We start from the raw sequence: 576,716 nt of genomic DNA on the forward strand, positions 1-576,716 counted from the left end.
GTCCATTGCTCGTGATAACCAGGGATGGAGTAGACAAAGCACTAGGCCCCCCTTGTTACGAGCTTCAAATTGGCTTGCTCAGGAAGGTTTCATGTTGGAGGGGTTGGGGGGGCAGTCTCACCAATGGCCATCTGCTGATTGACAGTCTTACCTCTGTTCTGGTAAGCAAGTGATGCTCTTTCTTGCTAGGTCCAGGTCTATGGCAGCGATAACATCACCACCACTTAATTCTCCTTTTTAATCTTTTCCATGCATATATTTCATAGCACTCTCAAAAAGAAGGTAAATAGCTATTCACGTTGCAGAGAAAGGAAACCATGGATGCGTCACTTTGTAGCTAATGGCAGAACTAGGAGCAAAATTAAAGTATTGCTGAAACCCAAGGCAGGGATTTGTCCAAGAGACACCGCCATGTAATGTCAAACATGAAAAAAAATCCTTGTCCAACATGCAATGAACACACTCCTTATGTCAGCTAAGTGAAATTTTTGAGTAACAATAACAAGTCATAATATTGCTCCCTCTTTAAAAATGTATACTATTTTCTTCTCCTGCCTTCAATCTTAGCTACTGTGGCACTGGCAAGCTGTAGCTCCCTACAGTAGTCTAGCTTGGCTTCAATGCAGTTTTTCCTAATGTCCCCAAGGCTCAACCAGCTATTGCTTCTAAACCAATGTGTCAAAGGCAGTTACATGTCAGATAGGTTTCTTCTTGTCTTGCAATTAATGCATTTTTTATAAAGCCCAGGCTCCAGTTTCCTTTCATGTTACAGGGAGGATATCCTTTTCCTGTTAAGCTGCAGAAGGATTTTTCCCCCAAAGCAATGATCTCTTGTGTCCTGTAAATAGGTTAGATGAACATATTATCTAAAGGACCTGGCATTAGTCACTGAAGCTTTCATTGTAGCACATGTGGAGAAGCTAATTACTTTGCCAGAGCTTATATAGCTGTTTCAACTGTGTGAAATGGTAGCCCTACAATAATATTTGCTATTTACTCTGCAGAAACACTGGACTGGAAGAGTCATCAAGTCCAGTTCCCTGTGATCTCAGGAGGCCGTGTAATAAAGCAAAGATAAGATGTGCTGTGGATTGGTTTTCATTACTGTCACACTCGCACTTGTCATGTTTCTGTAAATGCATTTTTACATTTACCACCACAGATAATTTCACGTTGTCTTTTACTTTTAAAACTTAAAACCAAGCAAAATCACACTGAGATGATTTGAGAAGCACAGTGCATGGCCAGTCAGCAAAATTAATCCCATATTTGGTTGTTTGCAAGATTTGTTCTATCAGGGTGGATGAGCATTAATCGTATGAAGTAGAAAACTCATTTGGAGCCAATGTTAGGTTTTTTAAAATCAGCTGGAGAAGAGGCAAATTGAGTTAATTATATGAATGCGTTACAACTAAAAGTGACTTAGCCGACGCATGTAGACGACACAAATGTGTACCGGGTTTCACTACTCGATGCAGCCTCTGAGGTCTAGAACAGAATGACCAGCAGGACCTTTGCTAGCTACTGCTCCTTGGTGCTGCTCCTGTAAAATGGATAAGGTATAGTTGGTTGCTCCTCTACTTCAACAGACCCTTGTAACTGACTGAGGAACATGTTTTATGCAGGAAATATTTTCTAAGGCTAAACCACAGTGGATGTGGTGTGATAGCAAGTTACCAAGGCATATGTGGTGCAGCTACTTTACCATATGAATGCTGGTTTGTCCTTCCTCTGTGGTGTTTCCATAGAAGCAGAGCTTAACCTTTTATGTGAAGATTATAAAAACACCTAATTCAATTAAAATTAGACTTCAAGCATATCAGTACTTACTGCTCAAGAGTTATTATGAGATTTGATATCGCCGTTGTTCCGATTGGCAGGCAGAATAGTTTAAATCTCAGGCAGTCCGGAAAATCTTTTTGTTGGTTAACTTACAGACCCCCCACCCCACCACACCCCCCATGCAAATGCCACTTCTCTTCCACAAGGTTGTTAGAATATGAATTAAAACCTTTTTGTTAACAGGTAACCCTATCTGAAATAGGCGTCAAGTACACAACACAGGAAACGCATGCTCAGTTACTGTTATTTATTGTGGGTTTTTCTTTTCTGAACTGACAAAGAGGGTTTCCCAGAGATCCGTAACACGACACAATGTTATACACCATTTCACAACTAGTCCCTTGTTGTTTTATTAAGAACATAGTCATTTAAAAATATCTAAATATTTACATATTAATAAAACATATATACAGAAGATTGAGACGTTTTACCTAAATATGGAATGATTTTTTCTCTCTAATAAACCCTATAAAAAGATTTCCGAAGAAAGTCTGAACAGTAGTCACAGTAAGTAAACACAAATGCAATCTCAAAATTTACAAAATGCTGATTCTGCCGTGTTAGCATTCTGCTCTGGCCTGGACCAACTCGCCGCATGGACCTTGTGGCTCCCTGCCACTCTCCCCGGAGCACAGGGATTACAAGGCGTAGGGGAAGTGGCCACACCAGACTTTGAAGGAAATGCTCTTTTAAGGTCTGCAGTGCACATTCAATATATTCCACAGTTTTACAGAGAACATTGTTGCCTTTAACAATACATTTTTAAATAGGTGGGGAATGCTTGACGGTCTCATTTTCAAAAGGTGCCGAGAGAACCTGCAGCTCCTGAAGGCTTCAGTGTTATTTGTGGGCATTCAGGATGTCTGATGCTCAGGCCTGTTTGTCAATGAATGTTCAGAAGAAATAGTTCCTTGAGAGAAGCCGCCAAAAAAACTTAAAATATTTTGGAAAAAAAAAAATCCCACTTCCTGTAATAGCACTTCAGTTAAAAACAACCATAAAAAGGCCAAACGGTTTCAAGGAGAAAGCTTCATGATAGGCCTCAAATATATGAAGGAAAACAAAATAGTGGCAAAAGCTTCAGCAAGCTGTCTGCTGAGTTCCAGGAAATGCATTGTCTTAGTTAATTGGCCAGGGATCAATATAGTCTGCCGGGTAAGAACCTTCCTATAGGTTTTCCCCCTATCTTTTTTAAAGTGAATTTAGTGCTAGTGAAAGATGGAGAGTTATAGGCTGCCCTGACGACGACATGAGCTATTGCCTCCTCCCTCACCTGAAGGAACCACTTCTCTCTCTGAGAAGGTAGTTCAATCTCTGGCTTGATTCGCTCATCCTAACTGCTGAGACTGTCAACAGAGTGCCAGTCTGGATGGAGGTTTTCATAGGTGGCCTCTGGTTTGCAAGAGCTGTGGTTCTCAAACCATGGTCTGTGACCCAGCAGAGGGTGGTGGTCCCTTTCCTGGTGGTCTGCAAAATAAAACATTTTGAGATCCTTACAGTGAGGGATTTGGAGAGGCTGGGGGGAAGGTGGGGAGAGAAGGGTCTTCTGAAATAGTCTGCAAAATGAAACTGCTTGGCAAGCTGCCTCACTCGGCTCTGGGCTTGGGAGTGTCACAAATGCCTTGTAAATATCACCGCGGTAGGAAATGGACATTATCATCTTGCACTCTGCTTTCACCTCCATATGGCTACATTCATTAACTGCCTCCTACGCTAGATGGTGTACGACTGGAAGTTTGTACCATTTGTCTTCAGAGAAACAGCACTCAGAATTGAAAAGTGGGTCTTCAGAACCAAAAGGACTAACCAATTTGCCTAACCAACCACTTCTATTAGCTTCCTTGACCCATGAAGAAGAGAGACGCCATCGTAACTCCCTTGGGTGGGAAGACAGTCATCCATCTGTGTTCTTTCGCTTCTGTATAATTTAAGATGCAATATGCTCAGCATGCATACAATCATGGAGGAAAATCAAAGGCAAGGGAATTCATCCAGCAGCAGTGGATACCATACTAGTTAGGAATATACTTCATACTGAGCAACTCATTTCTAGTTAAGATGCAAAAAAAAAAAAAAAAAAAAAAGTCTTGAAACAATTTGGTGCCTTTATTGTTCCATGTCACGTAGCAAGTATGTGAAACAACTCGGACTCGAAGAGAGAACAGCACAGGACATCCACACCTCGCAGCAGACTGAAACGCTCACACCCATCTTGCAGGAACGCCATTCAAACTGAAGGATGTTTGTGTCTGCTAATGAAGCACTGACGTAGGAAGTAAAATTTAAGCAGAAAAGTCTGCTTTTGTGTCTATCAGGTTATCTGTTGGGGTCTCAAAAATGTTACCTGAAGAAAGAGAGGATTAAAAGAAATTAGAGGGCAGGGGAGAAAAAAAGAACCAACCGAATTAGTTCAGTCATTTCCCAAAATTGTGTTAGAAATTAATCTAGTTGAGTTAGGAGTTAAAGGCTCACACACATTATCTATGGGGCTGGAAAAGTGCTGGTGTGCATGTTTAGGTGGCCATTGTTGGGTATCACTTAGAGCAGTTTAGTTGTCTAAAAAGCAAATAAAAAGAGCCTATTATATAGAGAGTTTTTGAATAGAGGTCTGGATAGCAAAATGCAGAACACATGAATTCAGAGGCAAACGGCTGCATTAGAATATCGTACAAACTGCACTACAATGCTTGCTGCTTTGAAGTTACACAGTTCTAAAGAGGGGAACAAAGCACCGCATGAATTTTAAGCCTACAGTATGTACTTTGGGCCGTCCTTTCGAAAACTTGAAAAATCCCGTTACTCTAAATGCATATATGGCAGAATAAAAACCAAAGATAAGTTGTATGATTATATCCCATCTTTTTTTAAACCACTTTAAGAATTTTTTTCCCCAAACAGAACAATGGAAGATGGACAGAAGAATTACAACTATAGAAGTAAGAACACAGGGCACATAGAAGACAGACATCAATCAGTGTAAGAGGCAAATACAACCAGATGAAAAGGGAAGACTAGTACAATCATGCACTGAAAGGATAAAGATTTATATTACAATAAAGGATTTATATTTAAGGTTTCGAAGAGGGTTTTTCTTTTTTTTTTTTAGGTATCATTTTCTTCATATTGTATTCGGAAAGAAAAGAAGGCAACCCATATAGAATTGGCATATTGCTGTTTCCTTATCATCTGTTTCTTTACCAAGAAGAGATTGTTCTCATCTTTTCACAAAGCCGTATCACTCCAGGACCCATGGACTGGGATTTTGCTGTTCTGCTCCCCTTAGTGGTCTCAAATTCTTTCACATCCTGAAATTCACCCTATTTTGAGGAGCTATGCAAACTCTTCAGCACTGCTTAAGCCCAAAGCCCAGGGCTTAAGGAAGACCCTCTAGTGGTCCTGGCTTGTATACATCCTTAGTGTGTAATATTTAAGCTGAAGATACACAAATTCTACTTATGGAACTGGAATGAATTTGTTTCTGCATTGGGTGTACCAGGAAAAGGCTTTATTCGTCACAAAATTCAGCTGTTCAGTGTAAACCGTATGTCAAGGTGAGAAGACTTCTGTCATGACTGCTATTTCCCCCAAGTACTAAAAGTCTGAAGGAGAGCCACATCCACTTAGCTCAGTGTTTAGCCAGCATCTCTGAATCTTCCGAGTCTAATCAGCGTCACTGAAATACAGTACTAACCACCGCAACTGGCTGCTCCGCAATAATTAGCTGGGGCTGCTAGTCCTTTCTCACTATAGGTCTAGCTAGTATGAGTTTTTGCAAAGCCTCAGATAGATGGTTGCCTGAGTATTTTCTTTGGGACTTTAATGGACAAAGTTTGAAATAAAAGCAAAATTTTGATCGGTTTAATTTCAACAGATGCAATTCTTCCAGCTCAGTTTAATGGCCCCATAACTAATTATATTTTATAAACCCAAAGAGCATAATTAACATCAAAGTGGCTTTCAAGCTGTGGCATGGATCTGGGCTCTTAAATAGTGAAACAGCAGAATATTCATTTTCTTGGGTTAAGGATTTAAACTTATGAAAACAATAAAATCTCTGGATGCTGCCTTAGTGGTACAGAGTCCAGGATCAGCCATGGCTCGCAGCTGTAAGGTCTAAGCCTCTCTGTGTACTGAAATTCCTCACTCTGTCACAAAATAACCAGATTTATCCTATATATGTTATAGGATAACATATATTCTCCATATCTCTATTGATATATCTATCTATCTATATATATATAGCCATCTATATCCATCTATAAATATGTTGCTATGCATACAGAATGACTTGAGAGAGATTTGTCTCTACAGACACATTAAAGATATTGGAGATTTCCATTTTTACAATAACACTTCCTATTAGTTGACCATTGTTCTGGACTTGTATGTGTTTTAACTTGGTTCAATTCTTGAATACCAAAGTTACAAGCACACTCTATATACACACCATAAAGAAACCAAGCAGCACTCCATCTGTTTCCCATGACAGATCCTGCAAAACTCCCTTCAGGGAATCCCAATCAATATGGCCAAAGGTTTTTTCCTACATTAAGGAGCACTTACATATTAGTGTTGTCATTGTTTTGGATTAACTATTTGTCTTAAGAGAATTCCTAGAGATCCCAAAAGAGACCAAGACCCTAATGTACCAGGGACCCCACTGTAGTAGGAGAGAGATTTTTTTCCTAACGCTCTTGCAATCTAAAAAGGGACAAGATGCCCGATCAGATTACACCAAAGTCTCGTCTTGAATGAACTGCCACTTAGATCATTGAGTGAAACCAGTCATGGGAAGAAGAGATCTAATCTGTAGGTAAAGACTGTTGTAAAAGTTATTTTCCATCTGCTTTAAAAGAATCCCCTATGGAAGACATCTGTGTTTTGGCTCTTTTCTATAAAACTGCTGTCTTTACACTGCCTGTATATCACTTAAAAATTATTTGCTCCAAAGAATGGTGTAATATTAGCTATTAGTACATTCTATAAAGGGGTGCCTGTATGTACATGACAATGGATGTGAATCAGATGCTTGGCTTAATGTCTGGGCAGTTCATTTGCCCCCTCAAAACTGAACAATAAAATGAGTATTGAAGGCTTTTACCGCCACATCCTTTCAAAGGCAACAGGGTGAAATACACACCACAAGATGAATAGTAAAACTGAGAAATGTGTGCATTCAATATGTTGAACAGTGCATGCACACATCCAAAAACATGGCCCAGAAGGTTTATATAAAAGAGGAGAGGACTCCCCAGCCAGATGTGCCATTTCCTCGCATCATATTCATTTTTAGCACGACCATCAAGTGAGAAGTAGACGCTAATGCAATAACTCTGGACCTGACTACAAATCCAAGAACAATGATAACACTGCAAGACATCACCAACATTTATTAGGGTTCCCCGCCACCAGAATTGCTTCCATCCCTGATAAAGGCAACAAACAGGATGTCAATTGGAAGAAACCTCTGAGTCCAGAGTTTCCTGCATCTATCATCACAATAGCACCACGAAACATTCAGCTGCTTGCCAAGAAAACAGCACAGCAACTCCTGTCACAGTTTGCTCCCAGCCCCCACTGGGCCAAAGCCAGAACAAGACTGTAGCTGCCTGTCCTTGCAACTGCTTCCCTGATCCTACTCCTTAGTAACTGCACGTGCTCCAACATCAGGATTTCAATCAACACGGCTCCACCGCTGGCACCTGGTGCTCCAACCCATAGCATTACAGCAACGATGACACATGAAGTCCCTTTTGTAAGAGGGACTGAGAGGACATGGGACAAATGCCACTCTCATGACCACTGAGCATGTGAGGGTGCCACCACAATACCATGGGGAGTTGCAGCCACCGTACTGCCCAGATGTCATATACAGGCTACCAGTCAATGGCCAATACTTGGTCTACAAAGGTTTTACATATAATCTCTAATTAATCCTTTAATTCAGTAACATTAATTATATTGGACTGGTCCGAGGGGAAAAAACCATCTACCCAAAAGCCTAAGTATTTGATGATTCAAGATTTCCCTTCATTTTTCTTGGCTCTAGCAATATTAAGCTACATCGTGGCAAAATTCTAAGTCGTAAATAAATCATGAGCAGGGATCTGGGTTTTTTGTTTGCTGCAGCAAAATGCAGATTTTGGTTTTTAAAGGAGAAAAACCCGGGAAACCGCAGGTTTCTCTTTGCAGGCTGGCATGGTTTCAGCCTGCATGAGGCTGCCTGGGTCTGGGGGGAGCAGGACGCAGGGGCCGCCATGTGCATGTGCACACACACACACATGCATGTGGCAGCCACGCAGTGGGGTTAGCAGATCCCTTGGCTTCCTCCAGGTAAGTCTATGGCAAGGGGACTCACAGATGCACATACCCCCCGCAACAGATTTCTGCACCCACAACAGACCATGAGGCTGCAGCCTGGCTGGACCAGCTCCAGGCAGGAGCTGCCTGTCCAGCCCAGTGGGCAGGACCTGGAACAGGAGGTAACGCTGGGATGCCAAGGTCAGGCACTCCCTGCTCGCCTGGCAGCAGCGGGGGGCACACCTCCACCCTGCTGCCATGCCTCACTTTGGTGGCTATGGCAGCATGGCACTCCCTCCAGCACCAGGTCTTATCCATTGGGCTGGCCACACTACAGACCCACGCCCCGCTGTGGGCACAGAAATCTAGGGAGGCACACGTACCCCCCCCGACACGTCAGTCAGCAGTGAAGGGCATTGGCAAGGCGGGGGGGCTGCAGGTTGGGAGTGAGGGGCTCCAGAAGAGCTAGACACGGCGGGGGAGAGAATTTTGGATTTTTAAACAGAGAAAACCAGGACTCCTGACCATGACGTGTAGTCAAGAATTCTTTAACAGGAAAAAAAAAAAGCTAGGGATGTTGGATGCCCAAATAATGAGATCCCAATCTGAACAGAATGGCCACATTTTCAGGGGACTGGTGGCTCAGTGCTGTCTAGCAATCTGGCTCGTGCAACACGGTTCAAGTTTTACCTTCAAAATCATGAAAAAATCTTGGCCTATTTACTTGCATTTCAGCATATGGAAATCACCTTCATTTTCTGGCCTAAATCCTGGCATCTCATTGCTGTTTGCCATTAAAGAACTGTTACGCTTTGAGTTGGGGGAGGCTGAGTTTCCTCAAGGAGTGGGGTAAAGCAATCTTTACTTATCAGATAAAGGGCTTTGCAATCCTTTTGTAAACCCAAGATATGCTAGTTGATAGTACACCTACGCACAATTGAAAAAAAATAGTACAATGCAAATTGCTATGCCTGTCCTTGCAACTAAATGTGTCAAGCATATTGACAATGCACAGAAAATATTGTGTATGAGCACAGGTCTCTATCTGGAGTCAGATAGGTCATCCTCTGGCCTGCCTAGCTCAGCTGTTACTCTGAAAACTGTGTTTTTATGAATATGAAATAAAGAGAAAAATTGTGAGATTCTGGGACATTATATCTAATGTGAAAATTATCTTTTTTTCCCCCTTCTGAGTGTATGTAGGGCATTCAAAACTCAGATAGCTGGGCCCAGCATGCAATTACCACACAGTGTATGCCATACCAGGATTATTGAAAATGGCTTCTGTGCCATAAATAAATAAATAAAAATATTGCAAGCTGATAAAAATTTTAATGCATTTTACCTGTTTGTAGTAGAGAAATGTCCGGTTTCTCATCACAGTCAGTTGCCTCAGCTGATTACAAATATAAGGAAGAAATCTCATTATTTTTGCTGAATATTGGAATACGATTAAAAAGTGCATTGTAAAATGATTTTGCATTTTCTATCTACTTTCCTCGGTGGCAATTTGCTGGCATCCAGTTAAATAGTTACTGTTTGAAGAAAAAGGTCATATAATAACAATGCAAACTTAGGGAAGGGAGTTTGGTTATTAATATGTAGTGGTGTTGGGCAATACACTACTCCCCTGGAAAACCCAGAAAGTCCTGCTGATACAGGAAGCTGAGAATCAAGTTGCAAATTTGACATAAGAAATGCCATCTATCAGCTCCGATACAGAGTTGCAAATACTGTAATACATCTAAAGGCAGAGGGGTAAGCAGCTAGAGAGATTTACAAAAGCACCAGCCTTGAATAAAGCATCTAATGGCTATTAGGTGCATGACTCACTCAAATGCTCACTTATCTATACCTTTAGGCACCTTAAAGGCCAGATTTAAGAGCATTTAGGTGCTGAAACATGCATTCAGACACCTCATGGGATTTTCAAAAGCACCCGAGTGAGTTAGGAAACAACCTAACTCTTGTTAGATGCCTAACTCACTGCTCTCATAAATCCCACTAGGTGTTCGCTGCATCTTTGGGTACTTAAATATATTTCTAAATCTGTCTCTTAGCTGTTGGTTTATGTCCCAAAGCATGAAGATTAACAAGGTTGATTGAAATCTCACTACTGTCAATAACTTTTTCCAGCAACAGCAGCAGTGCATTTTTATTCCATCTAATGTACCTATGGATGATCTTGTTATCTCTATAATCCTTAAATCTTACTTGAACCCGTCTAAGATTTTAGCATCTATTGGAAATAAGTTTCACAGTAACAATGTGTTGTAGGAAAAAAAGTAGTTTCTTTTATCAGCTTTCCATTTGTTGCCTTTCGGATTCAGTGAACACTTCCTGGTTGAGGCAAGAGAGATAGTTAGCCATGCCACAGTCCATTTCATAGCATCTGAGGAAGCAGGCTGCTGCCTGCAAAACCTTGTGCCTCTCTGAACCAGTTAATCTCTAAGGTGCCACCCTGCTCTGCCTTCTGTCTTATTATTAGGAAGCAAATAAGAGCTTCAAATTACCTTCTTTGTGTTATTATGCTGCATGCCATCCTTTATTTTATTTTATATATACATATACATTTTGTTTATAAATAAGCCAATATACATCAGTGTATTATATGCATCTAAAATATACACATTTTCCTTTTATAAACATACATTATACTTTTTATATATATATATTTAGAGACTACCATGATCGTAAAGGAACAGAAAATTCCCATTAGGTTGGGCCCTGACTTTGTAGGCAAAGCAATATGGACTGGGAAACTGAATTCAGCTAATGCTTTTAATTGGGCCCCTTGTGCTGATCACCTTTCTCAGGGCCCTGAGTGCAAGGGTTTCTTGCTGTTGTGTGTGTGAGCCGACTCTCCTGTCCTACTTCTTGGCAGAATGTGGAGCTCCAGAGTAGAAACAAATGGTGCTCAGTCAAAACAGCTCAGCTGAGAAAAAGTCCTATCATTTGGGAGGCAGGGATGACTCAATACACAGGTAATAGGATACGCAGCTTTTTATCTCTAGGCTACTAGTTCAAATCCAGGCTCAACTGGCAGTAATGGAAAGGCATTACTACTTGGTGAGCGAGGTAGGAGATAAAGCTGTGAAATGAATAGGTTCATGGAAACCCTGGTAACAAACCTGGCTGGTATAATAATCCAGGCCAGTTCCTAGGGGACAAGTGCCCAGGTTACAAACAAAATAAGGAGCACATTTCCTGAGTGGTATCTTTGCTGGAAGTCTCAGTGATGACGCTTGCACCAACAACTGAGATTAGCAGACCCTTTCATTCTCTACTCATGGCCACCCCAAGCTGAAACCAATGCCAACTGTAGGATGGGAGGACAGAGAGAAATGGACAGTACCACTGCTGTACGCATCTGGTCGCCAAAGAAGGGACTTGAATCTCCAGTTACCAAGGTTATTAAGTATTACTTTTCACAGATACATAGTTTGTAAAGGGCTGGAAGGGACCTCGCAAGATCATCGGGTCCAGCTCCCTGCACCAGGCAGGAAAGACAACTAGGGTGAGGTGACCCCAGCAAGATGACCATCCAGTCTCCTCTTGAAGATTTCCAGGGTAGGTGATTGCACCACCTCTGGAGGGAGCTTATCCCACAGTCTGGACATCTTGACTGAAGAAGTTTTTCCTAGTGCTAAGCCTGAAACGGTCTTCCAGAAGTCTGCGGCCTTTACTCCTGGTTTTCCCCAAGGGTGCCCTAGTGAACAGTTGTTTGCTGAGCCTTTGATGTAGTTCCCTGATATAGCGGTAAGCTGCTACCAGGTCCCCTCTCAGCCTTCTCTCTTCCAGGCTGAAGAGTACCAAGTCCCTCAGCCTTTCCTTGTATGGCTTCCCATGCAAGTCTCTGATCATACCAGTTGCTCTTCTCTATCATACGGGGGGGCCCTTCTCCTTGTCTTTTTAAAACCAGGACCCTCTCAGAATTGCCCCAAGATGGCAGATTTCAGTGGAGTCCATAGACGATGTCTCAGATCATCTAAGTTGGGGCTGCACATCCAGACAAGGTCAAGCTCACAAACTACAAGATGTCCGTACGCTGAGGCAGCTCATCATCTTTCCACATTCCATTCCTGACAGGAAAGCACGGTCTGCCTCCAATGACGCACCCATACGACTGTCGGCCAAATCTAACTTGTCTTGACTTCAATGGGCCAACGTGCATGACAAGACTAGCAGGAATCATTTCCATTGCGGGAATTCTGAAGCTCTTTTGTATCCTCTGCTTAGAAAGTGTTTGGCAACTCTTGTAAACAGTCCTCCAGCCATTTCCTTCAGACTTTTTCCATGTGAGCTCACGTTACTTCTCAACAGGCATACTTGGTAAATGTGCATCTTCTCTTTTGCTGCTTGGACAGAATCACATGTGCACGCAGAGCTGGAGACATCAGTAGAGAATCCATTTTCGTGCTGCTCTCTCCGTTACCCTTAAATTGAGGCGAGATGCTGCCCAGAAACAATATGCTCCTGGGACTTCCAACCCATGCGCTATCTAACCTCGTGCCTGCTGCTAACACACTAATCTGAATCTGCTCTCTTGCAAGACACAGCTGCCTTGTGCATGAATTGCTCTATGAAGAGAGGACTGTGGAAATTAGAGGGCTGAGGAAGAGGACTAAAATGCACAGAAACAGAAGGGGGAAAACACCCCAAGAAACAAAGAGAAAAATGGGGTGAAGGATGGAGTAATTTCAACACTAGGGCGGGAGCAAAGGAACATTCCAGGAAGGATTTATAGGAGATTTTCTCTCCCCACCCTCAGTATTTTCCATTTTAATGAGATGTTTATTTTAAACAATGGTATAATGATGCAACAACTCTCATCCTGTCACACGACTACTAAAAGCCAATCGTATCTGAAAAGCTGGAGGACAATTTGTAGGACTGCTGTATTTTCCTTGATTATGCATGGCATTCAAAGGCTTTCGAGTTATGTACAGCATAATCAGTTGTCATGAAGAGCTTACTCCCTTTGTGCTTTTGAAGTGGTAGTCAGACTGTACCTGCATCCCTACCCTGGCCTTAAACAACAAGCTGCCATTAAAGAATAAGGGCTCACTTCTTCAAGACATGAGAAGGAAAAGAGGGCTTTTTAGTACACAAATTATCCGTGGCACCAGCCCCAAGGTATATCATAGGAAACGAAGTGGAATATTTAGGAGAACAGTTTGGCTATGGAGATGGTGGCAACAGCTAATATCTTGATGAGATTAGCCCTCTTTTGATCCATATGCCAGTGGCTGGTCTCTATCAGATACCTACCCAGATTCATCTTTGTAGCATGGAGAAACCTCAGTGTGGGGAGCTGTTCCTATTCAGAGCAGCAGTAAATTACAATACAGTGGACATGGCTATTGATACTGCTTGAATAGGGGAGTATATGATGCATTTGCTTTCTCTCACCTTCATTTCCCTCTTTCCTGGCCACACAGCAGCTGTGGTCTCAGCTAATGCATTTTGGAGAAGACAGAGTTGGCAATGGGATGTTATGTCCCAGAGCACGCAGCACACGTGGGTTTGTTTTTTTTGTGGCTGTCCTGATTATGTGGCCTGGGACCAATCGCTAAGGCTGAGGACTATCATCATTCTATTTAATTTTAATTATAACATCTGTTTGTAACGTTAACCTCACAGGCCTTCTTCCCTTTGTGACAGCCAACTTGTGAAATTTTGAAAGACTGAACAAGGCCAATAAAAATTTAATGGTAGTGACAGCTTTATTCTCAGATCTAACAAATGAAAACAAAAAAACAAACCCCAAGTCTCAGATCTAAGGCAATAATCTAAAATGAACTGAGAAAAAACCAAAAGTGTAATAAAAATATTTCTAGTTAGGAAGAAATATTGTAGCTGCTACAAAACAAGTGAAATTCTATTTGGATTAGGATAACAACCTTTCAAAACCAACACAGGGGAATGATTTTCTAGATAGCAGGGTTTTTTTAAAAAGGGGGGTTTGTTGATTAGCTTTTCCCATCAGAGGCTGCTCTGTACCTCATTCTAGGAGATGAGCCAAATATGATAAATAAGGTGGCAGCTGGACAGCATCTACGATCTACTGATCATAATATTTAATTTGAAAATGCATACTAGGGTAAGGACTAAAGAAAGCAGCACAAAAAGCAGATCCGCCCAATCCATTTGCTGGAATTTTTGGAAACTGGTACTACTACAGAAGACTGGGGGAATACAGTGGGGTTTACACTTCATTAGACTATCAAATAATATTTTGGAGGATTCACCACAGAGGCTTACTTGTGAACGTAGCCTATCATTGTGTGAACATAGCTGTCTACCCTGGATTGAAAAAGCCAGGAAGGAGGTAGACTCAACAACTCAAGGGGTTACTTGCAGAATCTAGTGTCATATTATATATGTACACACACACACATATAAAAATCAACAGTCCCTTGCAATCAAAGAAGATTGTCTTCCATGGTTGCTTTATCTGTGGGTCTGAAGATCGCCGACAAGGCCAATCTGGGATCAACAGACTTGGCTGCGATGGGCACATGTTTCCATGCAGGGTGGGTGGCTTGGATTCCTGATTTGGTTGGCAAGACGCTGTTTCTGCTGCTCCCGCTCTCCTGCCTCCTGTTGTCCCTGTAAGGTTTCAAAGTACTAAAATCCTTGCAGTGGACTCTTCCTCCATTTGGGGCAGTCCTGGGTGCCAGTCTTCGCCAAGCTGATGTCAATGTTGCATTTTTTAAAGTTGGCCTTGAGGATATCCTTGAAGTGCTTTCTCTGCCCTCCTCTTGAGCATATACCTTGACTAAGCTTGGAGAATAAAAATTGCTTCAGGAGTCTGGAATCAGACATCTGGATAAGCTGGCCGGCCCAGCAAAGTTGATATCAGATGATCAATCATCATCTCAATGCTCATGGTGTTTGCTTGCAAGAGGATGCTAATGTGGGTATGTGTCCTCCCACTGGTTCAAAGGATCTTCTGCAGGCAAAGTCGACGGTACTTCTCCAGAAACTTGGGGTGACTCCTGTACGTTGTCCACATCTCAGCTCTGTACAATGGAGATCCGTACAGTGGGGATCACAACTGCTTGATAAACCATAAGCTTGGTTTAGGATCCGCTGTCATGATTTCAACCACCTATTTCCTCAGGCATCCGAAAGGTGTGCTTGCACTTTTCAGGCAATGTTGGATTTCTTTATCGATGTCAGCCTTCTGCAAGAGGCGGCTTCTGAGGTACAGGAAATACTCAATGTTCTCCAGAATCTCACCATAAGTCTAAATCTGATGAAGATGGGCCCTGCTCATTAAAAGCTTGTTGATGGAAGATGTTGGTCTTCTGGATGTTAAGCATCAGACCCATTTTCTTGTATGCTTCGGTAAAGATGCTGACGATTGCCTGAAGGTCTGCTTTACCCCTTGTGGAGCAGCAATTCAAATCCAATTCAGTAACAACTAAAAAACTCCTTGATGGTCTTTATCTATGCAAGACTTTTAGTTACATTTCTGCACCGACTGATTTTGTTAAATCAATGAAACCCACTACAGTGGAGATGTTTTTATTGGTTTAACCGAGCCTTAAATCAGTTCAGTTTAAGACATTTAACAAACAGGATCCCCAGGCACCCTGGGCTGGATCCATAGAAGGACTTGCATCCTTAAATCCAAACTGCTGTTCATCTAAACCCCTGCTAATGATAAGGAAGCCTACGTTTCAGGCAGTAAATGTAGCTGCACGCAGAGAATGAAAGGTATGAACAAACAGCAGCAGGGTACAAGGGAACTGGGACCTGCTGCTGGTTCACTGCTTCATGGCAACCATCTGTATCCCTGCTCTTACTCCTTTTCACTTTAGTGAAAACCTAGCTGTGGTCATTCATTCCTCAATAAAATAAGACGAGGCAACTAAGATTTAGCTTCAACTTACTGTAAGGCTGGGAGAAGGCACACAGCACAGCTAACACAGTAAGGCTAGAAACACACGTCAACTCATGTTACATTTGCGCTGCCATAAAAATTATGGCAGGACAAATGGTGAGCAAGTAGACATCCCTACCCTTTGCTGTGCCATGTCAGAGGCCACAACAGAAGGTAGTGTAAAATAGTGCCGCTTTGTTCCAGCAGGTGCTTGTTGGCTCCCTGGTGGGAGAGTGTCGGGAACCTGGAGCTGCCTGGTCTCTCCAACCACCCAAGGCAGGTGCTTTAGGAGCTCGAGGGGTCCGACCCTGGGAATTCCTGTGCAGGACTGGGCTCCTCAAGCCCTGGGAACACTGGCCCAGCTTTCTGTGCTTAGAGATGCATCCTGGGGAATCTTGGGTTGCCTCTCTGTAAGCGGAGAAGTCAGGAATCACCACTTACAGAGACCTGCCCTGGGATCTCCAAGGGCACATCTCTGTAGGCAGAGAAAGCCCATGCGTTTCCAAGAATGGAGGCATGGGACCCCATGCCTCCATGCTAGGACCTGCATGGACCCATGCCTCCATGCTAGGACCTGCATGGACCCATGCCTCCATGTTGGGACCCACACCCGGTTTTGTGCCAATCTGCGCTTCACGTGAAAGCACACATCCTGGCAAAGAGGTGCAGAATGGCATAGGACCTTCTCCAGCAAATGCTCTAAGCTAGAGGATATTCTTGTGCAGGAGGGAACACCTTTCATCTCTCTTGTTTAAACTGTTCTGCTTTGTTATGGAATTAATAAGCATTCATTGGACCGCAGAGAGGGGATATTTGGCCTGTTCCTTGCTGAGAAACAGGATGTATCAGCTTGTGCAGAACTTCTTTCTACTGCGGCTAGACTGCTTTGGGTACCTGAGGTAGCCCAGGTACCTTTGCAGTCTGCAGTGCATACTTCTAGTATGGGATGGTAGGGGCACTTCCTTGGGAGACGGATGTGATTTAAAGCCCCTTCCGTAAGTGGAGGGATTTGAAGCCTGGCCTGTAACATCCCACAGATTCTCTAACCAGGAAGTTTTGTTTATACCGCAGGGCTATATGTCTTGGCTAGGATGGACCCAAGCATGCCCTGCCCACCTATGCATACGCCATATCCAGAAGTACGCCAGTCAGGCTACTCCAAGCTCATGTCCAGCAGCCACTCTTAAGCATGCTAGAGACTAAAGGTTTGACAGAAACCTCAGAGCACACCCCGATCAGCTTCTCCAGTGAACTTCTGGGTTTAGAGTGTGCTTAAAGATGGAAGTGGATGTGGGGTGATCAGGTCCATCCTGGCCAGGACATGTCCTCATCCCAACATAGATAATCCCTGAGCTATTGCATGAAAACGAGGAAGGGCACCACCTCCGCCTTCCCATCTTTTGCAAGACCTGACTTAATCGCCTCATTCCTGGAGAGGATTCATAGCTAGGAACAGGAAGGACAAGGTATAAGTCATACCTCACCCCTCTGCATTTTCTACTCATTAACTTGAGAGCCTCGTATTCAGTTTCTGTGGATTCTACTCTTAGGATCCTAACTCTTCCCACACAATGCATGGGAAGCGGCTTTTGTGCTCGACTTAGGGGTGTGGAGTTGATGAGGTGACAGGTTGCCTAACAGGTGCAACCAAGGAGAGCAGTGATACTTATGTCCTTTTGCAGATCTACTCCCTGATATTTAGACCCAATCTACAGAGTTTAAGTACCACTTTAAACCTTTCATCGTAGAGGTATGATTCTATGCCAGTTAAATCATACAAGTCCCTAAGCTGAGCATGGGCTAGTATTTAGTGGTCTATAAAAATTGTGGTTAGACACCAATTTTTGCAAGTTGGTTGTGGCATAAAGAGCAAATTTCACAGAAATTTCATAGATGTGCTCCAGCAGCCACACCCCCGGTGCCGAGGCCTTGGTGGGTTGGAGGGACAAGGGGGCAGCCACCATCTTTTCTGCTGCCTTTTGTGCCATCCTGTCAACTGGTGCCTTCCACTCTGGGCAGGCTGCAAGGCTGGGCTACAGAAGCAGTGAGGACTCTGGATTCCCACTGGGGGGTAGCATTTTATTTTTATTAAGACTTTTTCACTGATTTCATGGACAATCCCGGATTTCACAGTTTCTGTGAGATCTGCAACCCAGAATTTAAGTAGACCCCTAATAAAATTAGAAGGGTGCCTTATGCCAGCTATTACTCATTCTCGTACATTTATACTAGTAGTTACAGTGCTGTATTGTTCTAACTATACCTACTTCTAAGCCATTTGAGTGAAGCCACTACTAAAGAGTGGGTAAAACAAGCTATGTTGATTTAAGAGCGTTTATGCACAAAGTTACATTAATTTACCTACATCAGTTTAAACATATGCCTTTAGTTAAACTGGTTCAAGTAAGTGCTCAGACCAGATCTCAACAGAGGTTCACATGATAATAGATTCTGCCACTATCAGAATCTATTGCCTTTTGTACCCAGTTACAGACAAAAAGCTGCACTGTCCCTTAGGACATCCAACTGGAAGAGACTTCTTGAATCGTCAAGTCCAGTCACCTGCATCTTGAGATGACTCCTCCAGCATGAGGAAGGCTTGTACTAACACCCGTGGCTCCCCTGTACTATTTAAGTTATGAATTTCAGTCTCTATGCCCATCAAGCAGGTGTCAGAAGCATCACTTTCATCATGCTAATTTTATAGAGAATTAGTTTCAAGAACAGAATGCAGCATTTTTAAAGCTGAAAAAATAGTAACATGCCACAGCTTTGCTTCGAGTTCTCTTTTGTAATATATTATGCAAGAAAGATCATTACATAGTTTTGTGGTGACATCATAACTGGTGTGAAGTAAATAATAAGGAACAAAGCAACCAGACACAGGGGAAAAAATCCTGGCATTACTGAAATCAGTGGGAGTTTTGCCACTGTCCTGGAACAGGGCCTGGACTTCCCAGAGAAAACCTAGCCCTCTTCTCAGTTCTCCCTGAATCAACTTTAATGACTTCACCTTTGTTGATTCAGTGGTTCCTCTTGATTTACAATGCCAGGCCTGATCTTCTTGCAATTTTTTATCTTAGAACTAGTATGCGTCAATTTGGGGTGTGTTTTTATATGAACAGTACAGCCTGAAGTATGAACGCAGTTGTATTGGTATGAATGTGCTCTATATCAGGGTGAAGTTACATGTTACACTTAGACCATACTAAATCTGTGGAACGTTAAGTGGTGTTAAAGTTGAATGTGCTGTGAGCAGTCGCATGCTGAGGGTTAATGCTGTTCCTTGCCTGCACAGCTCTGACTTGCCACTAGAGGGTTGGTGAGCAGGGGTGTGGCTAGAAGCAATGCATTGTGGGATGTTGTAGGACTGTAAATTGCTTGTTTTATCCCCATAGAGCAGATTGAAGTTACCCTAATGAGCTAGGTGCCCTGACTTACACCACTTCAGGTGAAGGCTAGCTTCAAGATGCTCAGAGAGCACTTATCACAAGTTAAAAAGCTTTAATCTGCAGATGCTCATATTTTAGGTGCCCCCAGTATGGTCTAAGTGCAACCTGTAAAGTCAACCTCAGTAAAAATGTATTAGTTTGAAACAATATGACAAAGATTTTTTTACTGCAATATCAGTAGCATGAACTATTTAGAAAATGGGACTGTAGAGTCTCTATGTATTTCTTTCCATTGCCCAACCACATGCTGACTGGATGGGTTTACTTCTCTGGAAGGGAAGAGATGCATGCTGTAATTCCTGACATACAACATGCTTGCCCCTTCCCTCCCCCCAGGCCTACCCCCAAATTGGGGATGTATGTTTTAAGTGGGGAAGCTGTTTTCTTCACTGAAAAAGCAGCACATCAGGCAACACTGTGCATGCCATGCAACTGCTAAGATGGCCACCACTTGTCTCCACTCAGCAAATTGAAATAAATTTTGTGTCAACCATGTCATAGCTATAGCTATTGGCTGAGCGGTGTAGCTTGTGTCAAAAGCAGCAAAAGAGCTGCTAGTTGTATCTTGATGATGCCTGTTATGTTAAAACAACGCTTTATTTAAAGGAACTTATATAAAGAACTACTTGCAGTAAATAAGTAACAATATCATTCTGGCCTTTGCAAGGGTCTGGAACTTAACCTTGTGTGACAAAGTAAGTCCTCCTGGGAACAGTGTGTCCAGGATGACTTACTCTATGCAAGTCAACCATGACCCTGGACAATACTTTTCCTTCCTACATTTTGCTTTCTAAAAACAAAGCATGAGTTTCATTTGGGGGCGCGTTATATGTGAGAACATACGGTACCATGCCACGGAAATATGCCTTTCTATTTAGAAGGCATATTATTGCTAAGGCTGAGATGCAGCCTTCTCTAGTTAGATTCTCCAATACTGAGGAAAGTGCAGAAATGGGAGTGGCTGCTGCAAGCCCTTCGGTAGAAGCAAAAGTGTGAAGGCAGCAATATAATTGCAGCTTTATTGTGTGATGTTATTTACCATCTTAGAAGGCATCCAGGAAAGCAACCAAAGAAGGCTGCAAGACTAAGCTAAGTTGTCCTGGGTCAGGAGAGTTCTCTCTCCAAATGGTGTTCTGCAGAGCTCCCAAAAATCTCTGTGTTACTCTCTTGCCCCATGGCATCTCTTCATGTCCTCAAAGCCCAACACCTCATTACCATTCTGGCCAGGACAGCTGCATAGCTTTTCAAAGCCTCTATAAAGGCCAGGATGGAGCTCTGCACTTGGCAATGCTACAACAACCTGACAAGAAACGCTACAAAGATTTGGTATCTTCCCATTCAAGAAAACCCTTGGACAGGCAGAGTTAGCTGGGGTTCTATGGAGCTCCCCTGCCTTTTTTTTTAGACAGGAATTATTTTATGCTACTGAACAATCTATGTGATAGGAAAGGACCTTAACTTTTGAAGAGTGATGTCAATGCCTAAGCCAGTGTTTCTGCCAGCTCTCTGGACTGAGAACACTGGTTTGGTGGTGCTGGCACCATTTGTTTGTTCCCCATGGTCTATCACACACCCTTTAGCCAGACAGGCTTTTGGCCTTTGGAATGCTCTGTGGAATTTGTTGTTTAAATGGCTATGTAATTATTAAAGAATAACTCCAATTTGGCTCAGAAACACTATCTTCTGCATTGCGGGTTTGAACACCTGGGTTCAATGCTTCATTATGGTCCTTGTTGTCTTAACAGCGCACATAATCACAGTAAGGGTCAGGACAGTGAGAAGATTAAAGAACAAACAAGCAAGAGGAGCCAGCTAAGACTGGCAGCTGTAGTGCAACATGATTAAGGGCTCAAGACACCTGTCAGAGTGGTACAAATGATGTACCACCAATAAGAAGGATCAGGGGCTATAAGAAACGAGTGGGAAACACTTTAAGGAGAGTCAAGAAGGGGAGGGGTGACAGAACCCACATAGGCAGAAAGTCCCCAGGAGGAAAGGGAGCATTGTACTTAGAAAGGAGAGTAGCAAGTTTATGAAATCACTGCACACACTTCAGGAGTGGGATATTGTTTTCCAGCCCCTGGAAGTTCTGCCATTCAGTTTATGCACCATTATTTGCAACTGGACTGAGAGCACATGGGTAGAGCGCTGAACCTATATGCCCTGAACAGAGGGATCAGAGTCTAATAGTACATCTTCCCAGTAGTATTTAGCTAAGTAACTGGCACCTAGGCCTGAGCAAACCCACATGTCTGAATCCTCCCTGCTATTTCATTCATTTGTGTGTGTTCCTTGGAAGTCTGGGGACATATCCCAGGGTTCTTTTTTTCCTGCAGTAAACTGGGATACTCTACAATTATCTCCCAATGAATTGTGGGAGAACTTTTGGACACCAGAGGCAATTGTGGGCAGGTACTGGAGGACTGCAGCACCTACCACAAAGTGGGTGGAGGGACCCGAGGGAAATCAGTCCCTGAAGTTTGGCCCAGCTAGGGCTATAGACCAAATACAAAGCAATGCTGAACTCAGGAGAGAAGGTTATATGTGTAAGTGGGGAGGGACTACAGGCAACACTGGAGTTAGCTCTGCAGCGAAGATATCTACCAACACTGTTACCATTCAAAACACAACTGAACACCATTTTTCACATTCCAGCAGAAACATGCCAAAAGCTTAAAGGCCTAGTTCCAGAGATCCTGAGTACTTGCAACTCCAGTTCAAGTAACTGGGAAAAAGGTATACTCAGCATCTTTTATGGATGCTCAAGCTCTGTGACTTCAGTCTTACAGTAACATGAGATTTCTTACATTTTCCTGCTTACCTGAGCCTCTTTTTAATCGCCGTCTTGCCAGTTTAATCTGATCCTGCAGAATCTGTACCCAGTCTCTGGGCCCAGGAAGTTTATCCACATGGTTAGCAGTGCAGTATTTTTCTGTGAAGACTAAAATAAAAAGGTATGATCTTTTAAAAATGTGCCACAAAATTGAGACGAATGGGGGGAAAAAACTGGAAGAGGAAGATTTAAAACTAAGCACCAACGAAAACTAACATTCAAGCGGTCAATTCTATAAAAGCAAGGCCAGACTCTAATCCAAGGTTATTGCTGAAATATCATTTGTGCTGAGATCCTGTACTGAACTGTATTAAAAACCTAGGAGAGAGATGTAGAAATAATGTGTACACCTCATATCATTTGTTCATATACACAGTTATCTTTCTGCATATGAAGTAGTTGTGTTAAGCCTCCAGATGCGGTGGACACTTGTAAATGCCTGCCTCCCATATTTGTACAGTATGTATATAGAACTGAAGGCTTCCTTATGGCCATTCTGTTCTCAGGACCCCATTTGGCAGGCTGCAAGCAAAAAAAAAGTGATGCACAGAAATCCTGATACTGCAGAAGTCTTGAACTCTCTGTTGGCATTTATCATACTGGCAACCAAGATGGCACTGACAGATTCCATAAACACATATGGAAAAACACTGCTTTCAAGTGTCCACGTCAGTTAGGTCCAAATTTAGATTTTGCAAAGTGAGTTTTTATACAGCTTAAACTTAGGAGACATTTACAAAAAAATGCTTTCAGTTCCACTAGGGAAAATAATCCTTGGTGCAGCTCTAACTTTGCTAAGTTGAAGATACAAAGGGAGAGCAACTATAAGACAAAAACAAAACTCCTGTAGTTGATTTTTATGGTTCAAGTGAGCAAAATGCAAAAAGAACTTAAGAAAAAGTATTACTATTATTAATACTGCTGGTGTGGCTAGAGATGTTGGTCAGAACCTGGAACCCTGACATGGTCCTCCGTCCACAGAGGTTACAATACAGAAAGACAAGTAATGCATGAAGTGTATGGGGGGCACACAACATAAGCTACATTATAATGTAGTAATATAAGTTACAGGGACATGGCAGCTGTGTGGCCAAGGCACCTTTCAATATGCCTTTGATAGGCAAGAGTTCCAAGCCTTGATGCAAACTTGTGGCAAAAACTGCCCCCAGCTGATGTAGCTGCAAATGGATATCTGCTCTTTCAGGCTGGGGAGTCAAAGGCAGCTGGAAGTGAACACTGGCCAGATCAGGTCATAGCATGCTGCTGGCTTCGGGAAGTTATGCTTTAACCATGCCAGTATGAAGAGCAATTTAGGCTTGGTTGGACCCTGACTGAGCAATAAATACATGTTAAAAAAATTAATAGAATAAAGGATCAGACAGAGAACATTTTCCCCAAATTTCTTCATTTTTAAATGTTAAATGCTATTAAGCAACATGTGTTTGTTTCTGCAGGACAAAGGCTTTACAGTACAATCTGATCTCCCAGGGCAAAAGGGCCAGTCCAGATGGACTCCCATGAGGTCAGGTCCACTGTTTCAATTGCATGGATTCCAGCCTCTTTGGGGCAGGAACAGCATTTTGTTTTGGGTCTATACATTGTCCAGTATAGCAAGGTCCCAGTCTAGGACTCCTATATCACCACTGTAATACAAATAAAAAGCTGCTGACTCGGGTGATGGCCCTGATGTGAAAGATGACAACGTATTTTGAAACAGAAATTACATGCTTCCGTTCTGCTTGAAAAAAACACAAACAAAAAACCCCAACGATAGTAGGTGGTAACAGTTTCCCTTACTATACCTGCCCTAACTCTGGTACCAATTTTTGACATTTTATAACTGAATTTGTAAACAATATTCTCCAGCCTTTTTGCTGCATGGAAGATTGACATGAACAACAGGGAAAATAACTGCATAGGAGAAATGGAGAAGCTGGCTCTATACCAAATACTACTGAATACACTAAGTAGAAAGAATTTCTCCTGGTCTAATCGCTCTCAGTTATAGGAATCTTACATATTACTTGTTATTATGGTAGCTAAAATATTTTGAGACAGAAGGGCAATTTTCAAAAATCAACAGTGTCTCCTTTAAGTTCTCCTGCTAATTTTGTCAATGAATGTAGCCTTTTCTTTGTTTCTGTATCCATGTCATGGAACAGAACGAAAAGCACCACTGAAGACTATCTGGGAGCTTGGTAGAGGAATGTCTTAATGAAATAATGCAAACAACATGATGTTGTTCTGGTGGAGATTTCATACTGGCTCAGTCATCGCTTGGAATAAATGAAACCACAGTGTCTTACAGCATGGTTCTTCAGAAGGGAAAAAAGTGCTATTGGAGCCAGGCTCAGTAAAGTCCCACAGTGCGTCAGTCCTTGGCATCTTGTTGCATTAGCCTTTAGGAAAGGGCTCCCCTGTCAAGCGTGACAGGGATTATGCTATAAATGTAATAAAGACAATTTGCGTATCATAGCAGTGCCTAGCAGTGCCACCACACAAATGTGTTTGTTGGCATCTCTATGCTAAACCCTATTTTTGAGGAATTTTTAACTCAAGCGTTTCAATTTGCATTGAAAAAACACAGTCATCTTTTGCTTAACCGCTTGGAAACACTTCTCTTTCTATAAAGGGCAAGTTTTTTATTTAAATTGTACTGTCCCACAGTCGTTTCCCTATTGCCTTCTGTTCCCATCACTGCATTCAACTCTCATGTTAAAACGTTCCTACTGTCTGTAGTTTATAACCAGCTCACTATGCAAAGATTTTTGGTCTTCTGTATGCAAGGCACCATGTAAAGATAAATTTGTTATGCATGGCCCTCTGGACCAGAATTCAACACCCTGTATGACAGATCATACATTTATCTAGCAATGGGCCTTTCAGTATTAATAGACTAATCATGGCACTGGGTCAAAAGAGCCAGCATGGTGTGACCAGAGGTACTGGGTCAATTAACATTACATAAGAATTGCTATACCTAATCAGACACTGGTTCCTCTAGTCCCACATTCTGTCTCTGAGAGGGCAGTACCTAATTTTTCAGGGAATAGGCAATTATATAATAATCTTTTTTTGTTCTCTTAACATGTGCAAATAGAAAACAGAAACCTGACTACAATTACCATTAGGGTCAATACCAGGGCTTCCATAAGCAATATAAACCAAGAACCAGACATGAGCCACATATTCATAATGCCCAGGTTAGATTATGGCAATGAATACCATGGAATTAAATTTATAGTCTGAAAAAGCTCTAGCTAGTACAAAACACAGCAGCAATTCAAAGGTCTCTGTCGTGTTGTTTCAAACTCTTCATAGGGGTGGATCATAACTTTCTTTAACAGATATGTTCCACAGGGACTTTAAAATCATAGATCTAGGGGAAGAACTCATAGTGACAGAAATTTCATGGGAGCTAGACCTAGACTATGAAACTCATTCTCACAAGAGGAAGAAAAACAAAGTAGACATAGTCCTCTGAGCTAGATATAAAACTTTACTCTCCACTACGATATTCCCCACTCACCCACGCAACAACTATTCACAGAGCAGATATGACAATTGGACAGGACAAGCTCCTCCTCAGCACCGTATCAATGCATCTCAACCCTGAAAGCCCATATACTGCACTCATGACCCTCTAACTTCTTGAGATAGCATCTTTCAGTGGGGAAATATATTCCTCCTGCTATACTGTTTGCTTAAGGGTGTCCCCTGATCAGACCAGCATTGGTTACACTCTGGTCCTGTTTTCAAGCTTTTCTCCACTTCCTTGTTCATTATGAAGATTTGTTTCTAAATGAGAAACAAAATTCTGATCCCATCACCTCATCTCAGAGGCTGGGGAACTTAAGCATAAATGTATCGTTTCATCTGGCCCTGAGGGGACCAATTAAAAAAAAATCAGGGAAATGAAATAAAAATAAGAACGTACATTTTTACTATCCATTTTAGACAAATTTTAACAAACACAGGCACTGATGATTCAAGTAAGTTCTCAACTACAGGCACATTTAAAATACAACATAGAAATCTACCTTTTATTGCACCCACGATGTTTTGGTCTAATCCTTTTCGATTGTCATTGAGTCCTCTTTTCCTCTTCCCATTGGGTAAAGAGTTAGCCAAAGTCTTGTCGTCAAAAAATGCACAGACCAGCTTTCTGAACAGTAAACTTCCTGAGCGTGTATAGTTTGACAATATAGAGTCCAGCTGAGATTTGGGCATAAAGACATCAAAGCCTTCAGCAAGCTGCACTTCTGGCTACCAAGAGAAGACAGATATTTTAATTAAAATAGTGTTCACATATGTTATTTTATTTTGGACATGTGCTTCCAGTGAGACGTCACTGTCACTTCAATTATCACATCTATGAGTCCCTTCCAGGAGTCACAACAACAACCTGTCCTATTGAAATGAAAGTAAATTGATGAATTAGCGCATTGAAAAGCAAATCAAATAATTATACACATTGTCAGGGCTACCTGCCATTATAGGTACTCAACACCAACTACACTTCTATTCACACAAAAAAATATAACGCAAGGGGAGATAATACTGTGCAATATCTAATTACAGCTGGTGGTGACCGTCCATTTATACAATGCCATTTACATAAAAGGCCAAATGGCCTTTCTAAATGGGGTTTATATATCTCTTCCGCGGTTTTGATTCAATCCTGTGAGCCCAGGAAGTGCAATTTATACCTGAAGAGACAAAACACTCTTGGGGTACCACAGCAGAGATGGACCTCCCCAAGACCAGGAGGGCACATGCAATGGGAAAGATGGTTAAGGTCCATCCAAGGCGCTACAAGACTAGCAGTGAAAAAACAGTCCATGTGACTAAAGGCAGAAGAAACAGACTCAGCAATATTTCTTATATCTAGTGCCTTCTGTCCCCTGCTATCATGCATCCTGAGTGCATCTTGAGAACAAGATGACATTAAATTAGCAGCTTACTTTAGCACAAAGAAACTGGTAAATCATACAGCCAGTGACAGAAAAAAAATGGGGTAGTGGGAATCACTATTCTTTATTTGCGTAAAACCTTTTATCTGGATTTACTTTAAGGACTTTTAGGGCCAAAATTTTCCAAAAGGTGTCCAAAAAAGGCCTCTGTACTGAGATTTTGGGAGGGCACCTGTCCACTACAACTGAGAGCTATACATGAACAAAGTGTACTTGATTCTTGTATATTTTATATCTTGTACGTTTACACCCTCAACAGTGACCTTGGTTTTTAAACTGAAAAATATCCACTTGCAAATAATGGGAGTGCATTTTCAAAGATTCCTGAAGTCCTGGAAGCAAATTCCCTCCTCAGCTTGTAACAACCTGCAACTTCACTGAGGATGAGGGGTCTGTCAGTCTGAGTAGGATTCAACCGTGTAATTTTTCTTCTGTGACTTTCTAAGCAGGAGGCCAACCTGACTCACAGAAAGCAGAATATTTTCTAAGTCACATGCATCATTAGGTAAACATACTGTACAAGACAAGTGAAAGTGGAGATTCCTTTGCAAAACTGGTATCATCATAAAGGTATTAAACTGCATCAAAACATAAGCTTATCTTGACAAGCATTTTCACATGGCGAAACTCTGACTTTTGCCAACATGGTCAAAATTATTCTACTAGACCTTTCAAAGTCATGGTGTAATCCTTTTAATATGCATTAACATTAACTATCCTGATGACTGTCAAAAACTTTTTCAAGTGCAAAAAAGATGGGCATAATTTTACAACAATTTAGTCAGAACAGTGTGTGATTGTCAAGGTGTGACTAACTGATGTGGAGTAGTACTTATTACTTTGTTACTTTGGCTTGCAGAATCCCTGTGATGGACCTGGGACATAAACACGTTCTGCTAACTTTTCTGTGAATTCTCTCTGAAATCCACCTGTGCATCAATTGGAAAACAGTCAATGTTACTTTAGTTTAGGCTTTCTTTGTTTTTAATAAGAGAATCATTTTGTAATCTCAGCCATATCATTTAAAGGTAAAATGCTGATTTATTCCTGCTTGCTTTTAGTGGCAAATTACTCTTCAATCAAAGACAATCAGTACTTAATTGAGGTTTCATGGACAACTTTGAATGTGATTTATCAAATGGTATAGTTCCTATTAGCAGATAATAATCAGGGTATAAAGAACCAGTGGGAAAACTATTCATGTAAAGCGTAACATAAATAAGATCCAAATTCTGACACTTTTGTTGTGATAAAATGAATAGGCAGAAAATTAGATTTAATCCCCAACATTTCAGTAGGTTGTATTGATTAGAAATGCAAAGCCATTACCAAGTTTACACCAATCAGTGATACTATATCAAAGAAGAACAAAGATTAACTAGAAGCAAGAGAATGTGATATTTAAATAAAGAGCTTAGCTCAGTGGTCCGCAACGTTTTGAAGCTGTGAACTGTAATGACCCAGCTCAGGTCAGAGGTTGGCAGGTACTAGGACCCAGCCACAATCCCCACTGTGACACAGGAGAAGCCCCTACCCCATTACTGGAGATGAGATGAAGCCAGGGAGCAGCTGACACTCCAGCCCCTGAAAGAACTGCTAGGGGCAGAGGGTCATTTAATAAAACACAATTTAATAAGCTGCAGTGAGTGACAGGCTTGGGGCAGTAGAGTGTCAGGTGACTCGAGGCAAAACTTATAAAGCCAGGGCCTGACCTAGAAAGGCAGTCTGGCCATCGGATCTGCAGGAGGCAGAGCTCCAGGGAAGAGCCAGTTTGGACTGCCTACAGAGGAAGGATCCTATGCCCCAGGGGGGTTGGAAGAAACCCCAAACCCCGAGCAGCAAAAGAAAAGTGCCTGGAGCCTTTGTGTTAGTGCTAGTGCTAGTGCTTAACCCCAAGAGCAGAATCTTTTGTTGTGGAAGCGGATGTTCTCGCTTCTGGTTTGTGTTCACATTGGAGGACAAAGTGTGAAGAGGTCACACTGGGATGCCTGAGGGGCGCACTGTGGTTTAGCCACCAGAGATGCCCAACGGGCATGTGGGTGCTTTCAGTCCCACCAGGGGCCGGAGCTCGAGATGCCGACAGGTGGAGTTGGAAGGAGCCAAAAGGGAGAGGAAAAGCTCTGAGCACTCCAAGAGAAAGTAGCCACTACTACTTCTTGGGCTGGAGAAGAGGACTTAGCCAGAAAAACTGAAGGCCCTAACAGCTCGGGAGACTAGAAAAGCACAGGTGGGCCAGAATGGGTAATGAGGCAGGGTTCAGGCCGTGGCCAGAAAAGGCACTTTTGCTGCCCCAAGGCAGGGCCATGTTACAAGTCCAGGTCTGCAAAGCAGATTCAGTGGTTCCATGGGCTGGATCGGGCTCATATCAATGGATGCAGCAAACAGATAATGGAGAAATAGGGCTGGGAGACACCTCCAGAGGTCTAGTCTGACCTGAGGCAGGATCATCTCTAGTCCAAACTAAGATGCACAGCTTGATTCCAATTATATGAATCCAGAACTACCATGAAACCAATGGAGTTACTAATTTCTCTGCAAATCTGAACTAATTCCTTTGGGGTCAGAGGTATAATGCAGGGTTTGTAAAGTTGCATTGAGATCACTTATTAGTAGGGGTGTCAATCACAGTTAACACATGCGATTAATGCGTTAATTGGTTCTTGCATTAGCTTTTTTAACGCGTTAATCGCACATGTGGCTTTGGAGTCCACGCCTGGGCTCCGCTCCATGGCTGACACTGCCTCCGTGCCACCCAGCGGGGCAATGGCGGTAGTGCAGGAGCCACTGCAGAGGGAACACGACATGCAGACAGACACACAGGAGTAGCCACAGCATGCACGTGGCCAGGAATGCAGCCTGGTGGTGTGCAGATCAGCACCCTGCAGTAAGCCTGTTAAGGGAAGGGGGTGGGGGGAAGATCGAGACCCCCACAGCGAGGAAGAGAGTGGGGCAGGGCTGGGGTGAATGGGACCTGGAGCTGGTTATGCAATGGAGCTGCGGGCAACTCCTCCTGGGGCACAGGGGGGGCACAGCTCCCTGCCACTGAGTGCACTGCTAGGGGAGGCATGCCACCCCAATTTGTGTGCAGGGCAGAGGTGGGCTCTGTGCCCTGCTACCTTTGGCCTTGATCTGCTCTCCCGTCCCTTCCCTCCCCCGACACCTCTTCCCTCCACAGATTTACCTGCTGGGCACTGTGTCTATCCCTCACTCCCAAGCCACAGCCTGCCCCAGGCCTGGTGCTGCCCTTTATTCCCGACACACAGTACCCTGAATCCTGTCAGGGCATGCGGGCAGCTTTCCCCTCCAGGCTCCAAACAGCACACCCACACATGCCCCACACTTTCATAAATTCCCCCCACACATCTCACCCCCACCCAAAGTACATGCATAATTTTGAGTTCTTCTGTGCATAATTTTGAGTTTTTAGCTGTGCAATTAAAATTGTGATAAATTGCAACTCAATTTTTTAATTGCACAACTAGTCATGATCAAATTTTTAAATCATTTGACAGCCCTACTTATTAGCCAAATAGATGAGGTGGAAATAATACTGGCATTGGTTTGTATTGATATGGACCAGCACAGACACACGGACAACTTGTACAGTTTTCCAAGAAGATTTCTATAATGTAAGGAATTTCCTTTTAGCTTCCCTGGGCGTTCAGACCCTCTGGTCATAAATGCAACAGAAATGCTCATGAATAAAGACAGAAGAAAAAGATAAAACAGTGCTATCATTCAATTTTGAAAAAAGAAATGACTTTGTTTAGTAAGTTCCAGCATTGTTTTCACTGTTCTTTTCACTTAAAAAGCTCAACTGTTTTCTTTTGAATAACAAAACAAATGTTTACATTACAAAATAAAATTAATCTCCTTTTATCCTCTAAGACGGCAGGGGTTCTCTTACTGTAACCATATTGAACTAACAAGTGGGTTTCAAGAGTGAAGGGCTTGGCAAGGCTAAGATAGCCTTACCAAGGCTATTCAATTTATGCATGCAAAAATCACACCTGCAAAGAATTGCTTTGACAGTGAACTGATCACAAAACTGGCATGAACAAAACACCCCCACAAAAATTGGGGATTAAATTTCACTGTAATTTAACCCCTGACACTGCCCAAAAAAATGGAGGTCAACTTTGAAAAGCCACAAGCAAATAGTTTAATAAACTTGAAGTGCACATTTAGGGGAGGTTCCTATTGTATCCAACACTTTCCCCAGAATACTGCAACAGAAGAACCCCTGAAAAGAATTCAGCTAGTTACTATATCATTACACAGATTCTGTGACATGACACTGTAATCTAATTAGTGGTGTAGCTTGCATCTATATAACTGAATTATCATGACTGCTCTTTTTTATTATTAGTTGGCACTTCCAGAAACGTACAACATTATCTACAGAATTCTTTTCATTTATGCTCATTGATACAGAATCTAATTATGCTCTTCAAGCTCACACTACTTAGGAAATTGGAAACTGCCTTTGCAAGATTAAAATATATATATTAAAGAAATAAATGATTAGTTTATTCATTAGTGAACTTTTTGATCACCATCCACCTGGTGATTAAACAAAGCAGATCAACCACTACTATGGACACAAGCTAGACACTCCATTATACTCACAAGCAGGAAAAAGAAAAGCAGGCCAAATGCAGCCTTTCCATGGCCTTGTCACGTATTCTAATAGCTGCTAACTTTGGCCCTGATCCTGCAACTAGATCTGCTTGGGCAGACCCCTGCCTTATATGAAGCCCTGCAGACTTGAACAGCGGGATCAAAGCCTTTATCTGAAAACTACAGGGATGCAAATTAAATACTCCAATCCAGCAGACTTACTCACAGGAAGTTTATGCATGAAGTAATCCCATTGAAGCCAATAGGACTATTCGGGCATAAAATTAAGTACATAAATCAGTCTTTGGGGGATCAGGGCTAAGGTGTGGATTAGTCCAAAAAACCTAAGGGGGTAAATTCCATACATTCAGGGCTCCTAGGCCCACCTTGGCTCCTAGCAGCATGGCAGACAGAGACCAGGTTATTTTGCAGGGTTAAAAATAACAATGAACCCAAGCTTTAGAGAGCACCTGCAGATGGGTAAGGAAAAAGAAGATAAGGCATTTGAAACAGCACACCTCTTTCACAACTCTCTGATCACATCCAAATCCCTGTTTATTTGTTTAAGAGAAGCGGGAAAAGTACGGCCCCTGGTAGGCTTATGCATTCCTCCCCAGTATAAGTGGTATTTTATGCACCTCAAATATCAACTTACATCTGAGGAAGGTGATTCAAGAATGATACCAAATCCTGAAACAGGGGTCTCTGGTTTGAGAGCGGGTTCAGCTGCATGCAGACTGGATTTTTCAGAGTTGGTCGACAGTTTCTTTTCATTCTCTACAGTGCTGGACTTCTTATTCACAGTAACTGGTTCAAAAGTCTTTTGGGGCAATTTTTTCTTCTTATTTCTCTTCCTTGATATTGTTGCCTTCTGTGCACAGATCAGGGGAACGGGAGGCTGCTGTCTATTTTGGGTTCCAACTGGCGGGAAACAAAAGCTGTGAATATATTTATGGACATAAACTCTGCCCCACAGATGCACACAAATTCAGGTTAAAACTAAATTATTGATTTGCTGTGCTCCCAGACAAATAGCAAACAGACCTATAAATTGTGGTAAGAAACATTTTAAAATCAAATCTGGATAATTTCTTCATTAAAACGAGGACATCATCAAACTCCTTTGTAAAACACGCTGAATCTATGATGAAAAATGCAATAGAAAAGCTGGGAATTATTAATGACCAATGAGGGTGAGGGGAGGAGGGGGGAGATGTTTGTGGCATAAGTACTTAAGCAATGATTACAGTTGTGTTGCATTGTATGTCCTTCCACATGACCAAAAATTGCTGTGTCTCTGAACATCTTTTACTGACATAAATAAAATACCACTAATTGCATTAGCACCAAATTTAGCCACCATGATAATTAGTTGAACGAGAACATGTAAAAGTCCTGTGCTATCAAGGAGTGAAAATAGCATTGAATATTTCTAGAAAACAGTAAGCTGAGCTTGATGCCTGTTTTGGTTTTTTGTACAGTGGCAGCCAGGCTTTTTGCAGGGTTAGGTTCCTTAATGCCCTGCAAAGAGGAGGGTTTGTGAGCTAGCTGGAGATATATGCAGATGCAGCAAATGGCTCAGGTGTTCCAGCTATTTGCTATGGCTTTTATTTCAGAGGTAATGTTTCTCTGATCAGCAGCCTGGGACCATTGATGAGCTCCAGCTGATTGGAGAAGAGCTGCCCATTGAAGTATATGCCACAGCAAACAGCTCATCCTTAACTTGGACAACCTGCTGTGAACCACCTGGGTACAAATGATCCAAGTTCTGCTGTACACAGAAACGCACAATTCACATGCTACACCTGAAGCCTGATGACTTATTTCTTATTTATATCATTTTAATATTGAACATTTGCACGGCACTGTGAAAAAATCCAGCTATACTTTAGTAATTAAGGACCTGATCCCGTAATCAGGTTGATGGGTGAGTCCTTCCTTAGGTATCAGATTTCAGGATCAGGACCAGAAACAAATGCTAAATGACTTTCCTTTTGTCCACATGCGAGTGAAATTTTTATGGAAAACTCCACGGCACTGAGTGAACAACAAACTGCTCTTATTTACAAGGCTTCTTCAAAAGAAGTAACACACTGTAGTGTTATTTACTTAATAGATTTCGATGATTTTTCATTTCTGGCAAGAACATAAAGGGCTGCGAGTTCCAGTTTGATTTTTTCACTAGAAAGGTGCTTAAGTAGCATTATGCTTACACATATAGGTTTGTACATAGGGTGCTAATTTTTAACAAACGTGCCAAACAGGTTCTTCCTTTGCATCTGCTCTTGCTACACCCCACAAAAACTATTTCCCAGGGCTTTTTATAAAGACACCTATTCATTTTCAGGTAATTTACATCCTTCAAATCCAGAAGGCAAAGAGAAATGTATCTGCTATTCTGGATGCCAAGTTTTAATGAGAAAGGTTCAGTCCTGCATCACTTATTCACAAGTCATCTTTACTCATGTAAGTAATCCCGCAGAAATCAATGCAACTCGTTTGAAGGATTACTCATCAAGGTAGGGGCTGTAGAATCAGGTTTTACCATTCTTTTGCAACATCTTTAGTCATATTGATTAATCTTATAATGCTTGTATGAGTGTTCCTTTAGATCACATTATTTCATGAATGATATTGTAAGGCATAAACACCCTTGCTACCCTTTCCACTTCTACCATAGGTCAATTAAGGTAGTGATTAAGCACTGGAACAGGGCACTAAGGGCATTTTTACACATGCAAGTGTCTGGCGCTGTGACACTTACACTTGTGAAAGCAGCAAAATGCATGTCAGTGCTGAGAAAATGGCAGCGGTATGCTTTTGAACTATAACGTTTTGGAGATGCTTTAGTTCAAAAGCACACCGCTGCCATTTTCTGCGTGCTGATGCGCATTTCGCCACTTATACAACTGCATATGGCACAGCACAATGAGCATCGGAGCATGTGCAGAGCAGGCTCTATTAATCGAGTCTGTTCAGAAGTGGCGGTGTGTTGCCAAATGAAAAGGTATGTGTAGAAATGCCCTTAAAAATGTGGTGGAATCTCCATCCCTAGAAATTTTCAAGAGCAGGCTGGATAGATATTTGGATTTGATAGTTTAGTCAGGGCCACGCTGCCTTGAGCAGGGGGCTGGATTAGATGACCTTGTGAGATCCCTTCCAACCCTGTTTTAAGGATTTCTAGGATTTCTTATACTCCCCCACAATTCTAATTGGGAGCTGCTGTCCAGCAAAGGAACTCCAGGATTTCCATTTTGTGCTGATCTGAGTCAAATGACACTCTCTCTGTGCCTCTCTTTTCCCGCGAGTAAAATGGAAATATGAACACTCAGTTTGCAAAACACAGTTCTTTGGACAGATAGTGCTATACAAGTCTCAAATGTGTTGCTGAGGTTGCTAAGTTCCAGGATAAAAGGAGTTGGGTGAAAACAAGTAAGACAGCAGAGAAATCCTACTTTGAATGAACATGGCAAGATAATACAGAAGGGGATGGATTAATGATCCATTCATTTTTCCAACGTAAGGATTTACAGGCCCCTATTATCACATATCTGAGCACTTCAATATCCTTAATATATTTCAATTCACATTACACCTGCAAAATAGAGAGGTGCTCTGATCCCTGTTGTACATGGGAAACTGAGACACATTAGGTGCTGGGAGTCAAATTTTCCCACAACAACTAAATTGCAATCATAGAAACATAGAAGTCGAGTCGGAAGGGACCTTGTAGATCTTCAAGTCTGACCCCCTGCCTGGGCAGGAGAAAAAATTGGGCTCAAATGATTCCAGCGAGGTAGGCATCAAGCCTCCTCTTAAAGACCCCCAGGGTAGGAGCCAGCACCGCTTCCCTTGGAAGTTGCTTCCAGATCCTAGCCGCCCTGACTGTGAAGTAGTTCTTACGGACGTCTAATCTAAACCTCCTCTCCAACAACTTGTGGCCGTTATTCCTTGTTATGCCAGGGTGTGCTAGGGAAAACAAGGTCTCTCCCAAACCCTTCTGGTCCCCCCATGTGAGTTTCTAGACAGTCACCAGGTCCCCCCGCAGCCTTTGCTTGTGGAGGCTGAACAGGTTTAGGTCCCGCAGTCTCTCACTGTAGGGTCTACCCTGTAGTCCCTGGATCATGCGGGTGGCCCTCCTCTGGACCCTCTCCATGTTGTCCACATCCCTGCTGAAGTGGGGCGCCCAGAACTGGACGCAGTACTCCAGCTGTGGCCTGACTAGGGTTGCATAGAGGGGAGGATCACCTCCTTGGCCCTGCCTGAGATGCACCTGTGGATGCACAATAAGGTCCGGTTAGCCCTGCCAACCATGACCTTGCATTGTTGGCCCATGTTCATCTTGGAGTCAATAAAGACTCCAAGATCCCTTTCTGCCTCTGTGCTCTCAAGAAGGGAGTTTCCCATCTTATAAGTGTGCTGCTGGTTCCTACTGCCCAAGTGCAGCACCCTGCACTTGTCAGTATTGAAACGCATCCTGTTTTTGTTAGCCCACCCCTGTAACCTATCCAGGTCTTGCTGCAGTCTTTCCCTCCCTACTGGCATGCTCACCTCACCCCAAATTTTGGTACCATCAGGAAATTTAAACAGGTTGCTTTTCACCCCAACGTCCAAATCGCTGATAAAGAGATTGAACAGCGCGGGCCCAAGGACCAAGCCCGGGGGGACTCCACTGCCCACTTCTCCCCCTGGTCGAATATGACCCGTCCACCACCACCCTGAGTACGACCCTTCAGCCAATCTGCAATCCATCTGACTGTGTAGACATCAATGCCACAGTCACCCAATTTTTTTTTTTAAATGAAATGGACTGCAATCAATCTACACAAGGAACTTGCTCAGGTATGCTCAGATAGCTCCTTTCTGACCAGATGCAAGCTCTCAGCATGACTGTCTCTCTTTCCTACCCAGTCTTTTGTAATTAAATCACTCCAGTTGTACAGCCTGCTCTCTGCATGTCCTTTCATAGTGTCTGATGAAGCAACCTGTTGCTCATGAAAGCTTATGTATCCCTGTTTCAGTTACCCTGCCTTCTGCCAAAGCACCTTCTGAAAATTTCATCCCAAGTAACCTGCCTAAAGAACAGGGAACTGAAAACTGGTGTTCCAAGTCCCAGCCTAGTCCAGTAAGCACTGGATCTCTCTTCCAGATGAAAACATTGCCTAAAGACATTAGGCTTGATTTAACACTTAGTGTGCAAGAGGCTGATCATTGTACCTGCTTGAATCTGCATTAACTTCCTCATGGTTTTGAGCTCCTGGAGAATGGCCTGCAAGGTTGACTGACAGTTACAAGTGCAGCAGTTTGGTCCTACTGATGAATTCACCCCTGGAATTTCCCCTAAGAAAGAAAGAAAATAAAAGGAGGATAAAATAAAAAAAAAATCTCGACAGGATTTTGAAGACAGCAACATACACTATCAAAAAATTGAATCCAACGAAAGCAAACCAATAATTTTCAATACATTCATTTTTGAGAGGAGGGGGCCACTGGGTTTTATCCAATTACCAGTGTAAATGCTGACATGCTGTTGGGAACATGATGTTACATGGGCTGGTGAAGACTGCATGGAAGTGGGAATACAATGTACTCTCACAGCAGGGCTCTCTATTGTCAGGTTAGTTCATCTCAGATAACAATAGCACCAAACCTCATTATAAACATACTCACTTTATCATGCACAAAAAACCCGTCTCCTAGAACAGCCTTACAAAGAATGGGTAGCTGTCTGTATAATAAAGGTTTATATTAAGCCTTAAATGAGGGCCTCCGATTTCTAAAATTGCTTGAATGCTACACATGTTGCTTTACAAAGTGAAGAACTGAGAGTGGAAATAAGATTCTCAGTTCAGAGACACACAGGAACCAACGGAGGAAAAGAATCATCAACAAGAGAGCTGGGAGAGTCTGCTCTACCAGAGCAGAGTCATTTTCTGTGGTGTTTTCTCTAGTGCCAAGTTCCAGATGGGACTTTCACAACTCCTCTGTGGAGATTAGAGAACAGCCCAATAGACCACTGGCCAGAACACCTTACTAATGGGTCATGCTAATTTTCCTTTCTGCAGTTTAATCCCATTACTCCTAGTTGCTTCCTATTGCACCATCCTTAGTACTATCTCAGCCTCCACGGTCTTTACATCTCCTACCCAGCAGTTTAGCTCAGAGGGCAGGTCCAGATCTCTGCTGGCTGGACCTTGTGCAGCAGAATCTAAGGTTTGTTTTAAAAGAATCATCTTTCAGCTCCTTAAAGCTGCAAAAGAAACCTTCCAAAAGATAAACTGAATATAACTTGCTGTGGTGGTACTTGCCTGAATGGCAGTTAACGCTGAAGACTATGATGAGGATTTAAATCAGTAGCGATTTTACAGCTCAACAAAGCAAGGAAAGGGACAGTCATTCTGAAGCTGTCCACAACTAAATACAAGTCATCTCATTTTGGTGTCATAAGTGGACTGACCTTGGGGGAGCACCATCACTTATGTTCTCCAGCTTGACTAGCAGACACCTATGGCGGCTTTCATGGTTGCTTAGCCAAAGCATATATAATTCATTCAGTTTTCTTTCTTAGTTTCCAACATCCTCCATTATTTGTATGGTTCGTCTCTGACACCTTTCACTCCACCTCCACTATGTTAACAACTTTATAGTTCTGGTTTGTACCACATCCCGAGCTTGTGTCAATAGGAAAAGCTCCCCAAATCTCGCTGTGTCTCCAAATCCATGCAACTCCCTTCTTGATATGGTACATCAGGTATTGAGCCCAACCTACGACTGTCTGCTTTGGGCAATGTTCCCCAGAGACCAGATTTAAGAAAAAAGTGGTCACAATCCTTCCAGAAGCCACTCACTTGTAAAGCAAAGAGACTGCTCACAGAGGATTGCTCAGACCTTCTTAGTGATATCTGTTGACTGTCTTACATATAAAGAACCTGACATTTAAAATGAATATATTTAGAGATCTGCTGTTAACACTGCATTGAGGTAAACAGGGTAGGTCCCATCTTTGAGGGCTCCTGTTTCAGGCTTTCTGAGAACTAAGAAAAAAACTACTGCACCAGCTCCATTTGCTTTGTAACACACTGGCAATCTCAGATTAAAACAAGAACAAGTTAGTGACTCAGGATGATTTTGCCCGACTTGGTCACATACTTTGTCCGCTGCCTGTTCAGACTGAGTGCTGTTTTAGGGGAATGGGGACAGAAACCATCCTTTATGTTCTCAGTGGTCCATAAAGTGCTTAGCATGCTGTTAGAGCTGTACAAACAATGCTTGGAGAAGATTTTTATTTGTCGGCTTGTGGCAGATTACTCAGAGTCCCTGAACTTAGTTCTGCCAATACCCTTCACCTGAGCATTCATTTAGACTAGACCTCTCTACAGTAGATTAGGTTCAAGGCAACTTCCAACTGTTCATGTGCTTTGTAAGAAAAAATTCAGTGGCAACAGCACAGCTACCTGCCCTTTAGTGAGGCAAGCAGCTGTCTTGGATGCCAACAAAAATAGAAGACAGTTATATGAATAACTACAATTAAAGAAAACAATGAAAAATCCCTTTCACCCCACCCCCTGGGCTTCCTCAATGCTGCTTGCCTACTCTCTGTCTGTCTTCTTTGAATAATAAGCTCTTTGGGACAGGCCTGGCTTTATTTTGTCTCTTGTACAGCTTCCAGGTTGTTGCTGGGGCTTAACAAATAATAAATAAGAATATTTGAAAGAGACTTTTTTCAGATTCTACATTCTGGTGAATGGCATATAAAAACTTTGACAAAGCAAATTCTGTCAGTAAATACCTGTTCATCTTCCCTCTTACAATACAATGCATTCCTAATGAAGGCATGCAGGCATTGAGGCCCCTGACTGAAAACCAAAGGGTCTATTTTCCCATTGAGGCATGAGGGATTTACATTATAATCCCCATTAGCATTGATAGAAATTACCCATGTAAATCTACCGTATGTACTGTAAATGGGAAAAGAGACCACCAATATTTCAAATCAAAGCAGGGTTCTACTGATTTCATACATATTCATAAAGATTTTTTATTTTACTTCCATCCTCCCTCTTCTGATCGGTTACACCAGTGTCAGAAACATCATGGAGAATGTTCTCAATCATTGTTCTAGGCACTATCTTTATCATTTTTAGAGGACAAAAGAAACCTTTTTCAACTTAGTATAAATCAATTTTTAATTTTAAAAAGAGAAGCGACTTTTTAGGTTTATGGAGGATCTTTAAAGAGCCATCTCCCTCTACTTTGGAGGCAAGCCAACATGTGAATTTGATACTGGCTTGTATGACTGATAGAGACGACACAAATACATCGTTTGGTTGCTCTCTTTGCATGATCAGCAGATACTCCAGGACAGTTCTTCCTGCAAATGGATCTGCTGATAATAAATCACATTGGTGTTAGATTTCTACAACAACAAATTTATTCTTGAAAAGCATGCAAGTGCAATCCACCAAAATTAATCTCAGCAGAACCAAAAACCTATTCCAATGGGACACCGCTTTCACATTCTCTAAAGAACACTGAGAAATAAAAACCAAAAATATTGATATTGCACCACTGACCTCTGGGGAACTACTTATGTTCATGCTGGATGGGGATGCTACATCAGTCCCCTGTCCACAGATTCTACTGAAATTAATGGGGCACTCAACAAGCACAGACGCCCGTGTGCCGTCCTGCCCAGTTTGCAGCGTTGGTACATCGAAGTCAGATCTGAGCAAAGGTCCTATGGATTTTGGGGATGCAGTCAGGTCCTTCTTATTTGCAAACCTTATATTCCCTTCCTTCCTTTGTAATAATTCCTGTGTTTCTTTTTTCTTCATCTCCTCCTCCTTTCCTTTTCTGCCCCTTTTTCCATACTGTCTTCCATACTTGACCATCGCATTGCGCTGCATGTCCACCCTCCACCCATTCAAATCCCTCTTTTAAACGTACTCTTTCTATGAGGCTTATGAGCACCAAGACCAGGTCTATGCTACACAGTTTGCCAGCATAACTACATTGGCTAGGGGGGCATAAAGATCGCACTCCTTTGGCTGATGCAGCTTTGCTGGCAAAACCCCTGGTGTGCACAAAGCTATGTTGATAGAAGGAGCTTTTGTCCATTTTGTCATTCATGGAGGTTGCATAACTATGGTTGAAGAAAAGTCCATCTTGTCAAGACATAGCATGTCTTCACAAGGGGATGGCTCCAACATAGCTATGCAGTCATAGCTACAGTAGCAGAGGCTCCATAGTGTAGACAAGCCATAAGTCACTGCAGAGTTAACAACATCTGTCACACTTTAATATATTAAAACAAACTGAACTAGGAGAGCTACAAAATGAGACCCACTGCCACGTCAGCCTCTGGGGCTCCCAGTTTATTTGGTTCCAATCATTGCCTATATAGGGATAGAGTAAGCCCTGCGAAGACTGAAGCTGAAGACTGTCAGTTTTTCAGTGCGGAGAGTAATTCCTCTTGTACAGCTCAGGGAATCATTTTTCATCATTTATAACAGATGCAACTCTTGTGCATCTTTAAATAAGGACACAGCAGACAGCACTGTATGGCAATTAATAATAAATTGCAGTTGGCTCCAGAGATATCTGGTAATTCTTCTGGATGTAAACTCATGTTTATAATGTTGATACACAAAACCTCTGCAACTGAGGCACCTTTTTCAAGATTCAGGTTGAATGAGAAGGGAAGCTTTCTGAGAGAGATTGAACAGACTGTGGAAGAGTCTACCAAGAAAGGAAGTGAAAGCTCCACTGCTTGGGTCATCTATAGCACTAGGAGGAAAACACACTTAAAAGCACTGAACATCTAGTGTAAGGAACAATAATACACTGGAAGGTGATGGGCTACATGTTTTAATACATGTTAAACATTGCTGAATTCCATCATATTTTATTTTAAATAGTCCCATATAAAAAAATGCCTAAGGTTAAACTGGAACTTTATACCCTAAGCTGATTACTAGCCAGATTCTGCATCCTTACACCAAGAAGGGTCTTGCTCTGCAAGCAGTTCTGCTGTTGGTTCTACTGTTCTATCAAGAATGACATGGTGTGACACAATCTGGCCCTTACCTAGCTATGAATTCAGTAACAATGGCAGGACCCGATTTAATCAATACAGAAATAAAACCTATATAACAGAATATTATCAATTATGCCCCGTCATTAGGAGACCACTTTAAAGGCTCAGAAATGCAAGAGCAGAATGCTCCATGCCCACACTCCCAGGTTTTCAGAGTGATAACTATACATTCATTTTGTAAACTATGAACAATACGCAATTTTAATGCAATATTACTATAATTATCTGAACAAAGGTAGATATTTACTAGAGTAAAAAATAATGCCATGTGGAGTAACTAACAGTGATCGTACCATTGGATCCCACGGTTCTCGTTTGATTTTGGAAGGTTTTAGACCGAGTTCCATACTGCCCTGAAAAATGGCTGGCTTGGGGTGATAATTCATTCCATGCACCACTCTGAGAAGGATGGAGGCTCGCCTGGGACTCTGCAGGGGGGTTCAGGCGCTGGGCCCAGGCTAAGTCTAAATCCTGGGGTTCTTCCTTCAGTTTTTCTCCTTCTTTGCCAACGCGCTGATAGATTCTTCCAGCGCTGTCATTCAGTAATCTTCTCATCCCTGTAATTTGTTTTTTAATTTCCCGGCTTTCATCTCCTAATGAAAACAGAGCCACAGTTATCACTGTAAATTAGCAAAAACGGTAATGGGGAGAGATTAGTGATTTTAGATGCCAATAAGAGTTTCTAGCTGCTGGAGTAAAATAAATAAATAAGTAAAAGACATGGCTGAGTGGCAGTTATCATCTCCTGTGCCATGCGTTAGTACAGAAATGGCTGAGATAGCTCTGGGTTAAGAGACCTGCTGGCTTGCCTAATGCTGCTTCTAAAGCTCTTATGTTTAAGAAATGCATTTCTTTTCCTGAAGGAAATAACAATGGCTCCCGCAGCCTCAAATAAACTGTCCTTTTAAGACACCAAACCTACTTCAGCACTGACATAAATGGGAATTTTGTCTCAGTACAGCAAGCAAGATCAGACCCTAAACATATCAGCAGGACATCTGCTCAGGGGCAGACCCTCCTCTTCCCCCCAAAATCAATAACATAACTCCCATTGACTTTAATGGAAGCAACATCAGTTCTTTAGTCCCTAGAATTTAACAATAATAGCATACACAGAAGTAAAATTTAAAAAAGCAGCTAATATCTCTGCAGTCTTGTGGAACCTAACTGCTGGAAGCCTTCAAACGCAAATTATGAAAGCAAAAAGAAAATATGTACAAGAAAAATGTAACTGTTTCAAATACATTCAGCACATTTAAATAATAACGATTACATACTTTAATGCTCTTGGCACCATTTAGGTATTAATTTTATGTATGAAACTGCTGATTGCACAATGAATATATATGTTTTGGGCAGATAGTAGCTATTTTGCTCGTTAAAGCATGCATTACATTTCACTGGTAATAAGGAAATGTTCATAACCACTTCTGAAATAAGCAGCTTCTATTTTTTACTGGTAATAGAAAAATCAAACATCTTAAGCAAGAAGGATAATGAAGATCAAGACATGGATAGAATCAACCCTCCTTTTATATTATATTCAAGGCAGGGCTACTCAGTATAATCTTTTCTTTGAAAAATATTTCAATTTACATTCTAACCCCCCTCCCCCACAATAAAAAACATTTTTTTTTATAGAGGTAACTGTACAAAAGAGCTGGTGTAAAGAAATGAACAATAGCTCCAATTCAGCAAGGTATGGGAGCATGAGCCTGGCTTCAAAGAGGCAGTCAGTCTCATTGATTTCACTGAGTTTATCTGCGCGTCTTAGATACCTTGCCGAACCAAGGTCATTAACATTACTACTGCTTTAAAAAAACCAAACAAAAACATAATATGGGTCATGGTTCAACCTCTTGGAGCACATTGCCTAGGGCCCACAATAAAGGAGGCCAGATTTGTTCCTGCTGGACATAAAACTAGTGAAAGGCCAGCTACCTGATCTACTGAATCATTTGACCCTGGGCCAACTCTACCTTCAGTTGAGGTTGTTCCAATTGGCTCCAACTCACTGGCAGGGTAGCTTGCAAGAAAGCTCTCTAATCTGGGTAGGATTTGCCGATCCACTAGAAGGATACTAAAGCACTATTGCTACTATAGCAATAAAGAGAAGGCAGGGTGTTTTGTGCAAGATTTCACTCTCATGAACTTCTTTATATGAAATGTAATATGAAATATAAATGTATGCTGGAAGAAGTATTAGAAGCACTTAGAAAACTTATCCATTTTAATTTTATGCTTTTAGGAGCCAATTTAGAAAGTTGGCAAGTGTTCTCAATTCTTGGCTTCCACAGAAGTTGACAGTCCTCCTCACACCATTGGCTTGCTTCTACGTAGGTACTTAGATAGTAACTCTGGGACACGAACCATGATTTTTATTATAAGTTTGTATGATGCGTAACAAAAGGAAGTTCTGGTCCATGTTTTGGTTCCTATTCACTTCCACAATAGAAATAAGCAGAAATATTAATATTAGGGGTGTACCAATAAAGAATTTTTGGGCCGATACTGATGGCTGATTATTAGCGAGGCATTCTGGCCGATACCGATCTGATTGCCAATATGCCACCTGGCAGCTTGGAGAACAGAGTCTGGCTGATAAGTCTGTTGTGGGGGAGGAAGGGACATGTGGGGGCGCAGGTCCAGGCCATCGTGGTGAGGGAGAGAGTGGGGCTGGGGCAGGTGCTACCCAGCCAGGGTGGGGCAAAGGACAGAGCTGTGAGCAGCTCGCGAGGGAGGTGGGGTGAGGGGGCCAGCTCCTACCACTACACACATCCCTGGGGGAGGTATGGGAGGGCACATGCCTCCTGGATCTGTGCATGGGGCGAAGGTGGGCTGGGACCAGCGGTAGTGCTGGGCTCTTCCTGACGAAGGGGCTGGGCCAGGTCTAGGCTTGGGGTGGGCAGAGGGTCTAGGCTTGGGGTGGGTAGAGGCACTGGGGAGGATACAGAGAATTTTGGGGTGGCTATAGCTCCTCCCATTTCCCCCACTCCCAGTGCTACCGTCACCACCTGCCCCAAGCGCAGCTGCAGCCCAGACCAGCCCTACCTGCCAGGAAGAACCTGGTGCTGCTCCCAGCCCCAGCCTGCCCTCACCCCGCACACAGATCCGGAGGGCACATGCCCCCCATGACTCCCCTGGAGGAGCTGTGGGAGCCCCCTCCCCATGTCCCCCATGATCTGCTCATGGCTCTGTCCCGCACCCTGCCTCACCCCTTCCCTCACTGTGGGAGCCTGGAGCTACACCCCTTGTGCCCCTTCCCCCACAACAGACTTGCCAGCCAGACGCTGCTCTCTGAGCTGCCAGGCCAGCTGCATGCATGCTATGGCTGCGCTTATGCATGAGGCATTTATCAGCAAGACTGGCAATATCAGACCAAAAAAGCCGATTGCCAATGTCAATTTTCCTTTTATTGGTGCCGATATGACATGGACTGACGTACTGATGCACCTCTAATTAATATGCCTATATCAGGGGGCTTAACCTCCAGCCTGCGGGCAAATATGGCCTGTAGAGCCTTGGAATCTGGCCCATGGGTTCCCTATAGGTTGGGAAATTTGGTGGCAGAAGAGCAGTAGCAGTACTGCCATCCCTTCCTGCTGCCAAAATCCTTAGCTCCATACGGAGGGACAGAGCTGGGCCATACCGCCTTCCCTCTGCATGGCTGGGTTGGGGCTGGGCTGTGTTCCCTTCCCCGCACTGCAGGGCCAGGTCACACCCTCTTCCCTCCACTCAGTCAGGTTGGGGTTGGGCCACAACTCCTGCCCCCTCACCCTGCGCAGCTGGTTCAGGCCAGGCCATGCCCCCTCCTCTCCACCTTGCCAGGAAACCATGCCCCCTTCCTCCTACAGGGATGGGCCATACCAGCTCCCCCTGCAGAGCCAAGCTGTGGCCAGCCCAGGCCCCTTCCTCCACGTGGCTGGATTAGGGTTAGGCTGTCCCTCCCCTCCCCCTTTACATGGCCGAAAGGGGTCCTGCCACGTCTGGCCCACATTGGGATCAGGCAGTGCCCATCTGACCCTCCCTCCAGCCAAAAAGGTTGACCACCACTGGCTTATATCATCCAGCACTATGGATAAAACAATATGCTTTATTACAATTTCTGAATTTAGTATACACGTTTATTAAATGCTAAGGGAGGAGAGGGAGAGGAGACAAACCGGAACTGAGTGAATATTAAGGGCCTCACACATTTCCCACAACTGGCTGCAGTGGCTGCTATCTTGCCCAGCCCTGGTGACTGGCTAGGATAGTTTCTATTACCTTGGTAGTTTTTGCTGGGCCTTAAAAGTTGACAAATCCTCAAAACAGGAAATAGGGAAGTTAAATCTAACTCTGCTTCCTAGTACACATAAATTTCAATGAGTCTTTAATGAGGTGGTCAAATACTATTACTAACTCTTTAATATGCACATATAACATCTTGTATTTTATTTCCTCGCATCTTTATATACTTCTGTGCATTTCAGTCACCACAATCCAGAGGCTCTTCAATGACTGCAGCTAGCTGCACACTGGCACACCTCTGCACTAAATAGCACATTGCTGCTCTTGGACTGACTCTCACTGCAGGAGCCTTTCCGTTTTTAAATAGTTCTCAAGCCTAAGGCCTAGAGTCTGGATGAATACATGTGTTGTGGCTCCCTTGACCTATTCAGGATTTGGAGAATCCCAGCTTCCTTTGACAAATATAAGTTGCTAGCTGTATCACCTGCCAAGATATGCTTATAAAGTGTAACTGGTGATAATGTCTCACCAAATGTCCTGAAGTAATGCCTCAGTGGTATAAACTCCTTACCCACATTTGTCTGATTTGAGTATTGGCTTTTCAACCTGCTGCTAACACTTAATTACTAATGTTAATGGCTCCACTACTCATCCTACTAGTGAATAAAAATCAGGTAGCAACTGGGAGTAAAACCCAAGGGGCTGTGAACTGGGAGCTGCTGCAGGGAAGCAAACAGAGAAGAACAAAAAAGAAAGAAACATGAAGAAGGGGGAAACCTCAGAAAGGAAGACAGAGTGGTGAGAAAGCAAGAATAGATGTAGTGGGGCCTCGAGAGGCAGGCTCTCTCATCGAGTCCTCAATAAGATACCAAAATAAATAAATACAATACAAAATGCCCTGTTGATCTCTGGGAAAATCCCCAGTCAACAGTGGGGAGAGAGGCACTCTAGACTAAGGGGAGAAACTCCAAAAAAACATATACTATAATTAAACAGAGATTTTGACCCTCTCCTCCACGTGTGTTTCACACTCCAGTTTAGGCTATATATATATTTCCATAATTTTCTTGGTAGACACAGCAGAGGGGAGCTGTGGAATTAGAAGTGCCTCTAAATAGTAAGTTATACAGCATATTGTATTACCTTCACTGATGTGAAATAGTGCCTTATTCTACAAGCAGTCACTTTGATTTCACCGAAACCAAAAGTTCCTTTCTGTATAAAGTGCTATTCAACATGAAGGAAGGCAGCAAAATCGGGCCCTATTTTTAGATGTTAGAAGCTGTTTCTCAGAGATATATTCATAGCAGAAATGCATCAACAGAACATTATTTGTATTATTTCTTGCTAGACTATCTTATGCAAGTATAACTAATTTGTAACTTTCACGTGGCCTGACCTCAAGCTGCCTTAGTGAAGTTCAGATATGTTTTTTTCAGAGCATTAGATGCAGTCCCTCTAAACTAATGGTAAACTGTTTCCTTAATGAGCAAGCATTCCTGTACAGAACTCGAAGCACCACAGTTATTAAAATATTTCAAACGAAAGCAACTTAAATTTATTAAAACCAAATTCTCTTATTAGTAGTAAATGCTTGCGTGTTTTAGAAGCATTTATAAATAACTTATGTTAAACAATTTTGATAACTCGTTCACTCAGTTCTGAACTCCTAGCTGGGAGAGCATGTTTCCACTACTTTTTTTTCCTTCTTATGCTTCATCTGTGTGTAGTATATTGTATAAATATAGGTCATGTTGTGATTTTATAGCGATAAGCCTAATAGACTTTCTATTGGAAAAATGGAGAGAACTACAAAATGCCCAGGGTTGTTCAAAAATGACATAATAGTGTTTAAGAAACAATATGAGCTTTGGGGCTCCTATGTACTCCCACAATAAGTAGACATAAATAAGCAGACAAAGATACACAAGTGGGCACAGCTAAGGTTGCATCTTCACCCTTCATTTTGCCATTGCTAAAATAACCTAAAACTTGCTTAGCACAGATTATATATTTAATTTTCAATTTTTTTAAATAGCTAAATTAAAACTAACAACTTTTTGTGGCTTCAAAAACTTGCAGGGTTACAAAAAGTTGTAACAGAGCAAACAGGTTATGAATCTAGAACATAAGAGGCTATGTTGCCTGTCTGTATTGAACTGCATACTTCACTTAGTGCCTGTATTGAGGGCAGCTGAACCCAGCTTCTGTATTGGGAGAATATGGAGGATGGATTCAGGGCACTTCAAGGGACTGGGGAATGTGAGGCTCATAATGAAAGACTTCTGTAAGTGCACGGCATCCTTTCTTAGAGTGTGTCTGCAGTACATATATAATGCAGCATCATATAGGGATATCCACAGAGTGGCCCAGAATTAGCTCACCCAGGCAGAACACTATGTAAATACAACCCAAAATACTTCACTTAGTGCTAGTTTGAGTATGCCTGCACAGCACTTCACTGCCCCATGCAGACTAGGTCTGCCAACGTGGAAGTATTTGATTCGGGTAGTGATTCAATTCGGAGATTTGGATCACAGTCCTGAATCGATTCGGCCAAATCAGCTTTGGAAGATTCAGCAGTGATTTTGAGAGATTCAGTGATTTGGATTGGCTGGAGAGAGGCCGGCTGTAGGTTCTCCCACAGCTCCTCTGGCTGTGCTTGCCTCTTCCCAGGTGGGGGGAGTCACAGGAGAAGCCCCCATGGGGCTGCTGGGGCTGAGCGGTGCTGGGCTCCAGGTGACTGCTGGAGCTACCCTAGCTCCCAGGCAACGTGCAGCACCCTGCTGAGCCATGCTACACCTGTGCCATGGGGCAGCTGCCGTGCAGGTACCAAGCAGAGGGGGTGAGATGCCCACTGCCCCATGCTGCGCAGGGGGGGCTCCGCCATGAGCCCTCAGTGGCCCCCAATCACTGCTACTAGAGCTGGTGAGTGAGGGGCTTTTTTTTTTTTTTTTTTTTTTTTTTTTTTAAGTGCTGGGAGGCTGGGGTGGGCAGGGCAGCCGGATTCCTAGATTCCTAGAGTCAGAAGGGACCTCAGTGGGCCATCTAGTCTGACCCCCTGCCCATAGCAGGCAAGAAAAGAGTCACCAACCCTGGGGTTATCAGATCCCAGCCAGGTGCCTGTCCAGTCTCCTCTTCAAGACCCCCAAGGATGCGGTGAGCACCACCTCCCTTGCGAGCCCATTCCAGATTCTGGCAACCCTTACTATGAAGAACTTTCTCCTAATGTCCAGTTTAAACCTTCTCTCTAGTAGCTTATGGCCATTGTTCCTTGTCATTCCAGGGGGTGCCCTGGTGAACAGCTCGTTGCCTATTTCATGTTGCTCTCCCCTTATGAATTTGTACGCCGCCACAAGGTCCCCTCTCAGCCTTCTCTTGGAGAGTCTGAAGAGGTTAAGGGCCCTTAGCCGTTCCTCGTAGGGCCGTCCCTGCAGGCCTCTAATCAGGCGAGTGGCTCTTCTTTGGACCCTCTCCAGGTTGTCCGCATCTCACTTGAACCACAGTGCCCAGAACTGGACACAGTACCCCAGCTGTGGTCTAACCAGTGCCACATAGAGGGTGAGAATCATTTCCCTGGGCCTGTCTGTGAACCATTGGGCTTCTTCCACAGTTCCTCCGACTGCACCTGCCTCTGCCCTGGCAGGGGGAGCCACAGGAGCTCTACACAGCTGCCACTTGCCCAGCCGGTGTGAAGGGAGGGTGGGGGCGCTGCAGGCATGGTTCACTCCAAGCAGCAGCAAGACATAGCCCCCGCTCCCACGGCTGCCGCACCTACGTCAGCACTTGGAGCAGGGCCTCTGTTCTGTCACTGCTTGCCAGCTGGTGCAGCAGGCATGGGATGTGGGCACAGCAGTGCTGGGAGTGGGGGCTATGCCCTGCTGCCACCTGCCCCCTTCCACCTGGAGCCACATCTGCATCCCGCCCCTCTGCCCCAACTGGGCAAGTGGCAGCAGAGCAGAGCCCCCACTCCCAGTGTTGCTGCACCCGCATCCCGCACTCTCCTGCCCCCTTCCCTGAGTAACGTACCCCCCCACCAGGCTGGGCAGCTTGTCCCAGTCCCAATCCCTCCCTCCCCCACGCCCCTTCCCTCTTCTCTTCCCCAACCCCAACAGACTTACTGGCTGGAGGCAGCTGTCAGCTGCCTGCTTAGCCTATGGCTGAATCTCCAAATCAGCCAAATTTTTTCCAAATCGATCTGAAGCATCTGAATCGATTCAGAGCTTTTACTTGGTCTCCCGATTTGATTCAGATACAGAGATTTGGTCCCCGAATCAGGCCAAATCTCCTCCGAACCAAATCAGCTACTGAAGCTTCGCAAAGTCCTAATGTAGGCATGCCCTTAGCTGACCGCGAATGAGCCAACGACACTCTCTTGTGTTGGTGCTATGATTTGCAAACACCTACCCAGAAGAAAAGGAATTCCTTACCAGAACAAACCTCTGCACCCCTTGATAAGGACCAATCACATGCCAAACCCCAGCTTCCAAACTTCAGTCATTTTTGCTGCAGTCATTGTCTTGAGCCTCATCAAACAATAAGTTTTACATCACAAGTATATATGAAGGCCAGTAAGGAAAGACAGAAATACGAGAGAATCTCATATTTTTCTGCCCTGTGCACATTTCCCTTGATCAAAGAACTTTCAAGTTGAAAAAAATAGTAGCATAGGACCTCATGTCATGGGTTGAGTCTAGTCTCCTACCATTGCTGACATCACATCATATAATCCTTTCACAAACTTACTGTGCTCCACTTTTAAAGTAATGAGATCTTTTGCCTCCATTATTTTGATTGGACGGCTGTCTGAGTCTCTCACTACAGATAGTTATATACCCATTTGTTCTTGTGCCAATACTGTTCACTAGCTCAAATAGTTCTTTTCCCTCCCTGATGTTTACCCCTCTGACATACTTATTGGCAGCAACCAAATCCCCTCTAGTGTCTTTGTTTTGCTAGATTAAAAAAGCCAAGCTCTTTTCATCTCCTTCTGCAAGATGGACTCTCTATTCTCCTCCTCATCCTAATAGCACTTCTCTGCACCTGCTCCATTTTGAGTTCATTTTCCTTGAACATGGGTGACCAGAATTGTACGCTATTTTCCAGGTGAGGTCTCACCAGTGTCTTGTACAATGATAATTCTGTATAATGATATTACTGGAATTACTTTGGCTGATGCAAATGAGATCTGAGGATGTCTTTTTTCATGGTTCAGTATGGCAGCTCAGAGCCACTCTGTGATCAACTAGCACACCAAGTTCCTTCTCTTCCTCAGTTCTTTCCATTGACGAGTTTCCATGTTATAGCAGAATTTTTTGCTACTGAACTCTAAAAACATGACCTGGCATTGTGTGTCACTGAATTTGATTTCATTTCTATCATACCAGTCTTCCAGAACATCTACTTCACAGAATCATAGAAAAGAAAATTCTTTACTAATGATAACCTGATCCTCCTCTGTACTGACAATGCCACCTAGCATTGCATCATCAACAGATTTCACATGCACATTCATATTCCTTGGTGTCAGGACCATTAATAGATTTTTTAAAAGAAGGTCAGTCTGAAGGCCAATATCTGATCACTCCATTAATAACCACATGATGTCTCCTTTCATCACTACAAACTCCCATTGCCCCTTACCCAGTTCTTTACCACCTTGCAGTTCCTCTACTAATCCCAGTCTTCTCCATATTTATTAAAGATTTCCCATTGGATGCTCCATCAAACACTTTATTCAAGTCTTGACAGATAGGATTGCTCTGCTCCGATTAATTCTTGAATTTCTGAGCACAACTAGGAAGTTGACCTTTTTTTTGTAGTTTATTTGAGATTAGCTGTTTCACTGTGTAGCCAAATTAGTTACATACACATGAGGTAGCACACTACTGTATAGCTGGGGCCAGAAATAGACCCTGTGGGGCCAGATCCTAATCCAGTTATTAGGCATTTATATGCAATCCTATTCCATGCTGTTTGAATCCCTGAAAAACTGTTAAAAGATGGATGGGTTCTTCTCCTGGCTAGGTTTTTTTTTGACTCATCAAGCTTAAGACTAGAATGAAGGCAAATAACAAAAGTAGGAGCTTTAATTTTTTTTGAGAGAGAAAGAGAGAGAAAAATCAAGCTGGGTATAACAGGATCACACCTGGAGACTCAGACTCCTAAGAGCCACTTAGGTGCCTCATCCAAGTAGTATTTCCAGCCCTGAGGCCCCAATCCTACAAACATGGGCGGCACCTTGTATGTCCACGTGGAATCCCTGTGAAGTGGATGAAGGTGCAGCAGATGCAAGCATCCATTTGAGCAATTTGGAGAATCAAGGCCACAGGGTCAGATCCCTCACTGGCAGGCAGAGATGGGGGAGTTGGCTTTTGACTTCAAAGGAAAGTCAGGCTGAAGCTGACTGACCCTGAAGTAACTTAGCAAGAAACAAATTCAAAAACACAACCCCTTCTGCATGCGCTCGATACAAAATTTTTCAAGATTGTAACTCAGATCAAACACATCTTCCTCTGCAGCAGGACTACTGCACTTTCATACCATACTGCAACTGCTAAATACAGCCGGAGGTTTCAGGCCAGAGCTGTTCAATAAATAGCATCACATGATTGTTTTAAAACAAAAAGTGTATTTCAATCACATGCCCCAAATATGTTTTACTTGAAACAAAAACCAATCAGCTGTGGCAGAGACCAAGCAGAGTAAACCTTGACCTAAAAGACGAATGTTTTGCAAAGAAATGACTATTTGAAAGCTCAGCTACATAAAGGAAACCTTCCTGCAATCTCAACTTTAGCTGCTACAAAAATCATGTCTAGGATATCATTCTATTAAAATTAACAAGAAACTTCCTAGACTTACGTTGAGTCAACTTTCTCTCTATGAATAAATTGTGAAAGATATTATTCCTGGAACAGAATAAATTCTTGGAATTATTGAGTAACTTATGCGCTATTCCCCTGTTCCAAGAACGCATTACTTATTTTATCATGACAAAGTAAAGTTATTAATCTGCTGACTTCCATTTCAACAATGTGAAATGTTGTAAAATGCACAGACACCTGCATTACAGTACATTTCAGTTCCACTTTATATCAGTCATAAACATCTCTGTTTTGGACATCTCTTCAAAACAAATGCACCTAGCCTACTTACTGTATGTAGCATTCAATTTTATGAAACTATAAAAGTTCTTCACTGTTAATTACACAGACAAATGTCTCATCACACATTTGGTTACCAGGATAATATAATTAGTTTTCTACATTAACCTTTCAAACACAGAGCTAGAATTTCAAGTTGAAAGCATTGTAAAGACATTGTCTTATATTATATGTTCATATCTTTGTGAAGATAATAAAATACAATAGACAGAAGAACACACTCTTAAAAAGCCACTGTGGCTCTACAAGACAGTGCCGGCTGTACAATCTCCTGACAAACTTGCACTCTCGTTTCTGGGGTAGAATAAAAGTGCTGTCACTATTCGCTAAGGGCTATGGGGCTTTACTAGTTCAAACATCACACAAACAGCCTGACGCTGACAAGCCTTGCTCATGGAAATTCAATGGGGCTGCTTGTCTGAGAAAAGGCATGCAGAATCAGGCTCAGAGACACTGTATTCACTTTCAGTTAATCTCCTACTGATACCTCCTGAAACACTTTGCCAGGCTTCAGTGGGAGCTGGATCAGGCCCTTAGTGAGGTGATGTCTTGAGCATCCGAAATTCCTGAATTCCATGGATTAAAGCCACACAGAGCTAGATCCATACAGGCAATATGCTGCCTGGCACCAAAACAGGAATTCACAGCCCTGAATTAGGCACTTATGTTGTCTGTGTGGTGCAGCAGAAGAAGTAGGTACCTATGGGCATGTCCATACTGGCTCCTGGCTGCTCTCAAGGCTGCCAACAGCTTGACAGCAGAGGTGGAAGGTACTCTCAGGGCATCCTCACTGCCTCAGTTCCAGGTTTGGATCATGCAGAGAGGGAGCTCATGGGTAGGGATAGGATTCAAAGCTCTGGCTCTTCTCCTGGGGTTAGATGTCTGCTCTCTTTCGTTCGCACCACGGTGCTGCACTATCCAGAATGAGGGAAAGGCGTGACTCAATTCTCTTCTACGCAAGGGAATACTTAATATTAAATAGTGAAGTGCTTGGTGGGATGTAATCAGCCTCAATCATAAAGCTAAAGAATGATGCTCCATCACCCTCCCCCTTCCTCTGGCCAAACAAACTGCTAATTATCCAAGGAAAAGGGGATCATCATTAACAAGAGGGATCAGGAGTACCACCATCAGAACAGCCTGCATCAGAACAGCCTGCATCCTGCTGGTTAGGGCACTCTCCTGGGAGATGAGAAATGTGGATTCAAAACTTCCTAAAAGAGGACATCCCAGCAGAGCTCTCTAACCACTGAGCTACTGAATGAAAGGGAAGTTGGTGCCACATCCTCCTCCTCTGGAGTTTGTGTGGAATCAATTTCCCGGATGAGCCCTGAGAATACCTACAAGGTTAAGACCCTCAGGAGACCAAGGCTAAGGAATCCTGAAGGGACTTTAGCAAGTAATAGTGGTGCCAAGCATCTGGACACCTGAGTCCAAGGTGTGCCAGAGCATGCCCAGAGGGAGAACTCCAGGTGCTTGGAGAATCGTTACTGCTCTTGGCCTAGGTGTCTACAAAGTTTAGGTGGCAACTAAGCAGGGGTCTTGAGAAACAGAACTTTGGATTTAGGCACCAATAGTGAGAAGCAGGACAAACTTAGGCACCTAAATCCTTTTTGTGCATCTAGCCCCCAGTCCTTTTATAGAGATGCTCAGCGTCTCTCCAATCAGATCTGAGATAAGAGAGGAGCAGGGCTGAGAATGGAAAGGGGGAAAACAGTAAGAAAGCTAAAGATGACAGTGAATAAGCAGCCATGAAAAATGATGAGCAGCTCAGTGACAATCAGTCCTATCAAGCTGTAGTTAGGAAGGCTATATATTACTTCTCTTTCTTTACACATTTTTGATTGTTGGTTTAATTTAATTTTGCTATGGCAGGATTAGCAGGCAGGCTACAGAGGTGAAAGGACATTACATTAAGACAGCACATTAATCCCCTATCCCACCCAAGGCAGAAGCAAAAACCAAACAAATAGCAGCTTCCTGGAAATTGAATTTCTGTTATCCAGATGTCAAAGATGTAATACCCCAATTACACAAACTATTGCCAGTGAAGCATGCCAGCAAATATGCAATGTAAATGGGGTGAGCAGAGAGCTGCAAAACTGCACAGTCAGCATCTGGCTCTGTGAGTGAGTGATAATTAGCACTGTGTGTAGACACTAATAAACATTTATGTCTGAAATTACAACTTTTAGCAGTGTTAATAAAGGATATATTGGCAATTCACAGAATAAAAAGGTCTTGGAAAGAACGTCAGATTAAACAATGGCAGACACTTCCTGCGCTTGCAGACATTTTTTACCACTCCCAAATTGCAAATGGCCACGCTGGGTTGCTCAGAAATTAATCAATGCAAGAACATACCTAAAAAAATGGGTTGTGTTTCTTTGGTCTCCCCGTTAACATCACTGCTGTAGTCAGAGATCTTGTATACCTCATGGTGGTAATCTGGAATGAAAAACGATAAAAAAAAAAATTAGAATGCAAGCGATCTGGAAAAAATGAACCCGCATACACGGCCACAATTTTACTGTGTAATTTATCAATATATCTGCAGTTTATTCTATGTTCATCAAATTAACCACAGAAAATGTGCTCTGTATCAGCACCTCCTAAAAAACTTTGCTCACACTGAAGAGACTCGACTGAAATATTTCACAGATTTTAGGGAACAGCTATGCCTGGCCTAAATTACTGTGTTCATTTTCACAGCAAATTATCCCACCAGATGCCAATTATCTGGCTTCTTGCTTTACAGATGGAAAGCAAATTTATAATGTAAATGAAAACTTTACCTTTTCAAAAGCCAAGGGAAACTTCAAACTTTACCTCTTAACAAAATTAGTGGTACACACCGGGGGAGATGTTGCTAGGTCTGTGGACTAATCCTGCATCACTGATGTTTTTTGGCTATTTAATTCCTAAGTGCAAAATGCATGGGTATATAGCCATAGAAATTGATCTTACTAAAAAGATACTGCCATCACCAAATGTTTAATATCTGAGTGGTTGGGCCTGCAGATGCCCTGGCCCCATGCTGAACAGGCTGCACATCCCTGGGCCACATGCTGTATATGCTGCATGCTGTGCTGCAGGAGACCTACTGCTGTACCTCACTAGCACCCTGCAATGTGGAATGGCCCCCACCCCCTACTGCACTGTGTAGGGTCCCCAGGTCCTCTGAAGTCACTTGGCAGAGGACCCTCTCAGCCCCTGTCCCACTCCCAGGGGTAGAGGAAAGAAGTGGAAGCTAGAGGAGGGAGGGGGAAAACACAACTCCAGCAGCAGCAGGAGGAAAGCAGTGGGAAGGGCAGCGCCTGAACCACTGCAGGTTAACTTCTTGGGGGCCACATACAGCCACAGGCCGCCTGATGGACAGCCCTAATTTAATATACAAAAAGTTGCAGTTCTACTACTATTCATTTTCCATTTCAAATAAAGTAAAACTTGGATGCTGAGGTCTCAGCTCTGATTGCAGGTGTGCATTTGTTAAAAGCAACTCTCTCATTTGCAAACACCTAAGGAGAGAGGAGTAATTATGGCAGGAAATACTGGGAGACAGCCCTCCTGGAGTCTATTTCTGGCTCTGCTACTGATACACTCCATGACCTTGGGCAAGTCACTTGGGACCAGGCAGTATTAAGCACTAAGCAGCTCTTTTGACATGCTGGATGTTTTTAGCTCCTTGTTTTTATAATGGAAATGCAGGGAGCTCAGCATCTCAGAGGACAAGGTCCTTTAATTCCCTACATCTCAGTGTTTCTCTTTGTGGACTGGGTTTTATCAAACTTACCTGCCTCGTAAAGGTGTTATGGAAATTAATTAATGCAAAGAAAAGTGCTTTGAGCTACTCAGATAAAAGGCACAACAGAAGTGAAGAGTATTATGTGCAGTTGCTCCTTTCATGAGAAACACACCTGCAACCCTGACAAAATAATCATGTCCAGAATTTAAAGACCCTCTGTATTAAATCTTTCTTATTACGCATTGTTATTTATGTGTAAAGCACTAGGCATAAAAGAAAGGAAAAACAAAAGATGTGATCCCAGCAGTGCATCAGAAGAAAAATAACATCAATACAGGCGAGAAAGAGAGGGAGAGAAGTGACTATAGGGAAGGATGACTTCTGTGGATATAAAGCAAATTTAAGGGGAATAGTGACTAGTCACACTTAATGAGCGTTTGTTTACTTGAAAGATTTTTGGATGGGGTGTGCTGGAGAAGTAAAGACTAACAAGGCTGTATGACATACAGAGCCAAACCCCAGACTTTCTAAGTTGCTTTTCCAGAATAAGAAACCCTACAGAATTTACCAGAGTCTTGTTCTCCAGTCATTAAATTCTATTTGTTTATTTTTTCTCCTGTTGATGCAGATTGGGTAAAAGTGTGTATCAGTACCTGGACAGTAGGGACTGGCAGATTAACAAGGTTTAAATTATATGTTGTCTCCAGCAAAAATGATACTGTTCACTTTTGGTTCTTAGCTACTCTGTTAAAGTTACTGCATTTTGCTCCAGAGGTGGCTACATCTCAATAAAAGAATAAAGTGATCTCTACATGCACAGTTGCTATGATCAGGCTGGTAAAGTGCTTTGAGATTCTTTGAGAAGAAACAGGAGAACAATGACAATAGTTTATATATCTTTAAATAAATACAGCACAGGGCTTCCTCTTCAGTCCCCTTCTGCCTCAGATGTCACAGTCCAGGGCCTGTGAAATCCATATCAATTTCACAACAGTAAACATTAAACTGTGACATTACTGAGTGACTCAACCAGGAGGCATAGGCTGATTACAAGGGAGACAACAATCATATATATAATTATCTTGGTAATCAACTCTGATAGAAAAGGAAAAATACTAAAAGTACATGAGAATGTAATCTTACTGTACTATAAAACACGGTTTTTATCTTCTTGACTCTCTGAGAATCCAAATACATTTCCTTCAGAAATTGCATTTGGCACAGCTGGTCTCTACATTTCTACAAGCAGAAGATTTCCAAGACAACCCAAGCACAACTACGAATTTACGACCGAACATTAGTTTATCTAGAATTAAACGACGGTTAACGTAGTATTAGCCAAATTCTTAACTTACATTACAGTGAGCCTGTTAAAACTATCTGTCAAATATCTATTTGTCTTTAATTATTTAGGTTATTCTACACTTTTCACAAGTTCCCTGAGCTTGGAAATAAAAATACACTAATCAGTTTCACTTTTGTTTCTCATCAGTTTCACTTTCAAATCCTCATGCTGCTCTAAGCACAGTTCTTCAACCTTGGGGTCACAAGCAATGCAGGAACAGGTTTATTGCTTGAAAAATAAATGTAGTCCTTGGCATTTAATATCCCTTCCAGCCCTACTTCTCTATGATCCTTCGTGCATTTCTACTTGTTGTAGCTCGGCAAGTGCTTCTTTGCACAAGCTTGTATTCACCCAGCTGAACAAAAACCAAATCTACACGTTCACCATGCAAACGTTCCACTGTTACGTTACACATTTACTCATATCTATATATCCCTATAGAGATATATAGATATATATAAAATCTATCTTTTAAAATTTCACGATTTCCTCAAGTGAGATGATTTTCGTTTTAGACCCGCCTTTCTTACACTTGTTCCCGCATAACCTGCGGCAAACCTCCCTCCCCCCTTCTTCATCTTGACACAGGAGTTGTGAACCTCTGGCATTTCTTTTCAGAAAGTGTGACATGACACCAAAGAGACTCTGCCTTCAACTTGGCATGCAGGACACATCCAGCATTTCATGGAGATATTTCAGTTCGATACTTTACAAGATCTCCAGCCGGATCAAGGAGGGGGAAAAACGTCTCCAGCGGCTGCGGTGGCAAGAAACAAACCCCCCCCCACCCAACCCAGGTCCACCTGTTTAAACCACCCAGGCAACCTCCGATTTTTGACAAGGACTGGAAGACGGAGGTGTATTTCTCTGACATGAATCAGGAGGAGGGGTGTGTGGGGCGGGGGGGAAGACAAAATTAAAAAATAAAAATAAAATTAAAAAAAAAAGGCAACCCCCCCTTACCCCCAAATCCAACAAGTCCCACGCCAGCCAGGCCCCCTCCCTCTGTCCTCAAATTAAACGAGTGGCGTGGATGTGAAACCTCTCTCCCAGCCAGGCGTGGAGGTGCGCAGCGGCCACAAGAAAGCGCCCGTGCCCCGATGCAAGAGATAATAATATTAAAAAGGGGGGGAGGGAGACCCTTGTCATTCCCCCCCTTTTTTGAATGGTTCAAGGGGGGGTCAAATTGAACCCCCTCTTTTTTGGGGGGGCAATGAAATGAAACCCAACTTTATCCTGTACAAGAACTGCCCCTACATTTGAAACCAGCCCAATCGTGGGGAGAGTTGGGGGGGGGACCACACAGACAGCCTCTGCCCTAATTTGGGGGGTCCTAATTGGGGTGGGGGGAACATAACCACCCCCCGCCTGGCCGCACTTTACCTTGGTTGATCAGTTTGAAGCTCTGGGATTTCCTGCTTCTCTTCCTCTCCGTGAACTCCATGGTGCGCGCAGGCAGGAGCGGGAGCAGCAGCGGGAGCAGGGGGAGGAGAGGAAGGAGGAAGGGGGAGGCTGGAGCAGCTCCGCGGCGGCCGCCAGAGCCGGCTCCGGGCGGGCGGGCGAGGGGCGTGGGGCCAGCCGTGCCCCGCCCCGCCCCGCGCCCCAAACTTTGCCCGGGGACGCGGCGGCGGCGATGGCGGCCCACGGCCCGCTGCCACCTGCTGGGCGCCGCGCTCCCCGCCCGGCCGCGCCGGGGGCCCTGAGGGGGGCGCGGGGGCAGCGCCATCTTGTGCCCCCCGCGCGGGCCCTCGGCGCCGCCGCCGCCGGCCGCCATCTCGCCGGGACCCGCCACACGCGACCGCGGCAGGAGGCACGAGGGGCCCGGGTGGGGAAGGCAGGCGCTGCTCGGCGGCGGGGGCCCGCCCGCACCGACCTGGGGAGGGGCAGGGACCCGCATGGCCGCGGCGGGGCCGGCCGGGAAGGAAGAGCGCCGGGGCAAGAGTCCCCAGGTACCCCGACACGGCCCCGCTTCACCCCGGTATCTTATCCCGGGGGAAAGGTGCCGGGTTATCCTCTAGTAAAGGTGCAGGGTTATTCCAGGTAAAGTTGCTCTCTTATGTTATCCCCAGTAAAGGTGTCGGGTGATGTTAATCTGAGGTAAAGGTACCCAATTATCCCAGGGGAAATAAAGGTGCTCTGTTAACCTGGGGTAAGGATACTCAGTTAACCTGGAGTAAAGGTGCCCAATTATATTATCTCAGGGTAAAGGTACCCGGTTATGTTAATCTGGGGTAAAGATGCCTAGTTATCCTCTAGTAAAGGTATGGGTTATTCCAGATAAAGGTGCCCAGTTATGTTAATCTGAGGTAAAGGTATCCAGTCAATCTGAGGTAAAGGTGGCTGGTTATGTTATCCTGGGGTAGAGGTGCCTGATTATCCCCTGGTAAAGGTACCAGTTTATTCCAGGTAATGTTGCCCTGGCATAAAGGTGCCCCCAGTTATTCCCAGGGTAGAGGTACCAGGTTATTCCAGGGTAAAGGTCTCCAATTGGTCTGGGGTACAGGTGCCTCATTATCCCCTGGCAAAGGTACCGGGTTATTTGAAGGAAAAGGTGCCCTGTTATGTTATTCCAGAGTAAACGTCCCTAGTTAATCGGGGGTAAAGGTGTCCAGTTACAGGTGGGGTACAGGTACCTGGTTATGTTTTCCCAGGGTAAAGGTGCCCTGGTTCTGCCCAAGGTAAAGGTACCCAGTTAGCCTGGGGTAAGGCTGCCCCAGGCTGGGAGCTTGTGTTCCCTTCCTTGTTTGTAAAGCCCATTAAATAAGCAAAGAGGAGGAGCTATGGACATGTAAACTGTTTTGTATCCATCCTACCAAGTTGTTGTGCTTACTTACCACTTTAGGAGTGTCTTCCTAGAGAGAAGTGGTTAACTGGACTACTCTGGAGTCAGTGTAGATATGCCCATGTACAGACTAACTGAATACCATGTATATCTAGAGAGAGAGAGAGTACAAACTTTCACAATCCAGAGTTCACTTCCTGATGCTCAGCTCTTCACCTAGTACAGCTTTTTTATGCCGACAGCCCCCGTTTCTGAGTTTGGTTTTCCCTGAAACTGCAGGCTGAAAGTATTTCCCTCTGATTGCTTATCATGTGTACAAGGGTGTGCCCATTTCAGTCACCCCCAAAGTTAATCTCTGCCTGTCAGAGGTCACAAAGTAAAATTGGAGAAGTTTGGCAGGCGCCTCTGCAAACTGAGGGCACAAAGTTTCACACAGTTTCCCTTGATGTGGCTGCTCAAAGGAAAGTGCCTTCCTCAAAAAAGGTGCGACAGGAAGGACAACCTAAGATTTACATCATCTGAACACAGCTGAAGTGAATGCTTTAATTTAGTCACCAGCTTACACCTTCACCTCTGCTAGGGCTTTACTGTACTTGATATCCTGTGCTGCCTGCTACACAGAATGAGCTCATTTCACCCCTGGTGCAACTTCACTGCAATCAGTACATCAAGAATACTTTTGTGAGAAAGTGCACTGCATGCAGGGACCACAATCCTGGATTCAGACAACTTAAAACTCAGGCCAAATCAAAATCTTTTGTCTCGGCCCTGCTGCAAGTCCCTAAATGGGCACAAAACATGCCTGCAGGTATTTAAAGAGAGGGTTAAACACCCTGACCGTCCACTGACGTCCATAGTTCAGTACTGCAGGTCATGCACTGGCTAGGAAGAATGAGGTGAATGTAAGACAAAGAAAACAGACTGAATATTACCATTATTTATTTGTATCACAGCTGTGTATAGAAACTTCAGCTGGACCAGATCCATGTGGCACTAGGTACTACACAAACAAAAAGTAGAAACCAGTCCTGGCACCAAATAGTGTTGTCAAAAAATAAGCCTATAGGTGAGATTCATCGAGTTCTAGAATAGCTCCCTTCTAAGGGGCCTGGACAGGGATGTTTTAAATTAAGTTCCTTAGTGGACAGCTGCTTTTGGAAATTTTCTAAACTTCAGTGTAATACTTTATAAAAGAAAACTGGGCTAACAGGCTCGCTCAGATCCTGCATTATGTATTTTGGGTGTGGATGCTGAAACAGTCGAGGCAGGTACATAGAAGATCACAGGTCTTCCCAAGCCTAGATAATCCACTGGCTTTAATCTAGCATGGCTACATTTCCATAGGTAATAGCACACAAGGGAGTGATATAGCCATTACTACTACTGTCTGCTAAATTAAATGGTCACAATTAATCCCCAACATAACTTCAGTGAAGCCAGGCCTTAAACTCCACTGCTCCGTTGTTTTAAGTTTGCTTGTGCCCATCAGGGTCTAATCCCTACTGATTTTTCTCTGCCAACTTGACTTAAAAGTCTTAAAACATCTTTGGGACTGTTATGCTTTGTGCTCATCTTTAATGGGACAATAGGAGAATTTAATAAAGCATAAGGCCTTCATTCACTGCTGTTCAGCTCACATGATAGGCGCAACTCAACACTGACCTAAGGAATGTGCTATAGACCAAAAAAAGATCTTTTCTGTTTTTCCTGCCATTCTCTGTCTTGTATTAGACAGTTTTGTAAAACACTCTGATTCACAATTTGTGAAGAGAGACTCATGAGACAAAATGGAATTGGTGTCTGTCTTTCCTTTTAATTCTTTCTCTTCAGGTTTTATTTATTTTTTCTTAAAGGGACACTGTCAATTGTGGAAATTACATATCTGTACAAAGATTGAGTGCGCTCTGTGATTGTAAGTAACATCTACGATTGCTGCAGTAAGAGTTAGCGAAAAACTATTTTTTTTTCTATTGCTCAGTGGGCCTAAATTGTGCATTTGACAGAACTACAGTTATGATTATTTTCAGCAGTTTCCTGGGTATACCAAGAGCCTGATTCTGCAAAACCCCACAGGAGAAAACTTCCTCATGTGAGTAAACCCCATGTGTTTTTCGACCCAGACACCTAAACCCTGATCCTGCAATCTGATCTGTACGGGCGTGAATTAGAAACTAGGACAAGATGACAGATTGACAGTCCTTTAGGTCAAAGTCCTCTAATTATCTACAGAGCAGGTATGATATCGGTCACTGCAGAGCCTACATTCCATCACACACCGCCAAGGCACCTCAGCCATGACCTAAGGGAATATCTTTCTCAAGGGATTGTTCAGTTTCCAAGTACACTTAGACCTGGAAGTATCTTTTGGGACACTGGTATTTTTATTCTGTAGATGCCTAGAATGGGACTCAGAACAACGATAGCGCATTTGTGTCAAAGTCAAAATGTTCATTATTCGTCCCTTGCCCCACCTTATTCAGGAGCTGCATTTCAGTGATGGGCAACTGACAGTAGTTAAACAAACTTGATCCAATGGCCAGAAAACTTTTTATTTCACCATTTAATTTGGTTAGTCTCAGAGCCCCTCAAGATATTAAATGCTGAGAAAGTATAGTTCAACTCTGAAAATTATGAATCATTATAAATCAACTCAGAAAATTATGAAATTTTTGATTACTTGTTTAATTAAAATATTCTTTAAATAATTTGGTTTTTTTATGACATTAATTTAATTAAATAAGATTTATCTAGTAAAAACCTCCAAGTAATTGGAGGGGTCGTCGTGCATTATAAGATCAGGGCCTCCTTTTTAGTTATCCTTTTATGTCCTAAGTTCCTCTTCCTTCAGAATCATTGTGTCCAGTGCCAGCTGTTAATTCTTTAGGGGCTCTTTTATTCTATGTAAAGCACGAAGTTTATTTTAAGGTACCATATTAATATTAAATAATACTTTCTGCATCAGGATGTTCTAGACACTTCAGTTTTTCCTTGCTTCAAGGCTTAACCTACCAATAGGTGTGTTCAGCTAATTAAAATGTTTTAATTAGCTGTGTGAAAGCTATTATTATAAATGTAGACTAGTTGAGGGCAAGCAAAAGGGAAAAGAATGCCAGGGCTCAGAAGTGCTGAGTCTCTTCAGCCCTCTAATCTGAAAACAACATATTTAACAAAGCTTTGAGTTAAAAACCTCAACACTTGGTATGAAGTATTAGATTCCCATATGCCAGGCAACCTGCACGAGGCCAGTGTAAGCAGGAAATGGCTGTCAGCATTAACAGTGTGATGATTGCTGCTCATCTTGGAGATGGGAGAGGTTTAATGTGTACAAGAGAGCAGGAGAAGGCTGAAGAGGCAGATGAGAGTGTGAGGAGATGCATAGGTCACTAGTGAGTGGGTTAGCATTTTCAGCTATTTATGTTTCATTGGCTATATTTGAGGGCTGTACATCCATAGTAACACGTTTTTCTCTGAGGGTTTACAGTCAACATTTTTAGTCATAAAACCTATATATGAAAAGCACATTTTTAAATATGCAGTCCTTTTTCTGACTCTTCAACTTGTCAAGAGCTCTAATGCCATATTTTCCTCTCTCATTGAGAAGCATCCTTTTGTTGGAGCTTAACATTAGCACAGGTGAAGTGAGCCACGGGCACTGCTTCTGCCACAGGCCAGGCAGCAAGTCTCACCCAGGCTGACAGTCTGGCTCCAAGCATCTGGTCCCTAGCCATGCAGGGTCTCAGGGTGGGTGTGTCCCACCCATGGCATGCCACCGAGTCACTGGGAGTGAGCACCGCATCTGCCATGCGGCTGGGCAGCAGCCCTTCTGGCACAATTGCTGCTGTCTTTGTTGACTACTGGGAGCAGGGTGGGTTACTGGCTTTTGCAGGCTTGGCTAGTGCTCCCAGGCTACCCTGGTGGTGCTGTGGATCACTAACCAAGCTTACAAAGCCTATGGGACAGTGGTGGAATCACCAGAAATTTGACCAGCATACAGAAGGTATTTAAAGTACTGTAAAATACAGTGCTTCAAATTTAATACCTCATTTAACAAGGATTAAATTAAGGTGCTGTAAAGCCATACACTTCTGTTAAGTCACTGCAATAAAGCACATGAAATGGTGAAAAAAGCAACTTCTGTACATGCCTATTGACTTCAGGATGCCATAAAGAAGTTTGAAGACCGTAAATTCTGCAGTAACTTGTTTTTGGACCCTGTCTAGATAGAACTGTTGACTTCTTAAACTTATTAACTCTGTATACATCCATGTTAGATCCCCCTTTTGAAAGTAAGGCTGGGCTTTGGCTCCCTGCTGTCTTTTTAGCTCATTCTTAGAATAAGATTTGAAGATGATGTGGCAAAAGACTAATGACAGAGGGCTGCTTAATGACTGTCTTTTCAAATGGTCCATCCTTAAAAAGATGGTTGCTACCGAGGGAAGCCAGAATTCCAAATCTGAACTTCAGTGGGGATCATAGCAAAGACACAGGTCAACTGGTAGGGATATATGATCACCTGATGTATCTGTTAGGGATCTAGCTTGCTAAAATGGATGAAAGCTAATAAAAAAGTGTGCTTTACACCAGTCATTTTAGAAAAAGGCTTACCTGAAGAGGGAGACAGAGAGACACTTGCACATCCATACACTTAGGTTATCTTCTCTCTCTCTCTCTCTCCCCCCCCCCATGTTTCAGAGGAGAAGCAGAAATCATAAGTTGCAGGAAAAATATCATGGACTCCTTAAAACACTCTGGCCTAAACCCACAGCAGAGGCATATTTAGACACTTTTGTGCCTGGGCAGTGGTGGCACATAGGGCAGTGTCAGTGGCTGTGCTGCTGGTGGCAGTGATGGTGGTTGGGTCAACAATGCAATGGCTGTAATTTTTGCACCCCCATATGGTCCCCCCCCATTACATCACTGGCCCACAGAATGGGCCAGGATTGTGAGGCAAATGAGGCAGTACAAATGAGGCATGTGGGTTTATTATTTTGTCTGGCTCTATGCATCTTCTGTTATCCAAAGGGAAGACTAATTGTATTTAGAAACTTTGGCAAACCCTGCCTGCTTGTTGCTTTGCTATCATGGACCCTTAGAGAGGCAGTCTTAAAAGCCTGAGTGCAATTCTGGGAGAGCATGTACTTAAGCTGTTGGAGACTTTTAATGGACAGACAGAAGTGACAATGTTTGCCTGATCTGGTCCCTAATAGTGCTCTTCAGCTATGACCAAGCACAAGTGCATGGCTTCAGAGTGGTTTAAAAGGGCCCGATCCTATGACAGTTGCATGAGGGTTCAGGTGAAGACTCTCCAAAACAGAGCCCGTTCAGTAACATGTGTCTGTGTGTGCCAAAAGCAGAACCAGGCTGACACAGCTCACCCGTGCTCCCAGTGTTGTCTTCAGAATGGAGGGAGAAAGGGAATGGAGGAAGTTTGGTTTGGAGGGGTTTAAGCTGGCGCTGAAGGATGGGGTGAGTGGACTGGAGCCTCCCCCCCACCTTATTCCTAACCAAGGTATCAGGCCTGAGGGGGGTCCACCCAACCCACCCTTCAGCACTGGCTGGGCAGACCCCAGAACAAGCTCCCTCTGCTCCCTTTCCCCCTTCCCATTCTGAAAACTGTGCCAAGGCTGGGAGGAGGGAAGGGAATTGCTAAGGGAGAGTGGCTACAGTTTTGCAGCCACTTTAAACAGCAGTGAACATCTGCTGGGCCTGGGGGATCCTTGTAACTCATGGGGTTTCCTGTGAAGCGCTATGAGTTACAGTGGGGAGCTGTTCTTCTGTCTGTGCCTTTAAGGACAGTATGGGCCAGGGTCAGGTACAAGGCAGTTGGGTGCCAGAGTCTCTTATCTGTGAAGTAGTAATGGATAGAGTCATCATTACAGCCTATTCAAGTCAAAGAAAGCTTAAGAGAACATGGGGTCCAGTGTCTCAGGACCCAAATGCAGTGGCTTGGTGAGTGCCCAGCTAGGGGGAGTTCTCTCACGGTTGTCTGATTTCCCCAGCAGTCCCTTCAGCTGCTTTTTCTCAAACACGAGGAGAAGAGAGTGTGACCATTGGTAGTAATCAATCACTGAAGCTACAGTTAGAAAAATAATCAGCTGTAGGAGCAATGACATTTAGCAATGCTTGCAAGCTCCCATAGGTTGCTGGATAAAGATCCCCACACAACAGCCATATTTGTGCAAGTCCTGACGTAGGCTACTGTTGGGGGCATTACCTTACATTGTGTCTCCCCGCCTACTTGACCCTATTGTTGCTTCCTGCAGGGATCTGTTCTCTGCTTCTGGATCCTGTTTTTGATTCTCCTGTATTTCTCCAGCTGCACATTAGTGAATGCAATTGCACTAATATCAATGGGAGTTTGAAAACTAAAAGTAATGTGTGCTTTAGTATACTACTAATCCACTTATTTGGATCCTCTTACTGCTCCTCTGGGCTGCCCTGATTCCTTCTATCAGCCCACCCAGCTGTTCTGATCTGCTCTCAACTTCCACTGCTGCTCTGTTAGCATCCCTGTCAGTGCACAAGGCTGCTGCCTTGACTCCCTCAATCCTTATTCCCAATGAGAGGCTCTGTACTAAATTATAATCCTCATGGCATGGAGCACAGATGTGAACAAAAATACATTCATGAAAAAGTTGCAGTGGTGCCTGTCAGAAGTTGTATTTCCTAAGTATTTTCAAGTGGTGCTTAATACAGTATCTAGCCCACTGGAATGGTTTAAGCTTCATCCATGCCACCTGCCTGTTTACCAGAGTTTTAAAAAAAAATCCAAGCTCGCCCCCACTGACAGAGTGCATCCGAAACAAATACTCAGAAATGCCTCTTTAAGATAAAGACTGTGAATTTAATATCTTGGTCAGGCCAGTGACTGACAAGCCTGGGGAATGATGCCCTCATTCATCTAGGGGATGTCTACCAGAGCACTTTCATTGCAGTGGCTCTGCCTTGATTTACCTTTTGGGAGGAGCAGGAAGTCTAGTCTCACCAAAACAATCAGTCCGTAACCTTCCTGCGGAGGTAGCCAATAACGTTGTCATCTGAGACTGGGTTTTTTTGCGAGATAGATCTAGTGGGAAACAAGTCAACACCTTCTGATAGTGATAATTTGGTAGCAGCTTTCAATGATTATCATCCCAGGGATTAAATAAACCAGTGATTTTGATCTTTGAACCAATGATAAAGGTAGTGACCCATCCACAACTATTTCATTTCAAGACTCAATAAAAGGTATATAGAAGAATAGAAGAAAGCCTACTAAGAGATATCACATCTACCCAAAGAACCTTGCCTACTAAAAGAGATTTTTTTAATGTTTGATTTGGTATTTGGTATATTCAGTTTATTCAGCTAAAGTCCACTTAACTTCCAAATCAGTGTTTATATATAAGCCAAAGCTTCATTTCCCCCCCGAAGATATGCAGATCTACCAGGCTACTTTCTTTCTCCAAGCAGGAAAAGCATTAAGAGCATGTAGAGCATGCCCCTTTAGTGCTCAGTCTGGACACCTGGCTCAATAGCCAACTCCCAGCATCTTGGAGGAGCGATTACTTGGATGGCCCCTGGGATGGAGCATGCTCAGATGCTGAGTGAGGATAATAATACTCGGCCCAGGCCCATGCAGGAAATATGAGGAGGGGAACATGTTCAGGGCAGATAGAATCTTCCGAGAGCTGAACTTAAACTTGAAAGAGTTCTACTGTGCATGTCTAAACAGATTATTTGGAGGGTTTCTTCAGATTCTTCACAAAGAGATACTTCAATAGGCACATCCCTGACATCAGGGTGACTTCCCTGTCAAATTTCAACAAATTGATCTACAGTCTCGCAGTTTCAGAGTCTTAACAAACAATTTTTTTTAACATGGACAAACCAATGTACCCTGTTCTTGAAATGGCTGGATAATTTTAGCTGAAACTTTAAAAAAATAACCTAAAGTAAATCTAGAGTGTGGGAAATTTCAGTCAAAACAGTTAATGATTACCCTGAATACAGGTTCTTATAAAGCAAAGCTTGCGTAATCATAACTCCCGGATGATAATACCAGAATCTGCAATAAATTACTGTAGGTACATGAGAGAGGGTTTGATGCCTCCCCCCTGCTCTCCCCCGTGATGAACTGAAGTACCATGTGAATAAACGGATGTAAACAGGAACATAACATTTTGGGGGGGTTAGCAATCTAATACCCACCAAAATGTAAGTATTACTTTAATAAATAAAAGAAACGAAGAGAAGCTTATTTTGTTAGAAGTGGGCAAATTTGTTGGGGTACATACTGATCTCATTTAACGACTATTTTTTTTCAAATATGAGTAAAAAGAACAATTTGCAAATCTGATAAAGTTTCAAACTCTGCCTGTAACATCTGTAAGCTGTGAATCAGCAGTGTTATCCTTGTATCCATGTGGAATCAAACACTGGTTGAACTGTGAATGTCTCAACTTTTACCTCTAAAGAGAGCAGTGAAATTATACTTACTGATCTCAGTGATTGTTCTGATATTCAATTACTGATTTTCTGTAGATGAGTAATCAGTTGTGGAAGGAATTGGAATCAAGCACTTTCATTTCTATGAAAGTTGGGGCTGTATCAAGATTTTGGATGAACCTCATAGAACAAAGTGCAATTTATGGGAGATTGGCCCCCTCTTGTTGAAATGCCTGATCCTTGCAGAGTTTTGGATGGATTCTACCACATTTAGGACTCTTCAGCCTTGTTCAGTACAAAAGAGGAAGTTATAGCTTGCCATTTGAATTGCTACACTGCCAAAGCAGCTCTCATTTCAGTTTCTTAATACATTGTTTGCAACCTCCCAAATAGCACAGAATGAAAGGTAGTTCTCAGAAACTGAAGCCTACACTTCTGCTTTCTGTTGGACAGATGTCATGGATACCTGATGATGTACTTACCACTTTGTATTTTACGTCCTGAAATAAAGCTTCTCACTTGAGCAGTTTTTAATTAATTTTGTGATTTTTGTAAACAGTTTCAAGTATATCTCTTAGGATGATAGTCTTAGTGGCATCCTTGCATGCTCAATTCAGAGTAGGCCCATAGCAATGAGTGTAAGTAGCTCTTGCTTCCTTCTGTTACAATCTGATTGCTTCATGTGATACTAAGTCTGCTGCATTATTGGCAACCAACTTAGCATTGTCTGTGACAGTTGTTTATCCTCAGGTTTAGTTACAATAGTATATACTGCCATGTTTTGACTTGAATGGCTAGCCAAAAATCAGGCTCTTAGAGTTTGTTCCAAGCAGCAAGAAAAACTGGTAATAGAGTCGGGTATTTCTTTGCAACTGGGGTTGTTTATAACACACAAAGTCCTGTTTCTCTAAACACAGGAGGAATCAAACATCAGGAGATACTTTCCTTATTTACAAACCTAAGCCTCTCTTAGCCAGTCACTGACCCAAATACTCTTCTCTTATGGCTGTGCTATCACTACTTCGATGGCTGTGCCTGCCTTTCTGCTTCTTCTGTCCCCTTCTGTGAGGCTTCTGCTATTTGTCTTTTCCTACCCTAATACCCAACTTGAAATCATTTCCAGCAAAACCCTTCTGACTGGGTATTCCTAAGGGATTCCCTATGTACCTTTGCTTTGGGCAGTGACATGTGGTTTGCATATCCCTACTATTTTATAGAGGACTAACTAGCACTTTCTTACAGCTATCTTAAATAAAGGATAGCAGTTTCACTAGCCAACTTAGTGATGTTTTGTTCAACCCACAACATCTGTAGTTATTCATATCATTATCTCAACCAGTGGATAAGCTACATTGTCAGTCCGGTGAACTCTTCATGAACATAGCGTCATCATCCACATATCACAACCAGGGAGGCACTTGCTTTTTGTGGACCACGTGTTTCATTTGTCATAATTGCATATCATTTTCCAGAAGCCTTCTTGAAAATATCTGCTTTGATTTGAGAAGTCAGGATTTCCATTATTGTAACTGGATTTTGAGAATTTGTCTTTGCTTTTTGAAATATCAGGATTATATTCTGCCAGCAGGCAAAATAGACAAGTAAAGTATAGTCAACTTCTTCTCTTGAGGGCATGTTTTCAGCTTGCTGAGTGTAAGGCCTTACTGTTCAAGTCTCTGTGTGGTAAGGTGACATATTCTGACTGTCATTTTTATTAGGATCTCCCTGTTTTCTCATTTATTCTCAGAGTATTAAGAACCAGCAACATATCTGTAGGGACTGGTTATGTATTTTGCATTAAGGAGTCATTGGATAACATGCATGAGTTGCATTGGAGCAAGGCCCAGAACCTGAGATAACACCTCTGAAGGGAAGTGTCCCTGTCACAAGGCTATGAAGTCATGATTTGCTTACCTTCATTCCTACCCCGTTAATGTTGCATTCCTTTCTCCTGAGTGGCCCACTTTCTACAAGAGGGAGAGAGCATGTGTTCAACCCAAGCTTAGCTATAGCCTAGGATAATGGAAAATGTGAGAACTGGTTCTGAATTTCTCTGGCTGTGGTGGGAATTAAACTCAGGTCTCCCACCTCCCGGGCAACTGCTATAACCAGTAGATTCTTATATACAAGGTGACTGCCATTAGGTGTGGTTTTGAGTCAGAGAAACTCTTGGTGCAGTGATTTGTGCTAATCTCATTGCTCTTGATATATATTATGGGTGGTCTGAATATGACAACCTGACTCGGCCTCTCTGGGTAATTAGGTGCAGGAACGGCTGGTGAGATCTAGGTACCCACATGCTCAGCCCAGACAAGATGGCAGCAGTTCCAGGCATGCAGTAGCAGAATTTTAGGAGCCGACCTAACTAAAGTCAGAGTTGGTAACCTACAGCTCACAGGCTGGATCTCTTTTGTAAAATAATTTTATCTGGCCCACAAAGATCGGGTGTAAGTAGCAATCCAGCGATGATGAAAGCAGTAGGAGCAGGAAGTGAGTCAGAAGCAATGGAGGGAAGTTAGCAAAGGAAACAGGTGGCAACCCACCTTTGGAGCTTTTAGCTGCTGACAAAAGATCGTTGACCCCTGACTTAAGTATTAAAAACATAAGCATCTTTGGGTTTCAGGCACCTGAGTGGTTGGATATATGTTTTGTGGATTGCTCACTTGGACTTATGTGCCTAACCTCCTCTGTAGGCACCTACATTCAATTTTGGATCTGACCCTATATTCTTTGTAGGCCAGTATTCTTTCCTGCCATGGCAGGGGGTCGGACTAGATGATACCTTCAAGTCAGCCGGCCCTGACAATCTGCACCCCAGGGTACTCAAGGAGCTGGTGAGCGTCATAGCCGAGTCCCTGGCACGGATCTTTGAAAACTCCTGGCACTCTGGTGTAGTGCCCGAAGACTGGAAGAAGGCCAACGTGGTGCCGATCTTCAAGAAAGGGAGGAGAGTGGATCCGGCTAACTACAGGCCCATTAGCCTGACTTCTATCCTGGGGAAGATCTTAGAAAAGTTTATTAAGGAGGCCATCCTTGAGGGACTGGCCCAGGCTAACATCCTAAGGGACAGCCAGCACGGGTTTGTTGCGGGTAGGTCTTGTTTGACCAATCTCATTTCCTTCTACAACCAGGTGACCTATCACCTGGACGAGGGAGAAGAGATTGATGTCATATATCTTGACTTCAAAAAAGGTTTTGATCTGGTATCCCATGATCACCTTCTGGCCAAACTGGCCGGTTGTGGCCTTGGCTCCACCACGATCCGCTGGCTGGGAAATTGGCTGCGTGGTCAGACCCAGAGGGTTGTAATTGGTGGCAGTCACTCATCGTGGTGCTCTGTGACCAGTGGGGTCCCTCAAGGCTCTGTCCTGGGACCCATACTGTTCAACATCTTCATTAACGATGTGGACATTGGAGTCAGGAGTGGACTGGCCAAGTTCGCCGATGACACCAAACTTTGGGGCAAAGCATCCACGCCAGAAGATAGGCGGGTGATCCAGGCTGACCTGGACAAGCTCAGCAAATGGGCAGACGAGAACCTCATGGTGTTTAACACCGATAAATGCAAGGTTCTCCACACTGGGAGGAAAAACCTGCAGCATCCTTATAGGCTCGGCAGTGCTACGTTGGATAGCACTACAGAAGAAAGAGACTTGGGAGTCATCATTGACCACAAGATGAACATGAGCCTGCAATGTGATGCTGCGGCTAGTAAAGCGACCAAAATGCTGGCTTGCATCCATAGATGCTTCTCGAGCAAATCCTGGGACGTCATTCTCCTCTTGTACTCGGCCTTGGTGAGGCCGCAGCTAGAGGACTGCGTCCAGTTTTGGGCTCCATAATTCAAAAAGGATGTGGAGAAGCTTGAGAGAGTCCAGAGGAGAGCCACGCGCATGATCAGAGGTCAGGAAAACAGATCTTACGATGACAGGCTGAGAGCCATGGGACTCTTTAGCCTGGAAAAGCGCAGGCTCAGGGGTGACCTGGTGGCCACCTATAAGTTTATCGGGGTGACCACCAGGATCTGGGGGAACGTTTGTTCACCAGAACACCCCAAGGGATGACTAGGTTGAACGGTCACAAACTCCTGCAAGACCATTTCAGGCTGGACATAAGGAAGAATTTCTTTACTGTCCAAGCCCCCAAGGTCTGGAGCAGTCTGCCAGCGGAGGTGGTTCAAGCACCTACATTGAACACCTTCAAGAGTAAATCGGATGCTTATCTTGCTGGGATCCTCTGACCCCAGCTGACTTCCTGCCCTTTGGGCGGGGGGCTGGACTTGATGATCTCCCGAGGTCCCTTCCAGCCCTGATGTCTATGAAATCTATGAAATCTGCTCAGGTCCCTTTTCACCCTAGAACTATGAAACTATGATAGAAGCAGAGAGCAGTCTACACTTGATCATTTTATTACATTGGAAAATATTTCCTTTTATTTTTTGTTTATGGCTTTTGCTCTTACTACCAGCCTCCAACAAAGAAAGAAAACAAGGAGGAAGATGGCAGAGGGACCTGTCATCTGAGCTCTCCTTTGCAGGAAACTATCTTTGCTGTGGCTTGAGCCAGTTGGGACTGGCTGTTATATTCTGCAGAGGTTCCTGTTAAGAGTGCTGATCACTGAGAACTATGATGCTAAATGAAACTGGCATCTGTCCGATGAAACCAAGACAATGTCCTGTGTGGTAATATGGAGTATTTCAAAGTCCCACCAGATGAGTCAACTGGAGAGGACAACTGGAGCAAACTCACCCAGTGGCAGGCTGTCAGAAAGTAGCCTCGCGTCTGACAACAGCTGATTCAGAGGCAGCTGATATTTTTAAGTTTTCAGCTAAACTTGGCAGGGGAAGTCAGCTATGAAGCTATTCTTTGGAAATATGAGGAGAGCTGCGCTCCACAAAAAAATGACACGCCTGACATGTTTCTAACCAGAAAATAAACATGGAAGTCTAGAAGGATTCCTGTATGAGCTGAGATGGAAAAACCAGCATTGCATTTGTGAGGGGAAGGAGTTATTTGGGTCCTGAGAAGAGACCAGAGGCATGTCTTGTAGTCTCCTGAGAGCACCTCTAAGAATTGTAGCCCTGCCTTACCCCTTTCAGCTCCACATTCACCAGCGCTGAAAATGCCGTGGTGAGGCTATCCCATGGGCTGCCCCTGCCACTGCTCTTTGAGGGCTGTGCCACTGGCATGCTTGAAAGCGACACCTGGGGGTGCTCTCAGGGCAGCTTCCTGTCTCACCTCCAGAAGCAGGTGAGTAAAAATGTGAGGAAGAGGATTTGGCATACTGTAGGTATTACAGGTAACAAAACACTTGGATTGGTGGAAGATCTAAAATTGACTGTTGACAAAGTGCCGAGCAAAGGCGGTCACCCAGTCCAAACAGGGTGGACAGTATAGAGAGTTTGTTCTTGAAGCAGGATAAGGAGGTAAAAGAGGATGATTGTGGATGAACTCAATTTGTCTGTAGGTAGGAGAAAACTATCCACCAGAGGAATGAATGTTACTTTCATAGCATGTCCGAACCTGAAGACTTGACTGAAAAGCACTGAGGTGACGAGTAGAGACGGGGTGTTGGAAACAACACGGCTGGGATCGGTGTTTTAAATCACTTCAGGAATTTGGGGAGGGGGTTGATTTTTTTTCCCATAGCAAGTCAAACATCATGACATGCTGATTGGGGTTCAAAAGGGTTTCACGAGTGAATTCAGGATTGTGAAGATGAGGCTATTCTGGGAACACCAGTGTGGTCCTGAAAGACAGACCCATGGAACATGCTGTGTTGCCCCAAAGGGGACACAGCCGTAGGGGGGCAATTCCCCTGGTGCCGAGGTGCCCGCACCAGTTCTGGGCAGCAGCCTGGCATGGCTGGTTTGCTGTATTGATCCAGCCCTGGTGACTGGGCTCGCAATGACCCTTGGCCTCCAGATGCTCGGTCCCCAGCCCCAAAGGGTTGTGGGGCCCAGGAAAGGGTGTAGGGTCTGCACTCTGCCCCTGGCTCGTTGCATGGACAGAAGCTGCTCGGGGGACTGAGGCTGATGGAGCCTGCAGCCAAGGTGTATTCCCAGGGGGGGTGCTAACACCCCACCTCGTGGCACTAGCAGGGACCGGCGCATACGCACACCCGCGGGCGGCGTGGCGGTACAGTGCCGCGGGGGAAGTCAGGGGGCGCTGCAGGAATCGCGCTCAGGCACCGTCACCACTTCCTTCCTCCCATCCTGGGTGCTGCCTGCCCGGAAGTGACGCGAGATTGTTTTCCTGCGTCTCTTCCGGCGGCGGCTGCGCGAGACCGGGGTTATGGACATCCTGCGGGCAGAGATCCTCCGCAAGCGGCGGCTGCTGGAGGAGAAGGAGCTGGTCGGGGTGAGACGGGCTGAGCGGGCAGGGGGGAACGGAGCCCCGCCGCTCTGCGTATGCGCCGCGGGGCCCCTCAGCGCGTGGCGGCGGCTTTAAGTCGAGGGAGCGGGTCCTACGTCACAGAGTGGGCTCCCGCACCCCTCCCTGGGAACGAGTCCGGAGCGGTGCTGTCGAGGGGTATCGTAATTACCACCCTGGTCCCACGTACCACTAGTAGTGGTAAAGGTGGTCGCCATGAACGATCGTTTCTTGAGACAATGGATGCAGCAAGTGCAAAACCCAAGTCATAGTTTCATAGTTAGTAGGGTCGGACCTGAGCAGATCATCAAGTACGACCCCCTGCCGGCCCATGTTCATGTTGGCATCAGCGATGACTCCAAGATCCTTTTCTGCCTCTGCACTGATGAGAAAGGAGTTCCCCAGCCTGTAGCTCTGCTGCTGGCTTTTCCTCCCCAGGTGCAGCACCTTGCACTTGTCAGTGTTGAAACCCATCCTGTTCTCATCTGCCCACCCCTGTAACCTGTCCAGGCCTAGTTGTAGCCTGTCTCTCCCTTCTGGTGGGCCCACTTCTCCCCACATCTTAGTGTTATTTGCTCTTAGGGAGTTCTAGATGGCTCATGGGTTGGCTTCAGCCCTTTTCCAGGGCTGCTGGTCTCAGAATAGGAAAAAATGCTTCAACTTTGACCTCGTTCTCGCTGGCTCACTGGTAGCTTACATGGAGCACTAGAAAGTCAATAAGAAGACTTATTTGCATGCTTATTAGCATGCTTACTTGCATACTTTGTTCAGCGTACGGCAGTTTTTCAGCAAATACGATGATAATTTTGAGCTTCCAATACGATAATTTCACATTTAAGACCTGGTGATGCTGATCCAGAGCTTTTGTTTTAAAGCATCCAGAGGCTCGGAGCGATTGGTGCCTGTATGGTACTCACCACCCATGTGTGCATCCAAGATGAGCCCCCCTCCCCTCTCATCGTGGAAGGAGAGAGGAAGCCCTTAGTCTTGAATTAGTCTCTCTCCTTCCTGTGTCCAGTTCTGGGCCCCCAGTGCAGGAAGGATGTGGACAAATTGCCCCCCAGTGCAGTGAAAATGGTTTGGGGGCTGGAGACCATTACTTATGAGGAGGGAAATGGGCGTGCATAATCTGCAGAAGGAAAGACTGAGGGGGAATTTAATAGCAGCCTTCAGCTCCCTGAAGGGGGGTTGCAGGGAGGATGGAGCTGGACTGTTCTCAATGGGTGGCAGATAACAGAACAAGGAGCAATGGTCTCAAGTTGCAGCAAGGGAAGTTTAGGTTAGATATTAGGAAGAATTTTCTCATTAGGAGGGTAGTAAAACACTGGAACAGGTTACCCAGAGGGGTGGTGGAAGCTCCATCTTTGGGGGTTTTCAAAACCCAGCTAGACAAAGTTTTGGCTGAGATGGTGTAGTTGAGGATGGTCCTGTTTTGAGCAAGGGGTTGGACTAGATGTGACCTCCTAAGATCCCTTCCAATCCTAATTTTCTATGATTTTATGGATTTGAGCATGAGGCGAGGAGGGGGCAGGCAGTCACTCTGGCCACAGCCCAGCCTCACATTTGGCATCAAAGTCAGAGCCCCAGCCACTGGCTGGCCTTGCCTCTTCTGCTGCCCAAGCCACTCCCCCCCCGCCACCTCTTATAACAAATACTTACATTTGCCATTTGTAGCATCTAATTATGGGGGTGGGGGGGTGTCTTCAATTTGAAGTCATCTTAGATTCGGGTAAATGCAGTACTTACTAACCAACCAGTTTGGAGGAAATGTGTTGCAGCATTACCTTGAACTTGTAGCTGGTGTGCACTGAGGAGCCCTTTGACATGTTTTCTTCTCCCTGCAAGCAGACCTAAGGAAAGATGCAGGCTTTGAGGTCCAGGTGGATAGACTGGATAGACATTGGAATCAAGTTGTGTAAAGTATTAACAGGTTTCCTCCCTTCCAGGAAAACAAAAAGCACTTCAAGCGCAGCGAGCTAGTTAAGAAGGAGGAAGAGGCGTACTTGCAGAGATGTGGCTACAAGGTACTGGGATCATTCTTTTAGTGATTTGGATGTTCACTTTGTAGTCTAGATGTTAATATCAACATTGCAAGCATTGTTAATGATAACTGTTGTTCTTTGTTCAATTTGTCAATGTTATACATTAGCCTGTAAGTGAGAAGCCTTCTGGAGAGGTATGCGTTTCCAAAAACATCTTTAATGCAGGAAAAGACATGCATGATATCTAGCTACTTAAGTTTATGTTCTGGTTTGGCTTTTTGTGGAAAGCATGAAGTGGCTTGGGATTAAAGCTTGTTCTTTTTTTCTTTTTTAAATTGTGCTTTTAGGCACGAACACTGGATCTGACATAGCCACCTCCCTGTATTTAAAAAAAGAAAGAACAACAAAGAGCATGTTCAAGGTTTTCCAGTCAAAATATTTCAGAGGAATCGGCACAAAATGGGTGTTTGTTTAAAAAAACAACAACTTGCCATCATGTTTAGTATCAGCATTGATAATTGTTTTGCTTGGCCTCTAAAGATCCAGTGCTTGATGGAGTGCAGCACAGCGTTTGTTTTCTTTTAGACAAAAATACTAGAAAACAGTGAAACTCTGGATTTTGCATTTTGAAACAAATGAGTGATCTGGAAGGCTTTTTTTCTACTTTGGCAGCATCAGGGAAGTAGTTGGGAACTGCTGGAATATTGTTTAGTTTCAAGGGTTGATGTGTGTTTTTGTATATACAGAAGTACTTGATCTGAAATTGAAAGGAAAACCTTTAATGGTTTGTTTAATGTTCGTTAGGCAGAAAAAGCCATACTTTTGGTTGTATTTTACCTAGTTAGTTAGCCAATCCAAAAATTTGATTAGATGTGTTTGTAAGGCATTTAGATCTTTTTAGATATCAACATAGAAATACCTCCTATGAAGACACCCAGTGTATGTGTATTGGAAAGTGTTCTGAGAATTCAGCTGTGACTTTTCAGAGCAGAAATTAATATTCAGTCAGAAATTAATATTCAATCAGGTTTTTTAGTAGAGGTGCACCGATACATCTGTCCCATATCGTATTGGCACTGATAAAAGGAAAATTGAAGTTATCAGAAATTGGCTTTTTTTGGCTGATAATATTCCTGATAAATGCCACATGCATGTTCACAGCTGCAGTGCAGCATGCAGGTGGCCAGGAGCGCAGCCTGGCATCATGGAGAGCAGTGTCTGGCTGGTAAATCTGTTGTAGGAGGAAAGAAGGGGCGTGGAGGGGGCAGACTGAGGCCCCTGTGGTAAGAGAGGGAGTGGGACTGGCGCTGCACAGCTGGGGCAGGGCATGGGACGGAGCTGTGGCTCATGTAGGGGGCGGGGGCAGGTCCCACTGCTGCACGTACCCCAGGAGGGCATGGGGTGCGTGTTTCCCCCGGATCTGTGTGCAGGGTGAGGGTGGGCTGCAGCCGCAGGCTGGGGCCAGGGGCAGCATTGGGCTCTTTCTGGCGGCGGGGGTTGGGTCGGGGCTATGCTTGGGGGCGGGTGGTGGCAGTGGTAGGAGGGGGGCTATGCAGTGGACTACAGATTTGTCATAACCCTCCTCCCAGCACTGCCACCACCCACCCCAAGTGCAGCCCTGGCCTAACCCCCTGCCAGGAAGACCTTGAAGCTGCCCTTGTCCCGCTCACAGATCTGGGGGGCACATGCCCCCCATGCCTTCCCTGGCAGGAGCTGCCCCCTCCCTCCACACCCTGCCAGATGAGCCATGGCTCCATCCCACATCTTGCCCTGGCTGTGTAGCTCCTGCCCCAGACCCACTCCCTGCCTCACCACGGGGGGCCTGGATCTGCCCCCCACTCTCCTTCTCCCCAACGGACTTACCAGCTGGATGCTGCTCTTCATGCTGCTGGGCTGCATATCGGCAATTGAATCGGTATACTGCTCGTTAAAAATCAGCCATTGGTATCGGCCCCAAAAATCTCCATCAGTGCACCCCTATTTTTTTACCAGTCTGAAGACACTCAAAAATTGTGTCAGTCTGGTGTTTCTAGCATAATTTCTGTCACTTGGAGTAAAAAGGACCCATACTCATCAAAGGGTAAATGAGGTTTCTTTTAGGTTTTTGGTATCTGTGTATTAATGTTTAACTTTCCTGGGTGATTTGAATTCAGTTTAGTACATTTCAGGCTTTTTGCTGAGATACAGAAAGTTAGATGTGGGTTTAGACAAAAAAGCTACATGGGGACAAAATACCTCTTTTTGCTACAGGAATCCTTTTGAATTAAAATGTGATCTCAGGAGAGATTTTTATGTGAGTTTTTTAGTTGAATTGGTGCTTCTTTAGAGCCTCCCAGATTTCTGCATTTGAGCTTTGATTAATAAAATGAAAGGCAGGAAGCTGGCTGGTATTTTTTTTTTTTTTTTTAAAACAAAGGCGCTTTTGCTTTGCTTAGACTGCCTTAATAATACATATTATGTCTCTTGCTTGTAACGAGAAAGCACTGAAGCACAAATAACCATGGCAAAGATACTGCTTGTAACTTTGACTCCAGCTGACAGAATGGCTCAAATCTTTCCTCAGAGTTGCTGTCCTACTTTATTGTTTTAAAAAATGATTAGAAGGTTGAAAGAAATTCTGACATTGAAGGGGAGGTGTTTCCCATCTAACCTACTTCCTCTCTTACCTTTAGTAGGTAGGTTTCTTTTGTCCCTTGAAATGATGAAAGTCATGTTTCTCTATTTAGATGTCAATCACTGACTTGATCCTGTCTTCCTTGCTTGCCCTGAACTCCCACTGAAGTGGGTGGGTATTTCAATTCAAGTTTAACCCCTGTATATTTTAATGTAGTATGAAAAACAGACTTGTGCCTGGTCCAGTAGCTGGAGCCACATGGATATATCCTTATGTCCAGACACAGAGCCCTTGATTGCGGACTGGGATATCGGCCTGAGAGAATGTTGAAACTGGTTTTCTGATATAAGCTGTCCTCCAAGCTTGTGTTTTAGAAATAGAAACTGAATCTGGCTTTTGTTGCATTCCTTGACTCTGCATATAGTGTAACACTCTTTAGAATGAAATTGAATTATTACTTTTAAAAACTAATAAGGCATCTAGCAAATTTCTATGCTGCTCACTTTCTTGTGTGAATTATTTTCCTGTTTGACTTAGAACTGCCAGCATCAGCCTATTCACCCAATTCTCCTTTGTTTTTAATAACCCTCCATGACAAAGTGTTACACCTGGGCTTATAAAGGGAGATGCACTTACAAGCATATTTTTAACTTTGGGCAAAAGAGAGGTTCCTGTGCTATGAAAACATCAAGCTGTACCAGGAAGAAGAAGTTCCACTTGATTTGGAGACTTTCCTTCCCGATCGAGGGGAACTGTTACTGTCATGCTACTCTTATAATGAGGGCATGAAGGTGGTATGTTTTTTGCAATGAACTGTAGTCTTTTGTCAAATTCTTCTTCAAAAAGCATTCCCCATATAAGCTGTTTTGCTGTTTGTGTTCACAGTCAACTGAATGTCTTTGTATTGCCTTCCAGATCTATTGTTTTCCCCATTCCTTAAAAGTATTTAGGAAACCCTGGTATTTGTAATAAAATTATTCCTTCCTCTGGAAATGCATACACTGGCATACAATTTTAGCTGTGGCATTGTTTCTAGAATTGAGGTGGCACTTGGAGACCTGTGTTTAGACAGGACTGATTGTTCTGTATAGTTGCACTATGGGAAGCAGTCTTTGCTCCAGAGAGTTTCCAGCCTAATGCTCTTAAATTTATAGGTTTATTTGCCTCGGCTTGCTGTAATAAATATTGTTACCGTGTAGGTACAGCAGACAGAAGAGGAAGAGAAACCATTGACTTCATCCAACCCAGTATTGGAGCTAGAGCTGGCTGAAGAAAAGTTACCCATGACTCTTTCCAGACAAGAGGTAAAATCAGATATCGCCAACTAACCAGCCTGGGTTTACAAGAAACCATCTGAATTTTTCCATTAGAGATACTTTCTAGTGCTCCAGAGCCTTTTCTGCCAGGTTGTGTCTATCGTCCTGCGAAGTACTTATTTGCGGTATTTATGTTTACCATATAGGTTGTGTTTGTCACCTGAGAGACTTCATTAGCCGAGTTAGTCTGAAGTCAAGTAGAAAGCAGGGTAGATTTGTACCTTTATATATCTCTATTTGGGTTAGTTTATAGCGCAAGTTTTTATGAGCTGAAACTCCATCAGATGCCATGGAAGGATGTGGTACTCTGCTTTCTCCCTGGCCTTTCACAGCATCTTATGAAGTGAATTTTGGCTTACAAAAGCTTGTGCTATATACTTATAATCTATCTACTGTGGCTAGTCTGCAAGGTGAAAATCTACCCTGCCTTCTTTATGTTACTTGCCAAGATGGTTGATTTCTGATTTTGCAAAATGAGAGTGCTAGGCAACAAATTGTCTGGGACCATTCAGATGGAAAGAACCCTTTTTTCTAATGGTTTACATTAAATTGCTGAATGCATTCACTTCTAGAGTTTGATTACTCTTTGAGATTAATCTAAAACTGTGAATCTTTGATAATGGGATAGGGAGCTGCATTCTCCTCCCTCTCTTTCCCGCCCCCATTCTGAATTTTCAGCTTGTTTGCCTGTGACCCTGGGCCAAGGCCAATTTTAAAATTCTTCTTAGATTCTTGGAAGGGACATAGCTGCAGTTACTGCTTTGCTCTCTCAATGTTTTAAGGGGACAAGTCCTTATGAGAGCATTTTAGTTAGTGAAATAAAAGCCTTTTCCTTAAGCTGAAATCAGGATGTTGAGAATGAAGAATAAATTTACTAACACCTCCAACACAGAAGTATGAAAATTCATGCTTAGGATACCCTCAGCAGGCTGGCAGAGCTAACAGAACCAGAGCCCTTATCCTTTGCAGGACTCCATTAAAAAAAAAAAAAAAAAGAAAGGTGAACTACTAGCTTTTGGTTTCAAAGCTGCATGCCACATCTCCAGCATAAACTGGGATGCCTTGTTCTTGTGCCTCGTAGGTCTACATGTAGAAGTGCCATAACTTCCCCTTGGAGGTTTTTAAGTGTCAGCAGCATGGATGTGTCATATTCACTTTTGATTCTGCAATGACTGCAAGTTAAGGGTTTACCCCAAGTATGGGAAACACAGAGAACCATGTAACTAAATGGAAAACTCTAACTCTTCTGCTGCTTCTTGTTTAGTTAGTCCACTGCACTAAAAATGGTGGCAGTGTCCAGTCTGGAGATGTGAGTTCTGTTCTTGGCTCTGACCAAGTTTAGGTATATTGTCTAATTTTTTTCCCCAGTTTTGCCTATTTTTTACAATAAATGAATGCTGTATTTATATACTGAGACTTAATATTTGCAAGAGCCCTAAGATCCTTAGAAGAGGAGCTTTTGTAAGTCTGTCTTCCAATCAGGTCATTCCGGCTTTTAACCTAGACACCCAATCTACTCAGCCCATACTTACATTCATGCACAAATGGTTTTTTTTTGCCTTAGACAGTAGGTAAGTATCTTGACACTTAGAAAATGTCATCATTTTCATCCATTAGGATCTTGCAAAACTCCAGAGTAATTTAGAATTTCAAGTTTTATTCAGAGTGCAATCCCCCTGACTTTTGGGTCACTTTGGTGCTTGGAAAATACTGCCATCATGTGAAAATGTTGCAGGAACATACTACTGGAAACAGTTTCCCTGGCTGCTGAGTTGAGCCCCTTGTGTCTTCTGGCAACCATTTCTCCAAAGATGCCTAAAAATCACCACTTCAAACCCTCACATAAAAGTACAAAGCACAACACTAGAAATAGGAACATCTCACAACACACCATAGGCAGGGGATAGTTAGTGGGGGTCAAATATCAAGAATTAACAAAACCAGTTGAATCATCCCTGAGAGTCAAAAAAAGATCACTCTGAAAATAGATACCTACTTTTTTTAAGCAGGGCAGATGCATGCTGTTTCAAAAACAAGTTGGTAAGAGGAAGTTAAGCCACATCAGGGATGCCTGAGATTTTAAAGAAAATTTGGATTGGAATTATTTCAGCTGAAATGACCCTTAACTGAAATACTGTGGGAATGTCTTATTTAGATCAGAAAGTGTCTGGAACATTTTGCTGCTGCTGTTTCGACTACCACTGCCTCTCCCCCCCAGTTTGCTTATTATAGACTATGTAAATAAACTGTCCTGCATTTATTTTGCCTCCTACTAGTTTGTGTTAGAGAACACTTTGACTCCTTGCAGGTGATTAGAAGATTGAGGGAGAGAGGTGAACCTGTCAGATTGTTTGGAGAAACAGATTATGATGCATTCCAGCGTTTGAGGAAGATAGAAATTCTTGCGCCTGAAGTTAACAAGGTAACACTGGCAAATGAATGTTTAACAGTGAGAGCAGTATGTATGTAATTAGTTTTGTCCTAATGTTTACTATTCCTGTGGATTGTCATTTAAAAAAGGTATAGAACAATGAAAAATACTTTTCATTCTCCACATGTAGATTTTTTGAGTGTGCCTTTTACTCTCCCTATACTACAGCTGTCCAACTTTTTAATGGCTGTGGGCCATTTTCCCCCCATTTTTCAACCAAAAATGACTCCTGGCCTGGCATTTTTTATAACAGACCTGTTAACTGAATATTAGATATCATCATCTAAGTAAGAAGACATGATTTTGTTTATCTCCCCACCCCCTATGTTTGCACTTTACACAACAAAACAAGAAAGCTGGATTTTATTCCTTCTTACTTATTATAAACAATATTATTGGAAAATTGTTTCAAGCCAGTCCTAATCGCCAAGTGCTCTACAAACTATGGGAGATGGGCAGTTCTAAACCTGTTTCTTTTGCACAGCTTCTGTGTCTTTTCTCCTCTGTTTGCTGGCCTAAAGTAGGATAAACAAGATTAAAGAGGTGATACAGTTCTGGCGAGCTGAGGCCTGACTCTGCCAAGGTCAGGTAGAACTGCTATTAGCGTCACTGGAAGTGGAATCAGGCCTGAGGACAGGAAATAAAATAATTTACACTACTTTTAGCATGCATTTGAGCCCATTGCAGTTGAGCTATATTTGGGAAGGTTTAATAGTTAGTGTGGGTCAAACATCCAAAACTGATGAAAGCAGCTGAATCATTCCTGAGAGTCAAAAAAGATCACTCAGAAAATACATACCCACCTCTTTTGAAGTGATAGGAGTGCATGAACTTGGCTTAGGGTTAGGAGTGACAGACTGAATTCTAGCTTTCTGTGTAATTTAAAAGCCTGTCACAGTAGTTCCATTCCTTAGAGAAATTTGTGCCTATTGACAAGCTGTCTTCTTTTGATTATAAAAATTTAGTACCAGATTGTAACCATATGTAATATTACATATTTTTTCATGCACAGTTGAAAGTAGGTGAAGTTAAATTCTCTTTAACTGCAATTTAAATAAAACATTCAGTTTTGTTTAAAAAGAAGAACAATATTTATACATGCTAAAGGGAAACAGCATGGATGTTTAGAGCTGTTTTAAATAAAGAAAGCATGGTTGCTTTATTAGTTCAGGGCAGATGGGAAGACTTGATGAAGCCCAACAGACAATGCATTTCTTCCATTAGAATTACTATTAAGGTACTGTGCTGACTACACTGAAAGCTAATTCAGTCCCTATAGCTTTTTAGCTGAAAAAGGCAGAAAAGGTGCTAGTTGCTGTGTTTTTAAGTTTCAGTTCAGTGGACTCTTGTGTATCCGCTTAACTTTAAGTAGATGAGTAATCTCAGTTCATGTGTCTAGAAGATTTGCCCTTTGAATTCACTTTGACTTTACAGCCCCCCTTCTTAAAGTTAAGAAGTTATGCAAGTCCTCAGAATTCAGCCCTTACTGTACAAAAGTAAAAAGTTTCCTGGCATTATCCAAAGCAATAGGATTATGATTATATGGTAACTATTTCTCCTTTCTCTCTCAGGGATTGAGAAATGACCTGAAGGCGGCTTTGGATAAGATTGATCAACAGTACCTGAATGAAATTGTAGGTGGTCAAGAAGCAGGAGAAGATGACTCGCAGAATGATCTGAAAGTCCATGAAGAAAACACTACTATTGAAGAATTGGAGGTATATAATATGCTAATCTAACTCTCTCTCTCAGGGTGTCCAGTGCCATATGGAAACTTCATGGCTGGGTTTAGATAAGGTGTCTACTCAGGCTATCTTATCGAAGGATGGGCAGAAACAGGCTGCAAACACTAACAGTATGGTTAAGCCTCTTTGCAACCAGTTCATGCAGAAGTCTTGTTGAGACAGAGATGATCAGTTTCCTCATGTAGACGGGCCTTACAAACACTGGGTCTTTATAAGAAGTATAAAAGTAGCATTTGTAGTGTGTACGTGTCAACAGACTGCTGCACTATTAGGGCGCGTCCAGATGAGTGCAAATGCCTTTTGCAGTATCCCAAATCAGTTTGAGATGCTGTAAGAAGCACTCTGGGAACAAAAAAATGTTCCCTGTGCTGCATATTTGCAGCACAGGGTCAAAATTTTATACCTGGAGATTCAGGTATCAAAAAAATACCCTGGGGGGAAAAAAGAGCAGGGCACAGTCCCAGATCATGTCCTGAGGCAACCAGAGGCTTGCGTCCTCCACAGAGATGCACTGGCAGCCAGTCAGAGCATCTCTATGGCTGGTTCTTGCCCTGGGGCTGAAGCACGCTGCCTGCTTATGCAGGACAGACAGTTGTGCAGGCTGCAGTGACCTGGACCTGGGCTCCATTCCAGGTAAGGAGGGGTGGGGCGACTACTGGGGGTGCAGGGGACCATTGGGGGGCAGCTCAGGGGGGGTGGGTCCCCCGCCTGGCCCCAGCCCCCCTGCCTGCCTCCCTGCCTGGGCCCAGCCACCCCCACAAACCCCTTACCCACGTACGTGGCCCTGTGGGTAAGGAGTGAGGGGACTGGGATGAGGGACAGGCTGTGGGTTGAGAGGCAGAGGCAGGGCACTGGCATATCAGTGCTGCTCAGCACTGCACATCCTGATGAGTGAAGGGGGTAGGGTCAGCTCTGACTTTTCTATGACAAAAAAGCCAAAAGTAAATGCCAAAGTGTATAGATATTTAGAATGTATTTTATTACAATGATAGAGACACTGGTAGGTTTCCAAATTGCTTTAAACTTGTAAATGTAGCAATAAAACATTGCCCAATGGATCTCTATATATATAGCAGTGTTTCATTTTAATAGTGGAAGAACGCTATTTTGGGTGTTTGAATGCGAGAATTTGGGTTTCTTATCAGAGAATTTGCAATTTTTAAACAGGGAACACCAGGATCTCTGCTAGTGAGACAAGTGGCGAGACCCGGACAGACGACCCTGTCCAGGGCCAGCACTGGGGACCCAGCTGGAGAGGCAGACGAGGTGGCTGACCTGTTGGCCATTTGGGGCCAAGAGGACACACTTGGACAATTCAAAGTGGGCCACTGCAAGGAGCACATCTTTTGGGTGATAGCTGCCCAAATGGCAGAGCGGGGGTCTGGCAGGGGCGCAGCCATGGGGCCACAGGTCCAAGGGAGTGGATGCTGTTGCAGGTGGCAGCAGGTCACAGCTAGGCAGCATCCCCCACTGCCAGACTGCTGCAGTGGGTAGAGGGGACAGGGCTCATTCCAGGTTGGGGCTGCTTCAGCAGTCCAGTTGGCACAAGGGGTAGTGTCCCTAGATACCAAGTGGCTAGGCTTCAGAAGCTCCTGAGGACAAGCAGTCCTGAGCTGCTCACCAGAGCAGGTTTTTATACTGCTGGGGCTGGCACAGGGCAGGTTTTTAAAGTGCTGGGGCCAGCACAGGTGCTGGCTCCAGGCTCTAGCTTCCCCTGGCTGCAGATCCAGGTGGAGCTGAGCAGGGTTATTGTGCCCCAAGTGGTGCAACTTTCCCTGTCCCAAAGTACATGTCCAGGCATGTGCCCTGAGGCAGAAATCCCTGGCTCAAATTTGTGCCACTTCTGTTTGAGCTGCTGCAAGCGCACATGCCTGCATGTGTGGATGCTCCCTTAGAGGGTTATCTTGGAGCTGACTATACAAAGGTTCCCTGTCCAAGTAAACAGAAATGTGAAACTCTGAACAGAGAATTTAAATAGCATAAATCATGGCATAACATTAATAAAGTCACTCTGAGCTGATTTGTTAGAGGTTTTAAAATACTGAATGCAAATCATAACCATCAATGTCCAGCAGTTGTGGGCTCAGCATCTTTGCCTGTCATGCCTATTATTTAGTAAGTGAGAATGCTTTTACGTTAGAAATCTCAGATAAGTCAGATTTAAGAAATCTGCAGCTGGTTCTTTATTGCCCACAAGCAGTAGATTCATGAATGTCAGAAGCCTGCACAGTGTTATTGGCTGTTTTTTTGGCAGAAACAAGTAACTGGAAGATGTGGAAGGAAAACATACTGACAGCTTTTCTCTTCTTTCAGGCTTTGGGAGAGTCCTTGGGAAAAGGGGATGACCATAAAGACATGGACATCATAACCAAATTCTTAAAGGTAAAGAGGTTTAATTTGGTGGGATGATTCTGTTTCAGCAGTAGCAAAGAGTATGATTTAGTGACTGTAATAAAAATAATTAAAAACAAGAGGTTCTGGTTGTGACTGTTCTGCCTTGGTATGTGTAGGGATAGATTTTTTTTTTTTTTTAAAGACATCAAGACCCTATTTAGCCAGTCTTTATTTAGGTAGCTAGATTTTTCAGAAGGGCTCAACACCTCCTACTGGACAGAGTGAGGAACTGGTAGATGCATAACATTTTTGAAAACTTGGTTCTGCTTTTTCATGCTTATTTAACACATTTTTGGTAAATCTTTTCCTATGACACTTAAGTTAGACTGGATTAAGAGAGCTTAAGCAAGCTGTGACAGCTCTGTACAAATCAGTCTGTCCTGGTCTGTCTGAGCCTGGAAGGTCTGTCAGGCCTGTCAGCCGCGGCTAGCAGCACCTAGTGTGATGTGATTAGTATTTGTGCTTGGCCAACTTTTGCTCCTTATCTTAAATGCACAGGTACCCATTTACCTTGGATTGTGTGCAAGTGCACTGCAGCACAAGAGACGTGGAAACTAATGTTGTGGAACTGTAGTGCAAGAATGTTTTTTGGGCTCTGATCTGAAAGGAGTGTTGTGTGGTGGTTAGCTGAAATAATGCTGAAACTTTTCCTTTTGTCTCCCACCAATGTCTCTGCTTTTGTTTCTTTGTCTTGGCTTGCCTGTTAGTTCCAGCAGTGACGTCCAATCTTGGCATTTCCTAAGTTGCCTCCTTCTGCTTCGTGGTACCTTCTTCTGTGCCATCCCCTATGCCTGGCACAACTTTATGATCCTTGTATGCCATGTTTTAATTCAATTCCCTCCTGAAAACCACCTTTTTGAGTTTTGTCCAGACATTTTCCTCATTTTTTTTTACAGTTATGCGTGCACTTTGTGAGTCTAGCCACGAGGTGGCAGTGTATCATTAATGTTCCTTCCCTTTGCAGTTTCTTCTTGGAGTTTGGGCCAAGGAGCTGAACGCCAGGGAGGATTATGTCAAACGTGGTGTGCAGGGGAAACTGAGCAGTGCCACTCAAAAGCAGACAGAATCCTACCTCCGACCCCTCTTCAGAAAACTACGGAAAAGGGTGAAGGATTTTTAAAATGCTGCTATTCAGCAAGACTTACAGAACATTCAGTGGTTACATGCTGTTTCTCATCTAAGAAAATGTTACCTCCTTTGTGCACATGGGGAAAAGGAATTAGGGAGACCAAGATTTGCTCAGGCTTATCCAATCACACAATTGAGAAGAAAACCCAATAGACTGCCTGGTTCTCCTTTCTGTGCCCTAATCACTGAGTTGTATCATCTACTTCAAATAACTGTCCATTGCCTGCACAATTGTCATTTTATGCATCACAAGTTCAGTGGACTGGTGAGGTGGTAAAGAATTTGTGGCTTGTTTCCAGCCTGCCGCTGACTTACTGGGACCTTGGGCATGTCACTTAAGCTTCCCAGGCCTGAGTCACCTTGTCTGCACAAGACTTTTATTTAGATGTATCTGTGTTCTTTAGCATGCTTTGAGATCTGTATGTGCTGAGCTCTTCTACGGTATGAGGACTTTCAAGAGCTATGTGTTGTTCATAAGTAAAACTGATGTGTCTTCTCTTACAGACTCTTCCTGCAGACATCAAAGAATCAATAACAGATATTATTAAATTCATGTTGCAACGGGAGTATGTGAAGGTATGTTTGTTTAAAAGCCTCCAAAGTGTTGAAACTATCTTGTATTAATTAGATTGAGTATATAGTGTGAAGGCTTTAGGTCCTCAGAGGGAACGTAGTTAGGGTTAGACATAACAGCTGTTCAGACAAAATTGACATCAGCCTCTGGTTAGACACCAGGCAGAGGGAGGTGGGGAATTCACTGTATAGTTCCTGGAACTGAATGGCGGGCTTCCAGGTTTTGGATTGATATTTGTTTCTCAGCAAGAGAGCTGCCTGGAAAGTCTTGGATTTGGATGTGGCTACTGAAGAGGGATAAATCTTGCCTTGCTTACAATCTGAGAGTGTCATGGGCTGCAGGTGCATAATCAGAATTAGCAAGATTGAAGATGCATTTTTTACATTTTTTGGGTAAAAAATGCACCTAGAGGAGGCAACTGGAATTATTTGGTGCCCCAAGACAGTGACAGTTATACATTTTACATGAAGCATACTATAACCACCTTCAGAAATATCTTGAATGCTGAAACCGTTTCTAGGCGAGCATGGGTGGCAAGGGAAACTGAGCCTTGTAATTCCCCCTCCAATTTTTTTTTCCCCAAGACTTGTGAGGACTTGGAATAATGTGCCTAGTGAGCAAGCCTGATTTTGTTTTTAGGAACGTAGTGTGCCCTAAGGCAAGTTTAATTCAAACCAGTTTGAAGTCAGGCTAAGACGTTTCTGAATTACAATCTGTCTATTCTAAGTGTTCCCCTAAGAAAGCAACTGGCATGTGGCAAATGTGGGTGGATCAGCTGCGCCTGTCTGTTCTGCAGGTGCTTGATTTTATACTTAGATTGGCTTGGTGCCTTTGAATATGCACTTGGAAGGTTTTCTGAGGCTTGTGGACCTGACACTTTTGAAGATGCTTCCATCCCTTCTACCCAGTTCCCTATCTTAATTCTTGACAAGATTTTACATTCCTCAGTTGCTGATAACTTGTGTGCTTTCTGCTCTGTGCAACAAGATGTGTATTTTTAGTGCTGTACGCTTGAAATCTCCAGAAAATGGTGAAAGATAGTTGCGTTGGTAACATGGAGCTCATGTAAGCTGGGAAATGACAAAATCTGTCTCCTGTAAACCAAAATGAACCCTTTAATGACTGACTGCTTTATGATCACAGGCAATTCCAACCCCCTTCTCCCCCCTGACTCACCACATTCAGTAATTGGATATTTAGTGTTTCTTGAAATATCTCCATGTGTTGTGAGTGGCTACAGGTGTCCTTAAAGTATACCGTCCCTACCTGGCCTCCAGGCAGAGCAGGGTTTTGCTTCTCATTTCCTGCAGTCCCGTGTCCTTTCCAGCAGGCAGAGGGCAAGCCAAACTTGGGGACGTCTGAGCCCCAAGCTTCCGGGCTTGGGCCTGCACGTAGGATGCCCGCCAAAGGATTTGGAAGCATCTGAAGCCCCATGCGGGGGTGGAGGATCTTTGCTGGTAATAGGGCCACATTTGGTTCTTGGATGACTCAGATTTAGAATCAATTTGGCTGATTTGACATGGGACACACAAAATTTTCCTTAATTTTTTTTTTTTTTTAAATCCTCAGCATCTAGGCAGCCCATCAGGCAGTGGAGTAATTGGTAGCAGTAACAGGCTGTGGGCCAATCACTTCAGCTTGTACTTCACCAGTAGTTTTACAGCTGCTTGCTGACAGCAGAGCGGAGAGACTTCAGGCCCTGGAAGGCAGGATGCTGTAGTTGTTCTGGATCCTGACCTCCTGCCCTGCCCCATGTTTCTCCCTGTCCTTTCCTGACCCTTCTGCTTTCCAGTGCTTTCTCATCTTCTCCATGCTGCCAGGGTCCCAGGAGGCATGGGGCAAGATGGAGAGTGTGGAGGGGAATGTCTTTACTCTATTCTTCCACCCCTTGTCACGACTCCTAGATGCCTGGGGTGGGGGAGATAATAGGATGAGTTCGACACAGTCTCCACAGACCTGGCTTGGGGCCCGCTCATGCAGATGAGCTCTTTGGAGACCAGTCTTGGCTGAGTATTCAGGAACTTGAATTTTTGTAGAGACTTCTATCTTGGCAAGGTTTGGGTACATTTCCAGGGGACTGGCAAAAGGCACATCCCTAATGCCAGGGTAGGCCTCCCTCCCATTTCAGGTCTCTGCTGAAAAGTTGGGAGTTACTGCAGCTTCTAGGTGTCAGAGTTTGAGACTCTTTTCTGAACGGACACAGTGTTTTCTCCCATCTATTTTTTTTTCTCCTTCATCAGCTGTTTTGGCTAAAACTTGCAAAACAGTTCAGCCAAAGGTAAGAAGACTTCGGCTGGAATTGCTGAAGTTCAGCACAATTATAAATAATCAAAATGGCAGCTTAATTGTGGGAAGTGTTGGGTGCACCACCAGTAAGTGGTACAACCATCATATCCTGGAACGTGAAGCAAGCACAGCTCTGTTCCCCCTAGCACCTGGAGTTTTGAGCTCAAAGTCCAGGGGCTTCTAACTTGGTCAGTCAAGGCTCCTGCTTTTAGATCTGCCAGTACCAGGTTCAGTCATCATGGCTGATAACCTGCCCATAGGTGTTGAGTTTAAATGCAGCCCACCCTTGTAGAGAGCGGCAAAGGAGCTGTCTGTCTTTTTGTTGGAAGACAACTTCACACAGCTGGCTTATTTCTTCAAACACTGTCTAGGCTCCATGTGTGTGTGAGGGCAATCTCAGCCATGTGGAAGCTGTCTTGAGCCCACCATTCAGTTGCTTTGGTAGTGGGCTTCTGGTCCAGTCATTCCTCCTCCCCCCCCCCCTTTTTTTTTCTCCTTATTTTCCCTCAAAATGTCCAGAGAGCTTCTAAAAAAATAAGGAAATTTGTTAGCAGAAAGTTAAAGTCAGCATTAAAGGATTGTATAGTCAAAATGATCTCCAGAAACTTGACTTTCTGGTCAGTGTTACATTTTGTTACCTGGGATTCTCCTTCCCTCCTATATATAATCAAAGCATTAAATTCATGCTTGTCACTGACTTCAGGAGTCAAATGCAAGATCATTTAGATTGTAAAATAGATTTCAAAAAATGATTCTTCATTTCAGGGAGAGAGCTTGATATGTGTGTGTTGATCAGAGCCAACCCAAGCAGGCCCTGATCCCATGTGCCCCAGACATAAAGAAGGCAGCTGGGGCGGGTGGGTAGCAAGTGGCCGGATCCGAAGCTGGTAGCAGTGGTGCGGAGTTGCTGTGGCCACTCCGCCTGGGGCGGTCGTCCCAATGTGCCCCTCCCTAGGGATGGCCCTGTGTTGGTCATTATGGGAAGTGAACTCTGGGAGCCCTTTACTTTCTGATATCATCTTTCCTAACTATTTATAATTCTTGTTTCTTCAGGCGAATGATGCCTACCTTCAGATGGCCATTGGGAATGCACCTTGGCCCATTGGAGTCACCATGGTTGGCATCCATGCCCGAACTGGCCGTGAAAAGATTTTCTCTAAACATGTGGCCCATGTCCTGAATGATGAGACTCAGAGGAAATACATTCAGGTGAGGTGCTGAGTGTTAGGCTCTGGAGTCCCGAGACTTGACTTTCAAAGTTAGAATAGTGCAGCTTTATAAGTATGAATGATGTGGTTAAAAGAAGTGCTAGATATGGGCTGTTGCCTTCTGGCTGGGACCCAAGATAGTATCAGTTTAATAACCAATGCTTCCTGGACCTGTGAGCACTCTTCTGCTCTGGTTTAGAGATAGTCAAATAGTTCTTATTACCAGGGTCCTGTATCAGGGCTAAAATAACTACAAACACATGTTTTGTTCTCCTGGGTTCCATCATTTCCTAACCCATTGCCTTACCATCACGTCTTGCACAGAGTTTATGGGCCTCTTGTTGAATTGACTTAACAGTGAAGTAAGGTGTTTCCAGCTTGGCCCTGTACTTCTCCAGCTAGCCAGATGTGGTGACCCTTAAAGGGACATTTTGCATGTACTCACAATTGCAGTTTCAGAGGGAGACCACTTTATAAAAATGTCCCAAACTTATATAAATGTTTAAAAGAATGAAGTGTAAGAATTGTTCTTATTTCTTATTTTTTCTTGGAGGCTGTGTGAAACTGTGTAAAGAGCCATGCTTCTGGGTCTCTTCTCAAATACCTCAGATCAAATGTCTTTGGGTAACTGCCATCCTGCCAACCTGCGTTTGCTAAACTGAAAGGCTCACCAGCCTAAAATCTCCCAGTTAGGAGTCTCTGCATAACTGTATGCAGTCTTCCTTTGTCTCGCTGTGGGTAGGAGGCTCAGATCTGAGCTGCTCAAACTTGTAGTTAACCATATGGCCATATGTCGAGCTAGCCTCAAGCATGTGTGTTCCTTCTCTCTGCTGTAAACACTCAGAGCCTTCTGTAACCAGCACTGTTTGAATTTGGGTTATGAAATATTAGCATTGTCCAGGCCAACAATATCAGGAGCATGTTTGTTTATTTATTTGATTTCTTTGCGGCCCTCCCCAAAAAGGCTCAAGGAGGGTTACAATATAACAAAATAACTTAAAAACAGAATGAAATATTAAAATCAGAAGGTACAACAAAACAACCCTTGGACTTCCAACCCCTCCACCCCACTGCTCCCACTCTGACCAAGGAGAGCCACTCCGAACTCCCAGTCAATGCCTCCATACAATAAAATATTTTCTTTCCATATTCCCTCCCATCCCTACCTACTCCATTCCCATGCCTCACACCCAGGGGAGCCACCTGCCCATCACCACTTTACTGTCCCTCTCAAGCTCGTACTTCCCTTTCTCATGGCAGGTGTGGCTGTCTTTCACAGCCACCCATTCTCTCTTCTGCCCTTCTATCCCCAAAGAAACACTTCATTTTAGTTATAACAAGAACTACAATAACTCTTGTCCCTACCTGTGCACATGTGCCAGAAGTCCAGAGTTACAGCATCCCTAATGGGCGATGCCTAGTACATTTTCTAGATTCACCACTTAACCTCAAAGAGAGCGAAAGTCATCCAGCCTCTGGGCTACTTGGGCCAGGTCGTGCCTCCTTTATTACAAAAAATATTTTGTCGTGATTTGTTTGTGTAGTGTACAATGCATAATAACTCAAAAATAATGTCATAGTCTTGTATAGCGTGTGTGTGGTGGGGGGCCTTGTGTGGGAGTGTTTGCGTGTGTGTGTGTGGGGTGGGGGGTGTGAGAGGGTGTATATGTGGGTGGGTTGTGGCGTTTGTGACTTCCCCTATGGTGTGCAGCTTCTGCCAGCAGCAGGCAGAGGCGCTTGTGGTGCTTGGTGCCCGGTGCAGGCGCTGTCACCTAGCACTTGGTTCTGGCCAGGCCGCCTCTATCGTGGTGCTCTCCGCCGTTCACATACAACTTCCCACACTCACCTGGCATGGGAGGGAAGCTCTACACGCTGGAGCCAGCTGCCTTTCTTGCCTCCTGCCATGCAGGTCCTGGGGCTCCCCTCCACTTCCAGTGCTGGTCTGGGACCTGTGTGGCAGGAAGCCTCGAAGGCAGTCGGCTCCAGTGCATGAAGCTTCCCTCCTGTGCTGTGCAAGTGCGAGGAGCTGCACGTGTGCTTAGTGGAGCCCCTGCAATAGAGTTGGCCAAGCTGGACTGTGCTTCTCACTGTGATATGCAGTGCTGGCTGGATCTGTGCCCTGGGAGATGGCACATGCACTGGGTATGAGCATCCCTGCCTGTTGCTGCTGCTGCCACTGCCTGAAGAGGCTGCATGCTGTAGGAGGAGTGTTTGCGGGGTGGAAGGGTCCCCACACCCATCCACCCTGCCCACCTGAGCTCTGGTGCTGGTGCCCGCCTGGGTATGGGTTCCATGCCGCGACCAGCCACAGCCCCACACCCTGTGCTCCCTTCCGGCTACAGCTCCCCCTCCCTCTACTGCCTCCCTACCTGCTGCCTGGAGTAAGTGGGATGCTGCGGGAACCAAGTAGGTCCCCAGGAGGCTACAGCAGTGGCAGCAGCAGCCCTACCTGGAAGCTGCTGCTGGCTGAGTCAGGCCTTTCCATCCCCAAAGGTGGGAGCGAGGCATGGTAGGGTATGTTGGCAAGGGGTATGTATACATGGGCAGAAGGGCTGGCAGGGAACAATTCATTGGTAAGCCTGGTGGGCTGGATGAAAATGCCTGGAGGGCTGGATCTGTCCTGTGGGCCATATTTTGCCCACCGTTGCTCTACAATGTGTGATCCACTATCTTTGTGTGATTCCAGAGTATCACTATTGAGTTGTTTAGGCTGTGAGGGCATTTATACACATCATTTTTTGTCCCGTGACACCCCGGAGATCTGCTGCTTCGGAACGGACTTGATTTATCTGTCCACATGCGATCTGCTCTGCACGCAAACTGAAGTGAACAATGTGCAGAAAATGGTGGTGGTGCACTTTTTGAATTAAAGCATCTCCAATGTGTTTTAGTTCAAAAGCGTGCTGCCGCCACTTTCTCAGCACCGATGCGCATTTTGCCGCTTATACAGCTGCAAGCATCATAGCGCCAGGCACTTTTCACAGCGCCAGGTGCTGCGGTGCTTGCATGTGTGAAAATGCCCTGAGTGCTAGTGGTCTGATTAAAGTGATGAGAAAAGTGCAACTCTTCACTGGAAGCCTGATACTGATTTTTGTAAGGTTTTTCTAGTTTTCAAACCTAGACTTTTTGGCACCGTGCCCGTGCAGGAGACCCATGAGATGACTGATGCAGCTTTTCATTTTACAACTGCGTTTAATGTAGTATAGAGTATCAATGATGAACAGGACACGTTATAAATTTCCTTCCCTTTTAATAATCAGCTGTTTAAAATAATTTTTAACCTGATGTTGTGTCTCCTGTGATGGGGGGCCCACTGTTTTCCCATGGACAGTTTCTAGTATAATAGATGTGATGTTTTCCTATGAAGGTAGAGGGGCTAATTTTGCAAGTTCTCTCATGCTCCTTTCCCACTTCAGAAGCATACAGCTACTCATTCTTTATACCACTTGTACAAAACCATGGATCTTTTGAAACGTACTTAACTTAAAAATCATTATAGTGGTTTCTCTCACTTCCGCTCAGGAATCGGAAGTAACCATCAAATCATTGTTTGTTTGGTGGCTGCAGACTTCTGACAGAAATGTCCTTATTTTATTAACTTTCTAGGGGTTGAAGAGGCTCATGACCATTTGCCAGAAACACTTCCCAACAGACCCATCGAAATGTGTGGAGTACAACGCGTTGTGAGGCCCTTTCACATCCAAGGTGTAAATCACTTTCTGCTCCTGATCCAGATCCAGAGAGTGATGAAGAGAACAACACGTTTTTGCTTGAATACCAACCAGAAACTCTGGGTGGGCCTTGGGCAAAAGCATAAAGTAGGGCTTTGTCTTCTCTTTGATTTTTTTTCACCAGCCACATCTACTTACATTTCTTAAGGACTGTGTACTTTACACTTGGCAGATCCAGGACACACAGGGCTTTTTTGGGTGGTTGCATGGGGAGGGGGGGAGCACGAGATGGCTTTCCTTGTTTTTATTTTAACCAGTTATTCAGGAAAGCATACCAGGCTGAACTTAATTTCTCTTTTCCCATAATTCAGATGCTTAGATGATTGACAGCAATGAGGTGGGTTTTTTTGGACTCTTTCCTATTGGAGACTGGTGTGGGCAGATGATTAGAAGGAAACAGTTGAAGCTGAATCCTAGTTATTTCTGTAAATATGAATATTTTAATGTGTAATCTTCATGTGGTATTTATCAGTAAAAGTTTATTTTTCTCAGCAGAAAAATGCATCCAAGCTGGGTGAAAAGAGGGTTTGATCTTGGATACATCTGACTTTTTTTTTTTTTTTGGTAATGAAGCTTTTAATAGAAACCTTGTGAGCTTTGAGGTAAATAATCTTTCAGCTCCTTAAGTTTTCAAATTGTGTTGGTACATCTGGAGGAGATTGCAGTCTGCTAGGCATTGCAGTTAGAATAACCAGACCTCCCAGGACTAGGTACAGTGTTTTTAACAGCCACTGCTTTTTTACCATCCTTCATCCTGACTCAAGACCAATGAGGAAGCAGCCAGAATGATATACCTTCGTGTTCATATAGGATGCAAAAGGTGGGATGCTGCATGTTTGTTGAAGGTCTAAACTTGCACAGACTTCGATTGGCAGTCTGAGATGCATGATTATCCAGATAGTGACCCCAGCATTGCCAGGACTGGGACAGGCTTCTCCCCCAGTTGTCTTAGATGGGTGTCCTGGAGAGCAATCGAACCCTGACCCCTCTACAGTGGCTTCTGAATTATTGCCAGTGACAGCGGGGTTTTTATGGTTAAGGATGACTGCCCCTTTAGAAGCTGGAGTGAGACTGCTAACCCATGTGAACCAGACCTGCAAAAAGCCATGATATGATTTCTGGTCACTGCAGACGGGGGCTGGGTTCAAACCTGTGCTTTAAAACTAAGAGTCTCTATATCCCATTACCAGTCCTGTGGCCTGTCAGGTTTTCTGAACAGTAAAAGTTCAATGTTACAGATTTATCAGTGCTGAAACCCCATGGAGAAACAACATTGTTTAAGAATCCGAGCTGAAATTATTCTTGAAGAACGGAGGTAAGGTTGGGTTTCACTGAGCGCTTGTTTGAGCTCTGATCCTCATGGTGAAGGCAACGGGAGAAAGAGGGCTTTGTCCCAACACTGCTGTCACCTAACGTCTCTGTGCTTTGGGGCAGATGGAGGCACTGATATTTTGCATTCAGGTCTATTCTTAGAAAACTCAACAGCATGTCTGTCTCGGGAAATCTCAGGGCTCTGGGTTTTTACTATGTTTTTGGATATAGTAATTCTTCAGCCTGAAGTTTCTGAACCCGAGGGAAAACAGCTAGAGCTTAGGCAGTTTAGAAGTAATAAAAAAGAAGATCTTGTGAAAATCTCAAAGCAGACCTTGGGGAAAGGGCTTTAGAGAATAGCTTGGGCTTTGCTGGGAGGAGTTGGGGAGATGTTAGCAGAGCTGTCCTTGGAAGACTGTTAGTAATGACAGTCTGGTGTATGCACATGTAACACATGCTCGCACTCTCTCACTCTTACATACACACACACACACACACACACACAGGTTTTAGTGCAACAGCCAGTGTTTACAAGGCCACAACTCTGTCCACCCCCTAGGCCTCCTCCCTCGGATTCCTGTTCCGTTTCTAACTTTTTACCTTAACCTTTGTGTTGAATAATTCCCTGAATTATAACTCCCTGAATCATTTAGGAACATTATTGTCTCCGGTTTAGAAGAACTATATTTTCCCCTGAAAGGTGCAGTAAGTAAATAGCCATGAAGTGATTTAAGAAGGATTGTTGTATTTGCTTTGGTGGGAACCAGTTTCCTTCAGGGGTTTCCGGTGCCATTGGATAGACCTTCCCTCCTACTCAGGAACTACCAGGGTTGTTTTAATGTCGACATGGGTAATAGTCTGAATGGAGATATTCCTATTGCGGGGATGTGAATTCTGGATGTGAATGTTTCTTTACTCTAATCATATTTAAGCAACAGTGTAATTTAAGCAATGTGTCTCCTTGCTGAGAGTCCCAAAAATGCAGCCTTCGCAGTCAAATGTATCCCATGACAGAATAACTTTATCCCCCAGCAATTTCTGGAATGGCCTTGTATTGGGAGCCCAGAAACTGAAAAATACTTTCTCACGGCATATTTATGTAAGAGTTTCCAGCTGTCCCGAGTGTGAGCGCCAGCTTCAGTCCCTGGAGTGTCACTAGGAGAATGCTGTTATGGCAACTGCTTTTCATCAGTTTTGAGGCTCTCTGCAGCTGGATGGACCCACATGACTAGACCGTGTTCAAATAGTTAAACAGTATCCGTTAAAAAACAAACAGCCCAAGAGCCTGGTTTAAATAGCATAGTGGTTTTCGGAGCGGGTGGGAGTGCCCAGCTGGCCTTGGATTGCAGTCTGCAGTTTGTGAAGGCAAGATGTTGCAGCTCGAGTGTTGGGCGTTGACCTCTAGGTTTTGACAGATGAGCATTTCTTTTTCATCTTCCTGTTTGTTCATGAAGTTATCAGAAAGCCACTTGTGCACAATTCTGAATTATGACTTCTGGGTGCCTTACGAGCAGGGATCCTGGTTTTCTGTGATTTGAAAAAAAAAAAAAAAAATCCCCAATTTTTCGATTAAAAAAAAGTTACCCCAATCCACATTTTTCCATGATTAAAATGAAACGCCACTAATATATAGATATATGTATAGTGGAGTTTGATTTTGATCATGGAAAAATGTCGATGTGAGGTTACTTTTTCTAATCCAAAAATTGGGGATTTTTTTTAAATCAGAGAAAACCAGGACACCTGCTTATGAGAAGGCTGGTGTTGTGGCCTAGGCGCTGTGCTGGGCTTCAGGAGAACTTGGTACAGCTCCTGCTCTTCTATGGTCTTCCATGATTCTGCCTCCATTGCCCATCTAAAATCTTGTTCTCCTGTTCCCGATGTCTTGTCTCTTTAGATTGTGACCTCTTCCTTCAGAACAGGGCCCCTGCTGCTCTGGGTTTAGAGAGTGTGTACCCCAGTTCCCGTCTCATCTCCATTGAGTTTTCTGGGCACTTACTGTTTCTACTTTTGTATAAAAATGAATTCTTACCAAATGACCTGTGTGAAAAGTTAACCCACTAAAGCTTGCTGACTGGGTCCTTTGATCTATCCAAGGCATCTGGAGTAGGAGGCACTGCGGTATCTGCCTGTGGAATTGAGATACATGATGGTTTAAGTACCATTTTGATTGTTTCCAAATGTTATTGCCAGCTTCTGCTGGGTGTAGGTATGCACTGGGGCACAGCTGTACTCTTCCTTCTCCGAGGGTCTCTTTCACTGTGTGTCCTGCATTGATACAGTGGGGCCCCGCAGCAGTTTCTCTTTATCTTTTCAGCATCAGGTTATGCATCTGTCTCATTTTTTCCCCCCTTCAGCTTTGCAGTCTCCTGCTGCCAGGGTGATAATTCATGCCTCATTTTTTCCCAGCTGGTGGTAACTTTGCCCTCTGAATTCAAACATGCAACAATCCTTCTGTCATGCCTCATCTCACTAGTCCTGACATGAGGTTTGCTCATTAATCCATTCATTAATACTTTTACCTTGCGCTGCAGCTCTTGCTGCTCAGGCTCCTTGGATCCTTGTCTGTCCTTATGCCACCTCCCAGGCCTTTCTTCATGGGGTTGAGCAGCCTAACTTCCCCGGCTCCAGCTCTCCAGCCCTTTCATGAGACAGCTTCTCCATCTGCACTTACCTAGCGCTCGACCTAGAGAGCCCTGCTTTAAATTCTGGTGCCTCATCCATGTTGCTAGTCTAAGAATATGGTTTTATGGTCCTGCACCCTGTCACACGATTGAGCCATTACCACCCACGAGGCCCTAAGGCAACATTTCTCAGTATACCTTAGTTTGAGGCTATACCTGATGGGCCAGGACACGCTCAGTTGTGGTCCCCTCTGATTGCAATGAGAAAGGAACGGCTAGTTGATATTTAGACACAAAAAAACTACTTGGCCCATGCTGAAGTGCCTTAAAATGTAGGCTTCTAACCAAATTAGTGCAATTATGTCCTCCCCATAGTATTTGAAATTCACAATGCTTTAAACCAAAAAGTTTCCAAGAGCTGAAAAAAAGGGCTCAGGTTTTCAAGCTTTTCTCTTTAGCCCCAGGGCTAGAAACTTTTTAAATGAAAGCTGAGACTCTTGCATAATTTTAGGACTCTGGGAGCTCCAGTGTGCCCATTTACGTGACAAAATGTTGCAGCAGATTTCACGTTTTCATGCTTTGGAAATGTTGAGTCAGTTGAGAAAACGAATTGGTGCACAGCAGTGGCTTTGTTACCTCATCTTCCTGTCCTGAAGCAGCATCTCTGGAATAATTCTTCCTGTTCAGAGAGCTTTGCCTAAAAGGAGTCAAGCTTGTCTGTATATTATTCCTCATGGACTTAATAATGTACAGTCATTGAATAACTGTGCTCCCTGTTATTGCAGGAGATGAAGTTAGAACCATAATCAGGGATCATAATCAGGGATTTTTGAGGCCAGGAGGCAGCAAAGATTCAGTTTCACTGAGTAACGTGGTACACACAACGGTGTGCATAAATTGCATCCAAAAATGCCATCCTTGGGTGGCTCATCAAAGACTCGCAGTTTTTACCTTTGCAGAAGTATCGCTGGTGATATCAGTGAGAATGGGGATGACTTGGGATTTGCAGTTGCTCTTTATTGGGTATTGAAGCATATTACTATATGCACATAAACTCTGTTTCCTGTGCGTAGACTAACCTGTACTGACAGTTCTTGCGGGTAGACAAATGTACGTGTTGAGCACTTCAAAAGGGGAAGGGGAGTGTGCTGTTCAGGAGTGCACAGCCCAAGTTTTGCTGTCTCTATTCTGTGTGCGTGAGCCTGTAGCTAAATCCCTCCCAACTTTGACCTGGGAGGGGAAGGGGATTGGATCAAGTGGAAGTGATTTTGCTACGTGCGTATTGCTGCAGACTTGGAATGAACGTCCAGTTGCACCCTCCCAGCTTGTATCTGTATTCTGTGGTAGCAATGCCATTGTTACGTCTGTCTGCTACCCTTGTTGCATGAAGGGCTTGTATTAGCATATCAGTAAGCCATGCCAAAATGGAAGCGTTGAAGGAAAAATGTTGACACAAACTTATTTCTGTACCAGGCTTGTCCAGAGGGCATGGCCAAAATAGACAGGACTGCCATTGTGGTGGGTGCTGTACAGACACAAAGGCTGGCCCAGTCTTTGCCCTAAATAACTTAGTTTTAGATTTCAGGCAGCTCAGTTTTAATGTCATTGAAGATCTAGTTAGATCTTAACTGCCAGACCAGCACTGTAGTGGTAAGACACAGTGCTGTGTTTGGGCTATTGTATGACAAGAAAAAGTGAGAGAGACTCTCCTTAAAAAACTGCTGGAAAGGGGAGGTGTAGTGGATGGCGTTTGGGCTTCCCTTACCCTGAGGAGAAGCTGCTCGTAAGCAAGAATCCCTTATTGAGCCCTTCACCGATGGCTGAATCCCCGGCTAGTTTCTTATTGCTCTGTTTGAAGGCAAATTATTACAATTACTGTTGTTAGGATTTTTAGATTTGAGTCTGTCTCTTCCTGCCTGTACCTTGGATGACACCTGCCAGGAGTTCGATGGTATTAGCTATAGCAAGAAAGTTCTTTGAGGTCTTCCTTTTGAGTGCGTGAAAGTGCAAAGTCACTCAAATCTTCCCATAGTTATGCTAGTGCAGAGCTGCTATGTGGAGCATTACAGTATATGCTGTCCGTAGTTTCTTTTGCACTGTGCCTGGGCTGTTTCAGACCCAGGGAGCTTGCATGCTACAGTAAAAGTGGCCACCAAATGTGGTGTCACTGGGAAGTAGCGCCCAGCAGTATATGGACATTATAGACCAATTGGTTCATAGAGCACTTAAGCTTCAGGATTTGGTAGTGAAAAGTAGGGGACTTGGTGTATGTTGACTAACGCATGTTGATTTGTAGTGCTTCTGGAGTGGCTGGAAAAATACTTAAAGCTGGGAGCGGGTGAAGGAGGCAGCAGAAACCTCAGCAGAGTTCATGGAGTGTGTGGGAGTGGCAACGGACTTGCAAGTCACAGTGATTGTTTATTTTCATTTGTACGTAGCCTCCAGGGTGCTTCTGAGTATGGTCCCTTCCCCATCCCCCTGATCTGGGCTTGTTGGCCCACAATAAGACCTTTTGTTTTCCCAGTGCAGCAACACCTGCAGGTAGTGAATGTGGCAGGGCTTCCCAGGAATCCCTCTTTATTTTCCGTTCCATCTGGGCAGCTGCTACCTGCCAGTAGTAACACCCTCCTTTATTGGCTCCCAAGGCTGGTTAATGGAATATATGATTTCATTCTTGTTTCAGCAGATGTCTGCAGAGGAGGTGCTCATATCAATTGGATTTATACACGTGTGGTTGCAAGGCCTGGGCCCAGCTTGGAGATTCTTGCAGCTGTGGTAGTGACTGCGTTAGGGATCAGCAACCCTTTGCATGCGTGCCAGAGCATAGCACCCAAGGCCATTTTCCTTGGCACGACATAGCCAACCCAGGCTCTGGGCCATAGAGTTTGGGCTGTGACTGGGAGGCTGCAAGCAGCCTGGGCTCCGTGGCAGGCAGCAGCTGCCCAGAGCCTGGGCTGGTTGCAAACAGCTGCACCGGGCTCTGCAGCAGCAGCTGCGTGCATGCTTTGTGGTGCCTGGCAGTGGAGGGGTCGGGGGTGCCCTGGCTTCTCCCCTGCCTGGACAAGCATGTGCAGCTGCTGCCAGCAATGAGGATCGGGCCCCAAGTGACTCCCTCACTTCTGGCATGCCAAGCTGAGGCATGGCTGAAGACTGGAGTGTTTTTGGCACTAGCCAAAAACATTGCCAGCACCTGGTTTAGATGGTGGAAAAAACGAATGCTGGCATTTTGTAGTTGATATTTAGCAGTGTCAGTAGTCAGTAACCAAGACAGCGTAGAAAGGGAGCAGATACCGTTGGCAAACAACCCTGAAATGTGGCCAGAAGCCGTCTCTGAAAGGTGCTGGACAGAAAATAGTTGGCGGAAGGTAAGCAGCAAGGGCATTTTTTTCAAGGGACAGTGTGCTGGACTCCGTGAGAGTTAACATGAGCATAAAAGGGAAGTCTCCGCTGAGCTGGCATTCGGCCTAGCTCCCCTGACTCTGGCAGGCGGCAGCTGCAGCTTTCTTGGACTCCGAATCACAGTCTTGCCAACAGTCATCTTCAAAAAGGAAAGTTTAGCAGAAGTGAACTCTGTTTGCTGGGAACTAGCTAGTACCCTTGGACCCTGTCACAGACTCATTGATTTGTTTTATTCTGCAGATTAAAATGAAATATTTTTGCCATCATGTCCTAGATAGTGAGGAGTTACATTTAAGGAAACAGTCAGAGACAGCCCACGGACAACCTTAGGACAGGTCAGGACAGATGGGCAAAAGATCAGGCAGAGCCTGATATTTTTTCCTTCGTGGGTGCTCAGCATTTCCAAGTTGCCTCAAACACAGGTCCTTTTTGGCAATCGTGGCCACAGTCTGGATGTAACTAGACCAAACCAACGTCCTGGTACAGCTGAGCATTGTTCCCAATGGACCCTCTGCCCACATCTAAAACAGCCATGGCAAGATTTCATTTTGAAAATGCTTTAATAAGGAAGTGTTGACAACACCATTTTGCAAAATGTAGAGGTAACTATACAAATTCTTAATACAAAAAGAATAAATTAAAAGCAGATCTTTTTTTAATTCTGCAACTTTTTCTACAACATACATATTTTTCTTCCTTGATTACAGTTGAACAGAATCCAGTAAAATCATTTTACATGCTCTAAAGTTGGTTTTAGGAGAGACCTAATTTTTTCTTTTTTTCTTTTTTTTTTTTTTAAACTAGAGAGTCCATTTTACACAACTTGTAATAAAACTATTGACATTAATATATATGTAAAACTTTACATCTAGTTAACTAAGCAGTAACTGGTCATCTGATAGCACCTGAATGGGGTTTGCTATGTCCAGAACTAAAACTAATACAGAGTGAAAACAGATTTGAACTTTTCAACATTTTTAACACTCGACTGCATATAATATCATTTAAAAATAAACCCTGCCTCACAACATGGGGTGGTGTCTGAGAAAACACCACACTTCTGGCTAAACAGAGGGAGCTTCATACATGTAGACTAAGAATGCAATAGTGGCTTTATTTCAGAATGGGGAGGGCTTCCTTTAAAAAAAAGGTAATGAGGGGCCAATAAATTGGTAGTCAAGTGCTTGTATACAATAACTGTTTTCCCCCTCTACGTTATACTTAAACATGTTAATCGCACCTGATTAACATCGTATGTACATTTTGTGTATAACTGAATTGAGCTAAACAGTAAAACCTGTTTTACTTAATCTGTCTTTACTACCAGACTGGCTCACGTGTGCCTTGATTTGCAAAAACAGAAAAGCGGAACACGAAGCAAAACCCAGTCCGTTTATTTGCCTCTCCTTGGGCCTGTTTGCATTGCAGGCAAACCACATACATTTTTTTTTTTTTTTTTGCAATTTCAATCCCAACATAATGAACTTGAGGGCTGCCACCCTATTTGTTTCCCTGCTACACAACTGCGGGCCTGTTCTGATTCTGGAGCAATTAATTTTTATTAGAGTAGTGCCCGAGGTCCCGTTGTACTGCTGTTCTTGACTCTTTTTAATGAAAAAGGCTATAGAGGGGGAAAGAAAGTACTTGGAGAAAGAAATAAAAACATGCTCAGAGCCTTTCAAATTTGTGGGCTAAATGCAGTGTCGGTGATTAATTTGGGCCTTTTAAATCTTTGGAAAGATTAGTTATCAGCAAATGACACTACCATTACCATTACTAATTGGCACTATCCCCTCTCAAAAGTAATTGGGAGGAGGCAATAATTCCCTTATTAGCAATCCACATTTACAGAGCGGGAAAGACAAAACCATATGATGCAATGCCCTTTCAGAGAATGGGGACTACCTTGTGCTGTCAGTTCTGCCTAGCACTTGGTTAGCAATACGCATGATTATTTTCAAACATGGTTTTATTTCCAAGTGTAATGATTCTAGCTTTCTGCAGACTGTGGGTTTGGAAAGATTAATGCATGCTTCAGGGGTGGGTTTTTTCTAAAATTTGCAGTGTTAAAATGTCAGTTTATGGAGAAGTAATTTTCATGGTTAGAGCGTGGAAATTAGATCTGTGGCTTGTTCCTGGCCCCGCCATTGAATGCCTATGAGATGCCGAGCCAAGTCACTTAACCTCTTGGTGCCTGTTTCCCCTCATCTTCAAATCCCACTGCCCACTCCAAACCCTACAGTGACTCGCTGGCATGGATTCACTCTGAGTAGTCAAATAAGCATGATTAACTTTGCAGGGAAAAGCATTAATGATAATGGCTTGTGTTCATAAAAGCCCATTATGGTTCCAGGTCTGCTTATGCAGCAGTCCAGTCATTTGATCGTTTCATACAGCACAATTTTCTGGCACTACTGTTGCAAAAAGGTGTGGCAGCTCCAAGTTGGGGTGTCTAAATTTCTTGCCCTCCTTGTCTGGTAGACTCTATTGTTATTCTTAAAACACATGCACACATACACTCGTACACACTCACACTATGTTTTTATTTTTTTAAGCTAAAGCTACCTTCAGTCTCTGCTTTTCACACCATAACCCCCTCCAGCCGTTTTTTGTTAATGCCTTTCCCATAGGAAATCATCGTCATCTGCACTCACGAGTTGAGAGACGGGGTCAGGAGCCCCACTCCCACCTAGTGGCAATAAAAACAGCATAGCACCGTAGTGAAGACTAGATGTGCCAGCTTCAACACCCACCTAGATTGTGCACGTGTTCATTACAAAAGTGTCTTTGAGGCCTTTGTAGTTCAATGGCTTGACCTGTATAAAGCATTGCTCAAAAGTCTGTGTAAACTTGCAGCTCCTTCCATCGCTCATTCTCATGCATTTTTCCTTTTGGTATCGGTAAACGGCTCTACTTTGTGTGGAACGTGGAAGAGTTAGTAACGTATAGCTTGGATTTCTTCTGGTCCCTTCTTGTAATTGGAAAATGTTGCCTAGTCTGCTTGTTGCTACACACTAGTACTGGGGCCCTCCCGTAATGGCGGACCGGCTCCTCTCGGACAGTGATACGTTGGTGACGAGCCCTTTGCTACACTGGCGCTAGTGAATGAAACCAGCTGAACAGTTATGTGACTGCAGCTTTATGTCAAAGCAGGCTGTGCTTCCTTTTGATTTCATGTTAACCACTTTGTGCATAAATCTGCTATAATTGATTGGTTGGGTCTAGTCCAATAATGGCTTTTGGCAATTTGTCACCTTCCTTATCAAATTATTAACCCAAAAAACAAAAATAGCTGTGTCTGTGGTAGTCTGTGCCAGCTAAGAGCAGCAGTACTTGCCTCTGCTTTAGTTCGTAGCCTGGTCAACCTTCTTGTCTGTCCTGTTTAATAGTAGCTTCTCAAGATTGCATTAGCAATCCCAGCCCACCCTCCAGTGTGTCTTCATCACATTGGGGTATGCCAAGTTTTTGGCAGGGCTTGAAGGAAGATTAAAACCATTTCCAAATAGCAAACTGCTGCGTCTGGAAATGGGCTTAAATGAGAGAGATTTTTGTGGCAAGAAACTGCTAAGCATGCTTGACTTTATGCCTTTTTGGGGGGGATCTTTGGCAGCACAGAACTGGATGTGATATTCTGACATGTCTGCGAAGGGACAAGCTTTTCTTTACAGTTCTTCAGAGAAGAAATACTTTAGGAGTAAGAGATTGACTTGGCAAATGTCTCCCCAACTTTTCTACTGATGCTGTGTTGGCATCAGCTCATGGGTTGGAGAAATCCTACTCTTTATACCTGCCACAGAACACTAGGCTGGTGCCTAGACTTTGAAAGGTTTTCATGATTTGTTTAAATTAATCACTACCTGGCTGACTAGTGTAGTTATTCATGTGTCACCTATGCCCTTTGGGGCTGCAGGAGGCATCTACTAGTCCGTGGCAATCTGGTTGGAAATACTCAGATCTGTTGCTTGTTGTGGGGTCGGTGGTTGGTAGTGTTATCCTTGATCATGGTTTCGAGAAAAGTGCTTAGAGTTGAAGCTGGTGCCGGGTGACAGTGCATCTGGGTAAGGCAAATGAAGAGGCAGTGAGGTGATCTCAAAATGGCATTGATGTGATCAGATTGAGGTCAGGGGTTCACACTAGAGTCCCAGGCTTGGCTTTTTCCTGTCCATACCACTGGACGTCAGCTAATTCTGGATAGAGGGGAGCATCCAGGAAGCAGCTATCGTTGTAACTCCTACAGGAGAAAAGGAGATTTTGCATTAGAAAGAGTGTCGCAGCAGGCATTCCTAGATTGAGCTGCAGACACAAAACACCAGGCAACAGGGATGGGTAGGAGATGAGGTGTTGTGCGTTGAGTGGCACCATGGGGGTCTGCAGGTACTCGCAGAGTAGTCCCCACATCCAGGACCCAAGCAGCCAGGCCCTTCCAGAAGACCTTGCTTTTACTTGGGTAATAGTAGCTGAACAGCGATCTTTCTCTGTTAGTTTAGCGTAGGCTCATTTCCCAAGAGGAAACTGAACTCCAATGACAGCTTTAGACCCCTTCTTAGGAGGTACGTGTCATGGCATCAAAACTGATGACCTTCAACAAAAGCCCATGATCAGTAATGCACTCACTCACAGGTGCTTCTGGCACAGCCAGGGGACGAAGGACATGGGCTTTATCCAGTGCATGTAGCTTACTGCTTTATGCAAGGATGAATGGGGCAGCTACAGCAAGAAGCCCTTTTTCTCCACTTTAACTGCATTCAACCTCCTGTGTTTATGCAGGCGGATGGGATATGCACATATGAACACACACCTCCTCTTGCCTTGCATCATCCCAGCAGCAATATTGCGGAGGTTTCTCACTGGTGATTCCCCTCCCCACCTCCAAGCCAGAGGGGCTGGCTGTTGACTTGAGGGAAAATAAATGCTGCTGATTCCATGTCCGATTTGACAGGGAGCAAGAAACTTTTTGTTGGGATACTTTCTAAACAAGGAAGTCATGGTAACGAGTTGACAAGGGTGTGCCAGGAACGGCTGTCAGGACTTCCTGCTGGCTTGCTTTCTCATATCAGTGACCTTATGAATAGGAGGCCTACACTAGCGTGTAGGATAAGGACACCTGCACCCTGCAAGGACTCTGCCGTTTTGGCAACGGGAGGATGTTCTGATGGAGCGGGCTGCTGTGACATGCTGGGGATGGTAAGGGTCTTTCTAGGACATACAGGGGTTGCCTTTTTGGAAAGACATCACGGCGTGTTTCTGCTTAGGTAGAGAGCACCGTGTCTGGGGTACACCTACCTGGTGTGAGGAAATGCTGCTTGAGGCACTGATTGCACTAAATCGCCTGGTGTGACATGCCCAGGTTCAAGTGTGTGACTGGCTGTACAGGGAAGCACCTATCCCATAGTGCCCAACACTTTTGCTGGGTACAGGGACTTGTGAGCAGCTTCCAGCTCTCGGATCCTGCATTGCAGTTGCCTCTAAGCTCATCCCCGAGAACTCAGTGGCTGTGATGCTTGTGGCTGTGTCCTCTGTTAGGGAGGCTCAGATTTGAGGGCCAGGAAGCCCCAGGGCTGAAGCAGCGTAGCATTTCTGGTCTTCTCTCTCTATTTTGCTTGCTGCTTTAGTTAAGCCCCAAGGCAGCAGCTGTCTGTCTAAGGTAAAACCAAGCAGCTCAGCTGCATTTTAAGAGCCTCCTGTTTCCAAACCCCTTGCTACAACGCACGAGTTTACGGGTTAATTATATATTTGGGCTCAAAACAAGCAGCATATTCCACTTTGTCAAACTGTAGAGTAACGGACTGGAGTTTCACAGCTACTGCAGTTTTTTCTGGGCCAATTTCCATTCCCCGTGAGCCAGGGCAGGACTGTTCCTATCCATCTGTGTGCTTGGCCCTATTACTGTAGTGGTCAGAATGCCTCTCCACTCGCAGTTTTATCTTCCCCGCCCCACTGTGAGGTCAGAAAATATCATCCCCATGGTACAGATGGTGAGGGGGAGCACAAGGGATTTTCCCAGGGTCCTGCAAGAAGCATGCAGCTACACCTGGAAATGTATCCAGGCCTCCTGCAGTCTACTCCCAAAAGTATGAGGAACTGCTTTTGCTCCCCATTTTGGTTCAGGTCTTTGCTTAGACTGCTTTGAAACTGTCTGGCAGTGAGGCATCTCTTGCTCCCTTTAGTGCTCTGTGCTTACTTGAGCCCAGCCTGGCCACTTGCATTGCAAAGCAAGCAGGCATGAGGCCTTTAAACAAGAGGAACTACAAATGTGCTGAATGGGTGAGAGAGAGCTGCAAAATGAAGCTCACATGTAAATGCTTTCAGCTGGCTCTTGTAGGAGCTGAACAAAACCTTGCTCTCAGACAAAGGCCCACGCAGCTCAAGTGGTTGCTCCGTACAGACAGGAGGGCGTCGAAATTATTTGCACTGTATTTGCAGAATGCAAGCAACAGGGCAGAAGGATGAAAGAACAAAACATTCCCTTACTATACCTCTATTCATCAGTACTTTGGTGAGTTGGAGACTGAGACTCATCCATAGTGGGTGAGTTGTCTGTTGCTTCTCTGAACAAAGGAGAGCAAAAAAAGAGGAGGAAAGAGCAGAGAGGAAATGTTAAGGAGAAGAAGTGAAACAAGCATTGTTAAAAGCTTATTAATACAGTGGGAAAACAAATTGGTGAATCATGAGACAAAAGAGTTAGTGACAAGGAAGCATGTCAGGCAGAATTTTAAATCTTGGATTCATGCCACAAAGTAACAAGATGGCCAAGTTTTCATTAGGCACCCAATAATAAACCAGACCTGCTTCTTGGAGACTTGGATTTTTTCCCAAGCATGAAACCAGTCACAAATTTATCTCCCATTACTTTTTTGTACAGAGTCTCCTTAAATGATAACAATTAAAGTCAGTCTGTTTCCACTAGCTGTGGATTTCTGCTATCCTGATGTGAAAGCCAGGGAGCAGTTCTGTTGAGTGGCAGATGCTGAGTCCTCAAGTTGTTGGCTGCCTTCAAAACAGAAAACTTCTCAATTGGTTTCAGATCAGTCTTACTAGGAGAGAGAGGGATAAAGCCAGATGGTGATAGAGGTTGAGGCAGAGTCAAAACTAAGACCTCAAATGGTGGCAATCTCAGCTGTCTGGCAAAATGGCAGAAGTTTCGGGTATTACAATGTTTTGTGTACCTCAAATTATAGACTGATTTCTAGTTTTGGACTGGGACCTCAAATATAACGGGTGAGTTTGGATCCCAGGAATTCATATTTGAGCATTTAGAAGTGCAAAGGGATTTATTTCAGGAGCCTGAGGTCCTATTCTTTCTCCCCCTTGTTCCCATCTGTTTCAAGGTCTAGTCTTAGCTTAGACGCTCCAGTGGAGACCAAGTGTAGTGACCAACTTTTCCTTACTCTTTTAAAACCGAAGAGCAGTCTAATCTATATAGGAGAAGGGAAGGACTATGAGGCCCACCAATGTCTGTCTCCTACAGTAACTGCTGGATAAGCTCCCCGGTTTGTAGTGGACTGCTAGAGCCGTGGTTCCCAACCTTTTTTTTACTGTGGGACAGGGCACACAAAGCTGGCCTCCCGGTGCTCCTCACCACCCGGCTTCAACCCTGGAAGCTCAGCTGTGACTCCAGAAGCCACTAGCCTGGGTGGACAGATGGCGGTCCAAGCAGGGGGGCTGGTGCCATGACCCAGCAGCCAGCCTGCCGCGGCTGGGTACCAGGCTGCGTCCCAGTGTTTGGGAACCTATGTGCTGTAGGATGATTAACCTTCCCTAGGGTAGCGGTTCTAAAGTGGGGGGCAGGAAGTCTCTTCTTGTAGTTTCACAGAATCATGTACTGGCAGCATACAGGGAAACGGGAGGTTGGGTGGATCTAGGAAAGGATCTTTGCTTCACACCACCAGACAAGTGAACAGAATGAAGATCCTGCAGGATGTGCGCCCTGGGGAAGCTTTCGTCCTCACCCCCAGGTACTGGAGTTACAATAGTTAAGCTTCCAACTGTACGTGTACCATGTCTGAGTAGCTGTCCCAGGGGCTTGGGTGACCAGGGGGATGTTTATAAAGACAATTTGGCTGTGTAAGGTGATGCGGACCATCTGTCTCCCACCATTCATCTGGTACCAGAGAAAGCAAAGCAGGTGACATGAAGATGCACCTGCCAGCACTAGATAAAAAGAGCGCTCTCTACACTGCTAGATTTGGACTAAAGCGAGAACAGGGAATAGAAGACCTCTCCCTGCAGACGAGGTGCTGAGTATCTGATGGTGTTCCCTTGTCTTATGCGTTCATCCTCTTTCTCAAGCGTCCTCCCCCTGCCCTCAGGAAAAGGCCTGGTTCCCGAAGAGACTTTCTGCCTCAGAGGTCTTATTTCTTTGGGAGTCTTTCCTTGAAGGGACGAGATCTGGGACATGGAGGGATGTTACCTCTCCAGGCCCTGAGACTCACCCGGTCTGCCATGCCAGGATGTGGTGGGGGCTGCTTGGTGGCGTAGCTGCTAGTTCACTAGATGGTGTGGAGCTCCTCTGGCTGTGAGGTAAGGCAGCTGAAAAACAAGGAAGATGGGGGGTGGGGGGGAATAACCAGTTAGATGAGGGCAGGGGGGTCAAGGTATTTCAGCTCTGACAGCCCAGACGAGCTGCAACCCAGTGGGGAGTCAGTGCAGCACATGTAGCTGTGGCTGTCTGCACAGGTTGGCAGATGCTCCCTAAGCAGCGAGTGAACAGCTAGCTCAGCACTGCAAGCATGCGCTCGTGGCTCTGCCTTCATGTGGGTAGGAAAATATTGTCCTGCCCCAGTCTCCAGCTGTGTGTCTCATAGGCCAAAGGTCCTTCCATGAGAGGCTCACCTTCTCAGCAGGTGAAAGTGAACCAGTTTGTCCTGTTGCTGGTACCGCAGTTTGCAGCCAGCACGGGTAATTCTTAGGGGCAAAGCTAGCAGTGCAGGTGGCACAAGCATCTCAGGGGCCATGTGTGAAATCCTGTGCTAGCAGCAGGCAGGGCTTCTGGCAGGGAGCTTCCAAACTCTAGAGTTCAGGCATTTGTCATAAGATTCATTCACATTAGACCACAGTGAAATCATAAATGTAGGACCAGAAGAGAGATGATCTTAATGAGGACTTCTGTATGTGAATACTGTAATAGCACTAATTTTGTGGGGCATGTCTCCTACAGGGATCTATGGGGGTGGAGGGGAACCCCATTTTATGATCATTGTGTCCTAAAGCTGAGCGCTGTGCAACACTTTTCCCAAGAGCATAATCGTTGAAGGACACTGAAGTTCAAAAGATGTTGATCTGCCTTGGCTGTACAGTCCCATTGTTTCTCACAAGCCCCCTCCTACAAGCTGCTGTTCTTACCTAAAGTGCAAAGTCTGATTTGTTCTGTCTTAACAAATGGCCCTATGGGTCAGCATCATCTTTTCTTCGTATTCTAGCAGCTGGCTATTAGAGGACTAGACCTATACTGCCCTTGGATCATGAGGTGTCATGATCACTGAAAGCAACTAAATTATGTTCTACAATTTTAGTGAAGTACAGCCTTAAGTAAGTCTCTCAGGAACTCGCAGGGACAGTATTTTTAACTAGTGCTTTCTTCTGAGTGTCCTGTCTAAAACTAATGGGTTTGCAAAACTGGTCTCAATATCTATCTCGGTAGGAAAGCTCCTTAAATTTCAGCTATTTCCTGTTAAGGCAGAAATGTCCTAAGAAAGTCTGAATTTCCTAACTAATGGAGGGGGAAAAATTTGCAGAAAAGAGTGGCAAAAGTACCTAACGCATTAAGGCAGGGGTTTTCAATCTTTTTTTAATAAGTGTACCCTTGGGGTGGGGTAGCAGGTGGCCAGATGTGGGGAAGAAGGGGTGGCGAGTGGTGGCTGTGCAGCGCTGGTCCTGAGAGGCAGCAGCACGGGGTGGTGGTGCTCTGTCCCCACCTACCCCTGCATACCTTCTGGGACCATACGTGTACATCTAGTTCACAACCCCTGCACTTACAGGCTCCTAGGTAATGGAAATAAATCAACCAACAATTGGTAATGGAATAGTGCACCTTTCATCATCATATTGCCAACTCCAATCTGGCCCCAAGTCGGTAGTGATAGAAAATGATGGGCTGATATCTATTCAGTGGTTTGTGTGAAATGACTGCAGTGGCCTTGATTCAGTTAGTGGTATGCAAGTATTGATTTTTTTTAAAAGCACCATCATGATTAATTGGCATGCACAACAGTGACCTCTTCTGAGATGCACGCAACTGAATGGGCCCTGGAAACAGAACCCCTGGAAGGGAGATCTGCATGTCAAGGCTGAAGCACGTGGCTGTAGACAGGGTGAGGGTGGCCGGCTACGATCCTGCCCATGATGTACGTGTTCATTGACTTCCATCAGCCTTTCAATCCGACCCACTGGTGTGGGTGAGGAACGGTTGGGTAAACCTTATCTTAGTTCGTATGTCACTGAAACTAGTCAACAGAGGGCTTGATGCCAAGTAGCGATTTAATATTAAACTACTGAATAGTGTCTCAGGCAAACTTTGCTCGATTGCTAATTTAGTGTTTGTAGGTTTGTTTCCACCATTATCTGACAGTGACGCTACAGAAGAGCCCAGTGACCCCAGATAAGAGGACCCACAGTAGCCATGCTGCTCATTAACCACAGCATCTGATTTTAGATGTCTTGCAAGATTTCCCCCAGGGTCAGCAAGCATCTCTAGTAGTTTGTGATTCAGTCAGGACAAAGATCTTGCCTTCCAGACGTTACCCAAATCTTTTTAGTAGGACCATCTGCTCCTTGTTAAAGAACTGTCTTATAATTCTGCACCAGATGTTCAAATCACTGCTTCATTATGAACTTAAAATCTCTTACTCCCTAGTAGATTTAGTTGGAAGGTGACATCCTTCTGAATTTGGTAGCTTTCTATGTTGTGAATTTGTCATGGTGACCAACTTGGTGTCCTAGGACCAGTGTGTTCCTGCTGATGGGATTTTCTCTGGCACCTCTTTAGAGGTCTGATCCAAAGTCTAATGGAGCCTAGGGAAAAACTTCCACCGACTTCAGTGGGCTCTTGATCAGACCTGAGTGTTTTTTTCTAGCTTTTTGTAAAATTATTTCTTCAGAGAGCTGCAATAGAGGAATCCTCCCCAAATGAGTGTCTGGGGTAAAATACAACTGGCCAGCCTGGAGGATTGGGTATGCAGTGTGCTGTACCCACACAAGGACAGGGAAAGCAGTCTGGTCTGATGCCGGTCATAGATTACCAGCTATTGCCCCACCAGTAATGCAGTCCAACCAGTGCAAAAACTCCTGACCTGGCTCTTACCTGATGTTGCTTTACACATCTGAGGCATCCTCGTTACCCTGCTGTGCGCCACAAAGGTGCTTTGAGAAGATGTGCTGTACTGGGAGCTGCTGTCTGAGGATGTGGAGCTCGTGTGTGACAGGCGGCTGTGGTCCTTGTGGGAGGCTGTGGACCGTTGGTACCACAGCCGGAGTTCATCTGACACGGCAGTCCTGCCCGAGCCCTTCTCATGGCCCTCTCTGCCCAGAGACGGAGTCCTTATGATCTGAGACCGGGAAGGGGTCAGTCTCACCGAGTCCACTTCGTCCGCATGCCAGTTCTCCTTAAACATCCCCCCCGCCGTGTACGAGTTGGACGTTTTGAATTGTGCTTTCACACTGTAGTGCCCCTCCTGGTCATTCTCCAGGCTCCGCACCACCACCGGCGTGGAGCTGCCCTCGATGTACAGGGGGTACTCTTTGATCCTGTACTGAGAGGACGGCTGGCTCTGGCTGTTCAGGTAGACCCCATGGTGGCCTGTTCCATTCCTGGCAGCCAGGTTGGGCATGCTCCCTGAATTCGAAGAGACTAAGTTCCCCGCTGACTTGTGTCGCTGCCTCTGCCGCTCTCTGGCTTTCGAGGGGGAGTCCTCTGCCAGCGTGGAGTAGTTTGGGTTCATCTGGGCAGGGTAGTAGTGCTCAGAGCTGGAATGGCTGGTGCAGGAGGAACAGTCATCCATGGGGTCGGAGCCATTACTGCTACGAGTCCTTGGGGTGTAGAAATCGGGGCTCCCCGTCTCGTTCTCTGAGCCAAGGAGTTTGCCTTGCGACTCCAAGCTGGAGCTCCTGTGTCTAAAGTGCTGAGCTAGGCTGTGCAGTCGGGTAGGGCTGATGTCTACTGACCTGTGGGGACCAGGAAGATAGTTAGCACTTGAGTCGGCTGCATGGATGGGAGCTGCTGGGTGGCCTCTGAGCATTTTATGCCACAGCAGCATGCTGATCCAGTCAGACACGCACAGATGATGTCTGAGAGCTGCCAAGTACCTTCTGTTCCCACCAACGCCAACAGGAGCTGTGGCTGCTTGGCACTGGCCAGGATGGCGGGGGACACGGTGCAGGAGGGTGTTCCTGGGAAGCATGAAATACCCTTCTCTTTGCCCCAAGGTAGAGGAATGATAGTGGGGAATGTGGGTTAGACCTCACTGAGTGCTTATGGGGTTGCAGCCTGTGGGGGTGGGTTGAAAAAGCAACCCAGCCCCTTCCATCACCCAGATGTGAGGCTTTCGGGCTACCAAGCCCCTTCACAACCTTTGGAGCTGGCATGGCTACTCCACTAGCCATCTCCTTGGGAAAAGCCCTGTCATGAAAGTGCTGCCTGACATGGTCACATGTGCAGGTCAGAGACCAGCTCCTTCAGCATCCTCCTGTCTCCAGAGACCCCCCCAAGTTTAACGAATGCTGCCCATTATTAAAGCCACCCCCGTGGAGCACCTAGGTGTTTTTGCTTGTCTCTCCAGTGGTTTAAGTTTGCAAAAATGTCATGGTGTGAATGTCCTTGGGCAAGCACCCAGAACTGGCTTGTGTCTAAGGACACGGATTCACATCCAAATCTGGGTGGTCTTTGTTCATACCAGACAGGCTTGCCCAGTGTTTAGAGAGCATCAGTCATCCATTCACAGAGCAGCAATGGTGCCATGTGACCAGTCACACAGCACAAATGACAAATAGCCAAGGTCAGGGCAAATAGTTCATGAATGAGCCACAGGCTGAAATATGTTTGCTCAAATGCCCCCTTGCTGTTCAAGGCTGGTTCTCAAGTGCAAGTCAGGTGAAATTTCCCACACCACAGACTAGCTGTTTGCTCAGCAATCCTATGAACAAATGACATAGCACACAAGGCACTTCTATCCTAAAGCCCTTTGCAGACTTAGCCCAGGCCCTTATATGGAGCTCACTTGTATTGGGTATTTGTACACATGCATGCACTGCAGCACCGGGCACTTTTAAAAGCACCTGGTTTGTATAAATGGTGAAATGCATGTCAGCGCTGAGAAAATGGCAGCAGCATACTTTTGAACTAAAACACATCAATGGTGTTTTAGTTCAAAAGTGCACCGCTGCCATTTTCTGTGCACTGACGCGGCAGCGGCATTTTGCCATTTATACCAACATACGCGATGCAGCACTGGGCATGCCAGCTTGCGTGCGTGCTCCCCTGAGTTGATTAACTGAGTCTGCTCCGACATGCTGGATTTCTGTTGCGTAGAAGCAGGCAAAGATACATGTATAAATACCCATAGTTTCTTCACTAAGGCAGCTCCATTGGTATCGGTGGAGTTGCTCATTAATGTAAGTGAGATCAGAACCAGTCCCTGGAGGAGGGATTGCCAAAACTGCTTGCAGCTGGCTCAGCCCTGTCCCCTCCTGCCCCCCAGGTGACTAGGAGTTTACCAGGACAGCAGAACAGGGCCAGCATTAGGCTGTTGTGGAAACCCTACCGGCACTGACTACCACCCCCTCAACATCGCTCCCTCAAGCTGCCATCTTAATTCATCCTGCTGTTCCCACGACCATTTTATTTGACCTGCCTCTTGCTTGGTCACTTGTGCCAGGTTTTCTCACCACCCCCCCCGCTTACACCCCCCCCACCTCACAGTCTGCTGCAGTGAGGGAGGAATTGTTTTGCTTCAGCTTCAGCTGGATTAATGCTTCATCTTGAATTCAACATTAATAACAGCATTAATAACAGCTCGTCATGCCAGCAAGGGCTCAGGAATCTTGCAAAGCCTAGAACCGTGTTCAAGGCTTCATCCAAAGGACCGGTGAGTTTGATCTCAAGTGAGTGCGGGGTCTATAGCCTGATTCTGTCTCGAGGACGGCACTTCAGCTGAGACTTGCACACTGACTTAAGCACTTGCCTGAATTGGGTCCTTCACCTTTGCAATGTGAAAGCAAAGCAAAAGACAACACCCTGGCACCCAGGGAGGGTGGTGAGCTGCTCTGGCAGCAGGACAGACTTACCGTGTGGAGTGGACATAGTGTGGACTGCGTACCCGTAGATCTGGCGTCGATGGCATGCTGGACTGGGAGTTCCAGTGCGGGAGGCTCCTGATGGGGCTGTTCTGCAGGGAGCTGCTCCCTCCAGCCTCTGCGCAGCTCCCTGTGCTGGGGAACCGCTTATGACTGCTGCAAAGCAAACAAGGCATTTCACTCTTATGCTCTCCACCAAGAAGCCCAGTGTCCGTGGGCCAAATTCCTCTCTCTTACATGTGTGTGAGCCCACTGACGTGGACTGAGTTTCACGTGTGCAACTGTCACGTGTGCAACAATGGTGTCACATGCCTTTTTACAGCAGCCCCGGTTCAAGTGCAAGCCCCGCTCAAGTGACACGGATGCAGCAGCCATTTCTGAGAGACTCTGTCTTCTTTCCTTTCAGACAGCTTTTTGCAGTAACAGTAAGCTACCCACCAGCAGCTTGATTATGCCTGTTTGTGCCTGTTCTGCATGGCAAAATTATCCACTAGAACAATTGCATATAATTTGGGGAACTGATGACTTTGCTGTGCCATTTGGGAAGAGTTTTCATGATGAAGTCCTAGGCTACAGACCACTGCTCTTTCCCCCGGTGTTCCCAGCAAGAGTCCACATTACTGTTCCAGCCAGGCACCTCTGGGAATGAGGACCATTCTCACGGCCAGCAGTGGCCAAATGTCTGACTCACCTGGAATGACCATGCGAGGAACGTTTTTTGACCTTCTCGTAGGGTTCGTCCAGGGACGACTCACTCCACATCTTGGGCTTGATTGGGGACTTGTCATAGTCGTTCCGGTGGTAGTGCATTTGTCGGAGCCCCTCCAGGGACTGCGGAGGAGGTGGTCTGTTATGCAGGGGTGGCCGGGGAGGGAGTCCTTTGTGAGGTGACTGTAAAGGGGATATGGTGCTGGTAACCTGAGAATCCTCTGCAAAGAGAAACCAGCATACTTAGGCACCACATCCTTCTTCCAAGGTGCTTTCTCTCACCCACCAATGGACACAGTGCCTCAGAGTCTTCTCTCTCACTAGGCACTCTCCCTGAGTGTCACTCCTATCTCCTTTCCCTGCTTGATCTGCTTCCCCACTTCTTTCTGCTCCTTGCCCCATCTGCTACTGCATTGCCTGCCCTCTCCCTCGTGTGCCACACACAGATTGCCTGTGTGAGAGAGAGGCCCTGGCCCACCAAGGAGGATTCCTAGTGGTTGTGGATTTGCTCCAATACATATGGACCTCTTCCCTACAGAATTCATGCTTAAATCTACTGGGGGGGGCACTTAAAGGGGTTTTGATAAAGGGTACTTATTGCTTGGAACTGTGTGCTCCAAAAAGCTCAGGTTGGCATGTCCCATGGGAGGATTTCCTCCACCTTCCTCATCATGTATCCTTAACTTTCCACTACTAGGTTTCTAGAGTATGTATGGACAACATACCATCCTCAAGAACGAGGGCATCTGAGAGGGAGCTGTCCTCACTGGCAATGTTTCCTTCTAGGAGAAGAAATATAGGGCCATTACTGTTGCAGTAATGAACTTTGAATCGCCATGTGATTTCCCCCACAGAACATTAAAGCAGAGGCATCTGCCTCCACTTCCCCAAGAAGCAATAAGATTTCTCTTAGTACAGGCCAACTTCCTCGGTCCAAACACCCATGAGAGACCCCTTGACTTTGGGCTTACACAAGTGGCGTGTGTTTTCACAGTGGCATTCCTTAGTGTCAGGCCACTGAGTGCCCTGTGCAGCAGCAGAACAGCTACCCAGTTCTTGTGCCAGAGCTCTTCTGACCTGCATTTCATTCTCTCTCTCACACACACACACTGCATGCCTGTGTGCACTGACAGTGAATGGAGAGGAACTCCTGCAGTGTACCTGCAGCCCAGTCGAGGACATGAACAGAGAGGGTGTTAATCTCAGCTCTGTTTATAAGTACAAAAAGAAGGGAAAAGGGCAAAATGAACAAAAGAAAAAGGCCTATTCTTTTAAGCCTATGAAGGAGGTCAATGGAAACCTTTTTTAAAAAAGCATGTAAATGTTAATTAAGTGTCTTCAGAAGACTATTCTAACAAATGCAATGACAAGAGCCGTCATGATTCCTTCATTTTATCTAACGAACCCAATCTCCTTTACTAATATTCATACCTCTAGTGCAGGTATTACCATACCATTTTACAGGTGAGTAAGCTAAGTACTCAGAGGACTTGGTCACACAGCACAGAATTTACCCTTGTTCTGTGAGACACCTCACCACTTGTGTGCTGCTGGAGTCCCATGTCAGCCTGCCAGACACCCATGCCAGCCTGGACAAGCAAGAATTGGTGCAATATAAACCCCTGTGGTCCATGATTTCTCCCTATATAAAGAGGTCTCTGAGGGGGAGAAATGCAATACATAGCAGAGGTTAGAGCAGGACTATGGCCCTTGTGACCCCTGGGCTCTATTCCTAGCTCCAGCTCACTGGGTGCAATTCAGTCAAGGTGAAGGTATCAGGGTGTATGTGTTACTGCATGCTGTGTGGTTCTGAATACAGCTCTGGTGTGCAAACACTAGGCCCCCACAAGCCCTACTTACCATCTATGATCAGGGAGGCTCTCTGCGTTGGCTTTTTCCCAGATTTGATACGATACTCATTGATGGCATTTTCAATCTCCTGCAGTTTCTTCAGTGCATTCAGGTAAGAGGTTTTCCTTTGCTTCTTCAGCTTTTTGCTGACATTGGGGTCACTGGCTAGGCGTCGGGCAGCCTCGGTGATCTGGGACTGGATTGCAAATTCCCTCTCCAGACGCTCCAGCTCAGCTTCCTGTCAAACAGGCAACAGATTTCAACTCTCATGATTTCAAAGTGTCAGAGGACAGATCCTTTGCCTGGTTCCAGGGCCAAACACCATTGGCTTTAACAGACTTAGGTTGCTTTCCACCAGCTGAGGATGGAATCAGTGCCGATGATTCACTCTAACAATGATTCGATCTAACTACATGTCCTCACTGCCAGACTGACCACAACTGGACTACTGAACTTGCTCATGGCTTCACAACTATTACTCGTATGTGTAAGGGATCACGTGCACATGGATGCATGATGTAACCTTTATGGCGTGTGTGTGTTGGCTAGAGGCACAATGTTGTCTCACACGCACTATTTGCCATGTGTCTCAGTGGTGTAATGACTGTACCCCAACCTTTCTGTGTCACCCTTAGCGCTGGACTCAATGACAGCCCATTGCAATGTTGAGTGTCCATGCAACACCACGACATGTCAGTGAAACACTGCTGATAGGACTTTTACTGTGTCTGTACAGAATGAAGAGGTTGCATTTGTCCCAGGTGCAGGCTCACTGCAATCCGGGGATGACTCTCATCCAGCACAATTACTGTGCTGTGATGCATCACAAGACTGAGCCATTAACAGGAGTTGTGCAAAATGTCAGCATGTGAAAAAATTTTCCTGAAAGGTTTTGTCTAGGCTAGAAGGTTGGAAAATCACCCCCACACAGGATTTATAGACTTGGGGCCAGGCTCTTAGAAGGTAGAAACTGCCATAGATCCATTATCTTTAGCTCCACGTCAGTCAGTGGAGCTATATCAATCCAACACCCGCAGAGAATCTGATCCTGCATCTTTTGCCTGTGTAGATAGGGATGCAATTTTCTGAGATGTCTAAAACTCTTAAGCACTCAAATCCCATTAGTTCTTTTAGAACCAAAGTGAAATGGCAGGTTTGCTATTAATACCCTATAAAGGGAGACTCTAATGAAGTATAAAGTAAAAAAACCCAAACCCCAAACCTCTATTCTTTTCTTTCATAAACTGCCAGGACACAGAATATTTATTCACTGAATATTCACTGAAACGCTCCCGCTATTCAAACCCCCTCTCTCAACCTACTAGCACACATACATACAAGGCAAGCTGATGCGGGATGAATTAATCCCTGCTCAGACTGGGATGACTGCGAAGTTTTCATTTGGGGCATTTTGGCATAAAAATCCCCCTTGTGTCAGTGGTGAGTCAGCACCGTTTTAAGGCTCTAATTACAGTTCCCCTTACATTGCTGCAGATTGAATGCCTGCTTTTTTTTTTGAAGGCGAGTTTTGCTTTGAAGATCCCATGACCTCTGTCAACACTAAACTTATTAAAAGTGGAGGAAACACAATGGCGTTATAAGGCCGAGAACCCGTTCTGCTTCCTTCTCTCACAACTCTCACAGCAGCCAGCGATGGAGGATTAAGGACAGCGGTAAGCATGATTAGAAAAGAAGACAATTATGTTCCAGCCTCACCATCTTTGCTCAGACAAAAATCCCACTGAAGGGGCTGAGATCTGGCGTGAACTGGCCGTTCCAAGTTTAGCGTATTCATTTTTATGACACCCGTAAACCCTTAAACAACCACCTTCACTTGCCTTTCCTCATTAATGACTTTTTTTTCCACCCCCAACATGATGCCTTAACAAATACTGCCTGGGAGCACCAGCACTCCCAACCATTTGCCTGTGCTGCAGGCTCGTTGGTGTTTTTTTGTTCAAGCCCCAGGTCCTGGAATCATGTGATGACATTTAGGTTTAAAGGACATTTCTAGCCCTCAGGATTGAGGCTTGAAAATGCAAATCTCAAAGGCTCAAAAAGGCTTTGGCAAGCAAAGCAGGCAAGCAGAGTTCAAAAGAGGTATTATTATTACTTCAAAGTCTGGGGAGGCCTGTGCTATCATTGTGAGGGCTGGCAATACTGTGTCACCACGATGCACACCAGCCAGTGCCCCCCTCTTAACAGGGAAATGAGATCTGGGAGCTGGGAGATCAGATGATAACGAGCTTTTAGGAGTCGCTGGGCAAGACTGCACTTTCCTTCTCAAAGCTCAGTTCCAAGCGGCAAAGTAATGAATATTTTAGGTCAATGGCATCCCTCTCGCTGGCTCCTTCGGGAACAAAACTGAAGAGCTCAAACTGCTTATTTTTTCAGCAGAAGGAAAATGCCAAAATAAAAAATGATGAGCAGTTAATTCTCCAGTCAAACCAAGCCTCCCTGCACCCTCATGCCAAGGTCTCTCCTGTCATAAAATGAAAGGAAACTTAACACTCCCCTATACACAAATGTCTTGAGACAAATAAGTCTCTGCAGACAATGGCTTTTCTGTGAATCCCAGTCCTGCCTTCCAGCTGCTCTGGGCCTGTTTTCACAGCCATGGTTCAGGGCACTGACCCAACCCATTGCAGGGGCGAGAGCGCAGAGCAAACACTCCCCGCGAGCTTAGAAAAACAAGTCAGGCTCCCTGCGGGAAAACCAAGTTCTCCTTTGGGTGGGAAGGGGTCTGTCCTGCAAGCACACACTGACTTGGAGGAATGAGTCCGAGATGTGCAGAAAGGGTTTGAAAGGAAATGGCTTCAGTGCTGCGTGAGACTCATTGCAGAAAGGGAGAAAGAAAGAGCCGAGATTGGGTTGTACAGCTGGCTCAAAAGACTAGTGCGGGGTTTCCCAAATTTTTGATACCTGGGGCACACTTTCTTTCTGGAATAAAATTGGGTGCACACGTGTCTCTTACACCCGGAGAGATGCATATGCGCACAGATACGACTTAGGCAGCGGTGCCCAGCCTTTTGGCCCGATCCAGTCATGCGGGGCCAGCGCAGCCACAACCCAATCCCACTGCACTGGGCCAATGTGGCTGGAGCCCAATCCACCACAGCAGGCTTGGAAATTTTGTGCGGCAGCCACAGCTTCCCAGCCACCAAATTTCCAGAGCCCCCTGGGCCAGATGGCTCTGTAGGCTGGATTTGATATTGAAAAAGTATCATTTTTCCACCACTCCTGTGTAATCACTCTACCCAGTGATTCCCAAAGGGTGTGCTGCAGCTAGAGACAGGGATGGAGACACACAACTACTGTTACTCACAGGAGTAAGCTCTACTGCCCCAGTGATGCTAGCTGGCAAGGGCTGATTGTGCTATTTGCAGGACCAGGGCCATAACTAACATACTCAAGGCTACACGCACTCTCTGTGTCAAAGCCAGTGACTCCTGGCTCTGGCCTGTACCCTGACTCCCCTCCCCTCTCTGCTTCCACGTATAAACAAAGACAAGGCCTTTTGAACAGTAAATTCATTTAAAAAAGAAGAAGAGAAAAGCTGGAGCCATATGTCAAGGGCTGCCCTGGGTGTACAAGAGCCGGACAGCTGAGACCAGAATGGAAGGCAGATCCTCACCTCTCCCTTTGGCAGGATTTTCTGTTCATCCAGTTTAAAGGCAGTCCCTATTCTTCTCCGTACGATGGGTGGTTCCTCCCCTGGGTCGAGGGGGTACTCTCTGGGCAACTTTCCTGTGAGCTCCTGCAAACATAAAATGCCATGAGTGAAGCTGGGAAGTTTCCAAATCAAACCCATCCCGGCTCTAGCTCTAGATTGGAACGATACTCAGAGAAGCGAAGGTAGAAAAAACAAGTGCCCCAGGGTCTCAGGCTTACAGCCTCTCCATCACTCAGATGTGCTTTGCTGATAAATACAGAGAGGGTTCTCTTAACTGTCAGCCCTGCAAGCTCAGGCCAGGATCTGACTGTCAGCTGGGTGCTTCTGGGCTATCTGACCATCAGCAGCAATAAAGATACTCAAGATGATGACCTGCCTGCGTCGGGTTTCTGGAAGGACCATCCCCCAGGGAGTCTGCCTGAGCTAGGATACACTCCAGCTCACAGTCTTTCAGCTGTCCTGTCTCTGGGCACCAGGGAGTAAAAGGTGTTCAAACCTTATCTTTGAAAGGGAGTCAGCAGGTTGGACTGTGAATTCCCACCGGGAAAAAGGAATGGCCACTTTTACCATCATTTTTCTCATTGTAACTGCGCTATAAACTACTGCAACCTGGTGTGTGATCTGTCTGAGATGAATGCAGTGAAAGGGGCTGTTTCCAGAGGTGCCCGATACCTCATTACCTGTTTCAGCAATCTTATGAATTGAAATCCCTGCCAAACACCGAGTGATGTCATGCACAGTTTGGATGCGACACCAGGCGATGCCGTGTTGGCGCAAAAGGGCCATTTGCAAACCAAGAGATGCGTGGTGGAATATATTTGAAGCATAGAAAGGAGCGAGTGCCAATATTGCCACTAACGCGGCGGTTTTTTTGGTATGCATAATACATCCCTACTGATCTGAATTAAAGGCATGCAAATGCTTACACAGAAATGCAAGCGCATTGCTACAAGGAACAACTCGGCGTCTTGGGTTGAAAAGTCTCTGTGCTGAGGACAAAAGGCTTTTGTATTCTGTAACACCAGCCTTGAGAGGATCCAGCTGGCAAAAAACCCTAAATCATCTTAATCCCATATAACAGTGGCCGACCTTAATGTGCAGTGTAGAGCTGAGGCTCTCTGCCACCCTCTTCCCCCCCAACAGCTCTCCCTCCCCCACCCGCTTCTTGTTTCTTTCTACTGTTTTCAGGTCACTGGGAAATGAGGCCATGGCCTTTTCAATTCTTATCTTCAGCAGTTCCCAGCACAATGAGTTTCTAACCCCCACACCGCACAATTCCCATTTTCAAGATGCATTGTGAAAACATCCCCTGGGGAGGTCGTTTCAGCCCCTCTTCGGTAACACGTTTACTCTACAGCACAAAATAGCTGGCTATAAATAATGGATCAAGGTACAGGTCCCCATGGGCTGTACTTTGGAGTAAGGGGCACAATCACTTTATAACCCAGAGTTTAACATGAAGTGGAGCAGTGAGTAAAGAGTTAACATCGGTACGGGCTTCTTTCACAATCCCCAGGATTCTGGGAGAACATAAATGCAGATGACTACACTGCCACCCTCCATGGAAAAGTCCTGGCAGGCACGATCCTGAAATTTAATTTGCATTAATAAGTAACAGAGGCAGTAGCGGGCTTGGGGTAACTTGATGCCCCTGTCCTTAATGTGTTGGGCCAAGCCGGCTGGATTATGCCCATACCGTAACCCCTCTGTCTTGTTCCCATGAAGCAATTCCCAACCCAAACCCATGGCCAGGCAGGACCATCTGAGAGGAAACATCTCAAAGAGCCAGTGAAATGCTTTACTATGTTCTATGGATGAGCCAAGCTAAATTGCTGCCACTCCTACTCGAGTCATCCTGCTAAAGCCACGTGAGATGTCTCGTGTGACAAAGGACGGCTTCTGTGAGTAGGGGTTGTGGGATCAGGCCCTCAGAGACTTCCTCTAATGTTTTTTCTTGCATCTCTTCACAGGTATTAAAGTTACAGCCAAGGGTAAATCAAGGGTAAGAAGAGTTTAAAAACTGCACAGTGCCATTTTCCCATGCCTTTCTTAAAAAAAAAAAAAAAAAAAAAGTGATATCCACAGTTACTATAAATAATCTCCAAAAAGTCCCAGCACCCCTCTTTGGAGCCAATGATTTTTGTTAAACTCAGAATCCCCCAGCATCCCAGGATGTTTTGCATCTCTCCCACAATTCCCACCCCCCTTCACAGGGTGGGCAGGCTACTCTTGGCTCAAGCTGTCTGCTTCAGCCACCCAGGGAAGATGCTCTAGTGCCCCCCAGCTTCTCGCCTGGGCCACTGCAGGCATGCGGCTGCATTTCTGGAATCAAAAGTGAATGTCTGTTCATTTGCTTATCGGTTCAATCTGTGCAGCTTAGACCAACCTGTGAAGATTGAACTGATTCAGTCTCAGGCTTTTTGACTCTCTCTACTTAGCCTTCCAGACTTGGGAAACAGCATGGACAGGTGTGTATGTGAGTGATCCAAGTGTAAGGTACATGTGAACTGCTGCTAGTATTTATGATGTCTCCAGGCACACTTGCAGCACAGATCTTACTTTTTCCAAGAGTTGAAATGGATTTATGTCTACACTGCTCTGGTTTAAATCAACCCAAACAATAATTAAGCAGACAAGTGCAAAGTACAATAGGACCTCATCACGTGGCACTTAGTTTCTCCCATGCTACCTGGGCCAGAGGAGTCAGTTTCTCTTGACGGGGTTTACTATCACATTAACATGCTTTTCTCCTGTGACAGAGGGACCCTACCCCATGTTTCTTATATTAAATACTGCACAGTGAAGGAATGCAGCCAGTGGGCTGCATCCCCCGAGACATCCCACACCACATACTATACTCTAAGGGTTTCTACTCTGTGTCAGCCCGTAGAATTGCACCAGGTATTAGACAGTACAGATCTGTTATGAAATATCCTGGAGATGCAAGAGGATGCTAGGGAATGGGCAGGGGAAGGAATGTGCCCAAGGCCACTTCAGCACTAGGGAACAAGAGTGCATTAGCCTTGTACACACCTTTCCCCCCTGGTGTAGACAAAGCCAAAGGGACATACACCAGACTAGCTAAGGTCTCAAGTCCAGTCCCATGGACATCCTATTTCGGAGGCTGTCCAATGCATCTGCAACTCCTAATGATTTTGGTGGGACTGAGCATGCTCAGCATTGCCCTCAGGATCAGGCCTTCTGGGTGCTCAATTAGCTTGCAGTCATGCCATCTTCTATATATGCTGGGCTTTGGGGCAGTGCAATATATAGCGATTCTGCACTGAAATGTTGGGGGAGAAGGGGTGGTCAATGCAAGGTGCTTTGTAAGAGATGCCTACGGAAAGCTTTGCTCCTTCCCCCTTGGCTTGGTAAATGGGGGCATGAGCACAACACAAGCAACACAATTTTCCGGGGTCATGAGACTGCCATTGCCTACCGCTTCTCGGAGACACAGCTTCTTGAGCTCCTCCAGTCGCTGGCGTAGTGTCTCTTCCAGCGCTTCCTGCCTGGATTTCAAGGCAGCCAGCATGTCCTTCTTGGCAGACTGAGAGCTATCCGACTCTTGGGAACCTATCAATAAACAATGATTTCACTAGGCCTCAAGGCCAGCTGACAGCAAAACACACATTTGGAGCATTAATGAAGTTCACCAAAGCCTGTGCTTTGGATGCAGTCTTTCCAACAAGGAATCAGACTATGAAGCAAAGCAGGTGTTACACAGACCCGTTTGTTTATGGCAAGTTCTTAAGGCTTAAGCGAACAGAACAAGGTTAGACATCCCAGCACACAAAGGCATTTGTAGTTCTCTATTATATAAATAAAAGCAAGCTGGTTACTTTTTTTTTTCTTGAAGCTACTTTTGAAAATGCTACATGCAGTTCTCAGGAAAGCTCCCAGCAATGAACAGCACCAAAGATGCATCGTCACGGATGGAGACCAGCAAAGGCTATTCCAGTCATCCAGTTGGACTTCCTACACAGAACTGCATCCAGTGGTGCCTGCAGCTATCCCAAAAACTTGTGGTTAACTCTGGAGGCAAGGAGGATTCTTTTTTTTTCAGTGATATCTTTTATTGGTTTTGAACTACCCTATGATGACAAAAACCACCACGATACAGTTACCAAAGTTTCATAGATTTCATAGACATCAGGGCTGGAAGGGACCTCGGGAGATCCTCGAGTCCAGCCCCCTGCCAAGTTAGATTTGCATAAAGCATGTATAACCCTTCTCCACCCATAAAGAGGTGGCTAGTGGTTTTTATAGCAGTAGTTGTTCCTTAGGGATAGGTAAGGCAAGATATTCAAAACTGGGTGCTTAAATAAGTAGCTTGATTTTCAAGGTGCCAAGCACCTTGTAGCTCTTGCTGAAGTTAGTACCCTTATGCTGGTGTAAATTTGGAACCAAACAGCATCCGAACATGGCCTGGGGTTTGCTACTTTATTTCTTTCAAGAAACATATCGACCAATTTCTAATTCACCTGCAGTTCTGAATGACCCACACAGCACTGTCCAAAGGCTCCATGCTCAAGGGCGGTGTGATGTTGGTCAGGTGCTTGATTGCTGAGCCCTCACCCTCTGAAAATCAAGGCTCCCTAAGTCACTTTAGGGATTGTCTAGCTAGGGAACCCTGTGCAAATGTAAAGCGCACCAACTCCTCTTGAGGAACTCCCTGTGTGGGCACTCTTAGCAAATGCATTTGCTGTGAATGAAGCTGCCTCGGATCAAGAGCGTCCACATGGAGTTAGCACAGAAGAGTGAAGTCTGCACCGTAACAGGTCACACCTGACCTGACCGCACACTGAATTCCCCATGTAGACAAGCCCTTATGTTGAACAATGCTTTCAAACATGCTCCTGCATGCTCCACAGGGCTGAATCATCCCCCCACAATACCTATTTTTCATAACAGTGGCTCCACAGCCTTTGTCAAGCAAGGGATTATGGGTTCAGGCTCACGTTGGCCACATTGTCAGATGTTCAGAGGTGCCTTCAGCAGGTCAACCTTGTGTGGGCAAGGACCTGCAGATGCACTCCAGTAGGTGCAGCTGGAGTTTGCCAAAAGCTCTGCTGAGGTTGTTCCAGGTGAACCTGGGGGGCAAAAGTCTGGTTTGCACCAATCCCAGGTGAAATCCACACTTTCAGCTACATTTTGTTTTGAGTTTCTTTGCTTCTACTTTCCTCTAAGACATTTAAAGGTGGACTGAAAGAAACAGTCTCTGAAGAAACCAACCCAACTAGCCCAAGGGGAGCACGTACCTCAATACACCTTTCCCATCACTACTATGATGCTTGCCCAGTCAACTAACATTCACTTGATCTGTCAGTAACTCTCTCATTTGTCCCATGCATACAACTACTTCAGTCAGTGGGATGTGCTGGGATTGCAAAAATAGTACTAAATTCTCCAAAAGATGAGTTAGATTCTGGGAGAGAAAGCTGCTTTACAGAGCATCCTCCCCAAAAGTCAGGTGAGCTTATGTGGTACCATACCTATTTACTTGCCCTGAAGTCAAGAATGCCAACTGATTGCTCTTGGCTCTTCTTATGCCTGTATGCCTGCCCCAGAATAACACATGTTCACCCCAAGCAAGGCATTTCACTACAAGAATGTAAGAGGTTTTTCTCTAGAAGAATTTCCATGTTGCATTTCATGTGCAGGATACATCCCCCCAGTCTCTCTCTTAAAACAACTACAGAAAGCACTTACTGGTGGCGGGTGAACTGCTGAACTCTACGGCTCCAACCCTGATGAACTACTAACCATCAACAAGCTGTTCATGACTCTCTTACCCCCTCCTATGATAATCTGTTCCTTACCTTTTGCTCTTCTGGTAACTTCACGCATGTCTTTTTTCTTTTTGTTTTCCTCTTTCACTCCGCTCCATTCCCCACCCCACGACAAAAATCCAGTTTATTTTTAAATGCTATTAATATCCATACCACCTATCAGCCATAGCAGCTAGACAGGCACTTCCGTTGCAACAGTAAAAAAAACACATATATTTTAAGTACTACACCCAAGAGCTGGATGCTTTCATTGACATGCTCAATTATGGGTGTGTCTGCCATAAGGGAATGGACTATTTGTAGCACAGCTCATCAAACTGACCTGTCTTCATCACAACAGCTCATTGCGTTTCCACTGGCTGTGCTAGATCTGTGCAAGAGCCACATTAGCCCTGCTTGAGACCCTTTCATTTGAAACGACTAGTTGGCACCCAATCCCATCTCTCAGTTCCTGGCATAGATCCTAGAAGCAAAGCGCTCTGATTCATGGCGATGAGGGATAAGCAAGGGGAGGACTAGCAGAACCTTTTCAGCTTGTCTGATGTCCTGCTGGCACTAAACCGGTTCAGTTACCAGTTCAGACACTAAACCAGTTATTCCAACTGGGCCCTCACGTGGCAAAGGTCTCTAATACAAGTTTTATCTGACTGTTCGGGGTCCTTCATGCACAAACTGATGAAGCCAGGCCTGATGACCACTTGGGCATTTTGCAGAACGTATCTATTTCTGCAGTCTTTCGGAGAGGGCCGGGGTGGGGGTTTGGTCTGTGCTCTCCTGGGGGAACCCTCTATTTTTTTTAAAATGCAAGGTTGGATTCTTTATGTGTGCTCTCAGATGCTGTGGGTCTGAATTGCTCCTCAACCAGGCTGGTACAAATCAGGACTGAACTCTATGAAAGTCAACCAAGACACGGTACTGCAAGACACCTGTAAGGGAGAGCAGAAGCGAGCTCCACACTATGGTAAGCCTAGCACGTCGAAGGGAGGCTCTCTGCATACCAGTAACACAAATCCATCCTCTAGCACATCCGTGACCACAGCCTCAGTGTTTGACTGAACTCTAAACAACCCGAATGAAATCCAAACACATCAGGAGAGCACATCAACAAATGCTGAACGAAAATTAAACCAACCGGGCAGACTGTCCAGAAGCAATCAGCTATACTGAGGGCCACAAACTGCACTGAGTCTGGGGTCCACCCAGGTCATCTGAGAAAGAGAATGCATAAAATCCTACCACTCTGACCAGCAGAAAGGGCTTCCTATCAGCTTTTCCTACCCCTGAGGGATATATCCCTATATTTCATTTCCTGCCCCTGCTACTAGCATTATTAGGTCTGCAAACACCTACATGATTCACAAGATAAATCCAGAGCTTTCAAATAGGAATTCAGAGCATCAGAAATATTCTGCCCTGCTGAGGTCTTTCTGAACTTTCTGCATGCAGCAGAAGAATTGCTCTAGTATCTTTCTGTACTAGACATGGCATTTTCCCATATTGCCCATTTTCCCTTGATTTTTCCCATATTGAATTCACATAGAAGTCCACATTTTCCTATGTGGTTTTTGAACCACCCGAAGGAACGTAATAGAAAATGATATGGGTTGTTTCCAAGCCTTTGAAGACTTGGGAGGGTGGGGGGTTGACTGAATGTTGTAGGTTACAGCCATTTCTTCAGGAATTTTTCAAGGCACTAAATTCAGCAGGTCCAACATGAAGCAATATTAAGCATGGTGCAGCCTCGCTGATGTATGCACAGTATTTCACAGAATTGGAGATAAAGTTTATGCGTCACCCTGTTGCTTGAATCCCTGTGAAATCCCACATGCCATTCCTCCTAAGTGTACAGTCTGGGGCATAAGTCCCAGCCTGCCAAACACCCACTGGCTTCCAAACTGGCTCCTGTTATGCTACTTTGCCTTACACCCATTTGAGGTCCAGCCACTGTTGTCAGCTCTCCAGGTGATTTCCTGGGAGTGGGAATGAGAACTGTGACATCTAGGACGAGGATGTGATTCTTTCTGGCCAGGTGACAGCCACCTTATAATTTATACCACTGTTTCTATCACTGCTGACCTTTTCCTAAAGGACTTATGGACCTGATTCTGCCCTCTCCAATGCTGGTGCAAGACAAGAAAATCTCCAGTGAAATCAAGAATTATACACTGATATAAAGCCAGCACAAGGCACGGGAGTGTCATGATGATCCAATTGAATCTGACAACCAAGGTAGCTCAACAGGTCCATAGCAGACTTCCCAGGCCTGTCTCCAAGCCAGTACAGCCTGCTGGCTCCTTATTTTTGGAGCTGGATTGTCTATACTAATGACTTTAATTTGCATTTCAGGGGGGGTCTAGAGACCCCTAAGGCTACATCCCACCTGTCTGCTTGTGCTGGATAGTGTAAAAACATACAGGAAGAAATAGTTCCTGCCCTGTAGACAGCCTGGAGAGTCAAAGAAAGCTGAAGGGAGGAAAAAGGAGTTTAATATAAGATAAAGTGGTTTACTGAATATTATGCTTTATTAAAATAATTAAGTACTTTAATGTAAAGCTAATGAAGGTTGGTAAATATTCATATTCATTCCCTACGTTTTTTTGCGGTGGGGATGGAAGCAGTGTGTAATTGTAGCAACTTATTCTCTCCATTAAACACATCTGAGCCTAGGAGTGGACTGAGACTAAAGGTGGGTGGGGAGGAGAGTTAATAGGAAAGACAAAGGGAAGGGATGGGAAGATGGAGGGCAAGTGGAGTGAGTCTGCAGTTGAATGAGGTGGGGGGCGGGGGGAGGCAGACAGTGAATCAGTGGAAAGGAAAGAATAAGCAGAGTGAAAAAACACTGGGACAGGCCACAGCCATCCTCCAGCTGTGTCCAGCTGTGCAATTCAGAGGGCTCTTTGAGATGTTCTCTCGTGCGCCCAATGCCATCAGCAAAACACTTTCTAACCGTGGTGACTCCTCACGCTGAATCCTGCTGCCTACCTGCTGGCTCAAGCCTCCTGGACCTGATCAGGGTCTCATCAAGACCCATGAGGAGTACAGCTCCTGTACATGCCTGGGGTGGTACATGCCTGGGGATGCTGTGAGTCAGCACAACAGGATGTCGGCACAACAGCACGGAGTGACCACAAACAGCCCGAATCTCCCAGCTGTGACTAACAGATAGGATATCCTCTCCAGCCATGGCCAGACTGCCACTCAAGCCCTTTCCATCATCCATCTGGAGCTGTTCAGTGTAGGATGTGCACAGATATCCTGCAAGGGTGACTGGTCAGCATTAGTCACTTTGTTCATTGGCCTTTACAGAAACTGGACAAGTCACTGTTTATCAGCTAAATAAACTCCCAGCGTGGTGTGAGGGGAAGATCGCCGTGATGGATGTCTTCAGGGGATGGGACGGGGGTTGCCTGCCTGGGACGGACGCCTCCATCCGTAAGCCCGAGGCATTTTCATATGTAAACAGGCCTATTTACAGGAAAGCTACCAAGTGCAGAGGGGAGGCAAACGTGGCTGGGCATGTGAAGGGAAAGGTTGGGGTGGGAAGTTACTTATGTGTGCAAAGATAAAGCATAATTTTGTTTCTTACAGACAAGTCCTCAGTCAGATGAAATGACTTCTATGGGCAGGTGGGATTCTGGGGTCAGGCCCAAAGGCAGGGATGGCACTTCATGGCCAGGGAGATCTGGGCTGCCCTGCAAGGCTCTTAGAGCCAAGACAGGCAGGAATCAAAGCCCTGCATTTGAACATCAGGGACCTCGTTTCATCTCATTTATGTGGCTGCATCTTCACGGAGATGAATGATACGGGATCGCAGCTGGCCCTCCCTGCTCTCTCCAGGACTCAGATAAAACTCCAGATCCGAACAGTCCTACATGGGGGGATCAAAACCCGGATCAGCCACCATCCCGAAGTTTGGGTGAGCAGATCCAGCACAGAACCCTTCAAAGCCGGGTTTGGGGCACAGCATTCAGCTCTGGGCAGTGACCTGTCAGGGATGCCAGCTGAGGCCCTTTTCTAGGCAAACGGCTCGCTAAGATTTGGACGAGAGATGCAAATGGGAACGGCAGGCATCCAGCTTACCACTTTGTGCCAGAGACATGGAAAGGAGGAGTGTGGTCTAGAGGATGAGGCAATGGAGACAGCATGAGGAGACCTGGGCTCCCTCCCTGACTTGTGGCACGACCTGTCAAAGCCCTGCCCTATGACTCTGTGACCCCTCCTATGCAGGCATCTTAACTGAGTTGTACCCAGTCAGGAGAGGAAGGCATTGTCCGGCCACGGTGGGTTTTGGTGGTCCCAGAAAATGGTGGCTGAAGCTCCTGCCCCTACATACTACAGGCTTGCTCCCCTCCTTTGTCTGTGCTGTCTATGGAGGTTGTGGGCTCATTATCTCTCACCATGTGTATATGGTCTCCAGTCTGCACTGGGCCTGCCAGACCCTCCCAAAATGACCGCTACTAATTGTTTCCAGTTGCATGTGGTATCTCCACAAAACCAGATGAGACTTGGTACTTTTGAGTGCGCTCTGCACCACACGGTTTGGGTTAATGCATCCTAGGGGCAGAGATGGGAAAAGGAAAGACAAGAAGAAACTCCGAGGAGAAAAGGAGGGCGGAAAAATATTGAGAGAGCGGCAGTGATAAACAGAACGGTTTTTAATTTCCCCCTCTGGATTTCGGGTAACTCCCTGTATTTACAGCCTGGAAAGTTACAGCGGCCTCGCTCCCTCCCACTCTCTCAAGACATATGCTGCATGGCTTGGCGACAACACGCTGTTGTTATGAGTGTGCATATTTTTCAGCACAATAGGAGGAAATGCAAAAGCTTGGAGGGAGTCCCAGGGATGTGCCTAGCAATGAGATGGGAGGAGGGAAGCTGACCCTCCAGGCCTGCTGCACTCCTGGCTCAAGCCAATTTGCATTAAGCAACGTTTGGGGGCTTTCGGCAGCGCCAGGGATGCCACAGCAATAATGTCACCGTGGTCTAAAGAAACTCCTCAGCCAGATGGTTCACAGGATTTCTTCTCAAAAAGCAAGGTCTAGCTCCAGTGAGCTCACGGGGTCCCCCTGGTTCGAACGCAGAATCAGGCCCGCTACATTCCTCAGGGCGCGGGGAGCTGGCGTGTACCAGAGACACAGGATTACCAGCTCGCGGCATTCACAAATGCGAGACTGCTGCCCACAAGGTTGGGATCTCAGGGGAAGTATTTCCTGGGCTCCTTTGTGTTGTTAACTTTCAGGAGTGGGAGAGCTGGAGAAAAAGCCAACAAAGAGCCCCAACAACCTGACACCAACGGAGCGAGGCCTCAGACGCTGCCACTGCTTGAGCGACACACGGCACAAACAGCGGATTGTGTGCGGGGTCCGGAGGGACGTAAGCAGCAGAAAGGCATCTCTGTTCACCGCTAGGCTGGGAGTTCCTGAACAAGCTGCTCCGCAGCTCCCCACGCTTTCACAACTTAACTCTTTCTTGAACGCTCCCGAAGCAAAAGGAAGTGGAGTTGGAAACTAGGCACAAAGGAGGTACAGATGCCGACCTTGTAGGCCAGTACTGCCTAGCTCAGTGGTTCTCAAGCTTTTTTGCACCAAGACCCATTTATAAGCATCAGTGGCCAGACCCGACCTAGCGCCTTTCACCCCTGACCCACTGCCCCCAGGCCTCCAGTGCGTGGGGTGGGGAGGGGGTGTAGGGCAGGGGGCCCCAAGCAGCCCCTTCCAGGCTGGACCTCTGCCAGCCTGCCCGGGAGAACTGGTGGTTTCCCACTTTTTTCTCCTCTAAAGAAGAATCAATGTTTAAAGTTTGTTGATCCATTTTTTAAAGTTTGCTCACGACTGCTTTGTATGTTTATAGATTCGTAGATTGTAAGGCCGGCAGGGATGAGCAATATTCTTTCCATGGAGAGGGGGATAATCTGATGGACAAACTGGGTGCATCTACATAGACTGTAAGGCTGGAAGGGACCTCAGAAAATCATCAAGTCCAGCCCCCTGTACCAGGCAGGGAAGGTGACTAGGGGTCAGGTGACCCCAGCAGGGCGACTGTCCAGTCTCCTCTTGAAGATATCCAGGGTAGGCGATCGCACCACCTCTGGAGGGAGCTTTTTCCACAGCCTGGACACCCTGACTGTGAAGAAGTTTTTCCTAATGTTGATCTAATGAATCGATCTTCCAGGAGTTTGTGGCCATTAGTCCTAGTTTTTCCCCTCAGGTGCCCTGGTGAACAGTTGCTCACCGAGCCCTTGATGTGCTCCCCTAGTGTAGCAGTAAGCTGTTACCAAGTCCCCTCTCAGCCGTCTTTTCTTCAGACTGAAGAGTCCCAGATCCCACAACCTTTCCTCGTATGGCTTGTTGTACAAGACTCTGATCATACATGTGACTCTTCTTTGGACTCTCTCAAGCCTGTCCACGTCCCTGTTAAAGTGTGGTGCCCAGAACTGGACGCAGCACTCCAGCATGCAACCACTTTTGGGTTGCGGCGCACAGGTTGAGAAACATGGGCCTGGCTGATTCCAAGCATGAATTTGGATTCAGCTGTGTGCAGCCTGGGTCTTATTAAAGGGTACACTTTCCCCTAATTATGAGATTTTTCTCCCACGTCGAACATTACCATTATTGTGGGTTTGATGGATCAAAGTAACATCCCCCATGCTTCACAGAAACAACACGTTGGGCGCATCTACCTAAGCACATTTACTCTGCAGTAACTGAAACTACTGCACAGTATGGGCATACTCTCCACATGCACATCCGTACTGCGCAGTAAATATGGCGGCTTATGCTGACTTGAGCATAAATTTTGAGCAGGTATCAAATTTACGCTCAATTAGTTATTGCACAGTAATGCATGTGTAGACACCTTACTGAGCAATAACACTGTGTGTTAAAACACACAGCGTTAATGTGCTTTAATGCCTGCATGTATAGATGCTGGCCTATTCCCGTTTACTGCATAGTAATTTACTGCTCAGTAAATTTAAGCCAGTGTAAATGCACATGTAAAAAATGAAGGGAGCTGTTGGTCATGAAAATGTAGGTATCCATGGTTTGTCTATAAGGCACACCTGTACCCTGCCTTCCATAAAAGAACAGAACATAAAACTGTGCTGCTGGTGATTTTTTTCCTTTGAGGAGCTCAAAACCTTTGGCAAACCACTCATCCTCACATCACTCCTACAAGAGACCTTTAGCACCATTTTACAGATGACAAAGCTGAGGCACAGGGAGGGCGAAAGACTCTCCAGGTCACACAGGCAGGAAAGGGGTGAACAAGGGCCAGAACCCAAGCTCTTGACTTCAAGTCTCCTGCTGTTTTTCTTGACAGCAATCCCTCTTCCATTTCTTTTGTAGTTCTTGATTACTGGAGCATTTAAAGGAGCTACACTCACCCCTGAAGCCTAGAAAATGCTGAACTTTTTCACAGAGCATCTAACCATTTTTCACAACCCCCCAAACTGGCTAAATGCAAGGCACCAAGCAGCTTCTAGGTGAAAGGAACCTGGAAACTCACTTATTTGGGGGTTGGGTGACTAGATGGGCAGGGCTGTAGATAAAAATAGAGCCTGACTTCCAGCAACCACTAACAGAGAGGCAGGGCACAGCAGTACTATTTACCTACAGATTATGTCTCTGCAGTGCTGAAAGACATCTTTAATCCTCCAGCCTGAGCTTCCCTAATGAGCCACACACAAGCTTATTTCCTCCCTGCTTCCAGTGGCTGGGTTGGATGGACAGAAGCAGCTGTTTAGGGTGGGAGCAGGCTGGGCGGAAGCAGGGAGGTGGGTAGGAGCTGGTGCTGGAGGTGCAGGGAGAGGAGACAGGTCAGGCCATAGCAGAGAGCTGGGAAGATTGGAGAGGATATCTCCAGGGAGAGAAAGGAAATGAACTGTGAGGATGGGGGTGCCGGTAAGATTGTTGTTTTTTTTTAATAAGGATGCTGGGGAGATGAAAGACGAATCATCACATGCACAGACACAGAGCAGAGCTGACAGAAAGTATCTTGTGGCTGTCAGCTTCATTGCTGAAATGCCCGTCATTGTAGCAGCTGGTAGCTTTTTCACACTGTCCTCATTACATCCTTCCTCCCCTCTCTGACAGTTCCTGGAAAGGACTTACCTGATGACAAGAGGCTCCCACTGCTCCCACTGATAATTTTGCCTTTGCTCCCCATGTTGGCTAGTTTCGAGGTCTTCAGTGTTCCAGTTTCCGTCAGGTCAATCGCAATCTCGCTTAGGCTTCTTGCAGCATGGATCTTGGACTGGAAATGGACACAGAACACTATTATACAGTCTGATATTTCTGCAAGGTTCACAGAAGCAAAGACTCCTTTCAGTGCAGCAGAAAACAGGACCTCCAAAGCTAACTCAGCTTCTTCTGCAAGCAAGCTGGCTCTCAAATACCCGCATTTTTAACATTGAGAATCTGGGGCCAAGTTGGCATTGCTCCTTCTTGTTGGTTAGTTTCTCTGCATTGCCAGGGACTCTTTCCCCTTGAACAAAGGACCTATATCCCTACAATCTGCATGTTAAGAGATACAGTAAGAAACCATGAAAAAAAATGCTAGCATAGTTTGACATCCTTACTGAAGAGGCTGAGCACGTCTACGCTGTGGACGTAGTCTTTCTAGACTTCAGCAAGGCCTTTGACACCGTCTCCCACCCCACCCTCATTAAAAAACTAAGCGACTGTGGCATTGATGCCTACACAGTCAGATGGATTGCAGATTGGCTCGAGGGTTGTACTCAGAGGGGGGGCGTGGACGGGCCATATTCAACTGGGGGGAAGTGGGCAGCGGGGTTCCCCAGGGCTCGGTCCTGGGGCCTGCGCTGTTCAATTTCTTCATCAGTGATTTGGACGACGGCGTGAAAAGCAACCTGTTTAAATTCGCTGATGATACCAAAACTTGGGGTGAGGCGAGCGCGCTAGTAGGGAGGGAAAGATTGCAGCAAGATCTGGATAGGTTACAGGGGTGGGCTGACATAAACAGGGTGCGTTTCAATACTGACAAGTGCAAGGTGCTGCACTTGGGCGGTAGAAACCAGCAGCACACTTATGAGATGGGAAACTCCCTTCTTGAGAGCACAGAGGCAGAAAGGGATCTTGGAGTCATTATTGACTCCACGATGAACATGGGCCGACAATGTGAGATCATGGCTGACAGGGTTAACCGCACCTTGTCGTGCATCCTCAGGTGCACTCAAGTAGAGCCAAGGAGGTGATCCTCCTCCTCTATGCAACACTGGTCAGGCCACAGCTGGAGTACTGCGTCCAGTTCTGTGCGCCCCATTTCAGGAGGGATGTGGACACCATTGAGAGGGTCCAGAGGAGGCCACTCGCATGATCTGGGGGCAACAGGGCAGCCCCTACAATGAGAGACTGCGGGACCTGAACCTGTTCAGCCTTCACAAGAGAAGGCCGAGGGGGGACCTGGTGACAGTCTATAAACTCACTAGGGGGGACCAGAAGGGTTTGGGGGAGACACTGTTTCCCCTAGCACACCCTGGCATGACAAGGAACAATGGACACAAATTATTGGAGAGGAGGTTTAGATTAGACATCCATAAGAACTACTTCACAGTCAGGGCGGCTAGGATCTGGAAGCAACTTCCAAGGGAAGTGGTGCTGGCTCCTACCCTGGGGGTCTTTAAGAAGAGGTTTGATGCCTACCTGGCTGGACTTATTTGAGTCCAGTTTTGGTTTTTTTGTTTTTTTCTTCTCCCGCTCAGGCGGGGGTTTGGACTTGAAGATCTACAAGGTCCCTTCCGACCCCACTTCTATGATTCTTTGAAAGGGCACAAGATTCATTTTACAGGCTGCATTTGACTGTGAACCTGGATCTGACTGAGCATCGAGGTTCAGCTATAGTTTCTACATGTAGCTTTGGAATAACTTGTAGGAAGATGTTGCCTCATCATGTACCTACTAAGAACAGAGACCTTCACTTGGTCAGCCTGTAGAAAGCTTCACTGCAGAAAACAGCCTAGGCAACTGATCCTGTGATTGCCTGCGCAGAACCTGATTTTCACGGCAACCATGAGCTCAAGTTTTGTCACTCAAGTTGCCCCACTTGAGTTGGCTTAGCCACTCCAGCTGCACAGAGCGCTTGGATTAGCAGGTGATGAGTTTGTGCTAACTCAAGTTGAAGACAACGGCTGCACTCCTTCCCCTGCCCCCACTGCATTACTATTTCAGAGGTCAGCTCTGTTTCAACCCTCGTCCTGCACGACCAGTGTTTCCAAGTTTAACTCAAGCTAGAAATACACGTGTGTGGATGGGACCGGTTCTCAACCTAGTTCGATTCAAGGCACCTCTCGGAAAATGCCAGCTCTTGGCTTTCACTCATTTCTTGAGTACAGAAAAATACTAGAAAGGCAAAAATCTAGAACTCTCTGTTCAGAAATGATACCTTTCATTAGACCAACTATAATAAAAGGTATCATTTCTGAGCCAAGAGTTCTAGATTTTTGCATTTCTTTTTGTCTCAGACCAACATGGCTACCAAATACATCCCTGAAAAATATTAGAGCAATTTTTCTGTTTCAAAGAACTAAGACAGACCAGAACAGGTCAGAATGTTTTTGACACTCTGGATTTCTATTTGAAATCTCTGGGTTTACCCTTTGAATCATGTGCAGGTGTTTGCACACCTAACAGTGCAAATATTGCATGGCACCCTTAAAACAGCACCTAATTGAGAATCACTGTCACTGCCATTGGGTGCTGTTTGCCATGCATAGCCCTAGTCTCCACACTGACTTAGAGGAAGCACTTCCAGAAAGAGATGGTTTATCAGGTCTCTCTGCTGCTGACAGTGATGCCAACTGGTACATGGTTTTTTGTGCTTCAGACAGTGGTCCACTGGGAGCAGGATTCACACCCCGGCTCATTCCATGTAGGCCACTGCCCAGCAAGTGACAAGGTCTGGGCTGGATTTGTACTGGCAGCACAGCAGTGAGAGGCTAGGTTATATCCCACTAACACTCCCCCAGGGCATTCAATACCCCCACCCTCCCGAAGTATTTTACAGCCATCATTGCACAGATCTGCCAAGTCTCTTTTGTTTGGGGGGAAACTCACTCATTTGGGCTTAATTTCAAAGCAGTTCTTAAAGTCCCTGAGCCAAATGGATCCCTAGCGCCATTCCTGTGAGGTCGGACGTCTTACAGAACGCCCCCAGTGACCCCAGGAACAGACCGACATCAGGGATCGATTTGGTCTTTTCGCCTGGGATGAAGGGTTTTGTGCTGCACGTGTTTCACTGGGGCCATCCCCAGTTTGCCTACTCATTTTCTGGCAATCTCACACATTTAAGCTCTCAACATCTGAGGAGCCCAGCCTTTGAGGCCTGGGAAATTCCTGCTACCAGCAAGCTCTCAAAGGTAAACATCTGACTGACTCGATGTGGGCACCACTGCACGGAGCTGGCGCTCAGCCTTGCTGCATTTATCGGCTTGGTACAGAAAAAGAGAAGGGAAATGGACACGCATTTTGCACTCTGAAGAGATTGTTCAGAGAGCTGGAAGTCTTGGAAGTGTCCGTCTTCTACTGTAATGCAGGACCAGAGACAAACGAACAACAGGGTTGCAAGGTTTTGGGGTCTCATCATGCCACGATGTCCCGTCATGCATAGAATTTGGAAGAAAAACCCTGGTTTAATTTTGGTGCAAAAATGGTCTAAATCAATAAAGATTGGGATTTGACTAAATCAAGCAACATGTAAAGGCAGAGCCAGGCAAAATATCCCAGCCAAATTGGAAAATAAGGTCTTGGCTGGTCTCAGGTTTTGTTCTGAAAGGCGAATTCAAGCCTAGTGTTGTGCCATATCCCACTGCATCTAATCAAAATCACTGCAACCAGCATGGGCCCAGACTGGAGCAATTCAGTGTTTTTTTGTTTTTTTTCTTGGCAAACCCAGCCACAAAACCTGGGAGTCCCTAAATTTTTCTTGGATGTTAAAGGGCACAGACAGATGAGAAGGTGAATCTCAGAGTGAAATGTAAAGGGGTACAAACCCATGCCACTTGAAAGGGGAAAGGCGTTTGCAGAAACGCCTGAGAACTGAATCCACCAAGTTTCTCACAACTCCACCTGGGAACGCTCATTGCTGGCTTTAAAAACCAAGCCCGTGTTGGCATAACACTGATGTGATCAGCTGGATTAATGCAGCAGATCCCTGAAACTTAAGCTAGGACAGAAGAACTTGATGAAGCTTGGCTGTTAAAGACAGAGATGACAGATGAAAGCCCCACTCTTCAAAGTGAAAAAAAAAATTAAAACATATTTGTGTGCACCCACTTCAAAGTGTTAGCAGGAAGCCTGGGAATACCCTAACAAAGCATCTTGATGTGGATGCAAACAAGCCTGAGTTACTCATGATGGCTGGGGGGGAGGTGTGAAGAGGCCATCAGATACACAGTCATTGCGTGAAACCCAATCTGCTGTCTACAAAAGCTGGGAAGTTCCTGGCACCCTCTCACCCAGGAAAGGGGGATATCCTTCTGTTTGGGTGTCAGTTTGTGGACTAAACACCTTGAAACCTTGCAGGCTCTAGTGCCCCAGCTTGCAAACAGGTCTGGCCTTATTCGAAGCTGGTCCTAGGGAGATGGAAACAGTACAAGTGCTTAGAGAGTCCTGGCTTCAGCCAGTGCTGGAAGTGGGGGAAACAGATGGCAGACAAGAAGATAGCAGATACCTGGAATCTCACTGGAAGTAGGAGCTCAGCATACAGAGGACAAGATGGGAAGGAGGAAGAACCCCCCACTAGCCAAGATTTGCATCACTCACATTTCATTATGCCAGGGATACTCATATTTAAATGGGTACTGTTACCTAAAGAAAAGAAATCGCTCTTTTCTATTAAATGTTTCTCCCAGCTACTGTGTGGACTATATGTAGCACTGATGCTATTTTTGAGGTGGCTTCCTTTGAGTACAGGCAGATACGGGCCGGCTCTCTATAAGGGCGCTTAGCTTCCCAATGTCTGTGCGAGTCTTTCAAACAGTGAGAGAGGACTGGAAAACAATTAACCCCTAACAGGTCCCCCAGGAAAACAGGCTTGTAAAACTCATCAAGTTGGCAGGGAAGCGTCTGTCAGCTCAGAGCTGGGGGGCAGAATTTAAAACTACTGCAAACACATTTGTAGGAAACTGTCCTGACTTTATGATGACCTGAGCTAGGACATGTGCAGGAACAGATTGTGTTCACTTGCGAACTTTAGCCATTGTATCTTGGTCAAAACTTAGCCAGATTTTTCCCAGCCCCCAGTCCTCACCTGATAGGCATTTGAGGGAACCAAAGCCCCTTGAACTCCCAAAAGTCAACGCACCTTTCTAACTTGTAGAATTCCTTGCCTCAGGATGCTGTGGAGGCCACAAACATAACCAGGTGCAAAAAGGGGTCAGACAAATGTATGGAGGTCCATCAAGATTGCAACCGCAGGCTGAAGCCATCTCTTGTGCCTGTAACTGCTTGTGACTGGGAGGGCCGGACCAGGGATGGGTCACCCTATACATGCCCTTTGTCTTACACTCTTTTCTAAAGCAACCACCATTGCCACTGCCAGAGACAGGATATGAACTGGATGGACATTTGGTCTAATCCAGTATGACAGCGCTTAAGCTCTTAAGGCAATGTGTTAGGAGCATAAGAGCAAAGGCAGTCCCAGAGCCACTCTTTGGACGAGGGAGTGATGCGGGAGTGGGAGCCGTGGAGGACACACTCTCCTAACGCGATTCTTACCTTACTCTGCTTCCTGTCCAGGTAGAACTGATGCTGGCTAATGGCCATAGCCCAAATAGACTTGATGAGTGCAGGGCAGGCGTACCATGTATGCACAGCAATGCCACTGTGCCCAAATGTCCTCCTGGTCACAGATGCCCTAGAGAAGAGGAAAGCAGAAGCCATGGTTATGCTGCCGTTTCTTCTGACTGGTTGTTTTAACTTCTCTCTGTATAAACAGCACCGTCCATGGCAGAATAAAACCAAGAACCAAGCGGATAAAGCCGCTCCCTTTATTGCTCAGCAGCTAAATTAATTGAGCCTTTGTTTTAAATAACCCATACACTTGAAACCTGGGAACCTGACCAGAGCCGTCTTGCAGAAGCAGCGGGCTCTGCTGGGCAGGGGTCTGAATGGATTCGGGACTCCTGGACCCTCTTCCTAGCTCGGACACCGATACATTGTGGGTCCCTGAGAAGTCACTTAGGACAATGCTTTTTAAATGATACATGAATATCGCATGCCTCAACTTTTAGGTGCCCAACATGAAGCACCTTCACCTAAGTGACTAGATGACCTTGTGAGGTCCCTTCCAGCCCTACTTTCCTGTGATCCTAAGTTTTCAGAAGTATTGAATCCCCACAACTCCCAGTGGCCGAATATCAGGGCCCAGGTGACACGAGTTAGGCAACCAAGATCCAAGGAACCCAAAATCAATGACGGCTTTAGGAAACATAGGCCTCATTCTTTCTGTGCCTCAGTTTTCCCCCATCTGTCAAATGCATATGGCAACATTTCTCTACCTATCTCACAGAGGAGTTGTGAGGGTCAGCAAATGACTATCCCATGCTCTGGAGCTGCAAAGGGCTGTAGGGATGCTGAATATTATTATCTATTAACAAACAAGAAAAACAAGCCTTTTTTGCTGCGGTGTCCTCAGTTATTAGTACTGTCTGCACTTTCACCACAGTACAGACCCGTCGTCTGGCTATTTCTCCTTTGAATCTAAGTCTGCCACGACTTCCTTGAGAACCAGTGGCCCCTACATGTCGTTGCCATATAAGTATTGGAAAGGACTTTCCAGCATTGTTACTAGCCCATCTCTACTGTCCCTTTGCCTGGATATAAAGCTGGATCAGATTGCATTGAGTCACTGCTCTGTAAAGACCAGCACGATACCTTATGCTGCAGAGAAAGACTAAAAAACAACTCATCTTGCCACATAAAGATTTTCCCAGCTAGATACTGCCTGGGAGTGTGAGAACACAGATCATGCAGAAACACGATACAAACTGACCCGGCCTTTCACACGGGGATCATAAAGCATTCCCTTGACAGGGATTGCTAGGGAGTACAGCAGCACCATACCCAAGGGTGAGCAAGACTTGCCTTCCCCAGTGCCCAGAGGCGACCAGCTTCCATTCTGAAGGACCGGTTCGTCCACTGGTCTGTTTGAACCCCCTCCTTTCCAGTGTCCTTTACCTACAGCTTGAACTGGTTTTTTCTCTGCTTGCCTTTCAAGCCTGTACCTGTGGGTATACAAAAGCCCCCTGATTTCTTCCTTTGGGGGTAGCTGGAAGCTGAAGAAATTGGTGTGAAAAAAGGCAAATCGCTGTGGAAAGTTAGAAATAAGCCAAGAGCGGTTACAGAGACAAAGAAAGAAAGCGTTACCCTGCCGATCTAGACCTGAAGCTGCCAGCCCAGCCTTGGCTCATGAAAGCCGTGCAGCAACTGACCTTTTCTACTTTACATTTTTGTTACAGAACCAAACTGGAAGTCCTGAACAAAACAGGATTAAATGTTTTCCAGATTAGAACATGGATCAATAGGGCCATGGCCATTGTTAATAGTTACTGGAAGGTAATGAGTGGGGAAGTAGAAGCCAAATGAGCAAGAGAGAAAACGTGATGCCAGAGCCAGATGAAAGGCCAAGACAGTCAGCGTCACGGTTCAGTTTTATCCTTTAATCAGCTGCCCCAGCCTGTCCATACTGGGAGGCACAGAACTGAAGCCTCCTTCCATGCCCAGGTACGTGGTGCAATCACCTACCTTGGACATCTTCAAGAGGAGACTGGATGTTCACCTTGCTGGGGTCATCTGACCCCCAGTTATCTTTCTTACTTGGAACTGATGCTCTTCTGAGGTCCTTCCAGCCCTACAGTCTATGTAGGTGTACCCAGTTTCTCCATCAGATTATCCCCATCTCCATGGAAAGAATATTGCTCATCCCTGCTTTGCTATGAAACTGGGATGGCTATGAGTTCCCAACAGTGCCCACAAAACCTGCCCATAACTCATAGATCGGAAGGGACCTCAACAGATCATTATGTCCAACCGCCAAACTAAGGGGGGTTATTTTCCTGCTCTACTCAGCACTGCTGAGGTCACTCCTGGAGTGACCATTGCTCCTGGGGCACTTTGGTAAATGATTGTTGTTGGCCAAGCTCCTGATATATTTATAAGCTGCCACCAAATCCTGCTAAACTTTTCTTTAGGCTGAACAGTCCCATATCTGCCAGCCTTTCTTCATATGGCTTGCTCCTCAGGCCTCTGATCATATAGAAGCTTAGGACTAGAAGGGACTGCATAAAGATCATCAGGTCTAGCCCCTGATAAAGCAGCTGACTGACCCAGGTGTGACTTGAACCCACAATCTGCAGCTCCAGAGGCTTTATCCATTGAGCCACTGGGCCTCCTTGAGAGCAACAGTCTCTAGAGCTGAGGGCCCCTTCTCTAGTGTTAGCAGCTTTCCACCAAAGTGCTTTGACCCAGACGCTGCGAGTTAGGCCAGTTCCAAACAGCCAGCCCAGCCTGGTGAATCAGGTCCCATTCAACGAGGCACATCACCGTGTGCTAAAGCAGGGGAGCAGTTCTGTGCCAGGCAAATGTCAGCACTTGCTCTGAATTCCTGGGAACTTTCCTCCAGTGTGGGAACCCACTATGAGCTCTCATTTCAAAGTCCGATCCAGAAGGTATTATCACACAAAGAAGTAAAAGACCTGCTCGTGATACAAAGCCCAGGGCCGAGGTAGGGCCGGAGTCCAGGCTGGCTGACCCCCTGCCCTTCCCTCCATGCTTTAACCACTAAGCCACGTGCTCTCTGCCTTAGCCCACTGCCTGTGTGCGGGTGAGCTGATTCAGACTCTGGTGCGCGTTTCCTCCGAAGGAATGCCGAGAGCGCACGGCTGGCTTCCCTCCCCGCCCCGCAGACTTCAGTCCAACCCCCTTGGCCAGGAGACTAGAATCTGAAGTATGTTCCCACATCCAGGTCTCCCACTTGACATCGCAATGCGGGTTATTGTTTTACACTAGGAGTGGCTGCTTGATTCAGGGTGCTAGAACCAAATGCTGACTGTCTGGTTATTATAGTCAACAAAGCTCTAATCTGTGCAGCAAGGAAGGAAAATAAAAATCATTCCTAGAGTCAAATGCTTTGTCTGCAGGGAACTTGGCATTTATTCAGACAAATGGGGTGGCAGGGTTGAGAACACGGAGTCCTCTCACATCAGTAATTCATGCCGCCTAAATTTTGATTACAAGTGGTTTCAGAGAAGAGGGGTTTTGCTCGGCACAGATATAAAGGGTGGCCGTAATTTTCTACATGCACATTTAATAACACCTTGACCTCTCATAGCTCCTTGCCTGTCTTCTTAGGTAGTTCTTTCAGCTCCACTTAAATGACACGTTCCACCTTCATGCCTAATGTGTTCGTTCCCCTTTGCTGCGTGCGCTGCTAAAGCACTGATTGCTGACTTAAGAGGGAGCAGGGGAGGAGCAGCACATACTGCCCTTGCTCATGTGCTTAAAATAAAGCGTGTGCTTAATGACTTTGCCGAACTGGAGTGGGCAGCTGGAGCTGTGGCACAGCAGGGGCTGGCACATACATAGATTTGGTACAGCTTTAACTATATTTAGAGAAAGAAATTTGTACCAATTTAAATTGCTTTATGTTGGCCTGACTGTATCCACCCCAGGGGCTGCACCGGTGTAGGAAATGGGTACAAAAGGTGTATGCAGACCAGCACTAGCAGATGCACACACATTAGTACATGGGTGGGTGCAGCACAACGCAGTGATCTTTGCTGCAACATGAAACAGGATTGCAGGATAATCATCAGCGAGAACACACTGTGGCAGACAAATCTGTGCAGGGAAAAAAGAAAGCTTGTTTGCTTCTCCCAATGTTGCTCAGGCTGGGTGCAACCTGCCCGGACCAGTAACGTGCTGAATTTAATGGGAGATACTTGTGCAGCAATGTATAACACAATTAGTGCCTTTCCACTGATCTCAAAGGACTTTGGATCAGGATCAACATGGGTAATAGATGACAAAATTTAGTTCAAAGTGACTGAGAGTGTTACAGTCATTTTAACTTACTGTCTCCTAGAGTAAGAAACAAAGAAACCCCTACTGGTATTTTGTCAAGGAATAGTGTGGTTAGCTCCAGCTCTCACTTACGCTGGCATAACTGCAGTAACACCATTACCTTTGCTGAAATTACTCCAGATTTACCGGAGTAAAACTCCAGACACTAGACGGTCTCTAAAGTGCAAGTACCCAAAGGATCTCTAGGACTATAAAGAGTCTCCTGTTAGCATGGATGCTGCCAATAAGGTTGCCCAAAGGGAATAAAAGGCAGAGAGTAGGGCAGGGTGTGACCTTAGAGACTTACCAGTTCAGAAATGCACAAGTTCGTGACTGCTCTCTGTTACAGCGTTAGTCTATATAAGGCACAACCTTGCCCTGCCTTCTGCCTGACTTCAGACTAACAGTTAAACTATCTGTCTCTATGCCGAAAGGCACAAAAGGAATCTGCAATGTTTGAAAGCAATTTTCCAGAGAGTGTTAGCTGGGTGGTGGGTCACAAAGGGAAGAGGAAAAAAAAAAGTCATAGAAAATGGGTAGGGGGAGAGGGGAGGGAGGGAGAATAATGCTGACCTAAATATGAAGCACATGCTGAAAACAGCCATAGAAATTGCACATGCTGCCATACTTAGTGGCACAAAAAGCACCATACACAGCAGTCTAGTCAAGGCTCAGATATCCTTCAATTCATTCAAGATCCTACTAAAATATTTGCTGCCCATTACAGTCATCAGCAAGAGGAATCTCACTCCACCCTGCCTCTCCTAACCGCCCGGAGCAGGCATTCATCTGAATTACACTCGCTGCGCGAGGCAGCCCAGATCAGGCAGGCTGCGTTATCCATCGGCATGTGGCCGGCTTACCTGCGTGGGTCATGAACTTCCACAGAAAACTTCTTCTCTCTGAAGTACAGGTTCTCCAGCTGCCTCCATTGGAAGATCTGAAGGAAACAGAGCTGGGTTAAAATGCCAAGTTCATGGCAGCGGGTTTGACTCTGTTAAATCCTGTAGCTTCCTTAGCACGCAAGCAGATCCTGCGTTTGTTCCTCTGCTACCTCTTGCTAGTAGACTCAGGCATGAATAAGAAATCTAGCCAAGCGCACAGGGCTGTGGGTGTGGATTTCCCTCCAGCCTTTTTTTTTTTTTTAACTCCTCTTATAAGAAACAAAACAGGTCCTTTCAGAGTGGTTCCCCTTTGTTCATTTTTCTCCTACTGCTCCTGGCTTTGCAGATTTTTCCCTCCAAGTCCCCAAGCAGGGGAGGGAGGGAGGGAGGGGGGTAAAACCGCCTTCAGAAGTGAGCAGTAGCCATCTGCGAGTAGTGCTGAACTGAGCTTCCTCCTCTTGGAGTGCTGAAATGGGAAGGCGTTCAAATTCCCCCGTCTCCCATAGGGACTCCACTTCCTGCCCACTAATGTGTACGAGCCTCTGCCTGGCTCTTAGTGCTTGAAGCCCCCGTGGAGGGCGGAGGCTGCTGTGACCCTCGATCAGGGCAGGCAACATGAGATAGTAATAATGCAGGCTGCCTGCTCCTTGTGGGACTGCAGACAAAGCGAAGCAAAGAGTTTTCTTTCAGATGCAGCCAAGGCTCATCCACATCCCAGGCAGGAGCAGAACGTGGAGCGGGACTGGCTGCAGGGAGCTTGTATTTGACCCTTTTCCCTTTAGGATTTCTCCGCTTTAACCTATGGATTGATTGCTTAAAAAAACCAGGCTGTCAGGAGTGAAGGCAGTTTGTCTGGTTAATCAAGTCTGGAGCAGGGAGAGCTTATTCTGCTGTGCAAAAAGCCTAACATCAAGGTAGGAAAAGGCTCTTTATGAAGACAGCTACGTTCGCTCTTTGGCATGCCTAACTCTTAAAAAAAAAAAAAAGATTAAACAAGATATAAACGTGCCAACCCACAAAGCCACCGAAAGAAAAATCAGGATTCGTTTCTTTTTATCCGGAAAGATTGAGCATTTGGCACACATTTGAGCCCCTCACGCTTGCGTGGCTGAGGTTTTTCCTCAGACTGGCATGCTTTCACACTGACAAAACCTAAAGGAGCCGAGGTAATAACACTGCGGGCCAGATTCCCGGCTCAAGTAAATTAGCATCGCTCCACTGAAATCCCATACATTCTTATGAGCTTTCATATGTCACTCCCTTAGGGCTTGAACAATAACCACAGCTCACAATATATTATATTTACCATGGCAGTGCCTGGGCGCTAAACACGAGTAAGTTCTGCTGGGCTAGGCCCTGAATAAACACAGAATAAATACCTAGTTCTCACCCATCAATAGCTGTCAAAGCATGTCACAAAGGAAGTCACTATCATGGTCCTAATTTAATCGGGGAAACTGAGGCACAGAAAGGGAAGAGGCTCGGTTAGGGTCACCCAGCAGGCCACTAACCAGGTTAGAGCAGAACGCCAGTCTCCTGACTCCCACGCCGGTGCTCTGGCCGCTAGGCCGCACCGAATAAGACAAGAGTCCCTGATGAAAGCGCTTACAAGCAAATAGATGTGACGGAGGATAAGGGTACAGTTTACAAGCAGAATGAACTATGGGACAGCTGCGAACACCCTGGCAGTCCCACAGCATCTGGTGTGCATTACCGTGAAGAACTGCTTTTGTATAAAGATCAGCTGACTTGCCCCAACTCACACAGTGAGTCAGTGGATGGGCCAAGCCCTGAACCCAAGAGTCCTGACTTTTAAGCTACTTGGCCAGCTGATGAGTAACACGCTGTCCTATTTGAGGAAAGGCAGCACTCACAAGGAGCTGGGATTACTTGAGCTTCTGTCATTGTTTTATGAGTTATGACTGCCGAACTGCAAGGCGGCCAAGCCCCGTAACCAGAGCCGGCCTCTGGGCAAACCTGTATCTTGGCCCCCTCTCCCCCCCTGCAAGTCAGTGGCACTGCTGCAGGCACAGGGTGATGGGCAGGGGTGCAGGGCGCAGTCCGGCGGGGAGGCAGAGTAGCATGGTGGGCCAGACAGGCGGGCACTGCCCAAACCAGCTCCTTCATGATTATCTGCTGCAGGTGGGGAGGGACCGGGGGGCAGGCTGGGGTGGCACTGCTCCTCCTGCCTGGGGCTGGGTGGGGAGTTAGCGTGGCTGCTCACCCGTGTGTGCATGCATGTGTGTGGCACCCCTCCCCGACCACAGTGCCCTGGGCAGTCACCCACGTCGCCCCACCCCGTAACCATCATATCTCTGCTTCCCACCAGCATCGCCAGGCTCTGCCCTGTCTAACAGAAGCAGCTTCAGCTGAGTTCCTCTCCTTTTCTAAGGAAGAAGCGGTTTGTGAGATAAGCCCCTGTAAATATGGATGGACCGGAGAGCGGTGACTGCATTAAATCGAATAGGTGTGTTCTCGGAAGACAAGTCTGAAGGACAAAGCTATCTACAGAGCACACCCAAGTCTTCTTGCTTCACAGCACAGCAGCAGCCCTGGAATGCAAAACAGGCCAGATGTGCGTGTTGGGAAAGTTTTCAAGCAAGAGATTTATTTTTCCCTCAGTGTGGTGGGCGTAGGGAAGCAGGGGGAGGACAGAGAACACAACACCCATCCCTGGTGACCTTCTGGCTTACAATCACCCTGTCCAGATACAACTCCAGATGCCTGGAGTAGCTGCAGTAGAGCAGACGCAGCACAACACAAGCTGTTTAGCTACACTGTGCTCTGCAGCTCTCCACGTGGGGCAACTGAGGCAGGCAAAAGAAATAGTAGTCTAGATTTTACCATGCTTCGGTCAAGGGGAGAGGCTTATTTCCCTGTGGAAAAATTAAACTGTTGCTCAGACTATCTGGAGAGAAACTAGCCACATTTCTCATCATTACAAGGACCTACAAAAGATGTGGGGGCGCAGAGATATTTACACCCTCGTACACAGAAGAAAGGTAGATTTGGGATTAAAAGAGTCTGCCAGGGTTTAGCGGAGCTGAGTTCAAGTGTAACCTCTGCCACAGACTTTTTGTGTGAATTCTCCTAAGAAGGTGGCTTCCAAAGACACAAATAGCAATTAGGTGCCTAACCACCTCTGACAGTCAGCAGAAGCTGACCAGGAACAGGAGATCTTTGAAGACCTCTCTCTCTGAGTTTCAAGTTGCCCGTCTATAAGATGGGGCCAGTAGCAATCTCTTTCCCCAGACAGCGTGGCAGCTATGTTTGTGAATGTCTGCAAGACCCACACACAGTACAGTTCTGGGGGACATGGAAGTGCCTACCAGCCCATGCTCTTAAAATATCAATTTTCAGGATGTTTCTCCAGGTTGCTTATTGCAGCTAAACTACAGACCCCTTCCATGGTGCAAATGGAGCCGCACACCCTCGCCCGAGAGTCTGGCAGCAACCCTTCTATACAGTTATAAGAGCAGCACAGCTAGGATGGAGAGGGTCTTCATCACCCAGCTTGCCTGCCTCGAACAGTACAGGACTGTCCCCCGTGATCTGTTCCCTCGGGGCTCAAGGCCTCATACCTCTCACGGTAATCTCTGCACTTTTTTCTCTCTGGTCTATTTGCTATGGCTTGCCTGTCTAGAATCGGTGGAGGAAGGGAATGATAGCAACATCACAGTCTGATTTTTCAGGTTGATTGTTCATATCAGTCGTCTCCTGAACTTATCGACTGGCCTCGTTTTCCTTTGCCTTCTTAAGATGCAGCTGCCCACTTACGCCGCCCAGGGCTGATCTGACAGGTCTTGCCCTTCCCACAAGGAATTCAATACATAATATATTAACCCCCAGGAAAAAGTATCCGCTTTCCTGCTAGCTGATCATATAGCCTGGAATGGCTAATTTCTCCCTTCAATCAGACCTCCTAGTATAACCTCGCTGTTCCCTTCACTGGTTCTCTAACTTATCAGGTTGCGTACAGTTTCAAATCGATGTCGTTAATTCAGTGACAGATGCCCAGCAAGACCCTTTAATGGAGAGCGTAATTTTTTCCCCATCATGACTCTTTTAAGCATAAAGTTTTCACAAGGGAAGAAAAGAAACTGCCACGTGTTTAATTAGCCATGTAGAAATTCAGTGATAGCTGGCCTATTTTTTCACCAAGTATGAGCTGATACATTGATTTCAATAACGTATTTCCCTGATTGGATTATGATATACTGTGATTCGTTTTGGCTCATCTATATGTTCCAGTTTGGGGTTTGGTCCACAGGATATTGAATCTGTCCTTAATTTTTTTAAATGGATTGACTGATCTCTAGGGTTGAAGCCACTGTCCACGCAGTGCTGGCATCATCCAGACCACCCCATCAATATGGCTCAAGAGGGGGCCTGTTTTAAGCACGAGGAAAGAGTTCAGTTTCAAGAGTTCATTCGCCTCCTTGAGATTGCTCCTGAAGGTGTCAATTAGTGGCAGTTGTGGTAGTGATGGGAGGTTTCTGTGATGTGGACGCTTTGTCTGTGGGGATCTACTCTGATGGCGCTAATTCCTTTTGCACAATGTAGTATCAAGCAGCCTTCAGCTGGGAACAATTTTTTGTGACAGCCATGCTGGACAGGATGTAATGAGATCATTTAGGCTTCTAATGGGTACTTCAAGACTGGCTGTTCAGCACAGCTGCACATTTATGTGGTTTACAGTAAAAGAAGGAAAAAGCAGTGAATAAAAAGAAAAATAATATATACATCCCATACACCCCTGACATATACCCTGGGGTCTTTGGCTCATCCTGCCATGAAAATCAGCAATCATGCCATCAGACCGAATTTGCAAGATCACCGGGAACCAGGCTAACATTTAAGAACCAGCCGGTTTCACATTAGGCAGCCGGTGAAGCCCACCCAGTCACCGAGGCGGGTGTGATGGTTATAGTGGAGAGACGCTGGTGCTAGAAATGTTATATGCTCATCTGCAAGGTTGGCAGGTGGGAGAAGGAGCCGAGTGGAGGATGAGGAGGTGGACGAAGGGTTGTACAGTGTGGGGTATAGAGTCCTGGACCAAAGGGTGGAGTTTTGAATAAGTCAGAAGTGCAAGGTTACAGCGTGCAAAGAACGCCAGGGGCTCGTGATGTGGAAGTAGGGTTGGTTTTGTGTATAAACCATGAGAGCCAGCTGGGTTTTATTTCAGGCCCTGCCACAGATTTCCTCCGTGATTTCTGAGCTAAACATAAAGAGCCAAGTTTTTAGGGTGTTGTGCACATGTGGCAAAACATGAGTGCATGCATTCGCTTGCAGTGGGCACGCTATTTGTTATGACACTCCACATGGTGCTAGAAGGACAGGGGGCCACTGCGTGTGCACACATTTAGTTACTAGGAACGTACTGGTACACACGCAGTCATCTGGACCTTCATTGCTTTGTGCTTGCTTCCTCATCTGTAACCTGCAACTAATAATACCCTGTATCTCCTCCATAATATGCAGTCAGGCTGACTTCCAAAGGACTAGATGTCTTACCCCACCCTTCTCCCTTTTTGCTGCACGCAGAGAGCAACAGGAGAGGAAACTTCTGGCACACCCTCTTCTAGGCTAGGGACAGATGTTCAAAAAGCTTGAGTCTGAATTGATACAACCTTTGCAGGTTAGTCTAACGTGGCTAGGCTGAACTGGTTGGAAACTGGACAGACATTCTCTCTGAGAAAATTCAGGTGCATGCCTGCAGTGGCTCAGGATAGAAGCCAGGGAGTGCTAGAGCAGCTCTCCCCTTGCACAGAGTTGAGCTGAGGGGTGCGTGGCCAGGCCCCAGAAGGACTTTCTTATTAGGGAGGTCTGCCTGCACCATCCCAAGCTTTTCCCCGCTGGCTGCTCAAGGGGTGGAAGAGTTGTCAACCCCCAGCCCCTTGCTAACACTCTGAGGCAAGGGGTGCGTGTGTGCAATGCATGCATCTGTTGATGATACGGAGCATTTCAGTCTCCCTCCCTGCTTGTCAGACTGTCTGAAGCAAGCTGACAGGTGAGCAAGGTAGCCCAGAGCTGATAAGAGTCTTTATCACCTAATTTTCAAAACAATAGCCACTCTCCCATTACTTCAAACTCATCTTAAACAGCTAACCAGGGTGACCTGTTGATTAGCTCCAAAAGCCCTGTTCTGTCTGCCTGCCTGTCCCAATGAAATTGGAGAGACACACACACAGACACCTCTCAGCATTAGCTAGCACATCACGTGCCTAGGGCCCATGAGGCTGAGGTCTGGGGCTGTGGGAGATGGGAGGGAGGGAGGAGGGGGATTTCCTGCTTGAGCAGTGAGTAGGGAGGAGGGTTAGGGCAGGGGGAAGCCAGCAGACCCTGCTGTGTCTGCAGTCTCTGCCAGAGCCTTATACAGAACTAGCTAGCATACCACACGTTGGCTATGGTCTGTGCTGTGGGAGAGGGGAGGAAGGGATCTATGCCTAAGCAGCAAGCGGTGAGGGGAGGAAGAGGGGGGCACAGGGAAGCTAGCAGACCCTGCTGTGTCTGTAAGTCTGTGCCGGAGGAGCTCTGCCCAGGGAGCAGAGGGGAGGGGCCAGCCCTGAGAGCATGCTGGGATGCTGGGGGTGTCCGGCTTATCTTAAACTGGCAAGGGGTTTGGGACAGACATTGCATGAACCAGTTTGACCCAAATCAGTTAAGTCTGATACTATATTCAACCAGATTTATGCAAACCAGTTTCAGCCTTTTCAAACTGTTTTATGTACACTAAACATCTATTGTGTTATAGGTTTAAATCAGTTTCTGATCACTTAAACTGGTTTATGTGTAATGTCTGTCCCTACCCCTAGGGAATCCTTCCACCACCCAGCGTCTCCAGGGATGAAGAACCATCAGATGTTTCCTGTGCTTTACACCTTGCAGCTCCCACAATAGAGGAGTGTATTAGGACATGGCAATACTGGTGGTTGGTACATTTTGGCAGTCCCTCACTGGATTATGGTCCCTGGGAAATGCAGCCAGCTGGTGCAGTTTAAAGTACCTCCCAGGCTGCTCTAACTTGTACCCAGTGCAACCTAGGGAATGAAGGAGCAGTAGGGAGTTCCCTGAAAACTCCTTGTCCCTGTTGTGCCCAGGTCAAACTGAATATTGCAGAGAATCAAGCCTCAACAGTTGCAAAGCTTATTGTGATCCTTTCTGATGGACCATGATGCACAGCATTCATTATTTTACTACCATAGCTATTAATAATATGATTTAGATGCCAAGACACTATGGATTCTGGATGGCATGACCACTGTACTCAGTAAAGAGACATATGACACTTTTCACTGCTAGCAAATTCCTTTTCCTAACTTCTCTGGTGGCTGAAATCCTAATGCCGGAGGAGAATATTATTTCCTTCAAACGCACGGACTGTTGTATATCTTTACTGCCAAATGAAAGGGATCCAACAGCAACTCAGATGCTCTGGGAGTTTTCTCTGATTCACAGGGGATTTAAAACTGATTTTTGAAACATTTGTAACACCTTGATTAAACCCACTCAGTTCTGTCACTGGCTGGAGAACAAGTCCTGCCTGACACAGAGCAGCAGACTGATGCAATGGAGTTACTTTTGTGTGACTCCTTCAATTTAGCTGGAAGCTTCATACAGTTTCACAAAAAACTCCTTGGAAGTCCAATTCCTTCCACTGCGGGAATTGCTGGGGAAGTCAATGGCTTGAATTATGCAGAAGGCTAGGGTAGAAGTGACCAAGTTATCCTTTTTGGCTTTAAAATCTACCAACAAAACCTTGGCTCCCATGGAGTCAGTGGGACCAAGATGACAAGCTATGAATAAGTACAGGTTTCCCTCGCTTTATGAGGGTTCTGTATGTGCAAATTCGCTTTTATGCCATGAGCCTTTTTATATCAAAATTTGTTATATGCAAGGTAAATTCACTCTTATGTGATTGGCATAGATGCGCTTCCCCCTCCCTCAAGCAGTTAAGTCTGTGGGGGGAGGGGAAAGGGCCATGGGGCTGGGGCTCCTCTCACCCTGCCTAAGCTTCTCTGGGAGTAGCTGATGCCAGCTGCCTGCAGCTGCTGGGCTGTGCTGCACCCCGACTCCCCGGGGCTCCGCTTCTCCCCACTCACCCCAGCCCCTGGGCTGCGCCGTGCTATGGTGCAGGTAGGTGGTGTCAGCTGCTCCTGGGGCTGCTGCACCAGAGGCTGGGGTGAGCAGGGTCAAACGGAGGTCCAGGGGGCATGGGGCACGGCACAGCTTGTCCCTGCTCACCTCAGCTGCTGGTGCAGTGGCCCCAGGAGCAGCCAACACCACCTGCCTGTACTATGGCATGGTGCAGCCCAGGGGCTGGTGTGAGTGGGGACAAGTGGAGCCCCAGAGGGCTCGGGGTGCAGCCCAGCAGCTGCAGGCAGCTGGTATCTGCCATTCCCAGGGCCACTGCAGCAGGGCCTGGGGTGACTGCAATGGGAATGGCGGATGCCAGCTGCAGAGGAAACTGTCAATGGGTGCGTGGGGCGGGGGGAGGCACGGGTCTTGCTGCTGTGCTGGGCTCTTCTTGGGGGGGCGTGTGCCCCCAGATCTGCACGCAGGATGAGAGCAGGCTGCTGCCCACCACGAGCTCCAGGAAGAGCCTAATGCCGCCGCCAGCCCCAGGCTGCAGCAGCAACCTGCTGTCCCCCCTGCTACACGCACCCCAGGGGCCTGCACCCCGCGGGAAGAGCCCAGCGCTTCTGCTGTACTGCAGCCCTCCTGGGGTGCGTGTAGCAGCAACAGCCATGCCCCCCCCACCCCACGCCCTGCACCCACTGACAGTTTCCTCCACTTTAGTCCCCACTGAAGCCCCAGGAGCGGCCAACGCCACCTGCCTGCAGCCATGGGGCGGTGCCGTGCCCCTCCTCCCACCCCTTCCCTAGCCCCAGCCTCACTCCCTCCTTACCTCACCGCCATGGGAACGTATCCCTATTTGTTACCTTATAAACTGGGTTCCCTTTATGTGAATTCGATTTATGCGCAGATTTCCAGGAATGCATGTACAGCATAAAGCGAGGAAAATCTGTATTCTGTCTTGTGTTGCATCACTCACACAAACAGTCTTTTTCAAGCTATGAGTGAGAGTAAACTGGGAAGAATTTGGATCCAAACTCCTTCTCTGGTAGCTTTACCAGGATTGGCTTTTACCAGAATATTTTTTTTATATAATATTTTCTGTGTGACATAATTTAGAAGAAGAAAATACTTCACTGAGTAATTGCTCAGAGGCCTTTCCCCTTTATCCCTGAAATGTAAAAGACCCGTTGTTAACTGGACCTTTAAGTTGTCTGTCAGTAATCCTTGCTTAATATCTCTCTGCTTTTGACCTTCAGGCTCTGGGTCTCTTCTTTTGCCAAGTAGACAAACATAGCTTTGTCCAACTTGTGATCCTTTTTGCTTTCTGCATTTTTCAAGAGACCACATTATCTCAACAACATTTTTGGCCTGATCAAATAAAAGTTGTGTTTGAATTTATATAACCAGCACTGTATGCTCACTCCTATTGTGGAGAGGCAATTCCTTATTACATTTTAAAGGGTTTCTTTGGCTCAGAGTAAAAGCATCAGATCACAGAGAAAAGAGCAGTTATTTTGTCAAAACATTATTTTTACATGTAATGAAGCCCAGCAATTTTAGCCAGTGTGGCACGGGGGTAGTGAGCTCTCTGGACTAGGTACTGGCGGTGCATAGCACAATGGGGATCTGATCACTAACCACGGACTTGAAGTGTTGCTAAGATATCAATATATAATGTGTTGCCAAATATCAATATATAATGTCTTGATGTGACAGTGATGGGCATGCCTGGAGAGAGAGGTCATTCTTTTCTCTAATCCTTATATCTCTGACTCACCTATTCTTAATCTCTTAAAACTGAAGCAAATTATAGCTCCTATGAATTCTCATCCTCTCCTATTGAAATAAAAAAGAAACAAACCAACATAGTTATACTTTAGGGGCCTCATTTCAGAGCTGATGAAGACTTGAAGCTCCCACTGGCTTTATCTAGAGAAAGGGATGCTCAGCACTCTCACTCTCAAGGCCTTGCGAACTGTGAGCTGTATGTGGGCAGAGGAGAGGATCACAAATTGTCTGCCCAGCTTTGTGAGTACTAGTGCAGGTTGTAATCTTTATGCCAGCTCCAGCTCACAAATGCCCAATTTGTTTCACCATGCTTTGCTTGAGGTTACTACTATGCACCAGTTGGCTGCTGTGTTTACCCATTCAGCCTTGGATCAAGCATGTGAATATGGTCCTCTCCACCAGCGGGATGACACACAGACTTAATGTAAGCCTTGGTCTTAAGCTCTTCACTGGGACAGGAGGTCACAGAACTGTACTGCTCTGCTCCATGTGAAAGCATATTCCTGCAGAAAGTTGCATGAAGAGTCTTGGGGAGTGAATCCCCTGGAGACTTTCATCAAGAGAACGGGTGCACAGCAGAGCCAGCAGCAATGCCAGACCCCTCACTGCCAGAAAAAAATGGCTCTCTTGATGCCCCAGAATAATCCCAATTCTCAACCTTTTCAGACAGACTCAAGGCATCCCTCCAAAAATGGTAGCTCTTAATTTTCACTCATTTTTCGACTACTGAAAAATACTAGCGTGATTCTTCTGCTGCAAAGAGCTCAGAAAGACCACAACAGTCAGAATGCTTTTAACACTAATGGCTTCCTATTTGAAATCTCTGTGTCTATCTTGTGAATGATGTTTGCACACCTGCCTGGGCAAATATTGTACAGCACTCACAGGTATCTTGAAAAGGGTCTGGTTGAGAATCACGACCCCAGGTTGAGAGTAACTTCAGGAGTGCCTTGTGTTCAGAAAGTTTGGCTGTGCGGTTGCCTATCCCATGGTCATTTTGTGTCTGGCACACCCGTATTCATGCCCTCTTCCTTAGTCTAGCTATGGATTAATGCACTTTACCTTTATTTATCTGGTTAAGAGCAATCCTAGTGCAGGACAGCTTCGAGCAAACCTGAGGTAAGAGTGGTGGATGGCAATCCATTAACAAGTGTCAACTAATTTTGGCCTAGTCGTGACAAATGGCAAATGCGTATGTGGAACTAACTCTGACTGGGACTCTGCCACAGGGTCAGAAAAGATAGCTTTGCTTCTGAATAACTATTCTTGAGGGATTTCTGACTGACCCAGATGCTGGAAGTCCTGAATCTCTCAAGACAAAAACCCAGTCTCATGAGATTTCAAGCTCTGCTTGGGCCAGGAGTCATTCTGCCCTGGCTTACTTGTCTCTCATGTATCATGGTCTTGTATAAATGACTTCAGTAAGGGCAGTTCTGGCACTGCAGTTGCTACTAAATGACCTATGATAAGTGGCTTGCAGGGTCCCTCATATGATTTGGCGTGGACTAAAGGCTTAAACACTTTCCACGGGCTGTGTGACAAGGTGGAATAATCTGGCAAGGACAACCTCACTTACGTCTTGTGTCTTCTCTCCATCGCTCCAGGTTTAAAATAAAGAAAAAAGACTGCTGTTCTGTAAGATGCAAAACCTTTCAGAGCCTGAAGGGCAGACCACCTGACGGCCAAGCCCACAATCCAAAATGCAGAAAGGATCAGCAGCGGGACGATTTAAGTGCATCTAAACACTAGAAGTCAGCAGGTAGCCTTTCACTAAGAGCTAATCGCAATGCATAATTTACTAGAGTAATGCCACAGAGACTCTGCTGGCCTTTTAAAGCAGTATTTCCTGGAAATGCTTTGTTTCCCCCAGATCACTTGTACACTAGAGATCTTTAATGTTTTCTTGTAATACAAAAATGTTTACAATAGTCACAGGAAATGCTGCCATTCCTGGAAGATGCCAAGCACCCCATGAGGCCATGTCCAATTTCTGATATAAGCTGATGCTGGTTTTACCATAGGGCTCTCCAATGAAGGGTCCCCAGATCTCTCCAAGCCCCTTGCCACAGGCACCCTCACCCCACAGGCAGTGGACGCTGGGGGAAGGGGCTTTAGCAGCAGCAAAAAGCAAAGTGGGGAGCAGCAGCTGGACCAGGATATGGCGGGGGGCACCGCTTAACTCATCGGGGGCTGAATGTGCCCCACGGGCCACCAATTAGATAGCCCTGCTTTAAAGGAAGGTCTGTGCCCTCCAAATACATATATTCAGTACTATACCGTCAAGGCATTTTATATATACTGTACCTGGGGGGTACCCATCTCCTGAAAACACTGCCTTCCTCACCCTCTCGAACAGGAGGCTGAAGCCCAAAGGTTTAGATCCCCTCCCAAAAATCCTACTTTTCCTTTACTATGTATGCACTTTTGTAAACTCAGATGATCCTGGCAGCTACATAAATGTTGAATATCTTTTCAATCTCTCTCAGCTTCTGACCTCAGTGGCACCACGCGGCAATGAGTCTCAGCTCCAGACACACACCTCGTGTATCCCGCACACGATCTATCCACTTTGATACCTGCTGCCTTTCAATTCACTAACTGGCGTCTAGTTCTTGTGTGATGGGACAATGAACTGAAGCTCCTGGTCCACCTTCTCTGCACCATTCGTTAGTCTGCATATTTTTCTCCGTCTTTTTTATGTTGTGTTTGTTTATGTTGCTGGCCTGTCATTCCTTCACCACAGGAAAATCAAGGTTTACCACATAGCCACAGCAATTACCGACTTGACAACGCTTCCCTATGCCCTAAAATGAAGTGCTTCTCTATTTCTGCTACAGTAAAGAAGCTCTTAATTAGGTTATTTCTCCTCTGTCTAAACAGCCCATTTTTCCTGTGGAGTTAGAGCTCTCACTTTGCTCCTTGCTGTCTGGATAAGGCCCCGAGGTCACACAGCAAGGTCTCTCTTCCCGAACACAGTTTGGGTGTGGATTACTTGCAAAAGGACAGCAGAGTGCGGTACTTCTCTGCTCAGCCTTGACAGTTCTGGGACACGCAGGACCACCGATTTTATCTTTGCTAGATACCGCTACACACTAAGGCTAGGGACAGAAGCTGCACATAAACTAGCTTCAGTGATCAGAAACTGGTTTAAACCTGCAACAGAACAGAATCTCAGTGCACATACACCAGTTTCAAAATGAAACTGGTTTAAGATAAACCCGGTTGAATGTAGTATCAGGCTTACATGATTTGGGTCAAACCAGTTTATGCAACTTCTGTCCCAGACCCCTTCCTGGTTTAAGTTAAATCACAGTCCCCCAGCATCCCAGCATGCTTTGCAGCCCTGGGCTGGGCTGTCTGCTCAAGAAAGTAGGGCTGGCCCTGCCCCACTGGTCCCTAGCTGGAGCAGTGAGGGCTGGCTGACAAGGGGAATGGGGGCAAGCGTAGATAGGGATGCAACCAAGTCTGCAAGCAGGGGGGCACTGTGCCCCCAGACAAATTCCGGCTGGAGTCTGGGGCCAGGAATGGGGGTTACACACCCCTTCACCTGCTCAAATTTCCTGCAGGCTACAACTGGACTACAAATCCCAGAGGCACCTGGAAGCAGGAAGAGGAAGTGATGAGCAACCCTGCAGAGTCCCGCTGCTGCGATTGTACACTGCAAATCCCAGAGACCTCAGGGGCAGCAAGAAGATTAAGTGAACACATAGCCCATGCTAGCTACATGCCAGAGAGCCATGATCTAGCGCCCCCCCAGCTTCTGGCCTGAGTTACTGCAGGCATGTGGCTGCATTTCCTGAATCAAAGGTAAATGTCTGTTTACTTCTGTTTCATAGTTGGTAGGGTCGGAAGGGACCTGAGCAGATCATCGAGTCCGACCCCCTGCCGTGGGCAGGAAAGAGTACTGGGGTCAGATGACCCCAGCAAGGTGTTCATCCAGCCTCCTCTTAAAGACCCCCAGGGTAGGAGCCAGCACCACTTCTCTTGGAAGTTGGTTCCAGACCCTAGCCGCCCTGACCGTGAAGTAGCACCTCCTGATGTCTAGCTTAAATCTCCCCTCTGCCAGCTTGTGACTGTTATTGCTGGTCACTCCTGGCAGTGCTCAGGGGAACAGGGACTCCCCCAATGCCTGATCCCCCCCAACTAGTTTGTAACAGGCCACTAGATCCCCCCCCTCAGCCTTCTCTTGTGGAGGCTGAACAGGTTCAGGTCCCGTAGCCTCTCCTCGTAGGGCCTGCCCTGCTGTCCCCTGATCATGCAAGTGGCCTCCTCTGCACCCTCTCCATGCTGTCCACATCACTCAATTTAATCTGTGCTATTTAGACTAACCTGCAAAGTCTGAATTGATTCAGCCTTGGGCTTTTTGACTGTCTGTACCTAGCCTGAGGGCTGGATTCTGTTTTCAATCAAACTGATGGAAATGGAGAGTAAGTTCAGCACATTTACTTTGGGTTTATATCAATCCTGATGATAACTGAATTTGGCCATCAGTGGTGGAAATCCAGCAGAATTCATAGAGTTTTGTGAACACCCTATGCCAGGTTATGGCAGTATCTCAGCTAAATATCTTTTTACTTAATATCCTAAGCTTATCAGGCAAATCTAAAATACCACTGTCCCCTGCTCAGCTGGAGCGAGGGGACACAGAATACATACCTCTCCTTCAAGCCCATCCTATTTCCAGCTAGCAGCTAAAAGATCCCCGTGTCTGTTTATAGGCCATATGGAAACACTTTGGCTGACTTTGTTAATCATTTGCTCTTCAGCCTGGAGTTAATTGTTTACTAAAACTATTAAACTGTGTGTATTGAAGGATGCCTTTGGGCTCTTAAAACAGTGGAAATATTTCATTAGAACAACAGAGCCTTGCCTATAGCTACTACAGCTACTCAAGCATGCACTATTCATTATCATTTAGCCATGGGCTATGCCACTTGTGCCTGATCGAATGCTGCTGGGAGGGCTTGGAACATACCGCAGAGCTGTCATTGCAAGACTGGGTACAATCCAGACCGGCCACTCACAGACATTGTAGTACTCAATGGCCTGGTCATTTCTGTGCTCTCCATATTCTCACTGCCAGGCAACGTCAGCAAAATGCCAGTCAAAGACTCTTCCCTCATAATTCACGGGAAACGCCGCAGCTCCGCAGCAGTGATCTACCCTAGCTGAACATCAGGCCCAACATAATTTGGTGGTAGTGTCATCATGGATTCAGAAAAAATAAGAGCTACTCGAATCCCTGGAGAATGGGCAGAGCTAGTGAAGCAATGGAAAACCTTGCTCCCCTCTATCAGCAGAGAAGGGCCTCAGAACCCAAAACTTCAGAACCCAAAATGTCAAAAACGGGTTGGGATTCTGGGAACCGTGGGGACTCGAATCCTCCGTTTAAATGTGGAACAGATGCTGCACCAGCATCCCTACTGAAAGCTTCCCCAGACGCAAGACCACTCTCTCAATGCATCTTTGCCCAGAGGGACAACCAGAAGGAGGGATGACCTTTGCATGCAGATTATGCCTATCACGGCAAGTCCACTGATGATTTGTTTGCTGTAAATTTCTGGCCATGACGAATATACTGAGGCCATCGGTTGCATTTATCAGACTGGTGACTAGTTGGCCAGATGGTCATTTTCAGCCAATGCAAGCCGGGCCTGGATGTGACCAGGTAACAGGCAGAAGGAAACAGTCACAACCGATTGCCCATCCTCTGAGCTAGCCATTGGCCTCAAGCAGAGAAGAAAAGCAGAGGAGGAAGGGGTATGAAAGCTCTGTTAGTCTGGATTTCCCTGTGAAATGAAAAGTAATCAGGATGGGTATAAAAAAGCAAGCATCTCACTGCTTATAGCTTGAGAGTCCATTAACGGCTATGTCAGTATTTAATAGTCCGCCATGACCACCATAATTTGGCCAGACACCAATCTCGGTTGCAACACTAATGATGATGACGGAGTTACCCTAGATTTAAAAGGGAATGAGTGAGAGTAGGATCTGGCCCCTGGTCTTCCTGAAGTTTCCCCTCTGAGTTCAGCAGACTTGCTGACAAACCTACTTAGGATCCCACAGACAAACAACCGACGTACTCAAAAGCTGGTTTTCACTGAATGCTAATGGAACCACTTGCGATAGGCTCTGCCAGTCAGTGTGGGTTACAGTTTTACTTGGGAATACAATAACTATGAAAAACTATCTGGGGTGACATAATAGGAAAACATTACAATTCCTCTTATAAGACAAGCGAGGTTTTTATAATGCATTTAATATACATTTCTTGGTTTTAGTTGGTTCCTTGCCATACTTTTCTGCCTGTTCACATTCCAGGGAGATTTTTTTTTCCATTGTAATTTTTCAATTTGTTCTTGGGCAAGGTGCCCAAACTAAATAATAAAGATTAGCACAGCCATAGACTGTAGCCCTTCCTACACCAAACTCTGCTTTGTGTTTACAGCTTTACTAAAGAAAGTTCTCAATGCTTTTTTTAAAAATCCCTCTATGCACATGAAAGGCTTGAGGCAGCCTCTGGTGGCATAAAGAGATGAATCAGATCCTGCAGGTGGCATGGTGATGGGTGCAGCACAAAACCGAAAACCTGCACCTCAGTGACGGCTCAGGTTGCTCCAACCAGAGTCCTACCACCTGTGCAGGACAGGCAGCCTTTACCTGTAGAGCGTAAATAGCCTTCAGGATCTACAATGCATTCCCAAATGCCCTGTGCATGCTTTTTCCAGTCCATTCGGGGCAGTCTTCTACCAATGGCCAGGTTTGCAAGACCTATGCAACATAGCAATGCTTAATCAGCCCACCTTGATTCTTCAGGTAGTCTCTGGGTTATGCTGGTGGAAACCATGGATTAATTCTAGCTTGGAGACTAGACATCCAATGATTTTTGATCAATCCCACTAATCCACAACGTTTTCCCATGTTGTATACACAAGACTGCACCATTTTGTTGGTCTTCATTGATTTCTTGCAAAATTGCCAGTTTGCTAAGGTAAAAACTGATTCCCAGTGCAAACACTATTAAATTAAAATTCTCAGCCAATGTTTGATGCCTGCTTGGAGAAAAGGCTGGGAGAGTCATACAACTGAGTGATTCGCTTTGCTGAAGTAGAACTAAACGGCAGGTGGGACGGTGTCCATGGTGGTTTTGGGGGCCTCTCAGGTGGAGGGAGCAGGGAGAAAGGGAAGACTACATGAAGGAAGAAGAGACCTCCATACAGAGGCTGAGGAGAAAGGAGACCTGACTCTTCCAAAGGAGCCGGTGCACTCACTCAAGAGCAGTCAGTGGGACTGATCTTGATTCTTCAGCTTCTCTCCCGCTTCGTTCACCCACCGCAGCAACCCTTCTGACCAGAGAAGCAAGAACCCCCAAAGTTTCCCAGGGCCTGAATCCGGTCCTGGCAAGCTGGCTGTTGCAGAGCATTATTTGCCCTCGAGGAACCACTTCTGCAGCTGAGCCCAACTTTTGGAGGTGGATTCTATGGCAATGTGTGTGAGTGGGTGCAAATCCGTATCATAGAAGAGATGCAAAGTACCTATTGCCTGCGTGAGCGCCCTGCGGGTTAACAATTTCCCCTACCTAATGCAGCTCATCTGTACTTGTATCTAGGCTGATGTAAATATGTTGTGTAAACACCTTCCCAGCAGATAGAAAGCCTCATTTAACCAATGCATCTCTCACATTCTGATTTCTGCAGCAGAAAAGCAGAAGTCTCAAGTTTTCTATCTTTCAGTAGGCACCTCCTTCCAGTTTATCATAAAAGAAACTTGTGATCATCAACCAGCAGTCAATTTGCACATGAGAAGAGGAGAAAGTTGGATTCTGCTGAAACATGTCCACAGAAGGAAAACAATGAGTAATCAGGACAGCCAGCTGGCAAAGAATCAATGTATTGAGAAATATGGCAATTTAGCACAGGTATTTGCATCTGCAGATGTGCTGTGCCGTGTTCTGGACAGCCTGGCTCTGTATTCCCATGTGGAAGCCAGCCTGAAGCCTGTTGCTTCCCTCCTGATGTCTTCATGGTTGCCCAGGTATGACAAATACTGTTGGCTGGTTTTCCCTGCCAGTCTGAGACTGAGTGCTGGAAGCTGTTTAGTTTTCCATCAGGGGCAGGGATGACTGAGAAAGGCAGGTGCATAACCACAGAAAATTTGAGTCTACCTGACAAAACGAGCTCAGCCGATCAACACATTTGCTCCAGAAGAAATTCCAGGATGCTGAAGCCAATGTTATAGAAACCTCTTGGCCCTATTCACCAAAGTGACTCATAGTTTTAGGAACCCATATTTTTTGGGCATCTACCCTGAAAGGCTTTTGGGAGACCTGATATTTCAAAGTGCTGAGTACATGGTTTCAGCAAACCAGGCTTCAAAGGAGGATCAAGTTGAGTAATTTCAGTGGAGACCCAGAATAGGGTGGCACTGGAAACACAGGCTGAGCTTGTGCTTTAGAATAATCGACAGGCATACTCAGGAATTTTTCATCATAAAGCTCCTAAACAGGATGGAGATGGAGGAGAAATGTCCCTGCCTTTCGTTAGGAAGCTTTTCTGTCCTGAGTCCTTTTCTAGCATCTGATGAAACAGGTTGTCACCTCCAATAGCTCATAATTCTTTGAACCAGGTAGTCTGTAAGGTGCCATCCTGCCCTGCCTTCTACCTATCCTGGATTGACTGGTATCAGCCTTTGAGCCATTAATATATCAGCATATCAAATTAATGTTTCTCTCCCCTCAAAATTTGCTGTTTGGGGCTTTTTTGAGTAAGGAGGAGAAGAACTGCGCTTATCTGCATGTCAGCCCATTTCTCTTCTCTGATCTGATCTCTGATCAGTTCCTTCTCAGCATCTGGTAAAGTTAATGCTTATGAAAACTTATGCATTGCTGATTCAGTTAAACTATAAGGTGTGAATATACCCTGCCTTCTGCCTAATCATTTATAGCCTGGGCTATTGAGCTTTGACTCAAGCTCTTAGAGTGCTATCATCACTTCCTACTGATGATAATAAAAGCTGAAGGTGCTGAGCATATTGTAGGATCAGGTCTTCAATTCTTACTTCTTGAACCTTTTGCAGGATTGGGCCATGAACCAGATGACTGTGGGATTCAAAGCAGCATTTATGACACAATTTTTCACCGCACTGCAGCACTTTAATAAATCAGGGGCTACTTCAGGCTGTCAGCTTCCTCAGGCAGCCTTGGGAGATACACCTCCCACCTCCCATATCATCCTTGTAAATCAGTGATGGGAATCAGTGCCAGCGTTCAACCGCCTTTCGAACATCAGAACAATGCATAACACAAGTGGTGAGAAAAGGGTCAAATGGCACAGCGAAGTACACACTTACCTTTCTTGGTTTCACTTTGTCATGGTAGTCGTACTGAAAGATCCCCTTGTAGCTAAGTCCCAACCACCAAGGAATTCCCTGCTTGTCCTAGGAGATAAAGTAGAAGGAATAATATTGTATGAAAGGGGAAGATCCTTACTGATTCCCTAGTCCATTATTCAGGGGCAGGGATCATCCCCGACCATGGATACTGCTAAATTATCTCTGTGAGGTCCTCATATCCTCAAATGGAGTATGCCTGGCTTTTGTCATAAAGCTACTAAAAGTATCCCTATGGAAGCACAGCCCTTAGTTCCTATAGTAATGGCTCATCCTCTCCCTTTCCCCACCCCTTGCGCAAATTAGTCTCAACTTTATTCCCTCTGGCCTCGGAGATTGGAGACCGGTGAAAGAGAATAGCCCAGCTGACTTGAATTATGCTGGAGAACTTTGACATAAATCTACAAAACACCGCATTAATGTGAGGCGAAGGCTACCAAGTGATAAGGTCTGACAGGCCCAGACCCCAAAGACTTTGCAGTAAAGCCATTTTATGGAGTAATGGATGACATCTGATATGAGCCTCTTTGTGATGTAGGTAATTGGAACCCTCCGTGAAATTATATCCGGTTCGTTAATGTGCCAGAGAAGGGCAGGTTAAAAAATAGCACCAAAAACAATGCAAATCCAGCCAAAAGATGGAAGAGGTCTAAACTGGCTGTCACTTCTACACTCTGCATACAGGTTTGATCCAAAGCCCCAGGACCTGTGAGCTGCTCTGCTGAACGTGTCTGAGCTCTTACATCTTACGGGGACCGGACCTGCAGGGTCTGACCCAACACCCACTACGGGTAATATTAGCTACATGCTTAATGATAACTTGAAGAGTGCCCTGGGACAACTTCTGGGAGCAAGTGCTTGCAGATTTGGGTGCCAGAGCCCAATTGATCAGTCCTTTCCTATTTCATGGAAGTCAATGGAAGCTGTGTGACCTGTCCTATGAGAAAGGATGGGAAAACCACTTTCTCTCTCTCCAAACATAGCCCACAGAGTCCTACAATAGGACTTCCGGCTTCTCTTTTCTTTATATAGAAGGAAAAGATCAGAAAAGCCATCCTTGTGATTTTTATCATCCTATACTATTCTTTTTACAGTGTCATAAGTGGGAAAGACATTTTGCAGAGAGACATGAAAAATGCCCCTGTACATACAAAAACCTACTAGTACAGATAGAGAAAGATAAAAGATATCAAAACACCACCAGCAATGAATAGGGGGAAATGCTTTGGGGAAAGCAACTCTAGTTTCCTTTCTGTGTTTATTGATTTCACCAGTTAAAAAAAAGACAACAACTCTCCATCCTTGGTCAAGCAGCAAAGAGGTAATGGATCAGCCCCAGGGAATAACCATCAGCCCCAGGGAAGGCCCCTAGTGATTAAGTGCAGGAAGCTGCCATCTATAAGGTGCCAATAATGGCAGGTCCTTGAGTCACTCCTAGCAAGCTGCTCATATGGCAACAAGAGGGCAAAATCCAGGTATCCCAAAACTATCAGACCCTGCCACTGGCACTTCACTTTGGCACCACTAGTTCCTGTTGCTGCTTGCAGGCTGACTGCAGTCACTCCAGCATTGTGGAGGGGATGCTGGAATTTTATCTTGAAGAACAGGATTTTCCTTTACTGAACTGTATTTACTAAACAGGCACTGCAGAGTTGAAACAAGTTTGTCTTAACAAAGGAAGTGGAGCAGGACTTTTAGTGAAGTGTATTGTACATGGAGCCTAAGGTTTTTGTTTTGCCACTATTGTCAGTTTAATTCGATAATTGGCTTTTTTCAGTGGCACGTACCTTCACTGCATAATAATGGACTCCATACGTCGGGAGGGACTCTACAATGCTCATGTAACTGCAGAACGAAACAAAAGAGACAGGCACATGTCTGAGAAGCAGAATGGAGTGTATACATTCTCCTGAAAAAGCCCATGCTTTAAAAAAAAGTTACTAGACGGGAGACGGTTATGCAGAATTTCCAGCCCTCTACAGAATATCACAGAGCAAATACAGACTCCCGGCATTTGCATTTCTCACTTACTTTACAATTGCTTGGCCCCTTGTCTGTCCATTCAGCTTCTTGTAATGCTCAATGACTCTGTCCTCACTGGAAAGGGAGAAACAGAATTGTTTTATTTTTCATTGCAGCTTGCTAATCAGGGAAGATTGCAATAGCTCTGCAGACATTTTTGTTAAGTATGGCTACCAGCCCAGGGAACTGGTTGGGGGTGCTGGGCAGAGATTTTAAATAATTTCAGAAATACAAGAATGAACCAGAAAATAAAAATGGATTTCAAAGAAAGTTTCCTGGAAGATTTGAGTTTTACAATGGGGAATGAGGATCCGTTGCTTCAGATTTTCTCCTTTGTGCCTCAGTTTCCTGATGATAACTCTCCTGAATAAGTGCAATGAGGCTACCTGCACCCAGTGCCTTGAGATACCTGGTTTTTATTTTGCCTTGGTTCTTGTAATCATCTTGCAGAACCAAAGGGCCCTTTGGGTCACCCAGGCTGCTGAAGCGAATGAGGAGCACGCCTCACTGCTTCAGCACAGAGGCACAAAACCCTCTGTTCATCTTTACTGAAGCATTCTGGAGACTTCTTATTAACAATGCACCATTGCCTAGTATTTGCAGAGCTTCTGAGGCTAGCCCCAGCTACAGAGTAAGAATAAGAGTGAGAAAGAGAGAGAACGAGCCTTGCGACTCCAGCCTTGAACAGCCTCCTCCTCCCTTCTTTGCTGATGCTCGTATGGATATTGAGACAGCAGAACCACCGCACACTGTGAATTCCAGCACAGGGGATCCAGCAGGGGTAATTATGGGCTGGGGTTTGTGTATCACTTCCATGGGTCTCCTTTAATTTCAGCCAAACTTCTGCTGATTTGCACCTATATACCTGAGGGCAGACTCCAAGCCTGCTTTTCTTCTCACACTAGATTTATACTGGTGTAACTCCAATGGGTCTGATCTACACCGATGCAAATTAGGAGCAATGCCCATGAAGTCAGCTGAATTACACTGGTATAATACTGATGTGACTGGAGTGTCGGGCCCTCAGATATGCACTCAAATGTCCTAGCCATTGTGCCTTTACACTGAGGATGAGGTATCTTTGCTGTGCCTTCAGGAGGCACAACACAGAAAACTCCAGCACGGTGGGAAGGAAGGTGATGGCGACTTTACACCACTTTGGTACCCTCCAAACCTGAGCTACAGAGGACTCTAGAAGAGGTCAGACAGTGCTGGGGGCACCTCTCTACGGGCTGTAACACTGGATGCCTGTACATGTGCTCAGAGGTGCATGGTGGGGAGGTTAGAGAGGTTCCCGAGGAGCTGCTCTAATTAAAACGCCTCACCGTCACATGTATTAAGCCCCAAGACATTTAAAAATGGCCATGAGGCACTTTATCTAAACCACATTCAGTGAGGCCCAGAACGAAAGCCAGTCAGAAGGGCACACACACAGAGAGCACACGGCCTGCCTGGAACCATCACCCCCGTTCAATAAGGTCTAGATAACGAGTCCTGTGGCCATTTAGAAATGTGACAGCGCGGCCACGCTGGAGCGTTCTAATTAGAACGTGGAGCACACTCGATTAATTGAGTCTGCTCTGATGCACTCTAATTAGAAAGCCAACGAGCATGTGCATAGGCAACCATTGTGTAGAAGCTTTGCAGAGCTCCATCCTAAAGCCCTCTCAGCACACTCCTTCAACGGTGCAGAAATCAGCCAAACTAACTTCAAAAAGTTGCTAGGTCGGTCTTCTGAAGTCATCGGAAGCGTCCCTAGATAACTGAATAGGTATGACATATCAGAGACTGATACAGGACCCTTACTGCAGGCACTCTGTCACTAGGAACCCCCCCAAAAGTTGTTCTATCTAGGGACAAAAGCTCCAAGTTGGTGACGTTGGCCCCTGGTTGTGGCGAAGCAGCCGTCTGGCTGAGGGACTCTTTTGTCAGGAGGAAGAGAAGCCTGGCGGGTTTTCTCTGCTGCTGCAGAGAAGGCCAGAGCAAGCTGGGGTGGGGTAGGAAGGCTGATGAGCTCATCTCAGATGCTTCAAGACCCCCGGGGCCTTGATTGGAAATCATCGCAGATCATGTCGCACAGCAACAGTTCTGCTTACATAAGACTGCCTTCCAGCTTCTGTCTTCCCAGTCCCGTTTCTGTTAGCCTGCCACAGACCGTTGCAAAGGAGCTCACCTGGCCCTGCTGTTTAGAGCTCAGCTAAAGGCCGTTCACAATCTCGTCTGCGACACACAATGAGGGGCTGTGCGGAGAGCGCCGTGACATAGACGGGAGATTATGTATGCAGGTGGGGGAATCAGACATTTGAACCGAGGAGGTCCTCTGTTCATGCAAAAGCACCGTAATAATGCAAAGGAAAGGAGGAAAAGCAAGGCCGGGGCAGGGTCAATCTCAAGCAGAATGGTTGTCAGAGTTTAGTAGGCAACTGCCAGCTGTTCTCTAGCATTCCTGCCATGTGTTATGTGCGAGTAACTGCCTCCCTCATTCACTCCCTTGGGATCAACGTCCCCCGCTAATCCTGCCAAAATAACAAAAGTTGTCAGCGAGCCAACGTGTGCTGCCGGGAGGTCTTCCAGCAGGGTGCAACCTACTGTCCAGGGTGCCATTCTGCTCGGGGGCTGCGTCCATGGGGAAACGAATATGACAGCTCTCCTGACAAATAGCACCCAATCATTTGCACATTCAGTAAATGAAACATAAGCAAATCCTATCACCCAGAAGCTGGATCCCCAAGGGCAGGTGGCTTCCCCAAAGCCCGCAGAGGCTGTACATATGCATCTATGGCCTTTGGTACATAACAGTCGCAAGCGAGATTAACTTGTGGAACAAGAACTGAATGACATGACTGCACAAATGCTGGAAGGTCTCTAGACAACACTGTTCCTAGCAATAAAGAAGGACAGAGAGGACGTACAGTCCTTTAACATGACTTCATAGCCGGTTATTATATGGGAGCCTGATTCACTTCTGTCTCCGGCATCGCAGAAGCCCGTGTGAGAGCAGAACCAGGCCCCAGAGGTTGTTCTTTGCTCTGGTTCTGGTTCTTCGTAGTTTTTTGATGAGATGAATCCCTGGCATTAGCTCTGTACAGCACAATACCAGCGAGGAACAGCTCTCTCTCCCTGTATCCTGTCCCGTAAGCACCTGCGCGCTGTCTGTTTTTGTTACAAACTCTTAAAATCGATAAAATAATTACACTTTTCTGACACTGCTTCCTTTGGGCTGCGAAAGCTAGTCAAAAGTACAGCTCCCTCAAAGGAAAGCCAAGTCTTTAGAAAGCTGCCTTCTGGGGAGATGTGGTCCAGTGGACAAAGCACTGGGCTAGAGCTCAGGAGAAAGGTATTTTCACTTCTGGGTCTGCCACTGACCTGCTGTGGGACTTCCCTTCAGTGCCCTGTGCCTCAGTTTCCCCACCAGTAAGATGAGGAAAATGATATACTTACCTTCCCTTGAAAAATACATTTGAAATATGTATGAGAGCTAGCTCTGTAACCCTCCTTTCTGGAGGTCTCACGCACTGCTGTTAAATCATCTACCCTGGATTATCAGTGACACTGTGAAAGCCCACTGCCTTGCAGGCCTCCTTTCACACAACAGATTTGTTTCCTGCTCTCTCTTTCCTGCTGCCACATGCAAGAAATCGTCAGACACAGAGGTCAGGTTGCTGTCTCCTGTGTCAGTCCATGCACGGGGGGTCACCGTGACACGTGCCAATAAAAACAAGCACAATAATTCACTGGGCAGGATGAGAATTAGCAGAGCTTACAGACATTCTGGTTTATCATTTCAGCTGTTGCTCTTCAGGCTGCTATGGGGCTAACTCTTCCTGACAGCTGAGCGAGTGGCAGGGCATCGTCTGGGGCCACCTGCTGACCTGACCATCATGGCACGGACTCCAGATTGCCTCCGCGTCAGCGATGTCAGCTCGTCTCGTAATACATGATGGCTGTAGAGGGCACTCAATGGATCATTAGTGCCTGGAAATCATATGGAGCTGACATGCTACTGCCCGCCTGTCAACTCGTACACATCCATGTGAATGCTGCTAAACCTGTATGTGAATGATAGTCTACAGGCAAGGATTGTTATAAAGCTCTTATGAATGTGAGGACTGAGAACAGGCTCTGGTAGTAGCAGCTGGTAGAGCTAGTAGGCAGACAAATCTCCAGGATTTCGAAAGGGCATGGAGCCAGACTGAGTTCCCGCGATAAGGACCAGATATTCAGATGGATTCAGCCTGCGTTGTTCTGAGTGGCTGCCCATAGGTCTCTGGGCCTTACCGAGAGCTGAGCTCTTCTGATGTTGTGGCCCAGAGCTCCTTCATCTCTGCTGGCATGTTATGCATTTCATAGCCGTCCTGAGACTTGTTAGCATGGAGCCAACAACATGGGCTTTTACTTACGGGTTACTACAGGTAACACCATATGCTAAAGGGCAGTCCTTCCCTGCTGTAAACATAGCAGTGTTTTCGAGAGCTCTGGGCCTCATCGGGTGAGCACGGCAATCGCCTAAATCATGCAAGAGAATAGACTTTCAAAGGCCTATTGTTGCCTGCAAGGGGACTTATGGGACTTATCTTTGTGTCTGTATGCACAAGGCGCAATGCAGACGTAAGATCTGGATCAGCGTGGAAGTGGTGTTCTGCACTGCATTTAAAGAAAACCTAACTTGAAGTTTGAGGCTTAAGTTTTAAGGGGGGATTCTCAAAGGGGCTGAGGAAGGGAGCTGGGAACACATCTCCCATTGAAAGCCAGAGGATGTTGGCAAACTGACAGCCTGGGGTGCTCCTGAATATCCCACCTAGGCAATCCAACCTTCACTTTGCTCCTTGAATTTTCCTTGGGTATTTGTTGGGTGTGTGTGGGCAGAGGCACACATTAGCTCCCGGTTTAGGAGCTACTTATTTAAGATACAATAGAAACAGTCAGAAAACCAAAGCCAGGTGGAGCAAAACTTTTTCTGTTTCCTATTCATTTTGCATTTTGCATTTGTGTTTCAATCTTGCGGAATATGTACCAGAGGCATCCCGTGCAGACACAGCGCCTGGGCCAGTCCTCTCTCACCCTTTCCCACCAGGCAGCCAGCGGTCTGGGAAGTGTGTCTCACGCAGTGCACCGCATTCTGGGAATTGTAGTTCTCTAGAGCAGGAGTGGTGTTTCCTGCTCCAGGGCGGAAACTTTTCAGCCTATTCTTTTGCTGCTGAAGCCCATGTAGGGAAGGCAAAAGTTGATGATTGCAGTGGCAAAAAAGGGGGCCAACTTCCCCTCTTAGCAGCAGTGAGGTCTGCTGCCACCATGAAATTACAATTCCTAAAATTATGCCCCATGATACACGCTGCCCTTGCTGCTGCAATGTACAGCTGGGAAGTGCAAGCAGAGAGGGGAATGGGAGAGCGAGGCACCCCTCCCTTGGGCCACGTCTCCCTCTTGCCCACTCCACGTTATGCTGCTGGTACCTACCTTTAGGGCCAAATTAGGACATGGGCATGGCAGGCCTGCATTCAGGGCCCTGTTTCTGGAGTTGGAAGGTGGGACCAGAATCTCAGCTTTCATTTAAAGCCACCACCATCCCTCTAGCCATCACAGACTAACAGAAAGGCTTGCAAATGTGACATGTGAGTGAAGAAAGCCTGAAACAGCAGCTCGGAGCAGGGGATTTTCTCTGATTATTCTGAAGTCTGCCATATTACTCAAAGGAGGGGAGCCAGGGCCACAGTGCCGTCTAAGGGAAAGGGCACTGGAGGGAGTGCCCCTCCTTCCAGCCACTCTCCCAGTCCCCTATCTGCTTGCACTTCCCACTTGCACACTGCGGCAACATGGGCAATGTGTGCCGTGGGGCGCAAGTCATTCTGGGAATCCTAGTTTGGTAGTATGGCAGGATATGAGGCCACAAGGGCTTATGCTGGTGGTGCCTAGAGTCCTAGATGGCCTTAATTCAGCTCTGGCTATGAAAACCTCTTCAGAACTCAACACGCTGGTGTCTAGACCCGTAGTCCACCTTCTGTTCGCTAGGCAGTGCTCGCAGGAAGAAGAACATGTACCTTTGTGATTATATCCCATGCCAGGGGAGGAGTGAAAAGACATCCAAAATGATTTGCATGCGAGAATTTCCATTCTTGCTGAGTACATATGCAAATACATCATTATATATGGATGAAGGATAAAAAGGATCAAATAAGACTGCACAGCCGATGAACATGCATACACCAAAATATCCTTGCGGCGCTGGAAAATCACGCCCCATCATTTTGTGCTAACAAGAAAGAACCAGAGCATGAACCGGAAGACAAACAGAAGACTAAAGTGTGAAATTGCCTTACGCTGCATAACCAGAGCAAGATGCAAAGAAGCAGAGGCAGCGTATAAGGACTGAGAAGACAATTAGAGCTTTAAACATCCTTCCATGGAGATCATTTAAAGTCTACTCAGTGTTTCAGGGAAGTGGCTTCGGGCCCGAGTCATTATTCACCTCTTTCCAGTGTTAAAACTAAAAGTATTTGGGGGCGTAGGACAAACTTTTCTGAAAAATAATAAGGTCTGAATGTAATAAAAGTTGGGCAAGAGCTTGGAGTCACAAGGGCGCTGCGGGGCTAAGGTCACTTGGTTATGGGAAGCAATGAACTTTCTGACCTGGGGCCTGAACCTGCAGCTCTCAGTGGTCTGTCCTTACCCATGAATGACTTGCATGAACTTAATCAGGTTCATGGGGGAAAAGTGCTTTTTGGGAACAGCTGTAAATAAAATAGTATTTGAAGCAGATTCTCTGGCCTGGGTTGCCCGGCTCCATTTAAGATCCAAACCAAGGGAGTATGCGTATAAGGAAACCGGTCATCATGCCACGGCTCTGCAGTCTCTGCTCTTACACTGATCATGGTAGGGGCTTGTCAAGATCCACGGGAGCTCAGGGTCTGGCATGGCACAGTCTGGCCATGGGAAAAGGCAAAGCGTGTGTAAGTGGGGCTGGGCTGAGATGGAAGGCACTGGGCCTTATTTTGAAGAGGAGACCAAGAAAGCAGACGGCTCTCCCTCTCTGCCTTGTAAAAGGCAGTGCCTGCTAGGCATTCTCCCCTCTATTTTTATCATAAAGGCTTAGTTCATTGTGAGAGTATGGAGAGGGAGAGAAACATGGGGGGTCTGTACATGCCACTGCCTCCAATGCTGAGCTACAGCCCCGGTTTCTAAACCTCTCTTGATGAGCTGAAAATGCCTGTAGAGATTAAGCATCCCCTGGTGCTGCACCAGTTACAGCTGACTCTGGAGATGAAGCCTGGCTCAGAAAAATGGAGAGATCTCCCGCAGGGGAAGAGAGATCAGAAACCTCAAAATGGAAACCGTATTCCCTGCCATCATCAAATTACCAGGCTGCAGAAATTAAAGGAGCAGATAAGAAGACTGCACTCCCCTTCCTCCCTTCCCCCCTGCTGCTTGGAGCCTAATGCTTTAAAGACAGACATGAAAGGGTCACCAACAGAAAGGCAAATCAGAGCATCTCAGTATTAACCCAGGGCTTTCCCCCAAACTAATTCTCCTGTTTGCACAGATGAAAAGGAGGGGAGGAGCAGACAGAGGGGAAAGGATTCAGGGGGCAGGCTGACTTCAACTGAGATGCTGCATCTGCTGCGAGGCGCAAACAGATCATGTTTCCAAAGCAACAGAAAGAAGGATGAACAAACAATGCAACTCATAGCACCCGGAGACTGCTTGATGTAGTCCAAGCGTTGTACAGATCCCTGCTCTGAACCTATGAATACCCACAGGCCAAGATAAGAGGAGAGCCAGGCCCTTGGGCTTTGGGGATCCCATACAGAGATCAATTAGTTCATGCTCAGGAAGTAATCGTTTACCCATATGAGCAGTTCCAGAGCCTGTGTCTTCCCCATCCTGCATGGTGCATGCCTGCTTATAATCCGGTAAAAACAGAGCACAGTGGGCGTAAGATGCTGCTGTTGCAACCTGATCAAATGCCATAACCGCTTTCCACCACTGCAAATGGCTTCAAGAAGGCTCAAGACAGCAGCAAACCAGGCGCATGGACTTGAGTAGGATTTCTCTGGGTGAGTCAGGTGAACAGCTTGGGACACTGACCTCCCAGTGGGTCAGGCACCCATTTAACAGAGGGGGAAACTGAGGTACAGAGCGGCAAACCCAACTTCACAAACATCACCCAGCAAGTCACTGGCCAAGTCAGGAGCTCCTGGACTGTGGTCCTGTTCTCACATTGTTAGACAGGGTTGGCTCACAGCGGAGGTGAGGATTAGAAGCATCTATACAGAGAAATAGCTTACCAGTAAGCCAAGGATGGATGCTCCTTCAGTGCTGGTGTTGGGAGAGCTGGAAGCTTCTTTAATTCGCTCCTTACAATTTCATTGCTGAAAAAGAGAGAGAGAGAGTTCAAAGAGGGGATCAAGCTACAGGAACACAGCCACAATATTTAATATGACCCTACCCAGCTGGCTGGCTGCTCTGGCTCTGCATCTGTTCCTCTTTAGCGAAGTGCACTGGGGTTTCCTTTCTTCCCCGTATTTATTTATCTTAAAGCCATGTAGTAACTTTTCCCTCCATTATCACAATCGGAGGGGAGCTCTCCAGATGGCTGCATTTATTCCTTTCAGTGCATTGTCTCAGGATGTAGAAACCGCAACGTTACCATTTCACGGAGCAGCTCTGTGGGTAGATTCGTATGGACAGAAGAGCACGGGAGGGAGGAAAAGAGGGCTACGATTGCACAAGGCACCTTTGTTTAAACAGTCCTGGCCTGATGCAAAATGCAGCATATGTGCCCCCCAATCCATTCAGGTCTATGTCCTGAATGGATCCAGCCATCTAGGAGCATATGCCTGGATCCCCCAGCCCTCTCACTGCTTTACATAAACGTGCTGACCTCTGTCGGCTTTTTGCCCCCCGTTCTCCAACTCTTCTAAGACCTGACTGCTCCAATGGCTAGGGTCCTTCTAATTTCTAGTCTAAATATTTGTGGCCAGATTATCCACACTGGCTCTTGTGGCAAAACCGTCCATTAATTTAAATAGTTTTCCTTCCCTGGCGCTTACCCCCCTGGATATATTCAAAGGCAGCAATTATCTCACTGCTGGAGGTTTGGTCCTGTCCCCCTCCATCGACCAGTGACCTCCCATGATAGCTATGTTACGCTGATCGGCGGAGGGGAGACTCAGGGCAGTGGAATAGCTGTAGGCGCACCTATGCTCCTGCCTCCCTCCCCAAGCACAGAAGTACATTTTAGAAGTAACACTGCTTCTTCCAAGAGCTGGGAAGGAAAACAGAAAAAGAGGGAATTGCTTGTTTTATTTGTATATACTTAGGCAAACATCCAGTTCCACCTTTCAGTGGGGAGGTGACATGGGCTTGGCTAACTCTACCTGCAGAAGTGACATTTCAGGGCATTAACATGGGTTTTAGATGCTACTCCCCCCAGGCAGGGGCATCAGTCTGGGTTGCAAACAGGAGGTGGGGAATCTCTCCCCTTGCATCTCAATAGTTCGAGTACCTGCCCGGAGAGCAAAGAGACCCAAGTTCAAAGTTCCCTTCACCCAGAGGGAATCTGAACCTGTATTTCCTGCTTTCCAGCAAAAGGCTCTAACCACCAGGTCCTGGCCCCACTTGGTTCACTGGATATCCAGCAGGGGAAGATACTTAAAGCTAGAGGGCCTCAAGCCCTGTGGCTTTGCAAGCTGGGCACTGAGAGGGAGCTCTGTGCCCGAGTTTCTGGCTCGGGCTCCAATAGAGTTTCTGCATTTTGCTTGGACAGGATGAATAGACAGCAATGTTTGTTGCTTGCTGTATTTGCAACAAATAGGTTAGTCTCCTGCTCCCAGATACCCACCTAAGCACCATTTTTGACATGTGAAAAGCTAGAAAAAGCTACACAATATAATTTCTCCAAGAAACAGCCAACCTCCACCTGACATGTCACTGGTGCTTAGGTTGGTCCCAGAGAAAAAAGAATTGTTTCAGTTCTGCCATCAACACCGAGCAGTCTGAGATGTTTCCGTGATGTGCCTGGGAAAAAAGGAAGTTCCAAAATCAGACTTTGTGAGGCCAAAGAGATGCCAGATATGACAAGTGTGGTGTGACTCACTGTCCTTGAGGGACTGGGAAAATCCCAGAAGCAGCAGTGGTAGCCTGTGAAAGCACATACAGACCCCAGCTTGCTGCCAATGGCACGGTGACCACGGTGGTTGCACTCATGCCCACGCTGGATCCAGACCGTGAGCAGCCCTGCAGTCTGGGTTTAGCCCAGGCCTCTAGGTGAGTCTGACATCTTGAATGAAAAGACTGAATAACAATATGAAGCTAGATTATGAACGTCCATGCAGAGGTCAGCTAACCACCTTGAAGGCAGGCGGGGCAGATACTACTGACTGACTAGCCTGGGCATTAGAAAGTTCCTAATCTTGACTCTTTTATGAACTTTAGCAAGTCAATTAACCTTTCCACCTCAACTTCCTCATCTATACATTGGTGGTATCACCCACCTCCCTCTGGGTGACATTGTGAGAGTGTTTGATGTTTGCCAGTTGCTTTGCAGGCGGACCATGATAAATAGCCGTAATCTATTTTAAGCAAGGTTGCATGTGCCATTGGGTTGCAGCAGATGCAGAAGCTTTTTGGAGTAGCTACGGTCAGCTGCAACTGTAACTGCTGCCCAAAGCTCCAAATTCTTAGTGACCTAATAATTAATGACATTGAATAAAAGGGAGGCAATGAGAAAAGGGAGGTCCTTGTATAAGAAGGTGCTATCGTGCATGCAGTATTTTACAACTGCCCATGTTATGGTGTAATATGAAATGATGCAGGTTAGCTCTTGTAATCCTTTAATGAGTCCTAATTGCTCAAATGCCGTTTCATTACGCAGAATGAACACTCAACATATAATTGTGGAAGATCACAATCTGCAGGAACATCTATATTATTTTCAAATGTTACTTAGGGGTAAATTAGTACGCTCCCTTCCCCCCTCCAGTTCCTTGGGAGTATTTTGCTGGGGGATACTCTTGTGATCTCCTCTAAAAGCATAAGGTTTCCTGACTCAAAAAGCCTAACAAAGGCTGACTGTTTGGGGAGTGGTTTAAAAGCGCTGTCTACATGGTGTTTCGTTACCCAAACCTGGAGACAAAAGTTTTATGGAAGATTTCAGGTTTAGTACCATCACTATAGTTTAAGGTCTAAAGCCCTGATCTTGCAACATTAAAACAAAAGCCATTTTGAGCTTTTTAACTGATTTTAATCAGCATTGGATCAGGCCCTTAATCTACCAGGATTAAATTAAGGGAAACATCCCAGCAACACTAGCAATATGCTCTGATCTTCCAAGAAAGCAGTTCAAAAGGAACCTGGTACTTTCCAGCATCTTACTTAGGGTTTGTCTTTATCAAGGCAGCGGTATGTCGCTGCGAGGATGGGTCTGAGCATGTCCTGCCCTGAGTCTGCTGACACACTACAGAATTCAAAGTTTGCCTATGACGCTGCTCCGGGCCTGTCCTCAATGCCTCCTCTCAAGCCCTTGGTGTCCTGCTGGTTTGAGAAGGGGTACAAGTGGGTTCATGGGGGAACTTGGGGCTCTGGAGTTAATCAGCAGACTCGAGAGAGCGCAAGACAAGTTTAGACCCATTTTCCAAAAGACCAGCTGCCAGTACAGTATACACAAGTCCTTAGAGCAGGGGTGGGCAAAATGCGGCCCACGGGCCGGATGCGGCCCGCCCGGCCATTCTGTCCAGCCCTCAGGGCCCCTAAAATTTTAGAAAATTGATATTTATCTTCCCTGGGCTGCCTGTCATGTGGCCCTTAATGTCTTGCCAAAACTCAGTAAGCAGCCCTCTGCCCGAAATAACTGCCCGCCCCTGCCTTAGAGGCTCTGGATGAGAAGCAGCCTATACAAGTGAAGGCTGGGACAATGCAAGCAGGCTGAAAGAATTAGGGACCTCATTCTGCATCATGAAAGTTTTGCCTCTGACTCCAAGACCTGAAAGATCATAATAAAATAGAGCTGGAACGGACCTCAAGAGGATCAAGTCTTAAGTGTCCCACTCCCACTGAAGATGACCGGATCCCGGGGCACCTGATTCCTACAGGCTTCTGTGCAAGTCCCTGCTTAAATTAATCCTTATTTCAGTCCAACAACCAAATCCTTTGGGTGCTCTCTGAAAGAAGGGGGAAAAGCAATTTCCTCTAATAAAAATGCTAGTGTCTTTTTATTTTTAAACTTCACTGAGTGATACATCACCAATTATTCTCCCAAAATTGAGGTGAGGGCATTAGAAAATCCTTGAAACCCAGCAAAGAGTAGCAGGGATAATTCCATATGAGGAACCATTCAGGGAAATTATACAGCAAAGTTTCTATTGACTTCAAGGGTCCTGGTAATGGCTGTGCAGCTCTGCTTGGAAGGCAGTGGTTTGGGGCAGGCCACTGACATCAAACGTTGGGTTATGCTGTTTTAGTCTAGCTGTCCCAAACACCCCATGAGCCCCACGGGGTTTCTTATGTGCTTGCAGGTAGGATTCATACTTGATGTGTATGGCTGTGTGTTACCATCCCATAAGCAAAGGTGAAGTGCACAGCCAAGTAGAGCTTGAACTCTAAAGGCATTTTTAAGTGTGCTCCCAATATGGCACCGGGCGCTTTTAATTAGAGAGATGCACAAATTAGAAGTGCCAACACATCACATGCATCAGTGGCGCAGTGCGTCCACGTGCTGAGAAGATGGCAGTGGTGCGCTTTGAACTAAAGCACATAGAGCATGTTTTAGTTCAGCGTGCAAAGCCACCATTTTCTCAGAGCGGAGGTGCGCTGGGCCTCTGATACACGTGACACAAGGTTGCCAGACTGCATCAACTTACATGCTCCAGCAGACTCGGTTCATTGACTCTGCTCTGACACGCTGGATTTCCAGCGCATCGGAACAGGTTTAAATGCCCAAAGACTCCGAGCAGAAGTGAGTTTGAGGGACAGAAATGCACTTCAACTTTGCCCATTGACAGGGACAGGTAAGGGCTAGGCAGGTGAAGAGGATATCCTTACCATTGTAAGTTGGCTGCACCTTTTTGTAGGGGGTGCACTGCCACGCTCAGGGGGTGCACGTGCACCCGGGTGCACTCCTTACATGTCGCCAGTGCTCTAGTGCCTCCCAGCTTCTAGCCTGAGCTGCTGCAGGTATGTGCCTGCATTTTCTCAGTCCAGAGGGGATGTCTGTATGGTTATAAACTGGTTTAGCCTAGCCAGGTTAGACTAACCTGCAAAGACTGAATTGATTTGGGATCAGGCTTTTTGATTGTCTGTCCCTAGCCCTAAAAAGAAAGACTGGAAGGGACCTCAGGAGGTCATCTCGTCCAACTGCTTGCTCAAAGCAAGATCTTCCCTAACTAAATGTAAGAACATATGCTTGAAATGGCTCTGTTCCTTAGTTTGGAAGCAACAGGAAGCGTACAATGAAGGCGACTATTCATGCCAAACACATGACAAGTCATTTTCCCCATGAGCTGGGGTAGAAACATCCAGCCTGGGAGATCTGTTGATTGATGCAGTTAGAAGGGCAGAAAGATGCCACCTGTATTTTCTAAGATCAGCACTGATTTTTATGACTTGATCCCACCCTGCAAGTAGGTTTGACAAACCCCAAATCACTTGCAGAACCAATGGCCCCTCGACACCTTGTTGAGATGGTGCAGTGATGTTTTGAGGTCACCTGCTTGTTACTGCGATGTGCTGATGCCATGTGGCAGTAACAAATGCCCCAGGTGACGTGAGCCCACACTTACAATCGGCAGAGGCAGCAGTTCTGCAACAAGCACTCCAAGGGGAAAGCGCTCAGCATTAGAGCTAAGCAGGTGCTCAGGCACTGGGCTGCACTGGAGCTAGAGACCAACAGTCTCCCCGGGCTGTAAATCTGGCACTGTGTTTTTACACAATGCATCTGCTGACAACTTTTGCCTGGACTCCAAACATGTGCCGCTGAGGTTTCTTTTTGCTGCAGAAACAAACTTGAATCAAGCACAAGTTCAAAAGTGCAGCCTTAACAAAATGTATGCTCTCACACACAATTTATAATCATCACATCACAGCAGCAAAGACAGAAAGCAACTGCAAAGCTTCTCTGCTTCAGAGAACAGCAAATACTAGAAGGAACAGCTTTTTAGCAATGATAAGCCTTGAACACTGGATAGTAGCAGCCGACTTCGATCCTGGCATAAAACGGTGCAACTCCTATTGTCTGTATATGAAGTTAGTCTTGCTAGCACCATGCTGTATTTATCTCTAATATTTTGCTGGAGAAATCAAAACTGCTAGAGTTTGGCTGCCCCTTAGGAGAGGAAGCTGACTTCAATGCAGTGGGACTGCACTCAATATGGAGACCCTCTTTAGTAAATGCCAAGTGCTCAGGAAAGGTGATGGACTGAAAAACATCTCACCATGGAACAGACAGAGCGAGGGCAGCAAGAACTGCAAACTTCTCCAGTCCTGTCCCTGCACCTTGCTACATGCCTCAGAGAGCATGTGGGTTAGTCTCTAAGACCATAAGGCAGGTATAAATAGGTCTATAAGCACAATGCAATGCCATACCCACATGCTAGCTCCGGTCCAGGACCAGTACAGCCCTGTCAACATGACATAGCCTGGGCTAATGAGCAGGGCAGAGCTAATTACCCCAAGCAGAAAGCCATGCTGAAAGAGCTATATTGCTTCTCATTCTGGAGCTAGCTCAGGTTATCTTTACGTGATGCTGTGCTGTATGGTGCTATGTAGACACATGCTATACTCTGAAAGTGTCATTGAAGCTGCCAGTTATAATGGTAGGAAGATCTGGGAGGATCATAATCCCATGGACATTCAGAAATTGTCAAGCAGCGAAGACCATCATTAGCTAACTGCAATGGGTGCACCTTAGGGAAGCATGGCCTGGTGGACAGAGCACTGGATCAGGAGTCCTACGTCCTACTTCCAGCCCTGGCCTGCTGGATGATTTTAGGCAAATTGCTTCACCTCTCAGTGCCTTGTGTTTCCTACCTATAAAATAGGGATAAAGGGATTGCTCTCCCCTGGAACAGATTGACAGGTGACAAGTGCTATCTATATAAACTCTGAGTACTATTATTAATTGCTTCTTCCACTCTAACATGGGAAAAACTATTTGTGGTACTTGTGCTGGCATTTTTTAGGATGTCAAAACCCACCTGCAAAGCTCATACCAAACTTTCCCATGTTAATTATAACTCTGGACCCCTGAACCATCTAGCCCTGTCTACCCTTGAATGATCTGTCTACTCTCCCCTTTCCTTAACTTTATTCAGGCCTCCCCTGTCCATATATTTTATGTCCAAGTTGATCTACGGGACCTTGAAAGGCAGCAGCCATAAAACGCACATTATGGAAGGTGTGTATTATCTCGTAGTTTGACTGCATTGGTAAAGGTTGTTTTAACTGCTTTGCTGGACTTAGCATTGTGTTATAAACCAGCCTGCATGCGCAAACAGCTGAATATTTCTCAGGGGCACTCAGCTAACCAGCCTGGCTGATAACGAAGCTACTCTGAATGGTTAAGAAACAAAGCAAGATTGGGCTTGTGTCTCTTTGCCCCAAACATGTCAGGGTTTTTTTGCAAGTCAGTTTGGGCACGGAAAAATAATAGGAAAGAACCAGAGCTTCCTTTTATTGAATGTAACCTTGCAACATCACTACCTTCCAGATATCTGCACGGGACATTTGTTACTGTTAAACCATAATTACATTTCAGTGTTGGTTAAAACCCTACACTCCCAGACCTGGAGAAGGGAGTCTTCTATCTGGTCTTCTGTGTATTCATTACCTGCTATGGCACCCGAGAGATTCCCTGTATCATGCACCAGCGAACCTCAACCTTGACTAGAGGGACCATCACAAGGAGCTGAAAAGACAGATCGGCCCGCTTACCTATCCATTCACTGGTTTATCGTCTTGGACTAACTGCAAGGGAGATGGTGGTTCTCCAGTTAAATCTGGCCCAGGTTTAACTAAAGTAACACATGTTACATGTGCATTTTTAACACAGGCCTGCTCCTACTGAGTATCAGAGTGAGGACACCCATGAACTCTACATGGACCCCACATGATAATGACCGTAGGTCTCCACTGATCTATCTCTGATCTACCCTGCTGACTTTAAAATGTTGTATGGTCCATTAATGGAGCAAGCTAGCCTTGCCACTCCCTTGAACAATATAACATTCCTCAATGCCAGGTTCAAGGGCTGTCAAAACTTGAGGTGCCACCAAACCGTAGCACCCAAGCTCAAAGCCTGCCTCTGAAAAACCTGGGCCTGAGTTCAAACCGGAAGGCCAGCCAGTGACAGATTTTTAACATCACCTCTTGTTGGATGTGTGTTATTACAACAGTGATTGTCGAGTCATTTCCTTAGTAATTTCCTTCTGCATACTACTCCATTTCCTGAACTTCACAAGCACATCAAGACATGCAGGAACAATGTAATCACAAACAATGCTGTTTTCCATATGGGGTCCAGTCAAAGTCTGTATCTGGGGGATAAATGAGTTCAGGAAACATCATGTCTAGGCTAGCGACACCATGAAGTATTCCCATTGCTGTGCAGTTATAAGTGGAGCCACATTGCTCCTCTAGTGCACGCAGTTGACTCCATTTTTAGAACAAATCATGCCACAGAAAGAACTGCAAACCAGCTCACCTTGAGAAGTCTCCTTTCGCTTCCTGCAAAATGATGGGAAAAATATTTATCATTAAAATCCACACATGTAAATCAATGTGCAATCTTTAATGTTCAAGGTTCAAGCATTTCCTAATGGAGTTCACTGGTATTTTCAGTAGCAGACCTTTAAATGAAGTCGGGGTGCTGTACATATTACAGCAGAGAATATTCAACGGGGCTAGAACTTGAGCAGACTCCCCTCTCCTATCATAGGTGCTAGTGAATTAGCCAGCGTGCTCTTTCCACTGTGTGCTACACCAGGCCATCAGCACCGTGTTAGGGTCATGCAGTGCTAGAAGATGCCTGCAGTCTAAGTGATTTAAGGTCATTGAAAACCCCTTGACACTTGATTCCAGCCTGAGGATGGATTTTGCATTCCTGCCTCTACTTCCTGATGGATGCAGTGTTCTCCTCACATTTCTGTCCTTTTGACCTAAGTGTTTGTAATATATACACTGTAAACTAACTTGCATCTGGTCAGTGCTGGAGCTTCTTAATCCAGTGTCGTTCTTAATTTGCCTTATGTCCACACACAAAACCTTATAGTCTAAGCACGGTGGTGTTTTAATCTTGAGCTACCCGGCTATAGACTCAGCTGGGGCTACAAGCTACAGTGTGGGTACTGCATGCACTTGGGTGATAACGTATCCACTTTGCTGTGCAGCCTCTCACCGGGGTTGTAATAATTATACCTGGCTACACAGAGGAAAGGAAGGATCTGTCTCGACTGATTTCATTAAGGCATACTTCCAGCTAGCACTATCCTGGCCACTGGCAGGGATATCTGAGAACCGTGGCTCTTGGGCAAAGTATGTGAAGATTGGAAGAGGGCCAATGTGGTGCCTATCTTCAAGAAAGGGAGGAAAGAAGATCCGGGAAACTACAGGCCCATCAGTTTGACCTCAATCCCTGAGAAGATCTTGGAAAAAAGGATCAAAGAAACCATTCTTGACAGGCTAATAGAAGGCAACATCCTAAGGGACAGCCAGCACAGGTTTGTTGTGGGTAGGTCTTGCCTGACCAATCTCATTCCTGATGTATCACCTGGACAAAAGGGAAGAGGTTGATATCATATATTTGGACTTAAAAAAAGCCTTTGACCTGGTGTCCCATGATGTCTTCCTGGAAAAAATTGGGCAACTATGGCCTCGACTACATTACAGTCCAAGGGCTGGGGAACTGGCTCTGAGGTCGGACCCAGAGATGGAACCGAGTGAAGGTGGCGCTCAGTGACCAGTGGTGTCCCCCAAGGCTCTGTTCTCGGACCTGTCCTCTTCAGTGTCTTTATAAATGACCTGGGCTCTGGTGTCAGAAGTGGGCTGGCCAAGTTTGCTGACAACACCAAACTTTGGGGAAGAGTGCCCACATTTGAGGATAGGTTGGTGATCCAGGCTGACCTCGACAGGCTTGCAAGGCAGGCAGATGAAAACCTGATGGCATTCAATATGGAGAAATGCAAGGTGCTCCACCTCAGCGGGGGTGGAAAACCCCACACCACACTTATAGGCTTGGCAGTGCTACATTCACTAGCATCACGGCCAAAAGAGACTTGGGGGTCATGACTGACCACAAGATGAATATGAGCCATCAATGCGATACCCCAGCTAGTACTGCATCCGGTTCTGGGCACCACAATTCAGGAAGGACGTGGAGAAGCTTGAGAGAGTCCAGAGGAGAGCCAAACACTTGATCAGAGGGCAAGAGAACAGGTCTGATGAAAAACGGCTGCGAGCTATGGGACTCTTCAGCCTGGAGAAGCGCAAGCTCAGGGGTGACTTGGTGGCAACCTATAAGTACGTAAGGGGCGTGCATCAGGATCTGAGGGAACGCCTGTTCACCAGAGCACCCCAGGGGATGACAAGGTCCAATGGTCACAAATTCCTGCAAGACCATTTTAGTCTGGACATAAGGCAGAAGTGCTTTACTGTCAAACCCCCAAGGCCTAGAATAGACTGCCTCCAGAGGTGGTGCAAGCACCTACTCTAGACACTTTAAAGAAACCTTTGGATGCTTATCATGCTGGGATCCTTTGACCCTAGCTGACTTCCTGCCCCTTGGGCAGGGGGCTGGACCCGATGATCTTATGAGGTCCCTTCCAGCCCTAATGTCTATGAAATCTATGAAACTACTGCCTCAATATGTATGCCATCCTGGGCACATCTACACAAGCCATTAACACACAGCAATTTACTGTGGAGCTCACTGCTTTGCAGTTCATTGTTCCCAGAAAGTTCCTGGGTGCACTGTTTACAGAGGTACCCGAACCACAGCACATTGAGCTGGGTTTCAGTAGCCCCAGGTGGCAGGAGGCCTGGGGGTCAGCCTGCCAGCCTGGGGCTGCTCCAGCCAGGCCCAATGTGCTATGGAGGGGGTGGCTGGGGCACAAGGGTGCTTCAGTGCAGGGCTAGCCGGCAAGCAGCCTCCACACTGAAGCACCCTTGTGCCCCAGCCAGCTGGCTCAGTGTCTACACGTGTGCTGCTGCTCACGGAAAAAATCTGCAACAGGGTAGGGCTTGTATTTACAAGTCCTACCTTGCTGCTGAGTTTATTAGTTTTGTGCGCCCTAATAGGGGCAAACCTGCAGATGCTGAGACATTTACTGCACAGTTAATTAGGCAACTGTACAGTAAACATCTCATGTAGATGTGCTCCCTGTGTTTGTCTGAGATGGTCAAGAGTTAAGACCACAGCAATCAGGGGTTACAGTGGCCTATTTGACTTTGGCTTGCATATATATGTCACTGATTGCTTCAGGTATTCATTAGGATGTACAGGCAATAGGTTAATATCACTACTGCTAATTTCTACAATGAGTTTACTGTTTGATGTGTATTCACCCCGCAGGCCAATATGCAATTATTGCAATGTGCTTTTAATTGTTCTCTCTCTCTCTCTCCTGTTATATAATGAAGGTTGAAACCCCTTTGCACTAATTGCTTCTGTACGATGAAAAGCCCTATAGAAGTGCAATGTCTATTTATTAACACCTTCTGATGAAATGGCTTAGCTGTTTCACATGGATCCTTTAGGATTGTAGACTCATGGTTGACTGGGAAAAGACTAAAAACTACTGACAAGAGGGGAAAAAAGAGTCAGCTGACAATTATCTTTGCTCTTCTCCCATGACAATCATTGCTTGAAACAAAACAAAACAAAACAAAAAACCCACTTTGTCACAAGGAAAAAAAAGAGGACACAAAAAAAGAGGACCTCCCCCCCTCCATGCCCGTCTAAATCAGGGGTGGTTAAGCCCTGCCCCATGGGCTGGTCCCTGATACTGTGTCATCTCGCCCATGATACTTTCTATGGGTCTGTGGGAAGCTCTTGAGCTAGATCCAGTGCTCACAGCAGCATGGGACCCTGGGGCCTGCTCCTGGGGCATGGGGTCCAATCTTGCCCATGGACCAGCCCTACAGCCCTCATCTGGGCCGTGGGGCCAAAAGGCTGAGCACCACTGTTCTAAGCAGATTCACTCTGGTTGCCTGTAGTGAACTGCAAACTTTGCACTATTGATAATTTGTCCTGTATTCCTTCCTTTGTGCTTCAGCTGCTTTCCAACTCAGGTTTTGAGATCTGTTTGCAGGGAGCGTGTCACCGGAGACATGTGTACCAGAACTCACCTTGAAGCATGGCAGTATCGCCACAGTACTTATATCAGTGCCTGACTGGAGAGAGCAGGTTTTAGTAAAACATGGGGTCAACTTCAAATCTGGTGTAAACAGGTACAGCTGTGCCTTTGGAACGGTGCTCACCAGGTCGGGATTTGGCCTATGAAGTTCTCATCCCACCACTTCAGTGCTAAACAGTTTCCTTAGCTCCAGATATGATGCTTCACAATCCAGTGTCCTGCACAGTGTATAGTCATAGATGTCGGTGCGAAGTGAATGCAAACAGTTGGTTACTAGGGCCTCACCCAATGTTGCTGTGGCTCTTAATTTGTGAATGCGTAATGCCATGTGGAAGCCAGAAGTGGACAGTGCTAAAAATGGAAGTGCCAAGTACTGCTAGGTAGGTTTCATGGATGCAAATTAATAAGGGCTCAACTGTGACCCTTCACACACCTCAGGCCTGATGGGGCATGAAGGCTCCCTTGTACTGGTGTGTGGACTGCTTGGTGCAGAATACTACCCCATCAGTCTGCAAGGGGGGCAAGGGGGCAGGGGATGCTCTTCTTTTCCCTCCTGTCCTGATAGGCAACTCCAGGTGTGACTTGGCATGGTCGGCTCCAGCCTGCTCCAAAGTGCCAGTCAGCACAGCTACAGGGGATACAGTGGGGCACTGGTCTCCAAAGTGGGGTGCATGCACCCTAGGGGGTGTGCAAGACGATCCATTGGGGTGCAGGAAGAAAATATTAGAACTTCTATTTCTATTAATATACTTATATTGGGGGCACGTGCTCAAAAATTTTTTACTGATGGGGGTGCGTGAATATAAATACATATATTGTAGGTGCGTGCTCAAAAATTTTTTACTGATAGGGGTGCACAAGTATAAATATACATATATTGAGGGGGTGTGCTCAAAAATTTTTTACTGATAGGGGTGCGCGATCAAAAAAGTTTGGAGACCACTGCAGTAGGGGATGTAACTGGTGCCAGCTAAAGGGCTAGTCCAGATCACTTCCACAGCCCTGGTGCAGAGGGGAAGCAGGAACCAGATTCTGAGTCACAATCTGGTTCCTGTCCCCTTCCTGGAGCAGCACTGCCACGCGGTGCCCTGTCCTCAGCCAGGGCTGCAAGGTTACAATCCAGCATGAAAGGGTCCTGGCTTTTCCCCCCTGGTTTGGCAAAATAATCCCCACTCTGCTGCCTTCCTGTCCAGCTGGTGTAAGTCCCGTAGGCATTATTGTCAAATGCTTAATAACAGATCTAGCCCATGTAGGAAGAACGAGAAATTGTTGCCTACCTGCAAGATGTATGCAGCCAATTCAAACACCACTTCGCTGTCTACCTCAATGAGCTCCTGAAGCAAAAATAAAAAAAGGAGAGTTCACTAACATTTCAGCGCCCTCGGGAAGAACCTGCATCTCTTCCTTGTCACAGCACAGCGAAGTGAGCAGTTCCTGCCTTCTCCTCTGGTCTGACTTGAAAGGGTTTCCAGTACTCCCAGAAGCCGAATGTGCTCGTTGTGATGTGGAGGAAACAAAATATGCAGGGTGCTGCCCTGGTAAATGAAGCATGACTTATGAACTCAGCCAGAAGAGGGATGTAGGGGCTTGTTGTGAGAGGCAGTCACATGGACTGGGCCCTTGTACAGATCACCCCTACGGAGATTTGGATGTTTCCTGCAGGTTTTTCAGAATTTAATCTATTGTTTTACTGCATCTGGAAAGAAACACAGAACCAGGACTGAAGTCCTAACTTTAAGGAGCCATGATGATATAGCCAACGGCACACAAGGGAGTGATGTGGCCAGTAACACCTTGGACTCCCAGCCTGAATGACCAGGCACTCACAGCTGGTTCAACTGGAGACACTGGTGTCACCTGATGTGCCCATGCAGGTAAGGGGCACACCTCAGTTCATGAGCCATAATAACTGTGCTGCCTCTGCTCCTGGCAAATAAGGGTAAAATAGAGACCATGACCCAGGTGATATGGCATTGCCTGTTTCTTTCTCAGTGCCAGCTTTTAAAAAGAGCTATCGACCTCAGCTCCTCTCTAACAACCCACCGAGGTTACCTTCTAATGAGACCAAGGCTGCAATACAGAAGCTTCCCTCATTTTCCCTGTGCTCAGCTGTTGCTTAACCACCTAATTTAATTGGGCCGAGTCTGCTAATGATGCATGGGGACTGGGGGAATGACACGTATCAGGGGAACACAATTGTGGTATAAGTTAAATCAACACAAAGAAAGTGCCAGATGATGACATCTAAACCTCACAGGAAGGGCAGCTGGGGAGCCTTGAGAGAAGGCAAGGAGACCTGTGGTGCCTGGGAGCCCACAACGATGTGTGTTCGCTCCTACAACCACCAAAAGTGCAGCTAATGCAGAAGGGGGAGAGTACCCATGTCTCCCACCCCACTTCGGAGAACCATAAAGAAAAGATACACGCTTTCCATAGCACCAGTTTTCCAGGGGCATCAGTGGTGATGGCTGGATGACTAAGAAAGCCTTCAGGCTAAGTCAAGACTTTTGACCAATAGGAGTTTACTGTTATTGTGCATTATTTATAGAGGACCACTGCACATACACCTGTGGCATGATGACAGAACAGTCAAGGAGTCTTGTTATGGTCCCAAAAGCATGACTCGGGCCTCTCTTTAGCCTCATGTCTCCAGCTGGATCAGCTGTGAGTGGCTGGTCCTTCAGACTGGGAGTCCAAGGTGGCCAGACATACTGCTGACCACAACCCTCCTTTGATGTGAGTCTGCTGTGTCTTAATGACAGTGGTAGACTTTTGACTTGATCACAAAGAGATGAGCGCTTTCCAGAGGGCTCATGGGCCCTTCCGACTTATACCCAACTGTGCTGTCTCTGGGAGGAGTATGGCTGGGCCCCTTGTCCAGTGAAGTATAGCTGCATGGTAGCTGCGGGGGAATAAGCCGACGGGAACTCCATGCAGAGACCGAGTGGGAAAGTGCAGTCTGCTGGGGCCTCAGTTCAGTTCTTACCAAAAAAGCCCACTTCAGTGGGGGGCCACACACTGTCTAAGCATCATCACTGGCCCCTCTTTTGCTGTGGAGAGATCCTTCACATATTGGCAGGCCCTTTGTACTGTCCTCCCCCCTCCTACATTTAAACAGAGCACCTGGCTTTCTGGGCTGCAGCTCGCAAGTGCAGTGCATATGTTAAAACCAAGCAAGCCCTGACGGAGGCAAGAAGTGAGACTAGGCAGGACCTGAGTGGGAGAGTCCGAATCTGACTGGGCTATTTTTGCACCAGGATGACAGCGCATTGGATTGTGCAAAGTAATGTTTGCAGAAGAGGCCAGATGAAAATAGGCCAACCCAGCTTTTCTGATTCTTTTTTTTCCCCCACTTTCTTTTATTAAAGCCTCCTCCAAAAAAAGAACAGCGGCCTCAGCTTTTCCTGGCAGCGTTCCCAAAGTCAGGCAGTGGGCTGAGTAAGCGTTTGTAATGGCAACCTTGCTGTAGAGCAGAGCTGGGCAAAGACACTGCTGGACCAGGTTCAGTGGTGTCCTTGCCTGTGCCTTATCCCTGCTGAAGCCAGGAGACATGGAAGAACAGTGGTCTGATTGTGCATGGCTGAGACGCCGGAGCAGGGCGAGGCCCAGAGCTTCAGATCATCTTGGTGCTGGCTAATATCGCTTACTGAGCAAATTGCTTGCTGGGACAAGCACAATGCACTTGTTTGTGAATCAGTCATAATCCCACTCACCGGCTGCTTCCTCACTGACAGATGGGAGGTGAGTCACTAGGAGTCACTTTGCCAGGGAAGTGCTGGGGTGGACACCCAGTTTTCCAGCTGCAAGAAGCCTCTGTTGGATTCCCAGACTCGAACCACCCACCAGGACCCACCTGGCAGGGAGGTTTGCAGGAGGGCTTGGCAGGTCCAGCGAGAGGTCCCAAGGCAGCCCAGCTGCAGCAGGTGTCAGGGGTGAGCGCGTGTGCAAGCATTTCAGGGGCCGCATGGAGGAAAAGGGTCTTGGCGTGGGTGATCTTGATCTCCCAAGGTCTGCACAGATCCCTGGGAATCTGTAGGCTCAGGGATCTACCCTTCTGCCAGGATGTGGTACACTGGGGCTCTGGGTTAACATCTCAGATGACTCGAACCTGATCCTGGGGTCTCCCCCACTCCTGTCCCTATTGCACGGTGACTTGCAAGTATAGACAGGGGAAAACGACTGTGTCACTCCCCTCAGCAGCACTTACAATGGGTGAACACGTCTGTACTCAGAGCAATGCCCATGGGACACTTTTGTTTAAGGTAACTCGTGACAACAGGCTGGTGTTTCTCAGAAGGCCACAGGCCAGAGGAGCTTTTGGCACAAACAAGTTGCCCTGTGCACTGGCCCAAAGGAGGGGTTCATCTCTCCGCCCCCAGCCAACAGCTCGGGAAACAGGTCCTGATGTTCAGTTCAGTGACAAGGGTGCCCTCTGCTGATCTAGCCCTCTCACTACCTGAAGTCCGTTATCTGGGAGCGGTAGGAACATAGGACTAGAAAAGAGCTCCTGGCCATTGACCCAGCCCCCTGCATTTGCAAGCAACTGATTTGCAGTGATTCCACACTTTTTATTCTGTAAATGAACAGAAGCCTTGCTTCCTAAAACGCTAGATGACGGCCACTTTTTTGGAAGTTGCAAGCCCCCTCCTGTCAGCTTTGTGCTTTGATTTCATTTACTTTCAAGGTGGGATCTTGGGGGTCTGTGGAAAGCAGGCACTCAGATGTGGTTAAAAAATGAAAGGGGAGAGGAAAAGTCGGGAGGTTGCTGAGGGAGTGGAAATGTCTCCTGGATGGAAGGACTTTAAAAATATTGTCTCTTGGTTCATTTTTTTGTTTGTTTAGATTTACATGGCCCCCTGCCCCATAGCTGAAACAGCAGCATCAGCAAAGCACTTCAAAGACAGAGGCATTGGAGGCAGGATATCCTCATAAGAGGCACTCAGAGGCAACAGCTATGGCTGTGCTGTAAGAACAAGCTCGATGAGATGGAAGGCAGGTCTGATCCCTGTTTTACTGATGTTAGGAGGGAAGTCCCATATCTTTAAAGTCAAGTGCCTAATGCCAATGGACTTCACTAGGAGTTAGGCTCCTAAATTCCATATGGGACCTGGGTCTAAACAGCTTGGCCAGAGCTACAGAAAAAAGTCAGTGTCTGAGCAGTGATTGCAAACACTGTCCATATCTGATGGCCTGCACCGAGGAAAATGAGGTAGATCTGGTCTGCCACAGGCATCCTGTGATGCCTTGGGCAAGCCACTCACTCCCTCTGTACCCCGGTTCCTATCTGTATATTGAATATAACTGTTGTCTCCCCAGAGCTAATTCATCGGCATAGAGCATTTTGAGATGCTCGCCCTCTCACGTCTGTCAGGGCACTGTGGGACAGGCAGCTCAGCCCACAGGGGACACCACAGGGAAGACAGTGCCCAGGACAGACATATGGCAGCCAAGCAGGAGAGATGCACCATTGACCCACTGCCCCCTCTAAGAGACTTCTCTGACCTCAAAGCATGAGTGTCTTCTCACGCTGGTGTTATGACGCTGATTTCAAAGGACGTTGGTCACCGTGGTCCCCCTTCTTTACTTGTGGTAGGTTATGGTATTATGTCTTGTGGTGGTGTCAGGGTTGAGTCTGTAGTTTTGCTAATAGGTTACATAATGGATTTGTATAGGATGGTTTGTATAGGGATGATCTTGTCTCATTCAGGGGGCTGGACTAGATGACCTCTGGAGGTCCCTTCTAGGCTTACTTCCCTATGACTCTAGGACTTATTTCTAACTGCTTCCCCATAAGCAACAGGAGAATCAATCCTTCAACTTCTGGTTTAGGGCAGATACAGCAATGGATGGACCAAACTTAAAAGAATGAACTTTGCAAAGAGCTGGGTACAGTGATGGACGGTTGGTTGTAGGGACGGGAAGGGAACTCCTGGACCATGGTGTCTCATCTCTTATTTCTGCAGGCAACCGATCAAGTCCTACAAACCTATTCATTGATTTAGCAAACTCCATCTTAGGAATAGTTACATTTTTAAGCTCCTGGTGCTCCTCCACAAAGGCTGTTCCACAGCCTCCATGATGATTAGTCATTTCAGGCACCTATACACGAGCAATGAGGCTGCTCCGACACGCTGTAATTCCAGCACATCGGAGCAGACTCAATTAAACGAGTCTGCTGGAGCGTGGCAATTACTGCACTACAGCAGCCTCCAGCATTTCGTGTATCAGTGTCCCTGCACTTAAAAATGGCAGTGGAGGCACATTATCTAAAGCTCATTTGAGAAGCTTTAGATAAAGTGCCCCCGCCGCCATTTTTACATTTTTAAGCACGGGGATGCTGATACATGAGAAACTCCAGGCACTTTAATTTGAATGTGTCTCAGAGCCATTCTGATTAAAGCTTCCCCCCTTTCTCCCTCACTTCTGGAGCACGTGTATAAATGCGGTTCCAGTCTAAAAGCATTCATGGCCAATTTATATCCATTAGTCCTTGAACCAACATTGTCCTTTTAACTTAAACAGGTCTTCTGCCTCCCTGGTGTTTGTACGCTGATGCATTTATATAGCACAATTGTTTCCCCCCACAGGCCCCAACCATGACATGAATAGCTTCCTTCATTTCATTAGACTTGCTACAGATATTTATTTTAGCTGACAACCCTTGCTTGGGGCAATGGAAGCAGCCAGCTAACTGCAGCACCCTCGAACTGGGGGTAGACTGACAATCCCTGATCCAGGTGAAGGAGCCAGACTTTTTTTGCCCCCTTAATCCAATCTTCAATGCAAAGGGGCCCTTACCTTGTAGATGCAGGACTTTGCATTCAGGAAAAACAGCTCGATGGTGGCATTATCTTTTAGATAAGAGATGCTTTCAATGTAGAACCTGGAAAGGAAAGGAAAAGACAGATGAGCCACGTAAGACGGTTTCAAAGGAAAGCAAAAGAAAGACCACTCTTTATTTAGACACCCCTTCCATGAAAGGTATAACCAATGGAGTCAGGCAGATTGTAAGAAAACTACAGCTCTTTTGTTTTCTTGTTATTATATTGTGGTTCTGCGTGCATGTCCTTTAAGACGCAATTATTCAACAGGATTCAGCATATATCCTGACCATGCTGAAAGGATTATCAAGAAGATTATTTGCTTTGTCTCTGTAAACTTCCCCGACATCCCAGTCACATGGGGCACCTCTTTTTCACCCTCTGCCCAAAGCTGTGCTGTAGCATTGCTGATTGCCATTAAGGAACTGCTGTGTACTAGCCCACAGGCGGCTGCATTTGACTGGAGGGTGAAATGACTCCTGACTATACCACAGAAAGATGTTTAGCCAAATCGTTATTATTAAAAATACCCACAATGCTCTAGCACTAGTTTATTACTTCAAATGTGTATGAATGTATTACAAAAAATTACTCTGTGCAAATGGATTTCACATTCCTCTTTTTATTTGCATAAATAGACTTCTACTCTCCGGTGCTTTAGAGTCCTGCTCCTTTACTACCTAATGCACAGCAGCTTTGCCATTGAACTGAATAGACACATGATCCGGCATTTCATTTGCTGCATGGTGAAAAAGCACTAGAACAATGAGAGCAAGATCCCACCAATGTCGAAGGCTGATTGTTGTTATTATTTCATTGTATCTATGAAATTACACACGCACAAACACCTTCTGGGCATTTACAATTCCAACAGTAAGAGAGAATCACCTGGGTTCAAACAATAATTAAATGACATTTTGTATTTCCACTGCAAGGAAAGTAAAAAAGAAGTAGAATTGTACCCCGTCCAGTTTGCTTCAGGCTGATTTTGAAGCTGCAGGTTGGTGGTAGATAGGTCTCTGCCTGAACTACAATACTAACACATGCTGTAAGAGGCTATTGAACATGGAAGGTGCCAGTGAAGTGCTCTCTGTATCAGGAACTAAAAGAAAAAGATAATTCAGCCCTTGTCCAACTGCAGTGAAGCCTTAAGTCCTGGCTTGACTGAGTCTGGGTCTGGGAAAAGCAAAGAGCGGCTCTTACAAACAACAGAATCTGCCCAGGGTCAAGCCATTTGCTAGGCTGGGGCTATAGTGGTAAGATCTTTAGGGGCAAATGCCCAGGCTTTGTCTGTGTTTGCAAAGACCCCTTTGATCTGGACTGGGACTTCTATGTACTGGGCTCTGACCTTGACTAAGGATCCCAGCACCTCTGCAGCACAAACAGTAGCAACAAAATCAACCATCTCATGACTCTTCTGAAGGCCCTTCAAAACTGCCTAGTCAAATAAACTCTTTTTAGAACAGAAGTAGTTATTAGACTGATTAGCTATTACACTGGCCAGGCACCAAATAGTTTTTTTCAGTCAACCCGGTATGTTTTTTTCCCCTGGCAAAATGAAAAGGACCAAGCCAATTTCAATTTTGGTCTCACAAAACTTTTCCTTTTATTTTTTCCAGCCTAAATTATTTGCTTGATTTTACTTGTATTTGCAAACGGTTTCCTCCAAAACTGTGGTTTTCATCAAATAATTTATCCACCAAAGAACACTGTTCAGCTCCAGTTCTTATGTCCAAAAAGGGCAGTTTGTAAAGAAAAAAAAAGACATCATTTTAAATGCAAGGATCTGGTATCCTTTCTGCTGAACTCATGGACAAAAGTGGTGGTACTTCTGCCACTGTTTCTTCTGAAGAGCCATTGAGATAGCAGATAAAGAAATGGGGAGAGAACATCTCTTGCAACAGAGGCAGCTAATTTCTAACTGCCTGACTGTCATTACTGGTGTTGGGTTGAGAGCAAGAGAAGATATGGCTTTATTGCCAGCCCTGGCTATTTTCAAGGGACCAAGCTGCAGTAGTGTGGCTAAGCAGAAGGTCCCAAAGCCTATTTCTGAGTGATCATAGAATAAACCTTTGCAGATGTGACAACCAGCTTCGTAAGCAAAGCAAAGGAAACCATCAACATGTCCAGATAAACCAGTAATGAGATACTATTAAAAGTAAGGAGAGAACATTAAATAATCCAAATATACAATACATTAAAGAACCCAAAGATACAGTCCTTGATGTAACCACAACTATTTGATGTTATTTTGTTATAACAGATATTTTAAAGATTTTTAGATAAGTTGTAAAATAAACAAAGCAGCATTGTTTACGGAAGATCATAAATTTTGGGGAAGAGAAGAACAGGATGAGGGCAAGCAGTATCCTGCAGTGATGAAGGAAGGAGATAAGACTCCTGCCCTCCAGAAGTGTAATTTTCACAGAACCATAAATCTCAACTGATGGACACCTTTCACGTCTACCAGAAAACTGGTCCAGGCCAGTTCTAAAAGTTTCAGTGAAACAAAAAAATTTAAATAAAACCAATTAGAGGTCATTTATTATAATCCAGGAAGTTTTTGTAAAGTGTTGGGGACAACTTCCTAGTGCAAGTGCTGGAGCATCCAATTAGGGGCTTGCTCGTCTTCACCTGCTGCTGACAAACAGGGAAGAATTGGTGGGGAATGTGGTAGTGGTTGGGCAGCAGTGACCATGAGATGATTGATTTTGGGGTCCTGAGGAAAGGAAGGCTGGAGAGCAGCAGAGTAAGGATCTTGGACTTCAGGAAAGCAGACTTCGACTCACTCATGGGCAGGACCCCCTGGGAAGCCAGTCTGAGGGGGAGAGGAGTCCAGGAGAGCTGGCTGTACTTTAAGGAAACCTTATTGAGAGTGCAGGAACAAACCACCCTGATAGGCAGGAAGACTAGCAAGTGTGGCAGAAGAACAGCTTGGCTTAGCAGGGAACTCTTCAATGAGCTAAAACACAAAAAGGAAGCATATAGGAAGTGGAAACGTGGACAAACAACTAGAGAGGAGTATGAGAGTATCGCTCAAGCATATAGGGATGAAATCAGGAAGGCCAAATGCATTTGGAGTTGCAGCTAGCAGGGGATGTGAAGGGGAACAAGAAGGGTATGTCAGTACCAAGAGGAAGATCAGAGAAAGTGTGAGTCTCTTACTGAATGGGGGAGGCAACCTAGTGACAGAGGATGCAGAAAAGGGTGACGTGTTCAATGCCTTTTTTACCTCGTCTTCACAGGCAAGGTCAGCTCCCAGACTACAGCATCTGGCAGTACAGTTTGGGGAGCCAACAGCAGTGAAAGAACAGGTTAGGGACTATTTAGAAAAGCTGGACAGGTACAAGTCCATGGGACCAGATGGGATACACCTAAGGTCACCAAGGGAGCTGGCTGATGTGATTACGGAGCACTGGCCATCATCTCTGAAAACTCATGGTGATCGGGAGAGGTCCCGGATGATTAGAAGAGGGCAAACACAGTACCCATATTTAAGAAGGGGAAAAAGGAGGATTCAGGGAACTACAGACCAGTCAGCCTCACCTCAGTCCCTGGAAAAGTCATGGAGCAGATCCTCAGGGAATCCATTTCTAAGCAAGAAGGAGAAGGTGATTACTAGGAACAGTCAGCATGGATTCACCAGCGGCAAGTCATGCCTGACCAACCTGATTGCCTTCTATGATGAGAAAAAGGGCTCTGTGGATGTGGGGAGACCAGTGGATGTGGTATACCTTGATTTTAGCAAGGTTTTTGATCTAGTCTCCCACAGCATTTTCGTAGGCAAGCTAAGGATATATAGGATGGATGAATGGACTGTAAGGTGGATAGAAAACTGGCTGGAGCATCGGGCTCAGAGTGTAGTAGTCAATGGCTTGATGTCTAGCTGGCAGCTGGTATCAAGTGGAGTATCCCGGGGTCAGGCTTGGGGTGGTTTTGTTCAATATCTTCAACAACGACCTGGAAGATGGCACAGAGTGCACTCTCAGCAGGTGACACCAATCTGGGGGGAGTAGTAGATAGGCTGGAGGGTAGGGCTGGGATGCAGAGTGACCTAGACAAATTGAAGGATTGGGCAGAAGGAGGGTCAACAAGGATAAGTTCAAAATCCTGCACTTAGGACAGAACAATCCCATGCGCTGGTACAGGCTGGGGGCTGACTGGCTGGGCAGCAGATTTGCAGAAAAGGACCTGGGGGTTACAGTGGACAATAACGGCATCCTGGGCTGCATTGGTAGGTGTGTTGCCAGCATGTCAATGGAAGTGATTATGCCCCTCTATTTAGCACTCGTGAAGTCACATCTGGACTACCGTGTCCAATTTTGGTCCCCCCACTGCAGAAAGGATGTGGGCAAATTGGAGAAAGTCCAGCGAAGGGCAGTGAAAATGGCTTGGGGCTGGGGCACATGACTTGTAAAGAGAAGCTGAGGGAACTGGGCTTATTTAGCCTAGAGAAGAGAAGACTGAGAGTAGACCTAATAGCAGCCTTCAACTCCCTGCAAGGGGGTTGCAAAGAAGATGGAGCTGGACTGTTCTCAGTGGTGACAGACAGAACAAGGAGCAATGATCTCAAATTGCAGCAAGGGAAGTTTAGATTAGATATTACGAAGAATTTTCTCAGTAGGAGGGTAGTACAGCACTGGAACAGGTTACCCAGACAGACTGTGGACTCTCCATCCTTGGAGGTTTTTAAGACCCAGCTAGACAAAGCCCTGGCTGTAATGACCTAGTTGCAATGGTCCTGCTTTGAGCAGGGTGTTGGACTAGATGACCTTCCTCCCAGCCCTTATTTTCTATGCTTCTATGATTCTAATATTAGAACCAGGCGTCTATGGGGTATCGGCTGGAGGCAAATTTGGAGAACTCAGCAAATTCAAGAAGACTTGCTGCCAATCTGCATGCCACGCTCTTCCCACCTCGAGTCTCCCTGGCCAGTACTGGTGAGAATCTACATTATGTTGTCATGGGTAGCCGGACAGACTTTGGGGTACATGCTTGTGGGGTTTTTTTTAAGTGTAAGCAGCTCAAAGGTCAGACTGTAGATCTGTTTCTGCCCCTTTTATCAGCAGCCAACCTGCAAGATTACCTATAATCTGGGTAACAGCTTGATTTTCACATGCCAGGTGGGGTTTACAGTACAGCTAATTAGCAAAGGTCCTTCTCGTTGTGGCGCCTGCACAAACACGATTCTGTCTAATGACACACGGGGGCACTCTTGCATTTGTTAAAGCCACCATGATGCTTCTTAAGGCTTTCTACCCAGGCCCATGCAATCCCTTTGCTGCGTGAAAAGCCGAGTCCCTGCTTAGCCGAGAGCTTGCACACGGTACTTGAAATTCACAAAGAGAGCCCAATTCCTGAGTGGCCGGCAGAGTAGAGTGCATGCTGGGGAGGGGATGGAGGTCCCTCCCCCACTAGCACATCTAGACAAATACAGTACATGTGCACCAGGAAATTGCTGTTCTTATTGAAAAGAAAATAGATCTGCAGAGAGAGCTCTGGTGGGATTTGCTCTGTGGCATACACAGAAATCTGAAACGCAGCCTACTCCTTGGAATTCAGATCCCGCACTGAAGGAAGGGGCGGGGGGATGAGGCGGGACAGGCGTCTCCTCCTACGATCGACTTCTGCAAAACACACTGATGGAAAAGGTGCTTTACCATGATCGGATGGCCCTGCATAAGCAGGCAGAAGGTGTGGTTCTCTGGCTAAGGAAGTGATCTGAGATTGGGGATCAGGGTTACAGAGATCAGAGGCTCCGCCACAAGTTTTCCACATGACCGTGACCAAGTCACTTAACCAATCTGCATTTTTGGCCCCTGTCTGTAAAACTGGGTGGGTAATACTTCTCCCCTCCTCCCCCATCACCCATGTTTTGTTGGTCTTGACTATTTACATTGCAAGCCCTTTTCCTTGCTGCATGTTCAAAAGCTTGCCAACTTTACAGTCAGAAGGAGCCTTTCCGATCATCTAGTCCAGTGATTCCCGACTGAGGTACTGTGGTGCTCAACCCTTATCCTACAGAGTAAGTGATCACTACTTCTCCGCCAGAGGCTCTGCTCCTCTGCCCCCCAGCAACCTCCACGCTCCCAGCAGCACACTTTGCCACGTGTGGCTGGCTGGGTGGATATGGGACTGCACTTTTCAGCCCAGCATATCCCTCCCCGCCCAATCCTCCCATGCTCCTGGGGCTGGCCAGAACGGACGCAAGCACATGTGGCTCCAGTTGCCAGCATGCAAGTCCCCAGAGGAGCAGCCACAGCAGTTGGGACCGCACTTGCCCCTACAAAGGGATAGGGAAGGGGCAATGGAAAAAGCTGGGCGCAGCAGTGTGAGGTCCTGCCCTTGATGCCCTAACTTGGTACTAGCTAGAGTCTAGCTCAGTGCTTCTCGGCTGGGGTGACATTCAGTTCCAAAAAGTTATAAAGAGGTGCCTTGAGGTTAAAAAGGTTGGGAAAAACTGGTTTAACCAGGCTGGAAGAAGCACACCCAGTTGTTTCTGTATCATGCCCATAACTTCTGATTGAGGCACAGGATACAGGGAATACAGCGTGTCTGCGAGGTACCTGGCACAAAGGGGGCCCTGTCTTAGTTGGTACTCTCCATGCTACTCAGTACAAACAATAAATAAAACTGCATCTGGAAGCCCCTTCCAGTATATTTTTTTCTGGCCAGCAAATGTCACAAGGAGAGTTTCACTCCTTCTCCCTCGCAGCAAGAGCTGTGAGCTTCCCAAAGGGGACTGGTGGATATATATATATATATTAATTTAAAATCCCTGGTAAAAAAAGGTCTAGAAAATGCCACTCCTGCTACTATCTCTTTCCATCCCTCAGTCACTTATAATTCATTGAGTCCATTTTCTAAGCATTAATTAAATGGACCAGTGAATATTACACTGTGTAATGAACACAAAGAGCCTATCTTGACTGCCACCTCTCAGCGCAAGGCAGATAATAATGAACGCTGTATTACACACCCTGGAAGGTTTTTGAAGCTGCTGCGGCTCAACTGTTTAAAATTTCACCAGTGTGTAAGCCTTTCAGCTGAGGTTACGTGCCCTGCACTGATCAGATCGTGCTCCATAGCAAATGGCAGCTAGCTGGCACGCCAGTCTTAAACAGCAAAGCCAGGCAGCAACGAAAGGCGAAGCTCCTATTTCCAGTGGCCAAATTCCTGCAGCAGTGACTGTGACAAGCTTCACTACAAATTCCACCCCCTCCGCTGGTGGAAATCAGGACAGTGTCTGGATTTAGCTGGAGTGACGCGGATTTAGCTCAGCGGAGAATCGGGGAAAGCTATTTCAAGACAGCACCGGCAGTTGGGTGCCTAACTCCCACTGACTTCCCGACGGAGATGTGTGCCTAACTCCACCCAGGTCTTTGAATAGCTCCGTGACAGCCTTTTCCACCATTTCGTCGCTGAGCTGTCAGGTCCTGCCAGGTGCTGAGGGTCTTTTGAGATGGTCCTTGCCCCTACCCTCCATTTTACCCACTTACTTAGCTGATCCTTTGGTTGGCCTTGCATTAAAAACCCAGCCTCACATGTGTGAATTTAGCACCAGTGAAAAGTGCTTGGTAGCTAAAGTTATTTTGCTTAGAAGTGAAGTGAAGGCAAGAAGGGAATAATTTTCCATGTCCAAACTATGGGAAACCTAAGGGGGGAGGTGGGGGGGAGACAGATCAGCTTCCATGGCCACCAACACTTTCATCTCTTTACCAAAGAGAAGGCCAATGAATGCCAAACGCGGAGATGGATTTTGTGACGCAGAGGGATGTCCAGTGGAAAACAAATCCAGCAAATAGTTGCTGGACCACTATCAGCTTGGGCTGGATTTGGCAAACTACCAGTAACAGGTTCGAGGCACTTTTATGCCCATGCTCCGGGAGGTGGAGGGGGGGCTGAGAGCCGCTGTAATTAAAGTGCCTGCAGTGTCACATGTATCAGCATCCGCACACTGAAAAATGGCGGTGGGGGCGCTTTAACTGAGCTTGTTGAACAAGCTTTAGTTAAAGTAACCCACTGCCATTTTTCAGCATGGGGACACTGACACTGGAGTCTGCTGGAGTACAGTAATTACCAGCAGACTCGATTAATTAAGTCTGCGCCGACGTGCTACAATTACAGTGCGTTGAAGCAGCCTCGATGCACGTGTATAGGTGTTATACGAGCTGTTCATTCACCTATTACTCATTTGAATCTATTATTCGAGACATTTGAGGCCATGACTCTAACATGAACTGTATTTATTTCCTAAGAAAGTAGGCAGAATTGCTTGAGGGTTATAAAATGCTTTGCCTTGCGAAACTCATCCAAGCTCTAAATTCAACTAAAGAAGAACTTTATTGGGCAGGAGTCCACGTGATTTGTAGCCTACCATAGTACCAGGGGCTTCATAACACTTCCTTGCTTCTCCTGATGCCTGTGAAGCTTAGCTCATGCATATGAATCTAGCTAGTCAAAAGGTTTTGTTAACAAAATGGCCAAACTCAAATGTTTTCTCATTTGCCACAACATTTGAGCTTTTCCAAGACAGTTCACAAGAGATCTGGGAACTCTCTCGATAGTTTAAGAAAAGAGTCCAACCTTCTTCATTTCACGGCAAAGCTAGATCTCCCCCAGATTAGCGGGCCACCGTGATAGAGGATCTGGCCCCGGTGCCTTCCCTGGCAGGGTCATGAGCGTGCAGGATGTTCAGAGAGCTCCGACTGGGCAGGGAGATGGCAGGGAGCCCTGTCCTGACTGCCTGCTCTCCAGGGAAAGAGGTGGTAGTGGCGAATGGATGGGTCACAACAGCATGAGCTCAAGTTGGGGGTTTGGGATAAGCCCAGGATCAGTGGAAGCAGGTGGCTCTGGTGAACCTGGCTATACACAAGGATCAGCCATTGCTCCAAAAGGAGGTGGCCCCTGGTCGGTGACTACGGGAATGAGGCACGGGGAAGAAGGACTGCAGATGTCTGTGGCTGACCCAGGGGGCTGCAGCTGATAAACTTAAAAGTTTGTGCGGGAGAGGTTGGGGGTGAATTCCAGCCTCCACCAGAGCTGTGGGACGGCCGCCCGTCCACAGCAAGGGCTGGGAGTTTGGAAATCAGTTGTAGCAAGGCTACGACGGTGCTGTGGTGTGGGAAGACCCCCGCCACCCTGACACGATATTTCTAACCTGTGAGAAAGACAAACAACCTGAGACACAGTGTTTCCCCCTCACCATTGACATGAATTAGCATAACTGAATTAAAACCAACTTCTGCGAATATTTTCAACCCAAACAAAAAGGTCTAGTTCCTGCATGTTCCTACTATTTGCTTCCCCCATTTTCAACCAGTCCTTTCCACAAAGTACTTTCCGCTCCCAGGATGGAGGGCATTGGACAAAGGCAAGAGAAGGCCTCGAAGTCTGAGTCTTTCTGCTCTTAAAAGGAGGCAGAATGAAGCTCCCAAAGAAGCAGAGAGTCTCATGCTATTCATTTCCCTATTAGATCGACAAAGTAACTACTTCCAGTCCTACTTTCCTACAAGCCTACGGCTTAACTGGAGTCAGCATCTGCACGGAGCAAGATGCTCATGTGCTTTGGCAAGCTCTGGATCCGGCTTATCATTCTCCCCACCACGTCAATGAAAACCTCTGTGGATGATCTGAAAGATGGGAGACCCATTTGCTCTCTGAAAAAGATAAAACATGATATGCACGTGCCTCTAATGGACTCCGATGCAGACGCCGTTGCATCCAGTGCTCGTGGTAAATGATTAGCCTAGACAGCTCCAACCGCTGAGCTGCTTTCATGTTCAAGCCCTGTGTGTTAATGTTTGGGGATGCACACTTTAAGCGCTGACATTTGAAGCATGCAGCAGGCCTCAGGAGGGAGATGAAAACAGAAAAGCGCTGCAAAGCAATCAGCTGGGGACTCGCAGGAAAGGCTGAGGCAGGAGGAGTCTCTCCTACCTGCCCTTGGTAGCAGATCCCTGCACATCAGTGTGGTCACCAGCACCTCCCTCCCACTAAGGCTAGAGAAGCTGGGTTGTCCCTCTGCCTGTGCGTGCAGCCGGTCCCATTCTGCTCTCAAATACCAGCAATCAAAGCTAATGACTGGCAATTTGGCACTGGCATGTAGGAGCCCTCACTTGGAGAGAGGGAGCCATGTCAGCTTTCATCTCATCACCGGGCAGCCGCCACATTTGGGTTTTCACTCTGAAGGTGATCTCATCTTCGAAAGCCCTGGCTTATACCTTCTCCCACCTTCTTCTCCTGCAGTGAGAGATCAAGCCACGGTGCATCCATCAATGTGCTTTTATCAGGGCTTTGAAAAAGATAGACCTGTTGTGGAAGCAGCGATGCTGGCATCTAGGATGTTCAGATCCCATCTCTGCTAATGATAAAAAGTGTGACTTGGAAAGGTCTGTTAAGCTTTGTGCCTCAGTTTCCCCAACTAGGCAACTGACCCTCTTAATTTAGGCCCTCGCACACTTCTGACCTGCAACCTGAAAGGGGTCTTTGTAAGGAAGCCAAAAGATTTCAGCAGAAAGGCTCTCACTGGTTTTATAGCAAGCTCCGAATGAACCTCTCCAAGTAGGTGATACGAGGTTCAGCCACCTCAGTGGAGCCATCTGCCCTGCAGCCATCCACTGGGCCTGGGGAGCGGCTAGTGAAACTATAAACCACTATGGGATGAGGCAGGGGTGGGAGGAAGGGGCAGGTGTCTGTGACAGGTGGGGTGGGGACACGTGCATGGTTCGTCCCAGCACCCAGTGGTGCAAGGACAGGAAAGCTTCTGGCCAAATGTTCCTCCATAAAACCTCCTCTAGGCTGGTGAATGACCTTCTCCTTAAAGGGCAGTAGTTTTCAGGGGGATGGAAAGCGCTAGCTAAAGGCTCCATGATTAAAGCAGCTGTTCCAGGAAGGAACGATCTGGGGAAGATTCCAGCTCATCCCTCCACAGCACTGAGGCCAGACCTCAAACAGGCTGACTTCGGTGCGAGTCCTCTTCACCTAAGCTCTTCTGGGCACAGACCTCCAGGGTCATCCACCGAAAACAACGGAGCAGCAAAAGCAGCTTGGCGGGTTCTGGAAAGCAGAGCTGTCCCTGCCGTGCCTCGTCAGGTCCCAGCTCTTCGGGAGCTGCAGCCTCGCAGCCAGCACCTTTCCAGCTCTGCTTGGGCAAACACGGCAAGGTTAAGTATGAAACGCTTTCTCCACAGCCCTCCTTTGCTAGAGGAGTAATACATGCCGGGTGCTGGAGTTTGTGCTGTTCCTCAGAGCTCCCTGGTGGAAGACAGGGTTGACCGAGCTGATTCGGCAGAGGAGGGAGGCAGAGCTAGTGCAAATAGCCATCGTCCCCATCTCCTCTGCAGCAGCCGGCTTACAACATCTGAATGGGAAAGGAGGTGCAGAAGGGGAATTCCCTAATGTGGCCTCAAGCTCAAGCTGGCTGTTTGCTTTCCAAGCTGGGTGGTCTTAGGTTTTCCACCAAAAGCAATCGCTCAGCTGCACCAGGTAACCGAGTGGGTGGCCTGTACGTCGTTCCAGTACTGCTTTGCACCGGTAGAGCACCGTTCATCTGAGGAGCTCAAGGCACTTCAGAAACATTAGTCAGTTAAGCCTCAGAAAACTCTTTTGATGCTGTTTCACAGATGGGCAACATGAACAGACATTTTGGGTGAAATCCTAGTTTCACTCAGGTCAGGGAGATCTGCCCTTTATTTCAGTGGGGACAGGGTCAGTTGAGGCTATGCTGCTCCCCACTCTCCAATGGTTTGGTCCTACTGTAGCCAAGGAGAATTGCCATAAAGCAGCATACAGAAGTCTGACTTGTCGCAAGACAAAGATGAATCAGACCCAGTGAGTCAGCAACAGGCAAGACTACAACCCCGGTGTTTTGGTAACCAACGCCATCCACTAGCCATCCTGCACGGCACAGGAGGCAACTGGCTTCTGATAAGGCTGCTCTAAGAATCGGGGTGTCTGAATCTGTACAGTGCTCCCAGATCAGACGTCTCCACTTACGCTGCTGATAGCATTTTACATGCACTTGGTTAGGGTGCGATTACACTATAGATGTAGGGACTGGAGATGAGATCTGCCTGTCTTTCACTGACTCAAAGTGTTTCTGCTTAACCATCTGCTTAAGTATCATTGTTTGGACAAAATTAAGTATAATTCTTATCCTGTCAACCTGCCAAAAAGCCTTACTTTTTGCACAGTGCCTGCAATTACATTATCTAACAGTGTCACAACATGAGAGCTGACAGTACTGCCGGGGCCTGAGGTTTCCAAATGGGGCTGAAAGCGCTCGAATTACTATTTTTTACTATATTACTTTACTATTTTTCCCCCTTTCTCTCCCTGGGTGACTTAATTGAAAGGAAGAAGGAAAAACTATTTATGCCTTTCTCTGAACGCAGCTCGCTTCTATAAATGTATTTGAGTTAAGCAAAAATCAGAAATGATGTTGTGGGGCTCCAGAGTGAAACTGCTTTTAGGATGTGTGTGTAATGGATGGCTCAGCATAGGGATGCGTGTGGTAAGCAGCAAAAGCTCCATTAGCTCCTTTGCTCAAAGGTCAGTCCTTGCACAAGTAAATCTTCTGGCTGGATAGAAGTTTCTCATACCTTTAAAGAGACTCTGAGGAGCGAAGCCTTCCCACAGGCAATTTATTACCCCTTCCCCACGGTGGATAAAGCATGGGGCCGCTCTGGGAGGGCAGCAATAAATTGTCTGTAGGGAGTCTTTTCTTTCAGCAAGATGCAAACAAAGTCTGAGTGCCTGTATTTATGCTTTGTGGCTAGCCAGGCGGCATGTTCAGCAGAGTGAGTGTGGGGCCTTTCCCAGAGCAAGCACAGGCCAAAGAAACAGGTTTAACACCCAGCTGTAAAAAAATATCTGCTTTATAGCAAAGCTCAGCCAGCATTTGTGGATGGGGCAAGTCAGCGCGGGAGAAGTCTGTGTGGGGCAGCTGGGTGGGACTTGGTCATGAGCACAGGTTTAATAATGCTCTTACTTTTGCTACAGTTTCTGCAGCTTTCTACCTGTGGGGGTGTTGCGCAGGACAAATATGGGGAGAGGGTCCAGTCTCTGGTGCCTCCCACCTCAGCAGAAACTGGCTGCACAGATGAGGCTGGGAATCCCCTTGGTGAGTTCCCACAGGGGCAGGGGCAGCAAAGCTTACCCCCCCTTACAACACCCAGGGCAGAGAGGCAGGCAGGAGGAGTGGCCTGACAGCTCCTGGCACAGGGTGACTGTCAGAATAGGGAGGCGAAAGTGCGTCGTATCCCCAGCGGGTGAGTGGACTTCTATGGATCCATGCCACACCCGCCCTGTCTAGGGACAGAAGTTGCACATAAACTGGTTTAAGCGATTGGAAATTGGTTTACACCTGTAACAGGACATAAGTTCAGTGCACAGAAACCCCTTTCATAATGACCCAAACCAGTTGAAGATAAATCTGGTTGCATAGGTGACTGGTGCTTCCTGAGTCGGGGGGGGGGGCACTTGCCCCCCCCCACCAGTGGCCAGTCAGTAACTGCAGGCCCCCCCCATGGCCAGTTATGCTGCAGCCAGTCATTGAAAGGGGGGGGGGGCGGGGCGGGCTGCAGTTGATTGCACTGACCTGGAAGTATCGCACCAACCCAGAAATGCCAGTGGGGGACCACAGGGATCACTTCTCCTGGCGCCCCCACTCCCTGACCAGCACTCTCAGGGGGTGCACCAGCACTCTCGCCTGCCCTCCCTGCCTGCCCAAATTCCCCTCAGGTCCCTGGGGCTGCCCTGGGTTGGGGACCGTGGGTTGTGGTGGTGGGGAAGCCCCCCCAAAGCAGGGGCTCCCCAGTGCCCCCATGCTGGGTTGCATCCCTTCTGTGGCAGCAGCTGAAGCAATCAGGAGGTGGAAGGGGGTGGGGGGAATTCCCCAGGGCTTCCCAGGGCTGCCTGGGCTGGCGAACCCAGGCTGAGGGAATACCACCTGAGGGGGGGGCTCCCCCAAGGTGGGCCAGCACCCAGACAGCGGTGAAACATGCTGTAGCACCCCCTGCCTACTGGCCTGGCAGTGCAGACCTCCCTTGGCCTTTCCCAATTGAAAACTGAATATCTTTTCAGTTGGTTATCAGTTCAGCTGCCTAGATTGAATCCATTCAGCCTAAGGCTTTTTGATCATTTGTATTTAGCCCTGGTCTTTATGCTAGACTGTAAGTGGTTTGGGGTGGGAACTGCCTATTCCTAGAAGAAGGTACCGCACCTAGTATAACGGACCCCCAGTCTTATGTGAGGCTACCAGGGTATATTGCACTCTAAGCACATCCCACAAGCTTCTGTTTAAATGCGTTGGGAAAGCACTGCCTCTGGGCGGTAAGACTGACTGGCTGACCCTGTTTTTCTGACCCATGACAATGTGGCTAAGGCAGGCAGAGATGTGCCTGTGACGGAAGAAGGAGCAATGCAATGGGAATGACACCGTCAGCTGTCTGCTCTCCTGCTAGTCTCAGTTCCTACTTCTTTCTCTTTCACTCTTACAGCCTGGTCCAGAAATGGATTCAGAAGCCATCCCCGCTCTGCCCAGCCCAGTGCCATGTTCTTACCACGAAACCACCCTGCACTGCATAAAGACAATCGGTTCCAGGTATGTTGCCATCAATAAAGCTGGCCTAGCAGTCAGAAAGCATCTGAACATTAAACCTCATTCTCTCATGCAGTAAAAAGCATAGATGGATAAACATATGCCATTATGCATGAGACAAATAACTTGCTCCGGTCAATTTAGTGTGGTTATAGACACAGAACTGTGCCCCAGCAGGCTGCTGTCAACACCGCCCCTTAGTCTAATTCCTCAAAGACCTGTGAAGCCGAGTAGATGTGAATGACACGTAACAATGATGTGTTGTGACTGCTGCATAAGTGACTCTAGCATGGATGAGGACCGAGGATCCCATGAAACCACGTCCCTTACATATCCTCTGGCCAGCCTGGAGGTGGTAGCACACTTCAGCAACAAGGTGGTAGGTCCACATAGCCCAAAGGACAATACAGTCATTAGCATCTTGGCTCCACTTTTGGTAAGCATGACAGCTGCTCCTAGATGGTTTTTCATAATGGCTCTTTTCTAATAGTGGAATATCACTTTAAACACTGGATTGAGAAGAGGACGGAAAAAATGGAAGTAGCTTAGTGTCATGTACACTGGAACTTTGACTACTAATTTCAGATACTAGTAACCAGTTACCAATACAAATCCCTAGTGCAGACCGACAAAGCTGCATTAACACTGGAAGAAGTAACCTCTACTTGATACCAGTGTAAGGGGCACCAGTGAAAATCACAGCCCTTATATAGCTATCTATGCTAGGGAGAAAAGCTATACAGTGACATCACTGTGTAGTCATTAGTGGAAACAGCAGTGCTCCGATGCAAGCAGGAGGTACATGGAGCAGAGGCCCGAGAGTGAAAAAGCTTGGCATAAGTGCTTAAAGCGATCAGTATTTAAGAAGTCCCAGTAATAAGATCAGTCATGCAGTGGTGAACAAGTGACATAATGAACTGCACACATGTGCAGAGCAGGCAAATCGCTTGAGGGTCTTTGGAAGCAGCAAAGCACTGATCACTGGAAAGTTCCTGCCCCGTCTTACCCACTTTTTTCCAAAGCAGTAAGAGATGTTAATGCTAACTGATAGAAGGTGTCGGGGTGAGGAGCCCATCAATGTGTGCACTCTGTAACTCTGTGGGGAAGGAAGTGTTCAGGCAGGCACAGCTGATGCACAGGTCACCCTGTGATACAGTGGGCAGAGAAGGGCAGAAGACCTGGAATAAGGTGAAGACAGAGTGGCCTCTGCATACTATTTGACTGTTACCTGTTCTGGGGACTTCTGTAGGGTGTGCAACTGGTGTATGCACGTGTCTCAATTTTGCCTTTCCTGCCCAGAGCAGGGGGGCTAGACCCGATGATCTCACAAGGTCCCTTCCAGCCCTGACCTTCTGTGAATCTGTGGAACAAGCCTCACTCACCGATTTCTATTTCTCTTAAGCTTTCCAGTATGCTGTTATCAAACATGTCTTTGGGTCCCTATGTAAGTCTTATTCACATTGATCCTCACTGGCTCTCCTGTACGGCTGTACGGCTGCGTGAAATTTTGCCGGCTTTTCCGTTTTGACGCTATTTTGACTTGTTTCGAGCTAAACAGCGAAATTGAAACGAAACAAAAGGCTTCAAAACAGCCTCGAAATGAAATGAGGTCAGTTGAAATGCTTTGAAAGCTTCGAAACGTTTTGAGTTTCAAAGCTGGGCGTGCTTGCAGGGAAACAAAGTAAGGAGAGGGAGTGGGAAGGGGGCGAAGGACTGCTCTCATATTGACTGTGTAGCTGGCCAGTGAGTGTGATCCTTCCCTGAGGTCCCTTCCAAACCCCGTGCTCTGGGGGAGGAACAAAAAAACAGCATAAAAATCATTGTTTGAACTGAGCTTTCTCTGTGCCTTCACACTTACAAGTCACACAAGTTTTGCTCTGAACAGTTAAGGGTGCAGTTTCCCAGAAACCCCTGCACCTATCTCCTTGAAACGTGGCAGGCTTCATGGCCTCAGAAGGAGCTACCATCCCTGCAAGTTCCACTGAAATCAGGCAGGAAATGACACAGTTATAGGCAGTTTCATGCTTCCCCATTATAACCTATGGGTGAAATGTTGAAATAGCATCAAAACAGCGAAGCAGTTTCAACAAAACAAAACAGAACAGTGGCTTTGAAATGAAACAAAACTCGAAATGAAACACTCTTCCGTCGAAACAGCCAAATGGAAGTCAAAACAAAACGGTGCGGTTTTGCACAGCCCTAACGGGCAGCTGCAAATGTAATGCGCCTGTAGTTCTTGGATCCAACCCCAATGAAACACAGGAATCTCAGGTGTAACCCACTAGTGGCCACACATGGCCAGAACTGGGACAAACCTTCACTGTAGACCGAGCTAAGTTAGTACAAAGTGGGTGCTTCTGCACAAGCTGCTATGTTGCTGAAGTATCGGCAGGAACAAACAGTGATGCTGACCCTCCTGCACAGTAATGTTGGAAATGACCCATGCAGCGCTGGGACTGCACACTAACCGTGGTTACTCCGCGGTCATCTGGTACTTGCTTAAGCAAGTCCAGTGAACATGTAGAGGATTTCACTGCTGCTACCACCTGAGGCCCTTTTGCTTTACAGCAGCCAGAGTAACCCAGCAACGGGTCTCGCTTGCGATGTGTAGTGATCCAAGAGCCCCCTCTCCATGCCCACCTCTAGCCCACCCAGTAATAATCAATGGGCATCACAGGCTTCATTTGAAGGATTCATAATGGCCAACTATGCTTCTTTTGGGGGAGTACAGTTTTTCCAGAGATACAGCTCTCATAGTGTTCAAGTCTTTCACAGCACCCAGGCCACCACCGCCACCACCTCCTCACCTGAAGCAACAGCTCATTCCACGAGACCAGTATTTCCACTTAGTGAGATTAGTTCTGCAGCAAGCTAGCTGTACTGGTGAAGGTATGGGAATGGGAATACTCGCCAGAAAGGAGCTGGACTGGAAAAAACAATGTGTTTGTTCACGTAAATTGAGAAAATTGTATCGAATTTCCCAAAGGCAAATGAATCAGTTCCACCCTGTCTACTCTCTGTTCACACAATCCCTGAAAAGAGATTGCTGAACCTGCACGACACCAAGGCTGTTGTTTAAAGCCAAGAATTTACTGAAAATTAAGACGAACTTTGCTGTTTAGAGGCTAACTCATCTGTGCCATGGTCTTCTCTTACCCTGAAACTGTGTTACTCAACTATCAGGTTGAGTAACACAGCTTTGCCTTCTTCTCTGGCCCCCCCAGGCTGGGCCAAAATACTAATGCATCACCTGTTCTCCCTCTATTGCTGACATCACCCACTCAGTGGCTACATCTTGCTTCCTGCTCCCTTCCTAAGACTTTCACCTTATGGCCACCTGGGTCTCCACACGTGGCTGCATGGCTTCACTCACGCTGCACCCACGTTGGGTACAGCCTTCCTGTACTTATTTGCCAAGCTTCAGCTTTCAAATACCTTCCTGAAATCTACCTCTGCAAGCACCCTTCCCCTCCCTCCTCCTCTATCACCTCCATTGCTCCCTCCACTGGACACTGCCCTGCCTCTCAAGCTTATTTGTTTTACTTGAATGGTGCAGAGAATGGATCTCATGGGTTTTTTTAAAATATCTACATCAATCCCTGAATACATTTTTTGAAAAAAGAAAGGGAGGCTGGATGCTGATGCTCAGATGAGAGCTGATGGCTGATAGGACCATGCATCACTCCCCCTTTCTCTGCTCCAGGGCACCTCTCTCTCTCTCTCATATGCAGCGTTGATGGGATAGTACGCATATAAAGAGATATTAACAGACAGTATCATAAAATTATATTGCACAACAGCAGCTGTGGAACAGTTCACATCTGCCCAACCAATTCTGCCCTCAGACATTTGTGTACTTTCCATCAGAAACCTTCCAGATGAGTACTGTATAAAAATCTAATACACTAAAGCAGCTTTAGTGGGAATTGAGTAAGTGTGCACGGGTGGAACTGGGCCTTGTAAACAAATATTGCTGCAATAAACCTGCAGGATAGCCCTGATTTTGAATGGGTGGCTGGGAGATTTTTGGTCCTGTAATGGACAAGAGCGTAAGTGGAAAACAGGGTAGATCTGCAACTAAATCAGCGATGCACAGCATAAGCTTTTGCAAGCAGAGGGTTTACTTCATCAGGTGCTGCGAAGGGACTGCAGAAAGCAAAGCTGCTAAATAGAAAGCAGTGATTGGAATACGTAGGGAAGGGGAGAAGGAATAAAGGGGGCACTGTTGGGAGAGGCAAGGTGGGTAGGAGAGAGAAAAACAAGGCAGTTAATCCACTGAGGGACACAGGGCTTATACAAGCTAACCCAGGTAATGGGATAAAAAATCATAGTCTTGGCTTAGACCATACTTAAGACAATCCAGTCTGCGGACGACTTCTTGTTCCACAATTTCCTGTTCAAGTTTGTTTTTTGTGGTTTTGTTGTCATATGGGAACAGCCGCTCTGCGGGATGTCCAGGGAGGTGGGAGTGTTTTGTCACAGGCCTGCCTGTGTTCCTGGTCGAGTGTTAGGTGGGTGTTCATTCATTCTTACACGCAGGGATTGCCCCGTCTGCCCCATGCAGACAGCACAAGGGCACTGTAAGGAGGTGATGGCATGTAACATGGGAACACTGGGCACCAGATCCAGAGCAATGCTGTGCTCACAGGGAGCGTGTAGCAAGGTGACTGTAGCATTATCCAAGAGAATCAAATACGAGGAGGAAAATTTCTCTTTGAAAGAGACCTTTACGTTTTGCGTTGGAGAGATTCCTCCCTTTCCTCCACACCCCCAATGACTCCCAGTTTCTTTCTTTTAAAAATAAATATGGAGCAGTCTGAACCATTTCATTGGTGGTCACTTTACTCACCAGACTGCTGCAGGCATTTTAAGGATGAATAAAATTTGATAGTCACATGAAAGAGAAAAACATTTCTTCCTCAGCTTTCCCTTCCCCCTTAATTACCATCTCCCTACTCTCGCCTAAAGATTTGGGTCTTTAACAGCTTCACAGCCTGGGAATTATACATTTAAAAATACAAGAGAAGTAAACGCACGGTCCTTAAATATTGGTACAGAAACCAGAATCCTCTGTAATGAACGACTGGGGCTGTGAATGACTGGTATTGATATCCCTTGATACTCATGTTCATTCAGGCTTTGTTGAATTCAAGTGCAGGTAATACAGCAGATGGAGCCACATCCATCCACTCAATCTTCTATGAAAACTGTGTCACTAATGACAAACAATATGTGACACGTGCCACAACAGCAACACCTCTGCAGAAGCCAACAAAAGATGCCTCCGATGTCTCTTTATTAGGAAAAGAGGGTTGGAAGGGACATCATGAGGTCATTTAGCCTAGCCCGATGCTGAAGGCAGGATCATCCCTGACTCAATCGTCCCACCCAAGTGTCTGTCTAACCCGCTCTTGAAAATTTCCAGGGATGGAGATCCTACAACCTGGTCCAATGGATAACCACCCTCATAAGAGAAAGTCTTCCTGTTGCAGCCCGTGGGGAGAGAACGGAGATCCAAACAACCTGAGCTAAACCTTTAGGTGTTAGCAGGAGAAGGTCATATCAGCCAGTGCACGCTAGCTACCTGAGGAAGGAAAAACAAGCGTCCCAGCTACAAAAATCTTCACGTCCCCATTAGCAGGGCTTGCTTCAGTTTCAGAAACAAAACCAGAAGAAATCAGCTCAAACTACTGGGCAATAGCCACACAAGACCTTTTCAGCCGGCAGGAGAATACCCCGCTGCCTCTCCTTTTCTTCTGGCCCAGATCGGTGTTGTGATGGGCACCTGCTACATGCAGTGAGAGCACTGACAACTTGCCACAGGCCTATCGCACAAGAGAACCAGAGGTAAGTAAAACCCATTACTAGGTCTCAAAGCAACTGGCATCCCGTTATGTTTCATATTTCAGCCTGATGTACCACGATACCCATTACAACCATGGGTGGAAGTAAAACTCACTGGTCAGCATATATTTCAACTTCCCCTTCTTTGGTGACTGAACTCTGACCTTTCCCAAATGAATCACAACTATAGAAACACCAGTCATTCATCTAGTGAACGGCTGTACTGATGCATAGCCCTAGAGATACCTCTTTATCCATGGTAGACTGGTTTCTTGATTGCCATATACTGCAACAAGACAAATTAGCATTTTTAGATGATCTGCATGGTAATACTTATGGTTGGTTACCTGCCCCTAAAATAAAATGTATACAGTGGTTTTACAGTAAACTGCTGCTCATTTTCTGAAGTCAGTTATTAGTTTTTTTCAGGAAACTTATCATTGTCTTTAGTGAGATTTTTGCTTAAGTAAAGGCTTCTGAACTTGACTCCACAAAAACACGCTTGACGATTGTGTTTGGACCACTACTACTGAATACTACTTCGTTTTTTTAATGATCTTGTTATTAAGTCACCACGTGTTTCGGTAAAGCACCTTTGAGAAAGGTGCCAATCATTGGCAACATGTAGGGTGCACCCCCTGAGATCGGCTGTGATCCCCTGGAAGCTCCAGCTGCGAAATCACTGGCTCGGCGATCAGCTGGTGAGGGACCACCCCGCTCCCTTGTCTGAGATCGGCCACTGGGACCCTTCCCCCATCAGTGATCTGGTGCCCCCCCAGACTTGGGAGACACCGGTTGCCCATGATGTCAATAGTTTTATCTAAGGGGTTTTAGATTTGGGCCCCTCTCTCATACTGTGCATCTGAAATATCACTTGTAGAGTAACCTACAATCTGAAGGCATATCAGGTCTTCTCTGGACTCATACTCTCAATCAGTCCAAGCAGAAATGGGATTCTCACAGTGAATCTGGGACTGCAAGTTTTGGAGATAACAGAATAGTGTCAGCCATCCCTTATGTTTCTCTATAATTGAATGAGTGCAGTGAAAAGCCAACCTAAGGGGAATGATTTGATAGTAAGTCTTCATTTATTTTGGGTACTACAGGATGAGCCAGGCTGGTGTTGAATATACTGCAATACCAACATGGAAAAGTGCCATCATACAAAGCACAGTATCACTTCACTGGTTAGTTCTAAGCATGCCATTAAAAAGCCAAAACCCCCAACTTAATTTTGTTCATATGTTCACCCCAAACCCCAAGTCCTTCTCCTGATTCTTTCAAGCTGCAAGTTCATCAGCCTAATACACTGAAGCCATTTTTTCTTGGAAACTACTTTCCTCAGAGACAGAAAAGTTTTATATTATGACTACTTACACCCATCAAAAACCTCTAGTAATGCTCACACAATTACTCAAGAAGAAGGATCTTTGAAGTTAGTGGAACTTGAGAGCTTGAATTCCCTTCTGTTCAGATACAGGTTTTAGAGTACATTCATCACTGGCATGTTGTCAGGAGATACATTCACAATTTGGAATATAACACACCTTCATCGTTAAGCTCCACAAAATGCCACAAAATGCTCATAATTTTTCCAAGTTGGATGCTCCATTACATAAGAGTGTAGAGTACAACACATGATTTCAATGGAGTTACACTAATGGAATAGGGTCCTTGTACATGTGATGAAATTGCCCCTTTTAGTGCTTTAATTGCCCTTTTTAACAATTTAATTGCGTAACAGTGTACACATTTGCCGGTGTATTATGATTATGTTTTGTAAAAGTGTATGCCTTTGGTGTATTTTGATCTAAATTACGTTTTTAGGTAGCAAACTCATGTATTTTAGTTTGCTACGTAACAAATTACAGCAATATTTGTCACATGTACAAGGACCCTTAGTGTCTTGCTGACACAACATTTGTCATTAACCAGAGCAACCTGGAGGAAGTGGATAGTTCAGTGAAGAGGAAACAGGCATTTTTCTGCCAGGTGGCTGGTTCAGCTCGAGCTTGGGTTGATGCTAACCAAAAGGTGTGACTCGGGTGGATACAAAAGCAACAACTTGGTAGCCTCAGATGTCTTTCACTACAAATGTGTCCAAATTAAATAAATTAGTTTAAACAATGTGACAATTGGCACCAAATGATGTTCCTGTTGGCAAACTGAATGAAAATGAGCTGCTTACTCTAGGTTAGTCTTGAGGGCTATAACGTCACTTTGGGAGAAGCCAACGTCTGTGTTACGCCTGATTAACTTCTAACAAGGGGACTTCACCAGTCTGGGCTGTTGTGAACATAGCAAAGGGGGAAGGGGCCTACTGGCACATTGGCCCTAGGTGCAGGCCCAGGAGGGTTTGCTAAAATACCAGCTGCACTGCTGGCTCAGATGCTAACATGCCACCAGCAATGTGGCCACTGATGCTGCAGCGAATCCAAGTGCCCATTACACCAGGGCTGCCGGCATCAAAAGAACCGCTCCTGGTTTATATTGCTGCGAAGAAGGAAAAAATCAGCCCCAGTGAGATCCAAAAATGCGCAAGTAAACAGTTGCTATTATGTTTGCCTGCCTCTCTCGGGAGTCTTAGGAAAAGCAGAACAAGAATGGAAAAGCTCACTTTGAGGACAGTTAGGAAACGGGTCATTTTAATTGTGCCCCCTGCACTCGGGCACTTACCTGACACAGAAGTACAAAACCACCGGTCCTGACTTCTTGGGGAAGTCATGTTCCAGTACTCTCCGGTCCAGCTGAAGCCAGTTTAAATGTCCCCTAACAAGAGAAGAGAAGAGGCACTCATTAGGAACAAAGGCTCCTTGCTGCACATGGCAATGGGGGCTGAGGGTGTTAAAAAAGGAACCAAAATGTATGACGTATGCCCTTGGCTACTGTATGAACCTTGAGAAATGCACAGAAAATGTTTGACAGAAAGAGGCAATATTATCTTGGCCACATTTCAGCCCAAGTATTTAATAGATAAAAGTTCAATCTGTCAGGGTGAGAGCTGGCAGCACGGAGTGAGAGGACAGACCACCAAAACGATAAGAGCGTCACTTTTTATTACAGCTCCCCCGGTGTGGCTCCGTCATTAAAAGTCTGTCAGGATTTTCATTAAAAATCCTGATTGTTAGGAGTTTGTACAGTGCCTGTAATATTTCACTCAAAGCCAGACCCAGCCACATAAAGTCTCAGACAGTTTATTTACCACCCGGCATGCCTGGAATAGCCTCCCAGTGCCTGCCAGGCCTTTTTCTTTCCTTTTTCAGAGCGCTCCTGAAAAACACAGCTGTTCCATGAAACGTTCCAGCTCCAATTACCACATGCTGCTCTCTTCTTGCCTAGATGGTACCTGTCTCGATTTCTTTCTTCTATAATTTATCCATTTGTGTCTTTCCATCCTGAGCCTTCCCAGGCAAGAATTCAGGTCGTTGTCACATTCCTTATATTGTTAGCTGCTGCGTGCATGTGCAGCACTATATAAGTACCATTATTTGTATTACAGTAGTATTGTAATGAGGTCAAGGCTACATCGAATTAGATGCCACATAAATATTTAGTGTCCCACCCAAGTCACTGGCAGTTTTACCAAGGCTCCTCTTGTGTGAGGGCTTCACTGATGGAAATTTTGCTATTGATTGCAGTAGGGCCAGGATTTCATCCAGAGGGAGTGGTAGCCCCGACCCTGAAAAAGCTGACAGCCTAAAGATACAGGAGGAAAGAGGGATGAAATGACTTGTGCCTGAACACACAGCAGACCCAAACCCCAGCCCATGAAGACTACCGGATTGGTTCTTTTGTAAAAGAAATACTAAATCCTGAAAATGGCATTTATTCAGCAATATAGTGGCTGAATGTAGCTGCCAGGCTTGCAGAGGTCTCGCTTTCCTCCTAAAAAGGGTAAAGGCAGTAGTTTTAGGAGGGCTTTTATCTCTTGCATTCAATCTGACGTTCTTGTACCAAACCTTAAAACCCCAAGGACTGGCACAGGGAGGTGACAAAGGAAGTTTCTACTTGTATAGAAGGGATGCTGAGGATTAAGGTCATCAGCCAACTGGCTGAGAAGGGGACAGGCAAAGGTAAATAAATGTTAACATTGAGTTGCATGCACTCAGGATCTAAGTAATGGGAAGAAAACAGTGATGCGACGGTGAAATCACCCAAGAAGAGGTAACTGGTAGAAAACACTAACACCGTGAGATATACATTTGAGAATCTTAAGCCCGCCCACAACTCTGGAGGGCTCCAAACCAGTCTCTGGTCCCATAAAATACTTAATTGCTGTCTGCCATGTCTGAGCCCCACTTCTGCAGCTTGCAGTCCTAGCTCTGCCACTCCTTCTGACTCTCTGGCCACCTGTCTCCCTCTCTGTGCCACCACGAGCCATGCTCCTGCTTCCTGTCCCCTGCCACCTTCTAGTAGTTGTAGTGCACATTGCAGTTCATTCCTCCAGTCCCTGGAGGCTTCTGGGCATTGTAGCTCATGTTACAGTATTACAGTAGGTGACATCCACCATCACAGTACTTTATGGTACACAGAAATGCAGTGTGGGACTGGATGCTTGGTGAGCATCACACAAGTACGTCTCCATGCAGCCACGCAGACCAAGGGGAACATACTACCTCTGTGTCTTGTTTTTGTCCAATGCCCTTGACTATATTATCTGAGCACTTTGAAACTGCTGTGGGGCTCAGTTCTGTACTGCTGATGGCAGTGAGTTGAGGATCAGGCACTTGGTGAGTTTGAGAGTGCACAAAAAAATCTGGTGATTGAGGGCCTCTTCCTTCCCACTCTTTCTGCAGGTGGAGGGGACAGAGGGGGGATCAGAGTAGCCACGGGGCCACCTCTGTGGTTGTCTCCTCTCCTCCCTACGCTCTGTGTAAGGGCTCACACAAGCCCCCTCCTGGAAGTCTACTCAGGGCAGAGAAGGTAAAAATTGAAGATCTGCTGCTTTCTCGTGCACTGTTCACTTTGACTCTGTGCCATTTACAGTTGGAAACATCAGCTGAAGGAATGCTGTACGATTGCCTTGGCCCCACACTGTGACTATGAAGATGCAGCTGTGTGAAGGATGTTGCCAGCGGAGGCAGAGAGCTGGTAGAGCACAACGGCAAGAATGATCCTTTTTACGTTTGCTGGTCCCCTTATCTACAGATCCTGAAGAAGCCGTGGCCTGGCGACTACCCTCTGCTTCTTCTAAGGCTCCTAAAACTCCACATATACTTGAGGGGACAATCTCAGGGAAATTATCCAGGTGCCACTGGGTCTTTGGCTCCTTGTCATGGCAAGCTGCTATTATGACACACATGTGATCATCACATGTGATGCTGTGACAAGTCATGGTGCCACATTTATTCTGGACTTCTGTCATGCTGGGACTGGCTCATTATTTTGCACCTTGCACAGTCTTTCCAATTGTTTTCGTTTGGTAGCATTTTGCATGGGTGATGTCCATAACTTTCTGATGCTCTGTTGACTTTGATTGAGGTTACTAGTAACCTCTGAGGGAAGAATGTGACCCTGGGAAGGGGTTTTTCCTCCTACTAGTAGAAGAGCTGTGATCAAGTCTGTGAAAGCCACAAAGAAAAGTCCAAAGGGTCTTGTTTGGGCTTGTCCCATTTTACAGGCAGGAAAGTAGGGCTCAGGGGACCAGATTTAGCAAGGTGCAGATGTTGCCCAGTGTGATTTACAAAAGCACTTAGGCAGGCTCCACACCAAACTCCCACTGAAGTCTAAGCTGGCCGACCTTCCTCTGCACCAGATTGAAGATTATCACTAGGACAAAGGAGGCAAAGGGGTCACTTGAGTCAGTGACAACACTGGCATGGTGCACGGCAGGGTGGGGAGCTGCTCCGGGGTCAGGCTGGGATCTTGCAGTGCTGACGGCATGGTTCGGAGCCAGGGCAGAGCTGTGATCTGCAGCCTGAATGCTCCAGGCAGGGGTGTGCAGGTAGTGGATTGTGGCTTTGTCCTGGCTCTGGACCATGCTGTCACCGCTGCAAGGAGCCAGGGCAGAGCCACGATTTACCGCACAGGGGCTGCTGGGAAATGGAGTCCGCTGCAGGCCAGATCTGGCCCATGGGCTGGACTTTGCCCACCCCTGACTTAGAGCTTGCATACTGATTTTGCCTTCAGTTCCCTGCTCATCTTACAGCTATGAGCCAGGCAATGGAGATCTGTGAACTTCGTGCAATTTGAGGGGTTTCAAACTTTTCTTCTTTAATTATAAGCATTTGCCCTGCAAACCCAGTTCAAGTTTCTAAATCTTCCTTTTCCTGTGGTTTAGACTTGTGTGGTTTTCCTCAAGGTTAACTTAATTTTGAACATTTTTTTTTAGCTAAAGGGAAGCCTGAACTGTTATTAGGAATGAAAGAATGTACCAAAAGCCTGGCTATCTCAAGGGGGTCTCCATCTACAGTATAAATGAAATGGCCAAGACTTTCCATAGCTGTTAGTAGCTGTAGATGTTTCTATTTTTTGGGTGCCTACGTTGAGTCATTTTTAAGGGTCTGAGTTTTAGAGGATGGAGACTCAGCACCTCCTGAAAAAGGAGGCCCATTTAGATCCGGACCAATCTGGCCCAAACTGGGCACTCAGAACAAAAATAGAGGCATCCAAAATGATTAGTCACTTGTGCATATTTTGACCTTTACTTGCTCATTTTTCTCACAAGTGGTCCCTTTTCCCCACGTTGTCTCTCATGTGGGATATTATGAACCCAATAGCAATGAAATTCATATCAGACTTTAGAAGCCATAGCATACAAGCAGGTTGAAATCAGACCAGATTATGTATTCCTACTTAAACTCATGCTTAAAAACAAGCATACAACCTAAGAGGGCTTGTGGGCATACCACTGTCAAAAGCAAGAAGAAGCCAAAGCCAAGAAGACATTGTATCCCTGAACTGGCTTTGTCCAGCTGTGTCTATATGGCTGGGGTTAGTAGTACTGAAAGCAGCTGATGGCATTACACACTTATGACTACAGTGAGAGATCAGGCCAATGTGTTGACAAAGCACTAATCAGCGAGCTGAAAAATCATGTCTTTATTCAAGGGGAACATACATACAAGTCTGCCTTGCAGATGCTGTCATTCCCACCAATGGTGGAAAGCGCTAAGGTAGAGAGGACAGCCACTCACTTTAAGAAGTCGCTTACTTTTTTTCATTTTTGGAAAGACTCATTGATCTGCTAAGGGAAGCAGCTGATTGTCAATCTGCTTGTTAGCTTAAGCAACTGTCTCACATAATCACCTCTAAACAGTAATATATTGTCATTTATTTACCGGTAATAGTACCTTTGTGGTGCTCTAATTATAACTCTATGAGTAATAAAGAAGCAGAAATAGGATGAGAGAAAGTCATCAAGAAGGCAGGAGAACCAGTCATAATGCTGGTGCATCCAGGGATTTTTAACATGCTTATTTCTAAGGTACCCAACTGCAAAGAGGTCACTGTTGCACCTTGTACAGGGAACTATTATTATCTTACTGCAAAGACGTAATAGCTCAGCCTGTGCAACTACCACTTAAAGTGGACTATGAGGACGTTGACTGATGTAGGTCACTACTTCTTGTGTTTTCCAAGGCACATCCGCTCTGATGTGTTCAAAGCAGCAGCAGCGAACAGTCATTACCATCTGCTACCTAATACACATGCTTTGTCTAGGGGCCAGTTTCCAGTATCATTACTCTGCACAGCTCTTCACTGAAGAAGCTGTCCCACTGTCCTCAATGGGACAACTCACGGAGTTAGAAGCTATTCATCACGATTAAAGGGATCACAATTAACCCTAGCTGTCTAATAATCTTAATGACTGTTTTCTCACTGATGGGTTGCAGTGAGATCCTCTTGAAATTTTCCTGCCTGGAGATGCTTCTCCAGCACAGTTGAACTTAAGAGGCATATAACGGCTTTTGTCTTCATTAACTCCATTGATTTTGCCATTTACGAATTTACATCCAAGTATTCACATCAGCAATGGTGCAAACCCAACAGGCTGTACCATGACAGCCTGATCATTTTTTTGTTGTTTATAGCCAGGTTGAAGTTAAATTGTTGGACCAATAACAAATGTGTAATTGCTTTTAGCAAACAGAAATTGGCTACATTTACTACATAGGCTGGGTATGGCTTCTGGTTCATTGGCTCAGTGCTGTCAATTGTATGCAATAGTTTCTGTTTTCTCTTATCCCCCTGTGCAGCAGAAAACAGCATGTCAATGAACACACTGCCTCAAGGTGGATTGGGATGTAGACATTTGCTAGTTAGTGTCCAGTTTTCTGATAAGTCTATCTACATGTATTAGTATTTCTAAAGATATTTGATATCCTTGGATTAATAGCCTGATTCACCTCCCATCTAAACCAAGCTCCTGTTGTTGTCTTTGAGTAAGGATTAAATATGGACTATTCTAGCTTCCATCAACTATTATAGGGAAAAAAAAAACACATTAAAATTAACCTTCCCTTAACCTTCCCACATTAAAATTAACTTTCCCTTTGATGGAAATACCTTTGGGAGGCAGCATAAGGCCCAGGCATTCATTGTAATGTAGGAACTGCTAAAATGGATCAGTACTTCATTACAGAGATGCATCACAGTCCATTGGAGAAGCCACTAAACTGAGATCGAGTCATCTGGGCCTATTCTTGGCTCTACTACTGATTTGCTGAGTGACGGTGCACAAGTCGGCCCACCTTTCCGGTTCTCTGTTTCCCTCCTATCGTTTGTATTGCTCAGTTAGACTTTAGATTTTGGCGAAGGAACCATTTCTTACCATGTGATTTATAGCACAGTCTCTAGCAGTGCTGTAACATAAATAACAACAGTTTAGTCCCCAAATCCAGCTCTGATGCTGGTCAGGACTGGATGGCTGAGATGATTTCTTCCTAGAGGGTTGGGTTATGCCCAGATGCTGAAGCAGCGATCCTTTACACATTTTTAGCCTACATAACTTAGCTGAAGAGGCTTTGACTGCTTTGCTGGATCAGCTCTGCAAAGAGAGTGCAGGCTTCATCCAGAGTCCAGTGGTATCAATGGCCCTGCAAGAAAGAAAAGGGGAACAGCAGAGGAGGAAGAAATTAACCCAGGGCTTGCAAGGCAGGTGGTGAATGATCCCTGATCCTGAGCACAAGGTGGAACAGAGCTGTTTACAGCCTTGACATTGGCACAGCCCTGGGGAGGTGAAGAGAAGTTGAATTTCAGCCACTGCAAAACTGATTTTACTTCCACAAATTTCCAAATCGATGTCAGAAGGAAGAAGGGATAGTGAAGATTCATAACCGGATGAGTTAAAATTGCTCCATTTCTCCACGTCTCAATTATAAGGCCACCATTCCTCTCCAATCAGGCTAATTCCTAATTCTCTGGATTTATGCAGGGGTTGGGAATTTGGCCCCACGCATCCACCCTGCCATACAGAGGTCACCATTTGACCTGTGGCCCCTCAGTTCATTGCTAACGCTATAACACATTCCTATGATCATTAAAATAAGACGTGTTATTCTTTTCCCCATCACAGTCTCACAATCTAATTTTAGTCATGCTGAATGCAGTAATGGCCCTATATTATCACAAGAAGCTATTAAGTCGCCAACGCAAAGGTTGTTCCTATTGATTTTCTTCTCAGGTTGTCATGATACAGTGCACTAATGAATGGAAATCCCCAGTCCCAATCATTTTTAAATAAATTACTCTCATAGAGCTTTTACTCTTAAATTGAAGAATTGATTTAATACTTCAGTGGGTTTTTTTCTTTTTCTAAACTTGCAGCTAAGCCAAGCTCAGAATATATTTATGAACGAGACCTGCTCTGTCTTAGCTGGTGTATACAAGTTCCATTCAAGGACGTGAGCACCCAGAGTCAGAGATATTGCATCCGTGAGGAAAACTAGATAAATCTCCTGCCGTAGTGTCACAGAAACGTTCTGAATTAAATCGTTCCTATTAGTATTCCAGAAGCTGCTTGAAGTCCCCAACCAATACCACTGCCCTATTGTGCAAAGCGCTCTACAGACATGTAGTGAAAAACAGACCCTCCTACCCTTTTTCTATTATTAATAGTGTAGGGAAGAAATGTTATTTAAAAAGCTGATCCTCATTTTAGAGGTGGAACATGCAAGTATAGGGAGATTAAAGGACTTGCCAAAAGGCAAACAGAAAGTCTGTGGAAGAGTGAAGAATTGATCCCAGACTTTCCAGGTCCCGGTGTAATGCTTTAACTACTTTGTTGGATGTGTTCAACTGTATAAAATAGTTCCTATATTTCACAGGTTGTGTCACCTATGGACAAAATTCTGTTAAAGCAGATGTTGGGAAAATATGCTGTACCTACTAGTGATAATTTCGGTAGTCGTCCAAAAGCCTCACTTAAATTATTTGGGATTTTCTGAGGGACAGTGAGTGGCCTACCAATTAGGCTAGGATCTCAGTACTTCAGTCCCAATCTGGGATCAGACAGACCATGCCACTTGCCTTTCAGATGCTCCAAAAGTTTCTACCCAGGAGAACGTTTACAATCTGTTCTCCAATGCCTGATGAAGGGTGTTTGTGCTCGAAAGCTTGCAATTACAGAACTGTTTTTGCAAAAATCTTGTTGGTCTAATAAAAGATATCACCTCTGCCACTAGTTCTGATCGTCTTTTCCTCTAGACCAATACGGCTACAACCTGGGTACCAAAAATTTCAAGCCCTTTGACCTTCTATCAGTTTCTTGCATTTCTCTACCAAGGAGCTTTACTCCCACTTGGTTTTTGTTAAGCTACTTTTCCCAGGGTGTCTGAAGTAAATGCCCCTTCTGGAACTATACATGGTCACTAGCAAATCATCTTTGCCCCCTCTCCATGCTCACAATGCCTCTTATTTCTGCACCCCCTTGGGTATATGATGTGACTCCACTTTCTTGTGGGACTGGCTGCGTGCCAATGGGCTTGCCAGGCATTTTCCTTTGTAACTAGTGTCACTGCTGAGAACAAATGGAAACAGCTGGGCCTCTTTGGCTCCGTTTCCCCCTCAGGCAGCGTGCACAGAGTGCCTCACCACCTCAGATCCCAGCTGGAGCTCCCCTCGGCATGACATGCTGAGAGAAAACACCCAGGGAACAGGGCTCTCCTTTTGCCACAGTAACTTTCCATCTACAAACCTGTCCCAGGCTGAGGAGGTTCCCTGTCGGCTGTGTGCTCTGGGTCTTCCCACAGGCAGTCCCATCTTGCACATGTACCACTTTAAGCATGAGCGTCCCATTGCTAGTAAAGCCATGCATTTGGATGAGGGCTTCCAATGCAAGCTGGACAGCTGTGCTCTACGAGGGCTCCTTCCCTTATAATGGAGAGGTGGTTTGGGCAGGGGGACAGGCTAGAAGGTGGCAGATCTGTACATGCCCACCTCAGTGCACCTACATCGATGTGTGTGTGTATGCACGTTATATATGTGTACACTATCTTCCCCTGTCTCATTTAATAAACTATTCATGTTGCTCACTTTTTAGCACTTCACCTGGGATGGTGAAATTGGGCTGGCCAGTGGTAATAGGCTTGCCAACCCCAAGCCATGCTATTGGCAAAAAAAATCATGACATTACATATAATACGTGTACCTTTGTATTATTTGTCTTGTGGTAAAACCCAGGGGGTTTCTCAATCAGAAATCAGGTTTGTGCTCATCTACATACAAACACATACCCCAGACACAGTCTCTTCCCTCAGGCTTTTACAATCTAATTCTACAGAAAACACAGGGAGGTGCCGGATGGAGGCAGGGAACACAAGCTAACAAGGAGATAATATGCTAAGCAGTGGTTATGGCCTCTCTCTGACTACCTAGTGGGTGTGTCTGCATGTGCACAAAATTACTGCATAGTACAGGCACGCATCTACATGGGCATGCCCATACTGCACAGTATATATGGTGACTTACACCGACTTCAGCATAAATTTGGTACCTGCATCATGCACATATCAAATTCACACCCAATTAGTTATTGCACAGTAACACACATGTAGACACCTTACTGTGCAGTAACACTGTGTGTGTGGACTGACTTGTGACTAACTTGAGTCCCAAATCAGTCCACACATAGCGTTAATGCGCTTTAACACCTGCAAGTGTAGACGCCGGCCTAGTCCCACTTACTGCACAGTAATTTACTGCACAGTAAATTTAAACCAGTGTAAATGCACATGTAGACAAACCCTGTGTGAAGTATTTATTTGCTTTCTGGCTTATGAAGCTTAAGAACTCTTGTTTTCAAGTTGTGTCCAAAATTATGTGGGCTGTGAACCTCCTTTTCTTAAAATGAAAGGTAGTATTTTGATATAACCACAGAGGTTGTAGAAAATAAAACATCAAGCTGATGACAGCCAACAGAGCTGTGAGGAGTCTGCTACGTGGTCCAGTTCTCCAGCACCATCACAAAATGTCACAGAACTGCTGGGGAAGGCCAAATCCCAACATTTACACAAAATGTTATTATTCACAAACGTCTGGACTTAATATTAAATTTTGGAGCTTTTCATCTCTTCCCCCTCCCCTTTTCCTTTATCTAAGACCTAACAGTTCTTGAAATTACCCAGTGTAATTTGAAAAAGATGTTTCTCTACCCCTCTATTCATTTGTCATTAGCATTAAACCTGCCTGAGAGCACAATCCTGTTAACATGTTAATTATACCATTCTGCCGTACCAGTAATGATTGTGAAGTGGCAACTGGATTTGAAGACCACGACAGCATAAGATGACCTTCTGCCAATGTCAAAGACAAGGGCTCTGTCAACATCTGACTAGGAAGGGACTGCTCATGTCTCCTTGCATCTCAGGCAACAGTTAACTCACAGTAAGTGACACCCAACATTGTATGAAGGGCCAGTAATGAGATTAATGCATATGCTACCTTAATCTCACATTAGCCCCATGTCCCACCAGGCCTGGGCTAGGGACATAAATAGTGCACAGGCCTATGTGTTGGCCCTTCTGCCTGGAAGATGGGCAGGCAGGCTTTTTATGCTTCCCGGTGCTTTCCGCCATGACACTTACGTTTCGTCCGTGAATGCAATGCCAAAGTATTCTTTCTCCTTCAGGTTGAAATGAGATGCCACCAGGTCAAGCAGCTCCTTGGCCAAAAGCTTTGGCTGGAAAACAAGAAGGAAAAACAATTAACAGTGGGGTCAAGCCTCATATACTTCTTACACTTCCTTCAATATAAATCTCTAGTATAAAATAGGATTATCATAGAAGGATAAGTGAGTAGGCAAGGCAAGTCTGAAGAATATATAGCTGATGGCAGACACAGCTGATAATCTGTCCACAGAGAAGTTCTGAAGAGGATGGGATTAACTATTTTCATTGGTCAAGGAGAGATCTTTATGGCAGATATCAGAGTCACTGCTGCTTGGAGATTTAGCTTAAATATTACGGAAAACATAAAAACATGGACAATTGAAAAATCTCTACAGAAGCCTAGAGAATCTCCATTCCTGGGGGTGTTCCTGGTTAGACTTCCAGCCATAAGACCTTAAGACTTGGTCTGCTGCTTCCCTTATCTCTCTGTGATAATCTTAGTACTGCAGCGGTGGGAGTTTTAAACAAAAAAGCCAATGCTAGATAGAGCCATATGGTGAACAAGGTCTTTCCTATGATTCAGAGGGTGGTCCTTTTATTGAGCCAGGGCTGCCTTGTGCATGCCCTGTGGAAACCCTGTAAGCTTTGAGTTTGATGTGAGTTTGATGCTGCTGCAAAGGGTACTTGGTACGTGGGCGTCAGCTGCTGCTCTTTCTTTCCGGGAGCCTAAACCCTGTGACACATGGGATTGTTCCATCCTAAGTGCAGGACTTTGAACTTGTCCTTGTTGAACCTTATGCCATTCCTTTTGGCCCAATCCTCCAATTTGTCTAGGTCACTCTGAATCCTAGCCCTACCCTCCAGTATATCTACTACTCCTCCCAGCTTGGTGTCATCTGCTTAGGGTACACTCTATGCCATCTTCCAAGTTGTTGATGAAGACATTGAACAAAACTGCCCCCAGGACCAACCCCTGGAGCACTCCACTTGATACCAGCTGCCAACTAGATATTGAGCCATTGACTCTCTGAACCTGATGCTCCAGCCAGTTTTCTGTCCACCTTGCAGTCCATTTATCCAGCCCATACTTCTTTAGCTTGTCTGCAAAAATGCTGTAAGAGACCGTATCAAAAGCCTTGCTAAATCAAGGTATACCACACCCATCAGTCTCCTTGCATCCACAGAGCCAGTCACCTCATCATAGAAGACAATCAGGTTGGTCAGGCATGATTTGCCCTTGGTGAACCCATGCTGACGGTTCCTAATCACCTTCTTCTCCTCCAAGTGCTCAGAAATGGATTTCTTGAGGATCCACATTAAATGCAACCAAGTTAGTTATTCCTCAACTCCGGCCAAAATCCCTAAGACCATCGCCTCATCCTCTTAAATGCTTACTTCCACCCACTACCACCTGGCACCAGTGAGGCAGATGGCACTCAGCAACACTTGTTTTTATGCCAACCTGTGCACATTTAATGCTACCTCACCTTCTTACCCACCTAGTTTGCCTGTTTCATCCACCTGTTACATCCTAACTGACACTTGGATAACAAAGGATTATTTTGTTATTTGTCTATGCAGCACCTGGCACTGTGGGGCCTTGATTCTTGATTGTGGTACCTAGGCATGCAAGGAGAGAAACAACAACTGTTATCATGCTTAGACCCTTCTGCAGCTGGAACAGTTTGTTCCTAGTGTTTGAACAAAGCCTGAGCCACTGGATTGGAAGGATATGTTAGTGGATAGGAAACTAAAGTGAGTCTCAAGAGACCCAAGCTTAGTTTCTGAATCAGATATCGTATGCAGGACCTTGGCCAAATCACTTACAGCATCTAAGTCTACAACAGGGGTCTGCAATGTTTTTGGGCAGTGCCAAAAACACCCGCAACCTCAACTTGTAAGATGTTGGCATGCCAGGGGCAGGGAAACCACAAGGGGATCATTCTTGTAGTGGCAGTGCAGCCCCAGCCCCTTCTCTGCTGTCCACCTCGAGGCACGTGTGATCCCACCACCAGCAATGAGCTGGACTAGTCCCCTGCAGACCCCCGTGCAGCCACTTGCAGCCTCCTGGCTGCCTGCTACAGCCAGCCCGACCTCTGGGCAGGCCCTTGCCACCCACCATGGTGCCTGGGCTGCTCGCAGCAGGTGAAGGGGAGGCTGCAAGCAGGGTCCATGGAGCCTAGCCTGACTTGCTGCTGGTAGTGGGTGCACATGTACCCCAAGGTGGATGATGAAAAGGCGGCTGGGGTGGCACTGCCACAACAAAGATCAGGCCCCTCATGGCTTCCCCGCCACCTATCCTGAGGTGCACGAGCCAAGCAAAATGCCTTCACATGCATGTGTGCTAGCAGTTGCCTACCCATGGTATATACCACTTACACACCACACTCAGGCCTGACACCAGGAAGCACAGCATCTGGTCCATGTGCCCCTCCTCAGCCTGCAGCAACACTCAAAAAATGGGGCAATGTAGTTGCTTTAAAGCCACTGGGACCTCATGTCTTTGGCTTGGGTGTTTGTACTGGTACATGGCCAGGGCTGCTCTAAAGCAGCAATGTAACGTCATTTTCAGCAGTGGGCACTTGTATAGCAGCTGTCCTCGGTGGCCACGCTCCTGGGAACAGCACTGAAGTGATGCAGGAGAGCTCTTCATCTCCATGCTTTCCAGCTGGTAAAGGAAGCCCATGATTCCCTACTTCATCTTGTGAGGATAAAATCCATTAACGACTGTGAGATGGTTGGACATTATGAGGGCAAGGACACCAGAGTACCAAATATGTCACCAGGCCAGCCCCGTGGTTGCAGAAATAGCTGGCCAGAGTTGCATAAGTGGCACAATTTCATCTCATTGAGTTCTAGTCATGCGAGCCCCATATCACTGTCTTCTCCTGGTTACTTTTAAAAACTAGATTATTTCCATTCCTGTCTGAGCAGGGGCATTTGTGGAGAGCAGCGCTCCAAGTTGTATTCAACCAGCCATCATTAAGAGGCAGGGGGACATAGGGAGAGGGGGAGCGCTTTTGTGTTTCCAGATGAATCAGTTCTGACCTTACAAACCACGCACACAATGACAGCATCGTCTGAGCAGCCGTGGCCACTGACAGAGGCCAGGTGAACTCCATCTCGCAACAATGGCATATACTGCGGCATTGTGCCCTGCAGCTGGCACAGACTGGTAAGAACTGCTCTGCTGTGATTCAGATGTTTGACAAATGAGCAATTATGCTGGAGAGTGGGGAAGCCAGACATCAGACTCAGCCCGGCTGCACTCATTTAGGGGGGGAGGAACATGTATGACATGTTGCAGTGTAACAAGAGGCCCCTTCTTGCCTGCCCCACCTATTTTGTGCATTTCTTTTTCCTTCTAAGTATTGGCAGAGACCTAGCACACTCATTGCATGGGTGTGGTAAGGCTCAGAGCAAGCCAGAAAGCTGTAGGAAAAACCTACAAACTACATCTACATATCAATTAAGCTCAGCGTCACTAAAGAAAACAAAAAAACTAAAATATCGACTTCGAAGACTGTAAAGATATCCTGGTGCTAACCTAACTCACTTACTGTCCCCAGTAGCCTTTGATCCTCACTACCTCACACTGCATTTTTATATATTTGTCACAGTGCATTTTTTTATTAATACTTCATCTGTCTCATCTTTACCATGGTATTTTGTATATTTTATACTTTTAAACCCTTAAGGAATGTATTCCCCGTAGAATGAAGTTACACCCTGGACCATTGTTAAAAACACTGCATTGAAATTATAATAGTAAAGTGATAAAATCTGCTATACTGGGCTGGTCCCCCTTGAGTGAATGCCAGTATGTATGATGAATCAGTAGATAACTGAAGACAAAGCAAGAGCCTCTGGCTGTTGACAATAACCTAGACAGAGAAACTTAGCGCTACAAAACTTTACAAGCCATTTCAGGCTAATCAAGCCAAGGAATCGATTCCTGGAACTGAGCACCCACCCTACTGACTATTCCTGTAACCCGTAACAATACAGCCATTAAGTCAATAAGTCAAGGGTGGACTTCCGAAACTTTGGGTACCAGCAGGCAGAGACCCCTGTGACTAACAGCTGTCATGCATTACTCAAGACCCACGTGGGACAGCGACCTCCACATTGGGCAGCCAAGATGATGCTGGGGAATCACACGAGTCTGCCAGAAAGGGATAAAAGGCAGTGACGCGTGACCCTCAGTAGTGCCCTCTCATCCAGCACCTGACCTACCGAGACAGAAGGACAAGCAGGTGACCCCCTTCTGCAGAAGACATCACCTTGAAGGAAGCTGACCATTGACAGCAGGCTCCAGGGCCTTGGACAGGGAGATATACTAACACCAGTGCTCTCACAGTCACTACAGCAGCTACTATACACTATGCTACATGGGTTTGAATGAGTGAGCGTATGCGTGTGTCTGTGTTAAGGTGACCAGTACTCCTCATAACTCGGAGGTTGCATTTATGATTTTATTGGTAACTTCACATCCCATACAATACATTAGGATTCATTATGATTCTGTGAGTTGGTCCTTTGTAGCCAACAGCAGCATGTTCCAACCTCTCAGGCATAGCTGGAGGCTTCAGATTCGTATGTCACTAGGACGAGGGAATAAAAAGGAGAAGGAAATAAATGACACGGAATAAGCACGACCGCCGATCCCTCAAGAGGCTGGGTGCTGCCTGCCTTCAGTACAACAGCATCCCACAGGGGCAGGTCTCTAGTGGGGTGGTCCCAGGAGCACCACCCATTCTCCTCACAGCTGTGACATACAAAGCATTTGCTCACTGCTGCTGTGGCGCAGGGACATCTGATGGATACAGCATGTGAAGTCACCCTCTGAGGATGCACCAGTGCGTAAGTGCCTTGCGTGCTACTCTGTACAGTCTGCATTTCCCAACAAAAGACATCCTTGGCTCAAGCAGTTTCCTGCCTGACTGCTGCCTGCAACATGGGAAGCAGGATGGGTGAAGGATCCTTGCCTCCAGTATGCGGGCAGGCCTCTCGAAAAGTGTGCTGCATCAGATAAGAGGGGATAACCCATGCCAGTGCTGGCTCCGCACCAGGTAAATTACTGACCCAGCCTCCCTGAAGAGGCTTAAGACTGTGATGTTAAGTCCTGTTGGTCCCCTTCAAGATTATTTCCCACTGCCATCCTAAGCCATGCATCCGCTGCGCAAAGTTATTGTCCTTTTGGGGGCTGTGGGATGAGCGTCTTCCTTCCCGGGACAGAGAAGGAATGGGGAAGGAGCACCCGAGGGGTGGCGAGGGGCTCCCATTCTAGCTGCCATGAACTCCTTTGTGTGAAGGAGAGGTCCACCTTGTTGTAAAAAGGGGCAGTCAAATTCTGGCAGAGACAAACAAAGTGGCAGCCTATATTCCCTTCTCAGGGGAGACACCAGCACTGACAGCGAACAATTCGGCTGACCGCAGTTCAGGATGGGAATGGATGAGCCATGGCCTCCTTTTGCATGAGCTACACAGACAAAGAGCTCATTACTGAGGTTAGTGGAATATTATTTTAATTCATTATTAATTTCTGGGCTTAATTTTCCACAGGGATATTTTTTTTGCATTAATAAAACCCTTGCCTCAGACCCATGGAGGAAGACGTGGCTAGTCCGATAGCACGGGGGAAGCTGCTGTGAATGCTGGTGGCGCTGGGCTCAAAAAGGCAATGCCCAGTCACAGGGATGCAAATCAGGAGTGCAAGAGGGGTCCAAAAGTGGTCCAACCCTCACAGATGTGGGACAAGTTCTGTAGTAGCACGTGGCAACCTTTTACATCAATGGCTTTTTTGTTTCCTTCCCACCCACTCCTCTGAGACCCACACAGCTGAGGGAACAGCCTCGGGGATAGCAAGTCCCCAGGATCCTTTATGCGGTGTACGCACAAGTTCAGCTGGTGCAAAGGATTGTGGGAAACATCCAACCCCCATAGCCGCAGATGGCTGGGCCATACCTGGGCCAAGACTGGTCAGTGGACATCCTGAAGCTGGAGCTACAAGGCCTGAAGACTGGTTTGTGGGATGAGGGATGGTGGTACAAGTGCTGTTCTTCCAGCATTGCTTTCCACATGACACCTATTTATAAGGCCAGGACAAAGATAATGCACGCTAAGCAAAGAAAAAGCTTTGACCTCTCACTACTATATAGAAATTGCCCTGGCCCAGAACCTGGTCCCAGCCCAGTCTGAGCTGGAGGAGGGGAAAAAAAATCCTTCCTCCCAAGCTGGGATGGGATAGCCTTCATTTGGCACCAGTGCTCCCCGTCCAGGTGTGGAAGAGCTGTGGGATCCAGCACGTGTACTGATGTCCCAACAACCAACTATTCCCAGCTACTCTGCATCCTGTCCCCAAGTCCCTTCTGCACGGCAGTATGCTGTGAGCCGGATTCCCATTTGTCGTCCCCACTTCTTCCCTCTGCAGCTGCACAGATTTGCTCTGGATGCATTGTACATAGGGCTGTTAGCACCTGTGACAGTCACAGCTCTGTAGAGTACAAAAGCATGGCACCTAGATGCCTCGGTGAGGGTCTCGTTAGAAACAAAGCCATTAGACAGAGAGAACGGCATGAATATGTCATTCAAGGGAATTCTGACGGGCTAATATAATGGTAACCTCCTCTGGAAATTCAAACCAGATCTGGCAGCGCAGAGCAATTCTAGCTTTTCCTTCTGCCCCTTGGGAAAGGAGAGCAGATGGGAATTCATTAGGGACTGCCTCCTTATTAACACAAAAACCCAAATGCCCCTCAGCATGCTCTGGGCAATGTCAGAAGGGTTTATTTGAAATGCTGTTTAATGCGCTGCAGCAGCAAAGCATTTCTGCCTCGATAGCAAGGAACAAAATGAACGCATGGCTGGGGCTGGGCTTTAACCAGGGTTCATGCAGCCTGGGAGCAATCAACCCCCTACACAGCTTGCGTGCTGGGGAAATGCTGCTTAGATGCAACTAAGCAAAATCCAGAGGCAGGCAAGGACCTACTCATCTTACTAATTATAAGGGGGAACATGCTGGTAAGGAGCTGTAAACCAAGGAGGGACAGAATAAGCAATGAGCTAGACAGAACAACCCTGCACTGGCCGCGTGTGGGGAGCCAAGGAGTCTTTCCCATTTCTCTGCTCCAATCTGCAGAGACAGCGAGCATGACTCTCATGGACTTTGGCTGCAGGCGTGGATGCTTAGCTCTTCTGAAAAACAAAATGTAATGTCTATAGACCAAATCCTGAAGTCTTGACTCGTTTCTTCATTCTCAGGCAATATTACTATTGGACTAGCATAAAAAGCAAAGGCAGGATAGAGGGATTTTATGTCAAGGGTCATAAAAAAAGGTTATCTTGAATGTAAAAAAAAGGAAATTACTGGTCTCTATTTTGAGATGCCTAATGCCTACATCTCCTTTTGCTTTGAAGGACTAGTAAATACAGCACAATATGATGTGTAGATGATCAGAGAATTGCCCAGATCATTCTTCTATACACAAAGCTGGCTTGATCAAAGCATTTTCAGGTCATATAAAGAAATGTCAATTGGGCGGACACTGAATCCCCTGATAATATCCCCAGTGCCCTGGCTAGAGCTGGTGTATGTGCTAGTGAGAACAGCGGGAATAGATCTTTCATGCAGAGGTGAACTATACTTGTTTTAGGGTCCATTTTAAAGTCGGATTTGTCAAAAATGATGAATTAACTTCACTGTGCGATGCATCCTTCTGTATGGTGCCTTTATCTATGGATGCATAATATAATACAGGTGTCTCTTTAACTGGATGTGAAGGTGACTTAGTCATGTAAAAAAGAGTTACAGAAGGACAAGACAAATGTAAAAGGAGAAGTGAGCAGAAATAACACTATTGTGCCAAAGAGGGGGAAGTGTGGGGGAATACCCATCATACTCAAGTTTGGAAGTGGGGAACCATGCTCCTCTCGGCTCCCTTTTGCTTTAGAGATAGTAAAAAAAAATAAAATGGCAAAATAATATAAAACATTTTATAAAGGATGGACATATTTTTGGTCCAGAAGTTTCCTAGGGGAATGAGTCTTCTCTTGTTCAACACTGAGAACATTTCCAAGTATTGTTTATTTCTCTCAATTTTCCCTTCCCTCATCTCCTGTGTTCTTTCTGAATCTTTTTTATTTCTATTCTGTTGCTGAAAAGTAGAGGTAAAAAAGGGGAGAAGAAGGGCACTAAAATGGGGCCAAAAGCAAAATGAGGGCAAAACAGTTCATTTTCCATCTTCACTGAACATACGGATGCATTACAAAATTGAAAGTTTCCAATCTTTTACATTTTTTTTTCAATTAAAGAATAAAAAATGAATCTTAAAAAACATTGTCCAGTTCTGTTGGTAACACTTATGTTAAAGTTAATGTGATGCTCATAACTGGGGACAGGCCAGCAACCCTGGAGACCATGGTCCTCTTGCCTCAGAAAAGTTGGATTACGGGATGTAACAGTGCACGGCCCCACATCTACCCTACAAGCTTATCTCAGATCCAACCTAGGAGAAATCATGTCCAGCCAAGAAAGTGAGCAGCTTCTTTCCCTTTATGCCAGTAAGACATCTTAGTGGGCACAGCTGGAAGCTCTGTTATGTGAGCCTGCTGCTTTACAGGCCAGACTGAGGTCTGGGTTAAAATCAGAGCCTGGGTTTACTTTGAAAATCAGGAAATGGCTAAATGAATTATTCTTCACCTGGCAGAGAAACAGGATTTTTGGTATCGAAGCTATGTCATGTTCGGCATAAAAAGAAGGCAGTATTAGCTGAGAAATTCCATGGCCGTGCGTTTTCCCTGTGGAAAGAACATCAGCCAACTTCTGGCAAGGAAACTTGCTTCTCAGTGTGGGTTTTCCCATTAAGTTTAGAAAGAGTTGAATTTGAGAGATTATGCCTCCACAGTCCAGTGGTGCCATGAATAAGGAACAGATGGTACCGTGTTAGAAGTTGTCGGCATGCATCCATCAATGCAGATGCACACAGAATATATCTTTTGTTTTATCAACTGTCATATAAACCTATCCAAAGCCATCGCAGGCCCTGCACTTCCCCACCTCTCAGCAGCGGGTAGACGGACAAACTCTGAAAAATCTGGGAAGCAGGCAGTTTAATATTTTATGATGTTTTAACATATAAACCAGACACATGGCAGTCACACAAACCTAGGAGAGGCTGAACACATCTAATCAGGCTGCACTAAACTCAACTCTTCCCTGTTTAGAAATCCAAGGCCCACTTCTGGCCAAAGTGTCATGTCTGAGCACTCCTGAAGCCCAGTTTACCAAAAACCAAAGGGGAAGGGGGTGGAGAGTTCTTTGTATCTCTCTATCTGAGATGCAAGAGATTTGCAACCTGGGCATGCAGCAGAGCTGCTCCATGGACTGGGGAAGTGATGCAGATAAGAGAGCAATTTGCATTAATATAGAACAATTCTTCCCCAAACTATCCATAAAGCAGCAGTGACCGGCACGCAAGCAAACACCTTGCCATGCTTTTTGGCTGGATGAAGGCTCCCTGAAACTTTGGTCCACTGAGCGGTGCTGGATGAAAATAAAAGTGCCATAGGGGAGTTCCCACACAATTCCCCTTCTCCTTTTGACTCCATTTCCCTGAGGAAGCGAAGCTGCCCCTGTTTACAGTAAAAACCAGCTATTTATACTATGGTGTATTCAGAATCAGCATCTAAATCATAAGTGCAGTGTCCTGACTCCATGGCGCGGGGTGGATAGCTCTGCTTCTCAGCCAGGGTGCTGTGAAGTGCCCCGAGATACTTTCAGGGGTGACACAGGATGCTTACCACTGTTAGGTCTGCACACACGGTTCACAAGAAGCACCCAAGAATCCACAGCATAAAAAAAAAATTCTGACCTGTTTTGGTCTTTTTTAATTCTTTCCAACAGAAAACATCCTGTATTCTTTTTCCATAGTCAATGAGGGAATTAAAACTAAGAACTGGCATTTTCCGAGGGGTGCCTTGAGCCTAACAAGTGGTACTGCCAGTCTAAAAATGTAGACAACCACTGGTGTATAGGAATGCCAAGACAGACAGCACTGGAAATGAAACACCAGACCTTTGAGCTCCCAACATATAGGCTGGAAAAACACATTATTCAGTGGCAGGCTCTTATCTACTAGAGGCCAGCAGCACGCACATATACCCACATGCATTAGTCAGTACATTACACCATGATTGCTTATGTCCTATAATTTTTCTTGCTTCCATGGGCTTTGTGCATAAAATACTGAACTGTCAGCCATTTACCATTCCTTTCTCGTCAATTTGGTTCTGCCAACAGATCAGGCACCAATTGTTTAACCCATTTTGTGCACTTGGAAGAAAAAGAAAATATCAAATTGCTCAGTACGAATGTTATGTAAATATGAAATAATGGTCCTTTCAGCTATCTTTGCATCTGAATGCAGGGCAATAGCGCTGCTCCAGTCCGCTCATGCTGAAGATCAGAGCCGGGGGAGGGGAGATGCCTTAGGGTTTTGAGGTTTGAATTTCCCTTTCTGGGAGAGATCTGCCATTCTTTAATTCCGTATTAACGGGTCAATATAGGAAGCCTAATCCAAACAGACTGAGAGGTGTTTATGTGAAAAATTGCTCACTGAGATGCAAAATGTCTGCAGACAGAAGGTCTGATTTTTTTTTGGATTTTTTGTGCGTGTCATGAAACAGCTGAACGGCGCCGCCGTTATGGGCAAGCGACTGGAGTATGATAAACCGTGGTGCTTGCAGCTCCACTTTCAGAGAGTTGGCGTTTGACTCAACAAATCAGCGCACCTCATTGATGTAGCAAAGTGAAACCAACTTGCCTCCAGCAAAACAGGGAGCGGGAGGAAGTAAAATGGACTTTTTTGAAAAGTCAGTGATTGCAGGATGCATGTCATAGGCAGGCAAGGGTCTTTGGGTAGATGTGATATCTTTTATTAGACCAACTGACTAGTTGGAAAAAAAGTTCTTTGCAAGCTTTTGGGCACAATCGCCCTTCTTCAGGCATTGGGAGACTCTGCTGGTCTGAGACTCGAAGGAATGAAAGAAGCTAAAAGTGTGACAGTGAGAATGTGAGAAAATTACGTTCTCACTGACATCCTGTCACTCGTTTACTCTTCTTTCATTCCTTGGAGTCTCAGACCAGCAGTCTCCCAATGCCTTAAGAAGGGCAATTGTGCCCAAAAGCTTGCAAAGAACTTTTTTTCCAACTAGTCTGTTGGTCTAATACAAGATATCGCATCTACCCAAAGACCCTTGCCTGCCTATGTCCTTAGACCAGCATGGTTACAACCAAAAACCCAGAAGGCATGCCATGCATTCAAATTTATTTGGGCCAGAAACAGAGACCAAACCCCCATGTTTAGCAAGGCAAACCTCGGACAATACTGCCAAATACATTCCAGATAACTGAGTTGCAGGGTGCCTGACATTTCATCGCTTAATTCATAACTCTTTGCAGAAACTATTTCCTCTTCGCAGTCAGACTGTACATGTATTGAGGATTATTAGAAGACAGTGAGGTGGGGGGGTAGGTGACCTGGTCAAGTCTGTGGGGCATATCAGCGTCAGAGCCAAGATGAAGACCACAGACTCTGCCTCCCGTCTCTGCTTGGACCGCGGTGCGTGGAGCAGCTCCATGTCAGATGTCGCTTTCCCAACACTGATGAAGCAGCAGGCTGAGGGGCTGAGGACAGAAGGTTTTTTGGGACTGGCACCTTCCCCCGCCACCCGATTATTTGTTTATTACAAGTCCTTAAGCACAAAGCAATGAAACGGCTGCTTAGAGAAGTGCATCCCATCTGGGAATCTGTGAGTCCTGGGCTGTCTGCCTTCCTGTCTGGCAGTGGGACCAGAAGAGAAGCAGCAAACTCTTTGCCAGGCACTTGCAGACCGATTTCCTATCTTGCAAAACCCGGAGCTCCTTGCTTATTCTCGGGGCCCCAGAAGCACCAGCAGCACACGTGGCACAGGTAAGTACACACTGACAGCAACTGGAGGGTTTGAGGAATATTTTTTATCAAGCAGCTTGGATGCTGCCATGCACATGTTCGATCCCCATTCCCACTCTTCTGAGTTCAAACTATTCAATCCATCCCACTCTTTGGATTTTGAAGATTGCTAGAGGCCCCCGTGTGAATGATCTCCTAGCTCTCGCTCCCTATGCTCAGGCAGGTGTTTCCTCCAGCTTACACACTTCCTCATTTATATTGAGGATGTTATGCCTTATGTTGTGTCAGGGTTGAAGGTGGTTTTACTAAGACATTAGATTATGGATGTGTATGGGATGGTTTGGATAGGGACGATCCCGCCTCAGGCAGGGGGCTGGAGTAGATAACCTATGGAGATCCCTTCCAGCCCCGCTTCTCTGTGATTCTCCAATCCTTAGCTGAATGAAGGGACAACAGCAGCATCAGGGTCCTCATCAACCCCCCACCCCCCGAAGAGCAGACTGCATGGTTAGCAGCAAGGCATGGAAAGGACTGGGCTGACCATTGCCACCAGTCAGCGTTTACGGGTGGGAGCCCAGTGATATCACCTCCTTTTTGGATCAAGGAAGCGCAGAAATCTCAGTGCTGACGGATGTCACAGTTGCTTCTGCAATGCTGCCAAGGTCACTGTCAGCTCAGCGAATCAGGCATGTAAATGCCAGCAAAGCAAGTTCAAATGTTGCCTCAAGACATCTCACGCATGCAACTATGATTATTATTTTTTTATTTAAACTTTTAGACTTGGATTTTGACAGCTGGGGAGAAACTGCACCTTCCTGTTTTCTCTCTGGATCTGCCCTTCACAAGGGGGGAAGATGTGCACTCTGGAAGCAGAGAAAGAAGTACTTCACAAAACTTAACCTAGCCTCACCTTGCCCTGTGCTTTCCATTACAAACCTGGAACTCACCCCTGGTTTGCTAGATGCTTGGCTGAGCTTTTGAGTGAACTCAAGGCCACATTTTCAGCAAGTCTCTTCTTTCCCCGACAGGCTTAACGGTGGGATTTATAGTTTTGCTGGAAACCATGCTATGTGGATTTGAATGGCTTTAATGAAAATCCAGGCCAAACTTCAGAGTTTTGGCTGAGGTTTGCTTTGAGCTTTCAGGAAACTCAGGAGCAAATTTATGAGATAAAACCCACAAAGAATGATACAAAAATAAATATCCATCCTCTTGCCTGTGTGAACTGGAACAATCAACTTTCCGGCAATCCCGGTTCCATCAACGCAGAGAAGCTGCCTGCAAGCTTTTAGAGCTAACTTCTCCCCTCGAATCTGCACTCTTAGCCACGTTACAGACCCGAACACCTCCCACGTTTCTCTGCACAGGCTCTCTCCGTGACATCGCTGGAATTTCCACATACAAACGAGAGCAAAGGAGACACCACGCTGGTAGCACTGAGACAAGATGCCCAGGCAGGAACGCATTTGTCCTACTTCGGAGAATAATTGGCTTTGTGTAAGTTAAAGAGTGGAGCTCTGTTACAAAGCAACAATGCACCTCCACGGTCAGGCTTAATGTTTGCATTTTGAGTCTTCCAAGTTGCACAGAGCTGAGCATATTTACCGCGCGGAGAAGAGACTGGGAAAAGTAGGTTCTGCTCACAAAATGCCCTATAACAAGAAAACATGACGGAAAGGCTGGTGCTGAGCATTTGGGCCCAAATGAGTGTGAAATATCTGCTAAATGCTTGAAAAGTCAACAAATTGGCCTTGTCTTTCAGACTTGTAACAGAACTCCAGGCCAGGTGAATAACCCCAGGTGGTTTCAGGGTCTGTAACGGAAGTTTTACACAGCTCCAGCACCACATCCTACCACAGGCCTTTTCTGGAAACCTGGAAGCAGACACCCGCTTACAGTGCCCTGCTTGATGATAACACCGGGTTACCTCTATGGGACCTATGCCTTCTGCTAGAAGGAGTTTCTGACTACTTCTAAGCACCTGGGCCAAATCACTTACATCACAGATCAGAGGTTTACACTTCGAGATACAAAGGTCTTGGGTACCGCTCTTGCACGTGACTCATCCAGGCGTGTTTTTACAAAGACTGTTTACAGCTCTTTGGTTCTTCCAACCTCTTTGCCTCTTTCCCTTTCATTTTTTTACAGTACCATTATCATCCTGGCACTATCATCTAGTCCAGCACGATGAGTGCAGTAGTGTCGGGCCACTTCAGAACAGGGGGCTGATTCACTCTCACTTGCACTGGTGTAAACTCTACTGACCTATCTGGAATTAGTCTGATTTATACCAACGTAAGGAGAGGACATTTAGGTCTTCAGATGAAGGGTTTTCAACACAGACTGATTTTCTGGCTCGTGTGCTCCCAACAGCCATCTTCACATAGCTGAAAAGAAGCCCTTCTTTCCAACTCTCTTTCATTTTAAATCATCCCTTTAAAAGCCAGAGATATAATTCTACAGTTATGGTGGAGGTGACATTCAAGGACACCGAATCTGTTGAATCTACAGCTGCAACACATTGACATAAACACAATGGCTTGGTTCTTTAAAGGACTATCTGATTTACTACCTTTAATGGCATTTGCAATAAAGTTAAGCAAGCTAAGATTAAGCAGGTTACCAAATCTTATTCTTTGCATCATAGAACGGATTGCTGGCGTGTCACATGGGATTTATCATTTTCCTCTGAATATGAAATACAGCAGTGATGGATACATGGTAGTAGATTAGATAGACGGATGGACAGATACTTTGTGACGAACTGTATATTCCTTTCCTATTACAGAACTGTGATAAATGAATATAATCAAGACTCAAGATGAAAAATACAGCTCCAGATTTCAAACACCCCAAATCTTAGCAGTGTTGCATACAGAGTTTTGATTCAAGCCTCTATCTCGATAAAAGAAAAGTTAAACATCCAGGCTGATATTCTTTGTAACAAACTGCAGCTGGTAGCTACATCACGTAGGTTAAAAACATTTGAAACGTGAAAAATTGTATACAACAAAGTGTGGGTTTCATACCAATGACCTAAATTATTTTTCATTGAAAAAGGGTCAGGTTTATTTGCTTTTGGGTTTCTAAAGAGATGTATAACTTGCAAGAGGTTAGACAGTGACTGTAAGAAAATTGATGGCATTTTAAAATCACCCAACTGTTTCACAGTTTGCAAATCAAACTTTGTACATCAAGACACTTTCAGAGCCAACCTCCCTCGGCACGAATACATTTTGACACACATTCTGCCATCAGGGCTTGGATAAGAGCTTGGGAGATGAAAGAAAGCAACTGTCATACATATATAACACATAATTTCTGCTGCATCTGTTGAAGTATGTCACCAAGGTAGGGTTTTTTTTTAATTAAAGTTACTGTGACAAGGTCAACAACAATTTTTTATTGAGGTCAGCATTCTTATTTTGAAATTTTTCATCATATTTCTATCAACCATTAGACAAAGAGTTTGCTTGGGGCAAATAATGAAATTGGACAGCTCACACAACCCATTTATCTCTTTGACTGTGAACCTCTGGAAACTCTCCAGTTCACTCAGTTTCAAATCAATTGTAGGAATGTCCATCTCCCTTTAACCCGGGCTTTCAGAAATCAGCACCGGGAAATGCTCTTGACCTCTCATCATTGATAGGGAAAGGAAAAAATAACCTTTTACTGATGATCTCTATCCAGCTACATTTTTGTGGCATTGTGTTTACTTGAAAAAACTCAGCCTGCATATGGCTGTTTATTTCTATCTTGAATCAAAGCCATCTCTTTTATTCTGAAGTAGGTAACCATATGTTCATTTTAGTGACACATGATGCAAGGTTTCCTAAATCCATTAAAACCATTTATAGGAACAAAATTACCCCACATTACCTCCAAGATCAGGTTCTGTACAGTGCTGAACCTGGTATGTTTCAGTAAATGTAATGGAAATAAAAATCAAAATTCAATAAAATCAACAGCAGCACCAGTTCTAGCGCACAGGATTATATCCACTTTACACTTTTCATGACATTTTACACTTGGTCGTGATTTGTGAGTGCAGAGAGACTAATTAAACTGAATAATTAGAGTTATATCCCCACGTGCTGAGATTCAGCAGTGGAAGGGGAAACCCCTATGTAGCCTAACATGCATTATTATAACATATTTGTATTGCTGCAATGCTTGCAAGCCCTAGTGGCAGAAGTGGACCCTATTATGCCAAGGGCTGCAAAAACAAAGGACAAAGGGACAGCCCTACTCAGAGGAGCTTGCGGCTAAAGCATGTGCTGTCTCTTATGTACCCTAATTAGTAGTTTCATTATTTGCTATTTACAAATTTCCTGTACTAAAAATATACTACTAGGATTCTTAAATGGATGGCTTAAAACACAGACACCTCTCTTCCAAGATGTCACACACGCTGCACACACGATTCTTCCCCCAGGGAGGGGATAACTGAGCAACACGAAAGATGTTAGTCACTCTGCACATTGCACTACTGGAACATACTTGGGTACTGTGGGAACATAGATCTAATGGGGAGACTAGAAAACTTGTTTTCACTCCAGCCCCATCATAACGGGACATTAAGCAATGCAGAACATGGTCCTCAGTTGATGTCTATCAGTTCAGATCTGCTTACGAGAGCAGATGACTCCAGGGCAGCCTCAGAGCGTGTGAGCAGGAGCAGGTGGACGTGGAGGTCTTGGAGACGGCGCTCCAGGGACAAGCTGCTGCTGAGCCTGAGGTCCGCTGAGCTGCATGGGAGGTCTCCTGTTCCCTTCAGTGGACTCTGACGCAGGGCCAAACTGCCTGATCCTGCACCCTCCTCTCACAGTGACTTCAACAGCTCATAGGAAAGAGCCCACACTAGACGGGCCCAAGATACAGCCCCTTTACCTAATGAAGAGCCTGTCTGATGGTAAGATGAGAAATTACTCCACTGGAAATGAATAAATCCAAGTACTTTGACTCCAGTCCTCCTGGCTTCGTGCTCCCCCTTTCCTCACTCTGTTAACTCACTACAGAGTCAATCACTGTTTTCAGTAATACGCATTTTTATTACTTGATGGTCGGGGCAACTACGGCCTGGGCCCATCTGAGAAACTGGTTAAGGAAGAGTTCTGCCTACAACCATGGTTTAAGACACAGAGGAGAGGATGGAGGGTAAGGGGAGTGAGAAACTCTAGGCTTGCCCCCTCCTTTTTATTTAACATGCACAAACGCTGCCAGGCTACTGCCCCTCTCCTCCACCACCCAGCCCCTCCATCAAGCTTCTTTGTGCTTTCACCCCTTGTGCATGGGGAATTTCTTTAGGGACAGAACAAAATCTGCAAGGCTGCTATTTGATCCTTCTTTCAGTCCCGCTTCTCCCGAGACACCTGCTAGGCAGCAGAGCTGTCATGTCACTGATTTGATACCAAATCCTGAAATACAACCCAGGATGACGCAGACAAACAGATCTCATTTACTGCTACCTCTCCGAGCTCCTGTTTTCTGCAGCCCAAATAGGTGCAGAGAGTCCTAGGTGGGCTCCATTACCTAGTCTCCAGCACAGTGAGCTAATTACAGTAGCAAGGCAGGTGGCTAGCTGTGATTTATTTTATCTACACTGTGCTCAGCACAACCGAGCTCTGCTTCCTGACCAGGGCGCCTATCCCCGACCATCACACAAATTAACAGAAGTTCCAATAAATAAAAACGGGGACCCACAAAACAGGGACAATCCTCTGCGGCTCGTCAAGTACAAGAGAAAGAACACCAAGGCTACTCTTCCCACCGAAGTACTAAAAGTGCTCACCAAAGGGATGAGAGAGAAACATGAAAGGATTATTTCCCTGGGTATTTGTAAAGGAAACACCAGCAATAAAGCAAGCCCGTGAAAAAGGAGAAGGTGAAAAGAATGACACCTCCTGAACTTTTTTTTGAAAAATCCATCTTCCCATTCATTGGCCAAAAAAAGAAAAAAAAGGAGAAAATAAGTCAAGACCATTAGGATTCAGGTGGTATAGTCCTGGTAGCGATAACCAGTCATGAAAGGAATAATTGGAAAATGTAAACGCATACAAATCTGGAGGATGGCCTTTGTGCAAGGGTGATAGAGGAATTATCCAGTAAATTTAATGAACCGTGGAGACAAAAAGGTTTGGAGATTTAATGGAGATCTGGGCAAGTATCAGAGGATGGGGAAAAACAAACAGAAATGGGACGGGTGGCAAGAGGGGAGAAGAATGATCCTGACAATGGCTAGTCCTGTGAGTGTCACTTCAGTCTGGAATAAAATACAAGAAGGAATTTGAAAAGATATAGAAAAGGCTATGCATCGAGAGGAAACGGACCTCAAGCAGCCTGATTCATAAAGGACGAAGCATGCCAGACAAACTGAACTGGATTTTTTTTTTTTTTGAGTAAGGGACAGAAATACTGTATTATGAATGGGGCTTGCTAAGTGTGTTCATTCTGACTGTGTGACCTCTCACAGCCTTGGCTGACACAGGAATGCTTTCCTCCTGTCTGGGAGGAAGGGGAGAGGCGGAGAGGGTTATGCCAGCCTTATATACTGCACACACATTTATTCTCAGTCCAGAAAGACACTGACTGCCCTTTTAGGACCGATTTTGTCCCTGCTGCAGGGTGGAGCTGGGTAGGAGGACTAGCATCTGGCCCTGAGTGTTTCTAAGCACTGCATCACATCCAAAGTTGGCTTTCAGAGCTAAGCAAACTTCTAAGCTAAAGTATCACTCGCTTTGTTCAAGAGCTATTACATGCCAGCTATAAGATGAAGGACAGCTGGGTTTAGGGGTGCTGGAGAGTAGCCAGGGGAGAGGGTAGGAGCAGGTTTGAAAGCAACTGGCTGATCTAACGGGGGCTTGGGGGATCTGGCCAGCAAAGACAACATGCCCACCAGCACTCACGGACCAGAGGTTTAAGCGAAAAGAAACTCCAAGATTTGTCAGAAATATCCTTGGGGGAATGTAGGGGTGGGAACCTTCCAGACCGGGGAAAAGATTTTGATTTTTGAGTTTCTGATTTGCTGAGATGGGGTTAAACTGCACCATGCTGCTATATTTTTATACTGTAGTATTTTTTCAGAGTGTCCAGAGCATATGAAGAGGAATCTTTTTTTTTTTAGCAACATGTGCATCTCTGAATAAACCATTATATACAGCTAACCATGACATAGATGCAATTTAAATTTCTGGGAGAGGTGCCTTCTTGAATTGAGATTGGATCAGACCATTTCTCTCTCTGAGTTCAAAAAATGTCTTTCAGCATGGTGAGAAAAGATGGCTGATTGTGAAGATGGCTTTGTTCAACTTGGGGTTGAGTCCCTCAATAGCGAGCTGTTTCAGCTGGCCCTGCCTCCTTGGGATAAGGAGAGTCTGTCTCCCAGTGCCTCTAAGCTCAGGCCACTTCTCTTACACTGTGCTACGGGAATGGCTTACTTCATCGCAGCTGGACGGGATGTCAGATTTCTTCATGCATGGGCTTCCTGACAAAGCTCTCCAGCTGCCTGCCTTCAAAGGAAGCTATAGTCTTTCCTCTACTTAGGAAAAGAGGTCGCCCTCTGACTCTTGGCTCCCAGGTGGTCTCTCCGCATCTTGCCACATACTTGCCGTGACAAAAACATCTTGCCTATTATTTTGGGAAGGCAGACTTCTCAGCTAGAGCTGCACACTTTTCTACAGGGGCTGGACTCCCTCCTTAGTGACTGGTGTCCTGTTCCTTTTACAGTTAATGGGGAAACTCTCTTTGGCCTCAACAGGCGGAGGATCGGGCCCTAAAGCAGAGCAACGGCAGCAAGAAAACCATAGAGGGGATCTTCCCTGCTCTGCTCTCGTGGCTAACGGAGCAAAGTCGGATCAGAGAGGCCACCAAGGAGATGAACACCCTGTCGAGATGCTGACAGGTAACAAGTTGAGAGCCCAAAGGAATCAGACAGGGGTGATGGAGATCCTGATGAGGACTCTTGGGGAACTGATCACACTCTGACGGATCAGCCAGCAATCACGTTGTTCGAACGATGGGACCATGTCTTGCTATTCTACCAGGTTGGGGCTTCCCTGCAAAACACTGCAACAAGTATGTTAGCGTGGCATGCAAAATCTGAGGTGAAACTATAGGGTCCAGTGAAATTAAAGAGCGCAATAGAAGGCCGGCTTGGAGTGGGTACCTAACTTCAGGCACTGACTGATTGGCGCCTCTCAATAATTCACATGTTCTCTTGTCTTATTGTCCCTACAGGATTGTATTGCGTCTTTCTTTTCTCCCCTAGAATGGACTGAATGGACACCTGCCTCTGACAAACCACCAGAGCTTCATTATTTAAGCAGCTGGAACTGCATTTCTATTGATTTTTCTTTCAAAATGACTTAAGTAGTTGCAGATTCAATGAAAGCTTTAGAAACCAGGTGACCATTGTTTATAGTCTGTGCCTGCAGTCTCTGTGGCAGTCAAGATTAAATGTACCAAGTCAGCCATTGTACTGCAAAAAAGAAATCATTGGGGAAAGTTTCTAGTGCAGACTTGGTCTTTGATGCAATCAGGTTACATGATGTATAAGGAGGCAACATGCCAGTGCATATCATAAAGGAAGAAAATATACAACCCAGACTAGATTCTCACCAGTGAAAATTTGTAAAGGTCCGATAACTTCAAATGAGTTTCACCTATTTACACCAACTGAGAACCTGGCCTGCTGAGTTTTTGTAACGCTATTAAATGTACAAGAATTAGGTGAGGAGGTGTCCACGTCTAAATCTATTAACCTAACATGAAATTCTTTGTCTTGGGAGCCCCCGTAGGGTAGTAATGAATAGGTAGCCCCAACAAAAGCCCACTCAGGTTGAAAGAGAAGGTCACTGACTTCAACGACCCGTGGATCAGGTCTCCTTATTCAGTAAAATAAAAACGAGCCAACTACTTAATTAAAAAACAAAGTGTCTTGCATTTGACACTCCACAGATAAATATAGCCATCCCAGCAGACTACAAATCTCCTGTGTGTTGACATGGACTCTTCTGTGTTTCCAAAGCTGAATTTAAAATCTAAACGATTAAAAAAAAAAAATCACTGTCAGAAGAATCCCAAAAGAAAACGCTCCAGAGATTTGAAACACAGTTCGTTGCCTCCTGGCATGAAGCAGAGGATGACTGTCATGTACGTGTCATTCAGAGGCAGTGGATGCTGTTTCAAAAGCTTTTACCTGAACTATACGGCCTTGGAGATAATCAACCTAGCCTTCTGGTAGACCACAGTGAGGGTAGATGGGTTGTCTTCCATTACTACGACCCGATCAGCTAAGTCAACAACAAATACAGATCGGGACCAAATGTGCAGTGCCCCTGCCAGAACTCTCCTTGACACCGATGGGAATATTGCCTGAATAATGGCTACAAGACTGGACCATTTTTGACATTCAGTCAACTTTATTTCATTTTATTTTGTTGATTATCAGCTTCCCTGTTACATAATACTGTTTCAGGAGCCATTACAATCATCCCCTTGAGTCAAACACTTAAGTACAATCACTTAGCTCATTTTCAATAACCAAATGAAAAAGAATCAACTGAACAAAGGAAAGAAAAAGACTCTTTGCTGCTTAGTGGCCAAAAAAGGAGTAACAACATGCAACATTCCTGGAGCTTCTATTACCTAATTCTCATGATTTCCACTTGCTTTATGCTATTAGAAGCATCTGCCACTAATCAACTGTCCAGAAGCTGAAAATACATAATAAATTCTGTTAGCTACTTCATAGCGACATTCAAGCCAAGGACGGCAAGGTGCTTAACAAATACTAATGAGGTTGGAAAACTAGAGATGTGTCCAAAATGTTTGCAGCCAAATTAGAAGCATAGAAAATACACCCTTGATTCTGAATTTTCTCACAAACTTGGAAGTTAAAAGGGAGCTGCTGGTTAGTGTGTAAATATCCAGAAAAGGGGAAACTTAGAAGACCCTAAAACTCTGGAAAAGCTTTGATCTGGACTTAACCATGCGGCCTGATATTCTTTCCTACTGAAAACACGAAGCACCATGTTCTGAAACAAAGAGCTGGTGAAATAAATGCCTTGTTGCTGAATTTTGCTAGCCTGTCAAAATTCAGGGTGTGCAAATTTAGGAACCCCTGAGAACCAAACCTGCTAACTCACCTACACTTCTGTTCACACCGTTCCTGTGAAGCAGCTGCATGTTACTTCCACACTGTGCTAAGGGTGAGATGGGTCACAGAGAGGTTAAATATCTTACTTACCGACAGCAGAGCTAGAGATACAATACAATCTAAATTCACTTCAAAAGTGCTTCCCTTTTTCTTTCTTGTTGGTCTAATAAAAGATATCATCATCAAAATCTTATTGGTCTCATAAAAGATATCATCTCTACTTCGAGTCTTGATTGCCTTTCCCTCTTTCTTTCCCATTTTAACTCTAAAACAGGATTGTGAGTTTGTAGCAGCATGAACAGTTTTGAGACTGGGCTCTGGGCTCATTGAGAGACGGAGGGTGTCAGGCTGACCTAACTCATGTTTTCTTGAAATTTTTAAAGGGAATTGATTACCCATTTGGATAAGCTCTCTGGATTCTCAGAAGACAGGAATAATAGGGGTGGATTAAGACAGCCAAAAGTGAGTAATATGCAGAGGGTTTAGATGAAGAGGTATAAAGATAAGTCATAGATCAGCAAAACCGTCACTGGAAGGAAATGACAGGGCTGGAAACAAAACTAGATGGCTTCTAACTTTAAAGAACATTAAAGTTTTCTTAGTGAACTGCAGGACCCCATTCTCACCTTCAAAACATGCTATGCTTAGTCCACTCAGCTATCTTCCAGCCCTACCATCTAAAATCTATTCCCATCCAACGCTCGAGCTTTTACACATGACTGGCAAATGAATAAAGATGATGCAGTAACAGTCACCCTTAATAAAGATCAAACTGGCAGAGGAAACATTTGCAGCAGCACTACTAGTTTGCATGGGTCAGAAGAAAGATGGTACTTGAAATATCCATCTTAACTTCGAAGCCAAGGGATAAAATTCAGTGCAAGCTGTTTATCTTGGGTCTGGTTCGTTGTTTTTTCAAGGAATGACAATGGGCCTTTTTCGAAAACTAAAGAATAAGGAGGATAATCACATTTGTAAATTGTATGGGATTCATCCGAGAAACAGACATTGATGACACTGCCTAGGCCGCCGTTCCTGGAGAGAGGAGGTCAGAAGTGATGGCCATCTTCACAGCCCCACTAGATCAGGTGCTTTCTACCCAGGGTCTCTTGGCCTAGGATCCTATTCATTTAACGAGCACTGACCATCCCTGATCAAAGATACAAGTCCATCAACCGCAGTCACGGCAAAGCAGGTGGGGATGTTCAGAAACCCCACTAATGCTTGTGGGCTTTCTCATCTGAATGGACCAGTATGGGGCAGAGTTTAACCATCTAATCACTTTTCTAAGGAGTAGATGATGGCCTGTCTGTCAAGGGAGATGGCAGATCAAGATGTCTACTCTAGGGAGTTGCATGACAATCACTGGTAGTTGAGATGCAAAAATGAAATGATGTGGCCTGATGTAGCTTAGAAAACAGAGGATGCACTTGGCTGTGGTGTCTCCAAAAGGCACAAGCAGGCAGCCCAGGGTGGAGAAGCATGAAGATGGCTTTAAAGCACTTCTGAGATTTTCAGCTGGTCATGGGGGGCTAGGCGCTAAGGGGCATGGTTGACAGCCCAGAGATCGATACTTCAAGGCTGTAGCAGAAGGGCTCACGGAGTGGCCTGTCAAATTTCAATGAATCTGTGAAGTCTGCTAAATACCTTGTCAAAAGGACATGACAAAAGAAAGGAGAGGAAGCTGGTCATGCCTTGAAATGGCTTCCAGCATAATAATATAGTTGGGGATGGTCCTGCTTTAAGCAGGGAATTGGACTGGATGACCTCCTGAGGTTCCTTCCAACCCTAATTTTCTATGATTTCTATGATAATTTGGGAGTGCCTGGAATTTCCTCTTGCAGCATTTCTGCCAGACGGAGCTTCAATAAAATGGCACCATCATGATCATCATTGTGTAGAAGTAGTAACAAATAACATACAGAATACAATATTATAGAGGACCCAATACTGGTAGCTATTATCTTATAAAGTGCTTTAATAGAGTGCTTGAAATCTGTATACCTAAAGCACTCTCAATACTCTGGTTTTCCAGATGGAAAATTGAAAAAATAACTCACTCAAGATCCCTCAGCAAGTCAATGCTGAACAAGCCAGAAGTATAATGCAGGCCTTGCTCAAGTGTCCCACCCACCCAACTACAACTGATCTACTCCGTTTCTGTGATAGGAGAATTATCCCTGGCTGGGTTAGGCGATTTTAGAGTAAGCTAGAGAGGCGTCATCAGAAGGGCGAATCCTTTCCACAGATGAGGCTGAACTGTTCAGTCTTGATTTGGATCCAACTCCCCAAGGTTGAGAGGCTTTTGAAGTTGCCAGGAGTGTCCTGTTGTCTTTCTCCCTCTCCCTGATTTGATCCATCTCAGAGACAGCACAAGCTGCAAAATTGGAATCAACTATCATCTAACACTTCGGGGTTTAGGGTTTTTAGACTCCCATCAAGGCTCACCCTGACGACAAAGGATATTGAGAGGCATTCCAGCATTTTGGTAACGAGAGAGAGAAACGGATTAAATCCTATTTGCATGAAAGAGGACCCAACATGCTTCTCATTTCAAAGGCTCCCGTCTCTGGGAGAGGTCAGGGAAGGAATGAGAGGGCAGAACGGCCACACGTCCTGTTTCTAAGGGTAAGGTCACGCAACAATTCCTTTTTTTTTTTTGAAGATGACCCAGTTCTGAGCCAAGTCATCTCCTCAGTCCTATAAAAGCATCATGACATCCCACATCACAAGAGACGGGGGGGAGGAGGTTTTCCGTGCTTCTAGTAAGAAACTTAGAGCCTGTGTTTGCCATGGTTTTCCTTTCGGCAGTGAAATCACAGGATTGCCACAGTCAGCAAAGTAACGTGTCCCTGTGGGAAACAGGGAAGTCAGAAAAAAACATGGGAGAGGGAGAAAGAAAGAGAGAGGAGGGAGAGAGACTCAAACACACTCAGGCATCAGATATCCCAAAGTCCCCTTCTAGTCAACTGTCATGGAGAGAAACTTTCCTAAAATGAACAGAAAAGGTCTAACAGGCAGCTCATGAAACAGTGCAAGGGCTGGCAGCACCGACATTTGTGCTATTAAAGAGAATACATCTTGCTTTGCTTCCTAATAGAAGGCATTTTGCCTTACAAGATTTGAAACAGTCTGGAGAAATGCAGGTGGGTTGGATCAGGATTTTACTGTACAACACAGGGATCATTCAAGATGTAGGAAATATGAAAAATCAAGGAATTATATGGTGGGAGAAGGAGCCGTTGATCATATTTGGTATGTGACCTTCCTCGATACATCAACGTTTGTAACACCGCTGCAGTCCGTGGTGAGCCACAGCGGGATCACCCTGGATTGCTCTTTCATAAGCCTAAATGATCCCATTGCCAAAAACCAAACACACACAATTGCACTTAGTTCAGTTTCAGGAGATGCAAACAGCCTAACTTCTCCGGTGTTCAGTACGTCCTGTCTTCATTTACCTCTGGACACTGAAAAGGCAGACTGAATTGTAATATTTTATGCTCTGTTTGCATGGGTATAGTTACCAGTGTAAGGTAAAAGGTAGTGGAGAATGAGAATCGAATTGAAATAACCTTTCCCACCTAACGGGGAGTCCTCCACTCGATTTAGGGTGTGATGCTTTGGCTATGCAAAAGCTCGCTTTGGGTTAGTTAGTTGCAAGTCCCTGGGGAGCACATATTTTGGCTTAGACAGGCTTAATGCTAATTAGCTTAAGTTATAACTGGTCTCAGTTATTTCAAGCAAGGCAGAGAGAGAAACCACCCTTGAATTAAATAAGTGGCCCATACCAACATATACACTGGCTTCACTAAGCCAGTGTAAACTCACACTTTTAGGGAAACTAGTGCAACCTTCCATGCAGACAAGCCCCACTGCCCTACACCTAATGGACTCATTTTTACAGCAGTCCAAGGTGAGCGTAAAATGTTACCATGTTGGTTTGAAGTGGTTTTACTCCCGCTCTATTACTATTTCTTGCACCGTAGTAGCAGCAGGGAATCTCAGCCACGGACCAGGCCCTTGTGGAGCTGGGACCCATCCAAAATATGCAGAATATCCCTTGGGACCTTATACTTGCGTTGCCAGTTTGCACTGGTCTAACTGACTGATGGAGCAGGCAAGAATCGACCCTGTGTCAGAAGCGTGCAGAAACTTTGCCCTGTTGCTGCCCACATTTGTGCTGTGAGCAATCAAAAGGCAGCAATTTCAAGCCGTCAACCTGGCACCTTCAGCTTCAACCACCTTCACATAAATTACAGAGAGAAAAAAGAAAAACAATTTTCTTTATGCTGCATGACGTAACTCACAATTGAATTTTTCACCTGTCAAAGGCAACCCCACCATTTTCATCTGTGGGAGCTGATGGAAATAGAAATGGGAAATTCTCTAACATGCAAGGCCAACCCAGTCTTGGAGCCCCTAATTTTGTATCTTGGACTAAAATCTCATCAGACAGGCTGTTTAAGACCAATTTAGATTACCTTTATTCAGAGTTGCTCTTTCCTGCACCTTTTGTATCTACTGCAATCATTTGGTAACGGTTTTTTTTTAACTCAGTCCTGAAGAACAGTGTTTCTCAACCAGTGGGACGTGTCTGGAAGGTTGTGTAGGTGGGACTTCAACTCATTTGAAAATGTCCATTAATGATTAATATACTAAACTGCATGTAAACCTAGAAATACACTTCTTGGAAAAAGTGGGATTTTGTTTTTATCATGGTGGGACCAGGCTTTTTTGGCAAAATGGTTGGTGGGACATAAAGGTGCAAAAGGTTGAGAACCGCTGCTGTAGAACAGACCATACCAGATGTGATACTTCCACTTTTATCCAGTCCCAACAGGCAGTCACGTGGTTTTTGTCCTATGCTACATCTGCCATTGTCACCATCATCACGTCATCTGAAATGCATGCAGTAATCACTTACCACCACTATATATCAATGCAGGCCAAGGATAATGTGTGCAGGGGCTGGCTAAGTGTATGTGTTATCAAGGCCCCACAGTCTGGTGGTTAGGACATGATGCTGGGAGTCAAGAAATCTAGCTCTGTGTCCAAGACAGACCGCACTGCAAAATGACTCAGACAAGTATGGAAGTGGGAGGGTTGCATGCAAATTGCAGAGACCTGGAACAAATACAAGGCGTCTGTCTATGAAGGGTGTGGAAATGGGGAGGCAAACGAAAGGATCTGAGCAAACCAGCCACACCCTCACACCTATCTCACCTTTGCTGTCCTCTTTGTCACGATGCTAAGCACTGTCATTGCATCTCTGCAGGGAAGAAGTGGGTCGGGTCCTTCAGATCTCAAGACGCAGCCCACCCACCCCAATAAAATATTTAAGAGTCACTGTCACATGAGTTCCCAGCTTGACTCTGGCCTGAACAAGTTTCAATGAGCTCATTTGCAGCTGAGCCGGGGAGAAACAATAGCAGATTCCTGACTCACGACACGAATGTTTCCAACCAATCACAAGAGCGGCGTATTCTCTTCTGTGTAACGGTATCTGGTAAGAGTTGGACATGCAATCATTAAAGTCAACTTTGCGTGTGCATGTGTGTGTATGGGTGTAACTTCACCATGGCAAGTTACTTGGCTGATACGTAACATGATTTTAGGAGCCAACTAATCGAAGAGTGAAGAGCAAAATCCTTAGCTTTCCTGTTTCATCAAACCTATGATAAACCAGACACCAGATCCCAATCACCACCTGCTTTTAATTGTGCAAACCAGAAACACAATTAGTGAGGGTAGGGGAAGTCCAGTCTCTTCTGTTCTTGCCCAACATTTAAGCCAACTGGAACAAGTTTAACAGCAGCAAATCCTGCAGAAATTTTTCTTCGGTCCCTGACCAGCTCTAAATAATCCCCCGTCTCTTAGATTTTGGCATGAATAAACATATGCCTTCGGCTTATCTGTCTTCCAACCGCTCACAGATAGCACCGAGGCCTATACTAGTTAGAATGCAGTTTATTGTGGATGATTGATAATGGGGATATTGATTATGCACGACCTTTGAAATCACATCTTCATTTCATTCCCAAGGAGTAGGATGATTGTCGTTCCTTGACATGTTTACTGTTATGAGGCCCCAGCCAGTTATCTATATGGGTCCAACTCTCCCTGACTCCTAAAACTTCCAGAATTATGATCACGTCATCTGAAATGCACGCGGCACCCGCTTACCGCCGCTATATATCAACTCAGGACAAGGATAACGTGTGCAGGGGCCGGCTTTCCATATCTGGCCAAGTAGCTGCTGTGCTGAAAACGCCTGCAGCTCGGAAAATCGGGAATGTGCGTTACTGGGATGCAGGGCAAATATGATGATGCGTTGTGTCGAACCCCTCTGGTTAACTCCCCAAGACAAAAAATAGTCTCTTTGTTGAACGTTTCGCTCTGCCGCAAGGTCAGCCAGAAATGAGCTGATTCACTCTTCGGGGTCGCTTTGCCCCTGTGGGTTACAGCCTCCTGCCTCCAGTAGCTCTTTTTTTTTTGCTAATTCTCCTCCCATTCCCATGTTTTCCCCTAAGCCCTTCAGCAACAAATCTGGAGGAAGCAGGTTATTCCTGCTGCGTTTCATTAATTTCTGGCCTAACCTTTCCTTTCGCGTGGGTTTCGTTCCTCTGGAGCTGCCTGACCGGAATGACCTTTGAGCACAGACAAATTGTTGGCTGGGCTGATTGTAGCTGTCCACACTCTCCACCCACCCACTGCTGACCTGGGGCCACGGCTCTGAGCATCAGCATTACATCCTTTTTTTAACCTGCCCATTCACATTTAAGAACCTTTTCAAAACTCCTCCCTGCCCTGCTGCCCACGGCACACCTAGCTGGCTTGCACAGAAACCCCCCAACTTCTTGTTCCCTTTCCACAAGCCTCTGTCTACGGCTGCCTCTGCCCAGAGGCTTGTGCTGCAGGTGACTGCCCTTTCTTTGATGTCAAGAAAGACCCTTGCAGGTACAAATAAATGTGACCCACACAAAAACCAACATATCAGGAGCCTGAGTGCTGCTGTGTTTCCCCATTGCTGGTGTCCAGACAGGCAGCGCCTGGTTCCTGCCTTATGGATTTCTCCCAGATATCCCCCCCGGTGGAAACCAGCATATCTCCATGGGCTTCAGGGCAGTCTGCATCAACTGCTGATGTGGTCCAGAGCGTCCCAGGACCAGTCTGAGACTTCCCTTGAAGGTGTCCTCTTTTCTGACCCCCCGCACTCAGCTTTATCTTCACAATCATCTCACTTCTCCCCGAGTGGCTCCATGCTCCTGTCTCCTTGGCTCATGCGTTTCATACTGTCGTGGTTCCCTCCCCGCTACTGAGCTGGCAAAAGTGCTCAGTCCTGTTTCCCCCTCTACATGTGGGATTTCATTCCCATCCGCCACCCTGTCACTGTGTGACTCTTTATCCTGCCCTCCTTGCTGCTGCGCTTCCCGTTTGAACCGTCCTTTCCGCTTGCAGCTTCACTCTGCTCGCACATGAATCTATTTTATTTTCCCTTCAATTGCTCTTTTCTGCTGGAGGTCAGCGCTGTCAAGCCTCCCAAGGCTGCCTTCCTTGGCAAGCATACCATTATATCAAGACCCAACAGCTCTGGTTCTTCCATAGCCCTTGTTCTGACGTTGCACCGTGAGGTTCAATTGCTCACTGTCTCCTGCCTGTCTGCTCCTCTTCCTGGTCCTCCTGAAGCATCTCAAAGCCCTCCAGAACCCGCTCTACATTTCACAAGCTCACGTCTAAGTCAGTTGTTTCACTTTCACAAAGAACACAAAAATTCAACCCATTTAGGGATCTGGCCATGATGATCTTGTTGCTTCTCAAGAGCAAAATACTGGCCAGACCTTGAAGGGGAGCTGGAGGATGCAGATGTTCCCCTTGTACTACTCAGTCTCTGCTTCATGCGAGGCCCCCAGGGCACTACTTATCTGAAGGGAGGCAGGGCCCCTAACTGACTAGGCACACAGCAAGCAACAGGATGCACGCTCTTCAAAAGTGAGAGATGAGCCCTGGCAAGACTTATATCCAACTCATGTGAAGGTATGGGGACTCCAGGGGCAGCGTGGGCCTTGTGAACATGCCTCTGGATGGCTTCCCAGGTGCAGAATTTTGCCCTTAGTCCAGTTTCCAAGAAAATAATGTACAATGTTCCTAGACAAAACTCAAAACTTGTAAAACTTCTCTAAACTTTTCTTTTAGGCTAGACATAAGGCAAAACTTCTTTTCTGTCCGAGTCCCAAGGGTCTGGACTAGACTCCCCCCAGAGGTGGTGCAAACACCTACTCTGGATACTTTCAAAAAACACTTGGACGCCTGTCTTGCTGGGATCCTATGACCCCAGCTGACTTCCTGCCCCTTGGGCAGGGGGCTGGATCCGATGATCTTGCAAGGTCCCTTCCAGCCCGAATGCCTATGAAATCTATGAAATCACATTTCATTACAGATCTTGGCCTCAGCTGAGAGTTGCCGCAAATGTCTTCTGACAGCTCTATGGCTTTTGTAATGAGAAAATGCTAAGCTGCAAGTGCTGACACCAGGCCAGACTTCATGGGTATTTTTTTTTTTGTGACTGTTCAAGTTCCAAGCTTAAAAAGTCACTTGAAGGGGGGCAAACACAGGTAGACCTGGGGAAACCAGATTTTCAAGGCCCCTTTTGCTACTGATCTAGTCTTAAATCCCCCAGGGTCACGAGACTCCTGTGTCCCCATCACAGCCCTGAGGACTTCCCTGTATCTCTCTGATTACTGCCACTGCTACCATCTCCCCAGGCATGATACCACAATCTGTTGAAAAACAACTGGAAACATTTCTTTTGAATCCTTGTCAGGACACTAGGGGAGCAAATCTAGAGCACTGACAATCACTGTCAGTTTAGGACTCTGCATTTGGGAGCAGCACCGGGGTCTCTGAATGGCTTTAAAGCTCTCTGCTGAGCTCATGTCACTCTGCACGCCACACATCATCCAAACCCTTTCAACTCACCATGGACGGCTCTGGGGATGTTTTGCTTTTTTGAGACATGATGAGAAGAAAGTTTAAAAAAACCACTCCCAGCTACTGATTTTCTGTTCAGAGTGACGGCTAGGTTAACTCTCTACCAAGCACCCTTAGATAAAAAGGGTCAGCACATGAGAGCTCTGCCTAGAAGTACACGAGCTGGACAACAGGCCAGAGCCTTCCATCCAAAGGTTTTACACCATGCCCATCACCTAGCTATTGTACCTGAATGTGTCCACATGTTCCCTGAATAATCCTAAACTATTATTCCCCCGTAACTGGGGCATCCAGCAGTGATCAAGAACCAGAGCCAAGAGTTTCAATTAGTACCAGAAGCAAATCCCATATCTGATTGATTGTTATGCTGAATACATGACATAGGACATCTTTTATGCCTCAGGACATAAAAGAACTGGTGCAGGGGCAGGAAGGAGCCTTCCTTCCCTGTCACCCACACAACCACACAACTGAGCTGGTACATAATGGTGTTTTCGTGCTGACCACTGCCAGAAACAGCATGACTTGGTGTTCTCCAGTGCTGTCTGGCATAGGAATAAATGCTATTCCAGACAATAAAATATTATGATTCAAGGACCACTTCTGACTAACCCTACTTCTGTTTGCTGCCTTCTTTTTAAGCTATCTGTTTCAGACTGAACCATGAACCAAAGCCAGGGACTCCAATACCTGTGCAGGTGCTCAGAAAAAACTAACTCAGAATCCACCACATCTACGAGGTCCAGTTTTGTTCTCACTCAAGTTAGTGCAGATCACGAGTCCTTTCTGCAGTCAGTGGACTCGCACCGGCATCCAGCCGGTGAAGGTGAGGGGATTCAGGGTTCCTTTGGTTGGCAGGGGCCAAAGTGAAACCTCTGGCCGACACAGCCCTGAACTTTGGGGGGCATCTGAAATCCTGATCCAAATCCAAACGGCTCAAATTTGTACTTACACCCACTTCTCAGTGTGAGGCCTTCCAAACAGGACAGTCCACTTCAGACCCATTTGGCCTCCACTTTCTTTGCCAGCACTTCCTTTTCTGGAGTCTTATTTTGGTCCAGTTTTACTGGACCGTGAGTTCCATGCGTTCCCGGTGTGGTATATTCTGTAGGGTAACCCAGCTGCTTTGGGAAGGCGGGTGATATATAAATAACCTGTAAACCAACTTTGAGGTGTAGCTATTATATTGGCACGCTGCACAGCTGCATTAACCATGAGGGATTCCTTCTGGCTGGCACTAGGCAGACTCCTTGAGGAAGGGTTTCGTAGCTGTTAGGGGCTGGACCAGCCCCCTGCACTTGGGCAGGAAAGACCGTTGGGATCAGATGACCCCAGCACGATGGGCAACAGGACGCTCTTTGAAGATCGCCGGGGTGGATGACTACCACCTCTTGGAGGAGCCTGTTCCAAACCCTCGGCACTCGGCTTGCAAAGAGGATTTCAAAAGAAAATATATGCAACCTCTTACTACTACAGCCTGTGAGTGCAGGAGCCACAATACTCCGACTTTGTGTGTGAGGTAGACGCACACACCCTACCGATCTTCCTGATGCGCCTTAATGGACTTGCAATGTTGCTGAGACAATATTTCCTACGAAGCATGTCTATGCTGTTGTCAGAACCACGGCCCAGCTTCAGCCTTGTCAATGCAGGCAACAAGAGCAGTGAAGACGTGGCCACGCACGCTTGAGCAGGGGCTGGCATGCACTGAGGGTCCCCACGTGGCCATGCCTTCAGTGCTGTAGCCACCCAAACTAGCTAGATAACAGCTCACTCAGGTAGGCCTGCACATGCTGCCATCTCACACGTCCACCTGCCACGCAGACATAAGTGCAGAAGCAGCCCAAGTAGGGCGTTCCTTCAACAGGCGTAAGGAGGGTTTCCCGGGGTCTCCCTCCCACGTGTAGCTGAGTGGTCTGCTTCCAGCTTCCCTCTGCAGTCCACCTACTCACAGCATCATCTCTCAGATGCGGTGAGCCGTATACTTCTCCCACTTACGCTGGTTATGATAACTCCACTGGAGATACTGTTGCTTGATATCAGCACGACAAAGAGGAGAATCAGACCATACATATCTGCTCCCCTTGCTAAACCAGAATTCAATCCCAGTTCTTGCTGCCCCGTGACAGCACTGGGATGGGCAAGGAGCGAGGGCATTGCTAACCCCAAAGCTGGAGGGAAGCCAGTACCCCCACTCTCTTCGAAACCGTTTTGTTCCCCCTTTCTGATTTCTCAGCCTGGAGCCCGGCCCAGCCTCCAGGGCCCTTCTTCAAAGCCGCTTAAATCACTTTTGGAGCACAGCCTATAAACACTGCAGGGAACCGCACTGACTCCTCCACTGTGCGATGATGGTTCCTGGCAACTGAACTTGCCCATTTACGGTCACGGCAGCCTGGGTCTGTAGCTGCGTGAGCCGTGGATCTGGCTCCTTTTAAAGAGGCGCAGGCTCCCCGAGTGAGAAAGTAGCACAGCACCGTCAAGTAGGAAAGTAAAAGGGTGGGTGCACTTGCAACCCAGCTAAGGAGAGGATGGGTCAGGGCACTGGCCTGCAACCCATTTCTAAGCTGCCCGAGTGATTTAGTGCATGCTGCGACTCAGTTTCCTCATCTGTGAGCCTCCATTAAAGTTTGCAAGGGGCTTGCAGCTCATGTGAGTGCTACAACCCGTCATTACAATGCTCCAGCAAATCCCATTCGATTGGGATTTCCTGACCACGAGGCCGTGCTGACAGGATTACAGGCAACTCTGAAACATCCTCCGAGGGACGCTGCATTTGCTGAACTCTTTCTTCCTCCCCAATCTTATCACTTCGAGTGAAGTCGATGCTCACAGAAGATGCCTGAGCCACAGCCCTGGAGATTGAAGCCCTCGACTTATTCACTGAGGAGGAACAATATGGATCTGCTTGTGTATCCGGCAGCATGGAGAGCACGGGTTTGAGAGAGCAGGGACTGCTCCTCTCTCTACCAGGTCCACTTCCTACAGAAGCAGTTTTCGTGGTACCCCAGGGATGTGGACTTTCATCCCGTGGGACTAACCTCCAGCCTCTGGCTCACATCACTGCTTCACTCAACACCCATCTCAAGGGTCAGTGTCTCCCAATTTAGTGACAACCTCTGTAGTGGCATGGTCAGGCCCCTGTCCCTGAAGGATCCCAAGTCAGCACACGGATAGTCTGAAAGGGAAAAGGAACTGAGATGGGAAATTCTGCCCAGACCTTACCCCTTATGAGACTGTGCTCATCAGCATGCCTATGCAGTTAACACTTCCTTGGGTAAGACTACACCGTAGTTGGGTGTTTGCAGCGAAGGTCAGCATACCCATGCTAGCTAGCTTGGGTACCACAAGCAATCAAAATAACGTGGTGACCTATTGAGTCCCAGGTAGCTTCCACAGCCCATGCTCAAGCCCGCATCACTTAGCTTCACAGACCTCCTCATCTAGTTAGAAGTAAAAGGCAGAGTTTCTCATCCCCGTGACCTCTGCGCCCCCAGCCGACTTCAGGAGTTTTGCACCTGCGAGTTGTGTAACTGCTTGTGCAAAGAAGAGAAAGAACTGAAGGCGTAGTGAGCCAAGACGGCGAACCTCTGAGCTGAAGTCAGATAATGGGAACAGACGGCCGTGAAGACAAGGGCAGCCAGCCCATGAGATTCAACTCGTGCACAAAAAGCCGCATTTATAAAACTGACATGAAGAGAAATGAAACGCCAATTACAGAAAACGCTCAAATAAAGGGAAGCAAATACAATTTGCGAGCCAAATTTTCACGTGCGGTGCAGCAAATGGTTCAGCGCTGCCCAGAAATCAGATCAGAGCTAACGCGCAGTCAGCCTGAGTCAGGGAAATGATTTGAATCCATTTTCCATAAGTACAACCAAATCCATTTTCCATCAGTAAAAAAAAAAAAAAGAAAAGGAGACGTGCTTTCTCAAAAGGATTAAGCGGATAAAGCCAAACATTTTTCCGAAAAAACTTGCCTCATAAACCAAACACACTTCAAACAGAAATGGAACCGTGAAAAAATCTGCATAAGAAGATCTGAAAAGCTTCTTCGAAAGAAAACACTGTCAAAACATCTTATATAAACTCACCACACACAACAGAGCATCAGGAGGCATTTATCAAATGAAACACAGGCCAAACGCAACTCCTGGAGACAAAATGTAACTCCTTTTCATAATCCCCACTCAAACGAGTTTGACACTTCAGTCTCAAGAAAAAAATTAGGAACAATGATACTCTGCCTGGTTTATACCTATGGCGTTCTCAATTTTGGTATTTGTTGGGAGAAAAAAAACACTTTGTGGGGGTTCTTCTCTTCTATATCCATGAAATCCATTCTTTTTTTACTTTGTGCTGCTGTAAAAATTTGCCAGTGCTAGAGTCAAGGGAAAAATCTCATGGAAAGAAATGCCTGGGACCATTTGTATATATATAAAAGCCAAGTAACCTCTTATCTGTAATCTGACAGTTCACAGAAACATTGGAAGGACATGTGATTTATACTGTCTTTGGGGTAGGGACAATCTTTTTTTTGTCCAGGTAGTGCAAATAACAAGTAAGAATACGAATTTGCACAATTGCTCACAGTGGAAGTATTCAGGGAGCCATCTGGAGGAGGCTTTGGGAGGCCCATCAAGGTAAAGAAGCATCATCATGTGGCTTTGACAAATTATGACAAGTGCTCTGTCATATTTTATGACAATCAAGGCAACTGCTGTGTCATATTTTCCATTTGTGAACCCCTTTCCCTCCAGGCAGATGTACAGTCCCTTAAGCCACATGGGGATATGCTTCTAGCAATACATTTATAAAATGCAAACTCTGATCAGAGTTGATTCACAGATATAAAAAGGGGTTAAAATGGTCCACAGAAGTCATGGAGCTAATCAAAGAGCAAAGTACTACTCAACTTGTGCAGCTATGATACTATGATCATAATCTTGTCTTTAATAATTAAAGATTCTGGATCCTCGGGCCCCTTTAGCATCTCTCTCTATGCTTGAATTTAACAGGCTTGCTCAACTGCACAAGGAAATTGGTAGTAGAGGTATGAACTGTACTTAGAAGTACTGTTTTCAGCCCTCCTATTACATATATGAACATGTTATGCCAAAGAATGACCAGGATGCTGAAGATCTACTAAACTGAGAACCCTCTGTGATCCCTGGTTGTAAGATGTTACAGAAGCACAAAGCATTATTAGCCAAGCTGGCTGAACTACATTCAAAGAACAATTTATACAGAAAATACAGCTGCTCTTCTGGGCATCCGTTTTCCATAACCAGATATCTGAGCTTACAAAATGTGCACATTACTTGAAATGCAGTCAATAAATGCTTCTGTGTAAGTGAAATCGAGTTCATAGTTCATAAGTGATCCAGTCCTTGTGACTTATAGTGGTATTTGCTTCAAGGATCGACTGTTAGAAATTCCCATTCAAACAGTATGATTGGCAGGGATCCAGGGTTTTCCGTTCACCAAGGAAAAATGTGGTGAAACCTGGATTTTCTCATTTTAAGGAGAAAAACCCAGATTTTTTCCTTTAAAGGAGAAAAGCATGGTAAACGGTGGGCTTCCCCTTGCAGGCTGGCAGAGTTCCAGCCTGCGAGGGGCTGCGGGCAGCGAGAGCAAGGTGATCAGCTGGGGGCTCCACGTGCGTGTGCACGTGGCCACCAGGCAGCCTGGAGAGCAGCTCCCTGCAGGTAAGTGTGGTGGCAGAGGGGGCAGGGGAATTGAGGTCCCCATAGTGAGGGAGGAACGGAGTTGGGCAGGGCTGGGGCTGGAACGTATGGCTGCAGGGCCCAGGTGGGGAGTAGGACTGGGCCCTGGGTGGCTCATCCACAGGGGGATGGCTCCCCACTGCTGTGTGCACTCGTGGGGGAGGCACGGGAGGCATGTGATTCCCAGATTTGTGCATGGGGTGGGCTGCCCTCTGCAGGCTTGGGCTCCCCACCCCACTGCCCTCCACCTGGGGCCTCTGTGGCTCATCTAGTGTGGCAGGGCACAGCAGAGTGGGGAAATTTAGTGCATGGCACTGCCATGGCAAGGCACCCCCTGCCCACCCGGCAGCAGCAGGGATGGTCATGCACAGTTGTACCTCTTGCTGCTGCTGAGCGGGCACGCTGCACCTCACAATGGCGGTGCAGGGCTCATGGCAGCAGCATGAGCTTCTCTGCCCGGTCCCGCTGTGCCCTACCATGTCAGGTCTCGCCCACTGGGCTACAGAGGCCCCAGGGGGAAGGCAGCAGGGCAGGGAGCCCTGAGCCTGCAGCAGGCAGCCTGCATCTGCGCCCCCATGGGCTCCACTCTGGCCATGCTGCCACTGCAGCAGCTGCCACCTCCTACGGGGAGTAGCTGGGGTTTGAGCACTGCTGTGGTGGGTGGGGGCTGTGGACCCAGGTCCCTGTCCCCGTAGTCCTGGCAGCTGGGGGCCCCCCCAGCAGGGCTGGTGAAAAGTGGGGGGCTGTGGGAGGTGAGTGAGGGGCAATAGCATGAGCAGGGCACTGGCATATCAGGGGTGCTCAGTGCTACAAAGCAGTGTGGCAGGAGGGGTGGGGGCAGCTGCACCTAGACCCATGTTCTGGTGAGTGAAGGGGGCAGAAGGAGCCCTGATTTTCCAAGATAAAAACCCCAAATCAACCACCAAAATGTATCGGTATTTACAATTTATTTTATTATAGTGATTGAGGCACTGGCAGGCTTCCAAATTGCTTTAAAATGGTAAATAGATCAATAAAACATTGCGTTCAACTGATACCTATATATATAGTAGCGTTTCATTTTGATCACAGAAAAACCATGAATTTTGGGGGTTTTAATCAGAGAATTTGCAAATCTTCTGTCTTTGCTTTATTAGAGAATGTGTGATTTTTAGACAGACAAAACCAGGATCCCCGGGGATCGGTGACTTACAGGCATTTCTTTTGCTCTTGGATTCAGCGACTCCCAAACCCACTAAGGGTCTTCAAAAGCTGAATCCTAACCCTCATGACACTCAGCCTTTCCATGACATTTCTCATCAAATTTTACATATATACAAGCAAACGAGCAGTCTTGCAAGTATCACCAAAGCACATTCATAGGGCTTCTTCTAATGAATGCTCATGATTGTTTTTCTTGACGTGCACTTCTAGCAATGATCTAGTCCTAGCATCTGATGAAGTAGGCTGTTGCCTACAAAAGCTCATACCTCTCTCAACCAGTGCATTTGTATGTGCCCTATCTTCTATTTGACTTCAGGCTAACCACCTTCACGCCTCAGAATCACCTAAAGTGATTTAAGAGCCCAAGTCTCAACTGCTAAGGAGATTTAGGTGCTTAGGAGTGTAAGTGTCTTTCAAAATAAATGGGACCTTCAGTTCCTCAGCCCCCATGGCCCTTTTAGCTGTTAGTTTGGGTTGCCTATGCTATTTAAACCACATTCCAGAGCGATACGAGTCAGCATGGAGATGCATTTCCTGTGATTCAGATGAGTTTCAAAAGTCCCCATTCATCCTTCCAGTGTTTACTAAAGTACAGCTAAACCTCATCCTGCCCACCCCATGTTATCAGCTGCTGGACAGTAATCCAAGTGCTATGGGAAGTTTCTACCACAGCTCGTCACTGGGTCTAGTGCCATTTGTGAGAAAGAAGTTATTTTTCTAATCTTTATGATTAATTCTTTGGAGATTTCCTACACACTTCACTTAACACCAGTAACCAGAGCCAGGTTTTCAGTTCCCATTTAGACACCTAAGTATTTGGCCAGATTTTCAACAGCACTCAGCACTGGGAATCTGCACGGAGAGTGCATCTGTCAGAATTATCCAGGTTTTCCAACTCAACCAGGCCAAAAAAAAAAAAAAAAAAGCTGGAAAATCAAATTAATGTATTTACATATTTTTATATGTAATACTTGAACAGCCTTCAAAAATGTCTATGGTCTGGATTTTTCATGTGAAGTTATAATATTTGCATGGGAAATATTGATCAGAAAGATTTTTTTCTTACAAAATTTCCTGAGAATGATAATCAGCATGTTTCCAGCCAGGCCTGCCCTCCTGGAAATCTGATCCTGACTGTGGGGGGCTGCAGAGCGTTGAAAATCTGGCTTGGTTACTCCCTCTCCAGCTTGCCTGTCTACCACAGCCTGCCATCACGTTATTGGCTTGGCTACCAAGTTATTCTGGCTGAGTCGTGGGTGCATGGACACTGACTTAAGTCATCAGTTCCCAAACAAGGCACTGGAAGGGATTCAATTCATCAGACAGGGTCTGGCCAGAAGTGCAAGCCAATCAGGAAGTGGGATAGCAAGCCTGGAAGTGGGGTCTGGGGCCCAAAAGACTGGACACAACTGATCTAAGCAATTCATTCACAAATCCAAGTTCAAAAGCATGCATAGACTTTTGAGAGCTCCCCCTTTTCTATGCACACGCTCATCCCTTTCATCCACTTTGTGTGCAGGAGAAGGGACTTGGGACTTCCATTTAGTGTGTAAGGTCTATGCCTGGCACAGGCTCCACTCACATTTGTGCCATACAACAACTGCTTCATGCAGCTTTCTGCCATGCACTCAAGGGGCACATCTACATATAAAATTAACAAGACTGAATGAACTCCAGCACAGTTTGCAGTGGAGTTTATTGCTCCCAAGCACAGCATTTACACATGCGCCTGGGACTGCAGCACACTGAGCCTGGGTGGCACAGCCCCGGCTAGCAGGGGGGTCCGGGATGCCAGCCTGCCAGCCAAGGGCTGCTCCAACCTGGCTCAATGTGCTGTGGAGGGTCTGGCTGAGGCACAAAGGTGCTTCAGTGAGGGGCTAGCCAGCAGGCAGCCCCCACACTGAATCAGCCTTGTGCCCCAGTCAGCCCCAGTCACTGTATACACGTGCGTTGCAGTGGAGTACATAACTCCACTGCAGGATAATACTTGTGTCTGGGAATACTATTCTATGACAGAGTTAATTAGTTTACTTCATCCTGATAGCACTGCATGTGTAGACAGTGATGCTTACTCCAGAGCTAATTAGTCAGTTCTGCAGTAAATGTCTTGTGTAGCTGTGCCCAAGGACTTGCAGGACTAGGGTTTTAAGCTTTAAATAGCAAGCAAAAAGATTCAGAGGGTTTCTAGGACTATTCCATGCAACAGGTGGGTATATACCTGCTCTGTCAGTAGTACATTGCATCAGTATTATTATTATTATTATTATTATTATTATTATGATTTATGTCCTGCTCTATCCAGGACATACGTGAAACTTAGGTCCTTATTAGAAACAGCAAAAGATGCTTTCTTTCACACAACAGTGGCATGGGACTTCCAACCCCTTTAGGAGAAGCTCAACCTCAACTACCAATGTCCATTCAGAATCCCAAACTGCATACAGTGAAACAGGCAATCAGGACCCTACCATCCACAGGCACTAGCAGATAAAATGCAATCACCATAAACTGTCCTGACCTTTACCTTAGATGACTGGGATTAGTGCTAGGGTTAAATTACACAATTCAGGGAGAAGGCAATGGTATCTTTGCACATATCTGCACAGCATCTGGTATAAAGGAGCCCTTATCCTGAGTGGGACCTCTGGGATTGTTTCATAATAGGAAAAAAGACACAAAACAGCAGCCTACTTAAGCTATAGGTTATAGACAACTGTATCAACCTTCAAGGATAGGTCTGTATGGTTCTGCAGGGATGCAAATAGGGATGATCTAGTTGGGGCTGGTCTTGCTTTGAGCAGGGAGTTGGACTAACTTCTGAGTCCAACCTCCTGCTCAAAGCAGGACCAGCCCCAACTACAGGTGACCTCCTGAGGTCCTTTCCAACCCTAATTTTCTACGATTCTATGAAATATAGGAAAACCATGCCTCCCCTTTTAGAGTGGTTAAAACTGTATGTTTGTCCAAGCTCTCAGACATCCTGGAGCTTGTAAATTCAAATCCCAGCAAGCAGAGGAATGAAATAGCTGTAGCTGGAGTGCAAAATCTAATTAAATGCATGTTCATGTTTGAATCCTGATGTGAATGCTCTCAAAAGGTAATCATCTATTACCTCCCGCCTATTGCCTTGCATCCTGAGGATGCACCATAAACTCAAACTGACATGCAAGCTACGTGTGCGGGTCACTTCACCCATGACTGAAGCGTGGCCAGCGCCAAGACAGAACGTAAGAGCTGTCTAACGTCATGCAGCAAGAGTTTAGGGCAGGAAGTGGAAGGGCATGCAACAAAAACTGCAGAGGGAATTTTAGAGGGGCAGAATATTGTTACTGGTGCAGGAGCTTGGCACAGATGTGATCATTAACTCTTCAGAAAGTGTCATGGGATTATGAATGACCACAAGCAGCTCTGCCTGGTTTTTCATCTCGGCTGAAAGGCAGCAGCTCCGGTACCATGTTGGGGCACTGTTGGTGGGGCATTAACACTCCTCCAACCCTTCCTGCAGCACCTTGGATCTTCATTGCAGGTCTCCCATCCTGGGCCATGAACCAGCTGGATCCTTCTGAGTTTATGAAATCTGAGGGGCTCACATGCAGACTTGCTGACTAATAAAGATTTCACTGACCTACTTGCCCCCCACCATCCTGAATTCAAACCATGCCGTCAGCGAGGACAATTTATTACCTGCACAAGAAGTTCCAGCTTCCTGTCGTCGAGGAGGTGCACTTGACATCGGCGGCCCTCCGTCATCTGCAAGAGAGAGGACAGACGTGCGTTTCAGGGTGCTTAATTTACAGGGTTGGCAAAGGCTGCGAGCTGCCACTAGCACGTTGTGGCTCTGCTCTCTCAAAACCCCATCCGAGCCGAGGGTTTCATTCACAGTTTTTCCTTCCCTGGCACCAGGAAAAGAAAAGGTTGGAAAGAGAAAAAGAAAAAGCACTCTCACAGCTGTCACCGAACAGCACGTGGCCCTTGCTTTGACTCAGCCACAGAAGGGAGATCGTTCCAGTGTGAAAAACGGGCCTGGGCCAGAAGGTGGCTAAGGGAGGCTGTTTCCCGTATGCAGGCTGATGGAGATGGCCCTGACACTTCCCGCCTCGGCCCCCATCCGTGCACCTGCCCTTTGCTAACGTGGCAACACCAGAGACAATCCCTGCCCGTATTTCAAGGGAATGCTCAATACTTGACAGGTCAAGATTCAAACATAACTGAAATTACCCCATGGATTACCGTGGCCCTAGGTCCTCTTTCTACCTAAATATGTCTATACTAGAAAACTGTACAGACTTAAATACTGATATAGCTAATGTTAACAGACATGGTTATAGCAGAATGCTTTTAACCACAGACAAGGTCTCTTACAAAGTCACCTAGATTGTGGCAGCAATGAAATGCATGAGATATGTTTCCCTGAATGATGGAAGCAATCCCCAAGGTCAGCCAAGAGTTAGAGACCCATGCTTACATGGCACCATAACCAAAAGTTATATTAGATATTCAGGCTCTGATTTATCGAGTGACTTAAGCGTATGCATAACTTTAATATGTAAATAATCCTATTCACAGTCAAAGGGAAGCATATCCCAAGGCAACTCTCTTGCCCACACTGTCAGCATACGATCAGGAAGTGAGAGTGTTTTGGTCACTCCTAAAAAAGTCACGAAAAGTTTTGCTGGGCTAACCCTGCAGTAGCATCTGAAAGGTTTAAATTTTAAGGGCAACATTCGGAATTAAGACGTTGGCTAACTAAGTTACGGTTAACTAAGTACAAAGAGCAACTCACAAAGACACTCTCATGGACCCAGGAGAACAAACTTCCATCTTCAGCTTTCTTTGGGCAAAAATGAAGTTTATTTCCTACCTATGGGGACTTTTTACCATCTTTAAAACTTTCCCTGAACCTGAGGAAAGGTGTATGAGCCTGACAGCTTGCAGAAAAAGATCCTTTTTTTTTGCGATTTCCTAGTTGGTCTAATAAAAGTTATCATCTCTGAACTGAGATTCTAGAGTTTTACATTTCTAGTTAGCGAAGTACAGCTTTGTCTGTAGACCTGAGTCATCCGGATTGCATAGATTCAGAATCATACATTGCTCCAGTTTAACACAGTTTAACACCTGAGGTGAGTTTTATTAGAGGCTGCATTAACCAACAAAATCTTTCCCTTTCAGGTACCACCAACCCATGTAATATTTATGAACCTGGGCATGTATAAATACCACTCTGATCCCTGCAGGCTTTGTCTGTGTTGCTAGTTATACCAAAATATTTTTTGAATACCCGACAATGCAAAATAATACTGCTTTCCTCTGCATACACAGCTGCTTAGGCACAATTGAAGCTCTGGCATTCAAATCAAAGGAAATCCTTTGTAAAACAAGACTTCTCATAAATGTCAACTGGTTACTACCGCAGCAATAAATTGTCCTGCTACAAGATATTCCTAAGGTAAGTAATGGCATGTAAAGTATTGCTTTACATAGGGCATATTACTTGGTGAGTGAGATTTCCACCATAAACCCTGTTTGTATTTAAATAGCTTTCAACTCAGCTGTAAAGATATGCTCTAAGCGTGCTGTCCAAGGCCCCAGAGAAGGGACTTTACACATCTAGAGCACCTTTTCATCACAGATCCCCTAAGCCTTATGCAGTATTTTAAGGGTATCTCCACTGTCATAAAATGCTTCTATTTAAATGTTACAGACAACTTAATGGTTGAGATGAGATTCAGTTTCTTAGAGAACTCCTAAATGCTCTTTTTGTCTTTCAGTCCTTCCTGCCAGACACCACCAGAGCTCACAAGACAGAGATCCATGCTTATTCACCACTGGGACATAGTCCTAAGGCAGAGGTAGGCACCGTTTTTTGGCCAGAGTGCTGAAAAACAGCACAATGCCGACCTAGGAAGGTGCCACAGTGCCGGCATGCTAGAAAAACAAAACGAGGGTTGCGGGGGAGGGTACATAGCAGGATGTACTGCATATTAGTATATTTAATAATCATAAATGTTGCCTTTGTTGTTGTGTGTTCCTTTTTTGTTCAGCATGTTGCAGTGAGAGAGAGGAATAAAAGAAAGAGGAGAGAGAAAGAGAAAGAAAAAAGAGCAGAGAAAGAAAAAGGAGAGTAGAGAGCGAGCCAGACACACACACACACACACACCACATGTGAGCAAACACAGGGAACCAGCACACACCCAGAACCAGATGTGCGGGCGCACAGAACCAGGCTGCTGGGCCACTGGCCAAAGTCCGACCCAGCAATGCCCTGGGCCCACCGGAGCCCCTGTGCTTGCCCGGGGAGCCAGCCCCCAGGCTGCAGTGCGGCCAGCCGAGGCCCCAGCCCAGAGCCTGCCCATCAGCCCAACCACCCACCCACCCCACACAGCTAAGGCCCAAAGCTGGCAGAACCATTTAGGACATCTAAACCGTTATCCCCAGAGAGGCTGGGAGAGCACACGATGGCAGATCCCTCCATCCTGGTGCCAAGGCAGCTGGCGTAGGGGACTATCAAGGAGTGCTTTCCCCCAGGAAAGTAAACCAGACTGGCTCTGGACTGATAGTGCTGGCTATCCGCAACACCTCACTGGGTCCAGGGCACTGCTCTGGGGTCAGGCCAGTGAAGCAGGGGAAGGGAGGGCTGGGCTTCCTTGTACCCTGAAGGGCTGCGCTGCCCCGCTGTCCGCTCTGCGGTGCACGCGTAGTCTCCGCGAGAGCTGATGTCGGAGCTGTGCAGCCTGCCCGTTGCTTGCTGCAGCTGCCCAGAGCCCAGACTGGCTACAAACAGCTGCGCCGGGCCCCGGAGCCCAGTCACCAGCTCTGTGCTAGGAGCAGGGGAGAGGCCAGGGTTGCGCTCCGACTATCCACTCCAAGGCACGGGTGCACCTGCTGGTACAGAGCTGATGCCAAAGCCTGGTGCAGCTATTTGCATCCTCCTGGCTGCAGCTGGCCCTGGCTCTGGGTAGCTGCTGCCGATCATGGAGCCCGAGTTGCTCCCAGCAGGTCTTGCAGCCTCCCAGCCGCCTGCTGGGAACAGCTTGGGCTCTGTGGCTGGCAGCAGCTACTCAGAGTCGGGGCTGGCGGTGGCGTGCCAAGCAAAATGGCCTTGCATGCCATACTCGGCATGCGTGCTGAGGGTTGCTGACCCCTGTCCTAAGGCTTCTGACTGAGTAATTGAGCCAGAAAGCAGGTAAGTGACTTGGCCAGGGCCATGCCATGAAGCAGTGGCAGAGACCACCCAATTCTCCTGAGTTGCAGTGGGCGACTCACTCCCATTGGGGCACAAAAGCACATTTTAAAATGAAAAAGCATTACCCAAACACAAAGGGAGGAAGGGTTAAAGCTGCAGATATTTTTGGGTCTGCACTCCTGTATTTCAAAGAAGGCTCAGCTTGCAACTTGAAGCTTGGGAGTTTTGTACTCCATAATTTTGTAACCTCCTAGTTAGTGCTTTTGTTACTTGAAAGAAAACCTGCCTAAATGGAAACAGATGGTAGATGAAGCTCAAAAATAAAAATATAAAGCTGTTAAGCTATACTGCATGGCGCAGAATTTTGCCCAAGTACAAAGTGCTGTGAATATTATCCTTTGCAGAGACAGGGGAAAGGCAGGAAAAAGCTCATCTGTCCGTCTCTGGTTTCTTTACTGCTGCACATCACCGGAGTATCTGAGTGTATCACATTATACTAGTGGACTTCAAGAGACGTGTAATATTATCTATACAATTTTATTATAGTGCATGTGTGCATGTGAAGGTAAGTGTAAGTTCTTTTACGGCCCATACACAAATTTGGTATGGGTCCCCTTCCCCTGCTAAGATTTATATCAGAGCATATAATAGCTAATGTACATGCATACTGTTTTCCTGGACTGAATCCCAGATTTTGGCTGTGTCTCATTAAGCCTTTTATTGCCACCAAAAACATGCAGCTATCCCATCAGCTCAGATGGGAAGGAGTCCGTGGAGCAAAAAGATGGGAACTCAACCCCTACTGTCGTCTGGAAACTCAGAGCAGCCCTGGAGCGCGGCGCTGCGGCAGCTGCAAGGTCTCTGCGCGGCCAGAGGTCCGTTACAGAGCTCTACCCCGAAACACACTCTGCTCGGATAACGAGTGCCTTGCTCTTGCCTAAAACCGCAGATACTGGCTATCAGAGAAGACAGGGCTAGCAGGCTAGAGACGAGCTAAAACAGAACGATCGTTCCTACTTGTTTCTTATTCCATGAGATTGTCACCCGTGTTGAATTTTTTCCCCCCCAGCAGCAAAGCAGTACAAGCTATTAGTTTGCTGGAGTGAGAAACGGAGGCATTTCGTGGCACCACAAGAAGGAGCTGATTTAGCACAGCCTGTCAGCCTGCATTTGAGGTTATTGCCACTGACTTAGCAAACTCGCTATTGTCTGCTCTGCTGCGCTGAGGACTCCACAGTCTCCTATGGGATGGATGAAGGAGCCTGTTCTGTAACTCCTCATAACAAGAGAAGGGAAATCAATGCCTATGCCCTTTAGATGGGATCATGAGACCAGGAGGTCACTAAACATTAACAATTGCTCAGCAGCTCTGGGCGTTTGATGGGAGCGGCCTACGAAGAGCAGAATAAGGTTCCTAAAGTTTCTCAGGAAGAGGTGGATATTCTGAGGGACAAAGAAGAACTCAAAGCAGAAAGAGAAGAGAGGGCTGCTTTCTCTTAGCTACAAAAAATTGGGGGTATTCCAAGAAAAAAGAGAAGTAAAGCAACAAGGGGGTGAAGGCTGTAGGGAGAAGACGTGAGTGCTTAATATGGAAGAAAAATATGTCTGAACATAAGAGATTGTTCACACACACTGGACTTTGCTCCGGGTAATTATGCTCTGGAGATGCTTTGCATCACGGTAAGATTTATTATTCACTCGCTGAGCTCAAGAGTTGTACCTGCTGCTTGCCATGGAGAGCATCTGTTTCACTAATTTGTGGCAAGAATTTACTGCGTATGTTGGAAAGTTCCTCCTAAAGGAATCAACCAGTTGCATCACTGCCCTTCTCTCTTCACCCTGAGATCATTTGATACTTCTCAGATATTTGGAAGAAGTGGGACCCAGCTACAAACTTTTCCGTGGTAAGAACCGATGCAAGTGGTCATGACACGCATGGTTCACTTGTGAATATGCCACGTAGGCTCCACAGGCCAGCCTTCCCAAGAGTTCAGATCCTACTAAGCACCTAACCGATTTCATAGCTGGCTCACAACATCACATTCTTGAGAAAGTCAGGTCATTTATATTCTGGACCTAAATGGTAATTGAGCAATCTGGCTCCAGCTGTGGCTGCTGAAAGCTTGAAAATCTCAAGTCGGACTCTTAAAAATCCTGACTGATGTCTACTGAGTTGTTATATATGAAAGGGCTGAGTATATGCCCAATGTACAGAAACACAGAATGGGCACGTGTCAGTTCTAGGTCTGAATACCATTGTACTTTGAGCGACTGTAGACACAAGTCATTTCCTGTCTCTCTCTCCCGCTCACTATCTCGCTTTCCTTCACTCACTCTCCCTCGGTATTTTCATCTGCAAAATGGGATAATGTTACCGACCAACCCTGTAAAGTGCCTGGAGACCTGTGGAGCAAGATGCTACATGTACGCTGTTGACCTTTGAATCTGTCATCCCTCCAGAAAGTAAATTTCTCCTGAAAGTTCCCTTGCTGACTCCCTTTTTGGCCATTTGCATTAAGAATGGATTTTCTAGCTACCTTTGACATGCACATAAAACTTTAAATCTCATTTGGAGGCTGCTGCCCAAATATTTACATAGAGAGTTTCTTAGGAAAGTATCCCGTAGAGAGGCTGGCAGTTGTTTTGCTCTGCTATGTGAACCATTTTGGCAGCTTACCTTCTCCTCCATTCATCTTGCCTGTGACTCCAAACATTGGCTAGGAGATTCTTATAAACTGTCCCTGACACTGCTTGGAAACGCATACTCTGCTCGATTCAACTCTAGACACAGGTCAGCTTGCTACTAAATTAACACAGGCGGCAAAATGTCCATGGAGCTGTTGTATGCAACACAGTCATCGTTTCAAAAAGGAGAAAGAGTTGCAAAGAAACCCTTTGCTTTAAAAAAAAATTTCTCTGGGTGAAAACATGGCTGTGCCAAACAACTCAAAGGCACAAAATGCAAATGCTATTTACAATGGCAGTTCTATAAATATCCCTGGCACGTTTCATTAGCTAGTGACTGTAGAAATGAAGAGGATACAGTGTATTCTTCCATGACTCAAATCAGAAATTATAATTGGAAGCAGAATATTTCCTAAACGCTTGCTGCATGTACAGGAGGTAATTACTGTGCTGAATACACAAAAAAAACCCCTGTGTCACAGTGCCTGCTGTTTGGACAGATCCACTGAAAGGAGGAGGGAAATACAAGGCCTTTGATTAAAAAGACACTATTGGCTTAAAAAAAACCCCATGCTCCTGTCAGAAACTTTTAACTGGCTAGTGGTCCTGGTAAGTTCTCAAGCTGCTCGAGCTGGAGAAGGTTAGGAAGAGAAATGCTTTGCTTAAATCTTTTCCAGCTTGTTTATCTTTTTGCATTTAAGAGCACTTTGGTTCTGATTCAGGAAAGCATCTATAGCAGGGGCAGGCAATTATTTTGGGTGAAGGAGCACTTAGCGAGTTTTGGCAAACTGTTGAGGGATGCATTTCCTTTTCCGGTGCAGGGAAGCAGGAACAGGTCCCAGGTCAGAAGCCTCTGCTAGGCAGGGGTTTCTGGTTGGGCAAGGGCTGGGCAGACCTTGCTGCTGGATTCTGCCACAAGTTTCCTCTGGGTCCTACTGCCCCAGCTCCTGTCATCTTTGACAGGCAGCTAGGAGCAAATAAATGCTCATTTTCTAATTTTTTAGGGGCCTCACAGGCTTGATAGAATGGCCTGGTGGGCCGGATCTGGCCCCCAGGCCATATTTTGCCCACCCCTGATCTATAGCAACCACCTATCATGCTAAACAATATAGGCTTATTGCTTCCTCATATCCCTCAGCCTGTTTATATCCATCTCTTGTCTCATGTCTTATAGGAACATGGGCAAGTAGGGCTGGAAGGGACCGTATACGGTTATTTAGTCCTTTGATTGAAAGCATGTTGAGGCAGAGACCATCTTTTGCTTCTACAGCATCTACTGCAGTGGGGTCTTGGTCATATGGTAATGTAAATCATCAGCATCCTGATGATAATTTCTCTGAGCAAAGGGAGAGAAGCTCTATAGTCCCTAATGCACATGGGGTTAACAAGGAGTGCAGCTGGTCCCATGGGTGACTAGGACAAAGATATCACAAGAAAGTGGAAGTGGCTGCACCGATGACTACCTGGGGAAATGGATGACCACATCGGGGGGGCTGAGGAGGGAGCGTGTCCTGCCTTGTGCAGCTGCCTGGGAAGCTGCAAAGATCTCCGGCCATCAGGATGCACAGATCCAAGTGGCTTGTTTGCATCTGGCATCCTTTGCTTGTGATTCATTAAAAGAAAACCTTAAAGAAAGGAAGTGGCATTACCACCACAGGGCATCATTCGTCAGTCCCAGTTGGCGGGTCTGCCCACCCCACTGCAATCCCTCTTCAGGAAAACACATGTCTTAAGCATGTGCTTACGGTGCTGCTCCCACTCTCTTGCTTTCCCGACTCGTGGCTTTTGTGCACAGTCTCTTCCATTGCTCTCCCTGTATCATCTAGTAGATGGTTGGTTGTGTCCGGGAGTTTTTCACGGACCAGCAGCAGAGGGAATCGAACGTTTTCGAAGAGGTGAAAAAGTAATTGAAGAAAAATACTATCTTCCCAGGGAGCCTCAAAGGCAGGTGGCATACCAGACAGTGTTTGCAAGGCTTTGCCAAGATTTAACACAGAGCCCCTTATGCTTATCCCCTCCTTCGAGATCCCTGAATACAGGACAATGCAAAGTAGTGTTATAAGATTTAAAAAAAAAAGATGAATATCCATGGGACCTTTCCCATAATGCTAAATAAACAAAATGATTATGAACCGGTGTTGTTAATAGTATCTCAGCAGCAAGTCCTATGGACACCCATGGATAAAGTCATGAACACTCAATGGGTTAATCTTCTATCATCCGTGGTGAACCAGGCTGTTCAAGGTTACTGTTATTTGTCAAGGTTATGTGTCATCTCTTTTACAGCACCCACTGTACAGTTGGAAGGGGTATTAGACAAGGTTTCAGGCACAATGTAAGCTTGTCTACTATCTCCCAAGTATATAATGGCCCAATAAAGACTCCAATGAAAAAATCCTTGCTTCTCATATATTGTGTAGAACATCATGGCTACAACTGCACTCCAACCTTTTCTTATCAAGAAAGCTACTTGGCAGTCGAGGCTGGCAGAGGTTAATTATAAGCCATGTTTTTTCCTTAGGAAGGATGAGAATCGTAGTTCTCTAAAACCTGTCCCATGGCATTTGCCAAATAATGCAAACAATTTCAGAGGCAGAACAAATATCTTAAGTTTACAGAATCCCTTTAAAGTTATGGAAACCTTCTGGTCGGTAATGGGACCTTAGCTTTGGAGCCATGACCATGAGAGGCATCCCTAAATTTAATATATTGGGAAAGTGGCAATGCCAAAAGACATAGCGACATAAAGTAAGATATAAGCTTATAATATACTGCATGCTGTTCATTGTAAGGCGAGTACCGCACATCTGTATGTAAGGAAATAAGTAAAGGACCAGTAGATGGTGCTAAAGAATACAATGCAAAATCCATGGCTCATGTTTGACCAATCATACAATGCAAATACTTTCTTCTGGCAGTTCTTCATATTGGCCCTGCATCGTAAGGACAAAAGCCACCAGTGAGACTGATGAATGTTTCATACCCTGAGACATTACATCGCAGTGACAGAGTATACTAGCGAGGCTGCACTGACAGTCCAAGCTCTTTAAAATGCCTCCGAGCCTGAAGGAAGGGAGCGGTGAAGTTTCAAACAAGAACTTGGTTACTCACCAGCATGCGCTCCACGGACAGGGAATCCTTCTCCAGCAGGAAATCGCTTAAAGGGCCACGGCTGCAGAATACTGCAGACATTTCTGGCAATGTCCATTGCCAACAAGAAAGCAACAAATACGAGGGGATTTAAGTCGGAAGATGGGGCAGGGTGGCTCAAACCTTTTTAGGCACCCCTAATCAGGCTCAAGGCACCATGCCTTAAACAGAAGGTCCCCCTTGGAAAATTGCGGCTCTTACTTTTGCTCACTTATGATTACTAGAGCAATTCTTCTGTTCAGAAAGCCCATGCCGCTCAGAATATTTCTGACACCGGATTCCTTTTCAACGCCTCCCAATGGGTTTATCTTGTGAATTGTGTTTGCACACCCATGGTGCCAATATTGTGTGGCATCCTGATGCACCCTTGAATGGATTGCAAGGGCCCCTGGTTGAGAGTCGCTGCCTTAGAGACCAACTGGTCAGAGGAAAAATTGGAGACAGTCCAGGAGAGGGCAACAAAAATGGCTGGAGCACATAACTTATGAGGAGAAGCTGAAGGTATTGGGTTGATTTAGTCTAGAGAAGAGAAAACAAGGGGGATTTAATAGCAGCCTTCAACTACCTGAAGAGGAGTTTAAAACAGGATGGAGCTGAGCTGGACTGTTCTCAGTGGTGGCAGATGATAGAACAAGGAGCAATGGGCTCAAGTTGAAGCAAGGGGAGTTTAGGTTGGATATTAGGAAGAATTTTCTCCCTAGGAAAATTACCCAGAAAGGTGGTGGAGTCTCCATCCTTGGAGGTTTTTAAGACCTGGCTGGACAAAGCTTTGGCTGGGATGATCTAGTTGAGGATGGTCCTGCTTTCAGCAGGGGGTTGGACTACATGACCTCCAGAGGTCCCTTCCAGCCCTAATTTTCTGTGATTCTCTGACATGAGCTTCCCTAGACAACAACTTACTTCATCATATGGTACATGGGATAAAATAGGTTGCTGCCTGTGAAGTTCATGTCTCTCTGAACCTAAAACTGAGGGCCAAATCCACATGAAGCACAGACAGAAGTTAGGCATTTAAGTCCAAGTCAGCAATACATAAAAACTTCACCTCATTGCTTAGGTGCTTGAGAGGCCATTGGTGCTTAAGATTTGCTCAGAAAAGTTATGCAGGCTCCTAAAATGTAGCTGTTGTAGATGCCCAGAACTGCTACCACGTACCTACATAGCTCATCCCTGTGCCTAAATTCTCCGAAGGGCCCTGTCCAATAAAAATCAGATCGTGATTCGCACACACGCACGTGCACACACACCTGCACACACCCATGACAATGGCAGCACAAAGCACAGCTGCCAGGGCCAAGTCCAGGATAACATATGGCTGGAGGAGGGCAAAGTGGTGGCATCTGCTTTTTACATGCCAGCCTTTCAGGTTAGAGTATTTACCAAGGAAGCAGGAGAGCCAGGTTCAATGCCCTCCTCAGCCCAGGAAGGTTCAAGGCTACATTTCCTAGCCCACAAGAAAGTGCCTTCCCCAACAGGCTACAGGCTAGCTTGGCATACAGTCACTTCCTTCTCCTTCACCTGAGGCCAAGCTACAGTGGACAGGGGAATGTAAGATTCAGGGACCGTTTATGGATTTTGCACTCTGAACCATTGATATAATGCACAAGCAGTCTTGGGAACAAAATGAATTTAGCACCTAACTCAAGTTTGTGAGTTCCACTCTGGGAAAAGGGGGATTAAAAGAGATGGATTTGGGCCTAGAGTTTCATCTTCCTAAACGGTGGAAGGCAAAATTCTCTTGGGTGGAAAGAAGCAGGATGCACTCAAAAAGAAGTGTCAACTCACGTATTATAACAAAGCCCGGTTTTAGAATACCAGTGCAGAGATTTCCAGACATTTCAGCTGGCTATGGCTATCACTCTTGATCTGGGGTTGACCATGAATAGCCAATGCATGTTTCACCACAATCTACTTTCTTAGCCTAGATCTGCCCAAAGATCTGGTGGTCAAACTTCTCACATCCTGCTTACTTCAGATCTTGACAAGTCAGTGGGACAATTGAAAATGTTCCTTCCAACTTGTTCACGTAACTTCTTGCTGTCTAGGCCTCCATTCACCAAGACAAACTTTAAACAAACGTCCAGCTCCAGAGTTTAAGCGCTCAAGTGTTAAGCCAGGGCAAAGTGCTGTCACCCACCCAGATCTTGCAGTCTTTTTTCTTGGTTGAATCTGGGAAGTATTTGTGGCTCCTATACCAGGTCTGCACTGTTAATGTCATTATTGGATGCACCTAGAGATGATAAGTGCTATAGAAATGGAATAAATAATAACTAAATGAACAATCAATACTGTCGGTCTATCTGCTCCACCTCCTGCCAGACCAAGATTGTTCCCTGCAGTACATGTTGCTACTGCTTTGTTCAGACTAGTTTTAAATGAGTCAAGTGATGGGGCTTCCATCACTTCCCTTGGGAGACTATTGTACAGTCTAATAGACCTAATAGATCAGCTTCTGCCTAGAGCTGACTGCAGATCCTGCTAATAGAGGGAACATGGACTTCACTCTTGAGCCTGCTGCAGTGCTCAGCTGTTTGTGACTCCTGCTTGCAAAGATGACACACTGCTTATACCAATCTTCAGGAAGGATCTTCAGCTGTCTTTGAAGGCACTTGATCAACATGCCTGCCCTCCCCTGCCTCCATCTCCACAAAAAGAAGAAATGCCACCAAACCCTTTCTTCTCTCTTTCCTGAGTGCACTGGTAATGGGAGACCATATGTTAGCCAGGCTGATGGAAGTGAAGTGCATGGACCAAGGACAGTATATTGATTGCCTTTATTGCATATGTAAGGGATTCGTGATGAATTATTCATTTACATCACAGCAATGGTAGAGACCACAATGAAGAATCGAAGTGTGCTTGTGCTAAATACTTAACACTCATGTAGTTAAAAGATGGTCCCAGCCACAAAGACCTTACAGTCTAGTTCAGTGACAAGAGGTGGACAATTTCAACCCAGGGCTCCTGAATTAAAACCCAAGTTGTTTTGTTGTCATGACTATTTTAACCTGACTTTGCTACCCTTTGAAGAACATACCTTTTGCAGTGTACTCATCAGCTCTCATCCCTTCTATTGCAAGTTCTTTGAAGCAGGGACTAGACAGGGTTTGGGTCTATAAATGGGGGTTAATACCCTCATCTGGGGGTTAATGCAGCACAAACAAAAAGTAATACATTGCTTGGGTTTGGGAAGGGGGGGTTTCCAAAGGGTCTTGCAGTCTCAGCCTGGCTGGCTGGCCGAGTGGATGTTGGGTGCATCTGCGTTCTGCTGCGTACTTTGTACCAGATGTTACTTTCTCCCCCAAAACTTCAGCATCATTCCTGATATGATAGCTAGTATTCAAAGCTGCAAGCGCAGAGGGTGGTTACATGTAACACTTACCCCATACTAAGGGCACTCAAAACACAAGCGTGCATATGTTAAAGCTCATTAACTCGTGCCAAGTGCCCTCTGAGCATCTCAAAGTTACCTTTCTTAACTCTGGGCTGTGCTATCAGGCTTTTGTTAGGGTAACTTCAGTCTGCTCCATGGAGATAAAATGAGCAATTTGCAGTCCTTCAGCATCCCAGGATGCATCACTCCCAACTCCTTCCCCACCACACACCAGCAGGGATACAGCCCAAGTGCCCTGGCTCCTAGCTAAAGCCCTGCTCACCAGCCCTCTAGGTGCAAGTCAGAGCTGTGCAAGAGACAGCACTAACCCTTACCATGCAACTGCTCGCAGCATGTTCCAACTTTAACACCACTTAACTTTCAACAGATTTAGTATGGTCTAAGTGTAACATGTAATTTCACCCCGAGAGGCACTGGGATCTGAGGGGTAAGATGCTGGACAGGATGGATCTCTGCCCTATCACTGAGAGGCTGTGTGACCTCAGACAGCTGTCACCCGTCTGTCACCTCTCCAAACCTCCTTTTGAGCAGTCTGTTCTGACCGCACAAACTTTGGAGCAGGGACAGTTTTGCATGATGTATGTGTACAGCACCTAGCACAATGGGTCCTGCTCTTGGTTAAGGCCCTACTGCAACAAAGGCTGTGGACAGACAAAAATGAGGCTGCTTTGAAAGAGCGGGGGGTGAAAATGACCACATCTGAGTGCACGTCACACCTGCTCTTTGCAACTGAAATCGATATGATCTACTGGGAGAAAAATCAATGTGGCTTATAGGAAAATGATCAAAAATGCCATGTGCTATCTGCACGTAGCAATAAACTCTGGTGCATATTGCACTGGCGTTTATTGCTCTGGGGCGCTGCGTTTCAACATGTGCCTGGGCCCACAGCACATTGAGCTGGCTTGGGAACAGCTCTTGATGGCAGGGAGTCTGGGGGATCAGCCTGCCAGCCTGGGGCTGCTCTGACCCATCTCAACATGCTGTGGAGGGACTGGCTGGGGCACAAGCAGGCAGCCCCCACGCTGAAGCACCTTGTGCCCCAGCCAGTCGGGACAGTGTCTACATGTGCGTCACTCTGTGCGCTAAACAGCTCCACTGCAGCACAGTACTTGTATTTACAAATACTAACCTGTGGAGGAGTTAATTAGTTTCCTGAGGCCTAATAGGGGTGCATGTGTAGATGCTGAGATTTTACTGTGGAGCTAATTAGGCAACTCCGCAGTAAACTTTGCATGTAGATGCGCCCAAGGCGACTCTGAGGAAGCAGAGGGACAAGTATATGCAAATGATTCTTGAAGGACAAATTGAGATTTCAGTCCCCAAATAGCCCTCACAGTGCTCTCCTGGATAACAATAACTTCTGCATCCTCAAACCTTCGTGGAGGTAAGCAGTGTGGCAGCCATTCCTGTAACTGCAGGAATGGAGCTGTTCAGGACTTGAATTTTGATTTCATGGGAACTTTGGATATTTCAAAATGTATCTGTTCCAAATCGGCATAAAAAACCAAACAAAAAAGTGTTTCCCCCCCAAATCAATGTTTTTATACCAAAAAAATCATTTGGGTGTACAAGACATTTTATTCCAAAACACAAAGCATTCTTCATGTTTCAACCTGACCAAAACACTTTTTACCCCCGTCAGTTCTTAAATAAAATATTGTCACAACTGACACAGACCTACAGAAGCTTTCGCTGCCCACAAAGTAGTATTTTCAAATGGAAAAATATATTTCATTGGAGAACTTGGGCTCGCTCTTACTCACTACCACTAATACATATTTCAGGCTCAGAATGAGATCCTCACTTGGCATCAGTCAGTGCAAGCTGAATAGATGTCAGAGTTTCCATGCCCATCTACAACAGCTGGGGACCTACACCTCATATACAGAAGAGAGCTGTACAGGAAGGAGAGGGAGCCATGCAGGGCATACGGGAATTGAGAACTGCTGATTCACCCTCAGAGGCTTGCAGGCATTACTAATGACAAGCTTAATGCTGTCAAGTTTGGTTCTGTAATTTCTTGCTCGGTTTTGTCCTGGACCTCGCTCTCTCTGATGCAATGAGAGACAGCGCTCAGTTGGGATGGGGCCTGGCTGCACAGCCCCGGAGGGCAGTCCAGGACACGCTATGCCTTTATGGCATGCTCAAAATCTTCCAGGGGTCTCGGTGCAGAATATGCCACCTCTCTGCACACACACGTTCCAGTGCTCGGGGAGGAGAAGTCTTGGGGTGACGGACCTACCTTCTCCCCATTTTCACCACCCCTGTGTGGCGAACAGCTCCTAGAGCTGGCAGAGCCCTTGCATTTGATGGTGATGGTGAGAAGCAGCAGAGTAACTTGGGGCGGGTGACGGGGGAGCTCCATGAATGGGGGAAAGGGTGCCACAACAGAGGCACAGATACTCAGGGCTCCAGGCACTGCTCACTCCTGCTCTTTGAGGAAGATGCCACTGCTATGAGAGGTGTTGTGTGTTCCCATCAGGAGCCAGGTTAACCCTCTCTGGCTCTGCAGCTGCTGCTGAATTAAGGCCTCTGAGTCCTCACTTGCCAAAGCAATCAGCAGGTGTGTGGTCAGGAAAGAGCTACCGTGGACGCTGGCCTCCTCTCACAGCATGTCCTGTCTTGTCTTCACTTTGCGTGGGCAGAGGTTTAAGCCCCTCTGCCTCCATTCTGCACAAAACCCATTGGGGAAAGTGCAGCACTGGGCACAAACTCTACCAGTTACACCGTGGGTTAGACGACTGTTTATGAGACGGCCTGCATGCCTACATCCCCCCCCCCGTCATACATAGTGGGATTTTGCATTTCTCTATTCACGAATCACTTTACCCACCAGTGAAACGCATGAGCCTCCAGAGTGCAGCACAGCCGCTCTATAACGCCGCGTAGTAACACTACTATGTTACTATGTAGGATAAGATACTATTTGAAACTATGGGTTAAATCCTGCCCTCCGCTGCCCTGACATGTTCCACCCCTGAGTGTAGGGCCCTGGAGAGGGCTGCATTTCCAAAAGCTGCTGCAGAAAAACCAATCCCCAGCAGCGTCCTGTGACTCTCACAGCGTGTTCGAAGCAGGCTGGCTTCCTAATGCTTCCCAGATGCTTCTCAACTCTCACCCGCTCACTCCGGTCCACTTCTCCCCGCCCCCCCTCCTATTTGGTACCGCCGTGCAAGTCCAAGTGGAAGCCTTGTGTTGCCCTGTCACCTTCAGGGCTGCAGAGTTTCCCAGGGGGTCTAAGCCACTTTAGCATCGGTCGGTTTGGTTTCTATTTTTTTGTTAAGAATAAAAAACTAAAAGAACAAGTTCAGAATCACAAGAGGCTGGAGGAGCAGCCTTGCCAATTTGCTGCTGTTCCAGCATGCTTCATCACTGCGGGCTGTGCGCGTGTGTAACCCAAGCACAGTATCCTCTTACAACTCTCTCTCAGCCACCCTTGTCCTCTATAGCGAGTGTGTCATTTGAAAATTAAGGGTTTTACTCCCTCTCTGGGTACCGAAGTACAAACGTGGCAGCTGGAAACAAGAGCGATGGGCACCCTAGGGATGCTTAGTAGAGTGACCAAGGGCAAAATGGATCGTTAACCCTATATGGGAAAAGCATCATCTACGCACCCCTGAACATGAGAGCAGAAGGTGCAGTAACGGCAGTGGCTGGGGGGATACAAAGGGAAGAGGTGCTCAGTTGTGTCCCAAAGGGCAGGCACATGCTAAGAATGAGGGCTGGAGCGGCTGTTTAGCTTGAGGATTTAGGAAACTTAATTGACAGTGCTCTTGCAAAGATTTTTCCCTGCAGGATTTTGTGCTGATCTTGAAAGCAGCACGCTTGTCATGGCAGTTTTCTGCAGGAGACTCGTCTTATAGAACTGCAGTCCAAAAGGGTTAGGGTCCGAGTTTTTGTTTGTCTGCTATCTGCATAGCAGTTCCTGGCTGTGCCGGTGCTAAATATTTCAGTTGAGACAGACAGGGCACTGACAATGTTGCAGTGTGTGTGGTATGTCTATAGCCATGCTGGAGCCCATGTGGCCAGGAAACACAAATAAGACTGGATTTATTTTATTAAGAGAGTTTCTAAGAAGGAAAAATCTAGGCAAAGGATCTGAGCCTTGTAGATTGGCAAGCTCAACATACATGGTCAGAAAGCACTTATGTATTGTTAGAGTAACAGCCTCCAGGAAGGGCTTACATGGTCCAACATGGTTTATGATGATTGTTTTAGGTATGTTGCACTGCTACATCCACTGCCGTTCACCTTCTGGACTAGGCAGGGCACACTGCAATAAGACACTTTACATGTATATACACGTGTTTCACTTGCTCAGTAGATTTATGAATATTGCTTAATCAAGTCATACAACATCCTTGAGAAGCAGGTAAAGGAGGCAAGGGTCATTTTACTCCCCATCACTTAAACCTTGCCACCCCTACAGTGAAGCGCAGCAACTCTTTAACAGCACCGGAAAACACAAAGTGCTGCAGTCTATTTGTCTCCTAAATCACCATCTTTACTGCCTGCCCATCCCACCAGCTGCTTGGTGGCCAGCAAGCCCATGCAGGATCCAAAATGAAAGTGCTCAGGTTTCCGTGATGGTCCAGGGAATGGTCAATCCTGAACTGGTCTGGTGGGGTTGGACAAGATGACGTTTCTGACCCCTCCAGTCCTAGGTTTCAATACTTGCTTATGAAAACTGATGGGGTCATAGGACCACACTGCACCTTCAGAAAGCACTGCTAATGCTGAACCCTTCAAACTCTTGCTTCTTCCTCATGTACGCCATGACACTTCCTTCCTACCACTCCTCCTGGACATTGCTCCTTTCCTCTCCGCTTCTGACTGCCTGCCTGTCCCTTCTCACTGTTAAAGGTTTGACTCAATGGCCACAGATGTCGATGGAAAGGTTCCTGTTGATTTCAATGAGTGCTCAGTCAAGCCCTAAATGATCGACTGCACTAGCTGTATATTTTCATTCTTTATTAACAGCCTCAGAGCACATGGCCAGAACAGTACCACGAGACATCTATCCAAAAACAAAGTGTATCATAGTTCCCAAGTCCAAGAATGATCCACTCGTGTTCCCCTCCAGGTATTTATGATGATCCCAGTATAATGTTTCTAGCACAAGAATCTGACTGGGGAAAGGAGGATTGATTTTGCATTCATAGGGGACCAGACCTTACTTCAGAGACGAAGTTGACTCCAACAGGGACACTTGCAGAGTAAGGAGCAACTATCAGCAAATGTTGTTGTTCCCTTACAATCTCTTGCTTGGTAGAAAACACAGTTCACAGTTGCTGTACAGGGGGAGTTGGACCTCCTGGCATTGCAACATACCCTAATGCCAGGAAGCAACCACTATGGAGCCACCAAAGACTTCTGCCACGGCGCTCCCTAAAGGCGTTGCACTTCAGTAAGCCCTAGGTCTGGTGCTGGAGAACGAGCCGACTTGCCTGCTGCAGGTGTGCCGCAGGTGGCTTCTCCTCTTCTGCCACAAGCCAATCTACAGTCGGAGATGCGCCACTCTGGGCTTGTTCCTGGCACGGCTGAGTTTGGGAGGGGAGAGGAATCTGAGTGGTAACCAAATCAGTCCCTCAAGGCTGCTTTGTGCAGGGGAGGTAGGTGATTACGTTGCACCTCAAGGTGGGATCCTAAGCCAAATGGCTCCTAAAGGTGACTTAAAAAGAGTTAATTGGCTATGCAGCCTTAGTAGCATTAAAAGAAGAATTTATTAAAGGGTTACTTGGAAAGCATGAACTGCAGTTGGTTGCAACATCGGGGGCTGATCCTCAGCTGGTCTACTTCAGCCTCTCTGCACCGTGTCTCTTCTCCAAAATATGACTTGCTACGTATCTTTTATGGAGGATCCACTTCTGGGAACCAGTGCCAGAAAGGTTAGAACAAGTAGCTCTGAGCAGCAATTCGGAGCCAACGTATAACAGCGTTGCCAGGGCTAGCAGCAGCGCATTCAAATAGCGTTCACCTGGTGTTCGCTCCTTGTGGGCCCTCTGCCACCCCCACCCCATGAAAGGGAATCAGTCTGCTTTAGCACCACTGAAATATTTGGGATTTCCAGGATTCAGTTATAGGCAGGCAAAACTGGCCCAGACAGATACTCCAGACATCTCCCTCCTCTGGTCCATGCATGAGACACCTTCATTGACAGCCTTGGCTGGGAGGGGGTCCACAAATCCTACTGGTGTAAATACTGAAGTGGACTGACGCCAGTGGAGCACCACTGGCATGAAATGGGCACAAGGGAGAGTAGAGTGAGGTTCAGGAGCTTGCAAATGAAATGCACTTTAAATAAAAGCTCAGCAGCGAGCCCTGAAGTGGCATCTGGAGCACACACATGCACAATACACCCCTGCTCGTGAAAAGAAATCTCGGCTCCGCTGCTTTTACTTTGCTCAGGACAAGGTTTTCAGGATTACGGTTCAAATTTCCCCGCAACCTGGCCTGTCTCCGAGCGAGGATTGCTGTATCACACAAGAGTCTGAGTGCATGTATTACTACACCGCTGCCAGAGCTATTATTAGAAACAATTGTCTCTCCTTGAGGTTTTACATAGATGCTCGTATCTACTTCGCTAACACCCTCCCAGCAGCGAACATGCTAACAAAGCCATCCAGACACCCTCCCGGCATACACACATTTGCAATGCAGGCAGATACACCGACGTGGATTAGAGAAACGGGGGCCATTTATTTGTCTCTTCCAGACTTCAGATGCGGTAACTTTTCTGCAACGAGCTAGGAAAAAGGTGCGCCGGGGAAGTGAAAAATATTCCAGGGGCTTCGCAAGAGCAAAACCCCAGCTCGGCATTAAACTTGCTGCAGCCATTTGGTAGGTATAAGAACAGTCCATCTTAGCCGTCAATGGAAGCGTGTAGCTGGGTCTGCAAACGTGCCCCTCGCTGCCTGCACCCCTTCCCCTCTCCCATGCATCCATCACTGTTCCCATAGTCATTTGCTTTCTTCCTTTTCAAATGCCACAGACATTTCTGCCTCTTCTCCATTGCAAATAAATGGAGGCAGGGGGCGTGGAGGAACTTGCCTATGGCACACACACACAGAGATATACCTATATCTATATCTATATCTATATCTATATGCATTAAACCAAGTCCACATGGTAAGAGAGAAAAGAGCTTGATTTTGTGCACTTCTGCCCCCAGCCTTGCAAATATGCTGCACAATCAATGCCCCGCTTGCCCCACATCTGAAAACAAAAGGCACTCGTTACCTTTTTCCTTCACCTCAGCAGCCGCAGCAGCGCTTCAGATTTTAACCAGACTGTCCACAGGAAAAAGCATCCCATTAAATCCAGCGTGAGCAGGCCTTTGGCCTAACAGGCAGCATCCATTTCTCTGTACCTCCTCCTCTGTGGTTTGCTAGATTTCAGGCACGGCCCTTTTCTCCCCTCCTTTCCCCTCCCTCTGTGTGTGTGTGCGCGCCTGTGTCTGTAAGGAGCTCCACACTGCTACCACATCCCATCGCCCGGCTAACGGTCTCTCAGGCAGACACTGGCTGTGGTCCAGAGCGCACGGCTGCAACATCCATCCTCAACGGCTCGGAGCCGGAGTAAGGGGGTGGGGGATCAGAAACACCCCAACCCAACACCCCCCCCGCGTGCAACACTGGGAGGAGCGCTCACACCGACAGAGCATGCCATCAGAGGAGCCTGGGAGCAGCTGGAAAGCCAACAGGCCTTCTGCACGTTTTCCTTTCTCCTCCAGCCTTCCCCCCCGCGCTTCTTCTACTAACGGCTCACGTGCAGACAAAAACACGCTTGCATTGAAAGGAGGTTGGCTCTGCGCGGGGTGGGGTGGGAAGGGCGCAGGAATCGGGCAGGGCAAGGGGGGGAAGAGGGAGGCAGGAAAAGGGGGGGGCATCGGTGACTGATGCTGGGTCATGTGAAACATATGAACCCTCGAGAGCGGCAGGCAAGTCGATTCATCTGGGGATCTGCTGAGCTCTGCCTGCGAACATCTGGGTTTCCCGCTAGTGCCAGACCTGAGGAAGAGGCGGGGGGGGATTTCTCCTAACCACGCACTCACCTTTACATACCAAATATATAATAAGAATAAATGCTAATCAGGAGAATTGGAGAGGAAGCAGCAGGGCTTTGTTAATCTTGCCATTTCCTTTCTGGCATATGTTGTCAAGACAAAGTTATGTCTTGAATTATGCCGGCAGCAGGAAGGAGCTGTGCTGAGTTGGTGAAAATGCCTAAGGAAAAGGAAGAGGAGGAAACAAATTCCAGGAGCCCAAGTCCAAAGAAAACCCTGGCTTTGGAGGCCCCGACTCAGCTGGGAAAGCAGCCCCAGCCTTACCGGAAAGGTGCAGCCTTCTTTAAAAGGTGCAGTAGACCCTGAATACTGGAGGGTGCAAGTGAGAGAGGAACAGTGGAAAAAACCCCGGTCATCCCCAGTTCCCTCTCCCTTTCAGCATCCGCTGCCTGCCACTGGGAGACACGAGATACTGGGAAAGACGCACCTATGGTCTGACCCAGTAAATGGCAGCTCTTATGTGCAGCACCACGGGTCTATATCTGCTCGGTGGGTCCACACACAGCCAGTTTTTGTTCTTCTGTAGACCACAGCTTCCCAGCGGAGGATGCAGTTGTAGGGGTATAACTTAGCACGACTGTATAATGCAGATATAAGGTGCCTTATTCTAGCATTACTTGTCCCATCCTGGGATAAGTAATGCTAGAATAAGGCACCTTATATCTGTGTACTCCAGGGTTTGCTCTGATATTAAAACAAGCAACATGCTTCGATGTATATAAGACTGTGGATAGACCAGAACTAAACCCACGTGAAAAGGAACAGAGTCTCAGTCCAAACTGCTCCAGTTTATAGCCACAACTGCTGGGGTTACTGCTCCAACCTCCTGCAGGCTTACTTTGCCTTTTCTTAGTAAGGGAACTTCCACACGTGTTTCTCACCGTTTCCCTTTGGGGACAAGAGTGACTCCTACAAAGTAACCGCCGAGCAGTTGCTGTTGTCAAGCATTTCATAACAACCTTATCGGGAAATGCTTTCCAGAAACAGGGCTATTTTGAGGCAAGGAAGAAAACATGTGAATCGGGTTTTTTTCTTTTGTTTTTCTAAATTCTCCGATTTATTTTCCGCTACAGAGAGGCTGCTTGCATCGAAGGCTGGGGAGACTTTCGCAGGTAAAGCAGGAAATCAATTTTTGCTATGTAAGAAAATTACAATGTATCCTCCCCAGAATTACAGCATAGATTCTTCGAGCAGTGAATGGGTTTAAATAGCGATTGATTTCTTCAGCGCTTTTCTGATTAGGACTTTGTAGCGGCACTAGCACTGGACTGAGCCAGCAGACCGGGGTTTTGGTCTCATCTCTCTGGTGGGTGACTGCATAACTCAAGGTACGGCTCAGTGCCTCAGTTTCCCTCCTTGCGAAAATAATGGCCCACCTTTGTAAAGCACTTGCAGACATAGTCCATAAGTAGAGTGTTACCAGGGCTGTACTGTTTTCATGCATAAACACTGCCACGATGGCTCTGTCCCCCGTGATTATGAGCTTGGGCATTATCAGATATCTCAGCACATCTAGCTGCAGCCAGACTTGCTCTGGGGTATTTCTACTCTGCCCCGGCTGCTGCTGCTTCTGTTAAAACAGATACCTAAGGGATCCTCGCTGCTGACTGCTAGGGGCCACCGGTGGGGTGCAGATGGCAGCCAGGGGCCTCACGCTGCCTGTGTGACTGATGTCCCTGGTTTGGCCAGGGAACTAGAGGACACAGAGGCAGCAGCAAGGCAAAGCAGGCACCAGCTGTGTGTTCAGCCTGGCCCCTTATCTCAGGAAGGTATGGAGGAGTTTGTCTGCTCCCTTTCCTTCTTCACTGTCCTCTGCCACCAATGGCCCACCCCGGTGCATAGGGCGAAAGAAATCAGGGACAGACCCTTGGAAGGGGACGTGGCAATCTGAGGGAAAGATACCCCAGCTCAAGAGGCATGAGTAGATAGGTCCATAAGCAGCCAGTTCAGGGTTTCTCTGTTCACGTTTTCCTAACGTCTCTCAGCCAACGGCTTGATATTGCGTTGTGTCCCCAAGCAACACAACTGGCCTGGTTACAGAGCCAGCCCCAGGGTTATGCTCAGGTCTTACTGCTGATCAGGCTGGGAGACCCCACTCAAGTACCTTTGTGACCCACAGGCAGTGGGGCTACACTGGCATGGGGCCATGAGACAAGGCCTAATCAAGACTCTCTCCCAAACAGGTTGCTCGCAGCAGCTATAGTCGGGCAATGGAAGAAGCATGTCTAACAGGTGGGCACAACAGCTTTCTGAGCATTGTGGGCACTTGACTTACTAGGGACAAATGCTTTCTCTCTAGAATTGATAGACTTAGAAGACCCAGACCTTTACATTTACTGTTTTGGAGACCTTTACATTTACTGTTTTGGAAATGGGTGTGATGCACGTCCACCCTCCAGCAGGTTTGGTTTCAGCTGAATCCTAAACGAGAGGGTTTGCAGCACCTCTTTGACTGCAGGTAGTGGGGGGCTCTTGGGAAGAGCTGATCTTCAAAGGTTCCTGGCATTCAGGGCAGGGGCAAATGGGGCAGAAATGGAGACCTTGCCAGAATAGCTCAGGAGAGCTCAGTATCTGAACCTCAGCCCGGGTCTCAAACTTTGAATGTGAACCCTATTCTAAACTGAATTGAAATGCCACTTCCCGCAGCCCATCTCTTATCAAAACCAATGGAGAAGAGACATGACGCTGTCTCCGGAGCTCACTCACCACGCAGGTGTCTGCTCAGGCTTGTTCCAGCACAGGTATGTGCCAATCCAATGGACTTGGCCCTTGCTTAAGCAGCTATTGGAAAAGCCCTGAAGCAATTTCCCCCACCCACCTCTGTACCACACACCATCCTTTGAAAGTAAATCATCCTGTCCTGGCACGATCTCCCTCCACATGCACCCAGAGCCAGGGCGTGGTCCATGATAGAAGAGCATGGCTTTGTGTTAAACGAACAGGAACAGAGACCCGGGGCTTCCAAATGCAAAGTGCTTTGTTTCACATGGGGCAGCACAACTTTGCTGGCAGGTAAGGTTCCCTCTGCCCAGCGCTGCAGCTTTCTCATTTCCGCTCCATTCTGTTTGCCTACAAATATGAGGGCACCAGAGCCCCAGTTTTCTTCCTTTTTGCACAAAGCCCACATAAAGGGGCCAAGTATTGCAAAGGCAAGATGAGGAGAAATAATACTGTGCCCTTCCCCACTTCGTAAAAACTGGAGTCATCTCTGGGGACCTTCAATACCCCTCCCCCTCTACAGTAAATGAGCACCTCACCGTCTGTAAAGTATTTATCCTCAGAACACTGCAGTCAGTTAAAGAACTCTTATTGCGCCCATTACACAGATGGGGAACCGAGGCGCACACAAATGGAGCCTGGGTTTCAGGCTATCGCCCTTGGTCTCCAAGGTGCGGTGGCTTGACATTTGTCCATTCTTTTCTCCAAGCTGAAGGAAGAAGCAGTGGATCTACATATAATTACATCACTACAGCATACCCCATCAGCCCCTTAAAAAGGCTTGACACCCTCCTTTAGCTTGCCAAAGCCTAAATATAGGGCAAAGTCTTGCCAGAGAGGAACAAAGGAAATGCTGAAGCAGGAAGCTTTAAGCACTCCTGACTTTTCATTTTCATGATTCAATATTTGCGATACCAATACTCGGAGCAGAGACAGTAGCAGGTTGGTGTAGGAAGGAGCTCCCTTTGGGCCTAGGTGCAGAGCCTGATTCTTTTATGGCCTGAAGATAAGGACCACTGCATCTGCCAGGAGGCAATGAGAAAACTTGAGACTCCGCCGAGAGTTCAGGGTGACATAAAAGTCACCTTAAAGCCCACACACATTGGCCATCTTCACTGAAACCCCCTTAGCTCCATTCTTGGTGGCACTCCAGCATGACCTGGGAAGCAATGCTGACTCTCACCACGGTCTCAACCCTGCTCACTACCTTGCTTGACTTTCCTTGCCCATGCTTGGAGCCCAACCAGGTGTTACAACCACATGCTTGGAAAGTCTGCCAGCAGCAATCCCGTAGTTCCCTGTCCCTGAGTCCTGCCCTCCTGTCCCCTGCTTCCTCTTTACTACCCTTAAGTAGAGACAAGGCAAGTAGCCTGCAAACAAATTCCTGAGGGGCCACAGCCGAGAACTACGAAACACCGTATCGGAGATAATGTAACCAGAGTGCCGCATGCCTCTAACACTGCACAGAAACTCGATGAGCGAGGAGCTCCTGACGTTGCACTGCTCCTCCCTCCTGAGGTCTTGCCTCAAACCTTCCCACATCAGATTTTAAGAGGCAGCACACACAATCTTACAGCCTACAACATGGTAAGAGGTTCCCAAGGAAGAACAAAGACCAACATTTTTAACATGGTCACTGACTTTGAAAGGCTTCAATTTTGGGATCTTATGGATGCCCAGAAATGGGGGAACCCAGAACTCAGGGACGCAGGGCTCTGGAAGAGGCATGTTGGGGGGCCAGGAATAACGGGGAACACGGGGACTAGTAAAGCATTGGGGAAGCTTGGTTTAGGAGTCGGTATTCTTTTCTAGAGACTTTGTGTTGCCAGACTTAAGGAAGTCAGTCAGCAGGAACAGCAGAGAATGGTGTATCAGTTCCCACCTGATAAACAGTAGCAATCATTGGTACTCATACTCCAACTGCCCCAAAACTCAACATCACTTAACCAAGAGGCTGGGAAGTGTTTTATCCCCATTTCACCAATGTGCAAACACTGCCTAAAATCACCCAGCAAAATGGAAACCAAACCCCCTAGTGACCACAGGTTGTTGCCATCCAAGCTAACGTGGTTAGCAGTAACAGTCTAGGCATAGGTGGGAGCTCAGTGCAAGACTTGTCTGAGAAGAGTAAATGATCAGCCCATGCTGAGCCCGGCGGGTAGACCACTACTGTCTACATATGCCATATTCATGGCAGTGACTCTCAGTCCCACGCCAACACCACTGATCCATTCTCTTCCTGCACGTGCCCATAAGGATCCGAAATTAAATTACCCCATAGTTTTTCCAAGCGTCACCTCCTGCTCATAGCTCCTTTAAAATCCTAGTACAGTTCAGGAGCAGTAATAACATTTGTCTTCAAGGAGCTTCCATAACTCCACAAGGTCTCTAGAGCTGTCAATACCCAAACAATAAAGCTAAACAGCAAACGTTTAGTCTCAACTCAGCAGAGCTTGCAGCTATCACAATGATTAGAAGCAGACGGGAGCCGGTTCTTTCTCAAGCTACTTTCTATCATGGCAGAACCCAAAAAAAGGAACAGTAACCCAAATATTTAACTTAAAATATGCAGAACGAAGCATCTAGCACACAGCTCCGAAAAACAACAACATGCCAATTTCCTTTTATTGCTTTCCGATAACAAAGCTAGGGAACAACACGATGCCCCATGAGAAGGGAACAGTGTGGACAATTCCTTTCTTGCTGTTAGCAAAGATTAAAGCATTAAAACGATTTACACAGGACATGATGATGAGACTGCTGGTGCCATCAAACTGTGAGAGCTGTTACAGGAGCATTTCCAGTGATTTCAGCAAAGCTTAATAAATATTGCATCTCCTAGAACCGCATTAACTAATGCTAAGGGGGTGAGAGGGAACGTCACTTAATGAAATAATAGCCATGCTTATATAACAGTCTGCATCTGAAAGGGATGTCATTATACCTGTGGTACAGATGGTAGAAGTGAGGTAAAAGAGGCGCAGGGTAACAATTTCAAAAGCAACTTTGTACAGATTTTCACAGTAACTGATTTCAAGGTGCCTCACCCCAGTTTCATATCCCGCAGCCCATGCTCTTTGAGAGGCAAAAAAGATTTCAGTGGGAATTAGTTATTAAAACTCTTTCTAAAAATATGCAGCTGAAGTCCAAGTGTCAAAAGTGACTTGCGCTGTAAGTAGTCCAGATCTCACTGAAAGTCCTGTGGACTTGACAGTTTACCTTATATGACTTGTCCAAGGCTACAAACTAAGTTAACGGCAGGGCCAGGAACGGAGTACTGTTCTTTTTGCTCTCAAGTACATCACTGGATGAAGCTGTCTCTTACTGTTAGTGAATATAATTTGACAGCACTGTGGAGAAAGGACCAAATTCAGCCCTGGTGTAAGCCTATGCAGGTCCTACCAAAGTCACTGGACTTGTATCTGATTACGGGAGGATTAGCGAGGCACCTGAGCCTCTCTGCAATAACTACAGAACAGGTATTTGATATAGAAATAGAGAAAATTAGGGTTGGAAGGGGCCTCAGGAGCTCATCTAGTCCAACTCTCTGCTCAAAGCAAGACCATCCTCAACTAGATCATTCCAGCCAGGGCTTTGTCAAACAAGGCCTTTAAAAGCTCCAAGGCTGGAGAGCCCACCACCTCAGGTGTAAAGTCAGGAGCAAGGCTGTGCTCCTTGCTCATCAAGTTTCTGTGCGGTGTTAGAGGCATGCGGCACTCTGGTTACATTATCTCTAGGTAACCTGTTCCAGTGCTTCACCACCCTCCTAGTGAGAAAGCTTTTCCAACCTAAACTTCCTTTGATTCAACTTGAGACTGTTCTTCTTTGTTCTGTCACCTGCCATCACTGAGAACAGTCTAGCTCCATCCTCTTTCCAGCTAGCTGAAAGCTATTATCAAATCCCCTCTCAGTCTTTTCCTCTGCAGACTAAATATGCCCAGTCCCCCCAGCCTCTCCCCAGAAGTCATGTCCCCCAGCCCTTGAGCCATTTTTGTTGCTCTCTCCTGCACTCTCTCCAATTTTTCCACATCCTTTCTGTAGTGGGGAGCCCAAAGCCGGACACAATACTCCAGATGTGTCCTCACCAGTGCTGAATAGAGTGGAATAATTACTTTCCTTGATTTGCTGGCAATGCTCCTACCAATGCAGTCCAGTATGCTGTTAGCCTTCTTGGCAGCAAGGGCACACTGTTGACTCATATCCAAGATATTGCCACTGTAACCCCCAGGTCATTTTCTGCAGAGCTGCTGCCTACTCAGTTGGTCCCAAGCCTGTCCTGGTGCATGGGATTCTTCCATCCTAAGTGCAGGACTTTGTACTTGTCCTTGTTGAATCTGATGAGATTTCTTTTGGCCCAATCCTCAAATTTGGTTATGTCACTTTGAATCCTAGCTCTCCCCTCCAGTTTATCTGCTACTACCCCCAGCTTGGTGTCATCTGCGAACTTGCTGAGGCTGCGCTCTACACCATCTTCCAGGTCATTGATGAAGATATTGAACAAAACTGGCCCCAGGATTGACCCCTGGGGCACTTCACTTGATACCAGCTGCCACCTAGACATTAAGCCATTGATCACTACCTATTGGGCCCAACAATCCAGCCAGCTTTCTATCCACCTTATAGTCCATTCATCAAACCAACCAACACTTTCTTAACTTGCTCACAACAATGTTGTGGGAGACCATATCAAAAGCCTTGCTAAAGTCAAGGTATATCACATCCAGTGATTTCCCCACACCCACAGAGCCTGTCTTCTCACCATAGAAGGCAATCAGGTTGGTCAGGCATAACATGCCCTTGGGGAATCCAAGTTGACTGTTCCCAATCACTTTCTTCTCCTCCAGGTGCTTAGAAATAGATTCCTTGAGGATCTGCTCCATGATTGTTCCAGGGACTGAGGTGAGGCTGACTGGTCTGTAGTTCCCTGGATCTTCCTTCTTCTGCTCCTTAAAGATGGTCACTATATTTGCCCTTTCCCAGGTATCTGGGACCTCCCCTGATTGCCAGGAGTTCCCAAAGATAACGGTCAGTGGCTTTGCAACTCCCTCAGCACCCTCGGATGCATTGTGTCTGGCCCCATGGATTGTATACATCCAGCTTTTCTAAATAGTCCCTTTCACCACTGAGGGCTGCTCATCTTCTCCCCAAACTGTGCCGCGCGGCGCAGTAGGTTAGGAGCTGACCTTGCCTGTGAAGACCAAGGTGGAAAAGTCATTGAGTACTTCAGCCGTTTCCTCATCATCTGTCACGAGGTTGCCTCCCCCATTCAGTAAGGGATATGCAGTGGCTGTAAGTTTCTCCCGCACCGTTCCATTTTGTGCTCAGACAACGCAGCCCTTGGCCTTGCTGAGGACAGCCAACAAGGTTGCCTTTGCCTCTACGTGGCAAACACACTTCTACATCAGGAGTCTAGGAACCAGACCAAGATGATCTGCTCATTTCACCCTGGCCACCAAAGCCATCGGCTTCTACCCACCATCAGGCATGCCTAATGTGGTCAGGATTGTAGTCAGAAGACCTAGAGGTGAAAGGCTCCGTATCCCCCAAGCTAGCCCCCCAACACCTCATTTGTGCTCTATAATAGTCTGATGAACTGTCTTTTTGGGATTATCAGATACCGAGTGTCTGAACCAACAACATGGAAACTATAGGCAACTCGCTCAGAAACATGGAACGCAATCAATTGTAAGCAGCACCTAATTCATGGAACTGGATACAGATGGGCTGACCTGTAAACAATTTAGGAGATAAATCATATAAAAAGCTGAGTTCCACAGTGCAGTATATTTCAAACTGGGAATACCTCCAAGTTAGCTGCATTAGCCACAAGATGTTTCCAGTTAACCCTTACAAAAAATGTTTAACTTCAGAGACAACTGACTGGCTTTATTTTCCATCTCATTCTTTCATTAGTTTCCCAGGCAATCCCTTGAATAATGGAGGGACAGAGTGGGAGTGTGGGGGTAGGAGGAGGGGGAATTTGGCTTTGCACAAATTACTTCTCTAGAGTATCTGATTTTCACACAGACTGTGCTTAAAGGATCTAAGAAAGAGCTAGAGAGCGAGAAACGCAGACCTTGGCGTTCCCAAGGAGTCAGCCCAATAAATCCTCCATTCATTAGACTAAGAAAGTGCATGCCAGCGGGACTCTGATCTACTACACAGGCAAATGAAACTGAGCTGGTGCGTCCATAACTCACGCTCTTTGCAGGCAGCAAAGGGTGGAATATGGGCACAAGCTGGGAGACCAGCTGCTCAGCACTGAACTGTGGGCTGGAGGATTGTGGCCAGACAGTCCTGTCAGACAGCCGTGCAAGGTGCTCAAACCTCAGGTGTCCCGGTGCTGTCACAGGTTAATTTATTGAGGAGACAGGTGAGCCTGGGCATGCTCTGTGGGGAAACAAAGCAAACCACCCAGCTGTCTGTGTGGGAGTCCCAGAGCGGTGTGGAGAGTGCATGGAAATAAGCTCATCATCCTTCAGAAAGGTCCACCCCTCTGCTGAAATACAAGAGGTGTTACAGCTCGGGTAGGCCTACACTAATCCCATTGGGGAGGTTCATCTTGAGGAGCAGGGGGATGAGTCTGGGTAGGCCTTTCCTTGTTGCAACACCAGACAGCGAGGGCTGGAGATGTACCACATCTTTTAGGGAGAAACCAGTAGAAAATGCGGTTCGGCCTGAAGTATGGCCTTCCCCAGCTCTTCTCCCCGTAGCATGGGAGGAACTCCATTGACACTTTCTTCATTGATGAGCAAACCCACAGAGCCCCAACTCAGGGGTGGTCCTTTATAGGCTTTGAGGCCCAGTAAAGACTTCTTTGGCCAGTTAGCTAGGGACAAATGAGTGTCCCGAAGGCCTCCACTGTAGAATGGGATTACCCGTGTGGCAGATGCGGGATAGCATCAAGGCTGTGTACCCCAACAGGGATGGGAAGAGCATGGACAGCACAGAAGACCTCGTGTGCATGTACAGAAGGAACAGACTTTCTTGTCAACACCTGAGGGACACCTTTAGGCTGAATCAAACATTGAGAGAGGTGCGCTAGGCTACTCTTGACTGTTCAATGGTAGGCTGGGCACTCATCCGCAGTTAGAGAGAGACAGACACACAGTGTGTAGCCAAAACCTTAGGGTAAGGCTTACAGAACTCAGATTACTATCCACCTTGCAGAGATCGCTACTACTTTTCTCAGATAAGGAGGGATAACAACAATGGAATTAAAATGAAATAAAATGAACAAAGTGTGCCTGGGCATAAAATGTTCTTCTTCCATAGTGGTACCCCTCTGAGACCAAACTGGTTCTTGCGCCAAGGTCAGAAGTAGCTAGAATAATAGTACTTTTTTTTTTCTACCAGGAATTTTACATTAAGCTAAATATAATCCGAAGTATTCTGTTTCTAGTGGGGCAAAGACAGGTGAACAAATTAGAATAAGTTATTTGGTGGGATGGGTGCGGGGTGGACTTACTGCCCGTCAGCTGCTTTGTGATATCTGTGTTGTATATCCACTTCCATTTCACAGTAAGTGGAAGCAAAATGCAGCAATTTAGCCCAATTTCAGCCAGGGCTAAGTTACTTGGGTTTACCTTTCACTTTCACATGGACACATGAAACAGTTACTATGCTTTAATTTGCTGTAATCAGAGTCTGTGTTGATACCCTATATAGTCACTTCTGTCTGATCATAGCTAATACTGGTCAAAAAACTTTTTCCCCCTATCTATCAAAAAAGGTGTCATTTAAAAAAATATTTTAATGGAAAGTTTGATTTCCCTTGAAAGGTAAAAAGAAATCTTGAAGACATTGGCTATTTAAAGTAAATACATTCTCAGAAGCCATTCTGAGGATGTTTGGGAGAACCTTCTCAACACAAAGCTTTAACAAAACCAGTATTTTAAAAATTCAAAAAAGTGCAAGCGAGGGGAAATGGGAGAATTTTGAACACTTTGAAATTAAAAAAAAAAACAAGCAAACTTTCATCTGTTCATTTTTTTGGTGACAGTCTACTATTCTTCACAACCAGCCATACTCAAGACAGGCGGGGAACAATAAAGGGGTGCAGTCAACTTGAAATCTAGTCCTTGCAAAAAATGAATTTCATGCTGACTTGCCAATTTGTTATTTTACAGCAGTGCTTTTCTATTTCTGTTCTGTTTTTCTCCCGTCTTGCTGAGAGAAAGGCACACAAATAAAAAGGGAAACTGACTGGCTGATAACACAGGAGAAATAATTATCGTAATCAGTTATCACAGAGGTTAGCAATAGGTAGACTGTTTTGCGCAGGTGTCTGATTTTTAAATTAACCCATTTCTTTAATTAAGGCTCACTTTCCCTCTGTGAGGTGACATCATCATCCACATGGAACAGATGAAGAAACTGAGGCAAAGAGATTAATTTACATGACTAAGACTAAATACCAGATGGATCTGGGAATACAACCCAGATTTCATGACACCCTGTCCTTTGTGTTAACCCACAAACCATTTCACTTCTCCAAATGAATCAGGCATTCATAAATTTTTGTTGGTTTAATCTCCGGTATCTTATAAACTTTTTTTTAAAGCTTTATGAGGCAGATAAAGCAGGTGAACTCTCATGACATACTAAGTACAGTGAAAAGATCTCTTTTGCTGGAAAATACCTGGCTGACCAATAATATTTGCTTTACTAACAAACACCCAAATTATCCTGAGTTGGAAAACATTTCAAGTGGGATATGCATCCTCTAAACACAACACTGCAACATTCATAACATTGCTCTACCAAAGCCCAAGGTTGAACATTACTTGATTAGTTGTTTAATTGACGGGTATCTTACGTCCCCCTTAGTGTACACCGCTGTCGTTGATCTGAATGCACTTTCTTTTTCATTAATGAAGCATGAGCAGGAATAAAACTCGGCTCTCCCTGTCTAATGCATTAGCCACAAGACAATTATTCCTCTGCTATGGGGACTAAAGTACTTTATTCATTTACCACAGAAGAAGGTCATGTTTTTCCCCCCACCAGTGTGCTTTGGTCCCAGGAGTATAACAAGCAATCTGCGTGCTCTGGGTGGCGGCAGTGGTCAGGGCAGCAGCAGCAGTGCTGCCTGCAGTTCTTGCATCCCCTCTAAATCGACACCCTCAGCCCCCCCTAGTTACATACCTATCTTGGGTATTCATCTGGTCTCCCCTCCATAGTAAAGGAGGGCACCAGTGTGTTCATCCTCTTAAGGCCTCTGTGAGGCAGGGAAGTGCTGTTACTCATGTTTTACATACGGGGAACAGAGACCAAGAGATGCTAAAGGCCAAATCTACAAATGGGCTGGGACTCTTAGTGTGATTCCCTGGCTTAGCGGTGAGCTCTGCTGGGAGGGGGAGTCCCGAGGATGGGCTCTTGCTCTAAGGTCTGTTTGTCTTCTGTGCTTCATTCAAAACACAAGCAGTCCTTGAGACAGGAACTGGAGCCCAGGACTACTCTTTTCCATCTTGTGTGGTTTCATACAAAGTGGCACAGTTTGGGCAGGAGGGGTGGAGAGCTCCCCCCTCCCCACCCCTAATGGCCTAGTGGTTAGGGCAGTCTTTAGGCAGATGGTAGATACAGGATTGAATCCCCACAGGTAGAGGAAGGACTTGTGACATAGGTTTCATAGACATTAGGACTGGAAAGGACCTTGAGAGATCATTGGGTCCAGCCCCCTGCCCAAGTGTTTCTTAAAGGTATCCACACTTCTGGGGGGAGTCTGTTGCAGAGTCTGGAGACTCAGATGGTAAAGAATTTTTTCCTTATGTCCAGTCTAAAACGGTCTTCCAGCACTTTGTGACCGTTAGACTTTGTCTTCTCTCGGGGCGCTCTGGTGACCAGACGCTCTCCCAATTCCTGATGCACCCCTCTTATATACTTACAGGCTGCCACCGAGTCCCCCCTGAGCCTGCGCTTTTCCAGGCTGAAGAGTCCCATGGCGCTCAGCCTCTCCTTGTAAGGCCTGTTCTCTTGACCCCTAATCACGCACGTGGCTCTCCTCTGGACTCTCTCAAGCTTTTCCATCATGGGGGGGGTGTTCCCTAACCATGGACCTGTCGTATAAAAAGGAGGCATGGGCAGCTGAGGTGCCTAGCACAGGGTTCTGGATGGCCTATGGGGAAAGGCGCCTAAAAAGATATTCACTATGGCACCTCAGTCACACTTTGGACCTACCTGTAGTAACTGTCCCAAGGTCACACAGGATATATATATAGCACAGCAAGAAACTGAGTGTGGGTTTCCTGAAATACAGGTTATCACCCCAGATCCTGGGTCAGCTTTTCTCCAAAGGTCAATTTTCAGAAAAAGGGACTATTTTTATCTCAAAGACCTTGAGTTCCTTGCTTGGATAGCCTACAAAGGAGTTACTAAGTGGTCTTTGCACTGGTCATTCTGCAGTTTAGTCAGAAAACTTCAGTCTTCATGACTGAAAATGGATTATGCTTGGACACAAATAGGATGTGGGAGAACTGAGGTCCATTCTTGGCTTTGCTACAGATTCTTTCTGTAGCCTTGGGCATGTCATGCAGTTTCCCATTGCCTCTCCTTCCCCATCTGTAAAGTAAGCATGGTCATCATAGTACTCCTTTGATTCCTAGTGAGGCATAATTCATTAAAATCTGAGAGGTGATTAGATACCTCACTGATGATAAATAAACCAACACTTGCTAGTCTGACACTTTTCACAATACCTACATTCACTTTAAAAAGCGGGAGCTATATTCAGAGGAGCAAGAGCAGCATATGCTAATGGGAGAGATGATTCCCAGCAATTAAACTAAAGCTATGCAGCAAATCAAATAGTCTCCAGCCTTTGGCTTTGGCAGAGCAGTCTTATGACTGTAGCGATGTTTATTTATAAGATCCTGAGTAAATTTTAAATGGATTCAGATTAAGTGTCATTTGGTTGTTTGTTATTAAAGCAATTGACTGGCCCTTAGCGCAAACACTGTTGGTCAGAAAAATAGTTTTCAGTAAGACAAATCTCTTCATTGCACTTCAAGTGGATGGCTGCTCAAAGGGAGTAACTGGGAATGGGAAAAATGGTTCTTCATTTTTAAAATGTAACTGTATATTGCAGCTAAAGTAAACGGCTAATTGTACACACACACACACACACACACACACACACACACACACAATCCCTTGTACAAACATTGTAATCAAGCTGATTTTGGAATCCACAACTCCCTCCTTTACACATACAGGTGAACTTTGGGCCATTCTCACTCTCCCTTTATAGGCTTGCACCGGCTCAACTCACTATTTTATCCTTCCAACTTCTTTCCTTTAGTTATTCATTGATTCAGTTTAGATGTCCGCTCATCAATGAACTCTCTCACTTCTACAAAAATCTAATCACTTCTCTTTCCACAATGACAGGGACCTGTCAATTTGAAAATGTAAGATTGAAGATTCTTGTGATATCTGCCTTTCTTCTTCAAGTAATACCACCAGGTATGAGGACCTGGGGTTGCACCTAAGAAAAATAAATACATTTCTAGTATTCAAAATTGCAGAGGAAAGCTTGAAAAAGTGAACCCGGAAGATAAAGAAAAGGAAATCCCAAATCTATTATTTTTTTAAAATCTTATTATTTTTAAGTCAGCATCATGACTTGGTGTTGTCCAAACTGAGAATGGAGCTTGTCACAGAGACTGGAGGGTTGCTTGTCATGCTATTTTTGAGGACTTCATTGTCCAATAAATAACTGCAGTCAAGACCCCATCCATGCATTCAGAATTTGCAAAAGATAATTATATAATAGCAGCAACTGGCACTCCGGTGTTTTTAACCCACCATGGTTTCACGATGGAATAGTTTGTTCAGCGGGCTCAGGAAATTCAGCTCCCTGATCTAAATAAACTGGAGACAGTAACATTGGATGCAAAATTAACTCGAGGGAAATGACAAGACTAACAGTTATGAGGCGAAAGAGACAGTAGCAGCTTTGCTACTGTAGAAAAAAAAAGCCGTTAATTAATGTGCTCTCCAAAATTTGCCTTGTAAAACACACAACAGCTGTCTTAACATCAAGAGGCTGTCCTGAGTGGTGCAGTTTCAAAAGCCTGGAAGCAATCATGTGCAGGAGAGGTGCCTGCTTTTTTGAGGAGGGGTCTGAAGGAGTAGATGGATGCTTTGAAGGAAGTAGTGTGAAAATAAGCAGGGCAGAATTGGGTAGCGGAGCAAAGGAACATGAAGAATATGTTCTCTAACCTTGATCCTTTGACTCAGCAGTGGGGATATCAATCAAATGGGTAACTCATCTAACAAAGGCCACTGAAGAGGGACATGTGGCTGGGATGCTAATGATGCAACTTCCTGGTTGAGATAAGCAACACCGCTGTCGTCTGTCTATTGAGTTTTCGTGTAAGCGCCTTTCTGCACAGTGCTCTTAGAGCAGCAGCCTATTATGCTTGTAAAGCACTGCTCATGCCTGGCGTCCCAAAGCACTTTACCAACTAATATAATTACAACTCTAATAAATTAATGGGATCAGCCTGGGAACAAGAGGAGAGAGGTGGGAGGTTTGCAGTTCATATTCTGGCACTGTCTGACCATTAGGACTGAAACACAAAGGAGCATTGAGTCCTAACAGTGCCACTCCTCTTAGCCTGGATGACAAGCCACAGTTCAAAACAAACACAGCCCAAGCTTCAATTCAAAAGATGAGATCATGGCAACACCCTGCACTGGCACACACAGGGAGTCCCAAACTCAAGGGGCAACAGCAACAACCTTGAACCCAAAGCAACAATTCAGACCAAAGAAAGCATCTCAGGCACAATCCTGAGCTGGTATAAACTGACATGGCTCCAACACGTGGTACATGAAAGCAATAGATTTAAGCCTAATGCTACACGTAAAGACCACTGACTCTCTGAGGCATGGTATTTACATACAATGCTTCCTATAATTATTGCTTCTGCCCTTTCTTTCTTTAAAAAAGCAAACAAAAAAAAGAAAGCAATAGCTGCATACGAATATGGTCCACTTCCATGAAGGACTTAAATGATGAAGCTACAGTTTCATCACTAGATGGCAATATAGATCATGACAGACTACACTCCAGTTTCTGGTCATGCTGTAAATCTAGGTAATTGATTTCCAAGTCACTAGAGTTAACCAATGTGACTGTAAATCTAATGCTAGAGCTCAGTGGTCTCCATTAGCGTCAACGTCCACAAACAGTTGCTGTGCTGCGGTTACTGGGAAAATGCCGACTTGCGTTAGGATCAATGCAGAGAGCAACTGGTGGTGCCTCATATATCTGGTGCCATAATTGCTGGCAGAGGCAGACTCTTGTCCAGTGGTGACCAGCATACATCGTTTCCTTGCGTGTGCTTTATTTCTGGAATGACAACGGTCACGATTCCAGACGCAACAGAGAACAAGGTAAGTTTTTAGGCTTTGTCCATTCCCACGGCTTATTCCTTATCTGAAAACAGGTTCATGTTTGTGACCTGCGGAAATTACCTCACTAAAAAACAGACATCAAATAACGGCAAATTAGATCAGATTCTGAGAGAGGGTAAAATAGCAGAAGTCCCTTTTAGATAATGGACACATGATGATTACCTCAGCTGAGAATCTGGCACTTTTATTACACTTTCATTCAATAGTTTTTACAATCCATGGAAGGTTTTAAGAACAGGTTAGACAGACACCAGATTGGGATGGCTTAGCCAAGGATGACCCTGCTTTGAGTGTGAGCAGATGGCCAGAGGTCCCTTCTCTACTTTTCTAGGATTCAGTGAACAGACAGGAACAATCTGCCTGTAAAGCTACAGAATTCAAGGCACATGAAAACTAATCCTATTTTGCACCCATCGTGGGATATAATACTGTGTGCCCATCTCAGACCTTTTGTGTGCTGGTGAATTATATCTTATTTCAACTCCCGTGTTTCAAGAGGTAGTGCAGTATTTATGTCCTTACTGTATAGGGGGAAAAGTGAGGCACAGAGAAATTAAGTCCTTTGCCCAAGGTCACACAGGAAGCTATTGGTACAGCTTGGATGAGAATCCAGAACTTGGACATGCAGACACTCATTTTAATGCTAAACCTACTGTACATCACTAACAGTTGGAAAGCATGGGAAGAGAAACCCAGGCGGTGAAACTTTCCATGGAGCATCCATGGGTCCTTATGTGGACAACAATGAAAAGACTAGTATGGATATTAGTGAATAAACCAATGTCTCCTGGTATATCTTGGTTTCAGTATAAATGAGACACTATGTGCAATGGAGTTTTCCTGAAGCAGCAGGGAACATGCCTCAATAGCTGCCAGTAGGAAAGAGGATAAGGTCTACAATGCTGGCTCTGCTGGCCTGATCTCTCTCAAAAAATCTATATAGGAAGTGGAGTAAATCTATTTGTAACCTTCTGAAGACAGAGGAGGACACAAGCTGCTGGGATCCACCTTAGAAGGCGAAGATGGGAACCTGGGCTTCTGAGAGACTGCAGATAGAGAGGGGGGCAGAGCCGAGAGCTTCAGATATTTGAGGGTTTCAGGTGGGCCTTAAATGAATATCCACTACTGCGCACAGTATCCTCAGCTCAAATGAGCAGCTGTCTGATTGCAAATTATACATATACAATAGAAGGAAAAGCATGATTCATCAAGGAAATGGATTTCAAATATGAAGCATCCCAAAGGCTGTTTGTTAGAGCTCTGCAAATATTTGCAGAGAAATTTGAAAATCTTGAAATTCAAGTTTTCTGTGTTCTTTGCTTACAAGACATTGCAAACCAAACACAGACAGAAGTACCAAAAATGAGATGCGTCCAAAGTTTTTGCTCATCCAACCAAGCCCATGTTCCTCTTCCTCCCCTGCTCGTCAAAGAAACCCCATAAAATGCCTAACACAGGCAGCTTCATTATGGCTTTAAAACAAGCAGAAGTATGAATTTGCCACAAGATTTGAAGGGAAAAAATGGCTATTCTGTAAAAATAGTGAAGAAAAATAATTTCTCAAAGACCAAGGGACAGGATTTTATACATTGTGAATAATATTTTTGTCTTTTTTGTGCATTTTCCAACCCCGACACTGAATAAAGGATGATTTTTAAAAATGATCATTTAATTCTACAGTTGCAGATCAGTGAGCATCATACTAGCTATAAGTTCCAGACACAGACAACATATATGGTATTTTTATTGAGACTGGAGAGCCAGTTTGCTGGAGTTGACTCAGGGAGTGACAGCTGTTTAAATGAGGAGATATATCCTCATTTATGCAGTACTTACTCCTAGAATAATTAACATTTAATGTGGACATTTATAAATTATCTTAATGAGGAGGACTGTGCTTAAAATGCTCTTGAAAAAAGGAGTTGAAGAAAGAAGGAAAGAAGTCAGACATGGAGTATATTTTAAGTGAGATGAGTTGTTCTGCTACCGGCTGTGCAGTAGAGTATCATTTTACTTGTATGCCTCTTCATACATCATTGTGCTAATGAGGTAATGAGCAACTAGGCCCTGGTATGTTATAAGACACATGCCCTCCTTTCCTGCCATACAGCCCAACCAAATTGAAGAGCAGGTTCTAAAAATAAGCATAAAGAAGTAAGGAGGTCCCATGGAAATAGCGGTAAGTGAACAAGACTGGGAGCCAGGACTGGGTTTTGCAAACTTTGTCACATGAAACCTCTAAGAAGCAAGAGATGAGCATGACTGTACCTGTGCTATAAAGCAGGAGCCAGCAATATTTTCCAGTAGCAGGCTGGAATGAGGCTGCCAAATGCTGCTAAAGGTAGTCTCTGTGGGTATCTATTCCCAGAGAGGTAGGGGAAGGAGGTATTTTAATTAAGAGCGGCTCCTGGACAGCCACTTAATTAAAATGTTGCATCGTCACATGTATCCAGTGTCCTGTGTTTCAAAATGATTTAACTAACACTTGTTTGACAAGTTTTAGTTAAAGCACCCCCCCAGCCATTTTGAAATGTGGGATGCTGAATACATGTGACAGTGAGGCACGTTGGGGCCTTCTAATGAGGATACTCCAGCAGACTTGATTAATTGAGTCTACTATGATGCGTTCTAATTAGAATGCATAGGAGCATGTGTATAAGCACTATAGGCTGCTAACCCGTGCGCCATTGGTTGCTAACCCATTATAAAGAAATGAGGTGTTGTTGAATGCTGGCTGTTCACATGTGCTGAATACTTGTTGTTTCCATTGGCTTCAGATATGTTTGGGATTGTTCAGCCTCTTGAAAATTAGGCTGTAAATGGATTTCCTGACGTAGAGAACTAGGCAGTCCTGCATGCCACTTTGGCCACTAGCTCATATGGCTTCCTCCTAGAAAGAAAAGCAGAAAGCAAGCTGTATTTACTATGAGTTATCCTGTAATTGTCTGGGCACAGATGGCAAGGGCATACCTGTGTGCTGACAATGGCTGGGCTGAGGCCAGAACCCCTCCCAAAAGCTCTACTATTACAGTGGAATCAATCACAAGCCGTCCATGGACTGAGACCAAAGGTCTGGACTGAAACGGGACTGAAATGTTAAATACCTCCAGTGCACTCATTTATTTATGACTTCTTCAGTCTACAGTAACTACAAGCAATAATTGGATTGTGCTCTGCATAGCAGGATTGATTTGCTATTTACCAATAGAACCAGTGCCAGGTAGCCCCTCTCTTGATAATGTCATGCCTAGAAACGAGGCGATACGATGAAAAATGCGCTCAAGGCATAATGGTAACGTAGAGGAATCACATGATTGTTGGGAGGCATACAGCTGTTGCCAGATGCAAATTTCATGCTAGCAAACATTCGAATGCACGTTTGTGCCTTCTGGGTCTTAAACAGAATCTTTACCGTATTTGGCAGGGCTATTACTTAGCACTTTAACACAGCGCAGAGAATGCCTCTCTTTTTCCGTGCACCATGCTTTTCCGAAGGTCATGGCAAACCCGCAGAACAGTGAGCAAAGGCCTCTGGTTGCCTCCAAGTAACGCGTGGCATTTATATTTAATTACACAGCAATGTGTAAGACACAGTAACCCAAACTCCCTTCTTCTGTGGAAGACAGCAAAGCCCAAAGCAATATAAATGCCACGAATGTAAAACACCCACTGCAAAGCTCTCTGCCGACATTCATGTAACTGGGACGTTTTCTCTAAAGCTCTTTCTTGCCTGAGACATGGTGCTCTCACAAGCAGCTTGGGGTACAGAACCAAGCCTGCAATGTGATGCTGCGGCTAGTAAAGCAAGCAAAACGCTGGCTTGCATCCATAGATGCTTCTCGAGCAAATCCCGGGACGTCGTTCTCCAGTTGTACTCGGCTTTTGTGAGGCCGCAGCTGGAGGACTGCGTCCAGGTTTGGGCTCCGCAATTCAAAAAGGATGTGGAGAAGCTTGAGAGAGTCCAGAGAAGAGCTGCATGCATGATCAGAGGTCAGAAAACAGATCTTACGATGATAGGCTGAGAGACATGGGACTCTTTAGCCTGGAAAAGCGCAGGCTCAGGGGTGATCTGGTGGCCACCTGTAAGTTTATCGGGGTGACCACCAGGATCTGGGGGAACGTCTGTTCACCAAAGCGCCCCAAGGGATGACAAGGTCGAACGGTCACAAACTCCTCTGTGACCATTTCAGGCTGGACATAAGGAAGAACGTCTTCACTGTCCGAGCCCCCAAGGTCTGGAATAGACTGCCGCCGGAGGTGGTTCAAGCACCTACTTTGAACACCTTCAAGAGACATTTGGATGTCTATCTTGCTGGGATCCTATGACCCCTGTTGACTTCCTGCCCTTTGGGACAGGGGGCTGGACTCGATGATCTTCTGAGGTCCCTTCCAGTCCTAATATCTACGAACCTATGAACCACAGGGACACTCATCAACTCTTGTCCTGCTGTTCAGACAGCGGATGAGACCCCCCGGTTCTGTGTACTAGAATTACAACCATGCCACCCTGATTCACTTGGAAAGGGTTGCAGGCCACTGCAGATGCAAATGGCCTGCCTCTGCCCTGGGTCTGTCTGCCACACTGGCTGTGCCACTACTTGGCTGAAGATGTGCCCTGCACAGCTTCATGGATGTGCAGAGTTCTCTCTTCATCCCCTCCCTTAAAGGATTCCTGCACAGTCCCAACATAATGCTAAAGTGGTGCTAAGATGATGCAGGCTCCTGGGCATCTCCAACAGTTCTCTCTTGAAGAATTTATGTCCAGAAACCAGGCTAACAACTTGTGGCCATGGGGCAAGTTAGACTGTGGCATGGCATCTCTGGGGAGGGGGGCATTGCTGGCGTCAAAGTGTTCAAGACACCATCACAGGGAATGAGAGCTCAGCATTCATGTGGGGTGAATGAAAGGGCCTTGCTTCTCTGCATCACTGTCTATTCAAGGCAAGTTCACTATAGCACCAACACGGCATAGTCCCGCTACAGGACTGCAACCCTGCACTTTATCCAGAACCCAGAGCTGCATCATCTAACACCGGAAGCCACAAGAGCTCAAACCTTTGCACGCAGAGAAAGGAGATGTGACTCACTCGCCTCTCTGATAAAAAGGGGAGGAGGGCCCTGAGTTAGAGAGAGAGAAGCATGCAGAAGAGAAGGATCCATGCGTGCTTTGTACTGAACACTGCGCAGCCCTCTGCCGGCTATATTGGCAGAGCTGACAAAGGTGTCACACAGGAGAGCCAGTCACTGGCAGCACTGAGGCCTTAGGATGCTGCTGTCATGGGACTGCCGTACATCATGGAGCTGTAATAAACTTCTGCAGAGTCCACTCTGTTCACAGCCCGGGCTTCTTATATTTATGCCATCTCCAACACCAACTCGACAGCCCTGGTTCCTGTTTCACTGACCAAATGGTAGTGCAAGGCGATGAGGCGTTACACTCATTTGCTTTCTCTTGGAAAATGTGAGACCATGTGGATTGATACCATGCACAGAAGAGGGCTTTGGAAGAACAGTAACCAGTACAGTGCTTGCCTCATACAAATGTCATTAGCAAGACCTGCTTCGAGATGCCACCTCCTGTTAAAGGACTGTCTGACTTACATGCAAAAATAAGAAAAAAAAAAAAAAAAGCCTAGGGCTTGGGTCTTGCATGCTAAGAGAGACACTGCATGATGAGAATGAGAAAATTACCCACCTCTCTGCTTGCTTGTCAGGGGGGTTGATAGCAGCACAGCCTACTGCTCCGGGCAAGAGCAAAGCAAGACTCGGGGTAAGATCCCTCAGTTCTGTTATTATGCGCTCTCTTTTTTCTCACCCAAACAATACACCAAGCAGAACCATTTCCCTTTGCGAACCCTCAATATCCAAATTGTTTGCCCTTGTTTAGTGCCTTTAAAGCAAATAATTTGAAAGCATCCGTTATAAAAAATGATACTCATCTACAGTAATGGCTCAAACATTACAGCTTACAATACAGTCGGTTACTATAACGTTCGGTCTCATTGCCATAGGATACTTCTGGCATTAGGGATGCTGTCAAAATAATTTTGCAGACGTGTCAGTATATGGAACATTTCTATTTTTCTTTCAATTATATATATATATTTATTTTAACAAGGGGCCTTACTATAGTGGCTGGAGGTTTATAATTATCCCCAGAACAGTCAGTGGGAATGAAAGACTCGCCCTGAATTTGGCAGACTTTGATTCAGCCCTTTAGCATGGAAATGCAAAATACTCCCAATTAAGAGTTGGCTTCTTAGATATACCTGTCAGATCCATAAGGTTCAATTCCACTGTCCACTGGTTATACTGGTGCAAATCAGTCAGAGATTGGTTGCTAGATCTAGCCGTGCTCTTGGCAGAATATGACCCATTGTTACAGCCCTAGCCATTCCTTCTGAATTAAACATGCATCTCCGCCCCACCATGCCCATATAACGACGGACTGACTACATGACCTTGCTTGGCCTGGTTTTGTGGTCAAATGCCAGCAAACTATGAGTCCCAGTCAATGAGAAATCTGCTGCTTTTGTTCAACTATTTGAATTGGAACCTTTTCCTCTTGGAAAGGAAATACACTTCTTGGCGCAACAAGGAATGGCCTAACGAATCACCCTGGTGAACGTGCACTTCTCAATCAGCAACAAAGGTTTCTGTGGGGCGACGGTTTCTTGTTTTATAGACACATTTTTCATGTATATTTTAACATCTGGAGGATATGATATCCCTTGCATGTATGCATGATCCCAGCAAACAGTGGGAGTTGGTGGCTGCACGGGGGAGCTGTTCAAAGCATTACTGAGGTGCTGTGTATTATATTCAATCCCGATTTAATTGGGTCTGATCTTTATGAGACAACTGGACTGGCTTGACTGTAACTGATTGTTTTCCGTGAGTCTTTCCCCACATTCTTGCCATTGCTAAATGTAAGAGAATAATGAAAAGCAGGAGGCAACAGGGGAAAAGGGTTTCCTGTCTGGTACTACCCGGGGGCTCAAATTCAGGATGTTTTGATACATATGGAAGAAAGCAGCTTGTGCATTAGAGACTGGTTCAAATTGGGAGTTACTCTGTTGGTTTCAGTGGAATTAGGGGATCGGTTTCAATGGATCAGGATCCCATGGCCAGAGAGGAGAATCTGGCCATGGGATCCCCATCTCTCTTATTTTCCATCAGCTTCAATGGATGCTGTGACATCAGGATTATGTCACTACCCAGGTTCTGATCTTAGATGAGCTGGAGGATGTCCAGGGAAGCCCTGAGTAATCTTAGCAACACTGGATGAACATCAGTATAACAGGGTAAGGGGTCTTGGACTTAAGGCTATATTATAGTACTGTAACCACATTGATTTCAGTGGGGCTGTATTGATGTAAAACTGAAGTAATGTAGTAGTGGCTCAGGTCCAGAATGCAGCTTGCAATTTTCCCTACGGGACTGATCCCAAACCCACAAGATCAATGGGAGGTCTCACCTCCACCTCCACACCTCCTCCCGCTTGCGCGGGGCCCTGGATCAGATCCAGAGGGCCGGCTCCAAACCCCTTTGGGTCCTATTCACCAGTCTGCTATGCAAGTATCACAAGTCCTGCCAGCCTCACAGTGGTCTAACAGAGCAAAGCATCAGGCTGTTTTACTTGATTATTATCATTATTGAAAGAGGGGGAGAGAAGCGGCTGGGAGGAAAGCTACAAATTATTTTCAGCGACAGCACGCTGCCAAATAAATAAATGAGTGAGGGGAAGCAGGTACGGCTTGACATCCCTAATGTGAATCCCCTTCCAGTGATGACAGCCCTCATGCTTCACAATTTGCTCAGTCAGTTCACTTTCCACACGGAATAATTAACAGCCTGGAAGACTTCCAGCCGGGCTCTCGCCTGCTCTCCCTCCCCGAGACGTCCCTGACATTCGGGTTACAGGCGTCCCGCCTCCGTCCACCCGGGACCATTGCAAAGAGACGGGTAACTGTGGCGGCTCGGGGGGCACCCCTGACAGCTCGCATGCCCCAGCCTTATTTGAGGGCATAAGAGACATTTGAGAAGTTCGCTTCATTTTACAGAGCACGGATGCAAGCGTGGAAGGACAGGTTTGGCAGATGCGGCGTAAGTGAACGGGAACCTCCCTTGGAAGCGCTGCATCGCGTGCAGTGAAGCACTCGGCTGCCCGGTGCATCAGGAGAGAGGGCAGAGCTCACCCTCATTAGCTCGCAAGCGCCCAGCTCAGGTCCATGTCGACAATTATTTCACAATGGCCACGAACAAGCACTGGCGTCATCGCACCCCTCGTCTCATTACAGATTATTTCCTTAGTAACGCAAGGCTCTGATGTCTCTCGTTAGAGTCTTATTTGGCTCCCATCGCCATAGCAACGCGTGCCCCGAAGCCATTCAGATTTTTATGATCGCAACGCCCGGTGAAGTCTAAGACGAATCTCTACCCTGCACTTCGAGGTAGGGAACTGAGGCACAGAGAGGCTGAAGTCAGAGGAAAGCCAGGTTGGAAGTCACTTCACGAGGACATCCAGTCCAGCCCCCGCGCGAGGCAGAATCATCCTCGACTGATCCCTCCCAGCCAAGTGTGTGTCTACCCTGCTCTTGACAGCTTCCAGGGATGGAGACTTCACAACGTCTCTAGGCGGCCGGTTCCAACACTTGACCGCCAGCAGAGTCCGAAAGTGCCTCCTAAGCCCCAGTCTAAATTTTCCTTGCTGAAGCTTGAGGTATTGCTTCTAGCCCTGTCCCCTGCAGCCACAGACAAAACCCCATCTCATCCTCTCTGTAATTGCACTACAGGCATTTGGTGACTGATTGCGTTAATGATGGCGAATAGGAAATCTCCACTTGCGCTTTGCCCCGCGTGCCTGGCCACACTGCTACATTTCCAGAATCACTTGTCTTGATTTGCAAGTGGCTCTCCTGCTAATATCACCCAGTACGCCATGGGTCTTTTTTGTAACCAGAGCAAACTTGGCTCATACTCAGTTTATGTGCCTATAACCCCCGCATCCTTCTCTGCAGTACTGCAGTGTAGGCAGTCATTCCCCAGCCTGTATTTGTGCACCCAGTTATTTCATACCAAGTGCAGGATTTACACTTGTCCTTGCTGAATCTCATCTGGCTGATTGTGGACCATTTCCCCAGTCTCCTCGCCTTGCCCTCCAGAGCATCTGCAACTCCACCCAACTTGGTGTCATCTGCAAATTTGCCAAGTGTGCATTTGATCCCATCATCCAAATCACTGAAGTCACACAGGAAGCCTGTGACAGAGCCAAAGGTTGAATCCAGCTGGCCTGAATCTTAGCTGATCTTTCTTTTCCCCTCATTTCACAGAGACACAAAAGCAAGGGATTCGAAATTGGTGAAGCCCCCAGTCCTACCTCACCTCTTTGACAGTATGGTGTCACTTTAAAGAATGAGATGCTCAACCGTTGTAAAGGACAAACTCCCACATAGGGATGGATAAGCAACTTTCCATAAATCTAGTCTAATCCACCTGTATGGATATTTTATGAGCCTATATTTTTAATAAGCTCATCATGGCAGTAAAAGTCAGCTCCATGCTATCCTTTCCCTGATCAACAGTCGCATTTAATGTTGCTCATATGGTCAGTGGATGAGAGGAGGCAGCATTAGAGCAAATCAAAAAAATTCAGCTTGATATCTCTTAGTTCTGTCAAAATCAGAATATCAATTTTGCCAAAATTTGGTCTGAGAGTGCAAAAAAGGGTGTTGGGGGAGAGAAGCCCTACTCTTCTTCAACTATCCTGTTTTTTGACATTGCTTTTTGAGGGGGAATGGAAAATTTGAATTTTTTTTTTATTTCAAGAAAACCTTTGGGGTTGGGATTTTGAAAAACATGTTGTACCACACACTATAACTTGGCACAGTTGTTTTTTAAATCTGTAAACACCTTTCAGTTGTTCCAAAATAATTCATTCCTGTCCTCCCCTCTATGAATTTAGGGACTTCATTTCAGATTGTAAGGAAAACATGTTCCCCGTGGCAGGAATTTCAGACCTCACCTACCTCTAACAGCCACCTCCGAGGGTTTTGCTTTCTTTTATAGGAACAGCCCTGCGACTCCTGTCAGTTCAGGTTTGATCACCAAATACCCGTCATGGGATGATGCACAGCTCCTCCAGGTATTTCAGCCACTGGCTGCCTAGCATAAAGCATTTGTAAAACTGAAGAGCTTTACTCTGATCCCACACCAGTTTTTCATCTCCCCTGACTCCATAAGAAATTCTCCTGATTTACATTTATTTAAAGGAGATTAGAATCACACATTCAACATAATACAAACCAGGCGATTGCATTAAGTGTGCCTTGTCCATAAAAGAGATGAACCCATTACAGCCCACTGCATCAGTCCTTTTCCGAGTTGTGATAAAATAAACTTTGATTTATTTGCCATTGCACAGGGAAGAATTGGGAATTATCTGGTAGTGACCAATTATCAGGAGTCAGTAACGTGGGGGAAGCAGTGGTGGGGAGCTGGAATAATGGCAAATTAATTATGAAGTAGAAGGGGAAGGTAGGGCCTCATATCTTCACCTTCACAGTGGTGTATTACCCATGGGTAAACTGCACTGCAGTTAGCATCACATGGGTACCGACAAGAGCATTTCCTTGAAATGCTTCTGAGCACACAGAAACAGATGTTTTTTGCCACAGAAAAATGCAGACTTGGCGCTGCAGCCCGATAGAAATCTGGACATGTTAAACACCTGGCAAGCAGGCGAGAATGAGAGTCACATTTCTTCCACCCCTGGGTTAGTGACTTGGTTCTTCAACTCAGTTTGGAGAGACTGAAGCTTAAATCTTTTTAGGGCCCCAGTACTAGTTGCCTTAGTGCCTACATGCCAGCTGCCTCCTTCACTAACCCCCTCCCTGCCACCAGTGGATCAGCAGGCTGCGAGAATCACAAGTTAAAAAAAAAGCCATCAATATGCTGTGACTTCTACTCATACTTCAGCTACGTGCTGGAACAGATGCTCGGTCAGTAAATCTCTGCACAGCTCCTGCTTTGAGAATCTGCCCCATTACGTTCACCTGATTCTCACCCCCCCCCAGTTAGACCATAACTGGGGACATAATACTGCTTTACAAAGGGCAGGGCCGGATCCTCAGCTCGTGACATCAATGGAGCTACTACACACATTGACACTAGCCAAGTCTGTCGGCAAGCAATGGCAACTGATGAGAGTTGGTTTGTGTTGTAACCGCTTTATCTCCGTCTCCTTAACTTTTGGAGATAATCACTGTAAAGCAGACAGTGTCAGCTCTTTATTTACTTGTGTTAATTAGCCCAGCAGCCTGTAGGTGCTTTGCAAAGAGTGGAACTGCGGTGCAATCTAGGCAGAACCATCCACAAGACTGAAACAGAAATTAGAGGCTGGAAAGACCTGCACATAGGATTATTAACTACAATATCTTTCCCAGCCATTTGTCTGGTCTAATGCCAACTATCTCAGAGCACGAGGCTTCCCCAGTCTAACTGGTCTCACTTTGAAGCTGCTCATTTAGGTATACCTCTTAGTATCAGGCTAAATAACTCCTCATCTTCTGGGAGGGTTTATACCCTTCAAACATCACTACCTTGGAATCACATTGGTGCAACTGAGAGCAACATTTAATCTTAAATCTTTCCCTCAAAGTCAATCTCTCCATCCTTTCCATAAATTGACTTTGGTTTCCTCGGATCCGTCTGCTAACGAGGCAGTAGGCAGGTGGCATTTCCACTCTGCTCTGAGTACGGTGCCCACAGCTTGGATCTGGTCCAAACTCACCCCCTCCCTGAGGGCTCCCTTCATTTTTAACTTAATTAACAGCAGCCTGGAGAGCGCAGCCTAAGCTCTCTGTGGGGGTTACTTTTTTTCCTCTCTTCCTAGCCCTGATTTTCTCTGCCCTGAGAAAGGGGCACTCACATGCTTGGGAGGGAAAGTTCAGGAGTACAAAGGTCAAACCAAAGCCATCTTTGCCCAACCCTTTCCAGTTTTGACATTGGTGCAACTTGCACCCCAAAGTCCAGAAAAGAGAAGTCTACTAGGAAACGCTAGCAGCTGGGTGTACAACTTTGTGACTTTAAGTAAGCCACCCGTTTATGCACGTGCCAGGGGCGTGGGGGAGTGTAGCATTATACCAGTAAAGGGACAGTGAGGTGCCTTCTTCACCTACTTGTCACTCTACCCATCTCCTTCACTGTCTAATTCCCCAACCCTGGGGCACCTGATTCTCCTCACACTTTCTTTAGTATAAATGGGCGTATCTACACAAGATGTTTACTGCCTAATGCGCTCCGAAATGTCTTTGTGTCTACACATGTGCTCCCTATTAGGGCGCACAAAACTAAGAAACTGCAGCATAGGCTAGTATTGGTATTTACTTCAGAGCAGGTTAGTATTTGTATTTACAAGTACTAGCCTGCTCCAGAGTTTTTTTTGTGTGTAGCAGTGCATGTATAAATACTGCCCAGCTGGCTGGGGCACGAAGGTGCTTTAGTGCGGGGACTGCTTTCTGGCTAGCCCCGTGCTGAAGCGCCCTCATGCCCCAGCCAGCCCCTTGAGCCTGAAGCGCCCTCATGCCCCAGTCAAGACCTTTGAGCCTGGTAAGAGCAGCTGCGAATGAGTAAACTCCAGAGCAATATACTCCAGAGATTTTTGCTGTCAGGCATACATTTAAAAGGCACGCTCAGGAGCAAAAAGCTCTGAAACACTAAGCTATGGAGTTTATTCAAGTGCAGTAAGTATGTAAGGGGTGAGTATTGGGAGCTGGGAGAAAAACTGTTCACTCGGGCACCCCAGGGGAGGACCAGGAGCAATGGCCATAAACTGCTAGAGGACAGTTTCAGGTTGGATGTAAGGCAGAACTTGCTTATGGTAAGGGTGACCAGAACCTGGCATCGACTTCCCAAGGAGGTGGCGCCATCCCCAACCTTGGAAGTCTTTAAGAGGAGACTGGACAGACACCTTGCTGGGATCATTTGATCTCAGCAGTAATGCTGCCCAGAGCAGGAGGGTTGGATTCAATGGTTTTTCAAGGTCTCTTCCAGCCCTAAATTTCTATGATTCTACGATTAATTGCATGTGTAAATGTGCCCAATGAGGAGCAAGTCCACTGAAGTCCCTGGAGAGAAGATGGTGTAAAAGCAGCAGAAAGAACCAAGGAATCCAGCCTGCACTGGAAAATCACAATAAAGACACACACACACACACACACACACACACACAAAATCTCTCAAAAGAAATTAGCTTTTTTTATGGTTAATGGGGTCCCTAGAGAGACTCTCTTCAGCAAGACTTGGCTGGAGAGATACCAATTGTCATGGCAAAGCTGTGAGATCTGGCAATTAACAGAAAAAATATATATAAGAGGAGGCTCTTTTGAGCAACAACAAAGTGTGAAGGCTTGCCCAGTGACAAAACTTCAATGCCCGGTGTGAGGAAATCCTTTGTTGTGCACTATTCAAATTGTACTCTCCCCATGGGAAAGAAAGGCACACCCTCCACAGATAGCATTGTGCCACTCTCAATAGCTGGCCTTTAGAGTTTCTCACTGTGGCAGTCTTCTTGAGTTAAGCTGTGTTTACTCAGCTGCATGAACATCTCATGGACAGGTATTCACTGTAGATCAGAGGCAGCGCCAGAGACAATGACCAAAATTACGCTGGATATGCTTTTTTTTTTAAAAAAAGAGAAAATCAGTAGCTTCAGTGGAAGAAGGGCATTCAGGAAGGGCAGTCAGGAAGCATCCTACAGCTGGAGTTGGATCCCCTAGTAGTTGTCCAGAGGGATAGCTCTACTGGAGTCAAGGGCATCATGCTGATGTATACCCACTGGGGTGAGCTCTGCAAGTTGAATGGGAATGTCTGAAGTACTGGCCAGGTGTTTGGTAGCAAAGGGGATCTGTTCACTATTCCTACTAAAGTACAAATTAAATATGGCTTTATATTGAAACTATACAATACAGATGTTTGCTGCATTGTGTCATAGAGCAGGAAGGTAAGGAAAGCTGCAGGAGGCTGTAATCTAGTAATCAGAGAACAGGTGGGGACTCAGGAGATCGGAGTTTGAGTCCCAATTTTGCGATTGGAGCTGCTGTGTGACCCTGCCCAAATTGCTTTACTTTTTTGTGCTACTTCACTAGCCAGTTTTGGTCAGTTATGTCCATTTATATGCAAAGCTTATGAGGGCAAGGGCTACCTCCCACCTTGTGTCAGTAAAGACCATCCCACTGGCACATTTTTCTAGCTAAGAGAAAACTTGTTATATATTAGGGATACATATAGCTGGCATAACTAAAACCAGGAGGTTGCTGATTAGGGGATTTTGCCCCTCCACTCAGGGTCAGAGAAACCAACACATTTGGGACCAGGAAGGAATTTTACCCCATGATCAAACTGGTACAGACTGTGGGGTTTTTGCCTCCCTCTGTAGCAGGGGGCATGACACTCTTTCTTGCATCTGTTGAGTCTATTTTAACAGCCCTTGCAGAAGTGGGATATTGGCAGCCTTCATCGCCCTGCTTTACCTGTGACAGATCAGGGTGCTTTTGGTGCCTTTGTGCAAAATGCCTTGTGGCTGTGCAAAAGGGTTGCTTGTGTAGTTTTAGAAAAAGGTTACACGAGGACTTGTATGGGATGGTTTGGATGGAGATGACGGGGTTGGACTTGATGACCTCTGGAGGTCCCCCTTGGCCCTACTTTTCTATGAGTCTATAAAGCAATCCAGATCTCTGTTGTGACCTCTACATACACCGAGGTCTCACCATGATGTCAGCCAGTAGGATGCTGCTCATTCATTTCTGCTGGCTCTCCCACACAACCAAACTAGGGGTCTTCTCAGCTGCAGCACACGGGATTGCCACAGTGGCGTATAGGAACCCAATTCAAAGGACACAATCACTCCCACAGCCTCAGCTGCCCAAACTCTGAAGTGCTGTATGCAAATCTGTGTACTAGAATAGGCATAGGTTATATCTCCTTTCTTAGTTTAAATACTTCATTTGCTGTCACTTTTGCCCCAGTGAATGGGGTAGGAATCCCATCTGAATCTCACACGCCCATGCAAGATTCCCATGGGGAAAGTCAATCTTTTATATAGTAACCACTCTGACTTAAAACGAGAGAGAAGAGTAATAATAATAAAGGACAAAAGATACACACATAGCTTCCAGGGCTTATGAAAAAAAAAGCAGTTTAGTCTTCAATAGGCAATTCTTTGGAAAGAAATTAGTGGAAAAGGTTACAAGTCTTCACTTGAACAGAGCCCCATCAGAATGCACTTTGACATCATTAGTACAAATGGAATATGCCCGTGGCATTTCTTTTCATTTCAGATGCCCTCGGAGGCTATATTACTCATTGGACCTTGTATTTTCCCCCTTTTCTTTCTGCATAATGCACCGAGAAATTCCAAAGCGTATGACTCAAGGGCTGGTTTGCATAGAATACAACCTGCACGCTCTGTGTAATAATAAAATAAATGTTGCAGAAACCCACCCATGATTAGGCAGCCTGTCTACTTGGGCAGAACTCAAAAGAGAAAACTCTCTTGACTCGAGCTGTTGTCCAAAAAGAAAAATACAAAATGGAGAAGGAGCCAGAGCCTGTCAGATTATATTGTTCCTTCTCTAGCCAAGCACAGTACTTACACGTGACACAGCTGGGAACTAGGCTTCAGATTGCATGGCAAATGCTTGCAATATTTTGTTAATGCCTTCTTATGGCAGAGTTGCCCATCCTATATAGCTATGGTCTGTCACTAGATGGTACTGTGCAATACATCTGCATGTTCTAGATATATCCCTTGATCTAATTCTTCACTTCTTATTGAGCTCGTTAATGAAAATGATTAGTGGTTTAGATATCGAACAGTCTGCTTCTTGAGAGAGAAGCTAGCCCCAGATTCAGTGAGGTATGAAGTGCACACACAACTTGAAAAACTGGAGCAGTCAAGGCCTACTTCTTCAGATAACTGTCACCTATGAAAGCTTTTGCCTTTCTGAACCAACCAGCCTTGAAGGTGCTACTCTGCCCTGCCTTCTGCCTTTAGGAAGAAGGCAAAGGAAGGCAGCTTTTGGCTTTTTAGGGAGCTGATTTAACTCTAGTGGCAGAAAAAAAGGCCATGGCAAGGGGTCGGACTAGATGATCTACTCAGGTCCCTTCCGACCCTAGAAACTATGAACTATGAAACTCTGAAAACCTCTTTCCAGAGCTGCATCTGCATCAGGGGGCTTGACCCTTGCAGCACTGCCTGCAGCCCCAGAGCACAAACTAAGCCCCATACCAGTGGTTCTCAACCCAGGGGCTGTGGGCTGCATGCAGCCCAGTCAGCACACTGCTGTGGCTCATGTGACACCCCATTAAAAAAAAAGAAAAGGTAAATATTGCAGCCTGTGGATTGTTACAGTCAGGGAGAAAAAAGGGGAACCAGTGGGTTTCCCCTTGCCGTCTGCAAGGGTTGCCTGGGGCTGGCAGGAGCGGGAGGAGGGTGACTGGAGGTGGGGGGTGCCACATGCACACGTGCAAGCATGGAGAGCAGCTTCTACAGCTCCCTCCAGGTAAGTCTATTAAGGAGGGGGCAGACTGAGGCCCCTACGGTGAGAGAGGGAGTACGCAGTGAGGGAGTGCATGGGACCTGGGGCCGGGGTGGGAATGTCCAGCTGTGGGGCCTGGCCAGGGAGTGGGATGGAGGCACAGGCAGGTCATCTGGGAGGCAGTAGTGAGGCAAGCTCCCTACCACTGTGTGCACCCCTGGGGAGTGAGGCATGGGGGGGCATGTGCCCCCCCAGATTTGTGCATACGGAGGGGGCAGATGCGCATTGCCCACTGTGGGCTCAGGGCTCCCTTCCTTTTTTCCCTCCCTCTGGGAGCCTCCACAGCAGGATGGGGTGGGGAGGCTTGGTGCTGCTGCTGGGCCATGCTGCTGTGGCAGGGTGCTCCCTGCCTGCTCAGCAGCTGTGGGGGCACAACGCCGCACCATCAGTGCTGCTGGGTGGGCAGGGGACACCTTGCTATGGCAGTGCAGCTAGCATAGGGGTCCCGGCAGTGGCACTGAGCCTCCCCACCTGCCAGTGTTGGGTCTCTCCAGCTGGGCCTCAGAGTCCCCAAGGGGAGGCGGCAGGGAGGTGAGCCTCAAGCGCACAGCAGGCAGCCTGCATCCTCCCCCCCCAATGGGCTCTGCTCCAGCTGTGCCACCCACAGGGGAGCCGGGCTCCACGCTCCACTCCAGCTGCAAAAACCACCTACTCCCATGGGCAGCAGCTGGGGCTTGGGCACTGCTGGGGGGGCAGGGGGCTGTGGGCCCTGGACCTGTAGCCCTGGCAGCTGGGGGACCCCTCAGCTGTTGGGTGTGGCCCACAGTAATACACTGAGAGTGTCAAGTGTGGTACACTATGGCAAATGGGTTGAGAATCACTGCCATAGACTATACCAGGGTGGCCAACTGGAGGCTCGGGAGCCGCATGCGGCTCAGAAGTTAATATGCATCTCCTTGAATCTTTGCACAATTACACGGTGACCAGCTTCCATAGCTGTCACGTCACGTCCAAGGTTCCCTCTAAGGTGCACACGTGCTTGGCCATGCACAACTAAAAGTGTGGCTGCACACAGCCTTTTCAAGGCTGCACACCAGGAGAGGCTGGAGCTGGAGTCTGGCACAGGCACCGCCGGCTCCGGGGAAGTGGTCCACTCCCCTGCATCAGGGCCAGGGTGTGGAGCATTTCCCTGGAGCTGGCAGAGCCCCCACCAGCCCCGCCTCACCTCGGGGAGGAGCCGCTGCCTGCCCCAGTGAGGCTCCGCCAGCTCTGGGACACGGCTTCGCTCCGGGACGTGGCCTCCAGGAGCGAGGAGGCACATGGCGTCAGGGCCGGGGAGCGGAGCCGTGTCCCAGAGCTGGTGGAGCCTCACTGGGGCAGGCAGCGGCTCCTCCCCGAGGTGAGGCAAGGCAGGGATGGAGGCTGGCGCGGGCTCTGCTGGCTCCAGGGAAGTGCTCCGCTCCCTGGCCCTGATGCGGGGGAGCAGAGCACTTCCCTGGAGCCAGGGAGCCCGTGCCAGGCTCCAGCTCCAGCCCCTGGCCCCCGGTTCCTGGCCCTGGTCCCCAGCCCCAGCCCCAGCCTCCGGCCCCAGCCCCCTTCAGTAAGTGTCCCACGCCGGATTGAGGTGGCGCGCTCACGGACCGCTGCTCCTTAGAGGGAACATTGGTCACGTCGCGTCACGCCACTGCTCGCATATTACATGTTACTGTGGCTCTTTGGCAACGTACATTGCTCAATTCTGGCTCCTTCTTAGGCTCAGGTTGGCCACGCCTGGACTAAACAGTTCACCTGATAGTGAATGCAGGATAACGGTGCTCTGTGCCGTTAGGACATCTTCTATGTGTTACCTATGTTACAGCAGCACAAAGACTTTTCCTGACATTTGAGGTGCTGCGCTGGTGCTGTGCAAGCCAGAAGAGCCCTTGGCCGAAACAGACCATGTGTGGGAGGGAAAACAGCAGCGCACTGAAATAAAGGTGCTTTGCCAAGGTCACCCAGTATGTAAGTGGGAGCTGGAAACAGACTCTTAATATAAGTCCAGTCCAGCACCCACCAGACTTTGTTGCCTTCCTAGGCCACAAACTATTAATGTCCTTCTGTCCCAATGCAGCTTATCCAGCATTTCACTGTGTTGGATTGTACTACAAAGTCCGCAGCATCTGCATGTCAGCTAGGCTGGTATTTGAGGTCCATGCAGAGGTCAAAAGATAGAGGTCTACCTTTGATTATATTGTTTCTTGATGTAGCTTCAACTAGCGCTGTTCGTACTATTGCAGAATCAGAACCATTTACAAAGACTTAAGCAAGCCTTTTCCCTGTTCTGGGCTTTCTTAAAGGCAGACCTTCCAGCATTATAATACTAAAAGGAGACTGTTTGGTGAACAATCAAAACTAAACCTGCGGTGACTAAGACAGGCGCCTTCTCCAAATACACAGTTCCTTGCCACACAGCTGCTGAAGCACAATACTCAATCAGTCGGCTGTCGTTCATGCACAGGACACGCCGCGCGCATGAAGTGACACTGCTCTTCGGGCAGCGGCACTTGGATACCGAGGCAGAGGAGTTAGAAGCGCATACACGTTAGAAATAAAATTTGCTTATGAACAGAGGACGCAGCCGGCGATTCATGGAAAAAGCAGACAGTAAAGGAGAAAAATCCCAGACAGAGTGCAGGGGGAAAAAAGCCCCAAGAGAACAAAACAGGAAATAAGAGGGAAAACTGTGGAACTGAATTTGAGAGCGAGAGAGAGAGAAACTGCTACCCTAATCATGCAGCATGCACTAAATAGTGCCTTTCATGAACTAGTATCTTAACACAGGAGGAGGTGGGCTGTTTGCTCTGGTATCCTGGCCAAGTTCCAACATGCTTAATCACTTAAAGTTTCCTTGACTGTTTCTATTGGATATTATAATATTATAACATTTTTCACTTCTTGGCCTAATATATTGAGTGGTGTTGCGACAGCTTGCTCCTGCCAAGCCCATTAATTATTAGAAAGGCAATGTTGGATAGACAGAGATACCAGACTTACAAGCTGAAGTGCACACGGGTAAGATGTCTTGGGAAAAAATGCATGATGTTAACAGAGAGGTTTTGTGGTGATCTTTCCTTTGAAACCCTTTGGGGAACATCTGCAGAAGGCATTCACACAGATGTATTCATAGATGCACCCCAAATTACCTAGAACGCAGCAAACTTTCAAATGCTCACAAGGAAATAGTCTATTAAGAAATACTATGTATGTAGCATATTAACAGCAATTAACCGCTAGGGAGCTGCCAGGTGTTGGTAGCCTTATTAAAGGAGTGGGGTCTCTTGAACTGCTTCGGATATAATTAGTTCCACTGAGAATGTGGCTTATGGCATAAAAAGTAGGGAGGTAAACTGCCAGCTAACAGGTATGGGAAAAATTACCTCCCATCCACCTCAAGGACTGCAGTATCCACAGGAGCACGGTGGTGTTGACTATTCCCAACTGAGTTCCCATAATCATATTTCAGTTCTCTCCCATCCTCTCCAGGCTGATGAAAGAGGGAGGGAGAGTTAGTTTTAAGAGTGAATACCCCTCTATCAGAGTTCATTGGGTAAGATCTCCAGCATGAATAAATGATGGGACTAGGCCCAACCTGAGGCCCACTGAATCATTAGGAGTTCTTCAGTTGATTTTAATGGGCTTTGGATCAGGGTCTTTCACACTTCAGACCCAAACTTAGACCCAAACTAAACTACATCCAGGTAAGTTTTACTTTAGGGCACCAAGGAAGACATCTAAAGTGTTAGGGAACCCCGGAAATGCAAACAGTAACACTGCTGGAACGCAAGAAAAGGCAAATTTTGTTACACGTAGAAGTGCCCCTAAAGTCTGCATTTTGTTAGAAGAGGAGTTAGGGACTGTAGGAGGCTCTGAGCTTGTTTCTTATGGGCAGTGCTGTCTTAAAACAGAACTGTGAAGCGATGGAAAGAGATTTAGGCTTATCTTGCAAACCCCTGTTGATCTAAGCAATCTTTCCTGATATGAACGGATCCTGGTGCAGACAGAGTCGGGTACTGAAATCAGTGGGATTTGCAGCCCTGACTTCAGTGGGGCTAGGGTTTCACCCATGAGCTCTTCCACATTAGCCTCTACATAAACCCATTTTAACTGGGGCTTGAGGGACGTGGTCATTCACATTTTGCTCAGCACTCCTGAGTTTAAGAATTGTTTAAGATTATTTCTACTGTTATAAGGCTGGGAGAGAAGCAGAGCTTTTTGCAGAAGGCTCATCACTGGAGCGCCATTCCTGGGAGAGCAGAGCTCAACAGCAGAGTCTTTTAGATCAAGGTGTATGCCCTCATTACCATTCCCTGGGAATTTGGGGATTATGAAACTCTTAGCACATTATGGGATGGTGTCCTTTTCAACAGAGTACCAAATAGATTTGAACCTACAGTCTTCCATAAGACTGCTGCGCTCTACCACTTCAAGTGAAGAACCAAGGTGGAGAACCAACATGGAAATGCACTGAAACCAGTGGAAGAGCTCCCGACAACCCACAGCGATAACACCATAGGACTTTATCTGGAAGTAGGAGCATGGGGCTGTCCTCTCTCTTCTGTGGACTGGTCCCTGAGAGGGCACCCTCAATACCGTGAACAAGTGTAACACAATGGACTAGATCATTTAATTAACTGGACAAGCCCATTACTACATTGTACGTAAAGTGCATTTCTTCACCTGGTGCCTGCTTACAGACACGTAACACTTCAACACAATGTAAATTCTCCATATGCAATTTTTCCCATTGGGAAGTGGAGATGATTAGATAGAGCAATGCACATGAGAGTGATGCTAATTAAGGAATATCAGGGTATTACAGGGATGACCACTGTATAAGAACCTAAATCAAACAGGCGAGGTTGTGATGTTTTACCACTACCATCACCATTTCACCTTTCAAATTCTATTGGCAATTGCTTCCTGAGAGACACAGCCTTGCTCTATTTTAAGTATGTTTATTAATTTTTTAAAAGAAGGGATTGCAGTAGACTGGCCAAGTGTCCTCACACATTGCTGTCTAGCGGGCAGACCCAGAACTACACAGGTGTTCAGTGTAGTCCTTCGATTGGTAGCAACTAAGGAGTTTCTCCTCTCCTAGGCAGGAACCTGGGAGGTTTTGGAAGTAGAAGGAGACTGGTTTCCTGGCTAGCACCAAGAAGTTCCCGCTGGCTGGATTATGCACAGCAGTGAGAAATTTTAGGGGCCATTTCCTGGTCGCAACAGAAACCTTAGCTTTTCTGCCACATCTCACTCTTTAACTGCCACCACATTAAGCCTTGGCTTTGTGACGCTAGAAATCAGTTCAGTGGGGCATCGAGCGTGACATTTTCTAGGCAGTGATGGTAACAAATTCTCTGGCTTTAGAGACAGAAATACTAGAGAGTAGAGCGAGGTGGTTAGCCAGGTTCATCTGGAGTCAGGCAGAAGGTAGGGCAGGGCAGCACCTGTAAGAGTAATTCATTCAGAAAAGCATAAGCTTTGGTAGTCTACAAAAGCTTATCAGATGCTACGATGCACCATCAGATGCTATGAATGTCCAGTCCATTCATAGCATTTGAAAGTAGGCTGTAGCCTACAAAAGCTCATGTCATTCTGAACGAGCTTGTCTTCAATGTGCCACCCTGCCTTGCCTTTCAGAGCATAAGGACCCGCACATCCATCTCCACATTTAGGAGGCAGAGTGATCCAGTGAAAACTGCTCAGGAGATCTGAGCTCCATTCCCAGCTCTGACCCAGACCTGCTACATGACTCTGGACAACTCACTTTGCCTCAACTCTCTTTCTTCTCCCATACTTTGCATGTCTAGCCTACTGATGGCCAACATATGAGGCCCTCATTGGTGAGCAGTTACACTGCAGTCACTCAGGCCCTAGGAATAACCATGCCCCAGGGGAAATAAGAGTTTTAAAACAGTCTTTAGATGATAAGCTTCTTGGGCGAGGAGCTATTCCTCATTGTGTTTTTGTGTGGTGTCCAGCACAATGAGGCCCCAATCTGAATCTTAACTGAGGCTTCTAAGCACTACAGTAAAACCCTTTAATAAGTAAAAGATCCCAAGCTGTCAACCCATTTAGTACCACGAATGATTACTGTTTATATTGGCTCCCTAATAGGAGCCCAAGATTTTGGTTCTGCACTATATTTAGGCTGTTAAATGGCTGATATTTTTAGGCCATTGGCCTTTGACACACAAGTATATTTTCTGAGGGGAAAAACTTCAGCTCTCATATATGCACATGGTGGGAAAATACAACCCCTAGGAAAAGCTAATGTTTCTAAAATTGGAACCAGAAGTTAGGGAGAGACGTGGGCGGCTTACATTATAAATATATTCTGTCTGCTATGCCAAATGCTTGTGGGGTGGTGTCAGGGACCCTCCCGTTGGATTTGTTGGCCCTAGCTCTTTTCTGACTGTTAAGACTTCTTGCTTATTTACTGTTTAGCTTTTACCATAAGAAGAAGAATAGTGGGCAAGAGTTGATTATCTTGGGACAGAACAGAAACATGTTGAAAATATGGCACTTTTTTTCCTGAAGCTTTTTTCTGAGGAGCAACATCTGGAGTTTAAAAAAAAAAAAAAATCCCCCCCCCCAAATTCTTGGTTTGAAGAAGTTGCAGAGCACTAGAGAAATAGTTTTGCTTTTGATCTTACAGGGTTTCACATGAAGGATCATTTTTTAAAGAGGTTATGATTGAGGACTTTCTGGAATATTTATGATATGATATAATGGTGGCAATTAAGGGATATTTCAGCTGATGAATGCCTGAGAATGATCTTCTCAGGACCTCTATTTCTATTCATGCTGGAAAGGATTTCCTCAATGAAGTCTTGAAACCTTTCAAAGCCAGCGCTATCCATCTACTACCTCTATACTGTGATGACTGCCCTGGTACAATGGCATTTAGACCCAGCCCCTCCCCAGTTTGCATTTTGGCTTTGTAGAACCTCTGCTTGGCTGCCTGAGGTTTTAAAAAGACCAAACCTAAACCCTAGTCATGTCCTTAGCAGGCTCCTTTGCCTGATGGACCCTCTGAATCCTGACTTGGCTATAAAAAATGTTCTGTTCCAAGTAGCGACGTGGTAAAAACCAGCAGGCCACCTTTTCTTCATTAAGATAGCAATCGTTTTACTAGCAGGGAAGTGACCATACAAATGCTTTAAGTCTCTGGACACAAATGGTTTGAACTTAGACCTTGTGGAAGTTAAGCACTGTCAGCTTGTGGCTCCCATAAACTCCACATTCCAGGCCCGTTTACGGCATCCGCTGGAATAGCTCACGAGCATGATACCGGTCACCGCCTCTGACGGCATAACGTCCATAGGGGTTATACATTTATTGAATGCAGCAGAGTTTACAAGTTAAGAAACGTAGCAGACATCTTGGAAGTCTTGCCAGGTGTCTGACAAAAGTTACTCCGTCTCTCGGGGAGCAGAGGAAAGTTCAAACAGAAAGGAATTTGACCCTGGATAACTTCTCGCATTTGAGATGAAGGATTGCACAACTGGACTTTGACAGGCGTTCTCCCTGCGGACTGGGGCCTACCGCCAGCTTGAACAATGTACGAGGAGCCAGCTTTGAGTGATGAGTGGACCAAATGCAGTCAGTGGACATCTCCAGAACAGAAAGGAAGCAAAAAAGTAGTAAACCCCAGAAATGTCAAGGCTTGGAAAAAACAGATTTTTTTTCTCTACCGTAAGTCTATGCTTGAGGCATTTTACAGGGAATGATGGATTTTTTCCCCTTTTTAAATAATGAGGGTCAGAACCAGGATTGAGAAGCAAAAATATCCTTTTATTTTAAATCCTTAAACAATATGGCTGCAACTCTTGGAAGTGCTGTTAAAAAATAACCGGACCAGAGCTTCTTACACAGGTCAGAGTCAAAGAGCCAGCACCCTTCCTATATGATGGTGGAGATGAGTATTCATAGCTTATGGGAGCCCCTTCAACTACCATGATAGCCATATTCAGCTGAAGCCCTCTCCTATTCTCCCTTTCCTCCCCTCTGGTGCATCACAAGACAATGATCTTTTGAGTATGTAATTTGGGTTTGATTTTTCTGAAAGCTCCTGTGCAAGCTGTTTTTCTCAGAACAGTTGGATGCCGTCTCTGGCCAGCAAAGAGCACTTTTGTGAAAGTGCAGATGATTCATCACAACATTTCAGATCCAGCCCCAAGTAAAATCAGGGCAGGATCTCATTAAGGACACTAATCAGCTCCACCGGTGTTCCTACTCAATGCCACACGGTCACCCGCTCCATGGAGGGCCTCTTATCTACCGTGGCACATCAGAAGGCTTCATTCATAGGAAAGAAGGAAAGGGGAAGGCACTTCCTCCCCTCCTCCATGGACATTGTAAATTATTAAGCAAAAGAAGTTGATGAGAGCCTCCTGTTTTGGAGCAATTGTGAATCATATAATTAGCATGTGTTTCTTTGTTGCGGGGAAAAAAAATAGCACTACAGAACAAGTCATACAATGCTACTTACAAAACTTCCCACTGGCTTCAAAAGAAATCCAGAATACTCTGATTCATTCAAGAATGGCACAGAAATAGACCCCACCATTCCCCTTCTGGGACAGCTACAGCCTAGGTACAGAAGAAGGCAGGACTGATGGTCAATCTGGATTCCTCTGGACCTTTCTGGGAGGGTTCAGCATTATCCATTTCTTGCCCCATTTCTGCCCCATGCAGTTAATCAGGATGACCTTTTTTCCCTTATGCTTATAAAGAAACACTACAAAGAAAGGAGCTAAGCCAAGAGCTCTCACTGGATGGAGGATTTGCAGCTGGCTTTGCAGCTGGCTTCCACAGTACATGGGACGTAACCGTATTCTCTTGCTGTTCATTTTGTTTTAAATCACAAACAGCACAGAGCATGGGACATTCTTCATTTTGAGAAATTAGTCATTTCTTCTAGAAATCAAAAGGTTTCATCCTATGTGGAACGGGGCCTGGACAGCTCAGGAAGTTGGCAATAGGATGCAGGACCTTTCAAATTTGTCGCCAATTCAAATCCAGCTGGAAGCAACAGAAAACCATTAGCATCTGCTGTTTGGCCAGCAGCCCATGTAAACTGAATGGTGTCCCCGAGTCCACTTACCAGTGGACAGGAATTCATACTGCAAAAGGCTATTCTCCCCAGCCAAAGCCTGTGTGGGCAGCTTCTACTCCCAATAAGAGAACAGAGATGGAGAGACAGATTTACCAATTCAACTATAAAAGTGACTTTTGCAGACTGAGGCTGCAGAAGAAGTTTTATTTTTTTCTGAAGACCTGGCTGCATTTCTACTGTGGAAGAACCTTACAAAGGAACTCAGTCTCCAGACTTGACCACGTAATACCTTTCCCTCAGCCCTGGAAGTCCACTTAAGAGATGTTGGGGGTCCTTTTTAGAGGATGAAGTTTGAACCTGCTTCCCACGACACCTGGGAACCTGTAAGGTTGAGTTTGCAAACTGGGACACAGCCCTCCAGACTGACATTATTTTGCTGGTTCACACAAGGCGGCAGCAAACCAGCCTGCAGGTTAGCATGAAGGATCAAGTTCAACAAACTCAGGCCTCTCACTGGAGGTCTACTCCCTTCCTCCAAAGGTTTGGAGGGATCTCATTCACCTTGCTCCCAGAAAGACCCTAAACCTCCCACCAAGTCCCTTTCCAAAGTCTCTGTGGACAACTAAGAAGGGTGGATCCCAAGGCTCTGTGCAGAAATGGGCAGGGCGGCAAGTGAGGTAGGCCATCTCAAAGTGGGGAAACCAACCAGTTCAGTATATGCCAAGAGGAAGTGACAGATGATCATGATGACGTGTTTTCATGGCATGTTATTAATATTAACACTTCTGCCTTGTTGGGGGTGAGGCTGGGGGATAATAATGTTCTGCTGAGCAATGGAGGAGTCAAACTGTAGCACTACGGGACTTAAACTACCAGTGGCCTTGCCTAGTGTAGAAGAACAAGTGATGCTGCAGTGAATAGGGGTGGGGAAAAGGAGGAGGAAAAGCAAGTTACATTCATTGTGAACTTTAATGCATCTAGGTCAGGAACTTATTGAACACCTCCTGTATTTTCTCCAGGGATGCTGTTAACAGCCAGCCAGGCGCACCCTTACTGTGCTTACTGTTCTTTCACAGACCGATTTTATTTCCTGCTCAGATGAGTTTTCTGGCAAGGATGAATTTTTAACTTGTTCGCTTTCTTTTCCCCTCCTCCCGAGCCCCCATCTGGAATCCTCCATTTAAGCAAGGAGCTTAAAAGACAGAGAGCTCTTGTGTGCTCGATGAAACTTTTGCGGCTAATTATGCCATTCCCAAGCTCTGGGGGTTTGTTGTTGTGTTGTTTTCTTCTAAGGAAAGACGTTCCAGTCTCATAAATGCATAAATATGTAGCCATAAAGTTGGAGAAATCTTGCGGGCAGCTGCAGAGAGTCTGCTGATTTACTGTGCAAGAGTGCTGGAGAAGATCACAGTTACCCCCCCAAAGCTCAGCTATACAAACTGCCACTCTCCCAAGGCCTGACCTATTTACAGTACAGGAGGAAGCAATGCCTCTAGGGCCGGCTGCTTCATGATCCCCCTCGATTCCCACCCATTTCAGCACCTTAGGAAACCAGGCCTTGAGCAAAGGCAGCCTTGGTCACAAAGCTGCTGCATTATGTCAGTGCCTGACACTGATCCCACTTACGCTGCTGTCATGGACATTTCAACACAATGCATGCAAACATACTGTGGGACCAGCCCCGAAGTGGCTGCCAGCACACTGGCCAGGCTGCCTGTGTGCTCAACCCCACCCTGCAGCTGTTGCTGCCATTCAAATTGTAGAGTCCTTGGAGCAGGGAGTCTCCCTCCTCTGGTTGCTGTGTTTAGCGTGATGGGCCACGGGGACCCTAGGCACCACCGTAGTAAAGAAATCACTGATGCATGAAAGTTGCGCGCCTCGGAGGCTGGGGGCGCATGGCAAGCTCCCGCAGGCAGCGGTGGCAGTAAGCGGGGAGCTCCCGTGGGTGGCCATGGCACTATTGGCAGTGGGGGGGCAGTGTCAGCAGCACCTTTTCACAGGGGATGCAAAGCCATGCTTGGGGGTGCATGTGCACCTACTTGCACCCCCTACACTTCATCGATGCACTGATGCAACAACTGCTCTCCCACTGATGCAAATCAGGAGCAACTCCAATGAGATCAAATTTAGGCAAACCGACCTCACTAATTCACACCAATAGGGCTGAGATCTAACTGAGGCCCCCTGCTCTCTAGGGGTGCTTGTACACGTGCTGTGAGGCTGCTCTGACGCGCTGAAATGACAGCGCGTCCGAGCAGACTCGATTAACCGAGTCTGCTGAAGTGCGATAATTACCTCCGCATCTTGTGTATCACTAAAACTGAATGAGTTGTAGTTCAAGTGCTCCTGCCTCCATTTTGAAGCACAGGGATGCCGATATACAAGATGCTGCAGCACTAAATTAAAGTAGGTCTCAGAGCCACTCTAATTAAAGCGCTCCTCTTCCACCTCTGGAACACGTGTAAAAGTGCCCTAGTTGGCTGTGAATTTAGCTAGATTTTCTCACCCACCCCTCACTCTCACGCACCTAATCCCCCATTTCCTCCAACTTCACATTCCATAGCTCACTAGATTCATGTGACATGCTAAGACCTGAAAGGAAAGCAAAGAGCCAGCTGTGTTTGCATTTCACATTAATCTAGTTGACGATGAACCTATAAATCCAAAGCGGCAAGTTCTGCCAATTTGTAATGAGGCGCACCTAGGCCAAGGGTCAGGGAGGATCTAGTCAGGGAACTTCTGGAAGGACTGGATGTATTTAAATTAGCTGATCTGGACGATCTCCACCCCCAAGTGCTGAGGGAATTAGCTGAGGTCCTAGTGGGACCCCTGGCATGGCTGTATGAGCACTCATGGTGCTCTGGTGTGGTGCCAGAGGACTGGAAGAGGGCCAATGTGGTTCCCATCTTCAAAAAAGGGAGGAAGGAGGACCTGGGAAACTATAGGCCAGTTAGTCTTACCTCGATCCTAGGGAAGCTTTTTGAGAGAATTATCCTGGCACATGTCCACGAGGGGCCAGCAGGGGAGATTATGCTCAGGGGCAACCAACACAGGCTCATTAGAGGCAGGTCCTGTCAGACCAACCTGGTGGCCTTCTACGACCATGTCACCAAATCCTTAGATGCAGGGGTAGCAGTGCACATAGTCTTCCTGGACTTTCGGAAGGCCTTCGACACCATCTCTCACCCCGTTCTCATTATGAAACTGGGGGGCTGTGGTGTCGCCCACACAGTCAAATGGGTCGCCAACTGGCTGGAGGGCTGCACCCGGAGAGTGGTGGTGGACGGGTCATTTTCAACCTGGAGGAATGTGGGCAGTGGGGTCCCCCAGGGCTTGGTCCTCGGGCCCGCACTGTTCAATATCTTCATCAGCGACTTGGACGAGGGGGTAAAAAGCACCCTGTTCAAATTTGCAGATGACACTAACATGTGGGTGGATGTGGACATCCTAGAAGGGAGGAATAGGCTACAATTGGACCTAGACAGGTTACAGGGGTGGGTGGAATAGGATGGGATTCAACACCGACAAGTGCAAGGTGCTGCACCTGGGGAGGAAGACCACCACCATACCTACAGGCTTGGGGAACTCCTGTCTCGTCAGTGCAGAGGCAGAAAAGGATCTTGGAGTCATCACTGATGCCAAGATGAACATGGGCCGGCAGTGTGGGGAGGCAGTCAGGAAGGCCAGCCACACCTTGTCATGCATCCACAGATGCATCTCGAGCAGGTCCAAGGAGGTGATCCTCCCCCTCTGTGCGGCACTGGTCAGGCCGCAGCTGGAGTACTGTGTCCGGTTCTGGGCGCCACGCTTCAGGAGTGATGTGGACAGCATGGAGAGGGTCCAGAGGAGGGGCACTCGCATAATCGGGGGCAGCAGGGCAGGCCCTACGAGGAGAGGCTATGGGAGCTGAACCTGTTCAGCCTCCACAAGAGAAGGCTGAGGGGGATCTAGTGGCCTGTTACAAACTAGCCAGAGGGGACCAGCAGGCATTGATCCCTGTTCCCCTGAGCATGACCAGGAGTGACCAGGAATAATAGTCACAAGCTGGCAGAGGGCAAACGCAGCGGGAGTGGGTAGGAATTTGTTTTCTCAAAGACGATCCCAGTCTTGGCAATGAAGCAGTACAGAGATGGCTTGTGTGCGTGTGAAATGTCAGTGCCCCATGGGCAAGGAGAAAAGGTTTTCAGTTGAAATGATCTCCCGGAGCATCTTCCAGCCTAACACTGCAGTGGTGGCTCCGCTCTTGTTGCACCTTTGCATATAGTATTAGAGGAGCCGGGGCCAACTTTCTGGCAGTTGTGTATCCTCCCTACGTACCTCTTTGATCCCCTTCCTCTGTTTGATTTCATAGAATCAGTGAGTGGGAAGGGACCTAGACAGATCGAGTCCGACCCCCCGCCATGGGCAGGAAGGAGCACTGGGCAGGGGTCATAAGACCCCAGCCAGGTGCCTATCCAGTTTCCTCCTGAAGATCTCCAGGGAAGGTGAGAGCACCGCCTCTCTGGGAAGCCTATTCCAGGCTCCGGCCACCCTTACCGTGAAGTAGTTCTTCCTAATATCCAACCTAAACCTCTCCTCCCTCAGCTTGTGGCCGTCGTTCCTGGTGACTCCAAGGGGGGCCCTGGTGAACAGACTTTCCCCGAGTCCCTGCTGGTGGCCCGATAAAGTTGTAGGCAGCCACAAGATCCCTGCTCAGTCTCCTTTTGCGGAGACTGAAGAGATTTAGGTCCCTCAGCCTCTCCTCCTAGGGCTGGCCATGGAGGCCCCCAACCACACGAGTGGCCTCCTCTGGACCTTCTCCAGGTTTGAAATGCAGAGGAAACTTTTAGACTGTAGGACACCTATCGGCCAGCCCATTCACATAGGAACCGTGCACCAGCACAGACCTTGCCAGGGCCACAGATCAAGCAACATAGTATGTGCCTATTTCTGGACCCAAATTTGACCATGGGGGCAGGATGCAAGAAGAAAACCTTGTATCCTCTGTCCTGAGCACTCTGAAAGGACTCCTGTTCTCTGCCCTTCTGCTATCACATTTTTTTAGTCTTTTTTCCTACAGCCTTTACTCTTTTATTCCCTCCAAAGCGACACAGCGCCTGCATGCTCCATCCTCTACGCTTTTCCTGGGCATATCCCCCCCGCTAAACAGGCAGCCCCAGAGGAACAAATTCAGGCCCCAGTAATACCACTTAGAGTCCATTCACATCCAGACCTTGAATTTTCAGTTTATACCCTCACTATGTTCTCAATCCAACTCCGTCTACAGCGGGGTACACGAAGAACAGGTGAGAGGGCCTCTATAATGCTTTATAAGAGAAGAAAGAGGCCTTTGGTCCTATGACCAATTCCATGACCATGGGCAAGCCACTTCATCACTTGAGGCCTCAGTCTCCTCATCAGTGAAAGACAGATAACAATTAGTAAATTGTTGGCAACCTCATGGGAAACAAGAGGTGCATAAATACCAATGACTCCCATTGCACGAGCAGTCAAATGCTGCTAACATAACTTCGTGGAGGACTCTTCTTTCCGCAACCATCTGCTGGGATTTCAAACAGGCTGTAATGTAAACATATTTTTACTAGTGACATTAGGCCCTTATCTGCTCACCATTTGCTGACATTGCACAGACACCACAGGAAACCAGAAAGTTTATTCACAGACTCATAGTTTAAATAAATAGTGGAATACACTTTAAGAGGTAATATATATTACTAGAGCTGTTTTGAACTGTATTTACCAAAATTAACGTTTAACTTCTGCCACTGTACCCTCTCACTTGCTTTCCCCTGCAAAAATAAATAAATAAATAAATAAAATCCACCCCCAGTTTGTGAGTATTCTCATAAGTAATGTGCTGTGTTTTTTTCAGGAGAATTCAGAGGGTTATATAAGTTGCTTTTGGTGTTCAGACAGCTTGTGGGAACTGCTGAACATGCACCTGGATCCCCAAATCCCATGCATTCTAGCAGGAGTGATTGAAAGGGCAGAATAGAAGTGCCTTAATTTGCTCTTCTTTTTCATTAGGATTCAGCCAACCATGCAGAGAGCTTATCAGGAGACTTGGTTGACCAACGTAACAGAAATTAAACATAAATACAAAATTGAAATAAATAGTTTTCAAACAAATCACTCGCAGAAAAGTTATTTGGCCAAACTACGCAGGCAGATAGTTACATTCTTGGGGACTGTGACTGGTTTGCTCAGTGCCTTTTTAGGTCATTGAATCGCTAAGACCTAGACTTCCAAGAGCATCCTCTCATGTTTGGCAACTCCAGAGCCAAGAGGTGCTGAGCCCCAGCGGTTCTTCCTGATCTCAAGTGGTGCCACTGGTGCCCATTGCCCCCTGAAAAAAGTCAGATTCAGTTGCTGATACCCAATATATCAAAGGACATTGTTGATCATTTCAAACCACACTTGTCTGAATTTATCTGTTACATTTGCTCTCCAGGTTAATTCCAACGTTAAAAGTAGGATTGCAATCTCTAATGCGAAGGACACACTTTCTACTGTAAGCCCGAGTGTCTAGAACAATTGCAGACATGTGACTATGGCATCTGACTTTGCAAACGCACTGCTGCTATGCCATGAGGCAGGCTGCATGGGAGCTGAGAAAGCAAAATAAAATACCAATGATCAAAAATAAAAGAAAGTTAGGATGATTATATAGATGCCCAAATCAACCCAGAGAATTGGCATGCACATGAGCTCCCACTTCAATCCTGGAAGGATGCCCTTAGGCACAATGTCAGCTGCAATTCAGCATAGGCGAGGCTTAGTGGAAACCACCAAGCACTTCGCCGGCATGCAGATGAGTTTTGGATTGAACTTTAAAAGGAAAACGACAAATCTGTTGGTTATTTGGCCAAGGCCAACAGATGTTTTCAAGGCTTGTGTGGTGGAGACAGCACGTCAGCCTCTAAGGGGAAAAATCTGGTACAAACTCTCCCTTAGTAATTAAAACAAAATCAAAGCAAAGTGCACCAGGCTGCAGGCAAGGGTGCCCAGATGAGTATCCTGCGCACACTGCGAGTAGACATCAACAGAATGATGAAGGTTGGACTACATTTTTATTCCCCATTTTTCTTTGGGAAGTAGATGTAATCCCAGTTTACTCGTTAGTGACTTGCAATAGATTTGTGCTGGTGAAATAAGTGAAGATTTATTAGCATACTGTCAATCTCCTGATCCACTCAAGTCTCCATAAAATGACATCCCTGAAACAATGAGAAAACCCCAAACCCCAGTAACAGCTCTGACCTGAAACCCTTGTAGAGGGATGACTAGGAGGGACGGATCCTTCGTCTCCATATGTCGCCCACCCCAGTCATGTGTGTACACACGACTGGCACGTTGCCTTGCACACTGGAACCGCACCAGTTCTGCTGTGCAGAGGCAGGGCCAGCAGTCAGCTTCACTGCATGCTCCAAATACCCACAGGGAAAAGAAAATGGAGAAAGAAATAATAATAATAAAAAAAGAACTCTTTCCTCATGCTCCCCTGGTAAGGGCTGCTTAAGTTTATTTTTCACTCCATCCTACCCAAGAAAATTGTAATTTGGAAGTGTTCCTTTAGTTGACCCCAGTGAGCCTTATCCTCGCTCCATGCACCACATAGCCAGAAGGTATGGTGCCTTTTCAGGCAAGAACATTGGCCCATCTAATCCGGTAATCTGGTTCCCAACAATGACCAGAGCTGGATGCTTCTGAGATTGCTGGAAAATCTCTTTCTGAATGCACTTGAATATGTCACATTATACCAGGGGGAAAATATATATCAAATCTTTAAGACTTTTTTTCTCTTCTTATGGAAAAAGGACTAGTCAATGGTGACCAGAAGACTGAGGGGTGATTTGATAAAAGTCTTCAAATACTGGAAGGACAATTCCAGAGAGGACAGAGATGAGCTTTTCTCTGTGACCATAGGGGACAGGACTAGGAGCAATATCCTCCAGCTACAGCAGAAGAAATGTAGGTTGAATCATGGAGAAACTCCCTAATTATGAGGGTAATCAAACATTGGAACAGGCTACGTGCAGAAGTTGTGGAATCTCCAACTTTGGACATTTTCAAGAGCAGGTTGGACCGATACTTGGTTGGGATGGTTTAGTCAAGCATGTTACTGCCTTGAGCAAGGGACTGGACTAGATGACCTTGTGAGGTCCCTTCCAACCCTACTTTCCTATGGTCCTATAGTTGCCAATTGTATGTGCTTATGTTGACAATGATGTTGACAAGGATGACAATGACAGCTGCTCATGTTGACAGTTATGCTTATGATGACTGTTTCCTTGCACTTCCCTGTCTGTTGTGTGCTCTTGCCATCCCTTGCCTTATTTTTGATAGTAAACTCTCTGAGACATAGGCTGTTCTGTACAGCACACAGCCCAATTGCCAGACATCAACTGGTATTCATGCTGTACCTGGTAGCAGGAGAATGGACAGTTCTCAGGATCAGGGCCTGGAAGGAAGCTTGGTCCAGCAGTGAAACACTGGGTATGTCTTCACATTCATTAATGCACCTAAGATACCGCGCATTTAGTTTGGTACTTGCTTAATAAAGTACGAACTAAGCGTGCAGTAACCAGCGCATGGTTTTGTGATGTTTACCATGCATTAGCCTGATAACACTGAGCAGTAGGCCATTAGCATGGTTTTTAACAGGTATGCTACTACACAATGTTATTAGGCTAATGTGCAGTAATCGTCTTGTGTAGACGCACCCACTGAGCAGCAAGCAAGGTGCCACACGGGCGATCACTCCCAGCCAACCACCAACTTTCAGATCAGGGAGAACCCTCAATCTCAATCTGTGAATCCTGGAGGCCCAAGCAGCAGCAGGAAGGAGCAAGACAGCGAGGGAGCTGGTTGGCAACACTCTGGTGGCTCCAAGATTGTTGTTGCTGGTCTCTACCCTGATAGCCTTCCAGCCTACTAACAATGATTTCTGGATGTCACAGCTATTTTTTGCCACCCACAAAGCCTTGTATCCTGGTCATGTAAAATTAACCTCAGAAGATTGCAGCGGTCAGGTGACAAGCCAGTGCCAGATGATCATTCAGCCCCACTAGCGAGCACGCTGCTGAGAAGCAGGCTGCTCCCAAGGGCTGTAACTGGAATCATACAAAGACAGAGCTGGAAGGGGCTCCAGGAGGTCAGCTACTGCCATCCCATGCTCAAGGTGGGATCAGCTCAGGACCATCACATCCAAATGTTTCTCTAACCTGCTCTTAAAAACTACAAAGACCTAGATCAGGACTGCTGGACAAGAGTTCTTAGAGGAACATTTCTCCAACACCTGCTTAAATTTGTGCAACTTCCCTAGACATTCCCCTTCTCTCAGGCAAGCTGTCCTACTTTTGCCCCCTGACTGGTCCCTGCCACATCACCTAAATTAAACAGGAAGTATCCCAAGCGCTGACTTACAAGTGCCACAATCTCAAAAGAGGTGAGTCAGTAAGTTATGTGCATTTAGTGCAGTTGTGCTGGCAGGTTATTAGCTCTATTCTGGAATCATATACAATGCTGAGGCTTTCAGAAAAATGCACAAAAGGATTTTTTTTTTTTTTTGAGTGCGTGGCAGAATGTTGCTCCTAATTTTACAAATCTCTATAATCTCCCTTCTTAAGTGTGGTTTAGTTCTGATTCCAAGTAGAGGTCTTGCAGCTGACATACAAAATGCTTTCAAGATGAATTAGCAGCCAGGATTAATATATCATGGGCAGACAAAAAAACTGGGTAGTCAAGGCATTATGTGGGCCCATCTAAATGTTGAAGCAGCTGAAGGAGTTGCAAAGTAAGGAATGCTTTTACAGGCAGTCTTTGAAGAGAGTCACAATCTGATTAAAATATATCCAGGTTAAACTGGAGGAAACATAAGACAGTAAAATGCACAAACCACCAAGGCATGTGTTAGCTAAGATTGGTCAATGAAAACAGAATTTAATGCAAAGCCTAAGAAGTGATAAATACAAACGCAGGAAGTTTGTTGTCAGCAAGGTGGATCTACAATTATACAGGTTCACATGCAAGCTAAATGGCAAGACAAGTTGCTCCATTCAGCGGCACATACCTTGTCATCAGCACCAGCAACACACACAATGCCCCACAATCTTATACCTACCTCACAAGAAATGGCAGCCTTACAACACCCTGCACCTTCTCAGTGAAGGTCCAGCTTTCTTGCCAACGTAAGCAGACCAAATGCAATCCCTGCCTGCCACCCTTCCAGCACAGATTTATGCCATTACACATGCTCCGGTCTTGGAAGCCATGAAGGCGATTCCTCCCACTTTACTGATGGGCTAACTGAGACTCCCAAGTCCACTAAATGTTTAAGCTAGGTTAGACCTCAGAAGTCCTGGTTGCAATGCTTGTGCCTAAAGCATGTCACATCCCTCTCTATCTACTGATCTAGGGTAGAAATCTCATGACAACTGGCTCATTTAAGAGGCTCTTTCTTGCAGACTCATCTTCTGATTGGCCAGTGACACCTGGGGTCCAATCTTGTGGGATCATAGGAAAATAGGGTGGGAACAGACCAGCCCTCCTGCTTGATGGCAGGATCATCACTGACTAAGCCATCCCAGACAAGTCTATCCACCCTTCTCTTGAACATTTCCAGGGATGGGGATGCCACAATTTCTCTAGATAGCTTGTTCCAATGCTTGACCACCCTCAAAAGTCAGAAAGGTCCTTCTAATCTCCAACCTAAATTTCCTTTGCTGCAGTTTGATACCATGGCTCCTAGTCCTGTCCCTGCGGCCATCCTTTCTATAAGCAACCTTTAGGTATTTGAAGACTGTTATCAAATCCCCCCCATAATCTTTTCTTCTTCAAATTAATTAACCCTAGTTCTTTCAGCCTTTCCTCATAAGTCTTGCTCCCCAGGCCTCTGACCATTTTTGTCATGCTGGATTTTTTTTCCAAATCTATTCCTATCCTTCTTCAAGTGCAGGGCCCGAAACTAGATACTGTACTCCAGGTGAGGCCTTGTCAGTGCTGAACAGAGCAGAAGAATAACTTCCCGTGATTTGCAAACAACACTTTTGCTAATGCAATCCAAAATGCTGTTGGCCTTTTGTGCAACTAGACCATGCTGTTGGCTCATATTTGGCTCATTCAGCTTATGGTCTACAGTAACCCCCCAGGGCCTTCTCTGCAGTACTGCAGCCAAGTCAATCATTCCCCAGACTGCATTTGTGCATGCGATTATTTCATCCCAAGTGCAGCACTGTACACTTGTCTGCAACTCCACCAAATTTCATGTTGTCTGCAGATTTGCTAAGTGTGGACTCATTTTCATCATCCAAATCATTCATGAAGATTTGAAAAAAATACCAGACTTGGGACAGACCCCTGGGGATCCCCACTAGATACCTCTTTCCAAATAGACATTGAGCCACTGATGACTTCTTGTTGAACACAGTGATCTAACCAATTCATCTCTCCTAGTCTTGCTCGTCCTATTTTGTCACTTCTGCTTCCGTTCCTCTCTGGATCTCAGAGGTGCAAGAGAGTTCGAAACTAATAAGTGATAGACAGCAAGTAAAGAAAGCTGTGGATGTTATCTAGTGCTGGGAAAGCTTTGCAGGTGCAGCTGGAGAAACGAGCAAAGATTCCAGTCGCTGCTTATTTCATCCAATCCCAAATCGATGCCAAATTTTAGTGCAAGTCCCCCAGTATTTGCCAAGGCCATTTCGCTGGTAGAGCAGAACAGATGGGGTGGTAGCAATGCTATTTAGGCCCTGTTTAGGAGAATGTCTCTGAGCTTGCCCAAGCAGTCGAACAAGTCAGTTGAATGCAGTAAGCCAAGCCAGCAGGGTACATAGGACGTATGGCCATGGCTTCTAAAGGATGTTACATGGAGCTAAATTCTGAGTACAACCCTGTGCATGGGCATAAGGAGGAATAAAACCCCTCCTTCTACCAGGCCCTCACCTGGACTCAGGCCCAGAGCATCAACCATTGACCCTGTGGCAATGGATGGGCAAGGAGTTTAGTGGAGCCGTGATTCCAGTTAACACAGCAGCCAGCACAAAGGTACAGACTGGTAGCTGACTGCTGCAAAGGCTATCCCCAGAGCATGAGGTAAGTAGGAAAGAAACTGTGTGCCCTGATGGACAATGCCTTTCCTGTACCACTTCTGCGGCAGTGCAGCGATATACTGCCCTATATGCCGAGCTCGTAGCAAAAACTCCATTCCAAACCTCCGGATTTACACCAGTGCAAGATCCAGCATGGCCTAGAGCAGCGTTTCCTTATGGGCATGCCATCAGAAATGAACAGGTGGAATTTTGCCGTGGCAGTGAGCTACAATGAGCTTATAAGTATGGGGATGGAGAATGCCTTAACAGGTGTGCCATGGAAAATTGTTATTAAACTAAGCGTGCCTTGGGCTGGGAAAGGTTGGGAAACACTGGTGTAGAGTGTCTGCCTTTGCTCACACAGAGTATTCATCAACTGATTGCAATAGTTTCCACATAGATGGCAGGAGCTGCGTCTGATGCAAATGCTACAGCTAGAAAAAGGGACGAGAGAGGCTTTTCTAGGGTGGCTTGAGTTGTTAGGACCATTCACTAGCCTTAGGACAAATTAGCATTTAAAAACTTCAGTACCTGTACCTGTTTCTTCCTAAACTACACTATGAATCTGTTCAAAGTTATTGGGGATGGACACATTCAATGGTCTTTGAGTCAGGCCCATTATGTGCAGCTGTGCTTAACACAGCAACTCCCAAAACCAGAAATAACTCAAACTAAGCAAATAAGTCTAGTAGAAAATACCCTTTCCCCCAAATACAATCACTGATCACACAACCCCAAGTCTGGGGTTCTCAAGTTTCTTGGTCAGTTCTGCAATACCAACGAATACTGTGATGTTATAGGATATGGAAGCAATTAAAAAAAAAAAAAAGAATTCTTAACTGCTCTTGGCTAATCCAAGTTGGCTAATTGAAGTTAAACCACCTAGGAAGATGATTAAGATAGCAGCTTGATATCCCATGACTGCCACCTGAATTAAAAGTCAAGGTATCCAAGTCTTTACTGCTGTATTTGAACTCAAGTTACTTGCCTGAAGCTGAGCTGACAACGTACCTTGTTCTACAATGCCAGCCCTACCTCAAGTTATATATAGCATTTACCTGAATGAATTGAGACAGCTTTGCAAAACTAGCCAAAAAATTCACTAACCTAGGCACAAAAAAATCACCTGACCCACTTCCACTATTGTGGATGGGCTTTTAGAACCCCATAAAACCCAAATAAAATATGTAACAGGCAAGCAAATGAATCGACTCTCCCAAAGCTGAATGATACCTAGGGGTTGTCTAGTGTGATGTGTGTTATATTTTAAAGCCAGCCCTTCATCTTATTTACTGCATGCAGGTTACAGTTCTGCAAGGCTAGATTTCTTCATGCTACGTAATACTTTGCAGTTTGTCCAGCAGCTGAGATTAGTCAAGGAACAGGGACCCACAGCATGAGCAGACTGGCAAAGAGCAGCCTCGTTTCACAAGGAGACTCTATCCAGGATGCCCCAAATCCTAAGAGATCCCTAGCCAGAATCTGCCCTTCCCTTTACTAACGTGCTTGCATGCGCCTCCACTTGGGTAAAGCCAAATCTGGGCTTCTGTTCCAACTCAGAAAAGCTCCCAGGGACCTCAAACCCTGTTTATCTGCCCCTAGACTTCTTCCCATGAGTGTTGAGCATCTTCAGTGCTCACTGACTGCAATGGGAAGCTCATGGAGTTCACCGTGTTGCAGGATTAGGCTCCCTGGGAATTTCCCCGTACAGGGATCGAGTAAAGGCCTCATGATTTGGTCCAGAGGTGTAAAACCACCTACCTGGTAGACAGCTCTGGAAATGCACCATGGCTTCAGCATTAGCTGCAGGACCCTCAGATTTCCAAAGCGGCAGGTCCTCAGAGCCCGTGAAGTCAAGTTCCACACCAGGCTGTCCCAGCTGTAGAACAGGTCCTCAAAGCCAAAGAGGACGGCAGCCATGCCAACTACCTGTGTGAAGCACCCCGGGCTCCCAAGCCAGGGTGGCTGGCGAGTTCCTAGACTCCTTGCGGACCGCAAGGTTAAAGTGTCACAGCAAGTTTCAGCAAGGCAGCAAAGAAAGACTGCAGCCAAAATAAATCTGCTGGGATTCTTCCTCCCCCGCTCCCGTCAGGAAACAGCTTCTCTTTGCATGTATCTTCTCAAATCAAATTCTGCTGCACCCAGAGATCATCGGGGACAGGGTAAAAATATCAGCCCCGCGCTAGGCAGGCGATTTCACATCCCTGACAAAGGGCTGCTTGGTTACGTTGCATCTTGCATCCCAGCTCCGAGCAGCAAACCCAGAAACAAACTTAGATCCAAAGTCATCACTTTGCTTTCAGAGGACTGGGATCCCATCCAGAGGGAGGAAAAAAAGCTGCTCTCTCCCCCTGCCAACATTCCCAAGACATTCCAGTCTTCGGCTTAACTCTTTCAAATGCTACAAAACAACAGCTGAGAGGATGGCTTTACAGAGCGCAGCATCTTATCCTCTTATTCTTTATTTAAAGTTGATGAAGGACTACTGGAGATTTTTTATTTTTTATACAGTAGGCACTGCTCGAGTCTTTACACTTTCCAGATTCCTCTTGGCACTCAGTGTTCAGGTAATGCTTACGTTCATCTAAACCTCAGCTAAGAGCGTGTCTCTCTATTAAACCACCTGCACAGGCTGACCAAAATCAGCTGAAATTGGTGCACACTGAAACCAGTTTAACCCTTGCTTAGCTTGATTCAGCTTCCATCACCAAATGAAGCCGGGGTGCAAGAGATAAATGTGGGCATCTCCATTAGGGTTTTACAGTGGTTTAAAGGTGCCGCGTTGTTAATTTGGTACAACTTTCCTAATACAGAGCAGATGTTTGGGAAGCAAGTGCCAGGTCTCAACACCTCCTAGCCATGGAAACTGAGACACAGAAACGACGTGTCCTACACAAGGCCACCGAACGAGTCAGTGGAAGAGCCATTGAGGGGCCAACTCACCATCAGAGCTGTTGCTGGTGTTGCAGGATGAATGATGAAAGACTACATAACTCCTATAGGGCCTGATTTTACAGGTAATGGGGGTTAGTCGGTGAACGCCTCACAAGACTGGTCTGGCCAGCAGCTGAGAGGACATGCTGAGCAGCCCCAACTGAAGTCACTAGGACCTACAGCACCTCTGAAAAAAATAAGGCAGTGGTGCTTTGCAAGGCTGAGTGCCAAGACAACGAAAGCCATGAATCTGGATGCTGTGGAAGCAGTCATGGCTTGTTCAAAGCCTGAATATCTCAAGCAATCTAACAAGGTAGCAAGCAAGCACGTGCTCAAACAGCAAATATTGATTGCTCTTCCACAGTTTTATATGTATATCCTGACTCAGTATATATTTAGTTTGATCTGGGAGGACCAGAAAGCACAATCCAAACTGGCACATAATAATAATAATAATAATAGTACAATACCTCTAACAGCTCATTGACTAGGCAGGTGTAACACCAGCAAAATAGAGCTGCAAAATTTATGTTCACAGCCTTAATTGCTTCTCCAGGACATCATTTTTATAACAGTATCATAAAAATCATAGCATTTCCTTCCAACTTAGTAGATGCTATTTGTGCCGCAGCACATTATTCTCTCTCTTCCTATGGGTCTGTCTTTTAGTCCCGTGTCGACCCCCCGCCTCTGGATCTCAGATGTCCATTTTCCTGTCTCCTTCTTGGGTTGATTTCTTCGCCTGTTTGTAATTTAAGTAACACCTTGTCCCCATCATTAAAAATACTGACAGGGGACTAGCAACATCTCCATTATAAAACCCCATTTGGAGAAGGCTTTTTTTTTTTTTTTTTTTGGTTAAATAAACTTGATGAGGAAACATCTGCTCTAGGCTACAGCACAGCATAAGAGCCCTGCCTAGAAACACAAAAGAAAGAAAAAGAAATGCGTTTGATTAAAAGGAGGAGGAAATAACTTTCAAAAGCGACTGCTCCACAACGTGATCTAACTGCTTTGGCATCCTGAAAAGGGGAGAAGGGAAATGGAGGCTATGCTGCTGCTTTAAAATTAGCTACTCCACATGTGCGCTGAGCCTTGCCGGCCGTTCTGGAGGGGAATTTTGGCCATAGGCAGCCCCCGTGTCCCAAGTATACGATTACCCAGTAGATGAGAACGGCTCTAGAAGAGCCAGGTTACATAATGTGACGACGCAGCGGTTGCAAAAGGAAGTATTTAAACCAACAGACTGGAACCGACTCCTTGGGAGTCAGCTGGACGTGCGACCATTTGAACACGCAGGTTTAAGTCCTTGATGAGAACAGCTCGGTCAGATTCCTACAGAACCTTCCTCGCTAATTTGACGCGCAGTATTTTAGTTTGGCAAAGCTAAACAGCGTCTGTACGAGGATTCAGCCTAGAGAACCAGCTTCCGATGGAGTCCACATTACATGCATTTCTCAGACAGAAACCAGGTACCTCGCAGTCCCCAGAGCTGAGCAGGTCCTCTCTCTCCCTGAGACTTCCCCTTCCTGAGTGGGAGGGTAACACTATTAGCAACCATCCTTTGTGGAGGCACAGAAAAGGCCAACTGTGGGGAGAGGGCAGTTTGGGAAGGGAGCTGTATAATAATTAGCGCAGATTTAGGCCACGTGGGGCCATACGATAACTCACATTAGGTGCCTCACTCCGTCTCCCTGTGATGGGCTGACCGTGCACGAAAGGTTTGCGAGTCGGGGATCCTTCCGAGTCGAGGGAGCCGGCTCTTCGGTTCGGTTAGCAGAGGCGTAGGTCTAGGACTTGCAGACTGAATCTAGACAAAGGATTTTGCCTGGAGCGTTGTTACAAGTCCAGGAATTTCCTAAAGGAGCATCTGAATGCTGATTAAGGAAATCCAGCACTGCTCAAGGCAGCTTGGCGTTTTCAGTAAGATTTTCGTCGGCAGGTTTCACGAGCCCACGATGGAATTTCTGGGCCAAAGCCAGAAAGGCAAAGCACAATAGCCTGACGATCAAAGCGATTACCCAGCCTGGTGGGACCCCCGCTCCTGGGAAAAGCAGAAATTTAGACCTGGTCTCCTACATCCCAGGACAGCAACCTGTCCAGACTATCGCCTGCTTCTGAGCGCATTTCTTCAAAGTCGCAAACAAGCTTTCTGAAATAGGATTTTTGGTTTTCCAGTCACCTCCATCATACCTGGTGTCCAATGTGAAGCACCGTTAGGCATCTGAAAAGGCCGGCGGAGTGTGTCACAGATTCACAGAAATTTAGGGCTGCAAGGGACCTTGTGAGACCACTGGGAGATGGGGAGCAGAAATGAAAATCTAGTTGCCCAGCTGATCAGATCCTCTGCTGGCATAAACGAAATACGTGCCTATAGCACCCCATTACATTCCTATACAATCCTACGGGTTTCAACCCCTTGGTAATCTATAGGGAAGAGCAGTGCAATTTATATCTGTACGATGGACAAATTTAGGCATGTATACACATATACACACACACAGATCTGCTCATCGGATTCTCTAATTACACACGGATTATTTCCCGCCATCTGAGAAAATATCAGGGAAAATGTTTACTTCAAAACCTCCCACATCTTACAGACGGTCCAGAGGCTGTTACTAGGATATAAAAATAGCCCATTTCTTTCCACAAAGAAAAAAAATCCAGTCCATTGTGTTGCTTCATTTGACTGTCAATGAGAACTGAAGGTGAAGGGCAGGCTCTCAAACCTGAGCTAAACAGGAGGAAAACAGCCTCTCTCAACAAAATGCCAGAACAGACCAAGTGGAAACGCAATGACCTGTACGAATGCAAGTAAATGGTGTCTGCATTCGGAAGCTCGGTGATGAGGACGACATCTTTTCCCTTCAAGCCACCCGCATCGCCTGGTCCTTGGAAGAGGGAAATCAGCCCCACTCTCTAATGGGCTCTCAAGTAGTTCCCCCCTTGATTGCGTTATGAGAATAGTCTGCAAAAAACTGGAGTTTGGGGGAAACTTTGTAGCTTTTCTCTGAACATACAATTAACGAGCAAGATGCATCTCCTTTCTGCTCCGCAGCTGGCCCTGATGGCTGTTGCAGCTCAAAGCCACTGATCTGTTCTTTTAAGACGAAATCTTTGCATCAGATGTGTCACTATTTGATCTTTCTTTCTTTTTAATGATAAGAGGATGAGGACTTTAAGCCGAATGGTCTCTTTCATGTTGGGTCTTCATGCTTTGTTGTTTTGGAAACAATTATCCAAAGTCTTTTACTCTCCATATTTCTCCCTGCCTGCTTCCACAGCACAGCCTTTTCCTGCCTGACCACACAATAAAGGGTCAAAGCGATGAAGGGCTCATTCCCGAGGCCATGTTTGTATTTACAGATCTAGAGGGGTCAGTGTGCGTGTGGCATATGGCACTTAGAGCATTAAAAGGAAGTTTTCCTTTCCTTGCCCATATCCAACAAGTTAGTAGGTGGACAACGAGGGAAGAGATTGCTCTATGCTCATGGCTCTTAAATCTAGCAAAAAAAGGAGTAACGATGCAGTTTCATAGATTTCATAGACATTAGGGCTGGAAGGGACCTCGGGAGATCATCGAGTCCAGCCCCCTGCCCAACGGGCAGGAAGTCAGCTGGGGTCATAGGATCCTAGCAAGATAAGCATCCAATTTGCTCTTGCAGTGGTAGGAAACTGAAGCTAGGTAACGCAGGTTAGAAACAGTGTCCAGGATTACCTTAGAACAATTTACCAAAGCATGTGGGGAAAAGCAGAGGGAATAAAGCAGAAGACAAAACCCCAGGATTTGTCCCACGGAGCGTTTCAGTCACATAGGACTGAGGACCAACTTCTGTTGTGTGGCTGTAAAGGCAGAGTCACTCTCTTGACATCAGTGAATTACTTCAGATTTATATGGGCACGAGGTCAGGATCTGGCTGTGCACAGGGTGACAGGATCTGCTGCAAGTCTTCCAGCCAAGCCTGAGACTAGGGAAACATTCTTGGATTCCTGCGCATCAGCATATTGCAGGACCCTGGGAAAGTACAAAGCAGGCACGGACCCTCCTGACTAATCTTTCCAGAGCAACAGGCAAAGAAACCATTCTTAGAAGCATTTTCCCAAGGAGCTTCCAGCCATTATCCCCACTGACCTCACAGTCACCAAAATACTTGAATCATATCAACTAGCTTTTGAGTCTCATACAGCCCACATTACCTAAAACAGCTAGGGCAACATATGTCTTCTTCAAATAAGAACCCAGAAGCTCACGTCCTGAGTTATATTGCAACAGGCCACATTATGCTGTAGGTCTCCGATCAACTCCATTAAGGCGTTCTTGAAGACTAATATGCCCAGCATGTTCCATAATAAAATGAACCACTACATTATAGTAACACCGAGTGAAAATGTACAGTGTAAGTCACCTGCAATGATCATAATGTTTCTTGAAAACTCAAAGTGTTGTTGATGTACAGTTAATGGGAGCAGCAGCTATTTGTGTTTAGGTCTGTAAGGATCCCTAAACTCTTCCTCCTATACAAGGACATTTGTCATATGTATTGGGACATTGTAACTTATTTCTCAGTTGTGGCTATGTTGTTTGCTTAATTAAGCTGCATTAGTAATTTGACAAGGTTTAAGGCTGGGTGGAATGTAAAGCTGAGTGAGTCCAGCTAAGCTGTCTGTTCAAATGTTCAAACTGCTGAAATGAATTCACTTCTATTACGTTGAGTTGGTGAAAAGCACACTGCACAGTGATTTTCCATCATGCATTGTTTTTCTGAAGATATTCTACCAATGAATTCACTATCAGAGATGTAGGTCTAAGCGAAGACTGGAGATTTAAGATAGCACCGTTCACTTTCCATGAGAGTGCTCCATTTGGGATCCTGAGCTTTTAAGATCCTCTGATCCAGTCAGAAATTGGTTACTTTACATGGTCAAAACAGCAAGAAAATATTCAGGTCTTTAATAAAATAAATGGCTTATAAACATCATAGATTAGTGATTCTCAACCAGGGTGATGCACCATCCTCAGATGCTGTGAGATCCCTTTAAGGGTGCCACACAACATTAGCAGTCTTTGGTGTGCAAACACCCACATGAGATTCACAAGATAAACCCAGAGATTTCAAAGTGGAATCTAGGGCCGTGTATAGACGAAACAAGGGGCATGTGTGCATGACACTTTAAAGTGGGCTAAATGCTTTTGCACTGCTTTAATGGTCTCAGTGTTTGCACACCTCGCTGGTGTACCGCACATTAATTTCAGCCACTTTAGGAAATTTGGTGATGTAACGTGCCTTAAATGACTTGGGGCGCGGCAATCTAAAACTCCTCCAAGCAGTTTTAGTTTGTTGCCCCTACAGCCATGGAGTGAGGTACTGGGCTCCATGCAGCTCCACGGCTCGGCAGGAAGTCTTGCAGGCAGCCTGGCAGCAGCCTGGGAAGGCAGGCTCTGCCCAAGAAAAGCGATGAGTCTGATCTTTTCTTTTCCACCCTGGAGTCTGCCTGCCTGCCGGAGCTGTGCAGGTGCCAGGTGCTTCCTTGTGTGGCCACAGTGCCCCCGGGACCACCCAAACCAGAGGCTTGCAGGTGAGTGCTGCCTGGGGGTGAAGGGGCCCTGCTGCTGCCACTGACAGAAGCATCAGGCCCCTCTCCCCAGCCCAGGGACCGCTCTGCTGCCAGCAGCTTGCTCTTCCCTCCCCACCATCAGAGAGGCAGGTAAGTGTAGGGTGTGTGCATGACTCAAAACCCACCGCTTCAGTTTAGGGTTCATCTACACATGCCCTAGAATATCAAAAACAAACTGACCTGTTGTGGTCTTTGCAAAGAACTCACAACAGAATAATTACTCTATTATTTTTCTGTAGGCAAAAAATGAGTGAAAGCGAAGAGGGTGCCTTGACTCTAACCAGGCTGAGAACCATGGGCCTCCCGAGTGTGGGGTGGCACCAGTGGGGCATGACTGGGGGCAGGTCCCCAACCACCAGCCAGGGGCTGGGGAGTCCCCCAGCGGCCAGTCACCAAAGCAAACAGGTGGTGCCAAATTCAGGGGGGGCATGAGCGCTCTTCATGGCCCCCTACCAGCTGCTGTCAGGGGAGGCAAGCGCTCTCAGGGGGCATGTGCCCCCCCATATCACCTCTGCTGAGAACCATAGGTCCAGACTCAAAAATTAATTTGCAAATGGTTTGAACAACAAATAAGACTTAAGATAATGGCCTGATCATGGGTAATTTGTGACTAGGAAAAGAGGGAAAAATTCATTCCGTATAAGAGGCATTACCAGTAGAATTTAAGCCCCCTGGGAAAACCCTACCAGAAAGCAGGGGAAGTCTAACCTGCCCAAGGACCCAAAGTCCCTGGCTATTGCAGTCCAGTCTGCCTTCCCCAGTTATTGCTGCTAGAAAGCAGTGTGGTGTCCTGTCCCTGCACCCAGAAAATATAGACTCAATGGGGTGTCCCCACTAAGATGGCACCTGGGGCTGGTGCCTGGCTTCCCAATTCCTTGTTATGCTACTGTCCAATGATATTATTCCCTATAAAGTTCTTCTCCCACCTCCTGTGGCACTGGTTCTAGCTGCATTCAGTGCTGTTATAACGATTTCACAAAGCTTTAGCCGAACATCACTAGTTGTGTGGGCTTAAACAACACGTTTGACTAGTGGTTTAGCATGTCTGATTTTGTTGATGTAGAAAAGGCTTTAACAAGAGCCTGGGGACAAAGTACAATTATCAAGTTATAGTTTGCATGAATATAAATCAGACAAAAGCTAAAAATTAAAGCCCACTACTACTTTTGTTAACCTAGAGGCAAATCAAGTGGTTTCTTTTAATCTAGGGACAGACATTATACATAAACCAGTTTAACTGATCAGAAACTGGTTTTACCTTGTAACAGAACAGATGTTCAGTGCATATAAACCAGTCTGAAAATGGCTGAAACCGGTTTGAGATTAACTTGGTTGAAACCCTAAACATTTACTAATAAAAGTCAATCTGACTTAACCGATTTGGGTCAAACCAGTTTATTTAGTTTCTGTCCCAGACCCTTTACCAGTTTAAGATGAATCAGACTCCTCCCTAGTATCCCAGCATGCTCTCTGGGCTGGGCAGGGTGCTGTGCTCCACAGCAGGGCTGGCTCCCCCCCTGCCCTCCCTGGCTGCAGCACAGCAGGTTTACCTGGCTTCCTCCTGCTCTCCCCCTCCCCTCACCACTCCCTGCTAAGCAGGGATCCCCCATCCCCTCTGCCTACACAGACACCTCAGCATTAGTCAGCAGACCACATGCTGGCTATGGTCCATGCTGTGGCAGACAGCAGTTTCAACTTAGGGCTTTTTGGAGCTAATCAACAGCTCAACTGGTAATGACTCTCCATTCCTTCTTTGTTTAAGAAGAGCTTGAACTAAGGAGAGAGGCTGTTTGTTTTCTGATGGGGTGATAAATGCTAATAATGGATCTTATAAATGCTCTGTTATCAAGGAGGGGAGGAACCCCTCCCCAATCCTGCTGGGGCCTGGCCACACCCCCGTCAGCTCAGCCCTGTGAAAAGGAAGGAAGGACTGCTCTAGCATCCCCTGGCTTCAAGCCTGAGCTACTTCAGGCATGTGCCTGCATGTCTGGGATGTCTGTACAGTTATAAACTGATTCAGCCTAGCCAGGTTAGACTAACCTGCAAAGATTGAATCGATTTAGGCTCAGGCTTTTTGAATGTCCCTAGCCTGACTGACAATTCCACTGCAGTCTATCTGTGCATCTATCCCATACTCATCACCATAACAGAGCATCTTCTATGAACTGTCGTAAGTCAATGGCACTACCAATATGAATACAGGCTGCAGAATCAATTTATATTGCAAGTATCTCATTTTCTGTACCATATTATGATGTCAATTCTGAATCTGTGGCTCACAAAAATCCAGTCTACACTTTTGCCCCATGGCAGGAAAGATAATTTAGTGTACTGGTTCCCAACAGTCTGAGTAACCCCAGTTATAGACAGAGCAAAGACCCACTTTAGTAGAAAGTTCTCTTATAAAACTCATCCTGCAGATATTTTTAAGTTGTTGCTGACTGCGAATTGCTCATAACACTTGCTGCATTCAGTGGCTCAGACAAGAGTCCTTTCTGTTCCCAGACAAGGGTTGGGTATATTGTTAAAAAGAGGAAAAGGGGATGGGGTGGGGGGGAGACTCTCTCATGTTTTAAATCTTAGAAAATGAGGATTGAAAGGGACCTCAGGAGGTCACCTAGTCCAACCTCCTTTATGTATTAACTGTCTTAGAGAATTCACTTGTATCTAAGCAAAAAGAACACAAATCTGAATTTCTTTTGGGTTTTCTTATAAATGATCATTTAAAAAAGGCTCCTTTATCTCGACTAGGATGTACACTTTCATTAGAAAGGAAAGATGCACATGATGCTGGAGACTGTGTGGCCCTTTATTGTGGGCATGTAGGAAGGTCTTAAAACCACAGGATATGGAAGCATCACAGAAAATAACTTTGGGCAAGCCACTTAACCTTGTTAACAGAAAGGAATAATATAACCCATCATTATATTATAAATTAATATAATCCATATCCATAATTATGGAATAATATAAATTATAATTATGAATGGATTTCCCCATCCATAAATAATTATATTGACCTACACCAGGAGAGTTAGTTCTGAGATTTGGAAGGTGCTATGAAATCATTAGCATGAAGGAGCTATTCAAGGGAGATAATGAATATACGAATTCAGCACATCAGAAAAGCCCAGCAGCCTTATTCTTTTAACGAAGGCACAGTAAACAGCATTAGTACCTAGCACAATCTGACACTTATACAGAAATGCTTAGTGGGAAGATTTCCAAACTGCTTACAAATTGCACATGGCTTACGATGAAGAGCTTCTTTGGACTAGTCCTGTTACTCAGCGGGCGTATCTACATGTGCATTAAGCCCCTTTTCCTAATGGCTTAGTGTGCTTCGTGCACACCACCGTCTAGGTCACAGATTTGCAGGCTTGAGCAAATACAGAGTGAACAGGGCTTATTTCTCAATGGCATTCCCAAGCTCCCTCGGGGGGTGGTGCTGACATATGTACAAGGTCTCTTGACAGTTCTCAGTCCTCCCATTACAGGACCACTGGAACACACACTTGCACATATGCAGAAGCCAGTTCGCTATAATTTGTCCCTCTGTTACTCCTTTGACTTTACATGCTTGGCAAACACTGATGTATCTGGGCTCACAGAGCTCCTGGGAGGTATCAGTCCTTTCAACAGAAACAGGGAGATAAGCAGATGAGAGGTGGCTGGTCTAAAGCCAGATGCCCTCACTGGCCGCTTTGTTTCTCCAGCCAGTACTACACATGCATCCACCCCATAATGCCTAGCCAATATATTGAGTTTCGGGAAGTAAAAATAGTAGCAAACAATCTATTGAGGAGGTAGAGTGGAGTTAATGAAAATGCCCAGTGTTCTGCCTTCAAACCTGATGATCTGCAACATAAAAACTCTGATGAAATTCAAATTAATTTTCTAGGCAGCTTGTTAGAGTCTTAAGGGATGGGGGTGGGGGGTAGAGAACTGAATTGAAAACAATCAGTACAAACCAGCATCTCAGTCACTTCATTGTATCTATAGGCAGCAGACTGAAGCTGCACAGAAGTTAAAACCTACAGCCAACAAAGAGGATTTATTCTCTTGATTTAGAAGTTTACGACTCATTCCCATTTTGGTCATTGTCTGAAACGTTTGCCATTTCCCCAGCCCCCAGCACCATCCCGGCCATAAAAAACACCCATTAAGTATTCTCGCTCCTTATCTCGATACACAAGGAATCCAAATGTTCACTGCTATCTGGAACCTGACTTCCTGTTATTAAGAACGACATCCTAGTATTTAGCAGCACAAATATTATTTCCTTCGCTTTTTCTTCCAATCAGGCAGAATGTCTAATGATTCCGGGGTTCGCTTCCTGCTTGTAATTAAGTAGGTCACAGCTGCGAAGCAAGAGAACAAGAAAATATTCAGATCACACAAAGTCAAGAGCGATCAAATCATTTGCAGCTGAAGGATACGGCAGTGTTTAAGTACTGTAGGAGCCTAAAGTCTATGAAAAACAAACGTAGGAAAATTGGAGATGATGATGAACTGGCAGTTTTAATTCTGCCAGGCACAGAGGTAATTAAAGAGAGCAATCCAGAACTGGCTATTTTTGTTAGCAAATTGAACAGATTTGTGCAAGACCAGGTAGTTGAAATAAGAGTCTGTGATCTGTTGCTTCAGGCCACATAATCCATCCAGGAGCGGTATATTGCATTGCCAGCAAGGTTCTTTGGGTAGATGTGATATCTTCTATTAAGCCAACTGAGTAGTCGGTAAAAAGTTCTTTGCAAGCTTTCGGGTGCAATCACCCTTCTTCAAGCATATGGAGAAGGGTGTTCTGAGACTCCAAGGAATGAGAAAGCTAAAAGTATAGCAGGAAGTCAGCATGAAACTTTGATTGCAGTACAGGTGTTTTTGATCCATGCTTGTAACCTACAGTACTACGCTGCCTTTATTCTATTAAGATAGTAGTTTTTAACCCTTTTCATTCACAGACCCCTAAAATATTTTGAATGAAGGTGCAGACCCCTTTAAAATTTCAAATGAAAGATGTGAACCCCTGTGAATTGTAAGTGTGGGTATTCGCATACTTTTGATTGATGATAGTTATCTTTCATAGACCCCTTAAGACATAGTCTGTGGACTCCCAGGGGTCCATGGATCATGGTTGAAAACCACCACATCTGAATTACATCTCCTGTTTGGCCCGAGACTGAATCTGATCATTATTTGGCTGTTTTCAGTCTACAGAGAATGGTGATGGAGCACAGCCGCTTGGTCATGCAGGGTCCTTTGACCTTACCAGATGAATACACAGACAGGTAGAAAATTGCACGCTGGGAAGTCTAGGAAGTATAGTTCTAATAAGCAATGGGTGAATCCCAAGGTATAGCAATTTTGGGTTTGGTTCAATAATGCTCAAATACCATCCGATTGATCCAGACAACAACCCCAATGACTTGGGGAAGGTCTTGTCATGGACGCAGTACATGAGACACACTGGGTAATTGGCTTGATCAAGCTTATGCAAAAAAAGTCAGTGGGAAAAAAAATCGAGGGGCAGAACTTGGGAGCTCCTAGTTCCCAGCTCTATACTTAGCCATGACACTTATCTGCCCCAGTTAGCCGAGATTAAGTGGGTTTTGTTTTTTTTCCCCTCTATACAGAATTATCCACATTTTTCCACTAGCTGGCATCTCTGTCCCAAGAAGCCATGGTCATAATAAACTTTTCTTTATCACATGATGCTGGAGGAGACTATGGAGTCTCCTGTGGGATGGATCAAAGGATTCCCTTCCCTTCTCTTGCCCAATGGAAGACACGCAGGTCCTGTGCCAGCCCCGGTATGGGGGAATGAGAATCGGGGCTTTCAGGTCAAGTAGTCTCTCAAGAGGCAGTGGGACCCCTATATTAGCTCTTATCTGTCAATGCTTATAGGCTTGGCAGTGCTACGCTTGCTAGCACCGCAGTGGAAAAAGACTTGGCGGTCATGATTGACCACAAGATGAACATGAGCCACCACTGCGAGGTCGCAACTGGCAAAGCAAACACAACTCTGGCTTGCATACATAGATGCTTCTCAAGTAAATCTCAGGATGTCATCCTCCTGCTGTAGTTGGCCTTGGGGAGGCCGCTGCTGGAGGACTGCATCCAATTCTGGGCTCCTCAATTCAAGGAGGATGTGGAGAAGCATGACAGAGTCCAGAGGAGAGTCACACGCATGATCAGAGGGCAAGAGAGCAGGTCTTATGAAGAGAGTCTAAGAGTCATGGGACTCTTCAGCCTGGAAAAGTGCAGGCTCGGGGGGACCTGCTGGCTGCGTATAAGTACACAAGGGTGTACACCAGGATCGGGGGAAACACCTGTTCACCAGAGCACCCCAAGGAAGGACAAAGACCAATGGTCATAAACTCCTCCAAGACTGTTTTAGGCTAGACGTAAGGAAAAATGTCTTTATTGTCTGAGCCCCCAAGACCTGGAATAGACTCCCTCCAGAAGTGGTGCATGCACCTACTCTGGACTCATTCGAGAAACATTTGGATGTTTATCTTGCTGGGATCCTCTGACCCCAGCTGACTTCCTGCCCCTGGGGTGGAGGGCTGGACTTGATGATCTTTGAGGTCCCTTCCAGCCCTGACGTCTATGAAATCCTATTCATCAGCCACAACATTTCTTACAACCCCAGAGAACCTGAGCAACAGACCTTCAAATTTATTTCAAAATGCATTTCAAGAATTTCAAGGGCTGTTTGTATTAATCCTGTGCACAGAACAGTTTCACATAGCTGCAGGTTGGTTGAGTCCTCTGTCCAGTGCTAGCTCTGCTTCTTGTAGAGGAGGAGAGTGGGAGCAAAGATACCTTCCCATTATCTTCAAGCCTCTTTGTACTCCAGGGCTGTCTGGGAGCTTGCCTGGTGTTTAGTATAAATTAGAGCAGCAACAGCTCCTATCAGAGGCAATGGCAGCAGCTAAAATAGCCAAAGAACCACATCAGCCCCCTCAGCAATGCAGTTCCCCGTGTCAGCACTGCACCATCCTGGCAAGCCAACAGAGCTGACTTATTCAATCTTAAGGTCTGATACTTATGCAGTCCTTTGCACTGCTGTTGCGGAGTAAAGAGATCAACTGGGATCCCATCCAAATGTTTTATGGCTGTAGCATTGGGGATCTTCCCGCTTCTTTGGTGGGTGTGAGAAACGTCATTTGTCAGATTTATATGCAGGCCCTCACAACCCCACGTTGTAGAAGGCAAGAGTCCACTCCGGCAGACAGACAGTGGTTTGACATGCAAGTTCCCCTGTGAATCTGTCCAGTTGCACAACTTGTTTCATATTTGATTTTGTCAGGAAGGTGATTAAAACATGCACGTATGCTGCAGTTCTACATAAAAATATGTTGTAGGAGAAGAGGTTAGTTTAAATGATTATACACTACTTGTGACCTCATGGTTACTCACGCTCTAGCTGAAAAGGGTCACAAGGGGAATGGGAAAATAAACCGCACAAACTGCATTCTGCTTTTGGTCCCCTTGTGATCAGACGTGACTAGTTCACTCCAGGACAAACATCTACAGACATGAGGCTTTTTTTGTGCTGATGCTTCTTGGCCTTGCAAGCCAACCAGGGAGATTCATGCTTTCTTGATGTAAAAGCATTAAAACAAATAAGAGGAAAGCAAGGGATCCATCCCATGTACAGCGATTTTGTTGCCAATCCTTTAGTTTCTACTTGAGCACAACTCTCATTGACCTCTAGGGGTTGGGAGGAGGCCACACGGGGCTTGCAGCTTGTCTTCATGTGAGCCGATTATTTGTGGTCTGTCTGTCTCTTCCTTGGTACCCACCTGAGTCATCCTACGAGGCTCTGATGTTCAGAAAGCCCTGAACACCCGCTCTCCAAAAAGTTATTTTGAGTTCCTTTTGGCTTGGACCCCACAGAAAGCAAAGCCCCCAAAATTATGCTTGCGTCTCCTTAGAATTCGAGGGGCAGGGGTGGGGAAAATGGCTGCGTTTTATATATAGCATAACAATAATAGGCTCTGCGAGGGGAGTTCATAGGTCTCCTTACATTCTCTCTCTACAATAAAATGCCATCCTGTCTGTATGTGCTATTAATCTCTTTTGCTATTTCCCTTCAGCACAAGCATCAGATAATAGGCCCCAGTAATGTCTTCAATTATTACTAACGTCACAACAAGAAAAGCCAAGATGCTCAGGAATGAAGAGCATTCAGTGCGCCGACTGAACAATGCCTGCCCAGAGGATATTACTGCAATGCTTTTAAGGGAAAAAAGGGGCCAGATCTTCTGCTGGCATCCACTGGTTTATGCTTCCACTGGCTTCAATAGAGCCATTATCAATTTATACAACCTAAGGATCTAGCCCAAGATCCAAAGCACTCTAATCTGATTGATCAAATCCAGCAAAGCTTGCCTACATAGCTGAATTGAATAAAAATCAATGATCTCTGTTTATATTACTCTCCTGGCAATGCTCCCACTAGCTTGCAACAGCAGCAAGATCTTTTTCCCAGGAAGCTGTGGCAATTGGTACATTTGAAAGTTTACAGAAGGACACTGCAATGGCTGGATTACACAACGCCCACTGTTGACAGAATAACTTCCCACCATTTCTGGGTGCAACGGCTGAAAATTAGAGGCCCTCCTCCCAATCCCTAGTGTGGTCTGCACATAAAAAAATCAAGGTGGAAAATATATTCAAGAAGCAGCAAATGTAGTGTGCGAGCCCTATGTTTTGACATTGGCTCTGAGAAGTCCACGAGTCCCAGTCTGAGCAAATCATTTCAGCTTTTCCCCTCACCGCATCCTCTGTCTGCCTAATCGGTACAGCAATATTTGCAGACTGTCTTCTGCAGCGGTATGGTCAGGATTACTGCCTGCAGAGCCCCTGGAACATGCAAAACTGAGTATATTTTGAAGAGTAATTTTAAAGCGTGACTAGAGTTGCAAAACCTCCTTCCTGAAATGGCCTGCCAATCATATAAATTCAAGAGAGATTTTCCTGTGTTATATTAAACCCCCGCCCAAAAAACTGTGTACTCCTGTCACTGGACTCAAATACCAGTTGTCTGAGCCAGGATGCTGATGGCAGCTGATGAAAGGAGGGTGCTTGGGAAATATTTGTAAGTTGGTTTTCCTTCAGGGCCTGAAAATTCACAAGGGGTCCCCAACTATTGGGACCCTCCCAACCAGAGCAAGCTCTCTGCACAATTCTACTTTCCTATCTCATGATAAAGATATGCAATGCATCAAAGCACTTGGATTGAATCAAACCTCAAACATCCCTTTGAAAGGCAGTAGACAAGGGTCATTTACTGCTTTAATGCACACAGAAAGTGATGCTTATAAAAGTGGTCAGTAATTCTAAGAATCCAAACTGATACAAGTCTTATCTCAGTTTTCACCATCTCTGAAAAAACAGATGCCTCCACATAGCAAAAGCAGGCTGAGAAAGAATCCTTGAGCATCATGACACAAAGAACCATGAAATAACCCTCCAGACACACACAAGTGCATGCAGGAGTATTGGTGTGGATCAGGCCTCCCTGCAGGGCAGTTTGCACAAGGGCAGGGCATTCATATCTGAATTCGCTTGCACAACCCATACCTACAGTTAGCCATTAAAAAGTCATAGCAGCCATGCCTTCATCTTCATCTTTCAACTGCAGCTTCTATAGAGGACAGGACTCAACAGCCCAGGAGCCCCCTTCCAGTCCTATGCTCCTCGTATGGGGGCGCTACTAGAAAAATGCTGACACTGCAAGGAAATAAAACCCAACACTATAAAACATTAATAGCAGAATTTCTTGTTAGCAGATGAAGCTCATTCTGCATCTCATAAGTTGCTATAGGCAGGGAATGCACATCTATATGTAATGGAAAAAGCTGATGGGAGTCAAGAACCTGCTTGTGTAGCAATCACCTGTTCCTAGAAGAAGAAAAGTTGTACTTGAACTGCAGGGAAATCTCAGTCAGATGCTTCTTACTATAGCCACACTAATAGCAGGTTGTCAGACCCTAGTTACTGTTCCACAAGGAGTTTACCTAGTACACGTTGATGCAAAACCTGGAGAGAAAAGTAGATGTTGACACCAATTTGATTTTACTGAGCAAGTGCTGGAAACCAAGATGAATGCAATACATTTGCTTGCTTCTTTCAACAGCTTGCACAACCCTAAATTACCACTTCTAAATATACTGCAGAAGTACAGCTGGGTTGCAGTGTATGTGTGGGTAGCTAAGTGGCATCGTTTGCAACCTATTATCATTTCAGAGGCTTTTCATGCAATATCTTTGGGAGGCGACTTGCATTCTTCGCCTTGTACGAATTAGAGAGCATGATACATGGAGATGATGTATAAAGCATAAATAAAATAAAAAGGGCTCAAGAGTCACTTGTTTTTGCCTTCTGCTAGGAGATGGAAATGGCTGTTTTGATGGCTATCTATACTTTTAGGCCAAGAAAAAAAAAAAAAGACAGACCCCTTTTGTCTTTAAAATCTTTGGATGAAGACCTTTGATTCCAAATACATTGGTAATTAAAAATAAGAACGTTTAGACCAGATCAGTACAGAGCATGATGAATAATTTGGCCATTTGCCTAGAATGTCCAGTATGCGTCACTCATTGGGTTTGCCGACATGCTTCGATGCCATGTCTACATCCGATACCCAACACGTGTCACTTCCATCCTATTTGTAAAATGTACACGGCATTAGTCCAGAGCAACTAGACAAACTGGAGGGAGCTGCTCACAGTACAGTAGTTGCAATCACAGAGCCTCATCACTAGGTGGTGGGATCAATAACAGGTGGTTTACATTGAGCAAAGGTATGCATGGGTATTTGGGGAGGTTAGATTGAGATAAAAATGGCCACCCAATCTCAGGTAAGTACGACAGGAGGGGCCAAGCAGGGTACGCGTGCATGGGAAATCAGGTGGCATCCATGGGGGAGCAGAGGTTTTGGGGAGGGCAAATGGAGTCCACGGGAGGGATCGGGGGCAAGGCAGGGTCTGTGGAGGGGTTGGGCAGGATCGTGGGGGCTCGTAGAGTCTGCAGGGAGACTTGGGGAAGCGGGGGGGGGGGTCTTTTCCCTACCCACAGGAAACAGGGGCTGTTTTTAGCCCCCTGCCTTCCCAGCCCAATATGAACAACTCCCCCCACAACCTCCCCCCCCCGCCATTCCACCCACCCTTCCTCACTTCCTCCTAGCACAGGAGAACACTGGTAAGACTGGTGCTGGGAGTGGTCTGCGGGGTGGGGTAGGGGTTGGAGGGTTCTCAAGTTTCCCTACCTGCCCCCCTGGGACCAGGCTTTTCTCAGCCCTGAGGCTGAGGCCAGCAGCTGGGCTTTTGAGCCCCAGGGCTGTGCTGGGAACTGTACAGAAGTTCAGTTAGATGGGTCACGTGCCACAATCTAAGTTAGGGCGCAGACAAAAGTGCAGCTCCCCAGTATAACTGAGAACATTTTGCAGAAAGCATTTTGAGTTGCAATGATCCCCCGGACCAAACAGAAGTTCACTGTTGGCTCCAGAGGGGAGGGGAATCTAGCTGCCGGCTGGGAGCTTGCAGCCGGTTTCCCCTAGCAATAGCCCCCGCTCCCTGCCAGCCTGCTGAGCTTTCAGAATGGGAGGGGGGAAAGGGAGCAGGCAGAGCTCATCCTAAGGGGTCTCCAGCTAGTGCTGGTGGGGTGGGCGAATTGGAGCCCCCTGCCACTATGGGGGGCTTCCAATACTCCTGTCCCACTCTTCAGTGGGGGCTGAAAAAACCCCCAGAGCAAACCCCTACTCCCTTTCCCCGACCCCCAATCTGAAAACTGCACTGCCTCACAGCGTCTGAGCTAACACAAGTTACAGAAGATGTTTTGTTTTGAAACATCTTCATCTGAACCCTCAAGCCATGAGGGTTAAAGTTGTCACCCAACTGGCCATTTTTAAAGCAACAATACACTCATGTTTGGTCATGGCTATAGACCGCTTTCTGTGGCCAGATTGAGCAAAAGTTGTTACTTACGTCTGTGCCCTTACACTACCTCAGAGGTATACTGAATTGAGGTTAGGTTGGCCACTTTTAAACTGATCTAACTGTCCTGAACTTCTGTACAGTTTGCACTTACATTGACCTAACTAGGGATTTAAGTGTACGGTCTTCACCTGGATGAAGTAAGTTAGATTAGGTGGCCATTTTTAACACGACTAACCTCCCCCAAGCCTTCCTGAACATATGTATGTATCCCCAGCATCTGTCCCAGGGATGAAACAAACTAGAGCTGTGGAGAGAGGACCTATATACCAGTATGACTTACATCACTGCCTGGGTACTTGCTTTTCTCAGGATAACTTTACTTTGCAGTGAAATAACTTATACTGATGTTAGGCTGCATTGTCTCCACAGTGACATTGGTATAAAAGGTAAGTTACAGGAAAGTAGGACTGGAAGGGACCTCATGAGGTCATTTAATCCAACACCTGCTCAAGGCTGGATCATCCCTGACTAAATTTTCCCAGCCAAGTGTTTGCTTGACTTCTTCAGAGGTGGAGATTTCACAGTTCTAGGTCACTTGTTCTACATACACACACCAGAAGCCGTTCTTAAAACAGATAAAAAACCAGAACCTTCCTCTAAAAAACAAACAAAATAAACCCACTAGAAGTTGATGAGAAATATTACATATCTCTAAGAAATACTTTAAGTTCCAGACAGAAAGTTCATGAAGATATTTGAGCACTTGTCTAAAATATGAAGTCAGTTATCCATATCTTCTGGGCTGAAAATCCTTTGAGAACACACGCTCTTTGGGTTGTTTATTACTTCCCCCTTCTTTGATTAAAAAATGCTGCAAAGACAGCCTCTCTCCTGGTGTTTTACCCTATTGCTCTGGGGCCAAGGACAGGGTACAACCTCACTGTCTGCCTGCAGTTCTGTTCACTCATGACACTCTCTAATTTGGTCTTTGATCTTGGCCAGAGATGTCAAAAAATGAAAAAGTAGTAGAGGGGAAAAATGGGCCATATTTTTCTGAACCCCCCCCACAAAAAGACAGAGCATAAAGTTCTGGGTTCATTCACAGTTGCTCAAAAGGACAAGTAAATGTTACAGCATCCTGGCTTGAATGGAGAAAGATTTTTGCGACCAAAATAAGTGGGATGAGACGACATTGTGTCATTCACGAGGAATACACCTACTTAGTATCCAAATACTATAGACATGGGGAAGCTTATCCAGGCCTGTATCCTGAATCATGGGCAGATCTAGAATTTTGAAAGCAGGGTGCAGATGGTGTGGTGCATCCTTATATAAATAACACCACACATTTTTCCACAATTAAAAATAAAGTAGAAGCTTTACTAATATGCTAGGAGCTGAGGGCTGTATTATACCGTTTCAGATTGAAGCAAACATAAATATAACTTCATTGGAACAAGTTAAAAAACAAATCTGCAGGGCTGTGAAATAGGAGCTTCATTACCAGGGGCAGCTATCAGACAGCAGAATTGCAAAGCAGAGGATAGCTGGATTGGTGGAACAGCAAGACCATTCAAAAGGAGAGCGTTGTTAATACCTGTGGGATGCAGAGCTTAGAAGGGATCAGGTAGAGGATAATGAGCCATAAAGTCAACTGACTCCCTCAGTGCTGCCCAACTAGAAATGCTGCAGCCACCGCAAGCACTTGCTTTTAAAACTTTGGGTGGTACAGGAATTAAAGCAGGGTGAAAGTGCATCCATTGCATCTGCCCCTGTCCTAAATGGACCAGAGCGCAGTCTGAAGGCAAGATGCAACCCGCAGCAATTCTATAGCTCTGTGGGTCTCACTTCTGTTCTTGCTCTATAAGAAAGAGTGTATCCAAATGGCTTCCTTGAGATGTTATAGGTGCATGCTTCTGGGACTTGGGGAGGTATTTGATGATAAGCAAGTATAGCATTAGTCAATGGTAATGCCAGACCGGTGTGTTCTGCAATGCACGTTTCCTACATTTTCCATGGTGCTGGCCATAAGATAGTTAGCAGGAATGATCAAAACAAGGTGTAAAAAAGAAGCCTTACCCTGACCCTCCTCACCAAACCATTGATGCCTTTTAGAAATGAAAGTTTATTAACAAACATTTTGGGGAGAAGGACTGATCTAGTATTATTCACATAGTTTTCACCCTTATCCTGCAACATGCATTTGCGTTACTGATTTCCAGCCAAGATTGGGATTAGGTGGTGCCAAATTGCAATGAAAAAGGCTTTTCATTTTCTGGTCAAAATAAGGAGCACAACTGCCAGAAACTGCACAGAAGATCTTCTTCTTATGAGGTCTCCAAGCCTGGAGACTTGGAGAATTCAGTTAAACTTCAACTTTTTGAAAGAGCATCTAAACAGAACCTTGATTCTGTAGCACTGGAAGCTCACCAATCACTATTTATTAGATGCTGCTGCTCTCTCACCTCTTACGCTGCTGAACTTCTCACGATCTGGGGGGGGGCAAAGGGGGAAAAGAGTCGGGCAGAGTCCTGATAAGTTTTACAGAAAGTCTGTTTTGATTTGCGAGCTCTCTAACTTCTGACGGGGAAGGTGTCAAAAAATATTAAGACTTCCAGGTAACCATGAAGGTGATCCCAGCATTTGTCTGTCCAGGTAAAGGTCAAATTAAATCAATTCCTCCAAAATACTCATGAAAAGTCAGAAAAAATAAACATCAGATTACGTGAATAAAGTTGATGCTTCAGCAATCATAAGTGATGTTCATATCAGAGCTTTTAAACAGGTGACGGTCTTACTATTCAGGACAGGCCTCTCCCTCCATCGTCTCTGATTGATAGTTATTTATCTACTTGTGAATAATTCATTGCAAAGAAGGTATTTCACAAATTATTGTTGTTTTATACCACCACTTGTCACCTTGGGATGTGAAGCCCTTGCAAAAAAGAGAGGGGCACAAGTGGAGTCCAACACAACAAGTCTCTTCTCATGACATCAAATTATTCACAAATCATTGCTGTCATTATGGCTAGTGACAAAAAAAAGGTATCAGTAGGCATGTCTGCATGTGCAGCCGACTAAAGTAACTGCTGGTACTGCACAGCCCTGGTGTTGTACAGGTTGTTTCTGACCCTACTGCGCAGTAGCAGCAGTGTCATGGTTTGTGCCCGTCAACACTGTATTGCCATTGGGATGAGCTACATCACCATAGCTCACCACTACAGTGACGTACCATCTCATGTAGATGCACCCAGTGTCATTTAAGCAGCCCATAGGACATACTGGGCTGCTGAAAACTCAAAGCAGCATCTCCAAATTTCACAGGAAGCACTTGGGTAAACCCCTAGAAAGGCAAAGGGTTTTATGAACCTGCATACAGTTTGGAAAGTTTGTGTTTAAGTGACTTCAACTGTGATCTGCAAATCTCAGCATCTCTAAATCGGGGAACTTGCTCAGTTGCAGTGTCTGATCCAATGCTGACAGTTTCATTCAAGCAGACTGCACTAATGGCTCTTACAAATGAGGCACGCTGGCAACCAGGAGTCCTGCAAAATCAGCTCCATTCATTCCACTGTTAGACCCCCACTACGACCCTTGGTGTGAATGGCTACGTACTACTTGGCTCCAACATCCGTGCTGCAAGATGATTAATAACAAGGCATACGCTCTGAAGTATGTCATGTCTAGTAGAAAAAGAAAAATCAATGAACCAGAACTAGTAATAAATGCCAGTGGACTGTATGATAGCAATTTTGCCCTTGGTATGTGTCTGGCCCATTTCACTGGAGGGTAAATAGGCAAGAAGTATAATATTCTTTCCCAAAGGTCACAATATGTCAGCAGCAGAGTGTGGGAAAACCCACCACAGACTTAGCCTGGGAAGCAAAGAGACAGATTTTCCTCTGTCCTGAATTCTCTCTTCTCAAGAGAAGTTTATTTATAGACAGAACGAAGCCTCCTTCCACATTCGCAACGTATTTCTAGTCTGAGATGAGAACATGGGAACTTGGTTTCAACAGTTTCTTTGCCGTCTGCTCGTAACGGCAATAAATAGTCACCCGTAGTTTCTCTCCGAGCGGTACGCTTTAGGGACATTTGGAATGGGAGCATCGTAGGGAACACCAAATCCTACAGTTGGTTACACAAGTGTAAACCCTGAATGGCATCATTAGAGTTGCCGTGGATTTAGCCGAGGTAATCGACAGCAGAGTTCTGGTTCAGTGGGTGTGTCTACATGTTCATTAATGCGTTGTAATTACAGAGCGTTACGTTTAGTACCTTTAATAACAGGTACTAACTTAATGTGCCATAATTGGTGTTACTGTGCAGTAGCACCAGCGTACACTTTTTTGTGACACTAACGTGGAGTAGATAGATTCTACTGTGCATTAGTGCAGTTGCATGTTTTTTGCCTGCCACGCTAATGTGCAGTAGAATTACTTTAGTGCACATCTATGGCTCGTGTAGATGTGCCCAGTGACTCACTCCTAGCTGCGTTTCCAAACCTTGGCTTATCCCTCTTAGTGACTGCATAAAATTAAAAAGCTTCTGGTAATAGGCAATCTACTATGAAAATCTACTCCCCAGTGGCATTTCAACCAGGTTTCGCTGAACTCACGGAGCTGTGCCGAATTGTACCACTGGACAAGGCAGACCTAAACGCACAGGCACAAGCTGTCCCATCTAATTTAAAAAACACTTTTCTTACCATCTCTCTCACAGTTGGATCAACCTTTTTTCATATGTGAAACACTTCATTTAATCTCGAGATTGCCTTGCCTTTTTACCCAGGTTCCATAATGTCAACCTTTAAGCTCTGGAGAAATAGGTGCTGGCAGTGTTGTAAGTGTGTGCTGGCTTTCTGCCTTAAGGATCAACTTCCTGTGTCTGTTGCACAGCATTCCTGAAGTCAGGAAAATAGCTGAGGAAGGAGTCAACATCTGCTTTTAGCAGAGTCCTTACCCTAACAGAAGCAGAGAATTAATTGAAACAGGCATTTGTCAGTTTTGACATTAAACAGCATACTAAAGATCATCCCCTTGCATGCATCCACATCACAGACATAATCAAGACTGCTACCCATCATTAAGTGAATTACATTAGTAATACATGGAGGTACTGGGGGAGAGAGTGTCCCTAAATGTAGAAATAAAGCCAAAGGGGGGAGGGGGGAGAGGAAATAGTGGCTCTGAAAAGGATGACCTTGTGGTGCAGGCTCTGGATTAGGACATGGGATGCCTGGGTCAAGTCCCCGTTCTGACACAGACTTTGTGTGGCCCTGGTTCAATTCCTTTATTCACTCTGCCTCTATTTCCCCATTAGTCAAAAGTTAGGATTACTAGCTCTTTTTTCCTCTCCTAATGTGCCTAGTTTATTCAGAGTGCAAACTCTTGGAAACTGGAAACATTTCCCCTCCCTATATTTGTACAAGACTTAGTGGAACAAGCATCCTGGCTGGTGGTTTCTGTGTTACTGGAATATGATGAAGGGAGATGCAGTGGAAAGATAAGGGGAGACAGCTAAGGTAAAAACTGCTGCAACCAGGTTCTTTCTGGAAACATTCATCCTGCATATATTCTGCCTGCTCACGGAGGTGTGGCGATATCTTGAGATCAAAAAAGACAAGCAAATTTTAAATTACCAAGTGGGAATGAGTGAGAGGAGCCTTTTGATTTTATTTTTTTAAACCAAACAACAAACCAACCAACCTACAATTGAGGTTGATCCCAAGCTTGGAAAAATAGAGACAGCCATGAAAAAGCCTTACTCTGCCTGCTTTCTGGACTTCTGGCTTTCACTCTTCCTTTATAGAAATATATGATGTGGTTTCAGCAAGTTCCTACAAGCCAGCAGACAACATAAGATGTGGTGTTAGCATTGATGCAGCCTCGTACATTCATATTAGTGTCGCTATTGAGAAGAGTGAAGAGTGAGCTAGGAAAAAGCTTGTGCAAGTCATGCCTGGCTGTGCCGCGCTTGAGTTACGACCCTCCGTCTCACTTGTGGACAGTTATGATTAATGTAGTGCAGAATCTCCCACTCCCTACCATTGTGTGAGCCTGTATATTCTCTCCCCGTGCGTGTTCATCTCTACGTCTATACAACATTACCCGTGCATACACACATGTAATGTACGGTACGGAGGTAACAATTCACTGCAGTTATCATGAGCAATTGCTAAGCTTCTTGCCCTCAATTTCGAGGTCCTTCGCAATTCCACCCCTTCCTTGACTGCTCTAGTCTCTCATAATGCCATCTCCAACCTCCTCTTGTTCTGAGCAATACCAGCCTTGCCTGTCTGTTCGACTCCCCCGCACCTTCTATGCTGCTCTTGGTGATGGAGCATTGTCCTGGGACTGATCTGCCTTAAAACTCCCTTCAAGACCCACCACTGCCACAAAGCATCAGTAATCAAGTGATACCTCGATTCTATGCTTGAATGATACGTGTGTATTAGATCCCTCTCCCCCTCCAGTATGGAAAACGTAGGCTAGCCTACCAGACTCCACAAAGGGAAGTCAGGCTCTCTACAACTCCCTCCTCAGGCTACAGCTCACGTGGCAGCGCAGCCAGCAATGGTTACTTGCTCGAAATTCCCTGCTGCAACCGATTATGGAAGGAATGGCAAGAGCAATGAGTGGGAGGAAGCCTGGCCGCTGACCACTGCTGGAGAGAAGAGCCAGACAATTCTCCCAGCTGACTAGGAGTTTCCATTGAGAAATTGTTAGGCTGAGAAACCTCTATGTGCATGAAGTCACCGATGCAAGAGCTGCGGTTCCAAGCATCAGCTCTGCACTGCTATGACAGTCGATGCTGGTTAGAGCAGGCAAGGGGCTACTCTGATCTGTTCCAGCTGGGTATGATCCCAAAAAAGGGATCGTGCACTCCAGGGGAGGGAGCACACCATGCACTTTGGATTAGCCCTTTAGGGCTGGTTGCAGCAGTTGCTGCTGGACCTTGCGCCAGATGAATGGTCTCCCACTCTGGGAGGAATTCACTATTAACTCAAGGGAAACAGAATTTTTAGGGAACGTCAGTCTCCTGCTCCAGGCAACATTCACATTATCTTGCAGTAGCAACTATGAAGACACTAGACACTGACTCCTGCAACTGTAAAAGTTCAGCTCCTATTGCAGCCTGTCACACCCTTGTTACAGATCTCAGGAACTATATTTACCCTTGGAAATCTGTGACTGGGGCTCAGACCCGGCAAGACAGAAATGTGTGGGTGGGTTCCTATAACCTCACAGACAAAAGGACTCCACAAAGCCACGGGGGTCCATTCTGTACAGATACTGCCTTGCAGCACAATCCATATGTAGAAATGAAGCACAAGTGTAGGGATGTCCATACCTGCATACAAGGGATACTTTGATGTGGTTCTACAATGTGAGCTTTTTAAAGTTTTTGCTATTGGTCCTTGGCTAGCACCAAGGAGCCCCAGTCATGGACCGATAACATTTGCTAGGAGCTGTACAAACTGAACAACCACCCCGCCCAGAGTTGGGATCCCAAAGGCAAGTTAGGGGCTGACTGCAATTTGGAGTGAAGGAAGTGGGCCCACTGAGAACGGAGGGTCCTTCAGCTCCTACCAGCTGGAAAATGTGTCGGCGGTGACATCTATGAATGTGTTACAAACAACCAAGCAATTCCAAACGACAGCTGCGTGAATAATTGATTTTTTTGGTTCACTTGCCAATTGGGCAAGGTAGGGAGGGGGGCAAAGAAAAGTGTGACGTGTTGACAAAAATAACCCAAATATTTTGGATCGGAGTCAACGGAATCAAAAAGCTCAGTTAGAGGGGTTAAAAGAAAAAAAAACCCTTTTAACCCTTTATAAAAAGACTGACTAAGTAGGTTACTTTGAATGTGTCAAAACACTGATTTTTTTCAAAGCTATTGTTTTTCCAGTGGAAGCTACTTAAAAATGAAAACAAACATTTCTAAATGGCTTCAGTTGATTCAAAACGATGTTTTCCAGCAAATTAAGTATTTGGCCAAATTATTTTGCCCAGCTTGCCACTGAACAATTATGGGAGCTCTTCGCTTCCCAATCACAGACAAACCAGACTTATAAAAGTGCCACGGCTGAGAAGTCAGTGGATGAACTGAATCTCTTCAGACCTTTATCCACAATATCCAAACTACAAAGAGCCATGAGTGAGCAAAATGCATTCTGTCACTTTAATTGAGCAACATTTAAGTACTAGAAAAAGTGACAGGCAGGGTAGTTCCTGTGCAGTTTGCATGTGCCACGGCAAGTCTTGGCACTTCCATAGGAACGCCGAAGCCGCCTGGGTTTTGGATAGGTCAGCAGGGGGTAAACCCACGATTTAAAAAGCAGCTTTTGTTTTCAGTAGGTCGCCACACATTTGTCCTCTTTGGTCTCCCAGGGTGCAATGTTAGTAGCTAGATGGGATTCCTGCTTCTTCTACAACCATTTTGCCATTTCCGTCAGTCCTCAAAGCTAAAGGGAACCTTGTCCCTCAAGGTCAAAGCACTGCAGTCAGTGAGAGCTTCACTTCCTGAAGGCACAACATAATTATGTCACTAGTGCATTAAAAAAAAAAAAAAACAAAACATAAATGGGTAGTTAGTTAGGGTCTCTGGGGAGATTGGCGAACATTGACATGAGCGCTATATAGCATCTTAACTTTTTGATCTGCTAAGTGTCAAGTTGCCAAGTGCCGTCATATAGGGAAGCCTCACTTCTCGGGTGCTAGCAGTTCTGTAGAGGCTCTAAGAACTGTGTTCGAGATACTTTTTAATGAGCATTTGTCTCCAATACATTTATTCTCCATGACCTATTACCTCATCTCCACACCTCCAGCGCCAACAGGATGCTGGGAACGACAAGAAAGTAACGAACACCGTCCCATTTCACTCTTGCCATTTGATCTAGCTAGTACCAGTTATGACAGTGCACTGTCATACAGACCACGCTGCTGACTAGTGAGCCCAGCATAACCCTCACGTGTACCAAGAGCTCAAAATATCACAGCTTGCAGTGCTCACTACCATGCATTTCATGTGTGCTCTGCCTATATCAATTCCTAGTACATCACCATGCAGCTCCAACCAATACTGATTATGAGACATCATACAGACCCATCTATTACCGATTACTAGGACCATCCATCATCATATAGCCCCAACTAATACAAATTACTAGGAATCATTCCAGTAGTATCGACTACTACCGTGCATCATCATAGAGCCTCTGACTAGTACAAATTATTACATATTGCCATGTCGAGTTTACTACTACCCATTGCTACCTTCTACACTCATGCAGCCTGACTGGTACTAATTAGGACACGTCATCATACTCGTCTCCCTAGTACCAATTTCTGCATATAATGACATAGTAAACAGTATCAGCAGGGGCTCACTGAAGGGGTAAAGTCTCAACACAAAGAAATCAGAGCTTACCCTTTCCACACTGCGCCTCCTCAGCGATCCATATGGTATTTTGAACAAAAGTCTTCGGGTCCTACTGGGAGTCACAGCTGTCTGTACTACCATAGTGCAGAGCTAACTCGAATGTGTGTACGTGCTAGTACACGGCGGAGAGAGGCTTCTTTGTAAATAAAACTTAACAGTCGTGTCCAGATTTTCCAAATATCAAGTAGCTGAGTGGGTTTTTTACTCTAGACCCTATGAGTCAAGATGTGGTTTGCAAAAGAGAAAAAGCCCAACCCTGTAACCTTAACAACATGCCTCAAGCAGCAGATCTCCAGCTTCCTTCTGTTTCTCTCAGCAGAGTTTGCTCAGCAGGATTGCTGTGCCAGAGGTGGACGAATGAAGCTTCTGGGGAGAATGTTCTAAAAATGTCAACCTCGCTTCTTTTAGCTACAGATGGTAACCAGGTCAGTCGTCTAATCAAAGCTCTATCAGACTTATTATACATTTCGTCACATGACAGTAGACCCCTCTGGTTTGCTGTGCAGTAGATCACATGTCCACCTTAAAAAGAATATCTGGTGTATCACCATCTGGTGCAGAGATTAATGTTAAACCCTGCATTTGGATATTACTCTCTTTTAGACGCACGAGAGCACAGACAGAGCAACTGGCCTTTAAAAGGATTCTCTAGACGGCTCAGTTACTACAAGCATTTTACTAGAAAGGCTGTCTATTATACGCAGTACAGTGACCACATGGTATAGTGCACATTCACACACACACAAACTATATCTATGTGCACAAACTATATCTACATGCTCCTCTACCAGTGGAAACCTGCATGGTCTGTATGCTCATTTAAAAAGGCTTTACTACTTTCATATAGTCTCACATTGTTATACTAGAGTTATACTTGTGCTCCATGGGATCAGCTTCAATATAGATGCCTATTTCCCCTTCATAAGCCAACAACACTGTGTGATACACAATGACTTTCCTTTTCCAGAAGAGACAGAGAGTTAAAACCGTCTCTCTTGGCTTACTAGTGCAGAAACGGTTTGAAACTTGCCAGGTTCCTTCCATTTCCTGCAATGCGAGCAACTATCCCAAAGCAAAATTGCTTTCAAAACACGTGTTCATTTCCATGTTCTGCTACAGGTATTGCTCCACTTTGGGCTCAGAATTAACAGTGTCACTCAGTCAGTCACCTCTATGCCATTGATCTGAACTGACATGGTCGAAAAGAAAGCAGAAGGAGGCACGCTGTCCTTGCTCCGAGAGCAATACAGTTTGGGCCAGAACTCTGCTGAGCTTTTCACACAGACAAATCTCCAGCCCCCCTGCCCAGGGCTCAGGTTAAACCGAAAAAAAAATAGAAAGATTTTTGTGGTCAAAGCCTAAAAGCGGGTGCTGGGAATAGGGGCTTAAACACCATTTTAAAAAAAATGGAGAGAAGGAAAAAAAAAAAAAAGAGAATGTATTTGTGCACATGCATTAAAAGGCAGTCAAAGAAAGAGCAGCAGCTTGATGTGGGAACCTCCAAATATTAAAACAATCAGCCTTTGTTCATAATTAGTTCCGTGTGTGCTACCAAATAAGAGCGAGAGACAGGAAAAGATGGAAATGTCTTAAGCATGACTGACTCATGTGGATTCTTTATATAGACTAGGTATAGGGTTACATTCTTTTACCTCTGAAAATTAAAAAGTTCTTCCCTAATAATCATTAAAAAAGAAAAAGGTACCCACTTGCCTGCCTGCAGGAAAGCAACACGTGGAGCCGCGTGCTGCTCTCACGTACACCGAAAGGAATCATCCTACTGATGTCGGCAGGTTTGCCTCAGTGTAAATAAAAATCAGCATTTGCCCCATGGGGAGTTTCGTCTGGGCAAGGACCGAGTCATGTCTGAATCAGAACCCCAGGGTTTAGCCCGAAGAAAAAGAGTTTGCTGGAGGCCAAGAAGAGACCTCTCTGTTAATCCAATTTGAGGTCTTGTGTTTACAGGGTTCTTGCTTACATCAGGCCTGATGACATTAATACCTTACCTAAATTGTTCTCACATTTCTGCCGGAAGGATGTAATAATCCCTTTGGATTGGACGAGTCACGTGCAGCAACTACCCCCAGGACCCTTGAATGCGATGCTTCTGCCCGAGCTGAAGGACCAGCTCTGTTAGCTCACAGCAGGAGTCTCTTGGACTTCGCTACACATCACCGTGCCGCTAGACGGACGAATGAACACTGTGCATTTGCCCTTTAGCAAGCTAGATTGGGTGCTGGAAGACGTCTAGCTGCAACAGCACAGAACCCATGGGCTGATTCAGCCTGCCAAGTCCTGTGCTGCCATAGCTGGATGGCTTCGGGGACCCAAGCTAGCTCAGCTCTCTCCAACATCACATGGATTTAGGAAGCATCCCTGTGGGTTTAGTTGCTGCATGTGACTTAGCAAGCATCCTGTGGATTGGACAAGTGCCCACCCTTGCTAGTCACTGGAAAGTTAGTTCAGCTGCACGATAGCCTTAAATGACAAGTGGAAATAGGGGTTATTGACTTTTCAAAGCAATGGAACAACAAATTCCTATTATCAAGAAGCCTGCACAGCACCTGAGACTACAAGAAATCTATTCCCTCTCCCCACGCTGTGAGGTTCTTCTACAGGCTGGCACCAGCGAGCACTGTGCAACCATCATAAGCCTGATTATCTTCTCAGTCACACATCTGGAAATCAGGAGCAGCTCCGCTGAAGCACATGGAGTTTACACACAAAGTTGTTGTTGTGCGTGTAGTGGAGAGGAAACCAGACCCACTCTATTTGCTTTCTTGTTAGTTTATTTCTTGTTTTTCCACCAAAATATTGTCAACGTTCAAGATGACCTGCTAAACTCACACGTCTACAATTAAACATATCGGTCTAGTACAGACAGTCAAAAAGCTTGAGGTTTAATTGATTCAATCTTGGCAGGTTAGTCTAAGCTGTGTAGACTGAACTGAAAAGTAAGTGAACAGACATTCCCCTTTGATTCTGGAAATGCAGCCACGTGCCTGCAGTGGCCAAGGCCAGACACTGGGAGTGCTAGAGCATACCTCCTTGCTTAGCTGGAGCAAACAGCTTGGGCCAAGCCTAATGTACCCACTGTGCAGGGCAGGGTGTTGCAAAGCATCCTTACGCAGGGGGGACCATAAGCTAACTTGAGTCAGGAGGGGATCTGGGACAGAAGTTCAATAAACTGACTTAAAGTTAAGTCTGATGCTACATCCATCCAGGTTTATCTTAAATCTGTTTCAGTCATTTTGTAAGTGGTTTATATGCACTGAACTTCTGTTGCGTTACAGATTTGAACCGTTTTTTGATCCCTTATACCAGTTCTGTATAAGTGTAGCTTCTGTTTCTAGCCATCATCTCTGTTGGGTCACAGAGCAGGGATGCAATGGAAGAGGAACTCCTTGGGTTTCCTCAGATCACTCTTGCAATTGGCATCAGCCAACACTTGCATAAAAAAGGTGGAAGATCCCTACTGTATACAGACCAAAGGATGGACTGGCCTGATGCCTGCTCTGTTAGGATCCGTTTCCTTAATGGCTAACCTAAACTTTAGACAGAAAATCCCCGATAAAGCACCACAGAAAGAAATCAAAGCCGAATTCTGTGCCAGCAGAACGTCCTGACCAGGCTTACCGCAGCCCCTCAACAGAGACATGTGGTATTTATGTATGGCTGAAAGGAGAACTGTTTAAACCAAATGGATGCTCTTAGTGCTAATTGCAGGCTGCCAGGAACTGTGGTTTGTGGCAACAGGGCATCACAGGGAATTACATTCCAATGCATTATTATTTCAGACTCGAAATCTTGTTGTCTTTAATGAAAAGGGGGAGGTGAAAATAAGCTTGCCCAGTGCACAACACGTGATATTTAGAAAGGAGGAGTCAAATTTCAGGTCAATAAATGTCCAGTGCAGTTTAGCAAATGGAAATAAGCAATACTCCTGACATAAATTGAAATGCAACATGCTAGATTGATGATCTTTTGATAAAAGCTCCATTTGACAATACAATCCAGAGTAAAATAATTAAAAGGCTTGGTTTTTATTATTATTTTTTCTTAAGAGCAGAGTGCATATAGAGTTATCCTTGAAATCAATACGCTGTGTCTTTTTCATTAGGCCATTAATTTAAGTACCAAAATATGAATGGCTAATTACAGGCACCTCACATGGAATGTTTCATTCCAAAATGTTTGCACAAAGAAACAAAATCTTTTTTTCTTCTTTTTTATTTTCCAGCATTTTTAATTCCAGATCTCCTGGCTAACAATCCCCCGTGCTGTCATATATATATATAATTTTTTTTTTTTTTTTTTAAATGTAGCTTGCACCTCCCGGCAATCTACTGAGCTGACAAGCTGAAGCCTCTGAAAGGGGAACTGTTCTAAGCACTCACCAATAGATCCTGAGTCTACAGTACTCACCTACAGATCCTGAAGCAGTATTTCACACTTTCCTGCCAACTAACAATTCTCACAGTTGAAGCAGCGCCACATTTTTTGTTGTTGCTTTCTACATAGATGCAAAAGTATCAAATAGGATAGCAGAAAAATACTGATTACTGATGCCTTTGATCTAGGAGCAAGTCATTGCACATTATCAGTCAGTTTACACTAAGGGACAAATTCTTCCCTTGGATCCCGACTAGCCAGCAACTGGCCATGCTGAGCAGCCCAAAGGAAGCAATTATTATAGAGTCATGGCCTTTCCCCCCCAGCTGTCCATCACAAGGGCTCAAGAGGCTCCACTGGCCATGCAGGTGTGTCACCGATGGTCTGACTTCTCAGAAGTCACATCTGAATCCAAACACCCTAGCACCAGGACCTGTTCTAGCTGTTTTGGTGCCCTCTCCCTTAGTTATATTAACCGCTTAAAAGCCAAAAACAAGTCCACAAAACAGCTCTAGAAATGCAGCCCCATCAATTCTGCTACTGCCTAGTTTGCTAAACTGAGCCACCTATCATTAGCATATCCAGAGACATTACGACTGCTCCTACCCTGACAAAGCAATGCTGCTGGCCCTGCAACTCTTGGATTCTCTCAGTGGCTCAAACGGACTTCAATCTCCTGCAGCAAGCAAGTGCTTTGGAACTAGCCTTCACTTCCCTACGTCCTAGGAGAAGAAAAACTTATTGCGGGCAATTCTGAAGGCTGCTTTCCATTGATCCTGCAGTGCAATACAGCCCACTGGCCTACCAGCTACCAAGAGGCAGAAAAAACCCCCCTCTTCTTTCACCATCCATTTATGTCACTCCTCATTCAGTTAACCTAGGCTCCTCCTGTTCCCCATCATTACACCAAACAGCAAGTTACGCTGTACAAACATGGCTTCTGTAATCTCCTGGTTAAGTAGCAACTCAACACAACACTAAAGCCTGGCACAGTCAATGAACACAGTCTGGCACCTTGGATTCCACAGACAGGATCACTTAGCCCGTGTGCACATCTGCTGACGAGTTAGCACTGTGGAAATGCATGGTCACAGAGGTGGGACCAGTACAGCTGGGTCCCAACCAAAAGTCTGGGAATTGAGGATCTCCGAGTTCTGGGGAGGTTTATATCCAGATACGAGTAGCTGTGGGCTCAACCAGGCCCAGAAGAATGGGGAAGCTACAGCATCAGGGAGCATGGCGCGACAGATGTCTTCCCAGCTTATCCAAGGCAAATCAAGGATGCAGAATTTCTGGCATTTCTCAGTTAAATTCAACGGCTTGAGAGATTTCAGTTGGACGGGCAGGGTTTTGGGTGCTTCAGTTTGCTGAAAGAAAGAGGCATAAGCCCATAACGGAGCCTCCAATGAAAGCTGCTTCTTTTAGATGGTCCAAATCTGCAAGGTGCTGAGCACGTTCTGGCTTCACTTACGTTGACGGGAGCCAAGCACATAAAATGACACGGGCACAGATCCCAGAGGGGCGAGCCTGGTGCAGACCCCAAAGTGCCTCAAGAGCCCACGGGTGAGCTTTGGGGAAGGCTGGTGGTAAAGCTCCTTTCCAGCAGTAAGAGCAGATGGGAACTAGTGTGTGTTTGCACTATATCCAAAGAATAACTTCTCTGTTTTACTGGTCCTGTGGGTCAATCCCTGCTTCATAATCCCCTAGGGGTTTCCTTGCACATACTTAACCCATGGCTTCTATATTAGACTTTGGGATCAGCGCGTTTTACTGGTTTCCCACACAACTCAGAGGCCTGGCAATTAATGAGGGAGGAAGTTGTCTGACACAGCTGACCTTGAAATATGCCACTATTACATCCTGGGGGGAGCATGGTGGGGGTGACCTTTGACCCCAGAAGCTTACATAAACCAGGGGAATATTTGGCAGCAAGTCTGCATTCCCACGGCATGACGAGTAGCCTGGTGTGACATGTACAGGAGGAGTCGGGACACGGCTGTAAAAATAGTTTGAGAGGCCAGACCCCCAAACCCCACGGTCTCCTGCGGGAACTGCAGGGGTACAGCCCAGGACCTAAGGCAGTAGTGGGGTTGGTCTTGAATGGTACCACGCCTCCTCAACTCCCCCTGATTTCTGTAGGAGTTAAGGGCTCTCTGCATCTTATGAGAGGTAATGAGCTCTTATCAAAGCTGGGTCTTAAAGTGATGTGCAGACCAGGCCAAAGAGCACTGTGAAGATATCTTTCCTTTTCTCTTTTACGCGTCTTAAGTTTCTCACCCCTTTCTTTGTTTAATTTTAAGCTTTACCCTTGTTATTTCTCTTCAGATTCTCAACTAAATAATTAAAGCAACATTTAGGGAAAAATAGGTGATAAGAGAAGATTTCATAGCTGGGTTTGAGGGGATTTTTTTGGAGGATCTTGAGTCCTACCAGACCTAGGAAAAAAAAAAAAAATGCCATTTTTCTCGCTACTACTGAAGTCTTATAGGAGACAAGTAGCCATTATCCTGCAATAGGAACGACAACAACAATATTGACTCGCTCAGATCTGCAGAGACGCTGTCAACATGGCCAGAACAGTTCTCAAAGTTTAAACCTACATCAATTTAGGCCACGAGGGACCAGTGTGATCTTATTCAGCCTACTGCATAACACAGGCTGTAGAAACTTATCCTGTAACTCCTACAAAGCGTATGCTCCAGATCAAACAGCAGTTACATCTTCCAAATACACATCCTCTTCATTCCAGAAGGCTTCACATGAAGAAGAATCCACCGCTTCCTTAGTGGAGTTGTTCCAATGATTAATTAGCATCACTGCTCTGTATGCTACTAAAAAACACACTAATTGATTGAATACTTGCATCTGTCTACATTGACAGTCTATTTTTGGAATATTACCAATCTTGGCTGGACTAGTTTAGTCAGGGGTGATCCTGTCTTGAGAAGGGCGCTGGACCAGAAGACCTTGTGAGGTCCCTTCCAGCCCTATTTTCCTATGATCTTGAACCAATACATTTAGGCTGCAGTTTCAGTTTCTGGCTTTCGTGCATTACTGGTGAGCAAAACCTTGACTTCAGCAAAGCGGCTTCACCCAGAGATGCCCAGTTTTATCTCAGTCGTTACAGCTCAATCCCTAGCCAGTTGACTCCGAACAAAAAATTGTGGCCTCAAGGACAAGGAGTTGACGGGAGAACTGGACCCTATTTTGTGGTTTTGTTTTGTTTTGTTTTGTTTTGTTTTTTAAAAATCGGTGCAGAAGAATTTATAAAATAAATCCCAATTCCCTTCTCATCCCTAGGGAATTTGGAACATTTCTCTTCAAAGAAAATGCCCTTTACAATTAGGAGGGGGAGGGGGGGAAAAACCCTCCAAAAACAAACTTACACAACAAAGAGCTACTTAATGCACCCTTAGAAGGGTGCTATATCAAGCACATCCTCCAAAGTGATAAGTCACCTTAACTCTCACTGCAAGTCAACTATTAGGGCCTCAACTCTGCTCCCTTCAATATGGTGACAAAACTCCCATCACCTTGGGAGTGCTGCGAGTTCAGGCTTTCAACATTTCTGATCCTCAAACACATGCACTGGATGAAGAGGGTAAACTGGCGACAGAGAGAAACCCTCACTGGAGCTACTTCAAAGATCTGATCCTTCTGGTAAATAAATGGGGCTATCAGCTATCCCACTGGGGCCAATGTAACCATTCGCACTCTTGCATTATTCACGAGTTGCGACGACTCGAAGGACAAACTAGCTGCTTCCTCTTCCATTAGCACAACGCTGGCAGGCAGGCTAAACTAGGCAATTTATTGCTGCCATATAGATCAATGGATCACTTTACATTTTGATAACGCCTTATTATTGCATTTGTGATTAAGAAAAATGTACTGTTTGGACACCAGGGATCGATAGCAACCACAACAGCGTTTCCATGCCTGAAGCATGGAGGAGCCTGGCTGTGCACTTGGTTTACTTGGTAGATTTGTTTTCTTTGCAAGTCTACCTAACCTTCTTCCAACACCCCTCCCTTCTGTCTTTCCAATGCTGTCACAGATTTTGATAACTGGTATTGATTGCCTGGTTTATGAAGTAAAGCTAGTACAATGTAAACAGTGTAATTGTACCAATAAGGGGAAAACAAAGCACTATTTGTTTACAGTATTGATTGCTAGGCTATCCTACATAGCTGCATGTCTCTTCTGGATCTTAAGATCTGTTTGCCATGCTGGGAATGAGTTTGGCCAGTCCAGGATCAGGCAGGAGGGGGCAGTTGGGTGGCCCTTGTGGGCATGCAGATGGAAGATACCACGCATATTTTGCATTTGGTCAGGCTTATTTGTATTTGGCCTAGAAGCAAGTTCTCAAAAATCAAATGGAAATCAGTCAGGCGTTGCTTTACAACCAAGCCCATGGTCATTTGGAACGAGCAAGGGAGGCAGTCTTCTTTTGCTTAGGTGTTGCATTGGTAGGCACCTCTCTCCATGTGTAACAATTAGACCTATTGAGGGCTCAGCAGCTGGTCTTATTACTCAGGCCAATTGATCAATTTTGAGCCCATTTTTCCTAATAAGGACTCTTAGCCTGCTTGCTTTTGGTTCGACTGGGCAGGTTGGCCTCCTCAGTCAACAGGTCCTTTTCTTCCTTTAGTCCGCACAGTCAAACTGCCTGCTAACATATTCCTCACAAGCTGTTTGAACCATGGAAAGCCATGTGATCCTGCCAGGATTTCACACATTATTCGAGCTTTCAGAACCAGACTGCTCACCTGGTCTCTAATTCTGTGCTTCCAATTTTGGCCTGTTCCTGTCTGCAAGTCCCCTTTGGTGTCCAAATGCTGCAGCGCTCCTGCTCAACAAGCTGCTCCTAGAAAGCATGCAGCTGATGACAGTTAATTATGAAATGTCATGCCTGATGCTTTCCTTTTATCTCATCTCACAGAAGCCACAGAATGCAAAGCCGTCCTGTGCCCTCTTGTAATAAGGGAATTGTCAGTGTGGTGGCAGCTGCTTTCCAGACAGTGGGATGACAAGGTAACACACACATTATGTGCTTATGGAGGGGGTGGGGAGGAAAATGGAAAGAAGGGGAAGAGGAAAGGGAGTGGTAGTTCATGAAAGGCAAATGCAACATTTTTGGCCTCTACAGAAATCATATAAATCTGGAAGATCAGTTTTGCAGGGGATGTATCAAATGCAGCTCATGTCAAACCCTGTGCTGGCTTCTTCCCTGAGAAGCTCCATGGAAGTTGCTCCAGATGAATTACACCTGATTTATGCAGCTGGCACCAAGGAGCCACAAATCCTTGTCAGCCAGGATCTGTGGCCTCAGCATTTGATAATTTTAGTCCCAACAGTTAGGAGATGCCTTATGGAAAGGTGCATGCTTACAGAGCCCAGAATCTCACTTTAGTCCAAATGGTCCACCCCTGGAATCCTTGCTCAGTCAATATCCCACTGAAGTCCCATGAAGTTAGAGGGTTTCCACTGAATAAGTGGGCACATACTGTATTTTCTTAATACACCATGCCCCATAGTGTAATATACACCTTGTTTCTGAAAGCCAGAATGAAGAAAAATATATCTTTCCTTGGAGTAACTGAAGTAGTAGGGGTAGCTAGAGAGGCCAGACTGCTCTTTTTTCTTCTTCCTGTTGATTGCTGAAGATTTTACTTTCCATTTCACCAAGTAATTGGCAGAACCTGTTCTTACCCTATTTCATAGACATTAGGGGCTGGAAGGGACCTCATGAGATCATCGGGTCTAGCCCCTCTCCCCCCAGTCATAGGCAGGAAGTCAGCTGGGATCAAGTGACCCCAGCAAGAAATAAATCCAGCTGTTTTTGAAGGAGTCCACAGTAGGTGCTTGCACCACCTCTGGGGGGAGTTTGGTTCAGACCCTGGATTTCTTTCACATAAGGCTCACTCTAGTTTCCCGCAGCTGGGTTTTGAGAAAAAGGTGTGTCATATGCCAGAAAATACAGGATGTTTAGTTCCCAGCTGTTGCTTCTTATTACCTGTCCCAAAAAAAGTTGCATCAAAAGCTCACTTAATGCCACATAACATGCATTCATGGGGCCTTCAAATTTCACCTGCTTGTGAGCGGGGTTCCCATTAGGCCAGGCCTCTCTTGGTGAGCTATCTGGTACCATGTCAACCACTACAGCCTGTTCCATGGTCAGTGACTAAACCGGTGCCCCAAACAGGCTAGCGTGGGTGAAGAGGGTGTGTGGACAAGACCTGTCAAAGGGCAGATGAGCTCCTGTGAGCCAACGGCCATCCCTACCTGGAGAGGAGATGGGCGCCACCAGGTTACTTGGCTTGAAGAATCACCAAGGATGCCCAGCATCTAAGGTGCCCCAGTGGTTGCAGTGGCCTCGGGGCGGACTTGACTTGGGAGCGGGTTTGATAAAACTCCACTGAATGGCACGGACTTCCCACAAAAGGGGAGAGGAAAGAAAAAGAGAAGTCTGCAGGATCACATGCTACAATTACCCAGCCTTGTAAGCAATCTTCTACTTTGGAGGATTGAAACGGCGGCATTACAGTGATAGATCACCTCACTCTCCAAGCAATAAAACTGACGTTGATGAAGATGTATGGTTCAGATTGTTCTTTGGGACCATGCCCAAGAGGTTCTTGTTACTTGATAGCCTCTCTGCCTGCAGCTCACTCCAGTTCCTCTGGGCCAACCTGGTGCTGTTAATCCCAGTATTAGTTTTCCTGGGAGTGGGAAACTGCTTGGTAATGTCCTAATGACCCTAGACAAACCTGACCACTAGAATGATCTATTACCACAGCAAGTGCTTTATGCTTTGCCCTTACCTTGTATTGAATTTCATGTTTACTTTTCTGCATCCCATCTCCGGTTATTTTTAGTACTGCTCAGTGCACAGCTGGTTTGGCTGGAAACAGCGACAACTGCTGCCACAGTGCAAGGCAAGCCAAGATGCAGGAGTACATCATTTGGCTCCGATTTTGCCCACTTATTAGGGATTTTGTTTGCTTAATACAATCAGGCAAATGAACCCGCATAGGAAGCGAAGCTCACAGGTAGTCTGGATCACAACAGTCCAGATAAGCACCACAGCTCAACGCAAACACATTAACCCAATTTATTCGTCTATGCACTAGCTCTGCACATAGTCTAGGTCAAGGCCCTCATCCTGAATTTCAAAGCAGCATGTCAGGCTGATCCCTTAGATATGTTAGTCATGAGGATGGCATCTGGCACCTCTGGACTTTACACTCAAGTGAGCAAAGGTTACGCATACACAAGAGATCATTTTTGCTTTGCAGGCCAGACCACCCTCTGACAAGTACAGTCTACTGCCAGAATGAAAAAGTTGACCGATAAGGGGAGATTTAGGGGCAGCTGAAGCAAGGACAGAGGCAGGCTACATATAAAACCACATCTTCCTTCATTCTTCCCCTAGTACTCCATTTCCCATATTGACCTTAGTCTTTTAAAGACAAGAAAAAGAATAAGTCAGTTAACCAACCTGGCATCAACTTTTCAATGACAGATAGAGAACCGATACTTTTACTGTTGAGAGGTGCTCAGATACAGTGGTGGCAGCTACCTAGACAGACAGACATGCAATTTGTCAGGGGATTATCGAACACTTGGTTCCAAATGAAACCTGCAGATCTCGACCCGCAGCCCAGATCTGCAGGGGAAGGGTGGGGTGGGGTGGGGCGGGGGGTAGGAATTTGGATCCAGATCTGAATTTGTAGCTAACTCTCTCTCTCTCTCAGTTCTAGAGACCTTTGCACAAAAACAGATCCACCCTTGGGACAAGACGGACAGATAAGTGGAAGAATAGACAGAGCCTGTGATTCAGTGTGCAGAGACACAGTCAGACAAGATGCCAGGCAATACTGAATGCTCTTGATTGTCACTGAGTTCAAGGGAACTTGAGGGCACTTGGCAGCCAGCAGGAGGTGCTCAAGCATCTCAAAATACCACCATTTAGGGTCACATTCATAACAGGCCAACCCATAACAACCTACATTTAATTGAGGATTTTACTGAGCATCACATATGGATATACACAGACACATGGCAATGCTCTGGTGGTACAAATTAGTGACTCTACCGATTTCAATGACCTCAGTAATCTTTCATCCACTCCATATGTTATATACCCTCCTGTTTTGTTTTGTTTTTTTTACTGAGGCTGAGCATTCACATCTTCTATTTGGGTTTCTTCCATTTTGATTTTTCTATCCCCTTGCCTGTCTGAAGTCTTGGCATTTGTACAACAGTCTTGGTGAGGACCAAATGGGAATAGAGGGCAGATTATTCAATGCCAGTGGCAAATTGACTGAATTTGGTTAAAGGATGGAGAAGAAGCTTGCCCTGATGCTTAGGCATGACCAGACAAATGTGGTACTAAAAATGCTGCCAAGAGTGCCCCGTTAAGTTGATCCTGGTAATTCCTATGCTAAATATAGCAAATACTTCAAGTACCAAGTGGTAGAACACTTTTAGACATCCAGCACTAAATAAAGCCTTTTTTGGTGGAGTACAGGGAATTCAGTCACCAGGGTACCAAGTCCAGAATATTTCAGGAGCACTGCCATTCACTTGATTAAGTGATTCAGAGTTAGGAACAGATGACACTTACTGTGTCACCAAATAGGATTATTTTAAAACAGTTGCAACTGTACACAGAAAGCATTACCTTGTCAACAAGTCCTTCCAGTGCAAAGGGACTCCTACTGACTGCTGTTTTCATGAAACAGCGATGTCAAACTGTCCCATTTTCATAGTGTTTTAAACTCTTAGTACCTTTCTTTGCATAACAACTTGAACTGAAACATGTGGAGAAGGGAGTTCAATTAGGGATGCCCTAGAACCCAGGTGAATGAGACAGAGACAGTCTCACGTACCTGGTATATTTAAGTTTTTTCCCCCTGCAATATAACAGCAGGGATGGAAAACCCTGCCTAGCTCAGAATACCCTGTAGCTCGCTGTTGAAGGTACTTACCAGGTGAGTAAGATAACCAAAATCAAGTCCCCACTCCAAACCAGCCAAGGGCTCTGAAAGCACATCTCCCACAACCTGGGGAAGAGCCCTAACCACTTGGCTATGGAGTGCATAGGGAATATCGCCTTCTCCTCAACTCTGTAAAAGATAGAAGTCTCTAGCTCAAATCTTCTTGTAAAACCTGCCAAACAACTGAAAGATCTCATTCTAGCATTGCCAACCTGACTGATCCGTTTTGACATTTCAGCTAAAACAAAATGCGAAATGTTCTGAATTCAAACTATTCTGGCCACCGCAAAACCTCATTCTGCAGTGAAATCAATAACTTGCAATAGCAACAACTCCCCTAAAAGAAAGTCTCCTGCAAAATAAATGTTGCAACTAAAAAAAAAAGAAACAAGAGGGAGATTACACACTAGAAGATGTCATCTATGTTTGATATGTTTTAAAATAGACTCGTTTTAAATTTAAAAAAAAAAAAAAAAGGTGGGGGGGACGACTCATATTCTAATCTCATCTATTCAGAGCCAAATCCAAAAGATATGCCATCATTTAATGCAACAATCTCGATGTTAAGAACACAATTTGGGATTTATGCCTGTGTACGTTAGCTGGTATCAGAATGTGGACACATCCACGAGGAATAGACTTCAGTTTAAAATTAAAGCAATTAACTTTGTTCCATCATTTCTTTAAAAAAAAAAAAAAAATTAATGAAAACAAAAGCCTAAGAACTGTTCCAAGGCAAGAAAACCAGCGATCAAGTTGCAAAAGACTTAATGTGGAGGGTTAACCAACTCCATCACTGTAGCTTTCAACATTCACTTCCACAAAAATATTCCTAGAAATAAGTGAAGTACAAAGCCATCCCTCTTGCATGAACTTCCTTAAACATGTACACTATTTATAAAACAAATCCATAATATATATTGTGCCTTGAAGTCACACGTGATTAGTTTTACATATTACCATTTGCAATAAAATGATATTGCTGTTCTACAGCGCTCTAGTATGACTGGACATTCGGTTTGTCAGGAAATCCTGAGGGATGAAGTCAATGAAACACTTTAATGTGCCGTTACATTTGTATGCCTCTTTCCAGATTATTAACATCTTGCTGTGAATAGCAAATTGCTGTTTACTTACAAACACATCCATCAGCAGGTGTTCCAGCGTAACTTCAATGTCCTCTAGTTTAGCTGCTAAAGTCATTGTGCAGGGAAACGTTAGCTCAGCAAGAGAGCCACCCTCAAGAGTCCCAGTCCAAGTTGGCTATGTCTGAAGCTATTTCGCAAACTATAACAAACGAGCTATTTACAGATAAAGAAAAAGAAACAAACAAACGGTGAAATCAACCATAGCATATGAGCCTCGGTAATTTTTGGACTTGGTGCTCCTCAGCCTCAAACCTGCTCTCGCGGTGCTGACCGAAGGACTGAGGATAATTCCATGTGTGCAAAATAAAAGCAGAAGCCAAAGCGTATCTGTTCTTTTCCTTTGAGAACTTCAGTCAGCAGCACAGTATTACATCTGGGAAACCACGAGAGAGAGAGAGAGAGAGAGCGCGGGAGCGGGAGTGGGAATGCAATAAACTGCCTTTGACTATGACTGATATTTATAGGACTACTTGTTTTGGACTCCAGTCCATTTCTCTGTTCATTTCTGACCTTTCACAAATGGCTCGGCACACTGGAGTGTATTGTAAAACGGGGGCAGCAGGTCCCACAGAAGTTGGCTGTGACCCGTGCCGGGCCAATTCACACAAGCATGCCATGAATAGGTCTTTGTCAGAACATATCAGGCCTTTTGCTATAGCTGGTGACAAAGAAGAGCAGAGACGTGTAAAAAACAAGGAAACAAGGGTTATTTGGGCACTAATTTTTTCCTTGGAATATTATTAGATCCCCTTACCCGGTCCCAAAGAATCAAAATAAAACCCAGGGCAAATGGTTCCCATTCATTGCTGAGTCTGAACAGGAATAACCTAAGATGCTCTTTCAGGATTCAACTCTGCAGAGCCCTGAGCCCCTTCACCTCCTCTAGTAGTCAGTGCAAGGGTCTCCTGCTGATGTTTAAACACAGTTAAATCTCATCAACTTCAGCATCTTACTTTATTGACCCCAGTGGCAGCCGAAAGCACTGTGCATTCTCCAGGATCAGACTCCTACTGTCATATTTTATTTAAAAAAAAAAAAAGAAGACCACAATAAAAAGTTAGAAGAAACAGGTCTGTGAGCACAAACCCAAAGGTCTTGCTGTGTGTGTGTCCAGCTATCTGTTCCCACTCCCATTTAAGTCAAAGGATAAAAAAAACAAAATAGTTGAGTTCTTACGCAACACTTATCTCTGGATCTCACAAGTACTTTACAAAGAATGGTAACAATGGATGGGTCCAATCCAGTAGGCCTCAAAGTCAGCTGGTATCCTTTATTGATTTCAGCAACCTTTGTACTGAGACTATTATTTCTATTTTGCTGATGAAGAAACTAGGGCCCAGAGAGCAACAAACCTCTTATATTCATACCAGAGGTCACTGGGTAGACTCAGGGACATAACTTAGTTTTGCAGACCCCTAGGCTGAGCTCTTCACTGAATGAACTTCAACAGGAATGGGATCAAGCCACGCATGATGTTCCTTCATTTAAAACACCCACAGAATCTCCAATCTTGCAAAGTAACCTCGGCATATTTAAAACATTTAGGAGGAAAAAAATATGGGGAGGCCTCAACCAGAATTAATACACCGAAGCTGAAAGAGGTGGAAGATGGATTTGGTCAACACAGCTCAATGGGACATTAAGTCATAAATTCTAGCTAACCATTCTTAGAGTTATGGTTGATGTCACATTGTCAAGCATCTGGCACAGGCATCTGAACAGGAGCTGCCTCCGATAACTGACTTTTTCTAGACAACAGCCTGATAGACCATTTGGGGCATGACGTGATAGATAGCCTGGATAGCAAAGAAGGGCATGTAATATATTCTCCTGATGGACAAACTCATGCACACAAGGTCCCCAATCAGATAATAAGTTAGACACTCCAGAAATAGACTCAGTAATGGAAGGAATGGCTTTAGCCTAGCATCTGCCTTCAAACAAAAAGAGCTTGTTCATCATACACATTTTCTCCCCCCTTTGTGAAAACTTTGATAATTCTTTAATTTTTGGAGATAAGGGTATCCAAATTTTCTTAATAAGCATCATTTAAAAAATTGATATCTAGAGGTTTATACTCAAATAATGCAAAAAAAAAAAAAAAATCAGGATCAACTCTCATCCAGCTTCTAGCCATAGCCAGAAATCTCATAAAAGCCAAAGTCTGGAACCCAGTTCTTGTAAGATTAGCTGTTTAATAAGCATACTGCTTACCCCCAGGAGTCATGCCGACTTAAATAGGATCACCATCCCACTATGTTTTGCAGAAGGTGTTTGCAAGATCAGGTCCTGATCCTGTGGATTGCCGAGTTCCCTCTGAAATCAGTAGGAGTTGAGGATGACCAGCATCTTATAGCTTTGTACCTCACCAGATCAGACTGGATGGTTATCCATTTTAAAGCCAAGTCCTTATTCCTTTGCAGCTTATCCATTGCTGCTCAAGAGCAAACAGTTGTTGGGGCAGAGTTGGCCTACAAAGACACAGAGTCAATACAAAGCCTCAAAGGGCATGTCTACATGTTCGTTAATGCACCCTTGCTACTGCGCATTAAGTTTAGTACCCCTAATATGAGGTACTACATAAAGGTGCATTACTGCAGCAAAAGACAAATTTTTTGTGATGCTTAATGCACAGTGGACTAATTCATGCTGATGCATGAATGCACAGTAGGTTTTTGCTGGGATGTGCTAATGTACAGTAGAACAGTCCACTGTGCATTAAGGCATCTCGTGTAGATGCACCAGAAATAAATGTTGGTCAAGTCCAGGATGATGCTCCAAATGTTCTTAGTTTTCTTCTTCAAATACTTATGTTGAGACTGAACAATAATGACAATTAGATAGAAATGGGCCCAAAGTTATCCTGGCTTCTAGGGACATTACTGAAGCTGTACCAGGAATGAATCATGCATTTTTGCACTGTCAGATTGATATTTCCATCCAGGCTGACTGAAAGAACTGTCGTTACAATTAAACAAGCATTTTCTTCTATACTTAAATGCACAATAGCTATCTGATAAATACACAAGTACTAATTTAAAGGTTCTTTTCTATAGGACCTCTTGACGTGATGGTACAGCTTTTCTGTTTAAGGCAGACAGACAACATTAACAGTTTCTCTCGACTCTTCCTATAGCTGTATTATATCAGCCACAGATATTTAACAGCCAGCGATATCTTCCAAGGTTCAGAATGAATTTTCAATCTGATAGTAGCACAGGGACAAACACAGGCTCCTTTTTCTATTCATCAGGATGAATTTGGAGATTATTTCAAAACCAATAGACAGTGAAAATAGTGTCAGGCACAGAAGAGAGAAGAAAAATTGGATAAAGAAAGTGCATAATGGCTTTCCTGATTCTCCCTCTAGCCACCTGTCACTGAAAGACAATGTGCTATGGGGACCACAGCAAGGGGGATGGATGAGTTTATGGGTTGTAATTCAGGATGGGCAGTCAGATTTGAGTGTCCAGAGATTACTTTCACTACAAAAGGCAAAGCAGGCACTAATTCCCCAGGCTTGCCATCGTCATGTTACTGATATCTAGTGATTCATTTCTACCATTGATCAACAGACTCAGAGGTTCATTATAACTTCACGGTAAAACACCGATTTCTTGAACCAAGCCATTTGGTTTTCATAGCTACCAAGGCATTGCTTACTTGGGGCATAGTAGTTTCTTGACACTTAATCATCAGTATGGCAAGAGACCTCAGGTTAATTCCAAAGCACGATAGGAAAAAATATTCCTGAAATCTTGAAAATATTCAAGAAGTGGGCATTGCAATTTCTTACTTAGTTCTAGTTATAATCAGAGCTGGTGCCTTGGTTTGGCCATGATAAGAGTTCGCAGACGCATTAAAAAAAAAAAAAGAGAGAGAGAGAAACAGTTGGTTTGAGGCTGAGATTTTGAACATCTCAGAGCTGAGGAAGGAAGGCTTGGTTTGGCCCATTCGAAGTTTGGCTAAAAACTGGGCTGTGGGAAGCAGATATGGATACAGGTTCTGATTTCAAATGCATCCAAAGTTTGGGGAGGCTTGGATCTATCTCAGTTCAACATTACCTTCAGCAACACACTTCCATAAGAGAAGTGAAGAGGTAACGGATAAGAAATCAACAGACTTCTCCAGACTTTTCTAGAAGCTTGCTCCAAATGCTCATGGACGTGATCATTTTCATGCATCTATAAAATGCAATTAGAAGTAATCAGGAGCAGCCCCAATGTAGACGGTTCTCCAAGGTGCAAGGCGCAAAAGACTCCTCATTAAAAGGATCAGTTCAATATTTATTCATTCCTGAAAATGTCTCGTCTTGGCTACACAAGTACATGACCTTTTCTATTTAAAGTAGAGAAGAGTCCATTTGACAGCACACCAGAGTATTCATGTAGTACAGGATGTTCTTCTACACCCACATTTTCCTTTCGTTTCACTACTACTTTTCTTCTTCTTTGTGGGAATAGGAGATCAAAATATAGCCAAGGAGCAGAGCTGCTGAAAAGGATATTTCAGCAAAACATGGGGTTTTGTTATGGCCAAAATGCTTTGCAGAGATGTATTCGTTTCTGAGAAAGTCCTATTAGGAGGGCTTTTGGTATAAGGGGAAGACAAAGAAAGATACACAGATGCACTATAGTTGGGGATCAGGGTATGGATTTGGGAGGTGAGACTAGAGTGGGGTAAGCTCTGCTCCACAGAAGGGGCCAAATGGGAGTAAGAGTAATTAGCATTACACTGCTACACCTGAGCTGGCTGCTAAGCTTGGGAAAAAGGCCTAAAAAGGAGGAAAGCCCAGCAGCTGAGGTCCAGAGGGGAAGGACAGCAGACAAGAGACTATTCTGCAGGGTAAGCAGCCAGAGCTAGAGCCAGGAAGCATCTATCTGATCCTCTCAGTAACGGGGAGTGGACTTGACCTGGATTATCAATCTGAATGAAGCTCAGGAACCTCGCTTTGCATGCTGGAACATGCTGCTGCAGCAAGGAATTTCATAGAAGAACAAGGGCTGCATGTTAAACCTTTCGCCTAGCTAGGGTCGTCTGGATCTAGTGTTTCCGCTTTACTTGCACCCCACTGTAGGGGTAGTAACAACACGTTACCTCTGTAGTGGATGTGGGGGAAACCAAGGCATTGTGCCTGCATTATCATGACACCCAATGTGCATTTGCTCTCGGTCCACACCTCTGCTCCCACGATCCAAGTCCTGGGTCTGACTCTGTCCGGCTTGCAGCAATCAGACATGAGAGAGTGCTCTCAAGAGTCTGGGGGAGCAGGGACGCGTTCCTGGGGTTTCCACATTGCAGGCTACTTCCACTCATGCACTATTTTTATGAACATGTTCAAGGGTGGATTTTTTGTTCCAGCAAGAAACCAATATTTGCTAAGCCTCCAAATTGTCTAGGTCATCCCTAGGAGAGCGGACCAGAGGATCCCTTTCACAGCCAAAATCTATATGGAAACACTGCAACTGCTGCCTATTTCCAATGACATTTCGTTCAGTGGCTGTGTAATGCTAGTTTTGATAGTAAGGGTGAGACAGAACGCATAGCAGCACCCACTTGCTCAAAACAGGCAGAACCCCTGCAAGTTCTTCCAGGTAGCGAGTACTTTTGAAGTTATGGCCTACACATTTGGGCCATAACTTCAAAGTTACTTTGTCATGTACATGTATTAGGCCTTTGGAAATGACACCACAAGTGATCTCTTCCTATGATTGTGGGCTGCCTGAATGATGCTGCGACACAATGGCAATATCTCCTTGGGCAACAGAGATGAGGGAGCTCTCTCTGCTTTGGCAAGCAGAAGACAGAAATCCTGGCAGGCTGGTGCTACCCAGTTCCACAAGCCATTGGCATCCCATTTGGCGCCTCATTGACCTTGAAGGCCCAGGTCATACCAGTTATTAAAAAGTTCTCTTCAACTCATTTTCCTTCTTTGCAGATAATCTATGCACTAGACGCTTCAGACGGCACTACTGGAACTCTGCATCTGAAGCAGAGCGTGAAGATGATGCACAGGCTCCGGCTGGTACAGAGTACAGCTACCTGCCTTCTGCAGAGCTCAGGAAGTCACAATTATATTAGGGTTGTTCTCAAGTGCTCCCAGTCCTCTTTCAAAGCCAGGGCCTTCAACCCAGATTTCCAAAATAATCTATAAATAAAGGCACCGCTACATCAAAGACTGAGGTTTGATATCTATGAACCCGAGACCAGGCGTGCTCCTCTGGGACAAGGTTCAGAACAAAGCATGTAGGAGAGGGGAAGAAAGCACTCCACCATACTGATTCAATGGTGGAGCTCCTTTCCAGAGGAAGGGATTAGATGAACGTGGGGTCTGGGCGTCATTCAGAAGTGTTACTGGGTCTTCTTCGTTGAGGAAGCTTTTCCACCACAAGTGTTGCTTCCAATTCTGAACACCCTTCTTATTCTAGTTCCCTCAGCCCCCTACACCAAGTCTTCCCCACCTCAAAGAGGAGTTGTAGCCCAAGCACAGATTTGGCCCTGGGAAGGAAGACGTTCCATAGACTTTAGGAAGCCCACTAGACACTTACTGTTGCTACTCATTTTGTAAGGAAGGAGCACATCCCAATGTAGTTTAGTTTGCAACGATACAAATTCATTTAAAGCCCCCAAAACTCTTGCACGTGTATAGTGGGATGCCATTAAGCCACACAAAGTGACATTTTCTTCACTTTTACATGGTAATGGCATCACATGTATAAGTGCCTGATGGTGATAAACTCTTATCCCAAAGTGCCCAAATTTTCTGCCGGTTGATCAAGAACATGAAGCCAATACTCATTTCCTGCCCAGAAACCTAATTACCCAATTCTACAGACTTGTCTATACACAACTCTAAGAGCTGCAGCTCCCATCAGCCACATCAAAACTGTGACAGGGACAGAGCACAGACGTCGCAAGGAAAAGGTTTGCCCAACATGGAAGATGGGGAACTCAGTTATGAGCCAAAGCGCTCCCCTCCCAGGACACAGAAGGGTGCAGACATGCTGCGCTCTGCTGCAGGGACCCCGAAGACCTCTGTGCATTTGAGTTTCAACTCAAAGCCCAAACAGACAGTCAGCGTGGTGGCAAAATTGTTCCGTCACACAGCATGGGGTCACAAAGCTGCGACTGGGCAGCCCCCTGCAGTTACTTTCAGAATAAACTGGGGCGTCCTTTTCCTGAGCTCTCACCCGCAGGGGTATCCAGGCAAGTCCATAACAGAGAAAAATCCCACTGCCACGTAGCAAAAAAAACCTTGTCTGAGACTCGCTCCAAATTGGAACCCCTGGATGACCGAAGGTGATAAAAGCAAGAAGAAAACCATGGTCCATGTGGGACTTGCTCTGTCAGATTATTCACAAGACCTGATTTCAAGCTTTTAACAAGCTTGAAATGATGCATTTCTTCTTTCTGAAGCAACCAATTGTCATTCTGGCTGGGATGATCTAGTTGGGGCTGGTCCTGCTTTGAGCAGGGGGTTGGACTAGATGTGACCTCCTGAGGTTTCTTCCAACTTCATTTTTCTGTGTTTTTATTCCCTACGTCCCTGCACCACACAGGCAGATCCCAGCATCTCACTGTGCCTCCCATTCCAGCAGAGAGCTGTAGCACATGTTCAAATTAAAGCTGGATAGAAACCAACTATACAATTGTTACACATTTTCAAGCACTAACTTTTTATGGTGTTGCATGTGTGGCCAGTCTAAATTTACTGTGCGATTAACCTGTTAATTGTATAATGTATGTAACGTGTGGTGGGTGCCACTGAGTAGGAAAGACCACCCATAAGCCTAAGGGGAATACTTCCAACTTCATTTCTCTGCCAAGACTGCAGAACTATATGCTAACTGTTAGGAGATGGGGATCTGGTAGGTGGGCAGGCTTTTGCTCAGTGCGAATTGAAATAGCCAATTTATTCCTGTAGTTGGTGGTGCTTTATGCCACCAAATATTGACTGAGAGCCCAAATAGTTAAAGCGGCAGTTTGGCATAATTTTTCTCTCATACTGCATGGGCTCAAACTCTGAATGGTCAGCCCAAGTGTGAAATCACTGAGTGTTAAAATTTTATGTTAAAAAAAAAAGTCATGACAACACATCACATTACTGCTTTTCTGAACATCACCAAGCTACAGCCCTGTTTATTGAAGGCAGTTATAGCAACCATGGTGCAACCTTAGCACATCAAGACATTGTGAACTCTAGGTTTTGATTTTACTCATTGAACCCTCTCATCATAGGCTGCATACAGGCATTCAGGAAGGTTAGATTGAGTAAAAAATAGACACCTGATCCAAGGTAAGTTGGGATGGGAGGGGTTAACAGGGTCAGGGCTGGGGGTTTTGGGTGGAAAGCAGGCCATGGGGGCGGGGCAAGCAGAGTCCCCAGGGGGAGGAACTTGGGGATGGTTAGCAGGGTCGGGGTGGGTGGGGGGCAGGCAGGGTTGATAGGGTCCAGGAGGGGTTAGAGGGATCAGGAGGGCTCATGGGGTCCATGGAGGGGACTGTTTCCACCACTCTCTGGGACCAAGGGATATTTTTAGCCCCTGATCCCCCCGCCCCAACATTCAAATAACTCCCTGGTGAACCTACCCCCATTCCTCCTGCCCCTCCCCCACCCCGACTTACTTCCTTGGCTCCCAGCATCGGGGCATACTAATAAAACCAGCATTTCGGGGAAGCAGGTGGGGAGGGGATGGGGCTGCTGCTCCACAGGGGTAGGGGCTAAAAATAGTGCCAGGAAGGGGGTAGCCCTGGTGCTGGGGCCAGCAGCTGGGCTTTCCTAGTCCTGGGGCTGCACTGGGAACTGTACAGAAATTCAGTTTGAGCGATCTCACTGGCCCCGAGCTACATTACCTTGGAGGTACAGTTAACTTTGATCAGGTCAGTCATTTTTAGACCAATCTAACTGTCCTGAACTTCTGTACAGTTTGCATATAGATCTACCCAACTAGCGTAAAGTCCACACCTGAACCAAGTTAGATGGGGCAGCCATTTTACATGCGATCTAACCTCCCCAAATGTACACAGCCCTAATGTCTAGACCTGCTCAGCATTATGTTCACAATTCACCTTCAGTTTATTAAAGCATCATGTGTATGTCATGGGTCTCTGCCATATCCCCTCCTCTTCTGAAACTGGCCTGCTAGGCAAGGCTTAATGTTTAAGACAACTGCATCTCAATGTGGTGATAATATTTCCTTGAAAGACCACCCTGTCCTCTGGATGCTCTGGGAAAACCACTGCCAGCGAGTTACACAAGCTCATTATTCATCTTTCCATCTCTGAAGCCTTCTTCCTCAACTTAAGTTAGCTACATCATTAAAGTGGTAAGAAAAGACCATACTTGTCTGAGACTGCATTTAAAAAGGATCAATTGTTCCGATGCCTTTTTGGCTCTCCACTCTGCTGCTCTGTCATGTTACCTTCCTGCATTTGGACTGGTTTCTGAACTAAATATGAATATTTGAGAGACAGAAACATGATTTGCCATAAAAATGGATCTATAAGCAAATCCCAGACCCAAGTATTTTAAAGTGAAATCTGGACATTTATTCTTCCCTCTTGCCCACAAAAAAACCCGCTCCCCCCAAGATGTCCACACAGTGGGCAAATCTATGTATGCATTAAGGCATTTTTTCTAATGCGCATTAAATTTTTAGTACCTCCAATGTGAGGTACTAAAGAAATGCACATTAAGCTGCCTTAATGCTCAGTGTACGGTTCTGAAGTGATGCCTAATGCGCAGTAGCCTACTTTACTGCGTATTAGAGTAATTGTACAGTTTATGCGATGCCTTAATGCGCAGTGAAGTAGGCTACTGTGCATTAAAGCATACATGTAGATGCTCCCAGCGCATGTTAAATTTAAGAACTATATTAGATCCTGGATTCTACATTTGGGTCCATGTGCGATGCCATAAAATGCTCTCCTAGTGCCACATTCATAACTTACAGTGGTTCATTGACTTTAATGGCGCTTGCATCTGGCCTATACTTTCTGCTGAATGTTACTCCAGTAAAATTCCTAAGGTGCAATAATGTTAAACACTAAAGAGCTGCAGTGGAAGAGTAAAGCCTCTACACTGTGTGAATTAATGGGGTGTTAATTTTCTTCAGGGGAAAAAATAAATAGAAAGCACAAGAGTGGATTTGTGTGCGGGAGTTTGGCAGGGAACAATCTCTGCAGCAAGGACAAGCTGAACTTTGTTGCCATGTTTTGAAGCATTACAAAGTCCCCTCTGTAAAATAGCTGGTTAATTAAACATGATGTACATGGCCCCCTTGTGCTACATTCCCATAATCAAGCTAATAGTATTTACACACAAGCCTGCATCATACGAGACACTAGGTTGTAGGATGAAAACACGAGACCATAATCCTAGGCCCCTGGTTCAATGACTGCAGTCAGCCTTGACAACTAAGTCTCTCTCACTGTCATCGTATTCAGATTATTAGAAGGCCACCAACTTTATTAGAGCAGCAAGGTTAAGAAGATTGTTCTGGGTGGGTCCAGAGCGAGATGGGCCATGACTTTCCCCTCTGGAAGCCCCTTAACTATAGGTTCCTCAAGTGACACATCACCCATCTTACCAGCACAGGTGCTGGTGGTACTTTACACTTCCTTAAGACTTGCATTAAATTACACATGTCCAATTAAAATGGAATGACCCTCCCAACACTCCCACTTAGGTACAGATGAGGAAACTGAGGCACAGAGGAATGAATCACACAACTTATTGTCACAGAGTCATCTCCATACCCTAACTCCTGTATTCGTCACAAGACAGCACTTCCTCACCAACCCATACCTGCTGCCCTGTTCTCCCTTCCGTTTTAATGCATTCGGAAAGTCAAGTAACTGGATGGCACTTACTCTTGGGGGTAGTAAGATTTCCACCCCACCAGAATTTTTCTGATAACATACTGTGCAGTTGGGGTAGTTGGTTCTCCATGGGCGACATAACAGTTTTTAGCTACTTTTGAAAGACTAGCCAGATGGGTAGATTATATTTTTAGTGTATGTATGAAACAATATTTTTGGTAGGTGAAGGTGGGGAAGAGAATAGTTTTAGGTCCTGCGGGCATGAATTTGCTCACTTTTCTAGTTTTACACTGAGTTGGTTCTCTCGAACATAGTTGAGTTATTTCAGATTCAGTCTGGGGTGAGAAAATTCCGAATAAGGTAGAAAAGACCTACTGCTCTCTTCCCTTCCCTTCCCAGCTCCTGCATCTGTGAACCAAAGTTCTGCAAGATGTGACTGCAGAACATTTCCACTTTATCCAAACAAAGCAGAGCCCTTTCTGTCCCCAAAACTTCAAGGGAGTTTGTTTTGGAAAATGTCTATGCACACCATCTGTTAGAAATTTTGCTGACAAAGGATTTTATTCTCACATTTGGAAAAAAAAGTGACGGCCCCAAATCCATTCCTGTCTACATCAGTTTGAATTCTAGGTTGCTCCGTTGACTTTGTTGGGAGTCGAGGAAGGAAGAGAGCAGGGTCTGGCCTTCTATCTCCTCAATTATTTAGACGACCCAGGATTTTGGCAAAGGATGAATCTCCTTTTACAATCTGGATCCAGATGTTGCCAGCAGCTCCTATATTTTTTCCCATCCCTAGCTGGGTAAGTTCTGTCACAGTCTTATAAAGCCAAATCAAAATTAGTTTCATCAACCCAATTGTTAACCTGAATTCACATTACATACATACTTGAAATAGCAGATTGCTATTTACTGATTAGTTATCAATTAAGAAGGGGTAGAACAACAAGCAAAAACAGGAGAGCAAAAGGACTCTCCCTCCCAAATATTTTTGGATCTGTGGATTTGTATTTCCCCTTCTGTGCTGTGAACCCAACCCAGAACACAGACACATTGCAATATAGCCAGCTTTCAAAACTCATGAATTAGACCTCAGCAAAACTTTAGATTTATTAAAAAGCACTGGGAATAAAATAAAATAAAATAAAATAAAATAAAATAAATGTGATACTGCTGTTTCCGTGTTTCTCAACATTTAGGCTACACTCAGGTCCGTTTCAAGGTTTTCTCCATAGCGAAGAGTACAAGAGTTCTTTTAAAACCAAAAATTGAGGTTTTCTTAACTTGAAGTGCTGGAGCTTAGGGAAAACACAGGAAATACTAAGTTTCATAATAAGCCCAGGATAGCTGGTTCCAGGTTTCAGTGCAGACTGAATGACTGTATAAGAAACTGCCTGCACACAACATTGAACCATCTTCTTTTCATTGACAAAGATTGAGTTTTCCAGTGGCAAAAGTGACTACAAACAAACTAAGTTTTTAAGCACCATTCCATTGTAATCATCTAAACATATGAGTAGCTAATAGCAAGAACTTAGGCCCAGGTTGAGGACCTGAAGTTACCAAGAGATTTCCATTAACTCCACCAGCACCACCTCAGGACTTGAAATCGAGCGTTTGTTATCTAAAGTTCTTCCTCGAGTCCAAATTCAGTCTTCCTCCCGCTGGCGTAAAGTAAGTTAGGAGCAGCGGCTGGTGGGCACACCAGACTCAAACTGATTTGACTTAGAATAGCTTAAAAATTTAGCTCAACTGGAAAAATACCCCAGGGTCTGAGAGCTCCATCACTTCGTTGCACCTGCCCACGGGCAGGTCTTTATAGCGGCCATTGTCACCAAACAAACTTCTGCTGCCTATAGCTGCAGAGCTTCTCCCATCCCATATAACAATATTTGGGATCACACCTGAAAAACCAGAGAACTGCATGTCCAACCTCAAGCTCCGTTGTCCTTGACCTTTTTCCTTCCATGGCTATCCCTTCCCCTTCTGCAGTAGACGGAAGGCAGGGAAACCCAGGACTAACCTCCCCTGGGATTGCAGCCCAGGGGCCCTGTATTAAAGTGGAGAACTAGTTCTTCCTATCCCTTGCACAACCCTGAACAGCTTCAGCTTTTTTTGCATGACATTCTCCCTTTCCACAGCATCTCTCAACCAGTACTTCCACAGCTTGCCCACTGCATGCTTTATCTTCCCCTCATGTTGTCCAATTCTGTGATTTACAGCAGCTGTTTTCTGGTCCCAGCTGGCAGAGATCATTAACCCATCCTAGGCTGCTCCTGCAAAAACTGTAGCTACCCCATCCCACCTGGTGGTATTTATGTTGATTTGAGTGTGTGGGATGTCAGCTGAGCTCTGGCTGCTATAGAATTGGGGCACAGTTGTCTTAAACTAGTCTACAAGTGTCTAGTGTGGGTTTAGCCATGACTTAACTACATTTTTAATTAAACTGGGATAAAAGGCTGTGTGTAGAAAAGGTAAAACTCTTTGTGCCTTATACTAAAGCTCTGAATTTTGGCACCTAGGAAGGGAAAAAAGTAGCATAGCAGAGGCACGAATTTTAGCTGGGATATGTAGTGGCTGCACATGGTCAGAGAACTGGACAACTTTGCTAGAAGGACCCAAAATCATCCAGAACTGGGGTGAGGTAGCGCCTAGACCTCCTCAGCAAGTGTTTCTGAAGCTATTCTGGAAGGCTTCATTGTAGGAGAGCAGCCTGGCAGGTCATCCTGTAAGAGCTGAGCGAATCAACGTGTGCGTTTAGAGGGGAAGAGAGGTGTAAAAGGAGGAATTAAAGGCAGCTTTGGGGAATAAATGGCTTATTCACACGAAATGCCAAGGCATGTCTGCCCAGTGGGCTGAGGCTCCAGTCCTGCTAACACTGCATGCCATTACAGATATCATCAGCTTCTGAGGACCAGTGAGCTCTTGACTCTGGAAGCAGGCTCTGCTAGCCGTAGAGACCCTGGCTCAGGGCTGTAGACTTGCTGATGGGGCTACTGCAAACTGCCACGTTTCTCAAGGATCTGGGTGATGCATACCACATCTTATGATCACGCTACAGAAAGACAATGCAAGAAGATCAGAAGAGAATGTGTTTAGATGTGTGGGCCAAAGTAAATGACACATTAAAAACTTGCATTTAAATTTAAATACGTAGCAGCAACAAGGAGGGGGGCATCTGCAGGAGAAGCACCAGTGGATTTACGGTCTGAAAACTCTTGGTTAAAAGTTATATTATTCCAAACATTTTTTTCCCCCTATTTACAGTGTTTTCTATGCCTTTTGAATAGCACTTTTATGAAGACACTATAGTATTCCCCCTTTATAGACAGACTGGGAACTATTAGCACCTACTTAAAAATGTGGCTCTAAGGCTTAATTCTTTTGAATGATTTCCAAAAAATCCTGAAAAGACAGAGCTCACATATGGGTTTCAGGAAGACATTTAAGTAAAGGTGCAGCAAGAAAGGGAGTTTAAAGCAGATATAGGTGGTGCTGCTGCAGCATCTTCTTACCCTTCAGAAAAGTTCTTTGAAAACAGTGGTGTTGCAGCGGTGTCGGTGAGAGCAGGATGAGGCACTGACAATTTTATTACCTGTGCTTCTAATCATGGCTTCTGGAGACCACGTGTATTTTTCTTTCGGTTCCAAAACTGTCTGTCCTGTAGCTCACCTCTTCTCCTGGACATTGTGCAGTTGTATAGAAGACTCATGTCTTTGAAACTTGAGGTCCTCTAAACCAGTGGTGCTCAGCCTTTTGGCCCCCTGGGCCAGGTGAGTGGCATGGGGCCAGTCCTTGGGCTGGATTGGACCCCAGGCAACAGGACTGGACCTGCACAACTAGATTGAGACCTGCATAGCCTCTGCTGGCCCCTGCATGCTGGGATTTGGCCCTGGGACCCCTAGCTACCTCTGTCTGCCCTGCACGGTCCCATGTGCAGGGTCCCACACTGTTCCCACCTGGTCCCATGTGCCAGGATTAGGCCTCTGGGGCTCCATACTTCTTCTATCCAGTCCTGGGGATGCACAACGCTTCTGTCCTGTCAGAGTCCCCATACCACCTCCACCCATCCCTGGGGTTGCACGCTGCCTCTGCCCAGCCCCCCACGCCAGGATCAGAGCGTTGAACTGCCTTCACTCATCTCTGTGCGCTGCGATCAGGCCCCACGTCACCCTCTGCACTTGATCTAGCTCACAGGGCCTGGCCCATAGGATGGGGGTTGAGCACCCCCATCTCTAAATAATATTATTTTTCTGGAATTTGATACATGCTTCATCTAAAGATCTGAAAGAACTCGATAGGGTTAGGAGCAAGGAAAACTGAGGCAGAGACAGAATAAGTCAGCTGTCCTGTGCCCTACTGAGAGCCAATGGCAGAATCGGAAAGAGAATTCAGATCTCATAAAACCCAGTACGTACTGCAACGATTTCTCTACAGGCACAAGTGCATGAGCTTGAGCACGCTGGACTAGTTTCTAAGATCAGCTGTACCCCACCCACATCACTGGCACCTTCCCCCTTTACTACTCATGTAGTAGATGATGTTTTTCCACTCTGTCTTTAAAAAGCATTTTAAAGTAGCACATACGGTTGCCCTCTGCTCTGAACATATAAAGCAGCTTATGCCAATACAGGATAATCTCAGATTCCTGGAATGTCAGGAAGGGAAGAGCCGGTTTTCTCCCATGAGAGAGTTTATTCATAGGGAGCACAGGTTTTCTGACTCCCATGATCTCTCTTCTTTTCTAACTCAACCTAGTACCAAGCCTGAGAAGAACCTCAGAAAATCCTGCTCACAGGACTCATGGGAGCAGGGCCCGTGACTTAGAGGGAGTGAGCAGATTAAATCACTGCTTGTTGAAATCCTGCTGCAAAACATTGTGCCCAGTAAATACAGGGCAGGGAGAGCCCAATCCTGCCATGTAGTGAGTGAGGAGGGAGATCAGCACCTTGCAGGAGATAAGTCCAGAATTACTAATGCAGAGTAGTAGAGGGAAGCATTGGTTAACTTCCAGCACAAACAGCATTTGTCCAAAAGGGTTGCTGAAGATACCTTATACTGTGCGGTTGAAAGCAGAATAACCAATAGCATGGCATTTCATTTTTAAGCTATGAAGAAAAACCTAAATCAACACGTTTCTTCATCATTGCAGTCACCACACAGTGCCACTTATGTCTCCCTCTGAGCTGATCGGTTTGTACAGTCACTCAGAGTTTGGCAGGTTGGAGGTCATATGTTTGTAAGCTACTTTCCACCTCCCCTTCTGCCCCACTCCCCTGTGAAAATGCTCAGCCATCTGGTATAGTATCATCACGTGCCTGGCCTAGGCTTTCTGTCCCAAAGCTGCGTGTGCATCCCTGCTTCATGCCTTCTTTGTCCTCTCTGAGAGTAAAGTAGTCATCCGAGAAGAATCTGTACTTTCTGCTCTGGCTCTTTCTATGAATTCAATAGAAGATGAATGCAATGTGCTTGCAGGGATTCTGGAAAGAAAAATAACGTTCCCTGCACAGAATGACAGAGTGTTTTATGCCCCCCCCCGTTAGCCTTCATACATCCATCATAACGCATTTACTTATGGAAGCTCAGGGGTTTCATAAGTGAACCAATGTCTTCCTCCTACATTTATGCGGTTCTGAAATCTCGAGTTAATGTAAGCACCAAAGAGCAAAAGGCAATGGGCCGCTTTGCAGGGGTTTTAGATGCCTGTAGGAAGTACAGGGATCCTTTATGATTAAGATTATAATCCTTTTCTATAGGACAGGCAGGCTTAAATATGTACAACAGCCAATTTTCAGAGGTAAGTATGTACCATGGAAACTTATATTTCATGTGAAATGGGCACCCCAAGAACCCTTTGGTGATGAAATACCACTTGAAGTGACATTCAAGGAAAAGGACCTCTTTTCCAGCCTCTAATTTAACAAAGCCCACAAGCTGCACCGACCAAACAAGTCGCTGACAAGGTGAAGCCCAGCTCATACCTCCTTCTCAGTTGTGACTGCTTCTTGGGGTCCTCTGTCAGGACAACTCAGCTCTTACTCAGAGCAGTGGGTGCCAACCTTTTTGGCAGGCATGCCACACATTAGCCCAGCGCCCTCCTCAAGTGCCACTCTGATCCCCTCCCCAACCTCCTGCTCTGCTATCTGCTTCCTGCCTAGTGCCCCCTATCCAGTCTGCTACTCTGTTTTTTGCTCCCTATCCTATCTGCCACGGTGCTGCCTGTCCCTTCCCTGACCCATGTGTCATGCACAGAGGCTGCCCATGCCACTTGTGGCACACATGCTGCAGGTTGGCCATTCCTCAGCCCTAGATCATCTCTTCCCCCTCCTATCTGCCTGATATCCAAAGGCCCACATGCCTCTGAGGGTCCATACCCCACCCGGATTGTTTCCTAGATGGATAAACCCCAGCTGCTAGGGCAGCGTGACTCATGCCCGTCTGTTACAAGGTTGTTTCCAGGTGTCTCTATAACTCTATACGGTCTCTACATCCTGGTGCTAGGTGGAAAAATGAAAAAAAAAAATGCTGTGATGTGTGATGACTGATACAAAAATCTACAACAAAATGCAAAAGAATACACACCCAAAATAAAGGAAAAGGCTATTTACAGAGCGCAATTCTTTAGTTGGTATAAAGGGGCTCGGTCCCACTGAAGTTAGTACACTGATTTACACCACCTGAGACCTGGCCCATCACATTTAAACACATGAATGGCTGCCATTTATGGAAAGCTGTGACACTGTGGGCAGCAAACCCTGGTGACCCAATGACGTGTGGTGGCTCACTCATTCCTCAAAGAAAACTAGGGGATGTAATAATAAATAAAAGACACATAACGTTAGATCCTACCTCCTTCCTCAGCACTTATATAGAGCATGGTAAGAAACCTGCAGGATGGAGTGTCAGACAGCTAGTACTTTATTTAAAATTGCTCATACAACACGTGTGTGTTAAAATTGTATGCATTTGCTTGTGCTCATTTCTCTCAGTATTTATACACGTTTTTAGAGCCTAGCCTCCAAATGGCTCCTGCTTTAGTGCAAGGCTGTGCTTCTGGGCACTACTGTAATGCAAATATTTCATTCCTAGAACTCCAAAAGCTCGGTGAGGCAGATTATTCTCACTACCCCTATTATACAGAGGAGGAAAACTGAGGTCCAGGGTAACTGGCAGCCTTGCCCAAGGTTGCACAGGGAGCCAGTGGAAGAATCAGCAGCAGGTCCCAGTCTGGGCCAGTGCTCCATCCATTTGTGGATATGCTGCTTGCTTTCTACCTTACCAGAAATCTCCCCTTCTTGTTCAGGAACTACCATGTTTCTCAAGCAAACTCATTTCCAGTCTCAGCTGTTGTAGTACACTTGTCCCTCCACTGTACTGCTGCCAAAGCTGCCGATTCCTCTGTTGGCTATGGTTATCACATCCTAATCTGATTTAAGTTTAAAGGGGGGAGGACGGTGGGAGAAGGTGTCTCAAGAGCACTGGTTCTCATCACTATTTGCTTCCTAACAAAGCATCTCTGAGCCTTGACAGCAGCTTTCCTTCCCAGAGTGCTTGACCGTGCAGGCATGAGTCTGGACTAGCAACACTGGCAGAGGATAAGGGACAAAGGGGAAGAAGGAGTGGAGAGAGAAGTGGCTCGGATATTAGCTCATGCTGCGCCCCTGTGAATGCGTCACTCACTGAGAACTAACTCTGTGACTGTGACATTCAGCCACATTTAGCGATAGCGGGTGAATATATAGAGCAAATATCCTGATCAAAGCAGGGTCTTGGGAGGCTGGGAAGAAAGCAGTTCTGTTTGTGGGTGGTAAGAGAGGTCTGCAGGATTAAGAATGCACACGGCAAAAATGCATGTTCAGACCGTATCTGAACAATTAAAAAGGACCTCAGTTAAACATTCTCTGAAAAAGATCACAACAGCCCCATCTTCCCTAACCCTACAGCTGAATCACTGCTATGTGAGCATGCTTCTTGCCTAGATTGCCACCAGGTCTAGAAGACAGACTAGGTAGCAGGAGACTTCATCCCCAGTCCTCCTACGGACTCACTATTTGAGCATGAGCCAGACCTCTCTGGGCCTCAGGCTCTATGTAAAACACTGATTACTGATCGGATTTTCAAAAGCACAAAGGTCAGCAAAGCCTGGAAAGGTCAGCGGCACCCTCTGGTGCCTTCGAAAAATCTTCTGTATCTCTCACTGAGACATCATGATGCTTTTTCTTCACCTGCAAAGTACCACAGACATGCAAACTATATTATTCACTAATGTATAAGTCATTTGCCAGCAGCTAAACAAGGATTACATATCCTAGCTTTTCTTTCAGGTATGTTAGCAATGATTATGATTGGCTGTATTGGGTCAGAGAGAATCAGGAATCACTCGGCCCTATGCAGGGTTCCTCTTTCTAGGACAAATGGAAACAAATCTTTTTGAGGTTTGGAAAGAGGCATATTCTCAATGGAGCTAACTGGAAATTTTTCAGTGAATTGTTTTTTAGTTGGAAAATACTAATGCGTCAAAACAGAAACTTTGTGCAAGACGGTATCGATTTGGGCGAAAATGTAGTTTGGAAATGGCCAGGATGAAACATCTGCTAAAAACAAGAGAGACAAAGACCCACCCACAGAAACCCACTGCACAGCGGTTAGAAATCTCACCGGAGGGGAATGGTAAAAGCAAACTGGGTCCCCCTCGTCCCAGGTGAGAGTGCCAGAAACTCAGGGTGTTAATAGATGTGCGGGGGGGAAGGCAGGGGGTGCTTTAATTAAAAGCACCCAGAGCATCATGTGTATCAGTGTTCCCACGCTGAAAAATAGTGGTCAGGCACTTTGAACTAAAGTCTGTTGAATAAGCTTTAGTTTAAAGCACCCCACCACCATTTCTTAGCACAGGGATGCTGATACACATGACGCTAAAGTCTGCTGGAGCCAATAATTTCCACGCTCGATTAATCGAGTCTGCTCCGATATACTGGAATTACGCTACTGGAATTTGTGTCGGGGCAGCCTCCCTGCATGTGTATAAGCACCCTCAATGATCAGCTGTTTTGGGTTAGCACTCTCCTTTTGTTTTCTTTTGCCATCCACTTCGAATGGTCTCATTTTCACCCCAGTGTTGGACAGGAGCAGGTTGGAAGTCTTGAAAAGTTTCAAAGGATGCAAAACAGTTCTTGCTTGGCTCTAGTTTACATATCCATATTCCAGTAAAATTGGCAAGTGTATATATGCAGGAAAATGCTTGAGAAAGCCTGTCCCCATGAGATTTAGGTGTCCCAGTCCTTAGAATACCTTCTGAACTTTTGAATGTACATCTGAAGCAAACTCATACTGAGCATCTGGTCACCATCCCTTAGTTATTACTAATTGGGCATATCTATTACTTATATTAGGCTCGATCATAAAAGAAACAACATTTATCATGGAGGGTCATGGGAATACTGGGTGCTCACAGAATCAGGCCAGAGTGAATAATGTTGCTACTGGGATCTGAGGCTGCTAAGAAAGACCTAGTTGGATGCTGCAAGAGGTGGTGTTAGTGATTCAACTGCTGAGATTTTCCCACCAAATCATCAGTAGACCAGTCCACGAGCAGGATGTCAAGATGCTTTATGTTGCTGCTGACGTTGTCTTCCATAGGAGGCAAAAAACCAAAGATACAATGAGCTGGGGCCATTAAAAATCACTTGGCACTTTTTGAAAGTAAAGGAGAGATCACTGTGCATCCTGGCCAAGTTCCAAGCTGGCTAATTATTTTCCATCGACCCATATTTCCCCTAGAGTTTATCATTTGGATATTGGGCTAGATCCAGATTTCTCATCAAGGTGCTTTCAATTATACACTTTGATGGATAAAAACGGGGACCTTGCCCCAGGAGGGTAACTCAAATAGACAGGTGGGCACCTAGATTCTCTCTACAGATCACAGGGGGCATTTTGAGTGCCTCTGAAGGGTGATTCAGAGAGCCTTGAGCTGCCTAGGGCTGGCCATCAGGGAACACCAAGGCGGTGTTTGAACTCCTTCCCCCCCAGAGTGCTCAGACAGCTGCCCCACAACAGGCTTCACATCAGGTACCTTCATCCACCTGAGATACAGGATGTCTAGGGTCCTCTTCCAGAGGCAGATGGTAAACCAGGGCTTGGCGACGTTTTTCAGTAGACTGCCAAAAACACCTTGCAGTCTCAACTTGTAAGATGTTGGTGTTCCAGGGGCAAATGGCGTGGGGAGTCATGAGGGGCCTGATCCTTGTAGTGGCAGAGCAGCCCCTGCCCCATCCCTGCTGTCCATGCTAAGGCATGCACGCACCTGCCGTCAGCAACGAACTGGGCCAGGGCTTCATGGGCACTGGTGCAGCTGCTTGCAGCTTCCTGGCTGCCTGCCACAACCAGTCCAGGCTCTGGGCACTGGGCAAGCCCCTGCTGCCTGCCATGGAGCCCAGGGTGCTCGCTGCAGACAGCAGGGAGGCTGCAAGCAGCTGCACCGGGGTCTATGGAGCCCCAGCCCAGCTTATTGCCAGTGGCAGGTGCACACGCACTTCAAGGCGGATGGCCACAACAAGGATTGGGCCCCCACCGCCCACCCCAAGGCGCATGTGCCAAGCAAAATGCGTTCATGTGCCATGCTCTGGCACACATGCTGGGGGTTGCCTACCCCTCTGATAAACTGACTGGTGGCAGCAGCGTCTACTTTATGTGCTACGGCCTTCTGGCTAGAGCGCTTGCCCAGGCAGCGGGAGAGCTGGGTTCTCGGCTCCCTTCAACTACAGAGGAATCCAACCCATATCTCCCAATTTCCAGGACAGAGCTGTAATCACCAGGTCACTATTGATGAAGATGTGACACCAAGAAGCTAAGGATGTGAGACTCCTGTGGCCAATAAACAAATGAGAGGGAGCCAGAGAAGGAGAGACACCCGTGCTGAGGACTTTCCCTGGAGAGGAAGGAGACTCGAGTTGTAATGCCTGCTGGCAAGATGCATAAGCATTTTACTTTAGCCTGTCATTGGTTAAAAAAAATCAGAAACAACTCTGGGGACAGGGACTAACCCAGGCCTCCTCTTCTACCTGAGTTCCCCACTTCCTAGGCCGTACAGTCAGGCTCCCTCTTACTTGTTCTTTTTCTCACCCTATGACTCTTCTCTTTTTCTCTTCCTAGGACTCCTGGCAATTCTTGGCTTTTTCAACAGGAGGGGAATAAGGTGTTTTATAGCCCGAGGATTAGGGTTCTCTACAAGGAGGTGAAAGAAGTTGGTTTGAGTCCCCTCAAGCTGAGGAGGGTCCTCCACAACATAAGCAAGTTCTCTAAAGAAGGCTGCTGTACAAAGCTTGGGTGCTGGGATTGCCACCACCATTTTGGGATGCAGCTGTTGTGGTTTGGGGCCAAACTCAATGCAGTCAATATGAGGTAGCCATACTTGAACATTTCTCTAGCACAGGGGTGGGCAAAATGTGGCCTGTGGGCTGGATGTGGCCTGTCAGGCCATTCTGTCTGGCCAGTGGGACCCCTAAAAAATGTAGAAAATTAATATTTATCTGCCTGTGGCTGCCTGTCATGTGGCCCTCGATGGCTTGCCAAAACTCAGTAAGTGGCCCTCTGCCCAAAATAATTGCCCGCCCCTGCTCTAGCACTTACTCGGATCACAAAGGAGTTTAGGTGGGAGTTGAGCAGCCAAGTACTCAAACTGGACTGCTCCCGGCTATGTGCAGACACCCAAGTGTAGGTGCCTGGTGAACACAATTGTACAAAATGAAGGTGTCCAATGGAGGGGTGGGTTTTTTGGCTACTGAAATGGAGCTAATTGACCCATGACACAATGCTGCACGAATGCTTCAATTTGGGAGCCAGTTGAAACACGTAGCCCTGTGGGCTGCTGTGCCGCCCTGCTCACGGAGTGCATAGCATAGTGTACCTAAAAAAGGCAAAATCTGCCAAGTTTGCAAAAACACATTGCAGCAAATACTCCTTCCATGGAACACAGAAATGTGAGTCTACAGTAACGCAGGCAATCCATTGCTGGGCACGTTCCTGTCACATCCATCAATTTCTTATTTTTAAAACTGCCCCCTACTTACCTTTCAAACCTCATACAAAAAGAGTCAAGAAGGGAAGCACTTCCAAGCTTGGCTGAACACCTTCTGTGTACCCATGCCAGGCTCAGGGAAAAGAAATACCACTGGAAACATAAATCAGGTCTATAACCTCAGCCTGCTAAAGGACAAGTCTATTTTATGTACTTGACCTGTATCCAGGGTTCACTTCAACGTGGCTCTGGTGTAACTCTGTTTTATCAGCTGGAATGACAAGTTCACCAACTCTACATTATGTTCACACTCCAAACCCACATTAAAAAAGCCCTAGTGCAGAACTACAAGGACAGAAGGGGAAAAAATAATCTCAGAACATATTGGTCTTAGTCTTCACCAGAACTGTGAGAATAATCAAATTTTCATTTTAGTGCTGAAATGAAAAACTGGGGGAGGGGGGGATTGTTTTGGATTGTTCCAAAATGAAACGTTTCATTTCACTGTTGGATGATTTTTGTAATCCATTATAAAAATATCAAATCAGCTTAAGTTTTGAACCAAAATGTTTGGAAATGAACAGTCAATGCATTTGGATGTCAAAATGCAACATTTTCAACAAATTTTTTCAAAATACCCCCTGCCCACACTATTTGCAGCTGAAACTACTTGCTGAATTTAACCTGAGTTTGTGAATTAGTGCCGTCAACCTGCAACTTTAATTTTCAACAAAAAACCCTTGCTGAACTAGTCATCTGAACAAAATCCAGCCAAATTCTGCCCATTTCTTAAAAATGTCTTTAAAAAAAATGCAATTTAAAGAGTAAGCTTTTGTTGAGCAGGGAGATGCAGACTACAGTGATGCATTGTACAGTATCTCCTTAGGAAAGCAAACCAATTAAGCTATTTTATTTCTGGGCCTTAATGGCCACAGAGCTAGGATGTCCTGTTAGGGGGGACAGTGCGGCCTTCCATGAAAGGATATGAATACACTCTGCATGGACACGTACCTTTGTTTGCGCTAGCCCCAAGACAGCAAGCAGTCGAAGCACAGCACATAGGATTTGCCAGATGAGACCAATGGTTCACTGAGCGTAGTATCTTGGTCTCCGACTGTGACCCGGACCAGATGCTTAGGAGAAAGCTGCACCCGCTGGCACCAAGGGGAAGTGTCTTCCTAATCCTTCACTACTTAGAGGTTGGATTAGTTGAAGTATGAGTGTTATAGCCCTTTTCACCTTACATTCTAAGAAAAGAAACATCACCGTACCAGCACTGAGATTACATTGCTATTTTTAATTAGTGTTGGGATCTCAGTGTGCTTATACTGCTAGCTTTGGGTTTGAAGTCTTCTGCTTATGTGTATAGCACACAGCCCTTGGGCTTCTCCTAATGTGCCTCAACCCTGACTTGCAGGGTTAAGTCGTGAAATTGGTCTCAAAGGTCCATTCAGTCCCTGCCCCATTCAGTCTCTGCGGAGACTGCCCACATAGGTGCCAATTGCGCTCATGGTTTTAGAGGTGTCACCATACTAGTGCAAGCCACTGGGCTCTCAGCAGATGGACTGAGTCTCCCAGTTTATTGCATAGAGGCCGTGGTATAGACAGGAGTTAGTAGGGCAGACTAATGATACGTTGCTTTTGCTGCATGTCACTCTAGTGACTTAACAGACCACAATTTACAGCCCGAGAGTGGCAAAGGCATAGACATCACACAGGTAAATCTTTTTCCTGACAACTTGGTTAGGTTTCAATTTCAGGGCCCAGCCAGTGGGAGCCTCTCTTGCTCCGTTCCTTGTGGCATCTCGCCTCTGTTCGGCAGCCGTCAAAGCGAGCGTGGAACCAGGCACCACACTGCGGCCATGTAGATACTGGGGGAGAGCTCAGGGCATAATACTACAAGATGCTTAAAGTTAAGACAAGAGTGTTTAGCATCTGATTATGTGATTTGCTGGATTGGGGCCAGTGGGCTCAGCCCCGTGCAGGATCAAGCTCTGAGATCATGCAGTAATTAGTGCTACAGAAACCCCCCCGGGCAGACAGACAGAAGGAAGCTGTATTAGGTGAGATTCTTGGGGCGGGGTGATACAGGAGGTCAGTGGAGATGACCCAAATCTTTTGGCCTTCAGAGCTATGAATTAATGCAAGAGGAAGAGAGTAATAAATAAGGTGTGTTGTTATAAGAGGGTAATAAAAAGGTGTGTTGTTATAAGAGCTTCAGTCTGTGCTGTATGCTGCTCACATAAAGCTATCCCCTCCCTCCTTGAACAAAGCCAATGCCTTGTGCTCCTCAGGTCCATGAGTTAGAAACAAAATGGCCTTTTAAGTGTTACGGCAGCTGCAATAACTTCTCAAATTAAAATAAAGCGTTCAAAGCTTCTGCACTGCAGAAGTGTGCATGCATCCATGAATTTTACAGAGCTCAAAATCCCCAACCTGATTTTGCATATTCATTTAAAAGCCTAAAGGGGGACCAGGAGGTAATTTAACAGCAGCAGGATAAAGAGGCTCCTCTCCGTGACTGTAGGAGTGGGGAGCGTTCTCGACTGTGTGAAGAAAACAATGCCAATACCTCCTGCATTAGAGCTCTTCTCCTACCCAGAGACCATATTACTTTGTTGCAGTTTGCTAAATGTTCAGCCTCAAGGTAAAATAGATTGAAGTGTTCAATACACTTAAAGGAATATAATATACTTTGAGAAATAGCTTTCTTTTCCCTTTTGGCCTCTGGTCATGCCTCACACCAGCAGGGAGCAGAGTTAATCTCACAGGAGACAATCCAAAGACCCCTGTTTATTTTCCCCCTACTGCATGCTCGATAGGAACAGCAAGGGGGATAATTTAAAAAAAAAAAAAAGCCTGTGTTATTATTCATAATTCCATCTTTATAATATTACCTACATCAGCTCAGTGGATCACTGAAGCTCTGGCTTGTTATAAAACCGGGGATTTGCTTCAATGCTTTCCAAACAACAGATGCAATTCATTTCACTACACAAACACAGCACCGTTCTATCAAAGTTTGCCACCGAACCGCGGTAGAAAATAAGCCCCAACCTTTGGAGAATAATGTGTGAAGGGCTCCTAGTGCTCGAGAACTTGGGGAAACAGCACAACCTAGTGTTGCTTTTGCTTCTCTCCAGCTCCCGGGAAAGTGGACACGGCAAACCAGCGCACTCTTCATAACGACACGGTCACAGCACAGAGAAGGAAGCAAAGGTTTTATGTGCAACACCTCCTCCTCGCAGGCGGATCTCCTCTCACGTTATTTACTTCCCTGGTGATCTGCATTTCAAGCACATTATTTGCTTTTGTGTTCAGATGATAGTGCCCACGATCAAATAGTTTCTTTGCCAGAGCCCAGAGACAACAGAGCCTGTCTTTCAGATGCTTAATTCTGGGGACCTTGACTCACATGTGCATGCTCACGCTAGTCATCAAAGCTGGGTTTGGGAATGTGCCACTTCCTAGGATACGTGGGAAGATTTTCCCTTTCCCTGGGACCACTGAGAATGTGAGACGTGTACCCTCATTTTCCTGTGATTTCAGGCAGTCTGGGGGCATTGGGAGCCTTGGCTGTTCCTGTCCTCTGTCCTATTCCAGATGCCTAGGTAGTCTGACTTTCCCAATTCAGTCCATGTAACAAGCATAGTATGGGAACATCACCATCCATTTGCAGGCTGACAATTCGCTGAGTCCTCAAAATGCAGCTGTAGTCAAGTCTGGCTTGGTATTCTCCCCCGCAAAAAAAGCCTGGCATCCTGAGCAAGCCCTTCTTATGCACTGTGTGAGTGACCACACACATCTAAAGCTTCCTATTCAAGCTGTGAAGAGAGCACAGAGAAAGCAGCAATGGCCCAAATGCTCCTCCTGTGACAGTCTGGCTGTACAACTTCTGGAGCAGCTGCCTGTTCATCTCTCTCCTCAGCAGAAATGGACAAAGCATTCTGCTGAAAAGCTGAACATGCCCAAACAGCAGCCACCAAGCACAGCTTTCCAGTGGAGTTCATGACCTCCATATGCAGTTTGCCCAGTGCTATTAATCCTCTAATTTGGCACTGTGAGGATAGAGCTGTCACCTTGAAGTTGTTCCTCTAAAGACATGTGGGCAGCCTGTTCTGACGCACTGGAAATCCAGCACGTCAGAATAGACTCAATTGATAAGAGTCTGCTGGAGCACGGAAATTGATGTACTCCGGCAGCCCTCTGCGTCAGGTGTATCAGCATCCCCACGTGTCCCCGTCCAAAAAAAAAAATGGTGGCGAGGTACTTTGAAATAAAACATGTTCGATGAGCTTTAGTTCAAAGTACCCCACTGCCATTTTGTCAGTTCAGGGACACGGATACACATGGGACCTTTGTACCCACCACGTTTTTTGCCCTTTCTTGTGCTGCAACTGTGTGACTGTTTGAACAAGTGGGCTTTCCACATGCTTTAAAAGTCTTTCTGGTGCATTAAATTAAAACTCTTCAGACGTAGTTTAGTTTGACTCACTGGGAATTAAAGTGTTGCGTCCATGAATTCATTGCGTGCAAACCAAAGGCATTCAAAGATGTGTAATGGGCCCTTTGTCCACCAGATGGCACTGCAACTTTCTTGTAGTTCACCCCTTCAAATTGCTTTCCCTTTTGAATTGCTTCCACTTCACTTTTTCTTTTCTTGTGTGGTTTGCTGGCTCCCTGCTTCCACAACTGTGTGGCAGGGCACAGGCACAGAGTGGGTGGGGGGCCCTGGGCAGGGGGGACAATGTTGGACCATCCTGCTCTCCTATGACACCAGCCAGGGACCCAGCTTAATTCATCTGAAAACCTAGTGCGTGCAAACACAGATATGACGCTCCAAAATAAACACGTTTAAATGTTATAAACCTATTTAGTTTAATGAGGATTAAAACCCATGGTGTGCACAGGTGCCCATGATGCATGAGTGCTTTTAATTAGCATGGCTTGCTAATGAATGTGCCTGGTGCTGTGTCTCAAAGCACGTGTAAAAATGCCCGTAATTGCTGTAATGAGAGATTGCAACAGGTTTTCTGATAAAGGCCAATGGTGGGTGGTTAATTGGCAGGTATAAATACCTCAAAGACCTACTACAGTTGTTACAGAGTAAATATTTCCCTGACCTCATCTGGTGAATGGTTTGTGCTCTAAAGTATGCGGTCAGTTTATGCAATTTTTTATGGTCCCAATGCAACTAGATATTGTTGCAGCAACAGAAGTGTCTCACCTCATCTAGTCCCTAGGTAAAGATCTGCACTGGATATACCATATTCTAGTCGGACTGAGTTTGTGTACAAGGTAAAATGCGGGAGCCATCAGGGAACATCACTGACTTCGTCAGTGCATTTGGGAATAGGGTAGACAACCAAGGTACTTGTTGTAGGCAAATTTGAAAAGGATAAGTGCAGTTTTGGCTGGGTTGGCTCCCATGTTTGTTTTTCAAAGTAGAAGAGAAAGGATAGAGTTGAAGTCCTGTACATAAGCCTACCCAGAAGCACTCTGTTATATAGCACAAATCTAGCACAGGGGCAACATTACCCAAGCAACACTGCTTATTAATCATTTTAGATGGAGAAGAATGGCTACAATTGAGTTCATACCCTCAGACCAGCCAACTGCTCTTTTCCTACAGGAGGTGTTAACTGTCCATTAAAACTGTCTATTAGCAGGAGCTAATCCCTTCTCTGTTACATAAATATAATGCCCAAATACCCAGACCTCAAAGAAAACCACATCTTGCCTCACCCTTAATCCATGCTGAAAGCAGTGGCATGATGAGAATACCATAGGTCCAGGCTGCCCCATGTGTTGCAAGAGAGATCTGAGGCGGTTACTAAGCTGCATGGGTGGATGGTCTGGCAGCACATAAAAAAGCCAATTCCTTATCTGTTGCTTGCACCATCTGGGAACCTTTCTGTCTGCCTTCTCAGTCCTCATTTATTTTTATGGCTTGATCATGAGAGATGTTTGATGCGGAGTCTGCATAACCCGTAGCTAACTGAACGCAACACTTCTTCCCTTCTGTGCAGCTGTTGGCCTTCCTGTGCTTTTATTAGCACCTTTGCCTATGCGAGAACTAATCGCTTATGTGATCCCTGCCTATTTCCCTTCCTTTGTCACTCCCAGCCTTCAGATATTCCAATTTTCAGAGGATTAGATGCAAAACAGAAGAGCCATCAACCATGTTCTAACATTTTCCCCAGTCTCTCCCGTTGCCTTGGGGAAGTCTCTTTTATCTCAGGTTACTGTACACAGAAATCAGCAATTCAATATCCTGCATGGTATTTTTTTCCTCCATAATTTCAGATGCTGATTCTTGTTTGATCCTGTTACCTTGTAAGTCACTGGAAGAGAATGGAATCATTCCTGGTTGAGGATGCCAATTGCTCACTAAAACAGATGGTCCTTTTTAGCCTACTCTTCTCTTGTTTTTTGCAATGTTTTTTTCTTGTTTAAAACCAGGCAACCCAGAAGCCTGGCCCCAGTGAGATAAATACTTTATGCTAGCAAGTGCCAGTTCACCAAAGCTCACGAGAACTTGCTTAGCTTCTAGCTCATCTTTAAATCACACTGTCGAAGTTCAAGCCAGAAGAATGTGACGAGGTGACATGATCACAGTCTAAAACTACCAACTTGTGGAAGAGATTTCTGCGTGTAGGTAATTTTGTATTCTGTTCATGTGGGAATTGCCGGGGAAGGTCCTGAGGTCGGTGCCAGGGATGAGGTTATATCAGCTGATGCTAAGCCTCTATTCTGGCTTTAAAATCTAAGCAGGAGCCCCTAGGCCTTAGAAGCCCAGTACTAAAGAACAGAGTGAAGTTGTTCATTACTGCATTGTTATCCGTACAACTCTCACCAGACTGAAAAGGGCAGAGCAGGTAATTTATTTTATATATTGATTGTATCTATTGTAATGAGATCTAAAAATAGCATAGAAGGAAATGCAATGGAAACTGAGAATCTTTCCTGACCTTTGGCGGTCCCTTCCAGCCTCCTTCTCTGTGAGTCTATGATCCTCTAAACAATATTTAAGGGAGGCTAATTTGGTTATACATTACTTAAGGAAACAGATCTATTTTTGTCCCATTAGATTATTGCATTGAAAAGACCTGAGGCCTGAATCTCCTCTTACACCAAGGTCCTCCATGGAGTTAGGTGGATATGCAAGACTGATCTGAATTAGGCCCTTCAAATCCACTGCTAGAGAATATGGACGATCCTGTGGCTAAGAGGCTAGACTGGGCCTCAGGAGATGTTTGGGCCCCTAAGGAGCTAGATTGGGCCCCACAGACGCCTTGTGTGACCTGGGGCAAATCAAATAATCCTGCTGTGCTCAGTTCCTCATCCAGAAGAGGTGGTTAATACCAAATCAGCATGCCCCTGTACCACACTCTGAGGAAAGCAGCCATAACAGATATGAAAGCCACCTCCTGCAAGAGAGAAATTATCAGAAGACTCTATCTTACATCAGCTTCTCGTGTAGTGGATCTGTATGCCACAAGGAAACACTCTCACTTGTCATGATGGTTCACTTGTGGGATTGCTAGTTTTGGGAACTCTATTAAAGGCCTGATCCAAAACTATTAAAGTTAAGAGATTCCCACTGCACCAAGCTGTTGTATGGTTCCCGCCCCCCGAAGTCATGTCTATGTGTGATGGATCACAGAGATATTTATGGTGGAATGAATCCCTGAGGATATAACCACATCAGGACTTGAGAGAGATGACTGGTGCCTACTCCAATGGAGGTCAATGGGAGACCTCTCTTTAGAACCGGCAGAAAGGAGACAACTTTTGCAACTCACAGTGAAGGTCTCCCACCCTTAGCTCAAACCCCAACTGCCAGGAAGGATTCCTCACAAACCACAGCACCTTTCAGATCAAGGGACCAAGTGATCTTCTCTTGTTCAGCAAAGGAACCGTCTGTGGCAGATCATCAAGGTTCAGAGAGCCTGTGCTCACATAGAGGGCACTTACACACATGCGGGGAGCCAGCTGCGATGCGCTGGAAATCCAGTGCATGGGAGCAGACTCGATTATGCTGGAGCATGTAAACTGACATGCTCTGACAGCCTGGTGCGTCACATTTATCAGTGGCACAGCGCGTCTCCGCACTGAAAAAATGGTGGTGGTGTGATTTTGAAATAAAACACATTTGATGTGCTTTAGTTTAAAGCGCCCTGCCACCATTTTCTCAGCATGGGGATGTGCTGCGCCACTGATACATGTGACGCGCATGCACTTTTAATTAGCACAGCTCGCTAATTAAAAACACTTGGCACCATGTTGGGAGGATGTGTAATGCCCAGGGTGTCTAACACGGATCTACCAGCAAGGTTTGGGGGGAATTTCGGGATGTACACCTCCCATTCACCTTCATTAATATAACTGAAACCAGCACTTACTCAGACCTACCTGAGTTGTTGCAAGGGGACTGGTTATGTGCTGCTGTCTTGGGGCACTACTCCAGGCTGGGACTTGACTGGTGTGTGTAAATAGCTTTGCAGCTGTGCCACAGAGGTACTTCTAAGCAAGGGAGAAGTTAAAGTCCATGCTGAGGCACCACTAATTGTTCAACTTATTGCTACTGTTAACAGGAGCAGCAAATTATGTCAGAGAACCTCTTAGTATCTACGGTAGTGCTAGCCACAAATAATACACATTCAGTGGCATTAATGCTGACAAACAATTATGAAGGCAATGCATTAATGAAACCTGAAAACTGGGAATAAATGTCAAATTAAAAACAAACATGTCTGATATATTGGTTCTGGCAAAATTAAGTGATGCTAAATGAAACGAGAAAACTTCAGAGGTAGAAGATCAAGGGCGCAATCCTTCCCAAAGCAGGTTTTAACCATCACTTCTGAAATGGATCTCAGGAGTTCTCCCACTGGCTTTTTGCAATATGCCCCCATCAGCACTGATTCAGTCATATGATGGGTTCTTAGTGGAGATAAGACTTATGAGAACTGAAGAAGCAGAGACATTGTAGGACCCCAAGATTTCAATGGTGGAAGCACCCTCTATGCTAATTGCTTTCAAGCAATAAATGCCACTGATCAGGTCTCTGAAACTACCCTAATGCAGCAACAAGTGATACCACCTTGCTCTAATATGGGGCTTTTCATCCACAGATCTCAAGATGCTTTGCAAAGGGCAGTATCCTCATCCTAGTTCTGCAGTCCAGACTACTGAGGGACAGAGAGATTGAGTGATTTCTCCACGGCAACTCAAGCTGTGTGCAGATATGTGGGGAGGTTAGGAGGAGTTTAAAATCACATGAAAAATGGCCACCCAACCTAACTTAGCTCACTCACACGTAGACCTTACACTAGTTAAGTGGATCTACATATGAACTGTACAGAAGTTCAGGACAGTTAGATTGGTCTAAAAAAGGCCAACCCAATCTAAGTTAACTGTACTTCCGAGGCAGTCCAATTTAGCTTGGGTCCAGTGAGGCTGATTTAACCGAACTTCTGTAGTTTCCAGCACAGCCCCAGGGCTGGGAAAGCTCAACCACCAGCTCCAGCCTGGAGGCTGCATTTTCCTACCCTCTCTCTGGTACCAGGCTATTTTTAGCCCTCCAAACCCTCCCCCTAACTCCAGATGGACACCCCCCCCACCCCCAGATCAGCCAGCCTCCCTCCTCCTCCAAACCACCAAACCCCCCATCCCATGAGCCACTCTTGGTGCCAATTTTATCAGTGTACATCAATGATGAGAACTGAGGAAGTAAGGCAGCGTGGGGTGGGGAGGGTTTTGCTGGGGTGGGGGGGAGTCAGGAGGATAAAAATAGCCCCTAGTCTTGGGGACTGGGGGAGAGCACCCCCCATTCCCCCAACCCCCCATGGACTATGGGAGCCCCCCCCCCAATTCCCGCCAAACCCTCCTGGACCCCACCAACCCCCCCGGGGACTTTGCCATTGTCCCCAGTCCCTCCGTGACCTCTGCCTGCTCCTGCGGATACCTGCAGACCTCCCAAACCCTCCCCAGACACTGCTTTTTCCCCATATCTTCCTAACCTCTCCAGTAGCTCCCCACAACCCAACTTACCTTAGATTGGGTGGCTATTTTTAACAGGCTCTAACCTCCCCCTAACTATCCTGAATGTCTGTACGCAGCCCCATTGGGTAAGTGACAGAGCCGGGAATACTATTGAGACCCATTCAGTCCCTACTCACTAGACAAACGGCCAGTCTGAGCAGGGCCAACCCTAGGGAGGTATGAGGTCTGGGGCAAATCAGCCTGTGTGGGGCCTTCTTAACCCTGTGCAGGGCCCATGGGACCCGAAGGGCAGAGGTCTCTGTGCTTCTTCCATGTCATGAGGCAGAGCTACCAGCACCAGTCTGGCCCTGTGGAGTGACCCCTGGGTCGCTCCACCCAGCTCCATGGCCTCCCAAAATGCGGGGCCTGCATGGCAGTTGCCCTGATTCGCCATACCCTTGGGACGGCCCTGTATCTGGGTTACACCATTGATGACTTTGGCCTACTACATCCTCTGTTGCCATAAAGGACCTGATTGTCCTTCACTTGCATTAGTTTAAAATGGGAGTAGTTCACTGAAACCCATAGGATTACAATGGTTTTACACCCATGCTTCTAATTGCCTCCACTTTCACATATTTTAAAGGCAGAAGAAAGAACTGAATCACCTAGTCCAATTTCAAAAATCCTGATTTAAGGGAAGTGTCCTCTCCTCTGAGTTCCAGGACATCCTAAGCCCTGTGAACCAAAAAAGGGCAAAGAAAAGGGATGGCATAAATTGTGTACACTTGGAGGTTTCAGAGTTAGACTGTAATCCTTTGTAAAGAACAAATGATTCTAAAGAAGTGAGATGATGTTAACTTCTGATTAGTTTGTCATTTTTCTCCTAACACAAATGCCTTTTCTCCTTGATTATATTTTAGCAGTGAGACAGTATCATAGCCTTCTTTCCCAGTTTTTCCTCATATAAGGGTCCCTCAGCTCAGATTTGATACAAAATTCATCACTTATTGGCAACTAGCTGAAGGTTTTTTTTATCCAGTGATCTAAGTGCTTTATGTCAATTCATCAGTGAACCCTTTTGCACCCCAAGGGCGCAGACAGAAGCGACAATTTTCACTCAGTCTGGCCACAGAAAGCAGTGTATAGCTGTGACCAAACACAAGTGCATGGCTGCAGATAGCTTAAAAAATGGCTGCAGGTTAGGTAAAAAATCTGACACCTCATTGCATGAGGTGTCAGCTGAAGATGTTTCAAAACAGAACATCTTCTGCAAGTGGTGTCTGGGCTGTCTGCCACCCTCCAGATATTTTCAGAATGGAAGAAGGGAAAGGGAGCACAGAGAGTTCAGTCTGGGGTTTTTCAGCCCCTGCTGGCGGGTGGGGTGGGTGTAATGGAGCCCACCCCGAGGTGGGGTTGGGAGCTCTAATTCACCTGGTTCCCCTCCCCCTAAAACCGAGAGTGAACTTCTGTTTGGTCCAGGGGATCGTTGTAACTCAGAACACTTCCTGCAAAGCATTCTCAGTTAGAGTGGGGAGCTGTACTTCTGTCTGTACCCTAAATGTGTCTTGATCTTCCACTCAATTGATGTTCTATTATTATAAGTATTAGTTATTTATTGCCAACAATATGATCAGATTATGGGTTAATAAAAGTCAACACTTCCCTGCAGTGGTATCTGAGCTATCATGGGCATTTCCTTATGTGCAGAGGAGGATATACCTGTGATACCTCCTATTCTATTGTGCGGTAACTGCGTAAGGGCTGACTTTTAATGATCCTCCCTCTACAGTCTATACACTCTGCAGAATAGGGATTTCTGGTCTCTCGGGCGAGCATTAGAGGCAGTAATCTCATTACCAAGTAACAGGATGTGTGTGTGCGTCTTCCTACACAGCAATCTATAAAGCTTTTCAAAACAGTTGTTTGTAAAGACTGTACCAACAGATGAAAATGTCTATGTTGTCCAAGCCTGCATAATGCCGCAGCCAAGGAAATCCAGCAACCAAACCCACCAATTGTTTTTCACCCAGTGCATTAAAATGTACAGCATGTCCTTCTGCTCCCCTTCCCACTGCAATCGGGAGCTGAAACATTGCTCACAGCAGAGACCAGCAGCTTCAAGATAATTAACAAGAGTGTGTCTTGCAAGAAGATGCAACAGTCCATCGCTTGCAGTAACCAAGCTTTAACTTATTTAATCTTTTTAGCGAGGTGTAGATTGCATCACCCCAAACCAACCTTGAAAGCCCCTGATCAGCTACATCAATAACGTGAGTATTACAGGCGTTTCAACACCCTGGTCCTGCTAAGTTCCCTAGTAGCAAATTAACACAGCACAGCTGGTGCTTGCAAAAGCTTTGCATTCAAAGTAACCGATACAGATTCTGAGTCCCCACTGGGCTATGATTATGAGATGGTTGTTCGTGCCCAGGGCTGGAGAGCCGCCTATTACCAGGATCGGTGTTACTGCTGAAAGTTCATTTCACCCCTTATGTTAAACAAATCCAAGTGCTGGCATTGCAATACTTGTTTGTGGTAATTTTAAGAGGCTTAATAGCAATGAGATTGAAAGATTGCTTGAAAGCCCTTGGGACACCATCTCGTACTCCAGCAAGTCTGGAGTGCGCCGAATTGCAGGGATTAATGCATATTATAGCAGCTTCACACTGAGTCGGGGAAAGGGAAAGGACACATCTTTAATCTTCCCTGCCCCACGGCTGTCCTATGAAATCCTCAGGAATTTCATCACCGAGTTCACTGTGCCCAGGACTTGAACTTTGAATTCCCGGGCCCTGACCCTGATCCTGTTAGTGGTTTTATTTCAGATAACCTGGACAAATGACCTATTAAAGGCTGTGCACCGACCAGCCTGGGCAGAGGACTATCCTTCTTACCGGCCGCCTGGCTGCATGGCAGAAGCCACTAATACCACTGCCTCCCTCCCAAACTATTGAACTCAGGCACTGCACAGCCACCCAAGCTAAAGACAGGTAGGTCCTAGTTGCAGGCAGGCCTCCTAAAAGCAGTGTACTGCCCAGGGCAGACCCCAGTAAGCACAGTGTAAGTCCACTGGCAAGGCAGCCCTTTGGCATGGCCTTGCAGCAGGGCCAGTGACGGAGAGACAGGGGATCCTTGCTTTTCTCAACTTAATTCTTCTAAATTCTGTAATACAGCAGGGGCCAATCTGTTTGGCAAGTGTGCCACTTACCATCCCAAAACAAATTTGACTGCAAAGTACAAAGACGCAGATTTTTACTCTTGTCTTAAATAATGCATTGACAGTCTGCTTGGCTGAGATAGCTGGGGCATTCCTGAGCCTCTTATATCTGTGGAGTAGTATCCCATTTCCTACTTAATCAGTGAGGGTGCTTGTGGAATAATATATTACTCAGTGGGCATGTCTACATATACATTAATACGCTTTTCCTAATGCACATTAAATTTTGTACCACCAATGCAGTAAATAAATAAGGGCGCTTGTACATGTGATGCTATTAACGTTAGGGCTGTGTGAAGCTTTGGGTGCTGATTCGATTCGGAGGAGATTCAGACTGATTTGGTGGCTGAATCTTCAGTTCCAAGTCAAATCAGGGGACCAATAAAAAGGTCCGATTTGATTCAAAGAGATTTGATGATTCAGGAAGTCCTCGTCCGCTGCAGCAGAGAGCTAGAGCCAGACTCCGTGCTAGTAAGTAGGGGGTGGGGGAAGGCAGCTAAAGAAGGGCAGAGAGGACCAATGGGGGGACCTCTGCCAGCACCCCCAGCCCCCCCCCCGGGCTGCCCTGCCCACCCCAGCTCTTGGTGCTTTAAAAAAAAGCTCCCATTCACCAGGTGTTGCCAGGCAGGGTGGGGATCCCTGCTGCCCCCCGTGGCATGGGGGGATCTGCCATGAGCCCTCCGACTTCCCCCACTCCCCCAACCCCCCCCACCGATGGCTGCCTTGCCCACCCCAGCTCCAACCCTTTAAGAAAAAAAAACCTGACCCCCCCTGCCAGACTCACCGGTGCCTGCAGCGGCCTTGGGGCTTTGGGAGGCTCGCCCCCCCATGCAGCACGGGGCAGTAAGAAGCAGCAGGAATCGCCCCCTGCCGGGCAGGAACTGGTGAGTTCGGGGTGTTTTTTTTTCCCTAAAGGGCTGGATCTGGGGTGGGCAGGGCAGCCATGGGGAGGCTGGGACAGTGGGGGGAGGTTGGGTGGCTCATGCAGAGTCCCCCCATACAGCGTGTGGTAGTGGGGGGGCAGCGGGGATTGCCCCCCCACCCAGCAGCACCTGGTGAGTTGAGGCTTTTATTTTTAAAGTGCTGGAAGCTAGGGGGGGCAGGGCTGGGACAGCGGACGGGTGATGGGCCTATGCAATTTAGAGATTCAGCAGCAGCTGAATCTCCAAATCACATTTGCTCAAATCGACTTGGGACAGTGATTCGAATCACTGAATCGACACTGTCCCTCCAATCGGCTAAATCCGAATCCAAAGCAAATACTAGCTGCGTCACACAGGCCTAATTAACATGTATAGGTGATGAAATATCACTTTGTGTGGCGTAATGGCATCACAGTATACACATGCAAGACTTTTGGGGGTTTCAAATGACTTTGCATCATTGCAAACTAAACTATATCTGGATCCAGTTTAGTTTGCAACTTTGCAAATTGCAACAATGCAGCTGTCAGCTCCTCCCCCCAGTTGCAGGAAAGGTGGACAGGCTCCACAGAAAAAAGGATCAGGTCCCTCGCTGCTTCTCCTTTGAGCAGGCACCTGCTGAAGGCAGAGCGAGGGGCCCAATCCTTTTTTTTTTTTTGGTGGAGCCTGCCCATAGTGGGGCATGGGGTGGGACACGACAAGCCGCCAGAAGGCTGAGTGGCCCCTGAGCCATGGGGGGCCCCAGTCCTTCCCTCTAAGGTGGTGGTGCCCTTGGAGCCACTCAGGTAGGCTGCTAGTAGGCTGAGTGACCCCGAGCTATGGGGGGCCCTGGTCCTTCCCGCCCCGATGGCAGTGTCCCTAGGAGCCACCCAGGCAGGCTGCTAGCGCGCCGGGTGCTGCCCAAGTTTGGAGGCAGCACCCAGTCCGGTTCAACTGTTCCTCAAGCCCCCCCGCTGGAAGCATGCCAGATGCTGCTCCCCAGGTGGGCTCAGGGAACAGTTGGATTGTGCCAGCTCGGGGGCTGCTCGGCCTGCCAGCAGCTCACTTCCTGGCTGCAGGCAGGCTCCAGTTCTGATTAAAAATAAATAAATAAATAAAAGGATTGGGCCCCTCATCGTAATGTGATGGAAAAATTCGAAATGGTTTAATCTTCAGGGTTTTATTCTATGCCTCAGTGTTTCAATTTAGGGGGGCATAGAATAAAACCTTGGGGATTAACCCCTGTCACATGTACAAGTGCCCTTAGGTATTAACTAAATGCACCTTAGGCTTGCCTAATATGCAGTAGTGAAAGCACATGCTTTTTTAGTAATGCTTAATGCACAGTAGCTTATTGTACTGTGCATTAGTGTATTTGCATGGATTTTTATGTGATGCCTTAATACTCAGTAAAATAGGCTACTGTGCATTAAAGTGCATGTGTAGATGTACCCAATGGGTACATTTACATGTTCTATAAGTGCTGAGCAATAAACTCTGGACAGTTTGTACCAGAGTTAACAGCTGCTGTGTGCGACATCTACACATGCAGCTGGGACTGCAGCAGTTTGCACTGCGAGCAGTCATGGGCTGGCAACAGGCTTGGGGATGAGCCCCAGCCTGTGGGTTGTGGCCTTGGGCAGCAGAAGGGCTGGCTGGGGTACAAGAGTGCCCAAAGAGTAGAGCCATGTGGCTAGATGGGGGTCTGGTCCCCTGCTGCCTGGGTTGGCCCGGGTGCAATTTATGCCCAGGTCAGCGTTTACACATGTTTACACAGCGTTCACTGCCATAAGACAGCACTGTCCCTGACAATACTATCTTAAGCAATTAGTTTGCTGTGGTCTAATAGCATCATACATGTAGACTGTGACACTTGACACCACAGCTCATTAGTCTACTGCTCAGTTAAGTGCACATGTGGATGCACCCGGTGTGAGTAAGACCAACACCATGAGGTTGGTCATGCATTGGTTAGGTACAGAAATTCAAAATGCTTGAAGGGGAATCAATCTAAGTTACACAGTTTTCTGCAAGTGGCGTAGTTTAGATCTGTAGCAAACAGAACACACGTTTGCCCTTGGAGGGGAGGGTGCAAATCGTAAACCATGTTCTGCCATTTTTAAACCAGTTTATATGTTCCGAACTTCTGTTCTGTTACAGGTATAGACTAGTTTTGCCTGCCTAACTTCTTTGTTACATTTATATACTGGTTTCTAAACACTTATACCAGTAAAAGTGCAATGTCTGTACCTGGCCCATGAGGTTGGTCAAGCATTGGAACAGGATACGTACAGACGCTGTGAAACCTTCATCCCAGCAGATTTTCCAGAATAGCTTGGACAGACTGGGGTGGTTTAGACAGGGAGGATCCTGCCTTGAGCAGCGGGTTGGACTAGAGGTCCAGCCCCTTGTGAGGTCCCTTCTAGCCCTATTTTCCTATGATCCCTTATGGTCCTGACTGAAAAATGAATAAGAACCTGAGGATCTGATCCATGGGGACAAAGAATTTAAGAAGCAGGGCTTCATCCAACTCTCATTTACGCGGTTACACAAGAAAGACAGAAAGAGAGACGCTTGCATGTGACATCTGATAAATACATAGAGCTTTCACAGAAGTTCAAATGATGTTAAATATCAAACCTCATTTATCACGCTATGCTTTCAGAAGTAGGCATTTATTGTAACTAGGGTATCTTGAGTTGGACACCCCAGAACAAAGGACACTTTTAAGATATGACTTTCAATTCATTTAACCACTGTTCACCGCCATCTAGTGAATGTGCCTGAGAAGACCAATAATGTTTATTCCATGGAAACGAGTACTTGGCAGCAGAGGGGAAACCGAGATTCTGGTAGGTACAGCTACGCACTTGCTGGTAGGGTGTATTGACTCTGGAGACAAGGTCCCAGACCTACAAAAGAGCTGGAGTAGTCACCCTGCACATATTTTTGTACATATTTTATTCATGGCATAAATCTCCCACTGAAGCCAATGGAGCAGAGGTGTACCTAGCACTGTCAGCACCCTGGGCAGAAATACTATTCAGCAAAGGGGTGATGAGCAGGGATCCTGGTTTTCTCTGTTTAAAAATCGCATATTCTCTGATTAAATTCCCCCAACTCTACATCCTTCCACAATTAAAAAGAACTGCCACTATGTATAAAGGTATCTACTAAACACAATGTTTTATAGATATATTTACAATTTTTAAGTAATTTGGAAGCCTGCCAGTGCCTCAATCACTATAACAAAATAAATTCTAAATACCTATACATTTTTGGTATTTGACTTCGGGATTTTTAACACAGAAAATCAGAGCTCCCCCTTTGCCCACCAGGATGCAGGTCCAGCTGTGGCTGTTCCCCACCACTGCTCTGAGTAGCCCTGCCCATGCCATTGCCCTTGACTCCCAAGCCACAACCCCCCAGCCCTGCTGGTGCCCTTCACTCCCCACCCACAGCTCCCCCTGGCCCTGCTGGTGTCTCCCCCCATATTGCTGTGGGGGGGCACAGATGCTCTGTCTTCCTAAGTTTGCCTCCATCATCCTAAGTAGGGACCAAAACAACCACCTCCCTGCTGGGCCCCCCTCGGGCCCCGGGGGAGACACACTTGGGCCACAGGTTAATGAGGATTTAGTTAGGGAGCTTCTGGAGGGGTTGGACGTATATGAAAAGTCAGCCGGCCCGGATGATCTCCACCCTAGAGTTCTAAAGGAACTGGCCGAGGTCATTGCAAGTCCCCTGGCACGGCTTTACGAGCACTCGTGGTGCTCTGGAGAGGTACTGGAGGACTGGAAGAGGGCCAACGTGGTTCCCATCTTCAAAAAAGGCAGGAAGGAGGACCCGGGAAACTACAGGCCGGTTAGTCCTACCTCGATCCTAGGCAAGCTGTTCGAGAAAATTATGCTGGGACACATCCAGGAGGGCCAGCAGGGGACTGCATGCTTAGGGGCAACCAGCACGGGTTCATCAGTGGAAGGTCCTGTCAGACCAACCTGGTGGCCTTTTACGATCAGATCACCAGATCATTAGATGCAGGGGTAGCAGTGGACATCGTCTTCCTGGCCTTCCGGAAGGCTTTTGACACTGTCTCTCACCCCGTTCTCATTAAGAAGCTGGGGGGCTGTGGTGTAGACACCCACACGGTCAAATGGGTCGCCAACTGGCTGGAGGGCCGCACCCAGAGGGTGGTAGTGGATGGGTCCTTCTCAACCTGGAAGGCCGTGGGCAGTGGGGTCCCCCAGGGCTCGGTCCTCGGGCCCGCATTGTTCAACATCTTCATCAGCGATTTGGACGAGGGGGTAAAAAGCACCGTTCAAATTTGCTGATGACACTAAGATGTGGGGGGACGTGGGCACACTGGAAGGATGCAACAGGCTACAATCAGACCTAGACAGGTTACAGGGGTGGGCGGACGAGAATAGGATGGGTTTCAACACAGACAAGTGCAAGGTGATGCACCTCGGGAGGAACAACCGGCACCACACCTACAGGCTGGGAAACTCCCCTCTTGTCAGCACGGAGGCGGAAAAGGATCTGGGGGTCATCATTGACTCCAAGATGAACATGGGCTGGCAGTGTGAAGAGGCGGTCAGGAAGGCCAACCACACCTTGTCATGCATCCACAGATGCATCTCGAGCAGGTCCAAAGAGGTGATCCTCCCCCTCTATGCGGCACTGGTCAGGCCACAGCTGGAGTACTGCGTCCAGTTCTGGGCACTGCACTTCAAGAGGGATGTGGACAGCATGGAGAGGGTCCAGAGGAGGCCACTCGCGTGATCAGGGGACAGCAGGGCAGGCCCTATGAGGAGAGGCGACGGGACCTGAACCTGTTCAGCCTCCAGAAGAGAAGGCTGAGGGGGGATCTTGTGGCCTGTTACAAACTAGTCAGGGGGGACCAGCAGGCACTGGGGGAGTCACTGTTCCCCTGAGCACCACCAGGAGTGACCAGGAATAACGGTCACAAGCTGGCAAAGGGGAGATTTAGGTTAGATATCAGGAGGCGCTACTTCACGGTCAGGGCGGCTAGGGTCTGGAACCAGCTTCCAAGAGAAGTGGTGCAGGCTCCTACCCTGGGGGTGTTTAAGAGGAGATTAGATGAACATCCTGCTGCGGTCGTTTGACCCCAGTACTCTTTCCTGCCATGGCAGGGGGTCGGACTAGCTGATCTGTTCAGGTCCCTTTTGACCCTAGAAACTATGAAACTATGCTAGGAGTACAAGGCCAGGGACCTGGGTCTGCAGCCCCCTGAATACCCAGCAGTGCCCGAGCCCCGGCTGCTGCCAGTGGCAGTGGGTGCTGCAGCAGGGTGGAGCACAGAGCCAAGCTCCCCATCCGCGATGGGTGGCAGGGCAGGAGTGGAGCCCATGGAGGGGGCAGATGTGGGCTTCCTGCTGCGGGCTTGGGGCTCCCCGCCCTGCCCGGGGGCCTCCACAGCCCACTGGGTAGGACCTAGTGTGGGATGGCGGAGTGGGGCGAGAAGGCTCAGGGCTGCCACTGGGAGCCCCACACCACCATGGAGAGGTGCCCCTGCCTGCCCAACAGCAGCAGGGGTGGTGGTGCGGGCTTGTGCCATGTTTTTCTCCTTTAAAGAGAAAATCTGTTTTTTTCCCCTTAAAATGAGAAATAATCTGTATTTTACTGTGTTTTTCCATGGTGAACAGAAAACCCGGATCCCTGGTAATGAGTATTGGAGAGCTGGGAGTGATGGACACCGTGGCTTAATGTACTCTGTGCGCTCTGGCTTGTGCTGCTACTGTGTGGGCTCGCCACTGCACCCCCCCTTTTAAATCTTAATTACCAAGATGGAAAAAGTGAGCTGTGAATAAGCCCTGTTGTCCTGCCATTGGGATGGAGAACCTGGCATCTCTCCTTCCCTCACTTCAGTCCCTACAACAACCATGGTGGGCACACATCATCTTGGTCAGCTCCCTGAGAGGTCAGCCTGGGACCTCTGGAGCCAAACCCCTGACCTGCTACAGCTTGTACTGGGAGTCTGCAGCGGGGACTGAAGCCGATGTAGATCAGCAGAGATGAGCATCTACAACACACATTTGCCGCTGAGTTGCAAAAGATACTGTGAGACTGGCACTACTAGGGCTGACCTCAGTGATCTCAGGGCTGAACCAAGAGCTGTTTTCATTCGCAGAGAAGAGCCCAGCCCAGCTCTCAAAGTGAGATCTGTCACAGACCCTATTATCCATGGGTCAGGCACAGAGAGGTATGATAACATACCAGCCATGACCAATAAAAGGCATTTATAGGATGAAAGACCTGATAACTTCCTTCAAAGTAAGACATATGTAGTACATTATACTTACAAGTGAGGTTAGAAAGATGCACATCCAGGTGGATTTTACTCATGATACTAACTTTCTGAAAGGAAGGCAGGTGCTATTTCCAGTTCTCATTTCCTCTGAAGTCACTTCAGCCCTACAATTCAGCTGTTGATTTTGGTAGTTCCTCTCTCTGCCCACACTCTTGAGTTGTATATAATCTGGGTTTATCTGGATTGAGTGTGCCATATACCCAGCATGAGCCAAATTGTATCCTATCTAGAAGTGAGAAAATGTAGTTGCTGAATGCTTTATGTGAAAAGAAATGCTTGCAGTAAAGTTTTTCATTAAGTGTTTAACCTGTCCCAGCCACGACTCAAACACTGTGCAGCTCTAATGACATCTTTAGTCACATGGCTTGCATTTCCATGTAAATTTGAATTGGATTGGTGAGCATAGGTAAATTTGGTGTGATCTGAAGAGCAGTGACTCAGAATACACCTGGGCCAAACTCTACATGATCAAAGGGACCTTAAGCACCTTTCAGGAGACATTTGGCACTTAACAAGATCAGGTCTGAATAAGTCTGGAAGCCCAGAAATGCACAGAGATGAGGGGTGAGGTAAGGGAAGTGTTCTCCAGATGTTGTCCTCCACTAAGAACAAGCTCTTAAGTCTGAAAGGACCCCTGGTCACTGCTCTTCAAGAGGGCCTTTGGGAAGAAAGTCTTGTCTATTGGCCTGTGTCAGGCTAGAGCTCTCCTGAGGATGTGCTGCTGGGTTCGGTTTGGCTCTCCTGCTATTTTAAACAATGTTGACAGAGCTCAGAGTAAAAGATAGGAGCCACACGCATAAACCACAGAAGAAAAATGCATGTAAACAAAGACCACAAGGAACTAACCTTTTAATCCAGTACCGAAGCTCTGTAAAACAGGAAGGTCAGTGCCTCGCTCTGACCCTTGCCTCAGAACAGAGCCAGGATAGATGACTGGTGCTGGACCACTCCTTACTGTTGCTGCAACGAGGGCCTGAAGTCTGGTTTTGCAGTGTTTCTGTATGTCAGGGAAATAAGATAACAGCACCCAAGAGGGACCTGGCAAAGACGGGCTTCGAGCAGTATGCAGCCAATCCTGAACGGTGCTCACAACAGTCAATGGCTGTGGGTTCTTATCCCATTTATAGAAGTGCTTAGCACCTTACAGGATCAGGTCCTAGCTATTTATTCACTTGCCAAGGCAGCACAGTGCTAAGTGCTGCTAGGAAGCCTGTAATAGAGCGGATCAATAATTCAGTTGTGGAGCTTTGTTTTAGTAACCACTGAACATTATGATCCAGTTCTGTCTAAAGAATAACGGCTCAGTGTGCATGCATACAGAATAGGGTATCCAATTAAGTATATATAATGCTGTCTCTAGCATGTTAACTAGGGTTTCAAGTCCTTTAATTACACCAGCTTTTCTTCCGGCAGTTGAAGATACTGCCCTTTGGCAAGCCCTAAGAGCCCTAAAGGGAGCTGCAGGAACCTCTACTTCACCCAAATCAATGGTGAGGAGAAGGGTAATAAGATTACTTGCAGATTAAATTGAAGACAATGGAAATACCATGATGTATTGGGAATTTGGAGCATTTCATCACCAGGAAAAAAGAGTGCATAACCTCATGCCAGCAAATTGCCTTTGAGAGAAGGAGGTTGGCTGCATCCTTATTATCTCTTAAGGATATTTTTAATGGATTCATAGATTTTAAGGCCAAAGGGACCATTTTAATCACCTTGGCTGCCCTCTGAGTGGAACAGGTCATGGAATTTCACCCAGTCGTTCCTGCCGCAAACCAAGCAGCCTGGGTTTCAGCTAGACTTACCTTCAGAACAACTTCTACTTTTAAATAATCCTGATTCCAATGAATTCAATGGCAAAACATGCAATGCCTACAGCAGAGTCAAAATTTCACCTAAGATTTAAATACCTGACGTGATAGAGACTTGATTTCACTCCAGTTCCTATTCCCACAGAGAAATTTTCAGGTCTCCTGTAAAAACTCTCCCCCAGGCTACCTTATATTCTGGAAGCCTCAAAGATAAATCCTTAATATCACGGGACTGTTTTCTGGTAGTAAAACTATATATGTATCGACTGGCTCTGGAAAAATGTTTGTGTTAAATATATTGGCTGAAGGATTCACTCTCAGGAGACATCAAAAATGACGTGTAAATTCAGGCTGTATCCAGGGGCTCATCTTAGCTAAGAAAGGGAGGAAAAATTTCAAACTGTTCATTCTGAAAAGGATTAAAAAGGGTCAAAAATTGAAAATGGTTTTGGGTCAAATGATGTGTTTTAGACTGAGGTGAAAGAACATTTTGTGTTTTTCCCTTTTTGCTGAAATGTTTCATCCTAGCCATCAGGCAGGCAGCTTTAGTACTGACATGAGTTGAAGAATGATATCACCAATGGAAGTGATGACTTTTAGAAGCAGCAGTGCAGTTGGTTCAATAAAAGGTATCACTCGCAAGAATTCCTGCCTTGCATTTAGAAGCAACATAATTTTGTCTAGAGACAAAACAGTCCCAGTAGTCGTGATTTCGCCTCTTGTCTTAAATCTTGTGCTGAAAATATCCATGTGTTGCATACCTTGTTTCAAACATCTCTTTGAAAGTTCGAACTAATCTTTGGTAGATCCATTGGTCAGCAAAAATGCCTTATCAGTTATACTATTCTATGCTTAGTCCATGGAAAATCCTCTGGGGGTGCAGATCATGGCACGATTCATTATGGTACCTGCCTCCAAAGCTACCTACCTCTTATCCTTCCTTGTTCCAATCCCTTAGCCACATTGATCTTGGGAAAAGTTTGCTCCATGCAAAAACTCAGCCTTTCCATCACTCAGAATCAAGCAATATTAAAGACGAATAATAACCCATATGCACTGGCTCTTGTTCCACAACCTTGTAAGTGCCCCCAAAATGTATACGGTTCTCATTATGCCAAAACAGGATTCATGTCATCATGTGAACAATGGAACTACCTTAAACACCTTGACAGGTACTACAGTATTTCTATTTAGCTATGTAAAGCATGGTAAGGCAAACCCCAATATTAACCCCAATATATCCGTTTGACCTTCACAGCACTGAGCATCTATTATTAGGTGCTAAACCTTCTCAGCTTGCGCAGGCATCAATGGAAGATGAGGTGCTGAGTGCCCTCACAGGTTCAGGTTCCCCCCAGCCCTAGAAGAAACAGATCTCAAACACAATAGGGAGGTAAGCAACTTAAAATCTAATTTTATAAACTGATCCATATGTTTGTAAGGCCTAAACACAACCGAATTACATTCCTCCAAGCAGTGCTATTGCTATGGGTCGCTGTGCCAGGAGTACATGCTTCTATGCAGCTTTGTGCAGAGCTTTGCGATAGTCATAAGCAAGTTCTACATAGCAGAGAGCTCTAATTTGCCACAACCTCTATTTGTGCCCATTACTGCTCATGCAACTCAATTTTACCTCTAGGGTTCTTTACCTACAAAGCTGACTTTTATACTGTTACAGCTACAAACAGCCCATGCTAAAGGACTTATTATATTTCCATTACCTGAGAGCTACCATGTGTAGAATTACAGTTATTCTGAAACCGTGAGGCGTTTCCATTGTGCAAACTCCCGTCTCTGAACTCCAAATATGATTCTACACAACTTGCAAGTAAAATTTACAACAATTAGGGAGTCCTTGACACACACTCTGCACCACGTTCCTTTTTAATTTATGTTCATTCAGCAGTAAGAGCTGCAGAATTAATTCTATTTCTTAACGTCCCACAAGCAGGTTACTACAGATATTTGACTCCCCGTTCCCGGTCTCCACTACTATCCATAAATCACAAAATGCCCTGATGATACGGTTGGTCCCAATAGTTAGGAACACATGCAAGCAAGTCTCCCTTCTTCAATCCAGGCTGTGGACTGTTCTGCTTCCAAGCCCTGTCTCCATCCTCTGTAAGTCTGTTCTCAGTGGGATCAGCAATACCATGGGCTCAATCTCCCTTTGCTGCTCTCTTCTTAGCCTGCCTGCACTTTGATTTGGTCACACCAGTCTGGGCTCCCAGACTCTCATGTGCCAACACTGAGATCTTTTCAGACGTGGGCTCTGTGGTGTTTTTGTTCCATCCCACGATCTCCCTGTGGACCTTGCCTCCTGCTCGGGTCTCCGTGCTTGTTTCTGTAACATGCCTCTCTGTGCAGTGACCAGAGGCAAACAGTCACAAAGGTATCTCAATGCCATATGTTCATCTCTGGCATCCTCTAAGACTTCCCTGTTCCAATTAACACGGGCCCCACAGGCAACGTGCTGGGGGGCATGAGGGGGCACATGTCCCCTAAATTTCTGTGCCAACGGTGGGGCATGGGGATGCAGCCTGGCTGGATCCAGGGCTTGGTTGGGGGGGGGGGGCAGCATAATTTCTGCCCCAACACCAGGGTGTGCGGTTGCATCCTGGCCAGACCCAATGCCTGGCAGGAGCAGGGGCAGCAGTGTGGAGTTGTGCTCCCCCACCCCCTACTGTCATCACTTATGCATCACCTATGATGGGCCCTTTATGCTATTTCCTAGTACAATTACACTGCTAATGGGGTGCTCTGAACTCTGAAGTGCCTTGGCCGGGCAGTTTGAGGCCTTATTTCTGTCAGGGAAAAGCTAATGTTAGAAATATAACTATGAGGTGAAAGCCCACGTTACTAGTTTGATATACAGGACTAGACCCTAATTCTCAGTCCCTCTGCTTCAGTGCAAAGGTGGCTTCATGTGGTTCTGGTGTGTTGGGGAAAGATGAGCCCTTGCCTACTCCTGTTTTAAACCAGAGCAGCCTTAAGGCTGCTCTACACTATGCCCTACTTGCCATGACCCTTGAGGATGAAAGACCAGCCAGAGCATGGCACAGTGTTGAATGCAGTAGCTACCTTCCTTTCTCTGCTCCGTTTGCCACACTCCAGGAGGCCTGTATATAGCTTTTATTCCCAGTTCTACAAGTGGCTGAGCAGGTGGCTGTATAGGAAAACTCCCTTTTAAAGGGTCTTAGCACTTTCAGAGCTGTATAAAGACACTTTGACTTTCCAGCCATCAAGGGCATTCCAATTATCCACAGATTCATAGATTGTAAGGGTCTGGAAGCGACCTTGCAAGATCATCGGGTCCAGCCCCCCTGCACTAGGCAGGAAAGACAACTGGGGTGAGGTGACCGTCCAGCCTCCTCTTGAAGATTTCCAGGGTAGGCGATTGCACCACCTCTGGAGGGAGCTTACTCCACAGTCTGGACACCCTGACCACGAAGAAGTTTTTCCTAGGATATACAATTAACATCCGGGTCAAACATCCGGAGGCTGAGGGGGCACGGCAACCACCTGCAGGCAGCAGTGATGGTGTCGGTGGTGAGCGGGGAGCTCCCGCAAGCGGCCGCAGTGGTGTCCGGGGGGAGGGAAGTAGGTGGTAAGTGCCGACCAGCAGTCCGTGACCACCCGCAGATGCTGCTGGCTGCAAGAAGGAAAGCTCAGTTCCTCTGAAGTTTTTGGTTGCACCCCAATCCTAGGGATAAAGACATTGATAATAAAGATCAAAACCTGCATTTTATATAATAAGCTGCTTGGGATTTTTCTGTCATCTTATATATGAAGTAACACAAAAATCGGATCCCTAGACAATTCAGTAAAAACTATAAACTGCAGCCAAAGTTTGACATACTTGGTTACTTTGGGGAACTCATGGATTAACTTCCAGTCAGAAGTATTTTAAAATTCTCTCTCCTAATCTGCAAAGTTAAATGACTCTGGGTGATGAAGCATGGCTGGCAGCTTTAAAAAACCCAAGTGGAATTTTCTCAGGCTTTTTAACATTGGCGATAAGACTTTTCACTCATATAACACTTTGCTGCTGAAGATTTCAAAGCCAGGCACAAACCACAGTAAGTATATGTTAAGAGGTGACTTCACTTTGGCCTCTAAGTATCTCCATAGAGAGAAGATTTATGGCAGTAGATGTTTTTTTTTAAACTTGCAAAGACATAACAAGATCCAAAAGCTGGAAGCTGAAGTTGGACAAAGTCAGATTTATAAAAAGGGACTTGTTTTTAATGAATGATTGGGACAAATTGCTTATAGATATGGTGAATCCTCTGTCAGTAGAACTTTTTAAATCAAAGCTTAGTTAAACTTTAAGAGCTGCAGCCCAACTGGAGGTTAAGGATTTGATACAGGAACTCTTGAGTGACATTTTATAGAGGGTCAGTCAATTTTTTCCTAATAGTCCTTCTGGCATTAATATCTAGACATGTCTTGGTGGCGAGACATTTGGCATTCATAAGGGGCAACCTTAAGACATGCTTGCTCCCAAGTAAGCTGGCTGCTATGCAATGGAAGTGGAATGGACATATAACACCCCACCCTCCTATGCAGTAAATCACTTGAAAAATGTGTAATAACTGTACTCCTTAGGAAAGTTACAATGTAGAGCATGTTGAACGTGCTTGGCTGTCTTAGGCCATTTGCGCAGAGAAATCTGACTCCCTGCCACCCTATGGCCAGGAGCTATAATGGCTCCTACTATGGTCAACCCAGTCTGGGAGAGCCCGTGTGCATCTACTCCAGACTACACTCACTCCTGATAAACTCAGGGATAATGAACTGTACTCTGTGGTAATCGTGTGGTGTGTCTGCATCCTGAAGCACAACATGCGTGTCTGCAGCAAAAAGAAGGTGCCAATGTACTATACCTGTTACAGTTGTGACAAGCAGACAGTACAGTTTTAGCATATGCCACAAGCCACAGTATGCATCCTGGAGGGCTTATCCTCTGTGCTTTTCCAGGCTAAAGAGCCCCATGGCTCTCAGCCTGTTGTCATATGGTTTAGTCAGGGATGATTTCACCCTGAGCAGGAGGCTTGGCTATACAACCTCCAGTCCAGCTGGAGAACAGGTACAAAGCCCTGGCAGCCCTGGAGGAGGAGGAAGGAGAGGACGAAACCAGGGAGGAGGCAACTCCAGGCTCACCGCGTCCCATGCAAGCTGAAGGAGGCAAGAAGGCCAGGAGGACGCGTCGCGTGATCGTCATTGGTGACTCCATCCTGAGAGGTACGGAGGGCCCCATCTGTCGCCGGGACCCCTTGGCACACGAGGTCTACTGCCTACCTGGAGCGAGGATTCAGGACGTGACAGGGATGCTCCAAACCGTAATCCGGCCCACCGATTATTACCCCATGGTCCTAGTCCATGTGGGCACTAACGATGCGGCCAGGAGGAGCCCTGATCGCCTGATGGAGGACTACCACGCTCTGGGGTGCGTGCTGAAGGAGATGGGCACACAGGTGGTTTTCTCTTCTATCCTGCCAGTGAGTGGACGAGGCAGATGGCATGAAACGTGTATCGCGGAGACCAAATGGCGGCTGCAGGAATGGTGCTTCGAGGAGGGCTTTGGCTTCCTCAGCCATGACCGGCACATCACAACAAGAGACATGCTGGGATGGGACGGGCTCCACCTTTCCCCTAAAGGTAAGCATGTGTTCTCTTCTAGGCTGGCGGACCTCCTCCGGCGGGCTTTAAACTAGGCTCATCGGGGGAAGGGGTAGACGAGGGTGGAGGAAACATCAGACTGCCAGACCAAACAGCACCCACAACTACAGCCCAGCCCAGCCCACCGAGCTAAGCGAATAAACAGGTAAGAGATAGGGGCCAGGGTAACGCTGGGACTAGGGGGTCAGTACACACATCTACAGGAGGCCTCAAATGCCTCTACACAAATGCTCGTAGTATGGGCAACAAGCAGGAGGAACTCACCCTCCTGCTGGCTGACACCAGCCCGGACATAGTGGGGATTACGGAAACGTGGTGGGACGCAATGCATGATTGGGCGGTGAATGTCAAGGGCTATAGGCTGTACAGGAGGGACAGGATAGGAAAGAGAGGTGGGGGTGTGGCGCTCTATATTAAGGAGGAATACACATCCTCGTCAATTAGCAAGGAGTCAGGGGAGGAGCAATCTGAAGTGCTTTGGGTTAGGGTACAAGGCAGTCGAGGGGAAAGAGACTTAACGGTGGGGGTCTACTACAGACATCCCAACAAGGGAGAAGAGCTTGACCAGGATTTCTTGGGTCAGCTCACAGAGGTAGTGAAGGCTAAGGATGTGGTAGTCATGGGGGACCTGAACTTCCCGGACATCTGCTGGGAAGAGCAGTCAGCCAGGTCTGACCGCTCACGTCGGTTCTTGGCCAGAGTGCAGGACCTCCATCTAACCCAGGAGGTGCACAGCCCCACCAGGGGGACGGCTTGTTGGACCTAGTGCTGGCCATGGGTGATGACCTGGTGAGGGGGCTGCGGGTGCTCGACCACCTGGGCGACAGTGATCATCACCCGCTGGAATTCACCATCCAGCGCAAGGTGGCAAAGGCCTGCAGTAAGGCAGCGGCCCTAGATTTTAGGAGGGCAAACGTCAACGAGCTAAGGAGGATAGTTGGGAAAGTGCTGAGGTCCCAGAGGGGAGGGGAGCCAGGTGTCCAAGGAGAGTGGTCGCTCCTTAAGGAGACGATCCTCCAAGCCCAAAGTAAGGTAATCCCAACGAGGATCAAAGGGAGCAGGAGAGCACACAAGCCTCCGTGGCTCACCAAAAGCATCCGGGAATGTCTCCTTGCTAAAAAGGAGGCTTATACCCAGTGGAAAGAAGGGGTCATCACCAGGGAGGACTATGCTGTAGTTGCTTGGGGTAGTTAGGAAGGCCAAGGCAGACATGGAACTGGGCCTAGCTTCCCAGATTAAGGACAATAAGAAGTCCCTTTTTAAATACACAGGAGGTAAAAAGAAGGTCCCGGGTAATGTGGGGCCCTTGCAGGACGCCATGGGAAACTTGGTCGTCACACCAAACAGCAAGGCTAACATGTTTAACGATTTCTTTGCCTCCGTCTTCCTAAGTAGGGACCAGAACAGCCACCTCCCTGCTGGGCCCCCCTCAGGCCCCAGGGGAGGCACACCTGGGCCATGGGTTAGCGAGGATTTAGTTAGGGAGCTTCTGGAGGGGTTGGACGTATTCAAGTCAGCCGGCCCAGATGATCTCCACCCTAGAGTTCTAAAGGAACTGGCCGAGGTCATTGCAAGTCCCCTGGCACGGCTTTACAAGCACTCGTGGTGCTCTGGTGAGGTACCGGAGGACTGGAAGAGGGCCAACGTGGTCCCCATCTTCAAAAAAGGCAGGAAGGAGGACCCGGGAAACTATAGGCTGGTTAGTCTTACCTCGATCCAAGGCAAGCTGTTTGAGAAAATTATGCTGGCACACATCCAGGAGGGGCCAGCAGGGGACTGCTTAGGGGCAACCAGCACAGGTTCATCAGTGGCAGGTCCTGTCAGACCAACCTGGTGGCCTTTTACGATCAGATCACCAGATCATTAGGTGCAGGGGTAGCAGTGGACATCGTCTTCCTGGACTTCTGGAAGGCTTTTGACACTGTCTCTCACCCCGTTCTCATTAAGAAACTGGGGGACTGTGGTGTCGACACCCACACAGTCAAATGGGTCGCCAACTGCCTGGAGGGCCGCACCCAGAGGGTGGTAATGGATGGGTCCTTTTCAACCTGGAAGGACGTGGGCAGTGGGGTTCCTCAGGGGTTGGTCCTCGGGCCCGCACTCTTCAACATCTTCATCAGTGATTTGGACAAGGGGGTAAAAAGCACCCTGTTCAAATCTGCTGATGACACTAAGATGTGGGGGGACGTGGGCACACTGGAAGGATGCAACAGGCTACAATCAGACCTAGACAGGTTACAGGGGTGGGCGGACGAGAATAGGATGGGTTTCAACACAGACAAGTGCAAGGTGATGCACCTCGGGAGGAACAACCGGCACCATACCTACAGGTTAGAGAACTCCCCTCTTGTCAGCACGGAGGCGGAAAAGGATCTGGGGGTCATCACTGATTCCAAGATGAACATGGGCCGGCAGTGTGGGGAAGCGGTTAGGAAGGCCAACCGCACCTTGGCATGCATCCACAGATGCATCTCGAGCAGGTCCAAAGAGGTGATCCTCCCCCTCTATGCGGCACTGGTCAGGCTGCAGTTGGAGTACTGCATCCAGTTCTGGGCGTCACACTTCAAGAGGGATGTCGACAGCATGGAGAGGGTCCAGAGGAGGCCACTCGTATGATCATGGGACAACAGGGCAGGCCCTATGAGGAGAGGCTACGGGACCTGAACCTGTTCAGCCTCCAAAAGAGAAGGCTGAGGGGGGATCTAGTGGCCTGTTATAAACTAGTCAGGGGGGATCAGCAGGCACTGGGGGAGTCACTGTTCCCCCGAGCACTGCCAGGAATGACCAGGAATAACGGTCACAAGCTGGCAAAGGGTATGTTTAAGTTAGATATCAGGAGGTGCTACTTCATGGTCAGGGCGGCTAGGGTCTGGAACCAACTTCCAAGAGAAGTGGTGCAGGCTCCTACCCTGGGGGTGTTTAAGAGGAGGTTAGATGAACATCTTGCTGGAGTCGTTTGACCCCAGTACTCTTTCCTGCCATGGCAGGGGGTCGGACTAGATGATCTGCTCAGGTCCCTTCCGACCCTAGGAACTATGAAACTATGAGACTACGAAACTTCCTGAGGTCCCTTCTAGCTCTACTTTTCTATAAATGTACAGCAAGTCTTCTCCGATGTGCTGCTCCGATGCAGTTTTGTATACACTGGCACCTATACACATGCAGCAAGGCTGCTCTGATGCGCTGTTTATAGTGCATTCGGGCAGACTTGATTAATCGAGTCTGCTGGAGCATGGTAATTACCACGCTCCAGCAGACTCTAGCGTCATGTGCATCAGTGTCCCCGTGCTAAAAAATGCCAGCAGGGGCGCTTTAACTAAAGCTCATTTGTGAGCTTTAGTTAAAGTGCCCTCACTGCCATTTTTCAGCGCAGGGATGCTGATTTACATGACGCTTTGGGTGCTTTAATTAAAGTAGCTCTCAGAGCTGCTGTAATTAAAGCACCCCCCCACTCCTGGAGCACCTGTATAAATGCCATATGATTCTATGACTTGCCTAAGGTCACCGGGGTTGATCAGTGACTGGACCAGCAGCTGACCTAGTTCCCAGCTGGAAATGATCAGAGTTTATGCTGAGTTATCCCCAATGGCTATGGGAATATGTCCCCGTCCATTTAGGCATTATGGTTGCCCATAGATATGCTTGTGGGTGGGGTGTTTTAATTAGAGAAGTTTCTAGAGAGTGACTCTAATTAAAACACCTCACTGTCATGTGTATTAAGCATCCCACATTTCAAAATGGCTGCAGGGATGCTTTAACTAAAGCTCATTCAATGAGTTTTAGTTAAAGCGCCCCCATGGCCATTTTGAAATTCAGGATGCTTAAAACACGTGACGGTGAGGCACACTGGAGCATTCTAGGTAGAACACCCCAACAGATCTGATTAGTTGAGTTCTAATTAGAATGTATCAGAGCAAGTCTATAGGACGTGGCACCTTATAAGCCCAGAGCAGACTGTAGCAAGCTGGCTGAGAAACATATGACCTTGTTATGCCCCTGCTCTACTTGGAACTCTTTTAAAACAACTTTGATACTTTATCCTGACTTTGACCTTGGCTCTGTAATCTTATCTTGTGACCGCTGACCCTGAACTCCTGTTAAGGACCCTCCTGCTTGTTCCTACTTACCCCATATCCTGTCTTTAACTCCAGGCATGATCTAAACATGACTTTGCCTCAACTCTTGGTTTGATATTCTGGACTCAGACTGCTGGAATTCACCATCCACGCAGGTTGTCAAGGGCCTGCAGCAAGGCAGTAGCCCTTAACTTCAAGAGGGCCAACTTCAATGAGTTGAGATTAGTGGGAGAGGCACTGGGGTCCTGGAGAGGAGGGGAACTGGGTGCCCAAGATGAGTGGTTGTTCCTTAAGGAGACGATACTCACAGGCCAAGGGGTGACAATCCCAATAAGAAGCAAAGGGGGCAAGAGTGTCCTGGTTCACCAAGGACATTTGGGAATACCTGATTGCCAAAAAGGAGGCATACACCCAGTGGAAGGAAGGGGCTATCCCCAAAGAGGAGTATACCTCCATCACTTGGGTCTGTAGGGGGGCTTTTAGGAAAGCTAAGAAAGATACGGAACTAGGGCTAGGATCAAGGATCACAAAAAGTCCTTTTTCAAATACATAGGGAGCGTGAAGAAGGCACTGGGCAATGTGGGGCCCCTGCAGGATATGTTTGGCAATCTGGTGGTTGCACCAGAGGAGAAAACAGACCTCTTTAACAATTTCCTTGCCTCCATTTTCTTGTGCAGGGACCGGAACTCCCCTACTGAGAGTCGAGATGGACTCAGGAGAAACTCCGCCAGGCCTAGGGTCAGGGAGGACTGAGTTAGGGAACTTCTGGAGGGGCTGAACATGTTCAAATCAGCAGGTCCAGATGCTCTCCACACCAGGGTGTTGAGGGAATTGGCAGAGGTTATTGTGGGGCCCCTGGCATGGCTTTACAAGCATTTGTGGTGCTCTGGCCAGGTGCTAGACAACTGGAAGAAGGCCGATGTGGTCCCCATCTTTAAAAAAAGGGAAGAGGGAGGACCCAGGCAACTCTAGGCCTGTTAGTCTTATTTCAATCCTGGGGAAGCTCTTTGAAAAGATTATCAAGGAGCACATCTGTGATAGGCCAGCAGCAGGGATGATGCTCAAGGGCAACCAGCATGGTTTCATTGGGGCAGATCCTGTCAGACCAACCTGGTGGCCTTCTATGATCAAGTCACAAAATCATTGGACGCAAGTGTCACGGTGGATGTAGTCTTTCTGGACTTCAGCAAGGCCTTTGACACTGTCTCCCATCCCATTCTCTTTAAAAAGCTAGGCAACTGTGGATACCTACACAGTCAGATGGATTGCAAATTGGCTGAGGGGACATACTCAAAGAGTGGTTGTGGATGGGTCGTATTAGACCTGGAGGGATGTGGGCAGTGGAGTCCCTCAGGGCTTAGTCCTTGGGCCCGCACTGTTCAGTTTCTTTATTAGCGACTTGGATGATGGGGTGTGTGAGGGAGAGAAGGAGCCAGCAGGCTCCAAGGCTCTAGAGCTGAGCGGAGGGTCAGCGGCCCCAGGTCCGCAGCCGCAAAGAGACTGGCAGAAGTTTCCCTTACCCCGGTGTGTGGAGAAGGGAGGGGCCGGTATTTTCCCTGCTGGTATAAAGGAGAGGCTGGGACTGGAAAGTGGCAGCAATGGAGAACTGGAAAGAGGTCGAGGAGGAGGTGCAGCACGCCGGCGCATGCTGTGAGGTACACTGAGAGCAACACTGAATATGGGTAGGAGCCTCTGGCAAAAAGCTAAACACCAGAGGGGTTTTTGAACCCAGCCTGCCAGTCCCTGCAGGGAATAGGACTATTGGTTTGCCAGCCAGGAGCCAGTGGAGCCCGGCAAGAGAAGGGTACCGTAAAGGCCCAAATAGGAGGCCACTGCTAACTTTGGGTGCCATAGTCCCTGTAAGAGGGGCACAGTTCAACTACGAACTTAAATTGTTAAAAAGGGAACCGTGTAAAGCCCTACAAGAGGGCTCGATCCCTAGGAGGGCAAGTTTGAATAGGAAGGCGGCTGCGGACAGCCGGAGCAGCTGCCCCGATCAAGGGAACCGTCTTGGTCGTAGGGCTTGCTTTGATTTTTATTCCTTCTTTTGTGGCTTATCTGAGTGGACTTGAGGACATGTGGCTGTACCAATTGGTTGGTCACCAGCCCCAGTGGTACGGGTGAGGGTGTAGGGGTGGCGGAGCCCTCAGCAATGCGGGACCTCACGAGATGTCAGCGAGACTCATAATTGGATTACGCGTGTCAGACATCTGAACCAACTCCGTTAACATCGAAGTTGTGGCAGGAGAAATGCATGCGTGGGACACTCTGACTACAGGTGACAACACACTAAACCACTGGCAGGTGGCGTCGGTCGGGTCCCCGGGGTGCAGGAACTCCGACAGGGTGAAAAGCACCCTGTTTAAACTCACAGATGACACCAAGATTTGGGGTGAGACGGGCACGCTAGAAGGGAAGGACAGATTACAGCAGGACTGGGACAGGTTATAGGGGTGGGCAAATGAAAATAGGATGGAATTCAATACTGACAAGTGCAGGGTGCTGCACTTAGGCAGTAGGAACCAGCCGGAGAACTCCCTTCTCGAAAGCATGGAGGCAAAACGAGATCTTGGAGTTATTATTGACTCCAAGATGAACATGAGCTGCCAATGCAACATGGTCAGTAGGGCTAAACGTACCTTGTCATGTATCTACAGATGCATCACAAGCAGGGCCAAGGAGGTGATACTCCCCCTCTATGTGGCACTGGTCAGGCCACAGCTGGAGTACTGCATCCAGTTTTGGGCACCGCACTTCAGGAGGAATGTGGACAGCATGGAGAGGGTCCAGAGGAAGGCCACCTGCATGATCCGGGGACAGCAGGGCAGGCCCTATGAGGACAGGATAAGGGACCTGAACCTGTTCAGGCTTCGCAAGAGAAGGCTGAGGGGGGACCTGGTGACCGTCTATAAACTCACTGGGGGGACCAGCGGGAATTGGGAGAGACCTTGTTCCCCCGAACGCCTCCTGGAGTAACAAGGAATAATGGCTATAAGTTGTTAGAGAGCAGGTTTAGACTAGACATCAGGAGGTGCTACTTCATGGTTGGGGCGGCTAGGATCTGGAACCAACTTCCAAGGGAAGTGGTGCTGGCTCCTACCCTGGGGGTCTTTTAGAGGAGGCTAGATGCTTACCTAGCTGGGGTCATTTGAGCCCAGTTTTCTCTCCTGCCCAGGGCGGGGGGTCGGACTAGAAGATCTACAAGGTCCCTTCCGACCCAACATCTGTGAATCCATGATACCCAGCTTGACCTTGGCTTCCACTCTGGTAAACAGATCCAGTCCACTCAGACTGACTGCCTATGCCCTGGTCCCCAACTTCTGCCGTAGCTGGCAGTAAGATGTTCTCACCTGGATGGTTTGAGGACTAAATGGCATTTGCAAAAACAATAAGGACTTTTATTGTGAAGAGCCTAATGCTAAATCTTATTAACAGAGAGAGAAAATTTATGACTGCCGTGTTGAGCAAAATTAACTGCTCAGCATGGCAGACGTTACGGTGATGGAATGAAGCTAACCAAATAAAAATATTGGATGGTTTTTCACGGCCTACCTTATTTTCCAGTGTATAAGATTTGGCAAAGCAGAAGAGTAAGATCAGCTGGTCATGAGGTTTCCAAATACTGACAGAACCATCAGTGCCTCCCTTAGCTATGGCCAACATCCAAGGTTTCAGAGAAAGGTGGAAAAAAAAACACAGAAAAAAATAAAAGAGCGGGGAAGTTCTTTCTGTCCCTTGATGGTGACAAGCAAAAGGCTTGCAACAGGAGCTTCTTAGGCACCTAGTACACTGAAAAAGAAGCAGGATATGGACAGAATTGCTCTATAAACCAGAGATAACACTGGCTCACCTAGTAGTGTTGTATGTACATAGTTGATGTGAAGCTAAGTAACTTAACGTTTGCAAAGAGACCTGAGACTTAAAGCTATTATCAGAGGCAGAGTCTGATTTGCCTTTTGCATTGAGGTTCTCAGGTAGGGCCCTGGGGCCAGACAATAGATATAAATACAACAAAGTAACTGAGAACTGTGAAAAGTTTCAGATCCGAGGGTATCTAAAATCTGCATGTGGGTAGATCTCAATGTAATCACAATGAATTCCAGACACTTTCTGTCCTTGTAGCTTTTTTTTGATTTTGGAAAATGTATCTTATGAAAAAAAAAGAAACAATAAGGAAACTAAAGAATAATGGAAGTGAGAAATGGCTGCAAGTATTCACTAAATAGACAACAGAGCCACACTCATTGTCCTGGACTTAACTGAATGCTCAGTTCAAGTTTCCTGTGTATCGTATTAGAAAATTAAGCTGTCAGGTCTGGTTATGGACAACATGCTATACCATGAAACACATTTTCCCTATTCTCAGGATAAGACATTTCAGCAGATCTTTTTACTGTTATGTGCTTAACAATGTTATCATTCTTAAAGTGAAACCCAGCCGGTTAAGTGACATTCTACGGCCTGATACTTGGAGAGTCCCCATTTTAGAAGTACTGAAGGAAACACAGGACTGGAAGGTATTCAAGGCCCAGGACAACTCTCTATCCTAGGATATCTCAAGCTCAACAAAAAGTGCTTGCAAAGAACTTTCTTTTATTTTCTGTCTCATGTTAAGTTGAGCTACATTAACTCAGTGCAATGCAATTGAATGAATGTATATGAGATTGGTGTGATTATATTGTATATATCACATTCAGCATATGCATATACAGTGGTTCACATTAGTGTTGTATGGTAAATATTGTAAATTTTATCTTCATCACACAGAATTGAAAGCACCCGATTTAAAAACAAAAGGCCTACCAAACTCATGCTCTTAAGTTAACTCTTGGAAAAAGTGCATTATGTATGACATATTATTGTAGCCTCTGGATCTCATGCTAATTAAAGGCAGTTACCCATACAGCTGCAGAAATGCACCTTATCTTAGTATATATTATATTTTGGTATGGCAGTAGACTGACATGTGTGGGGATAATGGTGCAAGGGTCGTGGAAAAGACAAGTGTGACACAGAGAGAGAATTCATGATGAAAACAGAGAGAAGATATGAAAGCAGGGAAACCCAGGACCAGGTCCTCTGTTAGTGGAGATCAGAATAAGCTTTAACACCTTCAATGCAGAAAAAGGAAATAGAAAAATAAATGGGGTAAAGAGAGGGCAAACAGAAATGCAGGATGGCATACTCCATACAGTCAAATACAGACAAAAAAGTGAAAGATGGAATGAATCTTAGCCGGAACAGGGAAAGCCAGCAAGTGTAAGTCTTCTTCAGTCAAACCTCACCACTTAAAGATTTGACCCTACATTTGCAAGTTAGAAAGCTGATTGACAATGTTTCAGATGATAGGACATGCAGTTGACAGCGGACAACTCTTTAATTCATTTACCTGGCAAGGAAGAACGTATCTACAGGCAGGAAGGGGACACAGGGATCCTTCACCGTGGCTAACAGACTTAAGCTAGTATGTGACATGGTAAATTATTTCAATCCTTCCTCTCTCTCACCTCTCTACGCACTTATTCATCCACATCTTCTCAGTCCCAAATGCCGAAGGGTAGGAGAATTAAACCTATATTGAAGTACAGCATGAGCACAAGATCCCAACCCTCGGTGCACATAAACCAAGTAGGGATGAAAATCCACGTCCCCACTGCCAGATCCTGTGATACAGGAGGGAGTACCAGGATTCCTCTCGGTGCTGTCCCTGAATACTGGGTCTTGGCGTGTGCTGTCCTCTCCTACTCCCATTTCCTACATCTTAAACTACAAGCTCTCCGGGACAGGAGATGGGGGTCTTCTCTCTGTCAAGCAGAAAGTAACTTTATTACACTATAGCAATGACAGCAGTCCTAATGCAGCATCAACTGACCCTCCTATAGATGAGATCCGTCCAGCAAAGGGCCAGGCAAACTGATAGTGTCGCTGTTAGGCTGCACATTTTCTTTGCCTTGGAAGCAGTGAAGGCCAATTTTCTAAAGGTATGTAGGCACCTAAAGATGCAGAGAAAAATTCCAGTAGGTAGCTATCTGCATCATTAGGCACCTAAATACCTTTGAAAATCTGGCCTTGAAACCTCATGCCAGTCCCCACTGTGGAATCTTTCAACTGATTTCAAGCCATCCTAAATTCACAGGAAAAAATATACTCATTTTGTCGAAGTGCATTACACGTCAGTTCAAACACCTGCAGGTATCATTCCATTCCAGCTTCATTAAAAATCTACCGAGAGGGCTGTTTTATCATTCCAATGAGATCCATTGTAGTATTTCAACACCCATCCCATCCCTCCTTATCAGGAATTAAATTAGACATTCAAGGTGTAACAAGTAAAGGGTTGTCAGAGAAGCACTTAAAATGCACTTTGGCTGGGAGAAAATTGTTGATGGCGGGTGTAAGCTGTACAGATAATACGAAGATGTGACTGCTGACATCTCCATGGATAGAAGTGAAGCATTCAGCTGCAGATTATTTGCTGGGCGTCATATTACTGGTTGTCTCTGGGTATTGCAATAGCCAAGAGCGATGTATGAATGTGCAGGAAATCTGAGTGTTTAAGAAGTTTAGCATGAGCAGTTCTGTAGTATTTGAACTGCTTTTCTTTATTCTCCCATTTAAAAGGGAGAAAATGAAAAAAAGCATGTGGTTTAATAACTAGTTGTATACCATGGAAGGTATATAGCCCATAGATCAGACCCTCAAGTGGCCTAAAAGTGACATAATTCTCTTGACCAGTTTGCCTCATCTATTCAGAGGATCTAGCACAGGGGTGGGCAATTATTTGGGCCCATGGGCCACATAGGGAGTTTTGTTGAGCTGTGGTGCCCCTCCCCACCATGCAACAGCTCTCCAAAACTCCCGTTTTGAGATGGGGCTGCAGGCGGGGGAGGACCAGTGTTCAAGAGTGGGATGGGCAGATGAGGCTGGGATTGTGGGGTGGTGCTGTGCAGAGCCGCAATCCGCTGCCTGCATGCCCCTGCAATAGGCAGCAGTTCTGTGGGCAGGGGCATGCAGGGAGCAGATCGCGGCTCTGCCCCAGGTGCCAGCCGTGTGTTGTCACTACCCCAAAATCCCGTCCCCAGCCCCCACCTGCCCACAGCCCCACCCTGTCTGTCTGCCCCCTCGGGTCCTGGCCAGTCTCAGTGGAGACCCTGAGGTTGCTAGGTGGTGACAGCACAGAACTGGGGCAGAGCCACTATGTGCTCCCCATACGTCCCTGCCTGCAGAAGTCGGGCTCTTCCCCAGCCCCGCACTGTCACCGCCCCATGATCCCAGGGTCTCCCTGGGGACTGACCAGGACCTGCCCAGGCAGGACGTGTGACCGGACAGCTGGGGCCACAGCCAGAGCTGGGGCAGAACCACGATCCACTCCCTGCACACCCCTGCCCACGCAACTGGTGCCCATCCCAGGGGCATGTGGGCAGTGGTTCTGCCTCAGCCTCAGCCCCATGCTGTCACTGCCCCAAGATCCTGGCCTCAGCCACCCATCCCTCTCCCGGACGCCACTCCCCGCTGGCCCATGGCCCCTTCCCACCCACCTGGCTGCATGCCCTGCCCTGTTGGGTATGGGGCAGATGGGCTGGGCAGCAGGGCTAGGTCCAGCAGTGGTGGTGGCAGCAGGAAGGAGCCGCTGTCACAGGGGCTGCCAAGATATGGAGTCCGGTCACTGTGCTGCCCCAGCACTGCTGAGAGCCCAGGGGTGGTGGGACTGGCTGCACATGCCATGGCCCATGGGTGGGACTGAGGGACCCACTGGAGGCTGGACAAAATCCCTCAGTGGGCCAGCCCCAGCCCATGGGCCATATTTTGCCTACCCCTAATCTAGCATGAGGTAACAAACCAGTGGGAACAAACCACTTCTGAAGTTTTCTGGTATAAAAAGTTTATGAATTATGAATAAATTATTGTATATAATTAGTATTTTAGTCAAATTAATCACATACATGGCCCCTTCTCACCCATGAGCAACTTGCTAGTGTTTCCTAGAGAGTTCACTGTTCACGCCTTACTTCCATCTGCTAAGACTGGTAAAAGAAACGACTATTTTAAGAAGGATGGGATTTTCAAAAGTACTCGGTGCCAGCTTCATTCTGTTCTTGAAGTCAGCAGGAGTTTTGCCATGGATTTCAAAGACAGAAGAATTACAGTCAGTACTGAGCACCCTTGAAAATCCCACATGTTAAATACTTTGAGGTTACCTTTTAGCTGGAGCTGCCACAAGACTAGTGAAACATTGCAAACAGGAGGGGCTTTGCCAGGCTCTCTTGTTTAGCTAAAATCCACTATCAAAGTTTCCAAACCAAAGTTCGAAGGATGGAGACTGGCTCAAAAACAACCTGCAAACAAGGAGGAAAAGAAGCTGACCTTTCCTCGCATCTGGCTCTAAAAAGTTAAGAACTTGAGTTTCGTAAGGTTATTTTTAAGTGTAAAGATATTCTTTAGAGGAAAGCAACTTTTCAACATGCTTCTGCTCTCTTCTTTATGGGCTCAGATGCCCCTTGAGACATATGTTGAAGTAAGGCTGGCAGAGAGGTGCATAATGAATCAGAGGAATGGGGGCTATTTTGTTTAAGCCTGTAGGCCTGCAGAGATGTATACTCTCAGGTTTTTCTCCTTATCTGTAATTGTTTTCAGGCCTCTCTCTGCTGGAAAATATTTACAGGTTTGCCAGTCCTCTAGGAGCAGTTCAAAAAAATTCACATTTAAACATTCTTTTTTAGGGAGCCGACACTAGAGTTTGGCTTCTACAATATTCTCCGCAAAGGAGAATAGTGAACTTTGTATTTCCTGTTCTCCATGGACCTGATCCAAATCCCACTAAGGGTGGCATGAATATTCCTGTTATTCCCTTGGCCTTTGTACCAGGTTTGACATTACTTGGACTAAAGTAGTAAGGTGTTCATGAAAACAGCTCATTCTTGCATGGGACCAGGCACTCCTACAAATGCTTCTGCCTTTTGCTGAAATCCGTGGGGCTTGGAGGCTGTCAGCATTTAACACGTACTCAGCACATTCCCATATGGAGCCTACAGGGTCTGATCGTGTCGTCTACACAGTGGTTTATCATTTGCATTGCTCCATTTACTTCCTTGGAGACTTCCCCCAACTCACTGACACCCGTCTCAAAGAAGAGAAGAACCAGGCCTATTACACAGGGAAGGCTTTATAGAGAACTAGGATTTCCCTCTGGACTTACACACAAAATGACTGAAATTAGAGGCATGGCAGCTTGCACCTGGACTTCTTTGCAATTTCAGCCCCAGACCACAGCGAGGGGATTATTAAAAGCCATCCCCTTCTAACTCACAAGGACATCCTGTTGTATGCTCTGGCTCTGTGTTCAATCACTGGATATAATTATAATCATTATATGAAACACACAGAGGGGTTATTAAATAGTCGCACTGTTTAAGTATGCGCTAATTATATAATGCACAGTACAAGGGCAGTGTGGAATTACTCCTAATAAAAGTAGCCTGCATCTCTCTCATCCATTTAAATTAAAAGACATTCTCAAAATGATAACCTTAAGTAACTGTGCACTTTAGAGGCAGCTATGAAAGCGTTAGTTCTAACTCAATCAACTAAATTACGTGCAAATGGCTCTGTTTTTATTAGCAGTCTCCAATGTATACACATTTCACTGGTAAAGCAACCACAACAAATGATTAGGCCATTATCTATTATCATCTATTTCCTCTATATCAAAAACACTTTTTCCAACCCAAAGGCTGGTTTATAAGTTAAAAAGAATGCTAGTAGAAATGCCCGCTTAAAATTTTGCCGGAGGTAGCTTTTTGATGATAGGAGATGCAGACTTTCTGTCAAAAAGAACTCAGTGTTAAAAAGATATTCATTAGCGCTTGGAAAAAAATACAGCCATTGTTTTAGCATAAGTGCTTTGGAATAATCGGAACCAGTGATTCTCAACCAAGGTGTTGACTGACTGGCATTTCCAGAGGCGCACCTTGTGTCTAACAAGAGTGGCTTGAGCCCAATAAGGTTGAGAACCATTGCCCTGAAAACAATTAGGATTCTTATAGATTTCTTCCAGCTCAAGAGGACCAGAGGGAAATATTAAAAAAGAAGAACTCCCTTTTCATCATCTGTTCTCTCCCTAAATGTAGACTGTTGTGTCTGTCAGTTGCACTGGCCAAATATTGACTTACACTTGACCAACCAGTTGAGTCCCCTCTGCTGACGGTTTGCTTCCCTCCATGCCATGCTAGCTGGGAGCCCAATAAAGATTCTTCAGGTCAATAAAGGGAGAAGCTTTACTAGGTGAAAGAAGTGGGTGACTCCTCTTGTACAACCAGTGTTCGATCTTAGCTGGAGGGTGCTCATTTCATGCCTTACAAACTAAAGGCCAAGTTCAGTCCCTTGAGCTCCATCTCTAACTTCCACTGAATAGATGCCACATAGAGCCAGCTCCTAGGGTGTTTATAGATGACACTTTAAAGTGGGTTAAATGCCTTCTGTACCTTAAATGACTTAGCAAATGATTTTGGGGTGCTGCAAAGTAAAACACCTCTGAGGAGTTTTAGTTTCCTACCCTACAGCCGCAGAGGGAAGCACTGGGTCCTGTGTGGCTCAGGAGCTGTGCAGGCAGTCTGCCTACCTGCCCCCCGCACGGGGCCAGCCTCCTGCCTGAGCTGCATGGGGGCCCGGTGCTTCCCTCCGCATCAGCGGTGCTCCCCAGGACTGGCTGAGCCAGGTGCCTGCAGGCGGGTGTCACCCGCGGGTTGCCGCCGGTGGGTGCCACAGAGAGTCAGGCTAGGATCAGGATTTGACAGGTGCACACAACACGGGGGTTTACTTCACCCTAAATTGAAGCGGTGTTTTTAAAAACCCACAAAGTTATGTACAAATGCCCCTAGTTGCATTTGTAATGGATGCTTTCTTCAAAATACTACGATGAGGAGCCTACAACAAGGAGAGAAGTCTCAATCCACCATCAGGGCACAGGGGGGTGACTGACTGAATATAAACAGATTAGCAGATTATTAATAGATTTACAGAAGACACCCAAGATAGAGCAGACCATAAATGTTCATGGCCACGCTGCACCTGTCAGATGGATTCCATGCTCTCAGTCCACAAGCCTTCATTGGCCTCATAGCTGCATGTACAAGCATGCATTCAAAGCCGTTTCCCTCTGCAGCTTCCATCTTCCACTGTGAACAACAGGCTGAAATGTTATATGAAGGCTGAGTCAGAGAGGGGCAACATAAGAAGAAAATAGGTAGTGAAAATTCCTCTCCTGGATGGACCTGCTATAATATAATTCTTCTTATATGTACATTTTTTCTCCTGCATTCTTTGTAGTAGAGCAATCCTGGTGAGATTGCAATCCCATTCTGCAATGCCCTGTACAAACATGTAATAAGAGACAGTCTCTGCAGTGAAATTCCTACAGTTTTAGACAAGGTGGCAAAAAGGAAAATTACCCCCACAGGGCAGAAGAGGAACCAAGGGCTGAACTAAAGTACTTGTCTGAGGTTGAATGATCCATGGCAGTGCCAGGCATTGAATCCCTATCTCTTAAGTCTCAACCTAGTGCTTTAAGGTCAGATTCAAAAGCCAGGCAAAGGAGGCTCTAGGGGTAGACTTTAGTTGCCTAAATCCTACCTGCAACCCCCTGATCAGATGCCTTCTAAATCTGGAGAAACCACAGTCTATCTGTGCTTCAGATTTTCACCTCCAAAGTCCCTATGTACTTACTGCTTCTCTGTCTTACATTAATTCATCAGTAGATGAACAGTCCTCAAAACAAGGGCTAGAAACACGTCTCCCCTACACCAGGTGAGTGCAGTCCTTACAGTCCTACAGGACATAGGCTTCTACTTGTGCTGTCTCTCAGGTTCAATGAATCTTGCACCATTTTCCATAAAAACACAGCTTCCATAGGAAGGGCGGGGGGTGGGAATTCCCCTGGAAATAGGCTTTAGCCTGGTGGTTAGGGCACTCTCTAGGGAGGCTGGAGATGTATTTTTAGGGCTGAGAGAACTGAAAGCAGGTCTCCCACTTGCTGGAAGAGGGCTTTAGCCACAAGCTAGAGCACATAGATGGAGAAGTATCTCCACTCCAATACTATTTGTAAAGAGGGAGCCCTGCTTGCTCCTTGAAAGGAAGGTAGCAGATGACCACCTTCAGGAGGTTTGGGTTGTGGATCCAAAGGTGACAAAAGCATTTCCTTGCAGCCTTGGACTTAAGACACATTTGTGTCCCTGGCACCATCCATTAGGCACCAGCATGGGGAACAGATCGACCTTAGGAGGCTCCTTGCTCAGTCAGTCGGCTGTTCTGGATCCCAGGCTGGAGCTCCTGGCTCATCCCTGCACTGCTTTGGAAGCTTATGGACCCATCACAGGGTCCTGGATCCCACTGCAAGCACCTAAGTCCCTCTTTGGACCTGACCTTTAATCACAATCCCATGTTTCCTCTTTAGCTGCATAATGACTCTCAGTGGAAGCTGACAGAGGGTGATTTCAACAGTGAACCTATCTGGGTTGTGGAGAGAAGAAATATTAGGTAGTCAGTATTAGGATTTTTTTATTCTGAATACCCTTTATTGTTGCTATTCTAGCATTGATTTAACAAATCTGTGGGTGGATACTGAGTGCTTGACACACCTTCAAAATATCCACACTCAGCACTGGATGTTAATCCAGCTCTTGCACTTGCAAAGCTGGGATAGAACAACGGAAACAGGCTTAATTGCAAAACGGGTCATTCTGGAGGCCAGCTTGATTGAAAACAAAGCCAAGAGCAATCCTTTCAAAATGATATTGCCGACCATCACACCCTGATAAATCCTGAGTGTGTCAAATCCTGAAAAAATAGCAAGAAATAAAGCAACTACATTTCACAGATCAGCGGGATACTTTGGTGCAGAGATATGGGGCAGTAGGTAATGTTTATGTCTTCCAAACCTATTCACTCATTTTTTAGGGTGGAAGTGTTAAACATATGGCCCAGCCCTAGCCCAGGGGTCCTGGCTGGCCATGGAATTCAGGGGAAGGGCTAGTGGTGGGGGAGCAAGAAACCCGGCCTCCATGCAATCATGCGTGGGAAGGAAGGATCATCTACCAGCCGAGGCATATGTCTAGGTATTTTGATTCTGACTTTCACTGTTGACTCAACCAGTAACTCACCCTGGGGCCTCAGACTGCGCTTCTTTGTGCTGGTCTCTGCATATGTAAAACAGGGATAATAATTCTTTGCAGATTGTTCATCTTGGGGTTGTTGTGATGCTTAATTAAAGCACTTAGAAACACTTTCAGGGAAGGCACTCTATAAATGTTAAGTGATATTATTATTACGTTTCTCCCTTGGTTCCCGTCAGTTGTTTTATTGATCTAGACATATAATAGCTTCAGAAAAAAATGTTTATTACAGTGATAGCTCTAAGCTAGTACATTTCTCTCTCCTCCACTAAAACGGAGATTGCTCCCATTGATTTTTTAATCATCAAACGTTTTGATTCAAATCCACAGGGAGGGGCATAAAGAAAGCATCAGATTTCATTCCCCACCACGTAAGAGGTTTCTCCAAATCAAGATCTTTCAATTACAACCGGCACCTTCATTAGCTTGTCAGTATCCATTGAGCCTCTGAAGCCAGAGGATGTCGATACGACAAATATGCTTTGCCGTTCAAGTTTGGGCCTGATCCAAAACTCAGTGAAGTCAATGTGGCTCTTTCCCTTTATTACAATAGCCTACAGTAGGTTTAATATTCTTGGCCTGATCCTACAAGTTGTTGATATGTAAAACCTGGCTGACTAAAGTGGGAGTTTTGCATGCCAAGGATTTGCTTAATCAGACTTCCTGTGCTGAAACACTTCAAAAAGAATGTGATATTATGTTATAATGCACATTCATCCAAAGCAACGGGTCCTAAGTCACACTTGATCTTCTCCATTTACAATATAGACAAATTCCCATGGTTGTTAAAGCAGCTGGGCAATTGATTTTTTTTAATCATGATTTAGAAAATCCTGATGGGTATTACCCAACTGTTATTCACAGAACATTTTAAAATTACTGTATTTACTTGAATATTAGATGACCCTGACTGTAAGATGATCCCCTGGCAATAATTAGATTTCATATATGGGAAAATTATAAATTTCTCTGGTATAGAATCTGACTATTGGAGGTTTGCCTTGATTTTTTTCCCCTCCCACTGCTACACCAGGAAAAATAAATCTGGGGAATCAGGTGGCCCCCTAGTCCTCTGTCACCCCCCCAACTTTGTTCCTCCCCCCACTCCTTATTGTCAGACTCTTCTCTCCTTGAGCGTATGGAAGTGAGAAGCAATTTTGAAAACACTGACCTTGAAAATAAACATATTTGAAGACAAAGTTCTTTGAGTAAATCTAATATCTTTTGTTAGACCTACTAAAATAGTTGGAAAAAATATTCTTTGCAAGCTTTCAGATACAAACACCCTTTGTCAGGTTTGTACCCGAAAGCTTGCAAAGACCAAATTTTCCAACTGTTTTAGTTGGTCTAATAAAAGATATCAGATTTACCCAAAGAACTTTGTCTCCCTATGTCCTTAGACCAACAGGGCTACAACCTATACCTCTAAAACATATTTGGAGTAATCTGCATATAGTACCCATATACAGTAAAAGCTCTGTTATCCAGCATCCCCTGGGAATGCGGGATGCCAGATAACAAAATATGCTGGTTAATTGAGCAGCCCGGGCTGCTGCTTCTCCCGCCATGTCTGTGGTGTCCCACCGCCCCTCCCGTGGCATCTCTGCCTCTCCCACCACATTGTCACCCCTCCCGTGGGCCCTGCGGGACAGGGAGGTGGGCCCCACACAGCCCCACACAATCTGTTATGGCCCCAGGCCATGGGGGCTCAGAAGTGCAGGCTGCTTTGCCCTGGGCCGTGGGAGCTTGGAGAAACTGGAAGTGCCATGGTGGGCACTTCTGGTTTCACTTTATTTTACAAGCTGGCATGCCGGTTAACAGAGCATGCTGGCTTGTAAGATGCCAGTTAACAGAACTTTTACTGTAGTAAATTTACTTGCCAGTAGTTACTGCGCAGTAATGCACATGTAGATGCCTGACTGGGAGCATACTTACTCCTGGTCAGCTGGCCACCAGGGGCAGAAGATTGCTTTCTGCCCCAGGAGCTGCCTGCTGCCAGGGTAGGCTTTGCCACTGGAGCCCAGGAGGGGACTATGTGCCCCTGCCCTAAACAGCTGAGATTGTGATCGGAGAGCAGGGGGGCTGAGAGATCCTTATCTCTCAGACCGCGCCCTGCAGTCAGGTAGCAAATTTAACTTACAATTAGTCCGATTTACTGCACAGTAAGCAGGTGCATGTGTAGATGTGACTGTGGTGCTGGCTGGAAAATAAGGAGCCTGGAGCTCAGGCTGGAAAATAAGGATCTCCCAGGGCTGGCCCTGTAGTCACATAGCTGGCACTGGGAGCTCCCTGCTGACAGGGGTTGTGGGGCCTGTTCCCCACCCAGTTCTGCAATCATAGAGCTGAGTGGGGAACAAGCTCCCCAGCCTGCTCCTCATCCAGCTCTGTAATAACAGAGCTGAGCAGAGAACAGGTTCTCCAGCCCTTACCCTGTGATCATGGAGCATAGTTTCATAGTTGGCAGGGTTGGAAGGGACCTAAGCAGATCATCAAGTCTAACCCCTGCCATGGCAGGAAAGAGTACTGGGGTCAAACGATCCCAGCAAGGTGACTGTCTAGCCTTGTCTTAAAGACCCCCAGGGTAGGAGCCAGCACCACTTCTCTTGGAAGCTGGTTCCAGACCCTAGCCGCCCTGACTGTGAAGTTGCGCCTCCTGATGTCTAGCCTAAATCTATCCTCTGCCAGCTTGTGACTTATTTCTTGTCATGCCTGGCAGTGCTCAGGGGAATAGGGACTCCCCCAATGCCTGCTGGTCCCCCCTGACTAGTTTGTAACAGGCCACTAGATCCACCCTCAGCCTTCTCTTGCGGAGGCTGAACAGGTTCAGGTCCCTTAACCTCTCCTCATAGGGCCTGCCCTGCTGCCCCCTGATCATGCAGGTGGCCCTCCTCTGGACCCTCTCCATGTTGTCCACAACCCTCCTGAAGTGCAGTGCCCAGAACTGGACGCAGTACTCCAGCTGTGGCCTGACCAGTGCCGCATAGAGGGGGAGTATCACCTCCTTGCACCTGCTTGAGATGCATCTGTGGATGTATGACAAGGTGCGGTTGGCCTTCCTGACCGCGTCCCCACACTGTTGGCCCATGTTCATTTTGGCATCAATAATGACTCCAAGATCCTTTTCTGCCTCCGCACTGATGAGAAGGGAGTTCCCCAGCCTGTAGGTATGGTGCTGGTTCTTCCTCCCCAGGTGCAGCACCTTTCACTTGTCAGTGTTGAAACCCATCCTGTTCTCATCCGCCCACCCCTGTAACCTGTCTAAGTTCTATTGCAGCCTATTCCTCCCTTCTAGCCTTCCCGCTTCTCCCCACATCTTAGTGTCATCTGTGAATATGAACAGGGTGCTTTTTACACCCCCATCCAAGTTGCTGATGAAGATGTTGAACAGTGTGGGCCCAAGGACTGAGCCCTGGGGGATCCCACTGCCCACATCCCTCCAGGTTGAATAGGACCCATCCACCACTGTTCTCTGGGTGAGGCCCTCCAGCTAACTAGTGACCCATTTGACTGTGAAGGTGTTGATGCCACAGTCCCCTAATTTTTTGATGAGAATGAGGTGAGAAACAGTGTTGAAGGCCTTCCTAAAGTCCAGAAAGACTGTCCACTACTACCCCTGCGTCTAAGGATTTTGTGACCTGGTCATAGAAGGCCACCAGGATGGTCTGACAGGACCTGCCTATAATGAACCCGTGTTGGTTGCCCCTAAGCATAATCTCCCCTGCAGCAGACTTTGAGGATGTACGCCAGGATAAATCTCTCAAAAAGCTTACCCAGGACTGCGCAGGGGTTGGGAACTGTCCTGGTCAGGGCAGGTGCCAGCCCTGCACCCTGATCAGATGATCAAGGTGCAGGGCTTGGAAAGAGTTGCAGGGGTGAGGCAGGTCCATGCCCCATGCCCCATCCACCTGTGGGCCAGCTAGTAGCTCACTGGATCAGGGCAGGGCACTGGGATCTGCCCCTTCCCTGCAGCTCTTTCTAAATCCCCTGCCTTGATCAGTAAGCTGGGGCTTGGAGCTCCCTGCTGTCAGGGCAGGGGGACATTGTACCCACCCTAGCAGCAGGCAGCCCCCCAGGGGCAGGGAGCAATGTCACAGACCTGGTCAGGAGACAGCTGTCTCCTGGCCTGGTGCTCCCTGTCAGCCCCTGGGCTAACACCGAGGGGAAGCCTAGAGCTCCCCCTGATGGCAGCAGGGGTCCACTGCAGGGCCACAGGAAGTCAGAGCAGTTTGCTGCTAGGAGCAGCAAATCTGCTCCCATGTCCCTGTATGTGTAGATGCCTGCCTGGGAGCATTTACTTGCAAGTAAACTGATCCCAGCTCAAATGCATGTGTAGACGCACCGTGTGTGTACTCCGGATACCCCACCACAAAGGATCCATGTGCTAATTAGTCCCACACTGGAACTGGGTGTTCTTGTTATGAGTCCTGGGATTGCCAAAAATGTATATGCAGATGAGGTGCAGGCTAAGCTGGTCCCAGCTTCATCTCATGGAGGATCGGGCCACACTAATCATAAGTAACAGGCTGAGAAAGTGGGTGACAGAGGGATTCTGGGTGAACTGTTTAGAGGCCTACTTGGTAATGTTTGCCAGATGTTTAAGTCTGGTGAAAAAACAGTTGAAAATGAAAAGGCACAGCTCAGCTGTGGGAGTGAAGAGGAAGTAAAATATATGTAGTGCAGTGGTTCACCATGACTTTAAAATAAGTCCACACTGAAGGGTACTATGCTTAATGGGCACTGCTATATATTTCATTCAGATAAGCTGCACTGGCCTAACATTGTGGTAGGCTCTCATCAACATTTCAGCCTTCTGACTAAGATCAAGCATTTCTGGCACTCAGGGGAGGATGTTAGAGCTAGCTCTGGCCCTCCCAGTGCTAGCTTGGTACTGTGGTACCTCTACACTTGGTATTAGTTCTCTATGGAGGGAAAAGCCACCCATTTTTTTCAGAGCCAGAATAGAAAAGTAAAAAACCAGAAAGTTCTTATTAGCATGTTTGCCTAGTATGGGCCATGTGTTTTTTTAGTTATGCTCATTGTTGGCTGCATTTAATCAACTTCATAGGTGGTTTCCATTACTGAGCACATGCTGCTTTTGGCAGCAGTTTAATGATGGATAATGTATTTAATGAGGTTTTCTTGTATGCAAATGTAAGACGAAGGACAACTCCCCCCGTGCTGACTGGGGAAAAAAACCTCATCTTGCATTTGAGTAAATATGGTATTTTACATTCTAAAGTAGCAGGTGGAGACACAATAGGATACATTTAAGAGAAATATGCCATGATTTTATACTGTTCACACCTCCTGTAACCTGGTTTAGAAAACCATCAATATTCTCACAGGGGATCAAAAAATATTAACTTGAAATTTTCATTTCATTGTGAAAAGAAGGTCACTTGTTTAAAAAACCTAATCCAAGGGTACTGCAGAAACGGAAGCAAGGCAGGACCACAAAAACATTCTGATGCACACCTGTTTTATAGGACAGTTGGACCTGGTTCCTCCTACCTGGTGCTCAACAAGCCCATCAGAGACAGGCTCTGCTTTGTAGAGCTTAGAAAGACAATGTTCAGAAGAAACTTAATCATCACCATCTTTGAGATGGGAACAGAGGTGCAAAGGAATTAAGGGACCTACCAAAAGGTACACTAGGAAGTCTGGAGAAGGACTGAGAACTGAATATGCAATTCCTGCATGCTCCCACCTTAACTACAAAATCATCACTCCTTTCCTTCTTTTTCCCTTCCTCTTCAGCCGAGGAAATACACACGCACATTGTATAAGGTGCCCTGTGTCCTCTGGGGGATATGAATAAATCCATGAAATAATAATAAAATAGGCTTCAACTAACATCTGTTCATTCTTAAATGTCAAAAATGAGTGTTTCCATTTTTGTCTGAGTGTCTGAAAGTCTGCTAGTGAGAAAAACAAGAGGTAGGTGAGACTTATTTTATAAGACTAGTCTGTAGTTTACTGATATCATTTAATGACATGATTGAGCCATTTTGAGGGCATTCTTGTTAAAATTATACCTAATAATCTGGAGCAACACCAACTAAAAGGTGCCCTATAACCCTGGCTGGAACTGAAAGTCATCTCTAGTCCTACTGATGATGGTCCCTCTTAGCCACCAGAGTCATATTTTAACAGATATGTTCAATGGTCACAGCTTTTCTTTGGGTGGCCAAACCTGGATATTCTGTTTTCTTTTATTTCTTTTTCTTCTTCACCTATCCCTGTCTTTCTCTCTTCTTAAAAACCCTTGCATCAGAAATTCATATGTACTAGAAGTCCAGTAAGGTCTCATTAACAGAAGTCACCCAGTGAGGGATCTTGCTTAACCCCTTAATTAGTCACAATCTCCCTTTCTAAAATTAAGAAAAAAAAGATGCTAATTAAAAAAATACTAGCACTTAGGCTGCTTGTAATTTGACAGGGGTTTAGTTCTCCCTAAATTGAAATGGTGGGGTTTTAACTGGTGGGTTTTTTTATTGTGTTGATTAAAAACCCACCATTTCAATTTGGGGACTTCCACCACTGTTATGAAAGAGAGTGACAGCTTCCCCAATTATGCCTGGGCTTTCAGCATCCCATGCACTGTCCCCGCCACCTTCTCCAGATGTATCACTGCAATTTGTTACATAGAAAACTAAAATACATAGGATGCATTTTACTTTGCTACGTCACAAAGTCATTTAAATTGAAATATTGCTGCCGCACGTGTACAGGGTGACACAATTCTGCACGTGTACCGGGTGACAAAACTGAAATGTAATACGCTGCTGTAGGCGTAAACTGTGACTGCATTAAACTGGTAAAAAAAATGGGCAATTAAACTGCTTAAAAGGCCAATTTCGTCATGTAAAAAAGTGCCTTTATATGCCATAGCACTACATGCTATCTAAGCCAAGACTGCAGCAAATGAAACACTAAAGCACAGACAAACTTCTATGGTAGTTTTCTTTTACCTTCTTCTTCGAAAGTGCAATGATTAGTAAGCATGAGCCAGGGACCCCAAAAAAACAACATTCAAAAGTAATGTTTTTCAGTGAGATTTTTTGTCCTATTCAGTGAGGTTTTTTGTTCTAGAGCTTTTAGTAACTTCTTGGGTCATCTTATCAAACTTCTTTCTGTCATCGTGACTACAGAGCTGGCTTGTAAAGAAATGAAAGCTGAGACCCTGCTACGTGTCACATGTCCGCAGGCTTTAAGAACAGCTCTAACAATGAGGAAATTATGAGAGTGGGAAACAGTTGCTGAATCTATTGACACTCACCAGTCCACTTCAGGCAGGAGGTGGAGAACGTAAAACCAAGAAATTGTCTGGGGTCTGATTTAAAGGGGGTGGAGCCAAAGCTTTTTCCACTCACCTTCTGCAGAGAGGGAGGGAACTACTAGATACTTATGGTAGTCCTTCTATTTTTGGACCCACTGTCTGGGGCAGCCTGCCTTGTGATGCAAAGGTCACTTCTAAGGGCCATACTGTATGTTCCAGTAGCATATGTTAAATGCACTTAAAATGCAAGAGAGCACGCGTTCAAGCAGTGAAAGACGTGCTAAGTGCATTCATATCATAACGAGTTTGGACTCTTTGCCCAAGGAGTATCTCCAGTTTGTATTAAGTAACACATGTTCTGCTACCCCTGGACTGCTCCATGGAGATAAGATGAGCAATGTGTGGTTCGCACACAGGTGTGACAGCAGGCAGGAACCCCTCTGCTGTACCACGCCTCCATGTGGGATGAGGAAAGCCATGCATGTCAGGAGGAAGGGTCCTCCAGGGTCAAGCTGATTGTTGGCCCCGGCCCCGGCACCACACCAGAGATCGTTCAAGCCTCCTGTGTGGTGCCAAAGCTGGGACCAACAATCAGCAAGCTGTGCATATTAAAGATCAGAGTAACCATTACCGTGCAACTGCTCAAAACATATTCTAACTTTACGCTGCACAGATTTACGCATATTAAGTGTCCTGCGTGATAAGACCCCGAATCCTTTGTATGGAAGTATAATCCAAGTCACCCTCTAGCTCTTGCTGCCTTTCACACCCAATGAACTTCTCTGGTGTATAGAGAGTGGCTCAGTCATACATTTCTTGAGTGCTCAGGGGGAACTTTGCCACACCTAAAGACATAGGACTCAGTCCTAAGATGGACAAAGGACCCAGAAAGCAACTCCTTGTGCTTTGCTTTCTGTATTTTCCTCTCTACCTCATACTTTGCACTCTGACAGTGATGCTCTCTGTGATAGATCACTTGGGTTCCAAAGCAGGTCAAAGTATACAGGAGAGGTTACAACAATGCACCACTTTAAATCAACCTGTCTTGCTTCACATTTAAAACTTCCATTGATTAATGGTGCTGAAAGACTGATAAATGGGAGGAAGCCAAGTTGTGCATACAGATAGCTGGGCAGATTAAATAATTAATCATTCTGTAATTAATAAAGACAGATACCTCCCCCCCACCTTGCATAGACTTGCAAAAGATTTTTGACAAAAACAGCTACAGTCACCAGCAGATAATCTTATTTTATTGGGGAGAGGGAGCTTGCTGCTTTGTTAATGTAGAAAAATCTGCATATACATTTGAACAATAATGAGATCTCCAGGGCAAAGGATGACAGCTGTTCCATAACTATAAAATATGGGTTAATTTACACCCCTGGCCCTCTTTGAAACTAGACAGGTTGGTTTCCACTTGTAGGCTCAATCTGGTGGCGTGTGATAGCTACCAGACTGGATGAGCTTCACTTTTGTATGCCTCTTGCTAAACGAGGAGATCCAAGCACCATGGAAAAGCTAAAGCCAAATTCATGCTTGTGTCTTACAAACAGGCCTTGAACTGATCCCAGGCATAAAGGTGAATTTCCTTCAGGAGGGAGCTAAGCATCAAAGGTTAGGTATTATTCCCATTATACACATGAGAAGAGTCAAGGCAAAGGGCGGCTACAACTGATATTTGATATGATTATAGAGGAAGAGTCTGATAGGGTTGGACACCAAACATAGGGGTAAAAACTTAGCCAGACTGGAAGTTGTTGGCAAAATTCCCATGGTTTTCACTGGAGCCACAATTTTCTTCTAGAACTTAGAAGTCCCAGTCAGTAACTTAATCATAAAACCCTTATATACCATGCTGACTTCATATTGGATTAGCTTGCATCATTCTCTGGAAACGTTTTTTTGCATCCAAAGCACGTTACTATCTAGTCACATGCACAAGAAACATATAAGCATGGCCTTTTCTATTTTTTCTTTTTTAGGTGGTAGAGAAGAAGGCAAAGGCTTTAATATGATGTTTGCTATCTACTCAGAGTCATTCAAATAGTTTGAATGAAATTAGAGATTGGAGCCGGTTGAAAACAGCTGGTTCCGAGAATGGATTAATTGTGGGGAAAGGTGCTTAAACAAGGTGGGAGGTAGGGTCTTCCTCCTGTTTAGTGCTTTGGGCTGCACGTACCATCTCTCACGCAAGGTGTTTGGGGTTAACAATACTGCCCCATCAACAATTGTGGTTGAAGTCATGCATATACTTAAGAAACTTCTTTAACTGCAGTCTAAATACGTGACTGTCATCATGATCAATTATGTCTCCTAGTCTGGAAAACCATAGCAACAAGTAATTTGCTAAGATTATTCTAAGCCTTTTTCAGAAAATGGATTTTTAAGTCTGATTTTACAATCATTTGTAGAAACTTCCTACTGTAATAATCAATAAGTAATTCCAAAGTGGTAGCAAAGCAGTTAAAAAAAATACTGTCAGGAATGCTGCACATTTCCAAAGTATACTATGGGCTGTGTAGCAGCTATGGATACAGGGCGGTGTTCTACACATCCTAGTGCCCACGGTTTAATCACATTTCAGAAAGGAAGCACGAGGAAGTGTGTCCTACATGTTTTGCATGCCTTCTAAACACAAATGAGATTCAAAAAAGAGTAAAATTAATGGAGCAACACAGCAACAATCAGGAATGTAGTATGAAGTAATCAAGTATAAAACGGTGTCGCTCCTGGGACGGTTGCCATGACATTCAGAAGCACTTGCTCTGATCGTACACTAGGACTGTTCTGTCAACTGATTGATAGTCTGTTGCTTTTCTTTCCTTGTAAGCAAATGTGATGACAATATTAAGCAATTACTGATAATGTTACCCAGCTGCTTCTCTGCTGCCTGTGTGATAATATTTCAGAACTGCCAAAGTATTAGCAAATTCATTAAAGTATGAGATGTTCTCTCTTCGCTCGCCAGCATTATGCATTCGACCGGCGGCAGCACACGAGAAGGTTGTGTTACACATCCTCAGTAAACTTTACTATACCAAGTACCATGGGGCTTATTCAGCTTTCATTAGATCGATGAGGCTCTTTTCACAAAGCAATTAAGAATACAATCTAGTGTAGTCTGTAATAGAGAATCTGCATGCCTGTGAGGTTAATGTAGGAAATAAAATTTCCAGCTAAGTTTCCCTCCTTGTAACTCATAAATATTTGAGCAAGTTTCTGAATTCACGTTGTGCGTTAGTGTTGGCCGAACTCTGCCTAATTGAAGACTCCCTTAGCAATCTGCCAACAGCCATGCTACTGTGCTTAATTTATTCATAACTGAGCAGATGGCAGCCATCTTCCCCTTTTTAAAGGGCATGCGTGTCCTCCAGTGACTACATGTTCCAGAAAGCAGTGCTTCATCTTAAACCAAGGAGAAGGCTTCTTGGCTTAAGGTGGAACAATGCATGCTGGGACCTGTAGTCACTATGCACTACAAATCCATCTGAAGGATGATGAAGTCCGCTGACAATGGTGTTGCATTCTGGGCTGTATCCTGGCTATGTAGGTTGCACATTCCTTGTGGTGGTCATCCACATGATGCCAACATGTGGTAAGTAGTTCCTGTACTGAAACAGTGATATTGATACATTTCCTGTTGTAAGAGTAAAGAAGCTTTAGATTCATTTTCTGCTAGCATTCTTTTTTTCTGGTCTTTAAAGGTGAATTCTAACTCCTGCTCCATCCTAAAAGTAATATAAAGCCCACAGCAACAACATTGGGACAAGGACTCTGGTTACTGATGTTGCTGCCATCCACTGCATATGGAGGCAGCACCATTGCAATGAGATGATCTGGCCCTAATAAAGCAATACCTTAAAGTTGGCATCATCACATGGAAGACAATAGACTTTATTCCAATATACGGATGGAATTTGATTACAGATGCTGGAAATTTTAGTAGTTCAGCATTTGACTCCCAGTGACATAATCCCTCATGGAGAAATCCTGGAGCACATAACAGAGAGTAAACCCTTGTTCCTCAGTGGTTGCGTCTACATGAGACACTTTACTGAGTATTCGATTAATACACAGTAAAGCATCACTGTATGCAAATGTATGTTGGTCACTGCACATTAAATTACTCTCACGCACTGTTTGCTAGTATCAATACATATAGGTACTGGAAAAATGGTGCAGTAAATAATGCGCTGAAGTGCACATGTAGACCCTGACCAGGAGCAATTTGCTTTCAGTAAGCCCAGCAGGGGGCCACTGCTGCCTGCCTAAGCCCCGATCTCTGCAGGGCAGGGAGAGCTGTCCACTGCCTCCCAGCTAGGTGGAGCTTGGGACCAGTCCCAATCTCTGCCAGGCAGGGAGAGCTGTCCCAGGACACCTCTCCCCATCCTGTGGAGATTGGGACCGGCTCCCGTACCTCCTGCCAGCCCAGGGCAAGCCTGGAGCAACACTTGGCTGCTGCAGGGAGGAAGAGCAGGGTGGGAACAGCCCTGGACTGAACTGCTCGCACCGAAAGCAAATTTGCTCCCGATGGGCACACATTCAGATGCAATGTCCAGGCACAATTTAATGTGCCTGAATGTTTTTTGCAGAAAATTCAGATGCATTAATGGCATGTATAGATGTGCCCAGTGGGTGTGAGTCAGGCTAGCTCAAAGAAGCTACATCAATTTACAAGGGGAGTGTGAAATGGGCCACATTCAATTCAGATTCAGCCCGAATCAGGGACAGTGATTTGATTCGATGATTTGGATCACTCTCCCCAATTCCATTCATCTGAATCTGAAGATTCAATGCTGATTCAGAGAACCAGCGATTCGACCACAGACACAGCTTTAAATGTTTTTTCTACATACCTCGAGGTACCAGGCATGGCTCGTGAATGCTGTGATGCTAGGGTGGATGGAGTATGTAAAATCATTTAAAGCTGTGTCTAGATCTGAATCGTGGAATCTTTCCAAATCTCTCCAAATCGATTCAGAGGGTTCCCATTTGATTTGTAGAGATTAAAGGGTCTCCTGATTTGATTTGGATTCAGATATGTGGCCACCGAATCAGGCTGAATCTCTGTCGAATCGAATCAGGGACCAAAGCTTTGGAAGCCCTACAATTTACCTATGCTGAATATCTGGTCCTATATTAACAAGGTTTTATAGGAAACTGCTCTAAAATCTTATAAAGTGTAACTCAGTGTGATATTCTGTCTACAGGATTTTTAAATCCTTTATAGCAGAGCTTTTGTTTTCTATTTAATTTCATAGGATGGTAAAAGTAAACCTCCAGCAAGGGTGTCATTTTCTGTTTTATAACACAGTTTGCCATAAAAGATGGGAGTTAAAAGCAATTAATATATTTTTTGCAAATACCATTCGGAGAATGGCACAGAGCAAAACGTTGGGCTTTAGTAAAAGAGCCTAGAAAAGGTTTGAAAATAATGAAAGGTAGTAGTTTGAAAGAAGAATATTATACATTGACTACAAAATATCCTTCAGCCTGTAGCAATATGGACCACAAACCAAATAAAAGACAAGAAAAGGCGATTATAGACGTGCCAAGAGGTGGTGCAGGGAGTGGGGGCGTGCACTTTAATTAGCTTGTCGTCACATGCATCAGCATCCCCACGCTGAAAAAATGGTGGTGGGGCGCTTTGAACTAAGGCTTGTTGAACGCCGCCATTTTTCAGCACAGGGATGCTGATACATGTGATGCTGGAGGCAGCTGGAGCGCCTTAATTTCCACACTCCAGCAGAGCTGATTAAGCAAGTCTGCTCTGAAGCAATGGATTCACAGTGTGTCAGAGCAGCCTCCCTGCGTGATGTGTGCAAGTGCCCAATTTGACACTATTGGAAAAAAAGGCAAATTTTATTCCAGGATGTACTTTACAGGGGAGGCATATGCAAAACCTGGGAGGTAGTTATTTTAGTTCGCTCAGCAGCAGTGAAGCCTCTTCTGGCCTACAGTCTTCAGTTCAGGGTATCCCACTTTAAGACTGATACCAACTTAGGGAAGACAGGGAATGGAGGTTCTTAAGAAAGGGCTAGACAAACATCTGTCATGAATGGTCTAGATATACAGCTTCAGAGCATTATACCTCTGGGGCTTCCTTCCAGGCCTATATTTCTATGATTTCTCCATATTTTAAGAGTATATAGCACATTGTAACTTCCAAGCACTCTACAAACAAGTTTCATTTCATAATACATGTGTGAACTCCAGTGAAGTATAAGTATTATCATCCCAATTTTAGAAATGAGGAAATTGAGGCAGCAGTGAAATGACTTGCTGATGCCAAAAATCAATATAAGAGTGGGAATTAAAATATAAGTCTTTGTGGATCTGACACTGTCCTTAGAAGAGTTTCCCTCAAAGTATTCTGGGCCCCTTTCTCCAGTTTTCTGTCTTTCACATCAAGTCTCCACTGCCCCATTCCTTTCCTCCAGCACGTGTTGCCAGTCACCGTGATGCTCTCCTGACCAAGGTGCCGAGGTCTCTGGTTTCTCTCCGCATTATTAGAAAGATACTGGAAAAGTTTTGGAGCCTGCAAGTCAATGCTGCTGGGTAGCTGTAGAGGTCACAGGAGAGGAACCAGAGCCAGCCTCCCAGAGAAATGGTGTGCTGGCCCATTCCTCTGCACCCTCTGTAACCTGGGACAATTCCTAAGCACAGATCTGAACTCTGACTCTGGGTCCCATCTCTCATGGTCTGAAAGCGTTTCATCCTCTAGCCTCTTCCATATGAAATGCTTTAGGGGAACTGTGTTGGTGGCATCTTCCCAGCTATTAATAGGCAAGCTGCTACAAACACTTAACTACTACAAGTCCACTTGGTGAAAACCGCTTGAAGTCCATCTCAGCATTTGCTCCTCAGGTCTGGAGCTCCCTCCCTCTAGAGGCCCATTGGAGTCAGACTCTGGACATCTTTTGGAAGTGCTGTAAGACTTTCCTATTTGAGCTGGCATTTAGCAAAAAAAGCTGGGGTATTGTTGGGGGGGAGGGTTCTGTTTTACATTGATACTCTAGGGCACTTTTACACGTCCTCTGGGGGTAGGGTGGGGGCAGCGCTTTAATTAGAGCAGCTCTGGGAGCTGCTTTAATTAAAGTGCCACCACTTCTCATGTATCAGTATCCCCAGGCTTAAAAATGGTGGCAGGGGCATTTGAGCTCAAGCTCATTCAATGAGCTTGAGTTCAAGTACCCACGCCCCCTGTTTTTAAGTGTGGGGACGCTGATACTCGAGAGGCAGGAGGCTGCTGGAGCGTGGCAATTGCCGTGCTCCAGACGACTTGAGTAATCGAGTGCTGGAATTCCAGTGCTTTGGAGCAGCCTCGACAGTTGTGCATCGGTGCCCCTAGTTCCCCTTCCCATTGTTTTGTTCTCTTGATCATTCTGTTTTATAAGTCAGCCTATACATTATTCTATAGGAGCAGCTCTGGAGTTCCCCTGACCCCAGAGCAGCAGCAGGTTGGGGAGGGTAAGGAATGTGCCACAGAGCAAGAAGGGAGTGGAGCTGATTCAGAGACTTAAAGAAGTTTCCAGTGGTCTTTCCTATGGCATGGTCTGAAATGGGGGGCACTGTGCCTCCTTTAGATCCACCCCTAGATCCTCATCCTAAGGTTAGCTTTCTCAGAGCAGGATTCATGCATGTTCGGGTAGCAATAATTGCACTGATCACCATCCATACCACTTTAAAAGAACATTACCCCTCTGGCACTCCTTCTGGCAAGGCTGGAATTCCTGTTTAAAAGGAATGTGAAAATCTCTTTTGCCCTCAATCCAATTTCATCTGGCATCAGGGTAAAGTCTGGACCAGTTCTTTCTGAGTTTGCTGTGTGAATTAGGTCACTCATTGTAATCATGATTCAAAGCACAATGTGGTTTTCATACAGGTGCATTCTGAACAGTAAGCAGCATTTAGAAATGTATCGGCTTTCAGCGTGGAATTCACATAAGTGACCACCTGAGAGTCTGTCCCTCTGAGCCTCGAACGCATTACAAAGCAAGTCACTCCCACATCAAAACATGATGCACAGTGATTAGGCTGCCTTTCTTTTCCCCTCCACTTTTGTTCACTTATTTATTTAATTCAAACCTCTACTTAAAGGTCTGTTGATTTAATTCCTCTTATTAAACACCCTCCGTATCTGGGTATTGTTTTGTACTTCAGTAGTAGATTATTAGTAGTAATGGTAATAAGAACAATAATACACTTTTAATTACCATAATGTTCCCTGCTCTCTCACCCACCAAAGCACAATACATCCCCATTTTTCTTTCTACCTTTCCACAAAAGAGATGCAACACTTTCGCATCCTGGCATCAGTTAATGACTTGTTTGGAATGGGCAAATCTAAGATCCCATCATTGGCGTTATGTTTTTGCATTGGTATGGCAAGCCAGAAAATCCTGATGCTTGTTGCCAGAGGCTTAACACCAAGCCACAGTGGACTTTCCCACGGAATTACATCTTCTACCTGTATTAATACCAACGAGTTCTTTCTGACTAACGTCATCACCACACGTACCAGCAATTGTGTTTGACTTGTCAGTGCAGATATATTGGGCAGGAGCCAGATAAGTAAGGGAAGACCCTCAAGGCTTTAATATCATTTGCCTTGGAGAGGTGAAATGCTGTGGGAGATTTTAGCTGAAGTTTATAGTGCACTGTCCATGGGAGTTTATTGCTTCAACAATATTGTTATGAATATATAGGGAACCAAGAAAAACTGGGCAGGAAGCCAGCGCGGGCAGACTCCAGTGAGAGCCTGATAACTGACCCTGCTCTGCAACCGTTCAGTTTGCTACTCATAGAAAACTGGCCTGCAATGGACACCTGAAGCATTACGCCTGGACACTCCTGACTCTCCAATGGACTGTCCCACAAGGCCCAGACACGACCTGCTCTTGTTTCATTTTCAGGGGCACTGAACGTAGGGAGTGTGAAGACTTTCCCTTCTTGCTGGCCCCTCTCACTTCAGCCCCACGTCTGAACAGCTCTTGGGATTAAGCAGAGCTAGTGCCAAAGAGGCGTAAGAGATGAAGTGCCTCGAGGCCCGGTAGCTGACGCGTGATGCACTTGGCATGCTACGCGTACCGTAACAGTGTGGTTTACCGCAGTATCAAGCAGCTATAAATCATTATGTAGGAATAATTATCACTATGTGGTGTGTGGGAGGTGGGAAAGGGAGCAGGCATATGTCATGAAGGAATGATTTTAACCAGGCGAATCATTGTTCAAGCACGCACCTGGGCATGTTTCACGGGTGGGGCTTCAGCAACTTCGTGCGCCCGATACGAGCCAAGAACTGCCAGGAAAATCACTGAGTGAGGGATAATGTTAAGTTAGTGTCAATCAGCCTAGCTCCATTGGCTTAATTAGAGCGATGGCAATCTGCACAACTGCCTCTTAGGTGTCCGTGTGATTGTATGCATTTGGGAAAGGGTAGTGGCTGTGCCCAGGAGTTTGGGCTTCTTTGGCTGAAGATGTGTTGAGCAGATGTAGCAAAAATTTTTTTTTTTGACTCCTCCTTATACTGTGATTACAGCAGATCCTTAATTGATAAGAACAGAAGAGGTGCCATACCGGGTCATACCACATATCCAACTAGCCCACGACCCCATATCTCACAGTGACAGAGTGGACACTAAAGAAAAGAGTATTTATTAGGGCTGTCGAAGCTTCGGCTGCTGATTCAACTCGGCCCGATTTGGTGGCTGAATCGGAATCGAATCAGAGGACCCTTTAATCTCTCTGGCTTGAATCAGAGCCCTCTGAATCGATTTGGAAAGATTCAGTGACTCAGACGTAGACACAGCTTTAAATGTTTTTTCTACGTACCTCTAGGTAGCAGGGGCTCTGAGTGCTGTGGTGCTGGGGCAGATGCAGCATCCCACAAGAGTGCGGGGGGTTCCCCAGCGCGCTCAGCAGCAGACCCAGAAGTGGACCAGAAACACTTCCAGTCCACTTTGGGGTCTGCCGTGGAGCACACTGGGGGTAGTGTGGCATGTGCTACTTCTCAGAGTAAGGCAGCAGTTAGAGAGAAATGTCTCTAAATTACAGAATGAAAGATATAGTAAGTTTTGCGTGGGAGAGCAGTGAGGTTTGTATTATACAAGCATCAATGCCATGCCTCTTGCTACTCATGTTTGTTCTCAGCCACCTGACTTAGCTTTCACGGAGGCTGGATTTGTGTCTGCTATGCACACAATTGAATTTATCACTGACCTTTCCTTTGAATCAGCTGTCTTCCTTTTACAAGACAGAAACTCTCCCAAATTAGCCACTGGTGCTGAAACATCAACCGTCGCTGAAAAACTATGGGGTGATTCCCAAATAAATTGAAGTATTTCTATCCATGGCCCTTTGGTTGCAAGTAGGCTTTTCAAGGGTATTCCAGATTTGTCTGGGAGAGAGTAAGAAAGGGGAGTCAGGGATCTTCCCAAAGTCAGGGATCTTTTCTCTGGTATCTCTAAATTAATGATGGTGGAGGCTAGGGAGGTTAACGAACAGGGGATAGATCACTCACTCTAGATATATCCAGTTCAATGCTCTTCCTTTAATGATCCAATCCTGCTGGATTTGGTGAAAGCTCTGCAAAGTTATCCAGTTGGAGACAGGATACTGACCTAGATGGATCATTGCTGGGCAAGTACTGTAACTTATCTTTTATGAAGCAGGAAAGTAGATGAATTCCATCAAATGCATGTAAATGACCAGAGTTAAGACTTGCTTCTAACTTATCTCAGTCTTTTGAGAAATATTTCTAAGAATTGCTGCTTTTTATGAATAACCATGGGCTGCTGCTTTTTTTTTTTTTTTAAATACTGATGAAGGAAATTCCTGCTTTCAGCTGAAAGCTTTTTTTAGTTTATCTCTGGAGAAAGAATGACTATTTATAGCAGAGGCATTGAAACATTTCGTTTGAATTTCAGCAAGAGATGGATCTTGTAGTGGCATTCCTTAAGATCCCTGAAATAGGGAATATTGCTGGCAACAATAAACATCTCTAAAGTGAACTTTAGAAAGGACTCCTAAAAAAAGTGAGAAGCGAGTGTCTGAAAAAAAAAAAAATCTCCCTTCACAACAAAGCTGTGGAATAGGTAAAGATATATTTAAATCCTATAAGGACTCATTATAGATTACAGAATTGTGAAAAAGGTCACACTTTCTGCTTCATCTACTTGACAGTTTATCTTGATAGCAAACTTGTGCACGCTTCTTAGAAAACCAGCTTCAACAAGGAAGAAAATGCCGCCAGAAAATGTGCGAGTGATGTGATAACACCTAATAATCACGATTGTACAGAAGGTGTATTTTTGACTGTGATATAAGGCATAAAGTTAAGCTTAGCTTAGAAACTTTACATGCTGCCCCAGCACATTACTGAAAATAAAATAATCTAAGATAGCCTTTTGTATGGGATATTGAAATTTATCATGACATTATTTCAGGCACAGATGGCAGACCCATTCTACATGTCAAAGACCACATATGCAAATTCCAACCTAAGCCCTTTGGCCTTGGAAAGAAACAAATGGTCCCGTAACACCCCCATGTAGTCACTTACGCTTTGGAAGACTTGCTCAACCTATTTTGTCTGTAGTGCATTAAATTTGGCTAACATCTGCTGACATATAACTACTTCAGCACATACGGGGTACTTGAAAAGTGTGTAATGAAGAGTAAGTCAACTGTAAAGCCAGCCTACGTTGTGCTGATGAAGTAAATTAACAAGAGATCGTTATACAGCTGCAAGAATATATAGTCATCATTATTCATAGGAAAGCTAGACTAAAAGGACAGGGCTGCCAAGTCAGACACTCAAAAGTTAGGAAAGGCCAAAACGGAGGTGACCAAGGTTACCTTAAGGCAGCCCTTTTGGGCAGATGCATTATGATAGAACCTCTGAATTGTGTGATCACAGTTTTCACTAAAAGAGGGCTCCTGCCTCTTTTAGTGGAAAAAGTTGGGGTACATTAAAGACAAATCACAGTATTACAGAAAATTAGGAACAGAAGGAACCTCTGGAGGTCATCTAATCCAACCCCTGCTCCAAGCTGGACCATGTTCCCCAACTAGATCATTCCAGCCAGGGCTTTGTTGAGCCAGGCCTTAAAAACCTTCAAGGATGGAGATTGTGCCACCTCTCTGGGTAACCTGTTCCAGTGCTTCACCACCCTCCGGACTGCAGTAAAGGAGGCTGCTGTCTATCACACTTCAGTCTCATTTGTAGCAGAAGCTGGATTGTGTATTATAAATGAGGCAGGGGACCTCAAGAAGACACAAGATAATCTCATAGCTCAGGCAGATGAATTCTACCCTGGATGCTACCCCTGCTCTGTACTAAAGAGTTCCTGTGTTGCTAGGCAAAGCACTTAAACCACATTTTTCACGGTGGTCACTAATTGCGTGTTTCTCATTTTCTGGATGTGCACACTGAAACCCTGGGGTCTGATCTGTAAAAGCGTTAAGCCTTCTTAGCTGCAAGTGGAGTCAACAGGAGCTGTGCTTGGAATATAAAAAGTGCTATATAATGCTAAACATGCTAAAAAAAAAATGTTACTTCTCGGGTGTCTCAAAACAGATGGGCAAAATTAATGGAAAGTTTGGACATTCATTTCTCTGTGCTTTTGCTTCCCATTAGTCAAGCGGGGCTAACACTGTCCCATGGCCTCATAAGGGTGACACATTTTTGAAGCACTTCAATAACAAGCAGCGTTATGGAAAGACCCGGGAATACATTAATACTTCCATTCTCAGGAGCAGAGTTTGAAGAGGGTACAATAAATAAGGCTGAGGATCACACATGGAACAATAAAGAGAATACAAAATATTGGACACCTGCTTTTTAGATGGGCAATACCCATCCCATGCACTGCATGAGGAAGGACTAGTGGGGGAAAAACAGCATGGGGTTATGTCTTTACATATTGGAGGCCACATTAAGCTCACATAAGAGCCTTTAGTTTCGACATTGCCTGACTTAAGCTTTTGGCTTTGCAACTATAATAAAGGTTGTTTTTTTTTAACAGCTAAGGACACAAGTATGTGTACATTATCTGTTACCATATTTGTTGGAATATCATACTCCTACAAATAAGACATACACCTTGTTTTTGGAAGGCAGAACGGGCATGGGGGGAAGATCTTTCAAGAGTCCTGGCCAAGTGCTGACTGCATGCAGTTGCCCAGTCAGTTCACTGGCCATTTCAGGCAACAACTACAGTATTAACCGTGTTGGCAGTAGCTGTGAGAAGATTGTAACTGAACTCCACCCATGCTGCTTGCTGGCCTAGAGAGAAATGGAAACCATTGTAATACAGCATCTTCCTTCTTCTAGTCTGGTGAAGAAAATCAGCCTCCCCAAACAAGACACATAACCCAATTTTAGAGGGCTGATTTTCGGGGAAGATGTGCATGTGGTATGCAAGTAAATATAGTGTTTGTAGTATGCAGTACCTTGGAGCCCCAGTCAGGGATTAGGGGCTCATTACATGAGGTTTATAAACATGCTGTATCAAGGCAGAATTTTGCACATTTTTTTTAAATGAAGACTCTAAGCATAAAAGCAGAAACTCCAGAACATACAGGTGGTTTAGAACAGTGTTTCCAAAATGAAGGTACATGGCACTTACGAGCTGAAGTGTAACTAGACATTTTAGCATCCTGGGCAGAGCCACTATCAAGCACTATCAAGCGTTGGGGGTGGGGAGATGCCAAGCACTGGAGCTCAGGGAATCCGAGTGCCGTGCAACGCTGCCAGCGTCCCACCAACTTAGCACTTGGGGCTGGTACCTGGCTTGTCCTGCCCTAGGTATGGTACTGCTTACAAGCAGGGCGTCACTGGCTTCACCAAATTCCAGTACTCCTGATCAGCTTGGATGAGATGTGGGGTCTCAAGCAGTTGTGAGACAATGGAAAGTGGGGATGTGCCCTCAAAAGATTGGGAACCACTGATCTGTTTGATAGGCCACCAGGTTTGGATTCAGGAGAGCTGGGTTCCGCTTGCAGATCAGCCACAAACGAGCTGTGTGATGTTCAAGAAAATCACTTCCTGTACCTTAGATAGGTTTCCCATCTGTAAAGCAAGGGACAGACTTCTCCCTTTATTCCTCTCTGGATGCTGCAGGGCAAAACATACGATATACTTCCAAAAGGCTCACCTACGGCTGTCATTCATTAAGTCAATGGTTAGCATTCTGCACGTTCCTGGTGCCATTTCCCTTTCCCCTCCCTCAATCCCTGTCGAAAAACTTCAAAACATTAGGGGTGGGAAGATACTACCCTTATTCATGCTGACTCTCAACCACACACATCAAGTACATCAATTAGTCCAGATCATGGGACCCTTTATCACATGAGTAGCCCCATCGGAGAGGAGTTTGAGCACCAGATAAGTCTCAAATTCTTCTTTTCCAGTCAATTAAAACCCCTTTTTCTCAATAAAGTCAATTTTCTTTTAAACTGACTTCCAGAATCTTATTCCAAACCCAGCAACTAAGAATCCTACCCTTGGGTAAAGCATTAATGATTTCCCCTTAAATTTTCTCACAGCTTTTAAACCACTAAAATTAACTAAGTGTGTAATTAGAGAGGGTTATCCTGACCAATACAATTAGGCTGGTAATTAAACTCTCATGCAAAATTTGTACAAAAAAGGGTAGGAAGGGGCAAGATCAAGACCAACAGGCCTAAAAGGCTCACAGCAGAGATCATAGTTCATTCAGCTCCAAAGAAAGCTAAAGGACAGGGAGAAAAAGGACCCACATGATAGGTGCATTTATAGACTTAAAGGCCTGGTTTGAGTGCCCTCCTCCTGAGAGGTTGCCCCCGTCTTTGTATGATGCAGTTTTCTCAAGCACTTATGCCAACTGCTGCTGGAAGGTGTGTGTGTGTGTGTGTGTGTGTGTGTGTGTGTTGGGGTGGGGAGGTCCTGACACTCTCAGTGGGGGTGCCATGGCTTATGATCTTCCTATTTGCCTGGACTGGAGGTCAGGATGTGGTGATACTGGCACCATGCTGCAAGGTCAGTCTGTTTCTTCACACTTTTCTTGGCCAGAAGGACTGTGGGCAAGGAGATACAGTAAAAATTAGGGTCATTTATGCTGCAAACCATAATGCTTTTAATGGCAATGGGGCTGCCTACTTAATCCAGTAGTTCTCAAGCTTTTTAGACTCAAGACACCCTTGGTTTGGCTTGAGGCACCCCTCAGAAAATGCCAACTCTTACTTTTCATTAGTGTTTTGATGATAGAAAAATATTAGAGCAACTCTTCTGTTGCAAAGGACTCAGAAAAGACCAGAACAGGTCAGCATGTTTTTAACACAATGAATTCCTAGTTGAAATCTCTGGGTTTATAATGATGAATCACGGGCATTTTCACATGTGCTCCATGAGTGGAGGGGGCCACTCTAATTAAAGCACCACAACACCATGTCTTGTGTATCAGCATCTCCGTGCTTCAAAATGGTGCTTTAGCTAAAGCTTATTGAATGAGCTTTAGTTAAAGTGTCTCTACTACCATTTTGAAGTGTGGGGATGCTGATACACCAGGAGCTGGCTGACGCGCACTAATTAGTATGCCCCAGCAGACTCCGTTAGTCAAGTCTGCTCCAACACACTGTAATTACAGCACGTTGAAGCAGCCTCCCAGCATGTCTACAGGCATCCCATGTTTGCATGCCAACAGGGCTAATGTAACCTGGGCGGTACACCAAGAGGTACCCCCTCTCCAATTGAAGGGATCAAAGCAGGTGCACAAGCACTGTGGGAGGTGTAGGGACTCTTCTCCCCCTATAGAGCAGAGCCAGACCACCAATGGGGACTTAACCATATACCTTTTAACTGGGAACATAACAGGCATAAATCAGAGGGTAGAGTGGACACTATAATGCCCCAAGGGCATTATAAGCTTAGACACTTACAATCATTGACAAAAAAAAGGGTTAACAAAATATAAAAACACAGACAGCAGAACAAACAATACGGGTTGGTGAAATATAAAAAAAGGCACAAAATGCAAAATATCAAATGACAAGGAAACATAGGGCCTTGGTACCTGGAGGGGGAGAAAGAGGGGAAAATACAATGGCCCCTTTCCACTGCAAGAAGATTTGCTTTCTGTTAGCTCACTCATCCCAAGTCACCTCAGCTCAGACTTGAACCCAGATCTCCCACATGGTAGGCAGGCACGCTGCTACACAACCACCACTAGTGGCACTGGTTGAGCCTCCTTCTGGGAGCCCCAGCCTGACATTGAGCTGCCTGGCCTCTCATCGGAGAAGCTGGAAGCAGAGCTGGGAACCTCTCAGGTCGCTACTCAGATCCTTGCTGGAGTGGGGGAGCCTCTCCTGCTGGCTGCAGCCTCTCCCAGGGGATCCTGGAGCCCAGCGGGGAGTCTTCCCTGCCAGCCGCATGCCGCGCTGCTGAGGGTCCCACTGCTGCCTGCAGGTCCTGCTCTTTCAGGCCCTTCTGGGGCACTGCTCCTACCCCGCTGGCTCAGCTCTTGCCAGCTCTGTGAAGCTCCTTCCTTGTCCCTCGCTGGTCTCTCCTGAGTCAGCCTACGCTGCCCCTTTTTTCCCCCTCCAGGTGACCCAAGGGGCCAATCAAGGGACACGGGGGGGGAGGGGGGAGTCTCTGGGGCCTGATTGGTGTGGAAAGGGAATGCCAAGTCCTCCAATCATCTTTTACCCCTTCAAAACCCCTGGGCCAAAATCATTACCAGACTGGTGAGGAAAGGAAATCCCAAGTCCTCCAATCATCTTTTGCCCTTTCAAAACCCCTGGGCCAAGTCACTGCCAGCCAGCCCGTCACACTAACATTTCATGGCACTCTTAAAAGAATCTCAAGGCACCCTGGTTAAGAGTCACTGGCTTAGTCTACATGCTTTGGCCTGTGCTATGAAGTTGATGATGCTGAGGCAGGCAAGAAAGTTTAGATTTTGAAAACAGGGAGAGATTGGGTGGAATCTCACCAAATTCAGTAGGATAATTTCTGCCCTGCTTTAAAGGCAGCTGTAAAGAAAATCCTTTAGGAAGCAACAGAGGGCTGCAAACTAAAGGCCACTCAGGGACTTCAGCCATCTGGGCAGAGGGCTTTCCTGGTAATCAGCTGTGTGTTTATGCATGTATGTATATGTGCGTTATTTGTATGTATTACGTTATTTGTATGTATTATGTTATTTGTATGTATTACGTTATTTGTTTTCACACCACACGCCTGCAAGTGATAGGCAGTGCTGTGTACCACCGACATACTGGACATGCCTCACCCACCAGCTAGGGTGGCCCACATTAGTGAGATGCTATGCCCACAGGGCCCTAAATCCAAGAGGCAGAGCTTATCGGTGAGTGTCCAGTGTTTCACTAACACAGATACTCTATTCCAGTTCATGAGTAGCAGCCTGTCTCAGGCTAGCACTGCCTTGTACTGTGAACATGTACCTGCAAACAAAACAAGAAGGAAGCTGTAGCAAAGTCTGAATAAGCCCAGTAGTATGACCCTGAGAAAAACCTTTGACAAAGCATGTTGCCTGGGGAAAGAGGTGGAAAGTGCCTTGGCGCTGTAAGTGAGGATTCTGCTGCTGGTTTGTTTTATTCTTGACATGTTCAGGACAGCAGGGTTTTATCCAGTCCTTGTAAATAAAAAAAAAAATTGTATAAAAACCAGAAAGCCAGATTCCATCCCTAATTTCTCTCTCTAACCAGAATTTCACGAGAACCAACCTAACCCCAAATTTTGGTTAGCAACTCAGTCCCAGAAAGGGTAGTATTGTGTTTATCATAGTTTGTTCAAATTTGAAGTTGTAGAATCGTAATGCACCAAGGTGTCATGAAAACACAGCGATGGTTCAAATACATTGCAGATACATATATATTGAGAGACCTGGGAATAAAGCCTTTATGCACACTTGTGTACACACAGATACAAAAAGCCAATGAAGTTATGAGGTCCACTCTGAACTGATTGAGACCAGGTAACTTCTATTGAAATGGTATTATGATGATTTGCAAAAGATGAGGCCTGCTGTATGTGAAACCTGCTTTCCAAAAGTATTTTATTGCATTCCAAGCATCCATAAACAATCATCTCAGTCCAATGCAACACTAAACCTACCAAATGACCTTAGAGGCAGAAGAACAATGTAGTCAGAAGTTCCCTCTTCCGTATATCACTGCTTTACTGTCATCTAGAATGGGCTATAATTTTGGTCTATAATCCTCCTTTAACTTTCTCATTTTTTACAGCAGTTATGACTTTAAGACCTTTCAACAGTTAATACCTATGTAACCTTGTGATTCATGTTTAACAGCAGGAAAGACTATTTCACATAGACAGGCCAACTTCCTGTCCAATAGACACCCATCATAAAAAGCTGAACAAAACAGCTAAGAAGAATGGTATTTGGCAGGCTTTGTTCTCCACTTTCCTTAGTAAAAAACCTTGAAGCTTCTAAACCGTGTGCTAAACTAATTGTATATGCAGCCTTGCATCTTGTCACTGTCACTCTCTCTTTACACTGAATTTCATGCCATCTTGTTGAATCTTGTCCCTGTGAAGGATTAGATTTTGATACCCCTTTTCTAATTTAGTAATACTGCAATCAATAAGGCTTTTGGTTGATTAAGGTGAGACTATTCATGGAGTAAGGAATGTGAAGTGAGGAGAGTCTGGTCAATTCAAGGCCCCACAGGGTATGTTTCATAGTTGGTAGGTCAGAAGGGACCTGAGCAGATCATCAAGTCCGACTCCCTGCCATGGCAGGAAAAAGTCCTGGGGTCAAATGACCCCAGCAAGGTGTACATCTAACCTCCTCTTAAAGACCCCCAGGGTAGGAGCCAGCATCACTTCTCTTGGAAGTTAGTTCCAGATCCTAGCCGCCCTGACAGTGAAGTAGCGCCTCCTGATGTCTAATCTGAATCTACCCTCTGCCAGCTTGTGACCATTATTTCTTGTCATTCCTGATAGTGCTCGGGGGGGAACAGGCACTCTGTTGACAGTGTCCTTGGCGTGCCCATGTGCCCGCTCCTGCTCACATGTGACAAATCCAGAAACATGCATCAAAGCCACTCCGGCACTGCCTTTGGGGCCATTCTTGAGAACCCAATCTCTAGTGGGCTTGACAGCGACTGATGAGATTGATTTGGGATCAGTCTGCATTTCTGGCTTTGACATGTAATAGATTCATAGATTGTAAGGCCAGAAGGGACCTGGGAAGATCACTGTGTCCAGCCCCCTGCACCTGGCAGGTAAAACAGCTGGGGTCAGGTGACCCCAGCAAGGTGACTGTCCAGTCTCCTCTTGAAGACTTCCAGGGTAGGCAATTGCACCACCTCCGGAGGCAGCTTACTCCACAGTCTGGACACCCTGACTGTGAAGAAGTTTTTCCTAGTGTTAAACCTGAAATGGTCTTCCAGGAATTTGTGGCCATTACTCCTGGTGAACAGCTGCTCACCGAGCCCTTGATGTACTCCCCTAGTGTAGCAGTAAACTGCTAGAAGGTCCCCTCTCAGCCTTCTTTTCTTCAGGCTGAAGAGTCCCAGATCCCTCAGCCTTTCCTTGTATGGCTTGTTGTGTAAGGCTCTGATCATACACGGGTGGCTTTTCTTTGGACTCTTTCAAGCTTGTCCATGTCCTTGTTAAAGTGCCGTACCCAGAACTGGATGCAGTACTCCAGCTGAAGTCTCACCAGTGCTGAGTAGAGCGGAAGAATCACCTCCTTGGCTTTGCTGGAGATGCATCAATTGGTGCATGCCAGAGTATTATTTGCCCTGTTGGCTATGGTATCACAATGCTAGCTCAGATTCATACTGCGGTCTATTATTACCCCCAGGTTACTTTCATTCGTGGTGCTAGTCAGTTTGGTGCTGCAAAGCCTGTAGGTGTTGAGGGTTGCTTGTCCTGTGGTGGAGCACTTTTCATTTCTTAACCTTGAACTTCATCAGGTTCTGATCCACCCAACTTGCCAGCCGGTCTACGTATGCCTGTATCTGCAGCCTATCTTCAAATGTGATCATGCTGCCCCGTAACTTGGTGTTGTCTGTGAACTTGGTCAGTGAGCTCTTCACCTCCGCATCCACTTCGTTAATAAATATGTTGAAAAGTACTAGACTAAGCATCAATCCCTGCAGGACACCGCTGCCCACTTCTCACCAGGATGACACAGATCCATTCACTATGACTCTTTGGCTCCTATCCTGCAGCCAGTTTCTCACCAACCTGACTGTCTTGGAGTTAAGCCCACAATTCTCCAATTTTCTTGTGAGGACATTGTGGGATACTAGATCAAAGTCCTTTTGTAAGTCAAGGTATATAATGTCATCCTGCTCTCTCATGTCCAGGTGGCGAGTTACCTGATCATAGGAGGAGATGAGGTTGGAAAGGCAAGACCTGCCCACAATGAAGCCATGCTGGCTGTCATTCAGAATCTTACCTTCTGCAAGCTTATTGCACATAGACTTCTTGATGAACATTTCTAGGATTTTCCCTAGGATGGAAGTTAGGCTGACTGGCCTATAGTTACCCAGGTCCTCCTTCCTGCCCTTCCTGTGGATGGGCACAACACTGGCCCTCTTCCAGTCATCAAGGACATCTCCAGAATGCCACGAGCTGTGAACGAGTTTCACTAGGAGTAGGTGGGTAGGGGCATCCCTGATGGGACCTTCCAAGGCCGTGATGTAGATAAGCCCTTAGAAACCAATGCCTTCATCCCAGTCTTTCAACAGTGGGCTCCTTGGGGCTGTGATTGTGCAGCATCAAGCACACTGAGGATCTGATCCTGACTGGGGCCTCTTGGTGACTACACTATAACTAACTACAAACATCAGTAGTAGAGTAGCCCAGTTCCTGTTGAAAATATGCAATAGCATAGTGGCTTTCAACCAGTGGTCTGTGGACCTCTGGGGTGGGGGGGAGGCGGGGAGGGCACAGACTATGTCTAAGGGGTCCATGAAACATGACTATGATCAATCAAAAGAATGTGATACCCACACTTACAATTTAAAGGGGTCCACCCCTCCATTTAAAATTTCCAAAGGGATCCACACCTCCATTTGAAATATTTTAGGGGTCCACAAATAAAAAAAGTTGAAAACCACTGCAATAGTGCTCTGATGTGTGCTGTAAATAACTGTTCTCTGCTATCACACCCAAGGGCAGTAGCAGCTCAGGGACAATGCCCTCCTGTATTAACCAAAAGCACAGTGAGGCGAGAAAAAAATACAACTTTCTAATTTCATTGTTATTCAGGCACTCATCTTAAGTCTGCAGCAAACCAGCCAAATAACAGGGCACTGAAGATCAAAGGTCCATACCATGCTAGTAGGCCCATGGGGTTAAGGCACACCACTTGCAGTAACCAATGGTGTGCATGAGTTCAGCTTCCATGCCTTTGTCTCCCCAACCCCAAGGACCAGCCAGCCACTTAGAGCTGTGTCAGCCAGGAGTAGCCATGAGTCTGGCCCCACCCTTGAACTCATCCCTCTGGGTCTTACACAAACCACCTTCATCTGCACCCTACACTGATTTAAGACATGGAATAAATGACAGAAATCACTTCATATTTTTTAAAATCAATTGCTATACAGGCCTGATGTTGTGAAAGATCCATTCACATTGAAAGCCAAATGTTGTTCTCTACTATGCCCGTACAATCTCTCCCAGACATATAACATTGCGTTTAACAGACACAGACATAGGTCTTCATTATTATTTTTTCTTTACTGTCTACAAGCTCAGAGCTCTACATCCAACCTCATTAACCTCAGAGTCATCCTGCTAATAAGACAGACAAAGAGCCACCCTGCTAAGCTGTTAGGCAGCATATTAGAGTGCCCTCCAGAAAGTCTTCCTAGAAATGCCACTTTGCAGGTCACCTGCTATGGATTTAACACATGGATGATATCTCTCGGTGGATTGTCAGAGCAAGCTAAGAGTGCCCTTCAGAAAACAGCAGAAGCTGGATATCCAAATCTCCAAGGAGACTTAAAAACCTCACGGTTTGATTACTGGAGCCAACTTCTCAATTGTAAAATACCTAAGTTAGTATCTAGAAGATATCTAGAGTCCCTGTTATGCAGTCAAGGATGATTTTAGTTTTCAGGGGAAGAAAGTATGCATTCTTTTTGAAAATGGAGTCCACTATGTTATGTTAATAACAACCCCTAACTTAAATGTGCAAAGAGTCTATACTCTGTATCACATTATTGGTAAGAATTACATATAAGTATATGGAAACAATTTACTCCCCATCATAACAGGGTGCCAATTCATAGTTGTAACTGACCTCAGTAGGATTGCTCAGGTACTTAAATGTGGGGACATGATTCAATATTTTGCTGCATAGAGGTTTAACAGAATTTTTTTGTTGATTTAGCAATGAGATTTATCTACTGTTTCTGAAAAAAATATCTGAAGGGCTACATACAGACAGTCAAAAAGCATAAGGTTGAATTGATTCAGTTTTTGCAGGTGAGTCTAAATTGGAGAGATTAAATTGAAACAGAAATGAACACACATTTACCTTTGATTCAGGAAATGCAGCCACATGCTTGCAGTGGCTTAGGTCACAAGCTGGGGAGAGCTACAGCATGGATCTCTGGCTTGTAGCCAGCATGGGCTGTGTGTTCGCTTCTCCTTCCTGGTGCCTCTGAGGTCTCTGGGATTTGCAGTCCAGAATCACAACAACAGGGCTCTGCAGGGTTGCTCATCACTTCCTCTTTCTGCTTCCAGGTGCCTCTGGGATTTGTAGTCCATAGTTGCAGCCAGCAGTAAGTTTGCATGGGAGAAGGGGTCCCAGACCCCAGCTGGGGTGTGCAGGGGCAACCCCCTGCCCCATGGTTGGGCTGCATCCCCAACTAGGCTTGCTGCCCCATCCCCTTGTCAGCCAGCCCTCACTGCTCCAGCTAGGGAGCAGAGGGGAGGGGCCAGCCCTGCTCTGTGGAGCGCACAGCCCAGCCCAGCCCAGAACTGCAAAGCATGCCGGGGGACTCTGATTTAACTTAAACCAGGAAGGAGTCTGGGAGAAAAGTTTCATAAACCGATTTGACCCAAATCAGTGAAGGCTGATACAATATTCAACAACGTTTATCTTAAACCAGTTTCAGCCATTTGGAAACTGGTTTATGTGCACTGAGCTTCTGTTCTGTTACAGGTTGAAACCAGTTTCTGATCACTTAAACCAGTTTGTGTGTAACTTCTGTCCCTAGCCAAGGGGTTAGAGGTCCAAAACCTCTTAGTCCCAAACAGAAGTGCTCTGGAGTTATCTCCATTCCAATTCTGTCTTTCAGTCCAAAGAGTTCATGTCCCAGCTATCCACATCCTGATTCTCACTAAATATTGATGTAATGCCTACCAAGGCTTGTCAACGGTGTTACATAGAGAAGTTCACACAAGGGACAATTTTCCTACTTAAAGGAGCAATCTTGTAATCAAAAAATGAAATGGCTTTCATGCAAAAAGTTTCCAACAAACGAACACTAACACCATGGGAATTTGTTAATCCCAAGAATCTATAATAAACAGATAAAGTTAATAAGATTCAATAATAGAAAACAGCCCCATTAGCGTCGAAAGAGCTCTATCTAAACATTACGCACATTATTTACCGAGTTCCCTAGCTGAGTTCCCTCTCTGTACGCAAGAACACTAAAAATTCATTATCTCTGGATGCAATGCTTAAGAAGTTCAATCGTAATTAATCTCAATTTACCCTCACTGAACATTTGTGAACAAATGAAAAGTTCATTCAAAAGTTCTTTCAGCTGGCCCAAAAGAAAAAGCTCTAAATCCACGCTTCTAAAAAAACCCCATGGATCAAAAACAACAAAAAATCCTAAACCAAAAAAGAATAAATTTAAAAACCTATAATCAAACAACAAAACCCCCAGTATTTGTCAATTTTGTATGGTTTAAGCCAAGTGCTCATTGCAAATTCTGCAGCATGTGCTTGCAGATGTTAGCAGCAGAGGGGCTGAAATTACAGAAATTCTTATGCCAGCCTAATTTGCTGCTGATAATTCATTATGGACTAAGAAGTATGGTGCATGTGTGAGGATTCTGGAACATTTTGGAAGGGAAAATAAAAAACAAGATAAGGAGTAACATTTATGCACATCATTCTTTGAACCCAGCTCCAGAGCAACATGGGGCACCACTATGGTATACACTCATTTGTTAAGATTTCTATTACTGGCATAACATATGTTCTTGAAAAAAACCCTGGGACATAGGCAGAATATAGAATCCAACTGATAATACTTTCCGGTAATATTTATTGGTATCATAATTAAAGCTGATTATTATAGGCTAGTAGCACATTGCTCATTTCTTTTCAGGCATGGGAAATATAACCAGCAACACAAAATTGTGGTACATGTGGTCAGGTAAATGCCTTAACTGTCATAATTTTAACATGACAGATCATCTTACCATCGTATTTCTCCATCTTCCCTGAAACTCATGCATATTTATGCCCCTATTATGCAAAAGTATAAATGCATTAAGCACCCCTGATTTAGTCGGGTGAAGTCTATTACATGGTATAATGCAATTACTGTTTGATGTCCAATTTACCTCAACAAACATTTTAAAATGTGGCTAAGTTATTAAGTACCCATGATTTACAAAAACCTAGCATGGTCCAGTGAGCAAATGGATTATCGTTTTATGAAATCAGAAACAAGTACCTTACAAAATAACATGGCCTGAAGTTCCTCCTGCCTCCGCTCCAGCTGGGGCTGGGGAAAGCAGCTACATGGGAAGCTGAGCTCAGCTGGGGATGGCAGCGGCAGATGGGTTCACTCTCCCCGCCTGGTATCCCCAGGTGTTTGCCACCAGGCTGGGAGCAGGCACAGGAAGGGGAAATCTGCCCATCACTGCTGCTGTCCCTGGCTGAGTTTGACTCCCTACCCAGCCACCCTTCTCAGCCCAGGTTGGAGTGGGGCAGGAGCAACAGGGACAGTGGTGGTAGCAGCTGGATCCAGAGGCATAAGTAGAGAGGATGGGAGGGGAGATGCCGCTGAGCATGGAGGGAAGGCACTGAGAGTGGGGAGCTGAGCTTCTTACCTGATTTGGGGATTTAAAATAAGTTCATGGGGGTTGCTCCTGCAGTGGGATCTGCCCACCCCAGTGGGTCCTGTGAACCTGGGTCCCTGACAGCTGGGGGCCCCCTCTGGCAGGCCCGAGAGGCAGTGGGCTGTAGGTGGAGAGTGAGGGGCACTGGCAGGGCTGTGAGTTGGGGCTGTGGGTGGGAAGTGAGGGGCACTGGCAGGACTGGGGGGCTGCGAGTGGGGGGTGAGGAGCAATGGCCTGGGCTGGCATATCAGGGCTCCTCAGCACCACAAAGCAGTGGAGGAGGAGGAAAAGGGGTACACAGCCGCAGCTGAACCTGTGTCCTGGTGAGCGAAGGGGGCAGGGCAGCTCTGATTTTCCATGATAAAAATCCCAGTCAAATGCTAAAATTTATAGGTATTTAGAATATTTTTTATTATACTGACTGAGGCACTGGTAGGCTTCCAAAGTGCTTTAAAATTGTAAATATATCAGTAAAACATGGTGTTCAACTGATACCTCTCTACATAGTGGTGTTTCATTTTAATCATGGAAAAACATGGGTTTGGGGGTTTAATCAGAGAATCTGTGATTTTTGTTTTAACAGAGAGAACCAGGATCCCTGCCACCACACTAGGCAGGCGAACATGAGAACGACCCTTGTTTCTTACTCCCCAGGTAGGCGGATGAATAGTTTCTTTTTTCACACGTTTATCCGGGCTGAACCAGACCTGCACGCTGCTGTTTGGCAATCAAGATGCCAAACTTGAGCAGTCAGTGCCTGTTATTTGCAACGCACCATTATGTCCTGAACACACTGGTATGTCCTAGTGCTACAACAGGGTGTAAACGTCCGAAGTGTGGACCAGGACTTCATTGAGCTGGACTGTGCAAATCACAAAACAAATCTGGTGGCAACCGAAGTATAAGAAAAGATACTGTAGAGGGATTCAGTCAGAGGGGGGAGTCACAGGAAACCGTGAGACATTTTTAGTCGGCGTGGTGGGCGGTGGTCTCAGCACATCACCAGTCTAACTGCTGTCAAGATTTTGAAGGCAGCAAGTATTCAGACTTCACTGTGTGACTTACTGAATTCATACTCGTTTCTCTGGCTTGCAGGCAGTTTGTTGCTGCCGTCTCCTCGGTGCTCTTGAGAAGGCGTGAATCTAAAAATATACCAACTTTGCTTGCTTTTGTTTTCTTTCCCCCTTTTGTATAGACCCTGCTTATAAAAAGGTCAGCCTGAGCTTTACCACATCGTATAAATGCGGAGTAATACTGGCAATGTCAAGGGAGTTCTGCCAGTTTTTTCCATCAATATAATCAAGGTCCGAATTTGGCCTAATTACAGTTAGTAGGTCTATGTCTTTTTCACATATAAATGATGTTACAATGTGTGTTTAATTGAGTTACTCTGGATTTACACCAAGATAATCCAGATCAGAATCTGACCCTAACTATTCTGTCAAAATAGGTCAGGATCTGAAGGTGTATGCCTAGATTTCCACATAACTTCCTCTGAAGGGACAATAAATAACCCTGTTGCCATAATTGGGATGAACTTTTGTGAATGACGGTACTGTGATTAAGTTCAACCAGCAGTTATGATGCATGCTAGACTGACAAGCGTAATATGATTAGGGGCCAATCCACCGGTATTAATTTCCAGCTCTCTTACTGTATCTTTTTAATAGCTCCATGAGTATTTAATATCAGTAATACAGCAGGTGCTGATGTTACTCGCATCTGACTGTAATTCCAGTGTTAACCTGATAATGCACCAATACCCTGCTACTTTCCCTCAGGCGATCTTTTCAAAAAGGAACACAATAGAAACATCACCCAAAATGTTAGCCGTGTGTGTGGAGCACACAGGAAAGAGATCTGCTTAGTAGATCTGCTTAGTAATTACTGCTTAGTAATTTTTTTAATATCCTGATGCAAAAAAAATGCCCTATTAAGAATCAAATTAGAAGGACGAATTGTAATGCAACCATTCACCTTTAGCTATGACAGGTGTTCGTGCCTGAACCAAAATTATCATGCGCCTTTTTAATTTTTATCAAATGGCATTAGCAGCACTGTCTTGCAACGTGAGCTGGAAAAGCTCTGCTAGTACAAACAAGAAATTAGTAGGCAACCTTTTCCCCCTCTTATTCTCAAGTTCCTATGTCAGACAAAAATTAGAGTTCAGTTGAAATGCCTCTTCCAGGCTTTTAGTGCAACTCCTCGCTAAAAAATTCATGCTATCGTTTCCTCAAAATCAGTTTCCAAACTTTCCACATTAAAAGAGATTTCATTCCTGGTCTGACTTATTTTAAAATTGTAGAGGGAAAACACGTCTTAAAGGAGGACAAGTATATTTGGTCTTGCCACGGTGCAGGGGGTTGGACCAAATGAGTTCCAGAGATCCCTTCCAGCCCCGTATGTCTGCGAGTCCACAATACATCCAGCCTAGTAGTTCTCCCTCTTAGGATCTCTCTTAAGATGGGTTGTATTTTAATCAGCTCCCCACATGAAGATGTCCTGCTGTCACTGAAAACCGCTGGTCCCCTCAATGCTTGCATACCGTACAATGGAAAAGGGTCCAGAAATGGAACCGACCGAGAATGATTTGCCTCCTCCAGTTACTTCAAGCACTGGTAATGGCTGGATAAAGTGGATTTTCCATGAGCCATCCCCTCCTGTTGGTTTAACATCACATACAGAAAAGCTATCCAATGAGATTTTATAAAACCAGAACCACAGCTGGATTTGCCTGTCTCTGGCTCCTTTACTGCCAGACTGAAGTTCCCTAATAAAGGATGATTAACACAATAGCTTTAAAGAGAGTTTGCATAGCAGGGAAGCCAGGGGATGAGTAAAGCCATGTCCTCAACCTGCACTCCTACTTTCTCTGTCCCTCAGAGGACTCTCATCTATTTCTTACCAAAAGCTCCACACACCCCGAAGAGGTAACATCCCACAAAAGCACCATCTCTTCTCTTCCCGAGCCAGCACTTCTTGTTGCAAGGAAAAAACCTTACTCCTGTACCAGACCCCCCTTCAGCCTCCCCAGCCCTGCCTCGCAGGTACTGTCTCAACTGAACAGCTCCCTGGGTGCGTGCACACACGCAGACACAATGAGAAGCTCGGATGGGAAATTCAAATAAAAATATGGCTTCTGCTCCAAAAGGCAAACTCATTTACAAAGGTCATCTCTGTCGGGGAAGAGTGATGGGTTCCACATATGCCCCCCTCCCTGGATCCCCCTGTTTGAGGCTTTTCTTCTGCACTGAGTTGCATTTATGAGTGCAGTTTCTGAAGGGGGGGGAAGAGAGAGAGAGAGAGAGACAAAAGCTCAGCTAGCCCCCCATTCACTGAGCCATCCCCGCAGCTCCCCTCCTCTTCCCAGAGCAAGAGCAGCTTCAAAAGGCATTAACATTCCCCCCTACCTTCGTTCTCATCGGAGACAGAAGCCCTTCCATTTTGGTTTGATCCTCATGCCAATCCTCTTTCTCCAACTTAGCCTCCCTCAAGCATCCCACATGAACAGAGCCATGTCAAGAGCCACCAGCCGCTGCCGCGCGGCAGCTCAGCCACCAGCCAACCTGCTGAACTTGAAATCCCTGGGTCTGTGCAGAACTGTTCCTGGAGAAGCCTCCCCCCCTTCTCTCTCTCTCTCTCTCTCTTTCTTTCTCCCTCTCTCTCTGCATAATCTGCCTGCAGCTATGTTTGTACCATAGTCGCTGACAAACGATCCCTGTCTTACGTAATGCATTCGACACAGGACAAGTGATCTTAGCCAAACCACAGGGATCAGGTCACACGGGACAACTAGAAGGAATGGGACTTTGCACTTTCTATTGTGGGCTTTTCAATGGAGCTTAATTTTCTAACCTCCTTTCCATCTGGTTGACAGGTAACAGCCCTCTCTGTTTGCCGAGAAAACGTTGATGAAACTTACTGTTATGTGACCCCAGAGATGGGAGATCTCTAATGGCTTTTTTTTTTTTTAATCCTATTCCAGATTGTAAACTTAAAGTCCAGCTATTTTTTCCAATTCACAAACATTCCTGGAGAGCTGAGCTTCATCTAACGTGTTTTGTCAGCCAGGATGCTGAATAAACCCGGCACTGTCTGTTTCGCTCAGGAGTGCTACTTTCCATTGTTAGTGCGGGAAGGGAAAGGCACGGAGCAAAGAGAGCGCAGTGAGAGGAATAGGCTTGGCCAAGTTGGACGGCAGCAAGGCAGTTATGTTAGACATTTCCCTGTCTTTGCTCTGCAGAATAATGTCCTTACACAGAAGTAATTTAAGCTCCTTAAGAAAACCTTTGCACTACACAGGCTTTCTGATCAAACTAAGAGCGCATCCCTCCGAAAATCTTTATCTGAACACATCCTAATCGGGGAATCCTTAATGCAATTGAAATTTTGACTCCTCTTTAGAGTCCCAGGATGATTGTATGTACAAGATGGATGCCTGTCATTGAGGACTGAGCTTCACCAGAGCCGGATCAAAGCCTAACTCTGCCACACATGCTTCCAGTGTGACCATGGGCAAGTCACTTAATCTCATTGCCCCTCCACTCCCTTTGTAAAACTACTCTTAGGTTTTTTCCTGTTTTGCCTCATTCTGCTGTAAGCTGCTTAGGGTAGGGTCTGTCTTGCTATGCATACCTACATATGCGAGCAGAGCTTAACCAAAAGGCGCTCCAATATTATTTGAGGCCTGTGGAAGCTACCCATAAATTAAAGGAGCATTGAAGAAGTGTATCTGTGTTATCCACTGTTATCATAAAAGCACACTGAAGCCTGGTCCACGTGCACACATGCATACAAAGAGGCAGCCTATGTCATGAAAAGCCCTACTCAAAATCCACCAAGACTCTGACTCATAAAAAGAAGATCCCAAATCATGTTTGCAGGGACTTGGCTCCTCTACCTTTCTGTCTCATTCAGTCCTTTGTATTCTGCAGATCTTGCAGGTTGGTGGCGTTTCTTACTCCTCATTTGGAGTAATGGGGGGGGCTCACTTGTGCCATTAATGTTCATTTCAAAGTAATTATATTTTTCTTACCTGTGAACCACTCTGATCACGTACTAGGCAAAGAGAAGTCCTCCTGTGCTAAGGGCTTTCTGCACATTAGTGGCAGGCTCAGCCGTTTCTTGCACCTGTTTTGCCATTTGCACTCAGACTGCATTCACAAGACTTTGGTAAATGTAGGATGAAGGCTGCCTACAAATCCCAATCTACAGTGAAGAGCAGCTGGGATGGTTTATCTGCTACACACTGTAGTGTCAGGCTCCAGCCCAAGACGTACAAGTCCATGCACCTGTAAGACCACCTGGCCATTACATTGTTTCAAATGGATTTTTAAGGAAGCTAAAGGGAGTTAGATGGCTGATTTCTTTGTGTATCTTCTGAAAATCCCAGCCCAAGTGAGTGCTCTTGGTGGCATGTGACAGGCTAAGGCACTGGTGACGCCTCTGTCCCTCCTGCCTCCCAACGTATTCTTGTGGCTGCAACAGAAGGAGGGTACTTGGGGCTCTCCATGCTTGCAGCAGCAGTGCAGCGTATGGCCTGCATTTGCAACGTCAGGCCTCTTTTACACTCAGAGCAATAATTTTGCCACAAGAGCCAGAAATCAGCATTTAATTTAAAATAAACTTGTCAACCCTTTTCATAGTCGACAGGCTGCTAGGGTGTATCCCAAAGTGTGCCAGCTCAGGGTGCAAGAGGCAGTGGTGATGACATTGCTGCATCTTCCTCTCTCACGAGACCCAGAGGAAGGCTGCTAGATAGAGAGCTGCAGAGTGAGCCATCTGCCTGCTGACCCTATTTCTGATCCAGAGGCTCTGTGCGTATTTGGAGGAGTCACACCCATTCTACCTTAGTTTCTCCATCTATAACAAGGAGAGACTAAGGTTTATCTCCAAGTGGGGTTGAGGAGGCTCGTGTCACCCTTTGAACACACATGAACTCATTCTCTGCTGTCTCATACCTGGTATTGTTGCAATCCAAAGAGACAGACAATTTAGGCATGTGTAAATGACTACACAGGGTGACAAGTGGCAGAGAAGCAAGCCAAAAAAACCCATTATGTGACAGCTAAGCTTTGTTACTAAAATCCTAGAGGTTTCCTTGTTCTATGATATTCTTCAAAATCCCACCAGTGCTTAGGGTTACTTGCCTTTACCAGAAATGGACCCTGCACACAGACCCTAAACTCTGGGGAAGGTCAATGGGGAATCCAGAAACAGATATGAATTTTCACTGTCCCTGACAATAGTTTAAGCCAAGTATTCAAATGTGAATGCCCCAAATAAATAGGAAATTTTGGGCTTGGGGCCAAACTCCTTGTTTCAAGTTGGTCTTCAGGGGCTTGGTCTGGTGATGAGCATACCTAAGGGCCCCCAAAGCCCTCAGTCAGTCCCCTTTGAGAGCAGTGGAAGTTGAGAGTACACCACAGTGTGATGCATGGAAATGCGCAGTACGTTGCAGGATAAAGCCCTAAAGCATGATCATCCTTTTGTAGCCTCATATAGTATTAAAACGTTCAGGGGAAAACACACCATCTTGATATCACAATATATCAAATACGATGTGGGCAAACATGGGGCGTAGCATGCTTTAAATACATAGCTTAGGGACGGAAAAAAAAGGCAACACATTTACTCAGCGCATGCACTTCATTGAACTGATTGTAAGCAGTGCTTCTTAAGTCCACCATGCTGTTGGTCCTGTGGTATTAGCAGCCCTAAAATGAGTTGGTGCTAGTTTTACAGCTGCTCTCTCTTCTCATGTTCTAGGTTTCTAACAACAGCCCCTAAGCTCATCAGTTCCCATCGGTTTAAAGGCTCCTGTGGAGCAGCCTTTTGACAATGGCATCGTTTCTGGTGCCGAGTAGCATGCAGTTATTTTTAGTACGCTGACATTATAAAGCAGGTAGCGGAGCTAAGAGATGCTATGGACTTTAAGTGTACTTAACTGGTATTTATTAAAATGTAAGCAATAGACAAAAAACCTGGGACTGGTGTGTTATGCAGTTATGACATATGCACTTATCAGGTATACATGTGTGTGGATAACCCTGTAAGTGGTATATAAAGACAGCAGGGAATCTCTGTTTCAGCTGTGATAAAAGGAAGCAAATGAATGGTCATCCAATGCTATGGCAACATTGCAATGGAGGAGCAATCAGTGGGATCAGTTCGGTCTTGTCACAGCTAGAATTAATCCCTACAGAAGCCCCTGCATATTCCCTATTTCACCAGTCAGGACAATGGGATTGGCTGCTGGGCTGCATTTCGTATGCATGCTTCTCAGTGGTCATGTGACTGGTCAGATCATCAGCTGAACAAAAGGTAGCATCAAGGTGTTGCCATGGTGACTTCCCAGCAATCAGAATTGCTATGGGATTATATCAGGGAAGGGAAAAAATCCCAACCATTGACTGTAACTATGTTGAAAAGGATCTTATTTTTAGAACACGCAGCATGTAGACTACTGATGAATATTTAATCGTGAGGGTGTTTCACACTTGCTGTTTTATTTTTGCAGCTTCCTTGTCATAAATGCTGTATTTGCCCTTAAATGAGAGTATGTTTAGTTGCTACCGTGCTTTTCCCATCAAACTGTCACCATTTTCTCCTGCAATTTATTCACCTTTTGCTCTGAATAAGAGTCTAATCAATGGAGGTCAAAGGACTACTAAGGCATTAGAAGTAAAAGAGATCTCACGTTAGAGGGTAACAAGCATGCTTTAAAGAATTAGCCAGCAGGTGGGGAGTCGGGAGAGCTGGGGTCCATGCCAGACATTTGCTGTGTGACATTAAGCAAGTCACTTCAACCCGGACCGTGCCTCGTACTACAAGCCTGCATCATGGCGTGAGAACGCCGGTCTCCAGGCTGGGAGGGCAGCGGGGCTGGGAGCACAGGCTACAGTCAGAGCTGGGTGCATCTCTGCAGGAACTAGCTTACTTTTTTCAATTCCATTTCTTTCCCTCCAAAAATGTTTTCGTGATTATTTTTCTGACGGGATGCAAGTGTGAAAAGGACCCTGCTGCCCTTTCCCCTCTCTTGACATCCTTTTTAGTGGGCAAATGACAGAGAAGAAAAGGAACAAAACACCCGGATGACTTTAAATCTTAATATTCCAAACGAAAAATCAAGGAGGGGGTGCGAGTGGCCTTAGGTCCATCCATCTTAGCCATTGGCAGTGGCACCCAGGACACGGGGGGGCACTGGGGTCTTGCTGCACTACTGGCCTTTTTGCTCTTGTCTAGTCAACACTTGGGCTAGTTGCCCCCGTCGCCCTGCCCTGGTTACGCCACTGGTCATTGGCAACTGCAGTAGAGCTAGTACCTGTGGTAAGAGAACTGGCTGCTGATAAAGAACAGCACACTTCTCCCCATAAAGCAAGATGAACTATGGTGCATACAGGGCTAGCGCCTCACGGGTGCCTTCTGGTGTAGTTCTGCCTAGACAATATAGGTCAGATCTTATTCTACCCCTTAGGCACCTAAGGGTGGGGGGAACACAGTCTGTCCTCCTTGGAGGTCTTAGGGGTGGACACCTGTGGGTGAGGGCGTTTGCACTTTCCTGTTTCCTCGTTTCTCTTAAATGTAAGTTCAGTAGAGCCTGCACTTGGTCATACTCTGCAGCATGTTTGTCCTACTTGGGATGCTGCAGAGAAGGGGTCAGCCCTTAGACGCATGTTTTTGGTTTCTGGGGACTGCGGGGGACATGATGAAGAGCTGTGGCTGAATACAGCATGGGGACACGGTTGTTAGAAACAGAGCTTTTATTGACAAAGTGGTGCAGCAAGCTCTCTGATAAAAAGTGCCAACAAAAAAGTGTGTGTGGTGGGGGGGAGAAGAGGGGGCATACCAGAGTAGCCAGCTGCAGTGGTGGCGGGATAAGAAATGGTGAAGTGTGGGATGCCTGGAGGACTGACCTGACTTGGGGCACCTATACACTGCTGGAGTGTGGCAAGTACCACCCTCCAGCAGCCTCCTGCGTCTCATGTATCCGCATCCTCACACTTAAAAATGGCAGTGGGGGTGCATGAATTAAAGCTCATTGAATGAGCTTTAGTTCAAAGACCCCTGCTGCCATTTTAAGCATGGGGACACTGATACAGAAGACACAGCAGCGCTTTAAGTAGCGTGATTCTTGGAGTCGTTCTAATTAAACCACCCCGCCCTGCCCCTTAGAGTATATGTAAAAATGCTCTCGATGTCTACATGTGACATGTACCCAGTGAGCCAGTTCAAAAGAGTACCTGTTTTTCTAGCTATATTTTTTAACTCTTCGAAGTGGCTTTAAACCAGGTTACCAGGCTTGTATGTCTGCCCATTTCATGCTTAAACTGCATTTTAACTTATCTAAACGTTAATGTGTCCACTCCCTTATGCACCGACATTTACTTAGGCACCCAATACATGGAATAGTATCCAGCCCTACCTCTTGACAGAGAGGGTACAGCTGTAATCACAATCTAGCCCATTATTTCTGTGTGCCCCAAGTGTGTGGCTTGGATTGAGAAAAAGACAGCATTTCTTTAGGACAATACTGTTCCAATTTCAGCACAAGTTTCATCTTTAGGTGAAGTTATAGAAGTGTAAAAAGCATTCTTTCAGATCCCTTTCTGAACTCCTCTACTAACAGACATAATTGATATGACAGGCAAGTCTATAACAATGGCCTTATTTTATTTTGCCACTGGTTAAATAAGTTTTATTTACAAGTCATTTGTGGGGCTCTGAGGCTACCTGCTTGGTGCCTGAAAACTGAGTTGTGCTCTTTTAACAGCAGTAATGACTCTGGAGTCAGAACTCAGCTGCCAGTTTTGATGACGGTACAAGAGACAGAATAATTCTGTTCTACATATACTGGTTTGGCAGTGCTGATAAGCAGGGGAAAATGTTTTTTCTGCTCATTAAAGCAAGCAGATATTGCTCAAGGACACAGAAGGGGAACATTTCCAATGACTTGCATGGTTTTCGTCCTCATAATTTTTGCTGATTTTAGCAGGACATGCACTGCTGAGGCGCAAAGCAATCATTTGGAACTTGCTCCATCCAACTACTGGCTTCATTAGGAGCTACACCAAAGGTAAGCACGGGGTATAATCCGGAAGAGCTCCATGATCCCAATGAAAACACAAGACCAAGCAGAATGCATACAAATCAGAATTTACAGTCATGTCAAGTTATGACCTCGTGGTGAAAGTTTTACAGTAGTCTAAAAAATAAATACACTTTAGGTCCCAATGCCCTGATTTTTCAATAAGGCTGTATATTAGCAAGAAAAAGGGAGTGATGCTTAACAGTCAGAAGACTAACATTGATTGGACTGATGCTTAACATTCAACACCCTTCCGACCCTAAGCACTATGATACTAAGGTCTTCCATCAACAATGTCTTAATGAGCAGTCCCCAACTCTGATCATTTAGATTTACAGTGAGACTCTGGAGAACGATGAGTATTTCCTGTACCTCAGAAGCCATCTCTCACAGAAGTCTGACATCGATGAAGAAATCCAACATTGCCTCAAACGTACAAGTGCAGCCTTCGGACACCTAAGGAAATGGGTGTTCAAAAATTGTGACATCAGATTTGAAACAAAGCTCATTGTTTATCACACAGTTGTGATCCCTACTTTACTGTATGAGCCTGAGACATGGACAACAGACAAGTTGCTAGAGACACCTCAAGTTGCTGGTGACCATCAATGCTGCTTGCAGAAGATTCTTTGAATCCAATGGGAAGACAGATGCACCAACATTAGCATCCTCTTGCAAACAAACACCACAAGCACTGAGGTGTTGGTCATCTGACATCAACTTCACTGGGCTGGCCACATCATCGGGATGTCCGACTCCAGACCCCTGAAGCAAATTTTATTCTCACAGCTCAGTCCAGACGTACGCTCAAGAGAAGTTTGGAGAAAGCACTTCAAGGCCATCTTAAAAAATGCAACATGGAGAAGACCGTCTCTCCAGACTGCCACAAATGGAGAAAGTCTCCCGAAAGGATGTCAGTACTTTGAAACCTCACAATGACAATACGAGAAGGAAAAGTGGGAGCAGCAGCAACAGCATGTCGCAGACCAAGCCAAGCAACCAGACCCACCATCCCCCCTTTATGTGCCTGAGTCTCAATAGAACCTGTGGATTCTGGATTGGCCTCATCAGCCATCTTTGGACCCACAGACAAGGCAATCATGAATGACAGTTGCCCTCGATTCTGGGGGACTGCCAATGATGATGATGTGAGCAATGTAATATTATGAATATTAAAACAAATGACCAACATTTGCAGAAATGCCTAATAATTTGGGAAGTCTATACCCAAGAGAGACCTGATATTCAGAAGATGCCTACTTTACACTCTCTGAAAATTGGGATTTATTGTACATGCCTGAAGTTGGCACCCCAAAATTACTAGAAACTTTGGAAAACTTTAAAGAGTCATTGTAAAAGTACAGACCAAGAGATAAAATGGTTTTAAATGGCTTCAGTTGTTTAACATATTGGCCACTTAAAAAAAAATCAATTCAATAGTTTGCATTTAGCATCTTCCATTCTGAAGAGCCAAGGATGGTGATAACTTTTACCAGGCCAACTATGTAGTTGGGATAAAGTTAGATGAGATTTTGAATGTAATGGCAGCTCCACCACAACGCTGTCCAGGACTGACTGGTGAGAGCCATCCCGGCCGCGGTGGGAGAGATCTCCGTGAACCACACTGTCCCGGGCTGCGAGAGCCAGCTGCGCCCCGACATCATCATCACCGACCGAGAAGCCAAGAAGATCGTGATCACGGATGTCACCATCCCCTTCGAGAACCGGCGCCAAGCCTTCACCGACGCCCAGGGTCGCAAGCGGGAGTACGCCCCGCTGGCTGACACCCTGAGGGGCCGCGGCTATGTTGTGACAGTGGATGCGCTCATCGTGGGGACGCTCGGAGCCTGGGACCCCAGCAACGAGAGCGTCCGCCGCACCTGCCACGTCTCCTGCCGCTATGCCAAGCTGATGTGCTGCCTCATGGTGTCCAACACCATCCGTTGGTCCCACAACATCTACGTGGAGCACATCACGGGCCACCGCCAGTACACCAACCTCACCAGACAAGCCGCCACCAGACCGGACCCGGAGGTCACCGCCTGAACCGTCCTCCTGCTTTGCTTCACCTCGAGAGGATTCTTCCGCCGCGGACGACCCCGCTCCACCCAAAGAGGACCCCTGCGATTGGACTTTATGGACTGAGATGCTTCCTCCGAGCCACTTCCTCCACCATTGCGGACCATTGTAACGGGTTTGTGTGTATCTATCTCCTTTCTCTCTCAGCGTCACGACCCCCCTCCCTCCCCTTCCCCCTTCCCACATCCCCCCATCCCCGGGCTTAGTTGGCTAACATTGTATCACCTGTAACCTAGTTGCGTTCCCCTCCTCTCCCCCATCCCTCTATTGTTAGTCCCTCACTTGGGCACTTTGTATTTCCATATCAGCTTTGTCATCTTTTTTCTGGATTCCCAATCCTAAACATCTACTAATAAAAGTCAATCTGTTCTGCCGCAGGTCTCTGATTATAGGAAGCTAGGCACAGCAAGTGAAGCACAGGATAGGGGAAGGGCTGAGAAAAGAAGCAGATTACTAGGACATCAAGGCCTATTGAACAGGAATGGAAAGGTAGGGGGGATGGAGGGGTGCCAGTCTCACCTTCCTTGTATGGAAAGAATGCAAGGGTTGGATAAATTATAATGGGCCATAAATCCGATATCAATGTTTAATCCTTGTTTCTTAGTGTCCAGCCAGCAGTTTATGAAATTTTATTCCCGAGTGCATCTTTTAAAGGTGTTAGGTACAGTTTACTTGAGCACAGGGATACCAGGATCAGAGGTGGTTCTGTAAGACATGTCTTCCTAATGGTGAATGTATGCCTCCATCCTTTATAGCTTTTAGTTTCACCCATATAGCTGTCATGAGGGCACTTGGTGCACTGGATGAGATATATCACGTTTTAGGAAAGGCATGTGTAGGAACCATTGATGCTGATGGTTTCTTTATGTGGGGGCATTGATAGTGGTGGCAGTGGAGATGTGCTGACAGGTTAATCATTTTTTGCCAAGGCAAAGCTGTGTTCCACTTGATGTCCATTGCGCAGTGGGGAGTTTGCTTTTGATGATGAGGTGGGCAAGGTTGGGGGCTGTTTGAAAGCAAGGAGCAGGGGGGGCTGGGTATATTTCTCTTAAGGTCTGATAACTGTCCAGTATAGGTTGTAGTTGTTAAGTGATTCTTTTGATTGGTTCCAGTGTGTGACAGGATGTGGCCAAAGGGGGGTTTCTTTTTGGATTGTAGAAGGTTCCTGTGGGGTATTTGGATAGCTCTTTCAAATGTACGGTATATTTTTCTACTGGAGTGTCCTTGTTGTATATTTCTAGACCATCATGGCTACAAAACCACTTTCACGCGTCCATTCTCAAAGAGCTATAATAGATTCAGCCTCACAACAGCCCAGTGAAGTGGGCAAGCATTGAAGACTAGATCCAAAATGGAGATATGTGCCTAAAATAGAATTTAGATTGAGGCAGGCAATTATTTTGGTTGGCAGGCCGCTTAATGAGGTTTGGGGAGCTTTCAAGGGCTGTTTGGGTAGTCCTGCCCTCTGGTCACCAGCTTGAGACCAGAAGTCCCACCCCTAACCCCTGACCTTTGCCACTGGAAGTTCCTCCCCTTGCCCCCCAGAAATAATCCTTTTGGGGGAGGGAGGGAGTTGCCATCTTAGAACCAGAAAAAAACCAAATCATACACTAAAAGTCAAACACCTACTAGAACATATTTTAATTTTATTACAAAACATATTTTGTCATGAATCGTGTTTGCATACTGTATATAGAAGTGTTTACATAATAACTCAAACATAAATTCTTAGTCACATATCGTGTGTGCGTCTGTACGGTGAGGTGTGGGGGTATGTGGGTATGTGTGTATAGAGGGATGGGGGGATTTGTGAGGGAATATGGCTGTGTGTATAGTGGGGCATGTATATGTGGGGGGTTGCTGGAGCAGGGTGGGGATGTGGGTATGTGATGCTTGTGAGGTGTGAGGGAGAGTAGCAGGTATAGGGACCTCCCGCCATGGCGTGGGGACCTTCTGCCAGCACCCATGATGTGCAGTCTCTGCAGGTGGCGGCGGGCAGGGGAGCTCGGGACACTTGAGTGCGGCACATAGTTCCAGCCAGCATCGCACATCGTGGCGAGGAGCGCAGCCTAGCCAGGCTGGGCTGCCTCTACTGCTGTGCACGTCCAGATTCGGCACCTGCACGCCACCAGAGGGAAGCTCCACATGCTGGAGCCAGTTGCCTGTGCTGCTGTCTGCTGTGCAGGTCCTGGGACTCTGCTGGAAGTTGTGGGGAGCCCCAGGCCCTGCTTCCCTATGGACTCCTGGGACCTGTGTGGCAGAGAGCAGGGGAAGACTACAAGGACAAGAGAAAGAAGATTTGTGGAGGTATGATATTATGAGAGGTGGAAGAAAATAACAGCAGAAAGATGGAAGGAGTTAGTATATTGCTAGACCCAGTGAAACTCTGGGACCAGATACCGACAGTAAGAATAACATATGTTCTTATAATAATTGTAGTATTATAAAAGCCTTAGTCTGTCTGTCTGTAATGCTTTATTTTCATTCTGATTCATTGTCTGAAACAGTTCTGCTGCCTGGAGGTGGAGGTGGTGGTAATGGCGGGGGGACCGGACCTGGACCCCAAGCAGCAGTGGGGGGGAGTGGCCCTGGGCCTGATGTGGTGGTTGTGGGGGGACAGGACGGGACATGGGGGAGTAGCCAAACCCCAACTGGGGGAGGCAAAGGGGCAGAGGGGGGAAACAGGCCCGGAAGGGGGGGAGGTGCAGACAATGGGGCTCTACCCCCACCTGCCCTTCTTGACAGGCGGTTTGCTAATATAATATAATATAATATAAAATAATATAATATGTGTTGGGGGGTGTGTGGCTGTGGGTGTATTATACATACTCTCTCTATATAAATTGATAGGAAATGGCCCGTGGTCTGTCTTGAATCTCACTCAAGTGCTGCATTTACAAGATGAAGGGTCCTACCTAGCCTCTGATAAAAATATTGCATTGTAAATATGACAGTATTTCATCCCTTCAAGGTAACTAGAGTTTTTTTCCCTACAAACCTGTATGTTTGTAGTCCTACATCAAGATACACGTGAAGCCTTTCATTAGCACATTAGCCGTAGAGATAGGTGTTTTCCACAGTCAAATGGATGATTTATTCATCCACTCCTGCAACCCTTCAAATGGCACAGTGTTCACTACTGTGTGTATAGCAACAAATGCCAAGTGTGTTTGCATTTCTGGAATGAATCAACAGACTGGGATAAAATAAACTGTTTTTGCTGATACCAGTGTCAAGGACTTCACCGTTATCCTTGTCAATATCTAGGTCAAATTAAATGCTGGCTTTAAAAGCTGCAGCTTTGGCAGCCCGTGGCTATTATGCTCCCTGTTAGAACCCCTACTTCTGGCTATTATGTTCTCTGTAAGAGCACAGCCTCAGACACAAGGTGACTTCCAGCTACTCTGTAATGGACTGTAAATACACTTGCTGCCCCATGCACAATGCTCCTCTGTCTGTTGAGAAGGGAAAAAAATGGCTTAGGCTTTGCTAAGGGAAGCAGGACATTAAAGAGGAAGCTGCTGCTTTACAAAAGGACTGTGTAATGGCTGTTACAAGAGCATGATGAATATTGTATTTGGGGTCTGAAAAAGAAATGTAGAAGAGTGTGTGTGTGTGTGTGTGTGTGTGTGTGTGTGTGTGTAGAGGGGGTCAAACTAAAATTTTAGTGTGTTGGGGGAGGAATAAAGTGGGGAAAAGAAAAGCAACCTACTTGGGGTCAATTTCAAATAAAACTATATTATTTTGTTACCCTCATGGGCTATTTCCCCCTTTCCCCCCATAAAAGAATAAATCAATCTTTCAGTAAAAATACAACTGAAAAGGCTGCAATGAAACGACAAGTCAAAACCTTTTGCTTCTAAAATGTCACCCCTCATTTTCTGGCTGAAACTATTCATTGGATTCAGCCCAAATTCCTGAATTAGGCTTTAGTCTTCTCAAATGATTTGTTGTGGGGGGCCAATTTGCTATTTGCCAAAGACAAAGTTACAAAGAGCAGGCCGGTACAAAAGGAATCTTTTATTTCTTCTGCACAGGATAGCTGAGATGCTGAATTGTAAAGGTTAAAGTCTGAACTGTTATTTAATGGAGACGATCTTGCACATGACCGGCTGCCTGGCACCGATTTCCAGAGAGAAAAGCAGCTACGCACATAACAAATACACTCTGGGCTTGTCCCCTGCACCTGCTGTAGACTGCAGGGAAAGGAAATCCTCCCTCTCATTTTGGGTGCTTTTAATAACTTCAAGGAGAGGCACTGTATATAGACTGGGTAGAAACCTTCCTTTAGTTGGCCGGTACTATAAATGATTTTCCTGTCAGACTTCCTGCTTTTTTCCTGATGAGCCTACATCTTCCTTTTCTTCCATTACTTCTTCTACTGCCATTCCAGGCAATTCCTGGAGCGGTTTTATCAGAACCTCACTATGAAGCAATATTTTTACTTACATGTGCTCACTTCTTCATTACCGATCGCCCTGAAAGTTCATACCTTATTTGTTCTCTTCTGAGAGCTCTGTATCTTTCCAAGGGGTTTTCTTTGACAGAATATCTAGAATATTTGGGGTTTTTTTTAATTTTCTGGATTATCTCAGCCTGAATTTCGCTGTATTTGAACACTGTTATAGAGCTCCATAGCCCACTATACAAAACGTGGCATGTGTGCTGTCTTCTCAAACTGATATAATGCAGAGCCCTTAAAGCAGGACTGGATGCTTGCTGATGAGCTTGATGGTTTGGGAGTGTGTAGTTCTCTAAAGACCAAGGCGTTAAGCTTATAGAACAAGAAAGCTTGTTTTTCAGAGTGCTGCACCTGCTGTTCTCTCCTGCAATCCCCAGGGCCAATTTAACATCTTATACCTAACACCTTAAAGGTATTCACACATCTTTCCCCTTTACATGGGACATATCCCCATATAATACTAACACTGGCAGTTTAGCTCAACCCATAGTTAAAGCACATTTTAACAGGTCTCTGTTAGTCTTTGTGTTGGCTTTTTAGCTCTAAGTGATTCTTGCTGTTTCTCTGCATTCTCAATCCTTATTGGTTCAGTTCTTGTTTGGTTTCCTTGTTCAGACGTCTCTACTTCTGTGTCATTTTCAATCTTTTCTGTTGTTTCTTGTTGCTTTGATGTTAGCTCTGTTTCCTTTGGTGAATCTTGTCTCTCTTTCATATGACATTTCAGGATTACAACATGCATAGATTAATACCTAAATTTGATAACCTTTCAGCTGCTTCAGGGGTAGCTTCATGGATTGATTTTAGATCTCCATTAAATGATCTAATTGGGCAATTGTTCATAATGTGTTGCACCATCTGAAAAATCGCACCACAATCACACCCCAGACTTTGTTTGATCCTCCATCTGTGGAGTAGGTGTCCACCTTTTCTATGAAGTGTCCAGATGAGACTCAGGGAGGACCTGAATGCAGTTCAGGGATGCAATTCAGGGAGGACCAGATCTTTCTTGGTAGGTCAAATCCTGGTTAGGGGGATTGTAGGGTTACTGACAATGTATTTCTTCTGCAGGTCGGTATTTGCCCAGACTTCCCTACATTGTTCTTCAGTGCTCTTGTTATCATCATAATGATGCTGCTTGGATCTTGTGACGCTGCTTTTTTTTTCCCCCTTAGGAGCTGCAAGTGTCATCTGTTTCTTTTTAACACCTGTCCTTCCGGTGTGACTACTTCATAGGATCTGGGAACTACTTGATGGGAAACTAGTGCTTTTTGTTTTCACGTTCATCCATCTGAAATAAGCACCATATCTTTGTCGTGCAGTTGTGTTCTCCCTGGAACCCCTGACACAGTACCTTTTTTGTTGGAGTTTGTCAATTATTTTTTAATGTTTTCAAGTCTTGCTTTTCATTCTGATGAGCATCGTCTGCAAGGTTTGGCAGCTTGGTTTTGAGTTTCCGGTTAAACAGCATTTCTGCTCGGGACAATCCATGTTTCATGGGTGTTGTCCAAAACTTAAGAGTGACAGGTAAGCATTGGTGTGTGAATCTGTAGCTTTTTTCAACAATTTCTTCACTATTTGTATTCCACTTTCCACTGGACCATTGGATTGCAGGCATTTAGGACTTCAAGTGTTGTGACAGAATCCATATTTGTTTGCACACTCTGTAAACTGAAGACAGTTGAATTGAGGTCCATTGTCTGTTCTCACCATTTGTGGAATCCCATGTGTAGCAAAAATCAATTTGATGCGAGTTATGACATTGTTTGCTATTGTGCTTCCAAGCAATGCAATATCAGGATAGTGAGAATAATAATTCAGAACTAATACATAATTTTCCTGTACATATAAGTCAATGTTCTCTTGATACCATGGAGCTACAGGCTCCTCCGTGACCATCATAGGCTCTTTCTTTGTGCTGACCTGTACTTTAGGCATGTTGTACAAGTCTTTATAGCATCTTCCATGTCATTATTTATATTGAGCAAATATAAAGCACCCCTTGCCCTCCTTTTGCATTTTTCAGTGCCTAGATGCCCCTCATCTATTCTGTTTAACATATCTTTCTTTAGCACTGCTGGAACAATAAGTCATGAGCCTTTGAGCAAAATGCCATCCAGTACTGACATCTCTTTCTTGAACTGAGCGTAGGGGCTAGGTATATGTTTTCTGGGCCAACCAGCACAAATTGCTGTTATCGCTTTTTGCAATGTGTTGTCCTGAGCAATAGCTTCTGCAATTAGTGCCCATGTTATATCTGTGACAGGAATCAGTCTTTTAATCAGATTAACCTGTACTATTTCCGAGACTGGAATTCTGTCATTTTCCATATGTTGTTCAGAGCATATGATACAATCTGCAGTAAGTAGATGTTTCCCTGGCATGTACGATATGTCTAGATCATATATTTGCAGTTGAAAGAAAAGTCTCTTATCTGCGTGTCACGTCTGATAACCCTTTCTTTGCTATAGTTACCAAAGGTTCATGAACAGTTTCAACTATCACAGGCATCAATGAATATATGAAATTTCTTCCTGCCATATACCAGAATTAAACTTTCTTTCTCAGTTTGTGCATATAGATACTCTAACTTAGAGAGTACCTTAGATGTATATGCTACTGATCTCCAGCTATGCCCATGTTCTTGAAACAAAGCTGCTCCAGTGCCTTCTTTAGCAGCATCTGTTGACAATTTAATGGATCTTTTAGATTTGTAGCATTTTAGTACCAGAGCTTTCATTATTTTCCCTTCAAGTTTTTAAATTCAGCTTCATGTTTATGTTGCCGTATCCACTGAGCATTCTTTTGTAGGAGTGATCTAAGGTATTTGGTCTGCTCTGCTAAGTTAAGCAGATACTTCTCTACAAAATTGATCATTCCCAGTAGTCTTTACATTCCTTCCTTATCTATGGGGGGAGGGCATGTTTGTAATGGCTTTAACCCTTGCAGGATCTATTTGTACCCCTTTCTCAGAGAGCTTTTCTCCCAGGTATGTTATTTCTTTGACCCTGAAGTCTCATTTTTGTTTGTTCAGTTTCAAATCTGGTGTGCAAGCTCTTTTCAGTGCCTTTCTTAGCCTCAAGTCACATTCATCTATAGTATTTCCCTAAATGAAAACATCATCAGTATAAACCATAGTTCCATCAAGACCTTAAAAATGTGTTGCACCTTTCTGTGAAATACTTCAGATGCAGAACACAGTCCAGACGGGTGCCTACAAAAGCAATACCTTCCAAAGGGTGTATTGAAGGTACATCTAGTGCTGTTCTTTTCTAGAGGAACTTGCCAAAACCCAGAAGAGGCATCCAAAGTGGAGAAATATTTAGCTTCTGCCAAAAACCTCTTCCCTGGTGGGAATGGGAAAATGCTCCCTTTTGATGTACCTGTTCATTTGCTTCTGATCCAGACAAAATCTCAAAGATCCAGTTTTTCTTTCTAGTACAACCAGTGTATGAACCTAAGTAGGTGGTCGCTCTACTTTTTATAATATGTCCTTGTTAACTAATCTAATTCTTTTTTCAGTTTTCCCCTCAGTACAACGGGAACATGTATGGTGGAAGTACTTGACTCTCTTAATTCTATCTTGTACTCAGCTGACAGTTTCCCCATGCACAGAAACACGTCATAAAACTCTTCTTCTATGCTCTTGCTTTCTAATCCCTCAATGGCATCCATTCTCTTAATCAAACCTAGAGTTTTACATGTTCACAACCCAATAATTGGCAGTAGCTTTCCTGGGACTGTCATGAACCGAATTTTAACTATATTACCCTTGTGTCTATTTACTATATTACCTTTGAACTCTATAGCCCACTGTACAAAACATGGCAGGCCCACTCCATGTGTGCTATTTCCCAAAACTGATATAATGCAGTCCCCCTAAACTGGGACTGGATGCTTGCTGATAAGCTTGCTGGTTTGGGAGTGTCTAGTTCTCTAAAGACCAAGGAGTTAAGCCTATAGAACAATAAAGCTAGTTTTTTTCAGAGAGCTGTACCTTTCCTACAGTTCTGCTGTTCCCTCCTGCAACCCCGAGGCCAATGCAACAACTTATATTTAACCATGAACGACTGGTGCCCCCCGAAACTGGGGGTGGGGGCACAATTGATGGGTAGCAGCGTCAGTGGTGTGAGTGGTGGGGTGGCGAGTGGTGACTGCCCGCAGAAGCCGGTGGCAGTGGCGGGGGTTGCAAGCAGTGAGCAGCGACTACCCATAGCAACTGCTGGCGGCAGTGGTGGTGGTGGCAGCTGGGGTGGGGAGTGGCAAGCGGTGACCACTCGCAGAAGGCAAAAGTGGCCAGTCTCAGGGAGAGCACATGCCCCCCTTATGAGTCGTCTATGTACATAACACTCTTACAGCTGTCTCAAAGGGAGTGCTAATGGGTGCATGCCCAGCACTTCTGTAAGGGGGTTTCATTACATCAGTATTTGGAAGTAGCATATCTGGAGCAGGCCTATTCTCCCTAGTGCCAGCCTTTGACCTTCTAGACATGCCCGCTGAGCCATTTTCCCATTCATTCACTTTCTCCATTTAGACAGTGAGCTCTTTAGGATGGGGCATGTTTGTGCAGCTCCTAGCAGTCAGGTGGAGCCTCTAGGGATGACTGTCATACCAACAAGATTTCTGTGCATGTTTCTGACCTTCTATAATCCTCTTATCATCCAATTTCTCTGTCTTTATTGAGGAATAGAGACAACCTCCCTTCCCTGGCAGAAGAGTAATAAAAATGTAAAACAGCGATGCCTGCTTTACATACCACCCCTGACTAGATGCACTGTTTCTATATCGTGTGTGCCTAGATTTGTTGGCCAACAGTTTAACTAAACAAACTTCACCAAACTCAATATGAACCCCTATTTTAAGTAGGAATGCCTTAAGTACCATTTTCAGATGTTGTCTTAAAATCTAAGGGCCCAATCCTGCTTCTACTGAAGTCATGGGAAAGCTCATCGAGCAGACTTCAACTTGATGTTGCTTACATGGGCCACATTCCTTGCACACACTGATGCTGCAACTGTATCACATACAGACATCAAGCTTGGTTAGGATTTTTGTTCAGTAGCTGTATTTACTTCTATCACAAAACTGGGATTTCTGGTCATTGTTCTCTTCCAGGGGAAAAGAGCAAAGGTCTAAACAGGTTTCCATTCCTTTTCCTCCGGGTAATGAAGTTTTACTTTAATGACCCTTCCCTAATTTGACAGGAGGTTAGGTTCAGCTAGAAAGCGAATAAGCGCTAGATTGTTTGCTGCTTTTGAAATTTGGCACCAAATTACTTCCCCACCTCAGGCTCTCTGAAACTTGTCCAACTGGTCATGATTTTTCAAAACTAATAGAAGGCTCAATACGTTAATTAGCCAATTCACTTAACACTAAATTCTATGCATCACCTGTTCACTGTGATGGGTAGAAAAGCAATCTCTCTAAGCACTTCTCTGCTTCTAGTATTAAAAACAACTTAAAACCAGTTGATCATTGTTCCACTAACAGACAGTTCAGTGCCTGAGATAATATTCAGTTGAGTCAAAGGAAGAAAACACTTGAGAGGTTCTCTCTCCCATTGATTTAGAAGAGATATATACTTGCTTTGTATTAGTGCTAACGGAGGTTGTGTATGTGCAAGCCCCTGTTCTATGCGTGTTCCATGCATCTCTATCCCACATAAGTGTAGTTATTTATTACAGCTTCCAGATGAAAACTCCTCTAGGATAAGAAGGACCGGTTCTGCTTTAGTACTAAAGGTCTTGCCTGCAGTTCCCGGCGATGAGCCACGATGTGGGGAGGGTGTAGGCAGAGGGAATCATCAGATATCAACTATTTAAGCCTTAATAGGAGATGTAACGCATTATAACACTTTTATTGTTCAGTTCCTGCAGGTTGGATTAGTAAAAATAAGGGGTAACTACACACCAGTGGAATTCCTTTGTGGGCATTTTATCACTTAGTGCTCCAGTCTAGTTCACCCATGTAGCAGACCGAAGTGATGCTCCAATCCAGAACAGATCAAGATGTCAAAGGTTTCAAGCTGACTTTATCCTTTGTTTGGCCAAAGCTGAGCACTCTCTGCCAGTAACTACACATGGAGATATTTGGTGTTTGGCATTATTTCCTGAAGGAGAGAATGGACAGAGGTGTCCTCACAATCCTTCACTACATCCAGCTGCTTTACAAAGTAAGAAAAGGCAGCTTCATAGCTGAGAATTAGTTAGCAGAAGGTCTTGCTTGAATTCCTATTTCTCCCATATGCTTCCTTGACTAAGCAACAAAACAAATCCCCCTGTGCTGTGTCATCTCTTTGAACATATGGATAATATGTACCTTCTGGGGATGCTATGAGGCCATAGGCGATGGGGGGGGGGCACATGCCCCTCCCTCCCCCCCGAGATTGGCCCCCCTGACTTGGCACTGCTCAGGACATGATAGTTTTTTTGCTGTGTAGGCCGGTGGCATGTTGTGTGTGTGTGTGGGGTGGGGGAGCACTAAGTTGCAGCTCAGAAGTATAGGAATGGATATGGGGCTTTTGGCCAGCCCCCGGGACTGCCCACAAATTGTGCCTCCCCCTCTGCCTGGACTCAAGAGGCACCAGTCACCCCTGTACAGGTCTAAATTTATTTCCTTCAAGATCTTCACATAGATGCAACAGAAATGCAAAACAGGGGCTGCAGAAAGCAATCATACCAGGCAGGAATGTTGTAATATATTTTTCTCCCAGCCTCGAAACCAGTCAAGCAAACTGCTCACTGCAGTTCTTGTTAATGTATTAAAAAAAATCTTAGACACACAAATACTACCAGCCTCCATAACTAATTGTGCAAGAAAGAAAAAACCTCAGCTACGTACAACAGCAGAACACCTTAGCAGTCCCCAGCCATAGATGAGTCTTATGATCTGGTCTGATGACCTTTCTGTGAATGCTCTCTGCTAACATACTGCCAATCCAAGGCCAAATCCAGAACTGTACGAGTCAGAAGCAGGACAGCAGACAGAGACTGGCTATAAATCTGGTTGGGGGGCAAGTAAATCCACAACACACATCACTTCATCTAAGTCACTTGAGCATCTTGTGCCCAAGGCTGAAGCTGGCTACAAGCAGGGTCTCACAGGGAAACCAGATGCTGCACCTGAGTCAGTCACTGGAGCAGATAAATTACACAGAAACAACCTGTCAGACAGAAGCTGTTAATGGTAATCAACTAGCAGTAGCAATGGTTATAATGGAAAGAAGATAATGGTTAACTGGCTATTCCCAAATGGCTCCCTTCATCCATACTACCAAAAATAACAGCATTTACATTTTCTTTAAATTTATTCTTACTGTATTATCTTTGGGATTGTTTGGGTTTGTGTGCTAGGGATTTCAGACAAGGTAACCTGCTATATTAAAGTGTCATCTCTCTGCTTGGCCCTGTCCCATCATTATTACTAATCACTGCAATTTTCACATCCTCAAGTAGATCTGCGTTATTGGAGCCAGAATGGCTCTTGTATTCCTGCCCTTGCCTGACTCCTGCGTGTGATTAATCTCTTTCATTGCTTCCCTGGAGTCGCCCTTGCTCCTACCACCTCCTTAGAAAGCAATCAGTCTAGTTTGCACCATGATAGCCCTACAACTGGTCAGAAGAAACAAACTTACTGTTGACTCAAAGGCACCCCCCGGATGCCTCATGCATGCAGCATCATTCATCCTCTTGATCGTGATGTATTTGCCTATCAGCAGTTGACCACTTGTGAATTATTCCAGCATATCTTTGAGGACCCTTGCATTCCCAAAGGATTTTGCATAAGAAATCCAGAAGTGCATGAAGGGCTTTCTCCTTTAAGCATAGTTTAATGCTTAACTTGTACCAGAGCCTCCAAACGTTTTACAAATAGCAGTGATCGTACATGAAATCAGTGACTTCCATAGTTCAGTTAGAGTCTTTTCCCAATCATGCACAAGGTCACTGAGAAATGCTAACGGATTGATTATCCAACCATGACAGCCACCCTGAGCGATCCAAGTAAAGTTCTAAGGGAGACAAAGCATTTGGTAAATATTATAGCCAAACGGGTTGAATCCCCACTTGAACCTTTTTGCCAGTGAAGTGAGGTCCATTAGAAGAATGAATTTAATGCTGTTTTTATTCTGAGAAGCATCCTAGAGTAAACATTTGTACTACCAAAAAAAGTTGTTTGCTTGATGTGGAGGGCTGACATATGTTATAGCAGCCGAAGCATTTTTGTATGCCGGTGTAAGCCTGTGCTATGTGGGTTTGCCGATATTGCAATAGTGGGAAGCAGTCCTAATGTAGAAACAGTTTAATGCACAGACTGATTCAAGGACCTTCCTAACTGGAAGCGCCCCTTCCCACTGCAGTAACCGCATCACCTAAAATCTCAGTACCATTGTATCCTCCAAAGTGGTGAAAACAAAACCCTGGTTTCTGTGCTGGATGCAGATTTTGTAGGTGTCTGCCTTTCATATGGTGAGTTGGAGGGGGGAAGATGAGAACGGTACACTTCTGGCCCTTATGGTTGCAAAGGAAAATTTCCCAAAGTGAAGAAGGTGCAATTGATGGATCAATGAATCTTGGTCTTCCTGAGTTTGCTGATAGCCTGAAACAGTTTTAAAAAGCTGTGAACTACCCCTGCTGATCTAAATGGAGTATTAACTCAAGCCTGATGAAGACCCCCCCACCAATGAGAGCCAGATCTTCAGCTGATGTTCAAATGTGCATTTAGTTTGCATAAATACAATCCAGTGACCAAAGCTAGGTAACCAAAGGCCCTAACTGTGCTAGTCTTAAAGCAAGCCCGTCTTTTTTAACTGGGGGCAGGGAACCAATTAATCACTTTACAATCTAAAAGTTTACTTGGGAAAGGTAAAGTATGAATAAAAACCACTTTACTGAGGGAAGATACTTTTAGCCCACATTTAGGTTTGGTCTATACTATCAAGTTTTGCTGGGATATGGAATTGGTAGTCATACTCCTTTCCTAACAACTGTGCTGGCAAACCCACAGTCTCAATACGAATACAGAGCTTACTGCAGGGGAAGGCAAAATACGGCTCACGGGCTGCATCCAGCCTGCCAGGCACTTTTATGTGGCCCGCAGCACCCACCAATGAATTGTGTTCTTCCCACGCCCTTTGTCCACAGGGGTGGGGGTGAGGTACCTACACCCAGCCCCAACATACCCTATTATGCCTAGCTCCCACCCTCATGGGCAGAAGGGCCAGGCAGAGCTCCTACTGCAGGCTTCCCTGGGTCCCGCTCCCTCCAGGAAATGGGGGAAGCAGGTGGGAGCTTGGGGCTGGGGCTGGCTGCATCATGGAGCCCAGCAGTGCAGAGCTCGGCTGAGCTCTGTGTGGGTGTGAGGCAGGGGGGTGGTGTGGGGACCCCTCCCACACTTCCCCCATAGCGCATAGTCCTGGCAGGCAGCGGGGGCAGCAGAAGTGGGGGCTGGCTCCTGGCTCCAGCCAGCGCTGGGAGGAGCACAGCACCTGCCGGGCCTCTGTATGGCCAGTGCTCCCTGCACTCGCGTGGCATGGGAGGGAAGCCCCAAGCACTGGAAGCAGCTGGAGTGTGGAAGGCAGCCAGCTCTGGTGCCTGGGGCTTCCCTCCCGTGGCACAATTGTGGGGAGTGCTGGCGATAAAGTCTGCCCAGCGGGGGCTGCACTCCTTGCTGCGATGTGCAGCACTGGCCCGAGCCAGGCACCAGTGCCCCTGCCTGCTGCTGCACCATAGGGGGAGTGTGGGGGGTCCCCACAACCCTCCCACCCTGCCTTATACCCCATAAATACCACACACACACCACCCCACTCCCCCCTCCCTATTGTTGCCTGTGTTGACTGCAGGAGAGCAGTGTGTTCCAGAGCCACACACCCACACCCCACAAACGCCACACAACCCCCCAACATATCCTATAAGCCCCCATACAGGCAAACCCCCTCAGAAACCCTCCCACACACCCTCCCACACACACACTCCACACCACACCATACCTCTGCGCCATACACCCGCCACCATACATACATCCCACCCAACTACCCCCCACAATATAAAAAACTAACACTTTATTTTTGACTGATGATGCAATCCCCTCTATAGACAATACACAAACACAAATCATGACAAAAATTGTTTTGTAATAAAATTAAAGTATGTTCTGGTAGGTGTTTGACTTTTAGTGTATGATTTGGTTTTTTCTGGCTCCAAGATGTCAACCCCCACCCTGCCAAAAGAAGTATTTCCAAGGGGCAAGGGAAGGGACCTCCAGTGGCAAAGGTCAGGGGTTGAGGGGTGGGTCCCAAGATGGCGAGTGCGGGCGGGGCACCTGCAAAGGGGCGGGACTACCCACGCGGCCTTTGACAGCTCAGCCAAACCTCATTAAGCAGCTCTCCACCCAAAATAATTGCCCGGCCTGGGCTTACAGCATCTGGGGTTGGTTGTGTGGTTAAGCAGAGGTAAAAAACCCTTCTATAATATGCTGTGTCCCCACTGAGAGCCTCTGCTGACAAAGCCAAGGCAATCCTGTAATGTAGGCAAGGCCTAGGAGGGCATTGGTGGGGGGTAGCTTATTCCATTTCCTCTTGGCTTCCCCAGTGAAGATGCCATTGTTGCTGACTGCATCCATTCTCTTCTCCCACTCCTGTGCTCATGCATTTTTCCTTGCTGCCCCTATACATGCAATACTCTCCTGATCCCAGTTTGTCAAGCTACTGCCATTTCTATATCAGTGCTTCTTTCAAACCCACTTCTTTGGTGAGGACCCAAAGAAAATCTTCGGAACGAGTGGTAGCTATCAAGAGATACCCTAGTGTTCAGGAAAATGAAGGTTTAGTTTCAGATGCACTGTATGCTTCAAGGCTGGGCGCATCTGTGCCTCAGTTCTCCTATCTGTTACATGGGAGCACCTCTCAGGCTCTCAGAGATGTTAAGATGCATAAGAGTGGGAGGCAGTCAGATTCTACAGTAAAAAGGAAGACATAAGTGCTGGGGTAATCTAGATGGGCTGGCAATTCCCTAGGTATTTTTAAAGGAAGACTCCAGTGTTTTCAGCTTCATATTCTGGCCTCACACCAGACGTGAATGTACAGGATGCCTCACAAGAGGTTCTCATTTTCTATGTTCATAGGAAAAATCATTCCTTAAGTGAACAATCAGGAGTCAATATTAAGTCAATAACCCAATATTAGCTCGCTCATAGTTAGAATTTTCTGCCCCTTTTAAATTTAGGGGCAATAACTTTTCCCCTAACACTTCTCCCCCACAGATTTTTTTAGCCAAATGAAAATCCACATATTTTTCTCTATACAGAGATTGTTGAAACTGTCACACCTAATAAAAGCACAAAAAGAGAGATGAAAGCCCTGTGCTCGTTTCTGAGCAGCTGGGAACGGCACTGAGAAAAGCAGAGCAATTGAGATTAGTAGAGAGCTTTCACAGCACAAGATAACCCAGCTGCCTCAAAAATCAAATCTATTGAACATAAAGACTTCATGCAGCAAAACAACGCCTTGCTGATAGAGGAAAATAACAATGCACATGCATGGCAGTAACAGCCGTCAGTTAAATCTGAAAATGAATGCGCAGCTCTATATTTTTTCTTTGTAGAAAGTGTGCAAGGTAAATCCCAAATTATGGCCATTTTCAATCTCCAATAATTTACCTCATGATTCAGTAAGGAAGGAACTTGAATTAAGACAGTCTAGGCTTAGAAAAAAAAAAGATTTTATTCCCAGCTCTGATACTGGCTTTGGGTAAGTCAATTAACTGTTCCATGCCTTAGTTTCCCCATCTCAAGGAGAGGCCACCCACCTCTCTAGGGTGCTTTGGCATTGATAGATGAAGATCACCATAATCAAGCAGTATGTGCGACTACTGGCCTCCCTGTGCTCCAGACTAAATGGTACTGTAATGGCTGGTTGGAATGATTTTCCTTGTGTAAAAGTTTCTTTTAAAAAAAAATCACTTGATAGCTATTTTTTTTTTTTAATTTTCTGCAGAAGGCAGGTATTTTTAATAAAAATGTTTAACTGACAACCTAATTTTCCAACAAAAAACAGTTTCCGTGGAAAATTTTCAACCAACACTAGAACAATACACTGCTTTATTGTAAAGGAAGGTTGGAGCATCCAAGAGCAACACAACACCTTTCTTCCAAAAACTTTTAATTAATGTCTGGAAGTCAAATGCATAGGGTTCTAGCTCCCCATTGCTTCCATTCCACCGTATGGGCGCATCTACACATGCAAGCACGTGTGCTTGCAGCAGCTCAAATAGAAGCAGGGGTTGGGGGCCCTGGGGGGGGCTGCCAGGGGGACGGGCTGGCTGTGGCAGGGGTCAGGGCCCTCAGGGGGAGGGGCTGGGCACAGCAAAGGTCAAGGGCCTTGGGGAGGCTGGTGGGAGGAGGGGCTGGCTGTGTCAGGGGCTGGCCATGGCAGAGGTTGGGGGGGGCTGGGGGAGTGGGCGGAGTGATTGGGGGGCCCCCCCATAGTCCCCTCCCCACTCCTCCAACGCCCCCCCCCTCACCAGCACCAGAGTCCTGGTGCTGAAACATGCAGCCTGGCCTGCTGCGTGCTTCAGCACCAGGGCGAGGGCCAACTATTGAGACACTCTGGCAGCCAGAGCGTCTCCATGGAGGACCCAGATTCCAGTTGCCTTAGCGTGCCGTGCCTCTCTTTTTTAAGCTTTGATTTTTTTAGACCCCCTAGATATCCAGGGGTCTAATTTTCTCCCTGTGCTGCAAGTTTGCAGCACAGGGAACATTTTTTCATTCCCACACTTGCTTGTTGCCCCACCTCAAAGGGGTTTGATGCGGGGCAAGAAGCACGTGAACGCACTTGTGGACCCGCCCTATGACAAAAACCCACAGATGAAAATCCCAGTGAAAAGGGAAAGGCTTGCAAAATTGAGGCTCATCATTCTATCCCAGGCTCCTGTCCTGATTCACACTTGCTACCCAAAATTAAATTTGCTTCCTAAATAGGACAACATTGAAAGAGATCATAAAATCGCATTTTCATTAGAGGGACCCAATTCCAATCATCTCCTATTGACCTGACTTTTTAAAAGTAAAAAAAAAAAATAGTACAGAAAATAAAATACTTTTCAGATGTTACCTGGATACTAGAGAAACACCATCATAACCTATCATAACTCCTTATAACAGCCCAATTTTGGCATGTTAATAGTTGCCTCTTTATTGACCCTTTTTCCTGTCTTTTCCAGTTTCTAATCCATGACACAGTATTTAACCTTTTGCCAAATACCTCTGGTTCCCTTAAGAGCCTCTTGTCAGAGGCTTAGTCCAAGGCTTTGCAAAGCCCAAATAACCATTATTAACCAGTTCTGTTTCATCCATTATTATGCTGATGCTGAAAGAATTCAAGTAGCTTGAAAATGAATTGTGCTGTATTACAGAAGTTTAGATGAATGGTCTTCCTCACACCACTGTCCCCTGATAGAGGTCCATCTCATTTACAAGTCTCTGTACCAGAGGCATATATACATATACTTTTTTGTCCTGCAGTGCACCAGAGGTCCTCTGCTCTGCACATGAGCTGATGTGAACTGCGCTGCACCACCTACAGTTGTGTAAGTGGCAAAATGCGTGTCAGTGCACAGAAAATGGCAGCGGTGCACTTTTAAACTAAATCACCTTATATGTGTTTTAGTTTAAAAGCAGGCCACCACTATTTTCTCAGTACTGAAGTGCATTTTGACACTTATACAACTACAAGTATTGCAGCCCCGGGCAATACTTGTGTATGTAAAAATTCCCCAGGTCCCAGGTGAGTCATGGTAGCTTAGATGGAAGCTAGAGAATGGACTGAAGTCAAACAGGGTTGCTCTCTGCTCTTTATGAGACCAAGGCAGAAAAGTACATTAAGGCTAGGGACAGACATTCAAAAAGCCTGAGCCTGAACAGGTTAGTCAATCTTTTCAGGTTAGTCTAACTTGCAGAGATAGAACTAATTTGCAAGTGGATAGACATTCACTTTTGATTCAGAAAATGCAGGCACATGCCTGCAGTGGGTCAGGCTACAAGTTGGGGATGCTAGAGTGAGCCCTCCCTTCCCTTCTATAATGCTGAGCTGAGGGGGAGCATGGCCAGGCCTGCACAGACCACTGTGATTAAGGAGGGATTTAAACCCATGCCTTAGCCTTCACAGTCCCCAGCCAGGGCGCATCTATAGGGGGAAGGGGAAGCAGCCCTTGCTAGACTCCCTCCTTCTCCTCTCCACCGCTCGCTGCTCAAGAGGTGTTGCAAGACCTTGGCCCCTGGTTAGCACTCTGAGGTGGGGAGAGTTGGGGGGGAGGTAGAAAATCATTTGTGTGGACTGCATACATCTGTTGATGATACTGAGCTTTTCGATCTCCCTCTTCCTGCTTCTTCATACTGTCTGCAGCTAACTGAAGGCACTGCATTATTGCAAACCAGGTCATTTCTCACACCTCTCAGCAAGGCAGCAGGGAGCTTAGCACAGCACAATACCTCTAGTGTCTTTGCCTCCATCTCATCTAACCTAGTGGATGTGATGCAAAAAGTCAAGTAAAATCCACATAACTGGCCCCTTTTCTGAAAATAATTAAGTTTTCTTCTTAAGCTCTGAATCAGCATGAGAGATAAGGGCATTCTCTTTTGTAGCCAACTCCTGTTGCTTAAAGCAGAATTCTCAGGGAGGTACTGGGAATCACATTTTTTGTTTTAGGTAACTCTAATGCAGTGGCTCCCAACCTTAGGTCGCGACCCGAATCAGGGTTGTGGGAGGTCTGCCCCTCACTCCGCCCTTCCCACCTATAGGGCTTTTCTGGTGCACGGTTCACATGGCTCTTGCCGCCACTGCCGCACATGATCCCAGCCTGGCAGAGGCTCTGCTGCTGGGTCGCAGCAAAAAAAGGCTGGGAGCCACTGCTCTAATGCTTCACAGTAAGGTGCCTCAGGAACAACCGGCCTAATTCAAAGAACACCAGATTCATGGGAGTCTTTCCACTGACATCAAAGGACTTGGACCTGAAATGAGGAAGCTGTAGGATAAAGCAGGACATTTGCTCAACCTAAGCCAAGATGTAGCTACGCCTTCTGCAGGTTGATGTCGTTTAACACTCCTACTTATTCGACCTTGCTAGTGGGACTAACATAGTCTGGTGAATGCATCCCAGAATAAGACAGCATGAGACATATGGAATGGGGGAGTCGAGAAGGAAATGCTGGCCACTTGTCTTATTTTCTTTTGCCCCCTGGACATAATAGTGTAGTGGTCCCTGTATATAAAACACAACATTGCACTCCGATGATAGTTTGCATTCAGTGTGCACTTTCTTAGACAAAATTCACATTGAAGCAGTTGACCAACTTCTAAGTCAGTCAGCGACTGCTTGAGGAACAGCTGCAATATCAGTCCCTTTAACACATGTCCAATTCCACCCTGCATTTTTTGGCTTTCACCATTTAGGGATTCAAACACAGAGGACATATACAGAATTACATTTTACCTTGCAGTGGTTATATACCAGTCCTAGTAATTTCAGTGGGAACCCCTCTGCTCCTACCAAAAGCAAAATCTGGCCCAACATTAAAGTTATGTTGGTATTATTATATTTAGTCAAATGGTTCCCAAGTTGTGATCCAGGTATTGGTTGATAGAGAGGGCTAGTCACTGGTGAAGGTCCTTCTTGTTTCCATCTGATAAATGACATCTGAAGCAAGCTAAAATGCCCTCTCTTTTCTCTGTTCCTTTCTATGTAAGCATTAACCTCAGGGATATTATACAACTAGAAGCAGGAGAAAAGATGGCCTGTGCCCTTGTGAATAAGGGGAGATGGCATCACTATAGTGAGGGAAAGAATTTGGTCAGCTTTATTAGGACTGGGAGTAGGGTGTCCAGGGAGCAGCTTTTCCATTAGATAAGGTCCACCATAAAAAGAGAATTCCTGAGATAGCTTTTGAAACAAAATTGAAAAAACGAGCGGAAAGAACCTGAACTCTAATTTTTCACTGAATTTTACCTTCCTTCTCTTCCATCCTCTCACTTTCCCCCACATTCAGGTTTTTATTAAGGCTTGTCATTTCTTCATCTACAGCTCCCATGTCATCTGTATGAAGAAAACCTCCACGAAGAAAACACTATTCAAGTCTTGTTCAGTTCTTGCTTTAAATACTCCAAACTTGCTCTTACACCTATATTTAAAAACACTAGTGCAAATGTGTATTTGGCCCTATGTCACAATCTGACAGAACTACATCAGCTAATGAATTTGAGACAAAAGATGCTAGAGCGAGACAAAAGCAATCTTTATTATAGATAGGACCAGAGCCCTCTTTTCAACTCCAAAAATATTCCTCTACCCTTTGCATCTGTAGACCTCCCTCCATTGACACGAGCAGTAAGTCTTTTAACCTCTGGAGGGACAGCATCCCTCACTCCTACACACAACCACCTCTACATTATAACCTCTATAATCTTGCCTATCTTTCTTTGCCACTCAGAGCAGCTTCTATCATAGCTTACTTGCACACTCCCTGACATGTTAATCCAGAACCTTTGTTGTGAAACGTTGGAGTCTGGAGACGGAGAGAGAGAGATCGTGAAACCAGACAGAAATCGAGCCGGGCTGCCCTGTGAAGTCACATGGGACTTGTTGCCAAGAGCTTCCGAGCCGCGTTCATGAGTCTAATGTTGATTCTCTCCGTGGTTGTGATCAGTCACGTAGGGCCAGAATAAGCATCTTTTTGATGTGCCCTTTTCTCTCTCTCTGCTGCTTCCCCCACCTGTCAAGCAGAAGTGACAACACTTTCTAGACAAGGTTCTTCGGGTGAATCTGATATCTTTTATTAGACCAACTTAAATAGTTGGGAAAACATCTTTTAGCAAGCTTTTGGGTTTAAAAACCCTTTGTCAGGCCAAGAAAGTCTCTGCAGTTGGTGTGTGCACTTCCTGGAAGATTATTTATTTAAGTTGGTTTAATAAAAGATATCAGATTCACCCAAAGAAACTTGTCTGCCCATGTCCTTAGACCAACACAGTTACAACCTGTCCCTCTGTGACACTTCCTAGGTCACTGCCAGGAGAAGCAGATATTTGGGGGAAGCCCTAAATAAACTGTCATTTGTAGTTTTGGGACTTGATCCTGACCCTCCTGAAGCAGATGGCAGAACTCCCATTGACTCTCAATAGACTATAAAATGCCTGTTGTGTACATGCACCATGCACCAGCTATTTTGTTCTCTTTGCAGCCCACGCTCTTTTACTGAGTTTCTCTTCTTTTGTTGTCTTGGTATACTGTAGTAAAATACACTGCTCTGCTATAGACAACTGACAAAGGAGAGAGGACAAATAGTTTTCAACTTTTGCCACAGTTTACGGTCATTCTAAGGCCCCCTTACAAATTACAGGGATTGCACAATTAACTGGTTAATTGCACAATTACCTTAAGACCAGCTACATGTGCAAAGTAGCTACAGCACATCATAAAAAGCTCCGACCAGCTGTAAAGTTAGACCTCAAAAACATTTACTAATTTTATAGATGTTGCTATTGAGCTTTAATTTGCATGTGTAGCAGGGTTTCCCCTGTGGCTCGGAGCCCCATCAGCTGACAGGGCTCCCAGCTGCAGGGGTGCACCATACCCAGCATGAAGCCCCTGAGCCCTGGAGATCGCGGCTGCTGTGATCTGTAAGGCTTGGAGGTGTATGAAATCCCCAGGCCCACATGGGACTCTTGGTCCCTATTGCACTGCACATACATCTGAGACAGAGTCCCATACCTGATGGGGCTCCCAGTCTTAACTGTGCATCGTGTGATCCTACAATTGCACCTCCTGCCATGCACATGGGGACTTGGAAAGGATAGGATAGGATCACACGTTAGATCTAATCATGCCTTTACCTGCCTGTGTAGAGGGGGCCTTAGACTCGCTTCTAAGAATGAACGCTGAGTAAAAAGTCTTTAAATAACTATCTATATGAATCAGGATATAGTAAGTAGACTTCTGGCTCCTAATTACGTAACTAGATACAGTGCAGTTCATTATCTCTCAACCCTTTTAGCCTCAAGGCACCTTTCTGTAACTCTTTGGAATTTACTGGCACCCCGGCTGAGAACGGCTGAGCTAGACTCGGGATCGTGCCAAGTGTGGGCGGCGGGGACAGGACCTGACCCTACTGTGGCCTATGTTTTCATCCATCTGTCCCCACCCTTGGTACGTACTTGAGGGGGGCAAGTGTGACCCACCACTACTGTGTATGCTTCTCCAGTGATACCTATGCTAAAAACTAGAGCCATTTGCTCTGCCCCTCCCACCAGGCTTAGGGAAGGGGCAGGAGGGACAAGCTGGACTGAGAAGTGTGGTCCTAGGGCCCCACGTCTGCCTGCCCACTCTTTTGCATCCATGTGTACTGCACAGCAGGCTGCTGGGAGCACAGAGGGCTGCTGGGGGTGGGCGGGGGGGCAGCTGCAGTCACTGCTTGCCTGTAGGACACTTGGGCATGAGGAGTGATGAGATACCACCTGGCATGGGGCAGGATGCCATGGCAGCCTTGGGAGGATTTTGCATCACCCTGTTTGAGAATCACTGCTGAAGACTGGTATAGACTGGTGAAGTCTCCAGTGCATTTTTTAATTCTCAAACAAATGACCAGAACGCTATTACTGTAGCTCTCTGAAGTGCTGCGTAAATCTGCAGGATTCCCGTTACTTCAGGACTTGATTTGGGAAGAAGACTTGGATTTGATTGTAATGTATTGCAGGCATCCAAGTACACATGGCACCATCCAAAAAATACATAGCTCTAAATCACCTGCCATGGAAACCCAAAATACAGAAGAGATGGACCTTTTCTCATCACTGGTGCTGAGCTGTTGTGAACTGACGCGAGGATCTGGTCTTCCTAACGGTTCTCATTCACCTTTGTTTTAATTTGAATTATTTTGGGAATCGACAAGTGTAAGAGCAGCATTGCATCAGAGACAAAACTCTGTTGAATGCATTGCGTAGCCCTTCTGTCCTTTGACTTTCATTTCATGCAGCCATTGCCTTCAAAATTAGGCACTATTTATATACATTATGGTATATAACTGCCAAACTCATGACAAACGACAAGCCCAGCACCTTGTCAATGATGTGGAACATAGCAGTTATATAACAGCTCAAGTGAAGCGGAAGTTAGGTGGAGCCGTGTTTTTGTGCCGTAACCTTTGATCTCTAGAGGCCAGGGATCAAATCCTTCTTCAGTAAGAACGGGAAATGAGTTTGGAGAGCTCATGCCCTTACCTAGTGTTGCGTACAGCACAGGCCCATGATTGTGGATGTGAAGCCAGTTATGGGACTGAAGTGCTGGGTGCGGATCACGGGGGAGGTAGTTACGGGAGGTGTTGCCGTGAAGGGAGTCCAGGGTTCACCTGCTAATGAGCTTTAACTCCCTGCCGAAGGCACATGTCTCCACAATGCGCTGACCAGCGTTTTGCGGCGAAACCATGCTTCTCAGGCCTTCAGACATAAGAGGAAGATGCATATAGTAAGTGGAGATATCGAGCAGTAGAGTGCTACAGAGCCCTTTGCTGATTGAAGGATAGTAGTTTGCTTCACGGCATTATTATGGCACACCAGACAATGAGTAACTGGAATAAGTTGCTTCACCACTATTTCTGCCTATGTTTTACTCCACAGTGAAATGCTCTTGATTATTGAGGGTGAGGAATAGACTGTCTTCAGACTAACAAAAGCTCTGGCTTTTCTGCCCTGCTTCCCCAGGGGACCTTCCCTCTTATTTATTTTTATTGACCCAGTCTGCCTTTCCCATTTGACTTACAATGCCACAATTGCCGCCAACTGCACGTTTAGCAGTTTTGCGTGTGATGCTTGAAAGCTCAACATTTGGAATAATAATCATAAAAAAACTATTCAAAAGCCTTACAGTTTTCCATCCCAGTGACTTTTTACCCCTCCTCTTCACTCCAAAAACTCACCAGCACTTAGCCAGTTTTTGTTGTTGCTGTTGATGGTTTTTTGGTTGGTTTTTTGTTTTTTGTTTAACTAGAACATCAGCAGGTAGCAGAAATTACTTACAGGGACAAAACTGTGGTTCTACTTCTGTAAGGGATAGGGTAAGGAAGAAAGATGACTAAATATTTTCATAGTCGTGGTGGCCCCAAGCTCAGTATGGAGGTTACCACCCTTTCAGCAGAAGATGATAAGACTGAACTGATCTACGCTGAACAAAGGTGAGCGAGTCCCAAGAACCCGAATGCCCACAGATCTTTAGCCTACCAGCATCACAGAGGGCCCCTGCTAAGTTAATGCAGTCCAAGAAATCATTTCATTCTTGGATGATCTTTTCCTTGGGGCCCCGGCTCTTGTCTTTTTGCTTGCCAGCAAAACACCTGTTTTACGATATAAAAAAAATAAGTGCAGCAAAATGTGTATTAATTGTCTAGGATTAATTCTGCCTCAGTCACATCTCCTTAGACTCTTCATTGGAAGCAGCAGTCAGGTACAGCTGCAGACTAACCTCGATTGTCATCTCTACTTATCAGATGGGAAGTACATAGCCTCAGATGATGGCCCAGGGCTCCTAGCAAGCTGACTTTTCCATTAATGGTGGAATCGATCTACAGTCCTGATACAGGAAATCATTTACGCTGGTCTGAGACGATCAACACATGAAGCCATTCAGCTTTACAGACAGAGGGTACAGTATTGTTCTCACGACTGCAAAGTACCAGACAGGGAGGAGCAGCTCTTACATCCAACCTTTAATGGAGAAGAGGGTAAAAAATACACCCAAGTGTCGCAGCCCTTCGGGTTAGAACAGTGAAGGGCATACCCGCTTCTGTAGCCAACAGCATGCAAAGGAGTTGTGTGCATCCCATCTGGCTGCCTTTGTCTCACCAGTCTCAATGACCAGTACCCATGGCTCTAACTTATATCTTTGGAGCCACAGCAAGACATTTAAACTGCTCTGCCATTTCAGCCATTGCAACAGAAGGAATTATAGGAGTCATAAAACACCTGCATAAACTGGAGTGATCCATGGGTAGAGCATCTTGTTGTGTTTATAGGGTATCACTCTAAGACCCTGTGATCAAACTGGCTTTTAGTGAAGAAGAACAATTGCCTCCCCTAACCCTAAAACCAGTTAGTATCATAGCTACACCTCCCTGTGCTTCACAAACAAGTTTTCCTTTGCTTCATAAACCACGGTTGTCAATGGAAGCTGTGACTAAAAGGAATCCCTAAAGATAGACAGTCATAATTTAGCCCCTATAGTACTCAGTCCCTATAAATACCTGTGCAACATGAGCTCTTTTGGAATAACAGGAAAAGGTCGAGCGAATTATTTGCAATGCTGCTAAACCTGATGCTACGTTTGCTGTTTTAGCCAGGCCCCTGATGCTGAACAAAGTAATACACTGTGCTGAGGCTGAATTAGACATTATTTCTATGGAGGATAGAAAATGAAAAATTCCCTTGGAAGCAGCCCAGTTCATGGGATTGCAAAGGCGTACCACATCGTGCCTGGCTTCATCAAGAGTGAAAGCAAAGCTGTGCTCAGGAGAAGCATGTTAACCTAATCTCTTCCAGTTAATTATTTCAGTGAGATTACAGCAAACAGGATGGACGGGGTCACTTAATCCAGTTAGACTGCAGAGTGAGTGTCTGAGTCAATAAAGGGTGCTAAGAGCCTGGCTGCCTTACTGACTCAGGGCAAGAAGCCATCCAGGTGGGGGAAGGTAAGCAAAAAGCCCCAACCCACTTCTTTGCATTAGTGTTTCTCATGAACAAAGCATTGCCCAGTAGCACAAAAGTTATATGAAGTGATGTAAAATACCATCCTGGGGGGGCCGGGGAAGCCAAGAAACTGAAAAAAGGGCATCTGTGATTTCTTACCATCAGCATGCAACTTTCTGAAAGTGTCCAGTAGCAATTTTTTTATGGGAAAAGGGACAGGGGCTGATTCTCCACTTCCTTACAGCGGTGTGAGTCAATGGCATCACAAAATTGGGTATAAATCTTGCATACTGTATCTAGGGATGCAAGTCAGTCAGCCACGTCAAATCCAATAGAGCAACACTGATTGGGAACAACAGAGGATCTGGCCTCTACCATGAATAATTTGGTTATTTCTACCTTATGGTGCTTATATTAAACAGCATGCTGTTATAATTATAATTTAACACCTGAGTTAAAAAGATTTTGATCATCGCAACTGCATGCAACACAGCACTCAGCATGAAACACCAGGCAAGCGCTTTCACTTCGAGTATGCAAATGTAGCAGGTGGAGCACGGCGTGTTTGGGTTTTTACAATCTATCATAAAAATAATTCCTCCCCCTCAGTTACAGACAACAAAGAGCGAGATGCATTTCATTCTCCTTGCTGAGGAACACAAAAAACCCTCAGCATTTCACTGCAACAGGAACACCAAGGTGAGTTAATGTAATACGTGCAATTCATTAGGATGCAATCAATAATCAGAGGGGACTGACATGTCAGCTTTCTGCACACGCACTGCAAAAGGAGTTGCTGCTACATTGATTTCGACGTGAGCAAAGGAAGACATGTTGAGGTACCCGGCCCAGCTAATGTTATACTGATTAGGCAGACATCAAAGAGCCCTCAAGTAGGTTGTAGGTGTGGAGGAGAATAAAAGTCAGATTTATTTGACTGTGGTTTGGGGGTGGGGAGAAAAAGAAAATCAAGGAGGAAAGGATATGCAGTTTGCTGACAGCAAGCATTAAACTGTCACCGTCAGAAAATTCAACCGTAGCCAGAAAAGTGTGAGTATAGCACAAGCCATTTTATAACCACTGAAGTCTTCATAGAAAATTGAGTGCATATACAAGCATATTTTACACGGAGTTTTCAGACCCTTTAAAAAGAAGATAAGACTTCTGTGCAGCAGAAAAAACCTGGATTTCTCTATAATAAAATTTGGCTTGACTTTGATTTTGTAAACCCCAGTACTGTCATATACAAAGCAGTATGGATACACATTTGTTTTATGGGGGTTGTGAGAACTTTTGGAGAAAACCTGAACTTTTGTGTAATAAAACTTGATGTGTCAAACAGCCTATTAATGGTAGACATTTTAGCATTTACCAGGTGCTATTTAACATCCTCCCCGTGCCAAACGGTCCTGAAAATGAATGGGACAATTCACAGACACACCTGCTTAAATAAATATAACTTTCTGGCTTAATCTGCAGTCCTCCATTGCTGCATGGCTTATAAGGACAGTTAGCAGCATCAACAGATATATTTTCATTATAACTTCAGTCCTGAAAGTCACTAAAGCTGCTTTGAGCTGTAAGAGGAGCTAAAGCAGCGAGGGAACTTCCTGAGGAATTTCTGCTTGTGGTGGACAAGGTTCTCTGGGCAAATCCGGTATCTTTTATTCGAGCAACTAAATAGTTGGGAAAATTGTTCTTTGCAAGCTTTTGGGCTCAAACAGAGCACTTCCAAGGTTCGTACTTCTATTCACAAGAGGCAAAGAGAAATGTGACGGGCAGACGTATAGTAAGCTTATTCAGTGCCCGGGGCAGGAGGGTGGTATGCTGGGCACCGCAGAGATGGAGGGGAAGAGAAATCTTATGTGCCTGGGTTCTCTGCACAGGAAACGCAGCTGCTACTGCTGTAGTGGATGCTGCCTCCCTTGCGCAGAGAGCCCATTGAGTGGTGGTGAAAGCAGGGTCCAGCATAGCAGCCCCATGGCACCAACTCTCTGGGAGCAACCCTTGGGGTCCTGTTTATTTCCCCCTTCCCCAGAGATGCTACTGGGTCACCCAGTAGCCCTGCACCCAGTTCTCAACCCCCCATAAACTCCCAGGGGGGTGGGAGGAGGCAGCACCACTCCACTGCAGAGTGCCCCTGCCACGGCAAAGACTCCGGGGGCAGGGGAGTGGGGTTTGATTCTGGAAGCCCCCCATAGTCCCTGCCCTAGTTATGTATTGATGACCAGAGCAGATCTGTGCTCCGGGGATCCCCAGCTCCCAAACCAGCTGTTGGGGGATCATTGGCAGCTGATGGAATTGAAAGCAGCCTAGAGACAGATTCAAGGCGGGATATGGAAGGACTGATTCTCCAGTCAAATCCTGCTTTGATGCACATGAAGGCAATGGGGTTCCACAGGTTTTAAGGGAAGGCAACATTTCAGCATCTCGCTCAGTCTCTCAAGATCACTCAAATGTAATCCAGCTCTGGGGTAGGAGGTAGCAACCAGGCAAAGCTCCTCCGTTTGTATTTCCAGGAGGCGAGTTACAAGTCCCGTGTCCACTTGAAATGTCACGTGTGAATGTAGGCAGGCAGAATCCACTGTAATTAAATAACTCTGGGCCATTTCTCGTGCGAAATTTCAGCTATTCAGGCAGATAAAGTATGACAGCTCCCTGCCCTCTCCACAAACCACACATTTTTGTAATGCTTAGTAACTCTGGTTATAAATAATGATGGATGAATATCAGGTTGTCGGGTGCATTTGGTTTGGCTTGCTTTGAACCACACAGACATCTGGCTGCTTACTGTCCAAAGTACTTGGATGTCCTGGATCTTAGTGCTAGGCTTTGCTTTGCATTTGCCAAACAAAAAACAAAAAAAAGGAGTCAGAGGAAAATTGGAACAGGTGTGGATAAGATGTCATGCCAAGGAGGACTGGAAAAGGTTAAGATGCATCAAAGATTAAATAAAACTGATCTGAACGCACTCTCTGCAGTTTACAAATTCCCAAACTCCGTGATTTTATGATGAGTCTTGTAGCATTTGGTGTTTTCTCCTGAAAGCTCCAGCTCCCAGAGTTGGCTGAGGATTCTGACTCACTTTTAAGATAAAACAGGTTCGCGCTTGCATTAATTCAAAGACAACACTGAAAATGTGGCATTAAGGGCTCATGCACCAGAAGGCAAATGAAAAACAAAGCATTTTTTTCCTAAAAGCATATCATGATTCTTGGAACAGGGAAGATTGGCAGTCTCAAATATGTAATAGTACGTTAGAACGAGGACTCTGTGGAAAGATTTCAGACTTAGGCAAATGAAACATGGAGCCCTTTATTCTAAGCTTTTTTAATACGTCAATTAAAGACATTTTGAGAAAATGTGTAGTTTGCTTAAAGGAGGAAAATAAAACCAGTTGACTGAATGCCACCCACTCAAGGACTCGATTCAGTGACCTAGACTCGGTAATAGCTCCTAAATAGTCGGTCTGAGGTTCACAGGCCCCAAGAACCAAATCAAAGAAGTAGACCCATTGATAAAAACACATCTACCTACACACTACAGCATGTGCATACATTTTAGAAACACATGAAGTGACACTGTCATAAAGCCAAGTAAAACACTCAGGGTTCAGACGGAGTTGCCAATGCCAGCATTTTTAGAGAAATCACTGATTTTGGGTGCACACTAGAGATACTTCAGACCAAGTTTCATGGGCATTGAACACTGCAAACTCCCAATATTTCCTTCAGCTCTACTTGCAAATGCAGAAGCCCAGAACCACCAAACAACTCTTTTATAGCAGCAACGGCAATATAGTTGGACCAAAAAAAAAACAGGCTTCATCGTTCAAAAACAACCCATTGATTTGAAAGAGGTCAGCCTCTCGTTCCCCTCAACACGGTTTCTCTTTTTCCTTAGGTGCCATAAATACAGCACTGCCTCAGATCCAGGACCCGGGCACATCTACACTGGTGTAGTTTACACTGGTTTGTCATGCTGATGTGAATTCACCAGGATCCAAAGGGGACAGGTGAGTAGATATCTGGGAGTAGCTGCTTTCAGTAGACACTCTTACGCCGGTTCACTAGGTGGCACTGTAACAGCCCAAATTGCCGATAGTAGTAAAACACTTACTCCAAGGATGGAAGCCCCTTTATTGGGTTACTTACACCACTTAGCCTAACTACTGACTTTTCCCAGGAAATTTGACTAGTGACACATACCCTGGTAGAGATTCACATTATCTTCAAATAACTGAAGGGAAATTATAAGGCAGATGGAGATAGACTTTTCTCTGTGGCTGTATGGGACAGGACTATGAACCGTGAGATCAAACTGCTGCAGAGGAAGTGTAGGTCGGAGATTAAGGAAGAACTTTCTGGCTACGAGGGTGGTCCAGCATGAGAGCAGGCTGTCTAGAGGGAGCGTGGACTCTCCATCCCTTGACATTTTCGGGAGCAGGTTAGAGACACGCTCGGCTGAGGTGGGGTAGTCCAGGTTGATCCTGCTTTGAGTAGCGGGCTGGGCTAGATAATCGCGCAAGGTCCTTTCCAGCTCTACTTTTCTATATTTCTGTGATCTGTCAGCTATTTTTTTTACATGGTATAAAGGCTGGTTATACAGATGTAAAATGTCACGTATCCAAGCTCTTAGCTTTTCTTCACAAGAAGCTCTTAGAAACAATTTGTAAGGAGCAGAGTTCGAATTACGGGGGAAGCTCAGGGGGGAAGAGGGGAGCACTAACCCCCACCCATAAGAACTGAGAGCCCCCCCACAATGGACCAGTCACCCCCGGGCCTGCCCTGTGCCTTTCTGAGCAGCCCAGGCGGCGGTGGCGACGGCTCCTTCCAGCTGCCACTGCTGTAGACCCCTTCAAGAGTCAAAGTGCAATTCAAACCCTGGGAAGCAGGCTAATTCAGAAAACCAACCTGAAGCAAAAGAAAAACTCATCTGGTTTATTGCTGTTGGCCAGTGGCATCCAAATCCTTGCTACACTATGGCCATATATTTTTTCTTAACACAGGCTGTTCTTTGGGAAGCAGGAGGTCGTGATTTTTAGCCATCGCACAGCATGCAGATGCTTTACTGATGACTGATGTCTGCAGATCCACAGAGCCAAGCAGTTCACTATAGCAGGCAGCAGGAGTCGTCATTTGGGACCAAAAGTGTGGGCTCAGACAGCAGAACAGCTACTGGGTAAAATTAAAAAAATTAACAAAAGATGGAGCTTGTCTCATGGACTCCAGCAGGGCTTCACACATGAATGAAGCTTATGTCATGGGTGATTGTACCTCACTTCTTTTGTTGTATTTTCTTGTATACCACACAACCCAATTAAGATACACACCTTCTCTTTGGAAGGCAGAATGGAAAAAAACCAGATTTGTCCAGGGTCATGGCTGCCTCGTGACAGAGTGAAACAGACTGTCCACAAAGCGTGGTACCCCAGGAGCCAGTCTAGAGCTTCCCGGTGTGGCAGGACAGCACCAACATTAGGCCCCAGACCCTTGCAAGGGCAGCAGCAAGACTGTTACTTCTTTACTTTAAATAGTTCTTTATATATATGCAGTTCCTGTAATGAAGTGTTTCCACACCACAAACCTAGTGGTGGATTTACCATGAAACAACCCTTGCAGTGGCACAGGGCCCCCAACGACAGGGCCCCCAAAATGCAGGACAAATCTGACAAATGACTGAACTTAATAAGCGTTGCAAGTCACGAAGCAGGTCTAGGCTCTCCTCATTCTGTGAACTTCTTCTGCGAACGGTGCTCTAAATGTGGGTTTTTGAAGTAGTCTAGCAAAGAATTTCCTTCACCATTTTTGGCTGTCTCATATGTTCTTTTTCTTGGCTGGGTCCCGGGGGGGCAGGGCGCGAAAATGAAGCTGCGCACAGGACCCCACTAACTCTAAATCTGCCACTGCACAAACCTCATCACAGTATCACAAATTTGCCCTGAGCCAGCTGAATTCCTGCTTCAGGTCCAGGTTACAGTGCTCAGCTCAATAGCTACCTCAGCTGTAAGCGAGTTAATACAGGACTCAGGCGCTTCTGCCGGATGGGGCCACAGAGAAGTGGTAGCCATCTTGGCAGCCATTAGCGCATAGTGGGGTGCATCTACATGTGCATTAATGTGTTTTTCCTAATGCACATTAAATTTAGTACCTCCAATGGGTGGCGCTAAATTATGTGCATTAGGCTGCCCTAATGCACAGTAGCGCAAACACACACTTTTTATGTGACGCTTAATGAACAGTAGCTTATTTTACTGCGCACTGGCATAATAGCACCTTTTTTTTTTTTTTTTACATGCCCCAGTGTCTACACACTTCTGTTCTGCCACGCTTTTACTCCAGCAAAGAAAAAGCAACTCCCCCACTTACAGCAATACCCCACTAACATTAGGAGGCTGCTTTTTTAGAGGAAAGGGGAGGCAAGTGTATATGGTATCTTCTTTCTTCTGCAGAAGCTCTGAGCTAATTTGGGAATAAACTGGCTCACTCTCAGATATGTTGATTGGAGCAACTTTTGCTGGTCCAGTGGGAAGACTGTATTGAACCAAATATCTGTAGGAGACCTAGTCAAGGAGCTGGATATATGTTGTGCACACCTTTGAACCAAAAGGCCCAATTTTTGCATTTCACGGTGTGTTGTGAAGTGTCTACTTAGTTGCCCTAGAGCCCAGGTTTAGTCAGCTACAAATTCTATTAGGCCACAGGAGGGAGGCAGAAGTCCTCCCAAGCAGGTGCCTGCCCATGCAGCCCAGCGTGGAGGCACCAGAGAGCCCCTGCCTTGGGGTGGGGGGGTGCTTCCCCCCAACCCCGCCCAGGCAGCCCCAGGGCTGCTTGCCTGAGCTGCTGCAAGTCTCAGGGGTAGCCTGGGGCAGCCTCAGTGAGCAGAGGGAAATTCTTCCACTTGCAAAAAGTTTTGCCAGACTTGCAGCAGCTCAGGCAAAACTGGCTGCAGAGGAGGAGAAGTCTCCTCAGCTCCCTAGGGCTGCCCAAGGCTGGGGACCCTGGCTGGGGTTGGGGGAAGCCCCCCCCCAGCCCCCAAGGCAGGGGCTCCCAGCTGCTGCCATGAGGGCTGCATGGGCAGGCACCTGCCTGGGAGGACTTCTTCTCCCTCCCTCCTGTAGTGGGATGGGGAGGGATGCCAAGGGTTGAAAGGCCCCCACCACAGGGGCTTTCCACCCCCAACATGCTATGTAGACCCTGGCTAGAGATGTCTGGAGGTCTGTTCCCCTGTCCCCCTTTTCCTCTCCCCCCGTCCCTATGAGATGATGGATGCAGGCAGGAAAGGAGCAGGGGGGTGAGGAAGCATCCACTGGAGTAGACAGCATAGGCCAGGGATGCAAAGCATCCTGGGATGCTGGGGGACTGTGAGTTAATTTGGACCAGGAAGGGACCTGGGACAGAAGTTCAATACACCAATTTGACCTGAATTAGTTAAGTCTGATACTACATCCAACCAGATTTATCTTCAACTGGTTTTGGCCATTTTGAAAGTGGTTCATGTGCATGGAACATCTGTCCTGTTACAGGTTTAAACCAGTTTCCAATCACTTAAATCAGTTTATGTGTAACTTCTTTCCTTAGCCTAAATGGCTTTGTCTGAACTCAAGAACCATGCAATTCTCCCTCTCCTCTTTTACTGGAGAATTACCACAGGGCTTGGCATTGCTTATTCAACTGTGAGCTTTGCCTGACCCAGGTCCATAGAGCTAAATGACTCTACAAGCTATGTATTTAAAATAATAGGCTGAAAAGGCACTTCCCATGGTTAAATATCCATATGATTAGAGAAAGTAGCCTTTGAAACAAAGGATCCCTGTTTTTGCAGGCTAAACACCACCTTGGTTTCCCTCAGTTAGAAAAAAAATGGGAAACTAATGGTTAGAAAGTGGTATTTAGAGGCTTGCTTTTGGAAACTAGCTTATAGGTAAAGTAGATCTTCATTAAAACAGGGCTGGCCACTCCTCACCCTGGGAACCACATCTGATCCTCCACCAAAGTTCAAGAGGTGGAGAGTGGGGGTGGGGGTGGTGCCGAGAGACCTGGAATGGGGGTGACCACCCCCCCCCACACACACACCCTTCGTTTCCCTCCCCTGCTCCCGCTGGCAGCCACTGGGTGCTGGCCGCAGGGTTGGGCTCCTGCGGCCGCAGCACTGAGCCGCTCCAGCTTTCCCCACAGGGAGCACGCCCTGGGGTAATAGCACAGCTGCAGCCCCCGCCTAGAGCCGTGCCAAACAACACTGTCCCGTTTCAACTTGCGTTTAGACATTTCGATGGAACAGCATTTCATTTCAAATGTCGTTTCGATTTCAAACCACTGTTCCCGTTTTGTTTCAGTCACACTGAAACAGTGATGCTATTCCAATGTTTCGCCCACAGGCTATAACCGGGAAGCTTGAAACAGCCTCTCTCATCCGGCAGACAGATCGGGGCTGCAACGCTGGGACAGCTATGGGGGCTGTGTCAGTTCTCCCGGGGTTGTGGGCCACCAATCTGCCTGCCAGATGAGGGAGGGAAGCCGTGGTCCCATGCAGCAGCACCCGGCTTCTCTCATTTGGCAGGCACATTGGGGGCCACAAGCCCGGGAGGGCTGCGGGGGCTGTGCGATTGGGCTCAGTTCCCTTCCCCAGCCTGATCGAGCTGGGGAAGGGAACTGAGCCTGATCACTCACTTCCCCTCCCCAGCACTGGATCGATCAGGCTGGGGAAGGGAACTCAGCCCAGCTGAGCTGGCCTCCCCAGCGCTAGGATAGTGCAGGGAAGGGAACTCAGCTGGGCTCATCTTAGCTGAGTTCCCTTCTCCAGCCTGAGGGACTGCAGCACTGGGGAGGGGAACTGAGCCAGGTTGCTTCGAAACTCAAAATGTTTCAAAACTTTGGAAATGTTTCAGCTGCCCTCGTTTTGTTTCGAGGCTGTTTTGAAGCCCTTCATTTCATTTCGATTTCGCTGTTTCGAGTTTGAAATGAGTCGAAACAATGTAAAAATGGAACAGCCGCTGAAATTTCACACAGCCCTACCATGCACCAGCAGCTCAGTGCCTGAGCCGGCAGTCCCAGAGGGAGAGAAGGAGGGTGAGGACAGGCTCGGAGCACAGTCCCCATGGGGAAGACCAGAGCAGTGGGAGGTGCTGGGCTGCACTGTCCCCCAGAGCCACCTCAGGGAGAAGTGCATGGGGCTTTGGCCAATTTCCAGAGAGCTGCAAGTATGCTGGCAAGCTGCATGAGGCTCCTGAGCAGTGGCTTCGTCACCCCTTCATTAAAACAATGGTCCAGAGCAACAGCAAGGGTTAATTGATTTCTAAAAGTCTGTTTTGTCTCACAGTTTTACAGCCTTCAGGGAAGATGGGGTGTCTGCAGCCAATGCATATATACATCCTGGGAAACTGAAAAATGTAAACTTTATTTTCATAATAGAGATAGGCTTGGCTCCAAGGCTACGGTGCCCACTTGCAAAAGCCCTTGGGCTTTCCGGTTTTGGGGAAACAGACCAAATTAGGAGGACTCCAAATTAGGAGGATGTGTGCATGCGATTGGTTTATGAAAATGGGATTTTGGCTGCCAAAACAGAACATGAACAGTGTGACGACCACAGGAAGACCAATAAACAATGCCCAAAGATGAAGAGTCATTGGAGAAGAAAGAATACAAAAGGAAGAGTTTCAAAACAGCAAGTGGGCAGTTGGCATCAGTCCCTGACCTCCAAGGTTGCTGACATCGGACATTCAAGCAAAGAACTTCAAGGTGGCATTTACATATAGGCTGTATGGACCACTCAGCTTGTGTATATTCTGGGTACCGTAAAATTTGGGTAATGTATGTTGTAACCATCTTGCTTGCTTTGCCTGCATTGCTTTTATTTCCTATCACTGTGTATCAATCACCTATTATCAGCTGGAGGAGTTGTGGTCGGTTTAAAGATGGTGCTCGGCCGGAGCAAGGTATCAGCGCTGGGTTGTGAATCCAGTGCCAGCACAAACCAAACCACCCCTCTTTCCTCAAGACAGTTCCCCTCTCTGCAGTCTGATACTCAGAATGGCCATCACCACTATCTAATCCTGCAGAGCAGCCCAAAGCCCCATATCTTTTCAGCCACAGGGGAGATGAACCCTATGAAGGGGTGAATGGAGAAAATGTGACAGCCGTAAGTCCTCAGGAACCAATTGTGTCGTAAGTCTGAGGGCTGCCTGTACAGTCTTTGCAAACTTCAGTTCAACAATGTCATTGGGAGATATGCAAGATTACCCTCATCTCTTATGAACCAAAACTCCAGCAACTATGATGGGTGAAGGCATGAATACTCCAATGCCTGAATGCACAGAGAGCAAGTCTAACTAAAATCAGCTGAGGGACCCAACAATGGAGAGACTGCCAAATGAAACAAGCATATCATGGCAGATCCTCCTTAGTGCCCAGGCACACAGCCACCATTTCCTGACAAAGTCCAACTGCTACCCCCTTTAAATAAACTCTGGGACACTGAACTATGAAGCCAGTCACTGTCTGACTGCAACATTACGGGATGCATTTTTATATGGACATTTTCCCTAATAGGGATCAGAGAAATGCATCCCAGCCTCTAAAAGCTGAGATGAAGGACTTCACTCCACCTTACGGTGGCCAGCTTGAGATAACTAAGTGTCTCAGGTTGAACATCCAACGCTTCACAGGGAATGGAGCCTTTTGACAGAGTTGGCTTCAGTCACTTTCCAGGGAACCTGTGGTCTTACAGAGGGGACAACAGGCTGGTGAATATGGTAGTGAACTGGGACTCACAGGGGTGGAAGGTGAAATGCCAAGTCTCATTCACCTGTTACAGTTTTATATGCCCCAGGGTAGAACCATACAGAGAAGCAAGCACAAGCTGTTGCCTTCTTCTTTCATATGGTGTCAGATATCAACTTCCAAATCTATGGGTGCCTATACACATACATCAAGGCTGCTCTAATGTGTTGTACTTAACAGTGCGTTGGAGCAGACTCGATTAAACAAGTCTGCTGGAAAGTGGTAATCACCGTACTCCAGCAGACTGCAGCATCATATGCATCAGCGTCCCTGCACGGAAAAAAGGTGGTGGGTGTGCTTTAACTAAAGCTCGTTCAATGACTAAAGCCCCCCCGTCAGAACCACACGCCTCCTGCCTCAAGCAAAGTCTGCCCCAGGTGCCAGCTTAGCTTGTTACACCACTGCTGGAAGGCAATCTGGCATCACATATAGCTGTTACACAGCCTTCTCCCCTACCCTGCTGGCATGTCACTACCTTTAGCTTTGCAGCAGTTAAGCGTTTTCTTAAAATCCCAGCTCCTGGAGTCTTAGAATGACACAAGACTTTCAACTTTCTTGTAAAAAAAATGGAAGTTTTAAGAGAAAAGCTTGGACATGTGAACCCTTTAAAACCTTTACACATAATATTTTTAAAATACCACCATTTTTTAAGCCAATATCATGATTTGAGGGCCTGAATCATGATATGGAACGTGTGCAGTTGGCAATACTGTAACGCATCAAAATTTAAGCAGCCCCTTTTGGGACTGCATCTCATTCGCATACAAGTGGAAATGCAGATATGGCACACGCGGTGTTAAAAATCACAATGGCATTTAGTTGCATCAAGACTAATGCACAATTGGCATCAGCAACAAAATCTAGGAAAGGGGGAGCTCAGAAGGAAAAAAAAAAAACAAACCTCATTCACAAGCTGAGATTCATGTGACCTGAGGTGTCAAACAGGCTATGTAAGAAAAACCACTACAATACAACAAAAAATATGTAGCCAGAAGGAGCCTACAGCTGAGACAGACTGGAAAATTAATTCCATTTCACCTCTAAGGAGGGGCTGATGACACCAGGTGAGGGGAGATGCTTGCTAACAAAAAAGGCCATGCATTGAGGTCTTTTTGTACAATACCCGACTGGTGAACAATAGGATGCGGTTCACAGACACGGAAACCCCCAAGCCCCTATTTTACCCTTTGAAACCAGAACAAACAAAAACCCCACAGAATAAAAAACTAACAGCATGTCTTCTAGTCTTCTAGGTCTATAGCTAAGGTTGCATGACATTGCATTATAAACTCCGATTTTTCATTGCTTAGAACGGTGCTGGACTAAGCTTTGGGATGGAACCACGCACGCCGGATATCTGTTTTATAGATTTTAAGTGATTGGATCATTTCAAAGAACAAAGTTAAGAAAAATGATGCTGTACTCACATCTAGTCCCTCCCCCTTTCCCACAACCATTTTGGATGAGGCGCTCCAGTGCCTGTCAGCTTGAAATCTGATAGAGGGCAAAGGGACATCTAAGCATTGGGTCTGAGCTTTGTTATTCATGTGGGGGGTGGAAAAAAAGCCGACAATTTTTTCCAAGTTGTAAGCATGTGAAAAATTTCTGTTTGTCCCTCCACAGTAGATACTTGTTAGGAGTCTAGTAACCAAATGTCCCAAAGATTCGGTCTACAACGGTAACACTCAGTCCACTTAGCTCCTGCCTGTGGCTGGACTGTGTGCACCATCTTCACCGAGCAAATCGACATGCTCCAACCCAGGGCTGCGGGGAGCAAGCAGGGCTGTGCCTACCGACTGGCAGAGGCTGTGCCCGAGTACAGGAGCTGAGACTGGGGAGGCTAACTCACCCATGCATTCAAATCCCTCAAGCAGCGTGGAGTAAACACCTGATGGCCAGCCAGAACCCATCCAGGCACCATTCCTGCCATATCTGTGAAACCTTAACTGGTCATTTTTGAGTGCATGAGTTTTGACCTTTCCACTGACATCGCCATCCTAACCGGCTCTTTTGCTAACTGCCTCCAGACGACCGGACCCTATTGTTACCTCTGCCACAGAGTTCCTATGTTATACTGGGCACATCACTTAAACTATTTTTTTCATAGGTGTTCCCCCTTATCTGGGTGTCTGAGTTGAGATCTCTGACACCTGAATAGTGTTGAGAAAATGAAGTAGTTACGAATGAAGTCAATGGGAGCTATGCTTTGGCACATGAAGTATAATATAATGGTGATTACTCTGAAAACCTCAGGCCGTCACGCATTCAAAATGAACAGATACTTTTGACTTGCCTCTTCCTCGTACCTGAAGACCTTGAACCCGATGTCCTCATATGTAAAATGGCAATAATACCACTCCCTCCTCAAAGTGTTCATGAAGCGTTAAACCCCTCGGCAAACGTAACAAAAATGAGAGCAAGAAAATTAATAATTCTCTTCTCGGAGCAGGGATTGAAGGGTGGACTACAGCAGCCTGCAGATCTTCTCACAGAGTTTTTTTGGGTGCAGTTTATAGTTACAGTTTCTATGTCAGTCAAGCAGCAAGTACGAAAGTTTAAGTGACACGTTTCTATATTCAAATGAGAGGCAATCTGGTAAGGAAAATTACATGATTCTAATTATGCTTTGTGCATATAAATCAGCTGTGAAATCATTTGAAACTCTTCAGTGTTTGGGATCTTTATCAATGAGGCAGAATAATTATCAACAAACCTCAGTTAAGCCTCACTTTAAAAGATCTCATTATTGAATATGAACACAGTTCTGCACTTCAAAGTCAAAGCAACTCCCCAGTTGTCCAGGCAGCTATCTAAGCTTGCATGCAACACTTCTATATCTCCAGAAGTTAAATTATAATTATTTTCCGTTAAAAATAGGAATCCCCCCTTCACCTCTGATGATGGCAAGTTATTGGAGCCTATTGTGACCTAGAAACAAAGTTAAGTCAGGTCAAACATAACATGTCTGTGCTGAATACTCAATTTAATTGCATTGCCCATAAACACAAGACAAGCACTGATACAATTCCCAATAATGCAGAGATTCTTAACAGGCATTGAACATTTTTGTCTTCTGAAGTACCAAACTGTGTATAGATCAAGCAATAAAAAGCATCAATTTCAATCTTAGATCAGGTCTGGTAAGCACTGATAATGGCTCTCATAATGTAGGCTGAAAAATTAAGTTTATTACCAAACATGAGCAATGAAATGTTAAATTAGAATTGCCTATAAACAGCTTCAGAAAGTAAATAAAATAGCTTTTTTTTTTTTCCAACAGCAGATCTCAAAGCATTTCAACAAAGCGCTTCACAAAGGAGGTAACCAATATTATCTCCATTCTGCCTATCTGAGCCGCGCAGGGCCTTGGTGCTTCTCGCTGTGGTGGCGGTGCCCCCTTGGGACTGCCCGAGCCGGGCGCCTGCGGGCAGGGGCTGCCTGGAGGTGGGGGGCCACTGAGGGAAGCACCAGCAGCCCAGGGACCGCTCTGCCCGCCAGCGGCTCACTCTTCCCTCCCCACCTCTGGAGAGGCAGGTGAGCATCGGGTGGATACGGGTGTACATGACACGGGGGCTTACTTTGCCCTAAATTGAAACGGTGTTTTTCAAAAACCACCGCTTCAATTTAGGGAGAACTAAACCCCCATGTCATGTACAAATAAATGCCCTAAGTGCACAACTGAAATTGTGAAAATCCCTGCTCAGTTGTTGCCTAACTCTGGAGGCACCTAAACTCTGTCAACACTTTACCTCTTGGTTTTAAAATTTTTCCAGGTGCCAGTTTCCTCCCTAGGAGCTACAGCATCTTTTAGGCAGCAAAATCCTTTTCTGCAACCAGTCCATCAACAGAGCTTTTCCTTGGCCTGGGAGAGCTCCGGGCTGGGATCTAGGAACCAGTGACAGGGCCTCTCACTAAATGTAAGGGAAGCTTTCAATAAATGGGCCTGTCTTGGGGAACTAAAGAAGTCCACACAGATTCATTGATGGTCAGGGGAGGAAAAAGGTAGGGGAGGGAGGAATGTTATTTCAAATACATAGCTGTCTGCTGACCTATAAAAACATATCATAAATGCATCTTTGGCAGAAAGAAAATGGAGAGGCAGGTATGCCAGCTCACCCTGAAGCAGCTACTTTCACTTTAATTATCTTGTCTACAGGAAAAATGGCCTGGAGACACCTAATCACGGCTTAATTTACTCGCAACTGGTCACAGAAAAAACACTCAGCAGCAGCACTTGGCACTTGGAATCCAAAGCATGCTTGGAGCTGGCGATTGCTGTAGGAGCAGCTACTGGAAGGAGGTGCATGGATGAAGTCAGTGACAGTCTTCTCCACCTGACTGGCATCCTGGCATCTTTTAAACCAAGAAGACTCATTGCAGAGAAATATATAAAAAAACCATCCAAAAAGGTCAACGCTGTTTTCTTTGATTTTGGGTTAACTTGCAGTGTAACGCACCATACGATCCCGGATACTAATGCTGATTATACTGATTAGCCAAATTGGAAAGGGTAATAAGGAGAGAGAAATTAACATTCAGACAGTAACTAAAGCAAAGGAACAAGCACAGAAAGCGGAGCTGTACTTTCCATTCCCCCCCCCAATTGCATTTAGCTAATCTGTTCAATTAACATTGATGAATTTTATGATGAAAAGCATAATGAATCCATTAAACATAGAACAAGTATTGGCACAAACCCTTTTCACCCCAGGAAGTGAGTTATATCAAAAAGGCTGTAATAATTTAGTAATAAAGTGATCTAATGATAAAAAGAGGCCATTTGTTTTGTGGCCAGTTAAAATGGAAATTGGAGAAAGCTAGAACCTGCTCTCAGTTACATCAGGACAAAGCCATGGGAAACGTGCTATAGGCTGTGGAGCTTGCTCCTTATTTAAATTGCTACACGAGTAGCATAGGGCCCATGCTACATGTCACCTGTTACTACCTAATAACAATGCAACTCTGACATTGTCAGTTTTTTCTCTCTCCATTCCAGCTAGGTGATGCTATAAAAAGCTGATCTGTTAAGCAGTTAATCACTGTTTTATAATTCATAGACTCTCCTGGAAGTTTTAACCAGAAGCCACGGTGACGGATAAGTAGGAACGGAGACAACTATTTATGATCCACAAATACCCCTGTTATAATACAATCTCTTCTTGCAATGTATGCATGACATTTCTATCATGTGCACACTAAATTTATATGTCATGCATTTCCTTAACAAGACTATTCATGCAACTATGATAAATAGTGCCATAATCTGCAGTGATTTCAAGCCTTCTATACAGCAGCAACGGTCTCTTAGCAACGGTTGTTATGGGCAACACCAGCATCTTTTGTCGAATTTGGTGGCAACCAACGTTCTACAAGCTTACGAGTGAGGCTACAGTTTATACCTTAGAGAACATACAGTCCTCCCCCCCTCCAAAAATAATAATAAAAAAAGATACGCGTTACTTACTAGTGTCTTATTGCACAATGTATAAAGCTTGGAAATTACTAATAATGATCAATTTAGTAAGATCAAAACTGCCATGCTGAAGATGATGTACATTCCATTCTAATTGCATTGAAGAGCTGTTAACCGATTTTGTAAAAGCATGACAGCTTGCCCTCTCCCCAGCCTACTTAACATTCACAACATATCTTTAAAATGGGTTAGCAAACCTATGTAGTGCAGTATAAAGAACCCTCTTTACTAGTCTCCTGCTGAGATGTCTCCCTTTAATGCACCTACAAGAGCCTTGAAACAATGCACACATCAGTCTGTGACAGACGTGCTCTTAATGTGCCTTCATTTCTGGTTTCTGACTATAGTGTGATGATTATATCTCTTAATTGAGTGTTTCACACAAGAAGAGCTGTCCATTTGTATAGGATGCCTTTTTCCAGGGGGAGCGCTGCTTTGCTCTGTGACCCCATGCTCTCCAGATCCTGTGACATGTTCAAAGAGGTTTTTGGACTGAAGCAAAAAAAAAAGAAAAAAAAAATCAGTCTGGTAAAATCCAACCGTCAAAGCGACAGCAGATCGTGTGCCATTCAAAAACTAAGAGTGTATTGTGTGAGGCTGGCTTTTAATGATGACATCTGTGATATGGGCTAAGAAAGGTATCAGACTGCCTATGCTCTGGGGATTATATGAATATTTTATTTCAAATCAATTACAGGGTTGCTATTCCCACTGCTCTCCTTAAGGTTGTCAGCCTGCCCACTGTAAAACCCTGGACCTGAGGAGGGAGAAGGGGGAACGTAATATCTCAGCCTTAAAGAAAATCGACTGCAGTCTGAAACTTGGCATCAAAAGGCTTAAACTGGAATCATGGAAAAAAGTGTTTTGATACATCACAAGTTTGGAGTTTTTGTTAAAAAAGTAGCAATTTCCCAATAACTTTATACAATTTGCATTTAAATGACCCCATTAGCTGTATGTCACATTATCTGTGTTTTATTTGTCTTCTATGAAATATTTCTCCTCCCTTTCACTTTTAAAGGAGTCAAATTTGCACATTAAACCCATATTAAGATTCTAACCAACAAGAGTAAGACATGTCAAAGTTGCACGTGACATCCGATTCACTGTAAGCAGTTGCAACACTTGTCAGATCAGTACATGAGATGAAGCATTATTGCCATAATACTTTGGCATTGCTGCTTGATTTATGGATTGTATGTCAGCCTGACATTTGAATTTCCTTGTTTATCCCATGGTTGAGTCACAACTATTATGTGGCTCCCTCCCGGACATGCTAATATGGTCTCTGTGTCCAGGTACTATTTGTCAAGGAATGGTCCATCTTGTTTTCTCCGAAGTGAATGACAATCCTTAGCTGTTTGTAACACTGGTTGGATCAAACCCGGATGGGTGCTGACCAGACCTTCAGAATGGAGCAGTGACCCCATGTTGTTGCCCGCTGTAAGTATTCTGGGAGAGGAAGGATAGTCTTTTGTCTGGGAGGGCTGGGTATACATCCCGTCTCACCCATAGATTTCCTATGGGACTTTGTGCAGAGCATTTAATATTCCTTTGCTTCAACTTCCCAGCTGGAAAATGGGGATAATCCTTTACCCTTTGTCTGGCTTGTCTTTTGATACCGTAGACCCTTCAGGGTGGGGATTATCCTCTTACTCCATGCGTAAGAGGATAATCCATCCTCTTACTCTACCTAGTATTATGTGACCACAAACCTGGCTGGGATTTTTCAGTGCTATGGTCATATAGGTAATAGTGTGACCGTCTTATGTCAAAGCCCAGACTCTAAAAGCAGCTCAGGGAAAGGAGGAGGGGGTATCTGAAAATGATTAGCATTAACTTTCTCAGAGGAGACTTTTATTATCCAATCACAAGATCCATCTGATGCCCATATGCCATATGGCATGGTTATGGGCCTGAATGTAATGACAACATGTAACGGGAAACAGCAAAGAATTGCATTTTCAACGGTGGAGGATTGAGTCTTCTATTTTTTATATGGGCTGGGCCCTTTAAAGGGTAATCAAAAATGCTAAGCAACAGGAAGCAATAGAATGGAAGAGAAGAGGTGGTGGGGGCAAAGAGAGAAACAAAAGTTTTTTAAAATGGGGAATAGGGAAGTAGGCAATGGTTCATGAAACAGTTTTGTCCCATGACTACCACAACGGGCATCTGCACTGGCAAATTTTAGTAGGCTGGCAGTCTTAGCCCAGCAGGCCACTAGCACCTAAGAGGGGATCACTCTGGGACTGGATTAAGGCAGACTGGCATGAGTGAATATTTCTGTACCTTTTCTGGGGAAGAGAGCTTGTGTCTAAAGAGATGTTGTCCTGGCACAGCCCACCAAAGGGTGGCTCCTTTATTCATACACTGTTGGGAAGGTTTGCCAACAGACATGATACTTGCAATGAGGAGGAAGCCCAGACACTCACCTGTCTGCTGTGGGCAGGTAAGCCCCTTCCCCGTCTCCTCTAGGACTGTCTGTGGAGATTCTGACTGTATTTTTCTCCTTCCCTTTCTATTCATAGTCACTCCATCTGAGATCTGCTAAATTCAAGAACCTTTCTTACCAATCACCTTCTGGCATTGGCAAAAAAGGCTGTGCATTAGTTCCAAGGGAGAGAGGTGGAACCTGGGGAGACCATCTTGGACTGACTCCAGGGCATTTATTCTGGCATCATTTGAGCCGGCCCTGGGTAAACATCTTCTGGGCACTGACTTCTGACTCCCTACACACCTGCTTGGAGCAGGATCCTCTTTTCATTCCTTTGTACTGTTCTTTCATCCAAACTGCTGCCTTTCCCCCCCCAGTCCTCCACTGTATTTAGGGGGTCCGCAAGACTTTGTGGCCCTTCTCGTCTCCTGACTGACCGTCATTTCCATTCCTGTGGTGGGACCCACAGTAGTGAAATAGCTTGGCATCTTTTACCAGCACCAGATTTAATGAACATGGTGAATAGTACACAGAAAGAAACTAACACCAAAGGAACAGTTTCCGTGAGCAGCATAGGCAGAGACTAAATGCAGGAAGGTCCAAGTTCTGTCTTGGTATCATTGAGTAAAATGGATCGATGCTGATTTACACAAGCTGAATCTTTTTGTACCTATATACATTGTTATGGGACCATAGCTATTGAAACAAACACCAGGGGCTCATATACACACCACAATTTTTTCCCTTTCATGTGTTGCAACTGCATATCTGTTTGCGCAAGTGGGATTTTCCAACACTTTAAAAGTCTTCCTTATGCATTAAATTAAAATTCCTCAGCCATAGTTTAGTTTGGCTCGCTGGGAATTAGAGTGTTGTGTGCATGGATTTGTTACATGCAAACACAAAGGCACTCAAAGGTGTGCAATAAGCCTCTCTGTCCATGAGATGGTGCTGCAATTTTTTTGTAGTTAACCCCTCTGAATTGCTTTTGAATTGCTCCCACTTTTTTTTTCTTGTGTGGCTATTTCTTTTTTTCCCCCCCCTTCTTGTTTACCAGCTCCCTGCTTCCATAGCTGCATGGCAGAGCAAAGGCATGGGGGTGGGGGAGGGTCAGGGGCAGGGCTGGACCATCCTGCTTTCCTGTGCTGCCAGCCAGGGACCCGGCTTAATTCCTTTGAAAACCTAGTGTGTATAAACACAGACGAGATGTTCTAAGCTTTAATTCATTTGAAAACCTAGTGTGTGTAAACTCAGATGCAATGCTTCAAAATAAACAAGTTTAAATTTTATAAACCTATTTAATTTAATGAGGATTAAAACCCGTGGTGTGTACAAGTGCCCAAGGACTAAGTCTCTGAGAAAATATAATGGAACAAAGGTTCTGACAGACAGCAGGGACATAGTCTTGATCGTTTCCCTGTGTTTGAAATGACTAGGTCACAAATTAGTGCAAGGGGAGAGAAGAAACAGCAACATTTACTACAAAGCCCTGAGGTAAATGGGGAAGTGGGAGACCCGGAGGAAGATCAAGCAGGAGGGGGTAACAGGGGAGGTGCTCTTATACTTCCTGAGAAATCAGGGCAATCGTCTAGTTACCTCAGATGCCTGTACACAAATGCACAGAGCCTTGGAAACAGGTGGGAAGAAATGGAAATCCTTGTACAGTCATGGAGCGATCATGTGATCGGAATAACAGAGACTTGGTGGGAGCTCGCATGACTGGAGCACTGTCATGGATGGGTACAAACTGTTCAGGAAAGACAGGCAGGGGAGAAGAGGAGGAGGAGCTGCACTTTATGTAAAAGAGCCGTATGATTGCTCAGAGCTCCAGCATGAAACTTGAGATAGGCCTGTTGAAAGTCTCTGGGTTAGAGTCAGAGGGGAGAGCAATAAGAGTGATGTTGTGGTGGGGGTCTGCTATAGATCACCAGAGCAGGAGGAAGTGGTGGATGAGACTTTTTTCAAACAGCTAGCAGAAGTTTCCCAGTCACAAGCCCTGGTTTTCATGGGGGACTCCAATCACCCTGACATCTGCTGGGAGGGCAATACAGCAGTACGCAAGTAATCTGGGAAGTTTTTGGAGACTGTTGAGGACAACTTCCTGGTGCAAGTGCTGGAGAGACAACTAGGATTCTTGCTGCTCTTGTCCTGCTGCTCACAAACAGGGATGAATTGGAGGGGAATGTAGTAGTGGCTGGCAACTTGGGCAGCAGTGACCATGAGATGATTGATCTTAGGATCCTGAGAAAAGGAAGTATGGAAAGCAGCAGAAAAGTAGATTTCAACTTGGTCAGGGAACTCATGGGCAGGATGAGGGGAGAAGAGTCCAGGAGAGCTGGCTGTACTTTAAAGAAACCTTACCGAGAGTGCAGGAACAAACCATCCCAATGGGCAGGAAGACTAGAAAGTATGGCAGAAGACCAGCTGGCCTTAGTAGGGAACTCTTCGCTAAACTAAACCACAAAAAGAAGCTTCTAAGAAGTGGCAACTTGGATAAATAACTTAGGAGGAGTATAAGAGCATTGCTTGGGCATGTAGGAATGAAGTAAAGAAAGACAAAGCACACTGCAGATACTGCAAGCAAGGAATGTGAAGAGTAGTGAGAAAGGTTTTTGTAAGTCTGTTGGTAGCAAGAGGAGGATCAGGGGAAGTGTGGGCTGCACTGATGAGGGAGGCATATTGTGACAGTAATGTTAAAAAGACTGAAGTGCTCAGTGCCTTTTTCACAACAGTCTTCATAGGCAAAGTCCGCTCCCAGACTACAGTACCTGGCCACACAGTTTGGGGAGGAGTTGAGCAGCCAACAGTGGTGAAAGAACAAGTTTGGGACTATTTAGAAAAGCTGAACATACATAAATCCATGGGGTCAGATGGGATACACCTGAGGGTGCTAAGGGAGTTGGCTCATGAGACTGCAGAGCCACTGGTCATCATCTATGAAAACTCAGAGTGATCAGGAGAGGTCCCAGGTGGTTGGAAAAGGGCAAACATAGCACCCATATTTAAGAAAGGGAAAAAGGAGGATCCAGGGAAGTACAGACCAGTCAGCCTAACCTCAGTCCCTGGGAAAATCACAAAGCAGATCCTCAAGGAATGCATTTCTAAGCACCTGGAGAAGAATATGATTAGGAGCAGTGAGCATGAATTCACCAAGGTCAAGTCATGCCTGACCAACCTGATTGCCTTCTATGATGAAATGACTGGCTCTGTGGATGGGGGGAGACCGGTGGATGTGGTATACCTTGGTTATAGCAAGACTTTTGATACGGTCTACCACAAAATTCTCACAGGCAAGCTAAGGAAGTATGGGCTGGATGAATGGACTCTAAGATGTATAAAAAACTGCCTGGGGCATCAGGCTCAGAGGGTAGTAATCAATGGCTCCATGTCTAGTTGGCAGCCTGTATCAAATGCGGTGCCCTGGGGGTCAGTCCTGGGCTGGTTTTGTTCAATGTCTGCATTAATGACCTGGAAGATGGCACAGTGTGCACCCTCGGCAAGTCTGCAGATGACACCCAACTGGGGAAGGAGTAGATACACTGGAGGGTAGGGGTGGTGTTCAGAGTGACCTAGACAAATTGGAGGATTGGGCCAAAAGAAAGCTCATGAGGTTCAACAAGGACAAGTGCAAAGTCCTGCACTTAGGACGGAACAATCCCATGCACAGGACAGGCTGGGGGCTGCCTGGCTGGGCAGCAGCTCTGCAGAAAACACCTGGGGGTTAAAGTGGACAATAAGATGAATATGATCCAGAAGTGTGCCCTTGTTGTAAAGAAGGCTAACGGCATACTGGACTGCACTGGTAGGAGTGCTGCCAGCAGGTCAAGGCTAAGTGATTTTTTCCCTCTATTCAGAACTGGTGAGGCCCCATCTGGAGTAATGTGGTTAGTTTTGGGCCTCGCACTACAGAAAGGATGTAGACAAATTGGACAGAGTCTAGCAGAAGGCAACAAAAATGGTTCAGGGGCTGGGGCAAATAACTTATGAGGACAGGCTGAGGGAACTGGGCTTATTTAGTCTGAAGAAGAGGAAACTGAGATAGGATTTAACAGCAGCCTTCAACTACCTGAACGTTGGTTCCAAAGAGGATGGAGAGGGACTGTTCTCAGTGGCGGCAGATGACAGAACAAGCAGCAGTGGGCTCAAGTTGCAGCAAGAGAAGTTTAGGTTAGATATTAGGAACAATTAGGAAGGTAGCAAACACCAGAATGGGTTACCCAGAGAGGTGGTGGGAGGTTTTTAAGACCTGGCTGGACAAAGCTTTGGCTGGGTGATCTAGTTGGGGCTGGTCTTGCTTTGAGCAGGGGATTGGACTAGGTCAGTAGTTCTCAACATTTTTTGTACCAGGATCCATCTGTGCACATCAATTGCCAGTCTCAATCCAGTGCCGCTCACTCCGGATCTGCTGCCCACTACCTCCAGGCCTAGGCCCCCATATGGGGGGCTCCAAGCAGCCCCTTGCAGGTTGGAACTCTGCCAGCCTGCAAGGGAAAAGCCGTTTCCCACGTTTTCTCCTTAAAAGGAGAAACCATTTTTCAAGTAAGTTTGTTGATCCATTTTTAACATTTGTTCACAACCCTTTCATATATTCTTGTGACCCGCTGGTTGAGAAACACTGGACTAGATCTCCTGAGGTCCCTTTCATCCCTAACTTTCTATGATTCACCAATATCATCAGAGCTGACCTGTGAAGCCTTGGTGATATCGATAACAGGGATGCTCTTGTGGTATACCCTGGGGTGCTCCCAGATATATTAGAGGTCTTGCATTTTACAGGAAGACCAGCCTCCAAGAAAACATTTGCTGTAGGTTTGCATTAGTTATATAGGAGATACAATTTCTTTTGTGACTGGAACTAATGCAATTTTGCAAGAAAATCAATGCAGGTTCACAGGAAAATAACCACATAATTCTAGGAGTGCAGTGCAGTTTCACCGAGACACGGTTTGCGAACATAGAAAAAAGGTCAATACCCAGACATTTGATCTCGCTCATTCCACGTTACTGCCAAGGCTTTCCAGGCAACAAGGGTCACATCTTCAAACAGCTTCCGAATGCTTCAGAATAGATCAGACTGGGACTCATTCTTGCTGTCTGCTCTGATTGTGAAGCAGCCCAGAGGTTAGAAGTCTTTACCCGTAGCAATGATATAATCAGGCTGGGAAAAAAATCCAATTACACAGAAGCACAAGATGAGTAAATGCTGCAAAGGGAAGGCTGGGTACAGACAACAGGGGAAGCTGGCATGAGATGAGTGATATAACGCACAGAGGGCCTGGGCTGCTGGTTAAAGACAAGGGGGTGTTCAAGTGGGAGTGCATGAAAGAAAACCAAGCTGCCCAAGGAGTGGGAAGAGGATAATGGGGTAAGAAGATCACTCCACCTAACCTGTCAGGTTAAGGAAGCAGTCCAGGAGAAGCGGCTGAGCAAAAAGTACATAGATGAGCTGTTGGTTGGAGGGGAGAGGTCCAGGCTTATCAGCCACATGGGTAATGTCTTGGGTTGAGGGAAAGGGTCAGAAGGAAGTGCACTGCCGAACTTGCCCCAGGATAAGCCTTAGTTTGAAGACATTTGTGCTCTGATCAGAGACCTCTGGGGACCAAGGATTGGGGGTAAACTGGGTCTGAGTTTTTCAGCTACAGTCCTGTAGTTCAAAGGCTGCTGTATTTGCCAGGAGGCCAAGCAATCATTTAATCTGCCAACCAAGCTGGAGTAGGCTTTCTAAATTAGGAACTGACTTCTGGCAGCCGCAAGACCCATTGTGGTTTGATCTGAGGATAGCATTGACTTTCTGCCCCCAACAGCTTGCTAGAGACTTTCACAACTCTCAGACTTAAACTACTGTGGCTAGGAGTCAACTTCTTCTTTTGATTTGCCTCCGAGACTGCTCTTGGAAACACCTATACATTTGAATGGTTTTATGCATGTATTCCCCTTAAATACAGAGGTTACCATGTGAATAAGCACATGAAGGGTTGGCACTTAGTTACTGTAAAAATCTTGTTTATAAAAGAAGTGCGTGAATAGAAGTTAGTTGATTTTTTTAAAGACGTTAAAGATTGTCTAGAGCCTTCGCTTGGTGAAGGAAAATAACAGCAGCCATCAACCTGAAATCTGCAGAGGTTAATACAGTAGGTAAAATGGAGCTGGCACCAAAGAGCTTATAAAGGATATGAAAACAAACCATGAAATTCAAGCCAAGCCAAATATCATGCCAGGGACATGAAAATTTACATGTCACATGCAGAAAGGAAGAGAACATTTTAGGATGGCTTGGCAAGGAATGCAAGACTATTAGAATCCATTTCCTATCTGTATGCAGCCTGTTGGCTACTTGTGTGTAATGCCTAGGCGCTGGTAACATCTCTTTCCCCCTATTAGGAGTTCCTATACATACACGTTACCCTGTTAAATGCAACATCCAAAGACTTGCCGATGCTTACATATTGATCATCACACATTTGAAATACTCTGTAGCTTGCAGGGCAGAAATAACCTTCATGTTATAACCTCCTTGTATTGCTGGAGCCATTTCCTAATATAAAGATACAGGTTGCCTGACATCCCATTAAAGGGCACTGTATAACCATTGTAGCTTTTCACACAGGGGCGGGCAAAATGCGGCCCACCAAGCCATCCTATCCAGCCCATGGGGCCCCTAAAAAATTTAGAAAATTAATATTTATCTGCCCCTGGCTGCCCTCGATGGCTTGCCAAAACTCAGTAAGTGGCCCTCCGCCCGAAATAATTGCCCGCCTCTGTTTTAATCAGTCAGGCTGAAATTTGAGGCAGGATGTTTGTCTCAATGTGACTTGAAAAAACCCTCAATCAAAACAGCTGAAAACTGTGGTTGAATTGAGCTTGCTGAGGTACGACGATAGGGCACTAACTAGACAAGTGTCAGTGCACGTCGTATGTGTGCAGGATGGGAGCCTTGCACTGTTTGCTGACACAGCAGCTCTGGAATCTGGAACAGCTGATGCTATCATGGTCTATAAAATTCCCAAATTTTAAAAGGTCTGGGGATTGAGGCAGAGGGCTAAAATCAAAGCTGTTTATTCTGAATGTACATGGCACTCTGCCGGGTGGGCTGTTCAAATGGCAGGCAGAAGGCCAAGCTAAGGCACAATTTTCCCTTCGCCATTGCTGCGCCCAATACAGCCATCTCGAAAACATTTGGCTATATTTTGAAAAAGACGTTATGATTCTCATTTTTCAAGTATAGAAGCTTAAGGCTTTGCAAAATGTAGATAATATGTCTTGTTGAACAGTTCAAGATAGCAACTGGGTCTTATATTAAAAAAAACCCCTCACCTTTCCTGTGGCAGATACTGAAGTGCTGGGGAAGATATAAGAACCCATGTTGAAAACAATAAAATTTGAAAAAGCAAACAGTCCTGAATCTTTAGTGGCTAAATTTTAGAAAATCTACACGTATAGCCACAAAGGTGTCCGTGGAACACAGAGACAAGATCGGTTGAAACATTTTTCGTATTTGGAAACTGAGCTTTTAAAAAAAAAAAAAAAAAAAAAGGAATTAAGAAAACTGAAAAGCCAAAAAACAAAAGCCAAAACCAATTGTAAAAAAGTTTTCAGAGAAAAAAAATCCACTTTAAATAGGCTGGATTGGGGGCGGAGGCTGAAAAGACATGCTTTAAATTAGTTAGTGTTGATACCAATAAGAGTGGAGGCAGCTTAAAGTGCAGCTTTGAGCTTTAGGTCAGCTACCCACATGAAAATAAATCCAGAGTCCTACGTGAATTTTGCAGTTCACACAGTATTTCGTGCTGCCATAACTATACCATTACCGCACCTTGCACTGACTTGCTTAAAGCAAGTTTGTGTCTGTCTGTAGAAGCTGATGTCACCTTTTGACAGAAGTGAAGCTATAACCTCCAGCCAGAAGCATTTGTTTCTTCTTAATTCATATTAAAACAAGGGAAAAACTAAATATTTAAGACCAAGGGAGAGACGTGCTCTTGAAACAAAGGAATACAAAATACAAACCCTGGGACAATAGTAAAATAAAGATCAGAGAGAAAGAAAGTGCCTTTAAGCCAGGAGCACTCAACCCTCAGCCTGTGAACCAGATCCAGGCTGCAGAGTCAAGCCATCTGGCCTGCAGGGGTCCCCATGGGTATGACAATTTGGCAGCAGGGCAAGAGTGGCAGAAATTGCCTCTCCTGCTGCCAAATTTCCAGACTCATGGGGAGTCCCATGGGCAACATGGCATGCTGGATCAGCGTACAGATGTAGCATGGGCCCGATCTGGGCACAGGGTTGGCCGGAGGCAGTGTGGGGCCCTATCCTGAAGTGCGGGGCAAAGCACAAGGCCCAGATTTCATGGTGTGGACCCCCAAGAAAGCAATGCAGATGGTGCAGAGCTGAGGGAGGTGGCGTGGAGCCCCAGGGAGGCAGTGCGGGTCTGATTCTGTGGCAAGGGGCTCCATCCAGCAGTCCTGGTGCATGGGGTCTGATCCAGCCAGCAGATGGGCCCTGTGCCACTCATCCAGCCCACCACACCAAAAGGTTGACCAACCCAGCAGTCACAATAGCAGCAATACCACTTGAATTTTTTTGCAAGAATGAAATGGCAGCTTGAAAAAAACACGGGACAGCCACTTTTCTGGATCAAACACCGGGATTTGGAGCCTGTAGCGACAATTGCAATTGCCGTACTTCTTTCTTCCAGCCCGTGATCTGAAATCTCCATGTCAGCACAGAGAAACCCCCTTTGGCTTTGTTCTCAAGAGCTTTGATGCCTAACATCAATGGAGTGCCTGATTACTTAGGGAGACAAGGTTCTTTGGGTACATCTGATCTCTTTTATTAAACCAACTCCAACAGCCGGAAAACAATAGTTTTTTCCAACTATTACAGATGATCTAATAAAAGAATTCAGATGCACCCAAAGAATCTTGTCTGCCTATGTCTGTAAACCAACACAGCTACAACCTATACCCTTAATACCTAGTGCAGGGGTTTTCAACCTTTTTTAATTTAAGTACCCACACCGGTTGGACACCAAGGGAGGGTGGGAGGTAGCGTGCAGCCAGACATGGAGCAAGAAGGTGGGGACAGTGTGCAGGTGGGTGGGGATGGAGCACTGCTGCCTTCCAGGAGCAGGGCCATGGGCCGGGGGAGCGGGGGGGCAGGGAAGCTCACTGGGCTGGGGTGAGGGCAGCGGTGCCCCTCTCTGGGGTGGGGAAGCTCATTGGGCTGCTGTGTGGTGGTGGTGGCTGCCACATGTGAGCTTCCCTGCCCTGCAAAGAGGCACTAGTGCCCTTGCTCTGCCCCAGATCTGCTCCTGGGAGGCGGTGGTGCATTGTCCATGCCCGCTTGCACATACCCCCTAGCACCGGTCTGCATACCTTTGGATGATACCCCTGACTTACTGAAACATTGATGCAGCACCCAAGTGCCTGAAGAATACACTGCACTTGAAAACCTGTCTTTCCCAACCATGCAGTTGGTCCAGTAAAAGAGATCACCCCAAAAATGCTTGCCTTACCAAAGCAGTTCCCCTTTTATGTCACACATCTCCCTGCTGCCCTTTGTCTATCTTATTAGGTTCGATCACAAGCTCTTTGGGACTCTTCCTGCCTCCGTGCAGTGTTTGTCACAGTGGGGCTCCATTCATAGCTGGTTCATAGCTACAACCATGGGAAGCACAATGAGCAAGTGGCTGAATTCATTCTGAGTGGTACTCTCCTGTATGAGGTTTTTAAATCCTCATCCATTTCCTCCTACCTTAAGGCTGCAGTTCACTGCTCATTAATATAATAGGCAAGTGTTTCTCCTGAATCAATGTTAAGCAACAGTTACTGAACTGAAGTACTGAGACACCAACAGGTATTTCCCATCACAATGCGAGAAAAATGCAGAAGACTGTTGTGAGGTAGCCACTGAGAAATGCTGACTACTTCATTGTTCTGTTACCTAGCAAAGCAGCTGAGAGTTATCAAAGGAACTAAAAGCCACTACTGAACTCTACAGGGACTTGTATTCTCTGCTGAATTACTACAGTCGCAAGAGGCAGGAGAGAAAATAGTCATATATGTATTTAATTCAAATATGGACTGTTATTACAAAAAGGTCTCCAGCAGATTCTCCTGCTCGGGTTTACAAACATGGTTCAATATGCTGCCAAGTGCAGTAAGGCTCACGTTATGGACACCTGCTCATTAGGGAATATAGGGGGAACAGACCAATTTCAAGTAGGCCTCCAACCCACCATAAATTCATAACTTTTGAACTAGTAACTTAGGCCCTAAAGACCAAGCTGGACTTTGAGGAACTATGGAAGGAAATCTGGGGAACTATGGAAGGAAAAGGCATGATTGAGCAAATAGGCAGGTGCAATTCAATGCAGGTAAGTGTAAAGTGATGCACCTAGGCAGAAATAACCCAAACTATATCTACACTAAGATGGGCTCTACATTAGCTGTTACTACACAGGAAAGAGATCTGGGAGTTGTTGTGGACAGTTTGCTAAAAACATCAGCTCAGTGCTCAGCAGCCACCTTAAAGGCTTTCTGATCACAATCTCGGAGCGGAATTGGAGCTCCCTGTTGCAGAGGCAGAGGGATGTAGTCACCACCGGGGCTCCAGTGCCCCCAGTGGCTGCCTGACCAGGAGCAGATTTGCCCCCAGTCAGGTGTCTACACGAGTGCGACTGTGCCATTACTCATCACGAGTAAATTTGCTATTCGCATTTGCAGGTAGCAAATTTACTCAAGATTGCTGAGGTTTAGTGCACATATGCACACGTAGATGCACATGCTTACTGCACAGTAAACCATGGTACTTCACAGTAAAGCATCTCATGTGGATGTGTCCACTGAGACCTGGAGTGGATGGACAAGCATGTATTTCAGGGTAGATAACTGCAGAAGGCTGTCTGCCTCAAGCAAATGGCTGCAATGGGTGACCTGCAGATATATGAGACACATACCAGTGTATCTTACATGGCTATAATGTTACCATTGCCTTTTTCCAGATTCAGGTTTTGGCAGCACACTTTGTGTGTATGGACCAGTATATAAAAAGGAGCAAAGTTTGATTACTGCAGTGTAACTAATGGGTAGGAATTTGTAGGCTCCGAGTAAGGATGGGAATTTGTAGACATCTTGCATTATTTTCTCTTGCATGGACCTTAATTAGCCCACTAATATATGGAGCACTTCTTTGAGCAACTTGAATTTATCTTTAAAAAATGAAGTCCTCTGATCATAGAGCTTTGAATTTAGCAGGTGGGTGTCTAAGACCAAGGTCTGGAAGTTGAAATTTGCAGAATTCAGATTTTTTTAAAAAAATCAGGTACATATTTTAAGAGTGATAATTAGCTGGTGGAACACTTTGCCTAGGGGTGGCGGGGATTCTCCATCAATTCCAGTTTTTCAATCAACAGTGGACATCTTCCTAAAAGACATTCTCTGGTGCAGCCTCCAAATTGACAGTATAGCTACAGAAATCACTGAGTGGGATTCAGGTGCTCAGGGGTGGTGTTTTCCTGAAGCTCTTCCCCATGCTTACCTTTTAGAGACCCTTTGTCAAAACCCTATATTCTATTCCCTTCATTTTTGCAAACAAGTTCCTTTTATCACATGTTAAATTAAAGGCGTAGTTGATCAGACACTTCATACAAAATATTCACAGCTGTGTAAACTAATTCACAGAAGAAGATTAGACTGTTTATTAGCAAGAAAGCATAAGCTATAAAGGGCATGGTTTATATTTCCATCACTTTGTTCTTTTGTTGCAACCCATCTAGGACCTCCTAATATACGAGGTAATTAGGCACATAGTGTATTAGAGGCAAATAAATGCCAAATGCTGCCTCCTTTGTGGACAGGTTGTAACTTACTGTTTATTTCTTCATAACTATATAGGTTCCCCTGCAGGGGGTGAAATCCTAGAATAAAGATGTTATAGGGACACATTAAAATAAAATATGCTCCTTCTGAGAAGATCTTTGATCAAAACACAAGGGGGAAGGATTCATAGTCCAGAGTTTTAGGTACTGGTAAATTATGAAAAATGAAATCTGAAAAAACCAACCCCAACCAGATTACCGTGACTGCAGTTAACATATGTTCACATTTCCTGAGCTATTACAGTCAATTACAAATACGAGAAAAATACCCTTTTGTGATGCCATCTGGCTAAGCACCCCCTGTTGGCCACTTACCAGACTGTGATCGGTGGATCCGGCCACTAGATTCTGGAGTGTTTTAAGCCACTGGACTCAAAGCAGTGATGAGACCCTGTCCTTAAATCTTTATGATTTTAGTTCATTCTCAGGACAGAGGCCCTCTCATCTAGACAACTCTCTTGAGAGCTGGAACATATTGCCCACACCACTACTTTACTTAAAGCCCAGGAGTTTACTGATCTTAGAAGCAGTGACTGCTCAAACTGGGCTCCTTCCTCGACCTCATCCTTCTCTTGCAAGTTCTTGGGGCCCAATCTTGGACTGAGCAGACAGCTTTCCCTTCCCCACATCAGGCTCCATCCTAGTTCGGGTAAGACCCCCTGCTCTGTCCCCCTGCCCTAATCTTGAGCTGCTGGCTGACCGAAAGAGAACAACAGGCTAAATTATTTTTTCCTATAACTTTCCAGTCCCTCCATCAGGTGGTGACAGATCGCTGCCAAGTGACTTTGTTGCCACGGTAACCCACTTAGCTTTTCCCTCCCTTGATACCTAATGAATCACTTCGCCCCTGTTGGAGCTAGCTTATAGCCGAGGGCAATACAATTGTTATGGGAGAATGCTTAGGCTAGTGACCCTCTGGTGTTAGGTCTGTATTAATGCTCCTTAGGAAATTTAGACCAACATGGAAACGACAAGATGGAGAGGGTAAAAGACTGGGCATCCAAAGTGCAATTTGCAGCTTGGTAATGACTTCTATAAAGAGTTTGTAACCTCACACAGAATTCAGGTGTCATGCAGACGGATTTGCCCAATCCTTAGATCACCATAGGCCACATTGTTTAAAAGACAGTCAGATTCAGTAAACACTGCATCAGATCGCTAAGCTTGGTCTAGTAATGCTGCCTAAAAAAAATCTCTCCTGTGTCTTGAAATTATTGATTATTCAAAAATCAGTAAGTTTGCATGAGCATATCTGATGGATAAATTGGGACTAACAGTATGAAATAATTGGGTAATGTCATTAGAATAATAAACATCTACTCAAGAGAGAATAAACCCCAGAAGCAGTTCTGCAGGGACAGAGTGCAATACTAATTTCAAGGTGGTCCACACAGCTTTCTGGAGAAAGTATAAAATCATAGAATAGTAGGGCTGGGAAGGACCTCAGGAGGTCATGTCATCCATCCCCTGCTCCATGCAGGATCATCCCCAACCCGATCATCCCAGTTATGTGCTTGTCAAACCTGCTCTTAAAAACATCCAAGGATGGAGATATCACAGACTCTCTGGGTAGCCTGTTTCAATGCATAATAACCACCCTCACAGCGAGAAAGCTCTTACCAATATCCAATCTAAATTTTCCTTGCTGCATTTTAAGATCATTTCTCCTTGCTCTGAGTCCTGATCTCTGCAGACACAGAGAATAAGTCTATCTCCATCCTCCATATAACCACTCTTCTCCAAACTAAATAATCTCAATTCTTTCAGCCTGCCCTCGTAAGTCATATTTTCCAGTCCTCTAATCATGTTTGCCACTCTAATTTGTCTACATCTTTCTTGAAGTGAAGGCCTAAAGGTGGACATAGTATAACAAGTGAGGCCTCACAAGTGCCAAAGAGTAGGAGAATAATTTCCCTCAATTGGCAAGTGACATGACTATTAATACAGACTCATGAGCTATTAGCCTTTTCATTTTTGAAAGAAGAGTATTCTGTTGGCTCATACTCAGAGTATGGTCCACCCTGACCTTTCCTGCAGAGGGTCAGAAAGGACCAGAGTGATTATCTTGAGACATTGAGCACCGAACACAAACTCATCCTCATGGTTAATTATCCTCTATATAGTATCATGTTGCATCTTCCCTTGGGGTCCTTGAGTGATCAAAGTTAGTCTTTCCACCCTACTGGTGACTACAGCACAATTTTGCTGTCCACTTGACTCATCCAAGGACCTCAGCATGGCTTCTTTCACCAAGGCATTGTGGGGATTGCATTACTGTGTTAAGAAAAGTATTAAGCCCATGTTTTTTAAGTATATTTGAAAAAAATAAAAGGTGTGCTGGGTTTTTTCAAAGAATAAAGGCTGAGGCCTCTTTGTTGTAATTCTCACATATGGCCAATTTTGAATTTTAAGTGCTAAAGTCAGGTGTAAGGTTTGTATGCAAAACTGTGACATTTTTGTCATGAGTTTGATATGTGATGCCACTCCATGAATGTCTCACAAGATCTTTCTGAACAGTACCGTTCAGCTTCCGTTGCAAGACCATCTCTTCCTTCTAGTCTGTTATTCTATGATCCATTAATCTCCATTATATTCGATATACTATTGTCTCCTCATGGTAAGAAACATTATTATAACAGCCCGACTGTGTTCTTTTTCTTATTGTAAATGAAATGCCAAACCAGCTAAGGCACTGGATTAAGCTAGGTAGTCAATTTTCACTCTCATTTTTACACAAATACACCCAGACTGATTCCAGACTTCAGTTACTCCATTTATGGCTATCATGTATTTGTGTTACAGTAGCACACAAGAGTCCCCATTATGGACTGAAGCCTAGGTAGCAATACAAAACAAAAGCCAACAAGATGCTTCCTTCCCTGAAAGAGCTTACACAGTAAGCTGACAAGATATAGCAAGTAGATTCAGACAGTTAGCAGACAGGTAAGGCAGAACAAGAAAAAAATAATAATAATTGTTGAAACAATTATTGTTGTTTCCTTGTCCTGCCTTACCTGTCTCTTGATTGTTCGCATCTACTTGCTATATCTTGTCTTTTATTATACATAGGTAAAACAATAAATAAAACGTGTGCATGTGTGTGTGTAAAACAATGCACTTGCAAGTATATGTATATAAAAAAACCCCATGCACTTGCAAATGCAATTCATCTCATGTCCCTCCTTGCCACTTACAACAGCACACTTCGGTACAAATGTTGAGGTTGCAGTTGTTTCAAGATAATAAAAGGTAAGGAGTTAGAAAAAAAAAAAAATCACACCGCCTGTACAACACTGGCTCAATATCTACTTGGAAGGAGGTATCGAGTAGGTTCCCCAGGGATCTGTCATGGGTCTGGTATTGTTTAACATCTTCATTAATGACTTGAATGATGAGATTGAGTGCATGTTTAGTAAATGTGTGGATGACAGCAAGTTGGAGGGAGTTGCAGATACTTTAGAGCATAGTTTCTCAAGCTATGGTATGTGAGACATGGGCAGGGGGTACGCGGGTACCCCAACACACTCTCTCTCTCGCCCTCTTTTCCTCTCAAAACTATGGCAAAAAAAATCTGGTGTGCTGTACATTGCACAGCGCTTTAAATTCCCCAGTAATAATCTGGCGTGCCACGCTTTGCACGGCACTGGGTTCAGCCCTCCTAGATTTGGCCAACATCACTTCTAGCCCAGGTACATACTGGAATTGTGCACCCCTGGTGTAAAAGGTGGCAACCCTACTTATATCAGATCAGACATCTGTAATATCACGGCCCTTCTTCCAACATATGGCACATGTCAGTCTGTAACTATAAAATCCCCTGGAAAATTGAGTGTTGGGGTACTTATTAAATTTTTCAGAAGTTAGGATGTATTTGCGACTTAAAAGGTTGAGAAACACTGCTTTAGAGGGCAGTGCTAGGATACAAAATGACCTGGAGAGACAGGAAAATGATCTGTGATCTATTAGATGAGATTCAGTAAGGACAAGTGCAAAGTTCTACACTTGGGACAAAGCAATTGCATGCACAAATACAGACAGGGACAGGTCACGCCAGTTTTACTGCTAGTTTCTACTGTGTACACAAATATATTCTATTTTTGCAACAGGCTTGGCTTGGAAAAATATAATATTTGTTAAATAAAGAATCTTGGCCAAAAACAGAAAGGTATTTTTATTTTCAAAGCCTTATCAATGGAAAAATGCAACTCATTTCTCTGATTGATAACTCCTACTACAATTTCCTCCACACCTTATCGCTATCAACTTTATTATCTATGATTTTATGTGTGGGTGAACAACTAAGGAAAACATCTTTAACATCAAGAGAAGCATATATAAGGCCAGACTGAAAGCCCAGTGAAATTAATGGGAGCCTTTTCTGTGAACAGCTAAATCACATGTAAATCTGTTACATCAATCTCAGTTCTGGACAGGTTGTCTTTAGCCTATGTAAACTAATAAGAAATGTTTTAGTCTCTGTAGTAGAGCAATTTGGCAGCAGTGGACTGTCCAGGTTTCTCTGACAGATGCAAATATTTACACCGGATGGCAAACATGTCATAAGGTCAAGCAGCAAAACAGCTGCAGAAACAGAGTAAAGCCCCATAATGTTCTCTTTGGCTCCAAGTTCACATAATAGATTGAATCAGCAGATAATCAGTTCCACTAAACACGGATTAAATCATCTTGTTGCCAGCGAGGATGCAGTTCCTTTTTACAGAGAGACAGCTAAGTGATGTGATAAGATAATTTCTATAACCCTATGCAAAGGCAAACGATAGCTACTGCAGCATAGAACATTTCTCTCTCTCGCTCTCTATTTTATTTATTTATTTATTTTAACTCTAGTAGCAAATAAATAGAAACACGGGTGACTGGTGCCTCCTGAGGCTTGGGGGAGTACCAGTGGCCGCTCATTGACTTGGGGGGGTCCCCCAATGGACAATTGCCAACCGGGGGGTGTCCCCCACCAGCTGACTGCCGACCCTGGAAGTACCACCATCACTTGTCTTGGCACCCCCCCACTCCCCGGCAGGTGAGGGCCAATCTCGGGGGGGGCACATGCCCCCCTGTGCTCCCCCTACTTGTCACCTATGAATACAAACTAACATGCTGCAAAGCTTGCTTTTCTCCTCTGGTTTTCATATCTAACATTGCACAGATGAAGAACATTTCTCAATGAAAACAGGCTACATCCATGATGTCTCAAAGGGAATATGTGGGGCATGTACATGACCTGCTCCTCCCACACCGTCTCCTCAAATTGGTACAATGAAGCCATGTTAGCTTGGTTCTGGGCATATGCCAATGAGCTCGCTCCCTCAGGACAGCTTACTGGTGTTCCTCCAGCACCACATTTAGATGCCTAAATTAGATCTGTTTCCATGGGTCGATCATGAATGGAGGCGAGGGCGATGTGGCCCATGTGCAGTGAGTACTCTGAGCTCAGCATCACATTGGTGCAGCTTCTCCTGGAGCTCTGCCTATACTGCAAGCTCTGAGCTCACAAGCCAACTGCTACAAAATCTTGCTATCACCCAGCTGTAGGGAGCATGGGATGAACAGCTCCCTACCCCTTTCCATCCCACTGAATTCAGTGTCAGGGGAGAAGGCGGCATTCATTCATTCATTCCCCAGGCTCTGGAGGTACATAAAAACAGGGTCTCCGGCCATAGCTCTTGCCAACCAGCTGGTGAGCTCAGGGAGCTCACAGCACATGCAGAGCTCTAGCAAAAACTGTGCTAATGTGTCGGTGATCTTAGAGATGTAACAAGCATTAAAGTGCATGTACCTCGAAGCAGAGCGCTCCATGTCAGACATCATGGCTTGCAGCAGTGGAGGTTTGTCTCTTGCAGGGCACCAAGGGGAACAGTGCTGTTTTCCCCTCTAAGGATGCCAGGCTAAGGGCAAATGAAAACGTGCTCCAGTGGAGACTTCTTAGAAGAGGGAAGTCCTGATTAGAGGCTGGCAAGCAAAAGTGATCCCTCAGTGAGCCTCCCAACTGGCTGGGAGGGATCATAGAATCATAGAAGTCGAGTCGGAAGGGACCTTGTAGATCTTCAAGTCCGACCCCCTGCCTGGGTGGGAGAAAAACTGGGCTCAAATGATCCCAGCGAGGTAGGCATTAAGTCTCCTCTTAAAGACCCCCAGGGTAGGAGCCAGCACCACTTCCCTTGGAAGTCAGTTCCAGATCCTAGCCGCCCTGACCGTGAAGTAGTTCTTACAGACGTCTAATCTAAACCTCCTCTCCAATACCTTGTGGCCGTTATTCCTTGTCATGCCAGGGGGTGCTAGGGGAAACAATGTCTCCCCCAAACCCTTCTTGTCCCCCCCTTGTGAGTTTATAGATGGTCACCAGGTCCCCCCACAGCCTTCTCTTGTGACGGCTTAACAGGTTCAGGTCCCGCAGTCTCTCATTGTAGGGTCTGCCCTCTTGCCCCCAGATCATACGGTTGGCCCTCCTCTGGACCCTCTCCATGTTGTCCGCATCCCTCCTGAAATGGGGCGCACAGAACTGGACACAATACTTCAGCTGTGGCCTGACCAGTGTTGCATAGATGGGGAGGATCACCTCCTTGGCCCTGCTGGAGATGCACCTGTGGATGCAGAACAAGGTCCGGTCAGCCCTGCCAACCATGACCTCGCATTGTCGGCCCACATTCATCTTGGAGTCAATAATGACTCCAAGATCCCTTTCTGCCTCCGTGCTCTCAAGAAGGGAGTTTCCCATCTTATAAGTGTGCTGCTGGTTCCTACTGTCCAAGTGCAGCACCCTGCACTTGGCAGTATTGAAACGCATCCTGTTTTTGTTAGCCCACCCCAGTAACCTATACAGGTCTTGCTGCAGTCTGTCCCTCCCTACTAGCATGCTCACCTCACCTCAAATTTTGGTATCATCAGTGAATTTAAACAGGTTGCTTTTCACCCCATCGTCCAAATCGCTGCTAAAGAGATTGAACAGCGCGGGCCCAAGGACCAAGCCCTGGGGGACTCCACTGCCCCCCTCATCCCAGGTGAAATATGACCCATCCATCACCACCCTGAGTACGACCCTTCAGCCCATCTGCAATCCATGTGACTGTGTAGGCATCAATGCCACAGTCGCCCAATTTTTTAATGAGGATGGGGTGGTAGACGGTGTCAAAGGCCTTGCTGAAGTCCAGAAAGACTACATCCACGGCGACACCTGCATCCAATACTTTTCTGACCTGATCATAAAAGGTAATCAGGATCCTTTAAGAAAGAAGGCATGCACATGGGGCCAGGTGGGAGAGGGAGCCTTGCAGCGACACATCCACCCCATGGGGCAGCTGGTGCTCAGGAAGGGACCTCCAGAGGACCCAGGAGCCTGCAGTCTTGAAGAAGCAAAAAACGACTGCATATTTTTCTTGCTGGGATCACTTGAACCCAGCTGACTTCCTGCCTATGGTGGGGGGGCTGAACTCGATGACTTCGTGAGGTCCCTTCCAGCCCCTAATGCCTATGAAAAGTCTATGAAACCAAGCCAGGGCTTCAGATCATGACTGGCTGCTCCCACAGGGACCCATCCACCAGGAACCTGTGCACCTTGTGTAGGGTGAGAAGGAAGGTGAGACCACAGGGAGATTGTCCAGGTCACCTTTGGCATCTGTGAGAGGTCTGGCTGGCCTGGGGGGAAGCGGGTATTGGGTGTCACTCAGGAAAGCTGTGCAATACTGGAAACCCTATGAGGGGGAGCTGTGGGCTACTGAAGACCAAGAGGGGTTGGGAAGCATGGTGGGGTTTTTTGTGTTACTTTGTTATGTGTTTGCCTTTGAGATAAGGTTTTTATTGGGGTGGGAGAGCCTGTTTGAGGCTACTGGAAGCCAGAGTCAGCTACCAGATGAGCAAGAGGGCACGGCATCCTTTACCAGCTGCTGCTTGCAAGCCCAGCTGAAGACCAGGCTGTGCGCACTGAGCCTAGAAGACCCCGAGCCGCGCTCCACTGGAGATTGCAAAAGGCATTTCATTGTCACCCTGAGCATCGTGCTCTTAAGTCATCCACATATTTGAAGTGCTGCGTTACCAATATGAAGTATAGTAGGTAGTACGCCAATTAGTGAATGTTGGATTGTTTATTCTGGATTGTTAACTGTTACTATTAGCTTATTTTAGTGCAGAGCTATATTATTAGCTTATTTTCCTTTTCATGTCATTTATAAATTCAAGTGCCTATAATGTATCTGTATATATATCAGTGTGAATTGTGGCTTGCACTGGAGGAGGGGAACTCGGGCTACCCTGCTGCTCAGCTGCTACCATTCCTTCAGTGGACTGGGAGAAAGACTGAGGCCACTGATGCTCCAGGGATCCCTAGCGGGGTGGACCAGGGTTAGAGAGATCACTGCACATGCACAGCACAGTTGAAAGATGGGTGCAACCACATCACCACCCCATCCCCTGGATATTCTTCATCTGGCTCTAGAGGTCACATTCACACTGGATAGGGTGTGTTCATTACCAGGATCCTGAGCCAGGTCCTTGGTATCTAGATTAAAGTACTGCATGACAAAAGGCACCACAAACGCCATGAAAATGGATTTAGAAATATCACGATCCTATATACAACCCCTCCTCCAGAGTGATCTATATCGATCTCTGTATTGCCTTCACACAAAGACTGCATGTTTGTCCGTCCACTAGTGTTTTTCAAAACCATCATTTCTGTGCCTTCTTCCATATAGTCCTCTATACATCTTACGAGTTCCCTAAACTTATTTCAGGTTCTTTATACTCTCCAATGAAGCTGCTTTTAAACATCCACTTCTACTTTATTGTCTTTACCATATCCTTATGCTTCTCTTCCTTGACCACTATCTATTCGTCTGTTCTGACAAGGTGACCTCCTTGGTGCACTGATCATCTCTTCTTTGATGCCTGCTAGTCATCTAGGAGTACCCCGTGTGTGCTTCAACACACAACGATAAGAATCAGGGCTAGCTTTCCTGTAACATTAATAATCCAATTTATGGTTGAACATCACAGCCACCTGGAACTGGCAATTTTGATGCAAAACCCAGTGGTGGTGTCTGTGTTTGTTTTGGAGACAACCAGCCAGATATAGCGTTACTAACCCAAATGTTTGTAGGAATCCCTGACAAGCAAAACTCCCGTGGTTCAGATGGCTCTAACAGAAATACAAGAAGTCACCTCTGGTTAGTAGATGGAGTTATTTTTTTTTACCTCTCTTTTCAATCTTCTCCAAAAATTAAATGGTGTTCATGGAAAACCCAGCACAAAAACAAACAGATAATACTGGGAAGGCAGGGGTGTGAGGCATTATGGCACTCAAATCGATTTACAGGAGATTCTAACCATAAACTGATTGAGTGTAAAAATCAAGCAACTTCCATGGAGGTAAAGCCACTTGATTATATCCAACAGCCCTTTTTCTCCCCTTTGTTTCCCAGTCTTCTCCCCCGTTCAAATTTCCATTGGGTCTACTGCGTCCAACCTGCATCAGTGTTTTTTTCTCCTGAAGTCAGTATTAAGATCACAATCAATAAAGTGTTGTGATGGCAGAGGACACTGGGAGGGAGGGAGAAGATGACAAAAGCATCCCACTTTGAGTTTACAGGGAATAGGAGCCTCGATTTGCATCTGAACCCATACCTGCCTCTTAGTAGCTTTTTGCATTACCTCTTATATCAGCCAAAAAGTAAGATCTTGTATTAGCTCAAAACATTTCAGTGAGGTTGAGATCTTGCAAGGGATTTTAAGGACCATTTTTCCATGATGCTCTTCCCCTCTACTGTACAACAGGCTCCATTTGGCTTATGACAGGTTCCCCATTAACAATGAGCATTTCATCCCCTGAGAGGGGAAGGATGAAAGAAAACCCAAACTGCTTCTTTAGCTTGCTTGATGGGTGGGAGGGGGAAGGGAGGTGGTCCTCAAATTATGCAGTCCCACAGCATTTTCTCTTATGCTGGCAAATCACGAGCATCTCCTCTAGGAACAACAGTGTTTGAAGTCATAATGTTAACCCCACAAAAACCTAGACTTTAAATTTAGGGCACAACATTAACAAGTCATGCGCAGGGGACCTAGTTTAAAATTCGTAGAGAGACAAATGAAAGGAAAAGAAAACACAAAGGCTCCCTTTGAATGAGCTCTGTGGAATGCATCTAACTGAGGCATTAAAACTCATTGACTTCAGTGGTATTACACCTGGGATGTACTCGATCCAGTGCATTTGGTTTAAAGGGTTCACATGTTCTGAAAGCTTTAAGCTTGCTCAGAGAAAGTGATCATTCAGTGCTGCACCTCTGAAATGGGGGACAGTACGTCCATGTTTGAATTTATAAAGCATCTGGACAGTGCAGAACAGAGTGCAAAGCAACACTTTATGGGCCCGACTGTCTGAAACTTTCTTCCACCCCAATATTTTGACAGCAGTTTTGCACTGAGGTCAATAGTGACCACAGATTATGTAATGTGGACATCTAACAACTTGGCTGGTTGACGGGGAGACTGCGGGGGTTGAGGAAGGGATCTTCCTTCAGTGCAGAATTGAAAAAAAATAGTCCGTTGGAGTCAGGTTACGGAGCTGGAAAGGATTCCTGGCAGAGGAAAGTGGCCACTCCTCATTCTGGAAGAGGCTGTAGACCCCAAAAATGGATAGGGCTCACAATCTGAGGTGGAAATTAATACAACACAATGAAACAAAAGATAATTCTGAATTTGTATTCTAATAACAGGCTGAGACCCCATGAAACTGTCTGTTGTCTACATACTTTTTTTTTTTTTTTTTTTTACATACAATATGCCCCAAAATGAGATATCCACCTGGTTTTCAAAAGGTAGAAGGAAGAGAAAAAGATATTTCTTTTTAGTAAGCAACTGAGGACCCCAACAGATTCACTTAAAGATGTGACTAGGTCTGATCCCCGATCCCAGCACTTGCCTCTCTTACCATGTGCTGTGACATGGCAGCCTTGGGCTGTCCCGATTTCCCATCAGACGACTGGAACGGCCACACAGTTCAACCCTGGGGCTTCCCCAACCTTTCAACAGTTGGCGGGGACTACCCAGGGCTCAACTCCCAGGCAGTCCCTGGAAGCCAATGATGGCTGATCAGGAGGACTCCAGGGTTTAAGCCCCAGAGCTCATCAGCTTGCAGGGATCTGAGTTTACAGGGAACAGGAGTCTTGATTTGCATCTGAACCCATACCTGCCTCTTGGTAGCTTGTTGCAAGAACCTGGGATTTGAGTCATTTGGAAAGCTGCTGGCTGGGACCGCTCTGGGACTCAGCATACTGAAGTGGCTCCTGTATGGCATGCCGCATGTTCAAGTGATGGCACCATACAAACCAGCCACAAAGATATTAGACATTTTTCAAGTAATATCTTTGTGGCTGGTTTGTGATTTTATGTTGCCATAAGTTTTGTGACTGTGTGGCCAGTTGCTGTTCCTGGCGCGATTAACACTTTAATCACACCAGCAGCATAAGGCGTGCTTGGGGCCTGAGTAGCAGCAGCTACGGAGCACAGCTCACTGTTCTGCTTCTTTTACTTACATTTTTGCCCAGTCAAAGCTTAAGATGCAGAAACTGCTGTTGCCATATTTCCTTGCATGTAACCAGCACTCCCATTTCCAGCAGTTGGTTTCTGAAGACAAGGTTCATGTTGTATGAAACAAAATACGGTATACAGACACACACAGAGTCACTCCTCCCAAGTGCTTATCCTCTACGTAGGCAAAGACAGACAAAGGATGAGAGTAAGAAAGAGAAGGCACATAGATCACAAACTAACAACATGCCAAGTGTTGCATAAGCAGCCTCTGGAAGAATGGGAAGATAATTTTTCCCCAATCCCAAGCCAGTGCTTTAAGCACAAGACTCCCTGGAAGGCTTGAAAGCCAACACATCAAGGACTTGGGATTTTATCTAGAGCAGTCATGATGATTATATGGATGTGTTGTTTGTTTTGATATTCCCTGCTGAAAGTGTTTTTTGGATGGGTTTTGGTGGGAAAAGGGTTAATGGCTGGATGGGAGAAGGGTGTACGCTATACATGTGGCCTGGCTAATTGCACTCAACCCTGTAGATGGCAGCAGGAAAGGCCTTTCCAGAAACTGGGAGGACATACAAAAGAGGGAAGACAAAGGGTGCATATACACATGCATGCGCATGCCTATGTGAGTGTGTGCCCGCCTGCAGCCTGCTGGGATCCACTGAAGCCTGCTGCTGTGAAACTCCAGGGTGGAGACAGAGGGAGTGTGCCACATGGTGACTGCAGCTAAAAGCTTGGAGCCACGGGGCACAGGCAACCTGCTGAGGGCCACCAGAGAAGCCGAGACCTCCAGGGATGAGGGGAGAGCTCCCTGAAGAAACAGTGATGATCTCTGCCTGCCACTGAAACCAGCCAGGGACTGAGTAGTAAGCACTGGCCAGGCATGAGAGTGAACTGTTAGGAGTTAGGATGTTTTAAACCTTTATTTCATGTTCCATTTTCCCCAGTCATGTGGTACTGGATTTTTCTCCCTTTAACTATTAAATTGGGGGGGAGTGTAACTTAGCTGTTCTGTAATTGGGTAGCTCGCCTCGTCGCAAGTTTGCACCCACATGGGCTTGGCCAACTTGGGGTCCCATCACAGCTCTCAATCACCAAAGCTACACCCTGAACCTGAACAACTTCAGACAGGGAAATCTGCCAGTGAACCTTGGCCATCGGCTGCCTTGAACAAGAGAACGTGAAACCAAACGCAAGCTTCATCGTTTCTGGTTTTATAATGAAAGGCTTGCTTCACTTCCACCATCTCATTTGATGATACCAGATAAGAGCTTTCTTGCTACAACTTAAATCTGGACAAATTTATGTGGAAATATCTATAACTACAGAATTTCAAAGGTAAGTTCTATGCACCAAATGAGGAGGGCAACCTCAGGGCCTTGTGTGGGTGAAAATCAAGCAGAATACCTGGACTCTCTAATCCAGCACGTTTTATTTACTTGACTGGCTATGATACAATGTGCTGACATTCAAAGAAGAGTCCCCAGCCTCAAGCATAGCTGGCACACACAAAACCACTTGGTAGACAGAAGCAGGATTGGAAATCCTCAAGGGACCAACTCCTGGATCATAGGATGTGTAGATAATAAATAAATACTCTAAGTTGAATGGACTGTGGTATTCCCACTGTAACAGATACCTTGTCTACACACACTATTCATGCAACTTTAAGTGTATACCTGTGTCCATGCTATGAGTGATTCAGTGTGAAGAGCTAGGCAAAAAACCCCCAACCTATCCTGTTGTAACTGATAAAGTTATACTGGTAAAATATACCATCTGTGACCAGGACTAAGATATGTAAATGAGTTTGCCAACTGCAAGTCAATCTGTCCCTATTTGAAAAGGCAGTGAACCCATAACATAACCCCTAAAAGTCATTCTGTCCCTCCCCAAAAGTGGCAAGTATATCCCTTGCTGAACAAGGCTAAATTTATCACACTTTGCAATGCCTGTCTTTTCCTATGTGGCCTGCCAGGTCCTCAGGCTTCAAACATACAGCCTGCTTGTGTACCAGCAGCTGCCAACAGTGCCTGCCGCCTGCTCAAGGTTTGCACCTCTTGTTTTGCCTTACTTATGCATGTCCATAACTTAAGTCCAAGACTTTAAGGATGCCTGTACATATGCTCCGACACGCTCTGATTAGCATGCGTTGGAGTGGACTCGATCAATCAAGTCTGCTGGAGCATCCTAATCAGAACGCTTCGCCATGCTGCAGCATCTCATGTATTCATCATCCCCACATTTCAAAATGGGGGGTGGGGGGGTACTAAAAGCACCCCACTGCCATTTTGAAACCTAGGGCGCTGAATATGTGAGATGCTGGGGAGGCCTTAATTAGAGCAGCTCTGGAGAGATACTGTAATTAAAACACCCCCCTCCCCCACCCATATATAAGCACCCATAGAAACCCAGTGATGTGCAATGTTCCAGTACTCGAACTACTTAAGACACCTTAAAAGATCTTGTTTTTAAGAGAGATGGTGCTCACCCCTTGAAGGTGTGACAAGCTAAATATCCCAAATCACTAGCTATGCTCTAAAACCACATTTGTATGACCTCACTCTAAAGTCTTGCTTGGGTAGACTTGGGCAGCTAGTGACGGTAACCTGAATACATGGGTGGATATAAAAAGAAAGATGTGCAGGATCAGGCCTTTTGTCCATTTGCATAGGAAAATATGTAGAAATCTAAGAGCTTGACAAGCGGAATAAATAGTCTAGCTCTGCACCAAAATATCATTTTCAGCCCCAGAACCCCTAAACAGTTCCATAAAGCTCTCCAGGATAATGGGCAAGGTTCAGAAAACATCCCCAGGACTCTTCTTTACAAGTAAATAAAGCAGCTAAGCATGCTGTGCCACACTCCAGTTCATAAAGAGAACCACCAAGCAGATTGTAAACAGAAAGAAATAGCAAGACCACTAATAAAACCCAATTCTGATCTTGTATCACCAGCCAGACTAGGCAACTGGGATAAATAAAGTCACACAATTCTTACATATTTCTGATACCTTCTTATTAGCATTGCTTAGTTTTTTTCTCAGAAGAAAAC

At 45.8% G+C, this 576,716-nt stretch overlaps 3 protein-coding genes and 1 long non-coding RNA gene across 19 annotated transcripts; 2 read left to right on the forward strand and 2 right to left on the reverse strand.

Annotated features, from left to right (window-relative positions):
* Positions 1–2,074: 2,074 nt before the first annotated feature.
* On the reverse strand, positions 2,075–60,251 carry BEND7 (BEN domain containing 7). 2 transcript variants are annotated; one of them, XM_090041826.1, is made up of 9 exons: positions 59,877–60,251; positions 55,768–55,851; positions 42,301–42,600; positions 37,129–37,251; positions 32,567–32,832; positions 26,359–26,584; positions 22,307–22,426; positions 9,488–9,538; positions 2,075–3,309 (listed from the first exon to the last, which is right to left on the reverse strand). In XM_090041826.1, exons 1-9 carry the CDS (start codon positions 60,217–60,219, stop codon positions 3,176–3,178), a joined length of 1,647 nt encoding a protein of 548 aa, XP_089897952.1. In that variant the 5' UTR covers positions 60,220–60,251; the 3' UTR covers positions 2,075–3,175. The 2 variants fall into 2 exon arrangements, with proteins under 2 accessions (XP_089897952.1, XP_089897953.1); XM_090041827.1 differs by having other exon boundaries at positions 2,075–4,186; positions 59,877–60,250.
* Positions 60,252–63,302: 3,051 nt separating this feature from the next.
* On the forward strand, positions 63,303–97,982 carry PRPF18 (pre-mRNA processing factor 18). Of its 10 annotated transcripts, none has more exons than XM_090041815.1 (12): positions 63,314–63,364; positions 78,020–78,097; positions 78,223–78,249; positions 81,869–81,973; positions 84,294–84,407; positions 85,988–86,134; positions 87,329–87,481; positions 88,475–88,543; positions 89,520–89,660; positions 90,188–90,259; positions 93,597–93,752; positions 97,358–97,982. In XM_090041815.1, the coding sequence occupies exons 4-12, from the start codon at positions 81,953–81,955 to the stop codon at positions 97,436–97,438; spliced, it is 954 nt and encodes a 317-aa protein (XP_089897941.1). In that variant the 5' UTR covers positions 63,314–63,364; positions 78,020–78,097; positions 78,223–78,249; positions 81,869–81,952; the 3' UTR covers positions 97,439–97,982. The 10 variants fall into 10 exon arrangements, with proteins under 10 accessions (XP_089897942.1, XP_089897945.1, XP_089897941.1 ...); XM_090041817.1 differs by having other exon boundaries at positions 63,326–63,364; positions 87,329–87,427; XM_090041820.1 differs by lacking the exon at positions 63,314–63,364 and adding an exon at positions 75,921–76,061.
* A 7,980-nt stretch (positions 97,983–105,962) lies between these two features.
* FRMD4A (FERM domain containing 4A) lies at positions 105,963–378,610 on the reverse strand. 6 transcript variants are annotated; one of them, XM_090041830.1, is made up of 23 exons: positions 378,317–378,598; positions 273,727–273,792; positions 231,992–232,086; positions 221,643–221,735; positions 198,498–198,582; positions 192,977–193,033; positions 188,051–188,073; positions 179,643–179,726; positions 171,370–171,435; positions 171,126–171,183; positions 169,300–169,386; positions 150,064–150,140; positions 144,857–144,995; positions 139,235–139,376; positions 128,774–128,907; positions 125,296–125,418; positions 121,671–121,899; positions 120,536–120,592; positions 119,794–120,031; positions 119,094–119,258; positions 116,116–116,975; positions 113,249–113,345; positions 105,963–109,047 (listed from the first exon to the last, which is right to left on the reverse strand). In XM_090041830.1, exons 1-23 carry the CDS (start codon positions 378,407–378,409, stop codon positions 108,945–108,947), a joined length of 3,171 nt encoding a protein of 1,056 aa, XP_089897956.1. In that variant the 5' UTR covers positions 378,410–378,598; the 3' UTR covers positions 105,963–108,944. The 6 variants fall into 6 exon arrangements, with proteins under 6 accessions (XP_089897956.1, XP_089897954.1, XP_089897958.1 ...); XM_090041828.1 differs by lacking the exon at positions 378,317–378,598 and adding an exon at positions 350,145–350,476; XM_090041832.1 differs by lacking the exon at positions 378,317–378,598 and adding an exon at positions 293,697–294,186.
* On the forward strand, positions 294,132–295,734 carry LOC149865498 (uncharacterized). Its single transcript, XR_016441710.1, has 3 exons — positions 294,132–294,257; positions 294,620–294,812; positions 295,596–295,734. It is a non-coding gene; the product is annotated as an uncharacterized LOC149865498 (long non-coding RNA).
* Positions 378,611–576,716: the final 198,106 nt, after the last annotated feature.

This window comes from Crocodylus siamensis, chromosome 4 (genome assembly GCF_052110815.1).
Source record: "Crocodylus siamensis isolate JL-2025a chromosome 4, ASM5211081v1, whole genome shotgun sequence".
NCBI classification, from domain to species: Eukaryota; Metazoa; Chordata; order Crocodylia; family Crocodylidae; genus Crocodylus; species Crocodylus siamensis.

Coding starts and splice junctions, on each gene's coding strand:
- BEND7 (XM_090041826.1), bottom strand. CDS start 60,219: ATGGCGCTGCCCCCGCGCCCCCCTCAGGGCCCCCGGCGCGGCCGGGCG. Junction 32,833..37,128: donor GTTAATGCAGATTCAAGCAG/GTACAATGATCA, acceptor GTTTCCCGCCAG/TTGGAACCCAAAATAGACAG. Junction 22,427..26,358: donor CATCGTGGGTGCAATAAAAG/GTAGATTTCTAT, acceptor TTTTTATTTTAG/TCTTCACAGAAAAATACTGC.
- PRPF18 (XM_090041820.1), top strand. CDS start 75,996: ATGGACATCCTGCGGGCAGAGATCCTCCGCAAGCGGCGGCTGCTGGAG. Junction 76,062..78,019: donor AGGAGAAGGAGCTGGTCGGG/GTGAGACGGGCT, acceptor CCTCCCTTCCAG/GAAAACAAAAAGCACTTCAA. Junction 87,482..88,474: donor ACACACTTGGACAATTCAAA/GTGGGCCACTGC, acceptor CTCTTCTTTCAG/GCTTTGGGAGAGTCCTTGGG.
- FRMD4A (XM_090041828.1), bottom strand. CDS start 350,303: ATGGCTGCCGTCCTCTTTGGCTTTGAGGACCTGTTCTACAGCTGGGAC. Junction 179,727..188,050: donor GCGAAAGGAGACTTCTCAAG/GTGAGCTGGTTT, acceptor TCTCTTTTTCAG/CAATGAAATTGTAAGGAGCG. Junction 150,141..169,299: donor ACAAAGTGAAACCAAGAAAG/GTAAGTGTGTAC, acceptor TGTTTCCTTCAG/ATCTTCCAATGGAGGCAGCT.